This window comes from Hypanus sabinus, chromosome 9 (genome assembly GCF_030144855.1).
Source record: "Hypanus sabinus isolate sHypSab1 chromosome 9, sHypSab1.hap1, whole genome shotgun sequence".
NCBI classification, from domain to species: Eukaryota; Metazoa; Chordata; class Chondrichthyes; order Myliobatiformes; family Dasyatidae; genus Hypanus; species Hypanus sabinus.
Window position 1 is genome coordinate 41555965 of NC_082714.1, and position 451180 is coordinate 42007144.

Below are 451180 nucleotides of genomic sequence, written 5' to 3' on the forward strand. Positions count from 1 at the left end.
GGAAGGGTTTGCAGCAGAATAATTTTGTGCATTAGTGTTCATTTGTGCCTATGGTTTTGGAATAAACATAGCACATTTAATATACCAGGTTAAGTGCTTTTTGCCTGTTAAAGAGAAGTTGACATGTATTTCTCAATATTCGTGAAACTTAGTTAAAAATTTCTCCTTCAGGTTTCCTCCCATCTCAATATCAACTGACTGGTGCTGAAATTATTAGTGTATTGTCTGTGTCTAACACAAAGCTAATTTGGCCAAAAGGGACTTGGGAGTCCTTGTGTAGGATTCCCTAAAGGTTAATTTGCTGGTTGAGTCTGTGGTGAGAAAAATAAATGTGATGTTAGCATTCACTTCAAGAGAACAAGAACAAGGATGTAACGTTGAGACTTTATAAAGCACTGGTGAGGTCTTGCTTGGAGTATTGTGAGCAGCGTTTGACCCCTTATCTTAGAAAGGAGGAGCTGACTGGCAAAGTTTCAAAGGAGGTTCACAAAAATGAATCCAGGATTGAATGGCTTGTCATATGAAGGGTGTTTGATGGCTCTGGGCCTGTATTCGTTAGAATTCAGAAGAATGACGGGTGACCTCACTGAAGCCTATTAAATATTGAAAGCCCTTGACAGAGTGGATATGGAGATGACGTTTCCTCTGATGGAAGAGTCTAGGATCAGAGGACACAGCCTCAGAATAGAGGGGCATCCTTTTAGAACTGAGATGAGCAGGCATTTTTTTAGCCAGAGAATGGAGAATCTCAAGTGGCTGTGGAGGCCAAGACTTTACATATATTTAAGGCCAAGGTTGATAGATTCTTGATTGGTTGGGGCATTAAGGGATGCAGGGAGAAGACAGGAGATTGGGGCTGAGAGGAAGAATGGATCAGACATGATGAAATGGTAGAGCAGAATTCATGGGCCAAATGGCCTACTTTTGATCCTATATCTTATGGTCTTATGGGATAAAACCTTTTGGCAAAGATTCCACTATAGGTTAGATAAACAGAGTCCCAATTTCATTCTTCTCATTCATCCGTTTGTAACCAGGATCTGCTTCTATACCCATCTTGCTATATTGGGGGAAAAAACTGCAGATGCTGGAAACCTGAAGTTAAAAAAACACAAAAATATATTGGAATCAGCAACATCTGCAGTAAGAGAAATAGCTAACATTTAAAGTTAAAAGTTTTCATCAGAACTTGGAATGAAAGAAATTCATTACTTTGTAAGTTGGAGAGAGGGTATTTTCAAAGATCTCTTCTACATGCTGATCCTTGGTGATGTCTTCTGGAAAAAGTGCATTTTCCACATGAAGGTTAGGCCACCCAGCTCTCTCTCATCACTTGATTCCCATCCATCCTCTAACCTGTCACACTATTTCTATTGTAGATGAAAAGAAATTCTCTTCAACTAAGTATAGGAAAGCCAAAAGTTTTTTTTTGTTTTGCTCATCATCAAAAGCTTTTATCCTTAATTACAACTCCATCCCTAGCCTTGACACCTGTGTGAAACTGCATGAGTCTGGGTCCGATCTCGGTGTCCTATTTGATTCTGAGGAAGGAATTGGAGTGTTCTTCTGCGCATCATTTGGGCTACAGATTCTACTCTTTTGTTATATCACCTGACTGCCCTCTGCTCAGCTACAGCAGAGTTCTGTATTTACTAACAAGAGAATATCTACAGCTGCTGGAAATCCAAAGCAGCACACACAAAATGCTGGAGGAGCTCAGGCATCAATGGAAAAAAGTACAGTCGACGTTTCAGTCTGAGTTCCTTCAGCATTTTGTGTGTGTTTCTATGTTTACCCCCTTGTTGGGTCTGACTGTTCCAAAATACCTGCCCTCACTCGATACTCCGCTACTGCTTGCATTTACTTTGCATACTCACCACAATGACTCCTGTTTTTAATAATATCACTATATTTAAATTTATTTATCATTTACATTCATCTTTTCCCTCCCTCCGTAGCCTTTTAAATTCCTATAATTTCCCACATTTTCTATATTTTCTGCTGACATAAAATCAATCCATTAATTCCATCAAGAACATGCCAGCTCTTTGAGCAATCTACTCCACTACTTACTTTTCCTGTCAGTCATCGTCCGATCAGCTTGACCCTCACCCTAAATCTCATACCACCCACCTGCACTAAAGGCAATTTATAGTTGCTATTTAATCTGCCAGCCTGAACATCTTTGGTATAACCTCAGGGTGATTGAAGCTGATCAGCTCTAGTCTTCACCTAAATACATAATCCTTCCAGCGTTCTGCACTGTGGTGCAATACATGCATTTTAAAGACTGTGATACATTTCTATTTCCTCGTGATGATTAAGGCCTCCCAGTACATGTGAATCCCACCATACTAGGTCACGCCCTTCCCCATTTTGACTGAAATCATTGTCACCTTTTGTTGCCTATCAAACAGTTTGGGGCATATTCACCACTGTGTCTGCAGGATACCTCTCCACCAGCATCATAGGACAATTTGAGATGGGTTATAAATACTGGCCTTTGTGGCATTGGCTACATACTGTGAATGGAACAAACAAATGATCAAAGTATGCCCTTTGTAGTCGAGAATGATTATATGTGTATGCACCAGGATTGGCATTCTACAAATCACCTTCAGAACTGACTGCTCACTGAAGTAAAGCAGGGTCGTGTTGGACAGAGATGAGGAGAATCTGCTTTTCACAGGGAATACTGAATCTGTGGATTTCTCTGTCCAGGGAAGCAGTAGAGGCCACCCCATGGAATATATTTAAGACACAGATAGGTTATTGACATGTACAAACAAGCTGGAGGAACTCAGCAGGTCGGGAGCATCCGTGGGAAACAAGCAGTCAGTGTTTCGGGCCGAGACCCTTCGTCAGGACTCGGCCCAAAATGTTGACTGCTCGTTTCCACGGATGCTGCCCGACCTGCTGCGTTCCTCCAGCTTGTTTGGATGTATTGATTTGAGCACAGCATCTGCAGTGTACTTTGTAATAGATTTTTGAATTGCTGGAGTAATATGGTTTATGGGGAGCACACGCAAAAGGCCATCACGTAGGCCTTAAATTTCTCCACTTTCTGGATAACAGACCTAACCATTTTCCCTCTAGCCTTCACTGTCTGGCAGAACTGGTTCTTACTTTTAACAGTTTCTCTTTTGGTTCCTCTAACTTTCTCCAAACCATGGGTGGAGCCATGAGCACCAGTTATACCTGCTTTTTCGTCGTCTATGTTCCAAGCCTGCACTGGTAATGCTCCCTAACACTGACAACAGCATTGCAGCTGCACCTGCACCTCGTGAAGCTCGAGAACTTCATCAAATTTGTGTCCAACTTGCACCCCGCTGCCGAATTCACTTGGTCCATCTCTGACCTTACTCCCCTTTCTTCATCTCTCTGTCTCCATCTCTGGAGATAGACCACCTATTGATATCTTTTATAAACCTACTGAGTCTCATAGCTATCTTGACCATACCTCTTCCCACTCTGTTATTTATAAAAACGCTGTTGCCTTTTCTCAGTTCCTCTGTCTGCCACAGCCTTTCTCAGGATGAGGCTTTCCATTTTAGAACACCTGAAGTGTCCACCTTTTTCAAAGAACGGAGTTTCCCTTCCATAACTGTCAATACCATCCTCACCTGAATCTTCTCCATCTTCCACAAATCCCCCTCTTGTTGCCATAACTGGGATAGAGTTCCCATTGTCTTTACTTACCACCATAGGTGGAGCGTCCATATACAGCACGTCAGTCTCTATGACATCTGCACACCTTCCCTCTTTCCCACTCTCCGCTTCCTCTAGGGATCACTCTCAAACCATCTCCCTTGTCCATTCGTCCCTTCCCACTGATCTTCCTCCTGGCACTTATACCTGCAAGTGAGACGAGCGCTGCAGTTACCCCTACCCCTTCTCCCTCGTCGTCATTCAGAGCCCCAAGCAGGCCTGTCAGGTGAGACAGCACTTCACCTGTGAGTATGTTGGGGTCATCTACTTTATCCGTGCTCCAGGCTCAGCCTCCTGTACGTCGGTGAGATCCAACATAGATTGGGGGGGGGGGGCACTTAGTCGAGCACATTCATTTCATTTGCCACAAAGGGCAGGATTTCCTGCTTGTCACCTATTTCATATTGACCTCCCATTCCCATTCTGAAACCATGCTTCATTACCTCTTTTACTGCCACAATCAGCCACATTCAGGGCGTAGGAGTATTCAATCTGGGTAGCCTCCAACCTGATAGCATGAACATCAATATTTTTAATTTCCAATAATTTCACCCCTCTCTCCCTTCTCTCTATTTCCATTCCCCATTCTGGTTCCCTGTTCACCCATTCTCTTTCCCTCACCTGCCCATCACCTCCCTCGAGTTCCCTGCCATCTCCCTTTCTCCCATGATCTAATCTTTTCTACAAGAATGCTTCTTCTACAGCCCTTGAGCTCTTCACCTTGCAGCTTCTTACTTCAACCCTCTCCCTGACACACCCCTCACCTCATTTCACCTAACATCTGCCAGTTTGTCCTCCTGCCCACCACCCCCCCCCAAACTTCTTTTTGCTGGCTTCTTCCCACTTCCTTTTCAGTTCTGTTGAACGGTGTTGGCTTAAAGCATCAACTGTTTATTCCTCTATATAAATGCTTCCTGACTTGCTGAATTCCTCCAGCAGCTTGTGTTTGTTGCTCAAGATTCCCAGCATTTGCAAAACTTGTTGTGGGGATAAGGCAGGTAGATGGAACTAAGTTCGTAGCCAGATCAGCCATGATCTCATTGAATGGCGGAGCAGGCTCAAGAAATATGCTTATGTGAGAATGTAGTTCTCGGACTACAGTTCAGCTTTCAACACCACAGTTCCAAACAGGCTTGACAAGAAGCTCAGAGACCTCGGCCTTGACCCTACCTTGTGCAGCTGGATCCTGGACTTCCTGTCAGATCGCCAGCAGGTTGTAAGAGTGAGCTCCCTCACCTTCACCCCTCTGACTCTCAAAACAGGAGCCCCTCAGAGATTTGTACTAAGTCCTCTCCTTTACTCCCTGTATACCCATGACCGTGTCGCCACCCACAGCTCTAATTTGCTAATTAGATTTGCCGACAGCACTACATTGATTGGCCTAACCTCAAACAATAACAAGGTGGCCTACAGGGAAGAAGTCATCTCTCTGACACAGTGGTGTCAAGAAAACAACCTCTCCCTCAAAAACAAAGAAGCTGGTTGTGGATTACAGGAGGATTGGAGACAGGCTAACCCCTATTGACATCAATGGATCTGGGGTTGAGAGGATAAACAGCTTTAAGTTCCTCAGCATAAACATCACCAAGGACCTCATGTTGTCTGTACACATCGGCTGTGTGGTTAAAAAAGCTCAACAGCACCTCTTTCATCTCAGACTGTTGAGTAAGTTTGGTATGGGCCCCCAGATCTTAAGAACTTACTACAGGGATACAATTGAGAGCATCCTGACTGGCTGCATCACTACCTGGTATGGGAACTGTACCTCCCTTAATGGCAGAACTCTGCAGAGAGTGGTGTGGACAGCCTAGCACATCTGTAGTTGTGAATTTCCCATGATTCAGGACATTTACAAAGATAGGTGTGAGAAAAGGACCCAAAGTTTGATTCGGGACCCAAGTCATCCCAACCACAATCTATTCCAGCTGCTACTATCCGGGAAATGGTACCACAGCATAAAAACCAGGACCAACAGGCTCTGGGACAGCTTCTTCCACCAGGCCATCAGACTGATTAACTCACACTGATTTGAGTGTATTTCTATGTTACATTTACTGTTCTATGTATTATAAATTACTATGATTGCACATTTAGACGGAGACATAAATAAAGATTTTTACTCCTAATATGTCTGAAGGATGTAAGAAATAAAGTCAATTCAGTTCAATGCTAGGAAAATGACACTAGCTGTCTACTCTGTCAAAGCCTTTCATAATCTTATAAATCTCTGTCAGATCACCCCTCAGCCACAAGTACTCAAGAGGAAACAACCCAGGTTTGTCCAACCTGTCCATATAGTCCTCTAATCCAGGCAGCATCCCGGAAAACCTCATCTACACCTTCTCCATAGCCTCAACATACTTCCTTGGATGGAATGATCAGAACTGAATGCAGTACTCCTGATATAGCCCAACAGGAGTATCTCAAAGCTGCAAGGTATCTTTCTAACTCCTGAACTCAGGTCCTCGATCAAAAAAAGGCAAGCATGCCTATGCCCTCTCCTCTACCCTATCAACCGATGCAGCTACCTTCAGAAAGCCATGAAGCTAGACCCTAAGATGTTTCTGCTCATCTATGCTGCCACTAACAGTGTGTTACCTCTCCCTATTTGATCTTTCAAAGTGCAACACTTAAGAATTGGCCAGGTTAAAGTTCATCTGCAATTTCTAAACCTATATCTGCACTGGTCTTCCTCCTGCATTCCTTGCCCATATTCTATGCAATCTGCAACACTATCAACCTTCATAATCATAGTTACTAACCCACCCATCTGCGTTTTCAAACAGGTCATTTTTATATTAACCACAGAGATCCGAGTAAGAATCTTGATAGAACACACCTGTCGCAGACGTTCAACCAGAACCAGCTGCTGCTGACCATACCTTCTGTCCTCTCTGGGAAAGCTAATTCCAAATAAAAATGGCCAGTTCACCATTGATCCCATAATCTTTTGGATGAGCCTCCCAGGATGGGAGCTTGTCAAATGTCTTACCAAAATCCATGTAGACAACACACACAGCTCTACCTTCATCAATCACTCTCATCACCACCTCAAAAAAACTTGGTCAAGTCGGTTGACTAAGTTTAACTTGGTTAACTAAGTCCACTGGTCCAGCCATATAAACACCGTGGCTACCAGAGCAGGTCAAAGGCTAGGAATCCTGTGGTCAGTATTTTGCCTCCTGACTCCCCAAAGCCTGTCCACCATCTACAAGGCTCAGGTCAGGAGTGTAATGGAATACTCGCCACTCGCCTGGATGAGTGCAGCTCCATCAACACTCAAGAAGCTTGACACTATCCAGTACAAGGCAGTCCACTCGATTGGTATCCCTTCCACAAGTATACGATCCCTCCAGTGTCGATGAACAGTTGCAGCAGTGTGTACTTTCTACAAGGTGCACTGCAACAACACAGCAAAGTTCCTAAGGCAGCATCTTCCAGATCCACGACCACTACTATCTAGAAATTGAGAACAGCAGATACCTGGGAACACCAACACTTGGAAATCTCCTTCCAAGTCACTTACCATCCTGACGTGGAAACATATCACTGTTCCTTCATTGTTGCTGGGTCAAAATCATGGAATTCCCTTCCTGACAGCACTGTGGGTGTACCTACACTTCAGGGACTGCAGCAGTTCAAGAAGGCAGCTCATCACCACCTTCTCAAATGCTGATTTAGCTGGCTCCTGTAAATTAATTTTAAAAAAGTTGCCTTTTATAGTTGTCATACTCGATTATGCATGGTTAGATCCCACACATGAGATGTTTTGTCTAAACAAAGTCCTTGAAAGTTAACAATAGGTCAGAATCCCAGAAAATAAATCCCTATAAATCCCTTGCCCTTTAAAGTGCCATAGAATCCTTACACATCTTTGAGAAATGTTATCACTAATTTAAAGGATGGCATTTTTATAAGGGCACCAAGCTCTCAAAAGTGTACTGGAATGTTAAACTGGATTATATGCTCAATAATGAGATTGGAACCCTTACCCAGAGATCTCTGAGTTGAAAGTGTTAGCAGATTCTGGGCGTGCTGAGATAGTGTTTCATAGGTACTTTAGATTTGCTTTTATAACGTGGACCAGATAATATGGTGAATTTCAACATTCAGAAGTTCTTTGATAATGTGCAAGAGGTTATTTAACAAAATTGGAGTGCATGGTATTGGTGGATTATATTCCGATGTGGAATGAGGATTGGTTAAAGGACGATAAACAATATTGAATAAGTGGGTCATTTTCAAGCCTGTGGTGTGCCACAATGAACATTGGTGGGGTTTACAATATGTGCTGTTGATTTGGATAAAGGGTTTCAGTCTAATATATCAAGATTTGCGTATTATATAAAATTTTGGGGCATGGCAGGCTGTGAGAGGGATAAAGAAAAGGCTTCATGGGGATATAGGCAGGCTAACTGAATGGCAAGGATAAAACAGATGGAATATGATGTGGTAAATATGACATTATCCAGTTCGATAGAAAAAAATTGAAATGCAGAATATTTTTGTCAATCTCTCACCATTTGAAAATGTAGGTGTTCAGAGTGCCTTAGCATGCTTACTCGTATATCACTGAGAAGACAAAAGGAAACAAGAGCAGAGGTGGGCCACCCTACCCCTGAAACCTGTTTTACCATTTCATATGATTATGGCTCAGCTACTCTTCTCTGCTAGTTCCTTGTAACCCTCAATTTCTCAGCCCTTAAAATATCTGTCTACATCAGTTTAAGTATATTTAATGATTTGGCCTCCACTGCCCCCAGTGTTAAAGAATTCCAGAGATTCACTGTTTCCAGAAAAGAAATTTCTCCACTTTCTTACTGTCTTGCTAAAGTAGCCAACATAATCAAAGACCCTGCCAATCCCAGACATTTCTCTCCTATCCCATTGGATACAAACTGCTGAAAGCACATACCACCAAGGTCAAGGACAGCTTTTATCTGCTGTTATTGGACTATTGAATGGTGCTCTTGTGCAGTCAAGTGGGCTCTTGACCTTACAACATGCCTCATTTTAGCCTTGCACCTTACTGTCTGCCGGCACTGAACTTTCTCTGTACCAGTTTCTGTTACTGCTTTTTTCTTATTCTGCTGCAGTGTGCTGATGTTATAAAATGATCTGTATGGATGGCAAGCAAAACAAAGCTTTTACCTGTACCTCTGTATTTGTGACAACAACAGACTAATTTACCAATTAAGTTAAAATTCATGCAACTCTCGTTTAATGGGCCCTTATTTTCAAATCATGCCCCTTTGCTCATGACTGTCCCACAAGTGAAAACATTCCGGTGCTACATTCCACTTCATTTCCTTAAACTCCAAGGGATATAAACTCAACCGTCTAGTTTCTCTTACCCTTTGGACAAACCTCTTACCCTTTGAATTAGCCCAGTGAATTTCCTTTTGACCATCTCCAGTGCCTTAATAATATTTTTAAAGATATGGGAACAAAACTGTTCACAATATTCCATGTATAGCCTCACCAAAACACCCTGTATAATAGTAGCAAAACATCCATGTTATTAAACTCTAATTCCTCTGCAATTAAGGCCAAAATGCCTCTTACCTTCTTGACCACTGGTTGCACTTTACTGCTAACATTTTGTAAGTAATCATTGGAAGAACTAGATTCTCTGAACTTCCCTTGTTCGCAGTCTCTCCCTCTCTCTCTCTCTCATTCAGATAATCTGCCTTTTGATTTACCAACGTGTGAGTGCTCACGCCGCTGGTCCATTTGTCTTGGAGAAGAGAATAACACCAATGTGTGGTGCCTGTCAGCTCTCTCTGCTCCAGGACTGGTAGTGGATACTTTGGTGGAATAATCTGAGCCCCCTCCAATTGTACCATTGACTACTTCATCATCCACCCATTAAATGTACTGTTCAGTTCAACAAATACATAGCGAACAGTATGTTGGCCTCTAATGCAAATGGAGTAGAGCAAAAAAGACTAACGTGCTTCATTGTCAGCTTGCTTCAGTTATATAGAGCCCAAGTGAGGCCACATCTGAAATTTTGTGGACTGGCCTATCCTCTTCATCTAAGGACTGATGTAAAAGAGGAAGTGCAGCAAAGATTGATTCCATCATTTGTGAGGAGAGATTTACACTATCTGAGCATGATGCAGTGTTCAAATTTAATTCAATTTGTATTAGTTTTGGTTAGATCTACTATAAGTTCCTCCATCTACAATAGTACTATAGTTTATTTTTTTTCTCTTCACAGATACCATTTAAAGTTCTGGGCATTTCAAAACTTCCCCTTTTGCAATCGCTCCGGCCAACATTTCACAACTTCTACATTCCCCCTGCTTGTGTTCTTTCTCTATTCATTCTCATGAATCTAAACAGATTTTTTTTTGATACATTGAGATGGAGGCCTGTACTTTCTTAAGTTCATTGGAATGAGAAATAATCTCACTGAAACATGCATTGTTCTCTTTCCATTGATGCTGCATTTTCTCTTCAAACTTGTATAAAAAATTCTGTGGAGCCTGACAGGGTTGATGGTGGAATTAATGCTAGACCTGGCTGCAGTGTCTTGGACTAATTCGAAAACAAGTGGGTTAACATACTAGAATTAGAAACAATATCTTCATCTGGGTGTGTTAGTTATTTAGAATTCTATGTTGATGTAAGATATAGAGGCTTAGTCATAGCATACATTCTTTTCAGACATCGATAAGTTTTTAATTATTTAAGGAAATGTGACAGGGTTCTTTTGCAAGGGAAGTCAATCTGAGATAGGAGATTGGCTATGATCTTATTGAATGGTTGAACAGGTTATAAGGGGTTGAATGATCTTCTGCTTTGATTTCTCATCTTTCATCTTGGCAATTGATAACCACACACATCCATTATTGTATTCAGTGCACTGTGTAGACTGGGCCTTTCTGCCTGGTTGTGAAAAATGCATATAAACTACAGATGTAATTGAAAAATGAGAAAAGTAGAACATTTGTGAGCTTCAATTGACTATGCCAGAGGGTGAGCCAGATTTCAGAAGTCCTAGAGCAAAATAGCACGTCTTGAGAACAGGCGTAGCAGATACAGGGTATTTGAGAAAAAGAGATGCATAGGGTGGGAGGAGGTATAGGTGTATAGTGGAAGTAACTGAGAGAGTTGATGAGTTTATAGAACTATTTTAATTTTCCTATCCTCTCACACCCACCTCATAGTCATAAAGTTCCACAACATGAAAACAAGCCCTTTGGCCCAAGTCATCCGTGCTAAAAGTGCTTACCCGAGCTAGCTCATTTTCCTGAGATTGGTGAATATCCCTCTGAACTTCTCCATGTCTAAATGTATTTTAAATGTAATTGTACCCACACTTACAATGGCAGTTCATTCTATATATCCAGCACACTCTCTGTGGGGAAAAAATCTTGCCCTGCAGGTTTCTTTTAAATCTTTTCCCTCTTGTATTAGACCTGTGTCCTGTAAGGCTCCACTATCCTAGGAGATAAAGTCTGTGACCAGCCGCTTCTGCTGCTCAAATCTTTATGACCTCTTTCAGATCACCCCTTGGGAAGGGAAGGCCATTCCAATTCGCTCAGCCTCTCTGTATAACTTTCTCAAATTTCCTATAATGTAGTCATTCAATAGACAATAGACAATAGGTGCAGAAGTAGACCATTCGGCCCTTTGAGCCTGCACCGCCATTTTGAGATCATGGCTGATCAATTACTATCAATACCCTGTTCCTGCCTTGTCCCCATATCCCTTGATTCCCCTATCCATAAGATACCTATCTAGCTCCTTCTTGAAAGCATCCAGAGAATTGGCCTCCACTACCTTCCGAGGCAGTGCATTCCAGACCCCCACAACTCTCTGGGAGAAGAAGTTTTTCCTTAAATCTGTCCTGAATGACCTACCCCTTATTCTCAAACCATGCCCTCTGGTACTGGACTCTCTCAGCATCTGGAACATATTTCCTGCCTCTATCTTGTCCAATCCCTTAATAATCTTAAATGTTTCAATCAGATCCCCTCTCAATTTCCTTAATTCCAGCGTGTACAAGCCCAGTCTCTCTAACCTTTCTGCGTAAGACAGTCCAGACATCCCAGGAATTAACCTCGTGAATCTACGCTGCACTTCCTCTACAGCCAGAATGTCCTTCCTTAACCCTGGAGACCAAAACTGTACACAATACTCCAGGTGTGGTCTCACCAGGGCTCTGTACAAATGCAAGAGGATTTCCTTGCTCTTGTACTCAATCCCCTTTGTAATAAAGGCCAACATTCCACTAGCCTTCTTCACTGCCTGCTGCACCTGCTCATTCACCTTCAGTGACTGATGAACAAGGACTCCGAGATCTCTTTGTATTTCTCCCTTACCCAACTCTACACTGTTCTGATAATAATCTGCCTTCCTGTTCTTACTCCCAAAGTGGATAACCTCACACTTATTCACATTAAATGCTATCTGCCAAGTATCTGCCCACTCACCCAGCCAATCCAAGTCACCCTGAATTCTCCTAACATCCTCATCACATGTCACACTGCCACCCAGCTTAGTATCATCAGCAAATTTGCTGATGTTATTTTTTATGTCTTCATCCAAATCATTCACACTTCTTTAAAATCTATTTAAATTTAATGATCAATCAAATAAAAAAGGGCGAGTCACTCTTCTGTAGTGGACTGTTTGTACCTAATTATTTTAGTAGAAGTATTGTACTTGTCCCAGGTCTAATCCAGTTTAGGCTGTGCAGATGCTGTTCCTAGTTTGAGATATCCTGTGGAAGTCTGCACTATACTGACAGAGTCTAATTGGGAGCGCAGCCATGTGGTGCAGCTCTCCAGTGCTGTGCTTCATCTTAAAGTGAGGAATCCTGAGCTCTCACTCAGTTATATCATTAAAACCCACTGGTCTCAGCATTGTGCATTTGGTTATACCTCCCAGATTGAGTTTATCACCAAATTCTTTAATTGTTTCTTTAGTTCCCAAGTCCAAACCAAATACAGCACTGTTCAAATGTCTGAGGTAGCCCAGATTTTTTTAAATGGTTTCAGATAGGGTCCTTGATCTCAATGTCATCTAGCTGTCTGGAATTACCTGGAGAGACAGAAGTAAGTGAGGCAGTCAAAATCTACAGAAGAACTGTGGTAAATTCTCCAAAATGCTTGGAACAACCTACCAGATGATTTTCTTACAAAACCACACAACACTGTACCTAAGTGAATTGATGCCACTTTAAAGGCAAAGGGTGGTCACACACCAAATATTCATTTGATTCAGTGTTTTACTGTTTACTGCTCTTTATAGTAAATTTTCTATTTAGAAACTTTTAATTAGGAGGCTGTCCCACCCACTCATGTTCAATGGCTATCTGAAATTATGTTGTGCCTTGATCTAGAGAAGATTTGTTGTTCGATTTCTGATTCTGAACATGATTTTTTAATGCTCTGGGGACCCTTTCTGAGTTATTTTCATAATTTTTGAACTGTTATTAAAGTATGGATCTGAGCCATTATTATTATTATTATTATTATTATTATTATTATTATTATTATTATTATTATATTATATGGTATTGTTTTTTTTTTCTCTTTTTTCACCAACCAGCTCATTTTGGTAGTGGGGGTAGATTTTTATAAATAAAATACAATTATTCTATTTTATTTCATTTCATAATTCAATCTTTTTTTCTACATGATTGATTTGGAATGTGGGATGCTGTGATCACATTACTGTGATTTAAATGCAATGTAATTAATATGACTTGTATTCCTATGAATTTTGTATTTGTACTCATGCAATTTATATAATATGAATACAAATATTGAAAGAGAAACTTTTAATTTCATTTGTTTTGAAAGCATCTTCACTTTAGAGAATTTTTTTACATGTGCCTCAAACTTTTGCACAGTACTGCATATGCATGAATGTACTGTAAAATGCAATGGTGAGTTCAAGACCAAAGAGCCAGTTGTATGTAGAACTAACTGTGGTTCAGCATTTCTCTGAGGAAATATTTTCCTCGTTATGAACTATGCCCTAGCAATCACTATGACTAGATGAGTATGTCAAATACCCTGGGCCAGTTTGCCATTTATGCATTGGGTAAGGCATGGTAGCAAATACACTGTCTGAGGTGCTCTCACAGTTCCAGGATTTGAGACAGCTATTTAATTCCAAGTCAAGATGTTGTGTGACCTGGAGGGCAAATTGAGGTTGCTGTTTTCTTGAGCTTGCTGCCCTGGATTTCTAGGTGGTAGATTTGGCGGTGTCAGTTCTGTAGAGTTGCTGAAGCACCTTTGGTTCTTGTTCAAATTGGGAAGGGGTGTAGAACTAGCAGGTGACTTAGGACTGGATAGAGTCAAACATTTCAATTGTTACTGGAACTTTATTCATCCAGTACTAGGAGAGGTATCAAAATATTATTGTTTATTGCTAAAGGACTTGAATGCAAAAAGTCACGAGGTGTAGGCGGGAGCTGAGCTTACACACAGGTCAGCCATGATCTGGAAAACCAAAGGCTGAGTGGCCTATTTGTATGTCTGTCTGTGTATATCCTTATTTGTTTGTGTGAAACATGGCATTGCACATTTGCCATATCAATAATGGAAAGGGAACGGTGATCCAGGACACAAATCCCTTTCTGTAGAAAGCATTCCCTTTGGCCTATTCTAATGGCCATAATATTGGTGATAGTGGTGATATATAAAGGCAAGGAGTTGTTAATTGTGATTATTGCTATTTGAAAAAAAAAGCACGTTGATTATTGAACATTATTCAATTCTATATTGTGTATATTGGGATTTACTGTGGAAAACAGAGTAAACAGAACATTTAACTCAAAAAACATTGCATCATATTTGCAATTGCTATTCCAAGGTCATAAGTAGAATACTACATTTCCCTAATGCAATACTACAATAAAGAAAGACAGGGAAAACTCCTGATTGCTCATGTTTATGCAACTTTCTTAATGTCCTGATTTATATGTTCCCACATTTACTGTCATGTTATTCCATATCAATGGTAAACACAGTGAATATTTCTTCCTATTGATTTTAATAGGTAAGAGTTTTATGAAGACTTTATTTTGCAGGATGGACAGCTGAATTTGATTTGAAAAGAACGACTACTTCTCAAAAATGAGGCAGAAGATGACTTTTGAGTGGATTTCTCCTTTGACTCTCATAGTCAGCATCACACTTGGTGGGTTTGTTTTTTGTTGTATAGAGCTGCATTAGAAAATGCCATGTAACAGTATCTTAAAGAACAGGATCAAGCTGTTTGTTTAACTCCGTGAGCAATACAAACCATTTATAATCAGAGTTTTCCAACCATACAAACCGTATTCCTCAGCAGAGGGATTCCATTCCATTGACTAGTACTTTCTAGATGCATACTTGTACAATTATGAAAGAATCACAAATAAACACTACAAATTTAGTCTAATTTATTTTTTAAATATAAACACATATGTACTCTCACCCTCTTTCTTTGATACTGGTGTTTGCCATGCATCAAAGTAGTCTAGAATTTCACAGACTATCCAAAATAGAAATATATAAGAGGGTTTTCTTATCCTATGTAAGACACTAAGAAGTAGTGTGTCATGTGCATGCTTATTAGATTAATAATGATTCATGGGATTTAAGTTTTATTGCTGAAGTGATCCTGGATCCAACCAAGGAACAGGACAAAATCAGTCCTGCCAAAGGGTTTCAGCCCAAAACGTTGACTGTACTTTTTTCCATAGATGCTTCCTGTCCTGCTGAGTTCCTTCAGAAGTGTGTGTGTGTGTGTGTGTGTGTGTGTGTGTGTGTGTGTGTGTGTGTGTGTGTGTGTGTGTGTGTGTGTGTCCATCCCCTATCAAGGAACATGTTAGTGTTTTAAATTTACTTCAGGGTCTTATACTGCACCAGGCACAAACATTTACTGAATCTTTGTACTTGATGAGCAAGAGAGCCACAGTTTGGTAATTATTTTGGATTAAGTAAGAAGGAAAAGGGAAGTTAATAGAAGCAAATTATTATTTCTAATCCTGTACAGTGCTCTAGACACTTAATATTGTACAGAGTGGGATTTTCCTGCACTTCATTCATGCTCACTGCAGCGTAGTGCCCTGAAGTTGATGGGGCTTTGACTTGTATTTCCATTTCAAAGGACTATTACATTGGATTATTAGAACAGCAGCTACAGTCAAAGTTTGATCCTAACTGGTGGGATATGTAATAGCTCACTTGGAAAATTTCCTGATTCTGTGTGATATACAACCAAATCTCTTATCCCATAACCCTCGTCAGTGTGAACAAGTGACTGTCCCTATTCCCTCTGCCTTTCTCGGATATGGTGCTGGCCAGATTGACTGATGTTGAGAGAAGATGATTTACCCCCAGTGCAAAATAATTTCTCAGAGGGAAAACTCTACATCAATAAATTTAATATAGCATGTCTAAATAAAAGGAAAAAATTAACAGGGTTCCATCTTTTAAACCATCTTTCTTGTATTGTTCTAGGGTCATTGGTAACATCCGTGAATGCCCAACAGGTGAGTAGGACTGGCATAAAAACACACGTGATTCACTTTTGCTATATTTTATAGATTCTACTTGGAATTTTGATGGGTTTCTCCCAATCTCTTGCTGTAATTTCAAAGGCAAATCTCAGTAAAACTATGTAACCAATTGGAAATGAACATTTATGCAGTTTCTCCAAGGTTTCCCCTGATCCCTACAGCAAGAAATTGATAGAATCCTTGGGTAAATTCTTTGCTGGGAGATTTACAGAATTGGAATATTTAATTATTTTCCTTTTCCTTTTCCATAGTGCCATGTAGATATCCCTGTTGGTAAGTAAAATAAAGTTATATGACTTGTCAAGAATTATTTTAGTGACTGGAACAATTTATAAAGCATTTTTTCCTTTTATTTCCCTACAACAGAACAGAGAATTTGTGAAGGCACTAACAGGTATGTAGATACAGGAAGCTAAACTGCATTAGTGTTTCAGTGACCCAGAGTCACAATTCATTGCTCCTTGATAAAATGCTGTGGTATTGATATGTTACAAATGACCTTCAAGTCTAAGGCTGGAAAGCCTCATTCTTTGATGGCAACAAGAGAGCAAGGGGTAATTAAAATGTATGTGGAGCAGCAAACTATCTCATGCCTTTGGTTAGAATGATTTGCCGGAAGCAGATACACCCTGCAGACTGCAATCTTGTAGGATTCTCTTCAATGTGCTTGGTGTAGTGAGTTCATTTGCAGAGGAACCGAGTTGGTAGACATAGACTGAGAGCGCAAGAGGATTACAGCATGCAGAGAGAGCTCCTCGGTAGTTGGTTAAACCAGATTTTGATCAAGAATGCAAAGTTATGGAGATTTGTGTAAGGCTGAATCACATTCTCCAATTTGCTGTGGTTTCACAGCTTTAACGAGGGGAAGAAGTCCAGCATATTGATAACCTGCATAATATTATTTGGACTGACTGCCTTTTAAGTGTCACATTACAAATGGTAGGTTTACTTTCTTGTAGAGCTGGGTAATGCCGCAGTACAGGAAACCAGTCCATTCATACAAATACAACTCAACAGGAAAGGGGTTCTCATTCATTTAGGTATATTTTAATGGGTGCAAACTCGTAAAATAAAATGACATTTCTGGAGGATCTCTGATCTTTTATTCCAGGTTTCTTTTTATGTTAGTTTTAGTATTATCTCTATCATTATTAGTGAAATGATTATAAATGGTACAGATTCTCAGTAAGTGTTAGTGATGGGAATTTCCCTACTTTCCATGCAGGTAATTTACAGTACACAGAGATGTAGAAACCTGATTGCATCTAAGTTGAGGGCCATTCTGGGTTTGCGTACTTATTGTTAAAATTTGCTTGTGGATATCTACTATGAGTCTCTGTTCAGGTATTTGTTGGATGGAAATGAAATTCATTTCCTAGAAGCAGCAGGCAATGAACACCCTCAGCAAGGTGGAAGAATAACCACCCAATGGATCTCTCACTGCCAGCATCCTGGGGAGATGGGTTCATCATCGATCAGACATTTTACTGTGTAGATTGCATAATCTGTGTGGTTGCAAGACCAATTTGGAGGCTGGGTGACCTACAATGAGTGGCTCACCTGCTTGCATCTCAAACTAGAAGCACTGTGGAATACTTTCCATTTGCCCGGATAGGTTTAGTGCCAACAACCTTCAAGAAGCTAATCATCATCCATGACAAAGCAACCCACTTGACTGGTACCCTGTCCATCACCCTAAGTGTTTATTCCGTCCAACACTGGCACACCATGAACGCAGTTTGTACCACCTACTAATGCACTGCAGTCAACACACACAAAATACTGGTGGAACACAGCAGGCCAGGCAGCATCTATAGGGAGAAGCACTGTCGACGTTTCGGGCCGAGACCCTTCGTCAGGACTAATTGAAAAGAAAGATAGTAAGAGATTTGAAAGTAGGACGGGGAGGGGAAAATGCAAAATGATAGGAGTAGACCGGAGGGGGTGGGATGAGGCTAAGAGCCAGACAGGTGATTGGCAAAAGGGATACACAGCTGGAGAAGGGAAAGGATCATGGGATGGGAGGCCTAGAGAGAAAGAAAGGGGGAGGGGAGCACTAGAGGGAGATGGAGATCAGGCAGAGTGATGGGCAGAGAGAGAACAGGGATGGGGTAAGAAGGGGAGGGGCATTAACGGAAGTTAGAGAAGTCGGTGTTCATGCCATCAGGTTGGAGGCTACCCAGCCGGTATATAAGGTGTTGTTCCTGAGTGTGGCTTCATCTTGACAGTAGAGGAAGCCGTGGATAGACATATCAGAATGAGAATGGGACGCGGAATTAAAATGTGTGGCCACTGGGAGATCCTGCTTTCTCTGGCAGACCGAGCATAGGTGTTCAGCGAAACGGTCTCCCAGTCTGCGTTGGGTCTCACCAATATATAAAAGGCCACACCGGGAGCACCGGACGCAGTATACCACACCAGCCGACTCACAGGTGAAGTGTCACCTCACCTGGAAGGACTGTCTGGGGCCCTGAATGGTGGTGAGGGAGGAAGTGTAAGGACAGGTGTAGCACTTGTTCCACTTGCAAGGATAAGTGCTAGGACGGAGATCTCTTGCTATCTTTCCTTTCAGTTAGTCCTGACGAAGGGTCTCGGCCGGAAACGTCAACAGTGCTTCTCCCTATAGATGCTGTGTTCCACCAGCATTTTGTGTGTGTTGTTGTTTGAATTTCCAGCATCTGCAGATTTCCTCGTGTTTGCCTTTCAAATGCACTGCAGTCACTTGTCTGTTCCATCCTGACAACATCACTCCAACCTGTAACCTCTACCTTTAGGAAGGGCAAGGAAGAAACAACCCACCAATTTGAAATAAAGGTGATATTTCACATCTGAACATTAAATGGTAAATATAAAACAGGAAGGACTGTCATATTGCCATATTATACCATGACAAGGGAAGAGACTATCTGGTGCATTGAGTCTATGCCAGCTCACAAAGCAATTCCATTTCTCTTATAACCTCTTTTCCCCACGTTCTAATCAGCTTCCCCAAAATTTGACCACTCATCTACACACTAGACCACAATAGCCAGGTAATCCACTATCCAGCATGATACTTGGGAGGAAAATTTGCTGTGAAGTCATAGAATACTACAGCAGAGAAACGGGTCCTTTGGTCCACCTAATCTGTGCCGAACTATTAATCTGCCCATTTGTGTTGACCTTCACCTGGCCCACAGCCCTCCATACCCCTCCCATCCATGTACCAATGCAAATTTCCCTAAAATGTTGAAATCTAACTCAAATCCACCACTTCCTCTGGCAGCTCGCTCCACCCTCTGAGTGAAGAAGTTCTTTCTCACTGATCCCCTTAAACTGTTAACATTTCATCCTGAGCTCATGACCTCTAGCTGTCACCTGACCCAATCTCAGTGGAAAAAGCCTGTTTTTATTTACCTTATCTATACTCATAATTTTGTACACCTCTATCAAATCTCCCCTCATTCTCCTATGTTTAGGAATAAAGTCCTAATCTATTCAACTTTCCCTATAACTTAGGTCCTCAAATCCTGAAAAAGTGCTAGAGAATTTTTCTGCACTCTTTTAATCTTATTGACATCTTTCTTGTAGGTAGATGACCAGAACTGCACACAATACTCCAAATTAGACCTCACCAACATTTTATACAATTTCAACATAAAATCCCAACTCCTGTACTCACTGCTGTTGCTGAAGATATTGAAATGTGTGAAACCCAGACTTCGAAAAGTCAGCTGCATTTTAAATAGCTGCATCTCACTCAGAGTACCAAGATATTAAAGCACATTATATGAAATTATTTAATTAAAAAATCACCTCTCAAATATAAAGTGAAGTCTTAAATTTAACCATTAGAAATTCATTAAAACAAGAATTAAATAGGTGGAGGTGATTGGTTTATTTTTAAGAAAGAGTTTTTATTAAGGTTGAGAGCAAAGTAGCTTAACAAAGGTATTATGAGAATTTATACTGGATATGCATACAATTGTTCCCACTATTCAGCAGCTACTTTTATGAAGAGTGTATGAACTAGTCCAAAATATTTGTAACTAAGGAAAGAAAAACAAATGGAGAGTGAAATTTCTAAATCTGGTTACGGGTAAACCAACATTAGTTTTTAAAAAGAAACTCGCACTCTTAGCAATGTATTGTTTTTTTAACTGGCAACTGTACACAGTATATATCCAGTCTTCATACTTTGACCAAAACAATTGTCCTCTTACAGCTCTCTACTGGAATCAGAACTACAGTCTGGGAGCATCAATGATTTCTGTAATTATACAGTCACGCAATATGCATGCGCTCAGGTAAATTGAAAAACAAGCAAAGTAAGAAAACTTGTGATCTCTGTTTTTGTATCTTGAAAAAACTGACAGGAATCAGAAATAATAAATGCTAGAATTTAATGAACATTGATACAATTTTGAATGTGAGTTAGTAGTAAAATACTGTTGTATGTCATATTGTCGGGTGAATGATTAGTTTTTGTTGTACTGCAGATCATAGTCTCTCTTGGGGGGCTTTGCTGTTGCTTGCTTGGTGGGGTGGAGGGTGCTGGTGCTTCCTGCTGAAGGAAGTGGGAAGGGGGAGGGTTGTTGCTTTGCTGCTGTTTGTGCGTGGGGAGGGGGGTATTAGGGGGGGGGCCTAGGGGTTCTAATGCTTTTACTGTCACTCATTCTTTGGGACACTCTTCTATCTTTGTGGATGTCTGCAAAGAACAAAAATTTCAGATTGTATATGTTCTCTGATATTAAATGGAACTATTGAACTAAAAAAAATTAACTCGGGGTAAACTTGTTATATTTGTGAACCAATACAGGTCAGCAATCAGAGAACTGAATGGTATTAAGGTTTGAGTTAACATAAGGAAACCAGATCTATTGGATTATCTCAATCCATTAAAGATGGTTAGGATAGAAAAGCCCCGTTTCTTAATATTATTATGAGAGTTGTGCACAGTATTTTATAGATTATTTCCAAAAAAGCAGAGTTCTGAATGCTGTGCTTATTTTACTTTATAAGGCCACCAAAAGCCTTTCTGTTGACTACTGCACATTATGTCACCTTTTGTCTTTAGAATGGTAATTGATTTTTCAAACAAATTATGTTCAATTGGAAGTGTGAGGTGGAGAACACCTGGGGTCTCACCACCAGCCTGATAAGTGAATTCAGCTTCAATTTTATTGAGTTGGCAGTTCTCAATATTTATATTTCCAGAATGGGGCTTTATTGAGTTGGCAGTTCTCAATATTTATATTTCTGGAAATATTTATATTTCCAGAATGGGGCTTCCTCAGTTTTGTTTTTTTTTTGGGTTTTATTTTGCACAAAAACAGCTATGAACTTTTTCATGTCTATTTTTTTTTCCAGTGCGATGTTTTGGCACAGTTGCCAAGTGAGAACTTGACCCTGATCTTCAAATGTTTTGTTGTCACAAGACCTGTGAACATTGCTGATCTGAATGCCACCATCCTGCTTATGCAGAAGATCAGTTTATCAAAGCTTGAAGACTTGCTGGACAGGTTCAACAGGAAGGTAACATACATCATGAACTCTCGAATTGTGAGAAACAAAAAATGCAGTTCACCACATGATTCAGCAGAGATCTAAACTTGTGAGAAAACTTGGAATGGAAAGTCTCCTCTTGCAAAAGGTCAAATCTATAATAAGTGTCAGCGATATTCCTCTCAAACTAGCATAGGAACAAATGGTTTCCAAAATCCAACCCATTTCTACTTTCTAGAGATAGTGGAGTAGATTACCTCTTGATGTCAAAGATTTCCTGTAATGAGGAGGGTGGAACATTTTCTCACAAACTATTTTTATTTCTTTGGGAGAAAATAATAACTTAAAATGTGTCTCCACCTACAGTTCAACCCTGGCATTGGAATAATGCTTCAGGTTTGCTCTGCTTGATTTTTTTGATTTACATGATTTTACAATTATACAAGGTGTTGTTGAGGCTGTGGTGAACTACGTATACCTGTCTGGACACGCCCCCTGCTGACTGCTCCTATGGCTCCTCCCACAGACCCCTGTATAAAGGCGATCAAGGCCTGAGCCCGGCCTCTCAGTCTCCAGGATGTAGTATGGTGGTCACTCACTGCTGGTTCCTTCTTCCAGTCAATAAAAGCCGATATCTCGCCTTTACGTCTCAGAGTGAGTTATTGATGGTGCATCAGAGGCCATACCTGATGTAGCTTCAACTGACGAAGGGTCTCGGCCTGAAATGTCGACAGTGCTTCTCCTTATAGATGCTGCCTGGCCTGCTGTGTTCCACCAGCATTTTGTGTGTTGTTGTTTGAATTTCCAGCATCTGCAGATTTCCTCGTGTTTGTAGCTTCAACTAGGCAGTTTTGGTCATCTTACCCGAATAGGTTATAGTACCTTTGGAGGCAGTCTAAAGGAGATTTACCAAGCTGGTTTCTGAGATCAGGGTGTTATCCCATCAAGAGTGGTTAAACTGTTACTTGGAGTTGAATGGAATGAACACATAGAGTAATGAATACAATTTTCTTGCGTATTTTTGGAGCTGTATTCACCCAGACACATGAAGGGTATTTTATCAGAAAGCGTTCCTGCTCAGTTGATGTTACTTATGTCTTGTAGTTGTTGTGATAACAGCCTTGTGGTGTCAGGAGCTGGATCAGTTGCTAATGGTTTTGGAATACCATGGTATTCTGGTCAATGGTAATCCCAAAAATGTTGATGATAACTGAGTGTGTGGAATAGGCTGCTGGTGAGGGTGGTGGTGGCGGATATAATAGGGTCTTTTAAGAGACTCCTGGACAGGAGCTTAGAGAAAATAGAGGGCTATGGGTAACCAGAGGTAATTTCTAAAATAAGTACATAAGGGCCTGTATTATGCTGTAGGTTTTCTATGTTTCTATGATAATGTACTTGACCACAATGAAACAATTACCAAAGATGGATTAGGGATGATACTTAAGTCATGAAAATGTTACTTGTCTCTTATTAGTGTATGGCTACATGTCCTGCAGTTCCATTCACAGTGTAGATCTTTTGCTGGGGAACTGTGGATGGAACTGCTCTGAATATCATACACAGTGAATTTCAATGCATTCCGAATGTTTCTGCGCAGACTTGCCTGGACAGGTGTTCCTCTGGCAGCTAATTAGGGAAATGCTCCTATGCTAATCACATGGTGCTTTCCCTCATTGCTCTCAGTGTATATACAATGCATATTTTTCATAGGAATTCCTTTTCATCCATTTAAAACCTTATTATTTTCACTGTTGTGCTTCTCCAAGTTCACGCCTGCTTTCTTCTGCTATTTGTCTAGTGATCAGCCACTGATTTCACCTCCCTGTACCAAATGGGCTGAACGATTACACGTTTCCCAGTTTGCTCTGTTTTACACGGTTATTTGTATTAACCAGAGATAGTTAAGGCTCTGCCAGTTTCAGGACATGAGAACCTTGTGAGCTTGAAGAATTTAAATGTCATCTCAATGTGATGATTTATTACATTGTTATAAATAACGGACGTCTTTTGCAGTTGTTTTTTAACTGGAGCTGCGGACTTTGCACAAAATAGTGCTTCAGCCTTTGAAGGTGCTCACTCAATGTTCTGATTTACTGCAGATTAATGACACACTGCGAATTCCGCTGATGGCTAAAGAAACAATCTTACAAGCTGTCTGGGAGAGATTTAAAATCAACCTGAAGATAAATGACACAAGCTTTCTGGATGCCTTTTTGAAGCTCCTCAGGCCATTTATTGGTGGCATTTCCAAACCAGTTCTGGAAACACTCCAATACTCAGACATAGTGTGTGATAACTTCAAAGCAATGTAAGACAATTTCTTCTTTATCATTACACGTTTCCAAGAGAAAACTGTAATTTTGAAATACCAAGCTAAATCTTTTCTGTTAGTTTTTATCAGGACTGAGAGGAATTAAGAACAGTTATTTATAGTTATACGGAAGTTTACCGTTGTGTTTTGCTGGTAAATAAGCAGATAAAATGTTGGTCAGAAATTCCTTTGGATGATGGCGGCTTTATACATTTTCAATGTATTTAATTGAATTTTACAATGGAGGCCTTTTGATTCATTGAGCTTGCATTAGCTTTTTTGAAGAACAGTCCCTTTGATTCTGCATTGAATATTTATGTAAAGCAGCAGTGTGGAAGCTATATCCATCATTGAAGCAGGCAACATATTCTGAATTACAATCGCATTGTTGTTCTTTTGCCAATCATTTTTAATTTGTACCATCTACATAAGAGCATAAGGAGCAGGAGCAGGAGGTTTGAGGTCAAAGTTGTCCTTCTCCCAGATGAGCTGATGAGCACCATCTGGTCGAAGAGAGTGGTTTAAAGGCACCAGTAATCCAACTTTGCCCCTTCTCCTCTCAGTAGAAATGGTTCCACAGGCTTAATAGCTGAGCCATGCATGAAGGCCAGGTGCTGGACTTGATTGCCAGAGCCAGAGGCTACTTGAGATGCCTGCCATTGGGATCATTTAATAGGTAGCGGGAGCTTACTCCTCTATCTCCCCTGGCTATGACAACCTTAACCATACTTATACATTAACCCCAACTCGATTTTGCAGCATCTTATCAAATGCCTTCTGGAAATCTAAGTACGCAACATCCCCTTCATCTACTACACTCATTTTATCCTCAAATAGTTCAACCTTTCATCAATCCGTGCTGTGTCTGCCTGATGGAACCACTTCTATTCTGTATCTATCTTAATGACAGCTTCAAGTAGCTTCTAATGACAAACAGTAAGCTAACTGGCCGATATTCACCCGCTTTTTGCCTTCATCCTTTCTAAACTGTGGTATGATATTCTCTCTCTTCCTATCTGCTCAGTCTTGTCCGGAGTCCAGAGAATTTTGATAAATTAGCGTGGACTCATCTACTGTAATTTAAGCTATTACTCACAGTACTCTGGAATGCATCTCATCAGGACTGGGGACCTGTCTCCCTTTAGGCCCACTAATTTACACATCACTGTCTCTTTAGTGGCAACGGTTGTATCGAGATCCTCACCTTCCGTCACATCCATTACATCTGATTGGCATGTGCTTCACTGTGAAGTTTCCAAATTGCCTTGTATTACTTCTGTCATCCTAGCTTCCAAGGGACCTGTGTTTACTTTTGCCATCCTTTTCCACTTTAATTATAGAAACTTTTAGTATTTGTTTTCATATATTGTGCTAATTTACATTGATATTCTAGTTTCCCTTAATGCTTGTTTAATGGTTTTTTGTTGCTTTTAAAATTTTTCCCCTATCTTCAAGTTTCACATTACTCTTAATGACTCTTGAATTCTCAGCTATTGTCACTAGATCTCCTATTCATTGAAATCCTTCATGATTTCATTCCATATTAAGTACTTAAAAAGGAAACAAATAGAGTATTAATTGCACTTTTGGTCTAATAAATGAGTTTTGGAATATAGACAAGAACTGCTCAGATGGGAAACAGCTCTTTCACTCTGGCTGTAAGGCTACTGAACTTCCTGCCACCACCCAGGTTTCATCACGTATGAAGCACCTTTAGTGCTTTTTTCATAGAAATTCATAGAAAACACCTATACTGTTTTCCTTTTAACTTGAATCATAAACACACCTTATTATTTGTTTGTGGTGATATCACTTTGTGTTGTGTGTGTCAGTTATATGTACTGTATTGTGCATCTTGGTCCGGAGGAATGTTGTTTTGTTTGACAGTAGACATGTGTACTGTGATAATAAATGGAACTTGAACCTGAACTTCACCAGCATAAAACAGCCTTTGGCCCACAATACTCTGCTGACCATCATGAACCTTCTAAGGTCAAAGATCAAGGTGCATTTATTATCTAAGTATGTATACAGTATACAATCCTGAGATTCGTCTTTTCTATACAGCCACAAAACAAAGAAGACCATGGGAGTTGTTCAAAGAAAAACATAATCCCCTGTGCAAAAAAAAATTGCACAAAACAGCAACAAGAAAGAGCCAGTGAAAGCACAGAATATAAGAACACAGAATCATAATAGTCCAAGAGTCTTCATGATCAATTTAACCTTTTCTCCTACTCAGCCCATAACCCTCTACTCTTCTTACATCTATGTGCCTATCTAAGAGTCTTTTGAATGTTCCTATTGTATAAGCCTCTACTCCACCCCCATCAATGTGTTCCAGGCTCCTACTGTGCTGTGTTTTAAAATAAGAAACCTACCTCAAACATCTCCTCTCAACTTTCCTCCACTTCCCTTAAACAGTTGTCCTCTGGTATGGGCCATTACGACTCTGGGAAAAATTACAAAACAAAATTCTTTCACCGGGCTGGGATATCAGAGAAAATAAAACATACTAATGACATGGTATTACAAATTACAATAGATATTATACAAATAATTTTAATACTTACACACAACTCATTCCTGTTTGTATTAATGCTTTAAACTTATTTCACAATCAGTGTTCAAGCATTCAATGCAGACCTGGCAGGGATGACACTCACCACAAAGGAAACTCTGGCGAGATGGATCTTTGATTACATTAATGTCACAGGTAAAAAATAAACTTAAAGTTTATTTCATTGGCAGCAATTCAAAAAGGATGTTGAGTTTCTATTCCTGTAGTGCTACAGGATTCAGTTTTAGGTCATTGAATGAAGAAATTCAATATTGTTCTTATACTTTTCGTAAATATTTAGATGTGATGTTTTCAAAATATTCACTCACCTGAGCTTTTACAATGTTGAACAAATAATGAGCATATTACAGTTCAAAGTTCAAAGTGCATTTATTTTGTATACATTATACAACCTTGAGATTTGTCTCCTTACAGGCAGCCACAAAACAAAGAACCCCAGTAGAACCCATTTAAAGATTGTAAAACACCCTATGTGCAGAAAAAAATAACAAATCGTGCAAACGATGAAGTAACATTCAGAAATGAATTCATGAAAGTGAGTCCACGGCCACGAAGCTGGTCACCATTGCAGCCGATCCAGGAGCCTGTTAGTTGCAGGCCACATCCTGAATTCAGTGCAGAGATGTGGAGTTGCGACCTGAACACCAGCCCATCCCTCACCTCTAGCCCCAAAACACTGACCTTTTTAATCTGTCCCGGTGCTTGTATCAGCCAAACAGTGGGTCAATCCTTGCTCTTGGACCTGGGCCTTGCCACCAATACATTTTCGGGCCAGGGTCCCACCGTCTTGCTTCAGCCTATACCTAACCTCTCCAATTTGGTCCAGTGAATAATAAATTAAGTAAGAATTTGAAGCAAATAAAACCCTATCCAAAATAATCGGTGCATTTAAGAGGGGAGAAAGAACATGCCTGGGCAATTGGGATAGTCTATGTATTCCTGAAAGTTGTAGCTTGGTACAATCGTAGTACAACCTTCAGTTGATTACAAAGCAACTCCAAAATTTTAACTATCAATTAATTTCTACATTTTTCATTAGCTACCATGGAGAATATTATAAATGAACAAATGCAGTTTTGTAATGAAAGAGAATTATTGTCATCTTGAATTGGTTGGAAATGATAATGTAGCGGGGTGGAAATGTGTCCCTACCAAAGGAGGTGTAAGGTGCTCCTTCCGTCCACGAGTGTGCAGGTCACCCTTGGGCAAGGTGTAACACCTTCTAAGCCCCCCCCCCCACCCTTCCCGATCAGGGTAATGTGGAACCATGGGAGCAGGTGGTGAATGGGTAAGTGACCACTGATACCAGGCAATCTCTGAAGAGTATTGATAATGGCAGGGGTCACCCATCTAGCAAAGACATTTTCCAGAAGAAGTTCAATGCCAAATCACTCCAGTAGAAAGATTTGCCAAGAACAATCATAGTCATGAGACCATGCACGTAATAATGATAAAAAGTTACAATCCAAAGGAGCTGAAGTGCAGTAATTTTCCCAAATCTTTTCACGTATCTGTTAAAGAAAACAAAATACTTAATTTAAATTTTATCTCCAAGGCATACTCAAAGTCTTTTAACAAATGAGGTGGCAAAATAATAGGAAATCTACCATGTTGACTGAAAGTTTGGACTGTTGTAGGAGGTACATTTTACTAAATGAGCCAAATAGAAGTTCATAACTCATGCAGTTAATGTGTTCCTGTTATTTGTAGGTGTGGACTGCATCACCAATACTAGTGATTCCGGAGGATGGCTTCTAAAATATTGGGGATTCATCAGTGATCTCATCCAGTCTGCCAATTTCAGCAACACGAATTCCAGTGCAGTAAGTTCACAACTTTTCTGGATAGCTTGACGGTTGAAGGCAATGTTGTTAAGGTTTTGATGTTGCAATACTATCTCTGTTAGCTGGATAAGAGAATCACCAAACGTTTGCTCCACATAATTGGAATGTTCAAAGGTAACTCAGGCAGTCTCGTGAGCAGCTAATACATTGCTTCTGCTCTTCTGCAGAGTTATTGCTCTGGGTCTCAACACAGCTTTACCTCCAGCAAGTTAGACCTACTGGTCCTGGGCAGAACACTGTCCAAAATTTTTGGTGACTGCTCTCCAAGTCACTTCTGGTTCAACTTCCCCATGCCTCGCACCAATAGGCAGAGCATGCACGGTCCTTGTTTAGCTCAGTGCAGGTGGGACCTGACCGTTGCATTAAAAGACTTATTAAAACGGACACAATTCCATGATTGTGATACAAGGTGCATACGTGGGCCATGTTTTTATTTTTTCTTTCAGCTATGTTTACTTTGCCAATTTAATAATGCTGAATGGTCAAACTAGTGTTTGCGAAAAGAAATGGCTGAGCATTTTAAGGTCTGACATTCTTTGAACATAAATCCACTTGAATACTCAAGAAACAAATAAACTGGAGTACTGGAAATGAAATTTGTGACTACTTCCCAAGCAGAAAATACTAAAATGGGCCTTGAATTTCTATTCACCAAAAACACCGACACCCATTTAAGCATTTTTTTTACATTGATTACTTTGAACCCTTGCCTTACTATAAAATTGGACCAATGCAAGTTTATGGAGTCATACAGTGTTGTTGAGTGCCATTGAATCGTCATTGACTTATGGTGACCCTTCGGATAGTGTATTTGTCCATAGGGTTTTCCTGGCTGAATTCAAACTCAGGACTATCCACCTTGAGGTCCATTGCTGATGCCACTACACCAACAGTTGGCCCAAATACTACAGCATGCAACAGGCACTTCTAGTCCATGCCAAATCATTAGTCTGCCTAGTGACCTATACCCAGACCATAGCCCTCTATACTCCTCCCATCTATCTAAATTTCTCTGAAATGGTGAAATTGACGCCACATCCACCACTTGCATTGGAAGCCCATTCCATAACTCACTACACTCTGAGTGAAGAAGCTCCCTTTTATGTTCTCCAGAAACATTTCTCCTTTCACCCTTAACCTATGATCTTTAGTTGTTGTTCTTCTTCTCTGCACCTTGTGGAGAAATACCTTGCTGTTTCTTTAGCATTTTTCTGTTTTTTACGAGTCAAAGTTACTAGTTCAATGCTTGGATGGAAAGCATGCAAGAAGCCAGCCAGATTTGAACCATGGGCACTCGCTTTGAAGTCCGGTGCAGATGCCACTACACGATCGGCAGGCTTACACAGTCTCAATGGAAAAAGCCTTCTAGCATTTACCCTATCTATCCCCCTCATAATTTAATGTACCTCTATCAAATTTCCTTTTTATCTTCTACATCCTTGGGAATAAAGTTCGAATCTAAGCAACCTTTCCTTACGACTCAGATTCTCAAGTTTCTCCAGTCTTTCAATCTTATTTACATCTTTCCTGTAGGTAGGTGACCAGAACCGGACGCAATACTCCAGAGTAGACCTCACCAACACCTTGTGCAATTTTAAGCATTCCAAGTCCTGTACCCAATACATTGATTTATGAAGACCAATGTACCAGAAGCTTTCTTTATGATCCTATCTTCCTGTGACACCACTTTCAAGGAATTATGAATCTGTATTCTGATAGTCTTCCTCAGAGTCCACCGTACCCCCAATCTTGGCGTCATCCACAAATTTTTTGATTTAGTTGACTACATTATCATCCAGATTGTTGATAGAGATGACAAACAACATTCATATCATATATATTAGACATATCAGAAATAATATATCCGTGCAAAATGAACAGCAGACCGATTGCATAATTTCTGTGCCATGTCAAAGGGGTAACTGCTAGTGTATAACGTTTCATTTCCTGAGCATCACAGTGCAAGGGTGCCAGAAGAAAGTTGGCACCTGAGGCTATCTCCATTGCTTTGCTTCTTGTATGCAATATCTGGACGAGGGGAAGGAATAGACGGACAAATCTACAAACTCAGACGGAGAAGACCAGAAGTCGGAGAAACGTTGAACCAATGCATCACACTGACCTACATTTAAACATTATGGACTGATTGCTTTGAGCTTTGGGCTGATGGGCTTGAATCTCTGGAGTATTGCTCTATCACTCTATTTCTTAGTAACACTTTTAGCCCATTAAAAAGATTCTGTTGATCACAGTGAAACTGAGAGTAAATGGAAACAGAATTTACTTTTCATGTATTTTCTTCTGTTACTCAGATCAGTGCAACTATCATTCAAAATGAGACAGCAAAGGACACGTTGCTCAGCACTATCTTTGGTGGCCTGACATCATTGTTTCCTGAGTTTACACCCACCAACTTCTCCAGCTGGTTTCAGAAACAACTACCGCCGCTGCTCCCTGCTATTACAGGTCCTGAACTCGACAGCATACCCACCAATATATCATGTGAATCTTACCAGGCCATGTGAGTATACCCATTTGTTTACTGAGCATTCCTGAATTTGGAGTTGGTTGCTGTGCAAATTGCCAACTTGGCTTGACTGGGACTTTTAACTTGATTATGTTTTGCATGAAATAGGTTTTTTATTTTTAATGAAAGGAGTGAGAAATCTACTTCAAAATCTCAGTGTGTTTGCAAATGTATTCTAAGCCAAGGGTGCAGCTATGTAGCTTGCAAGCTGTATTGCTAAGTTAGTAACAACGAGGTTCTTGCCTGGTACTCCTTGTATCTCATTGAAGAGGATGCAGTGTCAGAGACAAGACATAATTTGCACCTTAAACACTTGTGTCCAGGGAAGAAAACTGTGGCAGCAAGAACTGCTAGAATGCAAACTCTCGCCTCAATGATGAGTGAGTGTTCCATTGTTAAAGGTGCTGCCTTTCGGCTACAGCATTAAGTCAAGTTGTGTTTGCCCTGCTAATATGCAAAAAAAGGTTCCAGTTCTTAATTCCTAATAGTCAATATTTATCCCTCAATCAACATTACTAAACCAGGTATCTGCTCATTATCAAGTTGCCACTTTCTACTGAAGCTGGCTGTTGCCTTCCCAAGATTACAATAATTGCTGTGTTTTTAAGAGTGTTTCTTGAGATATAATATGGTGGTATGATGAAAACCCTTTTATAATGCTACGTAATATAAGTAGGTCAGGCAGCATCTGTGGAAATGAATACTTACTTACTCCCATTAGGCCACTGTCATTTAGGGCAGCAATGAAAGTCCTCCATCTCTTGTGGTGTTCAGGGTCCCCATCATGTTAGTGACTTCCTCTTGGTTTTTACTACTGTCAGTCATGCAAGTCCTAGATTTTCATTGCTGTCATTAAACCAATTGAATTATAAATATAAGGTCTAAAGTGACTTCACATCAGTAATTTACTCTGCACCAGCATTCCCATGACTTGCATAAATTTCTATCATTTATCTTGAGGGTAAGGCCTAAGTCCTTTTCTACCATAGGACCTGAGTTCTGTGGTAGTGATGAAATTTCATTCTCTTATTGAGTTATCTCCTTTTACTGAACCTTGTCTTCATGAAAGCTTTCAGGAAAGCTCTGAAGGGCTATTACAGCAAAAACTTCATGCCTTCTTAAGAGTTTCGTTATTTCTTCCCCAGGCAGTTAATCTGATCAAACATTTTAGTTAGCCTCCCCCACCCCCTCGGCCTATTACCTCAGTCACTGCACTATAAACACTTCAAACCACTTTTTATAATGCTGCTTACATTGTCACTATAAGCTGGCATTTATGTATTCACATTTTATTCCATATCTGTACTTTAACCTTTAACTTTATGTAATTTGTTACCTTTTATACTTGTGAATATTATTTTTGTTGCATGTCATGCCAACAAAGCACAGTAATTCCTATTACATGTAAATGTATTTGGAGAATCAAGTTGATCCTTGATGATTATTTCCTCGAGGTACCAGAAGCTGGAGTCCATTCAAAACTGAATTGCTCTGGTTTCCTTTGGTGTTTTGGGCACTGTGTGACCTAACAGTTGAGATCTTTTGGTTTTTGGGTCACAATGCAGAAGAGAGGTCTCTGCCCAATGGAATCCCCTTTCATCTCCTACTGGCATGACTGCTTGGATTTTGGAACCTCTTCAAAATGTACTGGAATAAGAAAACTTCTAAATTTATAAAAGTACCATACAAGTATAAACGCAAGACAATGAATTCAAAATTCACTGGTTCAATGTCGTGAATTATTCCAGATTGGTATGCAATTGTTAAAGTACGAATTTACTATTCTCCCTACAGAGTGAAAGGATTTGACATGGTGTTCTCAGACTTAACAGTACCACAGCTGAGCATATTCTTCAATTTTACTAAAAACATCCTAACCTTCCAGCTCAATTCGTCAGGTAACGTACGCACATTGCTTGAAGTTGCAATTTTTTATTTTCTGTGCTTGAGAAGGATAATATCTTGGATGGAAAGTACAACACAAGAAGTAGGAAGAGGAGGAGGTTGTTCAGTTCTTTGCATCAGGTCTAGCATCATATAAGATCAGGGTTGATCTTTTACCTCAGTGCCACTTTCCTTCACTAATCTTAATTGTTTATTGTTTTGAATACACTAAGCATCCACAACTCTTTTAAAGGGAGTATTCCTACAGTTCGGCATCCAAAAGGTGATGGGGTTTCTTTTCATCTCTGCTTTGAATGCCATTTAGTTTGAGGCTGTGACTTTTAGTTCCAGATGGGGAAGATATTAATTCCACATCTACTCTGTCAAGCACAACAAGGATTTTGGTTGCGTCATTAAAGTCACTTCTTATTCTTTCAAATTTGATTTCCTTATCTAAATCATCAATACAGGTTGTGAACAGCTGGTAGCCCAGCATCGATTCCTACAGCACTTCCATTGTCCCACCTGAAAATGGCCAGTTTATATCTGATGTTTCCTGTTAACCAATCCTATCAACAGCACTATCATGCACTCTAATTTTGTTTGCTACTCCCCCTGTGGCTTTTTCTCAAGAGCCTGGAAATTCAAATACACCACATCAGTGTTTTCATCTTTAACTCTTCTGTTAATCACAACCTCAGGGAGCTCTAATAGATCTATCACATGTGACTATTGTAACAAAGTCACCGGAGACACTGAAGTTAGTGGATACAGAAGAGTTTTATTCAACAGAAATGAGCAGCGGACATCATATTGAGACACACTCGGAGGAAGAGTCCTCCCGACCCAACATCACACGATCTTTTTATATGCTAAAGATCAACAGTAACAGCCGGACAATTCTATAATTACAATGTATCTACAATGCTTCTGTTGGATTACATATAGTTTACACACACCTCCTTCTTTGCACCCACTCTCCAGACACCCAATATGAATGTTAATCAGCATCGTCTGGTTTGCAATCAACTCCAACCCAGAGCTCCAGGAAAACTATTGTTCAGGGCTGAATTTTAAATTCAATCTACAATCCGTGTTCATGTCTAAAGATTGGTTCCTGGTGAAGTAAATATTTGCTATGTACCCCAACTCCAGAATACACCCAGAAAACGTTGTCAGAAATCCATGCTGACTCTGTCTAACCCTATTGCTACATTGTAATTGCTTCTTTTGTAATGGGTTACAGCATTATTCTCAAAATATCAGCAATATGTTAATGACATTTATTTTGCCTTAAGCACAGAATTTTTGGAGAGGCTGTTTGACTCATTGAGTCACAACCATCAAGCCATTTACACCACTTCTCCACTAATACCATTTTATCCACCTGACATTCTCGTGTACTTTGATCCCTTCCACCATCACAGACTCTCCTTCACTCCAGGAGTGATTTACGAAGGCCAGTTAAGCTTTGGGTTCATCTTTGCATCCAGGTGATCACAAGGAGAATGTGTAAACTTCGCGATGTCAGCACTGCATATCATGACTAATTCCAGACTGCCTGAGTTGTTAGATTGCAGTAACTTCCATTATCACATTATATCTTCCTTGTGTCCAGAGTCCTGATAAGTCCTCCTGACGGTGCCACTCAAATGAGTGTTGTTTGTTGATAATGAACCCATTCACAATGCTCTCTTTAGCAGATGTCTGCAGCCCAAGCAGTAATGCAGTAGAAAGTGGACAGCAGTGAATCTCCTGTAATGCATTGTTATGAGCCATCTCATGCTGTGAACCCTTTCAGTTTGATCCCATTGCTGTTTGAAGGCTCTGCCTCCTGTAATGTTGCTAACCATATCCCGTTGGGCTCTGCAGGTATTGCATGCACACGCAATGTGACTGGAAGCCGTGACTGGATAAGAAAGAACTTTTTGAAATTCTTCCAAGGCTTGAAATTAAGAGAGATCTTAGCTTTGAACAAAAACTTTTCTGGGGTAAGTCATTGAAACTACAGCATCATCCATGCAGACTGCAGCCAATGGTGAAATGCATAACATCAAATTAGAAAAGAAACACTTAATTTGTAAAAGCTTTTGAAAATGTTTTAACTAGGCATTTTCTTTTATTAGTTTGAAGTTCTGGACCTTCTTACTCCTGAACTACTCGCTGAGTTGACTGTGAGCTCAGAAGCACGTTTTAACGTAGACAGGATAAATCAGATCATTGATACCCTCACGGGCCGAAGTTTCAGCGACCTCATTGCCTATATCACCCAATTAAATAATGAAACATACATGGTAAGATAACTTTTCCTTTGTCTTTCAGTCTCCTATTCACCATCACGTGCTTCAAATGTCATTTTCAGTCAACAGTATTTCAAAGGTTCAAAGGTCCAAGTTAATGTCAGAGAAATGTATACAATATAAATCCTGAAATGCTTATTCTACACAAATATCCACAAAAACAGAGGAGTGCCCCAAAGAATAAATGACAGCTAAACATAAGAACCCCAAAGTCCGTCCCCCCCGCTCCCCTCCCTCCCGCGCATAAGCGGCAACGAGCAATAATCCTCCCTGCCCCCACTGGTAGAAAAAAGCATTGGCACCTCCACCAAGCACTGCATCGCATTGAACTGCTGCTGCTAAGTTAACAAATTTTACGACTCATGCCCGTGGTAGTAAATCTGATTCTGATTCTGAAGTAAATGGTTTATTGAGAGCAGTGTCACACGTAAACAGGGCAGAGAAGAAGGCTCTTAGCCCCTTGGCTTTGTCGGTCAGGGTACTGAGTACAGGAACTGGGACATTACACTGAAGTTGTAGGTCTTTGGTGAGGCGATGGTTAGACTGCTAGAGTACTGTGTAGAGTTTTGAGCACCTGTGATGAGAAAGGTGTGGTTAAACTGGAAAGAGTGCAGAAAAGATTTATGTGGGCATTTTCAGCTCTAGATGCTCTGAGTTATAAAGAAGGGTTGGTCGAGCTAGTCTTTATTGCTTGGCACAGATGAAAATGAGGTATGAACTGATTGAAATGCTTAAAATTGTGAGAGGCTTAGATTAGGTAGATGGTACAGCTTTTTTCTCTGGGGAAGGGGAGTCCAAAACTAGGGAGCATAGGCTTGTGGTAAGAGGGGGAAGATTTAAAAGAAGCTGAGGGACGCCCTTTCCCTGCAGATGATGATGAGTATGTGGAACAAGATGCAGATGAAGAGGTTGAGGTAGACACAGTAGTATTATTTGAGAAGCACTTGGTTAGGTACATGGAGGGGCAGGGCTTAGAGGGAAACTCTAATCTCCCCCCAGCCCTACCTTTCTTTCTCTTTTATTTCCCATAATTCTCCACCTTCCCCCTAGCCCATTTCCCTCCAGCCTATCACTTCCCAGCTCTCTACTTCATCCCTCCCCCCCACTTCTTATCCCCCCTCGACCATCCCATGTTACTTCACTCCTGATGAAGGGTTTCGGCCCGAAATGTTGTCACTACCTCCTCCCATAGATGCTGTCTGGCCTGCTGAGTTCTGCCAGCATTTTGTGTTTTTATTTATTTCCAGCATCTGCAGATTCACTCGCGAGGGCTTAGAGGGATGTGGTCCAAATGCGGGAAATTGGGACCAACTGGGCAGGCACTGCTGCTATCATGGACTCGTTGGGCCAAAGGGCCTGTATCCCTGCTGTAATACTCTATGAATTGCTAATTCTGCCGGAAATTAATCAACTGTCCTTTCATTGCAGATGAATATTACATTTGGAAACACTGCAGTGAGGCACCAAATATTGAGCAGAATCCTGCATCTGTTGAGACCCATGTTTTCATCATTTAATACCACTGACTATGTTGCGTGGTTTCAGGACAAGCTGTTTTTACTGTTGCCCAGCATCACAGGAAAAGAACTTGCCACTATACCCTTCAACATAACTTGTGAATCTTATCAAGCCATGTGAGTACGTTTGTCTGACGAGACAGGTCAAGCTGCAGTAAGAGTTGTGACTTAATCAGTAAACGGGTCTGATTTGTAGCAATGAGCTCATGTTTTCTCACTCTGAAAAGTGTCCCAGAAGAACGCTGATCAGTTCTCCCAGAATTACAGTGGATATAAAATCCAGCAATGGATTATTTGTTCCAATTAGTCCACACTGGTGTTTTAATCACACCTGAGAACTTTCCAGTTCCATCTGACTGGTCTTTAATTATTGATATTTTTAATGTCATTTCTAACTGGGTATTCTGCGCTAAAAGTTGCATTTGAATGGAGCCCCATTAGCACAAAAATAAACTGGAAACAGTGGGAACTTTTACCCTCTGCTGGAACACCAGAACGGAGCTTGGTGATTCCAAAATGCAGCTGCTGTAGATCATCACACTGCTTTGCATTGGAGTTGAGAATCTAATGCTTTAAATGCTGGAGTAGAACTGGGGAAATAGAACTTACTGGAGAGGGAACTAACAGGTCACAGGTCATACACATGGTGGGGGGGGGGGGGGAGGAATTTTAACCTGAGAGAGTGTAAATGATTGGACTTAAATGCAAATACATGTACCCTTGAATTATCTGACTGAAAAAGGAATGACCTTATTAAGTACCGGTGTTCTTGGAGACACAGCTGTGACATTGCAGACAGAAGGTGCAATGCATCCTTCTCTGCAGCCTGGGGCATTTGTCACCCTGGATGCTGGAGCTATCCTTCTGCCTAGTGGAACCTATAAACTATTGAGGGTCATCTAAAACTTGAAATCAAAGAAGGGTAAGAGGGGGAAACCATTTGATGCCGGCCCAACCTAATGGAGAGGCAGGTTTAGATTTTAAATATGTTGATGATGGAAGAAATTTGTAATGTAGCATACTTAGCTGATTTTCCTGAGAGCAATGTCCAGGCTTTGAGAATCTGAGAGCTTGGATGAGGGGAGGATGGTTTCTGACAGTAAGTGCTTTTACAGAAACCCTTGTCAATTGGGGGGCTGGAGTCCCTCCAACCCTTCAGGTTTCCCCAGCAGACTCCACTTTCTCCTTACATGAACAAACTGGCTGCTCACACTCAAGCAGCCCTAGTACAAGGATTGGATCTCCTCAGCTCAAACCCCCTACCCAGAAGGGTATCAGAACTTATTACTCTGGTCTTAAGTTCTCCTCTGCAGTATTATGTCACGGAGATTGGAGGAGTTGTGGATGGAGCTGTAGGTTGTCAAAGGTTACAAGAGTATAGACAAGCTGCAGAATTAGGCAGAAAAATGTCAGTTGGAGTTCAATCTGGATGCATTTTGGAAGGACAAACCAGAAGACTGGGTACAGGATTAATGGTCAGTTACTTAAGAGTGTGGATGAACAAAGGGACCTTGGGGTTCAAATTCATACAACCCTTAAGGTTGCTGCACAGGTGGATAGGGTAGTTAAGAAGGCCTATGGGATGCTAGGCTTCATTAACAGGGGGATTGAGTTGTAGAGTAGAGAGGTCATGGTGCAACTCTACAAATCTCTGGTGACACCACACTTAGAGTATTGTGTTCAATTCTGGTCACCTCATTATAGGAAGGATGTGGCAGCTATGGAGAGGGTGCAGAGGAGACTTACCAGGATGTTGCCTGGTTTGCAGAGCAAGTCACATGAAGCAAGGTTAGCAGAGCTGGGACTTTTCTCTTTGCAGCATAGAAGAATGAGAGGGGACTTGATAGAGGTCCATAAGATTATGAGAGGCATAGATAGGGGGGATAGTCAGTACCTGTTTCCTAGGGAACCAATAGCAAACACCAGAGGGCATATGTAGAAAATTAAGAGAGGGAAGTTTAGGGGAGACATCAGGGGTAAGTTTTTTACACAGAGGGTTGTGAGTGCCTGGGATGACTTGCCAGGGATGGTGGTGGAGGCTAAAACATTAGGGGTACTTAAGAGCTTCTTGGATAGGCACATGGATGAAAGAAAATGGAGGGTTATGGGGTAGTGTGGGTTTAGTACTTTTTTTAAGGATTATATGGGTCAGCACAACATGGAGGGCTGACGGGTCTGTACTGTGCTGTAGTATTCTATGGTTCTATTACTCCACTGGCAGAAAGGCAGTCTGGCTCGAACGCTTTTCTTAAAAGAAAAAGCAAACTTATGAGAAATATTAACTTTCAAGTTAAAACATTATCATCCTATCTGACCTGCAAACTGTACTTAAATCCTAAATTTATACATCAGTACATTTTTTCCATTTTAATCCATATGAAAAAAATGAAATACGCACTTATCAAATGTTTCTGATTACTTTAACAGAATTAAAGTGTTTAACAGTCTGTTAACGAACTGGACGATAACACAGCTTCCAGAGATTAGCAACTTTAGTAAAAATATCCTCAACTTCCAGCTCCATTCATCAGGTAACCTACACACAATATTGGATGACAATTCTAATGAAAGTTGAGTATTTGTTAAGCGGAGAAGCTTGTTGGCTGGGTGGTTTGGATTGGTCCTGCTGACTGTCAATCATGGAAGCACTCACCCTCCCATTTGCTCCTGCCTTCCTTGCTGCAGCACATGTCTGCAGGGACCACTATATTACTGCACACTCTACAGCTAGTCAGTGTGTTACAGTCCTGCTAACTAGATGTCATTGCCATGTCTTGGTCAATGGTTTTCCTAAGTCCCTCAATTTCAAAAATATTTAAAATGTATTAAAATCAATTGCAGGCTTTCTGGCTTAAAGGAAAGCTCTGTTCTATCTCAGCTTGCTAGGAGCTTTCTTGGAACAAGGCCTTAGCCCAGCACCATCTGAGGTCAGGTAATTGCTGCCTTATGTGAAGGTGTTGAGGTCCACCTAGTCCAGTGAATGATGATTGTGGGGTCCACGCCAGCTCGTTTTGGTCTATGATATTCAAAACCCTGGAAATCTGGGTAGCGGCTTGCCCTGCTAGATCTTTGTGCCCGAGAGCTGTCTCACTGGCATAGTTCATTTAAAAACCACGAGCAAAGCTCTCATTATTCTGTCTAAACGCCTAATGGATTTTGCAGAATCAGGATTAATAGGATGATGCCACTCAACATGCTTATTACTCAGTTATGAATCTGAACAGTAACCTGTCCAACCTTAACTGCAGCATAAGCAACAATATAGAGGACCATGGGTAACCTTAGGTAATTTCTAAGTATGTACATGTTCAGCACAGCATTGTGGGCTGAAGGGGTTTCTATGTTTCTATAGGGTAAATAGCCATGTAGAGATTTGGGTGAAAGGTGGAAATGGTGCAGCATTGAGGACTATTACAAAATAAAATAGAAAATGCTGGAAAATAGAAGCTTCTACACTGAGAAACTCAAATGGAGATTGGGTTCTTACTTTGCAGAACATCATATTCAATCATATAACATTAACCTGAGCTTCCAATTACCAATTTTCCATCTCACTCACACTCTGACTTTGCCAATGCAAAAGCAGGATCTCATCCTGTGACAGGGCACATTGCAGCCTCTGGAACAACATTCAATTCACAGGGAAGAAATGGGGCCAGTCAGAAATCAGAAATAGAAATCGATTCATGGAGTATAAAGAGTGGGTGAGTTACCAAATGAGAACTTCAGCTCAATCTCTCCAAAGCAAGAAGGTCAGCTGCAATTCTAGAGAAGGAAGCAGTTGCTAGAAGACTGAAACAGTGTGAAGTTTGATACATAGGAGGTACTGCAGAGGCAAGGTGTACTTAAAACAGTTAAAGCATCCCATCCAGATGGTATATTTTTAAACAAAATAAACTTTATTCACAATAAAAGATATTTATGAGGACAAACCATTCAATGCCTTTTCACTCTTTACATTCTGAGTCAATACTGTTCTGTTGCATTCATGCACATCAAAAGCACCACTGTGGCTCTGTGGGGTGGTATACTGCTACATTAATAACTGTAGGGCCTCTTCCCTCACCCCAGCTACTTCCTCTCCAGTAGGAGAAGAAGCCTACACCATGGTCCTTCCCCCAACGAGCCCTTGCAGTGGCTGTACCAAGCTTCAGTGTGTCCCTCAGCACGTACTCCTACAGTCTGGGTGGTATGCTTGACTCTATGGACTACTGACAGGGGAGGGGGTGGAATTCTGAAATTCAGATATTCAGCTATCACAGCCTTTTATCTCACATCTACAGTCTTTTATATTATTCTATCTTTTGCCTTGTGGTAAGTACTGATTTCTTATTAGCTTTTACCACTTCCCTCAGTAAATCCATCAGCGCTTCATGCATTCAATTCTTCCTGCTCTCCATACTGTCTCAGACTTCACATTTTGTTCTCTCCACCTTCTCCTATTTAATTAGCAATTCAAAATTTGTATCACCTCCAGTTTTTCTCAGTTCTGTGGAAAGCTCTTTGACTTAAAATGTTAATGTTATTCCTCTCTCCAGAGATGTCAAAAAGTCTGCTGAGCACTTGCACTTACACTTCAGATTGTCAGCGTCTGTAATATTTTGCTTTTAGCATACCGTATGTTGGATTGCTGCAGTGCTGCTGTTATGCAAACAACCTGCCTCCTGTTTACATTTGTACCTGTAATGTTATTGACCATATCCCTCTAGGCTCTGCAGGGATCGCATGTGGTTCCAACACAACTGGAAGCCGTGAATGGATACAAAACAACTTCCTGAAATTCTTGCACGGCTTGACTTACAGAGACTTCAAAACTCTGAACAAAAACTTCTCTGGAGTAAGTTACTCAAACTACAACAGCTTACATTTCTGGTAGAATACAGTGTTTCTTCTTTGATAAATATGGTTTTGCATTGTGATTTTAATGAAGCATTTCATTTTCATTAGTTTGAAGTTTTGGACTTACTCACTCCTCAAGTACTTGCCGAATTGACTGTGAGCTCTGAGGCATGGTTCAACGCAGACAGGATAAGTCAGATCATTGATGCCCTCACAGGCCGAAATTTCCGTGACCTCACTACATATTTCACCCAATTTAATTATGAAACACATATGGTAAGATATACTTTGTTTCTCAGTCTTCCATTCCCCTTCAAGCAATGTCTGTTTCAGTCATAAAACTCTTCTTAAGCAACCTGCCTGTAGTTTTGTGCAGAATTGTTTTGGAAAAGATCAGAGATGAACAATGGTGGCTCTCATCTTTCCTTAATGAATTGTGTTTCACGGAAACCGCTGATGTCCCGGATAGTGACAGAGAACATGCTCAAAACCTGAGTATGTTCTCAAGCTGAGATGGTCCTGAGGAACGTTACAATATTATGTCAATTTTCTATCAGAATTGTTTTCTGTGCTAACCTCAGTGGTGTCTGGAATGACCAAGGAAGTTCAATAGTCAAGCATGTTCAATAGTTTAGGTCAGGGGTCGGCAACGTTTACCACTGAAAGAGCCAATATGGACCCATTTCCCACAGAAAAGAAAACACTGGGAGCCACAAAATGAAATAACACTGCATGCAACGGGTTTTTTTTGCCTTTATGCTATGTATAAACAAACTATAATGTGTTGCATTTATGAAATTGATGAACTCCTGTAGAGAAAACGAAATTACATTTCTGCATGCAACAAAAACGTTTTGAACTCTGAAAAAAAGACGTTGGGTTGAAGGTTACTCCGTAGGTAGCCTACCTTGGATCGAAGAATTAAAAGAATGCGCGCACTGGCGGGTGTCAGGCATTGGCAGTTGTGATGTATATTAATAGCGATAAAAAAACACGTTGTAGCGGTGTGCTACACGCAACGCTAAAATAAAGACTGCAGTCAAAGGTAACTTTATTCAAACTAAACAGCCTTGCTTTAAAGCCTCCCTCAACCCGTCCCCGTGGGCGCGGATGCTCCAAAAGATACGTACTCACAAACCCCCGTAGGCTATCTCCCTTAGCCGGAACGGTGGCTAATTGTGAGCCGGTTCGGATGTGCCAGGAAACGGTGTCTCCACAAAGTTTTCAGATTGTACAAGATCACCATAATCTTCAAATTTCGAATTACATTTCAAAAGCTAACAAACCACGGGGAGCCGCATCACAGAGATCAAAGAGCCGCATGTGGCTCCGGAGCCGCAGGTTGCCGACCTCTGGTTTAGGTTGTTAATTGCTTAACAGATGAATATTCATAAGAGCAGATCTGGATTAAGTGCTAGGAAATGCCCATCCAGGGGCTTCAGTACTGATCCAGCAGAGGTTTGGAGGGTTGGGAACTTCCTTTAACATGCTGTAGGGAGGAGCATGCAAAAGATTCTGCCGATGTTGGAAATGTTGAGCAACACTTAACAAATGCTGGAGAAACTCAGCAGGTCAGGCAGCAGCTATGGAGGGAAATGAACAGTCAATGTTTCAGGCCGAGATCCTTCAGCAGGAAAATCCAGGAGGACTTTAGGAGGAGTATCCTGTTTTGATATCTCCTTCCTGCTGAAAGATGAAAATCCGTTCTTTGTTGCTGGAGACCAATGGCTCGGTTAATCCCTTTTGTTTTGCAATACGTATGTTGGTAACTTGCAAACGTGCATGGTTCTATCCATCTGATGTTCATATAATAAACAGGACCCTGTATTTGTAAGAAACCCACACCCGCCATTGGTTGCTTAGTTAATCTTTTGTTTTTACCAAGTGAATGGTAAGACTGCTGTTTGCCACAACTAAACTAAATGACACACACTCTTCCCTGCACACCCCTCCATTCTAGAGCCCTTGTTTATGTTAGCCCGATGGTCTGAATGCAATATGACACAGACAACTGGGACTTTTAGATGTTCACTGTCATCTTGTAATCAAGAAGATCCTGACTTCATTTCGATCTTTGTTGCCATATTTCTTGCTGGAGTTACCACCACACCATCCTAAAATGCCTTGTTTGCTTGACCACTTCTGTTTTGTCTAGGCACAATGAAGCTATTATTGTGCAACACAGTAATATCGCCAGGAAAGATAAAATGTTATAAGGGGCACCTGTACCCTATAGTCATTCGCATATTGGTAGCTAAAAGAGAAAACCAGGCAATGAACAGAGTAGGGAGATTAGGACTATGAACAGTTTAAAACTTGATCTTATTTTATCTATAATTATTATTGTGGACTTTGACCAAGTAATGAAATTAACCTTCCTATCCTCCAAGATGAATATTACAGCTTTTGAAAACACCACGGTGAGGGACATGACCTTAAGGAGGATTATAAGGCTACTGCAACCTGCATTTTCATTTTTTAATGCCAGTGACTACGCTGAGTGGTTTCGGAACAAATTATTCTTGATGCTGCCTAGTATTACAGGAAGTGAACTCGCAGTTATACCTACCAACATAACTTGTGAATCTTACCAAGCAATGTGAGTATCCTGTGTTTAAAATTTGTTTGAGATGAGAGAACCCTTGGTAGATATTTGGAGCTAGAAGTTATTATGTCCCATAAAAGGCAGGATATAGTGTCACTATACAACATGCACGTGATCCTTTCTGCCAGTTTGAGTAACCTTGTGAGTAACCAAGGGGCTAGAGGCTCTTTTTAGACTTTGGTGGGTGGGTTTGGGTGTAATGGCAGTTAGCCTGAGACACTGAATGCTGTGGAGGGCTAAAGAGGATGGGAAGGGGTCATCATAGCAATCAGACAGATATCTGGGGAAATAAGTGAATATTGGTAGTGCCTGGCTGGAATACCTATTGTGAGGAAAGAGTGAGCATGGGGGCTATTATCTGAGGAGTACTTTGATGTGGGAGGTTGTGAAGTCAAGTGTGGGCTCTAGGATAGGTGCCAATGTCAGGTAGGGCTTGAGGAAAACAATGTGACTTGCCTGAGAGGAGGTGCCAGTTCAAGGTGTTACTAGAGAACCAGATAGTTTGGAAATGCCCAGTGTCAATGTTCCTCAGAACAATGCAGCGACAATCTGACGTTGCGGTTGCATCCACTGCCATCTCTTTAATTATCCCACCAGATGCATTCTCAAAGGATTCTGATGAATTTTTCGAGCATGATTTACTTTGTATAAAACTTAGAATCTTAATAAACATACCATCAGTGTCTCCTTTTAATAGTTAAAATTATTTTTCACAAATGAGTCAGCATCATCAGTAAAGTGTTAATCAATTTTTCTCTGGAAACCACCTTCCTGACTGATGTTCTTGGGATTTATTAGCATGTAGTTTTACTAGATAGATTCTTGGGATGAATGTGTTATCCCCCGAGGAGAGGTTGAGTATGTTAGACTCAGTTACAGGAAAACGTAAGAATGAAAGTTTTATCTCATTGAGACTGAAAGGAGTTGATTGAGTAGATTCGAATAACCTATTCCCTACAGTTGGAAGATGTAAAATTGCAGGGACGTAATTTCAGGATGTGTGGTTGGCATTTAGGACAGCAATCAAAATTTCACAAAAGTAATATAAATTTTGGAAGTTTTTTATCTCAAAGCTGAGAATAGTAGATTGAAGGGAATAGTACTGTGGATGCTCAGGCATTGAATGCAGTCAAAGTTGAGTATTAGTAGATTGAAGGGAATAGTTCTTGAAGGGGACATCAGATTGGGAACTAGGCAGGAATGTGGGTTTGAACTGCAAACTTCTCCAATTACCTTATCAGGCTCACGAGCTGGGGTATGACTTGTGCTGAGTCTCTTTTTTTATTTTTTATTCCAATTTAAATAAATGGAAAATAATCTATCACCATTTAATTATAAAGCATGGTATAAGTAATTCCCAATCAGTTTTGTACATGGTTAGATGTGGAAATGTTTTTCACCTGATACTTATAAGATGCTTAGAGTATATAATGGCTGATTCCTACCACTCCATACTAAGCTGAATGTCTGAATATGACCTTAAGGAGTTCTTTCTTTATTTCTGCAGAATTCAAGCACTGGATGCTTTGTACCCAAATTTTTCAAAGTCACAGCTCAATGATGTCTACAATTTTAGTAAAACATTTTTGAACTTGCAGTCTGTCTTACAAGGTAATGAGTTCACAGCTTGGATGATGTGACTTTTAATTTGTCAATATTTAATTGAATGGCCCAACAAAGTCACATTACTATGAATGGAAAATGGAATATTTAAGGTGTATGTTACACAATATTGGGCAAATAATTAAAGTTGTTATTGCAATAGTTGCAACATCAATTTATTTTTTAAATAATTTTCTTTCCTTTGAAGAAATATTGCATTTTTTTCATTGGCCGAGCAGTCCAGGTTAATTCATACAATTATTCATCTGCAAAGGGAATTCTATTAGTCTCTCATCAGTGCAGCAAATTATTCCATTTGGAGTATGATCATTGCACCACCCTAGCCAAATGGAAGTTATTTAAAATTAACAGACATTGATTCAGTAATTGCCTTCTGCCCAAGAATCATGTTATGGTGCCTCTTATGTGGATTTGTCTAGGTAACGATGTCAATCTTTGCCCTGCAGGATTTAGATATGTTCCATGTACTGCTAACACAACTGGACTTCGTGACTGGTTACTGCAAAACTTTAATAAATTCATGGCACAAATCACTTTCACAGACATGCCATTTCTGAACAGGAATTATTCTCTGGTAATTTCTTTATACTTCTGCATGAACCATATAGATTTTAGGCAGAACTTGAAACTGAGTTTATTTTTCATGATTTTTTTAAATATTTTGTAGTTTGAAGTATTGGACCTGCTCAGCATACCACAGCTCTCAGGACTGACTGTGCATTCATTGAATAATCCTGTGGGCATCAACAGAATCATTGACATCTTCAGCAATAAAAGCTACTTTGACTTGATCAGCTATGTTACACAATTTATTAATGACATGAAAGCGGTAAGACAGCTTCCCTCTGGGTGTTGGTTGGTTTTGGCTCCCTCATTAACAATGCGAAGACTTTACTTAAGTTTGAACCTTTCTGTTTTGTAAATATTTCAAAAGAAAAAGGGAAAGATCAGTTCTTTATGAAACCAGACACAAATAAGGTTTTCCTGTTTTCCTTTATTGTCAGAAAATCACTAAAATAATAGCAAATAAAAGTTTAAGATTTCTTTTTGGAATTTTGTGACCATGAGCACTGATCCTATTTATGGAATCAAAGAACAAACAAGTAACAGTAAAGAAGGGTATACAGTAGCTGTTTACTATTAGATGTACACATCATCTCAGCCTATCTCGTGTTGTGTTAGTAAATATATTCTGTGAACCAGTATTAGACTCGAGCGATATAGAAATTATCCAAATCATCCAAATGTAATCAAGAAGCTTTTGCTTCTGTGTAAGCTTATTGGAACTTAATTAATTGAAAGAGAAAAGACTATCAGCAAATCCCTTAGACTGTAGCTAAAGCGATGAACGTGAGCAAATGTTCATTTTACTAAATAACGAGAGAGGGGTGATCCTTTTCTTATCAATGCAGAATTTATCTCCATTGCCAAGCAACAAGTAAGACTGCGTGGTCATTATGGAAGCAAAATCAATTAAGAAACAACTGATTTCTAGAAAAGGCAAAAGAGCTTAAAGTTATCTGATCAATTAATTAATTATATATTGAGATACCAGATCTTCCGGCCCATTGAGCCATGTCCCCCAATTTAATCCTAGCCTAATCACGGGACAATTTACAATTAACCTGCCAACCAGATTGTGGGAGGAAACCGGAGCACCCGGAAGAAATCCACGCGGTCGCAGGGACAGCGTACAAACTGCTTACAGGCAGTGGCGGGAATTGAACCTGGGTCACCTGTACTGCAAAGCATTATGCTAACCACTATGCTACCGTGCCACCCCATGATAGCAAGGAGAAAAATCTACATTCTTTATACTTCACCTTCATGGAAATTGCTACTGTTAAGCCAAGAATCAACTTAACGCTGCTTTTCGTTTCAGAGACACATTACAAACATTCAACCACTGTCAACAGGAAGCTCAATGTTGACAGGGATCATATCACTGATAAGATCCTACTTTGCAAGATTTAATGCAACAGATTATGCCGAGTGGTTCCAGAACAGATTACAACTGCTGCTGCCTAGTATCAATTATAAGGTGCTGGGGTTGATACCCACTAATATATCATGTGAATCTTACCAGGCAATGTGAGTATTCTGTCCACATTTTACAGTGTTTATCAATGGTGTAAGTATATAACAATGGATGTAGTGAATATGTATGTACAGGAACTTTGAAATTGTCATGTTATAAATGAAGTTCATTCACATTTACTGAATTGTACCTTTTTATTCCATTGAAATTAATTAAGTTAGTAAAATTGTAAGGTTCTTTGCCAATTCACAATCCACCCACAGCCTTGAATTTGAACAAGACGATTGAAATTCTGACAGGTATAAATTTGAGGAATGAAATCACCAGTTGAAGCTTTTCCAGAACGAATCTTTAGTCCTCACAACTGCAGCTCTTCGTAGTGTCAATGAATTCAGTGTTTTCATACCCCCTACTTATGTGGACAAACCTTTCATCTGCTCTTTAGCTAGACTGAACAGGACTTAGAGATTTTAAAGTAATAGAGATGAAGTAATTAATCTAAAACAGGACAGAATTTGATATAGGTAACAAACACAGTACATTGTGACAGTAATTAGATGTTTTAAGGATCTATTGGCATCAGGAAAGAGTACTTTGTAACTCATTCTTCAAGGTAGAGCTGCAGTATTGTCAGATACTCTCTTGACACTTTCTTGATTATAATGGACAACATCAGAAAGAAAATCATGTCCGAATGCAGACAGCATTAGTGTGGAGGCACAGAAGTTACAAAAAGTAGGCAAGGCTGTAAGAGGAACAAAGAAACTGCTTATCTATCTAGAAGGAAAGAATACAATAGAAAGAAGTAATATGTTCTTGACGTGCTTAGTTGAAGCACTATGAACTCTCTTAAGCACTCTATAGCGGAGTAGATAATGGCCTGGAAAGTTCAAGAAAGCTGAAAGCCATCCACTCCTGCTACTGTTTTGCTCACTAACCCCATTCTTATCTTGTGTAGATCCATTGGTGAGACTGACCTGATTGCGAATCCCCAGATATGCTTGAATAGCTTCAGAAGCCATCCTCTGAAATGGAACTGGCCATCAAAGCTATCAAACGTTTTGAACAAGCATTCAAAAACGTTTGTTCAAATGTATTATTAACAGTTTCTGATATTAAAAGTAGATAAAATACAGAAAAACTTTAAAATAATTAACAACTAAACACTTAAGATAATGCAATTTTATCAAAAATTCAAACATACTTCTCTCTTCCACTGCAATATCCTTGACTAGATTATAATATTAATTTGGCCACTAGAGTGTGTCAATTAGTCTGTTACTACTGCCATACAGTTCTACTGACAATGTTTTCTACTGTTAATTTATACAGAGTTTAATTAGGCCAACAGTTAAATATAAATATTTTTCAAATGGTTTATGTGAACTGCTTTTAGTTCTGAAGAGGCATCCTGTCTTGTCTTTATTGTAATTGTAAGCATGTTTAAATTGTCAAATGTAGATCTCTGATTTGTACTACTTTACCCTATTTTATCTCTGCAGAGTCAAAGGGCTGGATAATTTGTACCTAAATTTCAGTCTGAATCAGAATAAGGAAATCTACCTTTTCAGTAAACGTATCCTGAAGTTTCATCAAAGTTTAGAAGGTAACATACAGTATTGAGTTTTCAATTCTGCTAATATGTTTCTTGGAATAGGCCAAATCATTCCTTGACATCTTTGCACTTAATTTGGTATTATAAATTACATGGAGTTATATTGACATGTCGCTGAAGCAAATTAAAGATCTGTAGAAAATACTTTAAAATTCAGCCCTGTGAGGGTTGTGAAGGTTTTATTTCTCTCACTGCTTGAGAAGTCATATAAGATGATTGTCTGCATCACTGTATCTGAAAGGCCAACTGTTCCTAAATTTTGCAAGCCACAGAGGTGTGCAATTTCAGGTCCCTGCTCCAAGTAACCGGTGCAAAATTTCCACAATTTCCATGATTTCGTAGAAATACTAAGCCCACACAGAAGATGCTGTGTAGATAAGACCATTCTGGGGCTTCCATTGGAAACAGGTCACCCAAATGGATGAGTGGCCCAAGCACGAGAGTAGTGGGGAATGTTGTCACTTTGAGGAGGGCCGAGGAACAAATGAAAGAGAATGTTCATCCACAGGAATTTCTTTCAGTCAGGGGCAGAAACCTTTAGCTATCCTCTTCTTTCAAATCTGAAACTGCTCTGGGGTAGGCCTAAGCTTAGGGAAGGAAGGTTCATTGAACCAGTGACTGTTTAGGGGCTTTAAAGTCTGAAAATTTTGGGAAAGCTTTGCCTATATACCACCTGTTTCTGTAAAGGAGATGAAAGCCATTCCCATTCATATCAGCCAAAAGTTATTTGCTTGAAACTAACTTTCATTCAGATAGATTTGATCTGCCTATTACTCATGTCATCCCTTCTAACTTTTAGGAGTCAACAGGGTATTAATGGATGAGGGAGGAATGTTCCAGTTTAGACAATGTACATATGGGCCAGTTGGAATCTGAAAGATTTATCAGTAAACTGCAGAATATATTGAAACAAACTGCAGTAAAATAAGAAAAGTTTGTGTGATAAATTCATAAGAAACTTGTGTATCAAATCATAAATAATTCAACATTTATGATTTTTCAACATTCAACTGTTTTTTGCAGGTTCCCTGGGAATTGCTTGTGCTGAGCGCTCCAATGGAACCCGAGAATGGATAATCAAAAATTTTTTCAGATTCATCTCAGAATTTAAATTCAGTGACTTCACAGATCTGAATAGGAATTTCTCTGTTGTAAGTTTATTGCAGCAATGGCACTTTTTGTACAAATTTCATTGAACAGGAAATTCTGATCTCATTTATAAGCTTGATATATTTTGTATGTTTCTGTGGCCGTTAAACATCATTGCAGTTTAATTTGTGCATTGTTGATTTCTTTAGTTTGAAGTGTTGGACCTTCTCACTGCAAAACAACTGTCTGAATTGACTCTGGAATCTGATGCATTGAATAACACGAATAAAATCATCCGGATACTTGATGTTTTCATGAACAGAAATTTCAGCAACTTGGTGGATTACTTTGACCAATTTGTTTATGAAGCGCAAAAGGTGAGATAAGTTCTCTTTGGCCTTTGGAATTTTTAGTGGATGAGGCATTAATTTCTGTCTTCGTCATTTGGCAGAGTTCAATAGGAGCAGAGAGCCTGCTCAGTGTATAACCTGTATATTTTCAGCTTACTGATTTCAACAGTTTGAAAATTAAACTAAATGTAAAAATAAAGATAAATATGATAAATATGTCTGAAAACGCTGCTGATTCTAACATAACATTTGTCAAATTATTTTCTATGTTGAACATTGTCAGCACGAAGGAAATCTTAAAGCAAAGTTCAGTTTTAGTGAAGGCACAAAATAAATGTTAGTGTATTAGTTGTCTGTTAAGCACCCAATCAACTTTTCCTGAACACAATGGAAAGTAAAATCCAGGCTGGATATATAATGGGTTGCTAGTTCACTATTTCTTGCTTTGTAAAATCAGTTTTACTCAATGTGTTGTTTAACTTGCAGAAGCATGGGTGTTAGTTAAAGACTGGTTTTGCTAGCCATAACCAAAGTTAGAAGTTAAAAGTAAAAGTTGAGTATGTATATGTTACCACATATTACCCTGAGATCCATTCTTGTAGGCATTTACAGAAAAAAATACAATAGAATTTACCACAGACCAGGACCAACAAACAACAAAAGTGCATACAAAAAAGCAAACTGTGCAAATAAAAAATCCAATGATAGTTACTTGGCAATAATGCTCCCTCTCATGCATTTTTTGTTACCATGTCATGGGTAGATGGATCCCAAATCCTTTTGAACTATGTCATTATGTATTCCCATGTCTATCTTCTGAGTCACTGATCTGGGTGCCAAAATAATCTCAGTTGAGATCGGCTTTATTTGTTAATAACTTATCTGTGATATTGCCATGTTTTTGTGCAGCCACATTTTAATTATTTAAAAATAAACATAGGATTATCACTTATTTCTGATTTTCCTGATTGCCCTGATGAGCATTTGTCTTGAGTGAAGGTGGTGAGCTGGGATTCTGCAGACATCTAATAGTTTTGGGACAGATTCCACTGGTAGATCGATATCCAAGCCAACTTTACACTCACCAATCTGTCCATAATAGTGCAAGAGCCTCAGCTGGGATAAAAGGAGTGAGAAATTGATAATCCAATCCATGGGCTGAAAGACTTGATATAACTGGCCATCACAATGTCTTCCAGCTGGTTAAGACATGAGTATATGTGAATGGCTACATAATTTGATATTATTTTAGGTTTAAACTTTATAAATGCTCTCAAGAAGATTGTAATATTAACCTGAAGAATCATTCCCTTAATTTTAGATGGGCTTAACAACAATTCACAACCCAACGATAAGGAACATAATACTGCAGAGAATCTTTACGCTGTTGAGACCACATTTTCAGATGTTTAGTGCAAGAGAATACCTCGACTGGTTCCAGAATAAATTGCGCCTACTGCTCTTCAGTCTTACACAGGATGAACTTGACACAATACCAAACAACATAACCTGCCAATCTTACCAAGCTATGTGAGTATGTTTCTGTTTAAGTATTGAGTTCAGATCAAAAGCCGTTTCTTAGTGATTAATGTTGTTCGTTGTTCATGGCAGGAGACTTCTCTGGTATATTTGATGTAATTGGGACTGACTTTGTTGGTCAGACCTCTAAGACAAGTTCTTAAAGACCATTGAAAGGAGGAACATAGGAATACTCGGAATTTGTGTAATGTCTAAGTGCTTCACAAAAGGGCCTCAAGCTCATCAAAATTTTCAATGGGTTTGAATCCAGTTATGCTTTTTGATTGTTGAGGAAAATTTCCTCAGAGCTTCTCTGATGTAATTTCATCAAAGCAATGTCATGAACTCTGATAGATGTGAAGGCATTGAAAACACCGGCCTGAGTGAAATATGATTCCCATGGCCCTGAGTTTATTTTAACTGTAACTAGTGGATGCCCTGCCCGTTTTAGGCACCTTTCAGTTCAGTTTTCTCCATCATAGGCATTTTGACTTGGAGGCAAAAGGAGCAGCTGACTTTCTGATAGGAAGTTAAAATCAACCCATATGCTGTACAATTGTACAATAAGGTTTCATTTTGCCTCCTCAATTGACAAATAGAAAACACAAACATAACGTTTCTATTTTATTTTGGTGAGAACATTTCTGATTCCTGTGGCTTACTTTTGAACTTCTTGCCCACTAAATGTTACTTCATAGAAACATAGAAAACCTACAGCACAATACAGGCCCTTCGGCCCACAAAGTTGTGCTGAACATGTCCCTACCTTAGAAATTATACTAGGCTTACCTATAGCCCTCTATTTTTCTAAGCTCCATGTACCTATCCAAAAGCTTAAAAGGCCCTATCGTATCCACCTCCACCACTGTTGCCGGCAGCCCATTCTACGCACTCACTACTCTCTACATAAAAAAAACTTACTCCTGACATTTCCTCTGTACATACTCCCCAGCACCTTAAACGTGTCCTCTTGTGGCAACCATTTCAGCCCTGGGGAAAAAGCCTCTGACTATCCACACAATCAATGCCTCTCACCCTTCGTTAGTTAAGAAGGGTGGGAGGCAGCAGACAGGAAACTATAGATCTGTTAGTCTGACATCAGTGGTTGTGAAGTTGTTGGAATCGATTGTTAGGGATGAGATTACAGTGTACCTGGAGACACGTGACAGGATAGGCCAAAGCCAGCATGGTTTCCTGAAAGGAAAATCCTGCCTGACAAACTTCCTGCAATTCATTGAGGAAATTACAAGCAGGGTAGACAAAGGAGATGCAGTAGATGTGGTGTACTTGGATTTTCAGAAAGCCTTTGACAAGGTGCCACTCATGAGGCTGCTTAGCAAGATAAGAGCTCATGAAATTACAGGGAAGGGTTACTAGCATGGGTGAAGCATTGGCTGGTCAGCAGAAAACAGAGAGTGGGAATAAAGGGGTCCTATTCTGACTGGCTGCTGGTTACCAGTGGATGTATGACAATGATATAGACTATGGTATTAATGGATTTGTGGCTAAATTTGCCAATGATACAAAGAAGATTGAAGAGTGGGTAGTGTTGAGGAAACAGAGCCTGTAGGGAGACTTAGATAGTTTAGGGGAATGGGCAAAGAAGTGGCAAATGAAATACAAAATTGGAAAGTGTATGGTCATGCACTTTGGTTGAAGAAATAAATGGGTGGACTATTATTTAGATGGGGAGAGAATTCAAACTGCAGAGATGCAAAGGAACTTGGGAGTCCTTGTGTAGGATACCCTGCAGGTTAACTTCCAGGTTGAGTCGGTGGTGAAGAAGGCAAATACAATTCTGGCATTCATTTCTAGAGGTGTAGAATATAAGAGCAAAGATGTAATGTTGAGGATCTATAAGGCAGTTGTGAGATCACACTTGGTGTATTGCGTGCAGTTTTTGGTTCCTTATTTTGGGAAGCATATATTGACATTGGAGAGAGTTCAGAGAAGATACACAAAAATGATTCCAGGAATGAAAGGGTTACTGTATGAGGAACATCTGGCAGTTCTTGGGCTGTATTCCCTGGAATTCAGGAGAATGAGGGGGGAATCTCATAGAAACATTCCGAATGTTAAAAGGCCTGAATAGTTTAGATATGGCAAAGTTATTTCCCATGGTAGGGGAGTCTAGGACAAGAGGGAACAACTTTAGGATTGAAGGATGTCCATTTATCTGTGGAATTTGTTGTCGCGAGTGGCTGTGGAGACCAAGTCAATGGGTGCATTTAAGGCAGAAATAGATAGGTTCTTGATTAGCCAGGGCATCAAAGGGTATGGGGTGAAGGGCAGGGCAGTAGAGATGACTGGAAGAATCAGATCAGCCCATGATTGAATGGGTGAGCAGATCTCAATGGGCTGAATGGCCTACTTCTGCTCCTATATCTTATGGTCTTAAAGAATGCCAAGTTACCATCCCTTCTGCATTTAAATCAGAATGACGCAAAGCAAAGGATATATTTTTGTAAGCTGAAATGGAAAGAAAATACTGCAAAGCAAAGGACATCCTTATAAAACAGTTCAGCATTTTTTAAAATCACTGTTACCAATGATATCATGAAATGAATTGCATACTTTTATATTTACAGAGTAAAAGGACTGGACAATTTGCATTCAAGTTTTTCAAAATCTCAACAAAAAGACATCTACAATTTTATTAAAACCTATTTGACTCACCAGCTTAATACAGCAGGTAACGTACCTGGAACCTTCAGAGCTCTACTGTTTTAACGTATGCAAATTAAGTGACTATTACCTTCCCCAAATAGAGTTGCCTTTCAGGAAGTGTGCAGTACAATGACAAATTTAACCCAGGACCCTAGCAAGATGAATTCTTCAAAAGCTTTTCAAGCTTTCTTTCTCTGGAGAGCTTCTGACTCCTGGGTCCTCTATTCCAACCTCCCTTATTTATTCCCAGTGTGTGTTTTTTTTCATGAAACCTGCCTCAACATGACAGGGAAATGAATCTACATCTGCATTTAAGAAATAAAAGCAGGTGTTGGCCACCTGGCTCTTTGAGTCAGCTCCCCTATACATCAAGTTCATAACTGACCTTCTACCAGACAATCCTTCCAGGTGAGGCGACACTTCACCCGTGAGTCTGCTGGAGTGATATATTGTGTCTGGTGCTCCCGGTGTGGCCTTCTATATATTGGTGAGACCTGACGCAGACTGGGAGACCGTTTCACTGAACACCTACGCTCGGTCTGCCAGAGGAAGCAGGATCTCCCAGTGGCCACACATTTTAATTCCATGTCCCATTCCCATTCTGATATGCCTATCCATGGCCTCCTCTGCTGTCGAGATGAAGCCACACTCAGGTTGGAGGAACAACACCTTATATACCGGCTGGGTAGCCTCCAACCTGATGGCATGAACATTGACTTCTCTAACTTCCGTTAATGCCCCTCCTCCCCTTCTTTACCCGAACCCTATTTTTTGTTCTCTCTCTCTTTCCCTGTCACAGTAACTCCTTGCCTGTTCTCCATCTTCCTCTGGTGCTTCCCTCCCCCTTTCTTTCTTCCAAGGCCTTCCATCCTATGATTCTCCCCCTTCTCCAGCCTTGTTTCCCTTTTGCCAATCAACTTCCCAGCTCTTAGCTTTAACCCTCCCCCTCCTGTCTTCTCCTATCATTTGGGGTCTCACCCCCCCCCTCCCACTTTCAAATCTTTTACTCTTTTTTCCATTAGTCCTGACGAAGGGTCTCAACCTGAAACGTCGACTGTACTTCTTCCTATAGATGCTCCCTGGCCTGCTGCGTTCCACCAGCATTTTGTGTGTGTGGGTTCTACCTAAATGCCTTTTTCCTGTACTGTCCCTGTGATATCCATAACATGCAGAAATCTATTGAACTCTTTTTGGAATGAACTCAAAATCTGAATTTCCACAGCTATTCAAATTAGATAATTTTAAAGATTTTCCATTCTCCTGAGAGAAGATACTTCTTCACGTCCTAATCATAAAGAGCCTGTTTCTTATTCTAACTCTGTGATCTTTATCTAGATTCCTTAGCCAAGGGAAAAGGCTTTTGCTATGTCCAAGCTGTTGAGCCCTGTAAGAAATTCCTCAGTTGTAGTGGGAACTTCTCTGTATCTTCTAAACTCTGGAGAATATATGCCTAGTTGACTCAATCTTTCCTCGTATGGCAAGAACTCTATTCCAGGAACCACTCAAGTATATCTTCACTGTACTCTTCCATGACAAAATTGGGAATGGAATTATGCATGATAGTTCTGTGAAAGAAAGTAGCTATGAAGCTGGGCAGTGTAATTAATCCAGTGAATCATGCAATTTAAGTTCCATGTTTGAACATGAAGTAATGAAACTCATCTGACCAATGACATGTGGTTTGACATTTAATCCAGAGCTGAACATCCAATCACCATTTTATAAAGGTGGAGCGGGAATTGATTTTATGTTACAATAACCAATCACATTTAGTATTCATTGGACATTTAATTTTCTCATTTAATTTAATTGGTGGTACTCCATTTATAGTTTTTCAAGTACTAATGGAGTGAAATGTATAGGTTTTATGTACAGTTGTATGCTGAATAGAACTCACAGATGGTAATGGGGTAGTGTTGTTCGCCTGCAATACCTGATTTATTATCCAGTTTATAGATGGAAAAGCCAACCTGAAACAATATTTGACAGTTTATCAATGCAATTCTCTTCATTGATCACGAAGGGGCTGTCTGGCACATTATTTAATTTAATGACCATTAATTTGATAAGTGTGTTTATTATTGCAGCAACTGCATGCACTGCCAATACGAATGGAAGTATCCCATGGCTCCTGATTAACTTTGGCAGATTTCGGTCATTCATCACATTCAGTGAACTCCTAGCTCTGAACAAGAACTTCATTGGTGTAAGTTAGTTAAATTATCAAACAAACTTTATTTTCCTTGGCCATATAAGAATGTTATTGTAGGGGACAGGACCAAAAGTGTACTTGGCAGGAATTATTCTAGCAGAGATTAAGGATCTTCGCCGTCCTCAATGGCTTGGGTTCAAATTGTAACTGCGGTTGGTAGCTGTATAAAAGGCTTCAGAAAATTCAGAACTCAGTAGATAAATGGTCAATTCAAGGCTTGGGAGCACTTGTGTTAAATGTATATGTTTAGTCATCTGAAAAGTACATTGTTTTACACCATTCAGATGCAGTCTGTTCAGTGTTTGCATTCTGTTGTACTGACATGATAGGAAAACAGGTAAACATCCAGTCTTGGATTCATAATTTATCATTTCATGAATTCTGTATGTAAATTAGAAATATTGAAAAAAGCACTTAAGTAGCTGCAAATACTACAATATTGAATCAGTCTGATTAGTGTGTTAGTTAGGTTATCGGCATAACTTTTTGTTAGCTGTGTCTGCTTCGTTTAGTATTACACTGCCATCTATGATTCCCATGTAACATTAATTAAATTGGACACATCACGTGTCAATTTCACATTCCCCTACAAATGAGCAGTTTCATCTGGGCTCCGTGATGAGTGAGCAGTGGAGATCTGATAGCTGAAATTAATAAAGAAAAACTTTTACTGATGAAATTGGACCACGTGAAGGAAACTTTCGAGCTGGGCAATTTGCTGCCTGTGTCAATCACCTCTCAAGGTTACATCAGTCCTTAATGATAGATAGTTGAGCTTCATCACTATTTTCATAGCAATCTTAGTTCAGAAGTAAAGAGTGCTCGGATCATTTCAAAGATGGCACTTAACGATGACTAAAGTTGTCTCGGCTGAACACAGATTATTATCTTAGAGCAGAAAATGTAACAAAAGGCTGCAGGGCAGATTGCATCTATGGAGAGGGTAAAAGTGAACATTCAGGTCGGTTATATTTTCAGGCTAAAGACATTATTTGGTTCTCATGAAAGACTGAAGCCTCTATATCTACTACCTGACTTTCTCAGTATTTCTAGCATTCTCTGTTTTTATTTCAGATTTTCAGTATCTGCATTTTTTCCCTTGCTTTTCTTTAGGTTCTGATGCAAACTCCGAGGATCTCCGATCTAGAATTGTTGTAATGACAAAATGCCTATGTGGTTTTGTTTTATTCAGCTTGATTCCATGAATCATATGAAATTCTACTCCTTGCACCTTTCCCTTGGTTAAATAGTTCAATCTGAAATATCACTGAAAGTTTAAATCAAGTGTATTTCTCAGAAAGGTGGGCTCTTGATTAGGAGAAGAGGTTTCACATGTTTTAACATTTTTTTGCAGCTCATTGCGAGAGAATTATTGACAGTAACTCAACTGGGGCAGTTGGCTGGTAGTAATGGAACACTGCGAAGTATTTACGAGGCACATCAAATCCTCAGTATTCTCACAAATGACACTGTTACTGAGTTTATTGATGCATTCAGCGCTGCTGTTAATCAGGTAGGAGACTTTTACAACCAGCTTTTAACAATATCTATTAATAATGCCGCTATCTGGGAATTGTCCCAAGTGAATTGATTGGTTTCCAACTTGTTCAGCACAATTTGCATTTATTTCAAAAACTATTGCAGCCATTTTGATAGCAGACATGTTGTGCCATCCTAATAATAAGGAACACGCTGGTGGTGTTAACGTGAATGCACTCTGTTGTGTGTGTTGATGATGGGAAATCTGTAAGTGGGCAGGTGAGCAGCCTAAGCTTTCATGTTGTCTGTCCCAGTTCAAATATTTTCTTCCTGTATGTCCCCAGGGGCATGGTTCTGCTGGATGGCAGGAACTCTGTCGATTCAAGAGGCCCAGTGTAATTCAGGAGTTCAACTATATTTGTCATATTCCACCCAGAATGGCTCCATGCAGAAGGACTCCAACTCCAAGCTAACCAGCCATTAAAACAATTTTTAAAACTGGACATTTGTTAATATCTTAGGCAAATTTTCAAAAACACCCGATCACTACTAAATAATAAAAACAGTATGAATAAACTCCTCTTGGGCTTCCAGGCGGGCAGGGGTATTGATTTTAACCAACATTTTGATGACAGACTCTGGCATTTTCATCAGGGATAATGCCTGGGCGTGTCTAGTCTGGTGATATTTATACCCCATCCTCCTTCCGTCCCTCTTGATTGGTTAGTCCTCATCCAATCAGGTTTCTGCTGTCCCACCTTGTTTACAATCGAATTCCAGTTCCTACTTAGAGCAAGACCTTCAACTTTGTTAAAATTCCTTTCCTTTAGTTTTATTTCAATGGCTTCCTTCACCAGGCGGTCCTAAAAGCCAGTAGTTGTGTGCCGTCCATCCTGTGGGCATTGTGAATGAGATGTTCTGCTCATTTAATACAATTTCTATTTGTATTAATAAACTTATTAAAATTTAAAGCACCATTAAGTTGCTATGTGTAATTTTGAAATCAGTCTGATTATTAAGCCATCTCAACGTGCAAAGTGGCAATTCCAGACCAAACTTGAATCACTGAAGGATGCTTGACACCTGTGGCAGGGCTTGAATGATGTCACCTTGTGCAAGTGAAACTGAGTGACATTGGTGACATCAAGGCTTCACACCCAGAGGAGCTCAATATCTTTTATGCCCTTTTTGTCCATCAACACATGGAGGAACATTTATGAACTCTCACGGCCACCACTGATGACCCTGTGATTTCAGTCTCTGAGGCTGATGTGAGAACATTCTTCAGGAGATTGAACCCACGGAATTCATCTGCCCCAGATGGGGCACCTGACCGAGTACTAAAGACCTGTGCTGATCAGCAAACTAGGGTGTCCATCAATGTGTTTAACCCCTGGCTTTGGCAGTCTGAGATACCCATCTGCATCAAGTAGGCATCAGTTACACTGCTGCCTAAGAAGAATGTGGTGAACTGCATCAAAGATTATAATCTAGTAGCACTGACATCCATACTGATGAAGTGTTTTCAAAGGTGGGTGATGAAAGATATCAACCACTGTTGAGAAGTAACTTGGATCTGCTGCAGTTTGCTCTCTGGCACAACAGTTCCATAGCAGATGCCTGTTCATTGGCTCTTACTCAACCTTGGAACATCTGGATAGCAAGATGTATACATCAGGATGTTCTTTATTGACTACAGCTCAGCATTCAATAGCATCATCCCCTCAGAATTCATCAATAGCCAGCAAGGTCTTGGCCTCAATGACTGTTGTGCAAGTGGATCCTTGATTTCCTCACTTGCAGACTCCAGTCAGTTTGGATTGGAAACAGCGTCTCCTTCACAATCTCCATCAGCACTGGTGCACCACAAGGCTGTGTGCTGAGCTCCCTGCTCTACTTGCTTTATGCTCATGACTGCAAGGCTAAGCGCAGCTCCACTGCCATAGTTAAGTTTGCTGATGACGCCACTGTTGTTGACCGAATCAAAAGTGGTGAGGTATTAGTGTATAGGAGGGAGATTGAAAATCTGGCTGAGCGGTGCAACAACAACCTCTGACTCAATGTCAGCAAGACCAAGGAGCTGATTATTGACTTCAGGTGGAACAAACTGAGGTTCATGAGTTAGTCCTCATTGGGGAATCAGAGGTGGAGAAGGTAACTTTAGGTGTTATAATTTCAGAGGATGTGTCCTGGGCCCAGCATGTAAGGGCAAATATGAAGAAAGCACGACAAGATTCTGCATGTCACGTAAAACTTTGACAATTTTCTATAGATGTGTGGCGGAGAGTATATTGACGGGTTGCACCATGGCCTGGTATGGAAACACCAATGCCCTTGAATGGAAAATCCTACAAAGAGTAGTGGTTACTTTTTATCAGTCTATCCCTCCTCACAGTAAAGCCCTCCTCACATTTGAGCACATCTACACAGAATGCTATTGCAGGAAAGGAGCATCCATCATCAAGCACCCCACCATCCAGGCCATGCTCCCTTCTCACTGTTGCCACCAAGAAGAAGGTACAGGAGCCTCAGGATCCACACCACCAGGTTCAGGAGCAGTTATTACCCCTCAACCATCAGGCTCTTGAATCAGTGGGGATAACTTCACTCAACTTCACTTGTCCCCTCACTGAACTGACTCAACAACCTATTCACTCACTTTTAGGGACTCTTCATCTCATGTTCTCAATATTTATTGCTTATTTATTATTTATTTTTTGTATTTGTACAGCTTGTTGCCTTTTTCACATTGATTGTCCATTCTGTTGGGTGTGGTCTTCCACTGATTCCATGATATTTCTTGGAATTACTGTGAATACCTGCAAGGAAACAAATCTCAGGGTTGCACATGGTGACATATATGTACTTTGATAATAAATTTTCTTTGAACTTTGTCTTTGAAATTTAGGTTATCAGTAGAGCTTTATGTAATGAATTTGTATCAGAATACTACAGTGAAACTCTTGCTTATGGCAGTCCTAAAGTGAACATTATGGCTATTCAGTTTTCCCTTTGTTATAAGCATTGTGCTCAAAGTAGGTAGACAATCACTTTTCCAAGTTCCTGGCATGCCATCCCATAACTGACCGCTAAGTGAATTGTTTCCCAGGTTAAGTTTGTCTGTACTTTGTTTACCTTGATATTAACATTGTTATAACCCTGTCTTTTGCAGAATACGGCTTTTGCTCCTGGTGTCGGTACAGTTTTATTAGAAAAAGTCCTGAGGCTTTCTCAGTCAATACTTTCACATGCCAACATTACCGAGATTCAGATCTGGTTTGGCTCAAGGTTACAAGCACTGCTTCCCAGTCTCACTGAAAACACCGTGCCTTTGGTCTTTGTCTCCAAGAGCTGCAAAGGGTTTCGTATCATGTAAGTCTGGATGCAGTTCTCCTGATCGTAAATGGTATCGAAATTTAAATGTTTAGCATTTTGGCAGTGACTTTACAGATGATCTGGAAATGAGCAATATAAAATGTAAACAAATATTAAAGCCTCTCAGATGAAACGTTTCTTTGTGATCTGCAGATGGTATGAAATTTGTGCTTTTAAAAAAAAACTAGCAATGTTTTAAACAAAACTTGATGAAACAAGTTTATGGGAAGAATTACTGTTTACTAAAACTTTACATAGTCAATTGAAAAATAAGTCTATTTTCAAATGGCTGTGTATTTTCATGTAACAGTTTCAGATGCGGGGGACCCAATATTAACATAACGGTGGGGAAGGTACAACAGAGGCTGAAGACAGCCAGAGAACTCACAGCAAGTGAAAGCTGTGATCAGTAGGAGGTGATCAATGTGATTAATGGTGGGGACTGTATTGCTAGAATAGGAGAGATTTGCAATCTGGAGTGGATTAGCAAGAGATGTAGGTGGATGAATTTGGTGGCACAAAACTTGAGAGAAAATATGGATGGGTATCTGCAGGTCAGGATCAGGACGTGATTGAGGGGAAGGCCGTTGAGATTGGGAAACATGTTTATAGTGGACAATCCAATGGGGGATGGAAGGGGAGGCGATTCAAGAAGGATACCAAGTTTTTTTATCAGGACTGGTGGAAAAAGGAGAATTCGGGGAGCAGAGGTTAAAAATTGATGATTGGTAGCAGCGAAGAAGGTGAGGTGGAGAGGTGCACGGATTGAGGCTGGAAGTGGGGGTGCTGACAAAACTGAGGCTTCAGTTTGACTGTGGAGAGCAACAATTGCAAAATTATGTATTTTTCCTGTCCAGGAATGCAAAATGCAGGTCAGGATCTTAAATTTTGAAAAGAAATTCCCTGCATGTAATTAGTCTGAACATTAAACATGGACTGTAGATTCATGTAACCCTTAGCCCCGATTCTTCCTGTCGTTTGTTTATTTGGTGACAATAGTTAAAATCTTTTCTATGCTAAACTTTCTGTTAGTGAGTTGATATCCTTTGTTGGAACAGGCAGGTCCAGACATTTGGTAATCTTTGTGCAGTCCTGCCACCGACTGGAATCAGACTTCAGTGGCAGATCTTAAACAACAATTGTTTTCGCTTGGATTTGGTTTTAACACCATGACTGTTCTTCACAAGAGAGAACCTTCTTGTTCACATTGCACCATTTTGTTTTTTTCCTGTCCGACTGTGACCTAAAGTAGCATTTCACTGCAGGGGTTGGATATTTAGTGCTTTCATTGTGCTCGGCTTAAAACAAATGCTTAAACCCAGCAGGAAATGGGTGAGTAAAATCTAGTACTCTGATGATCAGGATAGTGGGCCCGGAGAGGTGAGGGAAAGAGGGAAGCTGGTGGAGTCTGCATGAAGTTAGAGGCGTAGGCCCTGGTACTCAGAGGCTTTGGGGAAACAATGGTATGTCCCAAGCAGTTTTGTCTCGAGTGCATCATCTGTGAGCCATCAAAACAGGTTTTCAGGTTAGATTACTTTTATGATGCTGCTGGTTTAATCAGAATTTTACTTTTAAACTCCATGCATCTACCACCTGTCTCTTTATTTTCCAGTGTCACAATACTGAACTCAATAAGAGAGAAGCTGAATATCGCTGTTCAAAAAGCTATATATAAGAACATAGTGGCTTATGATAAAGGTATTTTACAAATATTCATATTATACAACCCCAATTTCTGTGGAAATGAAGAATGCTGATAAAGCGTATGATTACAGTAAAGGCTTTTTAAATCGGGTGCTTGGGTGGTTAGACATATGGTAGCAGCAGTATGGTATCATGGAGTGGAAAGACCCAAACCCAGCTGAAAACTCCCTTGATGCCTGGTGTTCAAATGAATTCTACATAGAGGTGCCCATGCAGGTCTGGTACCTTTCTAAATACCCAGTGAGCAGCTAAGGTAGATTCCTTGGGTTGCCCCTCAGGCTTCCAGACAACTGAAAAAGAGTGCAAGTTCTGGCAGGGAGGAATCAGAGGAAAAGAACACTTTCTCACTGAAGCATTATTTTGACTCTCAATCTCTGCAGCAAAATTGCCCACTCAAACATATCGATTTATTCATTAATTTTAAGCCCTTTGTGAAAATAATTATGATTACATCAACATAAGGCTCAATTATTTAACCGTGTTTCAATTGTCATTAAATTAGCATAATTTGTTTGCTATGGAGGAAATTGTTCTTACCCAGTACATTTGAATGCCTATCGGTGTCTAACTCTGAAGTGTTCTGATGTTGCCTTTCCAGATGAAATGTAGGCGTTGTCCAGTCTGGTAAATGGACTTGTCAAACAATAACCTGACATAATCATAATCAGAGATGACATGCTAGGTGTCAGTACCTGGGTACACCCTCTCCCACTGACAGTGAACATACCCCGGCAGGTAGGCAGGAGCTCTGGGAGCCCACGGCATTGATTCCCACAAATCTCGTGCAAAGAGCCGTCATAAAGCAAGCCAGAAAGGGCTTCAAGGATGAAACACTCCAGTGGGTGGAGTCACAGGTAGCTCAAACTAAAAAAGACTGCCAGTCATCCTAGCCCCAAGGCATCCGTACAGGAGCTTCTCAGGACAATTCTTTCGACTTGGACATCTTCAGCTGCTTCAGCAATGACTTTCCTTGCAGTTACTCCCTCTGTGGCATGCGGGTCCTCCTGCTGGGAGAGGACATACCCAGGAATGGTGATAAAGAAGTACAATGCGTTATCTGTAATGGTGGAAATGGGGATGTTCAATTGGTTATCGTGCAATGTTAATTCCTACACAACTGAAACATCCCACACCACCAAGGCGGCAAGCCTTACACAGAATTTACAGGCATATATTGACGCATGGCCGACAACATTCATGTCACCTCCAACAAGAGAGAATCCCAACACCTTGTTTTGACATTCAGTGGCATTACTACCAACAGGTTGGGATCACTCCTGGCCAGAAACTAAACTGCACCAGCAGCAGACATACTTTCCTGAGAGGAACTGGTATCCTGTAATAAGTGACTTAACTCCTGAGACTCCAATCTTTCTACCATCTCCAAGGTACAGGGATATGTTAATAGTGAAATCAAATGCTTTCCTCTTGCCTGGATGAGTGCAGCTGCTCGGGCACTCAAGAACTCAACAAGATGCAGGACAAACCAGCCATTTAATTAGAAGCCTGTCCAATACCCGGAAGTTCATTCCTTCCACCACTGTATCATTTACAAAATACACTGCCATTACCAAGGACCTCTGAACACCTTCGCTCCATTCATCACAACAGGCGGGATTTACCAATGGCCACCCATTTAAATGCTGCTTCCCATTCTCATTCCAACGTATTGATCCATGGCCTCCTATACTGCCTTCTCTGTTTTTCCATTCCTCATTGTGGCTCTCCTCTTATCCCTTCTCTTCACATGCCTGTCACCTCCCACTGATCCTGCACACCCCCCAGTGTTCACTTCAATTGTTTATATTTTTTTTCTGTTGCATAGAGTGTTGGTCTTTTATTTTTGTTTTTATTTTCTTTAGTTGGGTTCTTTTAGGTTTCTTGCTTTGTATCTACATATGTATAAACTATACATTATCTGATAATAAGTGTACTTGGATCTCAAATCCTCCTCTTTCTCCCTTGGTCCACTGTCCTTTATCAGATTCCTTCCCCTTCAGTCCTTTACATCTGCCTCCAAACACCGTGCAGCTTCTTACTTCATCCCCCCTCACCCACACACCTGCCTTCCCACTCACCTGGCTTCACCTATCACCTGCCAGCTTGCACACCTTCCCCTCCTGCCACCACCTTATTCTGGCTTCCTCCCCCTTCCTTTCCAGTCCTGTTGAAGGGTCTTGACCCAAAATGGTGACTGTTTATTCCCTCCCCGTAGATGCTGCATGACTTGTTGTGTTCCTCTAGCATTTTGTATGTATTGTTCTAGATTTCCAGTGTCTGCAGAACCTCCAGTGTTTAGGAGCTGCCATTACCAACACCATCTCATCAAACCTGCACCCTCTACCACCAAAAAGGACAAGAGAGGAGGAATGAGAACATCACTCTATGAATATTTCCACTGGAATTGAAATTATCCTCATGTGGAAATGTGCTTACCATTCCTTTATCATTGCTGGCTCCAAATCTGGATTCCTCACTAAGATGGAGCTTTGAAGTTACTTTGCACAGAGACCTCAGTGGTTCCAGTTGGTGATTCCCCACCATCATTTTAAGGGCAATTGCATAGTCCAAGAACATGAGCATACAAATGATTTTGCACGGGTGTAAAACTATTTTCCACCGCATTATGACCCTGCAGCTAGTTCAGAAAGAATATAATTTAACGTCTCAAATGTTAATATGACAATATGCCTTGTGATGGCAGTGAGTTTCCTTTCGTTCAGTTATTCTTGAATGTACTTTTACTTAATGAACAACAGCTAACTCTGACCTCTTTTATTTCGTTCTCACACTTTTATAGCGGAAAAATATCAGTTAATTCATAACAATTTCTCCAGTGTTATCAATGCAGCTTTCCATTTGAATGTTTGAGAATGCTTTAATTATTGATAGCAATTAACATAGCAATTAAATCAAGGGTCATCGTTCAGGAAAATAATCACATTTATTTTTTTCCCTCAGTGTTCCCCCTTCTCTGCTATGAGAACACCAGCTTTGTCTCTTATCTACAGAACCATTACCAAAATTTTTCCAAATTTCTGACCCTGAGGGATACATTTCTGCAGATTCCTTCGGATCGCCTTAATGAGGTAAAAACAAAATTCCTCAGGTATTTGTACATAGGGAGCTGCTGAGGTGACAACGTGCTGGCAATATTCAAGCAGGATTTAGACAAGTACGTGAACAGGCAGGGAACGGAGAGATGTAAACATGTGCAGGCAAATGCGATTTGTTTAGTCTGGCATTGTGTTCGGTGTAGATATATTATGGACTGGCGGGCCAGTTCTTGTGCTGTACTGCCCTATGTTCTTTGTACAGGAGACAATTGGTTGAACTGAGTTGTATATTTACCTACTCAGTTTTCTCATTAATTACAAAGAAAAATTGAGCAATGGTTCAGGTATTCTTGCAGGATAATTAACGTTGAATAATTTATTACTGTATCTAGCAATTTAGTGCTATCCCTTAATTGAAATTTAAAAAAACTAATTAAGCTACCCACACAAAATGCTGAAGGATGCAAAATGTGTGTGTTGCTTTGGATTTCCAGCATCTCCAGATTTACTCCTGTTTGTGAACCAAATAAAGCTCACTTGTTCAAAAGGTTGAACCAGTTCCTTTAATTAATATGAAAGAAAAACACAGACACAATTATGGTCATGTGTTGCCCTGTAGAAATCCTCTATCTGAAGTGTCGGTAAGACACAATAAGAAGACATTTGATTATGCTGTACATGACGTTCATTCACAGCCAATTTGTGCAGGTTTGATGATGGTTTATGGCCAGCACAAGTTGCTTGTGTGAGCAGTGAGCATGCGAACCTAGGCAGCAGTTGTTAGACAGTGGTCATCCTGCCAACGACGAGCAGAATTGCAATTAGTAAGGAGTGAAGGCCATGTGCTGAAACAGTTCTGAATAGCAGGCAGAAGTTCTGGCCTGGGACGGTATAAAGGGACACTTAATGACTTGCAGGTCTTTTGGGTCAGACAGGGAGCAGACTCTGTTGTGTTCTAGAGGACTGACCTTCAGCATTTCCAGAGTCACAGATAAATTTCCCACTGCAAGGCAATGTTTTTGGTTAAATATGAGTGTTTTTGCAGAAGTCTGTTGGTTCTGCAGCTTAACTATGACTACGAGGAACTCTGTTCCTTATCAGAAAAGGTGTCAAATGTCAAGGAGCAAGGCTGTCCCCTGGAAGGCCCAGTCTGGGGGTACTGCTCATTTCGTCCTATGTCTGAGAATTAATATATCCTGAGGAAAGGGTTTTTCAAATAGGTGGTTACAAAGACCTCCAGGCAGATGGCCCAGAATTTTTAAGCTTCTGGTGGCAGCTGAAATCTGCTGCATCTCACCCTCTGTAGCTGCTGCTTCCTGCTTGACATGGCAGAGGCTTCCGACTGCTTCTTCAGAGACTGAAAAATAGTCTGAGGTGATATGCAACAAGATCTTGCTGATAGTCAGGGCTGAATTGATAAGTGATATAGAGCAGTGGTCCCCAACCACCGGGTCACAAAGCATGTGCTACCGGGCTGCAGGGAAATGATATGAGTCAGCTGCACCTTTCCTCGCTCTCTGGCACGCCCACTGTTGAACTTGAACACACACGAGGTCATCAGTCACCTAAACGCAGTGATACCCTCGCGCCAGGGATCACTGGTTGGCCTCGGGTAACTGGCTGCCTTGCGCGGCCGGCGAGAAGTGCCGTTGCTACAGGCCTGGAGCGTGGACAGATGGGCACCGCCTCTAAACCTGTTTAGCACACCAAATGTTCGTGGGGAACCTGGTGCTGAAATATTCGCGGATGACCTAATTCGGGCTCAGCGTTTCATAAGTAGCAGAGCAGCGACCTACTGAAAGTCATCCTCAAGTCAAACTTTTGTCTGTTGATAGTTCCTACCTACCTACAAGGGGGGTGGGCGCATGCCCTGTCACACTCCTCGCTCGGTCGGTCACTCTCTCCAGATTGCGACCGCTGCAGCCCAGGCACGGGGACCTCCGGCCCTGACCTTGTCCTCTCACCCCACCCACGACCAGCCGCACCTGGCCAAGGCATCTGGTAGCGGGCAGGCGGGAGGCTGAAGCTTGGGCCCAGAAGCTGTCTAATGAGACAATGAAGCCCTCAAAACTGCTTCAGCACCTTAAGTCCAAGCACCCCGCACCTAAAGACAAACCCATTGAGTTTCTTGAGCAGAAAAAACGTGAACAAGTGGGACAGAAGCAAGTGCTGAGAGCCATGAAAATTAAATTGCGGAATAGACTTCACATAAGGAACCCCCTTTGAGTATTGCTGACTCCCATCACCCCTCGATGGAACCGTCTTGTTGCAGGAAACAAGCCCAGGGCTCCCACTGATTCAGCGATATTGGTGTGTTGCAATGATTTTATATGTTCATACGAGGAAAATATGCACTGTGTGTTTAACATCCAAGCATTACTTGAAATGTTATGATGCTATTGACTTCTAAGTGACTTATAATTGACTTATCACTATATTCATGCGAGGAAAATATGTGCTTTGTGTTTAATATTGTTAGATAAACCCTTTTAGAAACGAAATTGAGTGTATTAGCTACTTATAAGTGACTCATAGTTGTCCTATCACCTATATTTTGGGCGTGATTAACACCCCCCCCCCCCACCCCACCCCCATCAGCCGGTCTGCAAGAATATTGTCAATATTAAACTGGTCCACAGTGCACAAAAGGTTGATGATCCCTGATATAGAGTTCCATTATGCCACACAAGTAGTTGGTGATTAGCAAGATTGGGTCTAACTACTTCCTGTTGGTATTCAATGGCATACTGGTGTTCAATCCATTAACATCTGGTACTTAGCTATTGACCAGAAAATTACCTGAATCTGCACTTAATTATTATGGATGCAGAACTACACTTGAGATTGTAAAATGTACAACAAGGATTTCAACTCCTGGGTTAACAAAGAATTTTGTTTATTATACATCAAGGGTTTTGTGTAATGTACCTGTTTTCCTCTGAGTGCAGCTACAAAGTTCAGCTCTAACTAGCCCAGGGCAATGCCATCTGCTCAACTGCTCTGAGTAGTATGACACAGTGATGCTATTGACATAGTGCACTGGCATGGGGCTGCCAGTTGAACAATTAAGGGCTTCCTTGCCCATGCAATCTGTACAATCTGACAGACAAACTATCGGTTAGCTACTCCACCACCTGCAAAGTCCCACTCCAACGCCAACTACTTGATGATATATTTATCTTTATAAAATTTTATACGATTTATGTTTTCTCAATGATATTTTTCTGGGGACATCAGATATACCAAGGTTTTCTAGCCCATTGCAACGACTTTTGAGATTCACTCCTTGTTGGGTGGACCTCTGTGGTTTCCTGAGGAATGGCTGACCTCGCCTGCTTCCAGGATGAGCAGCTGACCAGCAATTGTGGAGCGCAATCCTGGAAAATTGGTTTGGGTACCTTGCTGATGCTTTTGAGCTGTTTAAGTAGATGCTTTGCCCACCAGAAAACAGACTGTGAGCAAAGCTGAACATTGTCCCCAACATGTTCAATATCCACAGCATTTTCTTTGGAGGGACTGCGTACTGCAACACTTCACTTGCCAAATGATGATTAATAATTTTTTTTTAAGTTTTCAGAGCAAGCCTAGCATGCAAAAATAGAATTAATTTATTTTCCAAGCGGGATTCACTGAGTAGAAATTCAGCCGATGTTTTATTAATACACAATTATTTCAACATTCAACAATGGCATATAGCCATTCTTTAGTAATTAATACCATTGATATAAAGCTCTGGATTTCTCTGCTGTGTTTTACAGGTGTTGAACACCATTAATCCTCGAGAATTTGCTGATCTGTTGAGCAAACCTGGATTCATTAATGACAACAAGTTCCTGATCACACTGTTATCCCGCTATCTATCCAGACAGAACTTGGACACATTTGTAGATGATTTCAATGTCATTAGCCAAGATGTAAGTTTGAGATATTGTTTTCATGTTTCTCTCTATAGAATCACCAAGTTGAATTGAGCTTGGAAAAAGAGGAGCCATCTTGAGTTTACAAGATTTTTTTTGCTGTATTTTTTTTGTGTTCACTTGTCCAAGGCATCATGTGTGGTAGGATACTGTGTAAGGAGATCTTTCCTCCATGAGCTCCTACTATACTGGAGAGTTGAGCCTGTACAGGAATTGAGGTTGGGAGGTAGTTTGGATGAAATGGGGTGAGGAGAACAGCATGATCATAGGAGGGTGGAGTTATGAGTAGGACGACAAGACAAGGCAAGAAAATTATAGGTGAGAGAAAATCATGGAACAGGGACATAGAAGAAGAAGTCTTGAGATTGGTTTTAGTAATTGAAAACAGGAAAAATTTTGGGGAGAGATTCGGAGAAGGCTGATTCTGGAGTGGAGGGCCTGATTGGGTAAAATCAAAAGGACAACGTTGGAACTGGATGGTAGCACTGAATGGAGAGGAGGGATGATCAATCGATTAAAAAAGAATCCTGGTATAAGAATCATTTTGGGTCCAAGCTTTTGTTTAAGGTCAACCAGGGTGCATGTGACCTGTTTGCTGGATTTGTTTGTGTAGTATATGTAACTAATCTGCTTATATTTATCTTGTTGATCAATCATACGCTGAAATTCTGTTTTTTTAATTAGATTCACAAATTATTCATTGCTAATTTCCAAAATTAAGAACTTACTGTGTAATTGTGCTGAAAACTTTTTGTTTATTAACAGTATGATTTGGAATTTTTGAACTTCAAAAATAAGGATTACCATCAATTCAACAAAGCGTTTTGTTGCTTTCTTTAAAAAAAAATTGATATCAATCCTTTTCCCACTTTGCTTTTCAGCGTCAACTGACACGTGAAAACCGAGTTGCGTTCTTAAGAGTTTTTTGGATGTACTTTGCTACAGTGATTCTGCCTGAAAACAATGACACTGTGGTGGATAAATGGCTAAATGTCAGATTGCAGCCATATTTCCCATTGATCTCCACTGACCTCCTCACTTCCAACATTACCCTGGGAATTCCATGCCTTCCCTACAGTAAAATGTAAATATGCTCGCTCGATGGATATTTCTAACATACTTCTGAAATGTTCAGTCTAGATTATGCAAAGGATTATGGATTGTAGGCAATCAAGTATATCGTTAGTTTACAATTCATTATACTTTGAAGTGGAGATTACTAAGACTATCTGAAGACAACTTTGAGGGGTGGAGGTAAAAGTTCTGTTTCTGCTGGGCTTAATGTGGCATTAATTACAACAATAACTGCTCAGGATATGCCTCAGTGATAAAACTTCTGAACTTTGAAGTTCTAGTTACTTGTAGTTGCTCATGAACTTTATCAGCCTACCCAAATGTGTTTGTGTGTGAAATAGCAGTTCATGCTAAATAGTTTTGTTGAATGATCAATAAATTTATTAAATGCTTGTGCTGCATAAAGCACAGTAGTAATGTCTTTTGGGAAGATTAACATTAATGTGTACATATATTTCAAATTTAGTGTTCGAACACTGAACACTCGCTATGCTGACCTAACCAGAATTGAACGGAAAGAAATTTACAATGGCATCAAAGTTTATTTGCAACAAGGTAATACAAGTCTCTTATTTCTATTAATGTGATGAAAATTGTGTAGTCTTTGTGAGGTGTCCTACACATTTATCTTCCTGAAAGTGATTTCATAAGTGCCAGCCGTTGCTGTAACAGAAACACCATCACTACTGGTGGAGTTTTTGGTTATAGAATGAAAATGCTGTTTATGTTTTCTCATAAAAAGCTACTTCCCACATCTCTGAGAGGTAAACATAATGCTGACTAGCACCATGTCTGGGTGCTGAAGGGACAATGTGAAATGGTAGATTTGTGGTCAATGGTCATGACACTTGATTTTTCTTGAGGTCTTATGTCACTCCAGTATCGAGACTGCCTTAAAGCATTTAGGCTGTGTGTGCCCGTGCACTTGTGCGTCAGGGACGGTGGTCAGCTGGCAGCTGGGAGAGTTACCTACCGTCACAACCGACTGACAGATGATGCAATAGCCACAGCTCTACATACCGTCCTTACACATCTGGAGAAGAGGGATGCTTATGTGAGAATACTGTTCTTGGACTACAGTTCAGCATTCAACACCATAATTCCCTCCGGGCTCAACAAGAAGCTCAAAGACCTCGGCCTTCTCCCTGCCTCATGTAGCTGGATCCTGGACTTCCTGTCAGATCACCAGCAGGTGGTAAGAGTGGGCTCCCTCACCTCTGCCCCTCTGACTCTCAACACAGGTGCCCCTCAGGGCTGTGTCCAAAGCCCCCTCCTTTACTCTCTGTATACCCTTGACTGTGTTGCCACACACAGCTCCAACCTGACAATTAAATTTGCAGACAATAATATATTGATTAGCCTAATCTCAAATAATAACAAGGCAGCCTACAGAGAAAAAGTCATCATCCTGACACAGTGGTGTCAAGAAAACAACTTTTCCTTCAATGTCACAGAAACAAATGAGCTGGTTGTGGACTACAGGAGGAATGGAGACAGGCTAACCCTTATTGACATCAATGGATACGGGATTGAGAGGGTGAACAGCTTTAAGTTCCTCAGCATACACCTCACTGAGGATCTCACGTGGTCTGTACATACCGGCTGTGTGGTGAAAAAATGCACAACAACGCCTCTTTCACCTTGGATGGCTGAAGATGTTTGGTATGGGTCCCCAAATCCTAAGGACTTTCTACAGGGGCACAGTTGAGAGTTTCCTGACTGGCTGCATCACTGCCTGGTATGGGAACTGTACTTCCCTCAATTGCAGGACTCTGCAGAAAGTGGTGTGGACAGGCCAGTGCATCTGCAGATGTGAACTTCCCAATATTCAGGACATTTACAGGGACAGGTGTGTAAAAAGGGCCCGAAAGATCATTGGGGACCCGAGTCACCGCAACATCAAACTGTTCCAGCTGCTACCATCCGGGAAACAGTACTGCAGCATAAAAGCCAGGACCAACAGGGTCCGGGGCAGCTTCTTCCACCAGGCCATCAGACTGCTCAATTCATGCTGAATAAATTTGTATTTTTGTTATATTGACTGTTCTGTTGGATATGTTACTGTATGTGCTATTTATTACAAATTACTATAAATTGCACATTTAGATGGAGACGTAACGTAAAGATTTTTACTCCTCATGTTTATGAAGGACGTAAAAAATAAAGTCAATTCAATTCAATTCAATTCAATGACCAACTGGTACTTCTTTGGACTGGGAGGAAACTGGAGCACCTGGAGAAAACTCACGCGATCATGGGAAGAACATACAAACTCCTTACAGGCAGCAGTGGCAGGAATTGAACCCTGGTCACTGGTACAGTAAAGCCTTGTGCTAACCTTTATGTTGCTCTCAACTCTGAGTAATTGCGCTCAAAATCCAAAATTCTAAGCTGGAATTCCATTTCCTAGAGCTGCTTAAACTGGTTTCAAGCACGGCAACTTCATTGCTTGAAGAAGAAATTATATCAGTCATCCTCAGGCAAGAGTGGATGGTGATGGTGATGGTGGGGTGGGGTTGGGAGTATCAGTCGGAAAACTGCTAAGACTCCCAAGATCATTACTTCATGATCTACTGCTAGATGAGCTCATCCCTTTATTGGCTTCTATCTTGCAGTTTTTTCTACGCAAATTAATTTTATTAGCGAGGGAGCCAGCAAAATTACTGCTAGAAATGGAGTTCATGGATATGGGAACCCCCTCAAACCTCTAAATGAGAGTTGCAGTGACTCAGTGATGGGGATAAAAGGAACTAATTTGAGAGAAACGGGAAGTACGTCTGAGTTGTGCTTTGAACTGTACCAATAATTTATGTTAAGAGCTAACGTCAACCCTGTTTGTTTCTCAAGTTGATCATAGAGTCAAAGAATCATAAAGCATGCTGATCATTGAGTCCTTCTCCATACTAATCCCAACATCACTTACATCATATAACAGGTCCCAAACCAAAATGCTATGATGCAAATAGTATAGCCCTGAACTCCACTGCTTGGTTCATTAACTACCTGGGACTATTTATGAATCAAATGTCACTGATTGATCTTCAGTCCTTCTTTGATAATGAAGAACAGGTAAGCATTTTATTGATTTTTTTTGAGAATGTGTCAATAATTTCCTGTTGAAGGTATGAACTAGTTTAATGCACATAACCAGTGCTTGGAATGTTCATGCTGAAGTATTCAGGCTTGTGTATCTTCTGCCCAAAGGCGGGGGGGGGGGGGGGCTGAAAGAGAAAGTGAAATGATTGAGGCAGATGTATTATTTTGATTATGCTGGCTGCTCTGCTGAGGCAGTGAGAAGTGTAGACAGAGTCTGTGGAGTGGTGGTTTCCATGAAGTGCTAAGCTGTGTCCACCACTCTCTGCAGTTTCTTGTGGTCATGGGCAAAGCAGTTGCTACACCGAACTGGATAAGGTGCTTTCTATGGTGCATTGATAACTTTTGATGAGGGCCAAAGGGAACATGCCAAATTTCTGTAGCCTGCTGAGGAAGTGAGAGGTGTGCTTTCATGCGCATGGTGTTGGGGCAAGCTGTTGATGATGTTCACTCCAAGGAACTTGAAGCTCCCAACCCTCTTGACCTCAGCACCCTTAATGAAAACAGGAGCAGGTACATTGCATCCCCCACCCTCCCCACCCCCTACTAAAGTCAACGACCCGCTCTTTTGCTTTTCTGACCTTGAGGGAAAAGTTGTCATGACACAATATCACTAGCCCCTCTAGTACTCCAGCTCGTCGTTAATTGAGATTCCACCACCCTAGTGGTATCACCGGCAAACTTCACAGATGGAGTTGGAGCAGAACCTGGCCATGGAGCGGTGAGTGTACAGGGTGTAGAGTGGAGGGCTGAGGATAAACGCCAGTGGTACACCAGTGTTGAAGGTAATTGTGGCAGAAGGTTTTCTGCCCAGCCTTGCTGATTGCAGCCTGTTTGTCAGGAAATTAGGGAACCAGTCCCAGGCTTAGGAATTTACAGACTTATGATCATCTTCACCATCAAATATATTCTGCAAGTCAAATAATGTAGAAATTGCAAGATTCACAGACTGACTTATTTTTAGGACCAGTATTTAATTCCACATGTATGCCGACGAGACTTACCCTTATCTTACCATTCTTTCCGCTGACTCTAATTTGTCTTTCTGCTTTTCCAATATAGAATGAAATGAAATGTATTATAATCAAATATTTCAAAAAAATGTTGTCTTTGGATTTTTCCTGAGTTATTCACTGACTATCTTTGCTAATCCTGACAACAGTTGCGGCCAAATCGTGGCAGTTAGAGTTTTGTTGTTAATTTTGACTCTGAGGTGAGCTTCCAACCAAACATAACTAAGACCATCTGCTTCCAGATCCGTGACAAATCTTGAGTGCAACTTTAGTTCTTCTGATGCTGGTATATAATTAGGTGCAATTAGAAACCACAGTAATTCTTTTATGACTCAAGTTAGAATATTGGGGGTGGTTGTGCTGGTTTCTTCCTTTTGGGAAAAATCACTCATTTATAGTTCTGCATAAGAAAAGTACTTTCATGTTGGAAACAATAAACTATCTTCATGGTTAATTCAATAATTTCTTTCAAACTTCATTCAGATTCGAGAGTTTGTCATAAACCCTGAAAACCAGGCCCTTCTGGAAAATGTGAAGTTATCTACAGAAGTGTCCAGGTTCTTCATAGACCTGCTGATGAAGAATCAAACAGTTTTTAATGTTTCAAGGTATGTTAAGTGAAATCTTTCACATTGTAAAATAAATTGTATTGAGCCCAACTTGTCCATGTTGACCAAGATGACTACCTGTACTAATCTATTTGCCTGCATTTGGCCCATAACCCTCTTAATCTTTTCTATCCATCCAACTGTTCAAATGCCTTTTAAACATTGTGGTCGAACCTGTCTGTGTCACTTCCTCTGCCAGCTCCTATACCTGCCAACCCCTGTGTGGAGAGAGTTGATCATCAGGTCTCTTATAAATCTTTTCCCTCTCACTTTAAATCTATGCCCTTTAGTTTTAGATTCCTTCAGCCTGGGAGAATAAAACTCTGAAAATTATCCATGCCCCACAAAATTTTATATACTGTATCTCTATATGGTCACCCCTCACCCTCTTATACTGAAAGGAAATAATTCCAGCTCATCCCAACTCTCCTTATAACTCAAGCTTCCCAGTGCTATTAATATCCTTGTGAATCTTTTCTACACTCTACCCAGCTTATTAGCATTCTTCCTGTATCTCGATGACCTGAATAACAATACTACAAAGGTAGTCTCACCAATATCTTGTACAGTTTAATATGGTGTCACAGTTCCTAACCGAAGAAAAGGGTATTGGTCATGCTTGTCTTCACTACTATGTCTACCAGTGTCACCACTTTCACTTCCATGTATCCGTACTCCCAGCAGTCTCTGTTCTACAAGTTGATGGAAGGTTTTACCAAAGTGTCTATAAAGATGAAGGTCTTTTTTATAGCCAGTGTTGTTAAACAGCAGGGAGTTAGTAACCATACATCTGGTTTTAAAAAAAAAAGATGTGGGAGAAATTTTTTGTCTCATGAATTGCTATTCTCTGAAAGGTTGATTGAAGTGGATTCCATAATAATTCTCTAAAGGGAATTAGAGTTGTATTAGAAAGTAAGTCACTGCAAGGTAATGGATGGGGATAGTATGTTGGAGCGGGTCTAATTGAATAGCTTCAAAAGATCCAACGCAAGCACAGTGAGATGAATGGTGCAGAATTAATCTAAACTCACTTCAGTTCATGTTATTTTTATGGACATGGCACAAATTATTCCTGGCTGTTCATGCATTATATCAAATTACTAAAGAGTATTTTAAAACATTTACTCTTGTAAAGCACTTTGAAAGCATATGGAAAGATTGCTTAAACTGGTGATCAAGGAAAGAAGCTGACTGCTGTTAATTAAAGGCAGAAAATGTTGGAAATACTCGGAGGGCCGGGATGTGTTTCTACAGAGAGAAACTGTTCATATTTCAGGTTCATCTTTGCCAGAGTTAGGAAGCTTTCCAAAACAACAGGCATATTTCAAGTTGGCTGGTAGGAAGTATTAACCGATGTGGTGCAGATGTAGAGAAAACTGCTGATGCAGACAGATGTAGACCAAGGGCGTGTAGAAGGTTTGCTAATTGAAACAAATCTGTCAGAAGGAGGCTTAATGACAGAAAAGAAAGAATTCAGCAGTTGTTAGAAATCTGAAATTACAGAATTCAGTGTTGATCCCTGATAGCCGTAGGGTGCTTAATGGAAGACCTAATGGGTTGAGAGGTAACTTGAGAGCAGAAATTCCATACTGATTACAATCAATGATCCTTCCTCTATTGTTGCACAAAACCTAGAAGCAGCACTTAAGTGGTAAGTGCTCTAAATTCAAGAGCGACATAATAAGACCATCAATTACCAACCGACCTGAGATCTGAAGTTTAAAAGTGACAAGGGATACATGTACTTGCCTACACTTTCACCAACTTACCCGTTCCAGATAAGATAAAGTTAGGATGTATATCGAAACATTGGAACCTACAATGAAATGCATCGATTGCATAAAATCAAATCAGCAATGACTGTTCTGGGGGCAGCTTCAAAAGTTGGCACCCTTCCAGCCCTAACATAACATGCTCACAACTTACTAACCCTGGCCCTAACTGTATGTCTTTGGAATGTGGGAGGAAACCAGAGCATCTGGAGGAAACCCACATGGTAACTTGTCCATGCAAGTATTAATAGCAATGATCATCGCTCTGTTCTTGCCAGGGCAAAGCCTTGCATTTATTCTGAGGGTCCCCTTGATTTAATTGTATAAATAGGGTCATCAGCAGCAGAAGATATTCCTCCAAAACCTGTAATCTCATGTTCTGGCACATTCCTCTCCCAACCATTACTACCAAGGCTGGTGACTGAACCAGCTTTGGATCGGCCATAATTTTATTGAATGCTGGAGCAAGTCTGAGGAACCAAATGGCCTAATTCTTACATTCTTGTGTTGAATTAGAAAAGGTTTGCTGTCCATAGTACCGGGCAGCCCTAATACTTGAGGAGCTAGACAACAACAAGCTGCTCTTATAAATGAGCAGTTTTAATACAGTTTCAATTCTAACAATTGGCCAAGTGCGTCCTGCCCATGAGAAGCACGACAAATCGAATTTAGCTAATTGCTGCTCAATCAATTGACTCTCAATTGTCAGTAAGGTAATGGAATTCTCCATTGATGTTTACCCACCAATAACTTGCAAATCTTTGTTAAGTTTGAGTTCCATCAGGATCACCAGGTTTGAGATCTCATATCAGTGTTGTCCAAGTGTTGATTAAGATGAGAAGAGAATTGTTACCTTTGATAAGAAGCATCAAGGAGTTCAGGTAAAACTGAAGTTGATGGGCATTCAGTGAAAAATTCTCCATTCGCACATATGGACTCTGGATATTGAGAGGCTGAGTCAAATGGTGAAAACCTGGATGTTGGAGTTCAATATGGGAAAGTGTGAGATTATGTACTAGAGGAGCCAGATCGTTACCTAAATAGAGAAAGATATTAGCTGATGAAAGTATTAGAAGCATCTAGTTGGCAGGCTTGGTGAGTGGCTAGGAAGGCCTTCATAACAAGAGGACTGGAAGTTAGAAACAGGGAAGCATTGTTATGAGGTTCATAGCCTGGGAACATTATTTCCTGAGAATGTTTTGTGATTTACCTTCAGTGGTGTATTCAACAAAGTGAATGTTCAGCTCTTTGTGTGTACACAAGTATAAACGATGTCAGTGAATTGTCATTAATATAATTAATGTGCCTTGTTTCTGCATGATCTAACCTCTTGAGGTGCATGCATGTTAGCTTTTTATATTGTAATTACATTTGTTGTAAATATTTGTAGACCTATAATGAATGCAGGGAATTACTAAAGCCACACAAACTAACCACATAACCCTTCTTTTGCAGTCTGCCAGACGCTTTGGTTTGTTTTCTTCATGGCACTAATATACTTAGATCCTTGAATGCACAGCAAACACTGGCCTTAATAGAAAGGGTAAATGATTTTTGTGCGCCGGGAGGCTCATCCAATGGAACAGATGATGCAACATTGCTGACCGATGAGCAAAGGAAGGTAAACAGAACCAAATCTGTGGAAAAATAACTGTAAATGTGTCTAGTTATACTCAGAAGTACTGAATGTTTATAGCTAAGTTTATGGAGATTTATTGTAAAATGACACAAATACTTTCACCGAGTTTTAAACAGGTCCTCTATTGAAATCCTAAAGTATATAATCTGTACCTTATTGTATAATTGATCATTGATTCTTTTCATTATCTTGAAATACACGGTATTTTCAGAATTATTGACACCTTAGTTCGATAAGGTATAGCAGCCTGTTCTCTTTTTTTCATATTCCTTCATCAACCTACCAACAAATGATTGTCAGCCTAAATCTTAAAAGACTTCATATGATCCAATGTCTGTATTCAACATTAATTGTACAGTATATTGCATATTATAATCTAGTCCATTAAGTTAGCTGTCGCCTTCAGGGAATTTGTGCACAGCATCAATCTGATCAAGTTCCCAAGCTGTTTGTTCCAATAATTGGTCCTTGATTGTTTGCCAGACAAATAATTGAGAGCACAGGGGTTTTCCAGCTTCTGACAGCAATGCATAGAAATGTGCCTTTCCAGAGGGAACAAGGCAAAAATAAGCAAACAAATGGGATTCTGCTTTATATCTGAGGAGGCTTTTCACTGGAGAGAGGGAATAGTTATTCTCAAAAGAAGGAAATTGGGATTAGCTGAAAAATGCCTTAACAGAACTGCTTTGTGTAGAGATGTGCACTGCACACATCCCGCCAGATTCTACGTGCCATAGCCACTGTCATGTGAAGCTACCTGCAGGCTTGTCTCTTTCTCTGCCTCACCTCCGGCCTCACTCATTACTGCCTGCCACGACTCCTCAAAATCAGTGAGACCCAATACAGGTTAGGGGACTGCTTCGTCAAGCATCTTTGCTCTATGCCACCAAAGGCAGGAACTTGCAGTTGTTACCCATTTTATTTCAGCTTCCCACTCCCATATTGACACATCTGTTCACGGCCTTCTGAACAGCCACGATGAAGCTGAAACTCAGGTTGGAAGAGCAGCAGCTCATATTTCACTTGGGTAGTCTCTAACCTGATGGCATGAGCTTCAATTCCTCTAACTTAATTTCTTCTTTTCTTCCCCCCCCCCTTTTACTATTCCCTGTTCTGGTCACCCTCTCATCCCATCACTTTTAATGCCTGCCTTTCTTATCTACCCATCACCTTCCTCTGGTGCCGCGTGTCCTTCCCTTTATTCCATGGTTCTCTGTCTTTTCCTGTCACATTTCTCCTTCTTCTTCAGCCCTTTACCGCCTTCACATATCACCTTCCGGCTCCATGTCCCTCCCCCACCCACCCACTTTCCATCTCATCTGGCTTCACCTGTCGCCTGCCAGCTTGCACGCCCTCCCCCACCCACCACCTTTTTCTGCCGCCTGCACCCTTCCTTTTCAGTCCTGATAAAAAGATCTTGGCCCGAAATATCGACTGTTCATTTCTCTCCATGGACGTTGCCTGAGCTGCTGAGCTCCTCCACCATTTTGTTTGTAAACCCCTTTTCCCACGTTTTCCAAAATATGTGACCTCCTTATCCTTCTGACTGGAAGTTACCACCTCACACTTATCCACACAAAAGCTAATTTACATATTCGGAAATTTTCATGCAAGTTTGCTCAGATTTTGTGTGCTGTCACAGTTCTCAGCAATAAACCGTGTTCTCAATTTGGCCTTGTCTATAAATATGTGATTTTACGAATGAGTACAAGAGGTCTAATGGACGGCTGGAATTCCCTTCATCCTATATGCTCCTGAGACCTCAACTATTTGCACCTGTTATCTCATGGCACATGAAAGCTTTTAGCAATGCTCTCTGCAGAAAACTTGCTGGAAGGGCCAGTGAACCAATGTCACTGTCCTCTCCAAGGCCAGCATTCCTATTGTTACGAAATCCCGTAACTGGATCACTTACCAGCAAAGATAGAGAGGACCGTTGAAGTCTGATGGTACTATTTTTAAAAGTCTTTATTCATGAAGGGGCACAAAAATAAGATTAATACAAACATTCAGATAATATACGTCGTCACTACTCAATCTAAAAGTGTGGGTCTAATAATGACCATCAATAAGAAACAGCTTGATCGTTTGTCTAGGGGATACTATATTGTCCGATGGAAATATAAAAGTCACTCAGTTCCTGCAGGATTCAGCCTTTTGGGGGACCGCTGGGTTTTCACTTGTTGGAGAGAGAGAGAGATTGGTGAGAAAAGAAACTTGCCCGGGTCTTTTATGAAGCAAATCCGTTGAATCAGGGGAGCAGGCTTCCCCGTTGTTAGCTAAAAGCTGGTTTCCATGGTTCCAGTCACTGATTCCAGCAACGGAATCGAATGCACATGACTTCCTACAAATGGCTTCCTGATACCACGGGATCGTTAGCATTTCTTCTGGTGCGTCTGAAGGGGTTGTTCCCCCAGACCCTCTTTTATACTTCCTCACGGGGTCTCAGATGTCAATCAGGTTGGGATGATGCAATCTCTCTCTCAACCAGCCCACTTTGCCCGAGGGCTTGCACGTAGCGTAGTCCCCAATCCACAAACGTTGTCTCCAGGGGACAATGGCCAGGTCTCTCTCATTTCCTGGGTCCTCTGAGCCAAACCAATAATGCTTTTGCGATTCTCACAAAGCAGGGGGCTCCCCCCGCCCCTTCGGCCCCTCAGAGCTGTGGTGCATTCATAACACTATCAATGAGGATGTTTTGAGGATATGCAGCATCCACAATTGACTGCTTTAAATGGAGAAAGAGCATTCTGGGTGGTATTGAGAACCCCGAACCTTATCAGGAGCACAGAGAAGCCCAGCATAAGCAGCAAAAGGAGGGTTCCATCTCATGAAATACACTTCCACCTGTCCTATCCGCCATAACTGTGGAAGAGACCGCAGTTCCTCATTAACCTCAGATCCTATAAGACTGGAGTGGAAAACAAGTCATCCTTAATACCAAGAGACTTGCTAAGAACTAGTTCAAGTCACATCTATTACCCTCTAAGGTGCCTCATGTTTATCTGCAGTCAGATAATCCACAGGGAACAGCAACTTTCAGCTGTTTCACGTTCGGTATTTCGCAGACCTTTTCATCCGTGCATGAAAATGAAGAAGTTTGAAACATCCCAGAAGTCAGATGACACTGCATTTGACTTTTTGTCCTGCCATTTCATGAATCATTAATCCAGCAACAGAGGGCTAATTTATTAAAGTAAGGGGCACTTTGTATGCAAAGGAAGGCTGTTGTGGGCATGGTGATCCCATTCAAATAAATGTGACTGGCACCCCTTTGGAGAAAGGTACAAGGGTGAATTATTTTATTGTATGCTCAATATTTTAATTATTTGTTAGTATTTTAATATGTTTTAATAATTCATTAAATCTTTGAATTGATTTGAAATTTAAACGTCTCTGACTAATGGAAACTTTAAAAACTTGTTCAAAGCCCGCTGAATACTCTGGAACTTCTAACAGAAGCCTGCTCATGTTTGACCTTGTATATCTGAAAAAATAATGCCCAATTGGTTAATCCAGGTTGTGGGCTGCAGGGTCCAGAATTATATGGCCCATTGTTAGATCACTGGGTTTATTGCTAACTTTTTTGAAGCTACCTTGTTTTATTTTCTCAATTAAGCTGTGAATTAACTGGTAATAGTACCGTGTGCTCCCGAGCTACTGACAAGATGAAGGAAGCCCTGAACACCACCTGAGATGGAGGACCTTCATTGCTGCCCTAAATGCCAGTGGCATAACAGATAGTTGAAAATAGTATTGGGTGTGAGCCACAAAGTTGACCAATGTGCAAAACTTTTCACCTTTTCAATATTAAAAACTTCCGGCTTCTGGAAGTGGTCTCTTCACCATTCTAGATTCTTAATTAACCTGTCATTCAGAACGACAGCAGCCCTCAGCATTTTGTGTGTGTTGCTTGGATTTCCAGCATCTGCAGATTTTCTCTTGTTTGTGAAGCAGAAGGACACCTTGTTTTCTGCATATTGAGCTGTGATTGGCTGCAGTGTTCATTTCGGGGGTTCAGAACAATTCGAGCCATAAAGTGGCATACATCTACATTAATGTGCAATATTCTCATGTCCTTAAATCAGAAACTCTCTCCCTCGTAACCACCCTCATTTATTTAGCAAGCACAATGGGAACATCCAGATATAAAATAAATATTGCCAGTTCATTTAAAAAGTAATTTAATAATTCTTAAGTCCTAATGGTACTACTTAATGTTTTTTACAGCTCTCAATACTTCTAGTGAGCAAGTTTACCAATTTCTCAGCCAGCACTCTGAATAGCTTGGGGCAAACAGCTGTTGGACTATCATTCTCACAGATTAGAAGTATTGATGGGAACAATCTAGAGAACGCTCTGCCAAGCCTGAGTAAAGTTAAAGGCTGGAATCTGGGCCAGGCGAAAATAATTGTGGCAAAGTTACTCAATCAAAACTTCCAGGTAACAACTGAAAAATCTCAAAATTAAATGTATTATTTTAATATATTGTGGATTGAAGTGAATTATATATTTGCACTGGTTCTGTAGTACTTAAACTGTTCAGGAATGCTTTATAGCACATGCACTTTAAAGTAATTTGGATTTATAGTAATAACATAAAAAAATGACATTTGGACATTTCCTAAACTTATTGACCAAGACAGAGAAAAACTGTGTGGATTATAATGGGAAGTTGTTCAGGAATTACCTGTCATGTTTTATTGCAAATGCTTGAACTTAAAGTTATTCTTAGTACAGTATTTTCTAAAGGTTAACTTGTAGGTTGAGTCAGTAGTAAAGAAGGCAAATGCAGTGTTAGCATTCATTTCGAGAGGAGTAGATTATAAAGGCAAGTATGTAATACTGACGTTTTTGTAAAAGATTGGAAAATTGAGAGCCGCATTGGGCCCCAAAGAAACAACGTACTAGTGTTGGAGATGGTCCAGAGGAGGTTTATGAGAATGATCCTGGAGATAAAAGGGTTAATGTATGAGGAGCATTTGATGGCCCTGGTACTGTATTCACTGAAATTTAGAAGAATGAGTGGGGATCTCATTGAAACCCACTGAGTGTTGAAAGCCCTAGGTAGAGTGGACATGGAGAGCTCTGGATAGAGTAGAGAGCCTTAAAATAAAAAACATTCTTTTAGAACAGAAATGAGGAGATATTTCTTTAGCTAGAAGGTGGTGAGTCTGTAGAATTTCATTGCCACAGATGGCTGTAGAGGCCGAGTCATTGAGTATACTGAAACCAGAGGTTGATAGGCTTTAAGTTAGTAAGGGTACCAAAGGTTATGGAGAGAAGTTAGGATAACGGGAAAAGTAATTCAGCCATGATCAATTAGTAGAGCAGACCTGATGGGCTGAATGGCTTAATTCTGCCCCTATGTCTTACAGTACTTTGAAATAGCCCTTGGAATTTACACTTAGTGGCCACTTTATTAGATATATCTGCACACCTGCCTATTAATACAAATATATAATGACCAATCATGTGGCAGCACTGAAATGCATAAAAGCCTGCAGACGTGGTGATCAAGAGGTTCTGACCAAGCATCACGGTAGGGGAAGAAGTGACTTGGGCCGTGAAGTGGGCCGTGAAGTTGCAGATGACCTCCTGGGATTTTTTCACAAGTCTATATTTCACAGAGACCGGAGCGAAGAGCAAAAAGGAACATCAAGTGAGCGTCAGTTCTATAGGCAAAAACACCTCGTTAATGAGTGAGCTCAGACGAGAATGCTCAGAGCTGTTAGGAAGGTGACACTAGCTCAGATAATGGCGCGTTACAACAGTGATGTACCGAAGAGAAACTCAGGGTGCCCAATACGTCGAACCTTGAAGCAGATGGGCCATAGCAACAGAAGACTACAAGCATATATTCAGTGCTGCCTTCCTTAGGGACAGGAAGACGCTAGTCAAGTGGCCACTGAGTCTATTTCTCTTTGTGTGGATAGTTTATACAATACAGCTCATTAAATCTGACAGAGCTATTGAATGTAAAATAAAGGCAGCTTTAATGCCACGTTACATGAGTTGTAGATGTAATTTAGATATAGTACCCAAATCAGATGCACACAGTCTTGCTATCACTTATTATCCACCTTGAGCTAATTTCTTCTTGTTACCTTTTTTTTTGAAAACCTAGGTCAATAACTCGCAGAACCTGCTGAGCCTGGGCAGTTTGGTGTCTGGCATTCCGAGCGGTGTGTTTGAACGCATTGATCCAGAGGTGTTCAAGGGGTTACTCTCTGAACCAACGTTTGTGGAAAACATTGGAGCAGCTCCACAAACATTAAGAATAATCTGTGTTCTGCAGGTGAAGGATCTGGTATCATATTGGATTTAAAATCTAATTTGTTTCTTTTTTTTGTGCTCTGTATTTCTCAGCAGGCTGATTGTTAACATCTTTGTGTATTAGTTGTATTGTTCAGATTTCAGCCAACTTCTTTATCATTCAAACTCAGGTGCTGAGGAGTGAGAGAAACCCTCTAACCATAGTGAAGACCATTCCATCTGTTTTGGCCAAGGAAGTCCCACCTGTACTGTTAAATTCAAACCTAACTCTTAAAGATGTGAACGACAAGCAATGGGTTCCCAGTCAGGTAAATTGCGTTTGTTGTTAAAAGTTTGTTGTTGTTTTATTGAAATGAATAGTTGGACATTGACAAATAGAAATATTCCTCAGTGCTTCAAGTGGTCAGCTGGCTGGTGGCATAGTGGCATCAGTGCAGGACTTTGGAGCGAAGGCTCCCGAGTTTGAATCCAGCCGGCTCCCTGCAAGCTTTCCATCCGTGCTGGGTTGAGCGTCGAGCTAGCAACTCGGCCTCGTAAAAACAAGAAAGCCTGCTAAAAAAAAAACCGCTGTCGCGATGACATTCTGATGGCTCCACTCGGAGTTAAGGGCTTTCTCTTCTTGTTGCCATCCGAAAATCTTCAAGTGAATGCAGGCAGCAACTGAGTCAACAATCCCTCTGCTGTCTGTAAGGAGTTCGGACATTCTCCCCGTGACAGCATGGGTTTCCAACAGGTGCTTGGGTTTCCTCCCACGTCCAAAGACAGGCAGGTTGGTAGGTTAATTGGTCATTGTAAATTGTCCCGTGATTAGGCTAGGGTTAAATCAGGGGTTGTTGGGCGGTGTGGCTCAAAGGGCCAGAAGAACCTACTCCACGCTGTATCTCAATAAATAATTTTAAAAAAATCTTGCCGAAGAGTAGCTGACTGGTGACTTGCACTTGGCACCGTGTGAAGGCAAATCCAGGGGGAATGGAACACGAGCAAACTGGCTTTGCATTACAAAATTAACAGTGATAATAGATAACAGGACAATGGATACTGTTTAAACTTCACTCTGAAAATAAATTCTCTTCTGAAGCATTCTAATATCCTTTCTAATCAAAGAATTAAATCTACAAGTTTTCCTGATAGTTTTGAAGTGACTAGAATTGTATGTTGGGATGGGAAGACACAGTGCATTTCGTGTGAGTCACCGAATGTGGTTTTGTACTCAAGTATATGTAAAAGCAGTTATTGCTTTAGTATATTAACATTTCATCTGCTTTAATCCTCAGGCTGCGGTGTTCTTTGAAAGCATTATCAGAAGCAGTAATGATTATAACAAGTGAGTAATACTTACATAGCATTGTTTATGTTCAGTATATCCCTGCAACACCACGGAATCGGAGGTCGAACATTTGGCTTTATTGTAAAATATTGGTTTATGACAATATGATTCTGATCCAGTCAATATTGTTAAGAAAGCTGTTTCATGAAGCAATTAGTCATAAGAATAAAACGGCTTATGCTATTAAAGTAAATAACAATTTTCAAAGCCCTTTTGCAAGCAAAAGTAAATATAAGAAATTTCAGTAACCCTTATGCCACTCATGATCATGGTTCAAGTGGGAAATCTGCTGACTTGATCCAGGAAACAAAGAGTTCTTAAGTGTTCACACAATCTTTTTGAAGGCCTGGTTGCAGTGTATTGTGAGAATATCATCTCAGTTTATGGCAGCTGATTCTTCCAAATAATCCCTGTCCTCTCTATAAGTGGAAGGTCCTTCATACAAATAATAAACAAATTCTTGTCATGTGGCAAGTCTTTCTGTCATGTGACTATTGCTATAGAAAGCCAGTGATTTTTAAGCATTAGTTACACATACCGAGGATTTGATAAACAAAGTAGTTCACATAATATCTATTTTAAACTATTAGACTCTTTGCCATTTTCTGTGCCACTGTACAAGGTATAAGAAGTTCACAAGTAAAGGTGCATTGCTTTTATACCAGTTGTACTGAGTATTTACAGCTCCCAGCAAAGCTTAATCATGTTAGTGACTTTCTCATTTAGAAAAAGACCAACAGAGACCTTAAAGAAACTTCTTAAAATTGTGTTGGCTTTGGATACAAAATGATACATTTGTTGGAATTTCCAAATCTAGATGTTCTGAATGTTAAGGCACTCACTATATTAACCATCATCTTTTACTAATCACCTTCTTAACCGAGCAGGGCGATCATTCTTAGAATGCAAAGCACACTTTCACTATCACGAGGGCACTATCAGGAAATCAGAAAAGGCTTCGCGGAGAGTACGTAAGAGAGAAAGGAGTAGAACTATCTGCTGAAAGGCTGAGAAGGGGTGGATGGAACGGGAGGGGGCTCTCATAGTGTTTAATGAGAAAAAATTAGACTAGTTTCCATGATGTATCTTCTGTACAATTATTTGTAATATATATCTAAATCAGGCATGTACTCATTCAGTGGGTGGGTATGGCACCAACTTAAATATAAGTGTTGCAAAAGCAATAAAAAGCACATGTTTACTATTTGAAATTGAGATATTCAAGAATGAACTAACGAAGCCCTTGTGTATTCCAGATTCTCGCCCTCTGTCCTTCAAGGCTTCAGCTGTGGTGCAATAAAGACCCTGAATTTTACTTCATTTATTGAGCTTGTTCAAGCAATGAAATATAAAAGGGCTGTACTTGATGAAAGCCAGGTGAGGTCATTTGCAAAAACCTACCACAGGAAGGCTTAAGCGTCTGTTCCGTCATTGACCGTTGCTTCTGTGTGGCTAAAGTTTAAAAGTTACTTGTGAAGTGTTGGTTGACACATGGGAAAGTTAAAATGAATAACATGAAGTTTTAAAAAAAAACAAGGTGTTAACAGTACATAAATCTGTGTGAATGGGTTTGTTTATTTCCTGTTGAAATGCCTTACATAAATACATGAAAAATTGGATAATTTGTGTTCAGAGAGAGAGAGATTTTGGCTCTGCTGGCCAAGAAAGCACTAATCTTCCTTCTCAGCTCTTGATTCCCATACTCTCACAGTTTGAGGCACAACTGAGTTTTAAGTGATATTGTGGTTTCTCCTTCCAAATCAATGCCATTTTTGAGTGAAAATATTTTTTTCTCAGCTCTCTCTAATCTTTATTAACCTTAAATCTATATCCCAGTGATTGACCTTGCCACTAAGATCTCATCCAGACCTCACATGATTTAATATTGCTTGATTAAATCTCTTTAATTGTATGACTATTCTAATAAAGCCAGCCTTCAGTTCTCATTCAGAGGAGATTGACACTCTTTACCTAAACTGACCTCCAATGATTCCAGACCCAAAATGAAGTAGCCTAGTAACCCGCTCATTTGTAGCAAGGTAGCCATGTTAAATCACGTTAAGAATGAAACTCAATGCTCCATCTGGCTTGAGTTTAAGCACTGAATGGCAGAGTTGTTCCTGACTATGGCATCCTTACAAAACCCTTTTCATGAATATCTAAATTGGGAAAGGTAATACAAGACTAGTCAAGCAAATGTTGGGAATAATCATACCTATTCCATATAGACAGTATGCCAAACACTTCCATCACAAGCCTTGGGCATCCGCTATTCCCTCAGCAGAATAGACACCCCTGCAGTAATGGTGCATGAAGGAGTGTCTCTGGGGTGAATTGCCTTTATTGACACTAGACACCATGAAGTCTCTTAGCAGGTAAGAATCCCTCCAGTTTCCATTTTTTTTTGTCCTCAATCAGCAAGAGGAGCTGAGAATGATCATGGCATTGAGATTGCATTGCATTGGGGATCTTGGTGTTCATCTCCAGGTGTGGTTCCGTTTCCTTGATGTAAACTTCCAAAGAACTTTGTAGCAAGCATTGCCTCTTCTTCTCATTGGGGAGGGCATGTCAGGGTCCTCATAATCTTTTCATATGCTGTCAGGCAGCTGGTAAGCTGGACATACTTTTTGTAGTCCTAATGAAGAGAACTAACGAACGCAAAGATAAAAGCTGTAAAACCAAAGCATAGAGAAAATGAACGTGGGCTACAGTGTTATGGAGGGTGCAAATTGAACAGCCAGTTAAGAAAGTTCATTGCCTCTCAATTGAAGAAGAAACTGTATGAGTTTCTCTCACAAAGCTTTCCTAATCTGTTGATCTTGTATTTTTTCCTCATCTAATCATTAATTCCTTTTATTTCTTACAGCTGAGATGCATATATTTTAAACAAAATGCCCACAAGAGACCAGCTGACATAGATGTATTCCCTGTGAATGTTTTGCTATATTTCAAGTAAGTTTATTTTCTCTTAGATCATTCAAGATTGTAAAGAAGCTTATCAGGCCTTATCATTCTACTTGTTCCCCATCCTTTTATCTCTGTATAGTGTTTAAAGTTGTATCATCAAATGGTATTTTTTGTAGCCAGCTTTAATTTAAAATTTAAAATTTAAATTTACATTTTATTATACTGGACACTGTTTGAAAAGAGAAAAAATCATTTTTAGTACATTTAACCAATATTTCTAACATCATAGCTCTGCAAACTTCAGAAAATCTCATAACTGCAAGGCATTCTTCAAAGCTGTTGGGAAAGCAAACATTGATATGTTACCAAAAGGTTCATCAAGAAGACAAAATCTGTTGGATGATGCTCTGACATGTTTGGTAAGGAAAATGTGCCTAATGGTTGCAAAACAGATCATTGCAAACCCAATGACCTCCAGTGAAAGTACTCCTCTCTTAATTCATTTGTATCAGACAGGAATATCTGTATTACATCAGATCAGTGCAAGGAACATGACTGAGTGATTGCTGCAGTATTAAGGAAATATGCTGCTATGCAGATCATTTACATTAATGCTCTAGGTCAGATGGGAAGATTGGCGATTGATTGATTCAATGAAAGAATTACAAGAGACCAGCAGTTTCACTGTTAAGGCTGGCAGAGCTTTGGGGTGGAAGACTGGGGCCAGGGACTTTGAAGACCCTGAAAATCTAGAAGAACCGTAGATGGTAGCATTTTGAAATACATTCAGCTCAGTGGTATGGAGGTTCTGAGGGAAAAAAATTTACATTGTTCCCCTTTAAATCTGTGCGCGTAAGTAATGAGATAAAAGTCCATTTACAAGTGTAATATTTAATGGTGAAGTATATTATTGTCTCAACATTTTAGTGTCTGTTAAAATGGTAAAGGATTTATCCACTTTCAGTGAAACACTTTTGAAGCAAGGTTCCCTTTATTTTGTTTTACACAGCTTCATGTATCACCATTGCTCTGAGAAAGAAATTTTTACACGGACTGAAAACTTGTGCAGCACTTTAAATGTTTTTCGTTTGTAATCTGCAGTCTATGAATATCTAGCATGAAAGTTGAAAATTCACATACCTTTAGAACATAGAACAAAGAATAGTACAGCACAGTACAAGCCCTTCAGCCCACAATATTGTACCAACACTTAAACCCTGCCTCCTATATAACCCCCCTCCCCACCTTAATTCCTCCATATATCTGTCTAGTAGCCTCTTAAACTTCACTAGTGTATCAGCCTCCACCACAGACTCAGGCAGTGCATTCCACGCACCAACCATTCTCTGAGTAAAAATCCTTCCTCTAATATCCCCCTTTAACTTCCCACCCCTTACCTTAAAGCCATGTCCTCTTGTATTGAACAGTGGTGCCCTGGGGAAATTAGTTGAAGAATATTATGAAATACAGTACAACAAAGAAAATCTTCCAAGTTTTGTAAACTTTTTCTGGAATGCCTTTATTCCAGATGCAAGGCAACAAAGGCTATGTACGTGGGAGTATTTTAGTTACTGCGTAGCTGTGCACCCGCACAGCTTAGGGGGAACAGTGTTTTGTAGTTTGCCTTGAACAAAAATCTTAAGATTAGACTTTCTAAAATGTAAATGTCCTGAGCTTCTGATTTTTTTTTCACTAACCTGACTTTATTTTTCAACCATCATGAACTGAGACGCTGACATTATTTCCTTGACATTCTCAATGAGTTGTGGCTTTATTATTTCATTCTAATGTATTCTTCATTAGTGTAAGATTGATTCAGTTTGTATGAAAATGAGCATATCCATGATGGCTTAATAATACTGTACTCCTTTTGTTATGATTATAGGGAATTTCAGGCAGGAATCTGACAAAGGACAGTGTGACAATACTGGGCAGATTGGTCTGTGACCTCCCTGGATCAGTTATCTCTGAATCTGATATTTCTATTTTGGATGAATTAAAGAAATGTACTTCATACTCGGAAAGTCAAAAGAGAGCAATTGAAGGACTACTGAAGAGTGGAAAGACCAGATACAGGTGAGTTTGAGACAGTTTGTGGATGAAATTGGACTCCTGAAAAATTCGATAGCGTATCAACAGAGGAGTTGCTCTTCTCTTTTTCTAAATGGGTCTTACAAACTTAATTTCAAAGATGTTCTGAGCTAGGGTGGCACACAGTTACACTGATGAAATTCACTGGTTGGGGACTGATGAATTCTGACCAACTCAACTGTAAACAATTCATAAGGGTTTACCAGACAGTGCTGGGAGTGGAGTAAAGTGGATGGGTGGGGGGGGGGGGGGTGACATTGCCTGGAGTAAGTGGTTGGAGAGTTGACCTGCAATATTTTAACGGAGTTAGTGGATGGAGCTTGCACAACACAGGATGTACTTTTTTTGAATTTGCATTCTGCCCTATAACTTGTAAAGAATTTCATATTCCATTCTGAATTCGACCTATTGCTGATTGGCCTCTATTGCCCACAGGACACATCGCATCCCTACTTGTGATCGTATATATATACAAAGTAATGCTCAAATGTCTGTTATTACAAAGGGAACAGCATTGCAAAATGACTTGATTAGCTATAAAGCTCTTTGGTACACAGTGGTTGGTTGTTAAGACCCATACATATGTATGCAAATCATTTAACGTAGACTGAAGAATTTTAAGTTCTTGTATGTTTTGTTTAACACTACAGACTGAAAGGAGTATTGACTTTTATTAGATTGCATAAATATATGATTCAAATAGAGAAGCTTAAAAAAACTGTGGCCACACAATTTTTTGTGAATTATAACAAGAACTTTCCGTTGGAAATTGGTTAGTTTGAATGAGTTATGAACATTCTATGAGACCAAAGCTTGTTCAAATTAAAATTATTCAGGATGCCTACCAGGAGATTTCTGTACAAAGCTATTTATTATGTTAGTTAATCTCCAAAGGGCTTTTTAGTTAAAAATTTGTTTTTTTCTTCTTAATAGTACTCCTTCAGCATGGTCATCATCTACTATATATGAACTGGGAAATTTGCCTTTGACTTTGACTGACACATGGAAAGAAGTAAACGAGGTATGTTTATTTGGTTGAACTTAAGTCAAAAAGAGAAACCAAAAAAAATATAGAATCCACTTACAGTCTTGCCTATTTCATTTTAAACCCCAGCTTTTTAACTAAGCGTTGTCACCTCTTTTCTACTTACTTGGTACAGTATCAGGTTCTCTAACATCATTGTGACAACTTTGAATCAGTTTTCTACATTGAGGATGTTTTTGAAATTACTTGTGTTGTGTGACACTGCAGTTGTTTCATGAGCCAATTTCTCCATCACCGAGGCTATATTGACGTCCTCAGCAGGGGAAACTAATATACAGAAGTGCTCAATTCCTTTGATGGCAGCCTGCACATTGGATGCAAGGTGAATGATGGCAGGCGGTACGTATATGGTATCATGCAGAGCAGATAATAGCAATCTCTCCAGTTCATGCCAAAGATCCCATTTTGAAGAGAGTTGCCATTGGTAGGCCTCGCAACCAAGCACCAAATAGATGCCATTAATGGGGGGTCATTGGAGGGTCATGAGTGGTAGAGACTTTGCACATACTGTTACCCAAGGGGAGAGATTTAAATGTGAACTGAGAGGTAACTTCTATACACAAAGCATAGTGAGTATCTGGAATGTAGGGTGTATAATTGTAACAGTCAAGAAACATTTGGATAGGTACATGGAGTGGAGGGGCTTGGGGGATTATAGGCCAAATGTGGGCAACTGAGACTAGCAGGCAGTATGTTGTGATTGGCATGGGCCAGTTGGGCCACACAGCCTGTTTCTGTGCTGTGTTACTCTCTGACTCTGAATCAGACTTTACCCTGTCTGCCATTGAACAACTTCAGGGCTGGGGATTTATGTTGTCCATTATAGGAAGAGTGGTAGCGTCCCTCAAAGCAGTTGTTTAGACAGGATTCATTTCCATGGGCTGTGCAATATTCTGTTCCCCTCACAGATCTGGTATTGTCATCTAAAACACTGGAAAAACTCCTATAGTTGTGTGGTGGAGAATGTATTGATTGGTTGCTCCATGGACTGGTATGAACACACCAATGCACTTGAACAGCAAATCCTACATGAAGTAGCGGATACAGCCCATCACTGAGCATATCTGGGCAGAGCGCTATAGCAGGAAAGCAGCAACCTTTGGACTCATTTTCAAGACTCTTCCATCTCGTGTTCTCGATATTTATTGCTTATTTATTTGTTATTATTTTTTCTCCCTCTTTTGTATTTGCACAGTTTGTTGGTTTTTACACATTGGTTGGTTGGTTGTCGTGTTGGGCGTGATCTTTTATTGAATCTATTGAGTTTCTTAGATTTACACGTATGCCCACAAGAAAATGAATCTCAAGGTTTTATATGCTGACATATATGTACTTTGATAATAAATTTACTTTGATCTTTGAAATAGAAAACATAATCATAATCAAACTAACTGCAATGTAAAGACACTGAATGCATTGACAACCCATTCGCTCAATGCATGGTTCCTTGGTTCCTCTATTGGTTTAACAGAATAATAAATTGGTTCATCCTTTGATCAGCTTATTTACAAAATTACTTGGAGTAAATCTGTGTCTTTATTCTCTGGTATCAATACATTGCCTTGGCATGATGCTTAGAGAATCACCCCAGGTAGTATGCATATGTTGAAACTTACCGATTGATCAAACCATGTTCAGCCAGGGTATGTGGGCAGAATGAGAATGTGCATGTCTGTGATTCTATTAAAAGTATCAAGGAAAGACGAAGAAGGGGATTCCTATCTGTGTCAGTCACCCTCCTGAGCAACTGAACCACACTTACCCTCTTGGGATGGTTCTCTTCCCTCTCTCCTATCCTCCCCCCCCAACTACCCCCACCCCCATCCTTACCACCCTGTCCTCAACCCCCCGTCCTTACCCTTCCCGTCCTCACCCTCCTCCCCCCCTTCTGCCTTCCTCTTCCCCTCCCCCTTTGTTTAGGCTGTACACCAATAGTGACACCTTGCTATCAGGTGTGGGTAAGCATACCCAACCAGGGTCACTAGTTGAAAAAAAGCAGGGACAGAATGAGGAGTAGTGACTAACTGGGCAAAGGGGGAATTAGCATTGGCAACCTGTTCTGCCACACCCAGTGCTGTAGGCAAATAGTCAGAGTTCTCACACAACTTCTCACAAGGCCAGAACAACAAATGCTTTCTGGTTCACAGTAATCCAGACCTTTTTGTTTTACAATCCAGTTTATTTCATAAACAGCCCATTGTTGGATTGCACTGATCTTAAAGAGTAAATTAAGGGATATCAAATAGGATATGATTTGTGAGATTTGTATTGTGTGAATCCTGGAGGTCTCATTTTCAATGTGCTCAGTTGCCAGCACCAGTCTTTGCAAGCTATTCAGCATTTAAAAGTGGAAAATCCAAAGGTTCCTACAGGAATGAAAATTAAAATAAAACAAAATGCTGATGCTGAAAATCTGAAATAAATTCATGAAAAAATTTAGCAGTCAAAGACCTGTTTCTGTTTCCATGGTTGCTGCCTGACCTGCCAATTGTCCCCAGCATTTCCTATAATAGAGCCTTACTGTGGACTAGAATGGTGGGTATTAGGGGTTTTGTCAAAGAGATTCGTCAAGGAACTGATTGAGACGACGTATAAATATTGAAATGTTTTTGATTAATTGCAGGTTGTCATTAAAGAAGCACTCCCAAGATTTATCAAGAAAATAAAATTATTGAAACCACCCAGTGATGTCCTGGCATTTATAAAGCAGCTGGATTTACAAAAAGAATCATACAATACAACAAGTATGTCCTAAATATGAATGTGTAAGAGTAATTAAAGGAACAGTGCTAGGCATATAAATCATACCGATACTATCTGTATGTGTGTGTGTGTGTGTGTGTGGCAAAGGTTTCAATGTAAACCAATTTGGCAATATACATCATGAATCACATTTCAGACTCCGATGTCTTCCTATGAATTAGTGAAATGTTTTAAAGCCACAAAACGTAACAACTTTAGTTATTGTTTATTAGGCTTAATCAGCAAACTGAAGTGTTTTATCTCTTTTTGAGCAGACTGTATAGCGGGGCAGATAAAAGCAGAAGAAATTAATGATTTGACCCCGGCCATCTACAATGTGAACCAGCTGGATCTTTGTTTGAGTGATCGTGTTTTGGACAACAATATCCTTCAACTGGGAGCACTTTGCTTTGACCCTTCTCAGCTAGAAGTTCTGAAAAACAGATTGCTGCGGGTAATGAGCACACTATGATTCATTCACAAAGGAGCTGCTAATAGAATCATTCAGAATAAATTAAATAATCCAAAACCAATAAGCAGACTTTTTTACAAGTAAAATCAACCTTCTAGAAGATCCTTGCCAGCAGTTGGAATTATAAAATCGGAGAACGTAGGGTGGCTCTGTAGCATAGATGTCAGCGCAACACTCTTACAGCTCGGGGCATTCTACAGTTCAAAGTTCAGTTTTGGTGCTACCTGAAAGGAGTTTGTACATTCTCACTTGTGACTGTGTGGGTTTCCTATGTGCACTTCACTTTCCTCATACAGTCCAAAGCAATGCTCCCTCCAATTTTTGTCTACAGCTGTGCAGACCATCCATTGTTCTGAGAGGGGAAACTTCTACACAATCTGAAAACTGTGTGGCATTTTAATAAAACATTAATAAAAGAAATATCCAGCTGCAAGATGACAAAGGCTATGTGCGTGGGAGCATTTCAGTTACTGTGCGGCCGTGCACCCACGCAGCTTAGAGGGAACAGTGGTCCAAAGATATTAGACGTTAGGTCATTGTCAATTGTCCTGTGATTAGGCTAGGGTTAAGAAGGTGGGTTGCTGGTTGATGTGGCTCTCTGGTTAAAAAGGCTGTTCCATGCTGTATCTCTAAATAAATAGATAAACGATTGGAATAGAAATCAGTATCCCCTTTTCTCTGCTGGTCTCTTCTACCTTATTCTCTTTCTTTCCTCCCTTTCCACCCCTCTAGCAATGCTAATGGAGTCAATCTGAGACCAAATGTTTTAAATACAACAAAATATTTAAAGTTTTAACTAAATGTTGCTAATTCTGTTGTTAAATAACTGAACATTATTTCTGTCTTCTGAAATAGATTTACCCTGAGGGGCTCCCCGAGGACCGGATTCAGATTTTGAGGAACATAACCACAGTGTTCAATGCAACAGAAGTCAGCAGCTGGAATATCAGTGAAGTTGACACTCTTTCTGAATTGATGAAACCCCAACTGGAAAACACCACGGTACTGAAACCAGCAAAATATTAATGTAAAAATATCATTGCTTTGCAAAAGTGATGACTTGTTTCCGAGGGAGCTTTGGGTTGAACCCAGAAAGTTTAATTAGATTTGTGCAGAATTATTGTTAATTAGGCAAGGAAGCAGGAGTTGGGGGTTTACTTCCTTTCTCTGTGGCTTCACGAAGAATTTCTGAACGAGGTGCAGGACATTTTTTAACTGTAATTAGAATTTTTTTAAATGTGAACTCTCCCCGGTTTCCACAATGCCTGACTCTGTGGACTAGAGTCTAAAAGTGAATATAGACAGCCCAGGCGATGGAGCAAAAAGGTGCCAGATACTTTCCATTGAGGGGCGCAATTCAAAATTGTGAATTGCATGGCATGTCCTTAAGCGGGGGACAAACCTAACATATGGTATGGTTTCTCTGCATTCACAGGTCCAGGTGTTACAGATTAGCCCCATTTTACTGTGTCGGTTCTTCATCAGCTTTCTTGGGAATGAGTGAGCGTTAGGACCTGTTATGGGATATGGAGACAGAGTGGGAGATGGAGCTGATGTCAAATTTCAATCATGCTCCTATTGAATAACCAAGAAGGCTCAAATGCTACTCCTTCACATTTTTTAGGCTATGGACCTTGACTTGGAATAGAAATGTAAAATATAAAATATAAATTGTAAAATGTTTCAATTTTCTAGTTTTTATTTCTTTTGAAGTTGGCCCAGTTTTGAAAGTTTTATTGCAATATTTTACAAAAGTACATTGAAACGTGAGCATTCAAGAGAAAATATGAATGCACAATCACTCATCTGTTTATAATAATCACTTAGTGTTAAGAGTAATGTATTTTATTTAAAACCCTTGGATTGCCAAAGAAATTAGATTTCAGTTGCCCAATCTGCCCAAATGACGACATAGAGAAGAAGTAGGCAGTATTTCCCCTTGGGCCTAATAGAGAGCCAGTGGCAATGCATAGTCTTCAAATAAAATGGGACACATCTTGATTCTGAACAAAAATGTAAAATGTTGCTCTACCAGCTTTCATTTCCATTGATAAAGTTTTATTGAAATATTTATTCAGCAATGACTTGAGAAACAGTCAGAAGTATTTAATATGCACTCTTTGTAACATTCATGTTAATCTTTAAATCTCTTTCTGCAGGTTGTATCCATCATAACAAGGTATCTGCAGTTAGGTGGAAATCTAAATGCTGTTACTTTGAAAGCTATTGGCGGAGTAAACTTGTGCCTTTTGAATGAGAGCCAGCTGATAATTTCAAACTTAATGTAAGTATTGAATCTTTTATTTATTGATATGAAGCAGTAAGTAATGTGGAAATATTCCAAGGAATTTTAAAGATGAGGATCAGATCGGAAGAGAATTTTGTAGAAGATCTTGACTAGGAGTCTAATCAATAAAACAGCTATCAAGGAAAATGTTGAAAGTAGGAAGAGAGGTTGTAAGGGTCAAAGGATTTAGGAATGGTCTGAAATAAAATGGACTAACTATTTCAAAGTTAAGAGCAGAGGGAAGGTGAAGATTTCATGTTGAGTATAATTAGGATAGAAAAAATGAACCAGGATGCAATTCAGGTGGAAAATTATGGACAGCAAAACATTCTGATATGGATGAGACTTTGTGTGTTTGAGGAAATGGATGTAACTTTAAATCTAAAGCTCAAAATTCAGCAGGTAATCAGTCATGAGGAGGATGATATGAAGATAATTAATGTGCTTTCATTTCATAGTCTGGCAGCATACACATTTCCACTAAAGAAAATTTGATCCAAGTCAAACTGACCTGTATTTCAAACTGTGATCCCAGAAATAACAAGAAGTTCTTTATTCTAAGACCAGATTCTTAAGGCAGTAGGGCCGATCTGAAATAGGCCCCAGTGGCTGATAATAGGCTGTTTATTTTAAGAGAATTCCTGTGGAAATGAATTTGCCTAAATATCACCAAGCATTGTAGAACCAGAAACAGCTTTAATATCACTGTAATATGCAGTGAAATTTATTAACTTTACAGTAGCTATGCAATGCAATTCATGATAAATATAGAGAGAAAAATTCTTAGTGCAAAGATGCTTAGTTTGCCATTATGTTAATATGTTGCAGTATTGAATTGACTTTATTTCTTACATCCTTCAATTACATGAGAAGTAAAAATCTTTACGTTAGATTTCTGCCCGAATGTGCAATGTGCAAATTATAGTAATTTGTAACAAATAGTAGTATACAGTAAGATGTACAACAGAACAGTCAATATAACTTAGAAGTACAATTGTGTCAGTGTGAATTAATCAATCTGATGGCCTGGTGGAAGAAGCTGTCCCGGAGCTTGCTGGTCCTGGCTTTAATGGTATGGTACCATTTCCCGGATGGTAGCAGCTGGAACAATTTGTGGTGGGGTGACTCAGGTCCCCAACGATCCTTCAGGATCAAGTATCCACTTGATCCATGCAGTAGAAATCAAAGTATCTTAAACAAAAGTAGTTTTAAGTTGAGCGATTTAGCAGTGAGCAATTTTAAGAAACAGGCACTGAAGAACTCAATGTAACTGCATGTTTATACATATGCCATTAAATGTAAAAGGATTATTAGTGTTACATTTTTGTAAGTATAATAGTCTTCAGTATTCCCATATGACAATTAACCCTTTCATTCAGTTTGCTTCAAGGAGGGTGATTCAAGTGTCAATGAGTGTTTAATTTGTTACAGTATCCTACCTTGGCATGTTTGTGCTGGAGTGTGGTGTTGGTCTCAGAGACTGGAGTCGGGGAAAGTGTTTAATGCTTCTGCCCATCTCTTTTAGGGATGCTGGAGCTCTGGATCTATCTACTTGTACACAGTCAACAAAAGACCTTCTTTACATCAAAGCATTGTCTGTCCTTAAATCTGAACAAAGGAACAGAATCGCCTACTTCCATCTAATAAAACCCTATCTAGGTCAGTGGCAAGATATTTTCATCTAAAAATGTTAGTTGATTTTGTTTGGAGAATTTGCAGCATTAAAATTACGTATTAAGGATGTATTTGAAAACATTTGTCAATGTTTTTTTGTGCTTTGTAGAATTTTCTAGAATAAAAATGTTCATATACTTTCATTTTATGTAATTTTCATTTGACAACTTGCCTCCAGTGACAACCATTAGTAGGTTCCTTGCTATAGAAGCAGTTTAATCCTAATTTCCACTCAAGTTCAATGGCAGTTTTAGGCCTGCTGAGCAAAATTTCCAAGCATTTTGCTTTAATGAGCTAGAATCTGATTTCCTCTTCTCCTATGCTCAATGTGGTTCAAGTTAATATTCAAGATTTCAAAAATGCTTAACTAAAATATGTGCATCACCTGTGGTACTCCATGCAATCAGAGGCCTAAGTTTCATTAATCTTTCTTTATAATTTGTGTCTTTGTTTATGTGATCAGTTTGGTTCTTCGATGAAGTTTGCATTACTTGAACATTTCTCTTTTGATTGAAAAACAGAAATGGGCAATGTATTCAAACTGCCAATTGACATGAAACTATATAATTACATCGTGACTTTCTCTGACCTACTCTTTACTGACCAGATTATGTAGTGTCTCCCTCTAGGGGAGGCCAAGTGGCACTACAGGTAGTGCAACTGTTCCACATCCCAAACATGTGCTAGTTGGTTAATAGTAAAATTGATCCTAGAAAGGAAATAGGATAATCCTGGAAATTATCGATGGCAAGACCCATGGCAGTGGTAGGGAATCTACTGGAGAAGATTCTTAGGGATTGTATTCCTGAGTATTTGGAAAACTATGATCTAATCAGAGGCAGCATGGCTTCATGCAGGAGGCGTCATATCTTATTAGCTCAATTGACTTTTTCAAGGAAGTGATGAAGGTAAAGCTGTAGATGTTGTCTACATGGATTTTAGTGAAGTGTTTGGCAAGATCCATGGGAGGCTCTTACAGAAGATAAAAACCATAGGATCCACAGAGAATTGTCTCTTTGGATTCAGTTTTGGCTTGCGCATAGGAGACCTGATGAGACTTTATTTTTGGCTGGAAATTTGTGACTAGTGGTTTTCCACCGAGTTTCAAACTGGGACCTCTTTTGCATGATTTTATATATGTGTAGGTGAGTTAATAAGTTTGCAGCTGATATGAAGATTGTTGGTTTTGTGAATGGCGTAGAAAACCGGCAATGGATGCAGTTGGATTTGGATCTCTAACAGCTTTATAAGCTCTAAGCCACATCTGGAGTATTGCATTCCATTCTCGTTGCTTCATTATGAGAAGTATGTCGAGGCTTTAGAGAAGGTGCAGAGAAAAGTTTACTGTGATGTTGCCTGGACTAGACATCAAGCGCTATAAAAGAGGTTAGGGAAATTTGTGTAGCTTTCTGTTGAGCAAAGGAAGCTGAGGGGTGATCTTATGGAGATTCATAAGATTATGAAACATTGATAAATTTGACAGCCGGTATGTTTCCCAGGTTTGCAATGTCTAATACCAGAGGGTATTCATTGAAGGTAAACTGGGCAAGTTCAAAGGAGATCTGCAGGAAAAGTTTTTTTTTTAAGTGGTGGGTGCCTGGAATACACTGCTTGGGTTGGCGGTGGAGCAAAAACAACAGAGGCTTTCAAGAGGCTCTTAGATATGCGCTTGAATTGGCATGATATGGAAAGATGTGAACTTTGCGTAGGCAGAGGAATTAGTTTAGTTTGCCACAACACTGTGGACAGAAGGATGACTTGTGTAGTACTGTTCTATCTTCTAGTACAGGTACACATCTAAACAGGAGAACTGGAGGGGTTCAATGGGCAAATAAGACCAATAGAAATATTCTGAGAGCTATTAATAGATCCAGTGGGCAAAATAGCTTCTTTCCATGTTGTAAGTAAGTAAAACTTTATTTTGTTGGAAAAAATAAAAAAAACTACAGATGACTGAAAGTCTGAAATAAAAACAAAACATTGAGAAACACTCAGCAGGTCAGGCAGCATCTGTGAAAGGAAACAGTTAATGTTTCAGGTTGATAATTTTTATGAAAATGGGGATTGGTTTATTAAGTAGTTGAAGAGCAGAAGGAGGGGTGAAGAGAACAAAGTGGTTGTGATGGGGTGTGGACTTGGAGAAAATGAGTGATATAGAATTTGGTGGCTCCATCTGAGAATGCCTGTTGCTCACAATTGATCTGTTTGGAAGCGATTTAAATGGCAGAAAGACAATGAGGACCAGGGACTAAAACAGAAAAAAGATGATAACAATTCTAGAACTGTGCGAAATATAACTGTGCAGTTGTTGGGAAACTGAAGCAAAAGAGAAAGCTGGAAGTACCAAGCAAGGCAGGCAACATTTTTTGACAGAAAAATTATGAGTTAATGCCACAGATTAGTGGCTTTTCACCGTATTAGAAAATGTTCTCTTTCGTGTGCTTATGGCACCAATATGTTGTTAGGCTAAATTATCCTTGAGTTTTGAATCTTGTATCTTTTAACATTATCCAAGCTAATCTAATGCCATCAGGGAAAAAGTACCTTAACCAGCTTTTCTTTCTGAACAAAACAGTTAAGAATTTTAGGACTAAATTTCATCTGCTGTTATTCTGCTAATCTCATATGCATTGAGGTGGCATTTGCATGATTTGCCCCTAGATTGCAGCTCCAATACCTCAGATGAAATAAAACTGTAAAACTTCATAAATAGCCATTTATGTAATTTTTCAAATAGTAGAAATTTCAAGCGAATTAGTGCATGTATTTTTTTTTACTATCTCCTTCAACTCCACTAGGTTTGCCTAATTTATACTGGGTTTCCAAGACTTTTATAATATTTTCAAAAATCTTGATAGAAGTTAGGAACAGCATTCAACTTCCAACACTGAACCAGGGGATGGCATCTCTTCTCTCTTACAAAGCCACAGTAACAAGTATTAGAGCCATAGAACATTATAGCACAGAAACAGGCCATTCGGCCCTTCTTGGCTGTGCCGAACCATTTTTCTGCCTAGTTCAGCTGTCCTGCACCTGGACCATATCCCTCCAAACCCCTCTCATCCATGCACCTTTCCAAGTTTTTCTTAAATGTTAAAAGTGAGCCCGCATTTACCACTTCAACTGGCAGCTTATTCCACACTCTCACCACTCTCTGTGTAAAGAAGCCCCCCCCAATGTTCCCTTTAAACTTTTCCCCCTTCACCCTTAACCCATGTCCTCTGGTTTTTTCCTCCTTTAGCCTCAGTGGAAAAAGCCTGCTTGCATTCACTCTATCTATATCCATCATAATTTTATATACCTCTATCAAATCTCCCCTCATTTTTCTACGCTCCAGGGAATAAAGTCCTAACCTATTCAACCTTTCTCTGTAATTCAGTTTCTCAAGTTCCGGCAACATCCTTGTAAGCCTCCTCTGCACTCTTTCAACCTTATTACTATCCTTCCTGTAATTAGGTGACCAAAACTGCTCATTAATATTAATACATTTTGTTTCAGCCATTATCCAGTTATTTATTTGTTCCCGAGGTTTATGCTGCAAGTTTCCCTTTCAGAAAAAATGATGCTGAACACAATAGAACATTCTGGAAAACACTGGTCAGGCAAGATCTGTTCCTCTGAAGCCAGGGTCATGTCCTTTCAAACTACACTGGAAATTATTTCCAAATTCTTGTTGCATACTCAATGACATTTCAAACAGAAAGCTCTATGTTTACATAGTCCTGCCAGTGGACGAGCTATTTAGTATAATTAGAAAGCTGAACTAATGAATGTGAAATTATTTTAGTTAAAATACTTAACTAATTTATAAAGCTTGTGCAGATGTGTGCCTTGAGTTATAACATAACCCTCTTTTATTGAAGGTGGAATTTCCCTGGGAGATCTTAAAGTCCTTGCAAATATGGAGGTGAACATGAATTTTGCAACCTTTGCAAACCTGAATCCTCAAGTAGTAAAGGTGTGTATTGTCTCACTATCGTTCTTCTGCACCAAACGAGTCCAGTTGCAGCGCTGAAACCTTGTTTTTGTCAAGCTTCTTAACCAGCGCGTTTCTGACAAGAAGTTGCGCTGACAATGTAAATGGGAGAAAGAAGTATGTTTGTTTCTAACCTTTGAGCCCGTCTGGGAAACGGAGTAATGAAAATGATTCTGTTCTGGTTTTGATTTCTGTTCTGAGGATCTGCAAAATGGTCAGGTGTCAAGAAAAAGTGAGAGGTCCAATCTGTCCATTTATGCCCCCCCCAAAAGAAGAAAAGCTGTTTGAGCCTCTGTGGTCAATCTTCTATCCACATTGCCTTGAAGGGATAGCTGCAGTGATTTCTCCCTTCAGGCATGAGTTATGATTATATCTCACATCATTAGAATACATAATGTATGGTATTTTCCAAAGTCATAATTTTATAAAATTATGTAATGGTGATATTGCAATCAGACATGTAAATTTGAAGGACTAGTTAAGCTCTTGGTAGTTCCTGATCTGACTACTCAAGTTAAAATCATACATAGTAGGATCTTGGGAGGTTTAGAATTTAAGAATGATTTGGACCCTTCTGTTGCTGCCTGTTTGTTTTCTGCTGGGAATTGTATACATTATTACCTATTTTATGCTAGGATATTTCCAATTGGAAGCAGTACTCAGGAAATGAGGCATAAAACCATCAGTATCATCAAGATCCATGCTAAATGTTTGCTACTGTTCCATTGATGTTACATCAGGAAAATAGTGTTGGAAATTCTTAGGAAATGCCTTTAATGTTTTAGTTGCCGCCTTCAACCCAACTAAGCCTGTTGTCACAAGTCAGCTGTAGTGAGAGGTCTAAAAGTAAAACTTGAAAATTGGGATTTGAGATGTTCTTTAGGTCTTTGTGAAATATGGTGCAAAGCTGTGGTATCCATCGAGCTTGTGGCTCAAACTTTTTGTTTTTTATAGTTCATAGGGATGGTTTTGGGGACAGAGCAGGGGTTCAGGGACAGGGATGTTGGGAAGTTAGAGGCCAGGCTGAAGTCCAGATCAGAGTCTTCTGAGAGTCAATGGCCCATGGGTGGATGTTGCTGTGGATGAAGGTCAACAAAGATGAGGGCTGATGGGTCCTGGGATTGGAGGTCTGTGTGGGCAGGAGGCATGAGGTCCAGTGAGCCCAGATTCCACAATCTGCAGTTCAGGGCCCTGTCATCTGCGAGTCTTGGGGTCAATACTGAAACTCGAAGCCGGAAGTCAGTGGAACTGGAAGTTTAGGCCTTATGACCAAAATTCTGGATCAGCAAGTCTGCGAGTCCACTGTGGAAGTTGGAAGCCCGGTGTGTACTGTTACGTATTCAGGCAACAATAAATATATGAGTTCAGCAAGGGTTTTTTATAACAAACAACACGTTTATTAAACACAGAAAACAAACCCCCCAAAAGTAAGCGAACACTAACGTAACCGGAAACAGCTGCGGTGCGGCAGCCCAAACAGTTTTTAAAGCGATATTACAAAAACAGTTCTTAAAGTGATATTGCAAAAACAGTTCTTTAAAGTGGTATTGCCAAAAGTTCGATATGCTCACAGTCCATTTAAAAGGAGAGACTTTATAAGACGATTTAAATTCTCTTTCACGTTGCTTTGCTTCGATCCCTGACGTCGAACCTCCCACGAAGAATTTACGAAACGAAACGGCTTTTCTTCCTCACTACCTTCAATCCTTTCTGGTAAACCCAGGGATTAACACAAAGATAGTCAACGAAATCCTTCCAAATAAGGATCAAACGAAGGTTGAAACCCGTTTCACCGTAGAAAGCGATTCTCCTCGATCTTTAACACCCGAACTTCGATCTTCACTCTCCACTGTCTCCTCGAACTAGCAGAATCGTAAAGAACCTGCTGGCAATGACCTTTTAAACTTTAAGCATTAGATAAGAACTTCATCCTTCAACTAAACTGTGTCATCACTTAAAACACGCAGTGGCATGAAGTCAACTTGGCAAATCCAGCCACGAACTGCCCCTCCTCACAAGGTGGGGTCTACCTTTTAAAACCTGTAAAAAAAACAAAAAACCTGTCACATGATCTCTACTGGCGGGAAAATGACGTCACTCCACCATCACAAGACCATTACCTCAAGTCCAGTACAGCTTCAACCCCAGTCACGTGACAAGGGTACCACTGTCATGTGTCACGAGTACGTAACAGTACGAGTTCATTGGTGGCTGCCTTTCCTGCGTTGGAGGCCTGTCTATGTGTATGAATGGTGGGTAGGTATGAGGGAAGAAAGCTTTGATACAAACAATAGCTTTACATAAGCTATAGGCTGGACAATGGATAATATCAATTCAAAAATTTCATTTGTATAACTTGGCTGTATGTCCATAGAACTTGTATTTCACAAAAAAAGTTTAATGAAGGATTTTTTTTCATGTGGTATGGAAACAGATTATAGTTAACAATTGCTTTCATTGTTTCAGAACTTGACTGCTCAAAATCTGATAGACTTGCTTGGGTACAGCATTCAAGCTCTTCAAGATGGAGTCAATGAAACTGTGGTGGTTGTTTGGGTGAACTCACACTTTGAATCTGAAGTCAGACGTTTAGGGTTGTCAGGAGGGATTCCAGATCCTACACGAGGTATGTACCTTACTTGTATGGAAAGAAGTGCTTTTAAGAAATGTTCAGAAATAATTACTTTTAAGTCCAGCTCTCCTTTGAGTCATTATAGTCACATCTCCCTTAAGCACAGTGGCTGCATGTTATTATTTGTCTCTTTCCCTTCATGGTTAATCACCAAGTATCCCAGTTCCTTATTTAATGTATTTCAGATTTGTTTTCTCATTTGATTCAGTCTGTATATATTCATGTCAAAAGTGTGCATTTCTAGTAATATTTTTCTCTTTCACACCTCAGAGAGAATATTTTGTGCAGACAAAAACAGGTGAGTATTTAAGGGAAATGTTACTTTGTGTGCAGCCTCTAGAAAACTAGGGCCACTATTAATATGTTAGTAGTGCTATCCCTATGGATCTGAAACATAGATAGTACAGAAAAAGGTTAGTACATTTATGCACAGATTTTGCACATACGAAACAACACACAGTGTAGAATACTTAATATCTTTGGTTGGCTCCTTTTGTACGAATTTGAAAAGTGGATTTTTGTAGTACACACCTTCCCCACTATGCAAATACAATCTCTCAGTTTAAACTGAAATAGATCCATTTTCATTTAAGCTGGTCACAAACATGCCTTAAAAATTATTGGTACCCAACAGATCAAAATGTGTTTGTCATCTGCAATGAGAACTAATGTGCAGTATTTACAGAGCTTTTTCTAGAATGAAATGAAACTACTTTGACCTCATAAATGTTATCATTCAGTTGTCCAAATAATGCATTAGAAATCCACACTTGGACTATTTCCCAAATGGGTTTAAATAGTTACTAGCAAAACCTGTACACAGCTCCAGTTTTACTAACATTTGCATAAAGAATTAATATTTAGATGAGACCACTATAAATCACATTTCTGTGTTTCATCATCAATGATGTTTTAAGGAAGGCAAGAGCCTTGTGCAAGATGCTTTCAAATTTACACAGAGCAGCTTTTGTGGAGCTGCCATTTCACATAATCTTGGTGACAGGACCCCATGGGTAATTCCGATAAGCCAAACATTATTGAGGTCTTTTTGTTTTGATTAATGTTTAAATTTTGTTTTAAAAAGGCACTTACTTGAATCATAATGGAATCTTTCTGATTGCTTTCCCAGGTTTGCTCTTGATAACTTCCTAAGCAGTGTTAATCCAGAGCAGTTCTGCAACTTTAACATCACAGAATATGCATGTGCTAAGGTAAGCAGTGTCACAATTTACAGGTTCTCATCTAGGGATATTTATTTAGGTTGCTGAAGTACATGTGTGCAATTCTATATTGCGTGTTTTTTTTTAGGTCAACTTATTTTATTAATCTGCTTTACCTTCTGATTATTAAAGCGGAATGAATTTCTAAAGGCCTATTCTGCCTTGCTCAATGTGATTTGCCCCAGTTTGTCATATTTCTAAATAAGGTTAACAGAATGATTAGAACTAGGATGGGTACATAATAGCTACTAGAAAGACTCTCACATTGGCTTGTTTATAGCATCTATTACTTATTCTGCATCGTCCTCTGAAATCAGGGTTTTATTGGATAGTAACAAGCAAAATTGTGTGTTAATTAGTCAGTGTTGACTTTGTGTTAGTCTAATGCTTTGTAAAAACCACCGCTTAACCAGAAGTTGACTATTTTATGAAATACTAGCTCAGTAAAATAAGTCACAGTTAGTTTTCTGTATGAATTCCTTTACAGGCTGATCTACTGAAGCGGAGTTTAAATAGTGATAACTTGACGGATATTTTCGACTGCTTTGTTGGCAAGATGGCTTTGAATGCCACCGATGCAACAGCATTGATAGTTTTTCTTCAGAAGTTTGATGGGACCACTCTAAATAAAGCACTCGATAAATTCAATAGGAAGGTAACTAATTATTATTATTTTTGCTTATATAAGTTTTGCTTACTTTGTGGGATGTATGTATTTATGTCGATATTAGTTGCCCGTTGATTCCCCTGAATAGAATTGCCTGCTAGGCTGTTTGAGTCATGGAGTCTTAGGCTAAACCAGGAATGGATGCATGGCAGTTTGTTGGGCAATTTGCACATTGGTTGTTGTGCACCCTGTTGGGGAGGGGTCTTTCATTGATTCTATTGTGTTTCATGTATTTGCTGTGACTGCCCACAAGTAAAGGAACCTCTGGGTTGTATATGGTGATATTATATGTACTTTTACTTTGAACTTTGAATTATTTATTTCAGACCCGAAATACAGAAGGAATTCTCATAGAGACGAAGATCACTTTTATAAATGCTCTGTGGGAGATTGTGAGGATCAATGAAAACTTGACCAATCCAGTCTTCCTGGCAAAATGGTTCCAGGAGAGGCTCAGACCATTCATTTCAGGCATTTCCCAGTCAACATTGAGCCCTGTACTGACGAGAAACCTGTCCTGTGATGGTTACCAAGCAGTGTGAGTAAATGACTCTCTGCATTATCTCGTGATGTGTATTAAACCAGAAGTACAGTACAACCATGTCTAAAAATTGCATATTGTTATTGCTTACAGCATGTAATTAATATTAAGTGACTTAAAATATGTTGGAAGACTTGTTTGTTTGACTTTTGATTCAGATTATTGTTATTAATGTAATCTCAGCATTATAGACCCCTGATTTAGGCCTCATTTTCATTAAATTATGAAGCAGTAATACCACATGTTGTGCCGTTTTATTGAAAGTCCTAGAAACAATACTATGTCTAATACAAACTACACTTTTCACCTGTAGAATCACACAACAGTTGTGCTTGAAAATGTGGCTGCTCTCTGCATTCCTGGAGCCTATTATTGAATTGTTCAAAGATGAATGCCAAGTTATTGAAAAGCTCTGGTTTTGTTAGTGTGCCATTCCAAACAATAACAGCATACATTGAAAATAAGTTATCCATTTTGTTTTAAAGGGCCTTGATACTATAATGGATAGTATTGACATTTGCCCCATTATTTGTAGTTTATATCAGTGTATGATCTCAGTTTGGCTTCTAGAAATCAATTTAATGTTTCTACTGTGGTCAGAAATCCTTCAATTCAATGAGAAATGATTTACGGTATCAGTTGTGCACTCCTTTTAGAAGAAGCTGTAGACATCTCAAACCTTGTTCTGTTTATCTGTGATTACCTCTCTGGTGCAGTGGTGAGTGCAGACCAATTTCAGACTTGGTTGTAAATTGTAGACTTCTACAGTCAGCAGTTTTTGTTCAAGTGCCTCTATGTGCTGGATGTGTTGATGTTTGGTGTGCTTTGGACAAAATTAATGGCAGCCAACTGCTTTTCCACGTCTCTGTGCTCTGCTTCAGCAGGGCTTAAAGTGCCCTGTATGAGCAGTGCCCAAGCAAGAGATGAGAACCTGAAATGGGTGGGTCTGTGTAACATAGATCCATCTCTCCTGCAGACCTTTCCTCAGAGCTCTTGACCCTTGCCTGAATCTCTCAGCCAAATGAATATGAACCCGTGCTGCCTCAATAGTTGGTCTTTCCCTGTTGAGCTCCCCCAGCTCTTACACTCCTCCAACTACCAAACTCAGTTCGGTTTTCACACATTTGATTGTTAATTCTACCACTAGATTTACCCTTGAGTAATGGTCCTAACCCAATACTAAACCTTCTACTATTCTTATCCCAGAGTGTGCCCTCGTCAGAAAACACTTGCCCTGACTCTTTTAGTCTTTGCATTGACATTTTTTTCCCATGCCTCTGGGCTTCTCTCCTGTATCTGACCTAAGACTGGACTAATTTATTTCACATTCTTCCCAGTAGTGAGATGACTGATGGAAAGCCCTTAAGTGTTTAGGGCCTGCCCAGTAGTGCATGACACTTTGGACCTGATGCTACTTTGAAGTTTGCATCAGTACATCCATGGAGATGATATTAGTTTGTCTGCCATGAACTGATTGCTTAAGGAGCCTTTTCATATGTTGACTAATTTTTGGGCAAATACTCTGGACTTCTGTACCAGGTATGAAAAAGACCTAACATTTGCAATAAGGGTATATTTTGCATTTTAAAAATGTCCATACTTAATGAAGAAAGATTTTGTATGGGACCTACTCAATAATTCTAATTGTCTTTTTCTGTGATAGCGTAAAAGGACTGATTAAAGGATTCAGAGAAATGTCACCAGAAATGCGCAGGATTGTGCTGAAAGAGTGGATCGTTAATTATCTTAATACCACAGGTATGATGGAAAACCAATTATAATTACCCAGCATGTTGCAAATAAATTTCTTTGTCAAAATTTTCTATCATGTTTAAAGCATTTCCTTGAAATTGAAATTGTGCTGAGTATGTTTAATGCAGCAATATTTTTGTAATCTTATAAGGAGTGTTCTGATCTTTTTTAATCTTCCTTAGTTAAGAATGTATACCCCTATGAGTTAACTTTTTAATGATTTTTTGATGGAATAAAGGCATAGGCTAGTTTCTAAACAGTGAACAAGTTGGAAGTGCAAAGTGTCTTGGGAGTCCAAGTGCAGGATTCCCTAAAGGTGAACTTGTAGATTGAGTTGGTGGTGAGGAAGGCAAATGCAATGTGAGCATTCATTTCAGGAGGACTAGAATATAAGAAACAACAATGTCATGTAGAGACTTTATAAGGCATTGGCCAGAGGGCCCCATACCGAAGGAAGGTTGTACTAGCATTGGAGAGGGTCCAAAGTAGATTAATGAGAACGATCCTGTGAATGAAAAAGTTTATGAATGAGGAGCACTTTGATGGCTGTGGGTCATGTACTTGCTAGACTTTAGAAGAATGAAGAGGGTGCTCATTGAAACATACTGAATTTTGAAGATAGAGTGGACATGGAGAGGATATTTTCAATAGTGAGAGTCTCAAACCAGAGTGTACAGCTTCAGAATAGAAGAGCATCCCTTTAGAACAGATGAGGAGGAATTTCTTTAGCTAGAGGATGGTTTATCTGTAGAATTCTTTGCCATAGATAATTGTGGAGGCCAAGACATTGGGTATATTTAATGCAGAGGTTGGTAAGTGCTTAAGAAGGCCAAAGATTATTGGGAGAACATAGGAGAATGGGGTTGGAAAGGAAAATAAATCAGCCATGAGAGAGTGGCAGAGCAGACTCGATGGGCCAAATGGCCTAATTCTGCTTCGATGTCTTGTGACTTATTATTTGACCCATAATAAATGAAAAATTAGTGTAACAAAACCATTCTGATTTTGATACCTTTGATCGCAGTTTTCTGATACAACGTGCACTGTCATGCTAAGTGTATTAGTTTTGCTTTACCCGAGCTTCTGAATCATAATCTGTGATGCGCAAAATCAAGGTTAACAACTGAACAAATGGCGCAGAGTCAGAAGTGCTGTCGCTTGAATGGCGTTTAAATTATGACTCTCAATAATAGGTAGCACTGCTTCGAAGTTTAAAAGGGCAGATATACCTTGTGTTCTAGTGTGTATTTGCTATTACTCTCAACAGCGTTGATCGTATTGTTTGATCGTTGAAGCATTGCCATTGTTTGGGGGGGGGTAGCAATGGTGTGTTGAGTTTTCTAAGGTACAGTAGTGACTACATTTTTTAAATGTTTGATTAATTTAAGCACTTGCATGTCCAGAAAGGCAGTATATAAATGAACAATTTTTAATTGTATGCAATATTTTCATGGCGTGACACCTTGAGAAAGTTTTATATGTAAATGGAAGTATAATTTGCCATGTTATAAATATGAAAAATAAACGACTCATACGTACCTTTCCGAGGCAGACGCATCTCTTACAAATTCAATCTTTTTTTCAAGTACATTAAATATTTGCATCTACCATTTTTATTTCTGTTGAAGTCAGACATCCAACAATTAAAATTTTAATGGATTAAGAAATTTTATGACTTAGCAACCTCGTTTTAAATTTGTGATATCAACTGTAAAATATCATTAAGGAAGAGGGCCCCCTGCCTTAACACTCTCTATCCGCAAGTGAATCCAGATCCACGTTGTCACTTAAGTGTCCTTAAAACAACTAAAGGAAAATACTACTTCAAAAAAAAATGGACAGCAATGCTGTCAGCTAGCTACATAGAATTTTAGCCAAAACATTAGTTTTACTGTACATAATGAAACAGAATATTAATAGATACTCTTGCTGTTAGCTACTTTAATCTTCATTGAAAGCATAATACTTTTTTTTATCTCCTTGCTTAACTTAAATACAGATGTTTATGTCAAGTTTTCTGTGATTCACATGATTGAAAAGTAACCAAGTTCTTCCTTCTTTTGATCAGCATTTGCACTTGACTGTTATGAGAACCGAAGCTTTGTTGTCTTCTTGAAGAGCTCATTTCAATATGTCAGTCACTTTGTAACTCTGATGGATGTATACACTCTGATGCCACCTGATGTTTTTTCAGAGGTAAGGATTAAAATAACTTGTGAAATGTGGTGACTGTGGATTTGGAATGTATTATTTACTTGGTAGCCATTACAATTAAACTGTTCATTTTGTAGTGCTGATGAAGGTCTGACTAGTTCTAATCGAGGATCCCTGACCTTCCCTAAGCATTCACTCTGTTTCTGTTCCCAGAGACGTGGCCTGACTGGCTGAATATTTCCAGCATTTACTGTTTCTGCTTTAATTCTCCAGTTCCAGATTGGGGTATTTTAAACAAATTCTGTAATGCTGCAAAGAAATTTGATTTAAACATTTCTTAAGAGCTGATAGGATAATTTCATTTGTTGCATACAATCCAAAGCAAATCTGCTGTATTTACTGACCTGGAGTACTTGTGCCGATCTGACTGTTTCCCAGTAAACCGTGAGGGTGATAGGAAGAATGAGAGACTTACATTTTATGGTGTCTTTCGAGATTTCGAGACAGTGAGAAAAGTGATGTTCTGCTTGGCACTGACAAAGGGTGTCTTAATATTGAGTAATGCAGCTATGTACTGCAGACCGGGAGACATATTGTCGTCAATGTTATAGAGCTAACATAATGTAAAACTTCAAGGTAGTAATGACTTTAAGGGGCTCCAGAATGGTCTGTCTTTGGTCCAACAAGCAATACTCCAGTGCAGTAGCTCACCTGAATAAACACAGGTGTCTTTTGCCCTTCTCACTTAAGAGGGCCCACTGAGGTTCTTTGCATGTAATATGTGAGTATGAGAGGCAGGGATAGCATATAACATGGAGCCAAGCTTTGCCAGTTGTTTTCTGAGATGTGGTGAACTACATATACCTGTCTGGACACGCCCCCTGCTGACTGCTCCTGTGGCTCCTCCCACAGACCCCTGTATAAAGGCAATTGAGGCCGGAGCCCGGCCTCTCAGTCTCCAGGATGTAGTATGGTGGTCACTCACTGCTTGTTCCTTCTTCCAGTCAATAAAAGCCGATATCTCACCTTTACGTCTCAGAGTGAGTTATTGATGGTGCATCATGAGAGCCCTGGATCATGGTGTTCGTGGTCTTTATGAGGATGTTGTTGCTGCCTCTCATCTACTTTGTGCCATGTAGAATGAAGGGAAAAAGACCTGACATCTATTACAAATAATGAAAGTTGTTTTAAAAGGTGTTGCAGCAGCAACCATGTGCGAGTCGTGATTTGGGAGCTGGAATTTCTGCTGGAAGTTCCGGCAGCAAAAGAGGTGATGATGACGAGGCCTCCATCGATCAGGTCATGCTGTTGTGTCCTAGCTGTCTAGGAACGCAAGCCGGGGCAGTACCATATGGAGAGCAAGCGGTTGTCCATGTAGCAGGCTCCCCCTCTCCATGCATCTGATGAACCCAAAGGAACAGCAGAGACTGACACAGTTCGGCACCAGCAATGTTGCAGGAGTTGCCACTGTGCATCGAACTCAACGTAAGGCTGCCTTAGCTCTGGGTTTTTCCCTCAGGGTTTACTCCCAAAGCCTTCCCCATGAGAGGGTTTAGCTGCAAAGCAGTGGAGGTTTGAGATCAGAGCTTTCCTACTCCAGGATGAGCTGCCAACCACTGCTGACAAGCCCCACCTGCCCGAAGCGACTGGCTGGAAGGCGCCTGTAATCCCCCTTTACCACTTCTCCTGTCAATAGAAATGGTTCTGCTGGGCTTAGCAGCTAAGCCACATGTGAAGGTCAGGAGCTGGTTTTGGTTGTCAGAGGCTGTTTGAGGCACACACCATTGGGAGCATTTAATAGATAGTGGGAGCTTGTCTCCACTACCACCCCCCAGCTATAACAACCTTAAGGAACTTTAAGGCAGCAAAAGTAGTCCAGTGCAATGACACTGACCACCTCCTGCAATGTTTATCAGATAGCATTGATGAGTCAACTAGGTATCGTATCATGATTTGCAATTAAAATACCATTTGTGTCATTTGTATTCCAACACTGTAGGTTATGCTGTTTGCCTGCTGACAATAGTAGAATTAGAGTGGTGAGACTGTAGGCCACCATGTTTATTTTTTAACCCCATACTAAAATATCCATTTAAGGTTACATGTTTAAACTATATGGCAAATAATGCTTTTGTTGCTGTAACATCCTCTTCATTTATGTGTTTTTCCCAGTCTGATTCCTGTTGCATACATAGAGTAAGGAAATTCCTTAATGTATTTCACAGGTGTTGAAAATCATTGAAGACAATGCATTGGTTGAAGTTCTAAACAGGCCTGGATTCATTGATAATTACAGCATTCTGACAAGCATCTTAATCCGTATTCAACCAGTCCAAAAGTTGGCTGCAGTTATTCGGCAATTCTTCATGGAGAGCCACAATGTAAGTTGCTTTCACTCCTGAGATTTCACTGTTTAGTGCTTCCCTAGCTATACTGTCAATTTTATTAGAGCCATGTGGTACCTGAGAATATATCTGTTCCTTTCACTCAGAGATTAAGAAATGGATAGTGGGTGTACTAGCTGTAAGACAAATTGGATATGTGAATATCACAAGGGTTATGGAATTATGTTCTTTAATACTCATATCTGCTCTACAAGTCCCTCAATTCCTTGTACTTGTTCCACCATTGAACATTATCTGTAATTTAAACTCTCCATCTACCACTGAGAAACTCTCACTCCCTTATCGAGTGTCTATCTATCTCTGTATTAAAAATATTCAAAGATTCTGTTCCCTCCCCTCCCCCCACTCCCCATCTTGAGGAAGAAAATTTTAGGACTTATGGCCTTTCAAGAGAAGAAAAATTTGCCATATCTCGATCTTAAATAAGTGACCCTGTGTTTTTAAAGGATGGCCCAGTGCTACAAGAGAAAACACAATCTCAACATCCATTCTGTCAGGACTTCTTGGGATCTTTCATGTTTCAATCAGGCTGTCTCACCCGAGGAGCACAGTAGAATGGGGGGATATGGGAATACAGATCCATAATTCCATGAGAGTGGCATTACAGGTAGAAAGGATTTTAAAAAGAGCATTTGGCACGTTGGCTTTCGTAAGTGACAGTATTGAGGATAGGGGTTGGGATGTTATGTTGAAGTGTATAAAATGTTAGTGGGAGTTAATTTGGAGTATTGTGTGCAGTTCTGATCACCTACCTACAGGGAAGACATCTATAAGTTTGAAAGAGTACACAGAAAATTTACAAGGATTTTGCCAGGACTTGAGGATTTGAATTATAGGGAAAGGGTGAGTTAGGCTAGGACTTTATCACCTGGAGGATAGAAGAACAACAGTTGGTTTGATAGCGGTACACAACATTATGAGGGTATAGGCAGGTAAACACAAGCAAACTTTTTCTGCTGAACTTGGGTGAGACTAGAACTAGAGGTCATAGGTTAAGGGTGAAAGATGAAATTTTTAAAGGGAACCTGAGGGGGACCTTCTTCACTCAAAAGATGATGAGTCTTGGAATGAGCTGCTGTCGGATATACTGGATGTGGGTTTGATTGCAACATGAGTGCTTAGTTCCCGCTTAATACTTATAACAATGCGGTTCAGCACAGTTCCAATGCCATATTTAAGTTTGCTGATGACTCCATTGCCATTGGCCAAATCAGGAGTGGTGATGAATCAGCATTTAAGGGGCTATCAGGTAGAAGGTATAGGAGCTTCAAGACACACACCACGAGGTCCAAGAACAGTTATTACCTCTCAACCATCAGGCTCCTGAACCAGAGGGGATAACTTCACTTAGCTTCAGTCGTCCCATCATTGAAATGCTCCCACTGAACTGGACTCACTATCGAAGATTCTTCATCTCATGTTCTCAATATTTATTTCCTATTTATTCATTATTATTATTTCTTTTTTCTTCTTTTGAATTTGCACAGTTTGCATATTTTTGTATGTTGGTTGTTTTCTGTCCTGTTGCCTGTGGCCTTTGATTCTACTGTGTGTTTTACTGTTATTACCCGCAAGAAAATGAACCTCAGGGTTGTACAGTATATGGTCATATGCATGTATTTTTTTATAATAAATTTACTTTGAACTTAAGAGAAGATTAGATAAGTACTGTACATGGATGGGGAGTGGGGGGGTATGGAGGGCTATGGTCCAGTTGTGGGCTTATGGGAATAGACAGAATAACAGGTCAGAGTTAGCTGATGGGGGGGGGGGGGGGTAAAAATAATAATTAAAAAAAAGAGTTAGCTAGATGGGCAGAAGGGCCTGTTTCTATGTTGTAGTGCGCTATGACTGCAGAACTTTTTCAAAGAATTACATGAGGTTTCCCATCATTGCAAAAGAAAATGAGCAGTAACTGGTTATCTCATCCATAACACTAAAAGGTCTGATAAAGCTTGCACAAAAGAACTTGTCGGTTATTGGTGTTAAGGCTGGAAAAAACTAGTTATAATTTAAATTTGTCATTCAGTAGGGTAACAATTCTCTATAACCTAGTATCCGGTTTAGAAAAACTAGTTTTTACTTGTCGACAACAAATATTGATCATTGTCAGTGTTGTTCACAGACAAGGAAAGAAGAGATTTAAAAAAATATCTGACTGGTGGAAAATCAAAATGTAGCAAGTTGATTTAGCTGCATTATCATGCAAATATGTTGTTCTAAAGCAAAATTTCTTCTCTTTTCAGAGAAATATTTCAGCCGCCATCATAGAGGGGATACGGCTTGAGTTTTCCAGAAGTGTGTCTGGAGTTGGTGATCCTAAGTTGAATAAATGGCTAAATTCCACACTAATTCCATCTCTGCCATTGATCAGTAGCTTCCTTTTCTCTTCCAGAAATAGAGAGCGATTTCCCTGCTATCCATTCAATAAAATGTAAGTACATTTCTAATCAAATGTAATCTCTAATTAGTTGTAATAACCCATTGTTTCATGGCCAAGAAGCAGGACATCATCTATACAGTTTTGTGGGTAATCATTTGCATTTGTGTTTGAGGTTTATCTGTTGGGAATTAAAGTAGTGCACAGGATTTAAGGAACTGGGAATTGCACATCCATCGGATTCCAATGTATGCTGCAAGCAGAGGATGTTAAGACGAGGGTAAGCCAGTGGATGTAGTGTACCTAGATTTTCAGAAGGCATTCGATAAGGTGCCACATAGGAGATTGGTGAGTAAAATCAGAGCTCATGGCATTGGGGGCAGGGTTTCAACATGGATAGAAAACTGGTTGGCAGATAGAAAGCAAAGGGTAGCAGTGAATGGGTGTTTCTCGGACTGGCTGGAGGTGACTAGTGGGGTAACACAGGGCTCTGTATTGGGACCACAGCTCTTTACGATTTATGTCAACGATTTAGATGAGGGCATTGAAAACTATATCAGCAAGTTTGCTGACGATACTAAACTGGGTGGCAGTGTGACATGCGAAGAGGACGTTAGGAGAATACAGGGAGACTTGGATAGGCTGGGTGAGTGGGCAGATACTTGGCAGATGTCATTCAATGTGAATAAATGTGAAGTTATCCACTTTGGAAGCAGGAACAAGAGGGCAGAGTATTGTCTGAACGGTGTAGAGTTAGGTAAGGGAGAAATGCAAAGAGACCTAGGAGTCCTAGTTCACCAGTCAATGAAGGTGAATGAGCAAGTGCAACAGGCAGTGAAGAGGGCAAATGAAATGTTGTACTTTGTTACAAGGGGAATTGAGTACAAGAGCAAGGATGTCCTTTTGCATTTGTACAGGGCCCTGGTGAGACCACACCTGGAATATTGTGTACAGTTTTGGTCTCCAGGTTTAAGGAAGGACATTCTGGCAATTGAGGAAGTGCAGCGTAGATTCACTAGGTTGATTCCTGGGATGGCAGGGCTGTCTTACGCAGAGAGATTGGAGAGATTGGGCTTGTACACGTGGAATTGAGGAGATTGAGAGGGGATCTGATTGAAACATTTAAGATAATTAAAGGATTTGATAGGATTGAGACAGGAAATATGTTCCAGATGTTGGGAGAGTCCAGTACCAGAGGGCATGGATTGAGAATAAGAGGTCAGTTATTTAAAACAGAGTTGAGGAAGAGCTTCTTCTCCCAGAGAGTTGTGGAGGTGTGGAATGCACTGCCTCGGAAGACGGTGGAGGCCAATTCTCTGGATGCTTTCAAGAAGGAGCTAGATAGATATCTGATGGATAGGGGAATCAAGGGATATGGGGACAAGGCAGGGACTGGGTATTGATAGTGAATGATCAGCCATGATCTCAGAATGGCAGTGCAAACTCGAGGGGCCGAATGGTCTACTTCTGCACCTATTGTCTATTGTCTATCTATTGTCAGAGGGTATTAGTTAAGTTTACAGAAGGACTTGATAGATCATGGAAGAGGGTGGATGGTTGAGGGTTGTTTGAATATCTGAAGTGTGTCTAGGCTAGATGGAGCCTGTTTATTCAAGCTCAAGGTTGAAAGTACATACCGTATATGCACAGGGACAATGAGAGAGCTTTTTTTTTTACAGTTTTCTGTGCTTCCTGCCCAATAGTAACTGTGAAAAGGTAACATAGCTAGGCTGGTGAAGCGCTCTGTTGATAGGTATTGCGTTCTTAAGCCAGTGCCTCCTTAAAAGGTGTGGAGAGATGTGCCCATGATATTTAGGCCAAGTCTACCATGCTCTGCAGCTTCTTGCATTTCAGTGCATTTGAACTGTCGTTACCAGACCGTGATGCAACCAGTCAGGGTGGTTTCAGCAGCACATCTGTCGAAATTTGTCAGTGTGTTCTGTGACCTTCTAAGAAAGTAAAGGCCCTGGTGCACTTCTGTTATGATGTGCTGAACCAAGGCAGGACACCCAGTATGTAACCCTTGAAACTTAAAGCTGTCGACACTCTCCACCACTGATCCCTGAATGAAAAGTGGTGTACGTTTCCCCTTCCTGAAGTCAACAATCAATTCTTTAGTTCTGCTAATATTGAACAAGAGGTTGTTTCTGCAGCACCACTCAACTGGGTAACCTAGCGATTGTTACCAGTCCTCACTGATTGAAGGTTGTCAATAAGAAAGTCAAATACCCAAATGCAGAGGGAGATCCAGAGGCTCAGGTTTTGAAGCTCAATTATGAGCTGGTTGGAATGATTGTGTTTTGAATGTGGTGCTATACTCGATTAACAGCAGCCTGATGTACGCTAAGGTCAGGTGTGAGACCTGCAGTCACAAGGAACGGTGTTGTGGAATGTGAAACTTGTAATGGTGTGTATTCTTTTCCATTGTCTTTTCTGATAAAATAGAATATTTTAAAGTAGAAGATGTGGAGAGTCTGCAGAGGGATATAGATAGGTTAAGTGAGTGAGCCAAGGTCTAGCAGACGGAATACAACATTGTAAATGCGAGATGATCCACTTTGGAAGGAATAATAGAAGAGCAGATTATTATTTAAATGGTGAAAGATTGCAGCATGCTGTTGTGCAGAGAGACTTGGGAGTGCTTGTGCATGAATTGGAAAAGGTTAGCTTGTAGCTACAACAGGTTATTAAGAAGGAAAACAGAATGTTGGCCTTCATTGCTAGAGAGATTGAATTCAAGAGCAGGGAGGTCATGCTGCAACTATACAGGGTACTGGTGAGGCCGCACCTGGAGTACTGTCTGCAGTTCTGGTCTCCGTACTTGAGGAAGGATATACTGGCTTTGGAGGCAGTGCAGAGGAGGTTCACCAGGTTGATTCCAGGGATAAAGGGGTTAATTTATGAGGAGAGATTGAGCTGCCTGGGACTATACTCTCTGGAGTTCAGAAGAATGAGACGGGATTTTATAGAAATGTAACCCCCTGGGTCACCTCAGGCTCGCTCAGCTCGTTCTCGTCTAGGGGGAGCAGCCTTCGGCCCCGCCAAACTGGGTAATCAGCTGGTGTGGATGCTGTGTGATGTCCCCGCCTCGCCCAAAAAACAGACAGTACACCATAAGCGATTAAATGAGTACAATTTATAAAGGTTACTATAACTAAGTGATTAATAACGATACAGTATATATGAAGAGAAAAAATAAAGAAAAGGCGCCAAACTTATCAAAGTCCAAACCACTTCATGCACAACCGTTGGAGCTCAATTACTGAAGTCTTCTGGCCACCATTCGATCCCCTCCGAACTCCTTGACTCGCAGCTCAGGACCCTCCAAGTGGTCAACCAAGCACATCTAGTTTCATCCCCCCTCCTCGGAGTACCTCCTGGCCTCGGACCCCCACTTGGGGTCTGTTCCTCGCCCAGCTTACAGCATTGCGTCCTCTCTCTAAACCCCCTCGCGCCGATCTGCCCAAAAGCCCATCAACAAAAGCTTACAGACTCAGAAGAAAGAACATTAATCCCCATTTGGTTTACAAAGGAATACAGTTCTTGTTATGAGTAAATTTTAACCCAAACACGGTTCCAGCACTCTCTCGCAACAAAGGAGCATTCCTGCTTTTAACAAAACAAAGAAGCCCTTTTGATTACATACACAGTAACAAAGAAAAAAGAAGAAACCCCCTTTACAGAAACATACAAAATTTTGAAAGGGATAGATAAGATAGAAGTAGGAGAGTTGTTTCCATTGGTGGGTGAGACTAGAACTCGGGGACATTGCCTCAAGATTCAGGGGAGAAGATTTAGGATGGAGATGAGGAGAAACTGTTTTTCCCAGAGAGTCGTGAATCTGTGGAATTCTCTGCCCAGGGAAGCAGTTGAGGCTTCCTCACTAAATATATTTAAGATATGGTTAGATAGGTTTTTACGTAGCAAGAGAATTAAGGGTTATGGGGAAGAGGCAGGTGGATGGAGCTGAGTTTACGAACAGATCAGCCACGATCCTATTGAATGGCAGGGTAGGCTCAATGGGCCGGATGGCCTACTCCTGCTCCTATTCCTTATGTTCTTATGTAATATCATACACTTCTAAGTATTGAATTTCATCTGTTATGTGCCCACCCATAATTCAGCCTCTACAGCCTTGCTTTTCTACTCCTTGTAGAGTAGAGTAGAGTAGAGTGGAGGCCTGTGACTAATGGTGCGCCACAGGGATCAGTCCTGGGTGAGACCAAATTTGGAGTATTGTGTGCAGTTTTGGTCACCTAATTACAGGAAGGATATTAAGTTTGAAAGAGTGCAGAGAAGGTTTACAAGGATGTTGCCAGGACTTGAGAAACTGAGTTACAGACAAAGTTTTAATAGGTTAGGACATTATTCCCTGGAGCAGAAGAATGAGGGGCAATTTGATAGAGGTGTATAAAATTATGATGGGTATAGATTGAGTGAATGACAGACAGACAGACATACTTTATTGATTCCGAGGGAAATTGGGTTTCGTTACAGCCGCACCAACCAAGAATAGTGGAGAAATATAGCAACATAAAACCATAAATAATTAAATAATAATAAGTTAATCATGCCAAGTGGAAATAAGCCCAGGACCAGCCTATTGGCTCAGGGTGTCTGACACTCCAAGGGGGGAATTGTAAAGTTTGATGGGCATAGGTAGGAATGACTTCCTATGATGCTCAGTGTTACATATCGGTGGAATGAGTCTCTGGCTGAATGTACTCCTATGCCTAACCATTACATTATGGAGTGGATGGGAGTTATTGTCCAAGATGGCATGCAACTTGGACAGCATCCTCTTTTCAGATACCACCGTCAGAGAGTCCAGTTCCATCCCCACAACATCACTGGCCTTACGAATGAGTTTGTTGATTCTTTTGGTGTCTGCTACCCTCAGCCTGCTGCCCCAGCACACAACAGCAAACATGATAGCACTGGCCACCACAGACTCGTAGAACATCCTCAGCATCGTCCGGCAGATGTTAAAGGACCTCAATAGAGATGGCTCTGACCCTTCTTGTAGACAGCCTCAGTGTTCTTTGACCAGTCCAGTTTATTGTCCATTTGTATCCCCAGGTATTGCAGAAAATGCAAACAGTTTTTTTCTACTGAGGCCAGGGGAGAAAAAAACCAGAGGTCATGGGTTAAGGGTGAAGGGGGAAAGTTTAAAGGGAACATTGGGGGGGCTTCTTCACACAGAGAGTGGTGGGAGTGTGGAATGAGCTGTCAGATGAAGTGGTGAATGCGGGCTCACTTTTGACATTTAAGAAAAACTTGAACAGGTATATGGATGAGAGGGGTTTGGAGGGATATGGCCCAGGTGCAGGTCAGTGGGACTAGGCAGAAAAGTGGTTCGGCACAGCCAAGAAGGGCCAAAAGGCCTGTTTCTGTACTGTAATGTTCTGTGGTTCTATGGTTCTTAGAAAATGTTGCTATTGTCTTTAATTCAGTGAGCTTCAAGTGGCTGTTCGAAGGGGTGTTTTCTCTTTATTTTAATGGCCTATGGTGAATTTCTGTTTTTTTTCTCCTAGTGTTACAATACTGAGTTTTTTTAAAGAGCATCTGAATTCCAGTGATCAAGGAGCCATATATGAAAACATATTAAATTATACCAAAGGTATAACTGATCTATTATACTGTGTAACTTGGTGATTTGTCAAATTTGTGTGCATACATTCTAGTGAAATTTTCTGTCTCTCACCTTATTTCTCCAGTTGCTAATCTTTTGACTCTTTGTTTTCTAATAGATTTTTTAAGCAAGTTTATAATACCGGTTGTTCTGTTAAAAAATCGTCAATCTGAAATGTTGACCGTTTCTTTATCCACAGATGCTTCATAATAGATTTTTAAGCAAGTTTATAGTACCAGTCGTTCTTTCAAAAAATCGTTCATCTGAAATGTTGACTCTTTCTTTCTCCACAAATGCTTCATAATCTAGCATTTTCTGTTCTCTTTTCTGATTTCCGAGTTTTCTTAGGACCATGAGGTATAGGAGCAGAATTAGAACATTTGGCCAATCAAGTCTGCTCTGTCATTCAATCAGGACTGATTTTTTTTAACCCCATTCTCTTGCCTTGTCCCCATCACGTTTACCTTTCCAGTCAAGAACCTATCAATCTATTTGGCCTCCACAACACTCTATGATAGCAAATTCCACAGATCCGCCACACCTTTGCTGAAGAAATGCCTCCTCATCTCAATTTTACAGGGATATCCCTTTATTCTGAAGCTGTGCCTTTGGATGCTGGCCTATCCTACATGCTATTACCCTAAAGCTTTGCATCCTAGTCCTTGACTCTCCCACTACTGGAAACACCCTCTCCAAGTTCAACCTCTCTCATTCTTCTGAACTCCATTAAGTACAGGCCCAGAGATGTGAAACGCTTCTCAAATGTCAAACCTTTCATTCCTGAGATCTTTCTTGTGAAGCTCCTCTGGACTGTTTCCAGCATTAGCACATCCTTCCTTGGAGACAGGGCCCCAAATTGATCACAGTAATCCAAATTCAGTCCAACCAATGCCCTACAAAGCCTCAGCAATACATACTTGCTTTTATATTCTAATTTGTTTTCATCTCACAAAACACTAACCTGCATTGGATATTGTCTCCTCTTTGACACTGTTGCCTCTTCTATTTGCAGAAACTGTGTTTATGATTAAGAATGTCACTAAACTGGCAAGGATGCAAAAGCAATCTCCAAGGATATTCCTTGGACTGGACAGCTTAGGTTATAAATTGAGACTAGATAGGCTAGGACTTTTTTTCTTTGTGCATAGGAGGCTGAGAGGTGACCTTATAGAGGTGTAGTTAATTATGAGGGGCATTAATAAGATGACTAGCCAAAGTCTTCTCTCCAGAATAGGTGGGTCTAGTACTGAAGGGCATAGGTTTAATGTGATAGAATAAAGACTTAAGAGGGACATTTGGGCAGCTTTTTTCACACAGTGAGTAGTGAGAATCTGGGACAAAGTACCAGATGAAGTGGTAGAGATGGGTAGAATTATGACATTTTAAGAAGTAGTTGGATAGGTAAGGTTTAAAGGGATATAGACTAAATGCAGGCAAATGAGACTAATTCAATTAGGCAACTTGGTCAGTGCAGATGAGTTGGGTTGGAGGTCCAGATCTGAACTGTATAATGGAATGACTCAGTCGCCAGCCCTTGGTACCTAGTCAGTTGACTATTCAACCAATGAAGGTGAAACCAACTGTCAAGATAGACTGAACTTAAAATATGGACCAAAAACCTCAGAGTGTGACAGTTGTTAACTTTTTTTTCTAAATATGAAGTTAATCATGTAATGATTTGCTGAGTTAAATTAATTTAAAGTCATTGTATCCAACAAATGCAGACTGACCTGTAATGTGTTCTGGAAGCCAAGGGTGGGCACCAAATACTGCTGACAACCCATGAATAAGTATTAGAAATAACTTACAAGTACATGCAGCGTAGCATAAAATATCACTAAAGTATTCATATTATTTGAAGCCTTTATGGCTGAAAACAGAATGGACATGTTAGTAACTGATGGCTTATTTTTGGAAGTTGTGACTCATTTACAGTTTCATCAGTTTCACTTTGAATAAATTGGATTTTAAGTGTTAATAATAACTTGTAATATACTTTTCCATAAATGGAATCATTGAGAAGTAACTTTTTTTTGTTTTTTCCAGCATTCCCACTTAATTGTTATGAAAACAACAGCCTTGCTCGTTATTTGAAGACCTATTTCCAAAATTATTCCAACTTTCTATCTCTGAAGGATGCATATTCAGTGGTATCTCCTGAACATTTAGCTGAGGTAAAACATGGATAATTCTAAAGTTTTTTTCTACTGGGATTGACATTTTAAAAAATATATTCAGTTCAGAAATATGGGCCCTTCAGGTGGAGCAAATAATTAATTGTCCATTCCCTTGGGAAGGCACCTTGAACTAGTTGTTAAGGTTTGAATATACTCAGAATGCTGTTAGAACTTATGCTAAGTAATCCAATTACTGGGCTAATTTTTTTTGCTGTTGTAGAAATTTTCATTCGCCAATGGTACTGGTTTTATAAGTGTGTTGCAACCAGGCAGGGATTGCTATTTGGTGTTTAAATAAAACCAAAAATCTATTGCTTCTAACTTTTAATTGGGACCTAGTTTTCCAGTTTGGAGTCAATTAATATGCAATTTATTTAAATGATGAGAATGGAAATTGCAAAGACCTTGTTTTATTCCATATATCTTTCCATTCCCACTGGAAAGGCTGGGTAACAATTGGTCTGAGAGAAGTAACATCATCAAAACGTGAGCAATGTCTGTAGCCTTTAGTCACAGAAGTAGACCTGTAGAAATTGTTCTGGTTAAAAAGAAAATAATTAACAGTCACAATCGAATGCTAAGGTTTTATTTTGTGTGGAATGCTAATATATTGGTCAAACTTCATTTCCCACATACAAAAACTGAACAAGATTATATTTGTAACAGAAGTTCTTGTATACTCACACAGCTTGCTCCAAAATATTTATCTTTATTGGAATTTTCTTTTCAGGTGTTACAGAATACCAGTCCCAAAGAATTGGCTGATCTGCTGAGAATGCCTAGATTCATCGACGACTATAAGATTTTGATTAGGCTTTTAATCAATATCCGATCCAGGAAAAATCTGAACTTGCTTCTAGTTGAATTCATCACCAAAACTCAAGATGTAAGTTGCAAATATTACTTTTACCATTTGGACTGTAGCGTGAAGTGCAGATAAGCTAAAAATCCCTCCGTAGTGCAGCACAGTATGGACCATTTGGCCATGATGTTGAGCTGACTTGTATAACCCTACTCCACAATCAATACAACCCTCCATCCGACACAACCTATAACCATCAATTGTTATTGCATCCATACAGTATGCCTATCTAAGAGTCTCTTAAGTGTCCCTATTGCATTAGCCTCTGCTGCTATCCCCAGCAGTGCATTCCAGGTGCCCACAACTTGCAGTGTATATATCTGCAAAATATCTTTGACATCTCCCCTAAACTTTCCTTCAATCACTCGAAATGGATGCCATTGCCACTCTGAGAAAAAGTTGCTGGCTATTCACTCTATCTATGCTTCTGCTAATCTTATATATACCTGTATCAAGTTGCCTCACATCCTGCTTTGCTCCAAAGAGGAGAACCCTAGCTCACTCACTCTTTCCTCACATACTGTAACTCCACCGTACCCCCTCAAAAGATTCCACATCTGTCTTGCAATGAGATGACCAGAATGAACAAAACACTCCCAAGTGTGGTCTAACCAGAGTTTTATGGAGCTGCAACATTACGTTGAACTCAATCCCCTATTAATGAAGTCCAGCATTCTTAGCTTGCATAGCAACTTTGAGGAATCTATAACTTGGAACCCACACTCAAAACTTCTGCCATTGACCTTGTACTCTGCCTTCAAGTTCGATTTTCCTCAGATTTACATAGATTTTGCTGTGTAGCCCTAATTGTTTAATACAATTGTGTAGTGCCTTTGGGATGATACCAGTTGTAGAAATTACTGTTGGGACAATATATCCTTTGTCCCTGTTCCAAAGTCTTTCAATTTCCTCTTTTAATTCAACATATTTTTGATGTTTTTCACTTATTGATTTCTGTAAGTTAAGTATGTTTGGAATGGTTACATCTGTTAATTATCCTGTAGTAGTATATCCGGACGGTTATTATGGATTGCCCTATCTGTAATAAAGAATCGACTATAATAAAATTTGTGGTATTCTGAATCAGGCTTTTATTTATAGTAAGGTGTGACTTTTTAAAGTTTGTATGTTAATACAAGAATTTGGTGAATGATTATTTTATTATTATTATTATTAGTATTGGAATATTTTAAAGCTTTCCACCATGAACAATCCAAAATAATTACTGAAAATTGCAGCAAATCCACTACAGTATTTCTCATTTTTAATATTCTATCATTGTCCTCTTTTGGTACTTCTTTTCTTTTCATTTGGCTGTTAAACTATTACTCTTTGCTGCTATATGACCTGCTAGCTTACACTCAGATTCTGTCTTCTCCATTTATAATTTTCTTTATCGTTATTTGCTGGTTTCTAGTTTTGTTGATCCTCCGGATGGCCTCTTCAGAGTTTCATCCTTCTTTTCTTGTCGCAATATACCTTTGCTGGGATTTACCCTGCTAATTTACTGCTTTAGCTGATAATTTAACTCCCTCATCCCTTTTAGCCCCTCAACCCTCCTTTCCATTCTTTCCAAGTCCACAAGCCCTTCTGCTAAATGAAATTGGAACTAATCAATAAATAGCAGCAGTAAAGGTAAATTTTCTAGCCATTGCCCAACTCTGAACATACATGTTATCTGGTCATATCCGTGATTGGCCACAGCAACGTTGTGTTTTGTTTTTATTGGTAAATACAAAGATTCAGTATCCATACTATTTATTTAATTTGCCACTCTATGGTAGCACTTAAGTACCTGCTAACATTTAGTGTGATAGTGAGGAATACTGATGTAGAGTGTGAGGGACGGGTGATGAAATCAGAGAGTGCTAACTGCATTCCCTCTGTATTTTACCCTGAAAGTAACAAATTATCAGACCTGCTTATAATGGAGTTTGTTTTCATTTGACTGAACTTTACAGTATTGGTTCTATACCTAAAATAGTCAATGCTTTGCCCTGCAGCAATTCTCATTCTAAACACTTTATTTTGTCTTTTCCAGGAAAAGCTTTTAGCTGCTGTCGTTGAGGGGTTACAGCTTGAGTTTCAGAAAAGCATTTCTGGAGTCAGTGATACAGATGTAGATGAATGGCTTAATGCCACGCTAATTCCAGTCCTGCCGCTCGTCAGCACCACCCTCTTCAACTCTAATAATAGCCAAAGACTTCAATGCTTTTTGCTTGAAAAAATGTAAGAATATTTCCAATGTAATTTGAGTTATATTAGTTGAAAGTAATTTGACAGATGATTTAGTAATACTGAGTAGTGGAGTGTCCATAGAAACTTGTCAGATAAATGATCCAACAGAGTGTGTATCATTCCACAGAATTTTCACCATTACCTTGATGTTTTCCATTTTGTTCTTGCTTTCCGCTTCTCTGAATAGTTGTAATGGAAAGTCATCAAGACCATATTCTCTATTTTAAGAACTGCTGACTTGAAACAGTATTTGAAAAGTATCATTCATTCATGTTTTTGCTGTTGAACCCTTTGACCAAATAGCTTTTTATTCTTAATGGCAAACGGCCACCAAACTCCTGTGTCTAAAGATGAGTTAGCCAGTTGCTCAAATAGTTTGCTGCACTAATTTTTAAAGCCTAAAGGAACGATGTCCATCTGGACCTTGCACCTTGGGACATAAAGGAGCCTGGAGCTTCAGGAGACAGATGAAAATTGGGAAGGGAGCAGATATGATGATGTTTTCTGCCCAAGGTTGGTTGTGTATTGAACTGAAAGGAAGGCTTCCTGATTCTTGCTAAAGCTATTCTTGGAAAAATAATTTTTATATCTGTAATAATAGGCCTCTATGCTGGTTTTTGTTCTGAGATTGTCAAGGCTTTCCGATAGAACTGGAACAGGATCTGTCAGCCTGACAGTACATTGGTAGGGCATGGTAAATGCTTGCTGCAGAGCAAAGCATTGCGTGTTTTATGCATGAAACCACTGCTGTAAAATTCAGCAGTGTTATGCAGTTTTGAATGGGTCTTAGACATGGGTATGTGTGTGTTTGTGTGCACATGAAACTAATCTGCTGTGGTGTGAGAGTCCTCTATCTGATACTGCAATAATGAATTCATTCTAGGTTAGCTCGTAAATAAATATGTAGTAGAGCAGCCATGGGATTTTTATGCATTTATTAGATGGTTAGAGGTACTAATGAGAAGAATTTCAGCCTATGACTCTAAATACAAGTTCCAGTGACACTTGTAATTAATGTATCTCTGTTGATTTTTCTTCAGTGTTTCAGTACTGAGCTTGTTCAAACAGCTGCAAAATCTCTACGATCAGAAAGCCATATATAAAAACCTACTGGCTTATGCAAAAGGTAATTTAAGAAAGTTTGACTGTTCTTGTTTTGTAATTTAATTACACCTTATGAGTTATGCTTGGGTGGCTTTTCAAACTGATCCATTAACAAGTTTTATTCCCTTTACACTTGCTTCAACTACTGATCTTGTGAGTTTAGTTTTGTCTTTTTAGCTCAAAGTGAGTGGCAATCATAAGTCCTATCTAGAGTGCTTGAAGAATTATTGTAAAATATTTGTTGTTGCCAGTAAATGCCCTTTGAGATTCAGCATTACTCACCTCTAGTACTTAAACTCTGAAGTTCAGTTTTAGCAAGCATAATAGATTTTATGAGAAAGAAGTACAAACCTTTGGAAACGGTGAATGATGAATATGTATATTAAGAGATGGCCAATGTTGAGAAGACATTGACTGTGATAGAGCATGAGAAAAGGATTGAATAGATCTGGCCTACACATTTCCAGAACCTTTACATTGTAGAACCTGGAAGGAGGCTGAAAGAAAAGATTTAAATGATTGAAGATTGGTGTTATTTGTTGTGTGTACATTGAAACATCGAAACCTAAGGTGAAATGCTTTGTTTGCGTGCAAAACCAACACAGTCCAAGGATGTGTTGGGGCAGCCCACAAGTGTTTGTATGTCTCCATTGCTAACAGAGCATGCCCACAACTTCCCAGCCCATACATCTGTGGAATGTAGGAGGAAACCAGAGCACCCAGAGGAAACCCACACGGTCATGGGGAGAAAGTAGATACTCTTTACAGTCATCAGCCCGATTTGAACTCCCACCACTTCTATGGTAAAGCATTATGCTAACTGCTACAAAGATTCAAATTGATGCAGATATGTATACATACAGCTCCAGTATATGTGCAAGGACTCGTGCAATCCCTTGATAGCTGATTAGAGTAGGGAAATAAGCCTCAGTCCACTCTCCTGTACATCACAATTGATACCTGTGATCAGTGAGGACAGGGAACTATTGATGGAAACTGAATTGGTCATCTGCTTCAGCCAAACTGCAGCTTGAGGCAATCCTGACAGAAGGAATCCTTGATCTTAAATCTTAGCGCTACTTCTTCACAGATGCCACCTGCCCTGAGATTTGTTTTAATTATTTTTCTTTTTCATAAGAATGAAATGATGCTTTTCTGCACATAGTAATCATCCTTGTGTAGTTTCCTGGCATTGCCACAGTACCACCTTGCGATCTTGCCACCACCTCATTTGGTCAACCCACCCACTCCTCCACTTCTCCTGATCTCCAGTAACCTGGCTCAGCCTACTATCCGATCCCCTTGTTCTGGATTAGTTATGAGGATCACTGGGAGTAATAACACTTTGCATATTTAATTCTGTTACACCACTGCATAATTGAGTTTTGGAATGTTGGTGGTAGTTAATGTGTCCTTTTAGTGAATAGGGTCTTTGAAAACTGACAGAATTTTTACTGTTTTCCAGTATTTCCTTATCAATGCCATGAAAATAGCAGTTTTATCCTCTACCTGAAGAACTATTTCCAAAGCTACTTCCATTTTCTAACTCTGAAGGACGCAGTTTCGCTGTTTCCTCCTGATCGTGAAACTGAGGTAAAAAAGGAAGCTATTTCTTTGGTGAAATTTGGTGGCGGTCACTTCCAAGATGTGCTTAATGTGCATTTGTTTTTAAACATTTGAGTGAGCCCACACTGTATGCTTCTTGTGACTTGGGAAGGAGCTTGCTCTTTGTATCACCAGATGAAACAAAGAAATTTTATTCTGTTACTTTCCCTATAAGCTGAGGAGCAACAGCTATCCAAGGAGTACTTCCACCAACAGCCTGCTTATTCTGCAAACTTCCCCGGATCGTTTTATTATGATGTCAGACTATTCTGTATTGCAGATAATTGTAATATGATATTAATAATCCTGGGGCTAATGCATATCCATGGAATTGACATCATTGAATGGGAAATTTGATTGTATTGAAGGCCGAAAGCTTTATTCCTACTCAGAATTTTTAAAATGTTTCTATACTTCTGTGACGCCATCTGCAATATTACTAATGAGATATCCTTCCAGCTCTTTAGCAAAAAATAGTCAGAATCTAATGCTAAGTCTTCCATTGTAGAATATTTTATGTGTGTGCAGTGTTGTATTTTCATGATAATCTCTAAAGAATTCTAAGTACTAACCATTTAAGATAGCTGTAGTTTTTTGTTTCTTGAAAAAGAAGCTGCAGATTTTCATTTATTGAACTGAGTTCTTTAAAATAAACCTGTCTGGAAATGTATCTAAACTGAATAATTCAGAAACATTGGTTTTAAAATATCTTTGTTCCCCTGTCATATTGTGCAAAACAATTAAGGAAAATTTGAATCAGTTATTGCATTTAGTTTAATACCAAATTCAGATTGAAATCTGGTTTCTGAAATCCTTGATTAATCTTTTAAGACAGTTACTTTATGTATAGCCTTTAGAATAAGTCCCACCAGTTGAAGTGTGATATGCTGAAGTAATGGAATAGTTAAAGGGTACATAAAGTATACATTTAAAATATTGTAATGCTGTAGGGAACGAGCGAAAGACTTCCCAAATGCCTGCCGTCCCAGAACTGAACTTGGGCAGGATATTGAATGCTGAGGTTGAATCACTTGCCATTCTCTTTCAAGTAAAATTCTAAGAACTTTATGATGCGGCTTGACTACTTCAAGATGTCAGAGAAACAACAGGACTGATTTTTGGCGTGGCATTGCACAAGCTAAAATCTGTTTTCCCTGGTTTGCACCCGGTTGTTTCTGTAGAATTCAGCAAATTCCTTTTGTCTCTTTATAGGTGCTAAATAATATTGATGTAAATGAATTGGTCAATCTGCTGAGTACACCTGGATTTGTTAAAGATGACTATCTTTTAACAAAGTTGGTGCTAAAAGTCAAACCCATCCAGAATCTAACTCCGTTTTTAGATGCTTTCGCCAATGCAACCCAGAACGTAAGTTGCAAATGTAATTTCTATTTCTCCATTCACAAGATGTAGCCATTGTAGTCCTAAAATGAGTCTTGGTGTATCAGAACAATGCATAAGAATTCTGCACTACTCGAGGACCCTAATGAGGTCAAAGTGTTCATTTATAGGGCAGTACGGCCATAATAAATAAAACATATTACTAGAGACAAGAAAGTTGTGAAAATTTGATGTTCTTTGTTTATTCCACATACATAAGCTCTTTGAGTGATTAAATACCGGAGCTCTGCAGCAGTAGTTGCTTGAAAAGACAATGTTCTGGACAATTCTTCTTCTTCTTAGGCCCTAGGCTCCCAGTGGGCATAGGCCATCCATGACCTCCGATCTCCATCGTTCACAAAGTCAATGGTGTGGCTAGAGTTCATCAATGCTTCTGCCATGCATAGTACTCACTGTACAGGGGGTGAGCATGTACAGCTTCACCAGAGACCTGTTAGCTGGCCTTGCCCATTTCACCTCTCACGACAGGAATGGAGGGTTGGACTTTGAGAGGGGTTCTGGCCATCACGTACTCTAAACTTTATTGCCTGCCTTTGCCATATCTACAATTTGCAGCTGTAGCTTATCTGCTGTATTGAAAGTGGATTCACAGTTGGGCAAGAGATGTGGGTATCATTTGCTCTCAGAGAATGCTGGCCTTATTGCTTCCAAATTATAACTCTGACATTCATAACTGAGTCTAATTGCCACAGAGATGTCACAGAACAAGCTGTGGGAATTTATGTTAATAGATTAGAATTCTGGTACTTAGTATTAAAATAACAATGCTTCCTTTTCACTTGCAGGCAAATCTTTTAAATGCTGTGATGGAGGGTGTGTGGCTTTCGTTTACTGAAAGCTTCCCTGACCTTACTGATACAGAAGTGGATGAGTGGCTTAATGTCAGACTATTCCCGTATATGCCATTTCTCACCACACCTGTTTTGGTTTCCAACAGCACGCTACGAGTCCCATGTCTTCGCTACAGAAAAATGTATGTACATGTTTGAACTAAACCAAAATACTTAGAAGTTCAGGTAATTTCCTGTCAAATTCAGTAGCTCAGAAGAATACAGGCCAGAAGATAGCAACGCCATATTCCACAAGATATGTCTTTACAGTGCTGTCTGGTGGGAAAAATATACGTGTTATGCATTAATGTCTCCAGCAGTTTCAGCTATACTTTTGATTTGATCAAATTTAATTTTATCATGGTGTTTAATTTTATCAAGCCTGGCCGTGACGGTCATTCAAGTCACATTCTCTCTATAAAAATGAAGATAGAGCATTCCAGTCCATAGTTGGAACTACAAGAGAACCATCCGTTGAAAACATTTTTAAGACTGAGAAGCTGGCCAAGTATGCTCTGAAATATTTCCTAACGATGACAATATATTTAAATGTTTGTTTTGAAATGGCATCGGATGAGCATCAAAGCCACAGGGGGTAGCTTTGATTTTCAATTGGTTGATTTCAGGCTGATCACCGCAAAGAGAGCAGAAACATGCTAACATTTTACAGTCTCTTATTACAACTATGATGTTGCTCCGATCGATATTGGATGTAAAAACAGCCAGAGCAAATTAACCCTTTCAGTCAAACAGTCTGGAAGTTCAGACTTTCAAATCCACAGGGTATTTGCACAAGAATCTAGCATCATTTGAGGTGAAACTTGTGTTGAATTCTTCAGGAGAGAAGGAAATGCAGGAGGAAATTGGCAGGCTTTAGGTGGGGCATTCAGAGCCTTCTGTTCGTGGTCACTTATGCGACAAATTAAGTTTTGCAGTGGAGGAAGAAATATCTTCCTGGTGTTTTGAACCTACAACAGCAAAAATAGGAGGGTAAGGATTTGTTATTGAAAATCAAACATGGCTGGAAATCAGAAATATTTTTTAAATGCTGGAAGTCCTCAGCATCACTGGAAAGAGAAACAGAGTTAATGATAACAAGCTGAAGACCTTTCATTGGAACTGAAAAATGTCTTTGGGCAAAGTGTTAATTTTTCCCAGAGAATTAATGGATAACCACGTGGCTTTTGTTTCCTGGTCCATTATAATCATTTGTTACCGAGAAGTAATTAAGTTCATAAATTGGTAGATTAGTGCCAGAAGTAGCACCAAGAAGAGGACATGAAAAGAAGACTGAAGTTTAATCCACTCACCAGGAGAAGGATAATATTGGCAAATTGGTTTATTATTGTCACAGTGAGGAGCGTTGTTTGAATGCCAACCATATAGATCATTTCATTACAGCAGTACATTGAGGTAGTCGAAGAGAAATCAGTAACAGGATGCAGAATAAAGTGTACAGGGACGGTGTGGTTCAGATAGACAATAAGATGCAGGGCCATGACAAAGTTAATTGTGAGGTTAAGACTCCATCCATCACACTAGGGAACAGTTCAGCAGATTTTTATATTAATCGAGCAACAATGTGATGTTTTTTATAGAATATAAAACATTGACTACTCGTACAACACAGGAACAGGCCCTTCGGCCCATGATGTTGTACTGTACTAATTAAACTAGTAATTAAGTGCCAAATTACACTAATCTTTTCTGCCTATATAATAGACATATCTCTTCATTCTCTGCACATTATTGTGCCAATCTGAGAGTCTTCAGAGCTTCTTCAAGGTCTCTGTTGTATTCCCGTGCACAACCATCCTCACAGCACATTCCAGGAACCTGCTGTGTTACCCAACGCATCTCCTTTAAGCTTGCGTCCTCTAACCTTAAATAGATGCCCTCTAGTGTTAGACATTTCAGCCCTGGGAAGAACATATTAGCCTGTCCACTCTATCTATGCCTCTCAGTGTATACTTGGCCAGCTTCCCATCATGTGTAAATGAATTAGATCTTTTTTTCTGCCCAATTGTGTACAGTGAGTCTTTAGCAACACATACAAAATGCTGGAGGAACTTAGCAAGCCAGGCAGCATCTATGGAAAAGAGTAAACTGTCAATGTTTTGGGCTGAATCCCTTCATCAGTTCTAAAGTCCTGAAAAAGGGTCTTGGCCTGAAATATCCACTGTTTTGTCCTGAAGAAGGGTCTCGGCCTAATACGTCAACTGTTTACTCTTTTTCATAGATGCCTCCTCCCCTGCTAAGTTCCTTCAGCATTTAACATGTGTTGCTTTGGATCTCCAGTGTCTGCAGATCTTCGCATGTCAGTGAATCTTCAGAAAATCTTTTTTGGAAGCAAATAATTTGCTCTGGTATAGCATTTATATAGCCTTGTTTGTTATAAACAAGTCTCAGATTAATACAATTTTTGAGATGAATTTAAGACCAGACTTCCTGATTTGCTGGCAAATGAATGCTACAAGATTGCCAGCTTTTAAGGGTTATCAACTGTAAGAGAAGGTGAGAATAGATGAATACTCATTGTTGTTGGTTTAAGTGTATATTTTTATTATTAAGGAGTGGATGTCAGAGGGAATTCACATCTATTAGCCACCCTTCATTACCCCAAAGGGAATAATGGAATTTACTCTATAGTTGATATACCATTGTGTTACGTAGTGATTCACGATTAGTAATTAGTTCAGTTTTTGAATATTTGATTAGCAGTGTGCAGTTTTAGTGCGAGTTTGTCTCCACACTTTCATATCTGTTTATTTCTTCATATGAATGTAGGTGCCGTGGGCATATGTGGGTTTTCTTGTCTAAGCATATGAGTGTGTGCACATATCTTTCTGTTTGAGTTGTCCGTAAGTTTATGAACAAACAGAGGAAGGGCAACACAAGTAAAATTGATTCAAATGTTTTTTAATATAATTTTATTTTAAAGTTAACGTTGCTGCAGTTAAATTTGATCTGAAAGTGAAATATAACTAAGATTAATTTTAGTTTTCTTTTTTGTATTTTTTTCCCATTACGGCGTTCCGGAGCATGCATGTTTTGTATATGGTTATACTTATCACCGCAAGTTTTGATTAGCCCGTTCTCGTATGCATGTATTTATGTGTTAAATAAAATAAAAAATTTTATGGGGACTAAACAGATAAACATTATAAGTTGGAATGTACGTGATTGGAATCATCCTATTAAGCGAAAGAAGATTTTTTAAATCATTAATCAATTCTAACCTGACATGATTTTTGCTCAAGAAACGCATATCAAAATGGGCGATCAAAATAAATTTTTTTTAATGAGGAAAGGCCTTCAATTTCACGCTACTTGTCAAAGTAAAACAAAGGGATTATCTATTTTTATTAAATTTAATATTTTATTCATCCAAGACATTATGTTAGATATTAATGGTAGATATTTAATTGCTAAAGAAATAATTTGTAATAGAAAAATTGTTGTGGTTAACCTATATGAACCTAATGTAGATGATCCTCTTTTTTGAAAATGTATTTGCTTTTTTGCCAGATTTAATTGAATATATGTTATTAATGGGTGGTGATTTCAACTGTTGTTTAAATCCTTTGATTGAGAAGAGTTCAACCAATCAGCGACTTCTGAGTTGTTCTACATCACTTATTAACTCTTTTTTTCATTGATTTTGGCCTGGTTGAGGTTTGGAGACATTTACATCTTAATGATAGAGATTATTCTTTTTTTCCCACATGGTTCACAAAAAATATTTGACAATTGATTATTTTATGGCTGATCCCCGATTTTTGTCCAAAGTCCAGAAATGTGGATATGATGCTATAGTTCTCTTGGATCATGCGCCTTTAAGCTTAGCTTTTGAATTGAACAATGTTGTTATTGCAAATTTGCCTTGGCGTTTACCAGAAAATTTATTACAAAGTTCAGACTTTGTCAAACTTATTGAGACTCTGATTTTTTTCTTTTTAATAAAACAGGACATGTGTTGAAATTGATTATATAGGATACTTTTAAAGCATATATGCACAGTCAGATAATCTCCTATTTAGCTAAGCTTAAGAAACAGACAAAAACAGTTAAGATTTCCAAACAAATTAAAGACTTGGTTAATATTTATGCAATCTCTCCTAACATTGATTTATTCAAACAAAGAGTTGAACTCAACATAATTTATCACAATATAATTTATTATTAACTTATCCTATTGAAAGAAATTTGCTTAAATTGAAAAGTCAATTTTATGTTTTTGGAGATAAAAATAATAAGCTATTAGCATCTCAATTAAAAGCAGCTAGAGCTAAAAGGCAAATTTTAAAAATTTTCAAGGGAGGTGGCAGTTTAGCATGTAATTTATGAAGATATTAATAAAATTTTTCAAGATTTTTATTTTGAACTTTATAAATCTCAGTTTCCAGTTGATTCTTTTAAAATGAATGCCTAAAATGATCTTACAAAAGATCGATTTTCTTCGAATTTCTGTTGAAGATCAACAAACTCTTGATGGTCCTATTACTGAAAACAAAATTCAGAAAGCTATTTTTTCAATGCAATCTGGTAAAGCTCCTGAACTGAAAAGTTACTCTGTAGGATTTTATAAAAAATTCAAAAAATTGCTTTCTTCATATATGTTGGAAATGCTTAAACATTCTTTTTTGATAGGAGAGTTATCTCCCACATTTTATGAAGCTTCTATTTCTTTAATTCTTAAGAAAGATAAAGACCGTACTGACTGTGCTTCATATAGACCTATGTCATTATTAAATGTGGATGCTAAAATTCTTACAAAATTAATGGCTAATTGGCTGGAGAATTTCTATCTAAAGTTATCTCTCAAGACCAAACAGGTTTTATAAAGGGCCATTATTCCTTCTCTACTGTTCAGAGACTGTTAAATGTTATATATTCATCCTTTTCTAAGCCTCCCCAATGTGTTGTCTCTCTCGATGCTGAAAAGGCATTTGATAAGAGTTGAATAGAAATACTTATTTAATGTTTTAGAGAAATTCGGCTTTGGTATTAATTTTAATAAGTAGATCAGAATGATTTATAAAAGCCCTATGGATCCTTCATGGATCTGTTCCAAGATGGCCAATTGATGTCTTTTGAGAAATTAGTAACTAAATACTCTCTCTCTTATTCACATTTCCTGCAATATCTTCAGGTCAGACACTTCTTACAAGAATATTTAAGTAATTTTCCATATATACAGGATTCTGACCTGTTGGATATTATTTTAAAAATGAATCCTTCAGTGAAAGGTTTTATTGGGAAAATTTATAATTTATTGTGCTGTTGTAACAATTACCCTTCACTTAAGATTAAGCAAGATTGGGAGAGAGAGCTTAACATGACCTTGATAACAGAAGTTTGGTTGTGGATTTTGAAGGTGGTTAACTCTTCTTCAATCTGTGCCAGTCACTCTTTAATTTAATTTAAAATTGTATATCATTACTATTTGACAAAGGAGAGACTGTCTAAAATCTTTCCTAATGTTGATAGTGTGACAGATGTAAAACTGAGACAGCCACATTGAAACATATGCTTTGGTCATGTTCTGTATTGAAACATTTTTGGAAGTCTATTTTCTCTACAATTTCTAAAGTTTTAAAAATTAATTTACAACCTAATAAATTGACAGTTTTATTTGGTATAATCCCTCAACATATTCATGGTATTTCTCCATCAGACCAACATATAATTGCACTTGTTACACTATTGGCCAGAAGGGCTATTTTGTTGAAATGGAAAGATGTTTCTGCTCCTACTTTGATACAATGGTTTTCTCAGGTGATGCTATGTCTTAGTTTGGGGAAAATCAGTTGTAACTTTTGATCCTCGATTTGATCTTGAGAAAATGTGGGATTCATTTACCCGCTACTATCATTTGATTTGAGTTAATTAGTATGGTTTCTTTCCAATTTTTCTTTAAATGGATTTGAGTTGGCAGATTGATATTTTTCTTTTTTGGAAGCTTGTATGATGTATAACTCCAGGTTGTGCTCCCAATGGGGTTCTTTTTTTTCCTGTTTTCTTTCAAAATAATATTCTTAACACTTTATTTTTTCTTCTTCTTATTGATATATTGCTTAGCTTATCAGTTATTTGCTAATTTAATTCTTCATTGTGCATAATGACATATTGACATAATGTATCTTTTTTGTTGATCTTCAATAATAATTAATAAAAAAGATCTTAAAATGAAAATTTTTATCTTTAGTATAAATGCACTGAATGTTCAGTTTCCAAAGTTAAACTCAGAAAAATGGACAGAAATCTACAATGGAATCAAAGCTTACTTGCTACAAGGTGAAGTAACATTTTTATTCTAAAGTTACAAACATAAACTACTAACATCAATTATTTTAGAGGAGGAAAAAGACAATTTAATCAAAATTCTTGTTGGTAACCATAATTATAGCAGCACTGAATGACATGTCAGAATCAGGTACTGTATGTTATCATTGAGATATGTCATGAAATTTGTTGTTTTGCAGCAGCAGTGCAATACATAAAAATTATTATAAGTTACAATAAGAATATATATAAAAAATGTGCAAAAAGAAAGCAGAATTTTGAGGCAATATTCACGGGTTCATGGACTGTTCAGAAATCTGATGGTGGAGTGGAAAAAGTTGTTCCTGAAACATTGAGTGTGTGCCATAAGGCTCTTGTGAGCCATAAGGCTGAGATGTTGGTAAAGAGAAGAGACCATGTCCTGGGTGATGAACTCCTTTATGATGGATACCACCTTCTTGAGGCATTGCCTTTTGAAGATAATCCTCAATAGTGAGGAGGTTTGTGCCCATGATGGATCTGGCTGAACTTGCAGCTTTTTCCGATCCTGTGCATTGACGCCTCACTGCCAGATGGTGATGCAGCTAGCCCAAATGCTCTCCACAGTACACCTGCAGAAACTTGCTAGAGCCTTTGGTCATGTACCAAAACTCCCAATGAAGTATAGCTACTGGTGTGCCCTATTCATAATTGCACCAATATGTTGGGCCCATGATAGATCTTCTGAGATGTTGACATCCAGAAACCTGAGGCTGCTCACCCTTTCCAGCGCTGACCCCTCAATAAGGACTGGTGTGTGCTCTCTCAAATGCCCTTCCTGATGTCCACAATGTCCTTGGTCTTACTGGTGTTGAGGACAAGGCTGTTATGACACTGCTCAACCAGTGATCTATTTCATGCCAGTATGTCTCCTCATCATTACCTGAGATTCTGCCAACAGTTGTGCTATTGGCAAATTTGTAGATGCCGTTTGAGCTGGTCTATGCAGGGTGAAAGGTAATTGCAATGGTTTCCATAGTTGAATAGTTCACTAGTCTTAAAGCATAACAGCTCCTGGAATCTAGGAAATTGCATCCCAGTAATGGATTTTAATTTGAATAAGAGTCAAATGTAAGAAACTAATCTTGTGTCCATGTTTGTGCAGCTGCTTAGCTTAAAACAGATTGTTAAAATGGTACAGAGTTGTTTTGATTTACTGTGGTGTTTCAGGTGACTAGCATTGAGTATGAAGTATGGTTGTGATGTTGAGGTGCCAGTTTACAATGTCATTGTTTGAACCCTTTCTGTGGAGATGACACTGAGCTAATTTAATTCAAAATACTATTTCTGTTTTGTGAGTATCTTTGGTTTGTTGGATGTTTAGATTTTCTAGTTGAAGGTAGACGAAACAGCGCATTGACTGAGTATTTAAAAAACATTTTTTGACATGTTGATGGATTGATGTTCAAATTCTTGTCAGATGTTTAAAATCTGAGTCCTGTGAAGTGTCTTGGTCCAAAACGTCGACTGTTTATTATTCTCCACAGATGCTGCCTGACCTGCTGAGTTCCTTCAGCATTTTCTGGGTGTTGCTCTGAATTAACAGCATCTGCAAAAGCACTTCTGTTTATAATGTTCAGAATCTGTTCATTGTTGGAAAACCACCATCTAAATTTATGCAGAGCTGGTTTTATGTAGTGTTACGTGTGAACTTGACACACAGATTCTCTCCACAAATTCCATTTCCCATGTCATGATTTTCAATTGTATCAACCTTTAGGGTGAAACCTGCACTTGTTATAGGAATTCTATGTGAATGTTCCATTATTACTTAAAATGTGCTCTAAAAATGCATCCCTAACCATATTTTTTAATTATTGTAGATGATTTCATAGATAAGCAGATAAGCAGACTGCAGGTCAATTAGACTGCTATCACATGATTAGTCATAGTTCCCACCCAAGCTGCTTTCATGTTCAATGTAGATAGATCAATAGATAGATACTTTATTGGTCCCAAAGGAAATTACAGTGTCACAGTAGCATTACAAGTGCACAGATAGACGAATATTAGAAGAGAGGTAGAAAAAATGAAAAATAAGGTACCACAAATTGTCTAACAGGAGGGGATCATCACTTCCCTGGCTATAGGTTGACTCATTATTAAGTCTAATGGCCGAGGGCAAGAAAGACCTCCTATAGTGCTCTTTGGAGCAGCACGTCTGTTACTAAAAGTGCTCCTCTGTAAAGCCAAGGTGGCAGGCAGAGGGTGAGAAACATTGTCCAGAATTGCCAGGATTTTCCATAGGGTCCTTTGTTCTACCACAGCCTCCAGTGTGTCCAGTTTGACTCCAATAACAGAGCCAGCCTTCCTTTATGGTTTATTGAGTCTGTTGGCATCACCCATGTTGATGCCATTGCCCCAGCACACCACTACATAGAAGATTGTTCTGGTGATAACAGACTGGTAGAACATGTGAAGGAGAGGCCTGCATACTCCAAGGAACCTCAGTCTCCTCAGGAAATAGAAGGAATGTCATTTGCCAGAGTTATGAAGATAATAGGCTTGATAGATGAACCAGTTGTTTGAGACACAAGTAGATGCTTTTTAAAACAATTATCTTTTTATCTTCACAATGTTTTATCTACTTTGTACAATAGAACCCAAACCAAAGTGCTACAATGCACGTGATCCAGTCCTGAACTCCACTGCGTGGTTCTCTCAATATCTGGGACTGTATCTGAGTCAAACTTCACTCTCTGACCTTCAATCCTTCTCTGATAATGAAACATTGGTAAGTACCTCTCTTCATTTAAATTTTATTTCCAGCATTCATGCAAGTGGAAAGAAGGACTTGCACTTCGGAGTTTGATTGTGCTGGGATAGTGATGCTGAAGTGTTCATGCCAGATAGATAAGGAGGACTTTCAACAACGAAATCTAACAGTGATTGAAATCATGTCTGTCCTCCTAGAAGAAGCAGTGTTTATTGCCTGTATATTCTTCTCACTTCCTGAACATTAAATCCATGAGCAATTGATGCCTTTACCTTACAACTCAAAAGAAGATGAATTCTTTGAGTAGATAGCCTCCTTCAAATGCAACCTATAAGCAGTGAATTTTAGTATGTGGCACATGCTAGCCATTACCACTAGCCTGAAAGACTAACAAGTCCAGAACTACCTTAAGCAGCAGGACTGTTCCACACCTCAATCACCACTAGATTTGCAAGGAACTCATGCAATATGGAGTCTTGTGCTTCATAAAGGAATCCGTTTAACAAATGCATTTAATCCTTCTCACTCCAAAAAGCAGACGGAATTTTTTTTTTTGAAGAACTACTTCTGAAATTGGTATGTTATAGTAACTGTCAGAACGGCACTGCTGCTGCCTGCTGGAGAAATGGTTGGAGGGTCTGCTTGATATCATATTAGGATTTCCATTCTATCTGATATACTCCAGCTATATCCTTACTATTGACTAAGAGAATCTAAATTTCACTCAGCCTATCAGGTGAAGTAAATTTCCTAATTTCTCTCACATTCTGTGCAGCTTCAAGTCTTCGCAGCAAACGCAAAAAACCTGGAACTTGTAGAACATTTGACGTTATCAGATGAAGTATCAACAGCCTATATTAACTTACTGGTTAAGAACAATCCAAATTTTAATGCTTCAAGGTAGGTGTTCAATGAATTGATATGTTCGTAATGTGTGAAATGGAAAATTCCCTTCATTATATTTACGGGTTTGAAGCAAATGATCTGCATTCTTGAATTAGGACTTGCAAATCATGATTTTGATTTTTTTTTAAATCTTTTGTTCAAAATAAACGTGCTTTCTTAAAAAAATTAAAGCAATTAAGGTATTTGAAAGTTCAAAAGTGCTCTTATATGACTTTTTATCAGTAGCTGATCCTCTGTATCTTGTTTCATGAGGAGAATAGTACATCGATTTACAGATTGGACCCATTTAGCTTCAGCAAAGTCAACTATTCAGTTTCCAAGAGACAGAAATAAGTAACCAAATAAACTTTCATCGCCAGTTCTCTGTTGTTCAGTTTCTTTTTCTGCAGTGTTTGTAAGTGTGTATATAGAGTATGCGTGTATATGAATACATGTTCATGTGTCTTTGAGAGTTCCTCTTGTATGGACTTGTTCCTTAACAATCTTCCTTCAAATTCTCCTGACCTGGTAGCAAAATGCCTCTATTAGTATTCCTTGGACTAATGTTTCTCCTTCATCCAGTCCATCAATTTCTCTTTCCCTCTCTTTCCATCTCTTCATTTAATAGCCATTATACTTTGTGAGGCCGTTCCCTCTTCCTTTTCTCACTCATGGAGCAATATTTAGCCTCAGTGGTAGCAATCATGCAGAAGTCAGGTGGTTAACAATGACTGGACCTTGTGCTGTAAATTCTGGCTGAACATCCAGCAAAGTGCCCACATTCTGTATAAGTCAATGGCTCTTTAACCTTAATACTTAGGTGTGGGAGCCAATAAAAACCACAAGACTAAGCTGGTACAAGAATGGTTATGGCCATGGAGGGAATGTTCATGTCATAACCTGTCCATGAAGAATTACATACACTTACGTTATCACCCAAGGAATTCATTAGGGAAAAGAAACACTCCATTTCATTCTGACATGTGTTATCTCAAGGTTTAGGTCAAGTGCAAATGAGAATCCTGCTGACTACAGACAGAAAGTTGCTGTCAGTGTGAATTTTCAGTTCCAAACCTTGGTGTGAGAAAATGCTTGAAACATTTAACCGCAAAAGTGTAAATCACAAACTTCAAACTCCAAGGCAGAAAGTCTGTGCAATTTGATTCTACTTATTAAAATGGAGTTGCATCTGCTGATTGTAGTTCTGTATGGGAGTTCATCACTGGATGACTGCTACCAATATTCCTTTAGTGCATATCTGGCCTTTGAGCTTGTTCCTACCCCGTGAGATGCTGAGACATTCATAGATCAGCTACGTTCTCTTACCTTCTCCTCCCGATGCCTCTGGTAGGGTGGTCCTGATGTATTGGGGTGGGGGGGGGGAGTAAATGTATTTGTCAAGGGCTGAGCAGTACATCAGTTGAAGTGTTGCCCTTGACCTTGTGGAAAGCAGTATAACTGAAAAATCAATTGGGACCCTGCTAGTTTGTGATGATTGTAAAGATTGTGCCCTCTTGATTGTCTACATAATAAACAGATCCACATACATACGATTTGAGAATTGGAATCATGTTCATCAAATGATATTCACTCTTGGGCTAATCTTGGAGCTTGTCTGTCAACAATCAGCAAAGGCTTCAATTTTTAAAAGTCGCAAAAAAATTTTAGTTTTCTACCAGGAGATTGATTCACTGCAATCTCCTGAGGTCCTCAAATTGGCTTAAAACACCCAGAAATAGGAGACGTTGACTACATTTAATATGATCTATGATCTGTACTATATGTTCAGCCATTATAACATGGATTCTTTCTGATTGTTGCTTTTTCTCAGTATTTTCCAACTGGGATGAATATTTAATCTCTGAGGAGGCTGATATGGTTGTGGGCTATGCCTAACTCTGCTTCTGTGCATTTGGTCTGCGGTTAGTCTTAAACTTGTTGCTTAACTTTAAAAATTCTTGTTTTAATAATCTATAATGTATTGATGGGTTATGATATTCATTCTTTTACCTGTTTCTGTTGTGTTCTTCCATGAAAAAGCTTTCAGTAAAAAATATAGTACTTGTATTCCACTCATGTATTCAAGTGAAATATATTGCATATAAATTATGTGTGCTAATCATTACGTATGTGCTATGTTCTGAAACAGCCTATATTTAATAGCTATTGTCTCAGTTTCTCTCATCATTTCATATTAAACTTCCAGATGTCACCGTTTAGTGAATTAATGGATAAGCAATTCAGACTTCCCGCTTTGCCAATCTATTGATTTTGCCATGCCTGATCTGAAATTCTCACTTTGATGACAACTTCTTGCAACTTGGTGCAAGTGTTGCATTTTGAATCCCACCGGTTGTCCTCAATCGTGATAACAATAAGCTCATGACACATGGCTTCATGAAAGGAATTATTATTGGGACTGTATTTGGATCTATGTATCAATATGCTAGCACTGAGTTTTGGTCAGTTTCTCATGTTGCTTCAGCAAACTAAAATTGTACATAATTTTAAACATTGTGTGCGCTTTACAGTATTAGGAACTCTCAGGTACAAAGTGACTTCTGGGGATTGTAATGTATATTGTAATATAGATGTACTATAGATTGAATCCAGTGCCAAATGTTCACTGAGGCCATGGTTTCAATCCTCAAACCTGTGGATATTATCAAATGAGAGACACGGAGATAACTGAAATCCAGAATACTCAAAAGCATTAACAGGGAGCACCATGCTATCTGTGCAGGAGGGGTGGGGAATTGAATAGATTCGTGATTACAGGTAAGTTGGTGAACATTTTCTTATGCATAGAATTTGATTAGATAAATTCTTTCAATAGAATATGATCAGATTTTGTTCAGCAGAATTAGATTTAAAATAATTATTTTAGTTGCGTTTGATTGATTGCAATAATGTAAACGTTTTGGAGTAGAATTTGGATAGATTTTTCTTTTGGTTCGATCGGATTAGTAAATGGGTCTTGAAGAGTTTGATTGGTAGCCATTCTTCTAAAGCACGTGATTCAGTAGGAACTTTTGCTTCACTTGTAATATGTAAAAATGACACATTAATAGTCTTTGCTTAATTTGGTTGCTGGGCAATGGATAATCAAGATTTGGAAACATAAATTGACCATTGAAGGAAGAACACTGAATGATGGCTTAGATGACAGACTTGAAATGCAAAAGCAAAGATCATCTACTTAAAGAGAGTTTTGTTTTGATACAACTTCCAAAGACTTCATGGATTTTGAAGAAATTTTAAATATTCCCTGCATTAAGCCATAAAATATGAAATTATAAAGTAAATTTTAAGGTAGAGGACAGATGAAAATTTGATCCAATAATATTTGGCTCTGTGCCATCACTCATGTCCTATTATGTATTCAATTTGCCAAACAATTGAAATCTTTAATGACCATATTTGTAATATTCCTCAGAATATATAATCAGAGTGCTGGAGCACTGAGAGATATGGCCATGCTAACTCTGACTGATGTTCTTTTACAGTCTGCCAAACTCCCTTCTGTGCTTCATTACCAAAACTAATCTGCTTCAGAAATTGACTGCACAGCAAACATTGTCTTTAATCGGAAGGATAAACAAAGTCTGCGGACTTAACCTAACTTCCAACACGTCTACCGATGGTACAGTACCTCCCAAAGAGCCAACAGATGAGCAGTTGAAGGTAATAATAAATTAATGGTGAAACTCCTTCAGTACATGTGAAGTGTTTTCTTGGATGGATAAAAGTAATAATTTTCCTTTGCGTCTTTTTCAGTTGGCAGTTGTTCTAGTGGGCAAAATCGACAACTTTTCAGTCAGCACTTTGAACACCTTGGGGCAAACTGCTGTTGGACTGTCATTGTCACAGGTTGACAATATTGATGGGAACACTCTGGAGCAAGCCCTGCCAAGTCTGGGCAACGTCAGAGGCTGGAACATTGGCCAGACTAGTTCAATAGTGAACAAGTTACTAACGAGTGGCTTCAAGGTGAGAAGTGAATAAATCACTAATAATTATATTATATATCTGTGACTAAAATTGTTAAACTGATTTACCACTGTCTCATGTACTGAGGTACAGTGATAAACTTTGTTTTGCATGACACCCATACAAATCATTTCATTGCAGTAGTACATTGTAGTAGTAGAAGGGAAAACAGGAACAGAGGCAGAATAATAATTTACAATTCTAGAGAAAGTCAGTAGACAGTCAGGTAATACCAAAGTAGATTATAAGGTCAACAGTGCATCTTAGCATTATAGAGAAGCATTCAATGTTGTTTTAACAATAGGATAGATGTTGTCCTTGACTCTGGTATACCTGCTTTCAGGCTTTTGTATCATCTGCTTGATAGGAGGTGGAAGAAGAGAGAAAGGGGGGGTAGGTGAGCTTTTTGATAATGTTGGCTACTATACCTGGAAGGCAAGAAAATTAAGGACCCAATAGTCATGGACTTCTAATGTGAATTAGTTTTAATATCCATATCTGGACTAACTGTTTCAAAGAGATATGTGTAAATTAACTACAAAAGTCGTGAATCCCACCGTGCCAAAACTGCTTCTCTGATTACGGTTAGTTCCTAGTCGGCTGGTGGTATTCACACCAGACTTCGAGGCGAGTGGCCCTGGGTTTGAATCCAGCCAGCTCCTTGCACACTTTCCATCCATGCTGAGTTGAGCGAAGAGCTAACAACTCAGCCTCGTGAAAAAAAACAGACAAATGCTAAAGAAATGTCAACGTTTCCACTCAATGGGCCACAGGGTGCGATGTGGAACTGTACAGTTATTTCCTGTCAGCTCTACAATTTGCTTCACTTCACGTTTCGTGGCTGAAGATGAGGGAAGGGGGATGTCAACCTGAGTTTGCAGCAGAAATGGGAGGGATCAGCTGGAGCTGAGTTAACAGGGTGGAGGGCAGGAGTGGGTGGGTGTCGTTGAGCGAGTAGCCCAGGTTAGCAGAATAATTCTGTGCCCAAGCATATTCCAGGAAGTAATTGTGATATCTGAAATTTCCCTGCGGGGAACTTAAGAAAAATTATTTTGAAATTTACTGCTGCGAATCTAACAACATTTATCAAGGTAAAATTAGAACACAAGACTTGTGATAAAGATCAATGTACCATTTGTCTTACTAAACACAAGAAAGCCTGCAGGTGCTGGAAATCCAAAGCAACACATACAAAATGCTGGAGCAACTCAGCAGGTCAGGCAGCATCTGTAGGAAGGAATAACCTTCTTCAAGACTTGCTGGTTTTTTTGCATATAAGTTTCCAACAGTACATAAGAAAGGCCATGCGGACCCCTGTGAATACTTCCATAAGAGGGAAGGGAGTAAAAAGGTGAACAAAGGAAGCTGACATCCTAGGTGGGTTGGAAGGAGTAAGAGATGAGTTCCCGGACTTCCTGCTGTCTGCCACCTGGTTCTATTGATCATGGTTATCCCACCACCATACCCCCCCCCCATTTATCTGCTTCCAACACTCATTTAGCCCCTGTCTCACCTCTCCCTCTCAGTGCTGTGTATTAGCAACACTCTCACTTCTGATTCTGGGCCTCAGCTTCATACATTAACTATTCCTCTGGCTTCACCACGGCTGCCCAAACCACTAGATTCCTCCAGCTTATTTTTAGCTCCAGATTCCAGCAGCTGCAGTTTCTTGTTCCACCTTCATCTGTTCTGAAGAGGCAAACTCAAATAATATAACAGATCTGTCAAACATGATGTCACGATCAGAAAACTCACATTTCCCAAACTTAATATTTTCCAGCTGATCTGGTGCCAGTTGCATAATGTTAGATCCAGCTTTTTCTCAACCACTGACGTCTGAATAATAGTGGAAGTAATTGCATAGATAGTCACTCCATAGTTATTTAAAGAAAACTTCTTTTGCAAACACGAGGAAATCTGCAGATGTTGGAAATTCAAGCAACACACACAAAATGCTGGTGGAGCACAGCAGGCCAGGCAGCATCTATAGGAAGAAGCGCTGTCAATGTTTCAGGCCAAGACCCTTTGCAAATGTGTTTTGGGTCACAAGTCTAGATATAAGAATGAGTTGTGATTTAATCTCAGTCCTAAGCAAACACATATGACCATTGTAATAAACACAAAATACTGGGGGAACTTAGCAGATCAGGCAACATCTACACAGAGGAACAAAGAGACGATATTTTGGTTGAAGACCCTGCATCAGCACTGGAACAGAAGGGGGGAGAAAAGCAGAGTACAAGGTTGGAGGGGGGGAAGGAGTACTATCTGGAAGGTGATAGGTGATGCCAAGTCAGGGGGAAAGCTAGGTGGGTGGGGTTGGCAGATGCTGTGAGAAACTGGAAGGTGATAGGCAGAAATGGTAAAGGTCTGAAAAGAAAGGGATCTTACAGGAGAGGAGAGTGGACTACAGGGGAAGGGGTAGGAGGAGGACATAGATGGAGGTGATGAGCAGGAAAGGAGAAGAGAAATTCTGGTTTTTTAGTACTTTTCCATCTTGTTACTGCCACATAAGTTTCAATTATTTTCAACCCTGTGGAATAGTCCTCATCAAAAGAGATTTTTGTGCAGAGCATTAGATCTTCATGCCAAATGCAGAAAAATGAAATCAACTGGGCTAACTGCAATGACGATGTGAACACATAGTCAATGTACAAATTAGCTATTCATTGTGCTTTGAAAGCTTAGTGATTTGTATTTTAATTTATATCTAGGTCAATAACTCAAGTCGTCTGCTGGGTCTGGGAAGCCTGGTGTCTGGAATTCCCAGTGGTGTGTTCCGACGTATAAATCCTCAGATATTCATCAGTGTTATCTCAAATGAGAGATTTGTTGAGAATATCGGCAGAGCACCACAACCCATACGGCAGATCTGTGTTCTGCAGGTGAGTGATGCGACATTCCAGTGACAGAGGAATATGCCATCTATATTTCCCCAATGTTACTGCAAAACTTGCTTTCATCTTCCAGTAAATAACCTTCTGTTTCATTCTCAATCAGGTGCTGAGGAATGTGGAGAATCCAGTGACAACAGTGAAGGCAATTCCATCAGTTCTTGCCGCAGAGGTTCCACCTGTCCTGTTAAATTCCAACCTAAGCCTCGGTGATGTTAACAATAAAGAGTGGACTCCCAGTCAGGTAAATGATCCTGTTGCTTGCAAGCAGAGACAATGGCTGGAATGAAAATCAGCTGCAGTTGGGAATTGTGCATTAATTTAAAGATGTCGGGAATGTTATCCCATTTATGTTGTATTCGTGTATAAACAGACTACGACCCTATTGTGTTAATCAATAATTAAAATGCTTTTATTCCACAGTCCGCTGTGTTCTTTGAAAGGCTGGTCAGATACAACAACAATTTTGAGATGTAAGCAATTCTCTTTTAATTTCTGCCTTTATTTTGCCTATTATCTTCCTGTATTTAATTTGTTGATTTAGTTGTGTTTAGTGTAACCTTATATGTAGTTTCTAAAGCAGGCATATTTAGTCAAGTGATTTGTTATATTCAACTTGCCTCAGTAATTAAACTGGTGTGAATAGAGGGCTCTCATTGATTTTTACAGAGTTATGTTCATAGGTGATATATTTAGTCCAGTGTACAGAGTATGAGTAATGTCAGAACACCCGGATTTCTTTACATTTTTATTTCTAATCTCCAGTATGTTTCATGACAATGGTGGGCTCATTGAAGAGGGTTAAATAAATGAAATAAGCAAAGTGCTTTTCAGTCACTCATGGGCTATATGCTGAGAAACCTGTGATGTAGAGGTTATGATAAGAGATTTGAAAGTCGGGAAATTAGGAACATTTAGAAATTAATAATGCCATACCTTTCCAGATTTTCAGTGGCTGTCCTGCGAGGTTTCAGTTGTGGAGCAACAAAAGCCCTGGATTTTCAGACATTTTTGAAGCTTGTTCAAGCAATGAAGGTTAAAGGGATTATGCTTGATGAAAGTCAGGTAAAATTATTCTCAAAAACACAAGTGTAGATGCAAGGCAATAGATTGTCACTGCTGGATTGAATAAAAAGAGGGGGTGTTTATTTTGGAAATGAATTTCAATGTAAGTTGTGAACGGATCTCTGAATGAATTTTAAAGGTTGACAGTAATGATGCGAAGTTTTCAGTTGTATGGGATTCTTGAAGATTGTCAAATTGTGGTATGTCCCACTTGACAGTATCAAAGGAGGCTCCCATGCCATCACCTACTGCAGCAAAACACTGTAGTGAGGAAGATAACTGAGAAACCAGTGCTTCTGGTCCCAATGTGACATTGTGGTCTGTCTTTCCAGCTTGAGTGCATTTCTGGCAGACTCGCTTCTGAAAGTATGGAAGTGCCCTTGGACGCCTTGCCTGGGGATGTTCTGCTGTTCAAGTATGTTATATTCTTTGATAATTTCCTCAGTTACTTTATTGATATTGATGTTTTTTTTCCAACTCTGCTGTAACTTCCAGTGTGTTTAATTGGAGCTTTCATAGGCCTACAACCCACGTTTTTTTTCAACCAGAATGCTCATTGCTTACTGCTGAACCCTCAGTTCCCGAGGGTGATGTGTGAAATTGGGATGACATTAGTTGATGGGTTAGCCAGTACTGGGAGTAGCCCAGGGAGACAGGTTGTTTGTGAAACAAAAGGGACAAAAAGTAATTGTAGATAACATTGCGAGGCTGTGGTCTACTGTTGCACTGTTGATATCTGCTCGCAACAGGAGAGACCAGCAATGATCATTGGTCAGATTATTGTGGTCCAGTCTTCCTTGCAATGCTCCAAAAAGAGAGTTCCACAGGGAATGACAACTCTTGATCTTCATCTGCCAGAGAAAAGTTAATCTACCAGGAAGTGCTACATCTGCTTCCACTGAGGTTTCCAAAGTGACCTGAATCAGATCTTCAGGGAGAGTACATTGCCCATTGATTTACAATGAATTGAGGATAATTCAGCAATCAAATGGGGATGGTGTTGGGAGCTGAAGGATATATACATTAAGGCTCGATAAATTGCAAATGACTCTTCATATTCATAAGCATATTTTTTCATGTTATAGTTATCAATACTTCAGGGCTTCATACGATTGCCGGGATTTCTACAAACTAGTTGGGAAATCAAATGTCAACATCTTAAGAAAAGTATCAGCGAGAGAGCGAAATATTCTGAATGATGCCAGAATGTGTTTGGTAGGTATTAAGATCCTCCATGTCTTTGATTGTGGTTTTGTTACTTCATGTGATGAGAGTGCTCTTAAGAATGAAACAGACTTATTGAGGTTCTCTTGTGTTCACTGATATGCTTCAGAATTAATGCTGCTTTTTTGATGCATACTCAGGGAATTATGAACAGGAACCTGACCAAGGAAGACTTGACAATACTGGGTGGATTGGTCTGTGACATTGATGGATCTGTTATCAGGGCATCTGATCTTTCGGTTCTGGATGCCTTAAAGAATTGTGTCTCCTTTAGAGATGATCAGAAAGAGGCGATTGAAATCCTCCTGAGAAGTGGAAAGAGCAGATATGGGTGAGTGTGAAACCTTCACATATTTCAACACAGATCACACCAAATTTTCTGCATTTATTCTTGATTATTTCTTCTAAGCAGAATGTGTAACTATCTATGAAGCAGAATCTATGTAAGACCCTGTAGAGGGAAGTGACTTTAAGTAACCGCCTGACTAGGAGCCTGGATCAGTATCTGCTAGCCTGAACCCTTCCTTCATGTGGATCATCCTACCAAAAGATGGCTTTTATTGTGGATTTCTTTACAAACCTATTTCCCTTTACTAGTAATCAGTTATCATTATAGTTTGTGATATGAAGCTTCATAGTTTACAGGGAAAATCTTTATTTGCTATGATTCCATAAAATACCAATGGAAAAATAATTTTGATATGTCTTCTGTTTTGTTTAACTTGGAAATTAAAGACGCACAGATTAATGTATGTGTCTTGTGGGTGGACCTTTGGATGAAGATGGGGTTCCTGTTGAATCTTGGGCTGTAAAGGCTTGGATTTTCATGCTATGATTTCTTACAATGCTTCTTTAACTCAGGGACCAATTTCTTTGTCTCTAGTTTACCTTCATCATGGTCGTCATCTACAATACAAGAGCTTGGAAATCTTCCTTTGGCATTGACCGCAACATGGAGTCAAATAAACAGGGTATAGTTTACTTGCTTAAGCAATCAATTGAGTGGCTCAGTTTGTGAGAGAATCATCTTTGTTTCTGAATTCCTACGTTAAACTGAGGTCATTTAAGAGTTAACTTTCCTTAGAATGCCTAAAAATCTACATCTCCAATGAGTTAAGTTACTACTTGATCAAAATATTATATTCTGCATGAATATTAGTTTTTGTGAAAGACTGCATTACGTAGCACAGTGTTCTTGTATATTATGTGATTGAAAGTTCTATTTATGCTTGTACAGCACTGACATGGTTAATAAGAATTTGTTTAGTGCTAAACTCTCAAACTAGCATGATTCATCGACATAGAGCACCAAAAACATAGAGTGATTTGATAGTTAGTGCATTCTTTGAATCTCCTCTGCAGGTAATGGGTAGATTCCATTTCTTGCTTTCTTCCCTTTAGCTACACCGGCCATGCCATTCCTGTCCCCAGCTTAACCACTACAGTACCAAAACCCCATGTCTCACCCATCTCATTCTCAACCACAGCCCCAATTCCTCATCTTTAGTCTGGTCCCGGTACCCTCTGTCTCAGGCCCAACTCTCCTACTCAAGCCAACAATCAGTGCTGTTAGGACCACGTCCTCTTGCTGTGCACTGTTTTCTGGATAATTATGATTTAGTGAACCCCGAGATGATACATTTCCAAGTTGATGTGGTGAGACATTTTTAATAGTTTTGTCCTGTGATTACAACCTTTTGCTCCAACATGTTTATCACTTGACATTTACATTGGCGTTGGTTTGTTGATGGGAGGGATTGATAATCACACGCCAACTGTTTTCATTAATGAAGCGTGTTTTCCTGCTGTTGCTGTACCTGGCATTTCAAAATGTACGTATCATTGGAAACTCGTTTGGTGCCATTCTTCATCTTTTCCTCTGTACCCCATGCAGCCGACCCTTAAACAAGCTCTGCCAAGATTTCTCAAGAAAATAAAAAGATTCAGATCACCTGGAGATGTGCTGATATTTATTGCTCAGCTCAAACTACAAAGAAGCTCAAACAATACTAGTGGTATGTAAACAATACAGGTGAATGTTTACTCAATGTTGTCGGTGGAGTTGTGTAATAAATGTGTTACTGGACTAAAAATCTAGAAATAAAGATTGATCATTCTGAGGTCTAAGTTCAGATTCTAGTATGGTGTGTTCAAATTTAAGTTTAGTTTGTTGACGTAAATGAGAAAAAACACTTACCAGCACTCAGCATATCAGTGATAATATGCCCGTTTCTGATTCTCATTACTTACCATTCTGGCTCTCATTTCTCTCCAGAACCATAACAATGCAGTTGACTCTCAGCTGTTCTCTAAATTGCCTTTGTAAATCATGCAAATTTCTAATTCACATCCTGGCTGCTATCTTTGTTCAAAGGCTATCATAATTATGCCTATTTGTACTTGACCTTGAAAGTCTGTTTCCAGATCATTTTCTTGAGCAAGTGCTGTCCAAGGTAGGGATGATATTAATTAGGGAGTTCCAGAATTTTGATCTAAAATGCTGAAAAAACATACTTTCAAGTTGGCCAGTTTGTGTCTAATACGGGCGTTTGCATAGGGCAATATTCCCACACTTGCTGCCTTCATTCTCCACGGTGTTGAAGGTGAGTGGTGCTGACAAAATAGCCATGGCATGTTTTTTTATTCTGTTGTGAAGGGTGCACTATGGGGCCATGATGTGTCGGTGATGGAGGGAGTGCCTGTGGAGATAGTCAGGCAGCATTCTCTAAGCTCTTATATTTTAAGATTGTAGCACACCCCAGTGTCTTCTGAGTCTTTGCAGGCTAACATTAGAATTATACAGTCAGTTTGTTTGACAAGGCTTCCACTAAACTTCAACTCCCACATAAAAATCATCCCAGAGTGCGAATGTTTTCAGACAGCTTAATCAACAGATTGCAGTTATTTGGTACTTTCAGCAGTGTGACTGACAGTTTTCCATTCTTCATTTCTACCTATATAGTTTGTTTTGATGATCTTTTTCTATAACTTGTCTTTTTCCACGGCTATAAGTACTAATTTGATCAAAAGTGCCATCAGTCCTTTTAAATCTTCTCTATTCCATTTGAGAAAAACTTAGCCAGCAGCATTAATCTGTCACTCCTACCTCTTATTCAACTAACAGAAGTTTGCATTTCCAGTCTGCACAGAGGGAGTAATAGCACCAGAAGACATTGATGACTTCATACCTGCAGTCTATGATGCTGCCCAGTTGGACATTTGCTTGAGTGACCATGTGCTGAGAGATGGTGTTCTCCAAATAGGATCTCTTGCCTTTGACCCAACTCAGCTGAAAGTTCTGAAAAAGAAACTCCTGCAGGTACGTTAGCTTCGTGTGAAACCAGAGGAAGAGCATTTTGTTTATTATTTGCCATTCATTGCATAAGAACATCACTCAGTGGTTAACATAATGCGGCGTACCAAGTCAGAACTGAAAAGAAAATGAGTAACCACTTTATTTGTGTCAGTAATATCCTATAAGAATACAAATTTCCAGGTTCCAAAGAACTTCTTCGTTTTCTTCGTCACAGAGATCTAATGTGTTTTTTGACCAAAATGTCAACAGGTAGAAATTACCTCAGTTTAATGATCAGGGTCAATGTCTTCATCTCTATCAATGCAAAATGAGCTCGCTTCCAGGGTTCTGCCATCATCACTCCTTAATGGTGTCAACAGGGAATGAGATATGAAACCTGCCTAGGCTGGGTATCTTTTCCAATCTATGAAATAAAACACACGAGTTATTTCAAAGTGCGATGAGGAGCAATGGAAATGAATTGTATCTAATTATTTTGAAAGGACAGACATGTTCCGGAGGCAAGTCTTTCCATCAAAAATCAGAGCTAACGTTCTATCGTTTCCTGAAACAGATTTATCCCAATGGTCTTCCAGAAAGCCAGATTCAACTGCTGGGTAACATCTCCACTGTATTTAACGCAACAGAAGTCCACAGTTGGAATATCACTCGAGTGGAAACTATTTCTGCATTACTGGCACACAAGCTGGAAAACACAATGGTAATGAAATCAGAAAATTTTAACACAAAATATTGGTACCTTTCTGAATCCTCCTCTCCAAATCCTGATCACCTTACTGATCAAACATCCTCGTAATAACCTTCTGATTTCATTCCCATCTCCCAACAAACCAACAAGTACCTCCCCTTAATCCGATAATCCATCAAACCCTGAACAAATTGGGCACAAACTTTCAGTGTGACAGATCACAAGCCTCTGATCTCATTGACTGACACTCCCCCCTTTTGTCCTGAAACTTTCTCTGTCCAACTCAAATGTTGTCTGATTCATTCAGCCACCCACCAGATGTTCTCACCAGGTCTAGCAACCTCCTTCAAGCTACTGACTCTGCTCATTTCCTCTCTTTGGTCTACAACAACATGCTCTTTTATCCATAATGCTCGAGCCTGGTGCATTATCTGCCATAACCTTTGCTGTCGACATTAATAATGTGATTTGGTTAGGTACAGAGTCAGGAATTTAATCTCTGGAATGCTAATAATATTCTGCAGAGAATTCACTTTTTGCCACAAATGCATGAATAAAACTGCAGATAGAATTACTTCCAAATACTGTATTCATTAAACTTTGCTGTTTGAAACTGAGAGATTTAGGCTGCAAAGTTAGTTTTCTTCCCACTCTGTCTTCTCTATTAACGGACATTTCTAATTAGTAATAATTCCATCGATAGAAAGTGATTTAATTAATATTTCAGGACATGTTCAAGCAAAGCGTACTTTGGGGAACAGTTAATAATTTCTTCTGTGTTCTCCAAATTTATTCAACAGGTTAAAGCCATCATTGGAAGATACCTGCAGTTAGATGGTAGTCTTAATGTAGTTTCTTTGAAAGCTATTGGTGGAAACAACTTGTGCACTTTGGATGAAGAACAGCTGATGAAGATTTCAAACCTGACGTAAGTGTCAAGCTCAGTTTGGAATGTTGTTGATGCCTGAAATGGTGAAATGAGTTGGAATTCCATCAGGCCTGCTCCCTGTGGATTCATGGCTCCAGTATTCTTAGGAAGGACACAAGGATGTTATTTTAGGAAGAGCGAAACGGTGGTGGTGAAACGTAACAAGCCACTGTAGGCTACTGTGTGCCTCAAGAATAGACAGGGGCTTCAGTGAATGAGGTTTGCGTTGTTTGTCATGAATTGATCCAAGTAGGTGTTTGAGAATGGTGGAATGGTTGCTTTTGGGCTTTCATGTCTTGTAGATATCTGAGGAAGGGATGCCAAGTCTATGACATTGCTTACTGAGCACATAGAAATTGAGCCAGATCATGCCAGCCATACCTTGAGATGCTGAGCGGAATGGAAAGAAGTTTCAGTTGATAAATTGACAGGTGTTGAACATCAGTAGATAAGCAAGATGCTTTGGTGGTGATTTTGAGCAGTGGGTCTGGTCCAGCAAGGCCTAGTAGATGCGACATGTGTCATGCGAAGATTTTCCATTCCAAATATCAAATCATTTCATGTGAAATTTTAATCCATTTTCTGCAAAACAAAAATAATGAGATATAAGAATTATTTTAATTATTATATATATATTGCATTACTGCAGTTTACACTGTTGTTTTGCTTCAGCAGCAACTCTGATATCTCAGCAGATACTTTTCTAATATGGCAGCCTCACATTGATGCATCAGAATGTTCATAAAGGCAGTTCCACAATGGAATGTTGATCTTTTCCAATGTGAAACAGATGTGTTACGTACCCCGTAACTGGGTCACTTACCAGCAAAGATAGAGAGGTCCATTGAAGTCTGATAGTACCATTTTTAACAGTATTTATTGATTAAAATACACAAAAATAATATCAATTCAAACATACAGATAATATACATCGTCAATACTAAATCTAAGAGTGCAGGTATAATAATAATCAATAAGGAATGGCTCTATCGTTGTCTAAGGGATAATGTATTGTCCGATGGAAATATAAAAGTCACTTTAGTTCATTCAAGCTGCTGCTTTCTGGTTGGAGAGAAAGACGGGTTAAAACTTGCCCAGTCCTTTGATGATGTCAATCCTTCGAGAGTTATTGGGAGTTGATTTCACCGTTGTTAGCTAAAAACCGTTCTTCTGTGGTAAAGGACCATCGATTCTGGGGAAAATGGAAATGGACACACGTGGCCTTCCCACTGGCTTTCGCCATTACGGGATCACTAGCATTTCTTCTGGTGCGTCTGAGGGGCTGTTCCCACAGACCCTCTTTTATCCTGACTCACAGGATGTCAATTGGGTTGGGATGATGCAATCCCTCCACCAACCAGCCCACTTTGCCTGAGGGCTTCCACGAAGCACAGTATTTTAATACACAATTCCGTCTCCAAAAGGCAATGGCCGTTTCCCGTAGCTTTGTATCGCCGGGGGGGGGGGGTCAAGACATTCCAAACATCTCTCTCGTATTTCCTGGGTCTCCTGACCCAAATCAATAGCGATCCTGCGATTCTCAAAAGGGAGGGGCTGCAGGCGTCACACCCCCTTTCTTCAACGCGTTTTTACCATCCGTAAAAACGGAGTAATACTGAGTCTCACAGGATTTCAGAATCTAACACAATACAAAAGCTTTTCTTTTCACTACAGAGTAATACAGTTATACATTCAATTCAGTATCTAGATGGTTACCGATTACATTGTCACTTCCTTTACGATCTTAACATTTTGTACCCTACTAAAGTCTTGTAGCATCAGACTCCAATTCAGTAACCACCTATTTTTTCTCTTTCCTTCAGCAAACAAAACTAAAGAGTTGTGATCTTAAGCTTACGTGTATACTACAAAAGTTCATGCAAATACTAATCTTTATGTGGCTTTCAAACTTAACAGGCATGCTTCCATGGGGTTGTCTTTATTATTCACATGTTTTGTCGAAATTCCGTAAAACCGGCTTTTGCTATTTAAAAATGGCGTCCCCATTAACCCTCGCCTCTTTTCCGGTTAATTCCCACGTGGGGAGCTTGGGTACCCTTGCGAAATAGGCTTTTGCCGGCTGCTTCCATTGAAGTTATTTTATCAACACTGTGTCCCAAACTAAGACCATCTTCTGAATTTCCACCCAATTCTTTAATTTTACACAATTTGTTAGTTTTCTCTTCAGGACCCTTCAGGCTATTAGTTTTCAGTTCGAACTCTTTGTTCAAGCAGCATTTCAAATTCTGCCTTTTCACACCACACCCTGGAATACCAATAGCATGGGGGGGGCCCGTCATCTTCCAACTCAATCTGTAAGCGATCCGCAGGCTTTGTGGTACCACGCCATTGAAATGACTGGAGCCTGGTTGCTGCCTTTGATATTAATCCAGCCTTTAAATTTTCTTCATTCGATTTGGGAACTACATATTTCCCTTTTCCTTCAATAATAATATTCATCTCCCCACTTTTGATCTCCGCATTAACTTTTAACACACCTTCGAGCACAAACACCTGGGAACTCTCACTTCCCACTATTACCAAAGTTAACCCTTTCTTCACTGAACCAAGTCCATCTGACCCACAAGGACGGCCTTCCTTTTCAACTGAATCAAATACCTCAGACTTTTTCTGAGCTCCATTACTAGGTTCAGTACCACGTGCACCCACATCTTGGACACACTTGGCCGGGACATTTGCCTCTTCCAGGCTTTCAATACCCGTACCCGGTCCAAATTCTAAATTCCCCTGATTCTCCCAGCTACTCTCTGGGCAACTCCCTTCCGGAGTAAACTCAAACCTGCGGGCTGAAACAACCTCATCTGCCAACCCAGCAGACTTCTTCAAGGTCAGGGCACCCTTTTCATCTCGGACTGCCCTCATTTCATTATCGGGAACACCTTTAGAATTTTCAACTTCTTCAAACAGTTCTGCCAAACCAGACAGATCATCCATGTCCAACTCTGGACCTTTTAACAGCTCTATCTGTTTCTCATCTTTTTTTCGTGCCTCTAGAACTTTTCTCCTCCTCTCCCTTACTCTCTTTCACTTTACTACTCTTCATAGTCTACCTCCTCTCTCTTACTCTCTTTCACTTTACTACTCTTTGTAGTCTACCTCCTCTCCCTTACTCTCTTTCACTTTACTACTCTTCGTTTTACCACCCTCTAAACCCTCGTGGTACAGGGTCGGTAAGAATGTCTCGGCCAAATCGATACTGGCCTGATTGAAACTGCTCTCTGTCTCAGCTGCCTTTCTCGACATGCTGCGAGTGGCCGCGCATGCGGGATAGATCTGAGAATCTAGGGGCGGAGCCTCAACACTCACAGGCTGTTTTGTCAGTGTCATTGCTGCCCAAACCTTACCACTGGCTAAATCATTACCCAGGAGGACGTCTGCTTCAGTTATCGGGAATTCTGATCGCACCCCCATTTCAACTGATCCAGAAGATAGCTCACAATTCATAATGACCCTATGTAAGGGCACCATTTCCGTCCCTTTGCCTATTCCTTTCACAGCTACCATTCCCGTCTTGTGTCCAAAATCTAGTACCTTACTGCTGATCAATGATAGCTCAGCCCCCGTGTCTCTCCAGATCCGTACTGGAACTGGGGTGTCTCCCTCCCTCAGACACGGTTCCGCTTGACATACAAGTCTCAGACCCTTCTCGTACTCTGTCTACCCGCGACTGTCTTGTTGATTTACTGATTACCACGGCACATCCGATAGGGACTGCTGCTTTCCCTTTTCTTGTCTCTTTCCTCGGAGCAAAGCACCTAGATGCAATATGCCCTCCCCTTTCCACAATTAAAACAGGTCAAGGCTGGGAATCTCTGGCCGTCTTGCCTTTCCCCCTCAATCTTACCACTAGCTCCCGGCGGGACCTCTGCCTCAGCCGGCGGGCTTTCTCGATTGTTCCCACTGTCTCTCTGGGAACTTTTATTGGAGGAAAACTTTGTCTTGTGGGTTAGGGCATATTCATCTGCGAACCTAGCAAATTCTGAGATGGACTTATTTGGCTTCTCATTCAAATACATCCGGATATCCTCCGAAACACAACCTTTAAATTCCTCAATCAGAATTAACTCCCTGAGACGCCAATAATCCTCCTCCACTATCTCTGCTGTGCACCAATGGTCCAAGAGCACACCCTTCTCATAGGCAAACTCGGTATACGTCTGATTCCACCCTTTCTTTAAATTTCTGAACTTTTGTCTATATGCTTCAGGTACTAACTCATAACTCCAGAGAATGGCCACCTTTACTTTGTCATAACTCTCCTCCTCTTCCTCTTCCATGGACAACATCGTATATGCCCGCTGTGCCTTCCCCTTTAACACACTTTGTAACAACACCACCCACTGCTCTCTGGGCCACTTCTGATTCACTGCCACCTTTTCAAAAAGCAAGAAATAACTATCAACATCCGTCTCCTCGAATGGAGGTTCTAGCCTCAACTCTCGACTTACATTAAACCACCCCTCTCTGTCTGACCCTTGATCTCTTCGCCCTTGCCTTAACTTCTCCATCTCCAAGTCATGTTCCCTTTGTTTCTCTGCCTCCCCATACTCTCTCTCTTTCTCGGCTCTCTTTCTCTTTCTCAGCTGCTTCCAGCTGTTTTAACTGAATTTCATGCTCCCTTTGTTTCTCAGCTCTTTCCTGCTCCCATTTTACCTCTAACTCCTTTAGCTGGAGCGCATGCTCCCTCTCTCTCTCGGCTCTTTCTTTCTCTTTCTCCTTCTCAGCTGCTTTAACTTAATTGCATGTTCCAACCTTAATTTCTCCAACTCTAACTGAGCCGTCCCACTGGCTGGTACCTTTTCAGGGATATTTTCCAATACCTCAGCTGCAAACACATTCTTCCCAATATAATACTGAGTTATTGCCCTTCGCACCTCCCGCTTTTCTCATTAACGACCTCACCTCTGCGTGGTTTAACCCCTTCGCCAAATTTATCAAGTCTGATTTGGTGGCCGCCTCTTGCTCCTCCAGAGTCGGGTTTTCTATAAATTCACCCACGTCCATCTTTGCTGGTTTCCCGCGTAACCAGATCAAAGTTTGGACTTAGAAGCCCGATTCACTGGCTTCCCAATTTGGTGTCAAATCTCGAGATGAGAACCCCAATTGTTACGTACCCCATAACTGGGTCACTTACCAGCAAAGATAGAGCGGTCCATTGAAGTCTGATGGTACCATTTTTAACAATATTTATTGATTAAAATACACAAAAATAATATCAATGCAAATATACAGATAATTATACATCGTCAATACTAAATCTAAAAGCGTGGGTATAATAATAATCAATAAGAAATAGCTCTATCGTTGTCTAAGGGATAATGTATTGTCCAATGGAAATATAAAAGTCACTTTAGTTCATTCAAGCTGCAGCGTTTTGGTTTGAGAGAAAGACGGGTTAAAACTTGCCCAGTCCTTTGATGATGTCAATCCTTCGAGAGTCATTGGGAGTTGATTTCCCCGTTGTTAGCTAAAAAACGTTCTTCTGAGGTAAAGGACCACCGATTCCGGGGCAAATGGAAATGGACACACGTGGCCTTCCCACTGGCTTTCGCCATTACGGGATCACTAGCGTTTCTTCTGGAGCGTCTGAGGGGCTGTTCCCACAGACCCTCTTTTATCCTGACTCACAGGGTCTCAGATGTCAATCAGGTTGGGGTGAGGCAATCCCTCCCTCAACCAGCCCACTTTGCCTGAGGGCTTCCACGTAGCACAGTATTGCAATCCACAAGTCCGTCTCCAAGAGACAATGGCTGTTTCCCGTAGCTTTATATCGCCGGGGGGGTCAAGACATTCCAAACGTCTCTCTCTCATTTCCTGGGTCTCCTGACCCAAATCAATAGCGATCCTGTGATTCTCAAAAAGGAGGGGGCTGCAGGCGTAATAGATGATACCTCACAGATCAATGTTTATTTTTAAACACTTGGGTCATAATACCTCAAGTTCATTGAGATTCACTGAAGCATCATCAAATCCAAACAAATTTCTTAGAACATGAGCCTATGCAGTGAGTGAGCAGACAATTCAACTCTGTAAGGCATCATAGTGGTGGCAAGTACAGTACCTTCCTTACAAGTAACCTTGAGTTGCTTTACCGTAACAGTATTGGTACCGTGACGCTGTCACTTTGAGAAAATATACCAATTCAACTGGCTGTTGCAGTTTGAGCATTTCATTCCAGCAGATTGTACCAAAGAAAGGGCATTTCTTTGTGCTGTAAACTGCAGAAATGTGTCCACAGCTGCACAGATGCATTTGTTGAAGTGCAAGCCAAGTCTGACATTGTACTCTTATTCCCACAGGGATGCAGGCGCTCTGGATTTCACTGCGTGTTCTCAGCCCCTTAAGAACATTCTTTACAATCAGGCCGTCCTTGAACTGAATGCTCAGCAACAAAACCCAATCGCATACTATCAGCTGATAAAGGTGTATCTGGGTGAGTAACATGAGAGTTCCCTTTCACTCAGTCTGGTCGCCAACTCTGATGTCAATGTATACTTGTTGGAATCCTTGAACTGATGTTCTGAAGGAACTCAGAATGTTCCCGGGTCTGAATGTCCTGGAGTGAGTATGTTGTCACTGCAGGGACACAATCCAGCTCCCTCTGTTGATGAGTTTGTTTTCATCGTTGGTGACTGCAGAGGTTGCTAATGCATTTGCCCAACTGAAAATATGAGTGGTACTCAAGCCCTTGACCAGAGAATCCTGCAGCAATTAGCTGAGTTCTTGAATATCTTTGAGATTCTGAAATCTCAACTATGCATTTCCCCCCAAGTGGGAAATCAGAAGACAACAGAGTGGAGAACCAAATGGAAGTCCTGGAGCAGCCCACAAAATTTGCTGCAAATTACTCCAACGTAGTGAATCCTGTATAATCTGTCGCACTGCAGCACTTATTTCTAAAGTGTCTCTTCTTTCTGCAGGTGGTGCCTCAACTTTTAACTTGAGGTTTCTTGCAAATAATCGAATTAACATGGACTTTGCAACTTTCAAGAATTTGAATCCAGAAGAAGTGAAGGTACAAATTATTGATTGCAAACCTCTGATTGCTTTACTAATGCAATGCTTTCAATCACTTTATTTGACATCGCTTTTCCCATCCTGACTGAAGAAAGGGACAACCTTCTTTAAAGGCAGAAGTTAGAAGTGTGATATCCAGGTAACCACAGAGGAAGATCCTCTTGTCACTGGAAATTAAAAAAACTGCAGGTTCTGAAAATCTGAAATAAAAACATGATTGTTAACCAGGTTTCTTGCTCCTCATATACTGCCTGATTTAATGCATACTTCAACATGTTTTGAATTTATTCAGCAATGCTTTTTTTCCTTCAGTTTCAGAAGTCTGTAGTTATGTAGTTATCATAATAATCAGTCTCCAGGGATAAGGTATGAAGACCGTCGATTATGGTGATCAACATCAGTGACAGTACAATTTCCTCTGAAGATCTTGCAATGTAAAAAAAAACTTCATCGTCAGCAATAAATGAAATTCCAAACAAATTTTGCAATAATTCTGATCCCTGATCAACTCATTCCATCATGCAGTTGGTTTGTTCTATGTCAAATTTGATGCAATAAATTATTACATGTTATGTTCATTCACGGCTTGTGTTTTTATCTCAGGGTCTGAGTGCCCAGAATCTGATCGACTTGCTTGGATTTAACCTTCGAGCTCTTCGAAGTGGAGTGAATGAAACCGTAGTTCAAGTCTGGATAGCCTCGCACAATGAGTCTGAAGTTCGGAAAGTTGGGCTGCTTGGAGATTTTCCAGGTAACTGCCTCATGAGAAGGAGAAAGTGCTTGCTATAGTTAGATATTGAATTGCAATGCTTGGATATTTCAACAAACACCTTTACTGCAAAATCTTACACAATTTCCTATAAATTTCCTGAATCACGACGATTGCCATCCACTCGCAATCATTTTTAAAATGAAGAAAACTATTATGATCTCCTTAGTTTGATGTCTGATTTGGGTTTTCCAGAACTAATCAGCTCAGAACTCCACTGCTTTGGTCCAAAAAGAGTCTATAGAGATAAATTCTAGAGGTGAATCTTGAATGGTGGCCCTTTCCATCAGAGCCTGAATCAGGACACCCAGGTGAAAGTGAAGTTACCGGGTATCAATCGGCAAGACCCACAGCAGTTAGAGTTATACTTTATATAAAGGAGGATGGTTGCAGTTGCTCAAGGTCACGGCCCCATGATTTTGCTGCAGGAGTTCTTCAGAATTGTGTCCTCTGCCTAACTGTCTTAAGCTTTTTCTTCATTAGGTCAAAGTTAGAGTTGTTTGTTTCAGATTGCATCGTTTTGAAATTCATTTACGGTTTCTCAGCCAGTGCCCACAGAGCAAAGCCAGGGTAACATTTGGACACGTGATGAAATGTGGCAAGTAACTTTTACACTGCAGGCAATCATCATCTGAATCACAGTAGACAGTCAATGGTATTGCCATTGCTTCATTCCCCTTCCCCACGCCATCCAGTCAACGTCCCGTGGTTACCATTGATGAATTGATGCTCTAAAGAGCTTAAGTTTTTTTGTCAAGGCATCTATTTTGATGAGGGGTTTGGGTGGTAAAGCTCCTGGGATTTGGTGGTGTCGGACCAGCAGATTTTCTAGTCTTTTGGAGTTCTGTTCATTCCCCAATCGGCTTAAATAGATGGTTTTAGATATTCCACAGTATTCTGGTAAATGATTCAGTGCATCTGGTAATGCGGCATCTGCTCGACGACGTGTTTCAAGGGAGGAGAGGAATTGTTACTCATGAGCAAGATGCCAACTGCCGTGATTTCACAAAGGTTGGATGGCAGGTTACTGCATCACAGCAATGGTGGAGCCAGCTCAAATGTTACATTTTTGTACTCTTCCTTCCAGGGTCAATAACTTTCAGTCTGGTTTCTTTTTTGATAAATTACTGTTAAGAATCATAGCACGTAATCAGGATAACCTTGTAACAATAACGTTTTCTTTTTGTTTTCAGAAGCCCAGCCTACTGACAGGGTAAGAAAAAATCTAGTGCTTTTCAACACCAGTAACACTTTACAAAATCATCTTACATTTATCAGATCAATTCAGAATGAAAAAGTATTAAATTAATAATTGTTCTTTCTCATCTTTAGCCTGATAATGCCACAGTTAATGGTGAGTGCTCAAACCACACTTATAACGAATTCTTTGGTTAACCTGTGTTATGGTTCCCATGTATTAATTCTTCTCTGCTTTTTCAAACAGATACAAGATTGTGTGCCGGTGTGAACAGGTAAGAACTGGACTACAATCACTTTGCTTAAGAGGTTTTTTAAAGTTGTTATTGGCTGACTGCATCTGACATTGAGGATGCCCAAATACCTATTGTGCCAGAATGGCAAATGACAAGAAGCATAAGTTTGATTTATATTTTATGATGAACATTTAGCAAAGAAAATGGGTGTTTTGTTGTTTGTTTCTCAACTAATTTCCTTCTCTAAAATTGATTTTATTTTCTTTCCATAGTTTGGCTTTGAACAATTTCCTGACTAAAGTTAACACAAGCCATACCTGCAGCTTCAGTATTGCACAGTTTGCTTGCGCAGAGGTAAGCATTGCCACTGACTAGAATCTCATGCAATGGTCATTTGTACTTAAATGATGCAACGTAGTTGTAGAGCAGCTCTGTGAAGACTGTATGTTAATGACTTCTGTGAGCACATTGGCTCAAGTACTTAGTTGAGCCTTACTTATTTGTTGATACTTCACGTCAATATTCTGGGCTGTTTTAATCTTTTTTTATATATCACATTTATCTCTGCAGACTCCTCTGCTGCTTTCACATCTAAGCAGTGACCTCTTGTCAGACATCTTTCTGTGCTTCACTGGTCCAAAGGCTCTGAATAGGTCAGATGAAACTGCCCTGACTGTTTTCCTTCAGAAGCTTGACAGAGCCACATTGATGGAGGCACTGCACATGTTCAACAACAGGGTAAATAATTTAAAAGATGTAGAAACTGTCATGGAATGAATTTTCTGCAGCTAACATGACTGTTGTTGCTCTGTCCAATTCTACTGCATGATATTTTGATACAGAAATATTCCAATTTCATTCTCATTCAGAATTGACTGGTTTCAGACCTGTGAAAGAAATCTCTCTGTTCACTGATCACCTGCTGTGTTTTCTTTCAGACTCAGAACATGACAGTAATTCCCCTGATGACAAAGATCACATTTATGAATGCCCTGTGGGAGGCTGTGAGAACCAGTGAAAACTTAACAAGTACCATCTTCCTGAGAAAGTGGTTCCAGAGGCAATTCCGGCCGTTCATTGCTGGCATTTCTCAGTCAGTGCTGAGACCTCTTCTGAGAAGAAATCTAAGCTGTGAAGGTTATCGAGCAGTGTGAGTGAATGCCCCTCTCTTCCAATAATCTATTGCTGCATGGAGAAGTATGTAACTTGTTCATAGCTGTACAGCACTCCTGTAGTGCCTGCATGATGCAAGTTTGAAGTGCCAAACTTTTCTGAATGCAGCAAGACACTCCAAAATATGTTGCAAATTTATCAAAAGTTGCATTGGACAGAAATGCATGCTGCGTGAGTTCCAAGAAAAAGATAACGGTAGAGCTAGATAGAATTTGTGAAATCGTTCAGCTTTGTATCAAGATTTATAGGCAAGTCTGTGATTCCCGAGGCTCTGCAAATGCTGGAAATCCAGAGAAGAAACAACTTGCTGGAGGAACTCAGCAGGTCAGGCAGTGTCTACGGAGAGGAATAAACAGTTGACATGTTGAGCCAAGACCCTAAATCAGGACTGGAAAGTAGGGAGGTAGAAACCAGAATACAAAAATAGGGGAAGGTGTATGAATACAAGTTGGCAAGTGATAGGTGAAACCAGGTGAAGGGGGAATAAATCGAGAAGTTAGGAGATAATTGGTGGAAGAGGTAAAGGGCTAAAGAAGAAGGACTATGATACTAGAAGAGAAGGGGAAGTAGGAGAGACACCACAGGGAAGTGATGGGCAGGTGAGGAGAATGAAAGCTGTAAGCGAAGGAGCTGGAATTGGGAATGAAAAAAGACAGAAGGGGAAGGGAGTGTTCGTTGTCAGAGGTTCATTGTATCATAGCAACTTTAATGACAGAATTAGGATAAGCCTTCAGTCTAGATGCCCGCGTGAACATTGAAGCCTCATTTAGGAAGGATACTAAAAATGTTTTCATTCGTTTTATGTAATAAGTGTCATTAACTTTTTTTTGTTTAGCCTAAATGGCCTCAATTATGGATTCAGCGATATGCCACGTGAAACAAAAGAGACCGTGCTGAGAGTATGGATCCTTGGTTACCTCAACAGCACAGGTAAGACGGAAAAGCATTCGTCAATGAAAAAGAAGAGTAACTGGTATTTGTTTTCACTGTGTCCAGATCGTTCAGCTATATTAGCCGGCAACATATCCAGCTACCACACATTTAAAGTAAATAAAATATCATCTCTGTTTGAAAGCGGATATTTATAATTTTGTTTTCTTGCAGCGTTCCCACCACGTTGTTATGTAAATGGTAGCGTTACAGTCTACCTGAACAGCTATTTCCAAAGTTTCTCCAAATTGCTCAAGCTGACAGATGCATTTTTCCTCGTTCCTGAGGTAAAATCCAAAATTTTTTCTTTCTGTGAATGGGTGTGTGCGAGAGCTGGTGTGATTGTTAGTTTGTCACTTAAAATAATATTAGCCATGGTGATTGTCAATAGCCTAATGCAAATTGAAAGTTATTTTGAGCATGCATCCAGGTGGGTGTTACATGATCTGTTTCTGGTTATGTCAATCGAATTTCATTTTGTGTGTTTACAGTTGCTCAATGTTACTGATCCCCGTGAATTGGCTGATGTGCTGAGCATGCCAGGGTTCATCAATAACAACCAGCTCCTGACCTCAGTGTTGGTCTCCATCCAGCCCATTCAGAAACTGGCTTCATTCATAGATCAATTCAATGAAAACACCCAAAAGGTGAGAGGCAGTTGTTTAGTTTTTCAATAGCAGGATGCAGTCATATTAAACTGGAGACTTCAAATAAAGAAAGGACACCTTAATTTAAAATCTTCTCACCTGCCTGTAACTTCCCTCTGGGTCCCTTTCTCCTCCTTTTTCCTCCATGGTCTACTTTCGTCTCTTATCAGATTCCTCCTTCTTCAGACCTTGACCATTCCCACCCACCTGGACAAACCTATCAGCTTCCAACAAGCTTCGTTCCACTCCCCCCCCCCCCCACCTTTTTATTCTGGTATCTTTCCCTTCCTTTCCAGTCCTAATGAAGGGTGTCGGACCGAAACATCAACTATTTATTCATTTCTATATATGCTGCCTGACCTGCTGAGTTCCTCCAGCATTTTCTATGTGTTCCTCTGGATTTCCAGCATCTTGTGTTTGTTACCACGAATATTACTCTGTGATCTGAGAATGATTTCCGGTGACTGACACTTAAAAGATCACTGATGTAATGGGAGTAGATGCTGTGCAAATATGTTAACAAGTGTACATGGATGAGAATTATTTGGGTTGGTGGATTTTTATTTCTTCCCTGTGCCTTTCTCATCACAGCTAATGGGCTGGTTAAAACCTGTATGAGTTCCCATTGGAAAATCCAAGCATGCAGTGTTGGGGTGAGAAGCCTCATTTAAATTACTGGCAGTGATGTGACCTCAGACAAAGGATTTGACATGGAGGAGTTTGATCTTGTGGAGCTGAATCAGGAAGCATTAACATTATTTCCTCCAAAATATGACTTTGATGCTGAAACATATTTCCTGTTTAGTGATGTTGATCTCCATGAGTGGGCTGAATGTCAAAATCCTCTGACAAGCTATGGGGATAAGATCATTTTGCTTCACTTATGGGCATTCATTCTAATACAGCCTGTTTCATTCTGCTTTCCCAGAGTAAACTGTCTCCTGCTAATCGAGCTGCAATCATCGAGGGTGTGTGGCCTCAGTTTACCAGCAGTTTAGCTGCACTAAATGACACTGAGGTAGATAAATGGCTTAATTTCAGGCTGACACCATATCTGCCATTTATCACCTTTCCCCTCTTGTTTTCCGACAACAGCCTGAGGATTGGGTGCCTGTCCTACCAGAAAGTGTAAGTACGATCACGGGCATGTTTAGTGTATATTCCAAGGGTAAATACCGCAGTGTGCAAATCATGCTATGTACTTTGTAAACTGGCTTTCTCAATAAGTCTGCACTGTACTGCAACCAATTGATTGACTGGAAGTAGCATACTTTCAAAGAATGTTTAATTTCTTTGTTGCTCATGGTGTTGTATACGATCAGATCAGAACATGCAAAAGAGAGTCTGAGAGGCCACTCTTTTGCAAGTCGAACATGTACTCGAGTCACGCCCAACTCAGCAAGAGTTGACACATTGTCATTCGGTCCTTTGTTGGTCTGCTCTCATTTTATTTCCGTAATTTAAACTCCATTTTTCAGTAACTGAGCTCAAGCTGATGATGAAATTCTAAATGTTATTAAATTTCACCTTTAGCGTAAGAGCGCTGAATACTCCGTACAAAGAACTTACTGTGGACAAACGGAAGGAAATCTATGATGGCATCAAATCCTACCTGCAGCAAGGTAAAGTTATGCTTTCCCGTTTCCAAGCTCCCGAGGTGGAATTATTACAAACTGCCTGTGTCAAATTGAATCAGCAGCCACAGTTAATGTTACTCACGGCCATCCGGAGGCTGATTGCCGAGAGGTGATAATTTGCAGAGATAAGATCCAAGATTTTCATGCTCTCTGCGGTTTGATGCTCGGCTGTCTGGGCTTAAACTCTCAATGCTGCAGATTAACTCCAGGCATTGAACTATTCCAGGGTGACGCCCATAATCTGTCAGTTGTTGGAAAACCGCCATCTGAATTTATATGGCACACCTGCCCCTCCACCTTCCAAGGCCCCACACAGTCCTTCCAGGTGAGGCCATACCTCACCTGCGAGTCTGTCGGAGTCATATACTGTATCTGGTGCTCCCAGTGTTGTCTCCTGTATATCAGTGAGAGGCATCATAGATTGGGAGACCACTTCGCCAAGCACCTACCCTCCAACCGCCAGAGAAAGCAGGATTTCTCGGTGGTCACCCATTTCAATTCTACTTCCCATTCCCACTCTGACATGTCAGTTCATGGCCTTCACTACTGCCATGATAAAGCCACATTCAGGTTAGAAGAGCAAGATCTTAGACCTTGTCTGGGTGGTCTCCAACCTGAGGGAATGAAAATTGATTTCTTGAACTTCTGGTAATTGCCCCTCCCCCTCCTCTGCTTTTCCATTCCCCATTCTTGTCTTCCTTTCTCTTTCACAACTTCTCTTCTTACCTGCCCATCACCTCCCTCTGGTGCTCCTCCCCCTGTCCTTTCTTCCCTGGTCTGTCCAGTCCTGTCAGACTCCCCCCTTCTCCAGCCGTTTGTCTCTTCCGACAGTCAACTTCCCAGCTCTTTACTTCACCGTCCCCCTCTCCTGGTTTCACCTATCACCTGCCACCTTGTATTACTTCCTCCCCTCCCCCACCTTCTTATCCTGACTTCTTCTCCTTTCCTTTCCAGTCTGGATGAAGAGTCTCAGTCCAAAACATTGACTGTTCCTTCCCATTGATAGATGCTGCCTGACCTTCCAAGCTCCTCCAGCACATTGTGTGTATTGCTCTAGATTTCCGGTATCTGCAGTATCTCTTGTGTCTCTGAATTTATGTGGATTTGTTTCCATGTCATGTCAAGTGTTGTATCTGACAGGCCAATCCTCTCCAGAAATCCCTTTTCCAATGTCATGATTTTCAATCCTATCAATCTTCAGAGTGAAACCTGCATTCATTATAGGAAATCCAAGTGGATCTTCCGTTATCACTTAAGATGCTTTCCGAATGTGCACCCCCAGCTATATTTTAATTATTGTAGGTGATTTCTCAGTCTATGTTCAAGCTCGACAAGCAGAATGCATCTTATTGATATTTCCCACCCAGACCTTGTGCTCACATTATAAAGCTAATTACGTTGGTAGATGACCCAGTAATGTTGAGATACAAAGTAGATGAACTTTCAAGTACTTTTTCCATAATTACAGTACTTTATTCACTTTGTACATTAGAAGCCAGACCGAAATGTTACAATGCTCGTGATCCAGTCCTGAACTCCACTGCGTGGTTCTCTCAATATCTGGGACTGTATCTGAGTCAAGTCTCACTCTCTGACCTTCAATCATTCTCCGAAAATGAAACATTGGTAAGTACTCCTTTTTATTCAGCTCTTAGAATCAGAATTCACATGAGTAGAAGGCTTAGAAATTTAATCATGCTAGAATAGGGATGCAGGAGTGGTCCAAATCAGATATCAGGTGTTGCTACCCAAAATAAGCTGAGTGTTAAAAAGGCCCTGGCTACCTTATGCAACCGAACTCTTCTCCAACTCAATCACCACCATTCTTGGAAGGGATTTATATAATACATAGGCCGGATTTTTGTGCATTATAAGAGAACCCATTTGACACTTACATCTGGTCATCCTGACTCCACAAAGCAAAGATGGAAATTTACTTGGGACGCCCGGTTTGATCGTCACATGATATAGTAGATGCTAGAAGCTGCCCGCTGGAGGACGCAGTTGTAGGATCCGCTTGATATCTTCAGGTTACAATTTGAGTATTTATCCAAGATCCTGATAGGTGAATGCACAGCTGTAAACCAAAATCAACCAGCTTTCTATCTGATATGTGTCAAGCTTCCAGCTATATCCTTACTATTGGCTAAGAAACTTTAAGTTTCACTTATTATCTGAGATAAATCTTCTAATTTCGAATTCTGTGCAGCTTCAAGTGTTCGCAGCAAATGCAGAAAACCTGAAACTTGTGGAAAACTTGATGTTATCGGATGAGGTCTCAACAGCCTACATTAACTTACTGGTTAAAAACAATCCAAACTTTAATGCTTCAAGGTATGTGTTCAAAGAATTGATATTTTCACAATGTGTGAAATGGAATTTCATTTTATTTATGGATTGAAGCAAGTAAGTTGCATTCTAGAACTGGCATTGTTGCAAATTATAATTATAAAATTATAATTAATTTTTAAATTCAATTTATCATTATTCATATGTTTTCTAAACAAAAATAAATGAGCTATTTTAATTCATGTAATTAAGGTTTCAGAGATCTCAATTCACTTTGTATTAACATTTGATCTTTATTTTGCTCAGCGAAAGGAACGGTACATTATGATTTAAATAGGTACCATGTCGTTTTAGTAACACTGAATGTAATTTTAGAGATTCAGAGTGGTAATATGCCCGTCTGCTCCAATGCACCGGTGCTGTCCAATTACATCCATGTGACCAATTAACCTACTAATCCTTGTGTCTTAGTAATATGGAAGGAAACCAAGATTCCTGGTGGAAACACACGTGGACATGTGGAGAACATACAAAGTCTTTTCAGACAGCAGTAGAATGGGAATTGAATCTAGGTCACTGGCGTCGTAGTAGCATTACGCTAGTACTAAGCTTGCATCCTGCACCAAATAGGTTAATCAGTAATGTTCCCATTAGAGCCAGAAATGGGTAGCCATTTTTACCCTTCTTTGCTTTTTAATTTCTTCTTTTTCAGCGGTGTTCCTGGGCACACGTTCACGTGAATACAGACTGATGTCCCTGTGTCTTTTCTCTCACTTGGGCTTGTTCCTCAAGTCAATAGGGTCTTCCTGCATATTTGCGTGACTTACGGACAAGATGCTTCTTCTTGTGTATTCCCTTTAACAAGTGCTTTTTCTATCCTTTCTTCTCCACCCAATCCTTATCGGTTTCCAATCCTCTCTGTCCATCTGCTTGCAGAGCTGCTGACTTGTTTTGGAGTCTGATGCTGTGTTACTTTCCTTTTCTTTCTTGCAATGTTAGTAAATCGTATTTCTCCATCCTGTGTATATATCAGGGTATTGGGGAGGGTTTAAACTAAGTTGGCAGGAGGACGGGAACCGGAGCGATGGGCTGAGGATGGGCCAGTTGGTTCACGAGTTGATGCAGTGCATACTGAGGATGTGAGGAAGCACAGGCAGGTGATAGAGCAAAATTGCAGTCATTGGGATGAGTTGAAGTGTAACATGGGGGAAAATCAAAAAAGGTGATAAAGGTGTTATATTTGAATGCACACAGTAAACAGAATCAGGTAGATGACCTGGTGGTGCAGTTAGAGATTGGGTGGTGTGATATTGAGGGCCTCAGAGAATCATTGCTGAAAGAAGGTCAGATTTGGAGCTGAACATCCAAGGATATTCTTCGTATTGAAAGGACAGGCAGGTAGGCAGAGAGGGTGGGTGGCGCTTTTAGTAAAAAGAAATGAAATAAACTCCTTAAAAAACGGTGACATAGGATTGGAAAGCATAGAATCAAGTTGTTGCTGGATCCCAAGAGAGGAATTTTGTAGAATGCCAATGAGATGGTTTTTTAGAGCAGCTTGTGGTCAGACCCACTAGGAGGAAGGCAGTTCTGAATTGTGTTATGAATAAGGTTTGATTAGGGGGCTTGAGGTAAAGGAACTCTTAGTGATCATAATATGATAGAATTCCCACTGAAATTTGAGAGGGAGAGGACTAGAATATAAAAAGAAAGATGTGAGTCATAGATAAAATGTTGCAATAAAGTATGATTAAATTTAGCTTTATAGAATTTGGTTGAACACTTGCATTAGTACAGTTGGATTGATAGTCTGTTAGTTGCCGTGAAGTAATATTTTGGGAGGAGCGTTTGGATATATTTGATATATAACTGGAAAATGCTTGTGGTGATATATGATTGGGAGCCAATACTATAGAATCATTTGATTCAGTAGAAACTTCTGCTTCAGTAAGAAAATTTCTAGAATAGTGAATGTTGACTGAGGTGACAGACTGGAATTGCAGAGGCATACGTTAGACTCTTAGAAAGGTTCTTGCTGTGATCTGACTTACCAGGTCTGTATGGATATTGAAGTTATTTGAAATATTCTCTGAATTGGCAGTTGACACATTGCACATGAAATTTGCATCAAATTTGGTTCTGTGCAACTTCAAATGTCCAAATAAATATGACATTTGCAAATCAATTGAAATCTTTAATGATGATATTTGTAACAAGCCTTGCTATAGCTGTGGGATACAAATTTCTAGAACACTGAGAGATATGGCCATGCTAACTCTGACTGATGTTCTTTTACAGTCTGCCAAACTCCCTTCTGTGCTTCATTACCAAAACTAATCTGCTTCAGAAATTGACTGCACAGCAAACATTGTCTTTAGTCGGAAGGATAAACAAAGTCTGCGGACTTAACCTAACTTCCAACACGTCTACCGATGGTACAGTACCTCCCGAAGAGCCAACAGATGAGCAGTTGAAGGTAATAATAAATTAATGGTGAAACTCCTTCAGTTCATGTGAAGTGTTTTCTTTGATGGATAAAAGTAATAATTTTCCTTTGCGTCTTTTTCAGTTGGCAGTTGTTCTAGTGGGCAAAATCGACAACTTTTCAGTCAGCACTTTGAACACCTTGGGGCAAACTGCTGTTGGACTGTCATTGTCACAGGTTGACAATATTGATGGGAACACTCTGGAGCAAGCCCTGCCAAGTCTGGGCAACGTCAGAGGCTGGAACATTGGCCAGACTAGTTCAATAGTGAACAAGTTACTAACGAATGGCTTCAAGGTAAGAAGCAATGACTCTGGTGGTACCAAGACATCAAGAAAATTGAAGACTATAGTATATTAGCATGAGCATTTCATGTGAATTAGTTTTAATGCCTACATTAGACAAACTATTTCAAAGAGCTTTGTGTAAATTTAATGCTAAAGTTATGAATCCCATTGTGCCTATACTGAGTTTTTTGAATTTACTCCCATTGCAGTTAGTTCCCCTCAGCTCTACAATTTCCTTCACTTAATGTTTGCGACTGAAGATGGGGAAAAAAGAATGAAGGGGGAAATGTCCAGCAAAATAACAGCCTGAGTGTATAAGTTGCCAAGACTGAGGATACACATTTTGTAGTTGCAGTAGGAGTTAGGTCAGCAGGGAGAGTCATTGTCTGGGTGGAGGATGAAGATTGTGATGGGGGAGAGGTGGAGTGAGGTGGGTGAATTTGGATGCATCACAGAATGTGTGGCCCAGGATAGTCGAATGATTCTGTGACCCAAGTGTATTCCAGAAAGTCATTGTCATATCTGCATTTAAGTTTCTCCTGGTGAACTGAATAAATAGTTAAAAAGGAATTGTATGTCCGTCGTAGAGATATTGGAATGAACTGTGGTATATTGACTGTGAAAAGCTGTCAGGTTTGTCTATTTGAGGTCTTTAGAGATTCCCAAGATATTGCTTCTACTATGTCTGTCATTTTCCTGTTATGTAAGTTCCATTTATGTTCAGCACTGGAAAATTCTTTAACTAGAGTAACAGCAAGTATTTTCAACTACTTCTAATGAACTATTTGGTTCCATCTGGAATGGGAATATAATGAGATTGTTATACAGCACAATTTGCAAATTTACTATTGATTGTGTTTTGAAAGCTTTGCCATTTGTATTTCAATTTACATCTAGGTCAATAACTCAAGTCGTCTGCTGGGTCTGGGAAGCCTGGTGTCTGGAATTCCCAGTGGTGTGTTCCGACGTATAAATCCTCAGATATTCATCAGTGTTATCTCAAATGAGAGATTTGTTGAGAATATCGGCAGAGCACCACAACCCATACGACAGATCTGTGTTCTGCAGGTGAGTGATGCGACATTCCAGTGACAGAGGAATATGCCATCTATATTTCCCCAATGTTACTGCAAAACTTGCTTTCATCTTCCAGTAAATAACCTTCTGTTTCTTTCTAAATCAGGTGCTGAGGAATGTGGAGAATCCAGTGACAACAGTGAAGGCAATTCCATCAGTTCTTGCCGCAGAGGTTCCACCTGTCCTGTTAAATTCCAACCTAAGCCTCGGTGATGTTAACAATAAAGAGTGGACTCCCAGTCAGGTAAATGATCCTGTTGCTTGCAAGCAGAGACAATGGCTGGAATGAAAATCAGCTGCAGTTGGGAATTGTGCATTAATTTAAAGATGTCGGGAATGTTATCCCATTTATGTTGTATTCGTGTATAAACAGACTACGACCCTATTGTGTTAATCAATAATTAAAATGCTTTTATTCCACAGTCCGCTGTGTTCTTTGAAAGGCTGGTCAGATACAACAACAATTTTGAGATGTAAGCAATTCTTTTTTAATTTCTGCCTTTATTTTGCCTATTATCTTTCTGTATTTAATTTGTTGATTTAGTTGTGTTTAGTGTAACCTTATATGTAGTTTCTAAAGCAGGCATATTTAGTCAAGTGATTTGTTATATTCAACTTGCCTCAGTAATTAAACTGGTGTGAATAGAGGGCTCTCATTGATTTTTACAGAGTTATGTTCATAGGTGATATATTTAGTCCAGTGTACAGAGTATGAGTAATGTCAGAACACCCGGATTTCTTTACATTTTTATTTCTAATCTCCAGTATGTTTCATGACAATGGTGGGCTCATTGAAGAGGGATAAATAAATGAAATAAGCAAAGTGCTTTTCAGTCACTCATGGGCTATATGCTGAGAAACCTGTGATGTAGAGGTTATAAGAGATTTGAAAGTCGGGAAATTAGGAACATTTAGAAATTAATAATGCCATACCTTTCCAGATTTTCAGTGGCTGTCCTGCGAGGTTTCAGTTGTGGAGCAACAAAAGCCCTGGATTTTCAGAGATTTTTGAAGCTTGTTCAAGCAATGAAGGTTAAAGGGATTATGCTTGATGAAAGTCAGGTAAAATTATTCTCAAAAACACAAGTGTAGATGCAAGGCAATAGATTGTCACTGCTGGATTGAATAAAAAGAGGGGGTGTTTATTTTGGAAATGAATTTCAATGTAAGTTGTGAACGGATCTCTGAATGAATTTTAAAGGTTGACAGTAATGATGCGAAGTTTTCAGTTGTATGGGATTCTTGAAGATTGTCAAATTGTGGTATGTCCCACTTGACAGTATCAAAGGAGGCTCCCATGCCATCACCTACTGCAGCAAAACACTGTAGTGAGGAAGATAACTGAGAAACCAGTGCTTCTGGTCCCAATGTGACATTGTGGTCTGTCTTTCCAGCTTGAGTGCATTTCTGGCAGACTCGCTTCTGAAAGTATGGAAGTGCCCTTGGACGCCTTGCCTGGGGATGTTCTGCTGTTCAAGTATGTTATATTCTTTGATAATTTCCTCAGTTACTTTATTGATACTGATGTTTTTTTTTTTCAACTCTGCTGTAACTTCCAGTGTGTTTAATTGGAGCTTTCATAGGCCTACAACCCACGTTTTTTTTTCAACCAGAATGCTCATTGCTTACTGCTGAACCCTCAGTTCCCGAGGGTGATGTGTGAAATTGGGATGACATTAGTTGATGGGTTAGCCAGTACTGAGAGTAGCCCAGGGAGACAGGTTGTTTGTGAAACAAAAGGGACAAAAAGTAATTGTAGATAACATTGCGAGGCTGTGGTCTACTGTTGCACTGTTGATATCTGCTCGCAACAGGAGAGACCAGCAATGATCATTGGTCAGATTATTGTGGTCCAGTCTTCCTTGCAATGCTCCAAAAAGAGAGTTCCACAGGGAATGACAACTCTTGATCTTCATCTGCCAGAGAAAAGTTAATCTACCAGGAAGTGCTACATCTGTATCCACTGAGGTTTCCAAAGTGACCTGAATCAGATCTTCAGGGAGAGTACATTGCCCATTGATTTACAATGAATTGAGGATAATTCAGCAATCAAGTGGGGATGGTGTTGGGAGCTGAAGGATATATACATTAAGGCTCGATAAATTGCAAATGACTCTTCATATTCATAAGCATATTTTTTCATGTTATAGTTATCAATACTTCAGGGCTTCATACGATTGCCGGGATTTCTACAAACTAGTTGGGAAATCAAATGTCAACATCTTAAGAAAAGTATCAGTGAGAGAGCGAAATATTCTGAATGATGCCAGAATGTGTTTGGTAGGTATTAAGATCCTCCATGTCTTTGATTGTGGTTTTGTTACTTCATGTGATGAGAGTGCTCTTAAGAATGAAACAGACTTATTGAGGTTCTCTTGTGTTCACTGATATCCTTCAGAATTAATGCTGCTTTTTTGATGCATACTCAGGGAATTATGAACAGAAACCTGACCAAGGAAGACTTGACAATACTGGGTGGATTGGTCTGTGACATTGATGGATCTGTTATCAGGGCATCTGATCTTTCGGTTCTGGATGCCTTAAAGAATTGTGTCTCCTTTAGAGATGATCAGAAAGAGGCAATTGAAATCCTCCTGAGAAGTGGGAAGAGCAGATATGGGTGAGTGTGAAACCTTCACATATTTCAACACAGATCACACCAAATTTTCTGCATTTATTCTTGATTATTCTTGATTATTTCTGCATTTATTCTTGATTATTCTTGATTATTTCTTCTAAGTAACTATCTATGAAGCAGAATCTATGTAAGACCCTGTAGAGGGAAGTGTCTTTAAGTAACCGCCTGACTAGGAGCCTGGATCAGTATCTGCTAGCCTGAACCCTTCCTTCATGTGGATCATCCTACCAAAAGATGGCTTTTATTGTGGATTTCTTTACAAACCTATTTCCCTTTACTAGTAAATCAGTTATCATTATAGTTTGTAATATGAAGCTTCATAGTTTACAGGGAAAATCTTTATTTGCTATGATTCCATAAAATACCAATGGAAAAATAATTTTGATATGTCTTCTGTTTTGTTTAACTTGGAAATTAAAGACGCACAGATTAATGTATGTGTCTTGTGGGTGGACCTTTGGATGAAGATGGGGTTCCTGTTGAATCTTGGGCTGTAAAGGCTTGGATTTTCATGCTATGATTTCTTACAATGCTTCTTTAACTCAGGGACCAATTTCTTTGTCTCTAGTTTACCTTCATCATGGTCGTCATCTACAATACAAGAGCTTGGAAATCTTCCTTTGGCATTGACCGCAACATGGAGTCAAATAAACAGGGTATAGTTTACTTGCTTAAGCAATCAATTGAGTGGCTCAGTTTGTGAGAGAATCATCTTTGTTTCTGAATTCCTACGTTAAACTGAGGTCATTTAAGAGTTAACTTTCCTTAGAATGCCTAAAAATCTACATCTCCAATGAGTTAAGTTACTACTTGATCAAGATATTATATTCTGCATGAATATTAGTTTTTGTGAAAGACTGCATTACGTAGCACAGTGTTCTTGTATATTATGTGATTGAAAGTTCTATTTATGCTTGTACAGCACTGACATGGTTAATAAGAATTTGTTTAGTGCTAAACTCTCAAGCTAGCATGATTCATCGACATAGAGCACCAAAAACATAGAGTGATTTGGTAGTTAGTGCATTCTTTGAATCTCCTCTGCAGGTAACGGGTAGATTCCATTTCTTGCTTTCTTCCCTTTAGCTACAACAGCCATGCCATTCCTGTCCCCAGCTTAACCACTACAGTACCAAAACCCCATGTCTCACCCATCTCATTCTCAACCACAGCCCCAATTCCTCATCTTCAGTCTGGTCCCGGTACCCTCTGTCTCAGGCCCAACTCTCCTACTCAAGCCAACAATCAGTGCTGTTAGGACCACGTCCTCTTGCTGTGCACTGTTTTCTGGATAATTATGATTTAGTGAACCCCGAGATGATACATTTCCAAGTTGATGTGGTGAGACATTTTTAATAGTTTTGTCCTGTGATTACAACTTTTTGCTCCAACATGTTTATCACTTAATGTTTACATTGGCGTTGGCTTGTTGATGGGAGGGATTGATAATCACACGCCAACTGTTTTCATTAATGAAGCGTGTTTTCCTGCTGTTGCTGTACCTGGCATTTCAAAATGTACGTATCATTGGAAACTCGTTTGGTGCCATTCTTCATCTTTTCCTCTGTACCCCATGCAGCCGACCCTTAAACAAGCTCTGCCAAGATTTCTCAAGAAAATAAAAAGATTCAGATCACCTGGAGATGTGCTGATATTTATTGCTCAGCTCAAACTACAAAGAAGCTCAAACAATACTAGTGGTATGTAAACAATACAGGTGAATGTTTACTCAATGTTGTCGGTGGAGTTGTGTAATAAATGTGTTACTGGACTAAAAATCTAGAAATAAAGATTGATCATTCTGAGGTCTAAGTTCAGATTCTAGTATGGTGTGTTCAAATTTAAGTTTAGTTTGTTGACTAAATGAGAAAAAACACTTACCAGCACTCAGCATATCAGTGATAATATGCCCGTTTCTGATTCTCATTACTTACCATTCTGGCTCTCATTTCTCTCCAGAACCATAACAATGCAGTTGACTCTCAGCTGTTCTCTAAATTGCCTTTGTAAATCATGCAAATTTCTAATTCACATCCTGGCTGCTATCTTTGTTCAAAGGCTATCATAATTATGCCTATTTGTACTTGACCTTGAAAGTCTGTTTCCAGATCATTTTCTTGAGCAAGTGCTGTCCAAGGTAGGGATGATATTAATTAGGGAGTTCCAGAATTTTGATCTAAAATGCTGAAAAAACATACTTTCAAGTTGGCCAGTTTGTGTCTAATACGGGCGTTTGCATAGGGCAATATTCCCACACTTGCTGCCTTCATTCTCCACGGTGTTGAAGGTGAGTGGTGCTGACAAAATAGCCATGGCATGTTTTTTTATTCTGTTGTGAAGGGTGCACTATGGGGCCATGATGTGTCGGTGATGGAGGGAGTGCCTGTGGAGATAGTCAGGCAGCATTCTCTAAGCTCTTATATTTTAAGATTGTAGCACACCCCAGTGTCTTCTGAGTCTTTGCAGGCTAACATTAGAATTATACAGTCAGTTTGTTTGACAAGGCTTCCACTAAACTTCAACTCCCACATAAAAATCATCCCAGAGTGCGAATGTTTTCAGACAGCTTAATCAACAGATTGCAGTTATTTGGTACTTTCAGCAGTGTGACTGACAGTTTTCCATTCTTCATTTCTACCTATATAGTTTGTTTTGATGATCTTTTTCTATAACTTGTCTTTTTCCACGGCTATAAGTACTAATTTGATCAAAAGTGCCATCAGTCCTTTTAAATCTTCTCTATTCCATTTGAGAAAAACTTAGCCAGCAGCATTAATCTGTCACTCCTACCTCTTATTCAACTAACAGAAGTTTGCATTTCCAGTCTGCACAGAGGGAGTAATAGCACCAGAAGACATTGATGACTTCATACCTGCAGTCTATGATGCTGCCCAGTTGGACATTTGCTTGAGTGACCATGTGCTGAGAGATGGTGTTCTCCAAATAGGATCTCTTGCCTTTGACCCAACTCAGCTGAAAGTTCTGAAAAAGAAACTCCTGCAGGTACGTTAGCTTCGTGTGAAACCAGAGGAAGAGCATTTTGTTTATTATTTGCCATTCATTGCATAAGAACATCACTCAGTGGTTAACATAATGCGGCGTACCAAGTCAGAACTGAAAAGAAAATGAGTAACCACTTTATTTGTGTCAGTAATATCCTATAAGAATACAAATTTCCAGGTTCCAAAGAACTTCTTCGTTTTCTTCGTCACAGAGATCTAATGTGTTTTTTGACCAAAATGTCAACAGGTAGAAATTACCTCAGTTTAATGATCAGGGTCAATGTCTTCATCTCTATCAATGCAAAATGAGCTCGCTTCCAGGGTTCTGCCATCATCACTCCTTAATGGTGTCAACAGGGAATGAGATATGAAACCTGCCTAGGCTGGGTATCTTTTCCAATCTATGAAATAAAACACACGAGTTATTTCAAAGTGCGATGAGGAGCAATGGAAATGAATTGTATCTAATTATTTTGAAAGGACAGACATGTTCCGGAGGCAAGTCTTTCCATCAAAAATCAGAGCTAACGTTCTATCGTTTCCTGAAACAGATTTATCCCAATGGTCTTCCAGAAAGCCAGATTCAACTGCTGGGTAACATCTCCACTGTATTTAACGCAACAGAAGTCCACAGTTGGAATATCACTCGAGTGGAAACTATTTCTGCATTACTGGCACACAAGCTGGAAAACACAATGGTAATGAAATCAGAAAATTTTAACACAAAATATTGGTACCTTTCTGAATCCTCCTCTCCAAATCCTGATCACCTTACTGATCAAACATCCTCGTAATAACCTTCTGATTTCATTCCCATCTCCCAACAAACCAACAAGTACCTCCCCTTAATCCGATAATCCATCAAACCCTGAACAAATTGGGCACAAACTTTCAGTGTGACAGATCACAAGCCTCTGATCTCATTGACTGACACTCCCCCCTTTTGTCCTGAAACTTTCTCTGTCCAACTCAAATGTTGTCTGATTCATTCAGCCACCCACCAGATGTTCTCACCAGGTCTAGCAACCTCCTTCAAGCTACTGACTCTGCTCATTTCCTCTCTTTGGTCTACAACAACATGCTCTTTTATCCATAATGCTCGAGCCTGGTGCATTATCTGCCATAACCTTTGCTGTCGACATTAATAATGTGATTTGGTTAGGTACAGAGTCAGGAATTTAATCTCTGGAATGCTAATAATATTCTGCAGAGAATTCACTTTTTGCCACAAATGCATGAATAAAACTGCAGATAGAATTACTTCCAAATACTGTATTCATTAAACTTTGCTGTTTGAAACTGAGAGATTTAGGCTGCAAAGTTAGTTTTCTTCCCACTCTGTCTTCTCTATTAACGGACATTTCTAATTAGTAATAATTCCATCGATAGAAAGTGATTTAATTAATATTTCAGGACATGTTCAAGCAAAGCGTACTTTGGGGAACAGTTAATAATTTCTTCTGTGTTCTCCAAATTTATTCAACAGGTTAAAGCCATCATTGGAAGATACCTGCAGTTAGATGGTAGTCTTAATGTAGTTTCTTTGAAAGCTATTGGTGGAAACAACTTGTGCACTTTGGATGAAGAACAGCTGATGAAGATTTCAAACCTGACGTAAGTGTCAAGCTCAGTTTGGAATGTTGTTGATGCCTGAAATGGTGAAATGAGTTGGAATTCCATCAGGCCTGCTCCCTGTGGATTCATGGCTCCAGTATTCTTAGGAAGGACACAAGGATGTTATTTTAGGAAGAGCGAAACGGTGGTGGTGAAACGTAACAAGCCACTGTAGGCTACTGTGTGCCTCAAGAATAGACAGGGGCTTCAGTGAATGAGGTTTGCGTTGTTTGTCATGAATTGATCCAAGTAGGTGTTTGAGAATGGTGGAATGGTTGCTTTTGGGCTTTCATGTCTTGTAGATATCTGAGGAAGGGATGCCAAGTCTATGACATTGCTTACTGAGCACATAGAAATTGAGCCAGATCATGCCAGCCATACCTTGAGATGCTGAGCGGAATGGAAAGAAGTTTCAGTTGATAAATTGACAGGTGATGAACATCAGTAGATAAGCAAGATGCTTTGGTGGTGATTTTGAGCAGTGGGTCTGGTCCAGCAAGGCCTAGTAGATGCGACATGTGTCATGCGAAGATTTTCCATTCCAAATATCAAATCATTTCATGTGAAATTTTAATCCATTTTCTGCAAAACAAAAATAATGAGATATAAGAATTATTTTAATTATTATATATATATTGCATTACTGCAGTTTACACTGTTGTTTTGCTTCGGCAGCAACTCTGATATCTCAGCAGATACTTTTCTAATATGGCAGCCTCACATTGATGCATCAGAATGTTCATAAAGGCAGTTCCACAATGGAATGTTGATCTTTTCCAATGTGAAACAGATGTGTTACGTACCCCGTAACTGGGTCACTTACCAGCAAAGATAGAGAGGTCCATTGAAGTCTGATAGTACCATTTTTAACAGTATTTATTGATTAAAATACACAAAAATAATATCAATTCAAACATACAGATAATATACATCGTCAATACTAAATCTAAGAGTGCAGGTATAATAATAATCAATAAGGAATGGCTCTATCGTTGTCTAAGGGATAATGTATTGTCCGATGGAAATATAAAAGTCACTTTAGTTCATTCAAGCTGCTGCTTTCTGGTTGGAGAGAAAGACGGGTTAAAACTTGCCCAGTCCTTTGATGATGTCAATCCTTCGAGAGTTATTGGGAGTTGATTTCCCCGTTGTTAGCTAAAAACCGTTCTTCTGTGGTAAAGGACCATCGATTCTGGGGAAAATGGAAATGGACACACGTGGCCTTCCCACTGGCTTTCGCCATTACGGGATCACTAGCGTTTCTTCTGGTGCGTCTGAGGGGCTGTTCCCACAGACCCTCTTTTATCCTGACTCACAGGATGTCAATTGGGTTGGGATGATGCAATCCCTCCACCAACCAGCCCACTTTGCCTGAGGGCTTCCACGAAGCACAGTATTTTAATACACAATTCCGTCTCCAAAAGGCAATGGCCGTTTCCCGTAGCTTTGTATCGCCGGGGGGGGGGGGGGGTCAAGACATTCCAAACATCTCTCTCTTATTTCCTGGGTCTCCTGACCCAAATCAATAGCGATCCTGCGATTCTCAAAAGGGAGGGGCTGCAGGCGTCACACCCCCTTTCTTCAACGCGTTTTTACCATCCGTAAAAACGGAGTAATACCGAGTCTCACAGGATTTCAGAATCTAACACAATACAAAAGCTTTTCTTTTCACTACAGAGTAATACAGTTATACATTCAATTCAGTATCTAGATGGTTACCGATTACATTGTCACTTCCTTTACTATCTTAACATTTTGTACCCTACTAAAGTCTTGTAGCATCAGACTCCAATTTAGTAACCACCTATTTTTTCTCTTTCCTTCAGCAAACAAAACTAAAGAGTTGTGATCTTAAGCTTACGTGTATACTACAAAAGTTCATGCAAATACTAATCTTTATGTGGCTTTCAAACTTAACAGGCATGCTTCCATGGGGTTGTCTTTATTATTCACATGCTTTGTCGAAATTCCGTAAAACCGGCTTTTGCTATTTAAAAATGGCGTCCCCATTAACCCTCGCCTCTTTTCTGGTTAATTCCCACGTGGGGAGCTTGGGTACCCTGGCGAAATAGGCTTTCGCCCGCTGCTTCCATTGAAGTTATTTTATCAACACTGTGTCCCAAACTAAGACCATCTTCTGAATTTCCATTCAATTCTTTAATTTTATGCAAGTTGTTAGTTTTCTCTTCAGGACCCTTCAGGCTATTAGTTTTCAGTTCGAACTCTTTGTTCAAGCAACATTTCAAATTCTGCCTTTTCACACCACACTCTGGAATACCAATAGCATGGGGGGGCCCGTCATCTTCCAACTCAACCTGTAAGCGATCCGCAGGCTTTGTGGTACCACGCCATTGAAATGACTGGAGCCTGGTTGCTGCCTTTGATATTAATCCAGCCTTTAAATTTTCTTCATTCGATTTGGGAACTACATATTTCCCTTTTCCTTCAATAATAATATTCATCTCCCCACTTTTGATCTCCGCATTAACTTTTAACACACCTTCGAGCACAAACACCTGGGAACTCTCACTTCCCACTATTACCAAAGTTAACCCTTTCTTCACGGAACCAAGTCTATCTGACCCACAAGGACGGCCTTCCTTTTCAACTGAATCAAATACCTCAGACTTTTTCTGAGCTCCATTACTAGGTTCAGTACCACGTGCACCCACATCTTGGACACACTTGGCCGGGACATTTGCCTCTTCCAGGCTTTCAATACCCGTACCCGGTCCAAATTCTAAATTCCCCTGATTCTCCCAGCTACTCTCTGGGCAACTCCCTTCCGGAGTAAACTCAACCCCGTGGGCTGAAACAACCTCATCTGCCAACCCAGCAGACTTCTTCAAGGTCAGGGCACCCTTTTCATCTCGGACTGCCCTCATTTCATTATCGGGAACACCTTTAGAATTTTCAACTTCTTCAAACAGTTCTGCCAAACCAGACAGATCATCCATGTCCAACTCTGGACCTTTTAACAGCTCTATCTGTTTCTCATCTTTTTTTCGTGCCTCTAGAACTTTTCTCCTCCTCTCCCTTACTCTCTTTCACTTTACTACTCTTCATAGTCCACCTCCTCTCTCTTACTCTCTTTCACTTTACTGCTCTTCGTAGTCTACCTCCTCTCCCTTACTCTCTTTCACTTTACTACTCTTCGTTTTACCACCCTCTAAACCCTCGTGGTACAGGGTCGGTAAGAATGTCTCTGCCAAATCGATACTGGCCTGATTGAAACTGCTCTCTGTCTCAGCTGCCTTTCTCGACATGCTGCGAGTGGCCGCGCATGCGGGATAGATCTGAGAATCTAGGGGCGGAGCCTCAACACTCACAGGCTGTTTTGTCAGTGTCATTGCTGCCCAAACCTTATCACTGGCTAAATCATTACCCAGGAGGACGTCTGCGTCAGTTATCGGGAATTCTGATCGCACCCCCATTTCAACTGATCCAGAGGATAGCTCACAATTCATAATGACCTTATGTAAGGGCACCATTTCCGTCCCTTTGCCTATTCCTTTCACAGCTACCATTCCCGTCTTGCGACCAAAATCTAGTACCTTACTGCTGATCAATGATAGCTCAGCCCCCGTGTCTCTCCAGATCCGTACTGGAACTGGGGTGTCTCCCTCCCTCAGACACGGTTCCGCTTGACATACAAGTCTCAGACCCTTCTCGTACTCTGTCTACCCGCGACTGTCTTGTTGATTTACTGATTACCACGGCACATCCGATAGGGACTGCTGCTTTCCCTTTTCTTGTCTCTTTCCTCGGAGCAAAGCACCTAGATGCAATATGCCCTCCCCTTTCCACAATTAAAACAGGTCAAGGCTGGGAATCTCTGGCCATCTTGCCTTTCCCCCTCAATCTTACCACTAGCTCCCGGCGGGACCTCTGCCTCCGCCGGCGGGCTTTCTCGATTGTTCCCACTGTCTCTCTGGGAACTTTTATTGGAGGAAAACTTTGTCTTGTGGGTTAGGGCATATTCATCTGCGAACCTAGCAAATTCTGAGATGGACTTATTTGGCTTCTCATTCAAATACATCCGGATATCCTCCGAAACACAACCTTTAAATTCCTCAATCAGAATTAACTCCCTGAGACGCCAATAATCCTCCTCCACTATCTCTGCTGTGCACCAATGGTCCAAGAGCACACCCTTCTCATAGGCAAACTCGGTATACGTCTGATTCCACCCTTTCTTTAAATTTCTGAACTTTTGTCTATATACTTCAGGTGCTAACTCATAACTCCAGAGAATGGCCACCTTTACTTTGTCATAACTCTCCTCCTCTTCCTCTTCCATGGACAACATCGTATATGCCCGCTGTGCCTTCCCTTTTAACACACTTTGTAACAACACCACCCACTGCTCTCTGGGCCACTTCTGATTCACTGCCACCTTTTCAAAAAGCAAGAAATAACTATCAACATCCGTCTCCTCGAATGGAGGTTCTAGCCTCAACTCTCGACTTACATTAAACCACCCCTCTCTGTCTGACCCTTGATCTCTTCGCCCTTGCCTTAACTTCTCCATCTCCAAGTCATGTTCCCTTTGTTTCTCTGCCTCCCCATACTCTCTCTCTTTCTCTTTCTCAGCTGCTTCCAGCTGTTTTAACTGAATTTCATGCTCTCTTTGTTTCTCAGCTCTTTCCTGCTCCCATTTTACCTCTAACTCCTTTAGCTGGAGTGCATGCTCCCTCTCTCTCTCGGCTCTTTCTTTCTCTTTCTCCTTCTCAGCTGCTTTAACTTAATTGCATGTTCCAACCTTAATTTCTCCAACTCTAACTGAGCCGTCCCACTGGCTGGTACCTTTTCAGGGATATTTTCCAATACCTCAGCTGCAAACACATTCTTCCCAAATAATACTGAGTTATTGCCCTTCGCACCTCCTGCTTTTTCATTGACAACCTCACCTCTGCGTGGTTTAACCCCTTCGCCAAATTTATCAAGTCTGATTTGGTGGCCGCCTCTTGCTCCTCCAGAGTCGGGTTTTCTATAAATTCACCCACGTCCATCTTTGCTGGTTTCCCGCGTAACCAGATCAAAGTTTGGACTTAGAAGCCCGATTCACTGGCTTCCCAATTTGGTGTCAAATCTCGAGATGAGAACCCCAATTGTTACGTACCCCATAACTGGGTCACTTACCAGCAAAGATAGAGCGGTCCATTGAAGTCTGATGGTACCATTTTTAACAATATTTATTGATTAAAATACACAAAAATAATATCAATGCAAACATACAGATAATTATACATCGTCAATACTAAATCTAAAAGCGTGGGTATAATAATAATCAATAAGAAATAGCTCTATCGTTGTCTAAGGGATAATGTATTGTCCAATGGAAATATAAAAGTCACTTTAGTTCATTCAAGCTGCAGCGTTTTGGTTTGAGAGAAAGACGGGTTAAAACTTGCCCAGTCCTTTGATGATGTCAATCCTTCGAGAGTCATTGGGAGTTGATTTCCCCGTTGTTAGCTAAAAAACGTTCTTCTGAGGTAAAGGACCACCGATTCCGGGGCAAATGGAAATGGACACACGTGGCCTTCCCACTGGCTTTCGCCATTACGGGATCACTAGCGTTTCTTCTGGAGCGTCTGAGGGGCTGTTCCCACAGACCCTCTTTTATCCTGACTCACAGGGTCTCAGATGTCAATCAGGTTGGGGTGAGGCAATCCCTCCCTCAACCAGCCCACTTTGCCTGAGGGCTTCCACGTAGCACAGTATTGCAATCCACAAGTCCGTCTCCAAGAGACAATGGCTGTTTCCCGTAGCTTTATATCGCCGGGGGGGTCAAGACATTCCAAACGTCTCTCTCTCATTTCCTGGGTCTCCTGACCCAAATCAATAGCGATCCTGTGATTCTCAAAAAGGAGGGGGCTGCAGGTGTAATAGATGATACCTCACAGATCAATGTTTATTTTTAAACACTTGGGTCATAATACCTCAAGTTCATTGAGATTCACTGAAGCATCATCAAATCCAAACAAATTTCTTAGAACATGAGCCTATGCAGTGAGTGAGCAGACAATTCAACTCTGTAAGGCATCATAGTGGTGGCAAGTACAGTACCTTCCTTACAAGTAACCTTGAGGTGCTTTACCGTAACAGTATTGGTACCGTGACGCTGTCACTTTGAGAAAATATACCAATTCAACTGGCTGTTGCAGTTTGAGCATTTCATTCCAGCAGATTGTACCAAAGAAAGGGCATTTCTTTGTGCTGTAAACTGCAGAAATGTGTCCACAGCTGCACAGATGCATTTGTTGAAGTGCAAGCCAAGTCTGACATTGTACCCTTATTCCCACAGGGATGCAGGCGCTCTGGATTTCACTGCGTGTTCTCAGCCCCTTAAGAACATTCTTTACAATCAGGCCGTCCTTGAACTGAATGCTCAGCAACAAAACCCAATCGCATACTATCAGCTGATAAAGGTGTATCTGGGTGAGTAACATGAGAGTTCCCTTTCACTCAGTCTGGTCGCCAACTCTGATGTCAATGTATACTTGTTGGAATCCTTGAACTGATGTTCTGAAGGAACTCAGAATGTTCCCGGGTCTGAATGTCCTGGAGTGAGTATGTTGTCACTGCAGGGACACAATCCAGCTCCCTCTGTTGATGAGTTTGTTTTCATCGTTGGTGACTGCAGAGGTTGCTAATGCATTTGCCCAACTGAAAATATGAGTGGTACTCAAGCCCTTGACCAGAGAATCCTGCAGCAATTAGCTGAGTTCTTGAATATCTTTGAGATTCTGAAATCTCAACTATGCATTTCCCCCCAAGTGGGAAATCAGAAGACAACAGAGTGGAGAACCAAATGGAAGTCCTGGAGCAGCCCACAAAATTTGCTGCAAATTACTCCAACGTAGTGAATCCTGTATAATCTGTCGCACTGCAGCACTTATTTCTAAAGTGTCTCTTCTTTCTGCAGGTGGTGCCTCAACTTTTAACTTGAGGTTTCTTGCAAATAATCGAGTTAACATGGACTTTGCAACTTTCAAGAATTTGAATCCAGAAGAAGTGAAGGTACAAATTATTGATTGCAAACCTCTGATTGCTTTACTAATGCAATGCTTTCAATCACTTTATTTGACATCGCTTTTCCCATCCTGACTGAAGAAAGGGACAACCTTCTTTAAAGGCAGAAGTTAGAAGTGTGATATCCAGGTAACCACAGAGGAAGATCCTCTTGTCACTGGAAATTAAAAAAAACTGCAGGTTCTGAAAATCTGAAATAAAAACATGATTGTTAACCAGGTTTCTTGCTCCTCATATACTGCCTGATTTAATGCATACTTCAACATGTTTTGAATTTATTCAGCAATGCTTTTTTTCCTTCAGTTTCAGAAGTCTGTAGTTATGTAGTTATCATAATAATCAGTCTCCAGGGATAAGGTATGAAGACCGTCGATTATGGTGATCAACATCAGTGACAGTACAATTTCCTCTGAAGATCTTGCAATGTAAAAAAAAACTTCATCGTCAGCAATAAATGAAATTCCAAACAAATTTTGCAATAATTCTGATCCGTAATCAACTCATTCCATCATGCAGTTGGTTTGTTCTATGTCAAATTTGATGCAATAAATTATTACATGTTATGTTCATTCATGGCTTGTGTTTTTATCTCAGGGTCTGAGTGCCCAGAATCTGATCGACTTGCTTGGATTTAACCTTCGAGCTCTTCGAAGTGGAGTGAATGAAACCATAGTTCAAGTCTGGATAGCCTCGCACAATGAGTCTGAAGTTCGGAAAGTTGGGCTGCTTGGAGATTTTCCAGGTAACTGCCTCATGAGAAGGAGAAAGTGCTTGCAATAGTTAGATATTGAATTGCAATGCTTGGATATTTCAACAAACGCCTTTACTGCAAAATCTTACACAATTTCCTATAAATTTCCTGAATCACGACGATTGCCATCCACTCGCAATCATTTTTAAAATGAAGAAAACTATTATGATCTCCTTAGTTTGATGTCTGATTTGGGTTTTCCAGAACTAATCAACTCAGAACTTCACTGCTTTGGTCCAAAAAGAGTCTATAGAGATAAATTCTAGAGGTGAATCTTGAATGGTGGCCCTTTCCATCAGAGCCTGAATCAGGACACCCAGGTGAAAGTGAAGTTACCGGGTATCAATCGGCAAGACCCACAGCAGTTAGAGTTATACTTTATATAAAGGAGGATGGTTGCAGTTGCTCAAGGTCACGGCCCCATGATTTTGCTGCAGGAGTTCTTCAGAATTGTGTCCTCTGCCTAACTGTCTTAAGCTTTTTCTTCATTAGGTCAAAGTTAGAGTTGTTTGTTTCAGATTGCATCGTTTTGAAATTCATTTACGGTTTCTCAGCCAGTGCCCACAGAGCAAAGCCAGGGTAACATTTGGACACGTGATGAAATGTGGCAAGTAACTTTTACACTGCAGGCAATCATCATCTGAATCACAGTAGACAGTCAATGGTATTGCCATTGCTTCATTCCCCTTCCCCACGCCATCCAGTCAACGTCCCGTGGTTACCATTGATGAATTGATGCTCTAAAGAGCTTAAGTTTTTTTGTCAAGACATCTATTTTGATGAAGGGTTTGGGTGGTAAAGCTCCTGGGATTTGGTGGTGTCGGACCAGCAGATTTTCTAGTCTTTTGGAGTTCTGTTCATTCCCCAATCGGCTTAAATAGATGGTTTTAGATATTCCACAGTATTCTGGTAAATGTTTCAGTGCATATGGTAATGCGGCATCTGCTCGACGACGTGTTTCAAGGGAGGAGGGGAATTGTTACTCATGAGCAAGATGCCAACTGCTGTGATTTCACAAAGGTTGGATGGCAGGTTACTGCATCACAGCAATGGTGGAGCCAGCTCAAATGTTACATTTTTGTACTCTTCCTTCCAGGGTCAACAACTTGCAGTCTGGTTTCTTTTTTGATAAATTACTGTTAAGAATCATAGCACGTAATCAGGATAACCTTGTAACAATAACGTTTTCTTTTTGTTTTCAGAAGCCCAGCCTACTGACAGGGTAAGAAAAAATCTAGTGCTTTTCAACACCAGTAACACTTTACAAAATCATCTTACATTTATCAGATCAATTCAGAATGAAAAAGTATTAAATTAATAATTGTTCTTTCTCATCTTTAGCCTGATAATGCCACAGTTAATGGTGAGTGCTCAAACCACACTTATAACGAATTCTTTGGTTAACCTGTGTTATGGTTCCCATGTATTAATTCTTCTCTGCTTTTTCAAACAGATACAAGATTGTGTGCCGGTGTGAACAGGTAAGAACTGGACTACAATCACTTTGCTTAAGAGGTTTTTTAAAGTTGTTATTGGCTGACTGCATCTGACATTGAGGATGCCCAAATACCTATTGTGCCAGAATGGCAAATGACAAGAAGCATAAGTTTGATTTATATTTTATGATGAACATTTAGCAAAGAAAATGGGTGTTTTGTTGTTTGTTTCTCAACTAATTTCCTTCTCTAAAATTGATTTTATTTTCTTTCCATAGTTTGGCTTTGAACAATTTCCTGACTAAAGTTAACACAAGCCATACCTGCAGCTTCAGTATTGCAGAGTTTGCTTGCGCAGAGGTAAGCATTGCCACTGACTAGAATCTCATGCAATGGTCATTTGTACTTAAATGATGCAACGTAGTTGTAGAGCAGCTCTGTTAAGACTGTATGTTAATGACTTCTGTGAGCACATTGGCTCAAGTAGTTAGTTGAGCCTTACTTATTTGTTGATACTTCACGTCAATATTCTGGGCTGTTTTAATCTTTTTTTATATATCACATTTATCTCTGCAGACTCCTCTGCTGCTTTCACATCTAAGCAGTGACCTCTTGTCAGACATCTTTCTGTGCTTCACTGGTCCAAAGGCTCTGAATAGGTCAGATGAAACTGCCCTGACTGTTTTCCTTCAGAAGCTTGACAGAGCCACATTGATGGAGGCACTGCACATGTTCAACAACAGGGTAAATAATTTAAAAGATGTAGAAACTGTCATGGAATGAATTTTCTGCAGCTAACATGACTGTTGTTGCTCTGTCCAATTCTACTGCATGATATTTTGATACAGAAATATTCCAATTTCATTCTCATTCAGAATTGACTGGTTTCAGACCTGTGAAAGAAATCTCTCTGTTCACTGATCACCTGCTGTGTTTTCTTTCAGACTCAGAACATGACAGTAATTCCCCTGATGACAAAGATCACATTTATGAATGCCCTGTGGGAGGCTGTGAGAACCAGTGAAAACTTAACAAGTACCATCTTCCTGAGAAAGTGGTTCCAGAGGCAATTCCGGCCGTTCATTGCTGGCATTTCTCAGTCAGTGCTGAGACCTCTTCTGAGAAGAAATCTAAGCTGTGAAGGTTATCGAGCAGTGTGAGTGAATGCCTCTCTCTTCCAATAATCTATTGCTGCATGGAGAAGTATGTAACTTGTTCATAGCTGTACAGCACTCCTGTAGTGCCTGTATGATGCAAGTTTGAAGTGCCAAACTTTTCTGAATGCAGCAAGACACTCCAAAATATGTTGCAAATTTATCAAAAGTTGCATTGGACAGAAATGCATGCTGCGTGAGTTCCAAGAAAAAGATAACGGTAGAGCTAGATAGAATTTGTGAAATCGTTCAGCTTTGTATCAAGATTTATAGGCAAGTCTGTGATTCCCGAGGCTCTGCAAATGCTGGAAATCCAGAGAAGAAACAACTTGCTGGAGGAACTCAACAGATCAGGCAGTGTCTACGGAGAGGAATAAACAGTTGACATGTTGAGCCAAGACCCTAAATCAGGACTGGAAAGTAGGGAGGTAGAAACCAGTATACAAAAATAGGGGAAGGTGTATGAATACAAGTTGGCAAGTGATAGGTGAAACCAGGTGAAGGGGGAATAAATCGAGGTTAGGAGATAATTGGTGGAAGAGGTAAAGGGCTAAAGAAGAAGGACTATGATACTAGAAGAGAAGGGGAAGTAGGAGAGACACCACAGGGAAGTGATGGGCAGGTGAGGAGAATGAAAGCTGTAAGCGAAGGAGCTGGAATTGGGAATGAAAAAAGACAGAAGGGGAAGGGAGTGTTCGTTGTCAGAGGTTCATTGTATCATAGCAACTTTAATGACAGAATTAGGATAAGCCTTCAGTCTAGATGCCCGCGTGAACATTGAAGCCTCATTTAGGAAGGATACTAAAAATGTTTTCATTCGTTTTATGTAATAAATGTCATTAACTTTTTTTTGTTTAGCCTAAATGGCCTCAATTATGGATTCAGCGATATGCCACGTGAAACAAAAGAGACCGTGCTGAGAGTATGGATCCTTGGTTACCTCAACAGCACAGGTAAGCCCGAAAAGCATTCGTCAATGAAAAAGAAGAGTAACTGGTATTTGTTTTCACTGTGTCCAGATCGTTCAGCTATATTAGCCGGCAACATATCCAGCTACCACACATTTAAAGTAAATAAAATATCATCTCTGTTTGAAAGCGGATATTTATAATTTTGTTTTCTTGCAGCGTTCCCACCACGTTGTTATGTAAATGGTAGCGTTACAGTCTACCTGAACAGCTATTTCCAAAGTTTCTCCAAATTGCTCAAGCTGACAGATGCATTTTTCCTCGTTCCTGAGGTAAAATCCAAAATTTTTTCTTTCTGTGAATGGGTGTGTGCGAGAGCTGGTGTGATTGTTAGTTTGTCACTTAAAATAATATTAGCCATGGTGATTGTCAATAGCCTAATGCAAATTGAAAGTTATTTTGAGCATGCATCCAGGTGGGTGTTACATGGTCTGTTTCTGGTTATGTCAATCGAATTTCATTTTGTGTGTTTACAGTTGCTCAATGTTACTGATCCCCGTGAATTGGCTGATGTGCTGAGCATGCCAGGGTTCATCAATAACAACCAGCTCCTGACCTCAGTGTTGGTCTCCATCCAGCCCATTCAGAAACTGGCTTCATTCATAGATCAATTCAATGAAAACACCCAAAAGGTGAGAGGCAGTTGTTTAGTTTTTCAATAGCAGGATGCAGTCATATTAAACTGGAGACTTCAAATAAAGAAAGGACACCTTAATTTAAAATCTTCTCACCTGCCTGTAACTTCCCTCTGGGTCCCTTTCTCCTCCTTTTTCCTCCATGGTCTACTTTCGTCTCTTATCAGATTCCTCCTTCTTCAGACCTTGACCATTCCCACCCACCTGGACAAACCTATCAGCTTCCAACAAGCTTCGTTCCACTCCCCCCCCCCCCACCTTTTTATTCTGGTATCTTTCCCTTCCTTTCCAGTCCTAATGAAGGGTGTCGGACCGAAACATCAACTATTTATTCATTTCTATATATGCTGCCTGACCTGCTGAGTTCCTCCAGCATTTTCTATGTGTTCCTCTGGATTTCCAGCATCTTGTGTTTGTTACCACGAATATTACTCTGTGATCTGAGAATGATTTCCGGTGACTGACACTTAAAAGATCACTGATGTAATGGGAGTAGATGCTGTGCAAATATGTTAACAAGTGTACATGGATGAGAATTATTTGGGTTGGTGGATTTTTATTTCTTCCCTGTGCCTTTCTCATCACAGCTAATGGGCTGGTTAAAACCTGTACGAGTTCCCATTGGAAAATCCAAGCATGCAGTGTTGGGGTGAGAAGCCTCATTTAAATTACTGGCAGTGATGTGACCTCAGACAAAGGATTTGACATGGAGGAGTTTGATCTTGTGGAGCTGAATCAGGAAGCATTAACATTATTTCCTCCAAAATATGACTTTGATGCTGAAACATATTTCCTGTTTAGTGATGTTGATCTCCATGAGTGGGCTGAATGTCAAAATCCTCTGACAAGCTATGGGGATAAGATCATTTTGCTTCACTTATGGGCATTCATTCTAATACAGCCTGTTTCATTCTGCTTTCCCAGAGTAAACTGTCTCCTGCTAATCGAGCTGCAATCATCGAGGGTGTGTGGCCTCAGTTTACCAGCAGTTTAGCTGCACTAAATGACACTGAGGTAGATAAATGGCTTAATTTCAGGCTGACACCATATCTGCCATTTATCACCTTTCCCCTCTTGTTTTCCGACAACAGCCTGAGGATTGGGTGCCTGTCCTACCAGAAAGTGTAAGTACGATCACGGGCATGTTTAGTGTATATTCCAAGGGTAAATACCGCAGTGTGCAAATCATGCTATGTACTTTGTAAACTGGCTTTCTCAATAAGTCTGCACTGTACTGCAACCAATTGATTGACTGGAAGTAGCATACTTTCAAAGAATGTTTAATTTCTTTGTTGCTCATGGTGTTGTATACGATCAGATCAGAACATGCAAAAGAGAGTCTGAGAGGCCACTCTTTTGCAAGTCGAACATGTACTCGAGTCACGCCCAACTCAGCAAGAGTTGACACATTGTCATTCGGTCCTTTGTTGGTCTGCTCTCATTTTATTTCCGTAATTTAAACTCCATTTTTCAGTAACTGAGCTCAAGCTGATGATGAAATTCTAAATGTTATTAAATTTCACCTTTAGCGTAAGAGCGCTGAATACTCCGTACAAAGAACTTACTGTGGACAAACGGAAGGAAATCTATGATGGCATCAAATCCTACCTGCAGCAAGGTAAAGTTATGCTTTCCCGTTTCCAAGCTCCCGAGGTGGAATTATTACAAACTGCCTGTGTCAAATTGAATCAGCAGCCACAGTTAATGTTACTCACGGCCATCCGGAGGCTGATTGCCGAGAGGTGATAATTTGCAGAGATAAGATCCAAGATTTTCATGCTCTCTGCGGTTTGATGCTCGGCTGTCTGGGCTTAAACTCTCAATGCTGCAGATTAACTCCAGGCATTGAACTATTCCAGGGTGACGCCCATAATCTGTCAGTTGTTGGAAAACCGCCATCTGAGTTTATATGGCACACCTGCCCCTCCACCTTCCAAGGCCCCACACAGTCCTTCCAGGTGAGGCCATACCTCACCTGCGAGTCTGTCGGAGTCATATACTGTATCTGGTGCTCCCAGTGTGGTCTCCTGTATATCAGTGAGACGCATCATAGATTGGGAGACCACTTCGCCAAGCACCTACCTTCCAACCGCCAGAGAAAGCAGGATTTCTCGGTGGTCACCCATTTCAATTCTACTTCCCATTCCCACTCTGACATGTCAGTTCATGGCCTTCACTACTGCCATGATAAAGCCACATTCAGGTTGGAAGAGCAAGATCTTAGACCTTGTCTGGGTGGTCTCCAACCTGAGGGAATGAAAATTGATTTCTTGAACTTCTGGTAATTGCCCCTCCCCCTCCTCTCCTTTTCCATTCCCCATTCTTGTCTTCCTTTCTCTTTCACAACTTCTCTTCTTACCTGCCCATCACCTCCACCTGGTGCTCCTCCCCCTGTCCTTTCTTCCCTGGTCTGTCCAGTCCTGTCAGACTCCCCCCTTCTCCAGCCGTTTGTCTCTTCCTACAGTCAACTTCCCAGCTCTTTACTTCACCGTCCCCCTCTCCTGGTTTCACCTATCACCTGCCACCTTGTATTACTTCCTCCCCTCCCCCACCTTCTTATCCTGACTTCTTCTCCTTTCCTTTCCAGTCTGGATGAAGAGTCTCAGTCCAAAACATTGACTGTTCCTTCCCATTGATAGATGCTGCCTGACCTTCCAAGCTCCTCCAGCACATTGTGTGTATTGCTCTAGATTTCCGGTATCTGCAGTATCTTTTGTGTCTCTGAATTTATGTGGATTTGTTTCCATGTCATGTCAAGTGTTGTATCTGACAGGCCAATCCTCTCCACAAATCCCTTTTCCAATGTCATGATTTTCAATCCTATCAATCTTCAGAGTGAAACCTGCATTCATTATAGGAAATCCAAGTGGATCTTCCGTTATCACTTAAGATGCTTTCCGAATGTGCACCCCCAGCTATATTTTAATTATTGTAGGTGATTTCTCAGTCTATGTTCAAGCTCGACAAGCAGAATGCATCTTATTGATATTTCCCACCCAGACCTTGTGCTCACATTATAAAGCTAATTACGTTGGTAGATGACCCAGTAATGTTGAGATACAAAGTAGATGAACTTTCAAGTACTTTTTCCATAATTACAGTACTTTATTCACTTTGTACATTAGAACCCAGACCGAAATGTTACAATGCTCGTGATCCAGTCCTGAACTCCACTGCGTGGTTCTCTCAATATCTGGGACTGTATCTGAGTCAAGTCTCACTCTCTGACCTTCAATCATTCTCCGAAAATGAAACATTGGTAAGTACTCCTTTTTATTCAGCTCTTAGAATCAGAATTCACATGAGTAGAAGGCTTAGAAATTTAATCATGCTAGAATAGGGATGCAGGAGTGGTCCAAGTCAGATATCAGGTGTTGCTACCCAAAATAAGCTGAGTGTTAAAAAGGCCCTGGCTACCTTATGCAACCGAGCTCTTCTCCAACTCAATCACCACCATTCTTGGAAGGGATTTATATAATACATAGGCCGGATTTTTGTGCATTATAAGAGAACCCATTTGACACTTACATCTGGTCATCCTGACTCCACAAAGCAAAGATGGAAATTTACTTGGGACGCCCGGTTTGATCGTCACATGATATAGTAGATGCTAGAAGCTGCCCGCTGGAGGACGCAGTTGTAGGATCCGCTTGATATCTTCAGGTTACAATTTGAGTATTTATCCAAGATCCTGATAGGTGAATGCACAGCTGTAAACCAAAATCAACCAGCTTTCTATCTGATATGTGTCAAGCTTCCAGCTATATCCTTACTATTGGCTAAGAAACTTTAAGTTTCACTTATTATCTGAGATAAATCTTCTAATTTCGAATTCTGTGCAGCTTCAAGTGTTCGCAGCAAATGCAGAAAACCTGAAACTTGTGGAAAACTTGATGTTATCGGATGAGGTCTCAACAGCCTACATTAACTTACTGGTTAAAAACAATCCAAACTTTAATGCTTCAAGGTATGTGTTCAAAGAATTGATATTTTCACAATGTGTGAAATGGAATTTCATTTTATTTATGGATTGAAGCAAGTAAGTTGCATTCTAGAACTGGCATTGTTGCAAATTATAATTATAAAATTATAATTAATTTTTAAATTCAATTTATCATTATTCATATGTTTTCTAAACAAAAATAAATGAGCTATTTTAATTCATGTAATTAAGGTTTCAGAGATCTCAATTCACTTTGTATTAACATTTGATCTTTATTTTGCTCAGCGAAAGGAACGGTACATTATGATTTAAATAGGTACCATGTCGTTTTAGTAACACTAAATGTAATTTTAGAGATTCAGAGTGGTAATATGCCCGTCTGCTCCAATGCACCGGTGCTGTCCAATTACACCCATGTGACCAATTAACCTACTAATCCTTGTGTCTTAGTAATATGGAAGGAAACCAAGATTCCTGGTGGAAACACACGTGGACATGTGGAGAACATGCAAAGTCTTTTCAGACAGCAGTAGAATGGGAATTGAATCTAGGTCACTGGCGTCGTAGTAGCATTACGCTAGTACTAAGCTTGCATCCTGCACCAAATAGGTTAATCAGTAATGTTCCCATTAGAGCCAGAAATGGGTAGCCATTTTTACCCTTCTTTGCTTTTTAATTTCTTCTTTTTCAGCGGTGTTCCTGGGCACACGTTCACGTGAATACAGACTGATGTCCCTGTGTCTTTTCTCTCACTTGGGCTTGTTCCTCAAGTCAATAGGGTCTTCCTGCATATTTGCGTGACTTACAGACAAGATGCTTCTTCTTGTGTATTCCCTTTAACAAGTGCTTTTTCTATCCTTTCTTCTCCACCCAATCCTTATCAGTTTCCAATCCTCTCTGTCCATCTGCTTGCAGAGCTGCTGACTTGTTTTGGAGTCTGATGCTGTGTTACTTTCCTTTTCTTTCTTGCAATGTTAGTAAATCGTATTTCTCCATCCTGTGTATATATCAGGGTATTGGGGAGGGTTTAAACTAAGTTGGCAGGAGGACGGGAACCGGAGCGATGGGCTGAGGATGGGCCAGTTGGTTCACGAGTTGATGCAGTGCATACTGAGGATGTGAGGAAGCACAGGCAGGTGATAGAGCAAAATTGCAGTCATTGGGATGAGTTGAAGTGTAACATGGGGGAAAATCGAAAAAGGTGATAAAGGTGTTATATTTGAATGCACACAGTAAACAGAATCAGGTAGATGACCTGGTGGTGCAGTTAGAGATTGGGTGGTGTGATATTGAGGGCCTCAGAGAATCATTGCTGAAAGAAGGTCAGATTTGGAGCTGAACATCCAAGGATATTCTTCGTATTGAAAGGACAGGCAGGTAGGCAGAGAGGGTGGGTGGCGCTTTTAGTAAAAAGAAATGAAATAAAATCCTTAAAAAACGGTGACATAGGATTGGAAAGCATAGAATCAAGTTGTTGCTGGATCCCAAGAGAGGAATTTTGTAGAATGCCAATGAGATGGTTTTTTAGAGCAGCTTGTGGTCAGACCCACTAGGAGGAAGGCAGTTCTGAATTGTGTTATGAATAAGGTTTGATTAGGGGGCTTGAGGTAAAGGAACTCTTAGTGATCATAATATGATAGAATTCCCACTGAAATTTGAGAGGGAGAGGACTAGAATATAAAAAGAAAGATGTGAGTCATAGATAAAATGTTGCAATAAAGTATGATTAAATTTAGCTTTATAGAATTTGGTTGAACACTTGCATTAGTACAGTTGGATTGATAGTCTGTTAGTTGCCGTGAAGTAATATTTTGGGAGGAGCGTTTGGATATATTTGATATATAACTGGAAAATGCTTGTGGTGATATATGATTGGGAGCCAATACTATAGAATCATTTGATTCAGTAGAAACTTCTGCTTCAGTAAGAAAATTTCTAGAATAGTGAATGTTGACTGAGGTGACAGACTGGAATTGCAGAGGCATACGTTAGACTCTTAGAAAGGTTCTTGCTGTGATCTGACTTACCAGGTCTGTATGGATATTGAAGTTATTTGAAATATTCTCTGAATTGGCGGTTGACACATTGCGCATGAAATTTGCATCAAATTTGGTTCTGTGCCACTTCAAATGTCCAAATAAATATGACATTTGCAAATCAATTGAAATCTTTAATGATGATATTTGTAACAAGCCTTGCTATAGCTGTGGGATACAAATTTCTAGAACACTGAGAGATATGGCCATGCTAACTCTGACTGATGTTCTTTTACAGTCTGCCAAACTCCCTTCTGTGCTTCATTACCAAAACTAATCTGCTTCAGAAATTGACTGCACAGCAAACATTGTCTTTAGTCGGAAGGATAAACAAAGTCTGCGGACTTAACCTAACTTCCAACACGTCTACCGATGGTACAGTACCTCCCGAAGAGCCAACAGATGAGCAGTTGAAGGTAATAATAAATTAATGGTGAAACTCCTTCAGTTCATGTGAAGTGTTTTCTTTGATGGATAAAAGTAATAATTTTCCTTTGCGTCTTTTTCAGTTGGCAGTTGTTCTAGTGGGCAAAATCGACAACTTTTCAGTCAGCACTTTGAACACCTTGGGGCAAACTGCTGTTGGACTGTCATTGTCACAGGTTGACAATATTGATGGGAACACTCTGGAGCAAGCCCTGCCAAGTCTGGGCAACGTCAGAGGCTGGAACATTGGCCAGACTAGTTCAATAGTGAACAAGTTACTAACGAATGGCTTCAAGGTAAGAAGCAATGACTCTGGTGGTACCAAGACATCAAGAAAATTGAAGACTATAGTATATTAGCATGAGCATTTCATGTGAATTAGTTTTAATGCCTACATTAGACAAACTATTTCAAAGAGCTTTGTGTAAATTTAATGCTAAAGTTATGAATCCCATTGTGCCTATACTGAGTTTTTTGAATTTACTCCCATTGCAGTTAGTTCCCCTCAGCTCTACAATTTCCTTCACTTAATGTTTGCGACTGAAGATGGGGAAAAAAGAATGAAGGGGGAAATGTCCAGCAAAATAACAGCCTGAGTGTATAAGTTGCCAAGACTGAGGATACACATTTTGTAGTTGCAGTAGGAGTTAGGTCAGCAGGGAGAGTCATTGTCTGGGTGGAGGATGAAGATTGTGATGCGGGAGAGGTGGAGTGAGGTGGGTGAATTTGGATGCATCACAGAATGTGTGGCCCAGGATAGTCGAATGATTCTGTGACCCAAGTGTATTCCAGAAAGTCATTGTCATATCTGCATTTAAGTTTCTCCTGGTGAACTGAATAAATAGTTAAAAAGGAATTGTATGTCCGTCGTAGAGATATTGGAATGAACTGTGGTATATTGACTGTGAAAAGCTGTCAGGTTTGTCTATTTGAGGTCTTTAGAGATTCCCAAGATATTGCTTCTACTATGTCTGTCATTTTCCTGTTATGTAAGTTCCATTTATGTTCAGCACTGGAAAATTCTTTAACTAGAGTAACAGCAAGTATTTTCAACTACTTCTAATGAACTATTTGGTTCCATCTGGAATGGGAATATAATGAGATTGTTATACAGCACAATTTGCAAATTTACTATTGATTGTGTTTTGAAAGCTTTGCCATTTGTATTTCAATTTACATCTAGGTCAATAACTCAAGTCGTCTGCTGGGTCTGGGAAGCCTGGTGTCTGGAATTCCCAGTGGTGTGTTCCGACGTATAAATCCTCAGATATTCATCAGTGTTATCTCAAATGAGAAATTTGTTGAGAATATCGGCAGAGCACCACAACCCATACGGCAGATCTGTGTTCTGCAGGTGAGTGATGAGACATTCCAGTGACAGAGGAATATGCCATCTATATTTCCCCAATGTTACTGCAAAACTTGCTTTCATCTTCCAGTAAATAACCTTCTGTTTCTTTCTAAATCAGGTGCTGAGGAATGTGGAGAATCCAGTGACAACAGTGAAGGCAATTCCATCAGTTCTTGCCGCAGAGGTTCCACCTGTCCTGTTAAATTCCAACCTAAGCCTCGGTGATGTTAACAATAAAGAGTGGACTCCCAGTCAGGTAAATGATCCTGTTGCTTGCAAGCAGAGACAATGGCTGGAATGAAAATCAGCTGCAGTTGGGAATTGTGCATTAATTTAAAGATGTCGGGAATGTTATCCCATTTATGTTGTATTCGTGTATAAACAGACTACGACCCTATTGTGTTAATCAATAATTAAAATGCTTTTATTCCACAGTCCGCTGTGTTCTTTGAAAGGCTGGTCAGATACAACAACAATTTTGAGATGTAAGCAATTCTCTTTTAATTTCTGCCTTTATTTTGCCTATTATCTTTCTGTATTTAATTTGTTAATTTAGTTGTGTTTAGTGTAACCTTATATGTAGTTTCTAAAGCAGGCATATTTAGTCAAGTGATTTGTTATATTCAACTTGCCTCAGTAATTAAACTGGTGTGAATAGAGGGCTCTCATTGATTTTTACAGAGTTATGTTCATAGGTGATATATTTAGTCCAGTGTACAGAGTATGAGTAATGTCAGAACACCCGGATTTCTTTACATTTTTATTTCTAATCTCCAGTATGTTTCATGACAATGGTGGGCTCATTGAAGAGGGATAAATAAATGAAATAAGCAAAGTGCTTTTCAGTCACTCATGGGCTATATGCTGAGAAACCTGTGATGTAGAGGTTATGATAAGAGATTTGAAAGTCGGGAAATTAGGAACATTTAGAAATTAATAATGCCATACCTTTCCAGATTTTCAGTGGCTGTCCTGCGAGGTTTCAGTTGTGGAGCAACAAAAGCCCTGGATTTTCAGAGATTTTTGAAGCTTGTTCAAGCAATGAAGGTTAAAGGGATTATGCTTGATGAAAGTCAGGTAAAATTATTCTCAAAAACACAAGTGTAGATGCAAGGCAATAGATTGTCACTGCTGGATTGAATAAAAAGAGGGGGTGTTTATTTTGGAAATGAATTTCAATGTAAGTTGTGAACGGATCTCTGAATGAATTTTAAAGGTTGACAGTAATGATGCGAAGTTTTCAGTTGTATGGGATTCTTGAAGATTGTCAAATTGTGGTATGTCCCACTTGACAGTATCAAAGGAGGCTCCCATGCCATCACCTACTGCAGCAAAACACTGTAGTGAGGAAGATAACTGAGAGACCAGTGCTTCTGGTCCCAATGTGACATTGTGGTCTGTCTTTCCAGCTTGAGTGCATTTCTGGCAGACTCGCTTCTGAAAGTATGGAAGTGCCCTTGGACGCCTTGCCTGGGGATGTTCTGCTGTTCAAGTATGTTATATTCTTTGATAATTTCCTCAGTTACTTTATTGATACTGATGTTTTTTTTTTCAACTCTGCTGTAACTTCCAGTGTGTTTAATTGGAGCTTTCATAGGCCTACAACCCACGTTTTTTTTTCAACCAGAATGCTCATTGCTTACTGCTGAACCCTCAGTTCCCGAGGGTGATGTGTGAAATTGGGATGACATTAGTTGATGGGTTAGCCAGTACTGAGAGTAGCCCAGGGAGACAGGTTGTTTGTGAAACAAAAGGGACAAAAAGTAATTGTAGATAACATTGCGAGGCTGTGGTCTACTGTTGCACTGTTGATATCTGCTCGCAACAGGAGAGACCAGCAATGATCATTGGTCAGATTATTGTGGTCCAGTCTTCCTTGCAATGCTCCAAAAAGAGAGTTCCACAGGGAATGACAACTCTTGATCTTCATCTGCCAGAGAAAAGTTAATCTACCAGGAAGTGCTACATCTGTATCCACTGAGGTTTCCAAAGTGACCTGAATCAGATCTTCAGGGAGAGTACATTGCCCATTGATTTACAATGAATTGAGGATAATTCAGCAATCAAGTGGGGATGGTGTTGGGAGCTGAAGGATATATACATTAAGGCTCGATAAATTGCAAATGACTCTTCATATTCATAAGCATATTTTTTCATGTTATAGTTATCAATACTTCAGGGCTTCATACGATTGCCGGGATTTCTACAAACTAGTTGGGAAATCAAATGTCAACATCTTAAGAAAAGTATCAGTGAGAGAGCGAAATATTCTGAATGATGCCAGAATGTGTTTGGTAGGTATTAAGATCCTCCATGTCTTTGATTGTGGTTTTGTTACTTCATGTGATGAGAGTGCTCTTAAGAATGAAACAGACTTATTGAGGTTCTCTTGTGTTCACTGATATCCTTCAGAATTAATGCTGCTTTTTTGATGCATACTCAGGGAATTATGAACAGAAACCTGACCAAGGAAGACTTGACAATACTGGGTGGATTGGTCTGTGACATTGATGGATCTGTTATCAGGGCATCTGATCTTTCGGTTCTGGATGCCTTAAAGAATTGTGTCTCCTTTAGAGATGATCAGAAAGAGGCAATTGAAATCCTCCTGAGAAGTGGGAAGAGCAGATATGGGTGAGTGTGAAACCTTCACATATTTCAACACAGATCACACCAAATTTTCTGCATTTATTCTTGATTATTCTTGATTATTTCTGCATTTATTCTTGATTATTTCTTCTAAGTAACTATCTATGAAGCAGAATCTATGTAAGACCCTGTAGAGGGAAGTGTCTTTAAGTAACCGCCTGACTAGGAGCCTGGATCAGTATCTGCTAGCCTGAACCCTTCCTTCATGTGGATCATCCTACCAAAAGATGGCTTTTATTGTGGATTTCTTTACAAACCTATTTCCCTTTACTAGTAAATCAGTTATCATTATAGTTTGTAATATGAAGCTTCATAGTTTACAGGGAAAATCTTTATTTGCTATGATTCCATAAAATACCAATGGAAAAATAATTTTGATATGTCTTCTGTTTTGTTTAACTTGGAAATTAAAGACGCACAGATTAATGTATGTGTCTTGTGGGTGGACCTTTGGATGAAGATGGGGTTCCTGTTGAATCTTGGGCTGTAAAGGCTTGGATTTTCATGCTATGATTTCTTACAATGCTTCTTTAACTCAGGGACCAATTTCTTTGTCTCTAGTTTACCTTCATCATGGTCGTCATCTACAATACAAGAGCTTGGAAATCTTCCTTTGGCATTGACCGCAACATGGAGTCAAATAAACAGGGTATAGTTTACTTGCTTAAGCAATCAATTGAGTGGCTCAGTTTGTGAGAGAATCATCTTTGTTTCTGAATTCCTACGTTAAACTGAGGTCATTTAAGAGTTAACTTTCCTTAGAATGCCTAAAAATCTACATCTCCAATGAGTTAAGTTACTACTTGATCAAGATATTATATTCTGCATGAATATTAGTTTTTGTGAAAGACTGCATTACGTAGCACAGTGTTCTTGTATATTATGTGATTGAAAGTTCTATTTATGCTTGTACAGCACTGACATGGTTAATAAGAATTTGTTTAGTGCTAAACTCTCAAGCTAGCATGATTCATCGACATAGAGCACCAAAAACATAGAGTGATTTGGTAGTTAGTGCATTCTTTGAATCTCCTCTGCAGGTAACGGGTAGATTCCATTTCTTGCTTTCTTCCCTTTAGCTACAACAGCCATGCCATTCCTGTCCCCAGCTTAACCACTACAGTACCAAAACCCCATGTCTCACCCATCTCATTCTCAACCACAGCCCCAATTCCTCATCTTCAGTCTGGTCCCGGTACCCTCTGTCTCAGGCCCAACTCTCCTACTCAAGCCAACAATCAGTGCTGTTAGGACCACGTCCTCTTGCTGTGCACTGTTTTCTGGATAATTATGATTTAGTGAACCCCGAGATGATACATTTCCAAGTTGATGTGGTGAGACATTTTTAATAGTTTTGTCCTGTGATTACAACTTTTTGCTCCAACATGTTTATCACTTAATGTTTACATTGGCGTTGGCTTGTTGATGGGAGGGATTGATAATCACACGCCAACTGTTTTCATTAATGAAGCGTGTTTTCCTGCTGTTGCTGTACCTGGCATTTCAAAATGTACGTATCATTGGAAACTCGTTTGGTGCCATTCTTCATCTTTTCCTCTGTACCCCATGCAGCCGACCCTTAAACAAGCTCTGCCAAGATTTCTCAAGAAAATAAAAAGATTCAGATCACCTGGAGATGTGCTGATATTTATTGCTCAGCTCAAACTACAAAGAAGCTCAAACAATACTAGTGGTATGTAAACAATACAGGTGAATGTTTACTCAATGTTGTCGGTGGAGTTGTGTAATAAATGTGTTACTGGACTAAAAATCTAGAAATAAAGATTGATCATTCTGAGGTCTAAGTTCAGATTCTAGTATGGTGTGTTCAAATTTAAGTTTAGTTTGTTGACGTAAATGAGAAAAAACACTTACCAGCACTCAGCATATCAGTGATAATATGCCCGTTTCTGATTCTCATTACTTACCATTCTGGCTCTCATTTCTCTCCAGAACCATAACAATGCAGTTGACTCTCAGCTGTTCTCTAAATTGCCTTTGTAAATCATGCAAATTTCTAATTCACATCCTGGCTGCTATCTTTGTTCGAAGGCTATCATAATTATGCCTATTTGTACTTGACCTTGAAAGTCTGTTTCCAGATCATTTTCTTGAGCAAGTGCTGTCCAAGGTAGGGATGATATTAATTAGGGAGTTCCAGAATTTTGATCTAAAATGCTGAAAAAACATACTTTCAAGTTGGCCAGTTTGTGTCTAATACGGGCGTTTGCATAGGGCAATATTCCCACACTTGCTGCCTTCATTCTCCACGGTGTTGAAGGTGAGTGGTGCTGACAAAATAGCCATGGCATGTTTTTTTATTCTGTTGTGAAGGGTGCACTATGGGGCCATGATGTGTCGGTGATGGAGGGAGTGCCTGTGGAGATAGTCAGGCAGCATTCTCTAAGCTCTTATATTTTAAGATTGTAGCACACCCCAGTGTCTTCTGAGTCTTTGCAGGCTAACATTAGAATTATACAGTCAGTTTGTTTGACAAGGCTTCCACTAAACTTCAACTCCCACATAAAAATCATCCCAGAGTGCGAATGTTTTCAGACAGCTTAATCAACAGATTGCAGTTATTTGGTACTTTCAGCAGTGTGACTGACAGTTTTCCATTCTTCATTTCTACCTATATAGTTTGTTTTGATGATCTTTTTCTATAACTTGTCTTTTTCCACGGCTATAAGTACTAATTTGATCAAAAGTGCCATCAGTCCTTTTAAATCTTCTCTATTCCATTTGAGAAAAACTTAGCCAGCAGCATTAATCTGTCACTCCTACCTCTTATTCAACTAACAGAAGTTTGCATTTCCAGTCTGCACAGAGGGAGTAATAGCACCAGAAGACATTGATGACTTCATACCTGCAGTCTATGATGCTGCCCAGTTGGACATTTGCTTGAGTGACCATGTGCTGAGAGATGGTGTTCTCCAAATAGGATCTCTTGCCTTTGACCCAACTCAGCTGAAAGTTCTGAAAAAGAAACTCCTGCAGGTACGTTAGCTTCGTGTGAAACCAGAGGAAGAGCATTTTGTTTATTATTTGCCATTCATTGCATAAGAACATCACTCAGTGGTTAACATAATGCGGCGTACCAAGTCACAACTGAAAAGAAAATGAGTAACCACTTTATTTGTGTCAGTAATATCCTATAAGAATACAAATTTCCAGGTTCCAAAGAACTTCTTCGTTTTCTTCGTCACAGAGATCTAATGTGTTTTTTGACCAAAATGTCAACAGGTAGAAATTACCTCAGTTTAATGTTCAGGGTCAAAGTCTTCATCTCTATCAATGCAAAATGAGCTCGCTTCCAGGGTTCTGCCATCATCACTCCTTAATGGTGTCAACAGGGAATGAGATATGAAACCTGCCTAGGCTGGGTATCTTTTCCAATCTATGAAATAAAACACACGAGTTATTTCAAAGTGCGATGAGGAGCAATGGAAATGAATTGTATCTAATTATTTTGAAAGGACAGACATGTTCCGGAGGCAAGTCTTTCCATCAAAAATCAGAGCTAACGTTCTATCGTTTCCTGAAACAGATTTATCCCAATGGTCTTCCAGAAAGCCAGATTCAACTGCTGGGTAACATCTCCACTGTATTTAACGCAACAGAAGTCCACAGTTGGAATATCACTCGAGTGGAAACTATTTCTGCATTACTGGCACACAAGCTGGAAAACACAATGGTAATGAAATCAGGAAATTTTAACACAAAATATTGGTACCTTTCTGAATCCTCCTCTCCAAATCCTGATCACCTTACTGATCAAACATCCTCGTAATAACCTTCTGATTTCATTCCCATCTCCCAACAAACCAACAAGTACCTCCCCTTAATCCGATAATCCATCAAACCCTGAACAAATTGGGCACAAACTTTCAGTGTGACAGATCACAAGCCTCTGATCTCATTGACTGACACTCCCCCCTTTTGTCCTGAAACTTTCTCTGTCCAACTCAAATGTTGTCTGATTCATTCAGCCACCCACCAGATGTTCTCACCAGGTCTAGCAACCTCCTTCAAGCTACTGACTCTGCTCATTTCCTCTCTTTGGTCTACAACAACATGCTCTTTTATCCATAATGCTCGAGCCTGGTGCATTATCTGCCATAACCTTTGCTGTCGACATTAATAATGTGATTTGGTTAGGTACAGAGTCAGGAATTTAATCTCTGGAATGCTAATAATATTCTGCAGAGAATTCACTTTTTGCCACAAATGCATGAATAAAACTGCAGATAGAATTACTTCCAAATACTGTATTCATTAAACTTTGCTGTTTGAAACTGAGAGATTTAGGCTGCAAAGTTAGTTTTCTTCCCACTCTGTCTTCTCTATTAAGGGACATTTCTAATTAGTAATAATTCCATCGATAGAAAGTGATTTAATTAATATTTCAGGACATGTTCAAGCAAAGCGTACTTTGGGGAACAGTTAATAATTTCTTCTGTGTTCTCCAAATTTATTCAACAGGTTAAAGCCATCATTGGAAGATACCTGCAGTTAGATGGTAGTCTTAATGTAGTTTCTTTGAAAGCTATTGGTGGAAACAACTTGTGCACTTTGGATGAAGAACAGCTGATGAAGATTTCAAACCTGACGTAAGTGTCAAGCTCAGTTTGGAATGTTGTTGATGCCTGAAATGGTGAAATGAGTTGGAATTCCATCAGGCCTGCTCCCTGTGGATTCATGGCTCCAGTATTCTTAGGAAGGACACAAGGATGTTATTTTAGGAAGAGCGAAACGGTGGTGGTGAAACGTAACAAGCCACTGTAGGCTACTGTGTGCCTCAAGAATAGACAGGGGCTTCAGTGAATGAGGTTTGCGTTGTTTGTCATGAATTGATCCAAGTAGGTGTTTGAGAATGGTGGAATGGTTGCTTTTGGGCTTTCATGTCTTGTAGATATCTGAGGAAGGGATGCCAAGTCTATGACATTGCTTACTGAGCACATAGAAATTGAGCCAGATCATGCCAGCCATACCTTGAGATGCTGAGCGGAATGGAAAGAAGTTTCAGTTGATAAATTGACAGGTGATGAACATCAGTAGATAAGCAAGATGCTTTGGTGGTGATTTTGAGCAGTGGGTCTGGTCCAGCAAGGCCTAGTAGATGCGACATGTGTCATGCGAAGATTTTCCATTCCAAATATCAAATCATTTCATGTGAAATTTTAATCCATTTTCTGCAAAACAAAAATAATGAGATATAAGAATTATTTTAATTATTATATATATATTGCATTACTGCAGTTTACACTGTTGTTTTGCTTCGGCAGCAACTCTGATATCTCAGCAGATACTTTTCTAATATGGCAGCCTCACATTGATGCATCAGAATGTTCATAAAGGCAGTTCCACAGTGGAATGTTGATCTTTTCCAATGTGAAACAGATGTGTTACGTACCCCGTAACTGGGTCACTTACCAGCAAAGATAGAGAGGTCCATTGAAGTCTGATAGTACCATTTTTAACAGTATTTATTGATTAAAATACACAAAAATAATATCAATTCAAACATACAGATAATATACATCGTCAATACTAAATCTAAGAGTGCAGGTATAATAATAATCAATAAGGAATGGCTCTATCGTTGTCTAAGGGATAATGTATTGTCCGATGGAAATATAAAAGTCACTTTAGTTCATTCAAGCTGCTGCTTTCTGGTTGGAGAGAAAGACGGGTTAAAACTTGCCCAGTCCTTTGATGATGTCAATCCTTCGAGAGTTATTGGGAGTTGATTTCACCGTTGTTAGCTAAAAACCGTTCTTCTGTGGTAAAGGACCATCGATTCTGGGGAAAATGGAAATGGACACACGTGGCCTTCCCACTGGCTTTCGCCATTACGGGATCACTAGCGTTTCTTCTGGTGCGTCTGAGGGGCTGTTCCCACAGACCCTCTTTTATCCTGACTCACAGGATGTCAATTGGGTTGGGATGATGCAATCCCTCCACCAACCAGCCCACTTTGCCTGAGGGCTTCCACGAAGCACAGTATTTTAATACACAATTCCGTCTCCAAAAGGCAATGGCCGTTTCCCGTAGCTTTGTATCGCCGGGGGGGGGGGGGGGGTCAAGACATTCCAAACATCTCTCTCTTATTTCCTGGGTCTCCTGACCCAAATCAATAGCGATCCTGCGATTCTCAAAAGGGAGGGGCTGCAGGCGTCACACCCCCTTTCTTCAATGCGTTTTTACCATCCGTAAAAACGGAGTAATACTGAGTCTCACAGGATTTCAGAATCTAACACAATACAAAAGCTTTTCTTTTCACTACAGAGTAATACAGTTATACATTCAATTCAGTATCTAGATGGTTACCGATTACATTGTCACTTCCTTTACGATCTTAACATTTTGTACCCTACTAAAGTCTTGTAGCATCAGACTCCAATTTAGTAACCACCTATTTTTTCTCTTTCCTTCAGCAAACAAAACTAAAGAGTTGTGATCTTAAGCTTACGTGTATACTACAAAAGTTCATGCAAATACTAATCTTTATGTGGCTTTCAAACTTAACAGGCATGCTTCCATGGGGTTGTCTTTATTATTCACATGCTTTGTCGAAATTCCGTAAAACCGGCTTTTGCTATTTAAAAATGGCGTCCCCATTAACCCTCGCCTCTTTTCCGGTTAATTCCCACGTGGGGAGCTTGGGTACCCTTGCGAAATAGGCTTTTGCCGGCTGCTTCCATTGAAGTTATTTTATCAACACTGTGTCCCAAACTAAGACCATCTTCTGAATTTCCACCCAATTCTTTAATTTTACACAATTTGTTAGTTTTCTCTTCAGGACCCTTCAGGCTATTAGTTTTCAGTTCGAACTCTTTGTTCAAGCAGCATTTCAAATTCTGCCTTTTCACACCACACCCTGGAATACCAATAGCATGGGGGGGGCCCGTCATCTTCCAACTCAATCTGTAAGCGATCCGCAGGCTTTGTGGTACCACGCCATTGAAATGACTGGAGCCTGGTTGCTGCCTTTGATATTAATCCAGCCTTTAAATTTTCTTCATTCGATTTGGGAACTACATATTTCCCTTTTCCTTCAATAATAATATTCATCTCCCCACTTTTGATCTCCGCATTAACTTTTAACACACCTTCGAGCACAAACACCTGGGAACTCTCACTTCCCACTATTACCAAAGTTAACCCTTTCTTCACTGAACCAAGTCCATCTGACCCACAAGGACGGCCTTCCTTTTCAACTGAATCAAATACCTCAGACTTTTTCTGAGCTCCATTACTAGGTTCAGTACCACGTGCACCCACATCTTGGACACACTTGGCCGGGACATTTGCCTCTTCCAGGCTTTCAATACCCGTACCCGGTCCAAATTCTAAATTCCCCTGATTCTTCCAGCTACTCTCTGGGCAACTCCCTTCCGGAGTAAACTCAAACCTGCGGGCTGAAACAACCTCATCTGCCAACCCAGCAGACTTCTTCAAGGTCAGGGCACCCTTTTCATCTCGGACTGCCCTCATTTCATTATCGGGAACACCTTTAGAATTTTCAACTTCTTCAAACAGTTCTGCCAAACCAGACAGATCATCCATGTCCAACTCTGGACCTTTTAACAGCTCTATCTGTTTCTCATCTTTTTTTCGTGCCTCTAGAACTTTTCTCCTCCTCTCCCTTACTCTCTTTCACTTTACTACTCTTCATAGTCTACCTCCTCTCTCTTACTCTCTTTCACTTTACTACTCTTTGTAGTCTACCTCCTCTCCCTTACTCTCTTTCACTTTACTACTCTTCATAGTCTACCTCCTCTCTCTTACTCTCTTTCACTTTACTACTCTTTGTAGTCTACCTCCTCTCCCTTACTCTCTTTCACTTTACTACTCTTCGTTTTACCACCCTCTAAACCCTCGTGGTACAGGGTCGGTAAGAATGTCTCGGCCAAATCGATACTGGCCTGATTGAAACTGCTCTCTGTCTCAGCTGCCTTTCTCGACATGCTGCGAGTGGCCGCGCATGCGGGATAGATCTGAGAATCTAGGGGCGGAGCCTCAACACTCACAGGCTGTTTTGTCAGTGTCATTGCTGCCCAAACCTTACCACTGGCTAAATCATTACCCAGGAGGACGTCTGCTTCAGTTATCGGGAATTCTGATCGCACCCCCATTTCAACTGATCCAGAGGATAGCTCACAATTCATAATGACCCTATGTAAGGGCACCATTTCCGTCCCTTTGCCTATTCCTTTCACAGCTACCATTCCCGTCTTGTGTCCAAAATCTAGTACCTTACTGCTGATCAATGATAGCTCAGCCCCCGTGTCTCTCCAGATCCGTACTGGAACTGGGGTGTCTCCCTCCCTCAGACACGGTTCCGCTTGACATACAAGTCTCAGACCCTTCTCGTACTCTGTCTACCCGCGACTGTCTTGTTGATTTACTGATTAACACGGCACATCCGATAGGGACTGCTGCTTTCCCTTTTCTTGTCTCTTTCCTCGGAGCAAAGCACCTAGATGCAATATGCCCTCCCCTTTCCACAATTAAAACAGGTCAAGGCTGGGAATCTCTGGCCGTCTTGCCTTTCCCCCTCAATCTTACCACTAGCTCCCGGCGGGACCTCTGCCTCCGCCGGCGGGCTTTCTCGATTGTTCCCACTGTCTCTCTGGGAACTTTTATTGGAGGAAAACTTTGTCTTGTGGGTTAGGGCATATTCATCTGCGAACCTAGCAAATTCTGAGATGGACTTATTTGGCTTCTCATTCAAATACATCCGGATATCCTCCGAAACACAACCTTTAAATTCCTCAATCAGAATTAACTCCCTGAGACGCCAATAATCCTCCTCCACTATCTCTGCTGTGCACCAATGGTCCAAGAGCACACCCTTCTCATAGGCAAACTCGGTATACGTCTGATTCCACCCTTTCTTTAAATTTCTGAACTTTTGTCTATATGCTTCAGGTACTAACTCATAACTCCAGAGAATGGCCACCTTTACTTTGTCATAACTCTCCTCCTCTTCCTCTTCCATGGACAACATCGTATATGCCCGCTGTGCCTTCCCTTTTAACACACTTTGTAACAACACCACCCACTGCTCTCTGGGCCACTTCTGATTCACTGCCACCTTTTCAAAAAGCAAGAAATAACTATCAACATCCGTCTCCTCGAATGGAGGTTCTAGCCTCAACTCTCGACTTACATTAAACCACCCCTCTCTGTCTGACCCTTGATCTCTTCGCCCTTGCCTTAACTTCTCCATCTCCAAGTCATGTTCCCTTTGTTTCTCTGCCTCCCCATACTCTCTCTCTTTCTCGGCTCTCTTTCTCTTTCTCAGCTGCTTCCAGCTGTTTTAACTGAATTTCATGCTCCCTTTGTTTCTCAGCTCTTTCCTGCTCCCATTTTACCTCTAACTCCTTTAGCTGGAGCGCATGCTCCCTCTCTCTCTCGGCTCTTTCTTTCTCTTTCTCCTTCTCAGCTGCTTTAACTTAATTGCATGTTCCAACCTTAATTTCTCCAACTCTAACTGAGCCGTCCCACTGGCTGGTACCTTTTCAGGGATATTTTCCAATACCTCAGCTGCAAACACATTCTTCCCAATATAATACTGAGTTATTGCCCTTCGCACCTCCCGCTTTTCTCATTAACGACCTCACCTCTGCGTGGTTTAACCCCTTCGCCAAATTTATCAAGTCTGATTTGGTGGCCGCCTCTTGCTCCTCCAGAGTCGGGTTTTCTATAAATTCACCCACGTCCATCTTTGCTGGTTTCCCGCGTAACCAGATCAAAGTTTGGACTTAGAAGCCCGATTCACTGGCTTCCCAATTTGGTGTCAAATCTCGAGATGAGAACCCCAATTGTTACGTACCCCATAACTGGGTCACTTACCAGCAAAGATAGAGCGGTCCATTGAAGTCTGATGGTACCATTTTTAACAATATTTATTGATTAAAATACACAAAAATAATATCAATGCAAATATACAGATAATTATACATCGTCAATACTAAATCTAAAAGCGTGGGTATAATAATAATCAATAAGAAATAGCTCTATCGTTGTCTAAGGGATAATGTATTGTCCAATGGAAATATAAAAGTCACTTTAGTTCATTCAAGCTGCAGCGTTTTGGTTTGAGAGAAAGACGGGTTAAAACTTGCCCAGTCCTTTGATGATGTCAATCCTTCGAGAGTCATTGGGAGTTGATTTCCCCGTTGTTAGCTAAAAAACGTTCTTCTGAGGTAAAGGACCACCGATTCCGGGGCAAATGGAAATGGACACACGTGGCCTTCCCACTGGCTTTCGCCATTACGGGATCACTAGCGTTTCTTCTGGAGCGTCTGAGGGGCTGTTCCCACAGACCCTCTTTTATCCTGACTCACAGGGTCTCAGATGTCAATCAGGTTGGGGTGAGGCAATCCCTCCCTCAACCAGCCCACTTTGCCTGAGGGCTTCCACGTAGCACAGTATTGCAATCCACAAGTCCGTCTCCAAGAGACAATGGCTGTTTCCCGTAGCTTTATATCGCCGGGGGGGTCAAGACATTCCAAACGTCTCTCTCTCATTTCCTGGGTCTCCTGACCCAAATCAATAGCGATCCTGTGATTCTCAAAAAGGAGGGGGCTGCAGGCGTAATAGATGATACCTCACAGATCAATGTTTATTTTTAAACACTTGGGTCATAATACCTCAAGTTCATTGAGATTCACTGAAGCATCATCAAATCCAAACAAATTTCTTAGAACATGAGCCTATGCAGTGAGTGAGCAGACAATTCAACTCTGTAAGGCATCATAGTGGTGGCAAGTACAGTACCTTCCTTACAAGTAACCTTGAGTTGCTTTACCGTAACAGTATTGGTACCGTGACGCTGTCACTTTGAGAAAATATACCAATTCAACTGGCTGTTGCAGTTTGAGCATTTCATTCCAGCAGATTGTACCAAAGAAAGGGCATTTCTTTGTGCTGTAAACTGCAGAAATGTGTCCACAGCTGCACAGATGCATTTGTTGAAGTGCAAGCCAAGTCTGACATTGTACTCTTATTCCCACAGGGATGCAGGCGCTCTGGATTTCACTGCGTGTTCTCAGCCCCTTAAGAACATTCTTTACAATCAGGCCGTCCTTGAACTGAATGCTCAGCAACAAAACCCAATCGCATACTATCAGCTGATAAAGGTGTATCTGGGTGAGTAACATGAGAGTTCCCTTTCACTCAGTCTGGTCGCCAACTCTGATGTCAATGTATACTTGTTGGAATCCTTGAACTGATGTTCTGAAGGAACTCAGAATGTTCCCGGGTCTGAATGTCCTGGAGTGAGTATGTTGTCACTGCAGGGACACAATCCAGCTCCCTCTGTTGATGAGTTTGTTTTCATCGTTGGTGACTGCAGAGGTTGCTAATGCATTTGCCCAACTGAAAATATGAGTGGTACTCAAGCCCTTGACCAGAGAATCCTGCAGCAATTAGCTGAGTTCTTGAATATCTTTGAGATTCTGAAATCTCAACTATGCATTTCCCCCCAAGTGGGAAATCAGAAGACAACAGAGTGGAGAACCAAATGGAAGTCCTGGAGCAGCCCACAAAATTTGCTGCAAATTACTCCAACGTAGTGAATCCTGTATAATCTGTCGCACTGCAGCACTTATTTCTAAAGTGTCTCTTCTTTCTGCAGGTGGTGCCTCAACTTTTAACTTGAGGTTTCTTGCAAATAATCGAGTTAACATGGACTTTGCAACTTTCAAGAATTTGAATCCAGAAGAAGTGAAGGTACAAATTATTGATTGCAAACCTCTGATTGCTTTACTAATGCAATGCTTTCAATCACTTTATTTGACATCGCTTTTCCCATCCTGACTGAAGAAAGGGACAACCTTCTTTAAAGGCAGAAGTTAGAAGTGTGATATCCAGGTAACCACAGAGGAAGATCCTCTTGTCACTGGAAATTAAAAAAACTGCAGGTTCTGAAAATCTGAAATAAAAACATGATTGTTAACCAGGTTTCTTGCTCCTCATATACTGCCTGATTTAATGCATACTTCAACATGTTTTGAATTTATTCAGCAATGCTTTTTTTCCTTCAGTTTCAGAAGTCTGTAGTTATGTAGTTATCATAATAATCAGTCTCCAGGGATAAGGTATGAAGACCGTCGATTATGGTGATCAACATCAGTGACAGTACAATTTCCTCTGAAGATCTTGCAATGTAAAAAAAAACTTCATCGTCAGCAATAAATGAAATTCCAAACAAATTTTGCAATAATTCTGATCCCTGATCAACTCATTCCATCATGCAGTTGGTTTGTTCTATGTCAAATTTGATGCAATAAATTATTACATGTTATGTTCATTCATGGCTTGTGTTTTTATCTCAGGGTCTGAGTGCCCAGAATCTGATCGACTTGCTTGGATTTAACCTTCGAGCTCTTCGAAGTGGAGTGAATGAAACCGTAGTTCAAGTCTGGATAGCCTCGCACAATGAGTCTGAAGTTCGGAAAGTTGGGCTGCTTGGAGATTTTCCAGGTAACTGCCTCATGAGAAGGAGAAAGTGCTTGCTATAGTTAGATATTGAATTGCAATGCTTGGATATTTCAACAAACACCTTTACTGCAAAATCTTACACAATTTCCTATAAATTTCCTGAATCACGACGATTGCCATCCACTCGCAATCATTTTTAAAATGAAGAAAACTATTATGATCTCCTTAGTTTGATGTCTGGTTTGGGTTTTCCAGAACTAATCAGCTCAGAACTCCACTGCTTTGGTCCAAAAAGAGTCTATAGAGATAAATTCTAGAGGTGAATCTTGAATGGTGGCCCTTTCCATCAGAGCCTGAATCAGGACACCCAGGTGAAAGTGAAGTTACCGGGTATCAATCGGCAAGACCCACAGCAGTTAGAGTTATACTTTATATAAAGGAGGATGGTTGCAGTTGCTCAAGGTCACGGCCCCATGATTTTGCTGCAGGAGTTCTTCAGAATTGTGTCCTCTGCCTAACTGTCTTAAGCTTTTTCTTCATTAGGTCAAAGTTAGAGTTGTTTGTTTCAGATTGCATCGTTTTGAAATTCATTTACGGTTTCTCAGCCAGTGCCCACAGAGCAAAGCCAGGGTAACATTTGGACACGTGATGAAATGTGGCAAGTAACTTTTACACTGCAGGCAATCATCATCTGAATCACAGTAGACAGTCAATGGTATTGCCATTGCTTCATTCCCCTTCCCCACGCCATCCAGTCAACGTCCCGTGGTTACCATTGATGAATTGATGCTCTAAAGAGCTTAAGTTTTTTTGTCAAGGCATCTATTTTGATGAGGGGTTTGGGTGGTAAAGCTCCTGGGATTTGGTGGTGTCGGACCAGCAGATTTTCTAGTCTTTTGGAGTTCTGTTCATTCCCCAATCGGCTTAAATAGATGGTTTTAGATATTCCACAGTATTCTGGTAAATGATTCAGTGCATCTGGTAATGCGGCATCTGCTCGACGACGTGTTTCAAGGGAGGAGAGGAATTGTTACTCATGAGCAAGATGCCAACTGCCGTGATTTCACAAAGGTTGGATGGCAGGTTACTGCATCACAGCAATGGTGGAGCCAGCTCAAATGTTACATTTTTGTACTCTTCCTTCCAGGGTCAATAACTTTCAGTCTGGTTTCTTTTTTGATAAATTACTGTTAAGAATCATAGCATGTAATCAGGATAACCTTGTAACAATAACGTTTTCTTTTTGTTTTCAGAAGCCCAGCCTACTGACAGGGTAAGAAAAAATCTAGTGCTTTTCAACACCAGTAACACTTTACAAAATCATCTTACATTTATCAGATCAATTCAGAATGAAAAAGTATTAAATTAATAATTGTTCTTTCTCATCTTTAGCCTGATAATGCCACAGTTAATGGTGAGTGCTCAAACCACACTTATAACGAATTCTTTGGTTAACCTGTGTTATGGTTCCCATGTATTAATTCTTCTCTGCTTTTTCAAACAGATACAAGATTGTGTGCCGGTGTGAACAGGTAAGAACTGGACTACAATCACTTTGCTTAAGAGGTTTTTTAAAGTTGTTATTGGCTGACTGCATCTGACATTGAGGATGCCCAAATACCTATTGTGCCAGAATGGCAAATGACAAGAAGCATAAGTTTGATTTATATTTTATGATGAACATTTAGCAAAGAAAATGGGTGTTTTGTTGTTTGTTTCTCAACTAATTTCCTTCTCTAAAATTGATTTTATTTTCTTTCCATAGTTTGGCTTTGAACAATTTCCTGACTAAAGTTAACACAAGCCATACCTGCAGCTTCAGTATTGCACAGTTTGCTTGCGCAGAGGTAAGCATTGCCACTGACTAGAATCTCATGCAATGGTCATTTGTACTTAAATGATGCAACGTAGTTGTAGAGCAGCTCTGTGAAGACTGTATGTTAATGACTTCTGTGAGCACATTGGCTCAAGTACTTAGTTGAGCCTTACTTATTTGTTGATACTTCACGTCAATATTCTGGGCTGTTTTAATCTTTTTTTATATATCACATTTATCTCTGCAGACTCCTCTGCTGCTTTCACATCTAAGCAGTGACCTCTTGTCAGACATCTTTCTGTGCTTCACTGGTCCAAAGGCTCTGAATAGGTCAGATGAAACTGCCCTGACTGTTTTCCTTCAGAAGCTTGACAGAGCCACATTGATGGAGGCACTGCACATGTTCAACAACAGGGTAAATAATTTAAAAGATGTAGAAACTGTCATGGAATGAATTTTCTGCAGCTAACATGACTGTTGTTGCTCTGTCCAATTCTACTGCATGATATTTTGATACAGAAATATTCCAATTTCATTCTCATTCAGAATTGACTGGTTTCAGACCTGTGAAAGAAATCTCTCTGTTCACTGATCACCTGCTGTGTTTTCTTTCAGACTCAGAACATGACAGTAATTCCCCTGATGACAAAGATCACATTTATGAATGCCCTGTGGGAGGCTGTGAGAACCAGTGAAAACTTAACAAGTACCATCTTCCTGAGAAAGTGGTTCCAGAGGCAATTCCGGCCGTTCATTGCTGGCATTTCTCAGTCAGTGCTGAGACCTCTTCTGAGAAGAAATCTAAGCTGTGAAGGTTATCGAGCAGTGTGAGTGAATGCCTCTCTCTTCCAATAATCTATTGCTGCATGGAGAAGTATGTAACTTGTTCATAGCTGTACAGCACTCCTGTAGTGCCTGCATGATGCAAGTTTGAAGTGCCAAACTTTTCTGAATGCAGCAAGACACTCCAAAATATGTTGCAAATTTATCAAAAGTTGCATTGGACAGAAATGCATGCTGCGTGAGTTCCAAGAAAAAGATAACGGTAGAGCTAGATAGAATTTGTGAAATCGTTCAGCTTTGTATCAAGATTTATAGGCAAGTCTGTGATTCCCGAGGCTCTGCAAATGCTGGAAATCCAGAGAAGAAACAACTTGCTGGAGGAACTCAGCAGGTCAGGCAGTGTCTATGGAGAGGAATAAACAGTTGACATGTTGAGCCAAGACCCTAAATCAGGACTGGAAAGTAGGGAGGTAGAAACCAGAATACAAAAATAGGGGAAGGTGTATGAATACAAGTTGGCAAGTGATAGGTGAAACCAGGTGAAGGGGGAATAAATCGAGAAGTTAGGAGATAATTGGTGGAAGAGGTAAAGGGCTAAAGAAGAAGGACTATGATACTAGAAGAGAAGGGGAAGTAGGAGAGACACCACAGGGAAGTGATGGGCAGGTGAGGAGAATGAAAGCTGTAAGCGAAGGAGCTGGAATTGGGAATGAAAAAAGACAGAAGGGGAAGGGAGTGTTCGTTGTCAGAGGTTCATTGTATCATAGCAACTTTAATGACAGAATTAGGATAAGCCTTCAGTCTAGATGCCCGCGTGAACATTGAAGCCTCATTTAGGAAGGATACTAAAAATGTTTTCATTCGTTTTATGTAATAAATGTCATTAACTTTTTTTTGTTTAGCCTAAATGGCCTCAATTATGGATTCAGCGATATGCCACGTGAAACAAAAGAGAGCGTGCTGAGAGTATGGATCCTTGGTTACCTCAACAGCACAGGTAAGACGGAAAAGCATTCGTCAATGAAAAAGAAGAGTAACTGGTATTTGTTTTCACTGTGTCCAGATCGTTCAGCTATATTAGCCAGCAACATATCCAGCTACCACACATTTAAAGTAAATAAAATATCATCTCTGTTTGAAAGCGGATATTTATAATTTTGTTTTCTTGCAGCGTTCCCACCACGTTGTTATGTAAATGGTAGCGTTACAGTCTACCTGAACAGCTATTTCCAAAGTTTCTCCAAATTGCTCAAGCTGACAGATGCATTTTTCCTCGTTCCTGAGGTAAAATCCAAAATTTTTTCTTTCTGTGAATGGGTGTGTGCGAGAGCTGGTGTGATTGTTAGTTTGTCACTTAAAATAATATTAGCCATGGTGATTGTCAATAGCCTAATGCAAATTGAAAGTTATTTTGAGCATGCATCCAGGTGGGTGTTACATGATCTGTTTCTGGTTATGTCAATCGAATTTCATTTTGTGTGTTTACAGTTGCTCAATGTTACTGATCCCCGTGAATTGGCTGATGTGCTGAGCATGCCAGGGTTCATCAATAACAACCAGCTCCTGACCTCAGTGTTGGTCTCCATCCAGCCCATTCAGAAACTGGCTTCATTCATAGATCAATTCAATGAAAACACCCAAAAGGTGAGAGGCAGTTGTTTAGTTTTTCAATAGCAGGATGCAGTCATATTAAACTGGAGACTTCAAATAAAGAAAGGACACCTTAATTTAAAATCTTCTCACCTGCCTGTAACTTCCCTCTGGGTCCCTTTCTCCTCCTTTTTCCTCCATGGTCTACTTTCGTCTCTTATCAGATTCCTCCTTCTTCAGACCTTGACCATTCCCACCCACCTGGACAAACCTATCAGCTTCCAACAAGCTTCGTTCCACTCCCCCCCCCCCCCCACCTTTTTATTCTGGTATCTTTCCCTTCCTTTCCAGTCCTAATGAAGGGTGTCGGACTGAAACATCAACTATTTATTCATTTCTATATATGCTGCCTGACCTGCTGAGTTCCTCCAGCATTTTCTATGTGTTCCTCTGGATTTCCAGCATCTTGTGTTTGTTACCACGAATATTACTCTGTGATCTGAGAATGATTTCCGGTGACTGACACTTAAAAGATCACTGATGTAATGGGAGTAGATGCTGTGCAAATATGTTAACAAGTGTACATGGATGAGAATTATTTGGGTTGGTGGATTTTTATTTCTTCCCTGTGCCTTTCTCATCACAGCTAATGGGCTGGTTAAAACCTGTACGAGTTCCCATTGGAAAATCCAAGCATGCAGTGTTGGGGTGAGAAGCCTCATTTAAATTACTGGCAGTGATGTGACCTCAGACAAAGGATTTGACATGGAGGAGTTTGATCTTGTGGAGCTGAATCAGGAAGCATTAACATTATTTCCTCCAAAATATGACTTTGATGCTGAAACATATTTCCTGTTTAGTGATGTTGATCTCCATGAGTGGGCTGAATGTCAAAATCCTCTGACAAGCTATGGGGATAAGATCATTTTGCTTCACTTATGGGCATTCATTCTAATACAGCCTGTTTCATTCTGCTTTCCCAGAGTAAACTGTCTCCTGCTAATCGAGCTGCAATCATCGAGGGTGTGTGGCCTCAGTTTACCAGCAGTTTAGCTGCACTAAATGACACTGAGGTAGATAAATGGCTTAATTTCAGGCTGACACCATATCTGCCATTTATCACCTTTCCCCTCTTGTTTTCCGACAACAGCCTGAGGATTGGGTGCCTGTCCTACCAGAAAGTGTAAGTACGATCACGGGCATGTTTAGTGTATATTCCAAGGGTAAATACCGCAGTGTGCAAATCATGCTATGTACTTTGTAAACTGGCTTTCTCAATAAGTCTGCACTGTACTGCAACCAATTGATTGACTGGAAGTAGCATACTTTCAAAGAATGTTTAATTTCTTTGTTGCTCATGGTGTTGTATACGATCAGATCAGAACATGCAAAAGAGAGTCTGAGAGGCCACTCTTTTGCAAGTCGAACATGTACTCGAGTCACGCCCAACTCAGCAAGAGTTGACACATTGTCATTCGGTCCTTTGTTGGTCTGCTCTCATTTTATTTCCGTAATTTAAACTCCATTTTTCAGTAACTGAGCTCAAGCTGATGATGAAATTCTAAATGTTATTAAATTTCACCTTTAGCGTAAGAGCGCTGAATACTCCGTACAAAGAACTTACTGTGGACAAACGGAAGGAAATCTATGATGGCATCAAATCCTACCTGCAGCAAGGTAAAGTTATGCTTTCCCGTTTCCAAGCTCCCGAGGTGGAATTATTACAAACTGCCTGTGTCAAATTGAATCAGCAGCCACAGTTAATGTTACTCACGGCCATCCGGAGGCTGATTGCCGAGAGGTGATAATTTGCAGAGATAAGATCCAAGATTTTCATGCTCTCTGCGGTTTGATGCTCGGCTGTCTGGGCTTAAACTCTCAATGCTGCAGATTAACTCCAGGCATTGAACTATTCCAGGGTGACGCCCATAATCTGTCAGTTGTTGGAAAACCGCCATCTGAGTTTATATGGCACACCTGCCCCTCCACCTTCCAAGGCCCCACACAGTCCTTCCAGGTGAGGCCATACCTCACTTGCGAGTCTGTCGGAGTCATATACTGTATCTGGTGCTCCCAGTGTGGTCTCCTGTATATCAGTGAGACGCATCATAGATTGGGAGACCACTTCGCCAAGCACCTACCTTCCAACCGCCAGAGAAAGCAGGATTTCTCGGTGGTCACCCATTTCAATTCTACTTCCCATTCCCACTCTGACATGTCAGTTCATGGCCTTCACTACTGCCATGATAAAGCCACATTCAGGTTGGAAGAGCAAGATCTTAGACCTTGTCTGGGTGGTCTCCAACCTGAGGGAATGAAAATTGATTTCTTGAACTTCTGGTAATTGCCCCTCCCCCTCCTCTCCTTTTCCATTCCCCATTCTTGTCTTCCTTTCTCTTTCACAACTTCTCTTCTTACCTGCCCATCACCTCCCTCTGGTGCTCCTCCCCCTGTCCTTTCTTCCCTGGTCTGTCCAGTCCTGTCAGACTCCCCCCTTCTCCAGCCGTTTGTCTCTTCCTACAGTCAACTTCCCAGCTCTTTACTTCACCGTCCCCCTCTCCTGGTTTCACCTATCACCTGCCACCTTGTATTACTTCCTCCTCTCCCCCACCTTCTTATCCTGACTTCTTCTCCTTTCCTTTCCAGTCTGGATGAAGAGTCTCAGTCCAAAACATTGACTGTTCCTTCCCATTGATAGATGCTGCCTGACCTTCCAAGCTCCTCCAGCACATTGTGTGTATTGCTCTAGATTTCCGGTATCTGCAGTATCTCTTGTGTCTCTGATGTGGATTTATGTGGATTTGTTTCCATGTCATGTCAAGTGTTGTATCTGACAGGCCAATCCTCTCCACAAATCCCTTTTCCAATGTCATGATTTTCAATCCTATCAATCTTCAGAGTGAAACCTGCATTCATTATAGGAAATCCAAGTGGATCTTCCGTTATCACTTAAGATGCTTTCCGAATGTGCACCCCCAGCTATATTTTAATTATTGTAGGTGATTTCTCAGTCTATGTTCAAGCTCGACAAGCAGAATGCATCTTATTGATATTTCCCACCCAGACCTTGTGCTCACATTATAAAGCTAATTACGTTGGTAGATGACCCAGTAATGTTGAGATACAAAGTAGATGAACTTTCAAGTACTTTTTCCATAATTACAGTACTTTATTCACTTTGTACATTAGAACCCAGACCGAAATGTTACAATGCTCGTGATCCAGTCCTGAACTCCACTGCGTGGTTCTCTCAATATCTGGGACTGTATCTGAGTCAAGTCTCACTCTCTGACCTTCAATCATTCTCCGAAAATGAAACATTGGTAAGTACTCCTTTTTATTCAGCTCTTAGAATCAGAATTCACATGAGTAGAAGGCTTAGAAATTTAATCATGCTAGAATAGGGATGCAGGAGTGGTCCAAGTCAGATATCAGGTGTTGCTACCCAAAATAAGCTGAGTGTTAAAAAGGCCCTGGCTACCTTATGCAACCGAGCTCTTCTCCAACTCAATCACCACCATTCTTGGAAGGGATTTATATAATACATAGGCCGGATTTTTGTGCATTATAAGAGAACCCATTTGACACTTACATCTGGTCATCCTGACTCCACAAAGCAAAGATGGAAATTTACTTGGGACGCCCGGTTTGATCGTCACATGATATAGTAGATGCTAGAAGCTGCCCGCTGGAGGACGCAGTTGTAGGATCCGCTTGATATCTTCAGGTTACAATTTGAGTATTTATCCAAGATCCTGATAGGTGAATGCACAGCTGTAAACCAAAATCAACCAGCTTTCTATCTGATATGTGTCAAGCTTCCAGCTATATCCTTACTATTGGCTAAGAAACTTTAAGTTTCACTTATTATCTGAGATAAATCTTCTAATTTCGAATTCTGTGCAGCTTCAAGTGTTCGCAGCAAATGCAGAAAACCTGAAACTTGTGGAAAACTTGATGTTATCGGATGAGGTCTCAACAGCCTACATTAACTTACTGGTTAAAAACAATCCAAACTTTAATGCTTCAAGGTATGTGTTCAAAGAATTGATATTTTCACAATGTGTGAAATGGAATTTCATTTTATTTATGGATTGAAGCAAGTAAGTTGCATTCTAGAACTGGCATTGTTGCAAATTATAATTATAAAATTATAATTAATTTTTAAATTCAATTTATCATTATTCATATGTTTTCTAAACAAAAATAAATGAGCTATTTTAATTCATGTAATTAAGGTTTCAGAGATCTCAATTCACTTTGTATTAACATTTGATCTTTATTTTGCTCAGCGAAAGGAACGGTACATTATGATTTAAATAGGTACCATGTCGTTTTAGTAACACTGAATGTAATTTTAGAGATTCAGAGTGGTAATATGCCCGTCTGCTCCAATGCACCGGTGCTGTCCAATTACACCCATGTGACCAATTAACCTACTAATCCTTGTGTCTTAGTAATATGGAAGGAAACCAAGATTCCTGGTGGAAACACACGTGGACATGTGGAGAACATACAAAGTCTTTTCAGACAGCAGTAGAATGGGAATTGAATCTAGGTCACTGGCGTCGTAGTAGCATTACGCTAGTACTAAGCTTGCATCCTGCACCAAATAGGTTAATCAGTAATGTTCCCATTAGAGCCAGAAATGGGTAGCCATTTTTACCCTTCTTTGCTTTTTAATTTCTTCTTTTTCAGCGGTGTTCCTGGGCACACGTTCACGTGAATACAGACTGATGTCCCTGTGTCTTTTCTCTCACTTGGGCTTGTTCCTCAAGTCAATAGGGTCTTCCTGCATATTTGCGTGACTTACGGACAAGATGCTTCTTCTTGTGTATTCCCTTTAACAAGTGCTTTTTCTATCCTTTCTTCTCCACCCAATCCTTATCAGTTTCCAATCCTCTCTGTCCATCTGTTTGCAGAGCTGCTGACTTCTTTTGGAGTCTGATGCTGTGTTACTTTCCTTTTCTTTCTTGCAATGTTAGTAAATCGTATTTCTCCATCCTGTGTATATATCAGGGTATTGGGGAGGGTTTAAACTAAGTTGGCAGGAGGACGGGAACCGGAGCGATGGGCTGAGGATGGGCCAGTTGGTTCACGAGTTGATGCAGTGCATACTGAGGATGTGAGGAAGCACAGGCAGGTGATAGAGCAAAATTGCAGTCATTGGGATGAGTTGAAGTGTAACATGGGGGAAAATCAAAAAAGGTGATAAAGGTGTTATATTTGAATGCACACAGTAAACAGAATCAGGTAGATGACCTGGTGGTGCAGTTAGAGATTGGGTGGTGTGATATTGAGGGCCTCAGAGAATCATTGCTGAAAGAAGGTCAGATTTGGAGCTGAACATCCAAGGATATTCTTCGTATTGAAAGGACAGGCAGGTAGGCAGAGAGGGTGGGTGGCGCTTTTAGTAAAAAGAAATGAAATAAACTCCTTAAAAAACGGTGACATAGGATTGGAAAGCATAGAATCAAGTTGTTGCTGGATCCCAAGAGAGGAATTTTGTAGAATGCCAATGAGATGGTTTTTTAGAGCAGCTTGTGGTCAGACCCACTAGGAGGAAGGCAGTTCTGAATTGTGTTATGAATAAGGTTTGATTAGGGGGCTTGAGGTAAAGGAACTCTTAGTGATCATAATATGATAGAATTCCCACTGAAATTTGAGAGGGAGAGGACTAGAATATAAAAAGAAAGATGTGAGTCATAGATAAAATGTTGCAATAAAGTATGATTAAATTTAGCTTTATAGAATTTGGTTGAACACTTGCATTAGTACAGTTGGATTGATAGTCTGTTAGTTGCCGTGAAGTAATATTTTGGGAGGAGCGTTTGGATATATTTGATATATAACTGGAAAATGCTTGTGGTGATATATGATTGGGAGCCAATACTATAGAATCATTTGATTCAGTAGAAACTTCTGCTTCAGTAAGAAAATTTCTAGAATAGTGAATGTTGACTGAGGTGACAGACTGGAATTGCAGAGGCATACGTTAGACTCTTAGAAAGGTTCTTGCTGTGATCTGACTTACCAGGTCTGTATGGATATTGAAGTTATTTGAAATATTCTCTGAATTGGCAGTTGACACATTGCACATGAAATTTGCATCAAATTTGGTTCTGTGCAACTTCAAATGTCCAAATAAATATGACATTTGCAAATCAATTGAAATCTTTAATGATGATATTTGTAACAAGCCTTGCTATAGCTGTGGGATACAAATTTCTAGAACACTGAGAGATATGGCCATGCTAACTCTGACTGATGTTCTTTTACAGTCTGCCAAACTCCCTTCTGTGCTTCATTACCAAAACTAATCTGCTTCAGAAATTGACTGCACAGCAAACATTGTCTTTAGTCGGAAGGATAAACAAAGTCTGCGGACTTAACCTAACTTCCAACACGTCTACCGATGGTACAGTACCTCCCGAAGAGCCAACAGATGAGCAGTTGAAGGTAATAATAAATTAATGGTGAAACTCCTTCAGTTCATGTGAAGTGTTTTCTTTGATGGATAAAAGTAATAATTTTCCTTTGCGTCTTTTTCAGTTGGCAGTTGTTCTAGTGGGCAAAATCGACAACTTTTCAGTCAGCACTTTGAACACCTTGGGGCAAACTGCTGTTGGACTGTCATTGTCACAGGTTGACAATATTGATGGGAACACTCTGGAGCAAGCCCTGCCAAGTCTGGGCAACGTCAGAGGCTGGAACATTGGCCAGACTAGTTCAATAGTGAACAAGTTACTAATGAATGGCTTCAAGGTAAGAAGCAATGAATCTGGTGGTACCAAGACATCAAGAAAATTGAAGACTATAGTATATTAGCATGAGCATTTCATGTGAATTAGTTTTAATGCCTACATTAGACAAACTATTTCAAAGAGCTTTGTGTAAATTTAATGCTAAAGTTATGAATCCCATTGTGCCTATACTGAGTTTTTTGAATTTACTCCCATTGCAGTTAGTTCCCCTCAGCTCTACAATTTCCTTCACTTAATGTTTGCGACTGAAGATGGGGAAAAAAGAATGAAGGAGGAAATGTCCAGCAAAATAACAGCCTGAGTGTATAAGTTGCCAAGACTGAGGATACACATTTTGTAGTTGCAGTAGGAGTTAGGTCAGCAGGGAGAGTCATTGTCTGGGTGGAGGATGAAGTTTGTGATGGGGGAGAGGTGGAGTGAGGTGGGTGAATTTGGATGCATCACAGAATGTGTGGCCCAGGATAGTCGAATGATTCTGTGACCCAAGTGTATTCCAGAAAGTCATTGTCATATCTGCATTTAAGTTTTTCCTGGTGAACTGAATAAATAGTTAAAAAGGAATTGTATGTCCGTCGTAGAGATATTGGAATGAACTGTGGTATATTGACTGTGAAAAGCTGTCAGGTTTGTCTATTTGAGGTCTTTAGAGATTCCCAAGATATTGCTTCTACTATGTCTGTCATTTTCCTGTTATGTAAGTTCCATTTATGTTCAGCACTGGAAAATTCTTTAACTAGAGTAACAGCAAGTATTTTCAACTACTTCTAATGAACTATTTGGTTCCATCTGGAATGGGAATATAATGAGATTGTTATACAGCACAATTTGCAAATTTACTATTGATTGTGTTTTGAAAGCTTTGCCATTTGTATTTCAATTTACATCTAGGTCAATAACTCAAGTCGTCTGCTGGGTCTGGGAAGCCTGGTGTCTGGAATTCCCAGTGGTGTGTTCCGACGTATAAATCCTCAGATATTCATCAGTGTTATCTCAAATGAGAAATTTGTTGAGAATATCGGCAGAGCACCACAACCCATACGGCAGATCTGTGTTCTGCAGGTGAGTGATGCGACATTCCAGTGACAGAGGAATATGCCATCTATATTTCCCCAATGTTACTGCAAAACTTGCTTTCATCTTCCAGTAAATAACCTTCTGTTTCATTCTCAATCAGGTGCTGAGGAATGTGGAGAATCCAGTGACAACAGTGAAGGCAATTCCATCAGTTCTTGCCGCAGAGGTTCCACCTGTCCTGTTAAATTCCAACCTAAGCCTCGGTGATGTTAACAATAAAGAGTGGACTCCCAGTCAGGTAAATGATCCTGTTGCTTGCAAGCAGAGACAATGGCTGGAATGAAAATCAGCTGCAGTTGGGAATTGTGCATTAATTTAAAGATGTCGGGAATGTTATCCCATTTATGTTGTATTCGTGTATAAACAGACTACGACCCTATTGTGTTAATCAATAATTAAAATGCTTTTATTCCACAGTCCGCTGTGTTCTTTGAAAGGCTGGTCAGATACAACAACAATTTTGAGATGTAAGCAATTCTCTTTTAATTTCTGCCTTTATTTTGCCTATTATCTTTCTGTATTTAATTTGTTAATTTAGTTGTGTTTAGTGTAACCTTATATGTAGTTTCTAAAGCAGGCATATTTAGTCAAGTGATTTGTTATATTCAACTTGCCTCAGTAATTAAACTGGTGTGAATAGAGGGCTCTCATTGATTTTTACAGAGTTATGTTCATAGGTGATATATTTAGTCCAGTGTACAGAGTATGAGTAATGTCAGAACACCCGGATTTCTTTACATTTTTATTTCTAATCTCCAGTATGTTTCATGACAATGGTGGGCTCATTGAAGAGGGATAAATAAATGAAATAAGCAAAGTGCTTTTCAGTCACTCATGGGCTATATGCTGAGAAACCTGTGATGTAGAGGTTATGATAAGAGATTTGAAAGTCGGGAAATTAGGAACATTTAGAAATTAATAATGCCATACCTTTCCAGATTTTCAGTGGCTGTCCTGCGAGGTTTCAGTTGTGGAGCAACAAAAGCCCTGGATTTTCAGACATTTTTGAAGCTTGTTCAAGCAATGAAGGTTAAAGGGATTATGCTTGATGAAAGTCAGGTAAAATTATTCTCAAAAACACAAGTGTAGATGCAAGGCAATAGATTGTCACTGCTGGATTGAATAAAAAGAGGGGGTGTTTATTTTGGAAATGAATTTCAATGTAAGTTGTGAACTGATCTCTGAATGAATTTTAAAGGTTGACAGTAATGATGTGAAGTTTTCAGTTGTATGGGATTCTTGAAGATTGTCAAATTGTGGTATGTCCCACTTGACAGTATCAAAGGAAGCTCCCATGCCATCACCTACTGCAGCAAAACACTGTAGTGAGGAAGATAACTGAGAAACCAGTGCTTCTGGTCCCAATGTGACATTGTGGTCTGTCTTTCCAGCTTGAGTGCATTTCTGGCAGACTCGCTTCTGAAAGTATGGAAGTGCCCTTGGACGCCTTGCCTGGGGATGTTCTGCTGTTCAAGTATGTTATATTCTTTGATAATTTCCTCAGTTACTTTATTGATACTGATGTTTTTTTTTTCAACTCTGCTGTAACTTCCAGTGTGTTTAATTGGAGCTTTCATAGGCCTACAACCCACGTTTTTTTTTTCAACCAGAATGCTCATTGCTTACTGCTGAACCCTCAGTTCCCGAGGGTGATGTGTGAAATTGGGATGACATTAGTTGATGGGTTAGCCAGTACTGAGAGTAGCCCAGGGAGAGATGTTGTTTGTGAAACAAAAGGGACAAAAAGTAATTGTAGATAACATTGCGAGGCTGTGGTCTACTGTTGCACTGTTGATATCTGCTCGCAACAGGAGAGACCAGCAATGATCATTGGTCAGATTATTGTGGTCCAGTCTTCCTTGCAATGCTCCAAAAAGAGAGTTCCACAGGGAATGACAACTCTTGATCTTCATCTGCCAGAGAAAAGTTAATCTACCAGGAAGTGCTACATCTGTATCCACTGAGGTTTCCAAAGTGACCTGAATCAGATCTTCAGGGAGAGTACATTGCCCATTGATTTACAATGAATTGAGGATAATTCAGCAATCAAATGGGGATGGTGTTGGGAGCTGAAGGATATATACATTAAGGCTCGATAAATTGCAAATGACTCTTCATATTCATAAGCATATTTTTTCATGTTATAGTTATCAATACTTCAGGGCTTCATACGATTGCCGGGATTTCTACAAACTAGTTGGGAAATCAAATGTCAACATCTTAAGAAAAGTATCAGCGAGAGAGCGAAATATTCTGAATGATGCCAGAATGTGTTTGGTAGGTATTAAGATCCTCCATGTCTTTGATTGTGGTTTTGTTACTTCATGTGATGAGAGTGCTCTTAAGAATGAAACAGACTTATTGAGGTTCTCTTGTGTTCACTGATATGCTTCAGAATTAATGCTGCTTTTTTGATGCATACTCAGGGAATTATGAACAGGAACCTGACCAAGGAAGACTTGACAATACTGGGTGGATTGGTCTGTGACATTGATGGATCTGTTATCAGGGCATCTGATCTTTCGGTTCTGGATGCCTTAAAGAATTGTGTCTCCTTTAGAGATGATCAGAAAGAGGCGATTGAAATCCTCCTGAGAAGTGGAAAGAGCAGATATGGGTGAGTGTGAAACCTTCACATATTTCAACACAGATCACACCAAATTTTCTGCATTTATTCTTGATTATTTCTTCTAAGCAGAATGTGTAACTATCTATGAAGCAGAATCTATGTAAGACCCTGTAGAGGGAAGTGACTTTAACTAACCGCCTGACTAGGAGCCTGGATCAGTATCTGCTAGCCTGAACCCTTCCTTCATGTGGATCATCCTACCAAAAGATGGCTTTTATTGTGGATTTCTTTACAAACCTATTTCCCTTTACTAGTAAATCAGTTATCATTATAGTTTGTAATATGAAGCTTCATAGTTTACAGGGAAAATCTTTATTTGCTATGATTCCATAAAATACCAATGGAAAAATAATTTTGATATGTCTTCTGTTTTGTTTAACTTGGAAATTAAAGACGCACAGATTAATGTATGTGTCTTGTGGGTGGACCTTTGGATGAAGATGGGGTTCCTGTTGAATCTTGGGCTGTAAAGGCTTGGATTTTCATGCTATGATTTCTTACAATGCTTCTTTAACTCAGGGACCAATTTCTTTGTCTCTAGTTTACCTTCATCATGGTCGTCATCTACAATACAAGAGCTTGGAAATCTTCCTTTGGCATTGACCGCAACATGGAGTCAAATAAACAGGGTATAGTTTACTTGCTTAAGCAATCAATTGAGTGGCTCAGTTTGTGAGAGAATCATCTTTGTTTCTGAATTCCTACGTTAAACTGAGGTCATTTAAGAGTTAGCTTTCCTTAGAATGCCTAAAAATCTACATCTCCAATGAGTTAAGTTACTACTTGATCAAGATATTATATTCTGCATGAATATTAGTTTTTGTGAAAGACTGCATTACGTAGCACAGTGTTCTTGTATATTATGTGATTGAAAGTTCTATTTATGCTTGTACAGCACTGACATGGTTAATAAGAATTTGTTTAGTGCTAAACTCTCAAGCTAGCATGATTCATCGACATAGAGCACCAAAAACATAGAGTGATTTGGTAGTTAGTGCATTCTTTGAATCTCCTCTGCAGGTAACGGGTAGATTCCATTTCTTGCTTTCTTCCCTTTAGCTACACCGGCCATGCCATTCCTGTCCCCAGCTTAACCACTACAGTACCAAAACCCCACGTCTCACCCATCTCATTCTCAACCACAGCCCCAATTCCTCATCTTTAGTCTGGTCCCGGTACCCTCTGTCGCAGGCCCAACTCTCCTATTCAAGTCAACAAACAGTGCTGTTAGGACCACGTCCTCTTGCTGTGCACTGTTTTCTGGATAATTATGATTTAGTGAAACCCGAAATGATACATTTCCAAGTTGATGTGGTGAGACATTTTTAATAGTTTTGTCCTGTGATTACAACCTTTTGCTCCAACATGTTTATCACTTGACATTTACATTGGCGTTGGCTTGTTGATGGGAGGGATTGATAATCACACGCCAACTGTTTTCATTAATGAAGCGTGTTTTCCTGCTGTTGCTGTACCTGGCATTTCAAAATGTACGTATCATTGGAAACTCGTTTGGTGCCATTCTTCATCTTTTCCTCTGTACCCCATGCAGCCGACCCTTAAACAAGCTCTGCCAAGATTTCTCAAGAAAATAAAAAGATTCAGATCACCTGGAGATGTGCTGATATTTATTGCTCAGCTCAAACTACAAGGAAGCTCAAACAATACTAGTGGTATGTAAACAATACAGGTGAATGTTTACTCAATGTTGTCGGTGGAGTTGTGTAATAAATGTGTTACTGGACTAAAAATCTCTGAAATAAAGATTGATCATTCTGAGGTCTAAGTTCAGATTCTAGTATGGTGTGTTCAAATTTAAGTTTAGTTTGTTGACGTAAATGAGAAAAAACACTTACCAGCACTCAGCATATCAGTGATAATATGCCCGTTTCTGATTCTCATTACTTACCATTCTGGCTCTCATTTCTCTCCAGAACCATAACAATGCAGTTGACTCTCAGCTGTTCTCTAAATTGCCTTTGTAAATCATGCAAATTTCTAATTCACATCCTGGCTGCTATCTTTGTTCGAAGGCTATCATAATTATGCCCATTTGTACTTGACCTTGAAAGCCTGTTTCCAGGTCAATTTCTTGAGCAAGTGCTGTCCAAGTTAGGGATAATATTAATTAGGGAGTTCCAGAATTTTGATCTAAAATGCTGAAAAAACATACTTTCAAGTTGGCCAGTTTGTGTCTAATATGGGCATTTGCATAGGGCAATATTCCCACACTTGCTGCCTTCATTCTCCACGGTGTTGAAGGTGAGTGGTGCTGACAAAATAGCCATGGCATGTTTTTTTATTCTGTTGTGAAGGGTGCACTATGGGGCCATTATGTGTCGGTGATGGAGGGAGTGCCTGTGGAGATAGTCAGGCAGCATTCTCTAAGCTCTTATATTTTAAGATTGTAGCACACCCCAGTGTCTTCTGAGTCTTTGCAGGCTAACATTAGAATTATACAGTCAGTTTGTTTGACAAGGCTTCCATTAAACTTCAACTCCCACATAAAAATCATCCCAGAGCGCGAATGTTTTCAGGCAGCTTAATCAACGGATTGCAGTTGTTTGGTACTTTCAGCAGTGTGACTGCCAGTTTTCCATTCTTCATTTCTACCTATATAGTTTGTTTTGATGATCTTTTTCTATAACTCATCTTTTCCCACGGCTATAAGTACGAATTTGATCTAAAATGCCACCAGTCATTTTAAATCTTCTCTATTCCATTTGAGAAAATCTTTGCCAGCAGCATTAATCTGTCACTCGTACCTCTTGTTCAACTAACAGAAGTTTGCATTTCCAGTCTGCACAGAGGGAGTAATAGCACCAGAAGACATCGATGACTTCATACCTGCAGTCTATGATGCTGCCCAGTTGGACATTTGCTTGAGTGACCATGTGCTGAGAGATGGTGTTCTCCAAATGGGATCTCTTGCCTTTGACCCAACTCAGCTGAAAGTTCTGAAAAAGAAACTCCTGCAGGTACGTTACCTCCGTGTGAAACCAGAGGAAGAGCATTTTGTTTATTATTTGCCATTCATTGCATAAGAACATCACATCACATTAATATAATGTGGTGTACCAAGTCACAAATGAGAAGAAAATGAGTAACCACTTTATTTGTGTCAGTAATATCCTATAAGAATACAAATTTCCAGGTTCCAAAGAACTTCTTCATTTTCTTCGTCACAGGGATCTAATGTGTTTTTTGACCAAAATGTCAACAGGTAGAAATTACCTCAGTTTAATGTTCAGGGTCAAAGTCCTCGTCTCTATCAATGCAAAATGAGCTCACTTCCAGGGTTCTGTCATCATCACTCCTTAATGGTGTCAAAAGGGAATGAGATATGAAACCTGCCTAGGCTGGGTATCTTTTCCAATCTATGAAATAAAACACACGAGTTATTTGAAAGTGCGATGAGGAGCAATGGAAATCAATTGTAGCTAATTATTTTAAAAGGAGAGACATGTTCTGGAGGCAAGTCTTTCCATCAAAAATCAGAGCTAACGTTTTATCGTTTCCTGAAACAGATTTATCCCAATGGCCTTCCAGAAAGCCAGATTCAACTGCTGGGTAACATCTCCACTGTATTTAACGCAACAGAAGTCCGCAGTTGGAATATCACTCGAGTGGAAACTATTTCTGCATTACTGGCACACAAGCTGGAAAACACAATGGTAATGAAATCAGGATATTTTAACACAAAATATTGGTATCTTTCTGAATCCTCCTCTCCAAATCCTGATCACCTTACTGATCAAACATCCTCGTCATAACCTTCTGATTGCATTCCCATCTCCAACAATCCAACAAGTACCTCCCCTTGATCCGATAATCCATCAAACCCTAAACAAATTGGGCACAAACTTTCAGTGTGACAGATCACGAGCCTCTGATCTCATTAACTGACACTCTTCCCTTTTGTCCTGAAACTTTCTCTGTCCAACTCAAATGTTGTCTGATCCATTCGACCACCCACCAGATGTTCTCACCAGGTCTAGCAACCTCCTTCAAGCTACTGACTCTGCACATTTCCTCTCTTTGGTCTACAACAACATGCTCTTTTATCCATAATGCTCGAGCCTCGTGCATTATCTGCCGTAACCTTTGCTGTCGACAATATTTGGTTTTTTGTGAATATGTGTGATTTGGTTAGGAATAGAGTCAGGAATTTAATCTCTGGAATGCTAATAATATTCTGCAGAGAATTCACTTTTTGCCACAAATGCATGAATAAAACTGCAGATAGAATTGCTTCCAAATACTGTATTCATTAAACTTTGCTGTTTGAAATTGTGAGATTTAGGCCGCAAAGTTAGTTTTCTTCCCACTCTGTCTTTTCTATTAAGGGACACTTCTAACTAGTAATAATTCCATCAATGGAAAGTGATTTAATGAATATTTCAGGACATGTTTAAGCAAAGCGTACTTTGGGGAACAGTTATTAATTTCTTCTGTGTTCTCCAAATTTATTCAACAGGTTAAAGCCATCATTGGAAGATACCTGCAGTTAGATGGTAGTCTTAATGTAGTTTCTTTGAAAGCTATTGGTGGAAACAACTTGTGCACTTTGGATGAAGAACAGCTGATGAAGATTTCAAACCTGACGTAAGTGTCAAACTCAGTTTGGAATGTTGTTGATGCCTGAAATGGTGAAATGAGTTGGAATTCCATCAGGCCTGCTCCCTGTGGATTCATGGCTCCAGTATTCTTAGGAAGGACACAAGGATGTTATTTTAGGAAGAGCGAAACTGTGGTGGTGAAACGTAACAAGCCACTGTAGGCTACTGTGTGCCTCAAGAATAGACAGGGGCTTCAGTGAATGAGGTTTGCTGTGTTTGTCATGAATTGTTCCAAGTAGGTGTTTGAGAATGGTGGAATAGTTGCTTTTGGGCTTTCATGTCTTGTAGATATCTGAGGAAGGGATGCCAAGTCTATGACATTGCTTACTGAGCACATAGAAATTGAGCCAGATCATGCCAGCCATACCTTGAGATGCTGAGCGGAATGGAAAGAAGTTTCAGTTGATAAATTGTCAGGTGATGAACATCAGTGGATAAGCAAGATGCTTTGGTGGTGATTTTGAGCAGTGGGTTTGGTCTAGCAAGGCCTAGTAGATACAGTGTGTGTGATGCAAAGATTTTCCATTCAAATATCAAATCATTTCATGTGAAATTTTAATCCATTTTCTGCAAACCAAAAATAATGAGATATAAGAATTAATTTAATTATTATATATATATTACATTACTGCAGTTTACACTGTTGTTTTGCTTCGGCAGCAACTCTGATATCTCAGCAGATACTTTTCTAATATGGCAGCCTCACATTGATGTATCAGAATGTTCATAAAGGCAGTTCCACAATGGAATGTTGATGTTTTCCAATGTGAAACAGATGTGTTACGTACCCCGTAACTGGGTCACTTACCAGCAAAGATAGAGAGGTCCATTGAAGTCTGATAGTACCATTTTTAACAGGATTTATTGATTAAAATACACAAAATAATATCAATGCAAACATGCAGATAATATACGTCGTCAATACTAAATCTAAGAGTGCAGGTATAATAATAATCAATAAGGAATAGCTCTATCGTTGTCTAAGGGATAATGTATTGTCCGATGGAAATATAAAAGTCACTTTAGTTCATTCAAGTTGCTGCTTTCTGGTTGGAGAGAAAGACGGGTTAAAACTTGCCCAGTCCTTTGATGATGTCAATCCTTCGAGAGTTATTGGGAGTTGACTTTCCCGTTGTTAGCTCAAAACCGTTCTTCTGTGGTAAAGGACCACCGATTCTGGGGCAAATGGAAACGGACACATGTGGCCTTCCCACTGTCTTTTGCCATTACGGGATCACTAGCGTTTCTTCTGGTGCGTCTGAGGGCCTGTTCCCACAGACCCTCTTTTATCCTGACTCACAGGGTCTCAGATGTCAATCAGATTGGGGTGATGCAATCCCTTCACCAACCAGCCCACTTTGCCTGAGGGCTTCCACGTAGCACAGTATTGTAATACACAATTCCGTCTCCAAAAGACAATGGCCGTTTCCCGTAGCTTTGTATCGCCGGGGGGGGGGGGGGGGGGTCAAGACATTCCAAACATCTCTCTCTTATTTCCTGGGTCCCAAACTAAGACCATCTTCTGAATTTCCACTCAATTCTTTAATTTTACGCAAGTTGTTAGTTTTCTCTTCAGGACCCTTCAGGCTATTAGTTTTCAGTTCGAACTCTTTGTTCAAGCAACATTTCAAATTCTGCCTTTTCACACCACACCCTGGAATACCAATAGCATGGGGGGCCCCGTCATCTTCCAACTCAATCTGTAAGCGATCCGCAGGCTTTGTGGTACCACGCCATTGAAATGACTGGAGCCTGGTTGCTGCCTTTGATATTAATCCAGCCTTTAAATTTTCTTCATTCGATTTGGGAACTACATATTTCCCTTTTCCTTCAATAATAATATTCATCTCCCCACTTTTGATCTCCGCATTAACTTTTAACACACCTTCGAGCACAAACACCTGGGAACTCTCACTTCCCACTATTACCATAGTTAACCCTTTCTTCACTGAACCAAGTCTATCTGACCCACAAGGACGGCCTTCCTTTTCAACTGAATCAAATACCTCAGACTTTTTCTGAGCTCCATTACTAGGTTCAGTACCAGGTGCACCCACATCTTGGACACACTTGGCCGGGACATTTGCCTCTTCCAGGCTTTCAATACCCATACCCGGTCCAAATTCTAAATTCCCCTGATTCTTCCAGCTACTCTCTGGGCAACTCCCTTCCGGAGTAAACTCAAACCTGCGGGCTGAAACAACCTCATCTGCCAACCCAGCAGACTTCTTCGAGGTCAGGGCACCCTTTTCATCTCGGACTGCCCTCATTTCATTATCGGGAACACCTTTAGAATTTTCAACTTCTTCAAACAGTTCTGCCAAACCAGACAAATCATCCATGTCCAACTCTGGACCTTTTAACAGCTCTATCTGTTTCTCATCTTTTTTTCGTGCCTCTAGAACTTTTCTCCTCCTCTCCCTTACTCTCTTTCACTTTACTACTCTTCATAGTCCACCTCCTCTCTCTTACTCTCTTTCACTTTACTACTCTTCATAGTCTACCTCCTCTCCCTTACTCTCTTTCACTTTACTACTCTTCGTTTTACCACCCTCTAAACCCTCGTGGTACAGGGTCGGTAAGAATGTCTCTGCCAAATCGATACTGGCCTGATTGAAACTGCTCTCTGTCTCAGCTGCCTTTCTCGACATGCTGCGAGTGGCCGCGCATGCGGGATAGATCTGAGAATCTAGGGGCGGAGCCTCAACACTCACAGGCTGTTTTGTCAGTGTCATTGCCGCCCAAACCTTACCACTGGCTAAATCATTACCCAGGAGGACGTCTGCGTCAGTTATCGGGAATTCTGATCGCACCCCCATTTCAACTGGTCCAGAGGCTAGCTCACAATTCATAATGACCCTATGTAAGGGCACCATTTCCGTCCCTTTGCCTATTCCTTTCACAGCTACCATTCCCGTCTTGCAACCAAAATCTAGTACCTTACTGCTGATCGATGGTAGCTCAGCCCCCGTGTCTCTCCAGATCCGTACTGGAACTGGGGTGTCTCCCTCCCTCAGACACGGTTCCGCTTGACATACAAGTCTCAGACCCTTCTCGTACTCTGTCTACCCGCGACTGTCTTGTCGATTTACTGATTACCACGGCACATCCGATAGGGACTGCTGCTTTCCCTTTTCTTGTCTCTTTCCTCGGAGCAAAGCACCTAGATGCAATATGCCCTCCCCTTTCCACAATTAAAACAGGTCAAGGCCGGGAATCTCTGGCCGTCTTGCCTTTCCCCCTCAATCTTACCACTAGCTCCCGGCGGGACCTCTGCCGCAGCCGGCGGGCTTTCTCGATTGTTCCCACTGTCTCTCTGGGAACTTTTATTGGAGGAAAACTTTGTCTTGTGGGTTAGGGCATATTCATCTGCGAACCTAGCAAATTCTGAGATGGACTTATTTGGCTTCTCATTCAAATACATCCGGATATCCTCCGAAACACAAACTTTAAATTCCTCATCAGAATTAACTCCCTGAGACGCCAATAATCCTCTGCCACTATCTCTGCTGTGCACCAACGGTCCAAGAGCACACCCTTCTCATAGGCAAACTCGGTATACGTCTGATTCCACCCTTTCTTTAAAGTTCTGAACTTTTGTCTATACGCTTCAGGTACTAACTCATAACTCCGGAGAATGGCCACCTTTACTTTGTCATCACTCTCCTCCTCTTCCTCTTCCATGGACAACATCGTATATGCCCGCTGTGCCTTCCCCTTTAACACACTTTGTAACAACACCACCCACTGCTCTCTGGGCCACTTCTGATTCACTGCCACCTTTTCAAAATGCAAGAAATAACTATCAACATCCGTCTCCTCGAACGGGGGTACTAACCTAAACTCCCGACTTACATTAAACCGCTCCTCTCGGTCTGACCCTTGATCTCTTCGCCCTTGCCTTAACTTCTCCATCTCCAAGTCATGTTCCCTTTGTTTCTCTGCCTCCCCATACTCTCTCTCTTTCTCTTTCTCAGCTGCTTCCAGCTGTTTTAACTGAATTTCATGCTCCCTTTGTTTCTCAGCTCTTTCCTGCTCCCATTTTACCTCTAACTCCTTTAGCTGGAGTGCATGCTCCCTCTCTCTCTCGGCTCTTTCTTTCTCTTTCTCCTTCTCAGCTGCTTTAACTTAATTGCATGTTCCAACCTTAATTTCTCCAACTCTAACTGAGCCGTCCCACTGGCTGGTACCTTTTCAGGGATATTTTCCAATACCTCAGCTGCAAACACATTCTTCCCAATATAATATTGAGTTATTGCCCTTCGCACCTCCCGCTTTTCTCATTAACGACCTCACCTCTGCGAGGTTTAACCCCTTCGCCAAATTTATCAAGTCTGATTTGGTGGCCGCCTCTTGCTCCTCCAGTTGGGTTTTCTATAAATTCACCCACGTCCATCTTTACTGGTTTCCCGTCTGGCTTCCCACGTAACCAGATCAAAGTTTGGACTTAGAAGCCCGATTCACTGGCTTCCCAATTTGGTGTCAAATCTCGAGACGAGAACCCCAATTGTTACGTACCCCATAACTGGGTCACTTACCAGCAAAGATAGAGCGGTCCATTGAAGTCTGATGGTACTATTTTTAACAATATTTATTGATTAAAATACACAAAAATAATATCAATGCAAACATACAGATAATATACATCGTCAATACTAAATCTAAAAGCGTGGATATAATAATCATCAATAAGAAATAGCTCTATCGTTGTCTAAGGGATAATGTATTGTCCGATGGAAATATAAAAGTCACTTTAGTTCGTTCAAGCTGCAGCGTTTTGGTTTGAGAGAAAGACGGGTTAAAACTTGCCCAGTCCTTTGATGATGTCAATCCTTCGAGAGTCATTGGGAGTTGATTTCCCCGTTGTTAGCTAAAAAACGTTCTTCTGAGGTAAAGGACCACCGATTCCGGGGCAAATGGAAATGGACACACGTGGCCTTCCCACTGGCTTTCGCCATTACGGGATCGCTAGTGTTTCTTCTGGTGCGCCTGAGGGGCTGTTTCCACAGACCCTCTTTTATCCTCACCCACAGGGTCTCAGATGTCAATCAGATTGGGGTGATGCAATCCCTCCACCAACCAGCCCACTTTGCCTGAGGGCTTCCATGAAGCACAGTATTTTAATACACAAGTCCGTTCCAAGAGACAATGGCCGTTTCCCGAAGCTTTATATCGCCCGGGGGGTCAAGACATTCCAAACGTCTCTCTCTCATTTCCTGGGTCTCCTGACCCAAATCAATAGCGATCCTGCGATTCTCAAAAAGGAGGGGGTTGCAGGCGTAATAGATGATACCTCACAGATCAATGTTTATTTTTAAACACTTGGGTCATAATACCTCAAGTTCATTGAGATTCACTGAATCATCATCAAATCCAAACAAATTTCTTAGAACATGAGCCTATGCAGTGAGTGAGCAGACAATTCAACTCTGTAAGGCATCATAGTGGTGGCAAGTACAGTACCTTCCTTACAAGTAACCTTGAGGTGCTTTACCGTAACAGTATTGGTACCGTGACGCTGTCATTTTGAGAAAATATACCAATTCAACTGGCTGTTGCAGTTTGAGCATTTCATTCCAGCAGATTGTACCAAAGAAAGGGCATTTCTTTGTGCTGTAAACTGCAGAAATGTGTCCACAGCTGCACAGATGCATTTGTTGAAGTGCAAGCCAAGTCTGACATTGTACCCTTATTCCCACAGGGATGCAGGCGCTCTGGATTTCACTGCGTGTTCTCAGCCCCTTAAGAACATTCTTTACAATCAGGCCGTCCTTGAACTGAATGCTCAGCAACAAAACCCAATCGCATACTATCAGCTGATAAAGGTGTATCTGGGTGAGTAACATGAGAGTTCCCTTTCACTCAGTCTGGTCGCCAACTCTGATGTCAATGTATACTTGTTGGAATCCTTGAACTGATGTTCTGAAGGAACTCAGAATGTTCCCGGGTCTGAATGTCCTGGAGTGAGTATGTTGTCACTGCAGGGACACAATCCAGCTCCCTCTGTTGATGAGTTTGTTTTCATCGTTGGTGACTGCAGAGGTTGCTAATGCATTTGCCCAACTGAAAATATGAGTGGCACTTAAGCCCTTGACCAGAGAATCCTGCAGCAATTAGCTGAGTTCTTGAATATCTTTGAGATTCTGAAATCTCAACTATGCATTTCCCCCCAGTGGGAAATCAGAAGACAACAGAGTGGAGAACCAAATGGAAGTCCTGGAGCAGCCCACAAAATTTGCTGCAAATTACTCCAACGTAGTGAATCCTGTATAATCTGTCACACTGCAGCACTTATTTCTAAAGTGTCTCTTCTTTCTGCAGGTGGTGCCTCAACTTTCAACTTGAGGTTTCTTGCAAATAATCGAGTTAACATGGACTTTGCAACTTTCAAGAATTTGAATCCAGAAGAAGTGAAGGTACAAATTATTGATTGCAAACCACTGATTGCTTTACTAATGCAATGCTTTCAATCACTTTATTTGACATCGCTTTTCCCATCCTGACTGAAGAAAGGGACAACCTTCTTTAAAGGCAGAAGTTAGAAGTGTGATATCCAGGTAACCACAGAGGAAGATCCTCTTGTCACTGGAAATTTAAAAAAACTGCAGGTTCTGAAAATCTGAAATAAAAACATGATTGTTAACCAGGTTTCTTGCTCCTCATATACTGCCTGATTTAATGCATACTTCAACATGTTTTGAATTTATTCAGCAATGCTTTTTTTCCTTCAGTTTCAGAAGTCTGTAGTTATGTAGTTATCATAATAATCAGTCTCCAGGGATAAGGTATGAAGACCGTCGATTATGGTGATCAACATCAGTGACAGTACAATTTCCTCTGAAGATCTTGCAATGTAAAAAAAAACTTCATCGTCAGCAATAAATGAAATTCCAAACAAATTTTGCAATAATTCTGATCCGTTATTAACTCATTCCATCATGCAGTTGGTTGGTTCTATGTCAAATTTGATGCAATAAATTATTACATGTTATGTTCATTCATGGCTTGTGTTTTTATCTCAGGGTCTGAGTGCCCAGAATCTGATCGACTTGCTTGGATTTAACCTTCGAGCTCTTCGAAGTGGAGTGAATGAAACCGTAGTTCAAGTCTGGATAGCCTCGCACAATGAGTCTGAAGTTCGGAAAGTTGGGCTGCTTGGAGATTTTCCAGGTAACTGCCTCATGAGAAGGAGAAAGTGCTTGCTATAGTTAGATATTGAATTGCAATGCTTGGATATTTCAACAAACGCCTTTACTGCAAAATCTTACACAATTTCCTATAAATTTCCTGAATCACGACGATTGCCATCCACTCGCAATCATTTTTAAAATGAAGAAAACTATTATGATCTCCTTAGTTTGATGTCTGGTTTGGGTTTTCCAGAACTAATCAGCTCAGAACTCCACTGCTTTGGTCCAAAAAGTGTCTATAGAGATAAATTCTAGAGGTGAATCTTGAATGGTGGCCCTTTCCATCAGAGCCTGAATCAGGACACCCAGGTGAAAGTGAAGTTACCGGGTATCAATCGGCAAGACCCACAGCAGTTAGAGTTATACTTTATATAAAGGAGGATGGTTGCAGTTGCTCAAGGTCACGGCCCCATGATTTTGCTGCAGGAGTTCTTCAGAATTGTGTCCTCTGCCTAACTGTCTTAAGCTTTTTCTTCATTAGGTCAAAGTTAGAGTTGTTTGTTTCAGATTGCATCGTTTTGAAATTCATTTACGGTTTCTCAGCCAGTGCCCACAGAGCAAAGCCAGGGTAACATTTGGACACGTGATGAAATGTGGCAAGTAACTTTTACACTGCAGGCAATCATCATCTGAATCACAGTAGACAGTCAATGGTATTGCCATTGCTTCATTCCCCTTCCCCACGCCATCCAGTCAACGTCCCGTGGTTACCATTGATGAATTGATGCTCTAAAGAGCTTAAGTTTTTTTGTCAAGACATCTATTTTGATGAAGGGTTTGGGTGGTAAAGCTCCTGGGATTTGGTGGTGTCGGACCAGCAGATTTTCTAGTCTTTTGGAGTTCTGTTCATTCCCCAATCGGCTTAAATAGATGGTTTTAGATATTCCACAGTATTCTGGTAAATGCTTCAGTGCATCTGGTAATGCGGCATCTGCTCGACGACGTGTTTCAAGGGAGGAGAGGAATTGTTACTCATGAGCAAGATGCCAACTGCTGTGATTTCACAAAGGTTGGATGGCAGGTTACTGCATCACAGCAATGGTGGAGCCAGCTCAAATGTTACATTTTTGTACTCTTCCTTCCAGGGTCAATAACTTGCAGTCTGGTTTCTTTTTTGATAAATTACTGTTAAGAATCATAGCACGTAATCAGGATAACCTTGTAACAATAACGTTTTCTTTTTGTTTTCAGAAGCCCAGCCTACTGACAGGGTAAGAAAAAATCTAGTGCTTTTCAACGTCAGTAACACTTTACAAAATCATCTTACATTTATCAGATCAATTCAGAATGAAAAAGTATTAAATTAATAATTGTTCTTTCTCATCTTTAGCCTGATAATGCCACAGTTAATGGTGAGTGCTCAAACCACACTTATAACGAATTCTTTGGTTAACCTGTGTTATGGTTCCCATGTATTAATTCTTCTCTGCTTTTTCAAACAGATACAAGATTGTGTGCCGGTGTGAACAGGTAAGAACTGGACTACAATCACTTTGCTTAAGAGGTTTTTTAAAGTTGTTATTGGCTGACTGCATCTGACATTGAGGATGCCCAAATACCTATTGTGCCAGAATGGCAAATGACAAGAAGCATAAGTTTGATTTATATTTTATGATGAACATTTAGCAAAGAAAATGGGTGTTTTGTTGTTTGTTTCTCAACTAATTTCCTTCTCTAAAATTGATTTTATTTTCTTTCCATAGTTTGGCTTTGAACAATTTCCTGACTAAAGTTAACACAAGCCATACCTGCAGCTTCAGTATTGCAGAGTTTGCTTGCGCAGAGGTAAGCATTGCCACTGACTAGAATCTCATGCAATGGTCATTTGTACTTAAATGATGCAACGTAGTTGTAGAGCAGCTCTGTTAAGACTGTATGTTAATGACTTCTGTGAGCACATTGGCTCAAGTAGTTAGTTGAGCCTTACTTATTTGTTGATACTTCACGTCAATATTCTGGGCTGTTTTAATCTTTTTTTATATATCACATTTATCTCTGCAGACTCCTCTGCTGCTTTCACATCTAAGCAGTGACCTCTTGTCAGACATCTTTCTGTGCTTCACTGGTCCAAAGGCTCTGAATAGGTCAGATGAAACTGCCCTGACTGTTTTCCTTCAGAAGCTTGACAGAGCCACATTGATGGAGGCACTGCACATGTTCAACAACAGGGTAAATAATTTAAAAGATGTAGAAACTGTCATGGAATGAATTTTCTGCAGCTAACATGACTGTTGTTGCTCTTTGCAATTCTACTGCAAGATATTTTAATACAGAAATATTCCAATTTCATTCTCATTCAGAATTGTCTGGTTTCAGACCTGTGAAAGAAATCTCTCTGTTCACTGATCACCTGCTGTGTTTTCTTTCAGACTCAGAACATGACAGTAATTCCCCTGATGACAAAGATCACATTTATGAATGCCCTTTGGGAGAGAGTAAAGACCTTTGAAAACTTAACAAGTGTAAACTTCCTGAGAGAATGGTTCCAGGATCGATTCCGGCCATTCATTGGTGGCATATCCCAGTTTGTGCTAAACTCTTTACTCACAAGAAACATAACCTGCAGTGGCTACCAAGCAGTGTAAGTGAATGGTTCTCTTTCAGAATAATTTATTTTTCTTTCTTTCATTTGGAAAAAGCATAATCCAAACATCTAACATTATGATAAATATTAGAGATTCTGCAGATGCTAGAAATCCAAAGCAGCGCACACAAAATACTGGAGCAACTGAGCAGGTCAGGCAGTATCTATGGAAATGAACAGGCAATCAGTGTTTCAGGCCAGAATGTCGACTGTTCATTCATTTCCACAGATGCATCCTGACCTGCTGAGTTCCTCCAGCATTTTGTGTGTGCTGATCTAACACTATTGCCAATGAGAAAGCATAGTTGGCGTAAAATGTCCTATACAGACTCGACAGATTTCAACATTAAGATTTGATGCTGTATCAAATGAGCTTCACTGCTGATTTTCAAATTAACTTGTGAGCTATTCAACGTAATGGAGAGAAATTCAGATAATTTTTCAGTGATTAACACCAGATCTGAATGTACTCCCTAATGTATTCTCCACCAGTTTAAACTCCCTTATTGAGTGGAAGTCAAATTAATAAGTTTCTTAATATTCATCTATTTAGTGTAAAAGGACTGAATAATGGATTCAAAGAGATGCCATTGGAGACAAGAGAGACTGTGCTAAATATGTGGATCCTTAAATACCTCAACACCACAGGTAAATTCCAAATGTTTTTGAGTCATGGAGAGGGGGGAAATTAGATTCACATCGCTGAAATGATAGGTATAGCAGTTCCTGAAAGATATGACTTAAATCAGGGATAAATGAAGTTAAAAGTTTAATGGCTAAGTATTGCACAATGAAAACAAGATGCTACTATGAACTATTTCTGATAAATGTTAATGTCCATAGCTAATCTGTAATATGCTTTGGGTATAGGTACTGGTTGTATCAGCAATACCGATGGATCTAGAGACTGGCTTTCGAAGAACTGGGGAATGTTCAGTACCCTTGTTCAAACAGAGATTTTAACCAAATGGAATCCAAGCTTCAACCCAGTAAGTTATAGAATCAGTCCAGGCCTTTTAAAACAGAGAATAAAGGAAAAATTCCTGAACAGTCTTTAATGTGTTCAGATTAAACTTAGTGGCTTGTCCCTTAATATGGAAACAGTGTGGAATTAAATGCACCGAAGTTTCTTGGTACTTTTCTGTCAGTATTTTACTCATGATCTTCAATCAAGACCTGGTTTAAATGTATTTTATACTTTTGAAAGGTATTAGCAACTTAATATAACAAAAACAAGTTAGACAATTCTGCTATGAGGTTTCCCTGCTGCAAGAGGTTGACTCTTCATTTACGAAACTTCTGCCAATTAATTATTCAAAAGATCTGCGAGTAGAGAAAACCGATGCCCTTCCTGCCATGCCAGGAATAATGCACGTGATAATGAAATGAGGTAACACATCCCCTCTTCTCTATCCAAGCCTGGTTGCAGCGTTGACTACATCATGTTCTTTCATCGGTTGTCAACCACGGTCAGCCTATACCGAGATGCACTTGCCTAGTTCTGCACTTATTTAAACCATTATGGCTTCTCTTTCCACTGCTACTTCTGGTTTTCTTCAGGGATTTACTCTCTGACACTTCATATACTTCATCTATCTGCTGCCATTGGCAACATCATCTGTAAGTGCATTTTCTGTTTCAACATGCATGCTGATGACTCCAACTACCTCACCATAACCTCGCTTTGATTTTGTATAAAGTTGTTACATTGCTATTTTGACATTTTGGAATAAGCAAGAAAAAATTTGCTTCACTAACTACTTGGAAAACTGATGAAGGGTCTCAGAGCAAAGCATCAACGGTTTACTCCTCTCCATTGATGCTGCCTGACCTGCTGAGTTCTTCCAGCATTTTATGTATTGCTGTGGAAGACTGAAGCTTTTCTCTTTGGTACTCAGTGCAATGTCTACATTTCAGCTACTGTTTCCATCCCACTTCCTGGCAACTGCTTGAAACTGAATCAGATTGTTTGCAATCTTGGTGTTACATTTGATCCCAAGTTGAGTTCAAAGCATTTTACTCATGCTGGCTCCGAGACCACTAATTTCTCCCTCTGTACCAGCATCCAGCTCTGGTCTTGCCTCATGCCTCTACTAACTCCAGAATTAACTGTTCCCACACAGTACTCATTCTACTTTATGTAAACACATCAGAACTCGTGATAAATTTATATCAGTCCTGTGCTTGATGTTCTAAACTGGCTTGATTTTAAATATTTCATTTTTGTTTTCAAACTACTCCACGGTCTTGTCAGTCATTTCTTCTGCATGTTACCCTTTGAGATAGCTGCCATATTTTCCTGAATGTAGCCAGTGCACCGTTCATAGCTGTGAATGAGTTTTATCTGCTATGGCACGAACCTCAGCACTTGGCTGCCTAAATCTCTGCATGAAGTTCCTCATTTTAAGGCACTCACTACTTCAGCTAAGCCTTTATCGATCTCCCTACTAGCTTATTATCAAAGTTCAAAGTAAGTTCATTATCAAGTACGTATTATGATATACAACCCTATGATTCATTTTCTTGTGGGCATTCACAGTAAATACAAAGAAGCATGGCCAGCTCATTAGCATTGTGGTTAGCATAACAGTTCACAGTACAGCCGACCTGAGTTCAATTCCCGACGCTGCCCACAAGGAGTTTGTACGTTCTCCCTGTGATTGTGTAGGTATCTTCCAGTTTCCTCCCACAGTCCAAAGACGTACTGGTTCATAGGTGAATTGGTCATCGTTATTTGCCCCGTGATTAGGCAGACATTAAATTGGGGGGTTGCTAGGTGGCATGGTTCGAAGGTCCAGAAGGGCCTACTTCATGCTGTATCTCAATAAATAAAAAATAAACAAAAATACAATACACAAGACAAAAACAAAACCTGCACACAGGGATAAATAACCAATGTGCAAAATACGACAAACTGTTCAAGTAAAAGAGCAAAAAAAAATCAATGTGATAATCATAAATAAATAAACAATCAATATTGAGAACGTGAGTTAAATTCCCTGAAAGTGAGTCTATAGGTTGAGGGAACAGTTCAGTTTTTGGCTGAGTGTAGGTATCCCCTCTGGTTCAAAAACCTGATGATTGAGGGGTAATGACTCTTCCTGAACCTGGTGGTGTGAGTCCTGAGGCCCCTGTAACTTTTTGCTAATGACAGCAGTGAGAGGAAATCCTGATCTGAGTAGTGGGAGCCTCTGATGGTAGATACTGATCTCCTGAGACAGCTTTCCATGCAAGGTGTGCTCAGAGGTGGGGAGGGTGTTACCCGGTATGGACTGGGCCGTATCCACTACTTACTGTAGGCTTTTCTGTTCAAGGGCATTGGTGTTTGCATACCAGGCCATGTTGCAACCAGTCAGCCTACTGTCCACCGCACATCTATAGGTGTTTGTCGAAGTTTTAGAGGACATGCTGAATCTTCCCAAACTTATACAAAAGTCGAGGCGCTACCATGACTTCTTTGCAATGGCACTTACATGCCGGACCCAGGACTGATTCTCTGAAATGATAACACTGAGGAATTTCAAGTTGCTGACCCTTTCCACCTCTGATCCCCTGATGAGGGCTCATGGACCTCCAGTTTCCTTTGGTTGTGTCCCAATGCCAATTCTCTTTAGCATTTCATAACATTTCCTGTGATGTGCTTGTTTTTTTTATATATCTTAAAGTGACTGATAATTGGAAGATTAGTATTACTTATGTATGACATTCATGCATTGAGAAATTTCTTGTTATTATATTTACAAAATTACTTCCTGTGCTCCAGACATCACCTAATTAATTGATCTTTCTCAATAATAAAGCTGTTTGTCCAAATTTGATTGGAGCTGTTCAGCAAATGACAAAGAGTAAGTGGAAAATATATTGGCTCTGAGTACAGTATAGCAGTATTAAACAGAAGAACTTGGGTTAATTTTTTGTGATCAAAGTTTATTCAGGAAGATAGTCATAAGCAGTTTGATTAACTTAACCTCAATCCAAGTTTCATCCTTCATTGATTTGTTCAGTATGAACTTGGCCCAGAATTAATGTTCTACCTCAATGGGCCTGATTTTTGCAGTTAAAATCAACCGATTTTCACATGGGTGGAAAATTACATGGAATATAACTATTTCCAAAATGGCTTGTACATGCAATGCTGTGAAGTTTGGTTATTAGTTGATTGACAGGATTCTGAGGGTGAGATGATTTTGTTTTAAACAGCTTGATGCAGTGGATTTACTCACACCTTCACAACTGGGAGAGTTTGCTGGCAAGAATGGATCATTGCGCAGTGCTGATGATGTTCAGAAGGTTTTCAAGAGCATCACTACTGATAATGTTGCTCAGTTCGTGAAGGAGTTCAGGGCCGCTCGCAGCCAGGTAGGACGCTGCTTCACTTCACCTGTTTAAAAAGACTTATCAGTGTTACACTGAATTCATCACATGAGTACCACACGGATCAGAAAATCTTTGGCAATCTTGTTAATAAGTTACTCATCACAGCAGAAAATTATAGCTTTATTTTTAATAAAACTAAAGATCAAAGCACGTTCAGTTTCTCGATGTAGAGAATGTTGCATTTTCTGCAGTATAATTACAGTAGCTGCAGAATAGGCTTGTCAGAAACATTTAGAACAGTTTTAAGTGTTAGACTGATGTTATTGTGTTGGATTCATATTATCTCCCCAATCTACCATACCCTTTCATGCTCCATATCTTCCCCCCACTCCTCTCAACCCACTCCCTAACCACAGACTACTCACCTCAGAAACCTTTTTTTCCAGAATGCTGGGATTTTCACTCCTGGTGTCAGAACATCATTCCTACAAGAAATTCTGAACCGTACACAACCAATTTTTTCAACTGCCAATGTCACTGAGCTTCAGATCTGGTTTAACACAAGGTTGCAAGGATTACTTCCAGGACTCCAAGAAAACATGTTGCCCTTAATCTTTGTCACTGAAAACTGCAAAGGATTTCAGACAATGTAAGTTCTGTTGTGTTAGGAAATTATAAAATTGAATTCTGGGCACCACTGCTTTTTGTTGCAGTGAAGGGAATCTGAAATGAAATGCCAGCAAGACTTTGTTCTTTGCCTTGTATTGCCTGATACTTGTTGCTTACGTTTGTCAGTTGATGTCAGATCTTAAAACTGCTGGATCTTGGCCTGGTTATGCTTCACTGCATTTTGCTGTCAGTCAGAAAGAGCTTTGGATCAAAATGAAGCAGCTGATCTCAGCTGGAGCTGTAGATCTGAGTCTCTAGACAGCAGTCTTAGGCTCAAAGCCCTTGCCTCATTGTAACAGATTGTTACAGCTAGAAAGTGGAAATGTGTAGCTCTGAAATAATTACAACTGGAGGCTCAGTTGGGAAGGGTCCAAATGGTCATGTAAAAGTTGTTTTTGTCAAGATACTGAAGGGCTGTGTGTGTGATCAAAGAGTTGAAAATCACAGCGAGTCTAATCTCACCATTCTTGTGAACGTATAGCCAGCCTGGAATTTAATTTGATGATTTTTTTTTTAATTGACCTTTGATAAGAATTAACCCACTTATAGAAGTAAGACAGTCCCAGATGAAATAATGTTCCTAACTCTTTCCCCTGCTATTCAACCAAGAAAATATATCTTGATTTCATGGTGATCTGATAGATTTAGTGATTTTTGTGCTGTTGCTTTGGATCTGTGTGTGCTGAGACCTGCGCCATTATCCGTACAATGAAATTCATCAACAGAACCTCCTCTGGTACCTAAGAGGTACCAAATAAATATTCTCCCATCATTGTTCCCATTGCATGAACCCCAATTCAGAACTGGAAGTCTGTGAAATGTGAACATAGTTGTCCATTATAGTGATGCATGTATCCCATTGATTATCTTTCCTTGTAGAATTTTGGCACTGAACTCTGTCAAAGAGCAGCTGAATACAAGTGTTCAAGCAGCTGTGTATAGAGCAATTTTGGCTTACACTAAAGGTAAGGACATTGTTCGACTTTATGGCAATTTAACCTTATATTCATTTTCCCACTTTCTAACAATGCTGACAATTTCTAGTCTTGTACAGAAATACTGATCATATTGGTTTGTTCCTCTTTTTCCCTCGGGAACCCAGTTTTCCTCGGGATCAATAAAGTATGTCTGTCTGTCTGTCTGTTTGATCTCTTTAAGAGAAGAACACACAGGCCACATTTTCAAGGGACTGCTGCCACTAATATTTCTAAGACAATAGGCAGGGAATTATCGGCAAGATGATTCCATGTTTGTCATCCACTGTATTAGACTAATGAGAGATGAGCCTTGCCCACAACTGAATGAAGGATTAGGCCTTGTGCCTATTCTTGTTTCAGATCTATGTAGCAACAGCATTAAACCAATTCCAAACATCATATAAAGTTAGGAAGATAAGTACATGCATGCCAACATCATCATTTTGATTGACACTAATTCATTTCCCTAGCCTTTAGTTTTACTCTATTCACAGTTGCCAGTCTAAAAATTTAAACTAGTGTCCTTGTAAGTACATCAAGACCTTGGTCCAACTGTCTTCCAAAGCACTCAATCTGAAAGGAGGATGTTCTAATTCCATCCCACCCCTTGCTACACCATTCTCATTTCACCTTGAGGTTGACTCAAGTACCCTCAATTCACTTGACTGTCAACCAGACTTTCACAGGACTGTCTCCATTAACCCTGTGTGACACAGTAGTATAGCAGTTAGTGTAATGCTTTCCAGCTGTAGGTCAGGTTTCAATTTCCACCACTGTCAGTGAGGAGTTTGTATGTTCTTTCCATGAACACATGGGTTTCCTCAGAGTGCTCCAGTTTCCTCCCTTGTACCAGTGATGTACGAGTTGCCGTTAGAAAGTTGTAGGCAATTCACATTGGAGCTGGTAGCATGGTGGTACTTGCTGGCTTCCCCCAGCACCCAGTACATTTCTGACCATGTTGGTCATTGATATAGAACAACAAATTTCCCTATATAGGTAACATGGAAAGCCTTCACCACAATACAGGCCCTTCACCCCACAAAGCTGTGCTGAACATGTCCTTACCTTAGAACTACCTAGGCCTACCCATAGCCCTCTATTTTTCTAAGCTCCATGTACCCATCCAGGAGTCTCTTAAAAGACCCTATCATATCCACCTCCACCACCATCACTGGCAGCCCATTCCACGCACTGTTTTGATTTACTTGTGACCTTTGTCTTTATCAATTAATTACACCAAGGTTCTCACGTTCCTTTTATGAGATAACCACACATTTCATTCCTCTGCCAGTGGGGAGATAGGTTGGTAGGCTGGGGAGAGCTGCTGAATTTAAACTGGATGCTGCAAACCTGTGATCAAATCTCAAAACCTCTGCACTTGCACTAAATCACTGAATTAATAACTTTGTGTGCTCGTCATTCTTTGGAAAGTAAGCAACTGTTTACTATTTTTTCCCCAGAAATATCTCTGCGTTGCTATGAAAATAACAGCTTCATCCTCTACCTGAAGAGCCAGTTCCAAAATTTCTCCGAGTTTCTAACTCTGTCTGATGCTCTATCATTGGTCCCATCCAGCCAAATTGCTGAGGTAAAAGCAGTGGGTATCTCACCATGGAGGGTGAGAGAGGATCAGGGTTGGGATTAATTGATAAGGTTATGATACTTGACCCTGTGAAGGAGCCTATCTCCAGTTAGGGGGCAGGCAAACTAAGCTGTGCTGAAGAGGTGTGTCTATGTTTATGTACAAACGGTATTAAATGAGTGTCTGGGTGTAAGTTTAAGGAAAGTCCAGACAGAAAATCATGCACATAATTAGCTTGAAATCATAGCACTAGTTTCACTGAAAAAATTACATAAAATGATGCAATTGTACAACAAATCTGATGAGAATGTTTACCTTTTCCCCATAATGAGGATTGCAACACGTTCCCAATCCTGGTGGGACCTCTAAAATTACAGGCTCAGAGGTGTGTGGGCAGTAACAGGAAGATGCAGCTTCCTTCAGGCCAGAAAGTGATACGAGAGACCATGGGGTTCTGGCAACAGACAGATTGCTGCCAGCCTCCAGCACCCCTGCATTTGCCCTTGAGCCCCGTATCACAGTGCCAAGCAGCTGCACACTTTCTCTGGCCCGTACAACGCCAGCTTTTCCACACAGAGGTGCAGGTGATTCTTTGCTGGTGGAGCTCCAAAGGAGGGCAAGGTTTGCACCAGGTTCCTGACACAACAAACAGGAAGAGCGGAGCCTCATGTCAGGATCCCCGCACAAGAGTACACAGCTGGGGACAGCAAAGGTTCACTCCAGATTCTTTACACACCAGCATGCAACAGACAATCCAAATACATGTTTGTTTTACGGTATGTTACACATACAACTGTGAGTGTTTGGACTGGAGGACTAAGAGCAGTATAAGGAATCAGTGCTGCTCAGGGTAGTACCAAGTAGGTTACTAGTGAGTTCAAGAATGATACTTAGATTATTTTATTAATGTAACCAAAATGTATTTGATAAAAAATAGTAAGTTTCTTCCAGTCCTGTTCCTGAGAATAAATGTCTATTCACAACATTTAAAAGATACTAGGAATGGAACATGGATAGGGAAGATTGAGAGGATTATGAGCTAAGTATGGATAAACAGGATCCGCTTTGATGTGAATCTTGGTCAGCTTGGGTAAAAAGGACCTCTTTCCATGCTGTTTGGATCTATAACTTTAACTTGATTTAAAATCACTGAAAACAGATTTAGTAACAAAACCAAAATCTAATTTCTTCATGAATTGACTATTAATTCACAAAACTATAGGCAGTAACTGTGTGTTAGTGAGGTCAGAATTTGAGAGGCCTAGTGAAGCTTTGCCAAGTAACCCTGAAAGATGTTGCTAGTTCATAAATGGGGTTTGATTTGGGTGAATAATTCTCCAAAAATAATTGAATGTTATGGCCTATGGGCATAATCTGTCTTTATTGTCAATTTCTCGATCCTTTGAACTGACAGTTCCAGTTCTGTACCGACTATGCTGATGTTGCCAGAGCAGAAACTCTTAACCAATTAGCTTATGGCTTTATGTTAGGTCATCATATAGTCACTTAATTTGGATTGTTAATATAGTAGGTTAGATGTTAAATATAGTTATTTAATTTATCTGATTTCTTTCTGTATCTTCCTCAAAAGATTTTCCCCTTTTGTGTATTTACAGGTATTAAATGCCACAGGTCCCAGTGATTTGGCTGATTTGTTAAGCAGGCCTGGGATCATTGATAACAACAACTTGCTGACTCTTGTGTTATGGAATTACCAACCCATCCAGAAACTGGCAGAATTTGTGGATCTGTTCAACCAAAAGACACAAAATGTGAGCTGCCCATGTTATTTTTATTGTTAGAATTACTGCCCTTGTTCTGAGGACAATCTAGTCCTTTTGCTGAATTTAGTACTGCGTCTTGAAGTGTAACTCCACAAATGTAGTGGGGCCCATTATACAAACGTTTGTACTTCTACAGCTAAAAATTTTGAACTACAAACTCTCTAGCTGTCTGTGAGTTGGTAATCAAGTTGTCACTAATTGCAGCTACATGCTGCACAGTTTATGATTGGGATACCACAGCATAATGAACACAATAGCAAATTAAAACTGCATAGAAATTCAGTCACATAACACTTGTTTCTACACTGTGCAATTGGGAAGGCGTTTTCTTCCCTCAGAGTAAAACACCATAGCAACCACTTGTTTCACTTGGAAAATTTGTCTGGACACTACATGGCATCAGTTATCTTCATAAACATTTCCACTTCAAAGACCTATTAAACTTTGACGTTGGACACTAAAGACAAACCGGAGCCATGTTGACCTTGGAAGGGCACTTACTGAATAACATGTTTTTATCAACATGTCACCAAAGAGGGAGACCTCAAAAATAGGTACATTATATCCCTTTCTGCCCTTCCTTGTTTGTATTTTCTCACTTCCCCCCTTCCCTTGAAGTTCTGTTGGCCTCTTATTCCCCCCTCCTTCTCTTGCCATTCACAGTCACCCCAACACATTGCCTCCAGTTCCTCAAACATCTCCCTGGTCTTTCTACTCCCAACCCTTTCCAAGCCAGTTTTCTCAAATACAAACTCTAGATCATAAACCCTCCCCCTCTCAAATGCCATTCTCTGATACTCTGGAAATTCGTGCACAGTGGTGGTCGCTTTCACCACTGGGCTAAAGCCACCTGTTAAGCTACTTAAGTTGCAAAATCTCCTGGCATCCTTTGCCTTCCTGTCTGCAGCTACCTTCTCCCCTGCACTGCACCAGCTTCCACACTAATAGCCCTTACCAAGGTTGTGTTTTTGACTCTCCCTGATCCACTGCTTTCTTAACAATCTGACCATGTTATATCCTAGCTCTCTAAAGGAGGAATTGATCTCGACTCATTAACCAGAATCCTTCCCACCCCACCCCCCCACAAATCCTCCTATATTGTCTCCTCATGGCTCCGTGTTCCTATCCACATTTCAAAGCCTCCCCATCTCCCTTATCCTTGGTTGACCAACAGCTGTGGTTGTCCCACCAGCAACTTCAAAAGCACAGATCTGATCCTCCCTCCTTCCCACCATCCTCCAAACAGCTTTGCAAGAGCACAGGCCCCAATTAGGCCTGGGCCCAGCACCCATCCTGAGCCTGTCTTTAGTGTTGACTTCCAGGCGGCATAATTTCATTAGCAAAAGTGTGCACCTTCTGTTCATCTGTGTTCAGATGCAACCACCCGTGGAGGTGTGCGGAGAGGGAGTGTTGTCGCCTTGCTGCATTGCCACTCTGGCACTATATTTTCTCAGATCCCAAGCTTCTCCTTAGTGGGAATTAGTTTTTTTCCTTAGTGGGAATTAGTAATTGTAAAAGAAAAGCCCACAGATGGGTCACGGGATCTCACCAGCAGGCTTTCCAGACCCATATTACTTGTGGAGAAATGTCATGGAGCAATACAGCACAGAAACACATCTTTCAGCCACAAAGCCCGACATTAATTCCAGTTTTTATTCTCCCACATTTCCATCAACTCCCCATAGAGTCTGGTACTCAACTACACTGGGGTAGTTTACAGTGGCCAATCAACCCACCAAGAGCTCCCAGAGAAATCTAGGTGGTCACAGGCAGAATGTGCAATGTCCACATGGTAGCACCCGAGGATAGAATTAAACCCGGGTCCTTGGTGCTGTAAGGTAGCTCCTTTATGCCACCGAAAGGTGATCCGCCATGCATCAGTTACAAGTTGTAGTACTGAACTACCCCAAAATAGCTCTCATACTCATAGAAAATCCATAGAATTGTATTGAGCAAGGATCAACTTCATCCTTGGTGGTTGTTAACAAAACTTAATTCATCAGGGTTTATTTGGGACAAATATAGTTGACTCATGACTATCTGTTCCATAATGTAATAATACCACCCCACAAGCCTCCATATCTCATACATTATTCTCCATAACTTGTGCCATCTACGATGGGATCCTAACACTAGGCACACATTTACCTCCCCTCCCCACCACGCACTCCCCATTTTCTGCAGAGAATGCTTTCTACAAGGTTCCCTTGACCCTCCATCGATCTTCCTGCAAACACCACCATTCTGGGCCCCAAATGGTCCAAACAGGTGAGGTGACCCTTCGCCTGCAAGTCTGTAGGGGATATCTACTCTTTCCACTGCTCCCAGTGCAGCCTTCTCTACATCAACGAGACCTGACGTGGATTGGAAGACCTCTTTGTTGAGCACTTCTGCTCCATCTGCCGCAAAAGGCAAGATTTCTGGTGGCCACCCATTTCAATTAGTCTTCCCATTCCCACTCCAACATTTCAGTCCATGGCCTCCTCTTCCACCACAATGAGGCCTCACTCAATCGGAGGAGCAATATCTCATATTCTGTCTGGTGGCATGAACATTCTCTATCTTCCAGCAATTTCCCTCTTCTTTCTCTTTCCATTCCTTATTCTGGTTCTCTTCTCACCACTTCTCATCTCCTGCCTTTGGTACCCCTCCTCCTTCCTTTTCTCCCATGATCCACTAGCCTCTCCTATCAGATTCCTTCTTCTTCAATCCTTTACCTCCTTCCACCAATCACCTCCAGGCTTCTTACTTTATCTCCCCTCCTTCAGTCAATCACCTTCCCCCTCACCTGGTCTCACTTGTCACATGCCAGCTTGTACCTCTTCCCCTCCCCCACCTTATTCTGGCTTCTTCCCCCTTTCTTTCCAGTCCTGATGAAGGGAGTCAGCTCAAGACATTGACAGTTCATTCCTTTCCATTGATGCTGCCAGGTTTGCTGAGTTCCTCCAGCATTTTGTGTATGTTGCTCAAGATTTCCAGTGCCTACATAATCGCTTGTGATTATAATAACAATCTCTTCTCCTTTTTTCACTTTCAGGAAAATCTGACAGATGCAAACAAAGCTGCCATCATAAAGGGTCTTTGGCCCCAGCTTATGATCAGCTTACCTGGTCTCAGTCACATAGAACAGGATAAATGGCTGAACTTTAGGCTAAATCCCTATCTGCCTTTCATCACCAATGACCTCCTGGTTTCCAACAACACCCTTGGAGTCGAGTGCCTTCCTTACAGGAAAATGTAAATATAACTGTGCCTGTTTATAATGTATTAATTTATTAAATTCTGACATCATTTCATGTGGATGAAATATCAAATTGCTCATTACACCATCAAGTTTAGAAAGAAATCTCTATTGGAGAGTAGGGCCTTTGCTAATTAACCCTTAATTATCAATCCAAGCCCATCTGAAATACACTTTGTTCACATAATGGATTCACAAAGCTCTATGTAAGATTTTTAATGTATCATTTAAGTGAAAATGTATGCTACAGGAATGATTAAAATCGACACTGGCTTACTTTAGAATAGTATGATTACTTTCTACATTATTCCTTTCCAAGAAACCATTGATTTAGGAAAACTCTAATCCAAATACAACATAAGTTTTGTTTTCAGTTTTGAATGTACTGACCAAATCTATTACCTGTTTGTCCCAACTGTTAGTGCACTGCTCTTGCACAGGAATCTCTAGATTGATTAGATGATAAGACAAAGAAATTATTTCCTCATTGTGTAAATCAATCTATTAAATTATTTAATTTTACATCTGATTTCTTCAGTACTGAGGACTACGTAAGTTGATTGTCACCAGTGTTTAGTGACATGATGATTAATTACTAGCTCATGTGATAACTGGTCTCTGTGTAACAAGATGGGGTGTTTTTAGAATCTGGCAAATCTGAAATCTGTAAGTAGTATTCACTTGCAGGCTGCCCCCAGAACATCCTCAGGTGTGTTGGTCGTTAATGCAAATGGCGCATTTCATTGTGTGTTTTGATGTAGCATATGTGATAAATAAATCTGAATCTGGAGCTATTGGGGCATATGGACTGAATGATTCTGATAGATCTCCAGTCTGTCTGGCTGAGATCAAATGACACTGGAACAAGGAGCCGTAAAATGTTCTCAGCCCCTTTGTGAAAAGGTACCAGCAGAAACAAGAGAGAGAGGATGTTACTCTACATCGCACAGCCATATAAGAATACTAGCATGTCTAGACCAGATCCCAATGGAACTAGTCTCCGTAGCTGAGTCAAATGCCATTTTCCAAGGATGGTTTACTACAGACTGGATCGGGAGCAATTTTAAAACACTAACCATTTCTCATATTCCTGGACATCCTCCTTCTGCAAAGCTGAGCTGCTTAATCTGGCAGAAGGTGTTATCCTTGGGCATCTCCTTTCCCCAACCAATTAACTTCAATAAAACCAAAAGCAAGCTGAGTGTCCAACCTTATTTCCAAAAAGCTCATTTCTAAAACAGGTGATGTTTTGAATTACCATTATTAGAATTGTGAAAACTTTTCAACAGCCTCTTAAGATTCTGAGATTGGTCTAGTTTGGATATTAATCCAGGAAAATTGATCAGCTACATTAAATCCATCTAAAGACGTGTGTAGGAGAAGTAGAAGTACAATGGAATGTTTATTTGAACTTCCCTGGACAATTTTCCATTTACTGATTATATCAGAGATTTTTCATGGTTCTATGGTTCTATTGCTTATAGTTAGAAATGCTGTAATAATGATTAATAATTTATTTTTATATTACAGTGTGAAAACATTGAGTCGTCGTTACAGTGATTTTTCCTCTGACAAAAAAGTGGATATCTACCAGGGCATCAGAACTTACCTACAGCAAGGTAATTTAATATTTTTATTTCATAGTATGTTACATGTATAATAAAATTAACATAATAGGAACACATTAATGTAACTCAGTAAATTAAATAAATGTATTTGACAAATCTAATACAAGTTAGAAATTCGTCGGGATAAGTTTTAAAATTACATGCTAAGTTTTATAATGTAAGGTTCAAATAGAGGAAAGTTGCGAAATTGTCAATTGAGCAACAAGTAATTACAGATAAATGCTTACTGAAACTCTTCTCTCTATTCTGCTGGTCTGCATTCTGACTGGATTGAGTAGAGTTGTCATTTTTGAGTATGAAACAGAAAATTTGGTCCTAATGTAAACATTTATACTCACAAAAAATATTTCTACCACAAAGAAGTGTGTAATGGGCATGTAGATCAATCTTGTAACATGTGCCGTTCAATTTGAAGCTTACAGAATTCAAAGCTTTTATATTATAGTAATCTCAATTATACAAAAGGTCCTGTTAGCAACTAAGAACTAGAATGTTATTACCTTCTCATAATTGTATTAAATAATACACTGAGCAGTTCAGTTATTTTTTAGTACTTCCTGTGAAAATACGACGACATAAGCTATAGCTTATAGCTGGATTGAGTCATCAGAAATGAGCAGTGATAGTTTTTGCATAAGCTATTAAGAAATAAAATGACTAAAAATTTGTAAGAATCAAAATTGGCTTGTAAAGTTAATTTTATATTTTCATTATAATTAATTATTTATTATTCTAATCTTTTGTTCACTTTGTGCAACAGATCCTCAACCAAAATGCTACAGTGTCACCAACCCTGCGCTGAACTCCACTGCTTGGTTTGCTCATTACTTGGGACTTTTTATGAATCACGTGTCCCCAACAGATCTTCAATCTTTCGCCAATGAATCAATTGTACCTAAGTTTCTATTTACTCTTAAGCACAGAAATAATTTGAATTCTTAGAAGAACTGACCTCTTTTCAATGAATATTTAAATATGCTCTTGAGAGAAACATAGCTGATAGTGGCAATTAGTTCAGTAGTTCAGAGACTAAAGACAGTCCAGAACGTTCACACCTAGCTTTAGATATCTGAGAAATTTACGGAGTAATTTTGCATTGTTGTCCACATTTGAACAGTCAGTCTCAGGAATTGATTCACCTGCATAAATTCACCTTAAAATGGAGGCTTAGGAGGAAACGAATGTTACAGATAACCACAGTTGTTTCATGAAAATTCCGGGAGGCACAAATTGGGCTGAACGCCAACTGGTGGTAATGCTGATGCGATGTTTTTAACATTGAAATATACCCACAAACAATAGCGGGAAGATTTACAGTGAGTGTCCATTACCTTTGTTGCAGGATGGACTGAGAATCTTGCCTTGGTTTCTGCCACTGATCTCAGGGTCAGTCCCTGGCCAGGCAGAAAGTCTCCACTGACAGTCATTCTGAGCAAGGAGTTAGTTTCAGTTCAAAACAGAGGACACTTCAGGACTTGTTGATTCTAACAAAGGCTTACCAGAGGAAGGAATGGCGTGTTTAAGGGCTGCTCAGTGTATCATAACCTCAGATGTTTGTCAATTTCTGAAAACTATTGTCAGTTTTCTAGTCTGTCATGTTTGGAGAAATATATTCAAAGCTCAAAGTTATTATCAAAGTACATATGTGTCACCATATACAACCCTGAGATTCATTTTATTGTGGGCATTCACAGTAGTTACAAAAAAAGCCATTGAATCAATTAAAACCCGCACACAAGACAGACAACCAGTATGCAAACATAGCAAAAAGTACAAAAAGAAAAAAATGCATAATAATAATAAAATAAATAAGCAATAAATATCAAGAACATGAGATAAAGAGACCTTGAAAGTGCATCCGTTGTTTGTAGGTTCAGTGATGGGTTGAGTGAAGTTATCCCCACTGGTTCAAGAGCCTGATGGTTCCTGAACCTGCTGGTGTGAACCCTGAGGCTCCTGCATCTCCTTCCTGATGCAGCAGCAAGAAGCGAGCATGGCCTGGACGGTGAGCATCCTTGCTGATGGATGCTGCTTTCCTGCAACATCGCTCCTTGTAGATGTGCTCAGTGGTGGGGATGGACTGGGTTGTATTCACTACTTTCTGTAAGCTTTTCCGTTCAAGGCCATTAAAATTTTCATACCAGGCCGCAATGCAACCTGTCAGTAACTTATGTTTTGCTGCCTAAACTTTAACATTGTTGCACTTATGAGTAGGTTGTATTTTCTAATGTTAACCCAGTTTCCTAAATGTTTTCCTGGACATTAAATGCTGTAAATTCAAATTTCTTGACAATGTGAACACTACTGTAAGTGGTAATTAGGCCTTTGAATGTAATTTAAGAGAATGGAACTCTTAAAATAAGAATTGAAGTGCCATTTGAATTGACTCTACAAATGACATGTTGTCTGGATGGAAATGACAAAATCATTTCTTGGAGGGATTTAAAACAATGAAGCAACAGGATAAATCCCTTCAAACTCTGTTTTTTTTAATCGTTACAACATTGAATCTTGCAGCATGTTTGATTTGAAGCAGGTTGTAATTACTGACAGGTCCAGAATGTGGTGGCTATAAGTACAAAATTAAGACAAAGGCAAAGGGATTTAATATTTATCACAGTTTGTAAAGAGAAACAAAGAACATGACAAAAATAGAGCAAGCAATTGTTTGAAGCAAAGGTTTTTAAATATATCATCAGCTTATTCATTGGTCTAGTCAACATTGGAAGGCTGAAGCATAGTGCATTTTGGGATTTCCTGTGATCACTGTAGTAGCTGATATATAAATGCAAATTTATCATCACCATATTCATGCTAAAGGTTATCATAGTTTAAGTTTTATATTTACTCAACCAGAAATTTAGAGTATTTGTGATTTCTCTCAATCTACTTCACGCAGCTTCAAGACTTTGCAGCAGACTCTGAAAATGAGGCACTTCTAAATAACTTGACACTATCCGTTGCTGTCTCAAAGTTCTATATTAATTTGCTGGTGACTAAAAATCAAAATATTAACATTTTGGGGTATGTATTCAACACATATTTTTCACTGTCAGAAAATGAATATAATTTGAAAATATGCATAATCTATATTTTTCTCAAACATAGAGTCATGGAAAATTACAGCACATAACCAGGCCCTTCAGCCCATCTGGTCTGTGCCAAATCATTTAAAGTGTCTTGTCTCATCGACCTGCACCTGGACCAGAGCCATGCATACCCCAGCTATCCATGTACCAATCTAAACTTCTCTAAAACGTTGAAGTCAAGCTTGCATGCACCACTTGTGCTGGCAGCTCATTCCACACTCTCATGACCCCCTGAGTGAAGAAGTTTTCCCTCATGTTCATCTGAAACTTTTCACCTTTCACCCTTAACCCGTGATCTCTTGTTGTAGTCCCACCCAACCTTAATGGAAAGACCCAGCTTATATTTACCCTATCTATATCCCCCTCATAATTTTGTACACTTCTATCAAATCTTCTATGTTCCAAGGAATAAAGTCCTAACCTATTCAGTCTTAGTTTATAACTTAGGCCCTCCAGTCCCTGTAACATCCTTGTAAATGTTTCTCTGTAGACTTTCAACCTTATTTACGTCTTTCCTGTAGGTAGGTGACCAAAACTGCACAACACTTCAAATTAGGCCTCACCAATGTCTTATAAAACTTCAACACAACATCCCATCTTCTGTACTGAGTACTTTGATTTATGTGCCAAAAGCAAATGTGCCAAAGGCTTTCTTTCCAAACCTATCTACCTGTGCCGCCATTTTCAATGAATTATGGACCTATATTTCCAGATCCCTTTGTTCTACCCCACTCCTCAGTGCCCTGCCATTCACCATGTAAGACATACGTAGGTTGATCCTATCGAAGTGCAACACCTTCCACTTATCTGTATTATATCCCATCTGTATTTTTCAGCTCATTTTTCCAGCTGGAATCCATGATGGCATCCCAAATCTTGGTGTCATCCACAAATCTGTAGATCCAGTTAACCACATTATCATCCAGATCATTGATATATCCTGTCAGAGAGTCATCAATCTACTACCACTCTCTGGCTTCTCCCACAAAGCAAATGTTTAGTCCAATTTACTACCTGTTCTTGAATGCAAAGTGACTGAATCTGCCTGACCAACCTCCCATGCGGGACCTTGTCAAAGCTTTGGTAAAGTCCATGTAGACAAAATCCATTTCCTTGCCTTTATCAACTTTCCTGGTACCTTCCTCAAAGAACTCTGTGATTGGTTAGACATAGCCTACAATGCACAAAGCCATGCTGACTATCTCTAACCAGTCTCTGTCTGTTCAAATACCTATATATGTATAGCAGAGATAGTTAAATCATACTTAGCTACAAATGAGGAACTGGAGGATTGCTAATGTTATTCCGCTGTTTAAGAAAGGCTCTACAAATAAACCAGGAAATTATATGCCAGTGAGCCTGACATCGGTCGAAGGGAACACCTTGTCAAGACCTGAAGAATTATCCACCCTAATTTGGCTCTGAACAGCAAACACCTGTGAATAAATGTGTAGGATCTGCCATTAGAAAATTATAAAACTTGATCTAACTGATAATTAGCCTGCTTATCTCACAGCAAAGCATATCCACTGTCCTGCTTCATGTAGCTCTGCAGTGTGTGATGGAAATTAATAAGTCATTTGGTAATCAGTTTATTTTGAAGTACAGATTCAGCTGCATTAGAAAAATATTTGTGCACAGAAAAATAAATTTAGTTCACAAATTCAACCAGAACGTAACTACTTGAGATTAGAAATCTCTTTCTAAGGAATCATTATAAGTACAAGATTTAAACAATTTAATGTTATTACAATGTATTATACATGTTTGAATCCTCATATCTATATTTAGAGAGCTGACGATAAATCTCAATTGCTCTAGGATTCCAAATTCCCTGATTTGCTTCATTTCTGACACAAATTTACTTCAAAACGTGGACGGAGAACAAGCATTGCTTATTATTGAAATAGTGAACAAGCACTGTGATAGCAACATGTCATCTGAAGCAGCAGTTGATGAACAGATTAAGGTAAATAGGGGAAATATCGTCAAAGGTTAATGAGGAATGAACCCACTCTGCTTGCACTGTGCAAGTACATCTGTTGTCTGGTAGGAATATGACCACTTACAGTTTTAAATGTAAGACTGACTTTCTGGGAAGAGAGTTGGAGAAGAAATAAAGATTGAGCAAGGGCAGAATAATTTTATTCTCGGTGATCTGCACTTTAAACATCCAGCTTGATTTTACTTTTGAAGCCATCTTGCAATGTTGCAATTCAATCACTGGCATCTTTAAACAGTGGCAAACTTAGCTGAATCAAAGAATATTTTGCATGCTTTTTGTTCATTAAATCATTTAGTTTAATTTACTATTTTTCTTTTATTTCTGTTTCTGCAGCTGTCAAAGTCATTGGTGAATAAAATTTCTAACTTGTCAGCCACCACACTGACTAACTTGCAACAATCTGCTGTGGGGCTCTCAGTGGCACAGATTGAAAATATTGAACCTGCTAATGTCGAGATATCTTTGCCAAGTCTGAGTAATGTCAGAGGCTGGAACATCGGCCAGTCCAGCCAAATCATAACCAAGTTATCAAGAACTAATTTCCAGGTAGGCTCTGAATAAGCAAGGAACTAAATTAATATAATTATCTTAACAGCATAAAATATACTGAAAATATGTAGAAATGAAAATGCCATTTTCTGGGCTTTCAAAAAACAGTTAGAAATATTGAAGCAGTCTCGGTCTGCAGTGTGATTTTCTTGTGAAAAGGAGAGTTTGGGGATTCTCTCGCCATGAAGACAAGCAGGATGGGGATGGTACTTGCGAAAAGAAAATCCATGGATTGAAAGAGACCATTTGTATTTGATCTATGATCGTGTAGTCAATCCATATCCTTGAAGAAAATGGCTTGAAATTAGAGGTAACTTCTGGAATGTAGCGCAAACCTTTGAAACAAAGCACCTAAGTAATTTGGCATAACCCACTGCCGTTTCAAAGCTCTATATTAATTTACTGATGACTAATAATCCAACTATTGATATTTTAAGATACATGTTCCACAAATCATCTTTGTTCCATCATAATGAACATATTTTGAAAATATGCATGATCTGTAAGTTTTGGAAACCTGTCAGAGTTGTACAAAAGAAGGTGATTAAAGAGTGCAAGGCTGGAATTTGAAGATTCCAAGAGAGCAAAAGTTTGAGGATTTTGAAGGTGGAATTCTGCACCTCCAATATGCCACAAAAGAAATTTAAAACAGAGACGGATTCTGTTGCTTCCTGGTCCACTTTATTTTGGTTTTCTTTGTTAGAAAAACTGTGGTGAGTTCCTAATTCAGGATCAAGTTAAAATTAATGTTGGAGCTTGTTCCACTGCTTGGAATTTATTAATTTCCTTTTCATTAGTTCAGTGATGAGAACAATCTGATCAGGTTGGGAACCTTGGTGACTGGTGTTTCGGTTAGTCTGTTCCAACGTGTTAATCGTGATGTGCTTGCCAACGTGACCACCGATCTTACATTCATCAGCAATATTCAAGAGGCAGGGGTACCTGCTCAACAGTTTATAACTCTACAAGTAAGTGATCCCGATAATGCCTACTAATAGGGTTAAACCTCGATTCAGCTTTATATTTAATTCAGCTCAAGTGGTTTGGCGAAATCCTCAAAGTACAGTGTCCTTAATTAAACTGCTTTTCATTCTCACACCAGGTTTTGCAGACGGAAAATAACCGAGTAAGAGCTGTAAAGAAAATTCCAAGTGCCTTAGTTAAGGAGATCCCGCCCAGGTTTCTCATTTCAGATCTAAATCTTCAAGATGTCAATAATAAACAGTGGTTACCCAGTCAGGTGGGTGATAGTGTTCTGTTTAATTGGATGGGATGTGATAAGAAGGGCTTGATTGTAATGCCAATGTGCTGTGTTGCTGCTGCTGATCTGCAGAGGCGTTCCTCTGACAAAAATAATTTGTATTTATATAGTATATGCCTCAAGTCCAGCCTGGGGTATAGATACTTTTGTAATATAGGAAATGAGGCACACAGTGTGATATTTAGCAAGTAATTTTTTAATGGTTTGTTAAAGGCATATATATGGGTCAGAACTGCTTTGGGATGCCGGCTTTGGTTTTTTTTTAAACTTTGATATCTGAAGAGAGACCAGATGACACAGTGGCATAGCAAGTGGATCTACTGCCTCACATCTTCGTCCAGGTGCCGTCCTGACCACTGGTGCTGGTTGTGTGGAACTTGGAACAATCCGCCTTTTGTCGCTCTATTTTCCTCCCATATCGCAAAGTTGTGCAGGGTGGTAGATTAATTGGTGCCTGAAAGTTGCCACTATAGGTCAGTGGTAGCATTGGTTGGAGTTAATGGCAGTGTGAGGAGCTTGGTTACAGGGAGGAATGGGATTGGTTGCATTGCTCCCCACATTGCTGAACCAGAAGGGCTTCACCTTTCTTTTTCTAACGATTAAGTACTCAATAGGAAAGCTTTATTATGGATTGGGGTTAGAGAACACCTATTGACTAGTGTAAGGGATTTCCCAACTGATTCTTAGTCTGTCCAAGGCTAATGAAGGAGCTGAAATTTGGAACAGATCAGCTCAGATCAGATTAATCTATTTATCACAATCATACATCAAACCATACAGTGAAATGCATTCTCTTGCATTAACAACCAACACAACCTAAGGATGTGCAGGGGGCAGCCAGCAAGAGCTGCCGTACATTAGTGACAAAAAGTCAATTATCAGTACCTGCAGAATGATCTTCAGCAGATCTTTTTAAGCATGTGAGCATGGTTAGTGGTTTACCTGCTAGACTTTTTGACTATACGGGAACCAGGAGGGTAAATTAGTGCTTTAAGATGCTGGTCTTTCCAACTTATTTTTGTATAAGAATGCATGCTAATGTTTTCATATGGATTATATTAGGTGATGAGGATCTCTGTGCCAATGAGTTATTTTGTTTTGTTTGGCTCGTTGAGATCCCAATATTTGGGATTCCTAAACTGTATCAAAGCTGTGGACTTGTCTGGTTCATGAGAAACAAGCATGAGTGCAGGAAGTTAAGTTAACCAACCGATAGAATACAGTTTAACAACCAACTGTGTTGGGGTTCTGTTGGTGTTCTTTGTTTCATGACTGCCTGTAAGGAGACAGATCTTGAGGTGGTATAAAGTATACATACTTTGATCGTAAGTGCACTTTGAACTTTTGAACATTGAACTAGGTATGAGGGCCCAGTAGAAAAAGCTATGGAGTGAGAGACCAAGTTTGAAGAGAACAAGAATTCTTGAGTTTAAATTTAAAGGGTGAGGGGACACTTCAAGGATTCAAAGTCAACAAAAGTAAAAAGGCATTTTCCCTGGAGAACAGAAAGTGTTTTTGATTTCAAAATAGACTAGGAATTTAAAGAGTCATTTATTATAAATTATGATAAAATACTATGATTGCATATTGCATATTTAGACGGAGACATAACGTAAAGATTTTTTACTCCTCGTGTGTGAAAGATGTATGAAATAAAGTCAATTCAATTCAACAATTCAACAGTTCTGAGTTTAAATATGGTTAAATTGAAAAAGTGGTAATAAAATAATAAAATCAAAAACAAGTTTATTATTATTGACATAAGTCATGTAATTTGTTGTTTTGCAGTAGCATAATGTGCAATACACAATAAATTACCATAAGTTACAAATATATATAGTGCAAATGATGAATAATGAGCTGGTGTTCATGGACAGTTCAGAAATCAGATGATGGTAGGGTGGGGAAGAAGCTGTTATTAAAATATTGAGTATGGGTTTACAGGCTCCTGTACCACCTCCTCATGTTAGTAATGCAAAGCGGCTATGTCCCAATTCGTGAGGGTCTTTAGTGGTGGATGCGACCTTCTTGAGGTACTATCTCCTGAAGATGTGCTCGTTCGATGGTGGGGAGGATTGTGCCAATGATGGAGCTGGTTGAGTCTAAAACCCTCTGCCGCCTGTTGTGATCTTGTGCATTGGAGTCTCTGTAATGGACTGTGATGTAACCAGTCAGGATGCTAGGCACTCAACATCTATAGAAGTTTTCCAGCTTTTTTGGTGACATACAAAGTCTCCTCAAACTTCTAAAGAAGTAGAGCTGCTGGTCTGCCTTCTTCATGATTGCATCCACATGTTGAGCCCAAGATAGATCCTTGGAAATGTTGATGCTCACCCTTTCCACTTCTGACCCCTCAGTGAGTACTGGTGTGAGTTCTCCAGACTTTCCCTTCCTGAAGTCCACTCTTAATTTCTTGATCTTGCTGATGTTTTGTGCAAGTTGTTGTTGTGGCATCACTTAACCAGTTGATTTATCTTACTCCGGTATGCCTTCTCATTGCCATCAGAGGTTCTGCCAAAAATATTGGCAAACTTATAGCAACAGTTTGAGCTCTGCCTAGCCACATAGTCGTGAATGTAGAGAGAGTAGAGCTGTGGCCAAACAATCATTCTTGAGGTATGGCTGTGTTGATTGTCAGTGCTGAGGAGATGTTACTACTGACCCACACTAATGGGTCTCCCACTGAAGAATTTGAGGATTCAGTTGCAGAGTGAGATACAGGGGCCCAGGTTTTAGAAAACTTGGTGAGTGATGAAGTTCATTTAAATGAGATGATGTTCATCTAATAAAGGATTAAAAAAGGAAAACCAGATTTCTTAGATGATTGAAAAGTTCAAAGTAAATTTATTATCAAAGTACATACATGTCTATATACCAGCCTGTGATTCATTTTCTTGTGAGCAATCACAGTAAATACAAGAAACACAATGAAAGGCCACACCCACTGGGACAGGCAACAATACCCAAAATAAAAACCGAAAAAACCTGTGAAAGTACAAAATGAAAGAGAAGAAATAATAATTATAATAAATATCGAGAACATGAGTTGAAGTGTCCTTGGAGCTAAGTCCATTGGTTGTGGAACAGTTTAGTGATGGGATGAGTGAAATTATTCTCTCTGGTTCAAGAGTCTGATGGTTGTGGGGTAATAACTGTTTCTGAACCTGGTGGTGCAGGTTCTGAAGCTCCTGTACCTTTCTTCCTGATGGCAACAGCTGGAAGAGAGCACGGCCTGGCCGATGGGGGTCCTTGATGATAGATGCTGCTTTCCTGTGACAGTGCTCTATGTAGATGTGCTTTGTTGTGATGGACTGGGATATATCAACTACTTTTGTAGACTTCTTCATACAAGGGCATTGGTGTTTCCAGACCAGGCGGTGATGCATCCAGTCAATACACTCTCCACCACACATCTATAGAAGTTTGTTAAAGTTTTATAGGACATTTCAAATCTTCACAAACTTTTTTCACTTTTTCCGTTGCTTCTATAGGATTGTTTGTTACTGTTAAAAGATTTACCCAACAGCATGATCATTTTTGTTCAGTTATTTATTATGTATTGCTACTTTAAGTTTACATTTTGTAAAAGTAGTCACTCCTACATTCTAATGTTTTATTATTTCTTCTACATAGGCTGCTGTGTTATTTGGAAATATCGTGGGTAAAAATAAGAATTTTGAAATGTAAGTAAATTTTATTTTATGACCATCTAGATACAATACTTTTTTAAACTGCCTGATTCATCATTGTCTGTATCCTGATTTCTGTTCCTGTAAAGAACTGTATTTCACATAAAGTACAATATTTCCTTTTAGAAAGTACTTATTAAATGTAGAAATTTAATAAAAACAAATTACAGTTAATACATAACAGATGAGGCTGCAAAAATGAATATTTCAGGTTAATGACCTTCTGTCTTATTATTAATGGCCTTATTTTTGAAATGATCTTTCGAAAAGTTTTTAAATTTATTTATTTATTGAGATATGCATTTATTTATTTATTGAGAATAGGCCCTTCCTGTCCCTTGAGCTGCATTGCCCAATTACAGGACAATTTACAATGACCAATTCACCTACCAACCAGTAGGTCTTTGGACTGTAGGAGGAAACCGGAGCACCCGGAGGAAATCCACCCGAACAAGGGGAAAATGCACAAACTCCTTACAGGCAGCAGCAGGAATTGAACCCTGGCCAAGAGTAGTGTGAAGCGTTTGGCTAACCATTACGCTAATGTGCTGCTGTGGCATATTTTCTATGGGCCATCCCCTTTGTAATTTCTAAATCATGCTGAAAATAAAAAGTTCCATCAAAAAAGCCATTTCCCCTTATCTTAAGGATTGGTTCTAGTTTAATTTACACTACTCCATATGAAAGTTAGGTTAAGTGTAAATAGAAATTCATTTTACAGTTTAACCTCAAATGGATACTTTCTACACACAGCTGAACTGGAAAAGAAATCTACAAAGAAAGAAAAATGTGCATGATTCATATTTACAGTTCCAAGTAAGAGATAGTTGTAGAAAGTTTGCAGAACACAATAGAAGGATGAAGCCAGAGTAAGCAGTTTAACCCCTTATATCCATTCTATCATTCAATAAGATTGTGGCTGATCTTTCAGTTGAGGGCCACTTTTTGCACAAGTACTATAACTTTTAATTTCCTTATTATACAAAGTTTTATTGATCTTGCATTGACTATACTCAGTGATTGAGCCTCTTCAGCCCTCCTAGTTAAGAATTCCCAAGATTCACTACTTGCTGAACTTTCTTCTCGTCTCTCTCCTGAATTCGTGACTGCTTATTTCTTGCCTGTGACTCCCGGTTTTAGACATCCCACCCATCTGCCTTCTATTTACCCTCACAAACCCCAGAAAGAATAATTATGGTCATTTTCAAGAGATTATCTCTTGTTCGTCTAAATCTAGCTGAGAACAAGGCTATCTGCTTAATCTCGCTTCATGTGCCAAATCTGTTCTCCCTCATGAACCAAAGATACAAAGATAGGTGGAGGAGCGGGTAGCATTGAGGAAACAGAGAGCTTGCAGAGAGACTTAGATAGTTTAGGGGAATGGACATATAAGTGGCAAACAAAATACAGTGTTGGAAGGTGTATGGTCATGCACTTTGGTGGAAAAAATAAACGAGCAGACTATTATTTAGATGGGAAGAGAATTCCAAATGCAGGGATGCAAAGGAACTTGGGAGTCCTTGTTAACCTCCAGGTTGAGTCGGTGATGAAGGAGACGAATGCAATGTTAGCATTCATTTCTAGAGGTATAGAATATAAGAGCAGGGATGTGTTGTATTGTGTAGTTGTGCTTTAAGATGATTTATTTAGCTTGTAGGCTATAGATTAATTCTTCAAAGGAAAATTGTTGCTTGCTCGCCTTTTAATGCAATTTCCCTATATCCACCATTGTCAGTTCAAGTCTTGTGCCTTAACAATCATACAGCATTATAAATGGCCCTTTGACCCACTGAGAGTGTTATCTTTTCATGCATTCATTTGCACTATTCCTGGACTGTTCCCTAATGATGATCTTCACTTGCACATCAAAATCCCCTACATTCTCCCACTCACCCACAAGTTAGGGGCAATATACAATGATGGTTAATCTAACCACCTAGATGGATAGAAACAAACTCAATGGTTGCAATACGTTAAATGTTTTATCTACAAGGACGTTGTCAAGACCGGAGGACCTGAGTTATAAGGAAAGACTGAATAGGTTAGAACTTTACTCCCTATAAAGTAGAAGATTGAGGGGAGATTTAACAGAGATATACAAAATTGAGAGGAATACATAACGTAAATGCAAGAATGCTTTTTCCACTGAAGTTCGGTGAGGCTATAGCTAGAGGTTATCGATTAAGGATGAAAGGTGAAATATTTAAGGGGAACATTAGGGGAAACTTCTTCACTCAGAGGATGGTGAGAGTGTGGAACGAACTGAGAACACAAGCAGTGAGTGCGATTTCAATTTCAATGTTTAAGAGAAGTTTGGATAGGTACATGGATTGTAGGGGTATGGGGAGGGGCTATGGTCCAGATGTAGGTCGATGGGACGAGGCAGTTTGAATGGTTAGGTATTTACTCGATGGGCCAAAGGGTCTACTTGTGCTGAAGTTTTCTACAACTATCTATTGTGGATCAATGCCACTTGGAAGGAAGTGAACAGTTCACATGTGAATTAATAATGTTGTTGCTTATTTCAGATTCTCACCCTCTATCCTGCAAGGTTTCAGCTGTGCTGCTGCAGTTTCTCTGAATGACACCACATTTTTCCAGCTTGTTGGAGAGGTGAAGAAGAAAAGGGCTGTGCTTGATGAAAATCAGGTGAGGCTGTTCACAAGAGATTACCATTATTAGCCTTAGACAATGTTTCTTTCATGAATTGAGATTGAAATTCAATTTATTCCTACTAGCATCACAGCTAAAGACCAGCATGATAATATGGGCCCTGCTACTAACTTGTACTTTCCCTTTACATTAGATTTCCCAAAGTGGACCACCTCTCATTGGCCAGGATTAAACCTGCCATTTTTCCACCTGTATCTGCAACTTCTCTATATTCTGATCTTGGATCAGTGAGGAAATCTAACATCTGTAGTTTATAGCCCGTGAAGGAATTGCAGCCTCCATGGCAGTGTAATATGTGGGCATAGTGTACACAGCTCTATGTCAAAAGTCAGTCTTGAGTCATCTCCCTCTGGTCCCCCAGTGCTGCAGTCTCCAAAAGGATTGGGAAGATGGGAACTTGAGGCATTTGAAGATGGCACTTGTGCACAACGGCTTTGTATAAATGAGGCATTCTCTAGTTGATGTCATAGATGGGCTTGCATTGCGGAGCACTGCTGGGCTCAGCCTGAGAAATTTCATTCTGTGGGTTTCTATTGGTATGGCCAGTGGGGAGTGTCATTCTGCTACTAATAAAGTGAGAGTTTGGAGCTGTTCATGATAACAAAGGTTACAAATAGAACAGTGACGGGGTTCATAAATAAATTTTATTGAAGAACATTTCATTTGGTGATTACAAACATCGCCAAGCTGTGAAGTACATCATACATGGCAATGGTATAAAGGCATTTAATCATGCTTTTGCAGCAACAGTGTTGACAGCCAATTATTTTCTACCCTAGAAGAATTTCTGAGGAATTCTTTCAATAGCTGATATCAAAGGAATATGACAAGTTGAGAACTGTATACTGCCTTTCCTCAGTATTGTAGTGGGATTTTGTTTAAACCTACTCTCCAGTGCCTTCCTTAATGCTTATAACACAGTACTTTGTCTATAATGGAGTACATAATGAAATTATTATACTTAAAACTTTAGAGAGCAAATCTAAAGTGCCAGTTATCCTTATAATAATATTTTTGAAACTTTGAAAGCTATTGGTCCTCTTTCCCACTTCAAGAGAAATATTTAAAAAATCTATCTAAAAAGTAAGTGCGCAAAGCATGTCTGGGCATTTCACAATCAATGGTTTAACTCTGAAGTTCAGTCAATCTGTCTGATGATGGTTTAAATTTTGAAGACCCATAACTGTAAATGAATTTGTGCCCAAATAGGCAGTATTTGGATATGTAGAAGATTAGATGTTTGTTTTGTAAGGCTTGTTGGCTTTCTGCTGATCATTTACTTAAATTATTTATCTCTCTTTACAGCTAAGCTGTATGTTTTACAGACTAATTTCTAACGGAACACCGTCATCCATAGACAATTATCCTGAGGATCTTCTTTTGTTTTTCAAGTACGTTATTTTATAGTGACTTAGATATTTTTGTGGAGATTTTCTTCTCTGTCACCAGTTTTCACCCTGCTTTTTATACTGTTCAAACAACGTTGGGGCAAGGAAGGATAAGCAATTTTCTTAAATTATTTCTTCTGAGTCTAAAACTTAATAGATCTTTCTGAGGTCTGTTTAGTTGCAATGGTAGTCAGTATTGTCATTGAAACAGACTGGTGTTAAATCAACCATTCAACAATACAGGTTTCTGTTTTATTTATTTTTATTTTTTATTTATTAAGATACAGCACAGAATAGACCTTTCCGACCCTTTGGGCCTGTACACCAAGCACCCAGAGATTCAACCATAGCTTAATCACAGGAGAATTTACAATGACCAATTAACCTACTGATGCACTATCAATAACTCCAAAAGACTGGAAATAGAGTAAATATTGAAAGGCTTTTAGTATCAGTAAAACGGAGCACGTCCATGCTGGATGACTGCCCTGGACAATGGGAGGAGCAGTGACACAATCACCTTTATCCAGGGGTCTGTGGGAGGAGTCACAGGAGCAGTCAGTGGCGGGGCGTGTCCAGACAAGTATACATAGTTTACCACACCTACCAAGCAGTACATCTTTGGACTGTGGGAGGAAACTGGAGCACCCAGAAGAAACACACACAGTCAAGGGGAGAACGTACAAACTCCTTACAGGCAGCAGCGGGAATTGAACTAGGGTCGCCAGTACTGTAAAGCATTGTGCTAACCACTACTCCACCACTGGGTTTTATCGAGAAGCTGAATTTGGCTGACATTTTGTTGTAATGCTATGACCTATCATAGCAATAATAAACTTCAGCATAGTCATTTAAAAATAGAAAAGCTATGCCTATGGTAGACACTTCAAGAACCAAAAGAGCTTTCAGCTGTCACAGAGGAAAAGATGGAAAGCATGGAGAAAAGAAGCCAGAAAATGGAAATAATGGGAATTTGAAGGAAGTTGTTACATTCCCTCTGGGTCACACTACTGGTCCTGTGCTTGTCCATGTTCTTGCCAGCTGGGCTACAGCCTCATCTTTCAACTGTTCCCTTTAATAAAATAAAATAGAAATGAAAAAAAAGGTTCAGCTGGAATTTTGGTAAAGTAGGGGAAAACCAAAGAATACTATTCAGTAGTGGAGTTTACTGGGCTTCTGAGAGTCGATCACCTCTAGAAAGAACTTGTACTTGTGAACAGACTGTACAAGATTTGGGGAGGGAGTGTTTTTTTTTACCAGTTATCTTTAAGAATGGACTGTTGCGTACCCCATAACTAGGTCACTTACCAGCAAAGATAGAGAGGTCCGTTGAAGTCTGATGGTACTATTTTTAAAAGTCTTTATTCATGAAGGGGCACAAAAATAAGATTAATACAAACATTCAGATAATATACGTCATCACTACTCAATCTAAAAGCGCCGGTATAATAATAACCATCAATAAGTAACAGCTCGATTGTTTGTCTAGAGCAGGGGTCGGCAACGTTTACCACTGAAAGAGCCAATATGGACCCATTTCCCACAGAAAAGAAAACGCTGGGAGCCACAAAACCCATTTGACATTTAAAATGAAATAACACTGCATACAACAGTTTTTTTTGCCTTTATGCTATGTATAAACAAACTATAATGTGTTGCATTTATGAAATTGATGAACTCCTGCAGAGAAAACGAAATTACATTTCTGCATGCAACAAAAACATTTTGAACTCCGAAAAAAAGACGTTGGGTTGAAGGTTACTCCATAGGTAGCCTACCTTGGATCGAAGAATTAAAAGAAAGCGCGCATTGGCGGGTGTCAGGCATTGGCAGTGGTGATGTATATTAATAGTGATAAAAAACACGTTGTAATGGTGTAGCACTACACGCAGCACTAAAATAAAGACACTGCAGTCAAAGGTAACTTTATTCGAACTAAACAGCCTTGATTTAAAGCCTCTCTCAACCCGTCCCCGTGGGCGCGGATGCTCCAAAAGACACGTACTCACAAACCCCCGTAGGCTATCTCCCTTAGCCGGAACAGTGGCTAATTGTGAGCCGGTTCGGATGTGCCAGGAAATGGAGTCTCCACAACGTTTTTAGATTGTACAAGATCACCATAATCTTCAAATTTCGAATTACATTTCAAAAACTAACAAACTACGGGGAGCTGCAGCACAGAGATCAAAGAGCCGTATGCAGCTCCGGAGCTGCGGGTTGCCGACCCTTGGTCTAGGGGATAATATATTGTCTGATGGAAATATAAAAGTCACTCAGTTCCTGCAGGCTTCAGCCTTTGGGGACCGCTGGGTTTTCACTTGTTGGAGAGAGAGAGAGATTTGTGAGAAAAGAAACTGGCCCGGGTCTTTTATGAAGCAAATCCGTTGAATCGGGAAAGTTGGTTCCCCGTTGTTAGTTCAAGAACATCGGTTCTGTCTTACCCACCACTGGCTCCCAAGCAAGGGGAACTGAACGCACGTGGCTTCCTTCAAATGGCTTCCCACTACTACGGGATTGTTAGCGTTTCTTCTGGTGCGTCTGAAGGGGTTGTTCCCCCAGACCCTCTTTTATACTTCCTTACGGGGTCTCAGATGTCAATCAGGTTGGGATGATGCAATCTCTCTCTCAACCAGCCCACTTTACCCGAGGGCTTGCACGTAGCATAGTCCCCAATCCACAAACGTGGTCTCCAGGAGACAATGGTCAATGTCATGTTATTTTGCATCGCCGGGGAACGAGGCATCCGGCACGTCTCTCTCCCATTTCCTGGGTCTACTGACCCCCCCCCCCCTACTAGTGCTCTTGCGATTCTCACAAAGGAGGGGGCTGCGGGCATAACAGGACATACTACATATAAAGCCGGATAAATTTCAAGTCACACCAGTAATAATAGAGAACTACAGCTGGGTTCACCGAGATGGAATAAAGTGTAGGCTAATCTGCTTGTGGAAAGCAGTTAGTCATTTAAATAGTATTTTGTCTGCCTAGATTTATTTTAATAGTGAGTTAATTTTTAATTTCTCAGACCTTGGGAGATGTGGTGGCTATTTGCAAGAGAGAAGAGCTGAGTAAATTACTTTAACACTGTTTATTGGCCAGGAGAGTCAGGAGCATTTCCTGATAAGCTACCAGACAGAACATCTAAAACCTTTGCAATCTATCTGCTTTCCCATTCACGGAATTGCTCTCTCATCTGTAGTCTGGGCCAACTCCCACTACACTGAGACCCAGTATGCATCCACCAAACAACTGCAATCAGAACACTTGAACACCACCTCTAAATGGCTCAAAAGATGATAAAGGAATGTGACTCCACTCTTGTCAGAATTAATTTCCAGGAAAAGGGAAATTGCCAGATAATAATTATGCTTATTTTGTTAAAACTAAACTAAATCATATCATATATTGATGAACATTAATATGTCATCTTCCGACTGTTCCAGCTCTGCTGACTACAGAACATCTCAAAACTGCGAGAAATTCTTTAAAGCAATTGGAAAGTCAAACGTTAATATCTTACGACAAGGTTCACGCCAGCGACAAAGGTTACTTGAAAATGCCTTCATTTGCTTGGTAAGAATAATATGTTTCAAATTCACAAAAATTAGAAACATGAAAGAAATTATCAGCAGGTTGGATAGCACCAACAGGTAGAGTACGTTCTTGTATATAATTGAAAACCATAAACAGACCACAAATAACTTTATTAAAAAAGGAACATGCTTACTCTTCCCTATTTTTCTCTGCAGCCGTACAAATCTCATTCAATTCAGCACAGGATGTAGAGCAGATTCTCCAGTTTAGGATTGGAAACTCTTAGTAGAATCTGTTCTTGAGGGGGAACCCAGAGATGAAATGCAAGCAAAAAATATTCAGTGAAACTTGACCATGAATATCAAATTTCACATTCACATGGGAATCCTGGAAGTTATGTTGAGCAATACAAGCAAACTAATTGCTCCCGATAACATATCACCAAACAATGCATCTGAAATCCAACTTTCACCCTGCCCTCAAATTTACCTGGTCCATTTCCGACACCTCCCTCCCCTTTCTTGATCTTTCTGTCTCCAGCTCTGGAAAGGGCTTATCCACTGATATCTGCTATAAACCTACAGACTCTCACAGCTACCTGGACTATTCCTCCTCCCACCCTGTCTCTCACAATTCCTCCGTCTCCACCGCATCTGCTCTCAGGATGAGGCTTTTTCATTCCAGGATGAAGGAGATGTCTTCCTTTTTTAAACAAAGGGGCTTCCCTTCTTCCACCATCAACTCTGCTCTCAAACATATCTTTCCCATTTCCCGCACATCTGCCCTCATCCCATCCGCCCGCCACCCCACTCAGGATAGGGTTCCCCTTGTTCTCACCTACCACCCCACCAGCCTCCACGTCCAACGTATAATTCTCCATAACTTCCGCCACCTCCAACAGGATCACACTACCATGCACATCTTTCTGCTTTCTGCAGGGATCGCTCCCTACGCAACTCCCTTGTCCACTCGTCCCCCATCCCTTCCCACCGATCTCCCTCCTGGCACTTATCCTGTAAGCAGAACAAGTGCTACACCTGCCCTTACACTTCCTCCCTCACCACCATTCAGGGCCCCAGACAGTCCTTCCAGGTGAGGCGACACTTCACCTTTGAATCAGCTGGTGTGGCGTACTGCATCCGGTGCTCCCGGTGCGGCCTTTTATGTATTGGTGAGACCCGACGCAGACTGGGAGACCGTTTCGCTGAACACCTACGCTCGGTCTGCCAGAGAAAGCAGGATCTCCCAGTGGCCACACATTTTAATCCCACATCCCATTCCCATTCTGATATGTCTATCCATGGACTCCTCTATTGTCAAAATGAATCCAAACACAGGTTGGAGGAACAACACCTCATATACCGGCTGGGTAGCCTCCAACCTGATGGCATGAACATTGACTTCTCTGACTTCTGTTAATGCCCCTCCTCCCCTTCTTACCCCATCCCTGACATATTTAGTTGTTTGCTTGTTCTCCATCTCCCTTTGGTGCTTCACTCCCCCTTTCTTTCTCCTAAGGCCTCCCGTCCCATGATCCTTTCCCTTCTCCAGCTCTGTATCACTTTCGCCAATCACCTTTCCAGCTCTTAGCTTCATCCCACCCCCTCTGGTCCTCTCCTATCATTTCACATTTCCCCCCTCCCCCCACTACTTTCAAATCTCTTACTTTCTTTCTTTTCAGTTAGTCCTGACGAAGGGTCTCGGCCCGAAATGTCGACAGCGCTTCTCCCTATATATGCTGCCTGGCCTGCTGTGTTCTACCAGCATTTTGTGTGTGTTATCTGAAATTATCATTTATTTGGAAGTGCTTGAAATAGTCCTTCTGGTTTCAGCTTTCTTGTGATGAAAACATTTCTAACAGTTGTTTCTCTTAAGTAGAAATCTGAGGTACTTTTAATTTCATCCATTCAAACAACATACTGTAATGTCACCTGAATGACATACAATTTGGAATTGAAAAATAATAGCAGGAACAAGGAAGAGTGATCTAAAAAACCCACAGCACCAATCAAAAACACAGTGGGATATTAATCCAAGAAGTAATTCAGAGCTTTAATTAAACTGTGGGTAGATGTTCCTGGTGCCTTAATTGCCCCTTAATCTAATTCTCAATAGTTTCTGGGTGTTACTTTTGACTTTGCACTAAGTTTCATAAAATGTTTTAATCTCAGCAAGAAAGGTGTATGTGAGACAAGTTTCTGCAATAATTCTGGCTTTAACACAGAATTTGCTTCAGGGGATAGATAGGGTTTTCCAAAACACAGTTTTGTAGATTGACTCTTTTGAAATTAAACTAGTGGATGCTTCAGATTTGCCAGGATGATAGAAAAGTATATGTGCATCATGCAGATGTACTTTTGCCTGAGGGCACTGCAGGCAACCCAGCACTGCCTTGCCAGTTCTGCTCTTTCAACTGATGGCAACACACAAAGTCACAGACAAAGCACCCAGCCCCACTTTCCAGCACCATGTTGCAGCAATGAAATCCAACCCGACCTACACTGCATCCCTCCTTTTCTAAGCCATTGGGTAGAATATTCCTTACCCATTGACGCCTCTTGGTCAATTTAAAGAAGACATCAAGTATAAATTATAGACATTTTCTCTGTTTGCAAATGATTCGTAAAATCACGAGGGGCAGAAAAATCACAGGGTCTTTTTCTCCAGGGAAAATAGAACCAAAATAGAGTGCATAGGTTTAAGTGAGAGGGAAAATATTTAGAGGAGACCTGAGGGCCCCCTTTTCATCCAGAGAGTGGTGCATTTATGGAACTAGAAAGTAGCTGAAGTAGGTAGAATAATATAATTTAAAAGATGTGAATAAGTATGTGAATAGGATGGGAATATAAACCAAATATGAGTTAATAGGATGAGCTTTGGTGGGCAGCTTAAGTCTGTTTCTGTGCTGTATTACTCTTAAGACTGACACTTCAAATATAGATCTAGTTGATCATTTGCAAATGGAATACTCTCCGGTTGAAATGTGTGCTTCAATCTCTGACTTCAGGGCATTGATGGTAGAAACCTGACAAGGGAGGACGTTGCAGTTTTAGGCCGCTTGACCTGTGATCTTCCAGGGTCTGTTATTTCTAATTCTGATGTTACTGTTTTGGATCCATTGAGAGAATGCACCTCATACTCAGATGATCAAATGATTGCAATTGATTACCTGTTTGCAAACAGAGCCAGCAAATATGGGTGAGTATTAAACTATTTCTCTGTTGATAAGATATCAGAATTGTTGAAATTTTAAGCTTTACATTTCTCAAAATTTAAACTTAAAATAATACGGAACAAATTGTGATGATTTGAGTCAATTTTCATAGGCATCCATGAATTTTGTTAATCCATTATTACCATAAAAATAATGAAACTGGTATGATAACCTCTTCTTTCCAGTGAATCTATTCCTGTTTCCTTAGGCCAGTCAGTAGAAAAAATAATTCAGCTAATGCAGGCATGTGAAACAAAGTCCTGATTTTTGGGTCTGGAAGGAAGAAACAAATGTGTTGCTGCCAGCATGGTTTTTGTACTTGAAGTTTGAAGTATTTGCCTATAATTTCAGAGAATGCCTTATTATCGTAAAATGAGGGGAATTTCACCTTTAAGAACTACTCTTTAGAAACTGGGTTTTATATTGAAAAATTCTACTAAACAAGTTGTTTGCTTTTGTTTCATAGTTTCCCTCGTTCTTGGTCAACCAGTACTGTGAATAATCTCGGAAATCTTCCTTTGGCTTTAACCTCAGTCTGGAGTCAAGTGAATCCGGTATTGTTTAAATAACCACTGGACTCTTTTATGCATCCCTGATTAATTCTCTGTAGATTTTTTGTTCCAATTTTAGTTATCAGTTGTAAGAATGCTAGAAGTATTGTAATTGCAATATGTTACCCCAATTACCAAATTAATCAAATATTTAGTTAATTATTTAATCCTCATGAAAATACTTTTTTTGCATTTTATGTCTCTTTTAAATTAAGTCAAGTCAAGTAATCCTAAATCATAGATTGAGTAAAATTCATAATTTAATAGTAATAATCTAACTGCAGTTTGGCTACATGATGTAAAATCTCACGGCTTTTTCTGATGGGTTATCTTGTTAAGATTATTTTCAACTGAATTCCAGAACTAATATTCGTCAAAGCTTAATATGTACTAATGATTCAGAGCAGGAAGTGGTTGTGTATTTTAAATGCATTTATAGACTTCAGAGGGTTCTGTAAACAAATAATCTTCATGCCTGACTTCTATATACTATTTATTACAAAGTCCTATTCAGTTTTGTAGCCACTACTTTAGAAACTTGATAGCCTTCCAATATTTAGATAAATACTGCTCTGATCTCTGAGAGTAATATACATATTCTAAATAGGGCAAGAGGTGGTGTGAACAGAGATGTGGATGTATGTGTGTACGTTGTTGAAAGAGGAGTGTGTACAGTATCTTTGAGAAAGTGGTTAACCAAGCATATGTAATGCTGAATGCTATATGTGGAGAAATATAAGAGAATTATGTAGCCTTTCAAACTTTGTGTGGGTCATCAGTGGAATATGTTTCAATTTCTGGATGCCAGAGGTGAAGGTTTTGGAGAATGCATGGAAGAAGTTTACCAAAATGATTCTAGATGTAAGGAATTTCATTCATTTAGATAGAATTATTGGATGGGAAAGAAGTAGGACTGTTCTCCTTGGAAAAGAGGGGGTTACAAGGAGATCTGAGAGTTGTATAGAAAATCAAGAGAGGGAGAGCAAAGGAGATAAAGAAAAGATTTTCAGTTGTCGGAGAACTCAAGAACTGGTAGGCACAGAGTAAAGATGATTGACCAAAGAACAAAAACTGACATCAGAAAAATTTCACTACACGGTTCCTCATTAGGATCTGGAATGCACTGCCAGGGTTACTAATGGGAGAAACTTCAATTCTTGAGTTTAGGTATCTGAAAGGAAATAATCTGTAGAGTATTGTGAGACCATGACAGGTAGATTAGTTGGGTTTCTAGACCAAATGGCCTCCTTCCAGGCTATAACTATTCTCTAAGACTTTGAAGAGTCAAGTTTATACTTGACAAAAGAGAATACAAATGCCCAGGGAGACATTAATAAAAATGAGTATATCAAAATCGGTATATTGAAGTGGTTAGTTATAGAAATCTAGTTTATTTTGCTGGTGTTCTCATGAATTCTTGTTTGCCAATCTTCTTAATTATATCTGCAGATTGCTTTCATCCTCTAGTGCTTATACACTTAATTCTGTTTTTTATAACAACAAATAATAGTATTTCTCGAATATGATGTGCATTATATGAAGTGTAGGGATGGGGGATATGTTACCTTCGGTCCATTGCACAGAAGCAGCAAAAGGGTTTATGTCTGTCCAAGTTTTCCTAAGTGTACTTTTGCCAAATAGGAATACATATAATTAATCATCTACTGACTATATAACTGTTCTGTATTTTGCAGTTTGTCTTTAATGTAGCTCTCCCAAGGTATATCAGGAGAGCGAAAAAGTTTAAAAGACCAAAGGACATAGTAAAATTCATGAGGCAGCTCAGAAGGCGAAGAATTTCAAAGCGAGCAACTGGTAATTAATCACTAAAAATGCAAGAAAATCAATGAAAAGCATCCCTTTCTGTATAGAGATACTATCAACTGAAGAATAAAAAGAATTGGTGGTCTTTGCAGATGTGATTTGAGCCACTATATACAATATGTGGCTACTTCATTGCGTTCATAATTGTATAAAGTCATTGTGGATTTTACTGGAGACGAACTCAAGAAATCATTTTAAGTAACACTGATACGATGGATAAAATTATTTTTTAATGATCTACTGAATTAGCATGGGTCAAATGACAGGAGTGAAGGTAGGACCGATTAGAGATTGAGGTGGGAAGATGTGCCTGGAGGCTGTGGAAGTGAGCAAGGTCCTCAATGAATACTTCTCTTCGGTATTCACCGATGAGAGGAAACTTGATGACAGTGAGGACAATATGAGTGAAGTTGATGTTCTGCAGCATGTTGATATTAAGGGAGAGGAGGTGTTGGAGTTGTTAAAATACATTAGGATGGATAAGTCCCCGGGGCTTGACAGAATATTCCCAGGCTGCTCCATGAGGCGAGGGAAGAGATTGCTGAACCTCTGGCTAGGATCTTTATGTCCTCGTTGTCCACAGGAATGGTATCGGAGGATTGGAGGGAGGCGAATGTTGTCCCCTTGTTCAAAAAAGGTAGTAGGGATAGTCCGGGTAATTATAGACCAGTGAGCCTTATGTCTGTCGTGGGAAAGCTGTTGGAAAAGTTTCTTAGAGATAGGATCTATGGAGAGAAGGAGGATGAGAGGAGACATGATAGAAGTGTACAAGATATTAAGAGGAATAGATAGAGTGGATAGCCAGCACCTCTTCCCCAGGGCACCACTGCTCAGTACAAGAGGACATGGCTTTAAGGTAAGGGATGGGAATTTCAAGGGGGATATTAAGAGGAAGGTTTTTTACTCAGAGAGTGGTTGGTGTGTGGAATGCACTGCCTGAGTCTGTGGTGGAGGCAGATACACTAGTGAAGTTTAAGAGACTACTAGACAGGTATATGGAGGAATTTAAGGTGGGGGGTTATATGGGAGGCAGAGATTGAGGGTCGGCACAACATTGTGGGCCGAAGCGCCTGTAATGTGCTGTACTGTTCTATGTTCTATGTTTAAATGGGCTTTGGCACCCATATCAGCAGCTGTGCATTTAAATTGTGATGGATAAGATATTTTGTGTGGTCGATCAACAGATGAAAAATATTTGCACATTATAGTCTTAGTGTTTGTTTTCAATAATTGTCAAATTAGCCTGTTCTCATTTTGTTTACTCTGTAAACTCCTCCTCCTTCCATTTTGTCAACTTTCTTTGTGATACTTATGCATCCTTTAACCAATGGAATCATTTTCTTTACTCTCATTTAGAATGTATATACACCGTAGTAGAATTAGCAACATTAATAGCATTTATGTAAAATATTTTGAAAAAAGCGAGTTTATTGATCACTTAAAACTTGTGCTTGCAGGCTGTACTGTTGGAGACATAACAATTGGAGGCATTTCTGAGCTGACGCCAGTGAATTATGAGGCTGCCCAACTGGAGGCCTGTTTGAATAACGATGTATTAAAAAACAACTTGGAGACATTGGGAACTCTTGATTTTGATACTGATCAGCTCAACGTTCTGAAAAACAAACTCAGCCTGGTAAGTAATGCAATTGATCCTCCTACAACTTTCCGTATACTGTTATGTCAATATTTTACCGTTGTGTCAGATATATAAATTAGAATAGAAATCAACAGCGCAAAGTATTTCTCAAAAATCTGACGCATTAAAGAATTGGTAAGAAATGAACCAAATTGCAAGAATGGTTGCATTTTCATATAACTTTCCTATGATTTTTTTATTGTAGAAGCAATCTTTATAATTCTCCCACTGGGGCAAAGCTCTATCAGAACAGTGATAGAATTGAGGTCTAACCTTAAATTAAGGTTATTGATCTTATATGATACTTTCATATTTTCTCTCTTCTAATTGTATGACAAGAACTTACAAACTTAAAATTTATGATCATATTATTGCAGTTTACCATACTGTTGGCACGTGGCCTATTGGGCAAGGCATCAGACTAGTAACCTGAAGGTCACTGGTTCAAGCCTCAGCTGAGGCAGCGTGTTTGTGTCCTTGAGCAAGGCACTTAACAACACATTGCTCTGAGACGACACTGGTGCCAAGCTGCGTGGGTCCTAGTGCCCTTCCCTTGGACAACATCGGTGGTGTGGAGAGGGGAAGGCCTGCAGCTTGGGCAACTGCCAGACTCCCATACAACCCTTCCCAGGCCTGCGCCCTGGAAACTCCAGGCACAGATCCATTGTCTCTCGAGACCGACAGATGCCACCACCACCATACTATAGAACCGAATGTACAAATGTACTTCATATGGATACTCCTGTCTGATATGCAAAGATGGAATTTTATCGAGTTTTACAGCAGTAACTCTTTGTATGCTGTCCAGTTAATCAGCCCAAATTATAGCGTATTTAAATCTTTCTTGACAAAGTCCTTCAAAAGTTTAAACACACGATATTCAGATCCAGAGTAACACATAGAAAAGTTTGCATTTCTTTAGGCCCATTGATAATCATAACAGAAATACTGTTTTGTTCAAGTATTATTATGAATCAGAAGGCATTGTCCACTATTCTGATGAGCACTCTGAAATATTTGTTTCAGAAAGATGACAGTGTTTGAAGTATAATGAATTAACATGGGTAAAAACTCATTAAGTGACTGAATTTTACTCAGTTGTTTTTTTCTGAAACAGATTTACCCCAATGATCTACCGGAAAACCAGATTCAGCTGCTTGGGAACATATCCACTGTGTTCAATGTGACAGAAATCAGCAGCTGGAATATCACTCAAGTTGAAACACTTTCTGCGTTATTGGCACAAGAACTGGAAAACACAATGGTATCAAAAGCAAGAACTTTTAAGTTTAGGATTTGTAGTAAAGTTAGAATTTGGTTCCTTGAGACATTTAGAAGAGCTATAAATCCCTACAACTAAATGCTATTATTTTCTTGGATTATGGATATCCTGCTCTCTTCTCTTCTCTTCTCTTCAGACCATCAACCCTACTGGGTCATAGGCCACCAACAACAGCTTGCCAGGGCCCTCAATTCTGCGCCATTCCTTCAAGTTGCTCCCATGTGTGGCCAATCTTCTTGGTCGCTTTCCTGTCCCACGAATGAAGCCCTTGTAGCTTCTGTTGGCATTTCCGTAGCTCTGGAATTTTACAGGATGGGGTTACTAGCCCCATGCCTAGCCGTCCTCCTTTCAGAGTAGGGAAATTAGATTTTACAGAATGTTAGGGAGCTTTATTTTTACCTCTGTGAAAGGGGTATGAATGGGTTTAAAAAGAATTGAATTGAGGTGGGGCGGGAGAGTAAAAGGGGTGGAAAGCAGCGAAAAAGAGAAAGCACAGGAAACTCAAGGACAGGAAGGGGAACCTTACATGAAATGCATTTGTTAATAATTTTATGAACTGTTTTCCAGGTTGCAGCCATCATTACAAAATATCTCCAGAGTGGCGGTACTCTTGATGCAGTTTCATTGAAAGCTATTGGCGGAGCAAACTTGTGCACCCTGAACGAAAGCCAGCTCCTGACCATTTCAGAATTAATGCAAGTGCTGTATTCGACTTTTCCTGTTAGTTTACCTGAGTCAAATGACTTGATGCAGAGGATGCCTGTATGATTTCTCAAACATTAAATGCAATACATTAGCACAGTCAAGAGGAGGAAGATACAAATGTCAGATGTCCTGCCATTACACCTTCTTTTGCTTGGTCAATTGATAGAGAATTCAGAAAGGATTCACAGATAGGATCGTCCCCATCATCATCACAAATTCTGCTTGTTCTCCAAAGTATGGAATTCTCAAACTTAAAGGCTTGTTCTGTGAACTTGACATGATAATCTGGTTATATAAATCTCCAAACTAGCCTGAATATTGTTCGAAATTTTCAAGTATGATTCCATTATTATTGGCAAAATTGTCCTCTAAATGAGAGTCGACTAACAAGTCTTAAAGAAGGTGAAGTGTGACGAGACTCAAGTACACTAAATGGCCACAATATTAGGAACAGAAGTGGAACCCGGTGCAGTCTTCTACTACTGTAGTCCAGCCACTTCAAAGTTCAATATTTTGTGCATTTAGAAATGCGCTTCTGCACACCATGTTGACATAATCATATTGGCATACGTGATTATTTGAGTTACTGTCGCCTTCCTCTCAGCTTGAACCACTCTGGCTATTCTTCTCCGACCTCTCTCATTAACGACGTCTTGCCCTCAGAACTGCGGCTCGCGTGATGGTTTTTTCTGTGTTTCAAACCGTTTTCTGCAATTTGCAAAGACTGTTGTGTGTAAAAATCCCAGGTGATCAGCAGTTTCTGAGATACTGAAACCACTTCGTCTGACAACAACGGTCAAAGACTTCTCCCCCATTCTAATGTTTGGTCTGAACAATTGAACCACTTGACGTTGTTCACATGCTTTTATGCATTGAGTTGCTGCCATATTATTGGCTGAGTAGGTATTTGCATTAATGAGCAGGTGTACCTAATAAAGTGGCCACTGAGTGTATATTGGAACTGGTGGAAGAATTAGGGTTCTCCTGATCCTGTGAAAATCAGTTAAAAAAGAATACTCATTCCCTCTGAAGGAGCCAACAGTAGTCTGTCACAGAAGTGCTAGATATTGCACTTCAGATCAAATCCTATTCACCATTTGACTGCAGCTGCTGATCTTCAGGTTAGTGGCAGAATGGGGCAAGTTGTGAAGATGCCAGAATTAACAATTAAAATAGGTTAATTATGTATACATGACTTTTCAGAGTACAAGGACATCATTAAAGAGCCGGTAAAAATTTGATTTCAGAATTACAACTTTCACCTTTATCTTACAGGAATGCTGGTTCGCTGGATATCTCCACATGCAGTCAGTCAAAGAAAAGACTGCTTTACATTCAAGCACTGAAAGAGCTAACATCTCAGCCAAATAATACCATTATCTACTTCAATCTTATAAAGCCATTCCTCAGTAGGTTCCTTGACTTTTGTGGTTGACCATATTTGAAAAAGATCTTTATATAGATTGTAAATTAATTATTAATAATCTTGAATAATTGCAAATAACTTTTAGGCTTTGTTGGCAGGGCAGGAAGGTGTGGAATTCATTTTATTCTTGCTATGAGCGACCTAGAGCTAATAAAAGCTGGGAAATGACTACTGTTTATTTCAATCAATCAATTATATCAGTTGATGTTGTAATAGTTCTAAACATATTTGCCATCATCCAGATGGGAAGAGATAAGAAAATCTGGTGTGTAGGAACACCAGAAGACAAATTGTATGTCTGGAAAAAGGCTCCGAAGCATTCGGGCTCTCACAACCAGACTATGTAACAGTTTCTTCCCCCAAGCTATCAGACTCCTCAATACCTGAAGCCTGGACTGACACCTTGCCCTACTCTACTGTTTATTATTTATTGTAATGCCTGCACTGTTTTTTGTGCACTTTATGCAGTCCAGTGTAGGTCTGTAGTCTAGTGTAGCTTTCTCTGTGTTTTTTTTTTATTACCTAGTTCAGTCTAGTTTTTTGTACTGTGTCCTGCACCATGGTCCTGAAAAACATTGTCTCATTTTTACTATGCACTGTACCAGCAGTTATGGTCAAAATGACAATAAAAGTTGACTTATTTCTCATAAAGGTTATAAATGGGTGTACGTGAATGTGTGTGTGTGCATTGCTAACTTTCTATAATACATTGTTCTTTTATTATTTTCCTAAAGGTGGTGCCAATGCAAGTGATCTGAGTGAACTTGCGAAAGATAATATCAACATGGATTTCACAACATTTACAAATCTGAATCCTGAAGAAGTGGTGGTAAGCTAATGCAATACTGTTATGATTTGATCCCAGTTTCTGCTTTACCATTTGACAATGACAATAGCATTATTGATTAGGTTATGAAACTATTATCTGAAGATCCAGGCAACTGATCTGGAGATGTGAACTTGAATCCCACTCTATCAGCTGGGAATTCCAAACTCATGAAATTAAATATACCGATTATAAATCAGCCCATCCATAATGGTGACTAGCTGATTGTAACAAATGTCCATTTTCCTCCAGCAGAAGTATGCAAAGTCTCTGAACTAAATGTTAAGGAGCTGATCATTCAAGTGCTCTTTCTGACTTTTCTTTTAAGAAACTTACTGCCAATCAGTTGCAAAGCTTGCTCGGAATTAACCTTCCAGCTCTTCAAACTGGAGCTAATGAAACTGTTGTGATGGCGTGGGTGAACTCACACTTTGAATCTGAAGTAAGGACTGTCGGGTTGACTGGAGGAATCCCCGATCCATCATCAGGTACATACCCTAATGAAACCCAGAAAACTGTAGAAAAAACATCTTGCTCCTTGTATTATAAAAATATGTAGACACAGGTAACATTTCTGCATGTCTTGGTCCTATATTCACATGCCAGCTTAAACATTCTTGATGCAATGCCAATTAATCCAATGACAGTGGGATTTTAATTATTTCAATTATACCCATGCTATCACAAAAGCCCTTCACAAATGTTAAGACCACATATTGCAAACCAATTTCATATCTGGCCATAGGAGAAATCTTCTCTCCTCATGAAGGCCATGTTAACTGCACTAAAGAAAGCAAGTAAGCCAAAATATACAGAGCAGATGCAAAGCATAGAGCATTCACATACTGCACATGATATGCCTGAGCAGAGGTGTTTCAGCTACCCAAATTCCAATTTCAAGACCAGTGCCGTTTGTTTAACATGTTAAAGACTTAAAGTGAATATTTGAGGGTAAAATGTTTCTGGATTAAAATGAAATAAAGAAGTCCGAGGAGTCCTTGTTCAGAATTTCCTGGAGGTTAATTTATAGGTTGGTAGGGAAGGCAAATGAAGTATTAGTATTTATTTTGAGAGGATTAAAATAAAAGAGCAAGGATGTAATGCTGATGCTTTGTAAGTCACTTGGAGTACTGGGCCCCTTATCTTAAAAAAACTGGTGCTGATATTGGAGAGGGTGTCAGAAGAAGTTCACAAAAATGATCCCAGGAATGAAAAGGTAAATGTATGGTGAGTGTTTGAGTTTAGAAGAATTTGGGAGGGATCTCATTGAAACCTGTCAAATACATATTGAAAAGCCTAGATAGAGTGGATGTGGAGAGGAAGTTTCCTATAGTGAGCGAGTCTAGGACCAGAGAGCACAGCCTCAGAATAGAAGGAAATCCTTTTAGAATAGAGAGGAGGTGGAATTTCTTGAGCCAGAGGGTAGTGAATCTGTGGAATTCATTGCCACAGACAGCTGTGGAGGCCAAGTCATTGGGTATATTTAAAGAGGTGATGGATAGGTTCTTGATTAGTCAGAGCATCAAATGTTGAAAGGAGAAAGCAGGAGATTAGGGATAATAAATCAGCCATGATGGAATGGTGGAGCAGACTTGATGGGCTGAATGGCCTAATCCTGTTCCTATGTTTTATAGTGATATAGTCTTAAAAAAGACCATAACTCTTTAAAAAGTACATTTTGACCTATATCACAAATTGTGTCACAACCAAATAGTTTGGTTCAGCTACAATTTAGCCAGTTTTTAAAGTTAAAAAGCAGAACTACTATTGGACCGATCAATATTTGATGTATAATTCATTAATAATATTTTTTGTTTCTTTTCAGATCCCCAACTTAACTTTATGGTAAGGTGGAATTGGTAATTTGTTCTATTTCATGACTTTGCTGTGAAAATTAATCAAGAATTAATTGTAGAGCAAAATTGTATATCCAACTTGATCAGTTAGGAGAACAGTTTGCAGAGATGTTTTGTCTTTACATTTTGTATTTTTTATTATGGCGTGGAAGGCAGCCATTCGGCCCATCTAGTCTATACTGCTCTCAGAACAATCCTATTCTCTCACTTACTTTCATGTAATCTACTCTGTCTCAAGTACCCATTTACACCCTCACCTCATTGATTCTCCCATCAGTCACATACACTATGGAATATCTGCAGTATCTAATTAACCCACCAAATAGACATCTTTGGGATTTAGAAGGAAACCAAAATACACAATGAAAATGAGACGTACCAACTCCATACAGACAGCACCAGAGTCCAGAAAGAAATGTCAAGAGATCACAAATGTTTTGTAATCTGTGCTCCCAGGCTCCATGCTGTAATTATAAATTTGTCAAATTTAGCTTTAAATGGAAGCTGACTATTTCATTTGACTATGATGAAGACGTTCTAATGCTTTGTTGTCAAGATATATACTGTTGAAGGACATGGCCTCACTTTCCACTTAACTTCTGGGAGATACAGTATACTTGCAGAAATACATGTTGAGTTAAGAGCAACAGACAAACTTTCACTTAGTGGCAGTTGATATATTCACAAACCTATGTCAAGTATACTCGCGGCTTTAAATGGGTAACCAGTGACTCAGTATCAGTTATAAATTATCTGCTTTTACATGACATAGTACTTTCTACTGGTTTTAGTAGGGGGAGAAAATGAAACTGCTGATAAGAGTCTGTGGAAAAATCTAAATTGTTTGAATTACTGTATCATTTAATATGTATGAGGCTTATTCACTGTTCTGCATCATCTATGAAATAGCAAAAAAAGTAATTATTATTCTTTCACATTTTTATTGATCATCTGGTATTGGGTATGGAAATATATTTTATTTGTAATTCCGTATCAATAATGTTGTACTGCATGTATTATGTGGTACTATAAACTGACAGGGAGAAAACGCCTGTGTAAATTTTAACTAATGCCTTTGTTATGGATATATATGGAATACCTTTTGTTTCCCAGTATCAGTTTAATTTATAGGTGGCAAAAGGTATCTAAAATTATTAAACTTTAATTATGTTTTTCTCCCATTGTAGTGTGGCAACAGTACATATAATGGTAAGTTTTAAAATTTTTGTGAAGTTTACTTAGCAATATTTTCAAAGTTTATATTTTTATTAATACTCTCTCTTCCATACCAAACAGAAACAGCTTTCTGTGCGGCCATAAACAGGTAAGCGTTGGCAGCATTCTGTCAGTTAACTGAAATTATTGACTTGTCACTATGCTTTTCCATAGAATTTATATGATCAAATTCTGCCCTTGGCTATATTACTTACTTACTTGATTTTAATTTTTTCATATGCTAACGATGTTGAAACATAGAAAGTAGGAGCAGGATTCAGCCATCTGGCTCATTGAGCCTGCTCCACTGTTCAATAAGATCATGGCTGATCTAGCCGTGTACCCAGCTCAACATACCTGCCTTTTCCCCATAACCCTTAACTGCCCTGCTATGCAAAAATCTATCTAACTCTATCTTAACTGGAATATATTTTATGAATTAGCTTCTACTGTTTCTCTGGGCAGAAAATTTCACCAATTCACTACTTTCTATGAAAGGCATTTTCTCCTCATTTCCACCCTAAATCTATTGACTTGTTATAAAGTCTGTATGCTTTACAATATCTCAACCAAATGGGAGCATATTTTAATATAGGCTATTGAATGACAGGAGGACATTCATCTGAATCCCCACCAGCATACATCATGAAATAAAAAAAGTAGTGAAATAGTGTTCATGGGTTCAGTGTCCATTCAGAAATTGGATGGCAGAGGGGAAGAAGTTGTTCCTGAGTAGCTGAATGTGTGCCTTCAGGTTTCTGTACCTCCTACCTGATGGTAACAGTGAGAAGAGGGCATGTCCTCTGTGATGGGGTCCTTAACGATGGACACCGCCTTCAAGGCACCGCTCTTTGAAGATGTCTTGCATGCTACAAAGGCTGGTATCCATGAAAGAGCTGACTAATTTTACCACTCTGCAGTTTACTTCAATCCTGTGCAGTAGCCCCCTCCTCCCCCCCATACCAGACGGTGATGCAGCCTGTCAGAATGCTCTCTGCGGTTCATCTGCATTTGTTTCCGAGTGTTTTTGGTGATAAAACAAATCTCCTCAAACTCCTAATGAAATATAGCAGCTACTTTATGTCCCTTATAGCTGCACCGATACATTTGATTGCCTTGAATTAGCTTGATTTAGGCTAGTATTCAATCCTAGGTCTTTCCCGGCCCACGTGACTCCCTACAACTTCACAAACCTATTTTCTTCGATCATACCGAAGCCCTTCAACATGATAAAGGATGTAAAGAAATAAGTCTGTGTTTGTGTTGATTTGTATTTGCTTTGAACTAAATCCCAAGGTAACTCCTTTCCTAACAAATATTATTTCCCTATGCTCTTTCCCACCCCTTGATTGTTGACAGTTCTGTTGTGAATAAATTCTTGATGACGATTAATGAGTCCCAGCTCTGCAACTTCAACGTTAGTGATTACGCATGTGCTCAGGTAAGCTCTGTTGTTACACAGGATTTTACACACGAATAAATGTCTTGTCAAAGCGTCACACAGTTTAACGAAATATATTTTCTGGTATTGTTCCTCCTGCTAAGAATGATGCTAGTTGTTTTGAATAGATACCAGTGGAAAAAATATCTTCCTTTGATCTCGGAACTTGGGCTTTGCTGGAGGGCGGCCGTGGGGGGTGTTGGGGCGCAGGACAGTCATCCTTGCAGCAACCTGCATCCCAGCATGACTTCAAATTAAAGAATGAAGAATACAAATGTATTGGCATTTGAATCCAGAAATTATACTGAATGCAGATATTTATAATGGGTCGGGACATTCCTGGTTCCAGTTGTTTAATCGAGAACAGTATGCAGCCAGCGGGCTTCTGCCTTTCATTCATGGACATTGCTATGTGGATGTCAGGCTGGAGTTGGAGGGTACACGCAGCGTCCTGTCACTGGACTCGGGTTTATACTGGAGATGGAGGCTGTATGTAGCACAATATTGTACATTTGAATAAGGCTGCAAATTAATTGAAAGCAGGGTAGTATGTTACTTTATTATTTTACTTAATCTTTATGTTTTTAATTTCTAACACGTAAGAATGATTTCAAGTAAATTTTTTTAAGTACTTTGTTACTTTTTAAAATTTCTTCTGAGTATTTAAAGCTGCTTAGATTCTTAAGTGTTGTTCATCAGGAGCCACCCCCCAAGGCCTGGTCACTGCCCATGTCACCGTGCAGACAAGATTCTGGCAAATCTTGAGCTCAGTTGAATCTGTGGGTTGCACAAAGTAAATGAGTACAAAGGAGATGGGTGCGATCTTGGGCAGTAGACCAGATTGAGCACAATCAGCCTATTATCTCTGGAAATACCATGTATATCTATGAATGGTTCTGATGAAGGGTTTTGACCCGAAATGTCGACTGTTTATTCATTTCCATAGATGCTTCCCGACCTGCTGAGTTCCTCCAGCGTTTTGTGTGTGTTGCTTTGTTTATTTATATATATATATATATAAAATTTACTGCAATATCCCTCATGCTTGGTTAATCTAACTTCGCTAGATTGTTTTCCCTAATTCCTGCCTAGACTATCCCATAGAGTGCATCATTGATAACTGATACCTAGATTTCAATCGGTACATTTAATGTCAGAGAAATGTATACAATATACATCCTGAAATTCCTTTTCTTCGCAACCATCCACCAAAACAGAGGAGTGCCCCAAAGAATGAATGACAGTTAAATGTTAGATCCCCAAAGCCTCCCCCAACTCCCCCTCCCACACATAAGCAGCGGTAAAGCATCACCCCCCCCCCACCCTTCCCCCACCAGCAAAAAAAGCATCGGCACCCCCCACTAAGCACTTGAGCATGCAGCAAAAACATCAATAAAGACACAGATTTGCAGTACCCCAAAGACTACTTGTTCACCCAGTAATTCGACATACCACAGGCTCTCTCGCTCTTTTCCTAATAAGATAAAAAGAGGTCCCTGTTTCACAGAGAGGGGAGGGCAGTAATCCTGTTGAATTCTGAGTATTTTTGGATTTTTTTTTTGTGTACACTGTCCTTCAACAATGAGAAGGTTTTTAATGGAAGTTTTAACATCATATCCCATTTCTGACATTCACTTCTATGAAACCAGTGAAAAGGAATTTGTTAGCACAGCTTAATTTACAATCACTACCATATTACATGCTTAATACAAGTAAATGAGGGCAAATTTCTGTCCTGTGAGTTGGTCCAGTGTCTAACAAAGCCAGTGGTTTTGGTAATATACAGAATGTGAATTTTTCACTGCTATGCACAAATTCACTATGAGTTATGGATTTTCTTTGCTGTATCATGTTGAGAAACAGCAAGATGAAAGTTCAGTTGATATGGGACTCCATGTTATTCATAATCATCACGGATATTAAACATTGAAGAATTGGACACTAGGATGCCTGTCTAGTGACTTAAATTAATAAATCATCAAATATTCTTTGACATTGGGTTACTTTGTTTAATATTGTATTATTTTTTATTTGTAGAGAATTCCATCATTTGTGGTATTTTAGATTAAATAAATAGTAAAGTATTATTGTAACATATTTTCAATTGCTTTACTTTGCAGGATAATCAACTGGGAAGTCTAACCAGTGATCATCTGACAACTTTATTTCATTGTTATACTTCAACGAAGGCCCTACAGAGGCAAGATGAAACTGCACTGGGCATTTTTATGCAGAAGCTTGACAAAACGATCCTCAATGAGGCAGTGGATAAATTTAACAACAAGGTGAAAAATGAACCTTTAAAGATGGAAGTATCCTTATTTAAACATTGCAGAAAACATTCTTAATTCCTCTCAGTGCAGCTACTGTATTGACTATTTTGAACAGAAAATACTATATAGTATTTTAGATCAGTGAAGGAACTTGGAATAATCTCAACAACACTAATTATTCTTAATGTATCATTGGATGAACTAAACTAAACCTCTCAGACCTGCTGCATGCAAAATATTTTGCTCCTGGTTGGAAAGCAAATTGGCTTGTTTGAATAATTTACAATGGTGATATGACTTATTACTTGAACTTATTGAAAAATAATTATTCAGTAAACAATACACTTTGCTAGCTTGAGTATGTGAATATTTGGAATATTTGATTTCTTTGTTACAGGCATGAAAAAACATAACATCACCAAACATTTAAGGGTGGATATAGAAAAAAATATTGTAATTCTTTTTATGAGCCAACATTGGGCAAATGAAAAGTAAGGAAAATGAATGCTTGCTGGAACAATAAAAAAATTATAATTCTAAACCTAGACATTTATAGATAGTTTGTAGGCATCAAATAGTTTTCTGAATATTTAACGTTATCATCTTCTATGGTCATTTATAATTATGTTTCCCTTCAAATCGACACATCCTTGACCAAAAAAAATAGAAAGTGTTGGTAACACTGAGCAAGCAAGCCGGGCAGCTTAGAGGGAAGGGAGAAAAAAGGTTAATATTTCAGGTTGATCATTTCTCAGCACAATACAATTCGGTTCTTTAGGAAAATGAATAAAATACATAAGACTGCCATGGTTTTGTTGAATTTCACTGTTCTCTACTGAAACAAACATTCAAATTAATTGTTCTTTCATAGTACCTTCTGTTTTTTAGGAAAGGCAGCAACATTAACAAATATGGTGGCTTATCATATCTGATTGTGAAAAGAGAGCTTCAGATGTCGATAAATCTTGTTTATTACATTTGCCAAATACTACTTCGTGAAAAAAAGAACTAATTTAGTTTTAGTTCTGAAGTGGTGAATGATTTTGTTAACAATTTGTAACAAAACGCAATGGTGTGTTTCAGACTCAGAACACGGCCTCTATTCCTTTGATGACAAAGATCACGTTTATGAATGCACTGTGGGAGACTGTGAAGACCAGCGAAAACTTAAACAGTTCTGCTTTCCTGACAAAATGGTTCCAGGAGCGTTTCAGACCGTTCAATGCTGGCATCTCCCAAATGGTCCTGAACTGTCTGTTGATACGAAACCCAACTTGCGAGGGTTACCAAGCAGTGTAAGAGAATACCTCACTTTTACTATCTAGTTCAAATCACTAATATTTAGGGCTTCACAATCTTTTGTATGTTCCTTGATCTTTGATGCTCGTAACTAGTAGGGAGGTATGTCAATGTACGCATGTTGGGAAGCATGCTTTGTTGTTGTTGACATCATTGGGTTGGCTTTTCATGACCAATGAAAAGCCATAAAGTTTAATTGGTCCATACATTTTATGTGAATGCTTTTGCAAGTAAGTTCCACTAATGAAGCATGATTCTTCTTCTAGTCTACTGCGTACACACACCTATGGCTCAGTCTGACATCATGACCTGTTTTCCTCCGTTTGCTCTTCGTAAATGGAGCAAGAGGAGAAGATGCATTTACTTCCAATCAGCATGCAAAGCCCCTCTTGTTCAGTCTCTTATGCAATAGAATTTAGGAACAGTGGATTTTGAAAAAAGTTCTATACAGTTGTCTGCCCTCAAACACCCTATGTTTAATTCACCTCTCCTATTTTTGAAAGGTATATGGATCTGTAAGTCTTCCAGAAGTAGTCTAGCAGAAGTACGTGTGTGTATATCACACGCATGTACACGCCCACACCCACTCACCCACCAATGCCTCACACTTGTAATAAGATGGCCAGGATATACAGGACGATTCCTGCTAATTGTTGAAGGGTTTTATTGCAATGGGATGCTCTGTTCAGGCTTTGGATGCAGATGTACTCAGACCATATTTTAAAACATACTATTGTCCATTGGTTGAATGAAAATTATAGATCTGACTATCTAATAACTATAGATCTGTGTTCTGGTAATAGCTTGAAAGGACTCAATGATGCATTTGAAGAGATGCTTCAGGCAACAAGAGAAACAGTATTAAAAGTATGGATCCTTGGCTACCTCAACGGCACAGGTAAGGTAGAAAGGCAATAACAAGCCAAAGAGGTTTGCATCCACCTGTTATTCTAAAATTGCAGCAAAACTCAGTGGTAATTGTTTATTTTCAAGACATAGTTTTATATTTTTTAAATTTCAGTTTAATAACAGATCAGGTTCCCTTCTAGTTTTTTTTTAAGGCATGGCTAGAAATGAGTCTTATCTCTTAAAAGCAACTAACTTTAGGAGAAAAGGATTTATGCACGTATGATACTACAATCACATGTCTAGTGAGTGTAGGCAGGAACAAATTGCTATTCCTGAATTTGTTTCCACCTTTTAAATCTAACACTTCTATAGTTGAATATTGGAAGGAATTGCTGCTGGCTGCTTCACAGCCTGGGAAGGAGGTTCCAATGCATAGGATTGCAAGGCTTACAGACACAGGCAGCTCTATCACAGGCACAAAGCTCCCCACCACTGAGGACATCTTCAAGAGGCAATGCCTTTAAAAGGTGGCATCCGTCATTAAGGAACCTTACTATCTGGACATGTCCTCTTATTATTGCTATCAGGGAGGAGGTCCAGGAGCCTCAAGACCCACGCTAAATAATACAGCAACAGCTTCTTGCTCTCCACCATCATGTTATTGATTGGTATATGAACCCATGAACACTACCTCGTTATTCTTTCTTTTTGCACTGTTGACTTATTTTGTGATTTAGAGTAATTTTATGTCTTTGCATTGTACTGCTGCCACAAGACAAACTTCATGCCATATAAGACAATGATAATAAACCTGATTCTTATTGCAAAGCTCTCCTACCAGACCATATTGGCTATATATTCCCTCAGTTATTCAACAGAAAAAAATCATATTTCAACAATATTTCCTAATAGAATTAATTAAAATCTATCTGGCCATAGTTGTCACATGGTTAACCCTGAGATCTGCTCTATATAATTCAATTGATAAAAGGTATTCTCATTTTAATTGAAGACAGTCTTGAACTATCAGTTCAAAACGTGTTTCTTATAAAGATCATAAGAAATAGGAATATGTCAATCATCTTTTCAAACCAGTTCCACAATTCAACAAATTTAAGGCTGATCTGCCACCTCAATCCACATTCTTCCAGTATTCTCAAATCCCTTGATTTATCTAATGTCCAAAAATCTATCCATTTCAATTCTGAACAAAGATCAATAGCTGAGCTTTCATACTCTTTTGAATTCAAAATAGGTTTCCTTCTATGCAAATTAAAGATGTTTTTGATGATCCACTGGAGTATATCCTATCCCTACAGTTAACCATTATTTTACTACTACAGGTGCAGGATGTACCAGCAACACAAATGGATCAAGAGACTGGCTGCTGACAAACTGGGGAATGTTCAGATACCTCATTAATATCGAGACTTTTACTACCCTGAATTCCAAATTCAGTGCAGTAAGTTGTGGAATCTTTTCTGGAAACATTTTGAATTTTTTTTTTGAATTGCAGTTTATATTCTTGGTCTGTAATATCATCTTAAAATCAAAGCTTTCATCTTGGCTCTTTATCAATCTAATTTATAATTTATTGCTGAAAGTTATGCCATAGAGTCCCTGTTTACTGCAAAAACATCCAGGATTCTTAGTATCCATACAAATTTCTCTGGTCTAATTTATTTTCAAGCTTCCCTCTGTGCAGTCTGAAGTTAAATGTATAATTGATGTTGAAAAAGAAGAACTTGAATGCTTTTGCAGAAACTTCTTCCCATCCTCAATATGTTTTTATCTTCCATTTCTCTGCAGCAATGTGGTTACCATTAGGAAAGATTCTAAACTGGAGCATAGAACTGAGAGAAAGAAATTGCTGTGCTTCTTTCTAAATTAGCTTTTTCTCTTTGCTGCCGTTCTTTTTTTTAGTGGTGTGACTGTGGGCGTGGGATTGTGGCTGTGGATTTAATTTTCAATCTGTCAGATTGATACTCCTATGCAGGAGTTACCAACATTTTTTATGCCTGGACCAATACCATTAAGCAACAGGTCTGAGGACCCCAGGTTGGGAACCCCTGATCTAATACCACTGTTTTTGTCTAGTGATGGCTTATTAATGATCATCAAATAAATCAGATGGGTGAGCTTGCCTGATAAAACTGGAATGATGCGATTCTGCGTCAAATTTCAACATTCACAATGCTTGTCAGTTCCTTGATAGAAATTGATGCTGATTGGCATATGATAATATGGTATTAAGTCATTGTCTTAGAATGACAAAAATTCAACACTGGATGACAAAAGAGCAGAGACATGCTCAGAGTGATGGATGTCTCTTCACCTCTTTGTACTCAGTTATGAAATATCATCCAATTGATATATTTGTGACTTCTACAGAAATTTGACTTTTCACAGAATGCTACCCAAATATTTAATTTGCAGAAAAAAAAATCTCTTGCATAGAATTTGTGTGTGGAGGAGGTGGGGAGAGAAAATAAAACATTTTTTTCATCATCTTGTGTTTCTTGACCCATGCACTGGTGACATGGAGTCATGTCACAAGGAGTTCCAAAATGGCTCATTTTCTAAGAACGCTACAACCGCCACCCCCTCACCCCTCACCCCACCACCCCCCCCCTCCCTAGTATCATAGGGTTGCTTGTCTCCCTCCACCAATGACAGTTAGCAATGGGAACGTTGTAATACTTTCCACATTAAGCACAATCTTTCCCTGATATCATTATGCTCTATTAACTAACAGACAAAGTTACTAGATGATTGAGTGAAGCAGTACCTAATACAATGATGTGATAAATAATGTACTGATTTCACCAATTATGTATTTTATCATATATCCATAGTTTGATGCTCTGGACCTCCTCAATTCAAGACATCTGTCTGAGCTAACGATGAACTCTTTGAACAATGTGAATAACATCAGTGAAATCCTTGATGCGGTTGCTAGCAGGAACTTCACTGGACTGAGGGAATACATGAAGTACTTTGTTACAGACGCAAAAATGGTAAATCATTGAATGTTTTGATTATTCTTTTGTTGAAGTGTGAATGTTGAGACTATACCCCAACATTTACTAGCTGCCCTACCTAACTGCCATCTGAGAGCACAATTAAGCATCAGATGTTGGCATGGATCTAAAGTCAAATAAATTTTCATCCCTTACAGACAAACATAAATCTATTGAGGTTTTCACATCTCCTCAGTGCCACTTTACATTTTGCATTTCTGTATTGACAACAGTATTATAGTATGGAACTTAGCAACCAGTGGGCCGTCCTCCACAAATTATGACTGCGTGTACAGAGAGAGGCCTATCTGCGAAAGGCCTTTGTGCGCACAAAATATGAGTGGATATGTCTGTGTTACTTTGGATTTCCAGCAGAATCTCTTCTGTTTCTATTGTGCATGATATTTTGGGCCTCATTGACAATTGAATGTAGCAGCGTGGCCACACAGAACAAGAATGTTAGACTTCATCACTATATAATTTGTAGAGAGACACAGCTTTGAAATAGGGAATGTGGCCTATCCCATTCCTTCTGACCAATGAAGCACCCATCTTCCCACACCTGGATCCTCACCTTCCAAGCTAAGGCAACTTAAATCCTCATTAAAGCTGTCAATTAGACAGCTTCCATTACTTTCTTTGGCAGTGCATTCCCCATTCTTGCCACTCTCTGGTTAGTGAAGGACACGTTCTATCCTCCCTAAATTTCCTGCCGCTTACTTTATGTCCTCTTATTTATTCACATCAGACAAGAGAAAATTTCCCTGCAGCTTACCCTATCTATATCCTTCATAATTTTATAAACCTTATCAATGTCCCGTGTTGTCTCCACGTTGCCAATGTGATGCATATTTTGAGGCTCATACAATTTATTCAGAAAAAATATTGTATGACCATTTCAGTCAATTGCGAAAGTCATTCAAGATGCTTTCTAAAATGTTTGCAATTTTTAAATGTAAGGGAAAAATAACTAAGTAATCATCCTTGAAAATAATTTATCATTAGATTGATTAAGATGGTTGTCAGAACAGATTCAATGCAATGTTATCTTGTTTCAGAGGGGTATTCAAGCTATTCAGAACACCGCTGTTAGAGAAGTGATGTTGACTAGGATCATGCAGCAGTTAGAACCCCAGTTTCCAGCATTTAATGCCACAGACTATGCCGACTGGTTCCAGACTAACTTGCGTCTTCTGCTGCCCAGCATTCAATCGAGTAATCTCAACCTCATACCTTTGAACATAAGCTGTGAAGCAAACCAAGCCATGTAAGTACTCGGGAATTGCACTAGCTCTACAAAAAGGTTATAACACAAGAACATTAACAATATAAGCTACATTAGGCCTCAAGTTCTGCCATTCTCTAAGAACATGGCTATTTTGATCTTGATCTCAATTCTGTTTTCATTATTTCTGATCATAATTCTAAATGCCATTTTACTTCCTCCTTAATAACGGATTTCAACATTTTCCGAATGACAGTTATTAGATGAACCGAACTGTGGATCTCTGCTCTCTCTTTCCCTGTTTTCTCAAATTGTGGTGTTACATCTATTTTTCAGCTAGCTTTGATCTGCTCAGAATATGTGGAACTCTGGAAAGGTCACAGACAACACATCAATAAATTCTGCAACCTTCAGAATTCCATCTCGCGTTTTCCATCAGGTCTTGGGGCTTAGTCCATTAGTTTACCCTGCGCATCTTCTCCAGTGATAATTCCTCCTTTCTGCTTTGATTTAGGCATTTTATACCTTCTATGAAGACAGATACAAATATTTATTTAGTGGCTGTGATGTTTTCTTATTTCCTATTATTAATTCCCATTATTAGCCTGTGTAATGTGTAAATATATTGGAAGCACTTAAGCATGTTTTAATATTACTTGCTATTTTGGTGTTTATTTTCTTAATTTTCACTTGTGTTTTAGTTAACCTAGAAGATTTCCTAATTCGTGCATTTATTTATAAGCTTGTTCTCTTTCATTCAATCTTGTATCATGTCTAACCTCTTCAGTTAGAAATACATGATTCAGTGGTTCCATTTACTATCACAGAATGTATACAACCTGAAATTCTTGCTCTCTGCAGACATCCATGAAAATAGAAGGCACCTTTTCCCATAGAATCCTAGTTTGTCATAGGTATTGTTGTTAATAATTATGATAAACTTCTTGAAATCTCTGTCCCTGCTATCTATCACCATGTTTTTTGAAACTTCCTGATCCACATTAGCCAGCTTTTCTTTTCATAATTCTATAATGGTGTTTATTTACAATGAAGATCTTAATTTTGAAAACATTTGCTACTTTGAAAGTGATAATAAAATACTGGCATATTATGATCTCTTTTCAGAGATCTGATTTCTCAGAGGATCCTTTGAAAGGAATCACTAATTAAACCCATCTTGTTATACATGAGCAGCCTTAAATAGCCTGTTCACTGATTATTCCAGAAATAAATCTCAATCACATCCCATGAACTCCTCCTCAAGAGTACCTTTGCTAATTTGATTAGACCAATCAATATGGAGATTAAACTTTGGCACAATTATTAAATACTGTGATGTAAGCTTCCTTTATTTCTTGCTTAATGCTCTGTATAATAGTACATCCACTTTGTCATTGTTACTTCTTAAACTCTTATTATTTCTACTCAAATGTATTCTGTTTCTGGATGTTTTAGGTCAAAATCATTTCTTACTACTGTTCAAACTAGAATGTAGACATAGGAACAATGTTTTCCACACCGTATGGAGAAAAATTTCTAGTACTATTTAATGCAGAGTTTTTAAAAAAATTAGAGCCAGGTTACAGACAATTTATTTAATATTGTTATAATTTCACAAATAAAAGCAAAGTAACCACATCTTTTACTAAAATGCGTGAAGTTTGCTATTGTTAGAATCTTACTGTAAAATATCTATTTAATTTTTGCAATCTTTTGTAATTTATGCAGAATTAAAGGACTGGACAATGTTTATCCAAGTTTATCACCGTCACAGATTAAAAATGTTAGCACATTTATATCAACTTACCTCTCCAACCAACTTCAGACAACAGGTAAAGTGCAGACGTTAAAGCATAACAAACAGGAGCAGGAGTGGGCCATCTGGCCTGTTGGGCCTGCTCCACCATTTAATAAGATCATGGCTGATCTGGTCATGGACTCATCTTCACCTACCTGCCTTTTCCTCATGACCCTTAATTCCCCTATGATGTAAAAATATTCAACCTTGTCTTAAATGTACCGTTGGTATTTACTGAGGTAGCCTCCACTGCTTCACTGAACATCAAATAGGAAATAATAAGAAATTTCTACTAACAAAAAAAGTCCAATTATCATTCCAGTTTTAGTCATGAGCATGTGCAATTTTATGTTGACCAAGAAAGAGCAAAAAAAACTGGAGCCAACAGAGAAATAATTGTATTGCTGAAACACTGGCATCCCTGTGGCAAACTAGAGGAATGCTATGTCCACTATACCATCAACAAATGACAATGTAAAGGAATCTGAAAGGAACAAACCTGCAGATATTGGGATTATTTGAACCACAGTAATGTATAACTAATATGGATTCAGCGGGCTGAGGAGCCAGTTTTCATTCTGTGACTGTTCTGGAACTCCGTGAGGTTAACTGGCATGCAGCGCACTGGAAGCCTACACACAAACTATGGTTTCAAGTAGCATTGAAAGTGGGAGAAGGATGGGTAAAACCACAAGGGTAGTATAGTGGTTAGCGTCATGCTTTGCAGCACCAGTAATTTCGGTTCAGTGCCTGCCACTGCCTGTAAGGGGTTTGTAATTTCTCTCCCCATGGCTGTGCGAGTTTCATCCTGGTGCTGTGGTTTCCTCCCACATCCCAGATGTACAGGTTAGTAGGTTTGTTAGTCACGTGGGTATTTACCCTGCCATATCTACGGCTGGTGGCGTAGTGGCATCAGCGCTGGATTTCAGAAAGAAAGCTCCTGATTCCGAATCCAGCGGGCTCCAAAAAACCTGGAGAGGGATGGGCTCCGCCAGGTTTCAGATGCCTAAGACACGCCGTACGATGAGCAATCACCGAAAAGATCGGTGCTAAAAGCTTGTCATGATGGTGTCCTGATGATTCCACCAGGAGTTAAGGACCACACACACACACACACACACACACAGACACACACACACACACACACACACACACACACACACACACACACACACACACACACACACAGACACAGAGACACACACGCAGACACACGCACGCACGCACACACACACACACACACACACACAGACACACACACACACACACACACACACACACACACACACACACACACACACACACACACACACACACACACCTCTAAATAAAAACAAAATGAGTATATCTCCGATGGGGTGACACCAAATAGTAAAGGAAGCAGCCAGTTTGATTTTCATAGAGAAAGGAGAATTAGTTTGTTGTTTTTAATGGTTTCAATTATTCTCAAGAGCTTTAGGTATTTTTAAATTTACTTCATTCGTTTATATAAAAAATTTTAATGTTTTCTTTATTTCTTAGTTTTAATTGTTAATATAATTTATTTGTTTCAGATTAAAACATTTGTAATTGTTTTAAATATTTCTGATTAACACTGTGGGCTTTGCTGGGGGGAGGGGGAGGCTTCGCCAGCTGTTATGCTTAGAAGGGTGTTTTCAGAGCTCAGGCTTCACTCCCAAAGCTCCTGATGCTGCCAAGAGCATGTTAATAGAATTGAGGATGCTGAGGGCCAGTGAAGATGAGCCTCCTCATCCAGGCTAGGAAAATCCATGTAAGAGGTTACTATGGTTAGTGATGTTGGACAGAATACCCAGGTTGTGACCCATTAGTACGTGATGTGCTATTTGTACTTTCTGTGCTATGACCAATTGACCTAAACCTGCCCATTGGAACTTGAGGAAGAAATATCCTCTAACTAATCCTGTTTATGGTTCTTCCAACTGAAATTTGCTAATGGATCATCGATATAGAATTCAGGAAATTATAGAGAAATTAAACAAGTACAGTATTTGATGTCTGTGCTCACATAATTTACTTTTAAATGATGGTATGTGGGAATTATTGATGTCCAGGTTGCAGAGGTGTTATTGTGCATGAGCCATGAAAAGGTGAAATATACATATATCATGCAATTAGGAAGGCAACTGGTATGTTGATTCTCATTACAAGAGTATTTGACTATTGGTATAAAGTTATCTTGCTGTATGTAGTTACGTAGGAGCTTGTTGGGATATAAATTTTCATTATTTAGAAGGCCTTCCTTGGAGAAATGAAATGGTTCAGTCACGGAGTTCATTCGAAACAAAGATTGCACTACGTCCCTGGATAAGAACAGAATCAGGAGGTATATGGATATACAGTACCGGGACACATTTCCTATAAACCTTAAATTCTAATATTAGAAACAGAGGAAATACTGCTTTTATTACTTTTATTTTATTTAATATATCACCCAGAGTATCGGGCGGCATGGTAGCCTAGCATATGGTGTAACACTATTACACCTCTAGCCACATGGTTTCAATTCATCTGCTGCATGTAAGGACGTTGTACATTCTCCCCAAGGTCACATGGATTTCCTCTGCGTCCTCCAGTTTCCTCCAAGATATATATGTACGGGTTAGTAGGTTAATTGGTCATATGGGTGTATGTGGGCAGTGCAGGCTCATTAAAACCAAAAGGTCTGTTATCGTGCTGTATCTCAAAATAAGTAAATAAAATATATTAAATTTGGACGTAAGATCGTTCTCAACCTGCTTTTATTCATTCCTGTTGAAAGGGGTCTAAAATTAACAGTGAACATTGTGTTAACTCCAGCTTGCTAAATTTCAGTTATTCGTTAAACTGGGGTTATTATTGCTTCAGAATGTGTAGGAGAGATTGAAACCCCGACAGGCAGAGCTCAGTGAGTCAGGCTGCCACTGTGGAAAGGAATAAACTGTCAATGTTTTGTGGCGGAGACCCATCACAGTCCTGATGAAATGTCACGGTACAAAACATCAACTGTTTATTCCTTTCCATAGTTACTGCCTGACCTGCTGAGTTCCTCCAGCATTTTATGTGTGTTGCTCTGGGTTTCCAGCATCTGCAGAATTTTTTGAGTTTAAAACTTTACAGGCGGTGTCTTAGTGGCTCTAGGGATGTATTCAAGGAAGTAAAGCTTTCTATATTTTAACATTTCTAATCAGTTGGTGTCACCTTTTTTTAAACAATTAAAATTGTACAGTGAATAGATCTCATACAGCATGATCTTCCTGCGATACTCAGCTTTATAGCATGTCTGCTAAGAAGGGGAGATGGAAGAGGTGTTTGTAGTGGCAGAAGGAACTCACTTGGATCAGCTGGTGAGAGAAGGAAATCTACTGTTGATGTAGCTGAGATGTCAAATTGGAACTTGATCATCTGTTTTCCCAATGTGCTAGAATACAGTGCTCACCAGTTTGCTACAGTGTTAAGTTACTAGATTTGTCACTCCTGAATCAAGTGTGATACCTCGTAACCTTGATCCATCTTCTGCTTGCAGGTACGTCATGCACTAAAAACGCTGCTGACAGCCGAGACTGGATACTAAAGTACTTTGGCAAATTCAGGTCCCAATCTCAATACAGTGAACTAACATCTCTGAACAGCAATTTTACGGGAGTAAGTTCTTTAGATTGTCTTAGAAAGTATAATGCATGTTACCATATCTTTTTTAAAAACCTGAACCAGTAATTTCTGCGTTCTCTCTGGAACTCTTTGGGTTAGGAACAGGACAACCTCAAAGACTGGAATACAGAACGGCTGTATAATCCAAGGAATCTGTAAAGTGATTGTGCAAACCTTCACAGACAAATTTTCTAGTTCAGAGCAGTTAATCATATGACATTCCGCATAATAAGTTTGTAGCTTTAAAGCCATAGTCACCCTTTCACAACCCCCAACATAAAATCTCGCAAAATAAATGATTCAAATCTAAGGTCTTACAATATGACTGATGACTAATTTTAGTAGGAAGAGAAGAAGATATATATAGAAAGATATAAAGATCTTGTTAAATTTTTAGGTAGCATTTCTGAATGACCCACAAGTTAATCTGTTTGTTTCTCTGACAATAGAAATTCTTTCCAAAGAATACAAGAGAGATTTATTTAAGAGGTGCTCAGTCTGAAACAAAATTAATGAATGCAACTCTTATATTTTAAAGATGTCCAGCTTCCAAAATACTACTCTACTGTTAGCGTAATCTTCATGACAAACATGAAAGTTGATCAAAAGAAAGTTGATATAAAATAGGTGATCAGTTTGTTGTGAGAAGTTTTTGAGCTACTGATGAAGTTCAACTGTTCACCAATGGTAACAGTGCATTAAGGTGCATCTTTACGTCAAAGTAAAGTTATATTTTGCATAGATGGTAAGTTTGTTGTTTGGCCTGTGCTCAAAATGCATTGCTAGCTACTTCAGCCTAGCAATTCACCCAGGCTACACTAGCCCCAGAGAAAATCCTCACTTTGGGTGAGACTATGAGTACAGCGTTTATGTTAGGTTACAAACAGTGGACTTGTGTGTGAATCAACACCAATTGTGCTTGTCAGTTTATATTAGTGTTCCAGTGAGTACTGTTTTCTGATTCATTTTCTAGTTAAAAACAGCTATGTTTGAAAATAACAAAATCAAGAACGATTGGTAACACTTGAGAAAATAGACCCCAGTGAGAACATCCAATATTATGTATGAATAAGATGTGTTATTTTTGTTCTAGCTTGACGTTGTAGATTTGCTCAGCGTCAAACAACTTGCCCAACTATCTGCAAGCAGAGGAATTCTGAACAATTCTGACGATGTACAGAATATCATGAACAGGATCTCAGTCAATGATATTACTCAATTCATGGATGTTTTCAGTCACGAGGCAAAGCAGGTGGGAAGTGTCAACAGTTAAGCATACTGGGGAAACACTATTTTAACAATGTGTATTTTTGTAAGGTGCATTATTGGAAGTGCTCTTATACCCTGGGAGAATTTGCCAATTCGTCACCTGTGTGGGAGGACATAATATGAACAAGTCTGAGTAGCTAATTCAGTTATTTTATCACTAATCTTTTATCACAGCACCACTTTTTTGTACTAATTCCATGTATTTGATTCTGTGAATATACTATATTGTACAGTTCTCTATCATGAATATTCTCATTAATTGAGCCACCTTAGCTCTCTGTGTGGAAGATTCAAAAGAATCGACATGTAGTAGAGGGAGACAATTTCTTCGCATTTTATCCGGAGTAGCTGGCGCCTTATTTTAGTGACCATAAGACAAAGGAGCAGAAGTCAGCCATTTGGCTCATCGAGTCTGCTCCGCCATTTCATAATGAGCTGATCCAATCTCCCCTTTAGTCCCCAGTCAGAGGAAACCTCATCTTTTCATTTAACCCCGTCAAGTGTAGCATGAATGTTTTGCGTTTCAGTGGTCTTCCTTTTCAATTCTGTAGATTATAGATTTGATCATTTTAGTCCCTTCTAATAGGACAATTCAAACAAGTTCTTTTCCATCCACCATTCTGAGGATAAATCTGGTGATCCTTCTATCCCAATGTTCAATATGGTGCAATGTTAAATGAAAAATCTTATTTACTGGTGACAATTTGAAAGCATCACAGCAACTTATAAATTGAGGAATGTTATGCATATGAATTTGAGTAATGTGCACCATTAATTTGACAGAATGTAGTGCATCTAATTCTGATTGCTCACTTTTCTAGAACAATCTATCATTGGCCCCAGAGGTGGCAACCATTTTATTAAGTGAAGTCTTAAACACTGCTGAACCAATAATTTCCACTTCTAATGAAAGAGAGCTTCAGATCTGGCTTGATACTAGACTTGAACTTCTGATTCCACAACTGAATGGAAATCTGACCAAAATTCTTCTGACCAATATCAGCTGCAGTGGAGCTCCAATCATGTAAGTATTCAAGTTTACTTATTCACGATTCATCTTGTTGAAGTATTTTAACTATTGACTAATATGCAGTGAGTTGACAATTTACTGTGAGACACTGAAAAAAATTTGAGTAATTTTAGAAGGTAACCATAGTTCAATTTTCTTCAGGAAATTTTGAATCTTATTTTACTTCTGTGCTCCTGGAGAAGTGGAGTTCACAATCACCAACTCCAGGGGTGTCATTTATTCAGCTTATTATTAGCTGTAACAAATAATGTCCTTTCAAAAATGTGAGATGTCCACATGCATCTACCCTCTGCCTCACAAGTAAATCTGCACACATATTACCTCATTAAGTAAAGCATCAGTTTCTGTTGGGAACTTCCACTTTAAAAACTCTCTGCATGTTGATTCTTTGATTCATGTGCATGAGACTCAAAAATTGCCAATTAAAAACACATTGGTACTTTCTTCCATGGCCTTCTATCCTCACCTATCAAACTCCCCCTTCTCCAGCCCTGCATCTCTTTCACCAATCAAATACCCAGCTCTTTAGTTCACCCCTCCCCCTCCCAGTTTCACCTATCACCTGAGTTTCTCTCTCCCTCCACCTTTGAAATCTACTCATCTTTTTTTCTTCCAGGCCTACCAAAGGGTCTCGGCCCAAAATGTAGATTGTATTTTTTTCCATAGATGCTGCCTGGCCTGCTGAGTTCCTCCAGCACTTTGTGTGTGCGTTGCTTGGACTTCCCAGCATCTGCAGATTTTCTCTTGTTTGACATTGGTACTATTACACTTTTACTCTCCAGACCCAATCTCAAACTAGTACAAGGCCCTTGTATGTCAATGGTGCAATGCTGTTCATATGAGCTGAAAAACTTCAGGTTTAGACAATAGACAATAGGTGCAGAAGTAGACCATTTGGCCCCTCGAGTCTGCACAGCCATTCTGAGATCATGGCTGATCATTCACTATCAATACCCAGTCCCTGCCTTGCCCCCATATCGCTTGATTCCCCTATCCATCAGATATCTATCTAGCTCCTTCTTGAAAGCATCCAGAGAATTGGCCTCCACCGTCTTCCGAGGCAGTGCATTCCACACCTCCACAACTCTCTGGGAGAAGAAGCTCTTCCTCAACTCTGTTTTAAATAACTGACCTCTTATTCTCAATCCATGCCCTCTGGTACTGGACTCTCCCAACATCCGGAACATATTTCCTGCCTCAATCCTATCAAATCCTTTAATTATCTTAAACGTTTCAATCAGATCCCCTCTCAATCTCCTCAATTCCAGTGTGTACAAGCCCAATCTCTCCAATCTCTCTGCGTAAGACAGCCCTGCCATCCCAGGAATCAACCTAGTGAATCTACGCTGCACTTCCTCAATTGCCAGAATGTCCTTCCTTAAACCTGGAGACCAAAACTGTACACAATATTCCAGGTGTGGTCTCACCAGGGCCCTGTACAAATGCAAAAGGACATCCTTGCTCTTGTACTCAATTCCCCTTGTAATAAAGGCCAACATTCTATTTGCCCTCTTCACTGCCTGTTGCACTTGCTCATTCACCTTCATTGACTGATGAACTAGGACTCCTAGGTCTCTTTGCATTTCTCCCTTACCTAACTCTACACCGTTCAGACAATACTCTGCCCTCTTGTTCCTGCTTCCAAAGTGGATAACTTCACAATTATTCACATTGAATGACATCTGCCAAGTATCTGCCCACTCACCCAGCCTATCCAAGTCTCCCTGTATTCTCCTAACATCCTCTTCACATGTCACACTGCCACCCAGTTTAGTATCGTCAGCAAACTTGCTGATATAGTTTTCAATGCTCTCATCTAAATCATTGACATAAATCGTAAAGAGCTGTGGTCCCAATACAGAGCCCTGTGGTACCCCACTAGTCACCTCCAGCCAGTCCGAGAAACACCCATTCACTGCTACCCTTTGCTTTCTATCTGCCAACCAGTTTTCTATCCATGTTGAAACCCTGCCCCCAATGCCATGAGGTTTGGGAAATCAAAGCAGAAAATGCTGGGAATACTCAGGAGGACAGGCTGTAGGTCTGGAGGGAGTTCCTTGCTCTTCCTTTAAAAGGTGCCTCAGCATCTTCCACACTCATCTGAGGGAGCAGATATTTAGTACATCCTCAGTACTGAGTTGGAGTATTTGCCCATAACCCTGTGCTGAGTCCCTGCAATACAATGCTCTTAACTTCACAACACTCTAAGGCTGATGAGAACTGACCAACTTGACCACAGTTGCAAAGTCAGCACAAAGCTGCTACCACCTAAATATCACTGCAAGAGAAAGTGCTCCAGCTAAGCGTTCCAATTATCAGCAGTCAGTGTGTGATAAAATAGCACGGCTGGGCTGCTGTCTCACGGTTCCAGTAACCTGGGTTCAATCCTGACCCGCAGCACTGTCTGTGTGGAGTGTGCCTGTTCTCCCTGTAATCACGTGACCTTCATTTGGGCGCTTTGATTTCTTCTTGCATCCCAAAATTGTCTATGTAAACACACTTATTGGCCACTGTAAATGGCCTCTACTTTGAAGATGAGTGGTAGAATCTAAGAGGAGAGCTGTCATTAATGAGTAATTGGGAAGAATAAAATGGATTATGGTAGAATTTGTGTGAAAATGGTTCGAAAAGACATGGGCTGTTCCTGTACCGCATCTCTCTCTGACCCTGCGATCAGGGCTACCCTGGGATACAGGTGACTGAATGGGATTATCAAATGAAGAAACAAGTAGCAAATCTTAAAATTAAGAGTAACACACAAAATGCTGAGGAATGCAGCAGGTTGGGCAGCATCTGTGGAAAGAAATAAAGATTCAATGTTTTGGGTTGAGACCTTTTGAAGGGTCTCAGCCCAAAACGTCAATTCCTTATTTCTGCTCTTCCAGCATTTTGTGTGTGGTACTCTGAATTTCTAGCAACTGCAGAATCTTTTGTATTTAACTTAAAATTAATTAGTTTTATTAATTTCCACATTACTGCATCACTTAATTCAGTAGTACATTGGTTCTTTTACGGGCAAATGTTGACAACTGTACCTGCAAAAGAAATATTTTTTCAAGTGGCAGGTTCTATTTAATATCTTTATTAGATCTATATAATGGAGGAGGCTGTAATCTTTTTTGACTTTTGATTCAGTTTTTCCATTACCAACAGATGAATGTTGACCAATTTGGACTTGTATACGAATTCAAATCTTTGTGATAATTATTAAAATATGTAGTTCTCACATTCTTGACTTTTCCCCATTTAGAATACGGACCCTGAGTGCACACATTTTGAAGTTTCCTGAAAATATTCAGCGACAAATGTACAACAGCATTAGAACTTATCTCAGTGCAGGTATTCCATTGAATTTTGTGCAATATTGGTAAAAATTGAGTTCTATTGTTAGACTGTTTGATCTTTTCACTCTGTTCTGTCTTACCATCTTTACAAATGCAATGACAAAGAGAGGGAGGGCTATAAAAGTCCTCAAATTATTTGCTGCTTGGATCCTACACAGGTAAAGTAGGATTCTCAAGTAATCTCAATTCTTGTACATCATTGTCAGCACAAGGTGGATATTGTAGTGATCATATGGACGCAGACTTTACTAGCTGTGAAATCCGCCCACTATCAGTGAGATTGTCCATGTCCCAGTGTTGCTACACATCAATCATTTCCATTATGTTGAATAATTAATATTTCCCCAACAAACTCAGTGGCTGCTATCGTCTTCTGCTGGAGAGACATTTTATGGGTCAGGAATGACTGGTTTAGGCACTGGTTCACTGAGCCTATACCAGGCCAGAATAAACCAACAGAGTAGTGAAGGTTGTAACCTTGTCATTCAAATCCTTCAATCCATTTTTGTAGCTTAAAGTAATCGTGAGGTAAAAAAAAATCAAACTATTTGCCTCTAGGAGTGCAGCTTAATGATATTTGACATTGCTCTGCCTTACTCAGCATCATGACTGCTTCCAAACTGCTGATCTACCTGACCCCTCATTATAGACCAATTATAAATGCTGTGGCTGCACCTTAGATTTGGATGGTACCGACTCAAAAAAGCTCCCTAATCACAAGAGAAAGCCTTGACCTCTGGCTGTGAAGCCAATTTTTCCTTACACTGGGTACCTGAACTGCAGCTAGCAGCATTGTCCAATGTCCAGGTGTATGTCCATCATGAAAATACTCCCACTTAACAGACCATGGTGAATAATTAAATGGAATTCCAAAAGACATAGGCGTAATATCATTAGTCATCGGAGGAGAATTAGGCCATTCAGCCCACCCGAACTGCACCCTGTGCATGAAATTCCATTGGTACTGGTACTGGGACAAAATGGCTCTAGCACCCTCTGGGGTCCAATGTCAGTGCATGTTGTTTTAGAGCTACGAAACCTGAAGAATATAATGTTTTATTCTGTTATGATTGTTGTTCCTTTGCTTGCTTAGGTCCCAAACCAAGATGTTATAATGCAAGCGATACAGTTTTAAACTCTACTGCTTGGTTTGCCAATTATTTTGGGAGATTTCTGATTTATACAACCACAGATGACTTGACTTTGCTGACAGATACTGAAACAGTATGTATCACTATGTTAACTAGAAGTTTTATTTATTGTATATTCCTTCACCTCTTACTTGCACAATTGATATCACATGATATTTGCAATGAAAATTCTAAAACTATTACTGTTTCCTACAGTTGAAGCTTTTTGCAGCCAACCAGAAAAATCTGCTTCTTCTGAGGAGTCTTGATTTACCAAAGGAAGTGCAAAGCTTTTATGCCAATGCTCTCTTCACAAGTGTGGACATTGATATCTCAAGGCATGTACTATCTACAACCTGCAAACTAGTAAACAAGTGATATTTACACCAGTGTGGGTCAAACAAACTTAAATACTACAAAGTTTGTAGATTGATTTTCTTTCCTGAAATCAGGGAATGTTTAAAAGCTTTTTCTGCAGTAATAAAAGCTCACCAAAACTAGCTCAATTCAAAGATTCAAGATACAAAGATTCAAAATACATTTATGATCAAAGTATGTATGCAGTGTACAACCCTGAGATTCGTCTTCCCACAGATAGCCACGAAACAAAGAAACACCATGGAACCCATACAAAGAAAAGTATCAATCCCCCAAATGTACAAAAAAAAGAACAAATTGTGCAAACAGCAAGAAAAACAAGTGACAAACACAGAATACAGGACGCCAAATCACAAAGGCCATCGAAAGAGTCCAGGCATATTGAGTTCAACTCAGTTCTGTTCAATCGTTCGCTATTTGCAGGCCACAACGCTAGTCAGTCCAAATCAAAAGCGCACAAAACAGCAACAGAAAAAGGACTGCCCAGAAACACAAGATAACGTGAACTAGAGTCCAATCCACTAACCGCATTGATTAAACCTTGCCTAAGACCTATGAACTCCAGCACCATCCTCTCGCAGCCCAGTCTTAGTCTGTAAAAAAAAATCCACTTGCATTGTATGCTAATACCATTGAATTATCAAAAAGTAATTGTAAAACAAAATATTGCAGGAAGAAAAGAATACAATAGGAGAACACCGAAGGTGTGATGGTGTAATACTTTTACTCAATGTGCTGTACTTTGCTTTTCATTTATACATTGCATTTTTTACTTTATTTTTCCTTGCACAGTATTCCTGACAGCTTGGTTTGTTTTATTGTTGGCACTCCTTTGATTCAATCTTTAAACACCCAAGGGGTTCTTGCTCTGCTTGTAAAAGCGAACAATGCCTGCCAGAGTCCAAGCACTAGTGGAACTGAACCTACAGATGATCAGCTACAGGTAGGAAGAATTGGTATCATGGAAGTTGATGGCAATTACATTTTCATAAGGCTAGAACTTCCACTATTCTTCATAATGTACCTCTGTTCCATTTATATAATTTTGGTGGGAAGTGCTGGGTTGGTGGGGAGAGTGGCTGCAGTAAGTCTTGTAATTCTATTCCTGAGCTCTCAGTGCTACCGCTGTAACCCCCCCCCCCACCACCCAAAAAAAGGATGATGACAGTGTAATTCATTCCTCAGCAAGAGGGAGCACCTACACTTAGTAGCTACTTCATTACCTGTACACCTCATTAATGCAAATATCTAATCAGCCAATCACATGGCAGCAACTCTAAAGTATAAAAGCATGTGGATGTAGTCAAAAGGTTCAGCTGTTGTTCAGTCCAAACATCAGAGTGGGGAAGGAATGTGATCTGTAGGTGACTTTGACTGTAGAATGATCGTTGGTATCGGATGGGGTGGCTTGAGTATCTCAGACACTGCTGATTTCCTGGGATTTTTGTGTACATCAGTGTCTAGAGTCTGCTGGGAATAGTGGGCAAAAATGACTTGTTAATGAGAGCGGTCAGAGAAGAATGGCCAAACTGGTTCAACCTGACAAGAGGGCAAACGTAACTCAAATAGCCGAGGGTTACAACAGTGGTGTGCCAAAGAGATTCTCTGAATGAACATCATGTCAAACCTTGAAGTGAATGGGCTACAGCAGCAGAAGCACATTAGGTTCCACTCTTTTATCTAATAGGAGTCATTTAAATTTTAAATGTCAGTGGGCAACACAGATAAACAGACCTTCAATTGCATTGCAACGTACCAATATTAAACATGGTTTTCGTTCTCGTCCAAATTTGTTGCCTCAAATAAATATGCCTGATACCCTTACAATTTTTCTGACCCCAGTACTCTGTACAATGATTAAGATTAAGCTAGGAATGAGAAAGCAAAGTCATATCTTTTTGCAGATTTTCAACTTTCCCCCCATCAGAGACCTAGGGACCCAAGAGCCACCGCCAAATGCAGTCCCTCCCCCTCCACAACTACACAAAGTACAGAGGAGTTACATTGCTGATATTGGACATAATAATAATAACTTCATTTATATAGCACCTTTCATACAGTAAGATACTGGCTCAATGTGCTCAATAGATTGTAAGGACAAATCAATATAGTTATAAAATTATGAGATGAAATTAAAAATCATAAGTAAAAACAAACATTATATAGAATAAAATGCAATCAAATATACCAAATTATATGTAATAATGTAAACTGTAATATGTAAAATGTAATCAACATCAATAGGCATTAAGTAATTCTATAAGTATGCCAAATTAAAAAAGTAGATTTTGGAAGTGCTTTGAAACTTTCCACAGTACTAGCCTGGCGTATCTCAGTCAGTGAAGTATTCCAGATCTTTGGTGCATAAGAGCAAAAGGGCACATGACCAGTTCTTGCCTGCTTGGCTCTCGAAACAATGACCAAACCTGTATGTGTGGATCTAAGATTACAAATAAGAATGTAAGGGGCTAGCTACTCCTAAATATACTGATAAGCTGGATTATTCAGAGCCTTGTATTTTAAAATTAATAAATCCAGTTTTTAAAGTGGCTACCTGTACTTTATAACATGAACATGAGATGTGTTTTTTTTTATTTAATTCTTCTGACCCAGGCACTTTGACACCAAGGATTGAGTCTTGGGCTGATCCTGATCATAATGTCTGCAGGGCTCATTTTTTCCCTTGAGTCACCCAACAGATGCAAAGGCTCAGGACTTTGTCATCAGCTATCAATAATTAACTTCCCACTGCTGTTTGACTTAACTGAAACTTGTCTTGGATCAATCCTCCCAGTGTGTAATTCTGGAAACCAGCAGAATCCTCCCCAGTGAGGCAGAATGGACCTCGTTCACAAGGATGACAGCATCTCAGGGAAAGATACGGGAATGGAGTGACTAACTTACTGTCCATCTTGTCAATTTCCTGATCTTCATATAAAGGCACCTTTATCTGCAACTCACATCACACCAGGTCCCACCCATACTGATCCTCACTGATTCCAGCAAGCTAGACCTTGTTCTTTCACCTCCTTTCCCTTTTATCTCTCTTATTTCTCATCCCTCCACTCTTTTCCTCCTCTGTACATCATCCATACTTTCCTTCCTCCTCCCAATATTTATTAACTGAAGGCTCTATTATCAGACTCATTGTTTGAAGTTTTTCCTGCAAATGTGCTCGTCTCTCCACCTCATTCCTTGCCTTTTAAAGCTTTATCTAAGCAGCTTCTTTTAAGTTACCCTACATTTAAAATTGTAGTTTTATTATTTGGCAAGATCTCATCAATTGTAAACTCTTCTCAAAAACCATCATAATTTTATTTTATTTACAGCTTGCAGATGCTCTAGTGGGTAAAATCTCCAACTTCTCGGCTGATATGCTTATCAATCTGGGCCAATCGGCTGTTGGACTAACAATAACGCAGATCGATGCACTTAATGGTACGGATGTTCTCATCGCTCTGGACAGTCTGAGCAATGTTAAAGGCTGGACTCCTGGCAAAGCCAATGCATTGGTCAAAAAGTTGAGCTTTGCTAACTTCCAGGTAAGATATAAGTGAATCAAGAAAGTTCTTATGAATGTAATATGACTGATTGTACATTTGCATTTAGGAGTGGTGGGAAAGAAATTTTGTTGAGAACCATTAACCATTTACGTAATGCATTAGATAGTTTCAGTCTAAAAACCATCAGGTATGATTGGTATTCTGAAAGTTTTACCATGGTTTTCTGTGCATTTGATAAGCTTGCACACACTATATTCATTGGTGTTATAGAATGAGTATATGCTTCAGGAGTGAACTTTATCTGGACAGTGCAGGCTTGCTCTTGTACAACTTGTAATTGGCCTTACCTCAGCCCCGCTGATGTTGTTCAACACCAAAGATTTTGTTTTTCCTTTCCCGGAGTTGAGTATCAGCTCTTAGAGCAGATTCACTGGACTAACTAGTTGTAAAGTACCAGTGCTACCCTATCACCTATCACCCTCTAGTTAAGAAGAAATTCGAGCCATTGGTGTCTGATATTCCTATCAAGTGAGATGATGGAGCAAATTTCATACTTCATGTTTATTACTCCATTTGGTCTTGTGTGAGGCCAGTGTGGCTGTCCCCATACTATGACATGCAACACGTTTTTACCATTCAGAAGAATTTCTGTGCAGGAGAATGTTAAATTCACATGACCAGGAGCCCCTAGGATGCAACAAGGAAACCCCTAGAAGTATAACTAGTCATATTCTAAGGAAAAAAATCAAAAATTGGCTAATTGCTCACTCCTAATGAAGAGTGAATGGATTGACTCCAAGCCTAGAGGGAATTCTGTTAGTAAGGAGATTAATCAGACTAGATCTGGACTGTTCTGAGTTTAAATGAATGAGAAATTATTGAAACAAAAAAAAATCTTACAGCCCTGACAAGCTAAATACTGTGATGATACTTGCCTTGGTGGGGGTATCGGAAACAGAAGTTCGCTAATAAAGGACCAAAGCAAAAAAATTTCAAACACAAAATAATGAAACTTTGTAATCCTCTAACCAAGAGGGCAGTGGAGGTTCAGTTGCTGATGTATTTGATACAGAGATTAATACATTTTTGGATATTAGGATTTGGGATTGGAGAAGGAGCATAACACAGGGGTAAAGGATTTGCCATGAAGTGTGGGGCAGGCACGAGCAGTCAAATGGTCTACTCCTCATGTTTCTTATCATTATGAACACTATTCGATTTTTGAGCCATGAAAAACCGGCATTTATTTGCTGCTAGAATATAGCAACTGTGCCACTGCTTTAAAATATTGATAATCATTGAAACTCACTGTAATGATGTTTATACCACTGACTCTCATTCAGCAAATGAACTCTATCAAATTGTAAAGTCTATTTTGACCTAATACTTTTAAATTTGGCCATGTACAAATGCAGCTCCAATAGATTTCAAACAAGAAGCAATACACTTTCAATGACATGAGAAACGCTCATATTCAAGTTGCCAACTGGAAACTGCCAAAATAATTGATGCACCATCAATAACTCTCTAAGACGTGAAGCGAGATATAGGCTTTTATTGACTAGAAGAAAGAACAAGCAGCAATTGACCATCATACTACATCCTGGAGACTGAGGGCAGGGCTCAGGCCCCAATCGCCTTTATACCGGGGTCTGTGGGAGGAGCCACAGGAGCAGTCAGTGGGGGGGTGGGGGGGCCTGTCCAGACAGGTGTATGTAGTTCACCACAATAATAAAAATGATAAACCTGGCATCTAACTATGTTTTAATTTTTTTTTACTAGTTTAACAAAGTTGAAAACTTGTTGAAAATGGGAAGCTTGGCATCTGGTCTTACAAGTGACAGGTTGAGAGCCATTGATAGCATGGTGATCGCCTCGGCTGTTGATAATACCGTCTTTGTAGAAAGTATATTGCTTGCTCCAAAATCGTCACAACAAATCGTTGTTCTAAAGGTAAGTATCTGATAAGCATGTGTTCTGTGGGCAATAAAAATAACCATTTTACATTGTATGACATTGTAAGCCTTTTGAATTTAGAGTTGGATTGGTGGCCTTTGACATATGCAAACATGAAAACATTTACATTTACGGTTAAAGTTAAATTTAATGCTTTGAAGGGTGTGGCTATGGCTAAAAAAGGCTAGCCATGCCAGTGATGTCCATATCCTTTGAATAAATGAAAGAAACTTGCAGAGGGTGAGACCCGAGTGGAATGGCCAACTTGGGGGTTTCTGTTTCAGCTGCTGTTTTACCATTATTCACAATTTAAATCAATGATTTTTAACTTAAAATCAAATGATAAGTTTTGGGCAGCACCAAACTAGAGTAGAAGGGCAGTCACTGCTCAGGGAAAAAAATGCAGTATGTCAAAAGGAAGCAGGAATACATTTGTAAATACAGCATACAATTTATAACAGAGAGACAAATGAACTAAATTCTCAAAAGACTTGACAAAATACTTTAAGAAGGTAATTCAGGATGTTAAACCTATGTCAAACATTGATTTGGCCAAACTGGGAGCACTATGTGTAATTGTGGTTCAGTGCCTTAAAATTGCAGAAAATATTCAATATTTTGTGCAAGAGGAAATGCCTCGATAGATTTTAGTTTTACAATTCTGTGGTACAAAATTTGGCTTGAAGTTTGGCTTCAAAAAAAATTTCAGTTTCCAAGTTTAAAATGAATGAAATAAAAACACAGCTGTTTGGAACCATACAACACCTGCAGTGACAGAAACAATTAATACTTCGGGTCAATAATATTTAATCAGAACATTACCATTCTGACGAAGGGTTATTGACATGAAACATCAACTCTGCTTCTCCCTCTACAGATGCTTACTAACTGCACTTACTTTTTCTTTCAGATTTGTATCACCCGCAGGTATTTTTATTTGCTTTGTTGCATAGTTACTAGATATTTTCACCTTTTTCATTCCTCTTTAGATTAATCAATCTTCAAGTAATATCACAACATTTATACAGAACGTTCCAGACCTGCTTGCAACTGAAATTCCTTTGCCTCAATTGATTTCCAAAGATATCGATCTGAATCTTGTGAACAAAAAGCAGTGGAAGCCTTACCAAGTAAGTTGGTAAATTGTTTGATGACACCATCTAGTCGAGCAAACACTTTGTTAAAGGTAATCTGTGTTTGATTAAATTTTGGTTGAGCTGACATAATTGTTAAAGAAGGTAATCCATACAGATCATGGATTTACAGATGTCTGATCAGGTCACAATTTGGACTGGTAGCAAAGTTGAAACTCTTGAATAAAAAGGACAGTGGGTGAGAAGCTAGCTTGAGGACAGAAAGGGAAGTGTTGTGGTACATTCCCTCCACTAGTTTGAATAATTGCCAGAGAGTGGAACAGTTGCAGAATAAACATTGGATGTGTGGAAAATAATGAAGTGCCTTGTCATAGACTAAAAGGGTACATAGGTTACTGGATTGAGAATACTTGGAATGCAAAATTTAATGCAGAAAGATGTGAGATATAGTTTAACAAGAAAAATGAAGAGTGGGAAAATAATACAATTCTAAAGGGTGTGTGCAGGAATGGAGGGACATTGGTATTTGCATAAAATTTCAAGGTGGCTGAGGTAGTTGTGATAAACAGAACAGATTCTGCAAAATGCTGGAGGAACAGCAGGTCAGTATCTATGGAGAGGAATAAAGAGTCAATGTTTCAGGCTAAGACCTTCAGGACTGGCTGCTGGAAGTTCAGAGTAACACACGAAATGCTGGAGGAACTCAGCAGGTCAGGCAATGTCTATGGAGAGGAGTAAAGAGTCAGCATTTCAGGCAAAGACAATTCATCACAACTGGCTTGTAATTGTGAAAGCACAACAAAATTTATGTAAATGCTGGACTTCATTAAAACAGGAACAGTATACAAAAAGAAGGAAATAATTGGTTTGAATTTTTATAAAGGAAACACTGTTTGAATGTATAAAGTACTAGTTTTGCCTTGATAAAATCTGCTCTATGGGAAATATATGAGTGCCCAAGAAAGGATTCAAAAAAGATTTATACAATGGATTAGACATATGTTTCTAAAGATCAGCAAAAGCTATGGTGGGGAAAACCTTTTTTTAAACAAGGAATAAATTGTGAAACTATCTGAGACTGTGGCTGGTGATATTAAAGACTGTGCACTTTTTCTAATATTTCACATTCATTTTGATTAATATTGTGACTGACTGCTGTTATTTAGGTCAGTGATTTTTAGCCAATAGATCAGACAAAAAGCAACTTTAAAAAAAAATATGAAACACCATTAAAAATGTGTTTCATATCTCAAGGAGCTTCTTTGAAATGTGTTCCTGAAAACTATTTGATTGTGTGCCCATATAAAGTGAGCAGAATAGATATTCTGTTCTCTTTAAAAATACACACTTTCCAATAGTTTCCCAAGGTCTGCAACAGTTTGTTCCCAGCTTGCGTAGCACTCCATCCCACTCTACTTCCCTATTTCATACCATGGGTGGACAACTTGGTGGAGCAGATGTTCTTGCCACCTCTAAGGGCCTTTGACCCTCCTCACTAATCAGACATGATCTTATCCCATTGCCAGCTTCAAATATTAATTAACTCAATCTTTAGTGTTTAATTAGCTTTGATCAGGAATACTTCAAACTCATTTTCTTGATTTCAAACATCTTTTGAAATTTGTCACAGAGTGTTTGGTTTTAATGGAGATTTTATCCCCCCAGATAACATTGCATAACAATGTCACAATGTTATAAAAGACAAAATTCAAAACAGCCCAAAATGTGACCTAAAATAAGGTCTAAAAGAATACAATGACTCCTGACTTGAAAAAAAACTTCTAAAAACCCCAGTTTTTTCTATTTATGTGTATTTAATGTTATATCGTGCATGCTAATATAATCAGCAGTTTTAGTTTGGAATGCAAATGGCAGTATTTTTTTACTTAAGCTATTAATTTGCCCTAAATGGACATAAATATTTGCAAGTCAAAAGGCAAGAACCATTGACCATAGATGAATAGCACCTGCTGTTGAATTAAAACTCATGAAAACACAAAAGTGCAGATATTATTTTATTTTTTTTCAGGCTGCTGTGTTTTTCGGGACTTTGGCAGAAAATCGTAACCTAAACTTCAGTGTGTAAGTATTATGTGTAAAAATTTTGCATTGAAGTGAATATTCCCTTGGAAAGTAACATTATGAATTTACTTGGGTATTTTAAATGCTAAGCTTTGAAATGTTTGATCATTTACATTTGTATTACATCTGTGTTACAGCGCATCATACTCTGTGCTGCAAGGTTTCAGTTGTGCAGCAGGAAACAAGTTGACCAATGAACAATTCCAGAAGTTTGTTGAAGCCACAAAAAATGGGGCTTCACTGAGCACTGATCAGGTAAACTAATATAGAAGTTAAACTCCACGTTCACCTATATAACATGGGACGATACCATTTGTTGGGATATCAGTAAAAGTTTCTGATAGGTTTCTCTGAGCTCCTCAAGAACACACTGCCAAGCTGCACCTCCAGTATGGAAAAAGGGCTAGCCCACATGAGTAATGAAAGAGACGGAAGTATTTTGTCTACTGAATTTATAAATTCAATGAAGAATTTAACTCTTTTGCAGCTGAATGTCCTTTTTAAAATCTTGCTCATCTTTATTCAAGGGCTCAATTTGAGAACCCATGTTTATTTTCTATATCACAATACCTTTCTTTGGGCAGTAAAGCCAAGCCCGTACCCAGCATTCTAGATGTAGTCTCACTGGGGCCCTACGTAATTGGAGCAATGCATCTCTACACTTGTACTCTGATCTCTTTTCAAAAGGCTTATTTGCAACTTGTTCCAGGTACATTTATTATGAACTGATAAACCTGGGCTGCTCCGGGGTTTGGATCTAACAACTTAGTTTTTGGTTGGGGATGTTGTTGTGCCATGATTACAGATTTGGCAGTGCAGTAGATAGGGCAATTGTGCTTGCGAATATGCACATGTCAGCTAATTATTATTTAATTGTGATAGTATTTAACTCCATACTTGTTGAGACTTGGACAGAGCACAGCAACGCTTTTCTGCCAGTTTGCATTTGGCCTTGCCTGAGAAATTGAAATGTCAAGTCAACCGATTCTGAAGACTAGCGGTATTTGTTTAATATTTAGATGTTCTTTTCAGCTGCAGTGTAGGTTTTGTTTCCCTTTTGAGAGTTTTAGTTAATGACCCTGTTTGGCCTAGTGTTTATTGTTTTATTTTCCCTTTAACACTGTTCGCATTAAAGTTTTGTGAAGTGTTTCTTACTTGGGCCATATCCGAACCCGGTAACAGCAAGTCTCGAATGACAAAGATGAACCCAGCAGAGAGAGAGAGAGCAGCTGACCTTGGGCATGAAACTCATTGTTCAGCTAGGACAAAGCTACAAGCAATGGAATCTGTTCTCAATGAATTTACGGAGGCAATGAGGCAGATAATCTCATGCTGACAAGCCCAGTCTCACTTGAAGGAACAGGTATTGTCCCCCGCCACAACTGGTCAATGCTTTACGGGAACAAGGATACCCCGCAGCCCTGTCATTTCGACATTTTGTGGCGAATTTAAGGAGGGTTTTTGATCTTCCAGTATGGGGTCAGGAGGCTGCCCACTGACTCTTGGACCTGCGCCAAGGAAGAGGAACGATGAGAGCCAATGCAGTTAAATTCTGTACCCTTGCAGTAGAGACGGGATGGAATGAGAGATCTCTCATCAATCTCTCATCCGGGATGAGCAGGATAGTCTGGATGACCTGATTAATCTGGCTATTCGAGTTGATGACCGGGTAAGTGAGTGGCGCAGTGGAAGAATGTTTCAAACTTCCTATGCGCTGCCTCATCACTGTCCTTCTTCACGCTCTCCCCCTCCCCCAGCACCCAGCCCACGGAGGAGCCTGTGCAGTGGGGTGCGTGCACCTGTCTCAGGAGGAACGAGAGCGGCGCCGGAGAACAGGTTCATGCCTCTGTTGTGGTGATCCAGGACACTTCCGGGCGGCATGTTCCAAGCGTCCAGTAGAAGAGAATACCCGTCAGCAGGGAGGGGAATCCCGACGGGTCGGTTCTCCCTTCGGTCAGCTTCCCCTGATTCTGTAATGCTCGCAGCCTCCTTGTCGTGGAGGTCTCAGACCCATGAACTTATGGCGTTTATTGACTCTAGTGCAGCCGGGAATCTTATGGACATCTCTCTCGCTCAAAGGTGGGGAGTTCCAACTCAGGAATTGAGAGAAAAGATCAACGTCAAGGAGCTGGACAGCCGACCTCTGGGAATGGCCAGATCCACCTTTCCACCCAACGCCTCCAACTGGTGCTCGAAGGCAACCGTCGTGAAGAAACACCTTTCTACCTGGTTAATTCACCTGAACTGCCACTGGTACTTGGTCTCCCCTGGCTATCCCGACATAACCCACGGATCGATTGGTTTCTGAAGTTACTCCAAGAGTGGGGTCTGGCATGCCTGTCTACCTGTCGGGGTCCAGCTCAAGCTCCATTCCATGAATCCCCTCCGCCCGTGTCAGCTGAGGATGCGGACCTGTCTGGGATTCCAGCTGAATATGTGGATCTCTTTGAGGTTTTCAGTAAAAGAAAGACCACCACCCTGACCCCACACCAGCCATACGACTGTGCCATAGACCTCCTACCTGGCACTAGTCCTCCCCAGGGCCGACTCTTCTCCCTCCCTCGTCCGGAAATGGCGGCCATGGAGGAATACATTAAGGAGGCATTGAGTATGGGGTTTTTCCATCTGTCAACCTTGCTGGCAGAGCAAGCTTGTTTTTGTGAGCAAGAAATATAGCAAGCTCCATCCCTGTATCGATTATCGGCCCCTGAACAACATTACTGTGAAGAACTGCTACTCTCTTCCCTTGCTGGCTTCTGCATTCGAACATCTCCAGGGTGCAACCATATTTTCCAAAATTGATCTCTGCAATGCTTCCAATCTGATTCACATAAGAGAAGGGGGTGAGTGGAACTCGGCTTTCAACACCTCTAATGGCCATTATGAATACCTGGTGATGCCTTTTGGTCCAGGCCTCGGTTAACGATGTGCTCAGGGACATGTTGAAGCAGTTTGTGTTTGTGTATTTAGACATCCTTATCTATTCCTGCTCTCATCAGGAGCTCGTCCAGCATGTCCGGAGAGGACTCAGACGCCTTCTTGAAAATAACCTGTACACCAACCCTGAAAAGTGTGAATTCCACAAAGACCAGGTGTCGTTTTTGGGCTATATACTTAACCCATCCAGTGTTCAAATGGACCCTAGTAGAGTTCAGGCAGTTGCAGAATGGCCCAAACCGTCTACAGTCAAACAGGCATGGCGCTTCATGGGGTTTGCGAACTTTTATCGCCGCTTCATCCAGAATTTTGGCTCTATCGCTGCTCCAATTAATGCACTCACCATGAAGAACTCGGCAGGATTCCATTGGACAGACGATGCTGAGCAAGCATTTTCCAAGCTGAAGCGCCGTTTCACCACGGCCCCGCCTCTGCAACACCCAGACCCACCTCAGCCATTCGTTGTCAAGGTGGATGCATCGATGTCGACATGGAGCTGTCCTCTCTCAGCGCTCGTCTGCGGATAGCCAGCTGCACCCTTGTGGCTTTCTTTCCCGTTGCTTGACTCCGGCCATGAGGAATTACGCTGTTGGGAACCGGGAGCTTCTGGCTGTCAAGGAAGTGCTGGAGGAATGGCAATACTGGCTGGAGGGGGCAGAGCATCCATTCTTGGTCTGGACAGATCACAAGAACATCTCCTATATTCACAATGCTAAGAGACTCAACCCTCGGCAAGCTCGGTGGGCTCTCTTCTTCACACGGTTCAATTTCATCCTCACTTATCATCCTGGCAGCAAGATACAAAGACCGACGCTCTCCCAGCAGTTCAACGGATCTGAGGACAATGCCGATCCAGAGCCCATTCTTCCTCACTCATGTATCACTGCTCCGGTGATCGGGGGAATAGAGGTGAGAGCCGCCCAACAATCAGATCCAGGCTTGGATGGGGGACCTCCCAACCGTCTGTTTGTCCTTGCTGTGGTGCGTTCCAAAGTGCTAGAATAGGGTCACTCCTCCCGTCTTGCTGGACATCCGGGGATTCAACGGACTCAGGAGTTTATAGAGACAATTTTGATGGCCATCTATGTCCCAGGATGTCCACGACTTTGTATCTGCCTGTCCCACTTGCGCTCAGAACAAGACATCACGCCAGCGTCCTGCGGGTCTGTTATGTCCACCGCCTGTGCCCCACCGTCCCTGGTCCCACCTCTGACTAGATTTCAGCAATGGTCTGCCCCTCTCTAATGGAACTCCACCATTTTGGTCGTTGTGGATCGATTTCCCAAGGCTGCCCACTTCATTGCCCTCCCCAAGCTCCCATTGGCTCGTGAGACCGCCACACTCATGGTTCAACATGTGTTCAGGCTCCATGGCTTTCCTCAAGACAGTGTCCGATCGTGGACCACAGTTCACTTCCCGCTTTTGGAAGGCTTTCTGCTGTCTTCTAGGAGCCACGGCCAGCCTCTCGTCTGGCTTCCACCCCCAATCTAATGGCCAGACTGAGAGTGTGAACCAGGAGTGGGAGACAACCCTGAGCTGCCTTGCGTCTTCCAACCCCACATCTTGGAACTCTCAATTGGTTTGGGCAGAGATTGCCCGCAATAACCTCTGGTCATCCTCCAGTGGTATGTCTCCCTTTTGAATGCCAGAAGGGATTCCAGCCCCTGCTCTTCCATGACCAGGAGATTGACTTAGGAGTTCCTGTTCCTGAACAGCTGATCCAGTGTTATAAGCTCACCTGGAGACGAGCCAGCGTTTTTCTGCTGGGCGCCCTGAAAGAACATTCCCAGCAGGCTGATCAACTCCATCGACAGGTAAGGCCATTCAAACCAGGAGAGGAGGTCTGGTTTGCTCAAGGGATCTTCCCCTGAAAGTTGAGAACCGGAAATCGGCACCGATCTACATGGGACTGTTTGTAGTGGAAAAGGCTGTCAACAGGGTGGCCTATAGATTGCGTCTACCAGCATCAAAGATCTTAATTTGTTACATGCTCTTTGCCGATGATGCTGCTATAACATCGCACACCAAACAGCAACTACAAACTCTCATGGACCACTTCTCTAAGGCATGCAAGGACTTCAGGCTTACCATCAGCCTAAAGAAAACAAATGTCCTTGCCCAGAATGTAGTGGAGACACCAGTCATTACCATCGACAATTACGATCTAGAAGTGGTCCACAAGTTCACATACTTGGGGTCGACCATTAGCGACACTGTCTCCCTGGATGCTGAAATCGATAGTCGTATCGACAAAGCAGCGTCGATCCTTGCTCGACTCTCCTCGCGGGTCTGGGAGAATCTGACACTCACTACAAAGACCAAGACTGCTGTGTAAAATGCATGCGTTATCAGGATCCTCCTGTATGTTAGCAAGAACTGGACCATCTACTCTAATCAGGAGAGCAAACTCAATAGTTTTCACCTGCGTAGCCTTCACCGTATCCTCAGCATCACCTCGAGAGACAAAGTCCCAAACTCTGAGCTCCTCTCCTGCGCTGGACTTCCCACACTGTTCACACTTTTAGGTCAATGCAGACTGCGCTGTCTGGGCCACATCTGTCATATGAAGGATGGTGGACTGCCAAAGGGCATCATCTACGGAGAACTAGCAACAGACAAGAGGAACATTGGTAGACCCCAGCTCCACTTCAAGGACCCCTGTAAGTGCGACATGAAAGACTTAAAAATCAACACAGAGTGCTGGGAGGATACAGCAGATGACAGGAATAAATGGTGAGGTACTCTTCAGCAACACCTGGAGCAAGGTGAAAGAGTGACCCTGAGTCAGTTTGAGAGGCGGAGAGCTCAACGGAGAGCACAACGGAGAGCACAACGGACAGCAGCCAACAATTCCATGACACCCTACACATGCAGCAACTGTGGCAGAGCCTGCCGTTCCAGGATCAGACTCAATAGCTACAGTCGACGCTGCTCGACAAACCAGGGACCACCAGAGGCTCAGTACCCATGTTGGACACACACACACACACACACACACACACCACTGAAGATCCACCCAGTATTCCATGTTTCCCAGCTCAAGCCGGTTACTACCTCTCCCCTAGCCCCAGTCACCCCACCTCCCCCTCCTCCCCGCCTGGTAAATGGTCCCATGACTATACTGTGCAACGCCTCCTGGCATCTCGCTGGGTACGTGGTAAGGTCTAGTGCTTTGTGGACTGGGAAGGGTATGGCCCAGAAGAATGCACGTGGATCCTGGGGAAGGACATCCTGGACAAGTCACTGATCCGGGACTTCCAGCAGACACAGGTCTGTGGTGCCTCAGGGGCTACACCTAGAGAGGGGGGCCCTGTCATACCATGGATTTGGCAGCACCATAGATACGGCAATTGTGCTTGTGAGTATGCATGTGTCAGCTAATTATTATTTCATTGTGATAGTATTTAACTCCATAATTGTCGAGACTTGGATAGAGCACAGCAAAGCTTTGCTGCCTGTTTGCATCGGTCTTGCCTGAGAAATTGGACTGTCAAGTCAACTGACTCTGAAGACTAGCGGTATTTGTTTAATATTTAGATGTTCTTTTCAGCCGCAGTGTAGGCTTCATTTCCGATTTGAGAGTTTTAGTTAACGGCCCTGTTTGACCTAGCGTTTATTGTTTTATTTTCCCTTTAACCCTGGTCGCATTAAAGTTTTGTGAACGATCGGCCCGTTTCAGTGTCTCTCATTCCACACTTGGGCCATATCCAAACTTGGTGACATGTTGTTCACTTTAATTGTCTGCATGATTTGGTATTTTTATTCATTTGCATATCGATTATTGGTCTTTAATTCTTTCTTTAATTGTTTTGTTCTGGTTTTTTGCTTTGTGGCTAACTATGTGCATGCAAACCCTCAAATTTGTGTAATTTATACATTCTTTGATAATAAATGTACTTAAATCTTATCAACGTATGTATGCCATTTACAACCTTGAGATTCATCTTCGTGCAGGCAGCCTCAAAAATCCAAGAGAAACAGTAGAATTCACCAAAATCCCCACACCACAAACACAGTCAAACATTCAATGTGTGAAAAGGAAAGAACAAATTGTGCAAACAATTTAAAAAATCTTCAGAACATGAAGCACAGGGTCCCCAGGAGTAGGTGCACAGTCACAGAGCCAGATCAGTGGTGCAGTCTATCCAGGAGCTTGATGGCTGCAGACCACAGCTATGGGGTTAGGTTCAGTGCTGAGATGAGTGCCAATGGTTGCAGGCCATAGCTGCAGTCAGTTCAGCGCTGAGTAAAGCCTCACGGAGTAATGAGCTGAACGCCAGTTTTTCCTTCGCCCTCGGCCGCAACATCTTAAATTTTTAATCTGGCTCGGTGTTTCTATGTTAATTCTCAGCCAGTCATGAAGGTCCCTCTGAATCATTAAAAGCACCTTTCAATCATTAAAAAAAACTTTTCCTTTTTCTACAAAAATGGCTGCTTTCGCGTTTTCCACATTACGATCTATCTGCCATATCCTCACCTGTTCAGATAATTGGTATATCATCCCCTCCTTCCCTTCTCAGAGGACATGATGTATTAGCAGCAAGCTTGGATAGATTCTGCCAGATTCCCTCATCCAAATCACTGGCATGGATTGTGAAAAGACTACACCTGAGATCCCTTCGACCATTTATTGCTATATTCTGTTTTCTGGCCATTACCCAATCCTGAATACACACGAAGCATATTACCCCAATATTGTGCACGCTCAGTTGTTATAAATCTCTTAAACGGACCTTCTAAAAGGCCTTCAGAAGATTCAAAAGCTCCATATCAACCGGTTTTCCCTAATGCAATCTGCTGATTATAGCCTTAGCCAATGGTGCCCTTTCATTAAAGTACAACAGCTCCTCAGTCCTCCTCAGAACTTTATTTTCAAAGTTCACTATTAATCCTTCTGTAATAACATTTTATCAACAATGTTTTCTGTCCCTTCCAACCCCCCTTCTTGAAGATTGTGATTATATTTGCTACCTTCCAATCTGTGATCAAGATTCTGGAATCAATTGAATTTTTCAAGATGATGACCGTGCGCTTGTTCATTTGAGTTTAAATAATATCAGTTCCAATTTTTGTTGGCTATATTTAAAAATAATGAATTTTCTTCAATTACTAGTTTGTTTAAATGCAATAATTGAAAATCACAGTTTAATTCTCAGGTGGTTAACACAGACATTTAACAATTACTGGTGTTTTGTTAGCAATCTGTACCTATTAATAGAGATCATACAAATTTAAGATATTTGAATTGATTAATTGTACATATACAAGGTCCTTCAAAATGAGGGAAATAAGCTGACCAATGAAAAGGACTGTGACTGTAATAAAGTTGTGTTCTGACAATAACCAACAATACTTAGTATCAATTTGTATGAAATTTAAAGAACAAAGGTTTGTTGACACTTCTAGTTTCATGAAAAAATTAAGCAAAGAATATTTGTTTCTCACACCCATGCAAAACTAAATAATTTTTTTGAATTAATAACTATCGGTTATAAATTAAGCTTTAATTGTGTTTACTGTAAAGAAAATATTTAAGATCTCAAGATAAAACTCAACTACATATAACTGGTAATTAATGAAAGGTATTGATAATTCTATACTATAGTTGGAAAACTATTTAAGTAATTTCTGATCAACCTGTTTCCCCAGCTGATATGCATGTTTAGAAGATTGAATGCCGTTGGAGCACCACAAACCACTTCTCAGCTACCAGCAGATGTCCTGATATTCTACACGTAAGAATTCCAGTAATTTTATATCTGTTTATTTTAGTAAAATAGATATTTAAACAGCTCTTTCTAATAAAAATGTATCTATTCCACATATTGTTCTTTAAAAGAGTTTGTATTTATTGACTTAAATCACTCCATGCTTTTGTTACCTCTAGATGTGGCCATGTGAAATTTCTCCTAGCCAGCAACCCAGTTCACAAAGTGCAGCTCATTCCTAAAATACGCTATGTCCAATAACGCTTCAATTATCCATAACCCCTGAGGTCACATATCTGCACTGCTCTAAGCACCTAAATACATCCTTTATAAAATTCTCCGTTTCCTGTTCAAATTGCTCTGTATCTCCACCCTGTCTCCTTTTAACCTCTATTAGTTCTAGTCATCCAGTAACACTCATTAAAAATGGAATGGGCAAATCTTATCAAATGTACGAAAATCACAATGCTTCAAACCAGAAAATGAGGATAGAATCAGGTGAATATAATCACTTTAGTAATTGTTTAATGTTTAAACTGTTGAAGCCAAACCAACACACACAAAATGCTGGAGGAACTCAACAGGTCAGACAACATCTACAGTGAGGACAAAATGGTCAATGTTTTGGGCCGAGACCCCAGAATCTGCTGAATTTCTCCTGCATTTTGTGGGTGTTGCTCTGCATTTCCAGCATCTGCAGAATCTCTTGTGTTGAAGCCAACACTTAAAGTGTAGTCATTTCTTTCTTAAAATCGTCAAATATAAGTATATTATCAGTTAACTAATGGGATTCAGTCTGTGACATTTATCATTTTAGCCCTGAAGCATTCCAGCCTGAAAACTGTACAAACTTCTTCCGTGCTGTTGGGCATGCCAACCTTAATGTTCTGTCAAGAGAATCTCAAGAACGGAAGAATCTGTTAAAAGAAGCTAATAGCTGCTTGGTGAGTGCATATTATTTTTTAATAAGTTTTGTATTTAATGAAATAAATGCTGAGAACAGAACTAATTTTCTGACCATGTTGACACCAAGTGGCAAACCAATACTTCACTGTTTCATAAATGCAAGGCTGAAGATCCAATATTAACCCCTGTGGAACACACTTGTCAACAACAGCCAGCCAGAAAAGGCCCCCTTTATTCCCACTCTTTGCCTTCAAAGCCAGCCAGTCTTCTGTCCATACTAGTATCTTTCCTGTAAGACTCGTGTGGCACCTTGTCAAAGGCCTTCTGAAAATCCAAATAAACATCTTTTGAATCCTACCTGTTACTTAAATAATTCCAATCGATTCGTCATACAAGATTTCCCCTTAAAGATATCTTCCTATTTTATTGTGTACCACTAAGTGCCATGAAACTTCATCCTTAATAATGGACTCTAACATCTTGCCAAGCACTAAAGAAAGGCTTACTGGCCTATAATTTCTCGCTCCCTCCCTTCTTAAAGAGTGCAGTGTAATTTGTAATTTTCTAGTTCTCCGAGACCATTCCACAATCTAGTGATTTTTGAAGGATCATTACTAATGCCTCCACAACCTCTTCAGCTGCCTCCTTCAGAACCCTGGGATGTAGTCCATCTGGCCCAAGTGACTTGGGTACCTTCAGATCTTTCAGCTTCCCAAGAATCTTCTTAGTGAAAACAACTGCACTCACTTCTGCTGTTCCCCCCCCCCCCCCACACTCCCAAGAGGATATCTATTGCTTCTCTGCCTGTAAGAATGTTTGAGGGCAAATCTCACACAAACTGCTGGAGGAACTCAGCAGGCCAGGCAGCATTTATGGAAAAGAGTCAACTCTTCAGTCTGAGACATCGACTGTACTCTTCTATAGATGCAAGCTGGCTTGCTGAGTTCCTCCAGCATCTTGTATGTGTTGCTTGGATTTCCAGCATCTGCAGATTTTCTCATTTGAATGCAAATCTACTGCATTCCTCTAAAAATTGACCTATTTCAATAATTAGGTATCCCACATTAAAGTGATGCTTATAATCAGGTAAACATCAAAATATTCAAAAATATAAAGCAAAATAATAATGTTACAGGAATTGACAATGACCTGCACATATTTTTTCCAAAAGCAATTATCTTCTGCACATTGAAATTTGAATATTATTTTCCTTGGTTATTTATTCATGAAAGCACGCTATCCACGAAATATTTCTGTTATAGAAACTCAGAAACTGGCTTGCATCAAAGTGATAAAAATGCCTCACAGTTTTGCATTCTTCATCTCCAAAAATATTGTGAATTGTCTTTTCTTGCAAACTATTCGTAGTACTCAGCTGGGTCAATGGTTGTGAAAAACCAATGAACATTTTAACTGCAGAACTGTGGAAATGCGTCGAATTCACCATATTGTTACATGTTTGGGATCACCATTGGCAAAACAGTAACTGCAGGTTTCCAGAAGCATGGAACCTAAATGCAGGTTTATAACATAAACGTATCTGCAATGAGGAATTCAGATGAAGCCGGTTTATCCAAGTAAATTATTAGGGCATGGAATACACAAGGTGAATAGCATAGGTGGTTCTAAAGAGAAGATAAATAAGCAACTTGTCAAAGAAAAGGTAAGCTGACGGGGCTAGATAAAGAGAAGTGGGGAGAGATTTGCAAGCAGCATAGACCCAATGTGGCAGGTTCAAGCCAATGACCCACTTCCTTTCCGTACATAGAAACATACAGCACAATACGGGCCCTTTGGCCCACAAGGTTGTGCCGAACATGTCCCTACCATGGTGCACATTCCCTGGGCTATGGAATTTTGTGTACCCATAAAGCATTAAGTACAATGGAGTTTAACACAATATTTTTCTCACTTGCTTTCTTACAGAATATTTCAGGTGAAGGCTTGTCAAGAGATAATGTGATGATACTAAATAATTTAGTCTGTGACTATGATGGAGACATTACCAAAGCGGATATTTCTGTATTAGAGGCTTTGAAAAATTGCAATGAATATACATCTGATCAACAGAATGCAATTAATATCTTGCTTAATAATAGAACACACATATATGGGTGAGTTGCAAAATTATCATTTTTTCACATGGAATGTTATTAAAGGTCGTCTATTAACTAATACTCTTTCAGCCTTGTATTTTAAGTTCTACTAAAATCTGATGTTTCAAAGTTTCTTGTGTCAAACATGAATCATCTGATAGAATGATGCTAACACAATGAAGTGAGAATTTAGTGTTATCCTTTTTTTTATTAAGTAACAGAGAATACATGATTGAAAAGCTGTATGTATTATAGGACCAATTTGAAGACTGATTTTTGTTTTGAGACTGTTTTTATAATATGTAGTAAATGGAACATCTACCATATATACATTTCATACAACTCAGCTATATAGCTTTAAACACAAAAAGTTTTTGAATTCCTATTGCTATGAAATATTTTAAAAGTAAATTTATCTAAATAAACTACTTGCATGGTAGAATTAATTTTAAATACTGCATTATAATTGTATACTTCTCAATTTCTCTTCAGTGATATCTCCACATGGAATACTTCCACACTAGAAAGTTTGGGACCACTTGTGTTTGCTCTGAATGGAAATACGTGGAAGAAAGTGAAGAAGGTATAACATTATCAAAGCCTTGAACCTGTATTATATTAAAATATGTGATAAATGTGATAAATGTGCTAGACTTTGCATCATGACATCTGGCTTCTGGTTTTATAATTAGTGGATTTGTAATGGGGAAAATTTATATAATTTCCTCCTAAGTCTACCTTTATCTACAAGACTAATAGTTGTAACTGAGGAAATAATATGGGTTAAACGATATTACTGGGCAAACTAAGATCCTGGATAATCAAACTATTTTAAGAGCAGGATGGTTATGCTGCAACTGTACAGGGTACTGGTGAGGCTGCACCTGGACTACTGCGTGCAGTTCTGATCTCCTTACTTGAGGAAGGATATACTGGCCTTGGAGGTAGTGCAGAGGAGGTTCACCAGGCTGATTCCAGGGATTAAGAAGATTAGACTGTGAAGAGAGATTGAGTCACCTGGGACTGTACTCGATGGAATTCAGAAGAATGAAAAGAAATCTTATAGAAACATAAAATTATGAAAAAGATAGATAAGGTAGAGGCAGAAAAGTTGTTTTCACTGGTAGATGAGACTAGAACTAAGGGGCATAGCCTCAAGATTCAGGTGAGTAGATTTAGGACAGGGATGAGGAGGAACTGCTTTTCCCAGAGAGTGGTGAATCTGTGGGATTCTTTGCCCAAAAAAAGCTGTGGAGGCAACCTCAGTAAATATATTTAAGACAAGGTTGGATATATTTTTGCATAGTAGGGGAATTAAGGGTTATGGGAGGAAAGGCAGAGAGGTGGAGGTGAGTCCATGGCCAGATCAGTCATTAACTTATTGAATGGCAGAGTAGGCCCAACGGCGCAGGTGGCCTACTCCTGCTCCTATTTCTTATGTTATTATGACTCTGAACATCTCTTCACTGCTAGCCACTGAAGGAAGTGTCTTCCTAATTTGATAGCCACATTCTTGTATTACATCATCATACAACCTTTATAACTACATAAAATGAGATGGTAGTTTTTCCCCAACCTCCCTGAAATTACACTTTATTTATGTTCATGAAGGCTAACCAATAACCATTTACAAGAATCTTCCTCTTCATTTTTTTCAGCCTCTTCTGTCTTCGATGCCTTCAGTTTTTCTGTAGGCAGTGCAAATAACTATTGTAGTTCTCTAAGCACAAACTAAGAAAACACAATATCGAATAGCAACAGTCGGTATTTGTTGTTTCTGTAATACACAGGGCATCTCCAGAATTGTGCATATTGGCTTGAAGCCACTCCTACCTTAACTTTACCAAAGATGCATAATAGACCCCATTTCCACCCCTGAGCAAGCTTTCCACTGCACTCAAAATGAATTGCACTTCAAAAGCAAGAAAATCTGAAGTACTCCATGGCCCAAAGCGAAATTGTCCTTCATATTTCATTCAGAAAATTATTTTTAAAACTATTTGTTTTCATACTTACAGATATAAAGGAGATTATGGTGCGCCTTGAGTTCTGACAAGCATAAGTTTTTTAACATGAATTTTAACTCATTTTTCAATTCGTTTTTCCAGTGGAAGTAATATGATGATTTTTAATGGTAATTTTCTGTCTACAGTCTGTTATCTTAGGTGGCTTGAAAAGGTACGTGGGGAGACGATCCGATTTCAAAATTCAAAGACAGCGAGACTTGCTCCAAAGGCTGTCCTTGCAAACAATATCAAAACGTGGAGCAGGTACATGGTTTCTTTCTACATGTTTGAAATTTTGCTGGAGGGTTCCCAGGAGATTTAGTTCAAGTAAAATTTGCACGTGTTATTCAAAATGAGATTGTATTTAGGTCAAAATGTGTCCATCTAACCCTACCAAAACAGAGAGGTTTCCCAAGGGTGCTTGATACAAGCCAACCCATTTTAAATTTGTCTCGGTGCTAACATTTCTGAAGTATTCCCTCAATTTAGACAATGAAAAGCAAATTAAATGAATTATGTAAATTGCAACATTCCAGGAGGAAAGTTGTGTTGTCTCCAATAACAGTGTCCCTTTAGTAGATCACTTTAACTGAGCCAGATGCTCTCTGTCGATAAGTTTGTCTTCTGATGTTGACAATTCTCATATCACACATGACAGAGCAGTACTTGAGATTAATATTGAAAAACTGTATTGCTACATGACCCCTATTTAAAAGAGAAAACTTGACCCAAAGGGAATGCTTTTACAGAATTGCTTTTCTACAAATTGGGAGTCCTCACTGAGGATTCTTAAAAGTTAACTTACAGGTTGAAAAGAAGGCAAATGAAACGTTAACCTTTATTTCAGGACTAGAATATAAAAGCAAGGATGCAGTACTGGGGCGTTATAAGGCATTGGTCAGGCTGCAGTTGGAGTATTGTGAACAGTTTTGATCAGGCTTTGGAGAGGGTGTAGAGGAGGTTCATGAGAATGATCCTGGGAATTAAAGTGTTACTGTATCGGGAGAGTTTGATGGCTTTGGGCCTGTACTTGCTGAAACTTAGGAGAATGGGGTGGGGTGGAGGGGCGTAAGGATCTCATTCAAATCTATAGAATATTGAAAGGCCTAGTTGATGTGGAGAAGATGTTCCCTGTAGTGGGGAGTTTTGGACCAGGAGCCACATCCTCAGGATAAATGGGCGTCCTTGCAGAATGGAGATGAGGTGGAATTTCTTTTGCCAGATGGTGGTGAATCTATGGAATTCATTGCACAGACAGCTGTGGAGGCCAAGCCATTGGGTATATTTAAATCAGAGGTTGATAGGTTCTTGATTCATAAGGCTGTCAAAGGTTATGGGAAGAAGTCAGAAGACTGGGGTAGAGGGGCTAATAAAACAGCCGGGATGGTATAGTAGAGCAGACTTGATGGGCCAAATGGCCTAATTATGCTCCAATGTAATGGTTTTACAATGCCAGCAATAAATTCCGCAATGTATAACATTCCCCAAAAACTGAAGGTCCAAAATGGAGATATTAAGCCAAAGGTGCAAAAGTTTGATCACAAAGGAGATTTAAGGGGTGTCTTTTAGAACGGGGAATAAAAGTAGAGAGGTTTATGGAAGAAATTTTAGAATTTGAAGTCCTGACAGCCAAAAGCATGGCAACTAATGGTAAAGTGATTAAATTCAGGGATAGTTAGTGTCCAGTATTAGAACTGAACAGCTATTATACTCCTGGAGAAGGAAGGTAGGACCATTACTGGAATTGAAAATGAATATGAGGATTTCAAAAATGCACATTGGTTTACAGTTAATTTAGACCACCAAATTTTGAATTTAACTGTGAGAATAACAAAGGGAAGCCAACCAGGAGTCTGCTGGTTTTAGATGAAGGATTTCACAACAAGTGAGCTGAAATAGAGTTGGTGTATAACAATGTTACAGAAATGAAAATGAGTAGTCTTGGAGATTATTCAGATATGTGATCCAAAGTTCCTCACAGGAGCAATTAAGGTACCGATGTTGTAGATATTCTCATTCAGTTACAGATATTTACCCAAGAGGAGATGAAAGCAGTAGCCTTGAATGGAGTTTAAGGCAATATTTAGTTGAAGTTTCTACTTTCCTGGATGTTGATTAAGCAGTGAGAGTAATGATGACGGAGCTGCTTGTTCTGAAAATTTACGCTTAGTTTGCAGATGTTTCTAAAAGGCAGCATGGAAAGCAGAAATAGGAGGAGAATAAGTAGAAGTACTTGGGAAGCACAGTATTAAGGTGTAGACACAGAGAACAAAACCTTTTACAAATGATTGCCTGGCCTTAACCACATAAGAGTAGAACCAGTCAAGTGTAAAATCAAAAGCATTTGAGGAGCACAGTTTGTCAAATACAACCGAGACTACATACAGGTCACAAAAGAAAACGGAGGGAAATTCACATTGGGACATACCAATGATTTTATGAGCCATTTTGATTACAGTGACAGGAATGGAAATTTGATTAAAGCTCAATAAAGTTTTGATAAAAACTTCAAAGGCTACAACATATGAGAATTTTAGCAAATAGTTGCAGATACAAGATAAAGGAAAGAAAAGGTTTTTGTGAAGAATAGGACAATACCTATGGGAAAGAACTGTTTAAAAGAAAACTAATGCAAGTAACATGAGGGAATTTGAACGGCCAGCAACAGGGAGCAGAAGGCAAGTCTCATGGATAAAATTTCAGAGGGGATGAAGGATAATGGAAGATGTTATGTTTTGTAACTCCAAAACATAAAACTAACTGAAAGAAAAATGCAGAAGCAGGAGTTTTGTTTTGCATTGTTTTTGAGGCATACATACGATATGGTGGCGTAATGACGTATGCCATTCACGTACTTTTATATATAACACATAATGAATTATTTAAACAAAGAACATTTAAACAATGTATTTACAATATTAATCAACTATCACTGAAATATTAAATACCTAACAGGAGAGAAATGAGAGAATGAAATGCGTTCCTCAAAATAAATCATATGATTGTATTTACAGAGTGTACAATTGGTGAAATAACAGGATCTATGACATTTGACGGCACGCTACCTGCACAATACGGAGCAACAGATTTAGAAAAATGTCTCAATAACACTGTACTAAAGGATTACCTGTTTCAGCTTGGAAGTCTTGCTTTCTCTGAAGCACAACTTGGAGTTTTAAAGGAAAAATTAAATCAGGTAAAGTGGACGGTTTAAAAAATAAACTGCTGGTTCGAAAGAAAACTAACTAGCATTTAATGGCCTCTGTTAGATGTACAATCTGAATACAATTTTACCATGACTGAGGGAGAAATTACATTGAAGGGAATTCCATGCCAATCATAAGTTTCACATTTTTATAATAATTACACTGAGAAGTTTTGTCCTTATGTTTGCTAATTTTACTATGCACCATAAAATTCCTTCCTTCATGGCCACCATTTCAAGAAATAGCTTCAACAACATAATTCAAATAGTAAAGTGCAAACACGAGGAAATCTGCAGATGCTGGAAATTCAAACAACACACACAAAATGCTGGTAGAACACAGCAGGCCAGGCAGCATCTATAGGGAGAAGTGTTGTCGACATTTCGGGCCAAGACCCTTCGTCAGGACTAACTGAAAGGAAAGATCGTAAGAGAATTGAAAGAGATTTCAAATCTCTTACTATCTTTCCTTTCGGTTAGTTCTGACGAAGGGTCTCGGCCCAAAACGTCAACAGCGCTTCTCCCTGTAGATGCTGCCTGGCCTGCTGTGTTCTACCAGCATTTCAAATAGTAAAGTAGTTGTTTTTTTGGAGAAACAATTTGGGCAGTATTTGCACAGCAGAGAAAGTGCTATATCGAGGGAGACAGGCTGGTTGTTGTATGGATAAGACCAGAGTAACAGTGGTAGGTCTATTTAGCTCACTTGAGCCTTTCCATCATTCCTTTTGAAAAGGGCTGATTTGTTTTAATCCTGTCTTTGCTTACTGCTAGAATTTAGTTAGATAAGACGTTCAGTCTTGTAATTTAAATTTTAATTGCCCTTGCTCTTGTAACATTTGTCGGAAGTAAAAAAAGATTGCCAAGTTTTCAGATTTCAATATTAACTGAAATAACAAATGGAATTTTATCAATTCACAAGCACACTCAGAGTCCTGGGCTGCTTTCAGCATTTTAGAGTCTAGCAGCACTTGTAATTAGCACAGCTCAAGGAGTCATCTGTTACAACTTTGTGATTGATCTGAACTTCCAGCTTTATCCAGACCGGAGTACCAATCCACAATGGCAACATTTTAAACTTGTGCTGATAATTTCAAATCATCAGGTCAACTGATTGCTAGCTCAGTCTTTGAGGCTGCTGGTTGTTGTTGACCTGCTGTCTGGCACCTTTTAAGTCTGTACAGCCTCTTCTGTGGTTGGGTTTTGGTGATTAAACCAGAGACTTCTCTTGGGCTAGGCTGCATAGGATGGATTAAGAATTGCCAATGGGTAGATGTTTTTCCTGCAAGCCAACTACTTTTTAATAAACTAAACATAACAGCTGTGATGCAAAGCAAATGGACTAAAGGCAGAATGGAGGGTGGATGCTTCAGAAGTTGTTTCAGAGTATCCAGAAGCAAATACAGATTACAAATGTCCCTCTATCAAGCTTTTCTGCTAAAATTCATATCAGAAGAGGGACAAGAAATAATCATTTATAAGTACTTGAGTTCTGTAATGGAATACATCTGTATTCCATTGACAACAGTTCATTTTAATAGCACTTTGGCCAAGAATGGCAGCCTAGACAAATAACCACAAATAGAAATAGGAAGTAAATACTAAAAAAAATAGAGATAAAACAAGACGCTAGAAATAGTTTTTATTGAGCTTTCATTGGAATTGAAACAATTGCACTGGCTTTCACTTCACATGCTTCCTGATTAGCTGAGCAGTCCATTGTTTTATTTATTTCAGAGTTCTAGCAAACGTAGCTTTTGCATTTAGAGACAGACTAATTAAAGTGCAGGTGACCCCGACATTTTGGCCTTTTGGTTAATGGAAGTTTACCATTAGAGAATTCACAAACCACCAATCCGAGATACAAAGTTTATGGGGAAAAAAGTAGATAGATAAATATGTATTTTTCCTCAGTTTGGGTTTCTTGACCCATGTGCAAACAACATGGCTTTATTTTATGGAGAAATTGCTATACAGACCATTATGTTGAAATACAAATCCCAACCCCATCCTATCCCCCTGCTAACATAGAGCACAAAGCTAAAGGCTTGACATTGCATCAGGTGCTCTGTGTCTAAATATAAAAAGGTCTGGTCTGAGAAATTGTTCTTGTTCCAAATATTCTTTTATAGAAGAATGGAGTGTATATGTTAGAAAATGACTTCATTTGTTTGTGTTAGTCTATAGTTGACTGGATGGAGCTCAGCCTATTTGATAGCATTTTCTAGTCAGTGGAAAACAACCAAAATTGTCTCCAATACAACCATGGGTGGTAATACTAGAGCTGCCAAGCACAAAACTCCATTCTAAATACTAGGGCCTGATCGTTGGTGCTAACACAGTATCAGCAGTCTCAGATGCTCCTTTCCCAATATTCTAATACATTAGCTTAATGAAAGGTAGGAGAATTGAAGATAATATTCTTCATCCTGTTACAACTAGCAACAAAAACTGCACTTTCAGCATTTAGAGTTCCCACAGACAATATCTCCGCAGCAGCTCCAGGACAGAATAACTTTCTCACTCAACCCGGAGATTTACCAAGATGCTGCCTGGTTTAGAGAGTATGAATTATGATCAGAGATTAAGGGAGCTAGGGATTTACTCTTTGGAGAGAAGGAGGATGAGAGGAGACATGATAGAGGTGTATAAGATATTAAGAGGAATAGACAGAGTGGACAGCCAGTGCCTCTTCCCCAGGGCACCACTGCTCAGAACAAGAGGACATGGCTTTAAGATAAGGGGGTTATTAGAGGAAGGTTTTTCACTCAGAGAGTGGTTGGTGTGTGGAATGCACTGCCCGAGTCAGTGGTGGAGGCAGATACACTAAGTGAAGTTTAAAAGACTACTAGGCAGGTATATGGAGGAACTCAAGGTGGGGGGGGGTTATATGGGAGGCAGGGTTTGAGGGTCAGCACAACATTGTGGGCTGAAGGGCCTGTAATGTGTTGTACTATTCTATGTTCTATGTTCTATATCCCTCTCTTGAGAGTTAAAGGGTGACCCATTTATTTGCTTTTCTTGGGCAGCCTAGTATGACGGTACAATTTGCTAAAGGATCTTTATGAAAGATAGAACATTGTTTAAATAGCAAGCAGAAAGTAATTGTTTTGTTTTTCTTTCCAAGCTCCAATTATCCTTCGTATTGCCTATTAGAAAAGATTAAAAATTTGAATCCCTAAAGCATGTATAATGACTCATCTATATTTTACATCTTTCTTAAATAGATTTATCCAAGTGGAATTCCAGAAGACAAGATTCAGTTACTGGGATATATTACTTCAGTGTACACCGCTACTGATGTTAACATGTGGAATGTAACCGAACCAGAGACCCTTTCAGCTGCATTGCCAAACAGCCAGAGTGATGACGTGGTACTGTAGCACTTGTAGAAACTTGTATATTATATATATAGAGAGAGTAATTGTCTTAGTTCAAAGCAATTGTAATGAAACCCGCATAATCTCACCTGGACTTTTTATGGTTTGGTTTTGGATACTTTGGGGTAGAAATTTGTCCAAGTTTGATTGAGCAAGATGATATCGTAGCTCTTTCTTGTATCCCACCTCCAAAATTTACTACCCAAGAAGCCAGTGGATTACAGTGCACAACATTTTCTATAGATTTGGCACAAGCAATAGAAGCCAAATGTGTATTACACTGAACTATAGAATGATCAGAGGAATAGAGAATATAACTAATTGGGCTAGCAAGAGACTCAAATTTCTTTTAGCAGCTCCTTCAGCATTTAGCAGACTTAGGAATTAAAAATAAATCTATTATTAGTTTCAATAGAATCCCTTGTAAAAATTCAAAAATCTCATAGTTTGCTGATGAATCGGAGACTATTAGTATTTCCAAGATAACTTTTAAATATTAATACTTTGGGGAGAATAGAGCTTTGAAAGAGTGGGAAAAAAAGCCACTTAGGAACATTAATGGGGTGACTCCATTTCGAAATTCAGCCAGGGTTACTTCAATTGCAGCATTTTTCAGAAGAGTACAATGTTTATACACAACTATGTTATACATTTAACTTGTACAACCAAGGACTAATTTCTACCTCTAAAAATCACTGAAATCTTGTTTTAAATCAAATCCAAGCTGTAAGATTTCTCTGTAGAATTAGATTTGGTGCTCTCAACTTAATTCCCAATGGTTGCAAAAATACAGCTCAAAATTGCCAATGGGAACAGGCCCTAAGGCCCACTGTGACCATGTTGCACATTATATCTGTCTACACTAATCCCATTTACCTGCATTAGGTGCATAGTCTTTCATTTTTTGGCAACTCAAATATCTGTCCAGATACTTAAATATCATGATAGTATCTGCCTCCATCACCTTTCCAGATAATGCATTCTTGATTCCAACCATCTTCTGTCTGGAGAGAAAAAAATATCTTCTAGTGGTCCTTGGATTCTCTACCTTTCACCTTAAACCTGTGCTTTTTTGTCTTAAACACCATGAGAAAAAGATTTTTACTATCTGCCCTATTTCCCTCTTAATTTTATATTCCTTCTGCAGGCCATTTCTTCTTCTCTGAAGGAAATTAAATCTAGCCTATCCAGTTTTTCCTTGTAACTGGAAAGCTCCAACCTATGCAACATCCTGGTTAAGGTCCTCTGAATCTTTTTCAGAGCAATCACATCCATTCCACAATGTGCCAAGCAGAACAACGCATAAGACCATGACATATAAGAGCAGAAGTAGGCCATTCGGCCAGTCAAAACTGCTCCACCATTCAATCACGGGCTGATCCAATACTTCCAGTGACCCCCACACCTCTGCCTTCTCCCCATACCCTTTGATGCCCTGGCTAATCAAAAACCTATCTATCTCTGCCTTCTACACCCAATGATTTGCCACACGCGGCAAAAAATTCCACAGATTTACCACACTCTGACTAAAGTACATTCTCAGCATCTCAGTTCTAAAAGGACAACCTTCAATCCTGAAGTCATGCCCTCTTGTCCTAGAATCTCCTACCATGGGAAATAACTTTGCCATATCTAATCTGTTCAGGCCTTTTAACATTTGGAATGTTTCTATGAGATTCGCCCCCTCATTCTCCTGAACTCCAGGGAATACAGCCCAAGGGCTGCCAGACATTACTCATACAGTAATCCTTTCATTGCTGGAATCATTCTCGTGAATCTTCTCTGAACCCTCTCCAATGTCAGTATATCCTTTCTAAAATAAGGACCCCAAAATTGCACACAATACTCCAAATGTGGTCTCACGAGTGCCTTACAGAGCCTCAACGTCACATCCCTGCTCTTATATTCTATACCTCTAGAAATGAATGCCAACATTGCATTCACCTTTTTCACAACAGACTCAACCTGGAGGTTAACTTTTAGGGTATCTTGCACAAGGACTCCCAAGTCGCTTTGCATCTCTGCATTTTGAATTCTCTCCCCATCTAAATAATAGTCTGCCTGTATATTTCATCCACCAAAGTACATGACCATACACTTTCCAACACTGTATTTCATTTGTCACTTCTTTGCCCATTCCCCTAAACTATCTAAGTCTCTCTGCAGGTTCTGTTTCCTCAACACTACCCACTCCTCCATCTATCTTTGTATCACTGGCAAATTTAGCCACAAATCCATTAATACCATAGTCCAAATCCGTACTCCACTGGTAACTGGCAGCCAGCCTGAATAGGATTCTCTCTGTTTTCTGCTGACCAGCCAATGCTCCACCCATGCTAGTAACTTCCCTGTAATTCCATGGGCCCTTATCTTGCTACGATGCCTCATGTGCAGCAACTTGTCAAAAGCCTTCTGAAAATCCAAGTACACCACATCTACTGCATCTCCTTTGTCTACCCTGCTTGTAATTTCTTCAAAGAATTGCAGTAGGTTTGTCAGGCAGGATATTCCTTTCTGGCTTTGGCCTGTCTTGTCATGTGCCTCCAGGTACTCTGTAATCTCATTGCTAACAATTGATTCCAACAACTTCCCAACCACTGATGTCAGGCTAACAGGTCTGTAGATTCCTCTCTGCTGCCTCCCACTCTTCTTAAATAGCAGAGTAACGTTTGCAATTTTCTAGTCATCTGGAATCTATCAATTCTTGAAAGATACTCAAGGAGGGACCAACCCAATGTTTTATAAATTTGTAACATGATGGCCCAGTCCTTGAATTCTGTGCCACACCTAATGAAGGCAAGCATCCTATATGCCTTATTTATCATCTTATTTACCTGTGCTGCCACTCATAGGGATCTGTGGACTTGGTTCCTGAAAGAGGCAGCACTTCTAGTCTCTATACTCCCGGGGGCCTTGTCATTCACTGTGTACATCATATCCTTTGCCTTCACCTTGCACTTGACAGGATTAAACTCCACTTCGCTCAAACTTTCTAGGTGATCTATGTCGTGCTGTAGCCACAAACAACTTGTCTCACCACCTCCCATCAACAAAATTGAATGTATCATCTGCACACTAACATATCATACCTCCTGCGTTCATATCCAAGTTGTTAATTTGCAGTATAAACATCAAAAGATCCAAGCATCAAACTTTGTGGTAAAATCTACACTGAACAGGCTATGAAATTCCACAAAAAGAAATGGAAGTGTTCTTCTAATACAGTACAGGATGTTGCTTGGAGAATGGGTTGAAGAATCAGATTTATTGTCACTGAGATGTTGTGAAATTTAAATGAAAGTAAGAGTGGCCCTTCTGCAATTAATTGCTGCAGTAATGTCAAAAAATTGAGCTATTATTCCATACAGCTTGAAAATTCAATAATTAAAAAGACCAACAACATGCAAGTTCAAAAATGAAATTGGAAATTAGGTGTATTTGAATGTTAGTTTGCTATGAATTTAAAATCTTAACTGAAAATATTCTCCTTAACAAGCTTTTCTTTTTAACTTTCAGAGCAAAGCCATTGTGTCAAGATATTTAAGTGCATCTGGAATAATAGATACAACTGTACTGAACATTATAGGTGGTAGAGTGTTGTGCCTTCTTGATGAAAGTCAACTAAACAAGATTAGTCCTACAGATATTAGGTGAGTGTCCTACTTTGCTCAAATCATCAAGATGCTGACCTAATTACTTGCACTTGCTGCTTGGTTATCCAAATTGCCCATGTAAATCAGTTTGTATATCAAAGGATCTTATAAAACAGTGGAAACTCTCTTTTTCATTGGTTGCTCTTTATCCGGAAGAAGAAACCTAGTTTCCCCTCAATCTGTATTCGACAATCACGAATAATGTTAATTACAGTACTTTGGGATATTCTATTTATCCCCTTTGAAATTTATGGCCTTTAAGAAATGGTCTACTTACACACAACAGAATGCAAAGAAAACTATAATGTGCATTTTGATTAATATAACCACAATTAGATGTAATCACAAATAATTCAGTTAACAAGCCACAGCTTATTATAAACACATTTATCATGTACGGTTAAATGGATTACGGTTAAGTGGACCAGTACCAATTATTTTGGCCCAATTAAGCAGCTGCCACATTTAGCCGGTTTCATGGAAACAGCAAAAAGATATATTTTAAAAAAAGACTGAGTAACAAATAATGCACTTAAATGAAATACAGAACAAATTGGAACTCTACCAATATCACTACAGTACTATAAACTGTGCATTACTTCCTAATACAGTATCAATGGGAGGAATTCATTCAGTGTGCTCTGCTGCATTCTTTTGATTGACTGCAAATGACCAAAATCAGTGCAGACACCTAGTGCAGATAATGGTCTGCCTTCAAACAATGCTTTTCATGACTGCATCCTCTTTCTTCATGTTCATTGCATTGTTAAAGATGATTGTTGGTACCTTCAAATTCTTTGTAGTTCCTAACTTGCTGAAGCAGTGAAATTGTCTCATTTTCACACCCAGCCTGAATACTTAAAACTGCAGTGAGCATGCTGCTTATTTCATACCTACTATCAGTGACAAAAATCATTGCTTTTTGAACACAAACACATGCAACTGACACTATTTAAAAACTGTTTGCTGTAAGCACAGTGTAGTGTCTAATGGCCATGTAAATTCATGCAACTAACTAATGAAACTGTTCAGCAACAACCTCCTACCCCAATTAAACCACATATTGTCCAAAATAAATGAAGAGAATTGATTAGTCTTTGTTCTTTGAGTTGTTCAAAATAAGGTGCTGGTCTGATTAACCAATAGCTTAATTAACTGGAATCCAATGTATTTACAAAATACTTAAATAAAGTATTACTTAAATACTTAAAGTATTATTGTAAAGTGCAATTACATAAATAAAAGATGGAATTTCTGTGTTGGGTATTAGTGATGTGGTAATGCGGCATTTGGGGGCGGGGGAGGGTTATGCTGATGGTTTCTGAGTGAACAGTAGTAGTTTGGGTGCTTTTTCTTTTGTTCAGCCCTTTTCCGTAAGGTTCTTAAATTCAGACCTGAGATCTTATCCTTGGTGCTGCATAATGCCAGACTTGTTCACAAACCTATTATAAGTGCTTTTAGTAACGCTACTTTTAAATATTGCTGTTCCTGTTGAACATTCACCAGTGAATAACATATTAGGAGATAAAACTATGGTGCAATTCTACATTTTTCTATCTTACGACCTTGAATTCTTTCCTCCAGCACTGCAAACCCGCTGAATATTCCTTCATGTTCTCCATCAAAGAAATTAATAATTTACGACAAAGCAAAGAGTGTGATTGAGTTACAGAACAGTGATCCAGTCATCTACTATAACCAGATCAAAACCTACTTGGGTAAGTGTAACTAAGACTGGTAAATAATAGAGAAATTGTTCTGAATTATACAAACTAATTATTTGCAGGGGCTGCTAAAAATAAAATGCACTTCCCACAATTAATATAATAACAAGACTTCAGCATGTATGTTTTAAAAGTATGTAATTAGTCAGAATAAGGTATAGAGTATCATAGATATTCTTTTACATTTTATTGGGGAAAAAAATTCCTGTCACCCAACATCTATGTAATTGGAGAGGTATAGTGATGGTGGCAGGATAAATAATAATTACTTAGGTGTGACAATAAGATGCTGATTTTGACAAGCCATTAATTTAAATTAATATGAAAAATTGAGTGTCATAACCCTAAACTGTAACTTTCAAATCTCACATTTTGCTTGTAGGTTTATTTTAAATTCAGATCTTCTACATTTTAATCCCAGTCAGAAACTGTGAACATGAATGTCAATGCATTTTGTCAATGTGCACATGATCATGAAAGAATCAATAGCCTCGGCCCAACCTGAGTGCTTTTCTTTCTTGGGCACCTGCCTCTGAGTGACTTTGAGACCATGCTGGTGCTGCCATTCCATGAAGGACACTAGCTATGAGCAGTGAGAAAACATAGCACAGTGCAACCCAACAACCCTGATGGCCTTCTGACAGTTTACACTCTCTCTGGATGTTTTCACTGTTTCTGTTTCTGTTGCTGATGATCAAAAACTTCAACAAGCTTCAAAACACACTGAGGCAATTTGAGGAAACCAATATAGAAACCACAGATGGGTAGGAGTTTCCTAAGCAGACTGGTGGATGAGTAGACTGAGGAGGTGCACTTCTTTCATTGTTTTTACTGGACCTCTTTATGCACCTAATGCATGGATTTCAGGTCCTCAACCCCATTCTGAATACTCCTCCAACACTTTGAGCGGTCACAGGCAAGAGTTTCCCAGTGGAGAAGTTGCACTTCTTGCAGAAAACCCTAAAAATATCCTGGAATTTTTTCCTGTCTACTTGGTCATCACTTTCTGTAACAGAGCTCAGAATAGAGTGTTGGGAAGAAAACAAAGTTTAATTAATGATCGGCATATTGAGCTGGGAGAAGATACTGATGTCAGTATTCTTACCCTTCCAGGGGATTTGGAGAATTTTGCAGAGACCGTGTTAGCGGTATTTCCCAGTGCTTTTTTCAACTGGTGCAGGTGGCCCAGGTCCCATACACACATAGAAATAGAGAGAAGTGAATGAAGCACCAGCTGGTCATCTGCTTGATCCAACATGACTAATGCTACGACGTGCCTTAAAACGATGTGAATGACTCTTGTTTCTGTATCTTTTAATGATGTACTTGCACAAGAGGTACAGAGCCGTTTCTTTTCAGATGTACCATGCTGAGCTTTCTGACAGACTGCATCACTGTCCAGGTGGCGGGTTACTGCACAGGATCAAAAGAACCTACAGAAAGTTATAAAATTAGTCAGCTCCATCTTAGCTGGGTGCTAGCCTCCATAGTATTCAAGACATCTTCGAGGAGCAATGCCCCAGAAAGGCGGTGTCCATCATTTAGGACCCCCATCACCCAGGACATGTCCTTTTCTCATTGTTACCATCAGGAAGGAGATACAGAAGCCTGAAGGCACACACTCAGCATTTCAGGAACAGCTTTTTCCCCTCTGCCATCCGATTCATAAATTAACATAGAACCCATGAACAATACCTCACTTCTATGATTTCTGTTTTTGCACTTCTTTTAATCTAACGCTTTAATATACATTTGTATACTTACTGTAAAACATTTTTTCTATATTATCATGCGTTGTATTGAACTGCTGCCATTAAGTTAACAAATTTCACGACGTATGCCAGTGATATTAGACCTGATTCTGATTCTGATTTTCTTCTAGGTGGTGCAAGTGCTGCTCACTTGCAGACTCTGGCTTCAAAGAAAATCACTATGGATCCCTCTGTATTCCTGTCACTAAATCCTGATGAATTAAAAGTACGTAGAAATTAAACATTTCTCTTCAACCATAAACTCACAGCAAATTCAAAATGTGTGTGTTGCTAACGTGGTCAATACAGAGTGATAATAATTCTGATAACATTTCTTTACATTGAAATCTTTTAGCTTTTAGAAATGTAGAGTCTGGCTTTAGTGTGGAAAATTATGGTGTTAAAGATGTTGCCCCTACCCACACACTGGGAAGTACAATTGAACTTTTGGTGTGCACTAAGTTCAATTATCTCAACTGGGGTTGCAGGTTAGATGTTGCAATTGCATGTGCGTGCATACACTCAAAGAGTGAAGACTGAGTTACCTTGCCCTTCCTTTTAAAAACAAATGATCAACCAGTACCCATTCCAGTATTAAAAAAAAAATCATGTACTTACATTGTAGGTAATGGAGGGCTGCAGCCTTTTTAAATGTAATAGTCATTGACCACACAACAACCCAAAGAAAGTACTTGGGTATGATGTAATTAAAATTATGTCCACTGAAATTGTTTAAGCATTTGATTAATAGATCACTGCAAGTTTTTCCCAATGCACAAGTGAATTGATGGAGAATTTAGAAATTGGATTACTGTGAAACCAATCAGAGTCCACTGCCAAGAAGGCCCACCAGCGCCTTTACTTCCTGAGAAAGCGGAAGAAACTTGGCCTGTCCCCTAAAACCCTCACTAATTTTTATAGATGCACCGTAGAAAGCATTCTTCTAGGGTGCATCACAACCTGGTATGGAAGTTGTCCTGTCCAAGACCAGAAGAAGCTGCAGAAGATCGTGAACGTAGCCCAGCACATCACACAAATCAATCTTCCATCCTTGGACTCACTTTACACCACACGCTGTCGGAGCAGTGCTGCCAGGATAATCAAGAATACGACCCACCCAGCCAACACACTTTTTGTCCCTCTTCCCTCTGGGAGAAGGTTCAGGAGCTTGAAGATTCATATGGCCAGATTTGGGAACAGCTTCTTTCTAACTGTGATAAGACCGTTGAACGGATCCTGACCCGGATCTGGGCCGTACCTTCCAAATATCCGGACCTGACTTGCACTACCTTACTTTCCCTTTTTTTTTCTAATTATGATTTATAATTTAAATTTTTATTATATTTACTTTGATTTGTACTTCAGGGAGCACAAAGTGTAGAATCAAATATCGCTGTGGTGATTGTACGCTCTAGTATCAACTGTTTGGTGACAATAAAGTAAAGTAAATAGACGTTTGATGGTGGGGCAAATAGTCTATTCCATGCAGTTTGACTAAAACATTTAGTATCGTTGTGCACATGCAAATGACTCAATATTTAACAAATTATTCTATTTATTTTAAAAAGTTTTTAATATACTGATTGCGTTTGCATGTACAGGTATATTTCACAGACTGTGATGCATAGAGAAATGACCAAAAGCTGTGAAAGATGCTGAGGATCTTTTGAATTTACCATCCTTTACTCTTGTGGAGGCTCAATCTTGAGACGTATTCAAACTCAAAAGGATGAATTTTTGATCTATATGAAAGTCAAGGGGCAGCAGGAATAGGCAGGGAAATGGAGCCAAGCACAAACCATGATCTTGTAGAATTGCAGAGCAAGCTCAAGAGGTCTGCTTCTGCTCCAGTTGCTTTTGTTCCTATATATAAATGTATTCTTTTTGGCTTCCTATTCACTTTTCAAAATTTTTCTCACATTTTAATTCTGAATTAAATTTCTAATGAATCAGTCTGAGGAGTCCAAAATTGCAGATTCCTGTAAGTTGTGTATAATTCTTTTTCATTTCAGGAACTCAGTGCCAATGAATTGAAAAATCTGCTTGGAATTAACCTTCAAACTGTTAAAACTAATGAAAATACCACGTTAGTCAAGACTTGGATTGCAGAACATACAAAAAGTGAAGTGAGGAGCTTGGGGCTTGGTCTAACAGGAGGAAAGTCTGACTCACTACCTTCTGGCTTAATTAATATCCCAGGTTAGTAGTGTCCATCGCAGTTTTGTTGATAACTAATAGAAATGACAAACTCAGGAGGAATTCAAATTTTAAAATAACTTTTTGTTTATTTTTCTAGTAATAGAATCATCGTCATCATCTATCAACAGGAACTATCTGTGGTGTTTAATTCACTCCTTCTCCATCAGTACAATAATCATTGTATTACAAGCATGGTTGTGATAGATACAGAGACTTAATCTGTAAACTAACGTCAGAGTAAATTCATAATGTCTATGTACAAGTGTATGACAATCAACTACTAAAAACTGATTGAATGACAACATTAACATTTACAGTTAGCTTAAATGTATATAATATTTAACATACAGAGTAAATATTTTAAATTACGAATTCAGTTTTGCATTTTGAAAGTGATTCTAGGAGCTTATTAATAGATAAATTATCAGGTCACCAAAATATTACCAGGAAGAATAAGAAAGAATCTATTTAATGAGATTTGTGATTTAGTATATAAGTTAATTGAGATTTAAAAAAACTTTAATAATCATTAAAATATAGTAATGTAATACACAGTTCAGGTCAAATGTTATTTTCAGGGTTTTTCTATAAATTTTGATGTAAGGAGTTGTCAACAGATAGAAATACCAATATTTTAAAGTAAATAAGCAAGCAATTTATATTTAACTCAGATGGGTGTAATTATTACTTATCTCAAACATGAAAAATGTGATGATTTTTTAATTAAATGGCAAACAGTAAGGACAATCAAATGAAATGCATATTTTGATAATAAAAACTTACATTTTCCACATTTTAACTTGTGTCTTCTTCACTATGAGCATTAATTTCTTGGTATCAATGAATCTGTCTAAACAGGAAGTTGGCGGTAAGTGACTGGGAGTGTTGGTAAATAATGTGTTCCGCCAGAGATCTCAGTTGTGTGCCACAGGAGTCCCATTTGCAAAATGATGGATTGCTTTATGCTTTGTTCTGACAATTAGCAAAAAAAAACAATAAGTGCGTGGCCAAAACCAGGATTGTGTACTGCAATTCAGAACAAGAAAATATGAGCAGAAGCAGGCTATCAGGTCCTAACAGTATGATCGTGGCTGAATTATGGTGGCCTTAACTTCTTTTCTGTGATATTTCTCCATAAACCTTCCCATAACCTTCAGTCTTTTGGAGTCATAAAGCACTGCAGCACAGAAACAGGCCACTCAGCCTATCTAATCCATGCCAAGTTATTATTCTGGCTTGTCCCATTGTCTTGCACCTAGACCATGGTCCTCCATATCCCTCCCATCAATGTACTTCTCTTAATTGTTCAGTTGAACCTGCAATCACCACTTACAATAGGAGCTTGTTCCACGGTCGCACCACCTTCTGTGTGAAGTAGTTCCCCCAGTTCACCTTTCACCATTAACCTTTGGCCTCTAGTTCCGGTCTCACCCAACTTCAGTAGAAAAAGCCTGCTTGCATTTACCCTATCTATACCCCTCAATTTTGTCTATCGAATCTCCTTTCATTTCCATATGCTCCAAGGAATAAAGTTTTAACCTAGTCAACCTTTTCCTATAACCTGGGTGCTCATGTTCCAGCAATGTACTTGTAATTTTCTCTTCCAATCTTATATCTTTCCTGTAGGTAGGTAGCCAAAACTGCATACACTATTCCAAATTTAGCCTTACCAATGTCCTATACAACTTCAAACTAACATCCCAACTCCTGCATTGCACAAGTACATTGACAATACCTCTTCCTACTCTGACACCTGCAAAAATGCTATTCCCTTTTCTCAGTTCCTTCATCTCTACTACACCTGCTCCCAGGATGAGGCTTTCCTTTCCAGAACATCAGAGAATAGGGTTTCCCTTCCTCCACCACTGTTGTTGCCCTCACCCACATCTCCTCCGTTTCCCGGACATCCCATCTTTCTGCCAAGGATAGGGACAGGGATGAAGTTGCTCTAGATCTCACCTACCACCAAGCACATCTTCACCTCCCACTACTTTCTGCGGGATTCTCCCTCCATAGTTCCTTTGTCCATTTGTCCCTCCCCACTAATTTTCATCTTAGCAAGTGATGAAAATTCAATACCTGCCCATTCATCTCCTACCTCACCTCCGTACAGGGCCCCGAAAAGTTATTGCAGGTGGAGGCAACACTTCAGCTGTGAATCTGTTGGGGTCGTCCAGTGTATCGAGTACTTCCAATGCAGCTTCCTCTACGTTCATAAGACCCGATGTAAATCGGGGTACCGCTTTGTTGGGCACCTCCACTCCATCTGCCAAAAGCACAATTTCCCGGTGGCCAATTACTTCAATTCCTTTCTCCATTGCCATTCCGACATATCAGTTCCTGGCCTCCTCTTCTGCCATGATGAGGCCACGCTCAGTGAGGAGGAGCAACAATTCATATTCTGTCTAGGTAACCTCTAAACTGATGGCATGAACATCGATTTCTCCTTTGGTATTCTTTTCTCTTTTTTTCCATCTCCTCTCTCTCTTCCCCACTCTGGCCTCTTCACCTCACCAGGCTATCATTTCTCTAGCGCCAGTTCTTCTTCCTTTTCTGTCAGATTCCTCCTTCTCCAGTCCTTTACCTTTTCCACCCACCTGCCTTCACCTATCACCTTCTCGTTTGTCCTCCTTCCCCTTCCCACCTTCGGGGATATTAGAGGAAGACTTTTTACTCAGAGAGTGGTTGGTGCATGGAATGCACTGACAGTCAGTGGTGGAGGCAGATACACTAGTGAAATTTAAGAGACTACTAGACAGGTATATGGAGGAATTTAAGGTGGGGGATTATATGGGAGGCAGGGTTTAAGGGTAAGCACAACATTGTGGGCTGAAGGGCCTGTACTGTACTGTACTGTTCTATGTTCTATACTGCCACTTTCCCCCTTCCTTTCTGATCCTGATATAGTGTCTCAGCCAAAAACATCATTTCCATAGATGCTGTCTGACCTGCTGAGTTCCTCCAGCATTGTGTCTGTTGTCCTGTATTCAATACATTGATTTATGAAGGCCAATGTGCCAAAAGCTCTCTTTATGATCCTATTTATCTCTAACACCACTTTCAAGGAATTATGGATCTGTGTCCCCAAATCCCTTTGTTCTATGGCATTTTTCTGTGCCTTGTTATTCCATGCATGGCCTTCCCACAGTTGTCTTTCTAAAGTGGAACATCCCATATGAGTTTTCATTAAATTCCATTTGCAAATCTTTCAGCCCATTTTTCCAGCGGCTCCAGATCCCATTGAAAGCGATGATAGACTTCCTCACAGTCCACTACACACTCAATATTGGTGTCATCCGCAAATTTGCCTATTCAGTTTACCACGTTATCATCCAGATCATTGATATAGATGACAAACAGCCTGTCACTGATCCCTGCAGCACTCCACTAGTCACAGACCTCCAGTCAGAGAGGCAACTATCTGCTACCATACTTAGGCTTCTTCCACTAAGCCAATGTCGAATGCCAAGCAACCGAAGCTTCTGGCCCAGCCTCCCATGTGGGTCTTCATCAAAGACCTTGCTGAAGTCCATGCAGACAATTATATTCCTGTATCTATCAAATATCAATTGACTTTCACTTTCAGTACATCCAGTGACCTCAGAGATTTACCAGTCTCATCGTGAAGATTTTGACGTACCTCAGTTTTAAATGAACAGCCCCTTCTGCTATAGCAGTGTCCCTTTGTTTGAGACTCTCCCAACAGTGATAACATTCCATGATCTATTCTGTAAGATCCTACGTAGGCTTAACATTTTTGAATAAGGCCACCCCTCATTCTTCTAAATTCACAGGAATACAGGCCTTAACTATTTAGTCACACTGATAGGGCAGCCCTCTCATACCAGGAAACAACCTGATGAATCTTACTTGTTCTTGCAATGTTACTAGACCTTTGTTTGGAAAACTACACAGTATTCCAAGTGAGGCCTCACTGACACTCGGTAAAACTGCAATTAAACCTCCTTGTATTCCAACCCCAAATGAAGGCCAAAATGCCAATTGCCATCTTACCTACTTTTTGGACTTTCCTGCTACCTTTTTGTGATTCATGCACAGAACACCAGATCCTTCTATACTCACTTGCAGTTCTGCCTTTTGATTTCTCTGACCAAAGTTCATGATCTCACATTAAACTTTGTTTACCAACTTTTTGCCCATTCATTCTATCTATGTCTCTTTGCAGAAACCAAGTAGCCTTGCCACTTGTGCCCCTCTACCTATTCTTGTACAATTGGCAAATCTGCCCGCCTAACACTCTGTTCCTTCCTCCAGATCATTAGTAGAAATGGTAGACAATAGAGGACTAAGAACTGATCTCTGCAGTACTCCACCAGTTAACTCCTTCCTGTCTGAAAGGATCCATTTATTCCAGCTGTTTCTATGACAATCTCTCACAGAAGGCTGGTCCAGAAAACTAGATCATGTGGGATCCAGGATGAGTTCGCCAATCTATATTAATGATTTTGATGAGAACCTAGGTAGCATGGTTATTAAATTTGCAGATGATGCCAAAATTGGTGGTGCAGTGACATTGAAGAGGGTTAACTTAGATTACAAAAGGAGCTAAATCAACTGGGCAAGGGGAGGGGTCAAAGAAAAGCAGCTGGAATTTAACTCTGCACAATAATGAAGTATTGCACTTTGGTTGGGCAGCACTTCATCGTAAATGGTAGGAACTCTGGAGAACGTTGTAGAGCATAGGCTTAGGTGTACAAGTACATAATTCCCTGGAAGTGGACATGCAGGTAGATAGGAAGGTGAAGAAAGTGTTTAGCATGTGTTTAAGCAACACACACAAAGTGCTGGAGGAACTCAGCAGGCCGGGCATCATCTATGGAAAAGAGTACAGTTGATGTTTCAGGCAGAGACCCTTCAGCAGGACTGGAAAAAAAATGAGGAGTCAGAGTTAGAAGGGAAGGGAGGAAGAAACACAAGGTGATAGGTGAAACTGGGAGATGTGAAGGGGTGAAGTAAAGAGCTGGGAAGTTGATTGGTGAAACAGATACAGGGCTGAAAAGGGGGGTATCTAATAGGAGAGGACAGAAGACAATGAAAGAAAGAAAAAGGGGGAGGAGCGACAGAGGGAGGTGATGGGAAGGCAAAGCGATAAGGTGAGAGAAGGTAAACGGGGTATGCAATAGAGAAAGGGGGGGGCTTTAACGGAAGTTTGAGAAATCGATCTTCATGCCATCAGATTGGAGGCGGAGTGTAAGATGTTGCTCCTCCCATCTGAGTGTGGCCTCAAAGCGACAGCAGAGGAAGCCATGGACTGACATGTCAGAATGGGGATGGGAAGTGAAATTAAACTGGGAGATCCCGCTCTTTCAGCTAGAGGGAACATAGTTGCTGGGCGAAGCGGTCTCCCAATATCAGTGAGACCCGACAAATTGGGAGACCACTTTGCTGAGCACCTACGCTCTGTCTGTCTCGGAAAACACAGTTTTTAACTGATTCTAATGCATTTCCTCCATTACCATGGGCTTTTTATTTATGCACTGGTTTCCCAATGTGGCACCATGTAAGCTATTTACATTGGACATCTACAGCTTCCCCTCTATCAACTATCATTATTTGCAAATGTCAAGCATGATTTACCTTTAATAAAACCATGTTAACTAGGTTTAATTATATTAATCTTTCCCAAAGATTAGCTATTTCCTCTGATTATTGACTGAACCCTGTGGAACTACATTGTTTACAAACCTGCAGCCACGATAACACCCTTATACCACTACCCTGACTTCTATAGTCAAGCCAGTTCAGAATCCAAACCTACCAAATCAGTGTGTGGCATGCATTTTAATCTTCAGGATCTACAAGGTCACCTCCTCAGCCCCCTCACTCCAGGGAAAACAGTCCTAGCCTATCCCGTTTCTCTTACAACTCAAGCCCTCTACACCAAGCAACATCTTTGTGAATCTTTCCTGCAATCTCTCTAACCTAATCACAGCCTTTCCTATGTTATGGTGATCAGAACTGAATGCACAGTAATATTCCAGGTACAGTCTCACCAATATCTTGCACGGCTGCAATGTAATGTGCCAACTTTTGTATTCAGTGTCCATTTGATGAAAGCAAGCATGCCATATGTCTTCTTCACTACCTTGTCTACATGTGCTGCCACATTTAGGGAACTATAGAGTGAGTTTATGAATTGATATTTCAGAGCTTTGACCTTTCTACGTTTTTATGAAAAGGGCATTGACACAAAATGTCATCTCACAACAAATGCTACCTGCTTTATGTGTAATACTACCAAACATCGCTATCACTAGATAAAATCTATAAAATAAACAGAATGAAGATCTTTTCTTCACCTTTTCCATGTATTCCAGTAAAAGAAAGTTTACCGCTGAACTGAACACTCAAACGAGGTGGCAATCTCAGTTTGCTTGTAACAATCATTAAAATAATGTAGAAATAGAAACAATCACCCTGCCATCCTTCATATTGAACTGTATAGAACCATAGAACATTACAGCACAGAAACAGGCCTTTTGGCCCTTCTTGTCTGTGCCGAACCATTTTTCTGCCTAGTCCCACTGACCTGCACCTGGGACATATCCCTCCAAAACCCTCTCATCCATATACCTGTCCAAGTTTTTCTTAAATGTCAAAAGTCAGCCCGCATTAACCACTTCATCAGGCAGCTCATTCCACACACCCACCACTCTCTGTGTTAAGAAGTCCCCCTAATGTTCCCTTTAAACTTTTCCCCCTTCACCCTTAACCCATGACCTCTGGCTTTTTTCTCCCCTGTCCTCAGTGGAAAAAGCCTGGTTGCATTCACTATATTTATACCCATCATAATTTTATACACATCTATCAAATCCCCCCTCAATCTCTGACACTCCAGGGAATAAAGCCCTAACCTATTCAACCTTTCTCTGTAACTCAGTTTCTCAAGTCCCGGCAACATCCTTTTAAACCTTCTCTGCACTCTTCCAACCTTATTAATATCCTTCCTGTAATTTGATGACCAAAACTGCACACAATACTCCAAATTCGGTCTCACCGATGTCTTATACAACCTCACCATTACATTCCAACTCTTACACTCAATACTTTGATTTATAAAGGCCAATGTACCAAAAGCTTTCTTTACAACCCTATCTACTTGAGAAGCCACTTTTAGGGAATTATGTACCTGTACTCCCAGATCCCTTTGTTCTACTGCACTCCTCAGTGTCCCACCATTTAGCTTGTATGTTCTACCTTGGTTTGACCTTCCAAAGTACATCACACTTGTCTGCATTAAACTCCATCTGCCATTTTTCAGCCCATTCCTCCAACTGTTCCAAATCCCTCTGCAAGCTTTGAAAACCTTCCTCACTGTCCACTACACCTCCAATCTTTGTATCATCAGCAAATTTGCTGATTCAATTTGCCACATTATCATACAGATCATTGATATAGATGACAAATAACAATGGACCCAGCACTGATCCCTGTGGCACACCACTTGTCACAGGCCTCCACTCAGAGTAGCAATCCTCCATTACCATTCTCTGGCTTCTTCCATTGAGCCAATGACCTAATCCAATTTACTACCTCTCCATGTATACCTAGTGACTGAATCTTCCTAACTAACCTCCCATGTGGGACCTTGTCAAAGGCCTTACTTAAGTCCATGTATACAACATCCACTGCCTTCCCTTCATCCACTTTCCTGGTAATTTCCTCAAAAAACTCTAATAGATTGGTTAAACATGACCTACCATGCACAAAGCCATGCTGACTTTTTCTAATAAGTCCCTGTCTATCCAAATACTTGTAGATCCTATCTCTTAGTATTCCTTCCAATAATTTACCTACTACCAATGTCAAACTTACCGGCCTATAATTTCCCAGCTTACTTTTTGAGCCTTTTTTAAACAATGAAACTACATGAGCTATCCTCCAATCCTCTGGCACCTGACCCATGGATATCGACATTTCAAATATTTCTGCCAGGGCTCCTGCAATTTCAACACTAGTCTCCTTCAAGGTCAGAGGGAATACCCTGTCAGGTCTTGGGGATTTATCTACTCTGATTTGCCTCAAGACAGCAAGCACCTCCTCCTCTTTAATCTATGTAAATTCCATGACCTCCCTACTTGTTTGCTTTGTTTCCATAAACTCCATTCCAGTTTCCTTAGTCAATACAGATGCAAAAAAAAACATTTAATATCTCTCTCATTTCTTTTGGTTCCTTACATAGCCGACCACTCTGATCTTCAAGAGGACCAATTTTATCCCTTACTGTCCTTTTGCTCTTAACATACCTGTAGAAGCTTTTGAGATTATCCTTCAACCTGACTGCCAAAGCACCCTCATGACATCTTTTAGCCCTACTGATTTCTTCCTTAAGTATTTTCTTACTCTTTTTATACTCTTCAAGCATCTTATTTCCTCCCTGTTGCCTATACATGTTATACATCTCTCTTCTTCTTTATCAGAGTTCCAATATCCCTCAAGAACCAAGGTTCCTTATTCTTTTTCATTTTGCGTTTAACCCTGATTGGAACTTACAAACTCTGCACTCTCAAATGTTTTCCTTTGAAGGCCTCCCACTTACCAATCACATCCTTGCCAGAGAACAACCTGTCCCAATCTACACTTTTTAGATCCTTTCTCATTTCTTCAAATTTGGCCTTTTTCCAGTTTAGATCTTCAACCCCAGGACCAGATCTATCTTTATCCACGATCAAGTTGAAACTAATGACGTTATGATCACTGGAACCAAAGTGTTCCCCTACACACACTTCCATCACCTGCCCTAACTCATTTCCTAATGGTTGAACTGTACACGTTTATCTGTACAGAACCATTCCGATTTAAAAACTAAGATGAAAATCATTGACTTTTAAAATGAATGCTGAGAAGTGCAGGAAAAGTTTCAGCAAAGTTGGAATACAGGACAAGACAGTCCTATCGTAACCACTGTGAAATAAAAGCTGAGTATTAACAATGTTTCTTCAAGATCTACAAGTATTGAAAGTCAGCATATTTGTTTATTCAGTGTGAAATCATAATGAACGTCTCTTCAGTGCCAATCATAGGAGATTACTCTTGTAACACACCCATGTAATGTGATATAGCAGGCACTAATTCAAACAAGAACAAGGTCTTCATTAAAAAAATCCTAAATTTTAAATTACAAGAAATTGCAAGTTTGAAACTAAACGGACAACTTTATAAACAAACAGTGCTATATATAAACCTCAAGAGATGTGGTTTGCAAACTCACATGACCATGATACATTCTTGTATGAATCAGCTAAACATAAAACGTGGGAATATGTTAATCACACAGGCTAAGTTATCTTGTGGCATTGTGACTAAGATCTGGAAGCTTTCAAACCATACATTTTTGTCACTTTCTAGCACTATGTTCTACCACATTCCTCAATGCCCTACTGTTCACTGTATAAGTCTGACTCATGTTTGCCCCCTAAAATTCAGTACCTCACACTGTTCTGCATTAAACTTCATTTGCCATTTTTTCAGCTGATCCAGATCCCACTGCAAGCTTTCATAGCCTTTTTTAACTCTCTGCTACACCCCCAATTTTGGTGTCATCTGCAAATTTACAGATCCAGTCCATCACATTAGCATCCAAATGATTAATATAGATGACAATAAACAATGAATCCAACATCAGTCGCTGCAGCATACCACTATTCACAGGCCTATCACTGTCTCTGTACTTTCCTGCTATGCCAATGTTGAATTCAATTTACTACTTCATCCTGAATGCCAAGCGACTGAACCTTTTGGACCAGCCTCCCATGTGGGACTTTGTCAAAGGCCTTGCTAAAGTCAATGTAGACAATGTTTACTTCCTCCCTTCATTAGCTTTCCTGGGAATCTTATTGAAAAACTCTCTAAGATTGATTAGACATGACCTAACACACACAAAACCATATCGACTCTCACTAATCAGGACCTATCTGTCCAAATCTGGTCCCTTAGAAAACCTTCCAGTAATTTGCCCACTACTAACATCAGATTGACTGGCATATGATTTTCCAGCTTATTCTGAGAGCCTTTGTTGAACAACAGAACAATATTAGCTCACCTCACTGTGGCTAAGGATGTTTTAAAACCTCTGCGAGAGCTATTGCAATTTCTTTACTAGCCTCTCACCACGTCTGAGGACATATCCATCCTAATTTACCTCAAGACAGCAAGCACTTCCTCTCCTGCAATCTGCAAGTGGTCCATGACTAAACTACTGCTTTGCCTCATTTCTGTAGACTCTGTGTCTGTCTTCAGAGTACATGCAGGTGCAAAAAAATCCACTTCAATTCTCCCCATCTCCTTCAGCTCTGTGCATAGGTGGCCATGCTGATCTTCAAATGGGCCATCCCTTGCTATCCTTTTGCTCTTAATATATCTGGAGAAGCTCTTGGGATTCTCCTTGTCTGCCAGAGAAACCTCATGGCTTCTTTTAGCCCTCCTGATTTCCCTTTTAAGTGTTTTCTTACACTCCTCGAGCACTTCATTTGTTTCTTGATGCCTATACCAGCTATGCACCTCCTTCCAATGTCCCCAAAACCTGTTAGCCTTGCTTTTTATTCTAAGAAGAACATTATTTCAATATTTCACATTTGAAGGCTTCCAATTACCAAGCATCCTTTTGCCAGTAAACAACCTATCCCTGTTCATACTTGCTAGATCTTTCCTGAGGCCATCTAAATTGGCCTTTCTCTCTTATTTTTGGATCACAACCCAAGGGTGATAACTATCCTCCATAATTATCTTGAAACTAATGGAATCATCAACGCTAGATCCAATGTGTTCTCTTACATACTTCCATCATCTGCCCTGTGTTCTTCCCTGATATGAGATCCACTACCGCACTCTTTCTAGTTGAGACCTCTGTATTGAATATGGAAACTTCCCTGAACATATTTGACAAATACATGCTCTATGATCTGGATGCACTATCATCTGCCTTACCTTCAATACTTGTTGCATTGAATGAGATGCAATTCAAAACATTGGTCCTGCCATGCTTGACTTTTCGGTTCCTGTCTTTTAACATCTACTTTCCCCACAATTATCCACTAGCTATCCTGGCATTGCAGTTTAAAACACCTGAAGCAGCACTAGCAAACCTCCCTGTACCAGTATTGATCCCCCTCCAGTTCAAATGTAAGCGATCCTGGAAATATCTGAAGCATTTCTGCACCATCTCCTTAGCCATCAGTTTAACTGTATTATCTTCTTATTTCTCGCTTCAATTGCACATGATGTAGGTAGCAATCCTGATCATCACCCTGAAGGTCCTGACCTTTAACCTAGCACCTAATTCCCTAAACTCACTTTGCAGGACCTTATCATCCTTTCTGTCTGTATTATTACTACTGATGAAGACAACGAGCTCTGGCAGCTCATCTTCCTCCTTAAGAATTCAATGGATTTGATCCAAGATGTGCCTGACCTTGGACAATATCATTGGGAATCTCTATGCAGAGCCTCCTGTTTGCTCCTAACCAATGAATCCCCTACCACAGCTGTTCGTCTCTCTCCCCCCTACCCTTCCAAACCAGAGCCAAACTTAAGTGTCAGAGACCTGATTGGTGGGCTTTTCTCCACTGTGTTGCCCCACTCCCCCAGTAGTATCCAAAACAATCTACTTGTTATTGTTGGAGCAGCCACAGGGGTACCCTGCAGTGGTTGACTATCCCATTGCTTCTCCTGATGGTCACACAGTTACCTGCATCCTACAGCTCTTGTCAATGAACCTGGCCCCATCCCCCAAATGATCAGAAGGCTGTGCAGGTTCAGCTCAAGTTCCCCAATGAGGTCTATAAGAAGCTCTAGCTGGTTGCACTTCTTACAAGTGTAGTCGTCAGTGATACTGGAGGTCATCCTGTCTTCCCATATCCTGCAAGAAGACAACTCTATGTTCTGACTGTTATTTCCATTGCACTAACGGTGCAATAAAAAACAGAAGAAATTTTACCTCAGCCTCTACCTCTCCTCGCTGAAGCCTTGAGCTAAAACTTTATCTCACCATTCTAACCCTGTCCCTCTCTAATGCAATTTAGCCACTCAGACAATGGCCACACTGATTAAACCTCACTCCTTTTTATTAGCCCTTGCCAAGTGCCTCCTAACCCAAACAATCTCAAGCTCCACAGAAAATTCCCAACAGGCCTATTAAAGCTTTTATTTTATTTCGGCATGTAGGAGGGTGATTGAAAATCTGGTTGCTTGTTTCAAGTCAAATTAAAGGAAAATTTCTAAAACCTGTCAACAATTTACTAAAAATTAAATCTGAAATGGTGAGGCTGACAAAGTATTTGTCCCTTTTGCAATTACTATGCCAACTTTCCTCAGGACCGATATATGGTATTACCCAACTTTTTCATGTAGAGAATTGGATGATCACCTGTTTTCAATGAATTCTTAAGAATAAATATGCCTTCTCTCTGAAAGTTGACTTTCAACAGACCAAATCAAAATGAAGACAAAAGGGGATTCAAGACAAGTCACGAAAATGATAATAGAGATGTACAAATCTGGTGAAGGGTACAAGACCATCTCAAAGACACTGAACATACCTCAGAGCTCAGGACAATCCATCATAAAAAAGTGGAAAAAAAAAGAAACCACAGCCACACTAGGACAAACTGTCCCTCTAAACTTAGTCACTGGAGAAGAATGGCACCTGTAAGAGAGGCTACTGCGATGCCAACAGTCACTCTGCAGAAGTCAGTGACTGCAACTGAAGATGATATTCATGGCTCCACAATCCCCAAGGCCTTACACAAAAGGAGTACTTTTGGAAGAGCGGCAAGGAAGAAGCCCTGGCTTAAAAAAAGATATCCTTGCCCATAAAGACTTTACAATACCTTCTAAGTGATGCTTTGCAAAAACATGGAACAAGGTCTTGTGGTTAGATGAGACTAAAGTGGAACTTTTTGGTCACAACTCTAAGCGGTACATGTGGCATAAACCTAACACTGCACATCAGCCAGGTAACACCATCCCTACTGTAAAGTATGGTAGAAATAGCGTCATGTATTGGGGATGCTTTTCAGCAGCAGGGACTGGAAATTTAGTCAGGATCGACGGGAAGATGAATGCTGCTAAATACAGAGAGGTTCTAGATAAAAACATGCTAGTTTCTGCCAGAAAACTTAAACTGGGGGAGGAAGTTCACCTTTCAGCACAACAATTATCCATAAGACATAGGAGCAGAATTAAGCCATTTGGCCCATTGAGTCTGCTCTGCCATTTCATCATGGCTGATCCATTTTTCCTCTCAGCCCCAATCTCCTGCCTTCTCCCTATATCCCTTCATGCCCTGACCAATCAAGTACCTATCAATCTCTACCTTAAATATATATAAAGACTTGGCCTCCTGTGCCTGTGGCAAAGAATTCCACAATTTCTCCACTCTGGCTAAAGAAATTCCCTATCTCTGTTCCAAAAGGACGTCCCTCTATTCTGAGGTTGTGTCCTCTGGTCTTAGACTTTCCCACCATAGGAAACATCCTCTCCACGCCCACTCTATCAAGGCCTTTCCCTATTGGTTAGGTTTCAAATAGGTTACCCCTCATTCTACTGAATTCTAATGAATACAGGCCATGAGTTATCAAATGCTCTTCATTGACAAGCTACTCAATCCTGGAATCATTTTCCTGAACCTGCTTTAAACCCTCTCCAGTTTCAGCACATCCTTTCTAAGAGAAGGGGCTCTCAATACTCCAAGTGAGGTCTCACCAGTGCTTTAAAAAGTCTCAACATTACATCCTTGCTTTTATATTCTAGTCCTCTTGAAATGAAGGCTAACATCAATTTGCCTTGCTCAGCACAGTCTCAACCTGCAAATTAACCTTTAGGGAATCCTGCACAAGGACTCCCAAGTCTCTTTGAAACCACAATTTTTTGTATTTTCTCTTCAAGTGGAAAATAGTCACCCCTTTCATTTCTTCTACCAACCATACGCTTCCCAACACTACCTTTTGTTGGTTTTTAATTTGCTACTAATTTTTGCTCTATTATATGCCCCAGGATGTATATATCCTGTGCCATCTGAATTGCTTCCAAAAATTCCAGCTATTGCTCCTCTGTCGTCATCCCTGCCAGTGTTCTTTTCCAATCAATTCTGGCCAAATTTCTCTCATCCCTCTGTAATACCCTTTTCCACTGTAATACTGATACATCTGACTTTAGCTTCTGCTTCTCAAATTTCAAGCTGAACTTGGTCACATTATGATTACTTACTTTTATCTTAAGCTCTCTAATCAATTCCAGTTCATTGCTCAACACCCAATCCAGAATAGCAGATTCCCATGTGGGCTCAACCATGAGCTGCTCTAAAAAATCGTCTCCTAGGCACTCCACAAATTCTCCTTCCTGGAATCTAGCACCAACCTGATTTTTCCAATCTACCTGTATATTGAAATCCCCCATGACTATTGTAACATTGTTCTTCTGAAATGCATTTTCTATCTCCCATTGTAATTTGGAGACCACATCCTTACTACTGTTTGGGGTTTTTTTTACCCTTGCAGGCCCTTAGCTCTAATCCACTATAATTCAACTACTTCCTGCCCCATGTCACCTCTTTCTAATGATTTGATTTTTTACCAACAGAGCAATGCTTCCCCCTTTGCCTTCCTGCCTGTCCTTTCAATATAATGTGTATTCCATGGATAAGCTCCTAGCTATAATCTTCTTTCAGCCATGATTCAGTGATGCCTACAACATCATACCTACCAATCTGAAACTGTGCTACAGGTTCAACTACCTTATTCCTATACCACACACATTCAAGTTACAACACCTTCAGTCCTGTATTCACCCTTTTCAATTTTGTCCAACTTTTACGTTGCAACTCATCTTGTTGACTGCAATTTTGCCCTATCAACAGCCTCTCTTCACGACACATTTGCCTCTATTTGTAAACCAGCTACCTCATCTTCAGCACTATTAGCCACCTTTCCTGTGACACTTCTTGCATTGAAATATACAGAGCTCAGGACGTTAGTCACACCATGCTCAAACTTTTGAGTCCTAACTTTTTCTAAGGTCTTACCAACATCCGCCTCCGCAACCTCTTCACTAACTGTTCTGGCACTTTGGTTCCCATCCCCCTCCAGGTCTAGTTTAAACCCCACAGTGCAGCATTAACAGACCTTCCTGCCAGGATATTAGTCCCCCTCCAGTTCAGGTGCAAACTATCCCATCTGGACAGGTTCCACCATCCCTAGAATAGACTCCAATGATCCAAAAAAAATCTTATGCTCTCCCTCCTACACCAACTCCTTAGCCACATATTAAATTGTATAATCTTCCAAATTCTGGCCTCACTAGCATGGGTAGCAATCCAAGATCACAAGCTCGAAGATCCTGCCCTTTAACTAAACTCCTAACTCTCTATGCCAAACCTCGCCTACATGGACCACGACTTCTGGCTGTTCACCCAACCGCTTAAGAATGCCAAGGACTCAATCCGAGATATCCCAGACACAACATACCATCTCATTCTCACCCACAGAACCTCCTGTCTGTTCCCCTAACTAATGAATCCCCTATCACCACAGCTTCCCTCTTCTCTTCAGAGTTGCAGAACCAGACTCAGTGCCAGAGACCTGACCACTTTGGACTTTACACCAATAGGTCATCCCCCACCACCCCCAACAGTATCTAAAGTTATATACCTGTTGTTGAGGGGGGTGGCTACTTAACCCCTTCCCCCTTCCTGACTGTCCTTCTCCTTGGGTGTAACTACCTCTCTGTGCATCCTATCTATCACCCCCTCCCCACCTCAGCCTTCCAAATGATCCGGAGTTCATCCATTTCCAGATCCAACTCCTTAATGTGGATTGTTAGAAGCTACAACTGGATGTGCTTCTCGCAGTTGTAGTCGTCTGAGACTCTGGACCTCTTGCTGCCTTCCCACATCCCTCAAGAGAAGCATTAAACTCTCCTGCTTGGTATCCCTACTGTCCTAGCTGAGCAGAAATAAGGAAGGGAAGGAATAAAAAAATTAACCTCGGGCTTTTCTTTACATTGCATTTTCTGACAGAAGCTAAAGCCTCAAGATCACCACTCTGACTCTGTCCACTCAGAAGCTGTGCTTGCCCCTGCCTTCCTTCAATTTGCTCTTGCTAATCAATCCCAAACACAAACTGGTCTGATCAATGCTCTTTTTCGCTGTAGTGACCCACTGTTGGGTTTTCTATTTGGGTACTGGACCTGAGTGAAATCCTCTCCTCTCAAAACTGCTGATGTCTGGATTGGTCGCTAGTCAAAGCTCTTTTATTATCCAAAGCATACTGCCAGAGCAATCACGGAGTGGCTTCAGATTAAGAAAGTTGATGTCCTCGAGCGGCCCAGTCAAAGTCCTGACCTTAACCCGATTGAACATCTGACAAGACCTCATGATTGCTGTCCACCGCTGCTACTCAACTAACCTGGCACAGTTTGAGCAATTTGGCAAGGAAGCACGGGCAATTCTTGTTCCAGCACATTGTGCAAAGCTACGAGAGACATCCAAAAAGACAGTAGTAGCTCTGAGAGGTGGTTCAGTGAAGTACTGAGCAAAGGAGGATGAATCCTTTGAATTTCTTGTTTTTCATGCTTTACAATTTTCTCTGTTTTTTGGGCTCTATTGTGAAAAAAGGAGCATGATTCACAAAGGTGAGAAATTCTGCAGATGCTGGGAATCCAAGCAATATGCACAAAATGCTGGAGGAACTCAGCAGGCCAGGCAGCATCTATAGAAAAGTGGAAACAGTTGACATTTTGGGCCGAGACCCTTCATTAGGACTGGAAAAAGAGAAGTTAGAGCTGTTATGAATGTACCACAGCTCTGAGGGGCCGAAGGGTGCGGGGTAGCCCCATCCTTTGTGAGAATCGCAAGATCACTATTGATTTGGGTTAGGAGACCCAGGAAATGAGAGAGAGACGTGCGGAATGTCTTGCTCCCCCCCCCGGCGATATAAAGCTACGGGAAACGGCCATTGTCTCTTGGAAGACGAACTTGGGTATTAAAATACTGTGCTACGTGGAAGCCCTCAGGCAAAGTGGGCTGGTTGAGGGAGGGATTGCATCACCCCCAAACTGATTGACATCTGAGACCCTGTGAGTCAGGATAAAAGAGTGTCTGTAGGAACAGCCCCTCAGTCGCACCAGAAGAAACGCTAGCGATCCCGTAATAGCGGAAGCCAGTGGGGAGGCCACGTGCGTTCGGTTCCATTTGCCCAGAAACCAGTGCCCTTTACCACGGAAAAATGGCTTTTAGCTAACAACAGGGAAACAACTCCCAATGACTCTCGAAGGATTGGCCTCATGAAAGGACTGGGCAAGTTTAACCCGTCTCTCTCTCAAACCAAAACGCTGCAGCTTGAACGAACTAACAGTGACTTTTATATTTCCATCAGACAATACATTATCCCCTAGACAACAACAGAGCTATTTATTATTGATTATTATTATACCTGCGCTTTTAGACTTAGTATCGACAACGTATATTATTTGTATGTTTGCATTGATATTATTTTTGTGTATCTTTATCAATAAATACTGTTAAAAATAGTACCATCAGACTTCAACGGACCTCTCTATCTTTGCTGGTAAGTGACCCAGTTACGGGGTTTATAACAGAGCAAGAAGGTGGGGAGCTGGGGAGAGGGAAGGAAGAATTACAAGCTGGTAGGTGAAACCGGGAGAGGGGGAGGGGTGAAGTAAAGAGCTGGGAAGTTGATTGGTGAAAGAGATAAAGGGCTGGAGAAGGGGTAATCTGATAGGAGAGGACAGAAGACCATGGAAGAAAGGGAAGGGGAAGGAGCACCAGAGGGAGGTGATGGGCAGGTAAGGAGATAAGGTGAAAGAAGGAAATGGGAATGGGGATGGTGAGGGGGGGTGCATTACTGCATGTTCGTGAAATTGATGTTCATGCCATCAGGTTGGAGGCTACCCAGACAATATAAGGAGTTGCTCCTCCAACCTGAGTGTGGCCTCATCATGGCAGTAGACAAAGCAATGGACTGACATGTCAGAATGGGAATGGGAAGTAGAATTGAAGTGGGTGTCCACTTTGGGAGATCATATTTTCTCTGGCAGGTGGAGCATAGGTGGTCGGCAAAGCAGTCTCCCAATCTACGTTGGGTCTCACTGGTATACAGGAGGTCGCACTGGGACCACCGGACACAGTAGATGACTCCAACAGACCCGCAGGTGAAGTGTCACCTCACCTGGAGGGGCTGTTTGGTGGTGGGGGAGGAGGTGTAGGGGCAGGTATGGCATTTATTCCACTTACAAAGGTAAGTACCAGGTGGGAGATCAGTGGTGAGGAATGATTGGACAAGGAAGTCGAGTAGGGAGTGATCCCTGAGGGAATTGGGGGGGGGGGGGGGAAGGAAAAATGGACTTGGTGGTGGGATAATGAACCATTCCCATTCCTACTTCCCTCTCTCACCTTACCTCATTACCTGCACATCACTTCCCCTTCCCCCACCTTCTTTAATTTTTTTCCTCCTCCTAATGAAGAGTCTCGGCCCGAAACGTTGACAGTCTACTCTTTTCCATAGATGCGGCCTGACCTGCTGATTTCCTCCAGCAATTTGTATGTGTTGATGTGATTCACAAATAAAATTTCGCAGTTAAACTGGTCTAAACACCTGATTCTAATACAGTATTCAGCTATGTGAACGAAGGGTCGGGGGCTGAATAACTTTTTCAAGGCATGTACCGTTGCTAGGGGACCGTCTGTTTAGTCTTCTCGAAGCTGCAGGATTCCGGCTGAGCTGCGATACGGACACAAAGGCGGCGAGACGGAACTTGAATCAACTTTCCGAATCAACCCTTAGCCCCGCCCTAAAGTGAGGGCAAGCAGCTCCGGCTCCTCCCCCATCGTTTGCCTCACTGCCGTATGTGGAAATCCACCGCCCGCTTAACGGCAGCATGTTTGCGATGCTGTCGGCAACAGTAAAATGGTGTCGCAGTTCAGTGGGGTATTGCAGCTGACCGATTTGAATGATTTTATCACCCCGTCTCAGGTAGGGCTGCACTGAACCACGGTTTGAAAGGGTGCTGTTCGAAGTTCGTAAATCGGCTCTGTTGATAAAATTTGTAATTGGCACAGAAGAAAGCTGGAGTAATTGAACGATATAGCGAGGAGAGAGTAAAGTCCTTCGGAACTCTAATGGACCAAATGGTCTTCTTTATCCAGTTGTAAAGAGAAGTACTTTATTTTCCAGTTACCACAGTAGAATTATTGGTTTCAGTTAGATCGCAGCATTGTTTGTTTTCCACCCTGCGTCAAAATGATGAAGAAAATCACGAGGAAGTTCAGTAGTAAAGTATTTCAAATAATTGTTTTGAACTTTACCTAATGGAATTTCCTCAGGAATATATGATAAAGTGTTTTTTTTTCTAAAAACCATCATCTTAATCATTTAAGCAATTTATAACATTAGGGTATTTCTTGTTCCTGATTGTTCCTAAGTTAACTGCAGCAATGGTGCTACCAAGTTTGTGAACCCTGGAGAATTTTCTCTGTTTCTGCATAAATATGACCAAAAATGTGATCAGATCTTCATATAAATCAGATCCGTTTATCTGCACCATGCCTTAATCAAAGCAACTTTCAGAGGACCGTGGGAGAATTGTAGAGATGCGTGAAGCTGGAAAAGGCTTCAAAAGCACTTCTGAAGACCTGAGTGTTCATCAGTCCACAGTAAGAGAAATTGTCTACAAATGTAAGAAATTCAGTATTGTTGCTGCTTTCCCTAGGAGTGGTCTCCTGCAAAGATCACGCAAAGAGCACAATGTGCAACGCTGCAAGAGGTGAAAAAGAACCCAAGGGTGACAGCAGAAGACCTGCAGAAATCACTAGAACTTGTTAAGGTCTCTGTTCATGTCTCCACAATAAGAAAAACACTGAACAAGAAATGGAAGGTCACCATGGAGGAAACCACTGCTCTTCAAAGAAACATTGCTGCATGGTTTAAGGTTGCAAAAGACTGCCTGGATGTTCCACAACACTTCTGGGACAGTGTTCTGTGGACAGATGAGAAAGAACTTGAACTTTTTGGCAGCAATATGCATTGCTATGTTTGGAGGAAAAAGGGTACTGCACACCAACACCATTGTTAAGCATGGTGGAAGGAGCATCATGGTTTGGGGCTGCTTTGCTCCCTCAGGGCCTGGACAGCTTGAAATTGTTGAATTCAAAATTGTATCAAGACATTTTATAGGAAGAATGTCAGGGTAGCAGTCTGTTAGCTGAAGCTTAATAGAAGTTGGACAATGCAAGAAAATGTTCCGAAATGATAAATCAACAATAGAATAGATTAAAAAGAAGAAAACTCATATTTTGGAATGGTTGAGTCAAAGTCCTGACATTAATCCCATAGGAATGTTGTTGAAAGACCTGAAGCAAGCAGTTCATGCAATGAAGCCAACGTCCCAGAGTCGAAGCAGTTTTGTAAGGAGGAGTGGCCTAAAATTCTTCCAAGCTGATGTTCAGGACTGTTCCAACAGTTACCAGAAAAGCTTGGTTGAAGTTGCTGTGCAAGGAGTTCATACCAGTTACTGAAAGCGAAGGTTCACATACTTTTTCCAACAAAAACATGTAATCTTGGATCATTTTTCTCAATAAATAAATGAACAAGTATAATGTTTTTTGTGTTATTTATTTAATTTGGTTCTCTTTATCTAGGTTTAGGACTTGTGTGAAGATCTGATCACATGTTGGGTCTTATTTATGCAGAAATAAAGAAAATTCTACAGGGTTCACAAGCTTTCTAGCACCACTATAAATGTGTCATTTAGCATTGAAATTAAGGTCGTGCAAACTTTGTATTGTGCATTCAGTTATTATCTTGATGGTTCAATTTTTCTTCATTGTTTATGCTGAAAAAAAAAGGAAAGCCATGTTAAAACAATTGGATGCATTTAAAGTAATTTCCAGTATCTGTCCTTTAAAATTTAGGAAGTTCTCAAAGTGTTAATGGCAAAAAATAATTGATTGCACCTTTTTAAAGTGTGTATAAACTTCATGCTATGTTGTACTACTAGTGCTGAATCAGGATCCCCTAAAAATTGATGTAAAATTGTTTAAAATCAAGTATGCAACATTGTTCCTTACTAAAAATCATTGCTTAAGAGGTGTGGATTTTAGGGTTTTAAAATTTCCTAACAGGCAGTTATCAGCCATGCTAATGTCTCTACCACATTTTGTCACACTCTTAACTAGCTGAACTTTAGGTGTACAAGGTTCTCATTACTATTAATAGATTTTGAGCATAATATGTAATCTTTCTGTGCACATATTACACAGTAATACAGTGGATTATAGTTAATTGGGCCATCAGTTAATTGAGGCAGCCACTTACTTTGGACAGCACTTAAAGAACAAAAATTAGTTAAGAAAATAGCTGGGATTCCTTTCATTTATTTGGGGCACTGCACTGCTTAATTGAGACAGGGGACTGTGCCAAACTGTTTCTAAGTTCAAGTTTAATGAAATCTGATTGTATTTATATACAACCAAATGAAACAATGTTCGTCCACCCACAATACACATTTCACACACAGCACGTAAAACAAAATATTACCGCAATTAAATTAATAAAATGTAACTCAAATTGTATCCGAGGGGCACAACACAAATAAACAGTAAACAGCTCACTGTCCTAGTGATGAGACCTAGGTGGTGACGGGGTATTCATTAGTTTCATAGTCTGGGGGAAAGAAGCTGTTACCCAGTCTGGCAGTCCTAGTCCTGATGCTTTGGTACCCCCTTCCCTGACAGTAGTGAGTCAAAGAGATTGTGGGATGGGTATGGGGATTCTCAGCAGTGCTTTGAGCCATTTGCCTACAATGCTTCTGGTAAATGTCACTAATATGTGTGAGGGAGACCCCAATGATCCTCTGAATGGTTTTTGTTGTGTTCTGTAGGCTCTTATGGTCTGTAGTTGTGCAGCTTTCATACCACACAATGATGCAGCCAGACTGGACGTTTTTGATGGTGCTCCTGCAGGAAGTTGTATAAATGGGGGCAGGGCGCATTGCTCAGAAAGTCAGAATTCAGAATCAGATTTATTATCACCAGCATGTGACGTGAAATTTGTTAACTTAGCAGCAGCAGCAGTTCAACGCAATATGTAATATAGAAGAGGGAAAAAAAAGTAAATCAATTACAGTATACATATATTGAATAGATTAAAAACATGCAAGAAAACCTAGAAATACTGTCTATTAAAAAGATGAGGTAGTGTCCAAGGATTCAATGTCCATTTAGGAATCTGATGGCAGAGAGGAAGAAGCTGTTCCTGAGTCGCTGAGTGTGTGCCTTCAGGCTTCTGTACCTCCTACCTGATGATAACAGTGAGAAAAGGGCATGCCCTGGGTGCTGGAGGTCCTTAATAATGGACACTGCCTTTCTGAGACACCGCTGCCTGAAGATGACCTGGGTACTTTGTAGGCTAGTGCCCAAGATGGAGCTGACTAGATTTACAACCCTCTGCAACTTCTTTCGGTCCTGTGCAGTAGCCTCCCCTCCCATACTAGACAGTGATGCAGCCTGTCAGAATGCTCTCCACGGTGCTGCTATAGAAGTTTTTGAGTATATTTGTTGGCATGCCGAATCTCTTCCAGCTCCTAACGAAGTATAGACACGGTCTTGCCTTCTTCATAACTTCATCGATATACTCAGAGATCTTGACACCCAGGAACTTGAAACTGCTCACTCTCTCCACTGTTGATCCCTCTATGAGGATTGGTATGTGTTCGTTCATCTTATCCTTCCTGAAGTTCTCAGTCAGCTCTTTCGTCTTACTGACATTGAGTGCCAAGTTGTTGCTGTAGCACCACTCCACAAGTTGGCATATCTCACTCCTGTATGACTTCTCGTCACTACCTGAGATTCTACCAACAACAGTTGTATCGTCAGCAAATTTATAGATGGTATTTGCGCTATGCCCAGCAGTGTAGACTTTGCTGTGCCTTCTTGATTAGTGAGGAGGTGTTGAGGGTTCAGATTTGATTGTGCATTTTGTGCACACCAAGGAATTTGGTGTGAATTTGGCTTCACAGCAGAGCCATTGATGTGCAATGGAGAGTTGTCGACCTGCGCCTTCCTGAAGTCCACAATAGTCTCTATTGTCCATGTTGAGACTCAGGTTGTTATTCTTGCATTACTTGACAAGCCTCTGTACTCTCTCTCTTTGTTCCAACTCATCATTGTTGTTGTAGTATCATTGATGTACTACATCATCGATGTAGTATCATCAGCAAACTTGATGATGCAGTTTGAGCTGAATCTGGCAGAACAATCTATTGTGTCAGCAGCAAATAGCATCAGTTGTGTGGCTGTGCTTAGAGCGAACAGTTTTTAAAAGAAGTATCAATTGCATGTGGTTGTGTTCAAAAGCAGTGATTTTTTTCACTGATAGTGGATGATTCAGAACTGTTTTGTCCACTGCAGTTTCAAGCATTTACTCTTGGAGATGCCAGAAATGGTCAGGAGTGAAAATGAAATGATTTCACTACTTCATGTTGTATTTGAAGGTATCGGTAATCATCTTGAATGTTTCAATGAAGATTTGGAATTTGGAGGATTACTGGTTGAAAGCTTTGTATGAAAGTAGTCCATTATCTACACTGAGTTTGTTCACTTACAGTCAGTCAGAAGAACATGGCAGTGTACACTGGGTGAATTCCTCCAGTAGCTATTGGGAACTAATATACACAGTATATAGCATTGCAATACAATTGGCAGTGTTCTAATTTGCTATGTATTTCATTTAAATACAATTCATTATTCAGTTAAATAGTAGTTTGTCTTTGTTATGCCTTTTAATTTTTTCCATGAAACTTTGGCTAATTGGGGCGTTTGCTTCATTGGGCCAAAGTGTACTGGGCCCCATGTGTCCCAAGTAACCTAAATCCACTGTATTCCTTTAATCACATTTTGATATTTTTAATGAAAATTCAGTGATAGATTGAAGCTGCACCGTTCTTTGCTGCTGATATTTTTATATAATGTACTTAACGCTGAAGATGTGTTCCTCAGAGGTTGGGTGCTATGTAGATCAGTGATATACAGTGTAGTTATAACATTACATAAATGGACATGTGTGCCTGATAAAAGTAAAGTCAAACCCGAGATATATGATATTTTATATATACGCAGTCATTTGTGGAATAATAAACACACAAATAGGTCTAACCTGTACATCAGTGGAGCAGCAGCAGTGGAGGGAAGCGGGTTGTGGGTACGTCTTACAGGGACCAGGCTGTGGGTCCTCCTCTGACTTTGGCTTTTTCTTCTTCATGTAGGCCTCGAGATTTGACTGCCTTTTCTTAAGTTTCCTCTCGAAGCAGTTCTCGGTAGCAGGAGATCATGTCGGGAATACCTCTCTCCCTTATTGCTTCACTCCCAGTCAGGGTCAATATCGATGAACAGGTCCATGATTTGTGTGATCATTTTGATGCTAGTGTGAGGAATTTTGTAGTGAGGTTTCTTGCTGGTGTTTCCTCTTCTCAGTATGTGTCCTCAGATTCACCCAGGAAGCTCTTTATTATTTAGGCTCCTGTTGTCTGCACTAGCTGCTTCACCAGAGATTCATACGCTCTGGAGGTTACTGTGCTGTTTAAAGCTATCAAATCAGTCTCTGCTGGCTGTGAATGTTACTGACATACCATCTTCTTGCCTTTTCCATTATTTCTATTATCAGCTGGCTTAGGGGCATGTTATGTTGTGTTTGGTCATCCATCCATATATTTAGTCTGTTTTCCATTTTTTCAAAGAAATGGTTCCTTGCATGAGTCACCTTCGTTGATGATAACTTTGAGGTCATTGTTGCAGAAGCTTTTTATCTTCTCTGCATCTTTTTATAATTGCTCTGATGGTCTATGTAGCCAATTTCAAATAGGTGCCAACATCAACCTGGCGCTCACCAGCCTCCAAAAGCTGCATCACTTGCAAATTCACGTCCATGCTAATGCTTTTCGTAGTTACCTTCATAGTACTGCCCTCACTAGAAGTTGCAGGCCATTTTCCAGACATTATGAGTGAAAAAATGGAATAAATTGGCGAGGGAGCAAGAATGTTTACATATGCAGGGGAGGCAGAGCGTAAACAAATACCTGATTGGCTGTGAGTTGCTCACAACATATGTAAGGCACTCTTATTGGCTGATTGAATTTTCACTGTAATGGCAGCCTCTCTTGAGAAGTTTTAAGTGCTGTTTAAAATGAATTTTAATAACTTTAAAAGATTTCAATATAGTATTGAATAACCGCGTTGTAATGAATCGGTGCCATGCGAGGTCTAAGTGCATTCCCGAGTACCTGTTATTATGGAAAAATTAAAACATACATCTTTCATGCATCTTTACACTTTTAGTTGTACAATGTTGACATTATTATACAATGAAAATCCTATATTTAATTATGGATGCATCCTACGTATATGGTTTATACCAATGAACACACAGTAAAACTTAAATGGTTAATGCCATCTGATTGTTCAAAAATTCTGATGCTTTGTCATTTGGCTCATACGTTAGTGTAGAATGTGAGCCATGGGGGTTCAGAGTGCAAACTGGATACATGGCCATGCCGGAATTCGCGGAGGCACAGAATTTGTGCTACCTTTTGGGTCAGGAATATGGATAGGTTTGAAGCTGCATATAGGAATGCACTGTATGTATTTTTCCTACTCCCTTAAGCTGATGGGGTTTACTGGAAGATACATTCTGATGCTGAGTGTTAGAGTTTTATAAGAGTAGCATTCAATAGCCTGCTGGTCCTACACCACTATAATAACAGTAGTCATCTTCTCATTCCTCCTTTCCTTATTTTATGGTATATACATACACACACTGTATACATATCTTCATGCTGTTACATGACAAAGTGAACCTTACAGTTAACATTCACAGAACAATTAGAATCCCCAGCAAAGTCCTTGGGGACTGCTTCCCATAAATTGCTGAACCACTTTTCAGCAAAAAGATTTGTCATAAAATTTGTCCTTCTCAAAACACTAACGCACCTCTGAATGTAGTAATCACAAATATTGAGGTCTGTTTTTTCATATAGTGTTGGTAAATCTAAACAATGATAATGGTGTCAGCATTTATTCCACTAACTTAGAGCAAACATTTTGAAATTGTGGTGACTGGCGCTTGAGTTTCCTGAAAAGTCTTAGGAAAGTGAACCAGAATCTGCCTGATAGTTTTGTCTCTCTGGATCCTGGGAGACCTCATCCACTCTTTGTCTTCCGCACAATCTGGTGCCACGCTGCTGTGCTGTCACTGCAATATTTCATTTTGTTTCAGGCTATCCGCAAGGAATATTTATCCAGACGTGATTACATTTGGGAATGGAAGTTGTATTCATTATCTTAGCCACACAGTTAAATTTTGGTTTGTTACAACTTTTTCAGTATTTTTGATTTTATTAATATTCTTTTGTGCAGATATACACCCGAACTATATGTTTGGTTAGTTGTTCCTTGTTAATTTGTGTTTAGCTATGACCTGAGCTCCCTTTACTTACCCCGTTATTTATATATGTTTTTGTGTTATACAGTCTATGCTAAACTGAAAGGCCTGTGTGCTGCTGCTTTTGCAATGAAGTTTAAAACAAGGAAGTGTGGGTGATATCTTGCTCTGTTTGTACACAATTCCACTCACCACGCCTCCTGGGCTGATCACTACTCTTATCCTGTTGAACATTTCAAAGCAGGGTTACAAGACAGATAGTAGCACAGAACGGGCAAGAACAGCTAAATGGCTGATTCTTATACTGGCTTTGTCCACCTAACAGAGCAGTCTTTTTATTCTGAATAATTACCTGCTGATCATGAAACTGGAGAAGTGTGCCAACTGCCTCAGTAGGGTGAGATCATGTTATATAGCTAATTCATAGAGGAATGCTTTCTATCAGAAGTAACATTATTTAATAGTTGAGAGAAAGTTAATTTATTGCTCTCAAGAATGTGTCCAGCATTCTTTGAGATATTATGTTTTTCTTAATTTGGATGTAATGTGATTATGCTGATCATTACCTAATAACTTTTACTTTCTAAATTACTCCTGGTGTGTAAGAGTATTTCTCTATGGGCAAGGGAGACTACACCAAATTACTAACATTCATTGTGAAGCAGCCTCACTGCCATTTCAGTAATTGAAATTGTCTTTTTTTTTCTTGATAGGAAACTAAGCTGCTGCTGTTTATAGAAAATAAGTTACCTTAGTCCCCTGTACACATGTATATATTGCACGTCCCCTCCCAACCTTGACCGCCTTTTATTATTGTGTTTTATTGTTCCTGCACATGCTGTAATCAGCTTTATTTCTGAGAAATAGTCAGATCTTGAATTTGATATACCCAGATAATCGATTTTAATTTGCTTTAAGTATCTTTGAAGTGGGATGCCAATTTATAAGCTTTAAACTTTGCTTTTGTAGGAATGTGTGAAGCCGGTGAAAGTTGAAAAGAAGCAAGGGAAATCCTCTGGTATAATCCGAATTGAAAACGATGGTAGTTATACTCAGCTGAATCAGGTAACACTTGCAAGTTTCTCTTGGGTTTAGTTGGGCTGCACATATTTCAGTTGAGTGGAATATTGTTTAGAATTTCGTCTTCCTTTTTCTGCTTCACAATTAAAATTGATATTACGTAAATGGAGAAAGTAACATTTGAACCTAAGTTGAAATGATTATAAGTTTGGAAAAGCAAAAAGCAATTTATATTAAAGCAAACAGTTTTCTTCCCATTTAACATTATTAAGTTCATATTGAATCTTGTGCTTTTCTTCAGAAAGAGTCCTCTTGAGAGGAAATTTGCAATTGTCCACATAAAAGTGCAGATAGTGAGATAGCTATTTGTCTCCATTTTAACTGTTTCCTTTCAGTGTTTGTTCTTTTCCCTAATTTACTTATTTTTTCAGGATGGAGGTGTCCAAAAGCTTGAAAAAGCAAAAATAACCCTGAATGATTGCCTAGCCTGCAGTGGTTGCATTACATCAGCAGAAAGTGTGCTAATCACTCAACAAAGCCAGGATGAACTTTATAAAGTTCTGAATCAAAACAAAGTAAGATTTTATTGTGACAGATTAAGGATAATATTTCTGTCTGGTCATTAAAAGTGAATGCATATTATGCTTGTTGGATGACAAATCTAAAATCTAAATATTTCAAAATTATAGGATAAAGTTGTGAATTAATCAAAAATAAATGTGAAAACATAGCAAAGGTAACATTAAGGAAATCATGTCATACCTCATTCATAACTTCAGCCTCCAAGCACCTGTACGTTCACTTATCCTTGAGCAGTCCTACCTGTTCCCTTGTTGCCCTCTTGGTTTTGATCTGTGTATAGAATGTCTTGGGATTTTCTTGAAACTTACTTACAATAAAATTCCTGGCTCTCTTGATTCGCTTCGAGTTCTTTTCTCACTTCTTTATAATCCTTAAGAACGCTGTTTGATTTTAGCTTCCTCTGTCGTACTTACACTTCCTTAACATCTTGAATAAGTTCACCACTTCTCAACATCCAAGGTTCCTTTACCTTCCCATCATTCTGCACCTTTCTCCAAATCCATGTATCCTTTACCGTACTTGTTTCCTTACTGGATCATTCCTGTACTCTGGATTTGGTCGTTAAACACCCTTCCATATATCAGATGTGGACTCCCAAAACAGCTGTTCCCAATAGCTGTTTGTTCCTGCCTAGGTCTCTGGTCATTTGCCCTTGTCACAACCTGTTCACCTAGATTTTTCAGGAAAGCTGTCAGCCATTGCGCACTACTGCAACATTGATTGCATCTTTATTTTTCTTGCAGTTTTACTTTTAATTTTTTAATGATTTATTCCAATATTCATAGTAAAGACATTTTAACTATTACTCATTATTTGACAGAAGCTGTAACTCCACATTTGGCTTTCGTTTCGGGTTTGAGGCTATACTATTCTGACCAGCCATTAATGTTGTTTTAATTTCAGTTAAATTTTATTAATAGTAGAATTGAGAATATCTGTTGGCAGCTGGCTCAGTGGTTGGGGGAGTTTTTCTGCTCCCCCTTGAAATGTTAACTTTGGAACAACTATTGCTTTGTTAACAAAGTAAATACAGGTAAACAGTTAATATCGTTCCTCAGTAAGCACAAGAAAATGGATTGTATTTAAGTAGATAGCCGTATGGTACTAAGCTCTACTCTCTCATCAATTAGGTATCCAGTTCCAAGAATCGAAAAATGGTGGTAGTTTCAGTTTCACCACAATCCAGAGCATCATTAGCTGCAAGATTTAATTTGTCAGTTGCAGACACTGCACAACGGCTGACAGCTTTCCTGAAAAATTTAGGTGAGTGCCTTGGGACAAGTAATAGCTGATATACATGTAGAGTGTGACACCTACAAAAGTTTCATCAGAAAAGTGAATGTTGTTGGATTCTTGAGGTCAGATTGTTGGAACAAGAGCTTTCAACATTCATTCTGCTTGTTTTGAAGTAGGAAGTCATTAGCAATGCTACAGTCTGTAAAAATCATACACAGTAAATGAGTACTTGAATCAAGTCTGCTCCGCGATTCAATCATGACTGATTTGTTTCCCTCTCAGCCCCATTCTCCTGCCTTCTTCCTGTTTAATCAAGAACTTGTCTACTTCAGTTTTACATGTACCCAATGAATGGTTTTTCATTGCACCTCAGTACTTGTGACCATAACAAATCTATTTATCAAATCCTGGGGCTGATGACCTGTGCTTGATACTTTAACTCGAGCCTTGAAAAATGAAGTACTATGCATTTTCAGCTATACGAAGGTACTGTATAACTGTTCAGTTTTGCATTGCTGGGAGTTTCAGCCTGGTACCAAGCAAGCAGATGCTATGAAATTTCTAGGCAGTTATTTTATCAGTGGCCTTCCCAAGATACTTTGTGACTGCCCTACTATAAAATTTTTGTAGTTTTAAAGATTAGGATGTTTTTTAAGTAGTTAATGGCCAGTTGATAGACAATTTCCTGTTTTCCATTAAAAGAATTCTGTTGTTTCCACTCTCTGTCCACATAGGTGAGAGTACATTAATTGTAGAATATAGCTGTCCCTGAGTTGAAACCCTCAACTTACAGACACCCAGCATAACAACAAGCTCCAGTAATTTTATTAATTTCAGTCTAATGGGTATGCATACTTTTGTTCCTATGTGCAGCAGAAATAGTTTCCCCTCTTTCTCCACTTTTAGTAATTCTTCTTTGTTGTCAGCCTTGTGTGCTTTTGGTATCTTTCATTACAATACTGTCATGTGGTTAGATATTCAGTGATTTTAGTGTATTTTCCAACTTATGGAGAAAATGGATTTCAGGTCTTTTGTAAAAATGGGACCAGTTTGTTACCTAGCTTCAACTGTACAGGGGATTATACAAATGCAATAGTCTTAATATTTTGTATTTAAGGAATGTAACTGAACTGTTATAATTTTGGAGTTGATTCAGATAGAAAAAATATTTGATTATGTTTTTAACCATATTATTGAAGTTTTAATTGTTCCAAACATTATTTCTCTGCCTCTTCAAAATATCCCCAGGTGTTGACTATGTGTTCGACACCACTTTTTCAAGAAATTTCAGCTTGATGGAGAGTCAACGTGAGTTTGTGCGACGTTTTCGTAGTCATAAGGATGACAGTAAAACCTTGCCAATGTTGACCTCGGCTTGTCCAGGTACTTAATAATTGCTCTGCACAAACAATGCAATCACTGTTGTAATATGTCCCTCAATATTTTATGTAGCAATGTCTCCTGAGTAGGAATATTCTAGTGGCAAATAATCCATTTTTGGTTCTTTGTGGAGAACTAATATTTTTCGGACTACCAGGCTTCATATGCTGTTCAAAACAGTGCTATGGGATATTTTAGATCCAGATATAAGTGCATTTGGGAACTGCAAAATAAATTATAGGATATCGCAAATAGGCTTTAAACTGGTGGTGGTTAGCTAAATGATTGGGCAATAAATTGGCAGTTACAGTTTAAAATTGCAAAAACAAAATGCTTTCTAAAACTTGGGACTATTCATTTAGTATTTGAAGGGAATTGACATCTTTATATACAGATCTCTTTGAACTATATTACATTCCTACAGGGTTTGGCAGGGTAGATGATGTTTTCACTGGCTGAGATGCCTATACTGAGGGTCACAATATCAAAATAAAGGATTAACATTCATCAAAGAGATGAGAAGAAATTGCTCCATCCAATGTATAATGAGTTTTTATATATGGGTTCAACAGATACGTAATTAGCACAGGAGTAATGGGATTAGTACATTAGCAAAATGGTGCTGACTAAAAGATCAGCTTTGTTATTTTGATTGGCTGAATAAGCATAACTGACAAAATTGCCCACTACTGATTTTGGAATTTTGGAGAGATTATACAGTCAGTTGGTGAGTATATTTGAAATAAAGAAGCCAATCAAGGAACTTGATGAAGGATAAGGATCAAATAGATGTCTGCTCCTTATTTTTTTGAATAGTGGAACAAATGTAATAAGCCAAATGTTTTATACTGATTCATTTTCTTATACGTGCGTTAGTTAGGAGCAGATCCATTCCATTCAGGTGCTTCAGCTGGTTTGATTGTAATGTCAGTAACACGCTTCTGTCAACGCTGGTAACCTTTCACACTTTTCCACATCAAGGAATAATTTACTTCTACCTTTTGCCTTAAAATATTTAAAGACACTATTTCCACTGTACTATGAAAAGTTATTTAAAAGACTGTCCTCTGAGAGAAAATAATTTGCTGCATGGCTGCTTTAAGTAGAGGGCCTCTTATTTTTAGACAGTAACTAGTTTGAGATTCTCCTCTGTGCAGTCATTCTCTCAATATCTACCTGGTCAAGACCTCTCAGAATCAAGTCACCTCTCACTTTTCTAAAATGCAGTGGATGCAAGTGTAGCCTATTCAGCATTTCTTCAAATAATAGCCCTGCTTTCCTTTATCTGAACAGTCTCTAGTACTTTACATCCTTACTTAAATACTGTTGTTAGTACTGTTGCTAATACTGCTACCAGTATCCCAGATGAAGTTTCACCATTTTTAAGCATATTGTTCCTTTCGTATTCAATTTCTTTGCAATCAGCAATAATGCTCTGTTAGCTTTCCTAATTACTTGCATTACCTACTCATTGGTCATTTACAAATCTTGTATTAAGACAGCTAGATCCTTCTGCATCTCAAATTCTTCAATCTCTTACCTTTTCTTTTCCATTTAACTTAACTTCCCCACATTATGCAGCATTTGCCAGATCCCTGCTTTCTCAGTTAGCCTATCTACAGGTTTTTATAGCCTTATTTTCCTTCAAGGCTTATTTGCTGCTTGTCTTTATGTTATCAGCAAGCTTAATAACCATTCCTTTGATGTTTTCATCCAGATCATTTACTTAACTGGAAAAGGTTGAAGCCCCAGCCTCATTACATTTTGTCAGCCAGGAGTGTTTGAGCCTACTATGTTACCTCCAATATTACAAATTTTTATTTCACGTAGTAGCATTTGATGTGGCACACCATCAAATACCTTCTGGAACTCTTTATACATCCACTGATACTTATCCATAACACGTAATTTTTTCAAAGAATTCCAATAAAGCAGGCAGACATGATTTCGCTTTTACAAAACCATATTAGCATTGTTTGTTTGCCATGAAATTTACTAAGTTCCCTGTTACATTTTAAATAATATTTTCCATGATTACGAGACTAAGTTAACTGGCCCATAATTTTCTGCTTTTTTCTGAATAAAGAAGTTATATCTGGTGTTTCCCAATCTCAGAATCAGGTCTATTATTACTGTTTTGATGTGAAATTTGCTGTTCTGTGGCAGCAATGCAGCATAAAGTGCATTTTAATGAAACCTTCCCTGAATTTACAGAACTTTAAAATCAATACATAACTATCTTTTTTTTTTAATTTCAAAAGTGAGACTTTGCAAATTACAGTAAATTTTCTTCCCAGACAGTTAATTATTGAAGATTAAAAGTTATAGGTATTGTAAATTGAAATTTATTTTTAAAAAATCAGCATCTGTTTAAGTGGCCTTTTTTTAAAATACTTAAATCACCACAATAAAAGACGTTGTTGGGAATATGTCTTACATCCACTCTGCCACATCTCTTTATGTTTTCAAGTGTTTTTAATGAGATGTTTTGATCAGAATATTGAAGCAGGTTCAAGCAAACTGAACACAAAATATTCTATTAAAACCACAGAAAAAAATAATTTATCTTTTAATTGCTTTGGCAGAGACTTTTTAAGCTTGGCCCAGCAAAATTAAACATGAATGTTAATTTACTGTTGCACTTTTGTGTTTCAGGTTGGATATGTTACGCAGAAAAAACCCACGGTAGTTACATAATTCCATATATCAGTACAACAAAATCCCCACAGCAGGTGATGGGCTCATTAGTTAAGGACTACTTTGCAAAACAGCAGGTAAGCAATAATATCATTTCCAAAATTTAGAGCACTTCTTAAAACAGATTTTGCTGATCAAGATTTGGGTAGGTATGTGAACTTTGTCTTTTTTTCTTCTTGCTTCAGTTGTGTACCTCGGACTAAAGTATCATTCAGCGTTGTGGATATTGTTTAATTTTACGATTTGAGACAAATGAGAGAAGCCCAAAGATGTGCACAGCTTTTTGTATAGATGGTTTTTGGTCTCAGCAGTGGAACATACTGGTAAAGTAATGTCCGCTGAAAGATGAAGACCCTGTAGGTCACCAAAATATGTCTAACTCCCAAACTGGGAAGAACATAGCAGCTGAAGCAATGGGACCCTCCCACAACCCTTCCAAGTGGTATCCAAGTGCAATACCCAACAGTTATCCACTTCAGTTGGACAGGACTAATAGGAAGCAAATTAATATTTTTCACAAATACTTCAAGTAGCATGCTGGCAGCAAAGATTCATCTAATCCATAAAGAATGGATTTGGATCCAATCTCAAATTAAATAATAGTGTAGTTTTCTAGATTTGAAGGAGCTGATATTAAAATAAACAAGCTACTGGGCTTGTTCTTTTAAATGGTTCCCATCTTGGATGACACCTGATGATTGTTGTTTCTTCAAGCTGATGTACCTTCCTTGTGCAAGTCTGGCATGCCTGTCAAAAACAAAGTACTGTACTTCAAGTTCAAGTTTATTGTTGTCAGGTATTCAGACGCAGAGTATAAATGCCATGAAATTCGCACTTTACAGCAGCAGCACAGTACTTTATGAACTTGGCAAACAAATGTTAAATTAATTGCATATAAGTTACATATACACAAACATATACAGGAGAAACAACACAAGACTACTGGAAGATTCCAGAAATCTGAAGTAAAAACAAAAATTCTGGAAACCCTTGGCAGGTCAGGCAGTGTTTGTGGAGAGGGAGACAGTTTCTGGTCAATGACTTTATGTACCATCTGCTGCTGCCACATAATGCCATACCTTAACAAGAAAGTAACTTACTTTCATGGGATGTATTTTTCAAATGTAATGATATAAATGAGATTAGATTAAAATATGATATAGGGTATAGAGATGCACATACCTGAAGTTTCCTTTTTCAATTGAAAATAGACCATTGAAATCACCACCTTTTATTTTTCTTGAAATTAAAAGCTTGAAGACTAATGTATTCAAGCTTATTAAAACAATGAGGTGTATCCAGGACTAGAGGAATACTTTTGAAATTAAGCCTAGGTCTAGTTGAATTGGAATCGGGAAGTTATTTTTCTGGCACAGACACTGAGGATATCTGGAACACTCCCTCAGAAGGGTGTGGATGCTGAGTTACTGCCTTGGACACATGTGGAATATTGCACTCTTCCATTAATAGAATTTAGGATGGATGTGAAGGTCCATGAAAGGGTACAGAAAAGATTTTTGGAATAGCTTTAGTGATGTGGAATTTCAATTACAAAGTTAAGTGGGAGATGCCAGAGCTTTCTAAGGCAAAGAAAGTTAAAGTAAGATATGGCATAAATGCAGATGATTATGATCATTTTAGACAGGGTCATGCAATTGAAATGTTCCAGTTTGCAGGTGGTTCAAGGGTCAGAGCACATCAATTTAAAAGAAGATCAAAAGATGGAAGCAACTGTGAGAGCAAGCATTTAGAACTATTGTGACCTCAAATTTATTGCCAGTTAGGATGGCAGAAGTAGAATCAATCAGGTTTTCAAAAGGGATTTGAATGGCCATTTTGACCAAAGATAATTTGCAGGGCTGAGCTGAAAAAGCAGGGAAATGGTAATGTTGGTTCTACAGTGAGCTGACACAAATAATGGCCTCTGGTGCCATAATGAAACTGCGATTCCACTTGTATTGGTAAAGGCTTAAATTGAAATGGAGTTCAGGCACAAATGAGACATTATCTAATTCAGATGATTTTCATGATCTTGTTAAATGTTAGAACATGTTTATTGCTCTATATTCCTTTTGCTTTTAAAGTTGAAAATATATTTCCTTATTGGAATAGGTATTGAATACTTCTCATTTAATTCAGTCATGAATTATAAATTTAATTGGGATATTAGTAATAATGCACATGGCAAAACACTGAGAAGTGATGTGTTCTTTCTCCCTAGAACGTGGTACCAGATCAGATATACCATGTAACAGTAATGCCATGTTATGATAAAAAATTAGAGGCTTCAAGGGAAGATTTCTTCAATGAGGAGTACCAAACAAGAGATGTAGACTGTGTAATTACTTCAGGTGAGGAAAGCCAGTAGAAAGACTGTCTATTAAGCTTAATGACATTTTTCCAGTTGTTTTTTTACCTACTTCATTACCTCTTTGCTCCGTCACCCTTTTCGTCTTTTGCTTTGTCTGTAAGGTTATTCTTTGTGATTAAAATGAGCTGAAATTAAATTAAGCTGAAAAAAATTCCATGTAAGATGCTTAAAACGATCAAAACCTGGGAAATTTTCAGATTATGTCAAACTGTACAAATATGATTATTGAGCTTAAGTTTAGGATTTCCAAAATTAATTGATAGCCAGTGTCATTCATAAACTTCAGGGAGATGAAGGATTCCAGATTCACGCATTCAAGGAATTGGTCAATTTGCAATTGCTTAGTTCTAGTCAGCTAAAGAATCGTCAAGCTGTGTGTTACTAATAAAACTGTACTTAGCATTAGATGTGGATGTGCTGATGATACATTGAAGGAGTGTGGCACTGATAGTATCTAAGTAATCTGTAAACAAGTATCTGTATTAATCAAGTGTCATATGATGTGTTGCATTCCTGATGTCAGAGTAAACAATATTATGGACAGGAGTGCAGAATTTCCATGAGCTTTGGTGGAAGGAGGGGCTAATCTAGAAATGATGGTTCACTTGTACTAACAGTATAGGGAGGCAGAAGTTGAGGGCCAGCAGTTAAACTTTCGTTAGCAGTGGAGGAAGCTTTATAAGTAGGGTCTCAGTGTTTCTTGTTGGTGTGAATAGAAGTAGGATGATTAAGCAGATTAATATGTGACAAGAGGGAGTACTTCAGATTTCAGAGGCTTTCCTGGGGCAGGAGGTGTCTCTTCAAAATGGACACGTACACCTCAGCAACATTGGGATCAATGTCTTTGTGGTAAGGCTCACCGTTGCGGTTGGAGAGCACTGAAGTTTGATCCGGAAAGTGTGAAGCAGTTCACTTTGGCAAGTTGAACTTGAAGGCAGAATGCAGGGCTAATAACAGATTCTTAACAGTGTGGAGCAACAGAGGGATGGATCTTGGTACTCCCGTCTTCAGGTCCCTCAAAGTTGCAGTGCAAGTTGATAGGGTGGTTAGGAAGGCATGTGGTGTGTTGGCCTTCATTGGTCAGTGGATTGAGTTCAAGGACCACGAGGTAACACTGCAGCTCTGTAAAACTTCGGCTAGACCACATTTGAAATATTGTGTTCGGTTCTGGTTGCCTCTGATTGCCTCATTATAGGAAGAATGTGGAAGCTTTAGAGGGATGCAGAAGGGATTTTCCAGGATGATGTCTGGATTAAAAAGCATGTCTTATTCAGCTAGGTTGAGCAAGTTAGGGCTTCACCTTGGAGAGAAGGTGAATGAGAGATGACTTGATAAAGGTGTACAAAATAATAAGAGGCCAAGATAGAGTAGACAGCCAAAGACTTTTTCCCAGGGTAGAAAAGGCTACTACAAGGGCCATAACTTCAAGATATTCTGAGGAAAATATAGGGGAGGGGGTCTCAGAGGTAGTTTTTTTTTTAACCAGAAAAGGTGATAGGTGCAGGGGGTGGGGGTAGAAGCAGATGCAATAGGGTATTTAATAAACACTTACACAGACAAATGGATGAAAGAAAAATGGGGGGTTAAGTGAGAGGAATGGGTAGGAGTAGGTTAAAGAGTGGACACAAAATAAGATATAGGAGCGGAATTAGGCCATTTGGCCTGTACGTAATTGATTTACTTGTTTATTTATTATGTTTTATTTATTATTTTTTTCTCTCTCTGCTAGATTATATATTGCATTAAACTGTTGCTGCTAAGTTAACAAATTTCATGTCACATGCTGGTGGTAATAAACCTGATTCTGATTCTGATTGATTCTGCTTTGCCATTTCGTCGCAGCTGATCCAATCTTCCTCTCAGCCCCAATCTCCTGTCTTCTCCCCATATCCCTTCATGCCCTGAACAATCAAGAATCTGTCAACCTTTGCCTTAAAAATACATAAAGACTTGCCTCCACAGCTGCATGTGGCAAAGAATTCCACAGATTCACCACTCTCTGGCTAAAGAAATTCCTCCTCATCTCCATTCTGCGGTTGTATCCTCTGGTCTTAGACTCTCCCACCATAGGAAACATCCTCTCCACGCCCACTCTATCAAGACCTTTTACCATTTGATAGCTATCAATGAGGTCACCCCTCAATTCTTCTGAACTGTAGTGAATACAGGCCCAGAGTCATCAAAAGCTCTTCATATGACAAGTCATTCAATCTTGGAATCATTTTCATGAATCTCCTTTGAACCCTCTCCAGTTTCAGCATATCCTTTCTAAGATGAAAGGCCCAAACCTGCTCACAATACTCCAAGTGAAGCCTCATCAGTGTTTTATAAAGCCTCAACATTACATCCTAGCTTTTATATTCTCATCCTCTTGAAAGGAATGCTTTCAATTTGCCATCCCCACCCCAAACTCAACTTGCAAATTAGGGAATCCTACACAAGGACTCCCAAATCCCTTTGCACCTCAGGTTTTTGCATTTTCTCTCAATTTAGAAAATAGTCGATGCTTTCATTCCTTCTACCAAAGTCCTTTACCATACGCTTCCCGACACTGTATTCCATCTGCCATTTCTTTGCCCATTCTTCTAATCTAAGTCCTTCTGTAGTCACCCTATTTCCTAAAACTATCTGCCCCTCTTCATATCATCCTCAAACATTACAACAAAGTCATCAATTTCATCACCCAGATCGTTGCCAGATAACATAAAAAAATTGGTTCCAACACAGACCCGTGTGGAGCACCACTAGTCACTGGCAGCCAACCAGAAGAGGCTCACTTTATTCCCACTCTTTGCCTCCTGAAAGTCAACCACTGCTTTATCCTTGCTAGAATCTTCCCTGTAATACCATGGGCTCGTAGCATGTTAAGCAGCTTCATGTGGCACCTTTTCAAAGACCACCTGAAAATCCAGTACAAGACATCAACCAATTCTCTATTTGTGTGTGTGTTGCACAGTTGCTTTTTTGTCTATCCTGCTTGTTATTTCTTTAAAGAATTCAACAGATTTATCAGGCAAGATTATCCTTTGAGAAAACCATGCTGACAATGGCTTATTTTATCATGTGCCTCCAAGTATCCTGACAACTCATCCTTAATAATCAACTCCAACACCTTCCCAACCACTGAGGTTAGACTAACTGGCCTATAATTTCCTTTCTTCTGCCTCTCTCCTTTCTTGAAGAGTGGAGTGACATTTGCAATTTTCCAGTCTTCCAGAGCCATTCCAGAATATATTGATTCTTGAAAGATCATTACTAATGCCTCCATGATCTTTTCAGCCACCTGTTTCAAAACTCTGGGGTTCTGATCCAGGTGACTTATTTACCTTCAGACCTTCTAGTTTCCCAAGAACCTTCTCTCTAGTTATGGTAACTTCACATACTTTTTGACCCCTGACACCTGCACTTCCACCATACTGCTAGTTTTTTCCACAGTGAAGACTGTTGCAAAATACTTAGTTTGTCCACCATTTCATTGTCCCCCATTAATACTTCTCTAGTATTGTTTTCCAGCAGTCCACTATCTACTCTCACCTCTCCTGTACACTTTATGTATCTGTAGTAACTTTTGGTATCTTCTTTAGTATTATTGGCTGATTGGCCAGTACTATGGCAACCCACACAAAATGCTGAAGGAACTCAACAGGCCAGGCAGCATCTATGGAAAAGATTAAACAGTCGATGTTTTGGGTCAAGACCCTTCTTCAGGACTGGAAAGGAAGGGGAGAAGTTCCTTTCCAGTCCTGATGAAGGGTCTCCACCCAAAACATCGACTGTCTACTCTTTTCCATAGATGCTGCCTGGCCTGCTGAGTTGGATTTCCAGCATCTGCATATTTTATTGTGTTTGTGATACTGTACTGTTCTCTGTTCTGTGATCACTTGAACTGGCAGGGAATCAGTTTCAATCAGCAGAAAAGTAAGATAATGTACACATTCAGTTAAGTATCAGTAACAAATAGAAAACAGTATAGCATTAGGTGGAAGCAAGCTCAGAGAAACTATATGGGTGACTAATAGGGCTTAGAATTCATTAAATGCTTATGTATAAAGCTGGTTGATGAACTGTAGACAGAAGTACAAAGAAAAATTGACAGTAAAAAGATGGCTTTAAAAAGTTGTGTTGGGAACTTAAAATTCATTGATACAAGATGTTTAAGAACAAGTAAGAAAGGAATAGAAGGTCATGATGAAGAATATTGTTTAAGAAAACTTGTACAGAGAGAAAATGTCCTTGATGGAGTCAAGTACTAAATCCATTGGATTGTATGTTCCTTTCGCTTGTGAGAAGAGCAGATATGCTGAAGATTGAAGATGTGCAGAATCTAGAGTGGTGATGTGGTTCGGGTGAATGAGATGGGCACCATTGGTAGGTGTCCTCTGGAATATACGAGGGGAACATTGAGCTGTGAGCCAATAAGATTTAAGTTATTAATTCAACATTCAAGATGCAGCACAAAAGTAAACACAAAAGATAAAGAACACAAAAATTTAAAAAAAAACACAATAAATATAAATGCATAAGATAGTATATAGATTGTATGTCCATAAAGTGATGCTGGGCTGTACATAAGGTGATTGGCAGGAGGAAATAGTGGTGGGGTTAGTGGGTGGAGGTGTTGATCAGGTTTACTGCTTGGGAAAAGTAAGTGTTTTTGAGTCTGGTGGTCCTTGGGTGGATTCCTCCCTGATGAGAGTGAGACAAACAGTCCATAAGCAGGATGGCTGGCATTCTTCACGATGTTACTGACCTTTCTCTGGCACCTTTCTGTATACCTTGATGGCAGGTAGACTGGTGCTAGTGATGCATTGGGCAGTTTTGACTACCCATTGTAGAACCTTCCTGTCACCACAGTGCAGTTTCTATACTAAGAGTGATGCACCTCGTCAGGATGCTCTCTACTACACAGCTGTAGAATGGAGAAGGGCAAAGATTAATCTAAGATGGGACTTTTAATGAGAGGATTCCCTCTCATCAGTGGGATGTGAGGGATCCTAACTAGAATAAATGTAAAACAGTAACGGAATATTATGTCACCTTTAAGGAAAAGCTTCAAGAACAAGATCAGTAAGTTCTGACATGGGAGAAAATCAGAGCCTTCTGGATGTTCTTAAACAATGGAGAGTGATGAAACAAAGGAGGGCATTTACATGGCACGTCCTATTAATTATTTAGGATTTTGGTTCTGGCATTGCTAGCAAGATGAATTCTCCCACAGATCTTCCATACCATAGACATAACTCCCACAGCCAGTTGGTTGTTTATTTTAAAGTTTTGTTCACTGGCGTGTTATCAAAGAATTTCTGTTTTGAAGGTGAAGTGTTGAAGATGTTGGAACAAGAGGGACTCTCTTTGGTCAATGTGGATCCTGTATCATTGGATGCATTGTAAGTCTTTATATGATTAACTTGAGTCTCTTTATAGGTTCATGTGAGTTTATAGTTTCTTTTTAATTTACAATCCTCATGGTTGTTTTCCTTTTTAATAGTGCTTTGTCAGCCTTCTACTGAACCCATTTAAGCAATTTGAAATATACTGACTTCATTTCAATGTGTCTGTTGTAAATATACTGTACAATGCACCTTGTCTTTTTAGCTCATGTTAAGATCCTCAAGGACTCTGCTGAAAGATATGGTATTTAGATTGGTGATTCAAACTAATTGTTATTGTGATAGATAGTGTTTATTAATCCTAAGGACAACGTGCTTTTTTTTAATTTCAAGACATTTAATAAAATGTTAACCTGGTCTGATGGGTGCATTTAGTAATCTTTGTGACATTGCATTCTAATACTTAAGACAGAGTAGAGTTACACAGAGGGGAATCATTGATGCAGAACTGAAGGAGGGTCAAACACTATTGTCCCTTAAGGACACGGGCTGCAGATTTGCTGCAGGAGGCCACTTAGAAAGTTGCTTTCGAAATCAACAAGCAATCTTTTCTATTGGTACTTGTGCAATGATACTCCATTAAAAGTCTTACATCCACAGATACTTAAAATGCATCAAAACCAGCCACTGAGTGTGGGACATCATGATTCCATACCATTGTAACTAGACAGGGAATGTGCAAGAAAAAATTTGTGAACTCTTTACGTTTACCTGGTTTTCTGCATTAATTACTTATGAAATGTGATCTGATCATCTAAGTCACAATAATAGACAAACACAATCTGTCTAAACTAATAACACAAACTTCTTCTCGTCAATACTGAGTACACAATTTAAACAATTACAGTCTAGGTTCAAAAAAGTATGTAAACCTCTGGGGTAATGCCTTCTACAGAAGCTATTTGGAGTCAAGTTTTCCAGTCAATGAGATGAGATTGGAGGTGTGGGTTGTTAAGATGCCCTGGTGTATAAAAAAGACACACAAAGAACTTCTCCCAATTAATAAAGAAGCACAAGAACTAACATTTCATGATCTCCCTTTTAAAGTAGTCCATAATCAATTTACTTATCTTGGAATTACAGTCACAAGGAAGTTTAAAGATCTCTTTTGTGAAAACTTTGCCAATCTTTCATATGCTATAAAACAGAGTCTGGTACAATGGTCACCTCTATCTATGTCTTTGGTAGGTCGTATTAATGTTGTTAAAATGTATGTTCTCCCCAAATTTTTATACCTATTTCAATCTATCCCAATTTTTATTCCTAAATCTTTTTTTGATTCCTTAGACTCTATTATTTTGTCATATCTGTGGCAGAATAAGCGCTCTAGAATTAATAAAATCCATCTCCAAAAATCTAAAAAAGAGGGTGGCATGGCTTTACCTAACTTTCGTTTATATTATTGGGCAGCTAATATACGTTGTGCTACCTTCTGGTCTTTCTTCCATGGCCAACCCGAATGCCCTAACTGGGTGGCGATGGAGCTGAGCTCCACTAAAGAATTATCTATCTCTGCACTTCTTGGCTCTGCACTCCCTAGTAGTCTGCCCAGATCAATAGCTAATCCTCTTGTTAGACACACTTTGCGTATATGGGCTCAGATCAGGAAATGCTATGGTTTCCAGGGGTTTTCCGTTTCCAGCCCTATTGCTAAAAATCACCTTTTTTTTACCTACTATATACGATTCAGCATTCCAGGTTTGGTATAGGAAGGGCATTAGACATTTTGAAGATTTTTTCATTGATAATCACTTCGCTTCTTTTCAGCAGCTCTCTGTTAAGTTCAATCTGCCCAATGCTCATTTTTTCAGATATCTCCAAATCCGACACTTTATTGCTCCCTTAATTCCTAACTTTCCTGAAATGCCTGCGAAAAATGCTATGGACCTATTTCTTTCCATGAATCCACTAGGTAAAGGCTTAATATCAATCATCCGAGATAAACTAGCAGCCTTACGACGGGCCCCCATGGATAAAATCAAAATGGCCTGGGAGCAGGATTTAAATATCTCCTTATCTGAGGAGAGCTGGGATTCAGTTCTCAAATCGGTTAACTCAACCTCTCTTTGTGCTCGCCACTGCCTTTTACAGTTTAAGATTGTTCATAGAGCCCATTTGTCTAAATCTAAACTGTCTCGATTCTACCCTAGCATTAGTCCGCTCTGTGATAAATGCAAGAGGGGCGTGGCCTCTCTCATCCATATGTACTGGTTCTGTCCTAGCTTGGAGAAATTCTGGAAAGATGTCTTCACTACGTTATCGTGTATTCTGAATCAGCACCTAGAACCAAACCCCTTAATTGCTCTGTTCGGTTTTTGGGGCGAGACAGATTTATGTCTGGGTCCGACCAAATGCCGAATATTATCCTTTGCCTCTCTCCTGGCTAGACGCTTGATCCTCCTCAGATGGAGAGATGTTGCCCCGCCCACTCATGCTCAATGGCTTAACAACATCATGGCCTGTTTGGACCTCGAAAAAATTCATTATTCAGTTCTCAATTTGGATCTAAAGTTCCATAAAGTCTGGGGACCTTTTATCGAGTACTTTCATAACCTTCCTCTTGACTAGGGTTTTTTTTTCTTTTCGGTCCCTTGCTTTCAGCTCCTTTTTTTTTCTGGTAGGAGGCATTATTACCCTCTGTTGCTGAGTGTATTCACAGTCTGGGAGTTTGGCTGTCCTGACGTTTACTCTCTATATTGTGTCGTGGTTGGTCTGGAGTTGCTGTTGTATTTTTCTTGTGTTGTGGGGCTTGGGGAGGACACTAAGCTTACTTGTCTTTAATTCAGGTGCTTTTTTTTTTGCTAAATTCTCTTCCTTTGTAGCATATTGTTATTGTATGCTTAATTTTGCACTGTTTTAATGTTCCTCATTGGGATTTGGGGTTTTTAATTTGTAAAATGTTTTGAAAAACTAATAAAAAAAATATTTTAAAAAAAGACACACAAAGTCAGAATACTGACAGAGCCTGCTGTTCTTAAGAAAGAAATGTTTGTGCACCATGCCTCGATCAAAGCAACTTTCACAGAACCTTAGAAGAAGAAGAATGTAGAGATGCATGAAGCAGGAAAAGGCTACAAAAGCATTTCTAAAAACTTGGATGTTCATCAGTTCACAGTAAGAGAAATTGTCTACAAGTAGAGGAAATTCTGTACTGTTGCTAGGAGTGGGTATTCTGCAAAGATCATACCAAGGGCACAAAGTGCAATGCTGAAGGAGGTGAAGAAGAACTCAAGGGTAACAGCAAAAGACCTGCAGAAATTTCTAGAACTTGCTAAAGTCTCCGTTCATGTGTCCACTATAAGAAAATTACTGAACAAGAATGATGTTCATGGAAGGACACCATGGTGGACCACTGCTCTCCAAAAGAAGATTGCTATATGTCTCAAGTTTCCAAAAGACCACCTGGATGTTCCACGACACTTCTGGAACAATGTTTTGTGGACAGATGAGACAAAAGTTGAACTTCTTGGTAGAAATGCACACAGCTATATTTGTAGGGAAAAGGACACTTGCACAGTAAAACAAAACCTCATCCCAACTCTGAAGCATAGTGGAAGGAGCATCAAGGTTTTGGGGTTGCTTTGCTGCCTCGGGGCCTGGACAGTAGGCAGTTGTAAAAATTGCATCGAGACATTTTACAGGAGAATCTCAGGGTAGCAGTCCGTCACTTGAAGCTTAATGGAAGTTGGATAATGCAACAAAAAAATGATCCAAAAGACGAGTAAATCAACAACAATGGTTTAAAAGCAAGAAATTCGTGGTTTGGGATGGCCAAGTCAAAGTCCTGACTAACCCATTTGAGATGCTGTGACATGACCTGAAGAGGACTGTTCTAAAATGGTATCCCAGAAATATTGATGAACTGAAACAGTTCTGTATGGTGGAATGATCTAAAATTCCTCCTCGCACAGGAAACATTTAGTAAAGGTTATTGCTGCTAAACGAGGTTCTACCAGTTATTAAGTACAAGGGTTCACATTCTTTTTCCAGCCTGGATTGTGAATGATTAAACAATGTGTTCAATAAAGACATGAAAAGTACAATTGTTTGTGTGTCATTAGTTTAGGCAGATGTGTTTATTATTGTGACGGATGAAGATCAGACCATATTTTATGAGTAATTAATGCAGAAAACCAGGTAAATGCAAAGGGTTCACAAATTTCTTGCAACTGTATGGCCGTGTTTCTTAGCCTTCATCAACACCATTCATAATGATTACTGTACTGAGTGCTTTTAACTTGTGGGCAACTGTAAAAGTGGAACCCAGTGCTAAACTAGGGATGGCCTGTATGGTGCACAAGCTTGAAAGAAATGTGATTATAACACCTTGTGGCTAGATGTCACAAATGCAGGTAGTTTGAAATCAAATTTCTTTATGTTATAAAATGAAACTCGAAAATGCTGGAAACACTCAGCAGGTCGGGCACTATTTTTAAAAATATCTACATTTCCTGGGAAGGACCTTTGACCGGAAACATTAATTTTCTTGTGCTTTGCACAGATGCTGCCTGACCTGCTGAGTGTTTCCAGCATTATATGTTTTTTTCTCAGATTTGCAGGTATCTTCAGGTTTTTACTTATTTTAGAGTCATAGAGTGCTACAGCACAGAAACAGGCCCTTTGGCCCATTTAATCAGTGCTGAACTATTATTCTACCTAGCCCCATCAACCTGTGCCTGGTCCATAGCCCTCCATACTCCTCCCATCACAATGTGAGCTACATTAGGGGAATCTTTGAAGTAACTTGACATCAAGGGTAAAATACTTATTACCTTGGAAATCTTTATCATTGTGACATCATAGAGGTAAATAGGTAATGCATGTAACTAATACATTTTTGCTAAAGATGGACCTGATGTAGAGGTTTCAAGCCAAGACTAAACATTTTGCTGTGTTAAAATAAACATTGCTTCTTGACGTTTGCAATACTGAAAAAACAAACTTGGCTTCTTTAGATAGATTGCCCAGATGTTTTGATATTTGTACAGAGGCTGTTTCCAACTTCCTGAAGTTAATTATGTATGGCAGACAAGATGCCATCATTACGCCTTTCCAGCTCGTAAATTGTTGGAGAAACACCAGGCTATGGGTGTAGTGTCTGAAAATTATTTACTTTTCACTGGAAGTGATGCAATGGAGGAATGCTAAGCTGGAGACTGATTTAAATAGGTTCAGTTATCAACATCTCATGTTTACAAGCTGGGCATAAGTGAACACTCCAGAGAGGCAGGTGCAGCTGAAGAGAACATCATGGCTTATTTGACTTGAATATAGCTGCAGAAATTTGAAGTAAAATACTAGCCTTGCAGAAGTGCACTCGTGCTTTTATTCCATATATAAAATTGTTACTGAAACTATCCAAATTATTATAAACTTCAAGATATATGGATATAAACATAGAGATAAACAGCAATAATTTTATGTAGTTTTTAACTTGAGTAATCTATTCAAAGGCAATAATTTTCATATGAAATGAAAATGTTCTGCAGTGGATGGCATTTTAGATTGATTCTTTGCAAGGCTGTGTTTTATGAATGGGGAGGAATTTCACAGTTAACTTTTTATGGGATATAAATTAATTTTTATTTATAGTCCAAGTGATAGAGTTCCTACAGCTTAGCTGGATATGCTACTACATTAGCAGAGAATTGAGTCGGAACAAAACCATTCGTGACTGGCTCCATTTCCTAGACAGTAATAATGAAATAGCAGAATTCAATTGCTGTGTTATCTGTCATACCAGGGAACTGAAGACAGGGTGGGTGAATTTGGTGCTCCCCGTTAAGGAAATAGATTATTTAATTTCTGAATAACAGGACAAAACCAACAATCTTAGTATGAATTGCTGTCTAAAATAAAAAGTTCCTGTTGTAGATTAAACATATGGCATGCATGGAAGTTTGTGAATTTAACAGCACAAAAATTAAGCAGCATGCATGAAGGCTCTTTATTATAGCTGCATCATTGTAATTGTTTACAGTTTTGGGGAGGAGGAAGCTAAGGACTTCCTGGAATTAATGAAGTGTGACTCCTGTATTGCCGTTTACAGTGAAGAGACCAGATGGTGAGGTGGATACTAAAATTAAGGAAATGTGCTCGTGAAGTATGGTACAGCTACCAAATTATTCAACCCAAATAAATTTTTCACCTCAGTTAGATACTATAAATTTTAAATTTAAATGTAGTTTGTAATCCAAAGATTCTCTTTTATCTTTACAGTTAACTAATCTATATCTTAATCTAGATGTTCCCAAATATTTCACAGTTACCCATTTGAAACAACTACCGGAGAGTATAGTGAATTGAATAACAAGAAAAAGCCATTATGGATTCTTGAAATCCATTAGGATAAGAGTGAGGGGAAAAGAAATAGAGCTAGTTGTCAGTGTCTTGGAAATCCACAACTTTGAACCTAATTTTCTATAGTAAATTATATTTGCTCTGCTTTGGCATTACAGCACAGTTACTTGCATCTCTCACCCCATATCTGAAATCTGTTTCTTCATTGTTGAACGACACCTCCCTATTCTAAACCCTATTTTGTTTGCAAAGGATTGAAATTTTTTTGAACCTCAGACCTAACTTTTGCAGTATTAAAACCCCAAAAGTAGCCCTTATAAATCATCAGATGTCAGCAGTTGATTGGAACTATGGTGTACACCGTACATGACATATTTGCAATTAATAACTACACTATTCATCTCAAAACTTATATTATCCAGCCAAACTGGATTGCTCCCATCTGGGTCAAAGCTACAGATAAATTGAGTTTTTCCACTTGCTTTGGATTACTGCAATGGGGAACTTTCCCTAACTGTTCCCTTTGAGTTCTTATCTTCATATTGCTTACCAGAGGCATCTGCTAATGCTACATTAGGGTTCCACAGGGCAGTAACAGCAAACTGCTCTACCACACGACCAACTATACTATTGTGCCCAACATTGCCTCCATTTTTAGATGGACTGTCACTCATCCAATCCTGGGAGAAACCAGTGAGCACCAATTGTACTTATCAATACTTATCAAAATTCAGTTGGTGTTCAGTTGGTCTCACCCAAGATTGGACAAGTGTTAGGCCATCTAAAGATGGAGCCAGTGGTGGAGATGAAAGGAGAGGTAGCCATGTGGCAAAGCTGTATCAAAGCCATGGGTGTCTGTTGACATAACTTCATGCAACTGAAGTTGCATCACTTTTTTCACCTGTGGATCCTAATACACCACATTTGTATAAATATATTTTTACAGGATCATGGTGAGACTCTGAATTATTATATACCATTTTGGTCACTTAGTATCTAAGAAAGGAGATATAGAAGGAATATGATGAAGGTTCATTATCCTCCTGAAGCTTTCCCCACCATTCAATCTGGTTTTGACTGATTGATGCTGGCTTCAATTCTGTGTAAGTTGCCCAAACCCCTCAATATCTAGATCTTGCAGATAGTTATCTTCACCTTAAATATTTTTAATTATCTGGATTTCAGCACTCTGGGGGTCAGAGAATTCATATGTTTCTGGAGTGGTAGATGAAATGAAGAAGCATGGAGCCCTAGCCAACCCAAGAATGAAGGGATTACCTGATTGAAATGTACACATTTCTTAGAGACTCAACAGGGTAAATATGTTACCTGGCTGAGGAATCTAGAACCAGGAGCCATGACCATTTCTTGATCAGAAATGAGTAGAAGTTGCTTCAAGTGTGATGAGCCTTTGGAATTCTCTACTCAGGACAGCAGTGGGAGCTTGTATTTCTGAATATTAAAGGAATCTAGAAATATAGAAACATAGAAAATAGGTGCAGGAGTAGGCCATTCGGCCCTTTGAGCCTGCACCACCATTCCTGATCATCCAACTCAGAACCCTGTACCTGCTTTCTCTCCATACCCCCGATCCCTTTAGCCACAAGGGCCATATCTAACTTCCTCTTAAGTATAGCCAATGAACTGGACTCAACTGTTTCCTGTGGCAGAGAATTCCACAGATTCACCACTCTCTCTGTGAAGAAGTTTCTCCTCATCTCAGTCCTAAAAGGCTTCCCCTTTATCCTTAAACTGTGACCCCTTGTTCTGGACTTCCCCAATGTCAGAAACAATCTTCCTGCATCTAGCCTGTCCAATCCCTTTAGAATTTTATATGTTTCAGTAAGATCCCCCCCCTCAATCTTCTAAATTCCAGTGAGTATAAGCCTAGTCGATCCAGTCTTTCTTCATATGAAAGTCCTGCCATCCCAGGAATCAATCTGGTGAAACTTCTCTGTACTCCCTCTATGGCAAGAATGTCTTTCCTCAGATTAGGGGACCAAAACTGCACACAATACTCTAGGTGCGGTCTCACCAAGGCCTTGTACAACTGCAGTAGAACCTCCCTGCTCCTGTACTCAAATCCTTTTGCTATGAATGCCAACATACCATTTGCCTTTTTTACCACCTGCTGTGCCTGCATGCCCATCTTCAATGACTGGTGTACAATAACACCCAGGTCTCGTTGCATCTCCCCTTTTCCTAATCGGTCACCGTTCAGATAATAATCTGTTTTCCTGTTCTTGCAACCAAAGTGGATAACCTCACATTTATCCACATTAAATTGCATCTGCCATGAATTTGCCCACTCACCTAACCTATCCAAGTCACCCTGCATTTTCTTAGCATCCTCCTCACAGCTAACACCGCCGCCCAGCTTCGTGTCCGCAAACTTGGAGATGCTGCATTTAATTCCCTTGTCTAAATCATTAATATATATTGTAAACAACTGGGGTCCCAGCACTGAGCCTTGCGGTACCCCACTAGTCACTGCCTGCCATTCTGAAAAGGTCCCGTTTACTCCCACTCTTTGCTTCCTGTCTGCCAACCAATTCTCTATCCACATCAATACCATACCCCCAATATTGTGTGCTTTAAGTTTGCACACTAACCTCCTGTGTGGGACCTTGTCAAAAGCCTTTTGAAAATCTAAATATACCACATCCACTGGCTCTCCCCTATCCACTCTACTAGTTACATCTTCAAAAAATTCTTTAAGATTCGTCAGACATGATTTTCGTTTCGCAAATCCATGCTGACTTTGTCCAATGATTTCACCTCTTTCCAAATGTGCTGTTATCACATCTTTGATAACCGACTCTAGCATTTTCCCCACCACCGATGTCAGACTAACCGGTCTATAATTCCCCTGTTTCTCTCCCTCCTTTTTTAAAAAGTGGGGTTACATTAGCCACCCTCCAATCCTCAGGAACTAATACAGAATCTAAGGAGTTTTGAAAAATTATCACTAATGCATCCACTATTTCTTGGGCTACTTCCTTAAGTACTCTGGGATGCAGACCATCTGGCCTTGGGGATTTATCTGCCTTTAATCCCTTCAATTTACCTAACACCACTTCCCTACTAACATGTATTTCCCTCAGTTCCTCCATCTCACTAGACCCTCAGTCCCTTACTATTTCTGGAAGATTATTTATGTCCTCCTTAGTGAAGACAGAACCAAAGTAGTTATTCAATTGGTCTGCCATGTCTTTGTTCCCTATGATCAGTTCACCTGTTTCTGACTGTAAAGGACGTACATTTGTCTTGACCAATCTTTTTCTTTTCACGTATCTATAAAAGCTTTTACAGTCAGTTTTTATGTTCCCTACCCAGCTTTCTCTCATAATCTTTTTTCCCTTTCCTAATTAAGCCTTTTGTCCTCCTCTGCTGGTCTCTGAATTTCTCCCAGTCCTCAGGTGTGCCGCTTTTTTTTTTGCTAATTTATGTTTCTTCTTTGGACTTGATACTATCCCTAATTTCCCTTGTCAGCCACAGGTGCACTACCTTCCCTGGTTTATTCTTTTGCCAAACTGGGATGAACAATTGTAGTTCATCCATGCGATCTTTAAATGCTTGCCATTGCATATTCACTGTCAACCCTTTAGGTATCATTTGCCAGTCTATCTTAGCTAATTCATGTCTCATACCTTCAAAGTTACCCTTCTTTAAGTTCAGAACCTTTGTTTCTGAATTAACTATGTCACTCTCCATCTTAATGAAGAATTCCACCGTATTATGGTCACTCTTATCCAAGGGGCCTCACACGACAAGATTGCTAACTAACCCTTCCTCATTGCTTAATAACCAATCTAGAATGGCCTGCTCTCTAGTTGGTTCCTCGACATGTTGGTTCAGGAAACCATCCCGCATACATTCCAAGAAATCCTCTTCCTCAACACCCTTACCAATTTGGTTCACCCAATCTATATGTAGATTGAAGTCACCCATCATAACTACTGTTCCTTTATTGCACGCATTTCTAATTTCCTGTTTAATGCCATCACCAACCTCACTGCTACTGTTAGGTGGCCTGTACACAACTCCCACCAGCGTTTTCTGCCCCTTAGTGTTATGCAGCTATACCCATTTCGATTCCACATCCTCCAGGCTAATGTCCTTCCTTTCTACTGCGTTAATCTCCTCTCTAACCAGCAATGCTACCCCACCTCCTTTTCTTTCCTGTCTATCCCTCTTGAATATTGAATATCCCTGGATGTTGAGCTCCCATCCTTGGTCACCCTGGAGCCATGTCTCTGTGATCCCAACTATATCATATTCATTAATAACTATCTGCACATTCAATTCATCCACCTTGTTACGAATGCTCCTCACATTGACACACAAAGCCTTCAGGCTTGTTTTTACAACACTCTTAGCCCTTATACAATTATGTTGAAAAGTGGCTCTTTTTGCTTTGGGATGAAGCAGGAAAATAGTATTAAGAAAGAAGATCAACCTAGATCTTTTTTGATAGTGTAGTTGCTTTGAGGAACTAAATACAAACTTCTGTTTACTATTTTCTATAGCATGATGAAACCCCACAGTTGTCAGTGATTCAATATGCCTACAAGGACAACGTGATCAGCTTGAAAATATTTGCATTTACTTTATTTTTTCAGGATATGGGTGTAACTGGCCAGGCCAGCATTTAACACTCATCCTCAGGAATCATCGAGCAAGTGTTCATAAGCTATAATGAACAGCAGCACTTTTTCTGTTGATTTGGTCTGTGACCTGAAATATTAATTGGTTTCTGTTTCTGTGGATGTTGCTTGACTGGCTGAGTTGTTCAGCATTCCTTTTTTTAATCCACATTCCAGCATCTGCAGTCTAATTTGTTTTCTATCACTGCTACAATCTCCTTGGGTTTGGGAGTTCCAGGATTTAAACATAGCTCTAAGGGTGAGCTCTCCAGGTTAAGTTGATGCATAATTTAAAAGGGAAACTGCAATTTGTGGTTTTCCAAACCATTGCTGTTCTTTTGTTCTTCTCAGCACCTTTGCTCATAGATTTGGAAGGTCAGTCGGAGTAGCCTAAGTGAGTAACTGAAGTACATTTTACAGCACAGTGTGAGGGTACAAGTAGGCTGCTTTCTCCTGTATTTTGTCTGTTGTTGGGGCTGCATTCTTCAGGCTTGTGGAGAGTGTTCTATCACTTCACTGATTTATGTCTTGTATATGATGAGTCACCTATTGAAGGATGCCCAGTGTCTGACCTAATCGTGTTGCTCTCTATCACCTGCTCTGTTTCCAGTCATTGGTGACATCACGATGTTGATGCTGAATGACTGAGCAATGGAATTGCCATTGTATGTGAAGGGTTTGGTAGCCGGACTGTCTCGTAGGAGATACTTGACATAGTTATGGAGCAAATGTTACTTGCTGCTTATTGTCAATGCTTGAGTGTCCAGTTGTTGCTGCACATTGGCATTGAATATATAATTTGCTGAAGAATTGTGAATGGAAGTGAATAGCATGTTATCACCATCATCATCATCACCACTTCTGACCTTATAGAAGAATGGCAGTTGGGTATATTCTGGGGCAAGGATGATTGATCTCCAACCATACTCTGCTGTGTATGTCTTTGGTTTTACCAGAGTTCCACAGTGCCAGACTCAGTTGTTGTACTGTTGTCTTAAGTATTGTGTCAGGCTGTCAATTTATCTCCGGAATTTGGCTGTTTGGTCTATATTTGGACACATGTTCTAATTACCTCTCCTCGAGTGGTCCTAGTGAAACTGAAACTGGGCCTTGGTGAGAAGGTTATTGTCAAGGATGTGAATCTTGATAGCACTATTGATGACTCTTTCCATTATGTTGATGAATAAGAGTCCAGTCGACTGGGCAGTGGTTAGTCCAATAGGGTTTGTTTTGCTTTTTGGGGACAAATTAACTAGTCCCACTCTATTAAAGTGCCCTGAACACAGTTAGTTACCCAGATTAATAATGATGCACACAGTTTACTGTGCAGTCAGCCATTAAAAAACAGAACTTAAAAAGTTCTCTAACTTGAGTATTTCCAAATACAAGTGTTTTTTGTTATTTGTAAATAAGTTAGTAATGAAATTTTGCAATTAACTGTTGAGTTTTATGAGGTAAGATTAATACCTGCCTGTTCTTTTCTTTAAGTACTATTCAATCTTTGCAAAGTTAATGTAAAATACATGTATACTTCCTAACTGAGAATCTTTAGTGTGATTAGCTACTCAGCATACTTGATTACATCATAGTTGAATCCCAGGGATCTTACTGAACTGAAGCCTATTTGTTACTTGATGGGGAAAAAAGTCTTCTCGAATCCCTGATTAATTCAATTATCTACATTTACTGGATTACAAGTGAATCATGTACCTGTCCTCGAACTGCACCAACATGCTACAATAGTGGTCGCCAACCCATTGATTGCGATCGACTGGTTGATCTTTGAGACTTTCCCAGTAGATCCTGAAAAAAAAAGAAAAATAAATACACAAATAGTGTTGAGAGATTATTTCCGGGTTGCGGGGTTTTAGTTCCGTTCTTTCTGCCCAGTGCGCATGCGTGTGGCTCCCCCACTCTACACAGTGTAATTCAGTGGTCCCCAACCATCGGGCCGCAAGGAAACGATGTGAGTCAGCTGCATCTCTCCTCATTCCCTGTCACTCCCACTGTTGAACTTGAACGCCTGCGAGGTCATCAGTCGCCTAAACGCAGTGATACCCTTGTGCCGGGGATCACTGGTTGGCCTCGTGCAGCTGGCGGGAAGTGCCGTTGCTGCTGGCCTGGAGCGCGGACAGATGGGCGCCGCCTCTGAACCTGTTTAGCACACCAAATGTTCGTGGGGAACCCGGTGCTAAACTATTCGCAGACCTCATTCGGGCTCAGCGTTTTGTAATTAGAGCAGCTACCTTGCTGCGATCTACTGAAAGTCATCCCTCCAGCCAAACTTGTTGGCTGATAGATCCTACCTACCTACGGGGGGTGGGGGGGGCGGGCGCACGCCTTGTCGCACTCCTCACTCGGTCAGTTGCTTTCTCCGGACTGTGACCGCCACAGCCCCAGTACGGGTATCTCCGGCCCTGACCTTGTCTTCTCACCCCACCCACATCCAGCCGCACCTGGCCAAGGCGTCTGGTGGCGGGCAAGTGGGAAGCTGGAGTTTGGGCCCGGAGGCTGTCTAATGAGGCAATGAAGCCTTCAAAACTGCTTCAGTACCTTGAGTCCAAGCACCCTGCACTAAAAGACAAACCTGTTGAGTTTTATGAGCAGAAAAAAACGTGAGCAAGCGGGGCAGTGCTAAGTGCTGAGAGCCATGTAAACTAAATTGCGGAATAGACTGGACATAAGGAACCTGCTTTGAGTATCACTGTATTCTGGTCATGTTTAACATCCACCCCTCCCCGTCAGCCAGCCCGCAAGAATATTGTCAATATTAAACCAGTCAGCGGTGCAAAAAAGGGTGGGTATCCCTGGTGTTTATACGTTATTTCTACTTCTGGGTTGTGGAGTTTTACTTCCGGTCATTTCTGCCCCAGTGCGCATGCATGTAACTAATCGATTTGTGGTCAATCTTGCCTTTCACTAAGGCTGAGGTAGGGGTACTTGGACTTAAAAAGGTTGGTGACCACTATGCTACAGCATACAGTACATGCTGCCTCTGCATTATGGCTGCTTGGGTGAAAGAAATTCAAATCTCGACTCAAAAATCTGAGATACAGAATAAAATTTGCTGTTGCAGAATTCTATGTGGAAAAAAAGTTAATGTAGAAACAATTTATTTTTTCTCAACTTGAGCTTCTTGATACATGCTCTGAAGAGGCCACTTTACACTGAAGAAAACTGTGATAAAAGACTTTGAGGAATGCAACCAGCCACCCCCATAACATGAGTGTCCCCTGTATTCAGTTAATGTTGTTATTCTGAGTGCTTGCTCCGTCTTCATTGCATGTAAATTAATTAAACTTTTTTTTATAGCTTCAAATCTCTTGTGGCTTGGGAGAATTTTTAATAGCTGATGGAGTTGATTAATATCAGCACTGATTACTTGATCATCCAGAGGCTAAAAAATAATTTAAGATTTTTTTGGATAAAGCAAAACTCTAAGGTCTTGTTTCTAAATAGCCCTTGACATATAGTTGGCTGTCTTGGCTGGGATAGCAGCCCAAATACCAAACTCTGTTTTATCGGATCAGACCTGTCTAGCTCTTTTATTGATGAGAACAATTTCCGCAAAGCTACGTGATTTGAGACACAGTTAGCATTATGGCCTTCCTGTAAACAAGGCAGCTAAAGCTAAAGATAGCCTTTATAAAAGGTATTTAAGTCCTTAGGGCAATAATATTTGAAAATGTCTGTTTGTATAGCATTTGCAAGCTCGTAATTAATCCATTCGTTATATTTATGATACCTAGAGGGACTTCAAAATCTTGGCAAATACTAACTTTGGAAACAAACTGAAATCTAATACAATATTTCATATAATCTTATTGAAACATACTGAATATTAATAGAGTGGATGTAGAACGGATATTTCCAATAGTGGGAGAGTATAGAACCAGAGGGTACAGCCTCAGAGTACAAGGTTATTCCTTTAACAGAGAAGAGGAATTTATTTAGCCAGAGGGTGGCGAATTTGAGGAATTCGTCGCCACAGAATGCTGTGGAAGCCAAGTCATTGGGTATATTTCAAATGGTGGTTGATTAGTTCGTGATTAGTAAAGGCGTCGAAGGTTACGAGGGGAAGGTAGGAGAATGAGGTTGAGAGGTTACGTAAGGCTGATTGAAAGGCTGAGCACAATCAATGAACTGATTAACCTAATTCTGCTCCCGTGTCTTTTGATCTTATTTCAAATGTGCTCCTTTGAATGTACAGTTACATAATAAACTGAAGTTAAAAATGCAAAATAAATGGATCTAGTTCCATAACCTATTAATCTTTTTGAAAAACTGGTTCTTCTAGTGAAGTTCAAATTGTCTTTTTTTTTAACCTATAATCTATCCATTATTTAAATTCATAGAGGACTTGGAATATGAGGACTGGTGTTGAAAGTAAATGTGATACTTCAGATACAATTTATGATTTCTAAAAATCCTCCACTAATCATTTTAACAAATTACCTAATTTTGCAGCTAGCAACTAATCTGTTATGTGGGCCATAAAGGATTAGCCATTTACAACGAACAGATGCAATTTATGTAGATCAAAGATTGACCATTTAATGTATGCCTTCAATAACTTGCTGAGCAATTAATATCAAATTGTGTATCAAAGCCAGAATACCTTATTATCTGCATTTTAGTAGTTAAAATAGCTTTTCCAATTCTAGGCATTGTTCATCAGAATAATGAGCACACCAACTGGATTTATGTAATGGATTTTCCAGCAACTTTTACAGATTGCTTGACTACACTGAAGTGATATTATATCTGATTAAATAAAAGTGTGTGTGTGTATATAATTTATATATATATGTGTGTGTGTGTGTGTATATATATATATATATATATATATATAGATAGATAGATATACACACACACACACACACAAGTTTATCCTTCTGTGGGATCTCAGAAATAAATATTCACTGCATTTATTATTATTTTTGTCATATCAAGATAGCACTGAGCTGTGTGTTCTTCTGTCAAGATCATGGCTTAGACTTGTTTTTTTAGGTTTGTAGGAATAGTTTTGGGAACAGAGTGGGGTGTTAGGGGCCAAGTTATGGTTTAGGAGAGTTAGAGGTCAGATTAGAGATTAGGGACAAGGATGTGGAGGAGTTAGAGCTTGGGCCTCCACTCCATGTTCGAAGGGGACGAATGACGAAGGACATCTGTAGGTGATGGACTGTCCCAGGTCAGTAGATGTCCATGCGAACAGGAGGTGTGAGGAGACACAATGGCTTCTCTGTTAGTGTGCTCAGAGTTCAAACAGATTAGCTGGTCTGGGGGTCAATACCAAAGATCAATTGGAAGTCTGGATGTTGTAGTCCGATGGCTAAAGCCTGGAAGCCAGAGGCCTTAGCGGGAGTTGGAAGACTGTGAGTCGAAGGGAGGATGCGAGAGAGGAAAGTGGCTTCTTGTTTCTCTTCATTGCTTGTGTTCTTTGTTGTTCTGTCAAACATTATGGGCATGCCATGTTTGCAGTCAAATATTTGTGTGACAATGCTTGTGGGCTGACCCCAGCATGCACTTGGGTGTATTGGTTGTTAACAAAAATTATGGATTTCACTGTATGCTTCAAAGTACATGTGATGAATAAATCTGAATCTGTATCTCGTGGACTAAAGCACTATTATCATCATCATACCCAGTCAAGGTTCTCTTGCTTATATTGATGTTAATACAAATGAAATACTAACGTTGCCAAGGAGTAACATGTTGAACTGCACAAGTGCTATTTTTTTGTTTCCCATACTAGCTTTTGTTAAAAAGATTTACATTGTGGTGCATTCATTTTGTCTCAGTGCTATATTATTCAACACTTTTTTTGCAAGAAGGGCCAAATTTGCAGTCAAAACTAAAAGATCACTTGAGAAATGAGAAATTTTGTCGGGTTAAGGACACTGGTCAGTGTTTGCTGTGTCTACACTACATAGACTTTTTAAAATAATAAGCACAAAAAATGAAAAACACTGTTAACATCTGTTGAAAGGGAAACAGTTAAAGCTTCAGGTTGAAGAATTTTTCATAAGAGGTGTTCCACAATAAGGTAAAACCTCCATCGCTGATAGAAAAATTACAGTCTATTAATATGGACCACTTTCATTTTATGTCTTTTGTGTTTAACTCATTAAGAATTTGGGAATTCCTCTCAGTACAATTTATTTTCTAGATTCGGTAATGACGCAGAAGGTGAAATTATTGGTCATTCTGGTGGAGGCTCTGGTGGATACCTGGAACATGTTTTCAAATATGCTTCCAGGGAATTGTTTGGAATTGAAGTGAACGAGATTAAATATAAAACACTCAGGTAAGTAATTTATTTAACTTCTGAAATTTACTTCCCTTGTTTTACTAACTAAAATAGGAAGATATGTTCCCTTGTTTGTTCATTGATTCAATTCAGTCTTTGAACTTCAGGGGATAGTTGGTCAGTGTCCTTTGGGAAGTGAATGTGCTTCAAATTCTCTGTGAATATTAGATGAAAACACCATTTTGCTTAGTTACAGTAGACCTAAAAGTCAAAAATATAGCTTGTGTTTGGCCTAGCTACCAGGATAAGGCCAAAGAAAGACATATATACAGTACAACTGCTTCTATTGGATAATTCTGTGAATATTAATTGTTTAGGAACAAGCAGAATTAAACCGAATGAATCAGATTTAAGCCTTTAAGCAAACACATCACTGAATTAATTATAGAAATTTGCATCACAGGAGATGTCCATACCTGGCAAATAGTTCATTTTAGTTCCGGTGTTCCCAACCTGGGGACAATGGACCTCTTGCTTAATAATGTTGGTCCATGATATAAAAACGGTTGGGAGCCCCAGTTTTACATAGAGTCCTCTTCCCATTTCCTGGTTCTGGTAAAAGTGCACATCCAGACAATTTTATAACACGGTGAGGTATTTTACTGGAGCTTTGCTACCAGTGAGGTCCATCCTTGCATTGCTCATTAAGTGAAAATATTAGCCACGATTCCCCTCTATTCCTTCTAATTAACTTAGGTCTGTGCCTTCTAATTGTTAGCCTTACTGCTAAAGGAAATGAATCCATGTTCATCCTGTCCAGGACTCTTGTAATTTTATATACTTCATTAAATCTCCCCTTTGCTGCTTTGTTCCAATGAAAACAAGCCCAACTTAGTCAGTCTCTCTATGTAACCATAATTTTCCAGTTTTAGCAACGCTTTCAGTAAATTTCCTCTACACCCTTTCTAGTGTGATCACATCCTTCCTGCAGTGCGGTGACCAGTACTGCTGTTGTGGGCTGTCTAGCATTTCACACAAATCCAGTGAAACACCGCCGACTTTGCTTGAATGAGTACCAGTTTGAAGTATAGCTAGCCTTCTGTTTCAGACTGTAACCAGAAATGAAACCATTGAGAATTCCTTTGATAATTTCACCCTTCAAGCTGAGCTGCTGTTAATTTTCGAAGTGGCAGTGTCAGCGTCCCAAAAACAAGTTGGCTGACTGTTTTCATTCAGATAATCAAAAGTCAGTGACAAAACCATCCTAGCTCCAAATATATTGTGATGCTATGGGAAGGGGTGGGGGGGGGGGGTGGCGTGGTTGACAGCCCACCCTGCATGTCTAATCACTAGCACTGTTTATTGTTCTTGGGTTAAAATGCGTATGTGGGATTATGGAGGGAGGGGATGTTCCAGTTCATTTATTGTTACATTTTAGCTTGGGTTATACAGTTACTCGCTTGTGTATTTGTGGTCACTCTTAACTGTAACCGGGTTGTGTGATGGTCACCTCCCCCATCTATATGAGACTGGTTGGACTCACTCTCCGGGTCATGGTGCCCATCTGTTTTGTGTCTATCACAATAAAATGTCTGTTGAGTTAATGAGCTTCCTCTTCTGTCATTATGGACCAAATGCTTACCACAATATATTAGTTCTTTGTTGTGTCTGATATCCTTTTATCTTTTATAACCACCTTAACTACCTGCTGATTACCTGTGGGCATGCACTCCAAGGGCCTTCTAGGTATAAATACTACTTGTCATGTTGTCCCTTGCGTCGTTTGTCCTTCCAAAGTACATGACACTTCAACTAGCCTGGTGATAACTTCCTCCAGCCTTGCAAGTTTGTACATTCTCCCCAGGACTGTGTGTGTTTTCTCCAAGTGCTTTGCTTTCCTCCCACATTCCAGAGATGTATGGGTTAGGGTTAGTAAGTTGTGGATATGCTATGTTGGTGCCAGAAGCTTGGTGACACTTGCAGGCTGTCTCCAGCACATCTTTGGACTGTGGTGGTGGTTGTCTCAAATGATACATTTCACGGTGTGTTTCAGTTTTTCAATGTACGTGTGACTAATAATGCTAAACTTAATCTTTTCCTCTTCACCACCAGCCACAAATGCAATTTTGAATTTTTGGAAATGTTCCTTAGTTGTGTCTCCTATTAAGTTCGAATCATTTAAACCATGTGAACCAAAACACCTAGACTGAGCCTTGCAGATCCCAACTGCATTCAGCCCTCCAGTCACTAAAGCTGCCATTGGCTATTACCATTTGCTGTCAGCTGCTCTGCCAACTTTTAATGCAATTTCCCATTTTCCTGTGGCTCCAATGAACTTTTACTTTCTGTTCCATCTGTCCAATAGAAGTTCACCAAATGATGCACTATTGTCTGATGTATCTTTCCCTATGTTGACTGTCCTTCAGTAAATCTGTACCTCCATATGTTGATAGTCAGTGTTTATCTTTCACCATTGGCTCATCAACATTGGGCTGACTGGTCCCTCACTTGTCAGTCAATGCCTTTCTCTTCCTGAACAGTAGTATATCAGCAACTTTCCAGTTCTTCTGCATCATGCCCACAGCCAAGGGTTGGCAAAAGATAAAACTCTGGCTCTTTCCTCTCTTGATTTTTAAAATCTGGGATACAATTTGTCCACGATAAAACAGGTAATGTGCAAAGTACTCAAGAAGTTGAGAAAGAAATTAAGCTAACAAGGTTCCCTGCTAGCTCCATGCTAGTCTTTTCCATTAATTCACCTTCTTCCTTTTAGTGCAAATCTCAATAACAATATCATTCTTCTGTGAAGAGAGATGCCAAGTAATTGTTCAAATTTTTGCTTCACTTTGCTCTGTCTGACCCTTTAATATCAGTTTCCCCTTTTCTTGAAATAGGAAAAAACATAATTTGAGCTTTCTCTATCTCCTCTTTGAACGCCTCTCATTGCCCTGACATAAGCTTAACTTAAATAAAATTTTCTGATGTTTTATTTTGGTAAGCTATATTTCAACATGGTAAAAGTTGGTTTAAAACTCCAATTTAGAATGTTTATTCCTTGTATACCGTGAGTATATCTTTTAATTATACACAGTGTCCTATCACTAATGAGAAGTGAATTCACAAATCGGAAGTGCAAAGTGACTTGGGAGTCCTAGTACAGGATTCTCTAAAGGTGAACTTGCAAAACTATTCAGTGGTCAGGAAGACAATTGCAAGACTAGCATGTAAAAGCAAGGGTGTAATGCTAAGACTTTGTAAGGCATCAGTCAACTCCATTGTGAGCAGTGTTGGGCCCTATATCTAAGAAAGGATGTACTGGTATTGGAGAGGGTCCAGAGAAGATTTACAAGCATGATCCCAGGAATGAATGAGTTAACATTTGAGCAGTGTTTATTGGCTCTGGGTCTGTACTTAATAGAGTTCAGAAGAATGAAAAGATACCTCATTGAAACGTACTGAATATTGAAATGTCTACATGGAGAGGATGTTCCCAATAGTGGAAGATTCTAGGATCAGAGGACACAGTTTCAAAACACAAGGATGTCCCTTTAAGAAGAGCGATGGCAAGAAATTTCTTTAGCTAAATGGTGGTGAATCTGAATTAATTGCCACAGACAGCTGTGGAGGCCAAGTCATTGGGGATATTTAAAGTGGGAGTTGGTAGTTATTTAGTTAGTAAGGGCGTCATAAGTTATGAGGAGAAGGCAGGAGAATGGGTCTGAAAGGAAAAATTAATTAGCCATGATGGAAGGAAAAACTCGATGACCTACTTCTGCTCCTGTGTATGATGGTCTTATTTACTGTGTATGTCCTATTATTTGATGCATCACCTGCTGCATTTTTGTAAGTCAAATAGGGGCAGAACATACAGTAAACAATGGGGCACTGAGGAATATTGATAAATAGACCAACCTCTGGTTTCAAGTCCATAGTTCAGTGTGACAACACAAATAGAATGGCGAAAAAGCCACATGGCATGCTTACCTCCACCAAATTGTGGGGGGGGGGGGCGCATAGAATATAAAAACTGAGATACTATCTTGCAGTTTTACAAAATTACTGATTAGACTGCATTTGGCATAATATGTGCAGTTCTGGTAACTACACTGTAGGAAGGATGTGTGTTTACTGGAGAGAGTGCACAGGAAATTCAACAGGAGGTTGACAGAGGAGACAATCAATGCAGGATTCTCTTCCAGTAATCAAAACACTGAAGGAACTTGGGGTCAAGCAGCATCTGTGGAAGCAAAAGGCTTTTCAGGTCAAGACCCTGATCAGGACAGTCTTGATGCAAGGTCTCAACCCAAGATGTTGATTTGTATATTTTGCTGCTTGGCTTGCTGAGTTCTTCCAGTGCTCTGTTTTTTGCTTCACTAAGATTGTTGCTTCGATTGAAAGAATTGAGTTATGGGACAAGATTGGAGAGTTTGGATTTGTTTGCTCAGAAGCATAGGAGACTGAAGATTAAACTGATAGAACTATATAAAATTATAAAACACATGGATAGTGTAGATAGTTTTCCTTTGTTAGATGTATCAAAAACAAGAGAATAAAGGCATAAGGTGAGAGGAAGAAGTTTCCAAAGGGGATTTGAGGAGAGAGTTTTACATTCTCTGGAACTTTCTGCCAGAGGAGGCGATGGAATTGGATACAATCACTACATTTAAGAGATATATTTAGACAAGCACATACATAGACAGGGCATAACAGATGCAGAACAACGTGGGCGATTGGGATTAGTGTTAAATGGGCAAAAATATTTGCATGGATGTGTTAAGCTGAAGGACCCATTTCCTTGCTGTACAAATCTGTGATTCTATAGTAACACCAGCATTGAACTGAAAGAATCTAATGGTTAAGAATTTTTACTGTCTGATCAATAGGGCTGTTGATTTATCATTATTAGCACTTGTGATTAATGTGATCAAAATAATATACTATAATTCGTATATTTGAATTTGAACAAAATGATAATTTATACATATATAGAGGTTAACAAGGCAGAACATTTTGCATTGTACTGTTAAAACTATTCAACAATATTACAGTTAACACTTCTTCAATTTGAATGATGCAGCTTACTTGGGTTTGTTTTTAATGGAGTTTAGTCTAGCCAGTCTTAAGATCTGTAAACTGGTTTTTGATATTGTTCCACGCAAAGATTATCAACTTCTTGGAGAGTTGTGTGTGAGCAAGAAAAGTAAGAGTGAAGCAACTATCCATTGCAAACAAAATTCATTTCATTTAGAACGACCTGACTGTGAATGTAAAATACACATATTCCAGAACATCTAATGTCATGTTCTCAAAATCACACAACTTTGACATTTTTAAACATTGCTATTGTATCTGCTTTTACCACTACACCAGCAGCCTGTTCCAGGTATGTATCACCCTTCAAATTTAAAAAATGGTTTCCTTGCACATTTTCTTTAAATTTTCCCCTCACCTAAATGAATGACCTCTAATATTTGACATTGTCTTGATATTCTTTATAGCAGCTAATTGCCCTTGTACCTATAATTTTTGTTTTCTTTCTGTAGGAATAAAGATTTCCAGGAGGTTACACTAGAACAAGATGGGAATGTGTTGCTTCGCTTTGCATTAGCCTACGGATTTAGGAATATCCAAAACCTGGTGCAGAAATTAAAGCGTGGAAAGTTGACATACCATTTTGTGGAAGTGATGGCTTGCCCTTCAGGTGAGACTTTAGGGAAACTTTTGGGAAAGAAATTAAAAACTAGATATGGGAAATAGTAACTGTCACAATGCTCCATCACTGTTTTCCACTGGGAAACGGTATGTAATTTTGCACCAAATCAAAACACTTGTAGCTTCATAGGAGCCATTGATTTGAATACGATTTCTTTATCTGCTTCTTAGCTTTAATAAGCTGCACCCAAACCCAGCTGTGCCTTATAGAAACCAGAGTGTTTCATGGTCGAGGTCATGGTACTTAACCTTCACTGTCATAATAGGTGATTCCAGGTGAGGGGGAAGATAGATGGGTGGGGGAGCAGAGATGATATGAGAAGGTCACAGATCATCTGCCAGCTTCTAGTCCTCCCCCACCTTCATTTTCCCCCTTCCTTTCCAGTCCTGATGAAGAGTTTATTTCCCTGCATGATCTACTGAGTTCCTGCAGCATTTTGTGCAGGTTTAGGTAGGTCCAGGCAACAGTACTGTCCAGATTGAAGTTTTGCACTTCTCTAAGATTTGTATTTTGATAGAAGGTTTTTGAATTTGATTTCTGCAAAGAATGATTGCAGGTTGGTCTTCATTCTGCCCTTTTTATGTCTTTCTGATTTAAAGTTCTTATACTTAAAATTTAATAGAAGCTACCTGTGTAACTTTACCAGGCCTTAATTTTTTATCTACTAGTCATTACTTGTGCCACAGTTCCTCATGTGGGTTATAATTAGATTAACATAATAGATTAAAATACTTACATGTGGCAGAAGGGTGTAACTGGTGGAAAAGATAAAGTGATTTAAACTAAATGAAGTGGTTTCAAGCCCCACTTTAGAAATTTGAGCACTCGAATTACTTGTACTCCAGAACTCGGGGAATGATAGACAGACTGAAGTGCATTCTTTGGAATAAAATAGTGAACTGAGATCCTATCAGTATCTGTTAGTGTAGAAGATCCCATGGCAGAATTCTAAACTTGTGGTTGAAAGTCATTTCCTGTGCCCTGCCTCACTTTTATCTTTCAGTGGACACAGATACGAACAGATCTGGTCATTGCTGTTAGTTGGAGCTTGACAACTGGAAATTGGTTACAGTATTAAAACATTCACTTCACTTCAGTACTATATTATTAGCATAGAAGTACTTTGGCATGTCCTAGGTCATGAAAGAAACCGTTTAAAGCCAAGTCTTTCTGTAAAATAAGTTTGCAATCAGGAAAGATGTGATCAGAATGCACGAACGTGTTCGTGTCAATTTTAAACTTCATACTATCCTTTGAAATGTAAAACTATATAAAGTTGGCACCCTGTAATTATATCATCCCGGAAGGAAGATGCTACCTCATGCCCACTGCTGACAGGTGCATGAGTTCACCATGACAGTTCTCATAGTAAACGTGAACATTGGAATAAATTTATGATATTAAATTGACAGGAAATTTGCCCATGTAAGATTTTGCCCATTTTTGATGGATTTCCCACTAATTTTATACTTTAAGCTACCCTGGCAACAGCATTTTTTGAACTATTGCATGGTATTTAATTGGGCTATTAGATACATTAGAGCTGTAGAATGATTGACGTTGAAGTTTGAATGTAATTATCTATAAACTTATTTAAAAATTAAATACCCAAATCACTTCCCTCCCTTTGCATATAATTTAGAGCTTTCTTCGATGTATGAATATCTTCTTAAAGGGACTTGCTAACTAGTCAGCTCTACTGATATCCACAGGTTGTCTGAATGGTGGTGGCCAAATACGAGCTGAGGAATCAGGGTCCAGTAAGGATTTGTTGCAGCAAGTTGAAGAGCTTTATACAACAGTGAAGGTGCAGACACCAGAAGCAAACCAGTTCATTGAGCAACTTTATGAACAGTGGTTGGGGAGCACTGATTGCACCAAAGCTTTGAAACTGTTGCATACACAGTACCATGCTGTGGAGAAAATGAACACTGCTCTGAACATTAAATGGTAGAAGGTTCCAAACCATCACAGTTGTACAGAAGAAAACCTGATGGACATTAACAAAGTCGCTTGTGGTACCTTTCATTTAAAAAAAAAACACATTTGGTGAACTGTTATTATTTAAATTGCTGTGTTCGTAATCCACAGTCTACAATTTAAAATAGTTTTTCAACTTGCAGGTGTTTTGCCAGTCTTGAGTGAAAGAAAACTGGGAGTTACACTTCTCAACTGTTTGAGCAAGCAGTAGCAGTTTCAATAGCAAAAATATTAAATCTATAAGAATAATAGTTGCCCTTTCTGTTTCAACCTGAAGGAAAATAAATGTGTTCTATTGTTGTGGCAAGGTGAGCACATTCTGTAAAGGCGAACTAGGCTGATTTCTTTTACTTCTCCAATAATAATAATAAGAGGAGTAAGGACTCTAGGGGACATGAAAGTCTGGTCGAAGTGTGCACTAATATGTGCAAAAGCCCAAACAGGCAGATCAGTGGGACCTGGAGTGCAGTTTAAGTTCTGCTACGTAGCACTCATACGAAAACTTGAGAAAAAATCTACTGATGCTGGAAATCCAAGTAACACACACACAAAATGCTGGAGGAACTTGGCTAGCCAGGCAGCATCTATGGGATCTTCTTATATTTTCCATAGATGCTGCCTGGCCTGCTGAGTTCCTCCAGCATTTTGTGTGTGTTGTTAAAACTTGAGATATTGTTTTCACCTTTTATTGCATGGGGTATGGAGTAAAAAAGTAAGAGTGCTTTTTTGTAAATCTACAAGGAGCTGTATTATTGTGCAGTTTTAGTGTCCATATTTAGGAAAGATGTCTGTGCTGCTTCCAAAGTAATCACAAGGTTGATTTCTGAGATGAAAGGCTTTGTGTCTGAGGACAGGTTGAACACGTTGACCTATGTAGAAGAATGGGAGGTGATTTTACTAAAGTTGATAAAATTTTGAGGGATATTGACATCATGGATAGTGAGATGATGATTTCCCTAGTGGGGCTATCTAGAACCAGGGCCATGAATTCAGAGTAAGGGGCTTCTATTAGAGGTCATGATTCTTCAGAATTATATACTCCAGAGAACTGTGGAGTGGAATGAATTGTTACTGGCCAATTTTCCAGTTATATTGGTCATTAAACTGGGAAGGGTACAGAAGGTTATTTACATGGATGTATTGGGACGTGGGTTGTAAGGAGAGGTTGGATAGATATTTTCTCTGGAGCTTAGGAGGCTAAGGGGTGACTCTGTATAGGTTTATAAAATTATGAAGGCCACGAACAAACAGCCAAATGTCTTTTTCCCCAGGATAAGGGAATTCAAAATTAAAGAGCATAGACTTAAAGTGTGAGGGAAAAGTTTAAAAGAGACCAACAAGTTGGTGGTGAGTTCTGTCTACGGTGAGGTGCTGCCAGGTGAGGTAGTGCAGGCAGGTAAAATGACAGCATTAAACATCATTTGCATTGTTGCATTGATAGAGACATTTTGGAGGGATCTGGGCCAAACACAAGAAAATGGCAGTAACTTAGATGGGCATTTTGGTTTGCATGGGTGTATTGTGCTGAAGGATGTTTCTGTGCAGAATAACTCTATATGAGTCTTATTTAACTGCACCACCTGGACTATACACAAGACTAACTGCTATTGTGTTCACCAATGTCTCCTGCTTGAAACTCCATGGGAATTTTTACGTTTCTTCCCCAGTGACTACTGCAAGAAGAATGTGAATGCAAGGATAAGAAGTAAAAGATCTGCAAGCTCTCCTGGAGTTAGATGTGTCTAAATCGCTAGGAATGAGTTTGCAGCTACCTCTACCTGTAAGATTCTCACCCCCATTTATTAAAAACAATCTAGTGTCAGTTGATCACACTCAATAGAGACTGTGTGAAACTCTTTTCATGAAACAGCAAAAAAGTTGAAAAGAACATGTTAATTACTACTGTATTTGTATATGATCAAGATTCAAATAATGTTTTAAACAATTCACCTGCTGTATTAATAAATAAAATTTCTGATATTATAAGTGTTCAATTCTGTTAAGTCTTCTCAGTAACCTAACCTTTAGATTGAGAGTGCACTGAGCCAAATATGAATCCCATCAAGCTGTATTTGTTTTACAGCACAGCAGAAGTCAGTGGATAACAATGGCAGCATATTTCCTTTGGTGCTTAACATTGCTCTGGAATGAGTATTTTGATTGTCTCTTCCTCCTTTTACACTAATCGTGATCAGCCTGTCTTGGAAATGTTATTATTCCAGAAGTGAACGTTTACTGATGGTTGGTGATCACTTCAAGAATAACAATTTTTTGAGCTCAGAGTTAATAGAAACATTCTTATTAGGCAAATCCCTGTACTTCAACCTTACCCTGATGCCAATTCTCCTGCTCTGGAAGACCTGCATGTGGTACATTTTAATTTTTGATAATGGGTATTAAGAAGCTGGGGTCCAGTGCATAAATTGTCTGCTTGTACATATCTAGACCATTAACCCTGTATCTTATTCTTTATTTTAACTCTTGCCTATGGAATTGTATGAGCAACCTCATTAAGGGGAGAGTTAAAAACATAACTCTGCGAAACATGAAAATGCAGAAGTAGGAGCCTGATACAAATTGTCATTCGGCAATTGCAAATCTAATGTGTACCTAATTTGTCCAAGGTAGTCATGCAATATATATTCTGCAACTGAAATTATCTTTCATACTTGTGTATTTTTCATACCTCAGTGTATTTTTCATTCTTCCCTGATATATTATTTTGTTTTAAAAGAAATGGCTTTCAAACTACAATATCAAATAATTCAAACTGGTGCTGGTCTGTGTTTAACTTTATGCCAAGTGATTCAATTTTTTTTAATATTGCAGAATTTTTTAAAGATTTTATAGGAGAGACAGATTTTTAAAGTGTGATTACAGTGCTTTAGAGATTAGTACCTAGGTGGCCAGTCATGGGGGTCCATGAAAAAAATTTGGATATCTGTTGGAGGTTAGGAGGATAAGGATGAAGATGAAAAGGAAGGAACTGAGATCACAGATGAGAACATTAAAATTGAGCTATTGCCAGGCTAAAAGCCAACCCCCAGATCAACAAGCACAAGGGAAATGGATGAGTAAAGGAAGGTGCAAGTTAGAATATGGGCAGCAAAGTTTTGGATGAGCTGAAGCTTGAACAAAGGTCAGGTAGAAAGTTGTGTAAAAGATCATAGTTGGAGGACAAATTCTGAAAAGTTCAGAGGTATTTTTACAATAGGATGTGCTGAATTTAATATTGCAGATAGTTATTACTTGTTCTGGAACGGATCTGAGTCACCAACATGGTAAAACTTATTTTACTTCAAGAGCCTTGCAATACCTTTTCATTCTGCTTTTGGGCATCTCCAGTTTTCACCCCAATATCAGGTGGGGAAGCAATGCACAATTTTAGGTGGATTCTGTCGTCACCCACCAATCTTGAAATCAGATTTCCTGGTCCTCATAGCATAGCAGTTATGGTCCGCATAGCAGTTATTTTTAATCCCTTCAAATGTGTCAGTATTCATTCCCCCCACATTATTACATTTTGGAATATTGTTTATTAAAGCTGTAAGAGCATTAAGCTACTACTCTATTCCTTTACATGCCCTTTCTCTGTAAGGGCAATACTGTAATACGGGAGCAAATCTCTCATTAAGTTCTCTAATTTATTGAGTGCTGTTTCTCTGTTAGTCCACTAGATGTCACCTTTACCTTTTAGAAACTCGATTAACCCTGTGTTCAATTGCACACATTGCCTACGAAGTAAGCTATAGGACAATTTACACTTTGAATGTAAATTTTAAGATTAATAAACTCAAACGACTCCAATTAGGTTTTAATGATATGTAAAATAACAAGTATTGTAACTCTGCATTTCCACATCCATTGTTGTGTTTTTTTATTGAGCCATGCAGTATTTCCCCAAGATAAGGAGGCACCTAGGAATCCAGGCTCCCTCACACACTATGGCTAGCCTTGAGCAAGTATGGTATATTTGCTCAAGTGAAATACAAACTGCTGGAGGAACTTAGCAGGTTGATCAGCAACTGAAGGGAGAGATTAGCCAGTGTGAAGAGGAGATAAGGAGGGCCGAGATGGAGTGCAAAAGTCGATAGGTGGATTGAGGAGGGGTTGAGGGATGATAGGCAGATGGATCCAAATTAGGTGTGGTGAGGAGATGGCATACAGAAGCTGGTGGGTGTTGAGTGGAAGCAGATAAGGGAGAAAAATTAGAAAAAGGTGCGGAGGGTTGAGTGGAGGCAACATTTTTCCCTCCACAGATACTGCTTAACCCTTTGAGTTCCTCCAGCAGTTTGTCTTTTTGCTCCACGTTCCAGCTTCTGCAGTCTCTCCAGCGTCCAAGTGAAATTATTGGCTTGCACAATGTGTTAAAAGTGTCATGCTGCAGAAGAGATCTGTTTTGTACATCTGCTGTCTGGATTGTGAAATTGCTGATGAATATTAATGGACAAAAATAAAAACCATCACATTTTGGTCAAAAATATAGAAGCTAGCTAACTTAAATACTTGTGCTATTATTGAGATGAAAATGATACCTTTCTAATAAATACAAACTAATCAAAATCTCTCTAAGATTCAGTGAAGAGCCTCACCTGGACTACTGGATATCCTGGTTTGCAATGAAATTTGCACCATTCAGATTGAGGGCTGTGTCATTAATGTTCAAATGTTATTGTTTCTCCCCCCCTAAGCAGCCTTAAAGACAGGAAAATGAAATGGGGAAGATGAGAATGGGGGCTAAAGGATTTGAAAATGAGGAATAGTATTAATACCACACACTGTGGCCCACTCACGGCCCTTTTATCATTTATTCTGTCCTACCTTCCACCCAACCATTGACCTTTTCCTTAGACAACTCTCTCTTTTCCAGTACAGAAATTGAAGGGCACAGGACTGTCTCTCATTTCATGCCAGTGAACTAGGATGCTTTTATGCACAAATTGCAGGAACTGTTATTTTGCGTGAATTGGGACAGTGTGGGAAAATATCCACCCAATGCTCCTAGGTATAGTATGATATTTGAGAAGAAAAACACATGGGTGGCATCATCCGTTGCTCATTTGGAACTTCCGCAGGTGAAATGGAATCATCCTGTGCTCTCTTGTTTTCTATAGCAATTTGTTTAGGGTGCTTTAGAAGAGGGTCAGGAAAGGACTACAAGAGAGAGGAAGGCAGGAGAGATTTAATATTAAGGGAATGGTTTGTCATGGTAATCGAGAAGACTGAATAAAATTAATGATTCTACTCCCTTTTACATAATTTATTCCCTTGCCAGCTCTGACATCAATTGCAATTGAGTTATCAAGTCCACCATCACGCCATCTTTCCACCTCCTTAATAGGCTTAGGGTTCCTCTTGTCCTCACCTACTACCTGATAATCCTCTGCTTGCAGCAAATCATTCCTCATAATGGTGTCTTCAATGGGACCTTGCCAGCAAACGATTCTTAACCAACCCACTCTCTGCTTTCTGTGGGGATCTCTCCCTCCTTATCCATTTGTCCCTCCCCTGTAATCTCCCTTCTGGCACTTAACCCTGCAAGCAGAAGTGTTACAGCTGATCATTCACTTCCAGTCAAGTCCCCAAACAGTCCTTCCAGGTGAGGCAATACTTTATCTGCAAATCTTTTAAGACCGTAACACCATAAGATATAGGGGCAGAAGTAGGCCAATCGGCCCATCGAGTCTGCTCTGCCATTCAATCATGGGCTGATCCGATTCTTCCAGTCATTGCCACTTCCCTGCTTTCACTCCAGACCATGTGATGCCCTGGCTAATCAGGAACTTATCTATCGCTGCCTTAAATACACCCAATGACTTGGTCTCAACAGCTGCTCGTGGTAACAAATTACATAGTTTTACTACCCACTGACTAAAGTAATTTCTCTACATCTCTGTTCTAAATGGACAACCTTCAATCCTAGACACCCCTACCATGGGAAATAACTTTGTCATATCTAATCTGTTCAGGCCTTTTAACATTGGGAATGTTTCTATGAGGTCCCACCTCATTCTCCTGAACTCCAGGGAATACAGCCCAAGAGCTGCCAGACGTTCCTTGTACTTTGACCCTTTCATTCCCGGAATCATTCTCATCAATCTTCTCTGAACCCTTTCCAATGTCAGTATATCCTTCATAAAATAAGGAGCCCAAAACTGCACACAATACTCCAAATGTGGTCTCACGAGTGCCTTATAGAGCCTCAACATCACATCCCTGCTCTTATACTCTATCCCTCTAGAAATGAATGACAACATTGTATTCGCCTTCTTCACCACCGACTCAACCTGGAGGTTAACTTTTAGTGTATCCTGCATGAGTACTCCCAAGCCCTTTGCATCTCTGCATTTTGAATTCTCTCCCCATCTAAATAATAGTCAGCCCATTTATTTCTTCCTCCAAAGTGCATGACCATACACTCTCCGAAATTGTATTTCATTTGCCACTTTTTTGCCCATTCCCCTAAACTATCTAAGTCCCTCTGCAATCTCTCTGTTTCCTCAACACTACCCACTCCTCCACCTATCTTTGTATCATCGGCAAATTTAGCCATAAATCCATTAATACCATAGTCCAGATCATTGACATACATCGTAAAAAGCAACGGTCCCAACACTGACCTCTGTGGAACTCCACTGGTAACTGGCAACCAGCCAGAATAGGATCCCTTTATTTTCATTCTCTGTTTTCTGCTGACCAGCCAATACTCCACCCATGCTAGTAACTTCCCTATAATTCCATGAGCTCTTATCTTGCAAAGCAGCCTCATGTGCAGCACCTTGTCAAAGGCCTTCTGAAAATCCAAGTACACCACGTCTACTGCATCTCCTTTGTCTAACCTGCTTGGAATTTCCTCAAAAAATTGCAGAAGGTTAGCCAAGCAGGATTTTCCTTTCAAGAAACCATGTTGGCGTTGGCCATTCTTGTCATGTGCCTCCAAGTACTCCGTAATCTCATCCCTAACAATCGATTCCAACAACTTCCCAACCACTGATGTCCGGCTAACAGGTATATAGTTTCCTTTCTGCTGCCTCCAACCCTTCTTAAATAGCGAAGTTACATTTTCAACTTTCCAGTCATCCGGTACAATTGATTCTTGAAAGGTCATTGTTAATGCCTCCACAATCTCTCCAGCTACTCCTTTCAGAACCCGAGAGTGCATTCTATCAGGTGCAGGAAATTTATTCACCCTCAGACCATTAAGATTCCTGAACACCTTCTTGGTCGTAATTTTCACTGCACAAACTTCATTTCCCTGACACTCTTGAATGTCCACTATACTGCAGATGTGTTCCACTGTGAAGACTGATGCAAAATATGCATTCAGTTCTTCTGCCATCTCTGCATCTCTCATTACAATATCTCCAGCATCATTTTCTATTGGTCCTATATCTACCCTCAACTCTCATTTACCCTTTATATACTTAAAAAAGCTTTTAGTAGCTTCTTTGATATTAATCACCATAATTGCTTTCATAATTCATCTTTTTCTTCTAATGACCTTCTTAGTTTTCTGAAAGTTTTTAAAAGCTTTCCAATCCTCTATCATCCCACTAGCTTTAGCTTCCTCGTATGCCCTCTCTTTTGCTTTTACTTTGGTTCTGACTTCACTTGTCAGCCATGGTAGTGTCCTTTTTCCATTTGAAAATTTCTTCTTATTTGGAATATATCTGTCTTGCACTTCCCTCATTTTTCGCAGAAAATTTCCAGCCATTGCTGCTCTGCTGTCCTTCCTGCTCATGTCCCTTTCCAGTCAACCTTGGCCAGTTCCCCTCTCTTGCCATTGTAATTTCCTTTATCCCACTGAAACACCGACACATTGGAATGCAGTTTCTCCTTCTCAAACTTCAAAGTGAACGCGATGATATTGTGATCACTTTTGGGGTTGTCTACTGTATCTGGTGCTTCTGATGCCACCTTGTCTACACTGGAGACACCCAACTAGGTGGCTGTTTTGTCGAGCACCTTTGCTCAATCCACAGAAAGCAGGGTCTCCCAATGGCAAAGCATTTTAATCCTGATTCCCATTTCCATTCTAATATGTCATTCCATGACCTTCTCTACTGCCAAGACGTTGCCACTCTCAGGTTGGAGGAATAACACCTCGTATTTCATATGGTAGCCTCCAACCTGTTGGCATTGACATCAATTTCTCTAGATTCTGGTAATTTTCCCCCTCTCCTTTCTCTCCTCTTCATTTCCCCATTCTGGCCCCTATCTTAGCTTTCCTCTTCTTCTGACCTAGCTATCACTTACCCCAAAACCCTTCTTCCTTTCCTTTCTCACATGATCCACACTCATCTCCTATCAGATTCCTTCTCCATCCCTTTATCTTTTTCACCTATCACCACCCAACTTTTTATTTCATCCCTTCTCCCCCACCCGCCTGGCTTCACCTATCACTTTCTAGCTTGTCCTCTTTCCTCTCTGCCTATCTTTTTATTCTATCTTCTTCCCCTTTCCTTTCCAGTCCTGATGCAGGTGGTCAGCCTGAAACATCACCTGTTGATTCATTTCCATGGATGCTGCCTGACCTGCTGATTTCCTCCAGCATTTTGTGTGTGTTGTTCTGAACTTGCAGCATCTGCTGTTTTCGAATCATCAGAAGCTCTTTAGTTCAATAAGAAACTTCCCTGTGGGTCAGGCCAATCGTATGATCACTTGTGATTTATCCATGAGACTGAAACGAACACTGAACGCTCACTGGAAAAAGTAAGTTTTGTGCTCCATGTGATGTGAGGAAGTATTCTGTCTGTTTCATCCAATTGTTTTAAGTCTTCAAGTTGTTAAAACAGGTCCACGAGAGTATACTATTCCTTTATTTTTACATCTCTCTTAGAGGTAGGCTTAGTGAAACTTAAGGCCTGCGTGTGTTTCCTCTGGACTGTGTGAAGGAAATAGTCTCTCCAATTAATAAAGGGAAGGAATAAAATTCGTTTACTGGCAATGTTAAAACTGTTTACCTGATCACTAATATACACCTGAGGATTCACTTCACTTTCGCATTTGTTCCATTTTATTGTAGTACAGAAATGCCAAGGCCTTCTGCAGTCTGCACACATTCAATCCAGTGGACACCTACACAAAGCTTTTGAAATCTTGGAAGCTTTTACGAAGTAGCATGGATATCTCAACGCAAAACCACAAAGCAGCCCAGTTCTGCTGCAATGACAGCTGGTGAGAGAGAGAGAGAATTCAGGGTAGAGCAGCAGATGCCCAGGTAGAGCACAGGGAAGAGCCAGTACAGAAAACAGACTTGCGAGTGAGTCATACTCAGAAGTGATTCAGTGAGACGCACGGGTAAGAGTGATTGATAAAAGTGGATGGATATGTAGATGAAAATATTTGTCTGTAATGCTTTTCCTGCATTCACTCTACATTGTAAACACACACACAAACATGAGCATGTGCCAGAGGCTCATACATGCCCAGTTGTTGATATTAGAAACCATATTTAAGTAGTGTTTGAATTATTGTATTTACCGTTTAAAATCAGTGTTATTGGCAGTGTTATCTACTGCCTCAATTCAGACCATAGTGCCACCTTTGATAAATGTATGGAATACAATGTTCTTTCGCACAGTATTGAATAAACGCTTATTCCTTGTGGCGCATCAGGAGGCAACCTTGCCGTTTCTTTAGAATCTTTGCCAGTACGCTACCAGCCGGCTAAAGCACACTTATTCTATGGACTATATTCTGGTCTACAATTAACTTTTAAACTAAATGTGAGAAACATGAAATTTAAATTGAGAACGTGAACTAAAACATGCAGGAAGCCAGCATGGCATGAGACAAAAATGGAATATTGTTTGAAGTACATAATCTGTCTTGTCTAATATTGAATAGCTGACTCACTATTCATTTACACCAGTTTCTATTTTTATTAGGTTATTGTTCAAAACGTTAGGCTGGGTTACTCACCTATGTATTGCCACAAACCAGCCCGGGATCATAAATCAATGTGATATATCACAATCATTTTCTTCCTGATTCATTTTAGACAAACAGGGCAATACCCGCCGGGGAGTTCTGCAATTTTATTTGCTCAGCACTTGATTAAACAAAGTTAGTAATTAACATTAATTGGTTTGTGTGTTAAAGGGGAGGGGATCAGGCCAGGGTGACTAATGTGCTTCACCATTAAAAGTGATGCCGTGACACTCTTGTTTGTGGAGCTTCATTACTACCAGGTAAGTCATTAATCCCCCACATATGGTGCATCTGTTAGTCTTCTGCTGCTCCAGGTACACTCTTAAAGCAAACTAATGTGCTGAGATGTTATTAATCAGCGCAACTCCCAAAGCAGAACACTTCAGCACAGGAACAAAAACATTTAACGCTTTGCAGACTGAATTGTCTCTTAATTATCACCTTAATGTTTATAGATAAATAATGAAAACCTTAAGAGGTGAAAATAAGAACAAATATTTATGGAGTGAGAATAAAAATTTAGAGGAACAATTCCTTTACATAATTAGCTGGAATACTCTTCTATAAATAATTTAGTCTGTTGCTGTAATTATTTTCTGGTTGCAGCCACCATGTAACATCAGTTTAGTAAGATACTAAGCATCATGTTCTTGGTACTGTCGAACAATGACTAACTTGCTGGCAGTCCAGTAGTCAGACAGATCTTAGTTAGGATGAGTGATGCTATGTTCACCACAGCTGTAATTTTTCCCTGTCAGACACAGCATTCCTGGCTATTAAACCTGAATTACAGAAACTCCAAGGGAATCACATTTTGACCATTTCCCTTGAAAATACAAGTACCAAGACTTGTGTAGGGCCACTCCTCTGTGATCCTTTCCAGAAGTCCCGACACGACATAATGGGATCTCTGAATGAATATACTTAATTCACTTGTAATCGCCACTTTTCTCTCTAACTCCTGGAAAAATCATTAAGAAAATTTATGTGAAGGGGGTTTACTGATAATCCTGGTTAGAACAGTCACTGGGAAACTTGATGGTGAAGTTTGTTATGGCATAATTCAAACCAGATTTCACTTGTTGATCCCCATGTTTTGAAGCATCTGCTGCACCTACTTTTTGAGATGCAGAAGGAGCTATGCAGCCTGTCCGGTTTAGCTGAGCTTTCAGTAGAGCAACCCCATCAATGCCACTCCTCCTCCACTAAGTCTCCGGTTGCTCTCCTTTACTGTTTCATTCTTCAGCCACTTACTGCCACAAAGAAGTAATTTACAAAAGCAAGTTAATCTAAAGAACTCCGTTCCTATCGCATCATAACAAGCAAGAAAAGCTTTAAAAATCATTAGAGCCCTCACCGACATCTCCTCCATTTCCCAGATGTCCATGCTGACCCCCATCTCCCTGCCACCTTAACTGTGATAGTCCCTCATATTCTTACCTACCACCCCATAGGTCCCCGCATCCAACACGTCATTCTCCACAACCTGCGCCACCTCCTAGGGGATCCTACCACCAAACATATCTTCCCCTCTCCCTCCCTCCTCCACTTTCTGCAGGGATTCTCTTGTCTGTTTGTCCCTCCCGGCGCTTACCCCTGCAAGTGTCGAAAGTGCTACTCCGGTCCCTCACCTCCACTCAGGGCCACAAACGTGAGGCAACATTTCAGCTGTGAATCTGCTGCAGTTGTCTATTGTGTCCGGTGCTCCCGATGTGGCCTCCTCTACATTGCCAAGACCTGTTGTAAATTGGGTATAGCAGCTCCGCGCCATCTGCCAAAAGCGAAATTTCCTGGGGGTCAATCATTTTAATTTTGATTTCCATTCCTATTCTGACATATCTGTCTATGGCCTCCTCTTGGGCCACAACGCAGCCACTGTGAGGGTGAAGGCGCAACAGCCAATATTCCATCTGGGCAGCCTCCAACTTGATGGCATGAATATAGATTTCTCCTTCTGGTAAAAAAAAATCCCTCCCTCTCCCCTCTCATTCTATTTCCCATTCTGGTGCTTTACCTCTCCTCACCAGCCTATCACCTCCCCCTGGATCCCCTCCTCCTTCCCTTTCTCTTATGGTCCACTCTCCTCTCTTATCAGTTTCCTTCCTCTCCAGCCCTTTACCTTTCCTACCAAACTGGCTTCACCTATCACCTTCTAGCTCTCCTCCTTCCCCATCCCTCATCTTTTTATTCTGTCGTCTTGCCCCCTTCCTTTCCAGACCTGAAGGGAATAGTGTTGGGACAGTTTCTTTTCATGTTATATAATTAATGATTTGGATAGTGGAATTGATGGTTTTGTGGCAAAGTTTGTGAATGATATAAAGAGAGGTGAGGAACAGGTTATGGTCCTCCGTTGGGAGGGGTCATTCTTAGATATTACACCGAGCTATCGAAGTCAATATGCAAACCAGGGCTGTGCGATATGGAGAGCCTGCTATTGCCCATACAGCAGGCTCCCTCTCTCCACAAAACTGATCAGGTATCAAAACTCCACAGGAAAGGCAGAGATTGATACAGTTCGACACCATCAGCATCGCAGGAGTTACCAGTCAGCATTGGACTCGATGTGGGACTGCCTTAGGGACTCTATTTTCTGATTTTCCCTCAGGGTTTACTCCCAAAGCCTTCCCCGTGAGTGGATATAGCCAGAAGGCAACAGAGGTTTGAAATTAGAATTTTTCTTCTCCTAGATGAGCTGCCAGCCATGGTTGATGAGCCCCATCTGCCAGAAGCGACCGGTTTTAAGGCACCAGTGACCCTTCTCCTGTCAGTAGAAATGATTCCACTGGCTTAGTAGCTAAGCCACATGTGAAGGTCAGGAGAAGAACTTGGTTGTCGGAAGTCATTTAAGACACACGCGACCGGGAGCATTTACTAAGTAGTGGGAGCTTATCCCCATTACACCTCCACCCCCTGGTTATGACAGCCTTAAAGGGGGGCAGGTAGTGTTGAAGGGAGACTGCAGAATGACTTAGACAGATTAGAAGAATGGGTAAAGAAGTGGCAGATGGAATAAAGAGTAGAGAGGTGTATGGCCATGCACTTTGGATGAAGGAATAAAAGTGCGGACTGCTTTCCAAGCGGGAAGAAAAGTCAGAAATCAGAGCTGCAAGGAGACTTGGGAGTGTTCACGTAGGATTCCCTAAAGGTTAATTTGTAGGTTGAATTGGTGGTAAGGAAGGCAAATGCAGTGTTGGCATTCATTTTAGGAGGACTGGAATATAATAGCAAGGATATAATGCTGAGGCTTTGGTCAGATCACACTTGGATTATTGTGAGCAGTATTGGGCCTCTTATCTAAGAAAAGATGTGCCGGCATTGGAGAGATCTGGAGGAGGTTCACAAGTGTTTCTGGGAATGAAAGGGTTAATATAGGAGGAGCGTTTGATGACTCTGTGCCTTTACTCACTGAAGTTTAGAAGAATGAGGAGAGATATCGTTGAAACCTATTGAATATTGAAAGGCCTAGGTGTGGGTGGATGTGGAGAGGCTGTTTCCTATACTGGGACACAGACTCAGAATACAATGATGTCCCTTAGAACAGTGCTGCCAAGGAATTTAGGAGCTGAAGGGGCAGATGATGGTACATCTGTGGAATTCATTGCCAAAAGACAGCTGTGGAAGCCAAGTCACTGAATATATTTAAAGTGGAGGTTGATAGGTTCTTGATTAGCAAGTGTCTGAAAGGTTACAGGGAGAAGACAGGAGGATGGAATAAAGAGGGATAATAAATCAGCCATGATGGAATGGCGGAGCAGACTTGATGGACTGAATGGCCTATTTCTGTTCCTATGTCTGTGGTCTCATGGAATTGTTTACACTACCCAAGAGAACACACAGAGCCTTTGTGTAACACTTTAAAAGAAAATGGCAACCCTTAAATCAAAAGCATTCACTCAGCACCAGAATGTCAGTCTGGACTCTTGTGAGGTATGAATCACAAATCCTGACTTGTAGGGGTGGGAAGGGTGACATGTAAACAATTATCAACTGAGCAAGGACTGACACTGACAATTCTTCACAACAATTACTGGTAGTATTAACCCCCAGTGAAACCAAAGAAAAAAAAGATGACCAATTCAGGAAAAATGCTGGGTACTTCTTTCTCAATAACCATACAGCAACCAGGCCAGCTTTGGCTGCCTTTGATAGTTCACAAACTGAGCCAAGTTATAGGCTCCATAATATTCCAAACCTGTGAGAATAACAATTAAAATTGATTTTAGTTTTTGTGTTTTATATGCCTGTGTTTAAGGTATGATTTCCTATTAATCCACTCCATAAGGCACGACTTAGATTTCTGAAGTTTTATCTATCAATTGTCAAATTTAGCCTAGGAGCATTTCTACTTTTTAGCTTGATAAAGGTGGACAGCTGTGGTTCAAGGCAATGTCTTAATGGCACTTTCTTTATGGTAATAAATACTGTCCTTGTTAACACATCCCATTCTTCAGAGCCAATGCAATGTAAAACATATTCACATGGAAGACTTAGGAAATATTTTTCATTGAAGTATGGGATTTTGATGGAAGCTGAAGCCTGAGAATTAAAAGCACCTAATCTTTGCAAGATTGTAAAATTGTTCAAATGTGATTAAAAACACTTTTTGAAAAATCATAAACAAAGCCTAAATGCACAGGAAAAAATGGGAAATTAGTTTCAAATAACAGATAAAGCCATCAACATATAATTGTTTAACAATGTTACCCACTTTACAGTAATTAAAATTATACGGTACATCAGTGTGTATCATCTTTAAACAGGTACAAAACAATTACATCGAATTAGTAGTGGCAAAAAAGGTGTTTTGCTTCACATGTGCCTAACCCCTGGGAATGTCACATCTTAAAGATAAATGATTATAATTTTGTTGATTAATGCAATGCAAATTAGTATCAATTGATATGCAACATCAACCACCTCGAAATATCTGCAGCGGTACACAACAATATTCTGATTAAATCATTAAAATACAACAATTAGATGAGCTCAATTAACTTTATTAATGGCTGATGCTCGGACAGTAAACATTGTGCAGATGGTTAAATCCTGCTGACATTTGCATTATTACAACCTTTTAAAATTGCACTTAATTAACATTAATAACAGATTGCACACCCCAGCAATCTGCATTCATTGTTTCAAGAAAATCAATATATTAAACCAACCTATAAATAATGTTACATCTGGTTACAAAGGAACAAAAATTTAAAAAAAGCTCTCAATGTAAAGGGAGACGTAATAGTTGTCCTAACAAGCAGTTCCTTTCTCCTCTTTGTGAAAAGAAGCTGCACGCTGTCCAGCAGCTCTCTGCTACTTCAACAAGTACTCATCTAGTAAGGAGCAATATTTACAAGTATAAGTCATATTCTGTTTGCATTGCACACTGAAGTATTTACTAGGTGTTATTCACAGTGACGTCTCTAAGCTAGATATGTCTTATCCAGTGCATTTTAAAATGACAAATTTTCTCACTTTTAGATCTGTTATCTGGTTTGATAAATATATTCCCAAAAGAATAGTGAGACACAAATCTTGCATTTTAGATTATCATTATGAATGAACACCCAGTTATGCATTTCTGAACAATTACAGCTTCAAATCCACAGAAGTGTTATTAAGCTGATGCTGGTACACTTTTTTTAGGAGGTGCGGTAACAGGGAACTGCAGCTGGAGCCAATTGTAAACCTAGTATGTAAATCATAGAATTAACCTTGTCATTTTGGGGAATGCAGAAAGGAGCTTGGAAAATTTGCACTGGGGCACCAAGAAGCAATTTTAGAGCTTTCCTGTGATTCAGTACACGCTCCAACAAGAGCATTTCAGTACCTGGAAGGCTAACTCTGCTTGAATCCTGATAATTATCTCCTAGTTTGGATTTACTTTCATGGCTACCTAGTTAACAGATGAGGTACTGTTGACTGGAAGCTTCATAGCAGAATGAAATCTGACAGGATTTCTTACCAGGCTCTTTTAAGCAAAGAGGTAGCGGTTGATGTACTTGATCACACAAAGTACTGTAATGTGACTAGAACTCCAATATCAGGTGCATACTTTATATCATGAATGAGTTAAATATTTGTGCACTGCTACAGTGTGGTAGTACAGGCAAACAACTCCAGTTTTTACAGCTTATACAGAATCCAAATAAGTCACCATTGTTATCACAGTAATCATCAAACGTGTGATGGTTAGCTTGGGCAAAATTCAGTTAAATTGTGTTCAAGTTATTAATAAATTAAAGATTCATTGTTGCATTCTATAATCAGCCTCAGAACAGCCATTGAAATTATGATGAAAGGAAAGAACTTTAGAGGTTTAATTTAAATCTGCTTATATTCATCAGATTTAAGTTTGACATTTGGTGTGAAAATATTAATCCATTGATTTAGTGTGGTATATTAAAAACAAGAAAATAGAAATGTCAAACAGGAAAAGTCAGTGAATTTGATATACTGACATTGCAATTATAAAAAACAAGAAATGCTGTAAATCTCAGCAGGCTGGGCAGTGAGAAGAGAAACACTTTAGTGGGCACAGTGCCCATCAACATTACAGCTAAAGACAAGGAGTGCAAGTATTTGAGAGAAGTCTTAAAAGTTTGTGGCTACCCTGACTGGGTCTTCATCGAGACAGCAACAAAATTCAGCAGGGACATCAGCCCAACAAAAGAGATAAAGGAGCAAAGCAGATGGGAGAACATATTTAACTGGAGTTTCAAGGAAACTCAGAAGGATTTTCAACAAACACCACATCCCTCTGTTTTTCAAACCTACAACTGCACCGAGACAGAAACTTGTCCACCCCAAGGATCGTACACATTAACATAAACAGAGCAATATTATATTTGCTATCCAATGTAATGAGAACTGCACAGATCTGTATACCAGCAAGACAAAATAACCAATTCACAAATGGATGGCACAGCATAGGAGGCTAACACACCAGTCAAGAGCGGGCTGTATTTCTCCATCTAAATTTGAAGGGACACTCCATTGATGATAACAATGTGCACATTTCGGACAGGGAGGACAAGTGGTAAAAAGTCAGGTTAAAGAAGCCACCTTTGTCGAACTGGAAAACCCATCCCATGGGGTACGACACCACCTAGCAGCTACTTACTATGCAGTTCTAACATCTCTACCCCAGCATCTCCACAACAGTTCACACCTCCATTCAACCAAAGGTAAGACTAATGACCCTCACATTACCTCTACAACTCTTAATGACTGCTAGACCTTCAAACAGCTCCCAGTTTATAAGCTGAGAAACTAGCCACCGTGGATCAGAACTGAAGAAGCCTCTTGAATGAGTTTTGAAATGTCTCCTAGACAACTCAGCAAGTCCAGTTGCCTTGATTTACCATTGCATGATATACTGATGCAAAATACTTATCCATTTCCTCTGTCATTTCCTTGTCCTCATTACTAGCTCTCCAGCATCATTTTCCAGTGGTCCAATATCTACCCTCACCTCTCTTTCATTGTTTATGTATCCTTAAAAAAATGTTTGGTATTCTCTCTGATATAATTGGCTAGCTTAAGTTCATAGTTAATCTCTTTCCCATATGGCTTTTTAGTCGCCTTCTATTGGTTTTTAAAAGTTTCCCAATCCCCTAACTTCCACTAACCTTTGTTCTACTATATGCCTCCTCTTTTGCATGTTGGCTTTGATTTCCCCTGTCAGTCACAGTTGCATCATCCTGCCTTTAGAATACTTCTTCTTCGGGATGCATCAATCTTGTGCCTTCCAAATTGCTCTCAGAATCTCAGCTTTGACTGCCCTGCAGTTATCCCTACTAGTGTCCCCTTCCAATCAACTTTGGCCAGCTCCTCTCTCATGCCTCTGTAATTTCCCTTTCTCCAAAGTAATACTGATACATCTAATTTTAGCTTCTTCCAGTTAAATTGCAGGGTGAAATCTATCATATTGTGATCACTGTTCCCTAAAGGTTCCTTTATCTTAAGCTCCCTGATCAAATCTGGTTCATTACACACACCCAATGCAGAGTAGCTGATTTTTCTACTGGGCTCGACAAGCTGCTCTAAAAAGCCATCTTGAGTGCATTTTACAAACTCTCTCCCTTGGGATCCTGCACCAACCTCATTTTCCCAATCTACTTGCATATGAAATCCCCCAAGACTATTATAACAATGCCTCTTGATGTGTCTTACCTATATCTCATTTTAATTTGTAACCCACATCCTGGATACTGTTCGGGGGCCTATATAAAGCTCCTATCCTTTTTACCCTTGCAGTTTTTTAACTCTACCCACAAGGATTCTACATCTTCCAATCCCTTGTTACTTCTTTCTAAGGATTTGATCTCATTTTTACCAACAGAGGCACCCCACCTCTCATGCATTCCTGCCTGTCCTTTTGATACAAGATGTATTCCTTGGATGTTAAGCTCCCAACTATGATCTTCTTTCAGCCACGACTCAGTGACACCCAGAACATCATACCTGCCAATCACTAGTTGTGCTACAAGATCATCTACATTATTCCATACACTGCATGCATTCAAACATAAGACCTTCAGTCCTGCATCCACTGACCTTTTTGATTTTTGTTCCCCTTTTACCCTGCAGCTCATTCCACTGATTGCAATGTTGCCCTTATCATCTGCCTGTCTTTCCTGACAGTCTCACTACACACTGCCTCTGCTCGTAAATGTACAGCCCTATCACCCTGGTTCCCTGTTTTTTCTAAACAGTAAGACAATAAATAGAAGAACAGTTAGCTCAGTGAGTGCACCTCTGTAGCATAATTCTAAATATTGCAACATTCCACTTGCTCTCTGAGTGTTTTTCCACTGTCTTCTACATGCCTACATAAGCAGCAGAATCGTAAATGGTCTCATTTTTACTTATTTTCACATTACTGATGATTTGCGCAGACATAAAAATTACTGATGATTTACACAGATTTAAACTGTCCAATTGTCGTGCCAATTGCTGCAATCACATGAGAGACAATTGTCGGCATCTGGTTTAAAAAATAACACCATTCTCTTTTTTTCCTGATCTGTTCTGTTTAATGATGCACATCCCAAAACTGTTCATCATTTAGCACCCTGGGATTATTGTTAGTTCGGCCAATTTTTTTTTTTAGCGATCTTTACATCCCTTCACCTTGTGCAGTGTCATGCTTTCCCATATAATTATCCCAAAAATCTAAATGCTATAAATACAATAATTTTATCTGGATCATTTATAAACTGTATGTACAGCTAGACCCAAGGGCTGATCCCTGGAGTACTTCCCCGGTCACAGCAGCCCAATTAGACCTATTACAATTGATAACTACCCTCTGTTTCCTATTTTCTAACCAATTTGTTAGCCAATTTTCAGCTTCCTCTTTGGCCCTTATGGCCATTTTGTCTGTAAGTCTCCCGTGAAAGGATTAGTAAATGTTTTCTGAATGTCAAGCAATATAATAAATCATCATTTCCCACCAATTCAATCCCTCATTTGTTAAACACTACTTCTCCTTCATAAATGCGCAATGACAATACATTCCTTTCACTTTAATAGACACTTAAATTGTTTCTCCTATGACTCAATCCAATATTTCCTCCTATGCAGGGCTTAAACTAATAGCCATATAATAAAACTTGGGCTTCATTTGACAATTAAAGAATATTAACTATAATCACAACCTGAAATAAATTGTGAAAACTTTCAAGTAGCACTTCCTATTTTCCTGATTTATGAAAATACTCTTGAATATTTTCCATCTGATCTGATTTTCTTGTCAATGCTGACTGTCTGCGACACCATGTCCTTGCTAAATCTGTGACCCCTTTTCGTCCAGCCTGATGTATGGCATGCCTGAGGTAGGATAAAGCTTTACCAAAATGCTTTGAAATTTGAGCTTCTCTATACAGAATGGAGCATGAAAATCTAGGCTGTATTATTGTATGAGTAAGCTGCACTGTCTGAGGATTCACTTTTTGGATGACATGTCAATTTGTATCTGCTTCTACTCTCTCAGTGGGTAAAAGGTCCATTAATGCAGTTTCACAAAGCAGAGCACTCAGGTGCTGGCCAGTACATTTCTTGCCATCGTCACAAAGGTCATTATTTGCCTCTAATTGCATTATTGTTACTGCACTTCCAAAATACTCCATTGGCTGGAAAGGACTTTGAACATCCTGAAAAGATAACAAAACTGCTATATAAATGCTTTGGCTTCTTGCCCTTTCCTTTCCAGTCCTGATGAAGGGTCTCAGCTTCTTCACCATTCCTTTCAGATTCTGATGAAGGGCCTCAGCTTCGAAACATTGACCATTCCTTCTCATAGATGCAGCCTGACCTGTTGAGTCCCTTCAGCATTTTGTGTATGTTACTCTGGATTTTCAGCATCTGCAGACTTTCTTGTGTTTGTACCAGTCTATAATGCCTGTCGTTAAAGTGTACATTAACAATGTTCAGCCTATTACCCCGTCTACGTCATCAGTCCATTAGCAAATGTTTATTCCAGGCAAGCCTACTTCACACTGGAAGTAATTATTAATGAGCTATTAATGATTTCACATGGAAAACTCTGGATGCTGAGTTGAAAATGACAAATTGAATATTTGAAATACTTTAAAAATTGCTAGTATCTAGTTCATCTACTTTTTCCATCGTTATTTCTTGACATTAATTAAAGAATAATGTAAAACTCATCATATCCCTCTTCTACTTCCTCAATTCCATGGAAAACAAACTCAGTCTCTCATTTTTCTACATAATTATAATTCTCCGTCCTATGTACCATCCTGTTGAATTTTCTTTACACCCTCTCCCTGTTAATCATATCTTTCCTATGATGTGCCAACCAAAATTGTAGACTTACTCCAGTAATGTCCTAACCATATTGATAAAAGGTCTCAGCCCAAAACATTGATTCTTTATTCCTCTCTATAGATGCTGCCTGACCTGCTGAGTTGCTCCAGCAATTTTTCTTTTGGTGTGGATTTCCAGCAGCTACAGAATCTCTAGATTTTCCTAATCAACATTTCATAAAGTTGTATCACAACTTCTCTGCTTTTGTATTCTGTGCCTTGGCAAATAATGGTAAAAATCTCAGATGCCTTCTTCAGCAGGTTATCTACCGATCCTGCTACATTTAGGGATGCCCAGACTTGTACATCAAAATCCCATTTAATCATTTCACCCAATCCACCATTTCATCATGGCTGATCCATATCTCTCTCAACCCCATTCTCCTACCTGCTCCCTGTAACCTTTCACTCCCTGACTAATTAAGAACCTATCAACTTCCATCCAGTGATGTGGCCTCCGTAGATGATTGTGGAAATGAAATCCACAGATTCACCACCCTCTGGCTGAGGAAATTCGTCCACATCTCTGCTCTAAATGGAAGTCTCTCTATTTTTAGTTTGTGCCAGTAGTTTCTAGACTCCCCCCACTATAGGAAATATCCTCTCCACACCCACTCTATCTATGCCTTTCTACATTCAATAAGTTTCAATGAAATCCCCCTTCATTCTTCTGAACAGTAGTGAGTGCATGACTACAGCTGTGAAACACTTCTCATATGATAATCCTTTCATTCCCGGAACAATTTCCATGAAGCTCCTTTGAAACCTCTCCAACGTCAGCACATCTTTCTTAGATATGGGCCCAAAACTGCTCACAGTACTCTAAGTGAGGCCTCACCAGTGCCTTAAGAAGCCTCAGCATTACATCCTTGCTTTTATATTTTAGTCCTCTCAAAATGAATGCCAACATTGCATTTATCTTCCTCACCTCGGACTCAACCTGAAAATTAACCTGTCGGGAATCGTGCAAAAGGACTCCCAAGTCCCTTTGCATCTCAGATTTTTGAAGTTTTCTGCATTTAGAAAATAGTCCACACTTTTATTCTTTCTACCAAAGAGCATGAGCACATATTTCCTGATGCCATATTCCATCTGCCACTTCTTTGTCCATTCTCCTAACCTGTGTAAGTCCTTCTTCAGCTTCCCTACTTCCTCAACACTACCTGACCCTCCACCTACCTTTGTGTCATCTGCAAGCTTGCCCGCAAAGCATTCAATTGCGTCACCCAAGTCATTTACATAGTACAATGTAAAAAGAAGTGGTTCCAACACTAGCCCCTGTGGAACACCACTGGCCACTGGCAACCAATCAGAAAAGGCTTTCTTTATTCCCACTCTTTGCATCCTGCCAATCAGCCAATGCTCTATCCATGCTAGTATCTTTCCTCTAATACCATGGACTTAAATCTTGCTAAGCAGCCTCTTGTGTGGCATCTTGTCAAAGGTCTTCTGGAAATCCAAGTACATGACATCCACCAATTCACCTTTGTCTATCCTGCTTGTTATTTCCTCAAAGAATTCCAACAGATTTGTCAGGCAAGATTTCCTTTAAGGAAGGTCCTTAAGAGTATTCTTCATTGTCCTGTTACTCACCCTCCCTATTCCACCCAAATGGCAAACTGTTTAACTATCATATCTCTGCTGTCAGAATGATCATAAATATTCCAATCACCAATCATCATCTCTTCTCCTTGATTAAAAAAAAGCTATCTAAAACCTCCCTCATCAAGTTAAACTTTAGATTTCCTCAGGGAGGAATAAGCAGTCAACATTTTGGGCTGATATCCTTCAAAGGGATTGGAAAAAATGGAGGCAAATAAGGTGGTGGTGTGGTGGGTTTAGTAGCAAGGAGTACAAGTTGGCAAGTGATTGGTGGAAGCAGAAAGTTGGTAGGTGGGTGGAGTTGAAGCTGGAAGATGGTGAGTAGAAGAGGCAAAGAGCTGAAGAAGAAGGAATCTGATAGGAGAGGAGCGTGGACCATGGGTGAAAGGGAAGGAGGATGAGCACCAGAGGGAAGTGATGGGTAGGTGAGGTGAAGGGAAAGTGTAAAAGAGGAGCCAGAATAGGGAATAGAAAAAGAGAAGAGGGGGAAGTTACCAGGTTTGAGTAAGTAATGTTCATGCTGTCAGTTTGGAGGCTACCCAGATAGAATATAAGGTGTTGCTCTTCCAACATGGCAGTAGAGGAGACCATGGAGCATTGATTAATTTTTGAAGTAATTTTATATCCAGTCCACCAAGAGAAGGTAAAAACTAAACACTAGAAATTTCGGCAATCAGTAAAATAACAGAATGCTGGAAATACATCAAATCTATGGAGTGATTAGAAAGTGTATGTTTGAATTTGATGACAAAATATCAGAATCTCAGACAGTATTTAAAATTTATTAAATGCTGAACATTCCTCAGATTTTTGATTTTATTAAAACTTTCATCTGACAATATGTTATGACAGAGATAAAATAAGGTATCCATATCCCAGTCCTTTACTTGCATTTTGCACTACAACAATATTCTTGGAAGGAACTGCATATTCTCCTGCACAATTGACACAAAATTTTTTCTAAACTGCCATCCTGAAAGGTTGGTTGTCAGCAATTTTTTAAGCAGTTAAAGGTTATAATATGGTTCTCTTCTCCTTGCTGTCTGTGCCAAAGTCCCAGTGGAATTTCGCTGTAAGTTTTTCAGCGGAAATCTGCACGGTGTAAAACTCTTCAGCATAAACTGCAGACCATAGGTCTTTGCATGTGTAGTTGCCATGGTGGTAAAGACTGGATACTTGAAATTGCCAAGAGAAGCTGACATGATTCTTGCAGGCAATCGGGGACCCCTCTCCTTGGAAATATCAACACCTATCTTAGCAACTGCTCCATTCCTATTATACCAAGTACGAGGGGTGATTGATTAGTTTGTGGCCTAAGGTAGAAGGAGTCAATTTTAAAAAGTGTAGCACATTTACTTTTCAACATAGTCCCCTCCTACATTTACACACTTAGTCCAGCAGTTGTGGAGCATATGGATCTTGGACCTCCAGAAAGTGTCCACAGCAGGGGTGATTGATAAGTTCATGGCCTAAGGTAGAAGGAGGTGAGTTATACAGCTCTCGTTACATGCACATCCAGTTCAATTCTGAGTGATTATGCAGAATGTTTGAAGTTAATAACTCATCTCTTTCGACCTTAGGCCATGAACTTATCAATTACCCCTGCTGTGGACACTTTCTGGAGGTCCAAGATCCATATGCTCCACAACTGCTGGCATAAATGTAGGAGGGGACAATGTTGAAAAATAAATGTGCTAGGTTTTCTAAAATTGATTCCTTCCACCTTAGGCCATGAACTTATCAATCACCCCTCGTATATAGAAACCAGTATTGAAAATAAGTTTGTTTTCCATCATTTTTGACCTGCATTGTTAATCAATTGGCATATTTGCTCTCCAATTTTAAGACCTTCAGGGGTTTAGCCTTTTGTGGATAGTTTATTTTTGATGTGAATGATTTCCAGAATATGCATCAGCCCTCATTTACCACAACTGCTGAGTGATTGCTTTGATTCCTGATTTTGAGTTCGATTCTTAATATCCAGGAACCTATGTCCCTGCAGTTTTCATAGGATAGAAAACAACACTACTAATTTTGTTCACCTCTGAAGCTCGGGAATGGTGAAAACAATTGCAAATTTATTATTACACAGTTTTCTAACTTCAGTTTTGATCATAATTCAAGGACTAAGTGTAAGTGCTCTGCAATCTTTCCCTTAGTACCTGGCCAGGTCATTCTAGGTCTCCTGGTATTCAACAGCTCAGTTGAGGCACGTCCACTCTTCTTGTCCCACCAATAACCACAACTGCAAGAGCTGTAACACCACCCATTTTATCTCCTCCTTTCCTATTATCCAGGGTCTTTCGCACTCCTTCCAACTGAAGCAGCAATTTACTTTGAAGTTAGAATACTCTACTCCATGCTCACAATGTGGGTCTCAGTAGACTGGAGTAGCCAGGTATTCATTTAGCCTGTAAGCTTCTAGTTGTCTCTCATGTTAAATCTTTATCACGTAGCTTCCTACAGTGCTTCAGCAAAGCTCAAAGTGAACACAGGACTCGATTCCAAATTCAATAATTTCAGATAATAAACCATTATATTTCAAACTTAGCTTTTTTTCTTCTGCTGGTATTTCAGATTTCATTTGTCTCTTCTCTATACAAACTCTAACTCATAAATTTATCACTATCATTCCAACCCTTGCTGCTCTCTGTAATTCATTTCATTTCTAATTTTGCTCGGTCCTAATGAAAGACATTGACCTGAACATCAACTCGATTCCTCTCTCCATAAATGTTGTCTGGCTTGCTGAGTATTGCCAGCATTTTCAGTTTTAATTTTAAGATTCCCAGCACGTGTGGTTCTTTACTTCTAGCTTGCATCCAATTGTCCGCCAGCTTATCCTGCTGATAAGCTGGTAAATGCCAGCAATAACTAATTTAATGCGACTGCCTACAATCTATTGGAGGATGTAGCCCTGTAAGCAGCATCAACAAGTTGTCAGAAGATAGTGATAAATTGTTTTTAAACACCCTTTCATTTTGCAGAATTAATTATGAGAATTGGAGTTGTATGTTTGTAAAGTGAAGAAATGCAAATTGTTAAACTGTACATTAGTAACCACAGCTGCTGTTTCCCAAATGTAATGTTTGTCTACTCCATGTGACACATTTTTGGTTTTCATCACCCTTCCAAGGGCATCATCCAATGAAAACAACTTCTTAGTTATTTCTTGTAGTATTTGAATTACAAATACAATTGTAGAGAAAAATGTTTAAACCATTTTAATTACTCCTATGCTCCCAATATTTTCTCCAAATAGAGGGCAGGAAATTAATCTTTATTTCCTGTGGTCTTGAGGACAATCCTGGAAAGATGGCAAACATTGATGGACATTATTTTTTTTTCTTCATAGTTTCTTAGCTGCTTTATAATTTTAAGATCACCTTGTTCCTTTCCCCTGTAAACAGTGGTTCAATTGCAATGCCAAGATTGTTTTGTAGTTACAAATTTCATTCTCCTCTTATTTCACCAACGTGCTACCAATTGTCCACCACCGATGGGCTGAGTGGACCACCAAATGGCTGCTCTCTCAGACCTCACTGTCCTGTCAGCTAGCCTTCGTCTGGATTTGCAGCTCCAACTTGGTTAGTACTTGTCCCAAATTAAGCCTCGATCCTGGGTTGAGTCCTAGGTCTAGCAACAGTTATCCCATTCGTATTTCACTACTGCCCACTTGCTTAATGATTCTCCCAATTGTGTTTTGAACGAGCAGGCAGTTGGATTGCTCCAGTGCTCCAATATCTGCTGGCAGGACATGGACCTGGAAAGTCAGCTGATACTAGTCTCTCCAGAGACACCACCATTTTCTACTTCAGATTTGCAGTATTTCTAACATTTTACTCCCCTTGCTTCCATTTTTGTTTGCAGTATATGTAATATTGATTTCTGCTTTAAGGCTTTCATTACTTTAATGATTGTCATGTGTCTGTCTCCAGGCTGTAGCAATGTTGATAAAGTCCCAGACCAGCCCTTGAACAAACAACATTCTTTGTATCTTGTTTTTCAGTCTATAAAGGACTGAATTACAGATTAATATCTGCCCACACATACAGTACACTCCTGTCTAGTCTTCTGTTTTTAATTACAACATATAATCCAATTTTGATGTACAGTTCATAGAGAAAATCTGACTCCTAAAATATTAAAGTAATAGTGTAGGGATAAATATTTATTGAAGAATTTATTGTTATCCTTGCATTGGATTACTAAAGTACCATTATCAAATGATGCCCAAATCTTGGCTAGTTAGACATTAGGAAAAAACATGCATTTATTGAGCCCAAGCCCAGTCAGCACTAAACAAGACACTTTGCCATGTGCTTTATGGAGTGTTTTGCAAAACAGATAATAAAACTTCAGGAATAAATTCCAGAGCTTTGAACAGATGGCCATTAATGATGGCTTGAAGGCGATCAGGAATTCATTGAAGGTTAGAATTGGAGAAATGGAGAACTCTTAAAGGATAGTAAGGCTGGAGATGGTTACAACATGGGAGCTGGTGAGTCAATGAAGGGACTTGAACAAAGAATGAGAATGTTTTAAAGCTGAAGCTATACTTGATTGGGAGGCAATGTACTGTAGATCAGCAAGCACAGGGATGATCGGTGTACAGTATGTTGATTTGAGAACTGGCAACAGAGTTCCGGGTGAGTTGGATTTTGGAAGAGTGGATAGGCAGGAGAGGACTGAAATAGTTCAAGTTTTATACAGTATCTCTGTTGACATGTAACAAAGCTGAGGGTTTCAGAAGGGCAAATACAGAAATTGATGATAACACAATAGCAGAAGTCGGCACATTATGTGATGTTTGTATCATGGAGTTTGAATATCCAAGGAGAGTGAAATGTAATGCCAAGGATTCAAAGGTATAAGAAACCCTAAAGTTTATGGCTGGGCCAAAGTTTGATCTTCTGTTTGTTCATCTGAAAGGTATGTTGGAAAAGCATTTAACAAATGTTAGCCAAGAAAGGGGGTACAGCAGAGTGACTGGTCTTAGCAATCACACACTGGTTTTAAATTCTATCACTGGAAGGTATTATGTAGATGAGAAATAGGACCAACCTACGAACAGCAGAATTGAAGGTGTAGGAGTAGAAGAAAGTATTTCTGTTGTGGCTATGCCAACAGAGATCGCAAGACTCTAGTGTTCAGAAATGAGCAATTTCAACAAGATCATCTTCATTAGCTATCTGTAGCTGAAAACAAACTACACTGAATGTGTGTGAGATCCTGTTGGGATGGTTTATGACTGCGAACAGATTAGATGACCACCTGGTGTTATGGTACAATGCATTGCATAATTTGTTAGTAAGATGCAAATTCATAGTCAAATTTCCTGTTGACAACTTTTCCTTAAAATCCAATCTATCCTTAAATACTTAATTTAATCCTTAAATCTTATTCCTTAAGCTGCAGACCACACTGGGAGATGGCGGCACACTCAGACACAGCAGCTTCTACAGGAGTTATTGCCTTTTTTAAAAAAACACATTTTTTACGATCATAAACTCTACTTCATCAGTGAAATGCTCATTGGCAGAGAAACCGAATGAGGTGGGCTTTAAGCAGACTGCAATGCCGCCTGCGACAGAGGCCTCAGTGCCTGATGGAGGTATGCAGTCTAACAGCAAGACTCATAGTCACCTTTCTTGAGATCTC

At 39.8% G+C, this 451180-nt stretch overlaps 4 protein-coding genes across 5 annotated transcripts; all 4 read left to right on the top strand.

The window, feature by feature from the left end:
* Positions 1–106033: 106033 nt before the first annotated feature.
* On the top strand, positions 106034–165319 carry LOC132398983 (uncharacterized). The gene is made up of 36 exons (XM_059978819.1): positions 106034–106090; positions 107235–107394; positions 107671–107698; positions 108530–108611; positions 109108–109275; positions 109614–109825; positions 111492–111586; positions 113649–113776; positions 115960–116115; positions 118386–118573; positions 124054–124139; positions 126198–126325; positions 127059–127214; positions 129232–129419; positions 130469–130554; positions 131998–132125; positions 133350–133505; positions 134324–134511; positions 140577–140665; positions 143293–143426; positions 144184–144308; positions 147800–147977; positions 148071–148283; positions 150998–151168; positions 151284–151421; positions 151601–151650; positions 152122–152242; positions 152575–152657; positions 153328–153457; positions 153607–153797; positions 154350–154437; positions 155361–155481; positions 156607–156785; positions 157336–157482; positions 158271–158398; positions 164719–165319. Exons 1-36 carry the CDS (start codon positions 106034–106036, stop codon positions 164858–164860), a joined length of 4818 nt encoding a protein of 1605 aa, XP_059834802.1. The 3' UTR covers positions 164861–165319.
* On the top strand, positions 164971–192524 carry LOC132398984 (uncharacterized). The gene is made up of 32 exons (XM_059978821.1): positions 164971–164980; positions 165340–165434; positions 166040–166187; positions 167399–167418; positions 167538–167559; positions 167650–167677; positions 167911–167992; positions 168209–168376; positions 168577–168788; positions 169647–169741; positions 169916–170028; positions 170233–170388; positions 171317–171516; positions 171922–172010; positions 173518–173651; positions 174235–174359; positions 176610–176787; positions 176881–177093; positions 177981–178151; positions 178267–178404; positions 178584–178633; positions 179102–179222; positions 179555–179637; positions 180311–180440; positions 180590–180780; positions 181367–181454; positions 182378–182498; positions 183623–183801; positions 184352–184498; positions 185287–185414; positions 191722–191855; positions 192343–192524. Exons 1-32 carry the CDS (start codon positions 164971–164973, stop codon positions 192522–192524), a joined length of 3951 nt encoding a protein of 1316 aa, XP_059834804.1.
* Positions 192525–192653: 129 nt separating this feature from the next.
* LOC132398985 (uncharacterized) lies at positions 192654–357902 on the top strand. Its single transcript, XM_059978822.1, has 131 exons — positions 192654–192668; positions 193044–193191; positions 194403–194422; positions 194542–194563; positions 194654–194681; positions 194915–194996; positions 195213–195380; positions 195581–195792; positions 196649–196743; positions 196918–197030; positions 197235–197390; positions 198318–198517; positions 198923–199011; positions 200519–200652; positions 201236–201360; positions 203611–203788; positions 203882–204094; positions 204982–205152; positions 205268–205405; positions 205585–205634; positions 206106–206226; positions 206559–206641; positions 207314–207443; positions 207593–207783; positions 208360–208447; positions 209371–209491; positions 210617–210795; positions 211346–211492; positions 212281–212408; positions 218825–218958; positions 219446–219540; positions 220146–220293; positions 221505–221524; positions 221644–221665; positions 221756–221783; positions 222017–222098; positions 222315–222482; positions 222683–222894; positions 223753–223847; positions 224022–224134; positions 224339–224494; positions 225424–225623; positions 226029–226117; positions 227630–227763; positions 228347–228471; positions 230722–230899; positions 230993–231205; positions 232093–232263; positions 232379–232516; positions 232696–232745; positions 233217–233337; positions 233670–233752; positions 234426–234555; positions 234705–234895; positions 235449–235536; positions 236460–236580; positions 237707–237885; positions 238435–238581; positions 239385–239512; positions 245228–245361; positions 245848–245942; positions 246549–246696; positions 247908–247927; positions 248047–248068; positions 248159–248186; positions 248420–248501; positions 248718–248885; positions 249086–249297; positions 249854–249948; positions 250171–250289; positions 253501–253659; positions 254064–254266; positions 255166–255251; positions 256724–256851; positions 258462–258617; positions 261667–261866; positions 263401–263489; positions 264259–264389; positions 266398–266522; positions 268409–268556; positions 268926–269138; positions 269939–270109; positions 270244–270381; positions 274036–274085; positions 276620–276740; positions 278070–278155; positions 281596–281725; positions 284694–284884; positions 285367–285454; positions 287146–287266; positions 288733–288911; positions 290032–290178; positions 290764–290891; positions 292177–292310; positions 293062–293156; positions 293482–293641; positions 294979–294998; positions 296197–296218; positions 296306–296333; positions 297584–297665; positions 299786–299950; positions 301022–301233; positions 302041–302135; positions 303430–303548; positions 304942–305103; positions 306165–306373; positions 308060–308163; positions 311653–311771; positions 312871–313029; positions 313868–314070; positions 317327–317415; positions 318514–318644; positions 318767–318888; positions 319721–319871; positions 322258–322470; positions 324214–324384; positions 325377–325517; positions 327511–327563; positions 327701–327818; positions 336150–336235; positions 337026–337152; positions 339041–339228; positions 339703–339793; positions 341363–341480; positions 344231–344412; positions 347646–347792; positions 351315–351448; positions 353036–353169; positions 355058–355152; positions 356939–357125; positions 357223–357902. The coding sequence occupies exons 1-131, from the start codon at positions 192654–192656 to the stop codon at positions 357324–357326; spliced, it is 16485 nt and encodes a 5494-aa protein (XP_059834805.1). The 3' UTR covers positions 357327–357902.
* Positions 357903–376008: 18106 nt separating this feature from the next.
* narfl (nuclear prelamin A recognition factor-like) lies at positions 376009–425135 on the top strand. Of its 2 annotated transcripts, none has more exons than XM_059979547.1 (11): positions 376009–376132; positions 384560–384655; positions 385042–385185; positions 386323–386455; positions 387677–387811; positions 390464–390582; positions 392727–392856; positions 398191–398263; positions 415382–415519; positions 421006–421163; positions 422888–425135. In XM_059979547.1, the coding sequence occupies exons 1-11, from the start codon at positions 376067–376069 to the stop codon at positions 423127–423129; spliced, it is 1434 nt and encodes a 477-aa protein (XP_059835530.1). In that variant the 5' UTR covers positions 376009–376066; the 3' UTR covers positions 423130–425135. The 2 variants fall into 2 exon arrangements, with proteins under 2 accessions (XP_059835530.1, XP_059835531.1); XM_059979548.1 differs by lacking the exon at positions 376009–376132 and adding an exon at positions 383856–383987.
* The last annotated feature ends 26045 nt before the right edge of the window (positions 425136–451180 follow it).

Excerpts from the sequence above, each read along its gene's own strand:
- LOC132398983 (XM_059978819.1), top strand. The coding sequence starts at position 106,034 with ATGACCAAAATTCTGGATCAGCAAGTCTGCGAGTCCACTGTGGAAGTT. Across the intron at positions 108,612-109,107 it reads CAGAATATGCATGTGCTAAG|GCTGATCTACTGAAGCGGAG; the intron begins GTAAGCAGTGTC and ends ATTCCTTTACAG. Across the intron at positions 109,826-111,491 it reads TGTGATGGTTACCAAGCAGT|CGTAAAAGGACTGATTAAAG; the intron begins GTGAGTAAATGA and ends TTTCTGTGATAG.
- LOC132398984 (XM_059978821.1), top strand. Across the intron at positions 167,560-167,649 it reads TGATAATGCCACAGTTAATG|ATACAAGATTGTGTGCCGGT; the intron begins GTGAGTGCTCAA and ends TTTTTCAAACAG. Across the intron at positions 179,638-180,310 it reads GGGGATGTTCTGCTGTTCAA|TTATCAATACTTCAGGGCTT; the intron begins GTATGTTATATT and ends TTCATGTTATAG.
- LOC132398985 (XM_059978822.1), top strand. Across the intron at positions 225,624-226,028 it reads TGCCTGTCCTACCAGAAAGT|CGTAAGAGCGCTGAATACTC; the intron begins GTAAGTACGATC and ends TTTCACCTTTAG. Across the intron at positions 234,556-234,704 it reads ATGATGCCAGAATGTGTTTG|GGAATTATGAACAGGAACCT; the intron begins GTAGGTATTAAG and ends ATGCATACTCAG.
- narfl (XM_059979547.1), top strand. The coding sequence starts at position 376,067 with ATGGTGTCGCAGTTCAGTGGGGTATTGCAGCTGACCGATTTGAATGAT. Across the intron at positions 387,812-390,463 it reads GTTGACCTCGGCTTGTCCAG|GTTGGATATGTTACGCAGAA; the intron begins GTACTTAATAAT and ends TTTGTGTTTCAG. Across the intron at positions 421,164-422,887 it reads AGTGATGGCTTGCCCTTCAG|GTTGTCTGAATGGTGGTGGC; the intron begins GTGAGACTTTAG and ends TGATATCCACAG.